The sequence below is a fragment of the Vidua chalybeata genome, chromosome 2, assembly GCF_026979565.1.
Source record: "Vidua chalybeata isolate OUT-0048 chromosome 2, bVidCha1 merged haplotype, whole genome shotgun sequence".
In the NCBI taxonomy this organism is placed as follows: domain Eukaryota; kingdom Metazoa; phylum Chordata; class Aves; order Passeriformes; family Viduidae; genus Vidua; species Vidua chalybeata.
Window position 1 is genome coordinate 24,006,913 of NC_071531.1, and position 490,252 is coordinate 24,497,164.

The 490,252-nt window shown below is 39.9% G+C and overlaps 4 protein-coding genes across 7 annotated transcripts; 1 reads left to right on the forward strand and 3 right to left on the reverse strand.

The window, feature by feature from the left end:
- Positions 1-16,946: 16,946 nt before the first annotated feature.
- IRS2 (insulin receptor substrate 2) lies at positions 16,947-45,803 on the reverse strand. 3 transcript variants are annotated; one of them, XM_053935127.1, is made up of 2 exons: positions 41,931-45,566; positions 16,947-19,362 (listed from the first exon to the last, which is right to left on the reverse strand). In XM_053935127.1, the coding sequence occupies exons 1-2, from the start codon at positions 45,433-45,435 to the stop codon at positions 19,358-19,360; spliced, it is 3,510 nt and encodes a 1,169-aa protein (XP_053791102.1). In that variant the 5' UTR covers positions 45,436-45,566; the 3' UTR covers positions 16,947-19,357. The 3 variants fall into 3 exon arrangements, with proteins under 3 accessions (XP_053791102.1, XP_053791103.1, XP_053791101.1); XM_053935128.1 differs by lacking the exon at positions 16,947-19,362 and adding an exon at positions 38,039-39,990 and having other exon boundaries at positions 41,931-45,803; XM_053935126.1 differs by lacking the exon at positions 16,947-19,362 and adding an exon at positions 40,016-40,718.
- Positions 45,804-184,028: 138,225 nt separating this feature from the next.
- On the reverse strand, positions 184,029-304,451 carry COL4A1 (collagen type IV alpha 1 chain). 2 transcript variants are annotated; one of them, XM_053968639.1, is made up of 52 exons: positions 304,070-304,451; positions 255,252-255,302; positions 237,654-237,743; positions 237,519-237,563; positions 236,000-236,044; positions 235,829-235,891; positions 235,674-235,727; positions 235,506-235,532; positions 234,095-234,178; positions 233,923-233,985; positions 233,284-233,319; positions 232,697-232,738; positions 231,033-231,122; positions 230,378-230,413; positions 230,173-230,232; positions 227,810-227,854; positions 227,536-227,589; positions 227,031-227,072; positions 225,763-225,856; positions 225,071-225,106; positions 223,387-223,551; positions 221,429-221,524; positions 220,230-220,313; positions 219,444-219,514; positions 216,228-216,419; positions 215,210-215,378; positions 214,781-214,873; positions 214,578-214,682; positions 213,065-213,162; positions 212,626-212,776; positions 212,176-212,289; positions 211,604-211,771; positions 210,977-211,066; positions 210,253-210,405; positions 207,420-207,518; positions 207,240-207,329; positions 206,263-206,402; positions 205,269-205,399; positions 205,089-205,165; positions 204,219-204,317; positions 203,658-203,708; positions 201,569-201,754; positions 200,800-200,933; positions 197,333-197,405; positions 196,558-196,629; positions 195,090-195,218; positions 193,608-193,706; positions 193,247-193,459; positions 192,322-192,499; positions 189,404-189,518; positions 188,593-188,765; positions 184,029-186,961 (listed from the first exon to the last, which is right to left on the reverse strand). In XM_053968639.1, the coding sequence occupies exons 1-52, from the start codon at positions 304,130-304,132 to the stop codon at positions 186,880-186,882; spliced, it is 5,010 nt and encodes a 1,669-aa protein (XP_053824614.1). In that variant the 5' UTR covers positions 304,133-304,451; the 3' UTR covers positions 184,029-186,879. The 2 variants fall into 2 exon arrangements, with proteins under 2 accessions (XP_053824614.1, XP_053824622.1); XM_053968647.1 differs by having other exon boundaries at positions 205,089-205,169; positions 205,273-205,399; positions 304,070-304,450.
- Positions 304,432-444,861, forward strand: COL4A2 (collagen type IV alpha 2 chain). Its single transcript, XM_053968627.1, has 48 exons — positions 304,432-304,502; positions 304,803-304,906; positions 305,044-305,104; positions 345,169-345,249; positions 393,602-393,736; positions 393,818-393,862; positions 395,975-396,091; positions 396,807-396,878; positions 398,423-398,458; positions 398,552-398,614; positions 400,913-400,948; positions 401,598-401,639; positions 402,162-402,236; positions 403,352-403,396; positions 404,583-404,645; positions 405,420-405,464; positions 407,484-407,537; positions 407,798-407,864; positions 409,188-409,289; positions 409,697-409,852; positions 410,418-410,510; positions 410,817-410,983; positions 413,998-414,070; positions 414,158-414,264; positions 415,364-415,565; positions 416,333-416,392; positions 417,158-417,220; positions 421,139-421,246; positions 422,412-422,633; positions 424,789-424,950; positions 425,422-425,592; positions 426,706-426,849; positions 428,120-428,245; positions 428,578-428,759; positions 429,959-430,022; positions 430,406-430,480; positions 431,090-431,197; positions 432,139-432,246; positions 433,507-433,578; positions 433,965-434,090; positions 435,427-435,543; positions 436,874-437,035; positions 437,171-437,269; positions 438,028-438,174; positions 438,783-438,899; positions 439,811-440,002; positions 440,285-440,571; positions 443,184-444,861. The coding sequence occupies exons 2-48, from the start codon at positions 304,863-304,865 to the stop codon at positions 443,436-443,438; spliced, it is 5,148 nt and encodes a 1,715-aa protein (XP_053824602.1). The 5' UTR covers positions 304,432-304,502; positions 304,803-304,862; the 3' UTR covers positions 443,439-444,861.
- Positions 444,862-450,087: 5,226 nt separating this feature from the next.
- Positions 450,088-478,569, reverse strand: RAB20 (RAB20, member RAS oncogene family). Its single transcript, XM_053968659.1, has 2 exons — positions 478,210-478,569; positions 450,088-451,193 (listed from the first exon to the last, which is right to left on the reverse strand). The coding sequence occupies exons 1-2, from the start codon at positions 478,379-478,381 to the stop codon at positions 450,673-450,675; spliced, it is 693 nt and encodes a 230-aa protein (XP_053824634.1). The 5' UTR covers positions 478,382-478,569; the 3' UTR covers positions 450,088-450,672.
- Between the last annotated feature and the right edge of the window lie 11,683 nt (positions 478,570-490,252).

Consider the following 490,252-nt stretch of genomic DNA (forward strand, 5'->3'; position numbering starts at 1 on the left):
TGTGGACAAGGGGCTGCACCCCAAGCTTGCCAAGCTGGACTTCGGAGCAGGAAGTGCAATGAAGGTGTAAACATGTCCATTGTCTGATATAATTTTTAAAACTGTCTGAGAGAGACTTTCAGGGATTCCTCTTCCTTCCAGAACCTCCAGCACATAATGTGTGCTTCCTTCAACTCCTCCTAAGAGTATTTAACCCAGCACTACTTGTTGCACATGGCTCGAAAGCAAGAAAAAATAGCAAGATATCATTGCCAAAAGTCACTGCAGTGTTGCTATTGAAGCAGGTTTTGTCTTCTTTGCAATACTTACACAAGTTAAAATAAGGATAGACCAGTTTCTTTTCAAGAGTTACAGACTCACAAAGGAACAAGTACTGAGAAGCCTGATATCAGTGACTCCAGTGACAAAATATTATCATTGATTAGTAACTGAAATCTCTGTCTGTTACATACTTGAAAATACAGTTGTTTCTGATTTTTTGGTTTTCTGAGACTTTGGTTTTCAATGGCATGCTCAGTTTTTGTACTCCATTGCATTGGAGTTAATGCTTGAGGGAGCAAAGAGTAATCAAGTACATAGTAATTTAGCCTGGCATTAGGAAATCCAAAATAGATGACAGAATCCAGGCAGCCTCAGAAAAAAAATCTGAGTTCTATTTTCATGAAGAAGTAAGGTAAACAGCAGCAGTGCCAGGAAATTGCTTTAACATGACTATGCAAAAAATATTTACCTGTTGGCAAAATTGTGCATGAGTCCAGAGTTCCTCACCTACAGCTTATTAATGATAAATCAGGGAGTCATTCCCCAAAGCAGTGTCTCATCGGGCCACTGGGCTGGATTCTGAGAACATTACCTGATTTTCTACTGACCTCTTTGAACTTAGAGTGATCAGTAGTTTTTCAAAAAGGGCCAAAAGCTGGAGAGCTTCAAGGGTTTTGCTGCAAACAAGTTTGCCTTCTGACTTATTATTATTAGTAGTAGTATCCTGTATCCTCTAAAAATGATCTTTTTCTCCCTGGAAAAAATAAATAAACCCCAATAATTTTCTCTGTTAGGAAAAATTTCTTCAATATCTTTTGTCAGCACACACCTGACTGCTGCTGTGTCTGACACTGATAGCCCTTGCTCTGTTTACTTTAAGGAATAAAATACTGCTGTTTGATTTAGTTTTTTATTCTTAATGTGTAAGCCCTCTCCTGATCCTGCATTCCAGACAAAAGGAACTAGAGTTGCTTTAAATATCATGCGAGGTGCCTCTGAAGCCAGAGTTGCAGATGTAAATCCTCCTAGCAAATTTATGTAACTGAGATTTATAGGGGATAAAGAAAAATAACAACAAAACATCATGTGAGCACCGAGTTGTCCTGGCAGCATTAACATGACCAGTGTACCTCAGCCCAGCCAGTCACTTTTTATTTAACTGTCAGGACACTTGTTTTAGTGCTTCTAGCTGCATTGCACCAGTATAGCTTTTGATTCTAAAGGTCAGCCACCCACAGCAAAGTTCAAATAGGCATTTAATGCAAACAAAAAATCAACTCAAAGGTGGCTTTCATCAGACCTGGTTTGAACCAGCTAGGCAAGAGAAAGTGCATTAACATGCAGGTTCCAAATTTTAAAGCAAAAAAATTCTTGTGAGTGCCATATGAATTTCAAAATGAGTAAGCTATAAAGAACTGTGTTCTTTCTTATGTTTGTATTTGTTTAAAGTACTAAAGCTTTTAGAGTTACCCAAGGAGGGATTTGTATAAGGAAGGAAAAAAACCACTGAAGAACAAAATGTAACATTTCATTCTTCAGGGAGAAATAAGGACCCTGATGTACTCTCAGGAAACTTGGTATCGTTGATTAGGGTCATCAGAAACTGGTTTGAAGTTACTGATCATGAGTCCCTAATCCCAGGTCCCTGATCTCAACGACACTCTCCAAGTCATCCCATTGGAGATGCCTAATGAAGCTGTGACAACCACTCAGCATTTAATATCAAAAGAGTGATTGTCAATCCTGAGCCCTGCTATTTGAGGCTGCCCCATATCACCCCTTCCCTTGTGTCACCAAAAGAGGCAGAAAATGAGTGGCAGTGGCTAAGTTGGATGTCAGTAGATGATGTCTCTGCACAGTTCACACATACAAAGACAGACGGAAAACAAATCACTTCCCCTTCTCTCTCCCTTTTTTCTCAACACTGGAAGGTGGCAGAGGAAGCACAACAGCACTTCCCAAAACCTGGGGTCCCACTAGGCAGAAGTATTCCTTCCCTGGCCAAATTGCCTGGGCCTTATGCTGACAGATCATCAATATGTCCAAGACTGGAAACACAGTAACAAATGTGAAATTAAAGAGAGTTTGGTTTGGGTTTGTACAGGACCAAACCACAGCAACAGCTGCTTAAGATGTAAACATAGTCCTCTTTAACACGGAAACCACTTATACAGGTTGTTTGAATTGGCTGATCCTCAGCAAGGGGAAGATGATGTTTATATAAATTCTACACTTCATCCCAGACAACAACATAGCGACATCTTAATCCAAATGACATGGGGCCTGATCTTTCAGACTCTTTGTGTGAAGACTTCCTGATTTTTTCCCTGCATCAGAAACAGATTATTCATCTATTTTCAAGTGCACTTGTCTGATTCAAGTAATTACAGATCTTTATTAGGCAGGTCCATTCCTTGGACATTTTATCGGATTTCAAGATACCCTAATCCACATGGTGATGTTGGAAGCATCTCTAGGGATGTACAGCAATCCCTGACACACACCTGACTGTGCCAAGTAAAAAGGAATAGATATTTCAGATGAGCTTTCCAGTACTTTACAGTTTACACAGTCATTTACAGCCCCAGAGAGCAGGGATTGCCAACTCCCCTTCCAAAGATGAGAACAGTCTGAACAAACCTGAATGTCAAATTCAATCATGCTGAACATGGGGAAGTGGACTCTGACTCAGGACCATATCTAATCTTCACAACTTTCAGGTTGGTTTATATACCACAAAGCAGGAGAAACAAACAGACAAAATTCCACTTTTTTTTTTTCCTCTTCATTTTCATGTCATCTTTTAAATTCAGACCTAGGGTCAATGGTCTTAGCTTTTTTTCCTTCCTGAGATTAAAAAAAAAAAAAAAAAAAAAGAGAGATCAGCTAAAATTTCTAAAATTTTTCATGTTTTGTGAGAATTTTAAAAAACAATAATTATTATTCCTGTTGAAGGCTTGGCCTTGAGGAGTTTGTTGTTTTTCTTTTTGTGAAAACTCAAATGATTTTGCTATCAATGGAAATGACATTTCAAGTGAAAAGCAACTTCTGGTGTAAAAATATCATCCTTCACTTTTGAATGCAAATCATCCAAATGTTTCTACAAGAACTCAGTGCATTTCAAGGTACATTCATACTTTTTCACCTCCTCCAAAGAGGCTATGAAGAGGCTTAACTTTAAGGGTTCATTCAAGTGTTTTGCTGCAGAGGAGCCTCTGAGACCTAGATGCATAAGGCATTGTTGTGGTGATTTCAGACCTCCAGGCAGGAAGGAAATTGCACATGTGGCATCTTGCAAAGGACAGAAAATAACACTGGCTTTTTTGGAAAATGTAAAAGTGTCTTTTTCCTTGGATTCTAAGTGGACAAATTAGTGGTCAATAGCAAAGGCAAGGAGACAAGAAAAATTATAGAGAAAATGAACAGCAGAAGAATAGATGTCTTTCTCCTTACAGACTTTACTGAAATGTTTTCAAACAAATGCCTTTGGATTAAGAATTCCTGAATTATTTTGCAAAACAAAGTAGAACTAGAAATGAAAGCAATACTGACAATAAAGGAAATGTTTCCCAACACAAATACAGTAAAACAAAAGGTTGGTGGAGCAGAGGTGAAGCAGAAGGAAGGAAGAAATGCATTACCCTATAAAAGAAAACAAATAGAAAGAGGTTTATAAAGGGGTGGGAAAGGCTGTAAAGATAGGAAAGCACTTTTATTTCCTGATGTTTCACTGGTACTTATATATTTTCAGCACTTCACAACCACAATATTGACCAGTGTGTTTGATAAAAGAACTTGTATTTTTATCCTGCTATGCCACTATTTTTGCATATCAATAGAATTGTTTACCTCCAACCTCCAATATCCATATGTTGGTCTTATTTAACAAGCATAGAGGACAAAAGCAGTCTCCCATTGCTATACAGTCCACCTAGAGCTGACTACAGAATCCCAAGATCATTAGCCTTCTAACATATCCCCTCCAAACACCTGAGATGCCTGTGCTTCAGCTGAGCTGCACCTTTTACCCATCACTCAGCCTGTTTTTGTTGGGAGCTGTCTGCCCTTGGCACTCTTGTGAATGGAGACCCCCTTTACTTCTTTCTGAAGCCCTTACACAGCCCATAAAATGCATAGTCCCTCCCTAAATCTAGGGTATATGGATTCATTTTCTTAAAATCGGGATTTCTGAGTGAGAGATTGTGCAATGTTTGGAAGACTTCAGTTTTTGTGCTGAACTGCACATATTTTCACTGAGGACTGCTGGTCGTGCTGGACCTTGCTTCATACGTGGTTACCTCACTCAGACTCATTGTGCAAACAGCTGTAGTCTAAGTGTGGGGCAAAAGCTGTGCTTGCACACATAAATGCCACTGGTAAAGGCAGTGAGTGCCTCAGACACCCCCACACAAGTACCTGAAAAAGTGTCTTTTATTGCAGACTGTTACATTAACCTTGTCTGCCTCTTGGATTGGAAGACTGCGGGAGGAAGCAGCAGCCAGATTGCCTTTCCGAAGGGCTTTCATTGTTGTCATTCCTACTGCTCTCTGGTTGTCTCCTGCTAACTACACACATGCAAGAACACCACAGTGTAGGCTTCATACCTGGAAGTACTCAAGACCGCATCAGTGACTGCTGAAGGGCACTGTTGTCATAGAGACAATGAAGGTCCCCCCAAAAGTGCAAAAATGTGTCAGTCCCTAATATCTGTTTGGAGAGCAAGCAAGGGGAGAACAACCTAACTCAGACTGGAAAAGACTTGCTGCAGTCAAGCATTAATATACAAAGTTACACAAAAAAAGACAGTAAAAAATAAATAGATTTATTGCCTGTATTCCAGGAGCCTGATGGAATGGATGCTGCTTACCATTGATCAGAGAAAATTCTCAGCAAGAATAAAATTTTATTCATGGTGTAACCGCTCAGACACTTTAATTTAACAAACACTTTGGTCGAACATTGAGGCCAAAAGAAGTAATCCCACGTTTTTTTCTGATTCAACATTGCTCTCTCCCTTATACTGGCATTCAAAAGGTGCATGTTGCTGCAGTGGACCAGAGTGGGGACCAGACCCACATTTGAGCTATCCAAGCCCCTTTTCCTGACACAGCTTTCTCCTGGGTGGGTTTCCCTGGCTGGCATGCTGTGCAGCTGCATGAAACCTCAGGTGGCACCAGGGATTGCATAACTTCAAGGGGGAAACCCATGGCAGGGTGTTGGAACAAGAGGATCTTTAATGTTCTTTCCAATCCAGACCATTCAGTGATTCTAAATATGCACAGGGGCAAAGAGAATGCAGGCCTGCCTATTCCAGTGGCAGTGCTGTCTGCTAGTTTAACTTGGCTGGGAATGACTGTGGCACCAGAGCCGTTCCTTCTTGCTGCAGCCTCCAAATTCACTGACCTGTTTTGGAAGTACATCCTCCACAGCAATGTGCTGTAAAAGTGTTAACAGGTTGTTACTTACACAGGATATTTATAAAAGTGACAGCATAAAGCTTACACAAAGAAAATATACAGAACATGCAGCATACATATATTACTCTGGTTTATAAATGGTTTTAACTATGTGAATGCTGAATATCTATTAGATATCCACTAGAACTTAAAAGGATGCATTTTACAAACACTGGATAACAGCACGTGATCCAAAATAGGAAATGGGCCTAGGTTAGGACACTCACAATCTCTGGCTGAAAAAGACCTAGGTAAAAATAAATGCCAAAAAAATTTATCTGATTTTAACAAACAGTGTAAATAAATAATATGTGTTTTTCTCAGCTGAGTTTTGAATAGTTTTTAATAAGGGGAAAAAAAAACCAATATTTTTCTGGGACCGAAAAGCAGCAGTCTGCTGGCAAGACTGCCTGTAGTGTACATGGAAGAGTGAGGAATTAGGCTGTGCTATTTTAAAAGGCTGCTTTCATTGACTAGAACTATTATTGGGCTGCAGCGCTTTAACACCAGAAGGATATTTTACTTTTTTTTCAATTCTTACAACTTTCATATTTCCTAGTACCAGTCAGACTGAATATTAAGTATTTCCTATGTGATGCTGATCGTTCTTCTGTGCTTCTTTCTTTCCCCAGGATTGATTGATCTATTTGACAAGCAACTACCTGGATTGGACTGCTTGGATTCACACATTGCCATTTGAATCACCTTCTCAACCCAATGGCCACGCTGCTTTGGGTGCATCCCAGGACGCAATTGGCTTTCTGGGCTCTGAGAGCACATTTTTGGTTTATTTCCAGCTTTTCACCTATGTGAACCCCCAAGTTATTTTTGCACAAGACTGTTTTCAATGACTTCTCCCAGTCTGTGCTCATGTCTGTGAGTGTCCAAACCCAGGTGCAGCACCATGCAATAAATATTTAACACCTCTGTTTTCCAGACAATGGGACATTCCCAGCAGACCTCTGGAGTAGACACAAGCAAAGCAGCACCATGAGACCTGCACCTCCAGTGCCTTCTCTTCTTCCTGTTTCCTCCTCTTTTATGCCTAGAATTCTCTTCTTTTCTCTCAACCCCTGGCTTACTGAACTCCTCCCTTCCAACCTGGCTTTCTGCTTTTCTCCTTTTTCTGGAAGCATGGCTTACCTTATCCCTACCACTCCCTATATCCCTAAAGCCCTGGTCCTTTTCCAGACTCATCCCCCCACAACAGTCTCCTGGAATATGGATCAGTGACATGGCTGGGGACAAGCAAGACCACTCATTTCCCCATCATGTATCTACACCCTGCATGCAGAGGACTCTGCAGGCTACATCTTACAGATCAAGAGTGTAAGATCAGAGGGGATAAGGGTGGGGAAAGAGGCATAGAAGGTGGGTCACATGGCTAGCACACCATAGAACAGCAGACTGGTGTTGCAAAAGCTACACATGCATCAGCACCTTATAATTTTGGTACTACTTGATACCATGTGTGTTTAGAATTGCAGCAAGCTGCCTAACAGTGGTGTAAATAGGGCATGGGGGGAGAATTGTTACTCTTGCTTGGAATCTTTCCTGTATTCTAACTGGTTGTTATCTTCCCTTGTAGTGAGCAAGTAGAGTCCTTACTGTACAACATAAGGCTATTAACTGACAACTAGGAACACTAAATCTGCTTCTTGTCCCCTCAGGCAGTGGTCCCTAATTCTTGGCTCAGAGACGACATGCTGAACATTAGATTCCTCAGAGTTACTTGCTAACATCAGGGAAAGTGGAGCACAGCATCAGACATCACTTTTGGTGTTCTACTTCTTCAGCACATTAGCTCAGGCTTGCAGAAATTGGGGTTCTCTGCTTGGGATTAGACATTGGCCAAAAGACATCAGGAAGAGAAAATAACAAAAGATGGCAAAGGAGTTGGATGATCACAAAAATATTCTTGTTTCGTGCCTGAAAGCTCCCTCAAATGAAAATGCAGGCCCTCAAATAGAAAAACTGGGCAATTCTTTGCTTTCAGTGCCTTCTACAAACTTCTTCCTCACATTCATGAGAAGACAGACACCATCTCTACACTAATTATGGGCTCCTTGTACCATACTGTAGGGAAAGCCACATCTTTGTTTGACACAAAAAGAAGCAAAAAACTCAAACAACAAACCGGAAAAAAAGTCTGGAAATATAATAAAATAACTGAAATCAAACAGAGCTGTTCACCTGGCTTGGGATGATTCTTTTCATCAATATGAAGAATTATCTAAAATAATCTGAAGTTCAGACTGGCCTCACACATCTATTTATGTTTCAAGCTTGATCAGAAAATAAAATTATCTATTAAATACTAGTTAGGTTGGAACGCACTGTTGAACCACAGCCACTGACAGACTGGAGATATTTCTCTGCTATATTCAAGTATAATAATGATGATGAAAAGAGGCTACCCGTGCTTCTGGTATAAATGGCAGCAGCATTAACAGCTATTCAGCAGGAATGAAGGGCTGTCCAGGCAAAGAAGACAGATAAACAAGTTAGTCTCAGAGATAAAGTAATTAGGGTGAGCCAATCTTTAAGTGAAACACTCATTTATGGATATGATTGCAAACATGTGTGTGTCTGACACTCCAGATCTGGATTATAAATTTTAGTCACAAATGAGTTAATTCACTACACAACCCAATTGTGGCTAAGAGAGAGATGACCTTAAGGCATGGTTGGATCTACTCCACATTCAGAAACACTCCCCAGGCAGGGCTAACACTCTCATATAGGTCTCCTACACAGAAGAGGAGAAGAAATACCTTTACTGGGTTCCTGCAGCTACCTCTGCTGGGTCATTGGCTCTCCCCTTAAGTGTAATGTGCTACCTCAGGTTCACCTTAGCACACTAACAATGCACTCTCCTTCCTACTGAGTAACTTTTTAATACCCTGTAATCGCCATGTGTCTCTTACTTGTGCTGTGAACTGAGTACCTGCAAGAGCACAGCTTGCCTTGCAAGTTGCCAAGGCTAACCTGGAAACTCTTCCCTCCTTATCTCTGCTTCGTGTATCCTTTTCTTGGTACGCAAATGTCAGCAGTTGTAACCCACTGTAGGGAGGCATCTGGCAGTGATGGCTGCCACAAAGGAGGAGGCTCTTACTGAAGATGCTCTGCCAGCAGCGTTATGCAGACTCCTCTTCTCAATTCACATTTCTTGGCACCTACACCCCTGTCTGACTGACTTTTAAATGGGCAAAGAGTCAATCCAACAGATGGGCTAAATGGCAGGCAACCAAGATGCTATGAATGTACATTGTCTGGGTGTGAGGAGTCAAATTGCCAGTCAGGGATATCCAAGTTAATGCCCATCACACAGCTATGTGACGACAGCACAGCGATATGCCCCAAATAGCCAACTTTAAAATGTCTTCTGTAACAGCAGCATTTATAGACAGAAAAAATACAATAAATGGGTGTCACAGCTGACCATGCCTGGGAGGAATCCAGGAAGGAATTGTGACGGAGAGGCGAGTCCAGAGGGGAACGGCTTTCACAAAGTCACTGTTGCCATCCTCCGTCATAATACCTTTTGGCATCATAGGAGAAGACTCTATACAGCACAAGGCAAGCAGCAAAGTTTTTCTTTTATCTCTCAGGAATTCTTTAAAATTAGTACAAAATTCTAATGCATTACATGTTTTTGCTAAATGGCTCAATAAGCTTTGTATGGTATGCGGTGGCCTCTGCATGCATGGTATGAGTAGACCAGCCTAACAAGTCTAGTTACCAAGGAAACAGGTTTTTAAACTTGAAACATAGGTATTCATGATGACAGAGATCTTACACTTTTTTGGAACATGTCTCTCTTTTGAGGAATGAATGTGGAAGCTGGCTTTCAAAATCCTCCTCACTGTGGTCATGAGGCCAGGGGAAAATGTTGCATTGCTGACCCTGACTCACTAGTCTAGCAGAATTGGAAACAGAATATGGAACAAAAGATCATTACACATCCTCACCTAATGCTTTACCTTAAAAGAAAGCAAATGGGGGTGTTAATTAGACAAGGACTTCCTTTCTTTGAGGGAGCCAATCAATCACATTTTTTCCATCCTGAAAGGAGAAGATTTATTTTTTTTTTAACATAAATCTTTTAAGCCCCAGTGCTATGGCTTTATAGGAAGAGGAAATTGATCTCAGCTATTCTCTGACAGAGTGGCACTGAACAGAAAGTGTCTTTCTTTCAGAATGTATTCATTAGTTCCTTCTCTCAATCTGACCTTGAATTCATTTGATTAAATGATTAAAATAATTTCATCCCAATATGACAGTTTGTAGGACAAACTTAATTTAGCTTCAGGACTGAGGAATGGAAAAGCTTGTGCTATGATTCTTGCTTTGTATGAAATCTTATGCTTAAATAATCACAGGAGGACATTGTAAACCCTTGCAATATGTTGGACTCCTGGCCTCCCTGATTCCCCTCTACCTGGGGGGCTCTCAGAGCTCCAGCAGCCACAGAATACTGCTCCCTACCTGTCTTACTGCCCCAGGCACCATTCCCTTCCCTAAAAGCAGAGTGAAGGGAGCAGAGCGCACTGTGAGCAGAGTCACTCTTTAGCATCTTCTCATTTCACAGCCCCAAAAATACACAAAATGACCACAGAAACCTTGAAAAAGTCATTTGGCACATATAACAAGAAGGGAAGGGACTCTGCTAACTTCAGTGTTGTCTCATAATTTAAAAATAATAATAAAAACAAAAAGCTGTGAAAGTTGTGAAATTACTACTTTCACAGCACTTTGTTTGATGCACTTGTCTACACCATCAAAAAACTTGAATCTGATTTCCCTGCTAAAATAGCACCACCACTTTTGGCAATAGTGTAATATTAATGCAGATCAATATCTTGAGCATTGCCTCTTTAAATTTGTCAGGTTATCTTATCCTGGCAGTTTAGAACCATGGGGCTTCATTTGCTAACATTCAGATTGCATCTAGTTCTTTTGCAGGGCCACTGGTGCTGGTAATCTTGGATATGTCATATAAATACATCCTTTATACAAGGCTTGAGAGAAAACTAGAGCAGGCTGAGTATGATATTCAGTTATAATGAAGGAATTGTACTGACTTCAGTGGGGATGCATAAAAGTAACTGATAGCCAAACTTGGTTCAGAAACTTAAAAAATTTAAAAAAAAATTAAAAAAAAACCTTTAACCACAAATGGTATGTGTTTCATGTTGCAAACAATTACTTAGCTCACCAATATATTAATGATAAAAACAAACCTCCCATATTCCCCAGCTAACAGAAAAAATAAGCAGTACTAGAAAAGAAAAATTGCCTATGCAGGGTAAACGACACACAAATAAATTTGAACAGGAAAAACACATTAATGAATCTTCTTTCAAGAGGTAAACAAAATGCTGGCTTCTCTCCAAGGAGGCACGCATGGAAATCAGGCAGGGGATCCCTGAAAGCGCAGCAAAGCAGCTGCCAAAGGCTCTGCAGCGCTGTCGGTGAGGCGGACACAAAATGAGAGATGGCCGTGCCACACGCACGGCGGAGGGGCGGCCGGGAGGCTGCCCAGGGCCACCCCCCTCTGAGGAAGGTGCTAAAATACCTGGACGGTCCCACTCCTGCCCTCTCACTGGGGACAGCAGGACATCGGCCGCGGCTGAGTTTGCTGTTTGGTGGCATTCCCAAGCGCGTGGCTGGCTGGACGGGAGCAGCCCGAGCGGAGCGGGCAGATGATGCATCCAGCCCGTTAGTTCAGCCGGGGACGTTGCATTCGGTGTTACACTGCTTCCATACCCACCACCGTAAAAGGTTTCCTGATTAATGATGCACACAGCTCTGTACTTAGCTGAAGGGGTTATTTCTTCTCTTGTAAGGTTCCTGAAAAACCTGAAATGCTAAAGGAGATACAAAAAGTCCCACTTTTCTTTTGCTCAAGTCAGACACCTTCCAAAGCCTCCTTGCAGATTAATGTAGTGAAACAGGGGTTCAAAACGACATTTGCCTTCACTACATCTCGGTCCCACAGATCAATGTGATGATTTACAGACACACTAAGAGAGGGGCACAGCCCATGTTTCAGGCTCTGAGGCAGGAAGATGAAGTCTGGTGGCTGACAAAAGTTGCAGGGTCATTTGAATTATCATTCAGGGAACATTCAGAGATACCACCTTGTAGATCTTCTGTGCTTGAGGATAAGTAAAACAGTTACCCACTCATTAGCAAAACAGGACAAACAACCAACCAACATCCTCCAAATACACTGACATCTGACAAACTATATTTGAACACACACAAAGCATGAGATTTCTTGAGTAGTAACAAGTATAATTAGGCCTTTGTCAAGGGTATCCATTGATATCCTTGTGCTGCTGCATAAGAGGAGAACCAGAGCATTTTTCTGAACAGTGTGGGAGAACTTAACACAGAGTGACGATGCACCTCAAACTGAGATAGTATATCACTGCTTTATATATCAAACCGAGGACAATCACAGTGTAGAACAACAGAATTTCTGGAATGTATAATTCATCACAGGACAGGGAGTTCAATGGCTGCCAAGCATAAAGGTAAGTCCAAGCATAAATGAGGGTCTTCTGTCCATGGCCCCTGGATGTTTCCCCTAATCTGCATGCCTGTAAATGAAGAGCAAGGATCATGGAAATAACCTGGCAGTGGTGTATTCCAAGGTACATCATTTAAGTGTGGTTGTCCAAAACAAAACAGCAAGTTTGCAAATTAAAAATTATGCCGCCTTGATTTTTTTTTGTGGTGCCTCTTCTCTGGTTTTGAAGGCAATGGACTACAGCTGCCAAATTAGAAACTTCCTTTGGTTTTTATTCCCTTAGAACAGAAAAATCCTGGGGTCTGTTACCATCTGAGAAATACAAGCATAGTCAGTAAAAAAATGAAATGTTTATACAGTGAAAGTCTTTTCTGTGAAATAGTAAAAGCATTATTTGATTAAAATAATATAGAATCCAGCACTGGGATATTAAACATGATGCATCACAGGTAAAGAAGGAAAACACTATTCCTCTTCTGTCAAGTCTGTTACTAAGAAAAGACTCTACTCAAAGTAGAAACACTTTAATATTTGTTCTTAGATAAATAAGATTAAAATTTAACCTTTACTCTTATGAAACCTTTAGAGAAACATTCATTTACCTGCACCTGAAATAAATACTGGATTGTTTTATTGATTCACTGGCTAAAGACATAGACTAGTTGTGAAAATTCCACTCTGCTTCCATTGACACATTGAACTAGAATTAAAAAAAAAAAAAAAGTCACTTAAAAGCAGTTTAGCCTTGAGAAAATGGGCAGTCATTGTGAGGTTTGGCCTTCTAGGAAAGAAAATATCTTTCATGTATCCCACTTAAGAACCAAGATATTTATATGGAACAGCCTGATAGACGTGATAAATAACTGACTATAATTACATTTCCTGAAGTACTGCTCAAAGGCAATCTTATACCACAATGCAGAACAGCCTTTAGAGGACATAAGGTTTAAAAAAAAAATGCATCAGAAATACATAAACAACCTCCCAAATGACTCTGAATCAGAGCTGCAGCTGCAGTAAATCACCATGAATGCACTGGTGGCATATTTCTAATCTGTGGCCACTGGGACCAGGGCTCCAGAGTTTATCTTTGTGCAACAGCTTGTGATATTTAAACTACAAATTGGCAGCAGTAAAAGGGCAACTGGTGGTCATGTTGTAGCTGACCAGTGTGAACTTATTCACCAATGTCTGTGTCATCACATTACCAAGTGTGAGATAATTTAAGGAAATCACTGCTCCATAGGGAAGGGGTAAATACTTCATAGTTACCTCTGGACTGGATTAAGTAAAATAATAGATATGGCAACATTGTTGCCTTGTATTCCTTATTTCTCCTTTATCTAGGTAGCTTGTTTAAGTGTATACTCATGTACAGGAACCACGGCACCTTCACCTATGTTTATCACACAGCTCAAGTAAAGGCACAATACACCCCCTGTCCCTGCGCTTTCTTGTCCTTTTGCAAGACGGTCCTCTCTCTTCAACATCTGAATCTAAATCAGCTAAATTGCCAGTAAAGGGCCAATGATACAGAAATTATTTTTTCCCCCAGGAATAACTGCTCTGTCAAATACAGTTGCAATATATTGTAGCATCAGATAATTAGACTATGCTTTGAAGACCTTATAGGGGGTACCAGAACACTTTTTCACAGTCATTTAGTGTGCTTGTTCAAAAAGCCATTATGCCTTGGTGAAAGGAATCTTTTTAAAAGTAATTAGGAGCATAAGAGCATGTATTAATTCTACAATTTTAAGGTCAGATTTTACACAATAATATTCTAGTGGAGATGTAGTTAATTCATCCCTTATAAGTTTCATCAACTGATCTCATATTTTGAATTACACACGCACTTCACTTTTTGTGGGGAGAAATCTAAGTCATATTACTAGGCCTGGACCCTTTTGCTTGAGCAAAATTTCCATGTTTACGTTTGTCTGAGGTAGAATGGTAGGCCTGGATGTTCAGCTCTGCAACATAGCTTATTCACACCAATGAATGAATTGTTCAGTACACCCATGTTTTCAGACAGGCTCCTTATTTAATGAGAAGGAAAACTACTTTAATGAGTAGTAGCAGAAGTTTTAAAGGATGAGGCAGAATAATATATTAATGCTTAACTGCTGTCAAATGTGGGAGTTAAATTGAACTGGTCCATCTGCAGAAAGCATGTTTCCAGCTAAGGGAATCCTGTTGCTTTATCTAGTCCCTCCTCGTATTCATATTAAGGGATGTTTCAAGGTGTGTCCAATTCCACCTTCTGCCTCCTCCATTTGAGACATGTAAACACAGCCTGATGTTTACATCCTCTTCTTATGTAAGAGCTCATATTTTAGCAGTAGTGCTCCTCACCTTCTAGATGCACCTTCTACATTCAGTTTAGCACTTACTGATGCATTTTTACATTTGTATTTATTACTCACTTTTAGCAAAGGGGAAAAGAGAACATGAAAAGAGAAATAACACAAGGAGGCCCTTGTGTAAAGAAATATTGAAGATCAAGTGCACTTTTCAAAAACCTTTGGCAGCCATGCATTCAACACATGACACTGTGTTGCCTAATAAAATGAAAAAAAAGAGGCCATAACTCATGTGAAGCAATGTTATATGCCATATCCATCCCACAGGCCATGGTTTCCCCATGCCTACACTAAACATTATAAAACATACATTTAGTCTGATATATAGATAGGACACAATCACAGTGATAAACTAAAAAAAAAAAAAAAAGTTGGAAAAAAAAAGCCCAAGTGGGATCTATCTTTTAAAAAATGAATGATAACATTTTCTATCCCTATTACTTTTTTGATCTCTGCAAGAGCTAGCTGAAGCAGAAGTTTCTCAAGGTGGAAAAGCCATCTGGAAAAGACTGAAGCTGTAGTAATATACTAAAAGATTTGGTCAGTGATTTGCCTCCCACAGAGCATTAAGGCTTGCACCTTCCAGCCAAATTTGTTCCCTTTATGCTATTCATCAATGGCTCCCCCAAAAGCAAACCCCAGAACAGTCACAGATTACTTTAGAATGAGCACAGCAAGGACCTAAATCCTATTGTATTCCCATGGTGTTTGAGAATGGAAAGCAAGCTGGGTTGAAACCTGGACATGTATCAACCTTTCTCTGAACCATGTACCTCGAAGAGTAAATGCAGGTTCTCAAGGAGGCTGAAGCCATGGACCCCTTATCCTTGAGAAGCACAGTCACTAGAAAATGACTGAAGAGCACCATTTCCAAGTCAGTGCAAATGTTGCTCTGTTTCAAAGCATCCTACATCACATTAAACAGCTGAGAGAAGCAAATGTCCAAAGGTTTCTTTTATTTTCTGCTTATCAGAAATTGTACCTTCCAGAGAATCTGATAGTGGATGTCCAGATATCTTATCAAAGACATTGTTCTTCTATAGTATTGCAAGGTACCACTCTCATGCCCTATTGACAGCAGAAAAATGAGGAAGTTATTTTGGATAGCTGTATTTCTCCAGAGGAATTTCTAAGACTGAAATAACTGCTTTTTCTTGCCAGGGATGTAGGCACTACAAAACTCAGTGTCCCATTTTCTCTCCCCTAGAAAAGCCTACAGACAAGAAGGTCAGGACACAGGAGAAAAGGAACTGAACATTCTCTCTTGGGGAGCATTTACATTTATTTCTGCACTTTGTGGCTTATATGGACACTCCAGCAGCCACAGGATGATCCTACTGCTGCAAGAAAGAGAACTGCTCTTTTCCATTCAAGCCATTTTCAGAGGAAGGAACTCACCACAGTGAGCCAGGTTTTGCCCTTTAAAGGCCAAGGTGTACAAGTATGGTCCTTGAACCATCAGGCAACCATGAAAGTACCAGCCACTTAGTGGTAGGTGTGGGCAGAAGAATATAACATACATACATAACATAATATAGGATACATATCCCAAGGCAGGCCTTCCCCTCAAATGAGTTTAAACACAAAAGACAGTGAGATCATGTCTCCTCCTTGCACCAGCAGGCCTTGTATCTGATTAAAGATATGTCACTCAGACACTCTTGAGCTTAAGCAAAGGAGTTCTCACCAAGACTGCTGCAAAACAGACATCAAGCTTTTTGTGAAGCTACTGTTGTTGTCCCCTGCCCCTCATGGCCACACTCCCTGTCAGGGGCCTGACCCACACCCATCACTTTCCTGGGTGCAAGGAATACTGAAAAAGGGTCTACTATCAGGTGTGAGAGACATCCCTACTGACCAAATCAGGCTACAGTGACCCCGTGATGTCTCAGACTGCAGCCCAGATTCCCGGCATACAAACCAGCAGCAGGAGATAACTACAAACAGCATTTGGTTCCCACTCTCCTTGAACCAGCATTAGTGACTACACAGCTTCTACAGGGCAAGCCTGTTCTCACTAAATAGGCTGCCAGAAGGACTCCCACAATCTTCCATTCACTTTTAAAAATGGAATTAAGATTATTTCTGCTCCTAGTTATTTCCTCAAATACACAAACTTCACTTTTATAAAACCAACTGTTAAACAAGATTTAAAATTATTTCATGATGTTTCAGGAATTAAAAGCAAAGCAAGTATGTGCAGTGCAGTAAGATTTATTCACAGAAAGCATGTTTCCATTCAAAAGAGGGAAAAAACTGATTTTATGTAAACAACCAGAAAAATCCACTTCACCTCTAGAGAAAATAGGCACACAAATAGTTTACTCCTTTCATAAATAATGTATTTTATTGCATATGGCTATTAAGGAGAGCATCCATGAACAATACAGACTAAATACAATACACTACTCTAGTTCCATTTATTCTGGTCTCCAGCAGCATCACATTTATCCCTATATACAGCGTGTACATTGGAAGACACAGCAAGATAAGTTAAGTCTCTTGTCATATCACAATAGCAAGAAATATATTTAACATCTTGATATCCAGAAACAATACGTACCCAAAAAGAAAACACTGCTTAATAACTGTTAAGGTTATATAGCAAAAAATATTTTAAATTTAAGGTAAGTCAGGCAAAATGTACAAAGACCCAATATACATTGTGAAGTTTTAGCAAACATAACATTTATACATTTTGGTTCCATTCTGTAAACTAAATTAAGAATGTAAGTATTGCATATGCCTTTGTGAAATATACAGGATAGAGAATATTTTATTATTTTGTCAAGTTGTTTTTTTTTTTAAAGTTTCTGTATGCAGTTTAGCCATTTGCTTTAGTGGCATGATTTCTTAATTGATACAGAGAGATATTTGAAAATAGAGGCGTTGAAAACACTGAATTCAGTAGGTACCACACTTAGTGCTGGTGGGGGCGGAGAGGGGTCAAACAGAAAATGTCAAAGGTATGCAGGATTTTTTAGTTCCAGACTTGAACAAGCAGCATTTTAGGATGTCTTAGAACCATTTATAGCATTACTATTAGAGAAAAATTCAATCAGATCAGATATTTAAATTGATTTTAGATCTAATATTGTATTAACCTATGTACTCCTGTGATTTAAGACCCCAAAAATTACACTGAAAAATAAAGTGTGACATGGAGTAGGGAAGGAATTAGTTTACATTCATCTTTGTCTTGTAATACAATCCTCAGTTCTAAAAATTCAGCATGTAAGCAGGAAGACTGCATTGCCATTCATTGTATTTGTAAGACACTGACTCTTGTCTTCCTCAGAAAAAAAAAAAATCCAAAAAAAGATAATGCATTGTCAATAGTGAAGTACAGGTTCCACCAAGCACAATGATTAAAGTTAAAAAAATGAAAGAGCCTCACATAACTCATAATTCATAACTTAGTAATACTTACATGTCTATCAGAGCAGGCACTGGTGGGGTACCCTTAAAATGTACACAAACACTTGAAGCAAAGGAGAAACAAGGTGGCATGACATTCTGCTAGTCTGGTGCAACAGTTGTATGCGACTTGTGTGACAGTTGCTGCCACACCACTCAGATTTTCAGGCCACTGGAAATGTGATGCACAGTTAGCCTTGAAAAGAACTCAGGATAAGTGACTGCAATGGTTCTTCTTCCCTGTAGTAGTGCCTGCAGCTACAATGGTGCTTTCTTGGTAAAAGGCAAATATCAGGACTCTATAGATGGCAAGATAATACTGTGTTAACATTAGCTCTTGAATCTGCCTGATACCCATTATCATCCCTGCATTCCTAGCATGCTTATGTGGATTTTTGGTTACAAGAAATGCAGCTAAGAACAGTTAGCTGACAAAAGTGAGCTTGTAGATAGAAGAAAAGGCTTTTGCAATCTGAAGTACCTACATAAACACCTATGTAGAGAGGATTAAACAAGTGTGTCAAAGGTACAGAGATACCCCTAATACAGGTTGATGTTTTTAACTTATGTTGTTTCAGTTACACATTTTATACTTTTTAACTACTCTGAATCCTCTGTCCCAGTCTGATTCACAGAGTTTCATCCAATTTTAGACTTCTCAGTGCTCTGGTTAGGCTTTGTCTGAGAAGTAAACCCTGCGGCTAGTGATTCAAAACCCAGCAGCAGCAGCAGCTGTACAAGTTGCAAGTTCAGTAAGGCTGGCGACCGTTCTTGAGAAATTCAGCACAGAGATAAAGGAGCTCCTGTCGTACACCAACACTGCAAATCCGGCTTTACTTTGAACTGAGGTAGTACTGTCGTAGGCTTGAAATTATGCCAATAAATACCAGATCTTGCTGCTTCAGCAGGTGTTACAGAATCCCCTAATATGCCAGAGAATAAATACAGGTTGTCTTTGATGAAAAAGAAAATGAAGGCAATGGCCATTAGTTAAAGAGGCCAGCAGAAAAGTCCCTATGATTTAAAGAGCATCTTCAACTTCTGTTGAAACAGCAGCAAAATGATAACATAGATGCCATGGACAGGTAATGAGTTAGGCAAGTTGCCTTCCCTTCCTCCGAGATTTGTTGTACGGTTTAGCCCACATCAGTTAAGCAACTGTTAGGACCAACACTAACAACAATAAAAAGTAAACATTAAGCAGCTTCAGTTCCCAAAAACAAAAACCAAAAAAGACCAAATAAACAAAAAGGTGTATGCTGAGCAGCTTCTTTGAATGTTGTACTCTGTTGTCTGAGGTCATGATGAGAAAACTAATTCCTTCACTCTGAAAAGAAAAATGAAAGAAAGTCAATCAAAGCTGCAAGAATGTCTTAATATAGATGATACAGACAACACAAAAAATACCATAGAGAGATGATTCAGAATGGGTTTTCATGCTGAAAAAAAAAGCAGCTGTTCAATAATTGCTTTCATATTTGTATACACCATAAGGTATTGCAAAGGCAATAAAGGGAGTATTCTCCAATCCAACACCACTCCCTTTTTTTCAGAACCTTTCAGCTAAGGCTCTTCAGATCAGCAAACAGCAGGACACAGAATGGGTTGGAAAACCTGACACAAAATCTCCCCACTGAAGTTGTGACCATCACAGTTTTTTTTATCACTGCAAAGGAAAAGGGGTCAGAGAAAATAGGTACAAGCTTATCTTTCTTTTTTGTCAGTTGGATATTACAAAAAGCTTTCCATTTCCAGACATTAAAAACAAGTTTGAGAAAAAACAAGTTACCTTGTCTTTAGGAAAGAAGTCCACTAGAAACAAAAGCAAAGTATAGGAAGAACCTTCTTTTAATTTAGTTATTTGAATTACTAAACAACTATTATTCCAAAAGTAAAAAAAATTAATTAAGTATGAAAAAAACAAGAGGCTTCTCCCAATTACTGACTACAAAGCTGCTTTAAATAGCCAAGGTGAATTATGCAGTAAAACAGAAACTGATTACAATGAGACCCATTCTATTTTAAAGAATGCAGTTGGCTCTTGTAGTGTTTCTTCACTGCAAAGAATTACTGGATAGCATGTGCCTACCCCACAAAGGAACATTATTATTTATTAACTCACAGCATTAAAATGATTTGATAACATGGTCATTAAAAATCAAAATTTAATAGTTATAGCAATTTTCTTTGTTGTATGTTGTCCCCAAGTTTACAAGTTAAATGAAAATTTTAGTTAGATGATGTATTACATGAGTTTTTCTAAAAACAAGTTATTTGGAACACTTTAGGAACAAACACTTTTACTTAGAAAAGTCTATAGTTTTGACTGTATTGATACAGGAAGTCAGTATTCCTATATATTTTAATTCCTCTGGGACCACAAAATTAAAATAAATTAAATACAAAACATGGATATCAAAGTAAGCCCAGCACTTATCAGTGCAAGTTTCAATCCATATAAGCATCTGATAAACCAATATAAAGCCTTTTCCCTCAAATTTACACAAAAACAAAGGCTGATGTATATTGGCATACATGTAAGACTTGCTAAATTGCTTTGAATCTCTGACAGCTAAGGTTTACCCAAGGCATTATTCCTGCTGGAGTCAACTGGAGCCACTATATGATCAAATACTTAGGATGTTACTTGGGATTTTATTTCCTGCCATATCTTAAGATGAATTAAGAGCTTGCCAAGACCCAAAGGAAAGTGCCTCATCACTCCCACCTACTGCCTTCTATTTGCTGCCACTTTTCTGATCAGAAACTAAGTCAAATCTATCCATTCAATCTTCAGTAAACGAGTTTTCATTGCTCTTGACAGGTGTTTTAAGAACTGGCTTATGAAGCATCTGAGGGGGAGCTCCAAAACTGCCAACACCATCTCGAAGGGCTGCGTGGGTGAACATGGGGCAAGGATGGACAGCTCTCAGATGGGAGCAGCAATTCCTCATTTGAGGAAGAAGCACTTAACAAACCACTTTGTTCCCATTTTTGTTCAGGGAAGTACCGTAGATGCATCATGTAGACAAACAAGTGAGTGTTCAAAGGTACCTGCTAACTCTGTGCTATTGCTTTCCTCCTTCAAACAGAAACCAACACAGCAACTAAATTTACATTCCCCACAGTGAGAATGAGAGTGAAAGCCAAATAAAGTATTTAAAAAAAAATTTAAATCCTCATCTTCAGATAGAGAAATTGCTGGGAAATACAAAGGACACAAAGAAGTATGGGTCAAGAAGTATGCCAGCCTAGGGCAGACATGAGGGAAGAGTATTAGTATATCTGATGTTGTTCTTACAGTATAGCAGGTACTGCCCAGTCAGAATTAAACTGGAGGAGGTGAAGTGGCTGATGCTTCAAAGCACTTCCATACTTAGTTGGCATGGTTTTGTAGGCGGATGATAGGACTGTGGGCACAAGTGTAAGACCTTATGATGCAGTAAGCACATCATCCAATGAGTCTATAATGATGAGCTATAACTCAAAAAACACCCCAAACATAGTCTTCAATAATAAAACTATTTCCTCTGACTTCAATAAGCTTTGAATCATGTTTTGAATAAGCTCTGAATCAATAAAGGAAAAATAACTACTGTTACCACTTGACCAATGTAATAACAATGTCAACTTCAAAGGAAGCCTACTTGGAAAAAAAATTGCAAGTTCCATGCCAAAGTAAAAAAAAACTAACCAAACAAAAAAAATCAATATCATGTTTATTTTTACCTCAGTGATTAGTATCTTTTATTTATTTCAAGCCTCAGGTCAACCTTCCACTCACACAGCAAGTCACAGCAGTACACACCATCTTTATACAGGAACTCAAAATTCCTACAGTAGAAGAACATATTCTTTGGTAGCTTCATTCCCCATGGGCATGCACTAATCAAAATACAAAGTCCAGCACTGTGTCAATACTGAGGTTTCCTCTTGGTTTTGAGCTTTATTAAGAAAAGCATCTATGATCACTGCCAGGTTTCCAAAATTACTTAAGCTATTTGATTCTACCAGTGTTTCTCAGAGAATAAATCAGAGAATAAACACACACACAAACTGCTATGAAACTACCAAATACTCATAGACTTGCTAAATACACTGTGAAGAAAATACAATGGTTAGTCAATTAAAGAAGATCTACTCTGCTTATTAATTTTCAAAGTCAGTAAGCAGCAAATGTATTTTTTTTTTATTTTCTAAAAATAATTCTCATCTGCTAACAAGCACACAGGCAGAAACAGTTATTCATGTGGCTTGTGGCAAAACACGTTGCTGGTTATTCATAATCAGTAAATTTATTCCACTGGCAGTGTGACTGCCAGAGCACATCAGGCATTGGACACAGAACCCCCAGCTCTGCTGTGGCTTCTGCCCTGACTCTGGGCAAATCACTCAGTGGCTTTATCCCTTTGTTTCTCCTCCCCATGTCGTCTGCCAAATCGATTAAGGCTGTGACTTTGCTAACTAACTTTTCCTGGAAGTGCAATCCTATTGATACAACCAAACTGGAGGTTAACAACACATACATCTCCAGGCATCAGGCCAGGCCATTAGACAGCACAACCCAAGGAACTGAATCCCACTCACAGAGAGGTCTCTTTGATACACCAGACACCCTAGAGGAGATGTACGGCCCTGGGCAAAGCTGCTGGCCACCCAGAAAGGGCCAGTGTAGCCTCCATCAGCGGGTTACACTGCCCTCCCAGCGCTCGAGCTTTCTCCAGCACCAGGCACTGTGTGGCTGGGCTCCCAAGAGATGGGTCAAAGTCACACACATAGGTTGGAGCCTCGAGCCTCGGCAGCACCGTCCCCACACCCACAGCAGCCGGTGTCTGCAGGCAAGTGGAGCAGAGAGGGGGGCTGAGGGTGGAAGGAGTAGCACAGGCCTGATGGTAACAAACCCCTTCTGACCAGGCACTGGCAGCAACCAGAGGTGGTCTGAACCACAGCCTCCAAGGGCTTCCTTACCGAGGCATCACAGGAGGCACGCACTTCATAAGGTCACAAACTTGGCCAAGCACCCAAATGCAGATGCAGCCTGACTGCTACTCAGGATATTACTGGGAAGTGCACAGTGGGAACAAAATCCTGATCTGGCTCCAACTCTCATTAAGCAATGCAACGAATACTGTACTTAACGTCATAGGTAACCCTGCTAAAGATAACAGTACAACTTGTGCTGAGCTATGGCTCTCCAGAAGTAATTCCAGAGATTCTATGCTCTACTTAGCATGACTACTCTTACCAAATAAACCTGAGCACTGACACTTTCAGAGGAACAGGCTTCAATCAGAGCTTAAACAGTCACTTTACCAACACTTTGCAGGAAAACATGAAGTAGTATGCTCTAAAAGTTTACAAAGCTCACAAATAATATCCATCCAAAATAAAATGTTTCCACATTTGATGAGAAAAACAATTTAAACCATGAAATGAAAAAGCCACGTTATTTTTGTTTTTTAAACAAGTCATGGTTGATTATAATTGGAAACATGCTGCACCAAGTACCCAGGCTCTTTTGATATGTTATTCCACTAAGAAACTGCACATTATGTTGTTCAAATATGTCTCTTGTTTTATGAATTTAAAAAAGCGAGCATCTGGTCAACATAGATTCTTCATGACCAAAAAAAAAAACAAAACATGAAGTTTCTTTAGAGTAGTTAAGTAGAGATTCTGCATCCACAGTAACCTATATTAAAAAGAGCTTGACAGTACTTTTAACTCTTGTGTCAAATGGTTAGAATAGTATCACTTTGAACTGCATTAATATAACCATGGGGAAAGATTAACTTTTAAAGTGGGAAACAAACTGCTAGATTATCTAGAAAAAGATGTTGCATGTCAGTACCTGCAAATACCTTTTGGGTTTGTATACCTGAGCATACTGTCTAGAGGTTAAAATGTTCATCTGCTGTCATGGACAAATCCCCCAGAATTTCTAATGAGCATCAACTTTTAATCAAAGGTACTAAAAACCAGAATTATTTGTATTTGATTCCATATATTTACATGATAAATACTTACTTTACCTATGATCTTGCATTGAACTTTAAGCAGTTGAGTCTACAATAGAAGTACAGATAAGAATGTGGGCTATGCTTAGTTGACTTCAGAATTTGATATAATTTCTGTTTCATATAATTTTGTCAAGTTTCTTATAGATTTTGTAGTACTAATAACTAAACATTAAAATGCAATAATGTGGAAAATAAAAGGATTAAACTTACAAATGTAATTATGATGAATTTCCAGTGCTGGTCCAGAAATACATTTTCCATAAAAATTATAACAAATATAGGCATTTCTAATTTAAAATTAAGAAAATCGACATGCTCATTTTTCCCAGGATTAACTTAATACAGCTGCAATTATCTCTTCATTTCAGAGCCACAGCCAATGTCTACTTTTAAACAAGTTTGTATAGATGGGATTTAATCCCATGCTTAGGGATAAAATAAATTAGACAGAAACCCCTCAACATAGTACTATCTGAAATATGTTCAATTATCCTCTTCCTTGCAAGCTGCATAGACAACCATTCAAAAGCATTACATGAAAAGAAACAAAATCAAGCCCCTTTCTCTGAGTAAACAAAATGCTAGAAAATAAAAATGTTTAGTCCTTCTGCCCTTCCACTGGGAGCTTGTAAATAGGACAGAAACACACGCAGCAGCAGCAGATGTGGAAGATACACAGAAAATTTGCCACTGGAGAGATTTGTCTGTGGCAGCCGGTCAAAGAGCACAGTACATACACAGCATTAACTATCGTGGAACAAGAAGTCATGCTCTTGGTTGACGACCATTATCATACATGTGAAATTGCCTCCCACCTTAAAACCATCACACTATTCTCATATCAGTGCAGATTTAACACCCAACACCACAAACATGACCTCAGTGGGGCTGTTGGCTTGAATTTACAGCTCCATTCACCACACCAAGAAGAAAGCACAGCTTTTCCCAGTTGCAGCCTGCCAGCAATGTGGGAACTCTGGAAACGCCACTTTGCACACAAAGTGAGTCTGGAAGTTTCTTAAGAGACAGAATTTTTGCAAAACAGCATGCCCACCTTCCAAGTGATGAAGAGAAAGGCTGGAAGGGATCAGTGACTGACACACTGAACTACCTACCAACCCCATCTCTGGAGACACAACAGCAACTGAATCAGCATGCCTGCCCCAAAAGCATATACTAGGCTATACTCAGCTAAATTCTACCAAACTCTGTGTGTACCTCTGACCTACTCACCCTATGAGGAGCCAGCCATTCCAACTCCTTAGAGTCAAGGGAAGCAACAATTTTTCTGCCCTATTTTATATTGGGCTCTGACGAATAAGAGTTCTGAAAGGTCTCAAACTCTGTGAGGTATACAACTTGGTATACCTTTTAGTAACAGAGATGATACCCTTTTACACACCTTTACAATTGCTGGGAAGTTTGCTCAGCTGGGATGTCAAAGGCATATTTGCGCCTCTTCTAATTTGTATCAGTAGTCATTAACAAGGTCGACAAGTTTTGACAAGGAAGAAGAGCTCTTGTGAAGCAGAGCTTGATATTCTCACACAACTGCCAACTGAAATGCCATCAAACTTAGCTGTCCTATTTCCAGCAGGTAACAGTGAGGTGGAAAAAAAAAAACAAAACAGTACAATCAGACTTCTGGTTCAGATCCACAATTGAGCTTGACTGCCATTCTAGGTAGCACTACACAAATACCAAAGTTCAAGAACTGCTCCTGAGCCACTAGGCTGAAAACACATGCCTGAAAACACAACATTAGAGTGTTCTCAAAGAGCTTAAAAGTATGCTTTTTCCCTCTCCCACTTGGGATGAAAAGTAATCTTTTCCACTGGTTAAATTGAAGAAATATTCACATTAAAAATTTAAATATTCATAGGAATTGGGATAAGGACTCATGTAAGTTGTGGGAAGTTGTGTTCAGTCTCCCTTTCCATTACAGTAGGCATCTAATTATTCCGTGAAAACAGCTGCAGTAAGAAAGAACAAGAGCACTCTACTGAACAATATATGGTTAAAACATGCTGTAAGGTGGTGAGGGGGGAAAGATAACTGAGATCTTTTTTCAGCCAGAAAGGTACTGGACACTGGTCAGTCCCAGGTATGTGCTCTTGCCTCATAAATATTGTGGAGAGTGGAACAGAAATACTACATCCAGGCACTCTTTCAAAGATTAATCCCTGCCTCTGTCACTGCCAAATGGGCTTAGGCACCTAGTATCAAAAGAAGCTTCAGATTTACAAGAGAATCCTAGAGGAAGACATTTATCTTCCAGAGAGCAGCATGTTTTAAAACACAGGGCTCTCTGACTTTCACAGTCAACCATCCTCCTGTTTTGTAAACTGGCTTACCAAGGAGACAAACACACCTGAAAAGGACATACAGTCACTTAGGCATCTCACCTGCCACCTAAACACACTGGATGGTCACACACTAAATGTTAGCTGGCTACTGCAGCTTTTGGACTTTCAGGTTAGGAGATGTCCAGAGAAATGCATCTTCTAGCAGAAGGGAGAGAAGTGAGAGAAAAAGAAAGCAGGGAAAGCATAAGAGGAACAACCTGGCATGCAAAGGAAGGCAACCATTTCCCTACAGCTTTCTCTTCTTGCCACATCCCCACTTAAAATTCTTGAGCAACCTGAAGTAGGATAAACATTTTAAAGGATTGTTTTCCAATTTTATCAATACTTTTCTAGAGATCTTTTATGGCCTCACCCTTGTCAACGTGAATCTGTCAGTAACAGAGAAGTGAGGAAAAGATGAAGCTAGGCAAGAAGTTTCATCATGTCCCATGATAAAAATACATCACCACTCCCTGAAACCATTTAGTGAAGTGAGCAATACAACACAAAAGTGCTGCACTGAAGCAGGCTATACTCTCCCCTGATCCAGTTTTCTCTCTATCTGACAGCGGGTCAAAAGCAGCTGCATACAAAATCCAAGATACGGATTTTGCAAATGGAGACACTACTCAAAATTCTCTTTACTTTCTAATGACTTGCCTATAACGACAAGCCAGCTTGTTAAAGACCATGAGCCAAGCTCTTCTTAACTTCCTTGGTACTGTAGACTAGCAGCCCTTGGCACAGGGCATACTTTCTGAAAGCCAGAATCACAAATTTAGCAGGGTGCTCCAACCCTATTGATTTCAACACCTTCCCATTTTCAGCCTTAATACTTATCACTACAGAAGCCCACTAAGTCTTCTTAAAAACAGCCACTCGAACACAACCCCCAGCAGACATTTCCCACTACTCCTTCAACAAACAGTCCAAGTAATCAAACCAAAATTATGTCTCAAAGAATGATACTTGGTTTGTTATTTACAAATTTTCTTCTATTCTCCTTTGCATTTAATACTTTGCTAAGAAATGCTAGAAAAAAATTTAAAATATTTTTATGTTGCATTTTTAAAAGAAACATGGGCATTTGTAACTGCTTACTCTGACTTTAATCTAGAGATTAATTAGTGTTTCTTTCTGCAGTTGATATGGACTTTCTTGCATAAATAAGTTGGTATTATATTAAGATATTAAATGAAAATATATATTTTTGTCACATGGACATGATAAATATCAACTACATATCACTCCCAGAGGCTAACTAATACTCTGTTGGAAAGCAGAGACAAAAAGCTTAGTGAGCTGTTTAGAAAAGTAATTTAGGTGGTTAAATCTTCTGAGAACACCAGTTTCCAAACTGGACGCTGGTCAGAAAATTTGTGAGAGCAGAAAGCATATAATTATGTCCTCTTTCTTACCCATATTTTACTTTCTTTCCTCAAGCAAGAAACACAGATTATACTGAATGAATGCAATTGTTGCCAGCTTCACTGGATGCACCTTGAATCCTTCCCATCTAATAGTTTACAGCAGAGAAAGTGAAACAAGCCCAGAATTATTTGCTCTGCCAGACCAAGCAGATACTAAAGCTCTGCATTTTTAAGAAAGGTAACGTGAATGCAAAGCACCAAGTTTACCCACCCTCAGGAGTAAGACTATGTGAGACATGCAATCATTCTCAGTTTAGAAAATAGCACTTATTTCATTGTTTTTTTCAGCCATAAGACTGCAGTAGAAAATATTACCTCCCTCAAAAAAAAAAACAAACAAACAAAAAAAAACCTCAAAAAACCCCCAACCTGTTAAAAGTACGAAAAATACAATGCTCTCAGAGCACAGTGTGCTTTCACAGCATTTTTCTCAATGCTTCAAAGGGATTTCTTTAAAAAAATCCAAAAAATTAGTGTAAATTAACTGCAACATTACTAGCTCTAGTGCACGATACACTTTCTTCTGTAATTATAAGAGCTCTCAGTATCTACAGAAACAGAGGTGTACTCTACTGTTTCACCAGTTTTTTCCTCCTCTCCCAAGTGCTCTTACACAGGTGTCTTTGTTTTGTTTTATGGCTCCCCATATTTGCTTATATTTATAAGCAACCAATTACAGTCAATTTTCTAAGAAGGCTCACCAGTACCATATTTTTTAAAAATACATTTTACTTACAGCAATATGTCTGACCACACAACTATACAACTGACACTCGCATCTTTCTGAAATTGGATTATGCTGCCAGGACTGTTTCTATAAAACAGATTAAAATCCATCTTTGTCACTTAAGATGGAATACTTTAGAGATTGGCTCTAGTCCCACGATGCTTAGCAGAGAATTCCCCTAAATTTCAGGGAGGCTTTCCAGCACATCAAGACCTGCATGCATTTTCTCCTACAGCCAACATCCCAGCTCTTTAAAGCCGCTTAGGACATCTCTAATAGGTGTGACGAATACCCCAGGATATCATAGTAAGGAACTATGACTTCCTGTAGGATACAATGCAGTAGCTGAGACTTTATAAAGCTGTGATGCTGTTCTAGAAGAACAGAAAGATTGCAGGCAGTGCCATGAAGAAATGCTTTGCAGAACACCCGTACTTCCCCCAAGGCATCTCCACCTTTAAAGCCCAAGTTTGTTGGCAAGTGCCAAGGCCCTGATACTGTTGCCTAAGTCACATATTGTGATTGACCAGGAAATATACTGAAAAGTGTTCCGTCAACAGTGCAGAAGCTGCACAGCTAGAGAGAACACAAATCCCTTTTAATTTCACATTTACAGAACAAGTACAATATATCCTCAACTAACTAAAGTACAGCCCAGGTCAAGCAAGAATACATAACTATGCCAGCTGATCCACATACAAATACCAGTCTTATTTCAAGTCCTTCTGCTTAAAATAAGACACTGCACAGCAAGGTTGATCTCACAAGCTGCAGATCTCTGGAAGTTAGATGTTCCATTTATGTCAAGCATATAGGTTCCTTCTGTGGTCAAGGGAGGTGGTTTTGTGCCCATCTCCAATCTTTGAGAGCCTTTGACCAGCCTCTTCAATACTGAAAAGGCACCTGTATCCTTTTAATGACTACTTACAGAAGACAGATCCTTCTCTGAAGAAGAGTAATTTGGTAGGCTCCTAAGGTACCATGTAGGCATTACACAGTTATTACTACAGTTCTGCATAAAGTACAACAGCTTAGGCTAGATGAAAAAGAACCACCATATACCTGGAAATATAAACCAGGAACATGGACCCTTAGGACATACTGGAGACATGTCAGTTGCAATCTGCAACACAGGAGACATTAAGCAGCTTCACTTATGACACATACATGATTCTCATGTCCTGTGGTTAACCTATAGCCTCTTCCTTTTAATTAGAGTCCTGTCCATCAGACCAAAACAGGATCCCAGCACAGCTGAATTTCACAAAACCTATTAAGAAAAACACAGATAAATTGCCTCCTCTGGAATATCCTCCCTCAGCTTGCAAATAATCCCATGCTGTCTGGGCTAAACAATCCTACCAAAACATTTCTACAACAAACATAAGCTGCTTGTTTACAATGGGGAAAAAAATCAAGCAACCAAGCAACCTAAGGCACTAATAAAATATACAGCAATTTTGAGTATCTTTCACTTTGATGTCTCAGCCTCCCCAACAATCATCATAAAAAAGAAAATTCAGATTCAATCTACATTTGAGACAAGAGACCAGAGATACACTTTTCTATAGAGCAGGAATAAGTCTTGGACAAAATCATATAACCATGTTGTCCCCAAACGATATATGAAATAAACCCAGCATGAACAGCCTGTAAATGACTGGTTTCTCTATATCAAAGCTTTTCAAATTACAGTACAAAATACTCTGTCGACTGTGTTAGAGGTCTTTATTTCCAGTAGCTATTTTTAACTAAAATACCTTGAAAAATTAATTGAAGCAATTAATTATTACTATTCCAGAAAGATATTATGTGGTTACAAATGGCCAAAAAATTACCTAAGACAAAGAGGAGAAATGGTTCTGAGCTTCCCTATTAATATCTCATCACTGCTACAAAAAATCTTGGAAATCTCTGTCAAATTAAAAGTTACCACATTCCAGAAACAGGAAAATTAAAGAATGTTGTCACCATATGTACCAAGAAAAACACACCTACTCGGAAAAAAACCTCCAGTAGCACATGATTCAATGAAGAAACAGAATTTCAAACTAAAAAGGCAGATGGTAAGGTTATTCATTTCAACCATTACAGTCATAGCCACTGTATCCTATATTCTGTAACACTTATTTTCACCATTTTTCCTAAACTAAATCACAGAATTTACACAAGTTCCTCTTGCTCCTGAATTAATTTGCAATTACCAAAAATGAGACAACAGGTTTTTACGTATCGAGCACAAACAAGGCTAATTCTTACCTGGAGTAAGAAAATAATGTCTATCTCATGCAAATAATGAGTTAATGTATTTTGAGACATACTAAAATGTTTGACTACAGAATCAAAACTAAGATCTTACTCAGGTACACACACACACATACAACACAGCTATACTAATGAATAAGGTAAAGCCACTTCACAGCCCAATAAAACAATGGGTTTACATGGTAAAAAAATTAAATTAAGATTACAAAAAGATTTAACACAGAGATTCAATAAAAGACTTTTTTGTCCATTGTTTTGACACCTTCAGCAGAGCTTAATAAAACACTGTATTCAGAGTAGAATGAAGTATCAGCTACTCAGGTAACCCATAGAAAACAAATTGGAAAATCTCTCAAGAAGACAGGCAAAAAATGAATGCCTGATAGAGGGGTTAAGACACCCAACTGAAGACAGGATGCACAAACTTCATCCCAGTAGGGGTAGGGAGTTTAAAGTTGTCTCCTATGCATCACTTCTCAATATAACTCACTATTTCCTATGAACATGTTCTAAAGTCCCAGCACCTTTTCTTTTTTTTATTGTTATAAACTCTTCATTCTGTTTCTCCTATACCTTATAAAGGATACAGCATAAACTGCACTAAATCAGTACGATTTTTCAGCAAAGTAGAGTAGAATACTTTAGCAAAGTAAGTGGAATACCAGCCCAAATCTACTTGACACAAAATATCATGGAAATAACTCCTAGTATGTGTTTTTAAAACAATAAGGCTAAAATGTTGTCACCCTGTAAAAGTGACAACAGCCAATCTCTGAGAACACAGAAAATTGAAAACATCTACTGAGGAGTGAGAGGAATAGAAAATATTGCAGCATTTTCTCTTAACATGACAACATAGCATCCACCTGGCTGTTATGGCAAGTTAAAGCTTGCCATGTTCATGACTGATGAAGCAGACTCAAGACTTAAGGAGTAATTTCAGACTCGGAAGACTCTCTAAATGACCCCTCACAATGACTCCATCAAATAGCAGCCTGGCATCCAAACATCCTACACAGCTCATTCACAGCACAGTCCTGCTCTCTCTGCATTCAGGCACACCAGCTCCACTGTGCTCACTCAAGCTGCAAGGTCTAAGCTGTTGTTTCGACTTCCTCACAGAGTCAAGTGTACATGTACTAAAATAAATGTCCATCAATTTACTTCCTGAGGGCTGAATCTGACTTCCACTAAAAATCAATAATATTTCACTACTATCAAGTTCTGATTTTTTTTTTTAATAACAGATACACTATCTCATGTTACCCCATCTTATAAACCTTTCCATTTACTGACCCTTGAATATGCACAGTAACGGTGGGGAAGGAGTAGTATGAGGGAAGAGAGGACCTAAACTAGAAATCACTTACAGTGCTGAAATACATCAGTGCATTTGTAGCTGGAAATCATCCTACTGGCTAACATTCAACATCCAATTATCATCAACTTATTTATTTATTTACAGCCCACACAATCTACCATTTATATGAAAATACATCATTCAAGGTTAAAGTTAAAAGCTCCTTCTTACTGAATTATCATTTGACAATTAAAACAGAACCGTATAATAAGTCACCTTTCTGTAGATATCTGTAAGAAAGCAATATTATCCTAGCACTCATTAGAGCACGTTAAGAGTCTCTCTGGTATTTGTGAAACAAACTGCTAGACTATTGGGATTGTAAAACAGTAAGTACTAACAGTTGTAAGTTTATGGTCAATTTTTGAAGTATTCTGTGCATCAGGGTCATATATACATATATATTTATTCCTAATGCTCGTCCACATAGTTAATTTTCTATTGTTAAAGTCATGAGCACTAATTCTGTAACTTCAGCATTCAGAAAATTATTTAACTTTGTATTGTTATACAAGACTGACTTTAAATCCAAACATAAATGTTTGAAGTTTTATGCTAGATTAAAACTAATTAGTTGTAAATAATTTAATACTAAGTGACTTTCCATAGTTCACAAACAACTTTCACAGCCATCACCAAGACAAATATTTATCATTTATGTACAGGATTGTTACACTGAAAGTGTAATTTTTCTTTTTGTTATGTTAAAAAGACATATAGGACATTATTATAGTTCTATTTCATTAATTTTGGCTGAACTAATTGCTCAGGAATGAAAGCTGTTGTAGAAGATGCAAGTCCAGCCTCCTATAAGCTTTACCAAATGTTTATGGTGTAAAAATGAATGATGTTACAACACAACGGAGTGCAACTGACTTTCAGGAGAACTCTACTTCCACCTTCCACTTCCAAACCTCATCATTCCATCACAAGAAGTCTTTTTTAGGTATAAGTGAAAATTTTGGTTAGACACATCACCTGACTTTGGTTTGCCTTTTCAAGTAAACTAAAAATAACTCACTGGAGTTTTTGAAAAAAATCACTGCCAGAGGAACTAGCAAAAACACTACATAAGAAATTCACTTCCTAACTTCTCAATAATTCAAGCTTGGGAGAGACCACAGTATTTGAAGCCATCAATTTGGTGATGTAAAAGTTTTGCATTAACTAGAAAACCGGTGAGGTTTGCATCCATTTGTCAATTCTACTCTTATTCTTTTAAATAATGCTAAAATGCAACATTACCGGTTATTGCTAGTAAGTTTCTATAGCCTAAATGATCTCTGTCAGTGAAGGCAGACTAAACAAAAAACATTGTTTTCATGTTCTTGAGCAACTATTCAACACCACTGACTTCTACATAAGAGTTAAGCCTAACCTGGCCCCAAAAGGCTATGTCTTGTTCAATCAATATCATGACTTCTGGTGAGAAAAAGTCTGGATTCAAAGCAAAACCAAACCAAACAAAGAAAAAAATCACAAAAAAGCAAACAAAAAAAAACCAAAAAAACCAAACTCCAACAAACTAAGCCAACATAGAAAAGTCTTCATAATTCCGATTCCCCACCTTAACTTGACAATGCCACTCAATTTAATGAGGTAGACATGACTGTCGCAAACACTTTTTAAAATAATATACTGCCTCAGTGGGCACTATGTAAGAGACTAATCAAAGCCAGCTTAGATCTTATTTCATTGACATGATTTTCCCAGTGTTACTGGAATGATTTATTGATTTGTTTTTGATTGAAAAGAATCAAAATCCTCTGCCTCAAGTTGCACTTACAATGGTGTTCTTAGTCTACTTTAAAGTACCTGTGAAACAGATTTGGAAACCGAAACTCAACAGAACAGTGAGTTTTATATCACAGTACATATCAAAGAAATTTTACTAAAGCATCACTTGGAGAAAGCTTGGAAAATTCTGCAAAGTGCTCTACAATTTCTAAGAAACTTCTGCTGTTTGTGATTATCAGCAAGTTTGCTATTTTGGCATCAGACTAGAGCCCCAGTGCCTCCATTTCTGACCCCTTCAAACAAAAACAAGCTGCTCAACAATGTCTAATCCGTGCGTCATGTAATCCTGCTTAATACCCTACAAACTCTGGGTAATATTTGGGTAGTTTTTAAATTTAGCAAAGAACATCCTGGCCTAGTTCAAAGATACCCTTGCCTTGGGTAGTGTCCCCTAGAAACATCGCCCACACTAGTTCCAAAGAAGAAAAGCAAATGCACACACAGACGTAAGAGAAATGAGCAAAAAATAAAAGAAGAGACTGTGGTCTAATGTCATAATGAAGACACATAAAATTACAAATTAAATTATTGAAACAGGAATGCATTATGCAAGCACCAAAGACACCACTCCAAGAGACATTCTGACTTTCTAAGAGCACTCATTGCCCCATGTACCAGCCAAGTGCATCCAGCTCCCTGCTCACAGCGAGGGCAGACAGCGCCGCCGAGCACAGCGCCCAGCCCGTGCAATCACGCCAGCCTTCCTCCCATCCACGGCCATTAACACATGTCACACTGCTCTGCCAGAGAAACAGAAAACCCCTTCCTTGGGACACCATTTGCTTTTTGAAGCATCATTATCTTACAAATGGCTCATGCGACAAACGCTACCAAAGATATCTAAACTAAGTCCCATTATAATTCTTCATCATACTGTCCTGACTGTCCTACCTAAGCTCTCTCAGACCCTCACTGAAGGACAAATATGTTCCTATTTTGTTTAGGCTGTCAGGCAGACGGTCTCCAACCATTAGCCTCTTGTCAACAGCGATGCCGGGGTAGATTACTACTGTGTAGTGCTTGTAATGGCAGGTGCATGGCCCTGGGGCTGCCATCTGCCAGGAAGGAAGTGTTCTCCTCTAGGATGCTGAAAAGATTGACAAATAATGTAAACAAAACACTGAATCATTCCTAATCTATGCAATAAAGCTATTACATTACTCTTCTGCAGTGTAGATGTCACCATTCAGAGGTGGGGGCTTAGGTTTGTGGCTTGCATGGGTTTTTCCTAATTATTTTTGGGATTGATTTACTGAGATAAAAAATACACTCTGAAATAAAAGTTATTTTAACTGAGATGGGCAATTCTGGATCTGAAAATAAAAAATAATAATAAAAAAAAACCCCTAGCATCAAATATGTTTATTTTGGAAATTATGTCTCCACTGTTCACTTTTAACAAGCCTCTTTCCAGACAATATTTGCCTGCAGTGTGAGCAACAACTTGATTTTTTTTTTTTTAATTACTGTTTTTGATGCAGCTATACACAATTTGGGGTGATCATCACTGATAAAAATAATTGAGAATGTTTTGGAGTATTTTTTTAAAGCAAAAATTGTAACAGAACTCCAAGTATTGTCCTTGGTCTTTTAAATTAATTTCTAAAGGGATTTCTCATAATCAGATTGAAAATCTTTCCTAAACAGTCACAGTTTAGTATCCCATTTTTCACCTGAGCTACCAAGCAATAGCGTAACTCCATGGAAATATGCAGGCACTCACCTATTCTTCAGAAATGTTACTCATTACTGCTTAACTGGCTACACAGAGATTACAACCTACTGCTGTCTTTGAGCCAGCCTCAAATGTTATTAGATGTGTTAGCACTTTAACACACCAAGAAATACTTTCAAGTGATGTTCTGTAAAGATGTAAGCAATCTTTGCATTGATTTTTCTGTGGTTTGCATCAGCCTTGTAATATCTAAGTTTTAAAAGCTCCTGTTAACTACAAACACAACCCTACAACTAAGGGATTCATTCTACATGTATTAGTGTGGAAACTGTAAATACAATCTAAACCAGTAATCCTGGCTTCCTCCAAAGCTGACAGAGATGAAGGGGAAAATGCATGCTACTTTTTAACTTGCATTTAAAAGACAATGGGAGTCACCTTTGCTGGTTCTGTTTACTGCTGCTGCCTCTCCAGAGCCCTGGCAGACTGACTAATCCAAGAAGCCAACTTGTTAGATAGCTAAAGGCAGCTGACACAAACACAAGTGTAAAAAAAAAAAAACTAAAACAACAACAAAACAAACAAACAAACAAGTTTTCCTTTGAAAACTCTGCTGCAGGAGAGACAGCGTTTTCAACAACCAGCTACAACGGAACTATTCAGCTGAACTTGGCTTTTCAAAGTTGCCTCTCCTGACCCCCTACATACATACACACAAAACTTTAAAAATAACTACATGCCAGACAACAGACACAAAGAAAACATATCTGAACTTTGGAGGTCACTACATCATCTTCTGAAAACTCCAGGGATAATACTGATTTCCATAAATAGACAGATCACTTCTAAGCAAACATTGTAAGAAACTACAAAAAAACACAGAGAGTTGTGAAACTTTCATAATTACACATCCTAATTTACCAAATCAGTCAACATATACACTTAAAATTGCTATTACACATTGTGTATCAACTTAATGTTAAAACTTCCACAAGATTTGCTGTATCATGACTAACACAATGAACACAGACACACAAAAAATATATGGACAACTAGTATAAAAAGTATAGCATATTTCAATAAATTCAGAAGAAAAAAGCCACATATATAACCACTTTTAGATGTTTATTACTTTAAAAAGAAACATATTAATGGTGCTTTTAGAGAAAAACTTGTAAATAGAAAATACCTAGATGTAATTATGCTGCCATTTAACTGCTGAAGAGGGAGGGAAATTAGATTACATACAGTAACTGGCTACATTTTTCAGTGGATGCTTGCTATGTTTCAGCTTATGAACCACTTCAGCATTCCAGTGTAATTAACACTATACAAAGCAAGAGTAAATCTAGTGTAAAGAAACCCATGTTAATCTTTCTTAAAAAAAAAAAAACAAAAACAACAACAAAAAAAAAAAAAAAACCAAAACAACAAAAACAAACCAACCCCACCATATAACACATGCCCTAATACTCTTTCTACTCAAACACTCCTTTATTCTTCTTACTTACAAATGAACGTTAGTCTCTGTAGCTATCTTGAAAGAAATCAAGTAATCAGAAGCAATCATCAACCTAAGCATTTCCTCTGCCTTGAGCAATGACTGTACTGGTTCACTTTAGAACAAACCCACCATTCAATTTGGTCTATAACAATTTATCTTAAATGACTGAAAGTAACCATGACATTCTTCCTCTGAGCAGTACAGCTAAACATAAATTAAAGTATAAAGCAAAAAAAAATTCTAATAGATGTCATGCTATTCTATCTGCTTGTAACAAGCTGACACCCATATAATCAACATAATTTAAAATATGAAAAGCTTCATTTAATACTAGATAATTTCAGTTTACATTTTATGTTTCATGAGTGGCACTGCTAGGTTCAGATCTAACCATTTTGATTTGGTCACCCGCAAAGGGTCATCTGAAAGACAGTAAATGAATTTCAAGATGTTTAAAAGAAAACCTCAAATTTTTAATTCTAAGTGTGAGTTAAAAACTCAAGCTATATAAGTTATTAAAAGTTGCTCAGTTTTTTAGTTAGTTAGTTTGATGTTCTTACAGAACTTAGCAGTAAGAGAAACTACTACAATGGATTTATTAAAAAAAGACTTTAAAAGACGTATAGATTTCTAAAACAGCACATAGTTCTTTTAATACTTTTAAGAAGTCATTTTAAAATGAGCATTGATTTTGTTAAAGAGACAAACATTCTCATGTTGCTCTGAGAACCAAAACTTTTTGGCAGTTGACATATGAAGAGGAGGTCAAAAAAAACAACTGAATAATACAATTAATTGTGTAAAGTAATCCCAAAGAAAAAGGAAACAAAGTTTATGTTTTCCACAATCTAAAACGCCATTAGAAAGACAGAGAGAGACATTTCTTAAGATAGGCTTTTTTATTGTTTAGGTGCAACCATAAAACCCTCACAAAACTAAAAGCTAATTGACAAGGCAAGGGGAGGATCATTATTATCAAAAATCACCTTATTACAATTTTAAGCAGATGCATTACAAATGATGATTTCTTCAAACAAATCAAGGCAAAAGAAACTGACAGAGGAGGGAAAGAACCCTCAAGGTTTTTTGTATTATTACATATAGTACCTGTTCAATTTTAGAAAACTAGGCCAACTACTAGAAACACCTACGAGTTGAAACTACAGAGCACTCTGTGTATGGAAAGAAAACAAAATTAAAGATAATCTAAATCACCAGAGTGGGTTAAGGAAAAATCCCTATTATACACCCACTAAATGTAATGGTAATCTTAATTAAGAATTCCAGTATTAACACAAAGAATAAAACCTTAACCCCACTGAGACAGAAACAAAACTCCTATCTGACTTCAACTTTGACTTCAGAACTAAGATCCACCGTAAAAAGTCACATCATTGTTGATTGTAATCTGTCATAAATATAGTGGAATAAATAATTCACACTTCATAAGAAAAATGAGTGTAAACATCTCCATAAATAATGAAATCCATACACAGTCCGTTTCTAAGCAAAAAACTAGTCATAGTTGAAGAACAAAGGCTAGTTATTAGCAAGTAACAAGTTTTAACCCACCAATAACAGTATTCTTTTATTTACATATCAGATGAAGGCAATTGTTTGTCCAACTCCTAAATATTTGCACATTTTTAGAACACAGTAGAACTAAATGAAGCGGTAATTTCAAGCAACATTTTAACTGTTCTGTTTTGACGGCAGCTGCGGATGCACTTCTTGCTCTTGCCATGACAGGATAATATGGACAAAGATTTCCAAAAGCAAAGCACTCCCTACAGCAGAGGCAAGTTACTGACAGACAGCAGAGAAACACACTACACATGGAAGCCAGCTACCTTGTAATTATACAAATAATTTTCCTTAAAGCATTTATCCACATAGAAATATAACTACTGCTACAGACCTTGAGGAAAAAGTCAAACTGATTTTTAACATGTATTTTGCACAAATCAAAAATACTAATTTTCGGAGAAGGTAATTGCAAGGAGCTTGTTTGTATACTCTGTATCTCAGAGGCTCCTGTTCTAAATATTAAACAGAAGTGGATTCTCCATAATTTCAAAACTACTGCAAACCACTCTTTAAAACTTCTCACTTTTTTAATGTAGTTGAAAGCAAAGTTTGAAAAAAAGTGCAAACTAAACAAACAATGCTGATTATATAAGCTCTCTTCTGCAAATCAGTAATGTTTACAGAATTATATTTTCTCAAATCTACTGTTGAATTACTACTGTTGAAATAATCTTTTGTATGCGCAAAATACAGTTTTCTTTAAACAGAATATATTTCTCAGTAAAACATAAGATTCTTAGTAGTCTCCCAAATCACAATGTTTGAAACTCAAATACATTAGCTAAATTCTGGGTAACCTTTTTAAGCACTGGCAGAAGACCTTCCATAAACAAACTTTAGTATGAAATCCCAATGAAAACCAAAAGGAAAAACTAGGAAATTTGCAAAAGTTTATTATTTGATTAAACTTATACCAATTAAGTCCTTTATGACGTACTTCTCCTTCCCCATGCTGTGACTTTCCCAGATTGGCTGCCACAAGTGCAATTAACCTGATGCCCCGTTTTTGGTACCCAACCCACTGCTGGCTGAGGATGCTGGTGGTCTGAGGTTCTTCCTTACTACCTTGGCCTGACTCTGGTTCCATCCATCCATCCCTGTATCCCGTACCTCTGAGTGCACCCTACAGGCTGGCACCCTTCTCAGGGAAGCGAGGTGCTGGAGAAGACAGCCCACCTCCTACAGATAGGGTCAATCCCAACGAGCCTCCCCGCACCACTCCTCCATGTGATCTGCGTTTAGAAGCTTACGGGAAAGAGGAAAAACAAACACACATGCAGATTAAATATTAAAATAAAGACAAGCCTATAACCGTCCTTGGACAAACACACGCAGCAGCAGCACTGAGCCCTCTCCGCTGTAAGCCGCGTACCACACTAACACGGTTGCGTTCTCTGCATTATCCTTTTGTTTACAGGATGGGAAGGACAGCGGTCGTTTCCCTCTCCTTATCTGACCGCCCGCCGCTCCCATTCCCGCGTGCCGCCTGCAGCGGCGCGCTCCCGCGCCGGGTTTTCCCGGTAGCCGGTGCCCGCCCCCCACCCCACTTAGGGTCAGCAGTTTGGGGAATGCTGTGGAAATAGCTCTTTCCCAACACCGGGCTTCATTTGCAATCGGGGCTGTATGTGGCTCAAGACAAGCTCCTCGTTTCTGCGAATAATCCGTTTGCAAAGCAAAGGGGCGTGATCGTCTGCTGGCGCCCGGGACCGCCATCCCAAGGCCGGGCAAGGAGGGCGGGGGCTGCAGCATCCGCACCGGCCTCGGGCAAGCCGCCAGGATCCTGAAAGCGACCCCAGCAAAACTAAACGCAAGAGATATATAAGGCTCGGCCCTCATCCCTTCCAGTCATTCAGAATAAGCCTTCATCTTTTCAAACTCTGACACTGCATTCAACAATCCTCTCGTCTTAATTAGGTTCAAAGCTTGCTCTGCAAACGGTGGGATCTCTCATCTTTTCCATCTTCCTGTACTTCCTATCAAAAGAGAAAATATTTTCTTCTTCAAAATCAACTAGCTACTAAGGAAACAGAAGGAAAAAACCCTGCAAGTGGCTCTTACAAGCTTTTGCAATACCTACTCTCCTCCAAGCAACTACTACATGGCTTGTCATTTCACTCAGCTATACCCATAAACACACATTACAGCTATCTATGCATAAGGGTTTGGCTACCATGTCTTGCATAAATCGAAGAGCCAAGAGAATCCTTAAAAGTGTCTCATTATTAACTTTTCCTTCTCAACAAACTGGCTGTTCTGTGCCATCCTCAACCAGCCCCCCAGTTCTGTACAAACCCTCACTCACTGAGAGAAGGTGGAGTACTATTTTGGGGGAAAAGGAAGGTATTTGTTTCTTTCCTTTTTTTCCTCAGTATAACCAGCACCTAATTAAAGAAATAGCTACATACTGAAAATCGAAATTCTCTTGCACCCTAAGTTTCATATTTCATCAGTTTTGACACTCAACATTTGCAATCCATGAGCCATCAACTGGAACACTGTTACACACCACCACAGGCTGGGCCCTTAAGTGAAATATGCAATACAGCATACAACAGCTCAAGTATATAGTGACTTCTGGAAAGAATTACCATTTTTAAAATTCACATTCCATGCTCACTATGATTTACTGTTAAACTTTTGCAAGAGATAAGGTATTTCAAAACCATGATATTAAATTTATCGTTCTGAATTTGCTATTCCAGACCTTCTCGGCTAGAGAGCCAAGGATTGTTTCTGTAATCTGATGTCCTCAGTCAAACAATGCTGGTTTTAACTCAATCATTTTACATTTTTAAATAGTATTTAGAAGTTGCATTAATATAAACTATTTAGGTCACATTTTCCAAACACTTTCCAAAAATCTTACTTAAGGAAACTCTGAATGCAGCCCGAACATAGAAACTGTAAACAGCAGCTTCTCATGGGGTACCCAGAAGTATAAACACATGATAGCTGCACAGTAGTATTGAAACATTAATAAATATTCCAAAATGAAATCTCTTTCTTCATACAAAGAGCCACCAAGTTCCTCCAAGACTGCTTATTTCAGGACATGTACAAAGGGATAAAAGTGATTTCTAAGGAAGCTAAGAGGGATAGTGCTTTACCCAATGACACACAACCTTGTGATGGTAAACACAAAGCACAAACATGCACAGCAGGCACTGTCAGATGTAGCTACTCACCTTTCACAGCACTGGCTTCTTTCAGGTTGTGAGACAGAAAGTCTATGCTGGCATAGGTGCTCATCTCTACTCCATTGATGCCCCCATTCAGGAGGTGCCTAGCTTTCAACCGGGATTTGTCACAGTTTGCCAAGGACCCATCCACCACATCAATGGCGATGTAGTTGAGGCCATTCTGGAAGCCAGCTGAGGTCTCCCGGCACATGGGACTGCTACCCTGCTCCTCCTCCAGGCCTTCGCTTTTCCTGAGGGACACGTTCTCCACCGAGGCTGAGTTGTGTCGTTTGGGGTTGTGTGCGAAGGAGGGGGACACTGGGGTCACAGTGGTGGTGGAGGAGAAAGTTTCTGAACTGTGCCTCCTCCGCCCCTGGGGATCTGCCCGGATTACTTTGGCCCCCCGATTTGGGTCTGGGGGAGGGCTGGAGAGAATGAAAGCCTCCACCCCAGAGAGGGTGAGCCTCTTCACACCAGAGGTGGGGCTGGTGACCCGGGCACTTTCTGGTTTCTGAACAATGGGTTGAGGTGGGGTAGTGGCCATTCCAAAGGTCATCTCTGTGTAATCACCACCATCCGATGGGCTGGACGAACAAGCCATCCCCACAGCCGCCTTCAGGTAGTGCCCATTGGGCTGGCTGGTGCTGGAGGAAGAACCTGGAGAGAGAGCTTCCAAGGAGCCCACTGAGACCGTGCCCGACTGGGAGGGTGACTGTGACCCGAAGTCAATGTTCATGTAGTCAGAGAGAGGGGAGCGCCTCTGCCCCGTGCCTGAGCCCAGGGAGGAGGCTGGGCTGTCAGCAGGCAGTGAGGGGGGAGAATAGACAGCAGCATCCCCAAAGTCAATGTTGATGTATTCACCAGGGCTCTTGGGCTCAGGCGGCAGAGGGTGTTCATTCATGCTGGGCAGCATCGTCCGCAAGGTCTCCAAAGAGAGGCGGCTGGGCCGGGCCACCCGCTGGCACCGCTGGCTAAGGAAGCTCTCGGTCCGGCTGTGCCGCAGGGGCGAAGGCACCGTGTGGCTGGAGGGGGAGAAGGTGCCTGCAGGCAACTGGCTCGCTCCACACACCGCCTCCTCCGGGATCATCCTTCCCGGGGAGTTCATGAAGACATACTGGTCGCTGTCCTTTGCCAAGCCCTGGCTCTTGTAGGAGCGGGGTAAGGAGCTGTATGAATAGCAGCTGGGCTTTGGGGGCTCACTGGACCCATGCCCTGAAGGGGCAAAAAAGAAGTCTGGGGGGGTGAGGGAGGGAGCTTGGGGCCCATTCTGGGGGTCCCGAGGGGACATATTGATATAGTCACCGTTACTCAGCCTTCCATCTGAGCTCTCCACGGACAACTTGGAGCCGCACCACATCCGCATGTACCCGCTATCGTCAGGGGAGCTCTCCCCAGGCGAGCTGGTCTTGTAGCTGCTCCCGTTCCCCGGGGACCCGCTACCAACCCCTGCCCGGGGCTGCAGGATCTGCTTGGGGGCAGACACGCTAGTGGGGCTCATGGGCATGTAATCATCGCTGCCCCGGCTTCCCTGCCCTAAGGCTGCGGCCACACCGGGGGTCATGGGCATGTAGCCGTCATCATCTCCCCCTCCTCCCCCCACTGCCGGCGGGCCCAGATTGGTGCTGCTGCTGCCGGAGCTGCGGTGAGAACCGATCTCGATGTCCCCGTAGTCCTCCGGATAGGGGGTGTAGGTCACTTTGGGGGAAGCCCCGGCTTGGCAGGAGGAGAAGAGGCGGCCGGCGCTGCCGGCGAAGGTGGCGCGCATCAGCGTGTACTCGTCGAGGGAGGCGGAGGAAACCTGCGGAGCGGCGGGTCGCTGCCGGCACGGCGTGGTCAGGGAGTAGGTCCGCTTCCGATGGCACCTGTCGCTGACAGCGTCGGGGCAGGGCCGGTAGCAGAAGCGGCCACTCGGGGGCCGCTCCATGGCCATGTAGCCGTAGAGATCGGTGCCGCCCCCCGGGTCCCGCACTGGAGGGGTCTCGGCCACCGACTCGGGGGTGTTGCTGCGGTTGCTGGCAGTAGAGGAGGAGGAGAAGGGCCGGAGGTCGCCCCCTGGGCTGGAGCCGTACTCGTCGAAGGACATAAAGCCGGCGTCGCTGGGGGAGCCGGACACGGAGGCGCTGCCGCTGGACGGGCGCTGCGGGTGATGCGGGTGGGCAGGCTCGGAGCCGAGGCCGCTACTGGAGGAGAGGCTGATGGGGCTGGTGGCGGAGGGGGGCGAGTGGGAGGCGGGCATGGACATGGAACGGCTGCTCTGCAGCCCGCCGCCGCCGGCCAGCACCGGGAGCAGCTTCCCTGCCTGCCGCCCTCCGCCGCCGCTGAGCGTGTGCGAGCGGCTCAGGGGCGTCCGCACAGGGCCCGGGCTCATAGGGCTGCCGGCCGCAGAGCCCACCCGGCAGCCGTCGCCCTCGCTGGCCGTTCTCACCCGGCACGGCGTGCACTTGGTGCTGGCGCCGGCGGCGAGGCTGTCGGTGCGGGAACGGCGGAGGAGGCCGGTCTGGCTGGGAGGCAGGTTGACCAGGTGGTGGTGCCGCCGACCGGGCACGGTGATGGGATGGGTGGCGGAGGCGCCGCTGCCGCCGGGCCCGCCGGCTCCCCCGGAGGAAGAGGAGGAGGAGGACTGGCTCTTGCTGCGGGGCCGGAACTCGGACAGCTCCTTCAGCGCCTTCATGGCCTCCAGGATGGTCTCGTGGATGTTCTGGGCCACCACCGAGTCGTCCGCTTGCATCCAGAGCTCGCCGGGGCCGGTGGCGGCCGAGCGCCCCACCTCGATGAAAAAGAAGCTGTCGGAGTGGCCGCAGCGGCGGATGTTCATCAGCTGCAGCGTGACCGAGGGCAGCTCGCAATTGAGGCGCACGAACCCAATGGTGCGGGCCGAGAGGCAGAGCCGGTGGACGCCGGTGAGGTTTTTACTCTGACCCAAACCCTTGGGCTTCAGCGTCACTTGCCAGACCTCTCGGTAGGCAGCGGTGGCCGGCGCGATCAGCCCGTAGTTAAGGTCTTCGCCGGCCGCGGCCAGAGAGGCGGCGGCCGCGCCGCAGGAGGCGGAGAAGGGGGAGGCGAGGTGGCGGTAGGGGGACCCCTGGCAGGCCGCCTTGCCCTCGTTGAGCAGGTCGGTGAGAGCCCTGTACCAGCCCTCTTGCTCCTGCTCGTTCTCGGCCGCGACAGCGAAGTACTCGTCCTTGGTGTAGAGGGCGATGAGGTACTTGTGCTTGGCGTCCGCCCGCTTGTTGATGTTGAGGCAGGAGTCCAGGGCGATCACCCGCTTGGGCGCCCCAGACTTGTTCCTCCATTTCTTTTCGCTTTCGTAGTACTCCAACCGGGCGCCCCCCGCCTCCTCCCCGCCGCCGCCCGGGCCGCGCAGCACGAAGAAGCGCTTGTGGCCGTGCTTCTGCTTGCGCAGGTACCCGCACTTCCTGACGCCCTGGTTGTTGTTGTTGTTGTTGTTCAGGTTGGGGCCGGGCGGGGAGCTCACGGGGGGCAGCAGCCCCAGCACAGCAGGGCTCGCCATCCCCAGCCCCGCGGCGGGAGCGCCGCCCGGCTCCTCTCGCTGCTGTCGCCGACGCGGAGCGGATCCGGAGCCCGAGCACCGCGGCGGAAAAAAAAAAAAAAAAAAAAAAAAAAAAAGTAAGAAAAAGGGAAAGACGGAGGGAAGCAGGTAAAATAAAGTTATTCCTTCGTAGAAGAGCGCAGTGCTCGGAGCAGCAGCGGGATCCTCCGCTGTCACTCTAGGCAGCGGGTGCTGCTGGCGGCCGCCCGGCGTCCTCCCCGGCTCGAGTACCGGCGACGCCGCTAAGGCTCCCCGACCGCTGCTGCTGCCGCTGGTGCTGCCGGCGGGAGTTTCGCCGTAAGTAACACATCGCGCACCGAGTGCCCCAACTAAAGAGCAAAACAACACGTGACCGCCGCCTCACCGAGGCGCTCACACACCGAGACGGGGCGGAGCGCCGCCGCCGCCGGCACCGCCCCGCATTGGCCGCCGGGCAGCGCGAAGGACGGCTGCGGCCCTCAATGGGGCGGCGGGGCGGGCTCTCGGCAGCGAGGCGGCGCGACGCCGTTGGACGGCGGGAACCTCGCCCCCCCGCCCCCTTCCCGCCCCTCCGCGTTCCCGCCCACCGCCTCCGGCCCCCCTCGGGCGCAGCGCAACCCGTCGCTGTCGCCGCTGCCCTCCCCGCACACAGCGCGGGACGTGTTGGGGGCGCGGGCACGGCGGGGAGATCCGGCACATCCGGCGAGCCCCGGTGCCGGCCCTCGCCATCTCTCGGGACGCGGCGGGGCGCCGGCGGAGCTCGCCGAGGCCATATCAGGTGCTGCGGACCCGCCGGGCGGAGTTTCCGGCCGTGCGTGAGCGCCGGGCGCCCCCCGCACGCCCCCGCACACACGCGCGTCTGCGTCAGCCCTGCCCGCACGCGCGCGGCGGCTCCGCGCGCTCCTCCGCCCGGTGTGTCACAGCGCCCACGCCGCGCGCGGCCGCCCCCGCGCCCCCGCCCGCTCCCCGCGGGGCCGCGCTGCTCCCGCCCCGCGCGGCGGGGAAACGCCACCCAGGCAGGGCCGGGGGGCAGGGGCAGCCGCTGTTAGTCCGCATTCATTAAACAGCACTCATTTATCCGAGCGCTTCGCTTTAGTGGAGAATAAGGGCAGCGTCCGCTTTTCCTCTGGAAACGATCCCGGCTCCGCTGGGGGATCGCGGCGCGGTGATTACGGACCAAGCGGCGGCGGGGGCAAAGCAGCCCCAGGACCCCCCGCCTCCCCAGGGCTCCCCGCCGCTCCCGTTCCCTCACGGGGGCTCCGCGGGGCGGGAAACGGCGGGGGCGGGGGGCGTGCCAGGTGTCGCGCTTGTTTACAGGGGATCCGCACGCTCGTCACCAGGCGGGCCGCGCCCGGGATCAATGAGCGCCTTTCTCTCCCCTCCACCGGAGGGAGGTGAACGGCGAGGGGGGGCGGAGGGGCCCCGGGCGGGGTGGGCGGCAGGAGGGGCGGGGGTCTGTCCGGCCCGCATTTTCCTGTGTGAGGCGGGAGCGGGGGAAAGGAAAGGGGAGTGCAGGGGCCCAGGCGGGGGCTGCGGGGCGGGGATGCCGGGCTCTCGCCCCGCGATGAGGGAGGTCGCGGCGCGTCACCAAGCGCGCAGTGGTGCGGGGAGGACAGCGATAGTAAAAGTCAAGGGATGAAGGGAAGAGGCTGTACTGACACCGTCCAGCCTGTTCCTAACCGCAGCCGCATCTCCGCCCGCCTCGGGAGCGGCTGGGGAAGCCTCCCTTTGCACATGCCCGGGAAGAAAAGTGAGGCTGGGGTCACGCAAACATCCATGCGTGTTTTCCCGTCTCTCCCTGGAGTGCCTTCGGACACGCTTTCATTTGTCGGCCTGCGCCGAAGCTGAAACGGTAAAGAATAGTAAAGACGAGGGTGAAAAAACCACAAAAACAACACCACAAACAAACAAGCAAGGAAAAAAAAAAAAAAAAACCACGAAAGTGATGCGGCGCTTCCAGCTGCCGCCGTGCGGGGCCGTGGCCGAGCTCTCCCCGTGTTCCCGACGGGGAAGGCGGCGGGCCGCCCGCAGCCCGCATATACTGCTCTTGCAGGTCAGCTCCCTCCTGGACGAAATTCTCCGCGGTTTGGGTCATAATAACTCATTTAGAAATTAACAGCTGTAACAGGGGGGAGAGGAGTGTGATTGGAAAAGACGATTTCACTGTAAATACCGGTATGCTGCAGTAAAGCATCTTATGAAAGAAGACCTCTCCCATCATGTTATGGGAAAAATAATAGCATTAACATTAGGGAGTACTTACGGGGGTTTATTAAATTTAAGGGGGGGTCAACGGAGTTAGAGAAGTAATTTGAGATCATAGGCACCAACCTCTCTGCAGAAGCAAGAAAAGAGTGTAACCTTAGGCAAGGTACCTGGGACTTCTCTGTACCCGTGTAATTCTTCACAGAAAATGATGCTGATAATCTCTACTGTCCTGGCAATGTGCTTTGATCTCTGTATCTGGAAAAATGCATAGAATTGGTAATTGTAAACTTAGATTATATGTAATGATTGCATAAGAAATCTCAGTGAGGACAGCTTCATATGAAAACTCAGGAGCAGTTGATTTTCTAGCTATGACTGTAGCGGGCCAAACTATCTCCTATATCCACACTACCAAAGACATAAGGGAGTTAGTTATCTAACTAAAAGTTTCTTGCCAATGGATGATTTGGGCCTATAAACACAAACTTTTTTCTGCAAACCCCTTAGGAATTTGAAAATATTTTCCTTAGATGAAATATATTGGTGACCTTGAGCAAGCATTCTTAAGTCTGAAATGTCAAAAAGGTAAATATTATTCCATCTACTCAACATTGTCATATATGTTATTTTTGACCATGTGGGTAATACAGATTCAATATACTGGCTATAGCAGCACAGCTTTGTTTGCAAGCAATTTCTGTGACAAAGATATTAGGATAGACTAGAATCCAAGTTTGCAGTTTAAAGTTTTTATTTCTATATTTGCATTGATACATATTTAGCAGCTCATTTTTAGCAGTGGTTGATTCATAACAAGCATTATTTTTCATAGTTATGTTTGGGGTTTTGTTTTTAATGCATAACTGGGGTACCGAACACAAGAAGTGGGACTCAGGCATGTGTAAAATTCAGGTTAAAAAGTAAATTATTTCATGACCGACACTCTGGAATGAATGATCCTAGTTTACATAGATGATCTGTCTTATTCAAAGTTTTCTCTAAACTCCTCTGAATTGTTGTTCAACACTGTGTCTCTTCTGAAAAATTTTCACAGCCATTTCCATGTAATTACGGGACATGTAGTTACAATAAATGCACTAATACCACTCGTTCACCCCGCCTTTCAGCTGAAATTCACTGTTCCTACAGGCTGACATGTCTTATGATTTAGCTATTCCTGTGCATTGTATAGCAATGTTTGAGCTAATTTCTGAAATAAGTGGGGTTTCAGAGATACAGAGGGCTGTGAATTGGGATGGTTAAGCACAACACATGCACCCTTTTTCCACCAAAGAATTTGAGGCACAACATAGTGGTGAAAGAATCTTTAGTAATGCAACAGATTTGTCAGAGGATGTTTGCTTAAGTCATCTCTATACAAGAAATTCATCATTCTGAAAGAAAAAAATTATCCTGTTTTACTCTCCCATTCCTTTTCTTCTATCATATTACCCTACCCCAACTCTATTTCGCCACATCACCTTCCAGTTTGAGATCTTGACTGGGAATGCTTTGCTAATATTTAAGTACACAGACCAAATAGTTCTAATATTAGCGTCTTTCCTGCCTGCTAAACTATGCTTCTGCCAGCATACCAGGCTTCAGCCATCTCCTTTTTCCTCCAAGAAAAATAAACTGTGTTGGGTAATGGTCAGATTTATCAAAATATACTATCTATGTGAGGGGCATTTGCCATCAGTTATGTCGGTCATAAAATGTTACCTCTGTCCATCCTAAAATGACAGAGGCATGCCTAGAAAATTATAGACCTTGCTTTTGGCAATGAAGTTTAGATATAGCAAATACAGTTTTGTCGGCACAGAGCCTTACTGATTGCACATTTCCATGCTTCAAGTAGTAGGGGTTCCTTAGCTGTATTAAAAAAAAAAAAAAGTTGTGATAATTTCATTTATGTATAAGTTTATTTAAACTTCATATTTTCATTACTGAGCTATATGGATGGATGCTAAACACAGCACTGTTTTGCAAGCAATGAACTTCTCAAGCCATCAATGCATTTTGCTTGGGAAGGCTGTTTGTATGAATAATAGTTAAGTGATTGAATTTATTACTTCTAGGGGCATGCAACTGGTTTTAGTTACATCTGGAAACTTGATTCTACAAGCCCAGCACATTCAGGATCCGGTTGGGGTTTTTTGTTTGTTCCTAGTCCCTCTGCCCTCCACCTCCATTAGAGGGATTGAAGCATGAGACCCTATGAATATATAGCTATATTTAAATACTGCCCAAAGTCACAGCCAGTTACTCAAAAGACACTTTCTGAAAGACTGGATGCATGAGTAGCTTGAATTTTAAAATTTGTGACATCCTTTAAAAATAAGTTTTTCCTTTGTTCCTATTCTAAACATAATTTTGAAATATCTTTCACTATCAGGATAAGGAGTAACAGTTGAAAAGGATGTGTCTGATGTTTGGTTTGGCTGTTGCCTCCTACCTGTTGCCAGGTTCACAGAGCTGATGGTAGTGAAGCCATGGGAAAAAGGTGCAGAGAAAGATTATGTGCGTCAGCAACATTTTCTTATACTATCAAGAGTACAGCTATCTGTTCCAACAAAACAGAGTGATTTATGTTTTGATGTCCTTGAACTTCTACATAAACAGGTGAAGTCAGTTTATTCCCTGGTACATTTATTTGCATATTCCTGATACAGTGTCATTCTGGTTATACATTTCATAACCTGAGTGTAAGAGGACATGAACTCCAATGAACTTGTTTCTCTCTAACCTTTCTCAACTCCTTTGAGCGCTAATGTACCATGACTGTGCTACTATCCAGTTGAGAAGCCTGTGTTATTTGGGAGGAAGGACAGGTCATCTTTCCAGATAGTTTTACAAAAGACTTTGTTGATACTACTCATTTAGTAACTGCTAACAGCAGGTTTTATTCCTTTATAGCAAGACTAATGCTAAATGATACAGTTGCCCTCACCCTTAAATAGGGTGAGGCTGTCAATTTCTTCCCTCCTGGTCCTGTGTAAACAGCTATGGGTGGCTTTGTACAAGAGGGAAAGATACTCAGAAATCACAGACTCTAAAAATACTTCTTTCTTAAGTAAAGGTTACTTGCTTCAGTGAATATTGCACCCAGTTTTCCAGAGAATTCCAGGTTAAATAAATGGGGATTACAGTTATGCAACTTTGTGCATAAAGTAATTCTTGAAGCAAATAATACTTTTATTAATTATTTGAAATATATACAGAAATAATGTTGATGTCACTACTTTGTACATTCCTTCATGGGAGGGGGGATTAAGCTGAGGAAAATCTGGAGCACACCTTATTTACTTTTTTTTACTAAGACTTGGATATTTTTCTGCATTTGGATCATTTCTTCCTCAAAATTTGTATCTCAAGCGGCAGATTCAGAACCGCGGAGTCCCCAGGCCAGCCGATATACGCTGGTGGTGTTTGGGGAAAGCCCTGCGCAAGTTCCTGGGGTCTGAACAGTTCATCTTCCTGTGACAGGTGAACCCCCAAAAGGCCGGTTCGGGACCAGTTCTTGCTGCAGCAGCATGTCCCCGGGCCGGGCGGTGCTCGAGCAGCCAGCCTGGGCCCGGCGGGGGCTCCTGGGGCCAGCCCCCGGCCCCTCCCGCCGCGGGGCTCCACCGGTACCGCCGCCCGCTGCGGGGCTGCGCGCGTCCGGCGCCTCCCGCGGAAATCGCCGCTTTTGGTAAATCTCCCGGGGCGAGCCTGGGGAAGGGCTGGGGGCGTGCGGGGGGTGTGGATCAGCTCCTGCCCCGCTCCCGCCCCTCCGCTGCCGGTGCGAAAATTACGCGCTGGGGGCTGATATGCGTCAGCGCTTCGCAATCACCAGGATTTTCTTCCTGGAACATCTATTTTTGTTGCTTGCGGATTTTATTTTGGTTCGGGTTTGGTTTGCGGTTTTTTTTTTTTTTTGTGTGTGTGTGTGTGTTTTTTTCTTTCTTTCTTTCTTTCTTTTTCTTTTTCTTTATGTACGTGCGTGGCGGGCGGCGATGGCGGAGCCGCAGGGCCGCGGAGCAGCCTCGGGACGCGCCCGCGCCGCCCCCGCCGCGCTGGGGCTGCCCCCCCTGGCGGCACCGCGGGGGCACCGCGGGCGCGTTTCTGCAGCAGCAGCGCACGGGCTCCCAAACGCGTTCTGTTGTTGTTGTTGGTTTGTTGGTTTCTGTTCGTTTGGATTATTTTTTTTTTTTCCCCCGGAGGAAAATGCTGTCTTTCATTCCTACTGTATTGATCACTGATTTAAAAAAATATTGTTATTTAAAGAAAAAAAAAAAAACAAACTGATAGAATATAAACAGTTCTGTCCTAGGGGAAAAAAACTAGTGTTTGTGAAGCAACAAAGACAAATATTTTCAAGCAATAATTTAAGTCAATACCCCTCTTGCCTTTGAGAACATGCAGCCCTTTTTGCTTTGTTTTTAAAGAGGTTTTGTAATGTACTTTTATGACCTGTATGGATAGCCAAGATCTATGGTCCTTTAGGCTATTTTTCTCTCCAAGAAGAGAATGGATGATAGAATTCAATATTTCTTTGATGCAATATTTACAGAAAATTTGCAAAGCCTCATTTGCCCAAACACCATAGGACTTGAACAGAAGAGGGCTTGTTTGTCTATTTTCTGCTTTTTCAATTCTGTTTCTTACTAGGTAGCATTCTGTTTGAAAATCTGTTTGTTTACATTTTTTTCCCTAGGCAGGTTACTCTAGCCACTTTTTCTCTTCTTTTCTGAATGCTTTTGAAGGCCTTTCCCCAGCAAAATCATTCCAGTCATTCAGCTTTCCTCTCTGCCTTACTATTCATTTGGCTATTTGCCTTTGTTTCATGTGGGCTTTGCGTCTGCTTTAGGTAGTGGCTTTTTTCCCCTCTAGCCTTAAAAAAAAAACAACCAAAGTTCAGAAGGTGGCCTAACTTCCTCCATCTTTTATCTTGACATCAGGATAATTTTGCTAACAACTGGGGTAATGCAATTCTGGAGTAAACTGTCAAGGGATTTTTGTAGAGTCCCTGTCACTAGAGCATTTTAAGCTGCGCAAGTATTGCTCAGGAATGACACAAGCATAGTTGTCCTGACTCAGGGCAGTGTGATAGTCTAGATGATCTCATGTTTACTTCCAGTCCTATTTTGTTGGATTTCTGTCATATATACATATATCTATAAATAGCTTCAGGATTATTGCTGTTGAAAGAGAAAAGAACAATCTTCACTTTCTCTATTATTTTTTTTTCTTTTCTTTTTCTGTCTGCTAATTTGACTGTGCAAAATAAAGAGTGTAAAACTATGATTATGAATCATTGCTTACTCTTAGTGTTTGGGATACACTTTTGGTGTAATTCTTACTCATGCAGGACATTTGCTGATTTCATTTGTGCATGCACAAGAGCACAGGGAATGTGGAGAGACATTTGGAGAAATAGACACACTGCAGAGGAAAATCTTGCCTGCTTTTCTCAGTGTACCCCTTCAGTGGAAGTTTTATGTGAATAAGGTGAGGAAGGCTTACCCTCAAAGTCGGCTGACTGCTTTCAAGGAAAATTAGCATCTATCTGCATTATTTAAGCAGTGTCTGGGAAACTCACTGGAGCCTCAGGCTTCCATTGTGTTAGACACTGTGTAGATGGGTAATTAATGGTGGGCCTCCTTCTGTTTTGTTTAATGTATATATTGTACATATGCAATGACTTGAGGAATATTGCCAATGTGGGGAGGCAAAAGCAACTCTGCAGCCCGTGAATGCTGTGGCTGACAAGCAGCAGCTTCAGCTCACCCATTTCCTAACTAATGGACACTGCAGACACGCTCAGCATGTAAAGAACTAAAAAGTGTCAGCCTTCCATATTTTGATGGGCTTATAAGCATGGGTGAAGCACAAAGGCAACACATGTCCTGAGGGAAGAGGTGGAGGATCTTTTTAAAATATATTTTTGGAAACATGTTTTTTCAGGTATGCAGATTACGTGCATCTGTTAATTTCAGGAACGTTAAGCATCACAGCAAGAAGAGTACAAAACTCTTGGCACCAGAAATGCATACAGTTTCATGTGCCTGTGAGTGAGGTTGAATAAAACCTCCTCCCAGTTCTTGGGCATAAGGGCTCAAACACCCCACGCATGCTGGGATTGTGGGGCATAAGAAGGAGGAGGCGGCATGTCCAAGATACTTGTTGTATCAAGTACTACCATGGTTGGAGGCAATCTGCATGTCTAATAAAAATAACTTGACTTAAAAGTTGCTGTCAAGTAAATTCCACAAAAAAGAAAAAGATTTTTGCCTGTTCTGCCAACTGCTCATGGACGCAAAATGAAATGGTCACTTAATGTTTTTTTAAATATTCATGTGAACGTGACATGTTCATTACTAAAGTGTGAGACCACAAAATGAAATACAAGTGAAGAGTGTGCTTTCAGTTAAACTGCTGATTAAGCAAAGGAACAGCATATGTAACAGAAGAGAATGAGGTAATCGTGGTACATGAACATGTTTTTAATTTCATCTGTTGCATTTAATCAAACAATAAGGGAATGCTTCTGGGTGCCTCGCTTCATTCCTACACACTTCTTTTTTGAGAGACTCTTTACTGACTTGTAAAAACTTCCAAGGTTACAGAAGTAGATTTTTTAAAGATGAATAACTCCAAATGCAGACATTGCAAGAGCTGCTGTCGCCTCTTGAATGCAGCTGGTAAGGAAGTGGATCAGTGAGCTGAGATTCAGTTCACTACCTTGCAGTGACCAAACCAAAGTAAACCCTTTCTTCAGCTTGTAGTAAAGTGTTGTGTAAGGACCTGAAAGATGTCTTAGAAATGAAGCCTCCTCGGGGTCTCTTTTTCTTATACCCTCCAGTGAGGTGAGAGGACCTTGCATTTCTGGTACAAGGTGTTCTGAGATTGTTTGCTAACAAAGACCTCTATCCCAACTAAACTGAATCTAGTGAGAGATCCCTGGGCTGTGCTGCACTTTGGCCTTTGGGTTACCCTTGCCAGCATTTATTTACAGAAGTCTCCTCTGCAACTATTTCCTGAGGTGTCCTTCTTTGTAATAAAATGGTGTTTTTTTGCTTTGTTTAGTAATGGATAAACACAACCAGCATTCTAAAAATGTAGTTATCACACTAAGTTAAACAGATGATACAATTTATAGATAGTGGAAAAATCAAATAGTCCTAAAGTCAGTAGTGGGCTGTAAAGTTGTTAATTGAACATTTGCTGAAAAATGTCTATGGGGAAGTGATCTTGTTTTTCTTGCAGGATAATCAGGTTTAAAAACAGCATTTGTTTTCTATATTTAAAGAAATACTTACAAGGTAAAAATCACAGTCACCAAAACATTCACACTTGGAGACATCCTTACATTACCAATCCTTTAGTCAGGTAATACTGAAATAATTTTACTACACCATTTAAAGACTTATGAATTTATTATTTGGTTGTTTTTGTGGGTTTTTTTTTACTTTCAGATTGAAAAAAATAGCAAGTTTTCATGTTTCTCACTTTTGAAGGCTCTCTGTAATTAATTAATTTTTATTTTCTTTTTCTAAGTGCAGGTTCAACTTTGTAACCACACTGCACACACAAATCAAATTGATACACTACTTTAAACATTTCCTCCACTTGGATTTTAATATTCAGAAAAACCCAAAAATCTTATAAACCAGTCACTGACTCACAGAATCACAATGTGAGTAAGGTTGGAAGGGATCACTTGAGGTTATCTAGACCAATCTCCCCATTCAAATAGGGTACCCTAGAGAATGCTGCTCAAGGTTGTGTCCAGATGTCTCAAGAATATCTGCTGGAAAGGAGACTCCACAATCTCTCTGGGCAGCCTGTTCCAGTACTTTGTCACCTGCACAGTAAAGAAGTTCTTGCCTGTCTTCATGTGGAACTTCCTACGCTTCAGGATAATTGTGTTTCAGTTCCCTCTGAATTGTTTCAGTGAAACTGAGGAGTGCACATCAGTTGACAAGGCTCCCTTCTATTTGAAAATGACCTCACAGAACTGACAATATTTTGTCTCAAGTTCATTAGTTTCAGTAAATTAATTCCTGTCCCTCATTGTAAACTTTAGCTGCTGAATAGACGTCCTAGTTTTTCTTGCATGTGCTGATAAAGGGGTGGAGCTAGGCTGCTATTCTATACCATGCACATCCTCTCTGAGGAGAGTGGTTTGAGGGGGAAGAAAAGAGGAACACACCTTGGAAGTGGGGCCATTTTGTTTGGTTTCTTCCTGGGGAAGTTGCCAGGCCAGGACCAACCCTGCAGACTTTGTCCCTCTCTCGTTGCTGCCCATCCCTTCCCATCCCTCGGGAAGAATGCAACTCCAGGTGGCAAACAGAGCTGAGCCCAGCAGAGCGCACAGGCTGCGGTGCTGCTGTGGGAATCAGCTGCAGGAACGGAGCAGCAGAGGTGAGCTGAGCCTGAGCTATGCCTGAGCTGAGCCTGAGCTATGCCTGAGCTGAGCCTGGGCTGGGCTTGAGCTCCCATCCGGTCCCAAGACAAGTGCAGAGCAGCTGAGCTGAAGACTGCTGACCGCAACCGGGCCAGCAGCCCGGGAAGTGGGTGGCACAGTGCAGACCGTCCAGCTCTTTGGGTGTTTGTCCATCACTGGTTTTCCTTGTCCTGGGCTCCAGGACAGGGAATGCCAACTGTGGAGAGTGCCTGTCTTTGTCTCGTCAGCCATGCAGAACTGAGTTGAGGTGGTGAACACCTCTGTGTGTAAAGCACCTTCTCCTTTGTACACTTTTGTTGCTAATGCCATTGTTATTATTGTGCATTTCTTATTCCATGGCTGTTTGTTTTTGATAAATTATTATCTCAACACATAGTCTCTTCCTTTGTTCGTCTCTCATTGGAGCAGAGGCAGGGGGAAGGGGAGCAGATTATTTGGGGTTTAAGTCCCACCTGGTTTTAAACCACCACAGTAGACCGGGGTATGTTACAGAAATGCAGCAGCTGCATTCTGCATTTCCAGAATAGATGTTATATCTGAAGAAAACCATCACAATCCACAAGATGTATTTTCTCTCAACAACCTCATTCTCCTTTATTGTTTTTCTTGGATAAATTTTATACTTTTTTGTGGGGTTTAACAAGTCACTTAAGAATACGTATTCACAATTTAAGTTGTATTTATTATAGCAGCATGAATTTTAAAGCCAGCTATGGAGGTTTCAGATCTCATGTCCTCTGCAACACAAACAACTTGTGATCACACTCGATTATGATATTTAAGTCTTCCTGTACAGGCCTTGAGGGGCCATTAGGTTATATCCATAAGTGATGGGGTAAGTGAAGACATGCTGTCAATTTGCCTGGATTGGCTGTCCCTGCATGTTTGGTGAGGTGGTTTCATCTCAGCTACCCACAGATATCTAAGAGTTCGATGACTAATGCATTTTAGCCTCTAGAGTTCCTTCAAAGTAATGAAGGGAGGGTTATTAATCCTTTCTTCTGAAAGGATTCTAGTTCTGAAGTTAAGCATTAAGCATAGTCAATCTGGTTAATGTGTATTTTAATAATGGAGGAGATAATGTGTAGCCACATTATGTAGATTCCTACAATCGCAACTACTAATTCAATTTTTTTACAAAGAATTAAGGCATTAACTTTGTACCAGGGAGTTTATGTGCAGACAGATATCATTCCCCTCTCACCATGCCACATTCATCTTCTTGCCAGTTTGGGCATTTTTAGAGCTTCTGTAGCATAAAACCCTGATGGACTCAACATTATGTGCTGTGCTCACTTAACAAAAGCATTCAGCTTAATTTGAAAGATTCGTATATTTGGTTGTATACAGTTTTGGTGTCAGCAGTCACAAAACAATGCATTAAAAAAGGTGTGACATTTCCTTTAGAGAATAACTTTCCTCCATTTGCTGCAAAGGGACTCTAGAGAACTAGCTAACACTTGCCCCCTCTCTTTTACAAGGCCAAGATGAATATATTTGATTGCTTGCCTGCCTAGATACAATGTGACCACTTTGGAAATTTATTGAAAATTTTCAGGAAACATTTTAGGCATTATGGAGCACAACACAGATGATTTTCCTGAAAACCAGGAAATGGGAAGACATTTGGACTTTAAGGTTACTCATTGCTCTCCAAGTGCTGTGTGGCAGCTGTGGGACAGATGCTTAGCCAGCAAGGAAAGCCGGTGAGAGCAAAATATAGACATTTCATTTTTTTCCCTCTCTCTTCTCACAGATGGTTTGTTGATGATGGTAGAGAAAGAAGGAAGACACCAGCTGTTGGGTCATTGTTTTAGAAAGGGTAGAATTACAGGCTATTTAGAAGAGGGATTAAAGACAGAAGCCCACAATAACATTGATGGTGAAGATGCTTAGGGGCAGGGGTGTTGTTCATCAGTGCTTTATTTATAACCTATCCATTTTATCCCTTTTCATCCTTATTGATCTTCACATTCCATATGAATATCAGCAATGATTAGATTAGGTTAGGTGATTTTTTTGAGTCCTGCACTCTCCCAGCACCAATATCCTGCCCCCTCATTTGCCTCTCAGTTACCAATCTGTTGAATCTCATGCATTAACAATGACATTTGTACACTTGCTTCTGCCTGACTTCTCTCCATTTGTCCCACTTTGTACTTATTTTTGCTGCAGGCTCTTCTATTCCATGAACTGATGTATTAGAGGGTTATGTGTCAGGTCAGAGAGAAAAGGCTGCAGGACTGTAAGGTAGTGAGTCACCAGAGGTACTTTGCACCCTGGGGCATGTGGGATATATGCCTGTGCTGCAGGGCAGCGTGAGGGCTGCTCCCTCACATGGCCTGATGCACCAGTCTGATTCCCCATCACATTATCAGCCATTATTTCTGTCTTATCCACAGACACTGACTAATACCAAGAGATATGCATCTCCCCAATTTTTTTTCTCCTCAGCTTCACCTCTCCCCACTTTTTTTCTCTGCAGCTTCACCTCTGCTTCCCTTCAGCAGCCTACTGAGCTCTACCAGGTTACCGAATCCCAAGCAGTTTCTTCAAACTTCAGGTTTGACTCCATACAGAAGTTGGAACATAAATATTGAATGTCCCCTTTTCCTGCTCCATGGTTTCCATCCAAAACCCTGGCCCTGGAGACTGGAGAGGACTAAGAGATCAGGGTCCCTCGGCTGGCTGCATGCAATCTCATATAGCTTCTCAAATCCCCATCAAACTTCTTTTATACATGCTCTCTCCTTTCCAAACTGCAAGAGTGAGGTGAGACCTGCAGAGTCTGTCTTTATCATCTTTCCCTTTAAAAACATGCCAGGAAGGAAAACAAAGAGTGGAAAATTAGTGTCTTTCTCTGGTGTTCCTGGAAGAGACTGGAGGAAGCAGGAGAGCTGTGGATGGTGTGTGTGTATGTGTGTGCCACAGACAGCTCTGTCCCTCCATGCCAGTGATGACTGCCCAGGGAGGAACCAGCAAAGAATTCCAACTCTTGCACAGCAAATCCCTGGGGAGCAGAATACAGGGAAATAAGCAGGACACAGTCAGGATAGGTTTCCCAGTAAAAATCTTGAAAATTTCATCAGAGCCTCAAGCTTCTTGATTCACTCTGAGACTTGTTTTGTACTCACTGAAACCAAAAAAACCCAAAACAAAAACACAAACACCACAAGGGCTAGCAAAGTTGTGCAACTTTATTTACAAATAATGTAGCCAAAGTCTAGTTTCCCCAAACACAACAAGGAAAAACTCCCTGCTGTTCTTCTTGTGCCTTATTTATGCAGATGTACATAACCCCTGCTAACTATTTCTTCATCTGCTGTGTTTGCAATATATCCCAGGGAAACTGCTTGGTTTGTATAGTCTAAAATAGAGTAATATGTCTCTGCAGGGTGGTAGCTTTCATTGCTTCTGTCTTTCTCTATGGAGAGCTTAATTTGGTCTGACTACAACAGCCATAAGACCATTTCTCACTCCTTCCAGTGTAAAACCATGGATCACATTAACCAACTCAGTGCTGTTTTGCATTAAAAAATTAATCATCAACCATCACCTACCAATTTTTTTAGACCCACTATACTCAGTCCTGCAAGTGCAATCTCTATGTTCTCCTCCCAAAGCAGCTTTTAATTGGTAATATTTATACCCATATAATTTCTACTTAGTTACAGTTGTCTAAATCACTTCCTGTTTGTAATCTGTCCTCATAATTTCTCTCCTCTTGCCATTTGCAGAATTTGGAGATATTATTACCATTTATGCCCTTTTTTTTTTGTCACCCCATAGGTAAATGGATTGGGTAGCTGTCTAAGGCATGGAAGAATCTTTGTAGCAGCACACTGGTGATACTTGGTAAATTTTAGTTAACAGTTCCACATTAAAATTCTGATTTCTATGGTTTAGTTTCATTTATTATATGTTGTCTTGGTTTTGTTCTGGTGTAACATTTAATCAGAGCGTCACGTGGTATCAATGCTTAACAGAAGTCTGAAAGGCATTGTTTTGTCAACATAGTTACCTTTCTTAAACAAATCAAATAATCAAAATTCTTATCTCATAAAAGTACTATGCAGTTTGTTTAACTTAACCTGTTTTGCATAAAGTCCTGTTGACTGGCAGTAATTATGTTACCATTTTCTATTTCCTTATGGACAGAGTCCCATATCAGCTGTTCCATTCTTTCACACGGAACCAAGGTCACGTTAACTCATCTAGAGTTACTGTGGTCATCCTGTTTACGCTGTTGAAATATCAACACAGCATTAGATTTTTCCAGGCCTCTTGGACTTCTCCAGTATGCCAAAGCTTTTTGCCAATGCAGAGCAGTACAAATTGTTTTTAAAATCTTTCAATCAAGTTATGTGGACCTGCCAATTTCAAAAAATTAATAGACGCTCTTTCCCATCTGCTTTGGAAAATGTCAGAAGAGATGATAGTTTGGCAATGCAGAAACTGCTTTTCTTTCTAAATGCAAAACAGAAATATTCAATGAATGCTTTTCTTTTCCCCAATTAGTGATGGAACTATGTCAGCACTAAGATTTCTATTGTGCTAAATAGTCTTTCAGAACTTCAGAATAAAATAAGGGCATATTCTTGTTGTCTTTATCCCTACATTTTCATAGATCTATTTAGTTTGCATACCAACATAGTGCATTTATTAATGTATGAAATTACAACCATTATCTATAATTGTCTATTAGCATGTATATTCACACATATGTGTGTATATACTCTAATATATTGATGTACTGCTGTATGCAGTAATTATAGTACACATAATAATCAGCTCTGAATTCTGTGTGCACATCTTTAATTAGATCATTTCTGTGTACTTCTTGCCATGTGTTTTAAGTTGAGTGAGAAATCACTTTCACAAGTCAGAATGAAGGATAATGCAGTATTATAGCGTGCTTTTCTCTGGGATGAGATTTCAGTCTTTAAGTTTTATAGGATCTAGGTCATTGTAGGGAATGTGGAACAAGAGCTTTAGCACATATCATTCTATTAGAAGCCCTTTTTTATAGAGGCAATGTTTCTTTCTTTATAGATATTTATTCTTGGTCACAAAAGTTAATATGGCGTAGAAATCATCTCACCTTACTTGATAACACAGATATCCACATCTAAGCTAGTGATTCCCCAGGGTGACCATGCCACTGTCCACAGAGAAAAACAGACATTTTAGAGCTCAATGAACCTGACCTATTTCAGATGCCTACACTAGGATGGTATGAATCATGCCTTAAAGTGTTTTTTCTTTCTCCATTTTTCCCCCCACAGACAATAAAAGGAGCCAGTGGTAGTTAGTCCTGATTCAGTTCTTTTTACAGAGCAGACTTCTACATCTGGACATCCACACAGCATTTTTTCTTTTCTCACTGAGATTAAAAAAAAAAATAAAAAAAAAAGTTTGTTATATAATCATGAGGAAAAGAAGCAACTGAGCCTCAGAATCTCCAAGATACAAAAATTATTTTAAACCATTAATTTTCTATACCAGCTTTGGAGTTGAACACTGAAGTGCCTCAGGGTACAAGACCTCAGTCCCACTTATGTAAAACAACTTTTAGATTAAGTCTGCTGAACAGCCTTTCATCCTGGTTACTCTTCTCTCCCATTCTACCATTTCCATCAGAGACATGCATATGTAACAGGGCAACATTGTGTGGCCTAACAAGTAGAAGGTATGTTAATTGTAAGAGCAGAAATAAAAGGATAACAACAGAAAAAACTGAAAAGGATAGAATAAATATTCTGACTTATTTTTATTATGCCTTCAGCTTCGGACTGAGTTGCTACAAATCACCCAACTCTGACTACAAAAATATTTTAATAACTACAGAGATTCTCAGTATTGTATATGTTTAGTGACAACAGAATCATAGTAATTTAACAGATTACTTTATACTGACCCACAGGTATTAAAAAAGAAATCTTTAGGCAAACATTGTTCCCTATGTTGGCAAGGATATTGTGCAATTAAGGAAAGAGCTATATTTTATTATTTTTGGCACAGAGGCCATTTCTTTGGTAATGACTACATGTTCCTTTTTATCTTTCTCATCCATGCTACATTGCAGCAACCACAACCACATGTGCCTACACTGAATGAACACCTGTCCAATCTACACAAAAAGGAAAGGAAATCAAGGTGTAGCATATTTACTGACTCTCTGTACACAACAAAATGATAAAATTATGGAGAAATGGAAAAAAGTTAAATTTAGCATGATTAAGAAGAGAGAGAGTAGAGAAGAATGGTTGTGATCCTTTAAAAACAGCTTTTGCAGAAGACAGACAGCAGATAAATCTAAATATGTTATTTTTTTCAGAGATAAAACTCGTTCACTAATAGTGTCTCTACTGAGGTAGCAGTTTGCAGGTACAGGTTTGTTCTTCCACATTCCACATTGCAAAGTAACAAATAAAATGTGATTGTGTGGGACCCCATAACTTATTCATCTGCCCAAAGGGGTAGTGCGTTTCTGAAGTTCCAAAGAATATTTTCTGCTGCTCTCTTGCCCTAACTAGCTTATACTTTCTGAAATTATTTTCCTAACCTTGCTTGATTATATTAAAAGATTTACAGAATTCAATAAAATCCCTGTTGTGTGATATATTAAAAAAACTTCATATATAAAAATTTCCCTACTTCTGTCCCAAGAGGGCAGGCATTTTGTTCACAAATGTGCACTCATTTCACAACTTTATTGTGGGGCATCACTGACTCTAGTCTTTTTGATCAGATGGAGGAGCTTACTATCAGTATTTTATTCTTAAATTTTCTGTGTGAAATTTTGCTGTGAAAGAATCTACAGCATTTTTTCTGCAGATAAAGTAATTTTCATGAGACAGATTTCTCCAATCAAGCATACAGTTTTTGAGTATTATTAATGCACAATCTAAAATCACCCCACTTGGTTGAGAATAAAGCATCCTTTGAAAGTTTCCAAAAACAGGGGAAGCATTGATATGTGGTTATGCTCAGTCTTTTGAACAGACAAAAACAATCATAGCATTATTGGTTTCTATATTTGCCCTTAATGAAAAAAATTAGCATTAAATAGTCTAGTATTTCTAAAAATGTAACTTTCTTGGACTTACTCATCATGTCATTCTAGTATTAGTAAGTTTCCCATACTGATCATCTGCTATATCATAGGAAAATGCCACCTTCTGTGAGATACAACCTGAAGTGAGAATAACCTTATCTGTCACATTAATGGTAGAATCATAGAAGTACCTAATGACCTAAACAAAATTAACTAATTTCAAATATTTAGTCTCATCAAGAAATTCTTGTGTGTTGCCAACTTGTATATGCCAACCAGGATTTTAGTTCTTGCATACAACCCATTCACAATAAACCTGACCATTTTTTCTGTGGATTTCTGTCTGCAGAAATGGTTACCAAATGAGAATGGTGACTCTACAGATGAAAATGGATGATAAGCCAAGATAAACCCTTATGAAATGTTCCTTTCTTACAGTTGTGGGGCAATTTCTCCATTTAAGTCTCTTGAAGGTTAATATTCCTAAACCTTTAGAAATGTCATCACTTCTGAGCCTCACCATTTCATGAATTATTTCTTAGTCAGTTCCCTTCTCAGCTTCAACTGTGCACCTGTCCCTAAAGGTATGCAAGTAGCCCCAGGAACCTCTCAATTGTCTTCAGTGCTTCTTGTCTGATGATCAATAGTCCTTTAAAAACAGAGCTTATTTCCAAAGTTGTGATGAAATGAGAAAAATTGTAGAAAATACTCCACTACTTTCTGTACTGGAGTATTCACAGTGAGCAAGCATGGAAAAAACCAGAAGGGTAAGGCAATAAACCATGGAATCTCCCAAGAATGCAAAGCAGCAATGTTGTAACAACTGTGTAGGCATAGCAATTCCATGTGTGTAGACATGATTATTCCAAAAACAAATTGCATCACCAAGGACAATGAAACACCCTGGACATACTGCTCCCTGTTTCAGAGACTTCTCATAGACACATAGATGTCTACAGCAACTTTCAGTTGCATATAGAATTTAGGTCTCTTTTATAAGCTTTGTGCTATGTGGAGAGAACTGCTAAAAGGCTTTTGAAGTAACATGATAACAGATTATAAAGAGTAGTTATTTGCTGCTAAAAAAAACCCCAATGTTTTTCCACTAAAATCACTTGGATATAAATGATATGCCAAACTGGAAACACAGCCGAGTGCTGGATACTTTACCATAAGGTTACTTTAGCAAGATCTGCCCTGTCTTCTTAGGCTGGGTCTGACCTTGGAAAATTCCCCTCAGTCCAAAATTAAAACACCTTATCTTGACTGTGTTCTTATGACAGGAGAGCTGACACATGTTGGTTTCTCTAAGGTTAAAAAAAAAAAATTAACAGCAGTAAAGTCCAAATCAATAGAGTCATCTTCAATGTGTGTCTCTGCAAAACCAATGTGTTACCTGGGTGTTATATGTTATCAGGTGTTAAACATGTTCTTCAATGTGCTCATTATTGCATTAGAACTTGATTAGCAACCATGGTAAGGATAGAACAATAGTCTGTCTGCTGGTGTCTTTATGCATCACCAGACTAGTCTTAAGAATGATATAAAATGTGGTATAAGATAAGATAGATGTGAGTTTAAACATACAAAGAGGTTGATATAACAAGTAACCTTGGTGGCCATACAAATATCCAGCGAGGTGCTTTGTCTTGCATCCTTTTTATACTGGTAACACCCCAAGGTGAAATCCACTTATTGTTGCACAGAAGTGGTACAGCTGATTTGGACCTTTTGCACCTGTTTTTGTGCATGTTACACAGGTAAAGCCTTTTGTTGCCCCTACAGGATGCCCCTGTCTTAAGAGAGCTTTCTGGGAAGGCTATTCTGACAAATCTTTCCTGACATAGATTTGTCTCTACTTTTTTTATCACAGCAAACTTCCATGTGTACATTCTTATGACAGAGTAAGCACGATTTTTCCTATTTACTTTGAATCCATTAATGACATTTTTCATTTGAAAATGAAAAATGCCCTCCTATACCAAGAAGTTGCATATCAGGGACAGGTACTGCAATAACTATGCTGGCTTCAAAGCTAATTAAATTTACCGTAGTGTATCTTTCCCCCATAGACAAACCCACAGGTGCCAATTCCATCAGTCATTGCCTCACTCACCTTCCTGACCTATCTTTAAAACTAGAAAAAAAGAGCTGATCAGCTCCTCTCCATTTCAATTTTGTGCTTCCCAGCCTGAAGATCTTTTTATGTCCTAGCTTCTGGCATGATGCCTTCCCGTCGCTGGTCAGATTCAGCAGTGGCAGCTGCTAGCAGAAAATCCTCCTATTCAAGAGATGACCTTATGTGCTCTAAACAGGGCTTTCTCATTCTGACTCAGTCACTTCTCCATGTTTAACATGCCTGCACTAACACCATGATGCAGATAGATAGGTTGCAAGTGTTGTGGAGCAAAAGGTATTATTTAAAAGGTAAGAAATTTTGCATTTTAAATTTGGAGTGATGGTGAGACAGTCTTTTTTACTAAAAGAAATCAACAGAATTTCACACAGAGCATCCAGATTTTATTTTTAAATCAATGCCACTGTATCATCCTGATTTCCTTCTTACAGATCCACTGTAAAATCCTATAATGCCTTGTGAATAATGTTAGTTATTCACTCCCATGCAAATCTCTTATTTTCCAATGCAAATATTGCATAAGGGTAGCACATACTCTTAAACACGAGCAATACATAAACCAATTTCATTCAGATTATGATTGTGTCATAAATAAGGCTCTGTATCCACTCAGTTCAAATCGGCCTCCTTAAGCAGGCTTGCACTTGTTAAATCCTGTCTGTGACCTCAGGCAGCCTGTTCTAAATGCAAGACTCTTGCATGTGTGAAGAGAGGAGCTTGGAAAATAACACTGAACTGAGTTAAGGGGAAAATCTATTTGGATTCTTTACATCTATGGCCAGAGTGCCTTTGTAAATAACACTTATTTACATATGTTTTAAGAACTGTTGGGTTTACATATGGAAAAGACAATCACAAGAATATGTAAAACTCAATCAGGTTTGGGTGACCCACAGCCACAAAAAAAAAAAAAAAAAAAACTTGGGTGTTTGTCCCTGATATTTTACAGAAAATACAGTCAGTGCATGCCTACTAAATTTTCTACAATTCTTCCATCCCTTTTTTTTTTCCCACCATTTTTTTGTTTTCTGCTCATCATATTAGTTTGAGTACTGAGTAGATTTGATGTATGCAATTCACTGTGTGCACTATGTATGTCTGAAATTAGTACTATTACTGAGGGACAAGCAGGAACTTTAGGAACTTTCCAGCAGCACAAAGTATGGGAAAGTGAAAAAAGGTTGCATACAGGAAACTGACTGGTTTTAAACAAATGCTTTGTGATACTTTTCCTCACTAAAGCATGGTGCCATAGCTAGAAATTTCTTGTGGTTGTGCTGATACAATTAAGGAACTTGACTCATGCTCACACCGGACTCTGACTCAGGAGCTAGAATGGCTTATGCTTGTGTGGCTGTAATATTTCCTGCTCATAGTAATCTATTTTGGTCTAGCTTTCTCCCCTCTTTTTGAGTTTACACGCTCTACTGAAAGATGGGCTAGGTTCTTTGGGAAGCAGCCATAACCCCAAAGATTTTAGGCTTGTCAAAATAAACTAGCACTGATATGTGCTTCTTTAATTCATTGCCATTAGCAGCTTCATTCATTACTTAGTCACCCTGCAGTAAAGGTGGGGATGGAGAACTGCACTTGGGAAATGCTCTCTCTTGCCCAATGCTGGTCACATTTAAGTGACCATTTTAAGACATTAGCTTGTGGACCTTCATCTTCTTCAAGGGTTGCCCATGGTATCCAAAATTACTACTATCAGTAGATGACTAACATGACCATCGTTGTTGTGTTATCGTAACTGAGCCAATTTTACCCAAGAAAGATTAAAAGAGGGGGAAAGAGGGAGCTATCTGTCCTGAGAGGATACGGAGAATGTAGGATATTAAAACATTATCAGAGTATGCTGCTGTTTCCAAATAGTCCCATATAAATAGTATCAGGACCTGTGTTCAGCCAGAAAATCACCTCCCAGCTAGGAGCCAGATGGATCAAATAGAAGTCCATGTGTTATCATGTTGGTCCAAAATCTGACAGTTTATTTTCACCTGTACAAAAGCTTATGCTGAGCTCCCTGACTGCTGTAAAGTGGCTGAGGATCACTCATTGTTGTGAATGGCTGTTTGCCTGAGGCAGTTGTAACCTTGGTCAGGGAGAAAAGTGGGGGGTAGAGAAGCAGATAGCTAGAGGTGACAATCCTTTTAGATGCTAGGATTCACTTGTCATCTTTATAAATTTTCAATAGCAAGAACAGGATCAAATTGATATCATGGGACTGTGTAGAGGTCCTAACTCACACTGCACAGTTATTGTGGAAGATCCACCCTCTGCTTTCAATGGAGAGTGGAACCTGTATGTAGGACATAGTTATACAGCTGAAAATAAACCAGTTTGAATTATCTTGGATGAGACCCACTGAAAAATAGAGATTTTTTTGTTCTGAATTAATAAGTATACCTTTTGGTTCTAAGTGTAACCTTAGACAAGTCAGAATAGATTTCTACATTCTAGAATGAAGAGTAAATTGACAACTCAGGTAATACTTCTTATTGAAAAAGGTAATATATGAACAGGATGAATTAAATTGACAGGGAAGATGAACTAGATGACAGCCTCTAGAAAATGTTAATGATAATTTTGTTCTGTGTCTTCTGTATTTTTCATCAATTTACTAAGAAATAGACTTTTTACAGGACTGTTTTTCTTATGAGAACATAGCAGCCTTCTCAGGAAGAGTCTGTAGAGCTACTAGCCCTGAAGAAGACAGTGGAGGCAAGAAAATAAATGTAATCACTGTCTGAAGGTGAGTCTTTTGTCCAGGTCACCACACACACCATTTGCCACATGAAACGCAGAAGACCAAGCCTCAGGCTCCATAATGCTAACTTAATCCTTAGAAAAGAGTTAAGAAAAAGGCTCTTTTCCTCATGAACAACAGCAATCCAACTGCATAAGGGTGCCTTAAAGTAGAGTGACACCAGTAAACCTGTGTTGATTCATGCTGGAACAATACAGCATGTAGAGCCCCCAGGATCTGCTGCACCTCTCTGTGGATGTCACCATGCCCAAAGCAAAACCAGTGTGCTTTCTTCCCAGCCACACCAGACCACAGACCAGCAGATTAGGTTTAACTGGGATTGATGGCCATTTAATCCAATCTGCCAAGCTTGAGGCAGTGGCAGCTGAAGAGCAGACCCATTGTCTGTTCTCTCAAGTTTGCAAAGGGGTAACAGTTTCTTCCAGAATAGAAGAGCAGCCAGCAGGAGTTATAAACTATTCTAGGTTATCCCAACTGCGCTCTTTTTAAAGTACAGATTTTTTTTTTGTTTGTTTGTTTGCTGTTATTCTGCATTTTCAGCTGTTACCCCTTTCCTTTCCCAAAGATCCTGTGTAAATACTGTTACTGCTATCACAGTTGGTGCAGCCATACCAAGCCAGAACTGGTGCTCTCCGGTAGGTCTGGTTCTCTGCTTCCAGTGTAACCATAGCAATGAGAAGCTGTGCATCTGAGACATGGCACAAGGTATCTTAATATCTTCTTTCCTAGGAGTCAGTTGGTTTAAGCTGAAGTACAAGCCTCATGTCCATTACACAGTATGTTTTGACTGAGAAGCACTAGGAAAACACTAGGTTTTGGTAGGCCATCTGTAATTACTGTGTTGCCTAGATAGTGGCCACCTTGAGCTGGTGTATTTAACATATTTCAGGAGTTTTGTCCTTTCCTCAAGCTGAAGACTGAGTGCTCTCACCCAGTTCCCTGGATAGGAACATCATATATTTTATTCTCTTCACATTTATGAAAGGGGGAAGTTTTTAGCCAGGTGCTACTCAACAGAAATCAGAAACCTTTTCTAAAACTATCATGTAGGTTTCAAATAATGAATTAATTTCAATTCAGTTCAATGGATTGGCAGCCTAGGAAGATGAACAAAAGACTCTTCTTGCAAACCTTCTATTACCTGCTGAAGAAAGGTTCACTGATGCATCAAAACTCAATTCCTCATATGATTACAGAAAGTCCTGTTACCACATCAAAGGCATAAGGTATCAGAAACAGTTTAATTCAGTTTGTAAAGTCTGGCCACTGGTGGAGCTAGTTCTTCCACCTTGTCCATGGCCACATGTGCTGCTGTCCCTGTCATGCTGGCACACAAGGTGACATGGTTCCGTTTTCTGATATCACTAAATGCTGATTTTACCAAACTTAAAGTTTCTGTTTCACAGAGATGTGAAAGCATTGTCAGGACAAAATCACCACTTAAGCAGTGCAGTCTTAGATCACCTCCCCTACACAATGACTGATTAGTGACTCCATGTTCAAAGAAATCTGATTTGCCTGTGGCTAAATGTTCTTTTCAACACTTTTTAAGAAAAGACTTGGTGTGGTCAGTTTGTTTTTTATAACTCCTATACTTTATAATATAACAGTTACAGAACTTACACAGTTTTCCAAAAGTTGCTAGAATTCTAAATATTCTAAGTTTTGGAATGTTTATTATATTTTTCCAACTATTTTTATGATAATTTTCCAAATACTATACCTTCTGTGAAGGAGGTGTGATTTAAGTCAGATGGGCCCATGATACTAATTTTTGGATTGCACAGCAAAAGCAAAATGGCATTCAGGCTGATTTTTATGCACATGTACTGGCTTTATGCTAATTGTCAGAAATTAGTTTATACAATTAACAATGAAACTGCACTCAGATCTGAGTGTTAAACTGTGCTCAAATCAATATTGAGCTCCTAATTATACTGGTAATTCCTCTGTCTAGCATATCTGTTGCCAGGAGAGTATTCTTTAGGATTGACAGATCAGAATTTCATGATAGAATTAGCCAAGTCAGGCTTATCATTTTGGCTCTAAATAATTGTAATACAGTTTAAAAACTTGTGAATTATTCAAAACAATGCTTTATCCATCTTGCACCAAGTTCTCTCCTGAAAACCAGTGTTCATGTGTTGTAGGAGCTATTGACATAGGTTTTCTCTTGCTTAATATGATGCTCAATTTTTCATTGGTAAATCACAGTGTGCCTGGATCACTGATGGTATAATGGGGAATTACATTTCAAAATTACTTTAAAATTAGTTATTTCCTTTACACTTTCAATCATTTAATAACTAAGCACTTAAGTCTTCAAATGATCATTTATATTTCATTGTCTTTCTTTTTCAGTCCTAAGTAAGAAAAAATTAGAAAGCTATCTTCTTTGTGTATCCTTTCATTTTAACATAATACCTATTATTATGTGTGTAATCAGAAGTAGAGTGGCATAATTTTAAATATCTAAAATTAAAATGAAATTACATCTCATAGCTAAGATAAATTAGTAAAAGGAAAATGATTACTTTTTTGGAAAAAAATTCCTTAAAATTACTCTAAAATAAAAAACCTATATTAATTTTGCCTTGTATTATATTCTGTATCTTGTATTAGAAATTTATCTTTATATTCTTAGGTTATTTTTGTCTGATTGACAGAAATGCTACAGTAAAATGTAGAAAACAAGTCATAACTTTGTTTGTGTGTCTCATAAATATATTCTAATATATAACGTGAATAAAATCTTTTTGACTGGCAAATCGAGGAGTAGTTATCATTTCACATTTATGAAATGGAAACATTTTCTTAAAAATATATTCTAGTTTCAAAATGAATGCAGAATGTTTTTTTTTGTATAATTAGTATACGTACTTGCAAAGATTCAGATAAAATTATAATTCAAATAAGATGAAAAACTACTTAAAATGCACAAAAAGGGACCCACAATTAGAGACTGGAAGGGAGTTATGCACAATAGTGGGAATACATAATTCAAAGTGTCACTCAGCACTCAACTTTGGAATAATATTAGTTGTACACTGATTCACCTGTTTGGCAACTCAGAACATACTTTGGCTCAAAACAGGAAAATAAAAGGTACTTCACATAGTTCACATGCTTCACATTCAATGATGGTGAAAAATGGAGTATTTTTCTGGCTGGTTTAGGAGACATCCTTACCAAATCAAATAAGGTTGCTGCCTTTCACCTGGTTATGACTCAAAAACATAATTAGCCCAGTCACTAAATTCAGTGCAGATCTCTTAAAGTCCTCAACATATCTGCCCTAACATTTTAGCTCATTAAGTAATGCAGCTTAACATGGGCTGCATGTTTGAAACACAGGAAAAAAAAAAAACTAAAAAGCAGGGGGATGGAAAAAAGCAGAGGAAGAAAGTTAATATATTGTAGACATTTTAAATCTTTTCAGGAGTCAAAAAAACTCATGCAGTTAAATTATTCTTACCTTGAAGTTTCATTCAGATATTTCCTTAAGGCTTTCAGAGAAGGTGTTGAAAAGGAGAAAATAGCACAGGGTAGAATAGCAGGAAAATATAGCAGAAAGGACAGTATAAGTGGTTCTAGAAAACTGGCAGATAGTGACAGATTAGTCAGTGGACAAGAGCAAATGTCAGCATAAAAGAAATCAGTATTAAGGCTATGAAGCATGGAGAAAACTGTCTGCACACTAAACAAAACTGTTTACTTAGTTTTGATTTATAGACATTGCATCATGAATTTCAGTTTGTGTATGAGATGTTTCTCTTCAATCCAGACCTTGCCTGTAAATGAAAATATCTGATTTTCAAGCAACCCTTCAGAGAGAGAGTATTAGGTAACATATGATTGATGAGTATCTATAGTGTTATTAAAATGAATCTAATCTAATATACTCCCTAATAGCCAATGAGTCCATTGTTTTACTTTCAAAAGTTGAAAAAACCCCAAACTGGATGGACCAAACCACATTTTTAAAGGCAAAATAGAACATGAAAAAAAACCTTAAAACATATAGCTCTCCATTTTGGCTCATATTTTCAAGTAGCAGCATGCTTGCTAATTTTTGGATGGTTGGTGAGGTGTCTGACCACGAGCCTTTCTGGATGCTATACAACATTGAAAATGCCTTGAATCCTAACTCATATCGTCATCCAGCACTCACATTTCAGAGCTCTTTAGCTTCTTGCAACCATTCCACATTAAATTGCACTGCAGCCACCCATAGTTGTTCAAGGAGCAGTTCTGGCCAGAGCTGGTGATTCCTCAGTTTGTTCTTGAACTATGCAGAGAAGTAGCTCTGGGATTTTGCTTTATCTAGACTGACTGCCCAGAAGAAGTTGTCTGTTTATAGACTGAAGTTGCATAGTGCATATGAGAACAAGGTAAAATTTAATAAATTAGCAAGGTAATGTAAACACATATAGTTAATGGCTGAGGGAGGGATTGTACAGAAGCCCCTGTCTTCATTCTTGCACACCTGTGAACAGATGAAAATACAGAGAGTGCCATTGCATGTTTTGGACATTTAACATGTAGGACATACCTCACAGACCTTCAGAAAAATATGAAACTAATTCCATCATATGAAAGTGCCTTTTCAGCAGACTGTCTGGTGTGTTTAGGTCCCCTGGGACATGAGGAGATGTTCACTGCAGAACACATGGACTTCAGTATGTTTTACTTTATAGCTGCTTAGCATCACCTCTCTCTGAGACACCATTTCTATGGCAGAACCAACCATGTGAGTATTCTTCATCCACTGCAGTGCAAAGCCACTTAAACTAATTTAAAGCAGCTTTTTACTGGAGCAAATGAAGTGTCTTTATGTAGTCCGTTCTAACACAGCTCTATACCAACCTCCAATAAAACTTTTAAACTACTGAAAGTTGCAACTTTTAAAATCAGTCCATTGAAATTCTGTTCTGGTTACCCAGCCTACAAATGATCACTTCCTGCAGGTCACTGCAGAAGTCTAAAACCAGCAATGTCTTAGCAATGGCTAAAAGTAGGAAATTAGCAATTCCACCTTTATTCTTAGTAATACCCGAGATAGTATTTGGAAGCAACCTTGACTTTTATTAGGTGGCTTCTAAAGCCATGTCTTGTTTGGTCAGCTCTTTGATTTATTGGTTTGTTTTCAATACTGATTATAGGATGCAGTAGGCCTTAGTGTAATCATGTGGCAAAGTAGTTGCCTGACTGGGGATACAAGAAATGGGAGTGTTTAGAACATAAAGAAAACAAATTAAAGGATCAGCATAAAACTGCTATTTTGAGTTGCTGTCAGAAAATAAAATGCAGAACTTCACCTACCATGAAAATTTTATAGAATGAATATTAATGTTATGAGGAGAAGTAGGGTGGATTTGCATTATGTATTTGACTCGTCCCTGGAGCGAAGAGGCTGACACAGGCTTGTAACTGCATTAGCTATAGCCACGTTTTAATTGAAGATGATTGATTGTCGAGCTTTCTGTTAACTAACCTCTTATTCTGCATTTTCCTACAGAATGCCCTTTCAAAATAAGTTTTTTAATGTAACTATCAAAAATATGGTCATGAATTTCACTTACAAAAGAAGCCTTGTAATTGCAATCCTGGAAAAAGAAAAGAATGCATAAGAAATAAAATACAGCTGGATTTAATCTCACAAAGGTTTTTATGAAAAGCAAAAATGATTTCAATCTAAGCAAGTTACTCACCATTTCAAGAAGCCCAGTCCTCACAAGCCCATAGGCACCTGGTCCTTGCAATACAGGGGTAAGCTCTCACAGATCCATTTTAATAGCAGAAAGATAATAAATTAATTTTTTAAAAATTATGCCTGAAAACCTCTCCATCTAATTACAATCAACTATATTTCATTTGAGCTTTTATTTCTCTCCTTTGTCTTGGATTTAAAATTAAATACATATTCAATCACAAAATAACATTTCATCATTGTTTCTGTATGGTTTCCTAACAGGGTTGTGCACTGTGTGTGATTCCTCATCCTGGCATAATACAAAGGTCAGATTGGCAATATGAATGATTAAAATGATTTGCCCAGGATAAGGAAGGATACTTGTTTCCTAATGCAAAATAGCTTCTTTCAAAATGACTCAATTTTTTTTCAGTTTTGTGTACTATGAAGGAACCTTCTATATACAGTGACATAAAGAAATGGAGGGATTCTTCTCTAATCAATACAATAAAAACAAAAACAGATGTTCTACATCTAATCAGGTGTCATGCCATCATTCTCCAGCTGCCCCACAAGCATCACCTTTGAAGCATCTTGTCAGTGACAATCTAATGCAAATTTCACCACCTTTACTTCACAGTGCAAAACAGATCATGATTCACAGAAAACCAGAAGGAAAACAAGGCTGTTAAAATGATTTACGTGTTTAGGGATGTCACACTGTTCTGTTCAGATTGAGATTTAGGGAGGGATTAATCTAAACACTGAAGTCATCCCAACTCTGGAGGACTAAGCCAAATTGTTTCTCTGCACTCCATCAGTGTGTGTCCAGGAAAAGAGATAGACACCCCAGACAGAGATCACCTCATTTTAACACAGGTGTCAGAGGTAGTGTGATGAATTGCTTCCTAAGGTACCTTTCTCTTTTCACTGACTACCGGGGAAGCACAGACTAGACATCTTATTTTATAAACTAAAATCAGATGAGATTAAACTCAACAAACTTCATGGGAGGTGCAGAGAGCAGGATCAGGAAAATATGAACAGAGCACAATGAATGGATAGTTGTTCAATATTTCTTTTTAGACTCACCTCTCAATGTGTGTTCTATCCATTATTTACTGCTCTCCATCCAAATGCAGCACTGAATAGAGAATCACTCATTTTCTCATAGGCTTTCCCATAGCACTGTCATTGTAGTGCCCTAGTTCTCCACAAATATTAATGAATTTATCTTCCTGACACTCTGGTGGGGTTGTTATTTTTCCTCTTGCATGTCGTGAGTGAAGACACTGAAAAAAAAAAAGAAAAAAGGTCCTCTTATGCTGTTTTGCCCATGTAACGTGCCTTTCAGCTGGATTTTTCAGAGAACTTGGTGGCTTCAGGGTTTCATAAAGTCAAAGTACAGTTCCTGTTTGCTTCTGCTGCAATTATTTGCCATTAGCAATCACCTGAGTACTCTCCAGGTGTTTTAACATGGATACCCAGAGAAAAATAAAAGGGAAGCAGGCACCCAAATTTTAAGTTCTCTGCCATATTCATGACACACTTTCCAAGATTTGCAACCAGACTTGGACATTTTTCACTGTTCAGCTGTTCACTGTTCAGCTTTGACTCATTCCCTGTCTGAATGTTCTTCCTGAATTTCCCCTCCTGGCTGGGAGATCTGTAGATTTTTTGGGCTGTGAACAGTTGCACTCAATGATCTTAGAGGCCTTTTCCAACCTTTATGATTCTATAATTCCATGCTTCATATATCCTCAGACATGAACAGTCACAATCCAAGCCACATCTCAGACCCCTTGCCGATGTGAGTAGGCCCTGTGCCTAGGCAGAGCAGAGGGGCTGTGCTGGGCTGGGACAGAAAGGACCATCAACAAGTTAAATAAAAATGCCCATAAATCAAATGTGGGCATTGGATCCCTGACCATTGACATTGCTGTCTCTTCTTTCTCTGAAAGAAATTCCCAGGTGAGCAGGGGTAATTATCTCTTGGATGTCCAGGCCATGGCAGAGGTCACAGGACAATGTGCACCGTGGCACAGACACCCATCAGGAGCTGTGCCTGGGCAGTGTGGGAATAAGCATCCCAGTGCCACTTGGTTTCAGCAGCAGAAGCTGATCCTTGATCCTCTTATTTAGCACAAACACTCCTCCAGGGCCGTGCAGTGAGGGCATCCTGGCCGCAAGACAGAGCGACCGGCAGAAGGGTGTGACTGTCCTCTTCCCACAGCCCTGCTCCATGGTGTCAGCCTTGGAATGCGTGCATTGAACAGTACAATAACATTTTATGAAAACACTGGTGGTAGTATTGTGGCTGAGATGGGCTAGAGGCACAAGAACATCAGAGTTTGCAGGAGGAAATTCAATTTTTTATTAATTGTGGAATAATGAAAGATACATTTTTTAATCACCTAAATCATGCTTATGTTTCAAAAGCAGGGTGGGGTTCTATTGGTGTTAAACAGCCCCAACCCCTGAAAAAATAACGAAAGAAAGCCTTTTTTGTTTATGAAAGGATTGCTGCCAGAAAAATGTTTTTGCCAGTGCTACGATCTGTCCAACTGTGTGGCAGGGGTACACCAACTGGATGTGGCAAAGAGTAAGCTTTATTATTTCAGTGAATTCCAATTACTCTATCAAAATAAAACAGACTGTTCCTCTTAGAAAAAAAATGTTACAGGAAGAACTGAGAATGAAAGTCATCAATACCATGGTCTGATTTTAATTTAATCGAAGTTAAACTATGATAGGCACAAATAGTAAATTAAGATAAGAACAAGCAATGTTTATAAAATCAGCATAAGTCTTGGCTTGTAACTTGCTATAAAAATAAGAAGTGAATAGGATATTTAGTATTGCCAAGCTACTAGATTTCCAAATTTGAATATGGGATAATCAGAGTCTTAATTTTCTGTCTGACCAAATATAAAGAAATTTTATTTTTTCATCCTCATTGATAACTTTTACAATTACCATTTCTTAGTTTGCAGAAAACACTCATGTATTGGTACATTCATGCTTTAACAGCAATAATTTCTGTAAGAAACTGTGCAAAATATAGATTTGACATTGCACTGCTTCTGTCTTCCTAAGTCCTTCTTTATCTTCGCATCCATTAGCTGACTGTTTGCAATATGGATTTATTTCAGTCTATTTCTTACACCATCAAGGTCTTTAAATGAAGTTCTGCCCCTGTACATGAAAAGACTTCTTAATTTGCAGTTTCATATTATACGAAGATTAACAGTGGAAGGTTATTAACAGTGCAAGGTTATTAAGAGCGTGTATAATATTATTTGAACGATAGCAGAATCCCGTGGAATCCCATTTCAGTGTAACTTTATTAGCAACAGAAGTATTCTGTGCTTTTTCCTAGAAGGACTGATAATAAATTACTGCAAATCAGTATGCATTTTAATCTCCTTTTCAGCTAGCAGTTGACAATTTTGTGGTCTATTAGAGACTGTGGTTGCTCAGAGCAAGTGTTGAGAAGTGAATGTACTAAATTCACTTGAGAAGTGAATTTGACTATTGGCAAAGCTAATAATAGTACCACTATTATTTTAAAGCATTTTCCTTCTGGTTTACTTAAAATCATTTCAGGTACATTTGGAAATTTTTGAGTTTAAGCCTAGCATTCAGTATGCTAATTTCCTAAACTCTGATGAGGTTCAGATCCTGTAAGGTCTCACTTGAGTGTAATCCAGAAGGGAGAACAGGGGAAGCACAGAAGTTATATCACTAATTTGGTTTGTAAGGTGGTAGAGGTGATCATTTCTGGCTCTAAATGGGGCTTACAATTAGGCACTCTGAGATTTGTTCCAAATCCTCAGCAGAATGCCTTTGCCCCTGAGCTCAGCTGATAGCAGGGATAGCTCAGGAGTGTTTTCCCCTGCCTCGCCACGGGCACCCACAGGGACAGCAATCTGAGCAGAGCTGTGCCTGGGAAACCCTTTCAAGATTGCTCACAACACCTGCACTGATGGTTCCACCTCCAAACCACATGGCAGGCATAGACATCTTAAACTGCCCTGACTGTTTATAAAGTAATTATAAAGGTCTAAGCTCTTAATCAGCACCTGAGCTGAAAACATTATAGACTTAGAAGAGTCTGCTAATGCATCAAGAGCATACACCTACACATGCCAAGCAAAACTCTTCTTGTCCAAGCCAAGGTAATACTTTCCCTGTAAAGTTTCAAAATCTCACAGTTGTTCTCAATTCTTATTCCTGTGAGACTTTCTCATAAATTTCTTGAAAAATCAACCGAGGTGGAAAAAGATGCACTTTATAAACACTTGTTCTAGTTTTCCACTAGAAAAATAAAAGAACGATTTGCAGTTGAAGGATAGACCTATCATAATTTTGTAACCAAAATATCCTCAACCCTAGGAGCCTTGTTTTACCAGCACTTTGTTTGTTTAAATTCTCTGTTGCAGCATATCCTGTGAGAGCTCATATAGATGAGCCTCTGTTTGCTATCAGTGCTTTTTAATCTTCATACTGTCCAGTCCTACTTAGACAAGGTAGCAGTGCAGTTCCAGACTTTATTTTCTCTGGTGACAAAACCAATGTAATAAATTTCAATCCTTTCTCACCCCAGTTATTTGTTCCTTCCTTGTACCACAATCTATCACCTCCTTAGCTGTGCCTGTGTTGCAGGACAATGTGTGTTCAGTGCCATGCTCTAAATTAGATTAGTTAAATAATCTGTGTTGAAAAGACCCCTTTTTTTTTCTTTCTGGAGCATTTTTCTTAGCTTAGAACATTTTGTTGATCCTGTTGAGTAAAATCTTATCAAGCACTCCACTGGAATAGCTGAGGAGATAAATATCAGTAAGGGAATAGAAGCAAGCAGCTTTAGAGGAAAATATTGTCAGAAGGAAAATTGTTCATGGACCTCCATCCTTAGAGACTGGAGAACCAGGAACACCTGTTTTCTATGATATGGAAACCCTGCAGTGCAAAAAAACCTTGAAAACAAATTTAGTCATGACTATGAAATCCACAAATATCAAGAGCTCTTAAAACCTAATAAGTACTTTGGAATTTTTATCCAGAACAAAAAGTTGTTATTCAAAAGTTGTTTCCTAATTTTATTGTCTATTCAGCTCTCTGCCTGGGTCCTGAATTCACAGATCTGTAAGAGCTGACTTCGCAGTTCCCATTTGAAAAACTAATTTTTATAATTCAGAAGAAGGTTCTGCACCCTCATCACTCACAATGTTTTTGTTGCATGGCTTCTTTTTAGCCAAGAGTGTGAGGTAAACTGACATGGAACAGACAAAGTCTTGAACACATAGCCTGTGACATTTGTGAAACACACAGAACTTCTGTGCACAGTGCAAAGTAGCAGCCAAAAAGTCCATGGCTGAGATCCCACCAAGTAATGAAAACCCTGGAGACATGTCTCTCACCTGTAGGCTTAAGTAATAGGTATGTGGGGCATCCCTACCCCAGCTCAGTGGGGCCAGCAGGGCAGGGCTGTAGGGAGATGTGCTCTGACAACACCAGAGCAGGAGATGACAGTCCTGGAGGACTGACATGGGGTCCTGGGCCCCGGGCAGGGCAGGGGGAGCCCTGGGTATGGGCAGGGAAGTGAGCTTCTCTATGCCCTTGGGTCAGGTCAAGAAGTGATGGGGTGAAGGAGGATAATGTCATTCAATAAATCTGCCAGAATGCATTTACCATGGGTTAGGTGAGAAATTTCAATGAAAAATCCTAGCAGATTTCACAGTTTGCTGAATGCAATTTGTTGTGATATTGATCTAGAAATAAAGCAGACTCTATGCCTCCAAGCCACTGAAAAGCAATCATAAAATTACTGCAACCAATAAACATACCGCAATGGAAACAGAAATGTAAAATAAATGTTTAAGGCCTTGTCTTGCCTCCTGAGAGGAGGGGTGTCTGCTCTATTGTTATAAAAATCACAGAAAACATTTTGGACAAAAGTTATTGCAAATATATTTTCATTCAAGCCTGACTGATCTTGCTTCCTTCCTCCTCCCACTGCATTCCTGATTTAAAAAAGCAGGATTTGATATGTGGATCTCTCATTCCTCACCTTTCCCTTTAATCTCATGGGTTCCTTTAGGATGTTAGCTCCCAAGGAGAAGATAAATATTTTGCCCCCTCCTGCCTTATTTTATGAATAGGTAAAGCACTTAAAAATAATGTAGGTAGAGAGCCAATCAGTTGTTTGGGGTTTTTTTCCCTACCTTGAATAGTAGTTTAGTGTTCTTACTGGCAGGTTTTCTGAAGGACAGCAAGTGGCTTTCATAGTGGGGGACGGGCAGTGTGTTTCAGAAGGGCAGCACCTGGGTGCTGGGGCAGGCGAGCCCACCCCGGTCCAGCGCCCCTTCCCCGCCCAGCCCACCTTCGGCTCAGCCACTGTGGGGCCAAGGAGGCTGAGAACCAGAGACATTTACTGGCCATGTTACATCAGCTTGTGCCTAACACACATGTCCACCTACAAACCTCTGAATGGGAGAACTGTGTCCAGAGAAGCGCTGGGATGTGGGAAGGACCTGTCCTACCAGTTACACAGCTGCTGGCTTTATTGTGTTTTCTTCTGAGATTCATTCATTTCAGTTCTTTCAGCAATGAAAACTTACTTTTCTCCATTGTAAACCCTACTGTACATTGTTTGGAAATGGTTATGAGAAGTAGCACTTGTTCTAAAATATAGGGTTTAACATTTTATTTTGAATTTGAGTGAGAATCCTTTGCAATTCTCTTACTGCTATTTTTGGACAGTTTATATTTTGTATGAGGCTGGATCGTATCAAATAGCTGCAGCATACTTTTTCCCCGGTGATAGTTTCTAATTACTGCTTAACAAAAAACTGAGTGAGGAATTGGATGAGCAGTAGAATGACTGCTCAGAGTTCAACAACAACATTCAAAATGAAAAATAAACTCGGGGTGGGGGAAGGGGGACAGGGAGGAAAACAGAAACATGTGCAACCCGTTTTATAATTCAGGACAGTCTTGAACATTTCAGCTATTTCTTCAGCTTGGCAGAACAAAAGGCAGAAAAAGGCAGATTACCAGAACCCCCCAGCTTTAGGGTTTGTATGAAGACAAGGTGATTTATTTTGTTGACTTTCTCTACTGAGATTTATGTCCTGCTTTGTTGATTTATAATTATGATAATGGTTCCATAGGTCTAATGCAAAAAGTCTTTCATTTCCAGGTATCACTTTCAAGCTATCATTTCACAATATGCAGTCCCTAACCACTCATCCCTGCCTCCCCATATTGTACCACCTCCACAGTTGTGTCAACACAACTGTTTGTGGAACTGCAATCTAAACTGGATCACTGAACTGATTTGGATTACAAATAACATTTGCTTTAGAGGGGACAGGGCGTGGGAATAAGCAACTGGGGGCAGAAAAGGGCCAGCTGAGATGGAGAGGAGGAAAAAGAATGGGAAACTATTCTTACCACTGAATTTGAACTATTGTGAAACAGAATTCATACTCACCCTTTAGCTAGCACAGCCACACTTTTCATCTAGTATTAATCAATTTAGACATATAGAATTCTTGTTCCCATTACATTTATTACAAACAAGAGGATAAATTTCATTAAGAGTTTATGAGCCATCAGTCAAGACTACTTTAATCCCATGTACCATTCCTGCTCTACCAAATAAGTCAATAGCAAGCATCACTACTGCAGATGTCTAACCCAAACCTCGGGGAGTTCAGTGAAGGTATTCCTGGCTAAATAAGCAAGACTCAGGGAGTGAGTTCTAGCCCTGATCTTAATCACTGCCACAGTGATTTGATAATTCACTCCCCAGCTCTGCACTGGCCTGTCACATCTTGCTTGTTAAGGCAAGTCTTGTATAAGAAGACTAAGCTGAAGCAATGTGGCTACAGGTCAGAGGGAGCACATGCACTTCAGGCCAGTTACTCATTCCTATCCCACTTTTGTTATGCAATATCAAGAGACCTGACTGCCCTTTTTATGTTTTCAGAAGGCTTCAGGTCAGAATCCAGAAACTGGATTGCCAAAACAAGTTATTAATATCTGAATGAATACTAAAAGGGACTTTTAAATACTAAAAGGGAATACTAAGAGGGACTTTTTACAAGGGCATGTAGAGATAAGACACCGTACAGTGGCTTTAACCTGAAGGAGAGTAGAATTAGATTAGATATTAAGAACAACTTCTTTACTCTGAGTGTGGTGAAGCACTGGAACAGGCTGCCCAGAGAAGCTGCAGACCCCCATCCCTGCAAATGTTCAAGGCCAGGCTGGACAGTGCTCTGAGTAACCTGGTCTAGTGGGAGACATCCCTGACCATGATAGGGTTGTTGGAACTAGATGATTTTTTAAGTCCCTATCAATGCAAACCATTCTATGATTTAATGAATTGCACACAGAGAAGTGCAAGCAACACAAACATACTTGCAGCCCTTTATATTTTGCTTAAAATAGATCTGGAAGTAAAGGAATTCATGGGCTGAATTAGAAGCTGATTCCATGAAAGGATGATTCCTTCTTTTAAAAATTACCCAGTGATCACCCAGTGTGATTAACCAGTGACCTGGAATAATAATTTAATGACATCAGTATGTTAAGTAAACTATTTTACAACCAAACAGTTGAGTGACCTACATGCAATTCCTTATTTATAGTACAAGTATCAACAGTACATAAAGTTGTAATTGAACATACTATATTATTTCTCATGGGTTGATCAAAGAACTTCTAAAATAATTGCTAATATGTCATCAGCATGAATAATGATTTTGTCAGATTTAAAATATTATTTCATTATTTCTCGTAAAGAACAATTTTATCCCAGTCACCCTATCAATCCACATAAATAAAAACCTAAGAAATTTTCTAACTTGTAGCAATGATACAGTGTAATAATTTGACTTTTGCTATCAAAACCTTCTTGGGACTATGGGTAGAATCAAAGTGTCTCTCTTTAATAGAAAAAGATAAGATCTTATGTTCTCTTGAGAAGAAAATAAGTGCCAGGAAATTAGCATTTCTCACTTTCCAAGTAATTATTATTTGACTAGCCATCGACCCACAAGTGGTTGTGGTTTACAGTCTAGCCTGATCTGTACTAGGATAGAACTAAGTACAATCTAAGTTAAAATATCAGTCATGTTAAATGGAGAAAAAGAAGTCAAGATTTATGAGTTCCCTGAATGTCTGTCTGTGAACACTGCTGGTAGTGGATAATGTTTATGGGCAGACACATTCATATGCTCTTAATCCTGCTTAAACAATGGTTATTTTTTAGCAAGGTTATGATTGTCACTGCCATAGACCAATTAGTGCCCCATGTGTTATTTTTTGACAAAAGTGACGTGTAATTCCTCATGTATTTGGGCTCCCAGTGGAAGCATCTGACAGCGAATGATTCTCCAGAAATATTTAATTAAGCTTGAATTTACCAGGAAAGCTACAGACATAACAGGTTTCCTTCTAGCACAGGATGCCACGGTATGCAGTTTTTCCTCCTGTACTGAGGTGCAGAAATGTGACTGTCCAACTCCTGCTTCTGATCATGAATGTCTTTACCCTGTTAATAAAAATTGTCACTTTTCTCATTCCAGTTTCACCCACAGCTAACAGATAGATAAATAACAAAACCAGAATTTACAACACAAAGATCACACTGTAATTTTTTTGCACAGAAGTAATTGCCAAATTCTGATCAGATACAGCCTGTATCCTTTTGGAGGACTGAATCTACACCCTCAGCCTCAAAGAACAGTTACAGAAGGGAATGACAGGATTTGCCTGCCTGCAATGCCTCCACATTTTTATTAGATCTGAACAATGCTGTCATAATGGAAAAGAAGATCCAGTGAACAACAGTCCTGTAAGGGTGCTCTATGAGGAGACATGTATGAGGAGTTCGAAGACTATTATTGAACTGACTCATAGAAGTGGAATAAACAGAGCAGGATGATTTTCCAAATTCCGGAACAGGAAGACCTGCCATGTCTAGAGTGACAAGTGATTTCTGGGCCATGGTTTCACACTATAAACAGTTTATCTGCAAGATTTTTAGTTCGTGTTCAACCTCACAGTGTGGTGCCACAAACAATTTTTCAGCAGTGCTGAGGGTGTGTTTTCAGCCTCATGCCACAGTACAGGGCAACAGGATAAAAAGAGGAAAAGAGTATCTGAAGACAGTTTTTTCTGAACACTTTATGCCATGAAAATACATCTTGGGTACCTTTTCACATATTCAAATTAGGCAAATCAAAATAATGGAAAACACAAGTTCTTTTTAAAAATTCAGACCTTTAAATAACAGCTCAGAATAAAGTGACAAAGACTAACACACCAAAATTCATTAGTAACAAAAAAAAAATTTCTAAAGAACATAAGTATGAAGATTATTCTTTATGGATTTTGGTCGGTTCTAAGCAAGAATTTGTGTTCTAATCACCTTTTCTGATGTACAGATATCAGTTTCTTCTTGTAGGCATTTAAAAACACTGTAGAAAAGTGATGGGTTCCATAAATAAAACAAAGAAATTAAAACCTACAATACATTACTGGCAAGTCTGATCAGAGAGTTTTTAAAGCTGTAACTGAAGTCATTGCAGACAACAGCTGAAGTTACTGCAAAATAAATTAATTGCTGAAACAGATGGCAGAAATTATATTCCCTTATACATGGAAAAACAAAGTGAGAATTATTTGTTACCTAGAAGCAAAGTGAGAGCTATTTGTTACCTAGAAGCTGTGGATTTAAGCCAGTTTTCCAGCAACTTCATAACTAATAAGATTTATACAAAGCATAGGATATCCTGTGTTTCTAAATTTATAACTAGAAAAAAATTGGCAGTACTGTCCAAATACATAAATTTTACATCAAAATTTAGCTGCAAGGTAATACTACTGGTTTAGATTCAGTTTAAAAGTTACTTTAGGAAGTCTAGCATACTGAATGGGGAGCACCATAAACCCCATTCCATTATCAGTGAAAAGCTCAACACAGTTTTATTAGTCATTAAGTGCTCTCAGTTTCCCTAGTGTGAGTCATGAAGCCAAGTAGGCAATTATGTAATACAGCTTTTTACAAAAAAAAAAAAAAAATATATAGAATAAAATAAAATGCATCATTTTGGTTACAAAGATCTCAGACCACTTTATGAAATGCCATATGGTTTGCTCCCATCATCTTCAGTAAGTATTAAGTGTTGTCTGTATCTCAAAAATTAGGGCCTGTTTTGCTAAAAGTTATGTTGACAATTTTTATAGTCAGATTACTGTGTATTGCTAAAATGTATTAAAATTGAATTGCAAGATACTAATAAGAATCCAGGAGAACAAAAGGAACAAGATGCTCAAGGACAAATTTCCTGTGTAGTGTAAATGAGAGGAGTTTCTAGATTTCAAAGACTTCATACTAATCCATATCTGCTAAGGACTTAATTCTTTAAGTACACAGATGCAGACAACACTTCAGTAAATTTATTTTTCTGGTGAGGGTCTACATACAGATTCCTGCTCATCTCACCCATTCCCACTTACAACAATCTGCACGTTCAGAACCTACCCCAAGTGACAAGATTAGAGAAAACAAAGTCATAAGTTGTCAAGGACCTGGAACTCTGGGAAAGGAATTTTTGTTTCCATGTTTTTGTGCACTTGAGGACTTACCTATTGAGAGTATTTTTCCAGGCTTCAAGTAGGAGCTTGTCAGTTTTCTTTCAGAAATCAGCAGTTTGGCCATGGTCCCCTGGCAGCAGGAACATGGTTACTGCAGAGCACAAAGAAGGCCTCAGAAGCCAAAACACTGTGCTCGCTTCCCCACACAATGAATTGTCACCTGAAAGGTGCCAGATCCACAAAACTAGAAATTCAGGTAGACAGAGGGCTAATAGAAAAGCACCTGGTTTTCAACTGCTTTTTCAAATACATCTAGAAGGAGATGGTGCCCATGTATATCACCAAAGGCTGGTTCCTCACCAGTAGCTCCTGTAGAAGTATGGCAACTGGCAGAAACAAGTTTCATGTCTGAGGAAGTGTGACACAGAGTAATGACAAGGATAGGCTGAACTGTTGAGAAATTAATGTATTTTAAAGTGTATATGTTTCAGACATGAGGTCACTTCAGGAGGGCCTCGGGAGTAGGTTAACCAAGTAACTTCAATGGAGAAGGAGGAGACAGAAAGCTAAAATGACCTGAAATATGTGGGTAAACACTTATATTTTGTCCCCTCAAACTAGCATCTGGAGAAATACAAAAGCTAGCAAGAGTCTAAGAGAAGTCACCCCAAACTTTTAGGATCAGATCTGTCTGTTTTAACCTTTTAATTTTATCTGCAGACTGCCCTGTGCCTTTTATGATAAAGGTTTGTGGCAAGCACTTTAAAAGTTTCCAAGGACCAGATGCAGACAACATCTCAGTCTTTCCTTTCACAATCTTTTACAGAGATTTCACAATTATTTTACAGAGAACTTTTTGGACTACTTTCAATGGTCCTGAAATAAAACTGCAGGGGTGGCTCAAGGTCCTAGTCTTGAATAATGGTTCATGTGATACAGTCTATCTCTACAAGGAAGTCTAGACATGTCTTCCCAAAACTCGTCCTCCAAACCACCTCCAAGTTTGTAGCTAACATACCAGGATTTTATTTGCTGTCTTTGGAGCTGAGCAGCAATTTAAACACCATTACTTAAATTCTTAACAATTTTAAATAGCACTTCATTAAATTATTCTTTAAAAAATGTCTCAGCTAACCACTAGATGAGACCATCAGAGAAAGCTTTATCTCTCTTCTCCCTTCTTTGCTGAAAACCGACAATAATTAAGAGACAAAGTGAATTGTCATAAGCATTTCCACTTTGTGATATCAAAATTTCTCTTCACATTTGGTAGAAAAACTAATTACTTAGTTTGGTCATTATGAGGTAGATTTTAGAAGGGAAAAATGCATACATTTGAGAAAATGCAAAACAAAATATATCACTGAAATTCTGTTAACGGGTACCAATGTCACATGAGGCAGAGGAGCTGGTAGGGGACACTTTATGTTCTGCATCTAGTCACCTGGCATGTGTCAGCATCTTCAAGATTACCCCATCACATGAGAGGCATCAGTTTCCACTGAGCATGGAAGCTACTATTACAGCAAGCTTAATAACTAGAATGGTTATGCTCCCCCATTCATAGCAGTAGTTAAAGTATTTGTGCCTATGTCACAAGCTTTTTCTGGCCTAAAGACTTTTGCTATTTTACAGTGCAGGGTACATTGTGTACTGTGCTCTGGAATATCTCCTATCTGTACTTCACACACAATTGAGACATGAATCATTCCACAGTAAGTCAATTACAACATTACAGATTTTCCCTTGTCTATAGATTTCTTTCCTTGTTAGAATAGCTAAATCTTTGTCTCTACTTTTATTATACCTAAACACTGCACATATTTTGTCTTAGTTGCTGTATGTATTTTGTAGTAAACCAAGGTATAACAACAACAACAACAACAACAAATAATAATAATAACAATCATAATTTTTTAAAAATTCTTTTAGCTTTTCTGAAAATTGATACCCCCTCTCCCCCTTGAAATATACAGCTATTTAAGAGACTTCTGAACACATGATCTTGAAAGACTTTTCGCATACAACAACAGCATTTGAACACTGAAACAAAATCACCTTACAATGTCATAAATTATTGAGTATTGATATTTGTTTCACACGGCCTTTTTCTGAAGCTCCAACAAACAGATCCATCTATCTTTTGAACTCACAGAGGTTTTTTTGCTATCTAGTTATCATAATAAATTATACACGGTTTTTGGGACAATTGCTGAAACACAATAAACTACACAATTTTCAAAAAACCCTTATTTTCATGTCATTAATTGAAAGAAGTCAGTGGGCTGCTTTCCAGTGGTACTTACTACCTAACAGTACCCAGTTCTACTGGACAGGGTGGAAAGACCTTGCATTGAAGAAAAAATATGACTTTAGAAGAAACACTTTCTCCATACTAATTTTAAAAGATCTGGAAAAGGCAAATATATTACTATGCACATACTTTGGTGTATATATGTTGCTTTTGTATTATGCCATTTATTTCTAAGTGGTATAATATTATATATTACAATATTATCATTGATATGACTTGGGGAATTTGTGGACTATATCACATATACGGACATCCTTGTAAGGCTGGTAACGGAATGAATGAGGAGCACAAAAATGCCGTGTGTGCTTGTGTGCTTGTGATTTACAACAAAGCACATCAGCCGTGTCCAGAGCAGTTTGCCTGCAGAGGTAATAAAGGTTGAAGAAACACAGAGGGCCACCACTCAGGGCACCTCACATGAAGTGTGAGCTCAAGGTCCTCCAGCGTCACCTGCCATGCATGCATTGTGTGTGCTACAGGCCACAAACCTCACTGTCCTTCTGGGCACTACTGGAAGGCATTTAAATAATAATATAATTAGCAGGCACAAACCAATGTGGATTCACAAAGGGAAAGTCCTGCTTAACTAATTTGATATCCATCTCTAATGGATAGTGGATGAATGGAAGGCAGTGAATGTGGCTTATGTTCATTTTTAAGGCCTTTGATACTGTCCTTCACATAGACAATGGATTTCTGACATACTTATTTGTGCATTCTCAAAAAATGCAGCCTCATGATCTGCAAATAGTGTGGTCACTCCATATTTATTCCCAGAAAACATTTATTTCACAACCTCATGTATATATGCATGCAGAAATGCCTATGTATATAGGCAGAGATTTAATGTCTTACTGAGAAAAATGTTGTAAATACCGAATCATTAAGTAAAGGTAGTTTCACAGTGATTTCAATGGAAAATAAATTCTATGTATGTAGCCCTTAAGCGGTCACTGACAAGCAACTAGTTACCCACCATCTAAAGAAATAATATGAATTTACACAGAATTTTTCACCAATATGGGATAAATTTTCTTATATTTCATGGTTTTATAATCAAGAATTTTATGTTTTAGTTAAAGGTCTATAGTTCACATTTAAATATTGAGGTGCTTTGACAACCAGCTGGTGAAAAAATAAATTGTTTATTTTATTTATTTATTTACTTTAGACAACAGAAGAGAATGCAAAGAATAGTTTCTGCAATTTATTTTGCACCAGGCTGTAAGATTTCTGCTGTGCATTGGCCCACAAATCCCCCTATTTACATTTTTGTTGGTAAACAAATGAAAGATCACTCAGCTGTGATAGTTTCCAGTTCAAACAAAGCAAAAGCAAATTTACGTATGAGATGTATGCGTGACTTTCACGCAGTGCTTTATCAGTAGGAGTTAACAAGGAGAGCCACGCTTTCCCATGCAGAACCAACATTCCACTCATACCAGCTGAGAGTAACGCTGCTGAGGTTACCGACATCTCCTCTGATGTTTCGAACTTCAATTAGAGATACAGTTGGCAGGCAGCAAAAGCCTAAGCAGTATAAAAGGCCCAGAAACTGATACAGAAGCTTAAATTAATAAAGGGTTTCGTTCCATCGTATTAACCCCTCCTTTTTGCAGTGAATTCTTGGAGCTCCCTGTTGCTGCAGTGACAGACTTCAGCAGCAAAACTGAGCAGACGCTTTTGGTGTAAAATGTGGACCTTCAAGTTTAATATGAATGACATCATAGCATGAAAATCAGGAATAGTCACAAGATACAGGCATGAATTTATGTGGGAGCGGTAGGAAGATTATTTTGGCAGCAAGTTTTATCTATAACCCAACCACAAGGTGATAAAAATTAAATACATTGGTCAATAGCCATTGATGCAAGCCAAATACGGTATTGCTTAGAGAAAATATACACTTGGAGCGCTGACAACTGAATCCATACTCAAGGCAGGCTGCATTTAGGGAGCACACCTGTACAGCATTATGCCACAAGAGTAACTTGGCAAATTTTAGTCCCTTTTCCTCTCCATGTCTGCACAGACTTGGAATCAAATATTCTCCCTGCAGTGAGCTCTGTGTACATGTTTCGTGTGTTGTTTTAATTTTAGTACTTGGCTGGTAGTAAGTTCACAGCAGTGGTATTATAAACGAAAAGGCCACCTTCCATCTCAGACAAAAACAAAACAAATATACCCCAAACAATGAATGAGTTGAAATAAATTCTGCAGACCATGAAGATACTATTTGTATGAAATTACAAGTGACTTGATGATTCAAAAACCTATTCCCCTTAACTTCAAAGAACAGGTGTATTTAATATGTCAAAATACTAAGTAGACCTTCTAAATCTGTTGTCCTTATTCCAGCATGTTGACAGCAAAATTAGGGAAGAAAGAGAACATTTAGACTTCTGTAATTATCATGATGTGAGAATGCCAGGAAGGACAGGAGCAACTTGAAGTCACTGGATTTCTGAAACAGACAGAAGCTCTGTCAAAACATCATAATTTAGATTTTAGAGAGAAAGGGAGAAGTATGCAACAAATGTCAGAACAAGAGGACACAGTCTCAAGCTGTGTCAGGGGAAATATAGGTTGGATATTAGGAAGAATTTTTTCACAGAAAGAGTGATAAAATATTGGAATATTGGAATATTGGAAATATTGGAATATTGGAAAATCTACCACCCTTGGGGGTGGTAGACTCACCATCCCTGGATGTGTTAAAAAAAAAAAAACTGGATGTGGCACTTGGCACCATGGTTTAGTTGAGGTGTTTAGGGCATGGGTTGGACTTGATGATCTTGAAGGTCTCTTCCAACCTTGTGATCCTGTGTGATTCTGTGTGTGAAGTATTTCTAGAACAGAGTGTAAGAGATTCTTTCAACCAGGAAAGGCAGTAGTAAGTGAGAAATGTTTTATTAAATTAAAGGTTTCTTCCCTGTTTCCTGTAGGAAGTGGAAACTAAGTGCCAGATTCCTGTCCCTGCTAATGTCCAATTGTACAAGCAGCAAAATATCAATCAGCACTTTGGATTTCATGTAGTGCTTAATGCCCTTAGGCCTCAAAAGAAATGCCAAAGGAGTGTATTTGTCTCTTCACTTTTTGGACAAACTTTGGCCTATTCCTGCAGTTCTTGTCTCAGGCAAGGCTCCTGGTAGCAGCAAAACGTCAGCCGTGCTCATCCTGAGGGCTGAGATAAGGTAGGTCAGAAGAGCTCCTGTCCCCTTTCGCTAACAGGACATGTGTGAGAAGTAGAACATTTGCCCGGGGAAACAAAACTTTTCTTCCTGTCACATAAACAAAGTACCAGCAGCCAGATATTACCTTAATAAATAATAAATGCTGAGAGACAAAACAAGACTGATAGCTTTTTTTTTTTTTAATGGGGGGATGGGGGGAGGAATAAAGCTAGAAAAGAACTGCAGAAAGCTTTTAAGCCTTAACTTCTAGCAAATAATTGGCAGCAAATGTCTAACAATTTATATGAGGGAGTAAAAATATTCATTGTGTGTGTATGTGTGTTGGCTTTGAGCACCATGGTCACCCTCCAGCTAGGAGCTGTTTACATCTGCCAGCCAGCAGCCAGCCAGCAGCGGGGAGCTGGCAGAGCCCTCCTGGGCTCATTGTGTGCGAGTCCAGCCAGGGAGCAGAGCCAAGGCTCCTGCTCCAGCTCTCCCCAGCAGCCAGGAGCTCCCTTGGAGAGCTTAAAATGACCTCCCTCCCTGCTGCCTGAGCGCAGAGAGGTGCTGAGCTCAGGTTCAGATGGATGCTGCTCCCCACCCTGCACAGCCTCCTACATGGCTCCTGTGGTAATGTCTGCTAGGGGCTCTTTGACAACGTCTGATAGATTTCACTCAAAGTTTTCAATGCCTCGAAGTTTCAGCCTGTGATTTACTTGCTTCTGGTATAATAACGCAGTCCTTATATGCGAAGCAAAATAAAATTATCAAGAGATTGTCTCTTACTTCCTTAAATCTCCAAGAAAATTTCTCTTGAACTCAAATATGCTGTCAAATTATATTTTTACTGACTTGTTTATTTTATTCAGGTAAGTCATCTGGAAGCAAGATATGAAAAATCATTTTTAAACTCACTAGGAAATGAGGTGAAGAAAGGTGAGTTACAACTGAGATTTTCACAGATTTGAAAGGGTTTATTGTACTTTGAACCAGAAAAAATAGATTTCAAGGTTGTTAGAAGAAAATGTAAAATTTTAGTGAGTTTTTTATATAGTATTTCCAAACACAGCAGTCAAGAATCAAGAAAAAATGATTGAGATTGGCTTAAACATCAAATTTTACTTGTGATAAATATGTGGTTCTTTGTATTTATGTCTATTTTAAAGCATTGGGCATTTTTAGTAATAATGATGTATAGGAAACTTCTAATAAAAACTGGAGAATCTTCTATATCTAAGGGAAATATATAATGTTAAAGAGAATCATAAATTTACAAAGCTCTGTAAACTGAAGTATTATCTAAAGTTTTGGAATTGTGGAGTAAGTAAAGTACTAGAAATTTCTTTATGATAAAAGATAATTTGGAAACCTCATTATCAAAAATGCTGATGTCAGATTTCAAAGTCTAAAATGTTTCATTTTGAAGGTTTGGGGGTTTGCTTATAAAATAATTTAGACCAGGGTACACTGCATAAAGTGTTTAAGCTCAAACATGATTAACAAAAAAGTGTTGTGATTTATTTTTGTGACTAGCCTTAGTGATAAATTAAGTCTGGTGCATTTCAGAGCTCAGCACATGCTTTGTAAATGTGGTGAGTGAGAAATTCTCAAGTGCTTCTCATAGAAGCAGAGAAGTTCATCCTGCTCCTATGGAGTTTCTTATGTCCTAATGGCAGCAGGGAGGAAAACAGAGAAGGTCAAAAGCTCTATGACCTGAGGCATTTCTGGGGAGTGAAAACTGTGCTAGGAGTGAGCTCCTTCTAAGTTCCCCAGGTTTCTGCACATTCCCTTCTGAGAGGAAGTCTTCCTGAGTGCAAGAAAAATAAGTTTAAAAGAGAAAATAAAACTCCTTGAGCTAACTGAATCCTTCATTCAGTAAGTGGATGAAAAGTAATTTTTAAGTAGGTAGTGAATGACATTGGCAAATGGATAGATGGGAGCAGATGAGTGATGAGACAATGAGTAAGTGAGGAAGGAATGACTGGTAGGTGTGATGTGAAAGGACATAGCCCAGAGCTATCTTACAGCCTTAACAGGACTCTCTAGGAAAAGAAAAAAGAAGCAGGAGAAGCACCTGAGTCACCTGCACCATCAGTTGTAGTCAAATATTTCACTGGGTTTTTTCTTACTTTTCTGCTTGTTTTTTGGGGGGCTTGTTTTATTTTGTTTTAATATCAGCATCTTTGATGCAATGATTGTACCAATTAGGCCTCTGAAATATACTGCCAACCCTAATTCCAGTCCAACTAGGACTTATCTACTTGCTTGTCTGGGAACTCATAATCTCTGAATGGAGCTTCTAGATACACTCATGGACACCTCCAGCTCCAATAAACTTACAACACTGTTGTAAGCACTGTCTTGGGCTCACTGGCCAGCGTAGCTGGGATAGCTGAGGCAGCACTCCCAACTATCCCATCCATCTCCCAGCAGTGGCTGAGCAGGACAGATATCTGAATTACCTCTGTTTACAATTTGTCCTACAGCCATAAACAGAAACTGGTAGGCATCAGTGGGGGCATGTGAATGCTAATCATACAGCTATGTATCATGCTGGAAATTACAGCACTAGAGGATTGGATGTCAATCCCATTTAAACTTCTTTGTTATTATGGTTGAACTTTAAGCAGTGTGCAGCTGGAACAATGACCACTCACTTCCCAGCTAAATCTATTTCTAAAAGCAAGTCAAAGCCAAGATTCAAACACTCTTCAGCTGAAGTCAATAACTGAACTCTTAATAAGTTTCAGGCTGTTTTGTGACTGAGAGACTCTTGCATATTACCACAGATGGTAACAACCACTTAAAAAATTATTTGAAGTCAGTTTCTAAAATATCCTCTGAAACATAATTCTGTGGGACTGGTAGTGCAAATAATCCATGTTTATCAAACATTCCCATAAGAAATCTGACTTTAATTTCTGGCATCATTTACCTGTAGTATTGCTTACTTGGGAGTGTAAAGCAGTGCATCAGAACAATATTCAAAAACACCGTGGCATGCTGAAAATGTCCAATTCTTTCAGTGTTTTCCAAAGTACTGAGAATTATGGTTTTTATCTTAGCCTTGTTTTTCTTCTATACTGTTGGCAACCTGAAGTAGAGTGTAACCTCTTTTGTAGCTGTAAAGCTTACACAAAAATATCTACAGTACCCAAATGATCCAGAAATTCCACTGTCAAAGGTAACACCTGTCCCTTTTGCATATAGGTCTGCTTTAAGGAGATTTAAGATTTCAGGCCTTCAGAGAATAATATTTCTGTATGAATGTGGGCAATGATGCATAATGAATTTAAAAACAGAAGGAGGCTAACATTTAGTTGAAAGCACTTTTGGATAAGACTACTCATTTCTTGATGCCCATGACAAGCTCTGTAGCTTGGCATGTCTCCTTCTGTTGCTGCTTGGAAGATTTCCCTAGGTGAAGTGGAACCTGGTGAATGATTACACAGGGTTACAGAAATCACTACCCACAGAATGTTCCTTCAAGTACTTAAGCAAGAGAGGTCATAAAGTTTTTCTTTCATTCCCATTTTTTTCATCCCATCTTCTTCTTCCCATCTAGTAGAGAAGGGAACTACATTGAAGAAAGAGAGAAAAAGAGCTTTGTCAGAACAAAGGGAGAAGACAGGAGGATGCCTACTCAGCTCCTCTTGAGGGGAAGAAAGGGTTAACTGTTTTCTGAACTGAACACCAAATTAAGCAGGGAGTTACGACATACATGAGTATTGTATGTCACAACATAAGAGAGGAAAAGAGATTTTAAAAATATGACAACACATGAATGAATAAAAAGCATTTGCTATTCAGGACAAGAGTTAACATGAGATGCTTGCTAATTCTGAAAATAAAGATTTAAATAGAATCTGACCAAAAAAAAAAAAACAACAAAAAAAAAAAAACAAACCCAAACACAACAGTGTAAACAAACCCAAACACAACAGTGTAAACTGCTTTTGTTACAAGTTTTGGACTACCACAAAGCTTTATAAATGACTGGGCAATAATACTTCACAGAGGTAAAATGAGGATGAAATCACAACTGCTTCAGTTCTATTGCTTCTTCAGTGGTCTTCACTAAGAGTGACTGCGGACCTCTCTGCAGAAAAGTAGAGAGAAAAATAGGGGGAGCTATTTTCTTCACAATGGTCAACAGCGAAATTTAAATCCTTAAATCTCTAACTTTTTTTGATTTCTATGACCTCATTTCCTCCCCAATGCTTACAGTAGAGAGTACTGGGTAAAGCATATTTCCTCTCTAGAAACAGCACTGTTACTCATGTAAGGAGATTTTGTAAGAAAGCCAGTCTGGCAGTCATCCTATTACAAAGCATCCCAGTGAAAGCAAATAGAATCCCACAATTCACCAGAAAAAAAAAAAAAAAAAAAAAAAATCTATTCTGCTGCTTGTGCTCTGCTACGTCCATAAGTGAGAGAACGGAGTACGAAATAATTCTCCTTGTGACGCACAGCTCCATAGGGCTGAAGTGTTACAATGTGCTGCTTGAGTCATGACTGACAGGGTGCCAGCCTTGCATTGGTTAGAGCAAACAGAGCTCAGCTTTAAATTTCCGTGCTGTTACACAACTGTGCTATTACTTAAAGGACTGCTTGTACTCAAACAATAAAGGCCATCTATTTTCCTGTTACTCTGCTGATATAATTGTCTCCACCACAGGCATATTTTCATACATACACATACATATTTAAATACACACATACATTGAAGCATTTTAACTGCTCACTACTTGGCCTTCAAGGATCTTCCCATGTTTTTACAGAAGTTTGAGACTTGTGGCTGCTGCAACTAGTGAAGGAAGAGGTGGACTTGTAGTCCAGCTAATGATGTGATTCAATTCCCTACCAATCTCAGTAGTTAGCAGGATCCACACACTGAAATGTCAGAAACCAACAGCCAAGTTTGCTGCTGCTGTTTTCTGAAAGGGTGGTGCCATTATAACTTGTCTCTCACTTCCATTGATCAGTCATTAGCAGAGTCGTTGCACTTACCAGGTCTCTATTGGCTTTGTGTCTCTATTGGCTTTGTGGGAGATGCCCACTGATAGCACAGTGTACTGTAAAAATACCTGCAGTAACACTGTTTGGAAAACTTGGCAAACACATTACTACTGAGAGTAAGTTTGGTTCCAGGTTTCATTGGACACTGGGTTACCTTACAGTCTAGAAATGACAGATCCTAGGGTCTGTCTCCAGGAAATCCCAGGAAATGGTGTGGCTAGGTGTCAGCAATGCAGTCCAAAGGCAGGACAAATGGACAGAGCCCCCTGAAACCCAGGGAGAGCTGGCCATGGGGCAGCTGCCAGCCTTTAGATGCTGCAGCAATCAGCTTACTTCCTTTCAGAGCCTGAATCAAGATAGCAGTGCTATTCTAGTTTAGTTAATCACAGCATATCATATGACTAATGATTAATCATTCAAGTATTTATCACTTCAGTATAATTTCTGCATACTATTATTGGGGTTGCACCTTTACTAGTGTGGCTCAGGCACGACTGGATCTGACACTTGGGGAGCATCTTTCAGCAAAGAGCTTAAAGAGCTTGAGAGCCTTAATACTGACAACAGGTGAGGCTGCTGTTGGCTTGGAAGCAAGCAGAGGAACAAGGCACAACAGCTGTGAGAGAAAGCAGAAGCAACACAATTTGATATCGTCTCCAGACTGCCCCTTGAGGTCATCTCTGCAGACCCAGGGCTCTTCATCCCCCATGAAGGGGAAGAGAAGAAGGCTGGTGGAAGGGACTGTGGGTAAAGGGCCTGAACTAGACTGCCCTGAGGCATGTGCTGCTCTGGCAGTGATGTGATACTGCTTGTACAGCACCTGCAAAAGCACTCCTCGGGTGGCTGTGCTCCAGCTTTCCACCTTACCATATGTTCCCCTATGTAAGCAGCACAAACATTTGTGACAACTTCTTTCCTCAAGGAATCCAAGGAAGTTTGTGCCTCACCTACTCCAACAGGATTGAAATGAAGGGATAAAGCAAATTCAAAGGTAGTCAAACGATGGTATGTCTTGAGCATCCCAAGCTCACATTTGTCCTTTTTCTTTTTAATGCAAATGCTGTTAGGCAGAATTTCTGAGATTATTGTGTCATAGAACTTTTCCCCAGCTTCAGCTTTTGATGGAGTTAAACTTTCACCTGATTTTTGTTATGACATACCTGCTTGGGGACAATTAATGCTGAGAAAATCCTGCTATCATACCAGTATTTCTGGATTTCTCTACAGCCTTTCCATCAGCACAGCTGACTCTCCCATTTCATTTTTATGTGTTTGTCTAGGCAAGTGAACTGGAATTATTTCTACAGTCCAACTCCTCCCCTAGCCTTTCCCCCTAGTTGCTTGGGGTTCAGACTAAGACTTTTGTCCTACCAAATATGTGTGAGGGTTGGGGGGAAGAAAGGTCTATCCTTTCTCAGCTCCCTAAGCCAAGTTGTGATTCTGTCAGATTACTTCAGGGGCTTTTTTTTCAGAAGTTGTTGCTACTGGTCTCCCCTAAAACCACAATCTACCTTTTCTTCAACCCACTGTGAAGGGGGAAAGCAGGGGCTACTGCAGAAGTGGAAGGACTAGAGACAAGTATGTAATACAGATAGAAGAATTACTCTTTGGACTATTGTTGAAGGCACAAGAGAGTATTTGTGGATTCCAGTCCTTTCCCAGCTTTAGTTTAATGTTTTAAATAAAATAGCCATGGGTTGACATATAGAAATTGTCCTGGAAACAGGAACAAAGCATTCCATGCTTTCAAGTCAAGGCAGTACCTACATGACAATCTAAAATTGCAGGCTTGGTTGTGTACACTTGAATTTTTAGGGGTTGTGATCCCTAAATCCTGTCTCACATCTTAGCCCAACTTGTAATAGTACCTCCTTGTGACTCCTATCATAGAGCAGGAAGTTTCTACAATGTTTACTGTTGACCAGTTTTGTGAAAGTGTAACAATGAATAGCACAGCAAATATGAGATAATAGTAAGACCCACTTATTGTAAGAAACAGGTTAGATGGCCACCAAATTAACAAGAGCAATTAACACCTCTGTCTTCCAGCCCCACCATCTGTCTGGGAAATCCTTGATTCCTAGGTACAATCTCAGTCTTTTTGTCTACTATTACTGATGTCTCATCCTCATAGGATGAATTTGACTTAGAATTCTACCTCATTATCTTCAGAACAGAGTCCTCTCTACTAGATAATCTAATGTCTCATCACTTTGGGTCACATTCAGACAGCTGTTAAAAAGTTCATGCTCTCAAAGTGCTATGTGGCCAAAGGGTTATATTTTTCCTTCAAGAACTCTCTACATAAAGACAAAGCAGGACCAATGTCTTCTGGTATGATTTAAAGGTCAGAAATTGTTGGCCCTGTGTTTGTACACAGATAATGTTTTGCCTGCACAAGCCAACATGATGCATGTAGAGGACAGTGCCATGGTTACTCTTCTACTTCAGGCTACAGCTGGCATTTGGCATTCATTAGTTGGAAAGGAGCCAATTATTTAGTTACTCAGTTGTCATTGTGTCTCCACAGGGGTTCTCCCAGAGCAGCAACACCTCCCAGCATGTGACATGCAGTGCCCTGGGATGCCCCCTTCACGGGGCCACATGCACGTGTCAGGTGTATGACCCTGCCCCCTGGACCACAGCCAACCATCACTGACCCAGTTCATGGTATCTCACAGTCATGGCAGTAACTGCACAGCCTGTAATCACATTCCTGGGCACTCTGCTTAAGCTTGTGGACAGCATACATTTCAGAAGATATGGCATGTACAGTTTCTGCTGTTCAGGGTATGTGTACATATTAAAATAAAGCCATCTGCAAGTGTTTGTGTGTGCTTGCCTAGGGATAACTCTGTGCAGAACCAGGATTCAGTCCTAGAGCAACAGTAATAGAAGCACTGTCCTATGGGCATTTTAAAAAATATTACTTAATAAAGTGATGATATTCCTATTTTTAATTTGGCTTCTGTGTCTTCTCACTAATGATTTTTCATAATGATTTATTGGCCTGTCTTTTTACTGTGGTCTTCCTGCTAACACTTTAGATAAAAAGCCTTGGTCCTAAAATATAGTGCTTTATAGATGTCTTCTGGAGAGAAATATCAAAAAGTGTCATGGGTTATCCAGATATTTTTGGTTGTCTCATTTCTGCTTGGCTCAAGGCTTACTTATTAGACATTTTCACGTTCATATCCCTGGCAATGGAAGAGCTATACATTCAAAAATTTGGCACATGCACAAAGACGTGCACCGACTTTCACAAAACACTTCCTAAGGTTGTAGCAGCTTGAATTTCAGCTCCTCAATTAGCCAGAAGCCTTTGAGAACACATTTTAAGGGTTCTTATCACAGCTGACTGTTCTGTCTTAAAGGCTTCTCTGAAGATTTGATTTACAGTGGGGCTGGACCTGATATATCCATGTATTTCTAGACTGGTTCTCAATTAAAATATTTGGCCTGGTTGAAGAAGACTGATTCGTAATCAACAGTCATTTTTGATGCAAAAATCAGGTATGAAGTAAAGCCGGCACAAGCCAGAACACGTTGGCCTTACATGTGAGTAGGCAGCCTGACACTATCAAAAAACAATGTTCTTAGTGCATGTGTGGGGATAATCATTAGGTCTGCCTTGTCTCAGAGGCATTGTCCTCAGGCTGCTTGTTCTCCATGGTAGGAGTGCAGAATTTCTTGGAGACAAATGCAGAAGCCTTCCCCCATCCTGACAACCTTAAAAGGTTTCGTCTAGACAAGAGAACATTTTTGGCATAATTATCCTCTTGCATTTTAATTTTGAATGCAAATAATTAGAACTGTAGTGTTATAATTTCAAGCCGGCCATGCTACTTGTAGAGACCTGAACCAAATTCTGAGAGGCCTTTGGGAAAATAAGTTAGAATATTGATGAAGTTAGCACAGGGTCTTATAAGGAAAAAAAAATAAATAAAAGCTAACATAGTTTTAAACACAACACTAATTAATATATATACTGAAAGGTGGTGAAGGAATATCACCCTGTTTCACAACTGTGCCTTTGGACTGATTGACAGCTGCTGGATATACACACACGCTCACTCATCTTTGATTTGGAAATTATTCATTACCACCTTTAACAGCGGAAAGTTTCCAACACTTACATAAAGCAGTGGAAACATCCAACAAAATAGAAGGAAGATGGGTTGTTATTGCCAGTCTGCCTTTCGTTTCCTGTTGTACACCATGTGTGAGGCAGCAAACAAGGCCCCCAAAGTGGAGTGAGGAATTAATACAGATTAAAAAGGTGTATTTTTTCTGAGTGTTTTTCTAGGTTACCAGTTTCTCATCCTGGTTCACTGTGCAGCTGTACAATGGGAGAGCATACGGATGGGGAGATATGACATGGGAACACACAAAAATAAACGTTCTACTAAATGGGGCCTTAGTCAATTTATCATTCAAGAAAGTAAACTAGTTCATTACATTGGATGTGCTGTACTCAAACTATTAAAAAAGCCTTATCTCCATAGTAAATATGGAAAACGGGGATTCAAACTCAATTTATTTTTTACTTGGTACAAATATATCTGACATAACCATCTAGCTTTGTAGATGTGCTTGTAGCAACCTCACACACTCTAAATGGCTTTACAAATGTAGAAATCTATTTTTTAGAGAAGTTACTGACAGCAGAATTATATGAGTAATCAAAATCTTCACACACTCTCCATACTTCCTTGCTATTCCAATATTACCAAATGACTCCTCTATAAAGAGAGCCTAATTTGGAACAGAAATTATTTCTTCTTGGGATATTTACCCTGCTTTGTGAGTAGAGTAATTATTCTGGAACATGCTCATTTACATTTTGGATGAGTGCCTGAAGAATGGCTCAGCAGAATAATTTGTTTGAAAGAGCTATTCTGATCAATTTCTGCATCTGAGGCCCTGCAGACCATATGTGTAACCAAAGACAGACCAGAACTCCACAAAGTGCTAATTGAGGCCTTTTACTTAAAGGACTTCAGTACCGTTTGATGTAATATTTAGAATTAACTATTAGTAATGAAAAAATACAGTTATCCCACGTTTAGGACACTGTTCATAAGCCCGTTAAGCACAGTACATCATCATTAAGCACCTAGTCAAGGAATTTCAGTGCAATACAGAGGAAATGTATCTGCCTACAATATGTCATTAGCACCTTTATGGTCCCCATGCTTTGTGCCATGGCACACTGCTATCTGCTGCTAAACTAAAACTCAGAAGAAAGATTAACCTGGGCCTTGGCTGTCAGCCCTTTTACTGCGTAAAAACTGTGGCCTGGGTGTGAGGGTTTTATTGAACTGGTCAACAAGCTAAGTGGTAAATCCAGACCAAGTTCTTTCCTTCATCACATCACCCACAGGAGGCCAGGCCAAAAGACCACAGTGGAGATATCCACCAGCACAGCACCAAGGGTGAGGGACTTTCTGGGATGAGTAATGCTCCCTGGTAGCCTGTCACTCAGTGTTATATCTATCAAGGAACAAGAACAGTAAAACAATTCCTAGTTTATTTGTGCTGTTGGAAAATGTTAAGACTTTGTATACAGTATATCTCTTTATTGCTAACATGGCTCACATAATTTATTCCCACAGGAAAAAGAAACAAAACCAACAAGATAACATATGCTAAGAGCAAAAATCTCCCAAGAGATGTTGTGAAGATCTTCTCTTTCCATTGGGATGAAAGAAATGCTAGTCCTACAGGAATAGTTGTGGGTTCTGCCCCAAAGAGTATGCTTACCAGAAGTTCAGGATTTATCCCAGTAGGAAGGAGAAATCAGAACCTATTCATTAGTTGCTCCATAATAGATTTAAAAATACAAACTTGCAAGGTCACTTACATAAAGCCTGCAATACCATATGCTCAACACATTCCAGAACACCAAACACATGAATCACTGCAGTTATATTCATAAAAATACTCTTCTACTCCCCCAGCACATCACACAACGATGTAGCTATAGGAACTTTTTTTTCAGGTGGCAGCTGATTTAAGAGGTTCCTGCATTTGCTGCTTATTCTTGCCCCACAGCTCTAACCAATCACTTCCTCAGCTGTGCTGGTTTAATTCTATGTAGGTGAGCCAGCCACCAAACTGGGTTTAAAAACCTAAAACAATAAAAAAAAAAAAAAAAACACTAATATATAAAGGTCTCTGAAAATAGATCTTAGGTTATTTCAGATGTAACTGTTGCTTCAGCACTGCTGAGGGGGCAGTGACCTGCTCTTCAGCAATAGTGGTGAGCAGCCAAGGATGGAGAAAGGAAGAACTCTTAAATCAGCTTTGCAACCTGAGCCAACAGATTGATCAAGATAGATTCTTAAAGAACAGTGAGAGAAGGGACATAACTGAGCATGCCACCAGAAAGTGTCCTACTTAGAAACATTTGCATGATTTTTAAACAGTAAAGGATATCAGTAGCTGTATGAAGATGTCTGCATAATAGTGACAAATCTGTGAATGCCCCAAGTCATACATGGGGGAGATGCATGAGTTGGTCTGGGGCCTGCATGCAGCGGCTCTGTAGTGTCTTTAATTATTAGACCTTCTGAAAATTCTTTTCAAAATATGTATAATAATGAAAATACTAAAGCTGAATATTATCAAAACAAGTTTTATTAAGTCAGGCATTTTTAACCTGGACTTTACTGAAATGCAATTTTACCCCAGCCCTTTTTAAAAGCTTGCTGTGCATATTTTTCTCTCTGTGTGTATACATTTATAGATGTATGGTTATAAATGGCATGAATCCTCATCTAGGGTTGCATTGTTTGCACAAGCCTTCAAACTCAGTAAGCCTGTGGGGTTTTTTCTCACTTTCACTAGAGTTAGACAAGAAAACCTCAGTGTAACTGACAGAATAAGCCATTCTTAAATAAACAGTGGTGAAAGATGAAACAAAACCTCTATACCTTGGATTTAAAATGAGGTCAGTTAGCAGAAGAATTTCCAATTTAACTGACTTACTAATCAATACAGAAGAACTTTCAGTTTTTCCATAAAAAGGATTCCATTTGTTTAAGGAAGTTAAGTGTTGTGAACACTGAATGCTAGAATAGATGAGAGGGTATGGAAGATGGAGTGCAACTGTGATCAGTGAGTTTGCTAGAAGCTTCTTGAAGAAGATAATACTGCTTCAAAGAGAAAAACAGGGAAAAAAATCAGTATTCTTTTGTATGTTTTAAGCCTCTTGGCTCATCAGTGCATTTTGTTTTACAAAAGCAGGAATGCAAAAAACCCTCTCCCCTGAGAGAGAGAGTGAGCTAAGACATTCACAAATCAAAATCTGCTGTAACTTACTTTTCACTGAAGAACAGTTTTTTTGGTACTATTGCTTTTAGAAATAAACAGCAGGAATTATGGGCATTAATTATTTTCTTTTTCTCCCATTTGATGGAAAGGCTAGGAGTTGGTATCTTGAGAACTGTTGTGTCTAGAATAAGAACTTGATCAACAGTACAAGGGCCTTCTTCTGTTATAAGAAGGTATTAATCCACAAAGTGAGCTCACAAGAAGTCGTGTTTCAGTAAAAAGAGTGGAAGCAAAAAGATGCTGTTTCCCCATAGGCAGCATTCTGGGCTCTGATTTACTGGTGGGGATGGCACAGCTGAGGATGGCTGGTGTGATTAGACTCAGCCCCCTGCCCTGCTGCTTCCAAGGACTGTGTTTGCTCATCCATATGAGAAGGCAAAGGGTATGTCTTATTGCTGTCTGCAGCTGCTCCATGGAAGAGAATAAGCCACCCTGGAAGCACTGCTCAGTTGGTACTAGGTAGCTATCATTAGCTTTGAATTGTCTGAGAAGTTTAGGCAGTACTCTGAGGGAGTTCAGCACCCAAGGTAGGCTCAAGCTGAAGGAGGTCACTGAGCATCAGAGTTGAAATGGCTTATTTAGATCTCCTCACTTATGCCTCTCTTTACTAGTTAGTTACAGCTCAGAAAGGTCCCACTCGTGTCATTATCCTCTTAACTGCTGAATTAATGAAGAACATAATTCATTAATGTGAACATAATGAGTTTTTTCAGTGATCTTACATGCAAGCTCACAATGTGAACACATACCATATAAGAGACAAGGAAAGAAAGCTCATTTATCTGTAGGCACTCTACCATCATCTCTCTCTTTGGCCTCAGAGATCATTCCCATTTAGTCTTGTGCCTTCCATTTTCCATTCTTACAGACAAAGCAGTACTCTGGGCTGTTATTACCCTGGCTGCCTCAAAGTCCTCTTCTCTGGCCTCTGCAAGAGGCACTAACATCTGTACACAGTGTTGCTGCAGACATGGCTTTGACTTATCACTATTGATGCCTTAAGTTTTTAGCTCTTATGTTTTTTCAGACCCTGTACTGCATTAGTGTATAACTATGAACTCCATATAGAGTGTTAGTAAGCTCTCTTCACATTTTGGTCAGACAAAACAATCATTCCAGGCCTGAGAACCAAGGACATCCTCTGACTCAGGCCCCAAAATTATAAACAAAAGTGAATTGGCGGGATGAAAGCAAACCAGGGAATACGACTTCAATACCTGATGTCATGGTGGGGGGTACGACTGACATCAGAGAAGGCTTCAAGCATCAGCCCTTTATTGTTCTTCAGTACATTTTACACCCCTCATGGTTCATGCATTGCACCTGTGTGCCCTCTGTTCCCTTTGGTGTTTGGTCAGTGCACCTGGGCACTCCATGGCTCATTGCTGTCAATGCTGCTCACCGGCTTTTCACTGCTGCACCCACTGGGGATGAGGCTCGGCCACAGCCCCACTGCCAATGACCACACACTGTGTGCCTACAACCTGAGGCTATAATTGGACAATTAACCTCTGATATGCAAATAGCCCAAACTTACATCTGTCTGAAAAACCCATGACCATTGTACATCTTGGGTGTAGCCTCTAGGAGGCTTTTGACTGCCCAGGGTGTATCAGTTGAAGGCCTTCAAGAAACACCCACTTTAGTCTCTTTACTCTGTCTAGCCTCTGTTCAGCCAGTCCAAAGCATCATTTTGATAACATCATCTTCAGTGTTACTTCCCAAGTCGATTTTTGCTTTGTCCATTGCATCAGTCACAAAGCCCTCATCTGTAAATCCTGTAACTTCTCCTCCAGGATGGAGCTCCAGCAATGCATAACACTGACCTTCACATTTAGGAGAGCAAATGAGAAGCTATAGTTAAACTAGGATGGATAAATGTTAAATTAGGATGGATATGCATAGGTGGAGTGTAATAACCAAACAGGAACTGAAAAGTTTCTGAGAAAGATTAATTGTACTATTACTTTCTAACATGTTAAATTTTCTCACTGGGTTTTGAGACTTATGCAGATTGGGTGTGGGAGGAGGGCAGGCAGAGATGAAGGCTTTTATAAAAATGTCTGTGCTACTTAAACTCATAAGCACTTTACTTGACTCTTAGAAAGCCACTGACTGTGCTGAGTGTGACCCCAGGAGGGATATAGCACTACATGGTGGCAGTAAGTCTTAGACATAACACTCTCCTTGAAATACTGTCCACTTACATCCTGTTCTGAATTTAAAAGCTAAATGTTACATTCCTTTTAGCAAAAAAGCTTATAACTGAGACAAAGAGCAAACTGCACCTTCCAATTTTTTCAAATGATATGTATGTATGTGCAAATTTCTGTGTTTATTATGCACCAATGCAGAAACCTGACAAAGCATTAATTTTGTATATAGCACTTCTGAGCTGTGCTTGATGTAGTGTTGCATTTGGCTATAATTCAAGATGTGGCTTGATATTTATATGCTATTTTACATTGAAATATGATTGCATGCTTTTAGATTTACAAAACTCTAGTCTTGCCAGGAAATTCTTGCCTGTAAAGCTATTTTAGGACTTTATCAGTTAAAAAGCTTATGAGCTAAATTTCGTCCTCACATTGACTTAAATGGATATTGCATATGCATATTCACCGGCAAACCTTGGCCTTAACTTTGATTTAATTGTTTCGCTTGGTTAGAAATACATACTTAAAAATCCATGGTGATTAATAAGACTGGTAACAGTTTGAGAACTCCTAACATTTCTCTGATGCTTGGAAAAAGCTCTAAATTTCTTTCGCTGACATATTACACAAACAATATCTTAAATCCCCATGTGTGTTCTATTTGTCACAAATACAGATGATTTAAAAGTTTTCATGAAAAACTGCCTTCGGAAAAAGAACTTTCACATAGTGTATTTCCTTCTTTCACTTTTTTTAGGGACCAGTTAAACAGCTGAAATGGAATACTTTGCTCAGAATCAAACACTTTTAGCATTGCACTGAAAATTTGAAATATACCTTATTTTATTTATTTTTCCCCTCAGAGAAATTGTTATAGCTGCTTAGTAAAATTCTGTGGAAAATATTTACTGTTTTCTAACTGACCTGGAGACCAGATGTGGAAGAGCGTAGACACTTGGTCAGTAGCAGCTCCTGGCAGCCATTACACGGTTAGCAGCCCACTGGAATCCCCCAAGGAATGCAAGTCTTAACATAGGAAAATAAATATGTTTTCAACCCTAACCACTCCAGAAGACACTGCATATATGAACTGGGAGTAAATCCATGCATTGTTCCTTTACTGACTGTGCAGACAGCGTGAAATAAAGCCTGGAGAGATGAGGGTGACTAGACCACAGTAGACTGCTAACTTTAAATCCTAATGTTATCATTCAAGTCTTAACAACAAATGAATCATAACTGTTTATCATTTTAGCAGCAGCATTCCACTAATGTGCACACATTTTGATCCTCAAATAAATGTCAGTCTTCTCTGTGTGAAGACTGACAGAACCTCCTCCAAACCTGAAAAACATAACACATTGATTTTTGTGTCACTTAGAAGTCAAGTCACAGAGGCCTTGTTGCATAAACTGCTAATTAACACCAAACAAAAGGCTAGTCTCTGCCCTAAGGAACTTGCAGTTTAATTATGACTGAAGTCAGCATGTAAAAACCAACAGAAAATAAATGAACATAAGGGTTCACTTAAGATTTCTCCAGGGAAGCTGGTTTAAGACAGTCCCATCTTCTTTCATCTCAGCTGCTCGTTTGCAGGATCGAAAAAGTGTTCCCATTTAAAAAAAACACCACCACTGCTGTTAGGGCAGGACTAGGGGGTCTATTAGCTTGGATCTTTTCACTTTTCAGGTCTGAAGTGTAACCCTGAAGAGAGTTGGATCAACAAACCTGATGGGATGGCAAATAGTGTCCCACAGGTGCTTCAGCCTGAGACTTGTTGGTGCAATGGAGTTGCTGCCTTTGGGAGTGCGACAGGGCACAGCTGCCAAAGGACACAGCAACACAGCAGGGTCACAAGAGGCAGCTCAATAAGCAGCAGTGTCAGTGTGCCAGCTCCAGGGAAGAGTTTCAGCACCATTATGGTGTCCTTGCGCAGTGAAATAGCAGCACTGAAAGCACTTAGTACCTGCTTGAAGCAAAACAGGTGAAGGTCAGAGTCTTTGACAAGGAGATGGAAGTCAACATTGCTTTACTACACAAGACCCAAGAGGAAGAAAATTGGACCAGTCTAGAAGCTAAACTCTGGTCAGTTATGGCTGCATATTAGCCACTGTCCATACAACATCTTGTGATGGTAGAGTGAAATGGGCAAGAGCTGAAATTCAGTGGTTTTTCATCTTAAAGCCATCAATGTGCATTTGTTTGAACACTTCAGAAGGAAGGAGCAAGTGAAGTCAAACAGAATTTCCCATTTTTGCAGCAGAACAGGACAAATGTCATCAATGTGATATGTGGCAAACTGCACCTGTATTAAAATGTCCAGGCTATGGGACAGGATATCTACTTTGCTCTTTTGTTGTCACATAGATAAAGGAGCAGCACTGTCTTCTCATTATAACATGCCTGACTTAAGGGATAGTTGTTATCACAGTGACATTTTCTTATAGACTTTATACATACATATATAAAAAGTAGAAAGAACTCCCCTCTAAATGTATTATCTATACACACCAACTGGGCTTTGCTGAATTCCCTATGTAATTGTTATGCTTTGTTCAGCTTATTAAAAAACCTCTACAGACCAGTACGAATTTATGGCACACGTCAGCTTTAAATTTGTTTGTAAATGTTTAAAGACAGGAGTTGAATTCCCTGGATTAAAATTAATTTTAAATGCTTTAATGGGGTGAACTCTCTTATTGAAGCCTGATATGCCTGCAGGCTTTATAAAACACCAGCATTCTAGGATGCAGAGATATTTTCTGAGCCAGGTTGCTAAAGGATATCACACACCAGTGGCAATTACCGTTCTCCTTTTTGCGGTCACATACAATGCCATAAAAAGGGCCCCAGACTTCCTTATTTAATTGCCTGGTTTCTTTTCATCTCAAGCACAGGGCAGAAGAAATGCATTTTGCTCACCCTTGTAAAATAGCACACATTTTCTTACTGTTATGCCTTTGAAATATCACACATGACAGCGAATATTTAGAGAACTTCACAAATGGGAGACTTGTAAGCAGCCTTATCCTGGGGATATTTATTGGCACAAAACGTCGGTGGCATCATGCTTCAGTGGTACTAAAGAGGTGAGACAGGTTTGTGCTGGTGGATGTGAGTGCATGAAGACTTTTTCCCTTTCAGAATGATGACTTTTCTCCTAATCTGATTACCTCAGGATCATGCAATTCATGTGAAAGTCAAACATTTGCACACTTTTCGTTGGACTATTTTGAAAGAGAGATGATAATGCCACTTTGTAGCACAATTATCTTATTGCAACTTAACAGGTGATACAGGTTCTGAAATCCAGTGTGATCTTGCACGAATTGCTTCATGGAATGAATACATTGCATGGTTTTGCCTCAATTCAGCTGTGTATTAGGAAGAGCAGAAATTATAGAAATCCTGCCATCCCCACAAACAGTCAGAAAGCATCTGATGAAGGTGCTAAGCTCAGGTGAAGTATTTAGTACTGTTATACAATTCAAAATTAATATAAGATGTTCAAAGAACATCTTTTCAAAGAACATGTTTTCACTAGAAAGGGAAAGATCTCAGGAGTAAAAGCAGCCTCAGCAATGAAGACACTGCCAAGATGTCTAAATGATGTCTAAATGTCTGTATGATGACACCTAGCCACTGATAACAGTCACTCAGCATAAGATGAAACAGGAATGATATAAGCAAGGTGTATAAAGGAGAAGATGAGGAAAGAAGAAATGGTCAGAGAAAGGAAATCAAATGGAGAACAAAGTGAAGAGAGTCTCTGTCCTGCTGCAGTCTCTTCCAGTAAGAGCTGCAGTGGAAGCTCAGGACAATGCAGCTCCAGCTCAAGCAGCTGGCATCAGATTGCTGCAAAGCATTGGGCATTGCACATCCCTTTTACCTGGCCAGGACCTCTGTTCAGAGACAATAAACCCGTGGGGAGAATTGCTCTGCATAAGCCGCCTTCCCTGCACCCCTGTGCTGACCCGCCAGTCGATCCCCAACGCAGGAGGCCAGTGGAACCATCATATCTACCCACTCACCACCTTCTCTCTACAGAATTATAGCAGGGCCTGGAAATGCTTCTCTGAGGAACCACTTATTTTTTCTGTTTTTTCCTCTTTTTTTTTTTGTGTCCCAGAGGTGGTAGGAGGCATTTTGACCTTCCCATTATGCCTAAGCTGTCACCTTCTTCCAAGAAGTGGCTCCTGGTCTGTATGTAGGCTAGTCAAGCAGGAATAAATGTGGGTTTCTCTGATCTCCAGGCAGCAGAATGTCAGTGACAGCACCTACAAGAAAAGAAGGAAAGACATTTTTTTAAGGCACACATTTTCACATCTCAGACAATAATGTTTTCTCTGTTAAAAGTTATAAAATAGTGTTTAATATTTGCCCATAATGACATCTGGACTGAAAGACAGATTAAAGATATCATTCTTTTTACCCATTTGGCTTATCCAAAAAAAAAACCAAACAAAAACAAACAAACAAACAAACAAACAAACTCCAAAAACAGGGAAAAAAAAAACCAAAATGAAAAGTAACTGGGAGAGTACACAAACAGCAATAAAGATACAGGCTTTTAAAATATGTAATCACTCTGTTTTGCACAGAATGAATGAGTCAGAAGCTCAATGAGCTGCATAAAATAATTTCAGGGGGAGCATGAAAACAGTCCTCCTCCATAGTTGGATAACTTCACTTATGCTTGGAAAAATAAAGCCTCCATATTCTAAGATTGAATATTTCCTTTTATATTTCTTCCTATACAAATTCATGTCAGTCCCCTAGCAAACATTGACACTAGACTACCAGTTGTTGTGCTAAAAAGGATTCAGAGGCAAAAGTATTAAAAGAAAGGAAAAGACAACCAAAACTTTCACTGATTAGGTCACCACTCCCTCTCTGTTAGCTGCAGGGGGAAGTGGTGAAGAGCCCATGTCCAGGGCTGTCACTGCCAGACTGCCAGAATTTACTGTCTTAGGGACCTGCTGGCTGAGCTACTTGGATAGTCAGTGCCTGACCCACATCCATCAAAATGAGCCAGGTTAAAGCTGCAACAGGGTAAAATGTGCTAGCACAAGCAAATCTTTGCAGTGGACAGTGGTGGGGATTGCCAAGCCCTTCCACTTGAGGCATTGCTGCTGTCAGGAGAAGATGGTCTCTTAGAGCTGAAATCTGTAGGGACCTAACAGTCTTTAAAAGGTTTCTATTACTGAACTTGTGCTGTGCTCAGCGTGGTGGTATCTAACAAGCTCTACCCCAAGGGTGTGAGAGAAGAACACATGCAATTAATTCCTCCTGGTGATATTTGCATAAGAGAGTCATTGCACGGAACATAAATGTATATTTTGGGCAAAGCTCAGCCATGAAAATATGACTGTAGTTAATCTAGTTGATGAAAACAGGAAGGATAATTCTTAGTCCAATTTTAGTGTGGTAAACTAGGGACACAGCTCTAGCTAAAATATAAATGCACTGAAATTTCTGTGTTTCACTGTACTTAATAAAAGAACTGATATTGACAACAATCTTTTGAGGAATTCATTTTTGCAGTTGAAACAGCTGAGAAGTGTCTCCAGGATTTTGTATTTGTTTATTTACATACCAGTTGCACTTAATATTGCACTCAGAGTCTAACTGTGCTTAGGGACATTCAGATGCTCAAGTCCAAGGGGAGGTTCTTAATCCTGAGATCCTGAGTTTTTATATGCCAAGCACAGCATTACTTATATTTCTGTAGAAGGAATGGCCGAAAGGTATGTTGGGCAAACCTTGTAAGAATATGTAATATCTTCACCCTAGTTGGGCAAACCTTGTAAGAATATGTAATATCGTCTATTAAACTAGCCAGCAAAAAACAACCAGCCTTTTGGATAAGGATGCCTTCTTCAGGCCTGAAACCAAAGTTTTTTTATTGTCTTCAGCAAATGTTACGTCAGGCTTGGATAGGTGTGGGATGTTTTTTCTGCTACAGGTAAGAATGAAAGACAACTGATTAAATACTCATCAGTTTACAGAATGAATCCCTATAGAGAAGGGTAGGAGGAGATGTGATGTGCTTTGGGGCGAGCCTCATCTCGTCTGTAGATGTTTCTCCCAAGAAAACAAGTATACACTTATGTGTACATATATACATTTGAACTTCATCATATACTTGGTACCCTTGAGGGTGATTTTCATTTGCAGTTCAGAGCAAAAGTGAAATCTTGCAAATCATATGGCACAAAGCAAGTGTTAACTTGTGAAATATGTCTGGTGACTTACTGACATGAAAAACAAGGATCTACAGAAGAGGCTCATGGAGTCTTACTGATTCCAGCATATGATTCCCACTTTCCCCACCACTAAGACCCTACACCATAGAATTATGCAAATTCACTCTTCTATCCATATTAACTGGTCAGCCTCTTCTGTAATCAACTGGACAGCTCTACTAGAAGCAGAAAAAAATTAAAATATACCCTGAAAAATTCAAATCCTCCCAGCCTCACATCAAAGACTCTCCCTTCCCAAAACATGTGAATATGAGGGATCTTCCAGTTCTCTAAGTCCAATATGCAGAGGAGCTCCTGTCATAGGGACTAACGTAAAACACCTTTTGTACTGGGATAAAACAGACTAAAATCCAGCTGAAAGACAGGAAGAGCTGATAGTGGAGGTGTGCTTAAAGGTAATGCATACACTAAACATCCTTCCTTCAGTGTATACTGAAGCAGCAATTAAATATTCCTTTGGTCTCTCGCAGCTGTAATACTGAGATAATGCCCAACAAAGCAAGAACTAAACCAAAGCTATGTGAACTGATATTTTTCCTAGGGGCTTGCTTGCAGAAACAGGATCTGGTAGCACTGATCTGTATTGCAGCTGGATGTGAGACAGTCAAAAAGTGAGTACCATGCCAGAAGGAAGAGAGAAATCCAAAAATTGTGTGTTTCCTTCAGCCAGTTTTTTTCTTTTTTAAATTTTTTGGTACATTATGTTTTTTGGGGTGAAGTAATAAAAAGGACATGTCTGAATTCTTGAAAATAGAAGGTGCCTCTTTCTTAATATTGCATGTTCAGAGAAGAGTATTTTGAGTCTGTTCCCTTTTTTTGTGTGTGTGTTAAATATTTAAAGACTGTACCAAAGAAATTCCCTCTCCACAGCTAGCTACTTCTAAGATAAAACTATTCTGGGAATTTCAAGTATCAGCATTGGTGCTTGAACCAAGAAGTGAAACTTAGTTTCCATGGCAAATAGAAACATCTCACAGGCAACTAGGATGCATTTGTTTAACCTGTTTTGCATTAGCAATTTTGCAGAGAATGTGTAACAGAGCCACCTTGGTTATTTAAGCCCTTTTAGGGCACAGAGCTGTCATGGTGGCTCTTCTTTCATCAGGTTAACTTGGATCCTGATGATCCAGGAGACAGGAACAGGGAGATGAAACTGTAAAGATTTTGCAATTTTTAATTAAGAAATTGTGCAAGTATATGAACAGCCACATGATGAACAAAGTAACCAGACATTAAAGAGTTTATGTTTACACAATATGTACAGCAATAAAAAGTCATATAAGGAGAGTGATACCTCACTTCAACCTACTAGAAAGCAGTGTATCCTGAATTGCCTCTCCCTGTGCTTTCATGAATACCCTCTTGTTTATCACCAGCATCTTGATCAGAATTACCAGCAGAGTTGAGCCATACAAAACTGTTGTTGAAAAAAAAAGGAGGACATTGTGAATTGCAAATGGTATGGCACCTTGAGAACAGCCATGTTTTCTGTCAAATTAGAAAAATGACATGGCCTATGCATGCTGAAGGAAATGTAGAAATGGCTGGAGGAATCTTTCTTGAATTATTTGAGGACTAACTCCAGAATAAGTCTGGTTTCATGCAGTGTAACTGAGATTAGAACAAGGTCAGAGGACTTCTTCACACTACCTCAGTTGAATAAGCATGAGCATATTCCCTTTTTCACTCACTGACAATATCATGGACCAATCTGGAATTATTAAAAGGTTTCTCCAGCATTAAATATAACCAGTGATATTCTTAGCATCTTTTCAAAAACCACCAAAAAAAAAAATCTCATAGGAAGTACCTTAGTTTGTAAGAAGCTATTTCTCAAATGATATTGTGGTTGTAGACATATATCTCTTAACAACTTCCTATACAGATGTATTCCAGAAGTTGTTTCATGAGAAAGCACCACCTCCAATGACAGGTATATCTTTAAATGTGCCTTTATTTCAGTTACTTCTAACTAAAAATGAGGGCATCTGACATTGCCCAGCCACATTCTGTTATCATTTGTAACAGAATCATAAAAGGATCTCTGTATCCTGTTGCACAGAGCTGGTACTGAGATCTCTGCCAGTTGTAAAACATGCTGTTTACTTGAAACATATAAATTGGACAAGCACAGAATGAAAATTGTTGAAAATATATAAGCAGGAATAATAAATCTCTGATACAATTTTTATAATATGGCATATTGGATTTCAGCTGGAAAAGTACAGATTCCGAAAAGTATCCATGAATCTTCATATGCACATTCTAAAATTTCATTTGTTCTTTAAGAAAGTAGCAAAAATACCCAATAAAGAAAAACTGAGTTTTAAAAATATTTTATGTTATTATGGAAATGTGCAGAGAAACATTAAAGTTACTTTTCAATAATTTAAAGATGCCATGGGGGTTTTTTGCAGATTTTAAGCCTTGATCTGTCTAGAAATATCTATGTTATGCTCTGTGTATGCTTGGTTTCATGGGCTATGCATGTATTTGTCAGATTTCACTTTGTGAAAAAAAACTTAAGTCATTTTATGTTGGTCTGATTAAACCACACATATCCTCTCTACGCATCAACATTTTAAATTTTAAAGTTATGTATAATATTTTGTCCAATTATTATGACAACTGGGAATTATATTACATTGACATTAGGGTGCAACATAATTTATTTGTTTGTTTTATATAAGCCATGTAAATACACTTCTGAAAGTTACTGTACGAATGTCTTTTTAAGGTCAATCATATGCTTTCAACATTACTTTTGCACTGTAATTTTTAAGATAAAAGATTTTATTTAAAATCTTAATTAACATAAGGATTTAGGAATAGAAAAAAAATCTTCTTCAGAGGATTGATCAAGACAGTGTATGCTGTTACTGCCTCTAGGCCTCACTAAAGAAGTATGAAACATGGAGTGAACAGAGAATACTACTGACTGGATTTTTCAAATCCTACATAATCTTTTAAGAACAATATTAAAATAATGGGAGGCCAGACTGCTGGTAAAACAGCCAGCAGAGGACTATACCCAACCTTATCTCATCCTTCAATTAGACCCATAGAATGACCCACAAAGGGGGTCATTCTTTTTATATATTTATTCTAATCTACTTCACAATGCTGGATGTAATTAGGCTTAGGAAGAATTGTAATCTTACTTTTTATTTTTATTTTCACTGGGCTTTTAAAAATAACTTTCCAGCCTTTGTAGAAAGAGTAAAATTCTTCTGTAACCCTCAACTGATCAGCATCCCACCATTATGGAGAGTTGGTCAGTTTGTCAATTCTGTGATCATAGCAAGAGTCTTTGAGTGGGAAAATCACTGTAAATACTGTACAACTATAGCAAATGAATAGAAAGACTTTTCTCTATGGGTATATTTCTCTGAAAAGGTAAGAGAAACTTGTGACACAGGAGTAGAGAAATTCATACCTCACTGGATTGTGCTGAGAGCTATCACTTTCTAATCCTTTTTAAATAGACCAGTTAAATTCTGAGACTGTCTGTTACCAGATCAGTGATTTTTTTCCCAACCCCCAGTCCCAGGTAAGTGCTTCATCCAGTCCTCAGCTCTGCTGTGAGATGAAAAAAAGAAAGCATTGTTCTTCATCTTCATTGCTTTCACAGAGAAGACACCAAGGGCTGGAAATGAACCCAGGGAGCCAAGACCCCAAGATGCCATGAGATGCTCAGAGAGCAGCAGGTGTTCACTGAGCCGTTTTTGCCTCTGCTGCCAGAGGGTACATCCATCAGTCTCCATTGGGATCTGTCCTAGAGCTCATCTGGTTCAGTCTCGGGTTGTTTCCTTTGAAAAACCCTGCTTGGATACATTAGCCCATGCAGGCCTTACCAGACTTTTTTGGGAAGGCATGAGCCCGTTTTGCCCAAGTCCAGTACAGAGCAAAGGCTTCCAAGATCATGAAGGTCTCAACAACTTGGTGCATTTTCTAAATGGTGGAGCAAAATACTGGTTTTGTGCTGGTTTCAGCCTCTCACAGACTCACAGATCTCACCTTGCTGCCTTTATGACATGGTAGTTGCCATTTGCAAACATAGCATTGATCCACAGATTGTTTTGTCATCCTGAGTCTGACAGAAAATGTTTCAGAAAAAGGTGTACAAAACCCCAGAATGAACAGGTGCAGAATAATCTCTCTGTGAGGGTAATATCAACCTAACTTCCACTAGTTAGTGGTAGTTCTCTTTCGCTCTTGCAAACCATAAGTATATCCTGTATATTACTTATCCTGTCTAATTAACTATGAATGTTCCCATTATCTGTATCTAATCATTTTTAAATCCTGCTAAGCCCTTTGCTTCAATTATCTTTTAGCAAGCAGTCCTAATGGATAATTACACAGTGCATAAAGAAAATTTCCTTTAAGTCGTGGTTAAACGTGTTGTTTCCCAATTTCACGTGCCATCCCTTTTCTCTTCTCTTCTGAGACCCATGAAAGGACTTTTCCAATTTACATTCCATTTAAGTGTCCAGTATTTTGTCTCTGTCAGTTAGTCTCTCTTACTTGTCTCATTCCTTGCATGAACTATCTCACTCTCTCATGATGCAGTGTCTACATAATCCTCATGATTTTAGCTCATCAGCACAAAACCTCCATTTAGGCTTTGTTTTGTTTTACTTTATTGTTCTTAGATGTGACTACCATGATTTGGCATACTGTCAGTTTGCATAACCATATTCTCCTCCATCTTCTTGTCTATTTTAGCATTGTTTGATTTTTACTACTGATGTTACATGCTGAGGAAAGATTTTCATTACAGTTCAGATGGTGAAAAAAAATTGTTTTTCCTGTATCTTGACAGAGACGTTTGTTTCCAGCAGTCCCTAGAAGCTCTGTTTAATCCAAAATAGATAACATTATTTGTCATACATAGCTACAATTATAAAAATACTGTGACAGGCTTTAACAAAAACACTTTGGGTCTCAGGATTGTGTGCTTATCTATTAAGGAGGGTTTGGAATTTTTCAACATTTTATATTGAAATGTAACTTCTATTTCCACCCTTCTAGAGAAACATTCAGTAGTAACCTAAAATTGTGGTTTTGTGTGTATTCATGTAAGAACAAGAGATGGAGGGAGGGAGGGGAGACAGAGGGGGAGAGAGGGAGGGAGAGAGTTTGCCAGTGCTATAGAGTTGGGTTTGTTCCCCAGGATGAAGAGTGCTGACACTCAAGACTGTTCTGAGTGCTGAAATCTATGGATGTATACTTGGATTTCCTGTCTACAAGGACCTCCTGGCATTTCTACAAAACAGTTAAAAGGATCCAAGCAGCTCACACATCAAATTTTCATACAAAGTGAAATTACCTTTTTTTTTTTTTTTCTGTCAGTCCCATCCCTTGGAATCTACTGTTATCCTGAGATTTTCAGAAATAGACATTTTCTTTTCAAAGGCAACAATTATTTTTCCCTATTACATTCATCACAGTATTTTACAGTTCTGACTACTGGTCCAATTAATTTACTGCTTAATGAAGAACTGGTTTCTCTAGTTTTGCTCTCATAAACATCACCTATGATATTTTTGAAAGAAAGATATAGCATGTAGTGCCATCATATTGGCAGGTGCAGAAACTGATTTTAGTACTCTGTATCATTTTTACCCATTTTTTCTCATATACCTCAGAACTTCTACCCCAAACCTAGTCACAGAGCAGTGTTAGATCTCATTTATGAATGTTAGATATTATTATGTAAGATTTTAGATATTAGAATGTTAGATATTATTATGTAAGAAGAACACAAAATTCTCCCAGAAACCGTATTGTTTTTCTATTAGATATACATTTCAATGGACATTTTAATTTTTACATGCTTCAGGGACCAGAGTGACAAATCTTTTTTTTTTTTTTTATTGCTTTTTTGCTTTTGCTTTGTGGCTAGCTGAATAAGAATTAAGAGAAAACTGGCAAGGTATGTGAATTCATGGCCATTTGGTTAGAGAGCTCTACACGGAGAAACAGTACAGCTGGCAGCAGAACTGACGTGATTCTCTGCTGCCAAGACAGAGCTCAGCACCAGAGATGGCAAAAGTCTGCCCCAGACATATGATACCTTTCAAATAGGAAGTACCCTGAGAGGAAAGGGTGGGAGGAGGGCAAGCAGCTGCTGAGAATCAAGAAATTATAGATCAACAAGCATATATAGCTCATGACACTAGTTGTCTGGAGGTGGTCAAATGTTGATGGAGGTGGGTCTATTACAACCTTAATTTGCTTTTGCTAACAGCCATGCCAAAGATATCTGCAACTGGAACACAAAGCAATTTGAAGGCGTAGTTGTACTGCTATGGAAACCTGAGGTGTCCTATGATTTTTCAGACACCTAAGTAGTACTTTACAAATACATTTACTGTGTAGGCTGTGTAGACTCTCTAATCCCCTGAACGCCCCCAATCTGCATACTTAGGAATACTGAAGGAGTTTCCACGGTGCTTTTTGAAGTTGTACTTGATAAAGAACAAGGACAAAAGCTGGTATTTATGACCCTACAGGATGTAAGGCACCTCCCTCTTTCCAAGGGCATTGTCACATGATGTGAGGCCTCTGTGAGCGTGGGCTCAGCAGGTTTCACCTGCTGCGTTCATGTAGCCCATGTTTGGTATTGCATTGTGCAGGTTTTTAACACCTGTGTAACAATACGGTGTTCAGCTCTGACCTGTCAGGACATTTCAGTGTGCAAAGATGAACGCCATGTTCCCTCTATATCATGCTATATCATGATTCTGTCCCTCAGCATTATTCTATAGTTCACAATAAACCTCTGCCCTCAATCACCCCAGATTTTGGCAAAGTGTGTCTTTATTGTCTCAATAGTGGTGACTGTTCTCTCATACCTACAAACACACAAATTCAAGCTTAAGTTGAAATTTGTCTTTCTAGAGAGGAGCTAATGAAGGAAGATTTCATCTTCACTGATGCTCTGCTTTCTGTTCTCACTCTTGAAAGTGAGGGTGCTAAAATGAAGACATGAGAAGATGAGCTTCTGGATGCTGCACATATTATAAGCAGCAGAAAACTTGGCTAACTGGACTTCAGAAGCCGAATCAGGCAAGTTTTGGAGCTCTATGCCCTCATGTAATTTGATAGGAACACATTGTCCTCTAACTTCAACCTTTTCAGGTTCAGTCATACCTAATCCCCGTGTGAATGGAAACCAGTATGTTACAAGTGGACACAAATTCTGGATATCAACAAACTCCACACCAGTTGGGTGCACTCAGTATCTGCACCTGCAGAGCTTGCAGGCCCTCTCAGATGCAGATCTTCTGTCTGTGCTTCCTTTGCTTTTCCAGGCTCAAAGGTACATGTGGCTGAGTTTGCCAGAGCACAATCTGCAGTTCTCCCAATTCCTTATGCATGAAACTTTCTTGCCAGGGGTGAGCAAGTCACAGCTTTAATCCCTCATTAAATCTGGCAAAGTGACAGAGAAGAAAGCAACCTAAACTTAACTGGAATTTGCTGGCTGCTGAAAATCATATACATATATTTATGCATATAATATAAAAAAAATCTAAAAATTCTTTTGATATAGAGCATTGAAGAATTACTGAAATTCTCCTAGTGTGACTTTTGCTCTTTCTTTAAGTCCAGACCTCAGAGCTTAGAGAGTCAATCCCTTCCTGCTCATGCTCTGCAGCCACATCTGGAAGGTGTAATATTTGCTCAAGTATTTTCTGTATGCAGTCAGGCTGCATGTTCTGGCTATCAATAAGCACTATTTTTCTATTGCTACAGTTTTAAAAAAGGAAAATAGAACAGGTGCAACCCAGATTTTGAGAGCAAAAGCTGGGGATTGCTGTGACATTAACACATAGAAGTATCCAATGTTCTTGCTGAAATGATCCATTGGGAAAAAAAAACTTAAAACAAATTAAACTATTTATTTCCAAGTAAGATATGAAAAAGAACAGTAAGATAATGGCAAAGAAAAGATAGATGTAGGCATTGAATGGAAAAATGACATGGAAAAAATCTACCTTTACTCTTTCAGACATCCAAGATGTGTAAATCTTGGATGTCTGAAAGGTTCAATTTCCTCCTTCGTCTGGAAATATTTGAACACTTTTCTCTCCACAGAGAAAAAATACTCATTCACTTATTCAGAGAGAATAAAATCCCAGATCTTTTAGAAGGAGTTTCTGCATGGCTTCAGATAATAGAGGTCAGTGAATGTTTCAGGATCCCATATAGACAGGAATGCCTTAACTCTGAGCTAGAGAGACACATGACTTATTTCAGAGCATTCACTGCTTGTGGAACTTGAGGTCTGAGTACAAATCCACTTAAACAGACAATAGAGCTAAAGGTCTTACTCCTGGATAAGGAGTGAAAATCAATAAAATGCCATTTCTTTTCCTAATTGTAAATATGTGAATCATTACAATTATCAGAACTCTCTTTTTGTGCTCAGATCCAGTTTCTTTATTTTTTAAAAATCTATTTTAGTTTTTAATTGTAGGTCTACTTGTGTGGGTAATGGAGGAATTTTTCCATATGAAATGTTTCTGTCAGTTATTCAGAAATGAAGACAGAATGAGCTCTTATACCAAAGTGGGTGTTGGCTAGTTGTTCAATCAAATACAAGTGACTTCTGGGAACACCAAACTTCTACCATTTCAAAGCAGCTACTAGGCTTCTCCTGGAATAAAACAAAGTCAGCTATCTTAAGTACTACTATTCACCTGTAAACATGCACTATACTTTTATTTACAAAAGAATAAGCAGTATGTCCTTTATAACATCATAAAGGACTCAATAAAGGGCAATGACGATAGCAGGGCTGCCAGAAAGTTCCAAGCAAGTGAAATGTCGCAGTTTATGGGTTCTGGGTGATTTTACTAGGCATGTGTGCTAGTTGATGCCTGCAGCCTGGGCTCTTTTACTCATTCATTTACTAAACCCAGTGTGAGTCATTGACCTTTATATTTACACACGCACATACGTACACACACATACACACATACATGTGCATATACCCACCCTGAACAGCCTGGCTTGTAAAAACTTTTAAGCTGTAAACATTAATAATGTATTTGTTCTGGCAGTTACAGGCATTATTTCCTTCTAAGTATTTCATAACATCTCCTAAAAACCTTCTCCTGGCCTTTCTCATCAATGGGAATTGTTCTGCAGGCACACCCACACACGCACATGCACACACTTATACGCAAACACATGCAGAGTAAACTGAAAATTGCAAATATGCCATTCAAGAAGGCTGTCATGGAAATAAAATTCCAGGGCACTGGGCAAGTATAACAAAACAACAAAAGGTTGTGCTTTTACATCAGCTACCTTGTCCTAGCTCTCTTTGCTTGATACAAAAACAAACTCACAGTAAAAGAATAAGCCAAAGAAGGTGAAACAGCTTGTGAAATATTTTTCAATGCAACTCTTTCATTAGAAAAAGATAGTTAAAGTAATTATTTTCAAATGTGGAAATACTTTTCTTGGGAAGAAAAAAGAAAAGAGTAGGCACCTCACCAGCTTTGATGTATTTCAACTGAGGACTTAGAACAAACATTAAAACTTCAAGTGTCTTGTTTCACCTAAGGTGGTAATGCATATTCAGCATGGATTAGGAACCACAGATTAAAAGGTATTTGTGTGCTTAACTCTTGTATAGTCAGGAGCTCATATACTTAAAAAAAATATGTAAAATCGAAATGAAAAGTCTAATAATAACTAAAACACCCCGACAGGCATCTCTCTGCCAATTTTAGCATAATTTCTGAAATCACTCCACGGTTGTCCTGTCAACAGGAACTGGATAGTGTATTTGAAGGAGCAAGAGTCATAAAGTAGCCACTGCATGCACAAGAGTTCCAAAGAGAAGAGGAGCATGAGGGCTACTCCTGTGAGGAAGGAGGGTATTTTGACCAAGGGTCTCATTGCTTCATCATGAGAAGAGAAAGAGACATGAAAGGCCAGAGTTGGGGTCTGCAGCCTCCTTGCCTAACACGTGGTTAGCATTGCCCTCTGGCCTCCATTTCTGCACAAACTCAAGCATTTAGTGTTGTTCTTACATAGGTGTCCTCTCAAAACTGCCTAAGAGCCGTGTGCTGTTGGCCAAGCTGGGAGAGAGAGAGGGACAGAAAAGAATGTTTCCTTCAGTAGGCGGCTCATCCTGTCTTCATTTAGTGTTCAGAGAGACTCCTGTCATCAGGCTGTGGATAGCCTACATGAAAAATTCCTGGTGTTTTATTAGCTTGAAATCCTCTTTCTTTTTTTAGCTGGTTAATGTATTAAAAAAAAAAAAAAAAAGACAGTTTTACAGAGGAAAGCTGCACTGTCTATTGGTCTTTGTTAATAATGTTGTAGGTTTATACTTGAGCATTAATAATTGCTGTTGTTTATTGTTTATTTGCAAAATAGAGAAGACAACCCCTTTGTGTCTCACGGGGGTGCAGTGGCACCTAATGAATTCTTGTGTTGCATTTTCAGCTACAGGTTAAATGCTGTGCATACTGAACCAGCATAGACGTTTCAAACACTTTTCTGGAATTCTGAAGGTTCTTATGGACCATTGTTCTAAGAGCACCCTAGGACGTTGACAGTGAATGAGCAGACACAGGAGGTATAGACGTAGATGGAAGAAAATTATCAGCTTTTTTCTTTTTGCCAAAAAGCAATGGTTCTTTTATTTTTCTCTTTCACAAATCCAGATGCTATTTCGTGTATCTTTCTTTAATGGGTCTCAAGAATATCACTGTTGTAGGTTCCAGCTTCTCCTACCAGTCTGTATTTTCTCTGGCTACCATTCTAACAGCTGATAGATGGATGGAAGGAAACCTAAATTCTTACCCTGTCTAACATCTAGTCTGTGCATCACCATGGTTTCACACCATACACCTACTCTCTTTTTCACTTTATTATGTTAGGTAACTAGTTGAGTCTACTCTAAGCATTAGCTCAAGGGACCAGAAAGAACAGTGATTATTTCTAAATAGGATTGAGGAATTTGGCAGACATTAAGAAGATCTGTAGTTATGCTTCTGTCCCCTGCTTGATGCTCAAATTTATGCTGCCTGAGATTGCTTGGAGGGACAGGAAAGCCTCCATGGCACACGCCCAGTTCATCTCTGGTCAGATAAGTTTCCGTGCTTTTATTATTTTGGCCATGGCAAGAAACATGAAGACTTATGGCAATTTCTGTAACCACATCTTTCCATGGAGCTATTAGCCAGCTAGTAGAATTCCTGCTGTTACAAATATATCAGGGGGAAGAAGTGTGCTGTCAAAACTAATTAAACACAGCTCTGGTTTAATTAGCAAAGTGGACTGCACTGCTGCTTCCAAGACTTTCAACTGAATATGCACTTTAAGTTGCACACTCTAAAATTGAAGGAGACCCTGTCACTTGAGCAAATGAATATGCAGCCCCCAGCCGGAAAGAGCAGAAGCACAGCATCCCTACCAGCCTGCTCAGAGAACCATATTTTACTCATCCTCATTTCCGGCTCACAAGAAGTACAACAAAGATGCCTTGAGGAGGGAGCTTGCTGCCAGTGGGCATGCTTAGTCCTAAAGCCTTCACTGCAGAGGCACAGAGGCTCTATCAGGAGTCTGTTTGGTAGGGAGGCTTTCAGAGGATGCATAGACATTAGTGGCACAGGGATTGGGGAAAACGTCTAGCCTTGGCATTGAAAAAAAATATTAAGGGTCATATAAGTACCTGTGCACCCCTACATTTGTCTACAGCATGCCACAGCTGTACCTTGGAAGCAAGACTTTGCCTACCACTCACTTCTGCCTTGTGCCCTACTGAAGCTTTTGATTTTATCCTTCATTAGGAATAAAATAGTGTCAGAGTCCAAGTTTCAAATTTTGGGTCTTTCATAAGACATGAATTGAGTGAAGGGAAGTTGTGGTTGAATATGTTCTCCTCTAATAATTCACTCTGATATGCTCTGATTTTACAGCATGGACAGTATTTTGTACTGCACTCTAGCAGGTAGTACATGATTCAAGGATTGTAAGCATGCTTTGCTTTCCTTTTGCATCCATGAACTTACATTGCTGTCATTCGAAAACCTGAATAGCAAAATGTATAAGATACATAAAAAACAGCAAAAAATCTACTATTCATTGATAGAATGATAGGGAGCTGAGACATACAATCAAAAGTGTCTGATGAAATGAAACTTTGGTCATGTGAGCAATTCAGATTAAAATAAAATCAGCTTTTCTTCCTTAGTTCACCACTTCATGGAGAGCAATTAATGAGGCACAGTGTGCAAACATTCCTGAGTATCATTCATCACCTGGCTAACCTGCCTGCCAACCTGCACAGCCGTACCTTTCCACTAGACATTTCCGCTCTCTTCCTACCTTCCCTCTCTACCCTGACTAGATCCCTTGTTTCAGGAAGTGGATATTATGGAAGGAAGAAAAGAAATTAATAAGATAAGGAAATGAAGGAATAGTTTCCTTAACACTGCAGATGTATTAATTTGCATAATGAATCAAGGTATGATCAATGACTTTTCACAGTTGACTTTTTTTGACACCAACACCACAAAGATTAATCCTAATATTTTCATGGAAAGAAATTACTCCCTGTCTTCTAGTTTAGAATTTCTTAATCCATCCTAGAACTCATTTTACAGATATACACAAGGACAGAAAACTTCTTATATTACTGCTGGATCAGGAAAGAATACCATCAACAGCATTAGAAACAATCTCTGTGGACATTGGACATGGCTTTTCCTGAAGTATAAGATATTGGCTGCTGCCTCTTAAAAGATGATTCATTTTAATCTGACAACTTTTTTAAAATCTCTCTGATTTCTCTGTGTTATAGTATCCTCACCATCTGTTTTCCTCACCTTATCCCCAACCAGATTTTCTGAGAGAATAAATGGGAAATGCTTAATATTCAGCTACAAATTCAGAAATACTCTCACACTTGAAGCACGTCGTGTATAATAAGGGGTCTGAAAGGAATCAGAGGAAGTTCAGCTGCACAAATGGTTATGTCAGTAAACTCCCACACCTCAGAGAAGCATCTGTTTATGTAGAATATCCCTTTATAGACATGCTTACTTCCCATTCCATAGACATCTGATAACATCCTACATTTCAGCATAGGAAATAAGTGACTGTTGCAAACAATAGGAGAGAGAGAGAAGGATAATGAGCAGATTATTTCTAAGCATATGACATAAAGCAGATAAACTCTTAATGCAGCTAAAATATAGGAATCCAGATCAACCAGAGCTCAATTTCTTATTCACTAATTAATAACAGGAATACCCACAGCCATTGGAAGCTAGTGGCTTCCCCCAGAGTTGTGGTACAACATGGTAGGATGGGTGCTCAGGGAAGAGCAGGTAGCAGGCAGCTTCCTGAGCTATGCTGGGAATGTGCTCCTTAACCTGTTCAAAATGGGAGAAATAAAAAACAAGGGCACCGAAGATGACTTACCAGCACAGCAGGGCACTGACAGCACGAGGAGTTTAAAACTGGATTTGCTTTGATTTATCTCTCCTATGGCTCTGCCAATCAACCAGCAGTGCCTGCATGCCAGAAATGGCTTCTTTGTGTCCTAGGTGGAGTAATTGAACCTCGTTTGTCTCAGTGCACATGTGGCTGGACTTTGCTAGCAGCTTCCTGCAAGGCCTGTGGCTATCAAGGGTCTCTTCACCCCAGGTACTACTGTTAACAGGGAAAAGAGAAAGCAGAATGCAATACTATTTATCATCTGCCCTGCTGAACTCTGAACTGGCATTTACTCTTTCTTGCTTTGCAGAATATCATTCAGGCCTGGATAATACCTCCTTACTTTATCCAAATATCTGACTATCTGGTTTCATGTCACCCTTTTGTTAGCCTGAAGATTTCTCTCACCTACATATAAATGGGACATGATGATCAATTAAGGATTAAACAAGTCTGATTGTAAATATATTTGTCAGGCAAGGCATTTCAGGAGATTTTGGTGCCTCATAGTCTGCAAAATCTCAACAATTATTAATTTTGAAATATTGGAGTACCTTGTTTCCAAAGTAATGTATCAAAAGAGCAAAATCAAACAAAAATCTCCTATTGATCATCACACAATAAGTGTAAAAAGATATATTATGCTTGAATATTTGTGCTTAATTGTTGAAGTAGATAAAACTCTTAACTCTGAGTTAATCCCTCAGGTGTGAAAAAATAAGTTGGATGTGATCATGCAGCTGAACCTCAGGCAAACATCTTGTGATGATTCTTTGATGCTAATCCAACTGGAAGATATGAAGTAGTAAAGAGGAAATGCCAGACGCCACATTGGAAAGATTTAATTTCATGTTATATTAATTATAATTCTAAGTCAAAAATTTGCTTTTAAAATGTGTCTCCTAAACAGTGGTAGCAGAGTTGATTTAAACTGGAGCCCTTTCTTATACTTTGGTGAAATAAAAAAACCTGGTTCATTCTTTTCTACTTTGTTCAGTTCCAAAAGCATCATTGAAAGTGGGAAATTTAAAAAAGCACATAGGTCCAATGGGTAAGTTTACTGTCTCCAATTACTTAGATTATTTCTGTTCAATCTTTTCCATACTACAGGACTTTTGGGAGACATCTTCTTGGATTGTTTACTGCCGAATAATAATAAAAAAGACCCTCTACATATAAATAAGAAGGAAGGTTTGCCATGAAACTTGGCCTTTTTGGACACAGTAGAATTCATCCAGCTTCAGTGCAGCATTGTCTATTCAGGGGAGGCAGCCTACCAGTCATGTCCTTATTACTGACCTGTGGATGCTTCCAAGTTCCCAGGTCCAGATACCAACTTTTATATTGGTGTGGGTCAGATGCTAAAAAGAATCCCTATACTCAAATTCCTCAGAAGAGAAAGTGAACATAGAAAATAGATCAGGGATCCTGTATGTATTGCATCAATCTAGTGTTACATCTCAGCTATAAAGGCAGAACACCAATGTAAAAATCTTAGCTTGTCTCCTCTTATCCTCCAAAGAGTGAGGAAAGTATTCTACATGGGCACTGGGGCTTGAAACTGTTGTGCAGTTTTGAAGAGACCTCCCAGTTTGCCTCAGTTCCAGCGTCTTGGTTCAGTGTGATTTTGGTGCACACAAGTTAAATTCCCCTCGGAGGAAACTAAAATGAAATTATCATTTCAAAAGTGTTCCAATGCTCCATGGAGACAGTGGGTTTTGAGCCAGGGTGTGGGCCATGTTGCCACTAGGTGTTATATAAAATATCTGTGCTGTGAGGAGGCTCTTGACTCTTCCACAGATCCCATAACGCATCTCTTCTGACATTCAAATGAACAAGTGTCATCTCTATCTTTCTATTTATCAACAACTGTTATGCCTCAGCTATTTTTGCAAAGACATTTCATCTTCTACAGAGGCATCCCTGGGTCTGCTACCTTTCCTTTTGGCTACCAGTCCAACTCTGCCACAGTTTCCTTTTCCATCTTGCAATCTTTGTGTGTCAAAGTATCGGACACCTGCCCATTCTCCTGGAAGATTTACAGACACTTGATGAAATGACATCTTTTGTCAAACTGTGAGATGAAGAGGGTGAAAATTTCTTGGACAGTTGAATAACACAGTGGCAGTATCAGCAGGTTGCTAGCAGTGTTGCTTGAAATTTGAGAAGAGAAAGACCGTTTTTCTGAAGAAAACAATCACACTGTCAGGACAGGGGAAGGTCTGTGTCCATCACAGACAGCTTTAAAAGTTCTGTGACTGGCAGTCCGCCACAAAGTTGGCTGCTTGTTTGAACCTCCAAAGCCCTGTGTCCCAGTGCCACCAGGCCAGTGGTGACCTCCAGAGCCCACACCTAAACCTTGCAGGAGCTTTGCGAGCATGTGAGGAGATTCAGAGGAGCTTCTGCTTTGGCCACTCCCACCATAAATTGCAATAGTCACCTTCTGTCCAGGTTAATTGGAGCATGGGTACAGTTTCATACTCACATCTCCATGCTGGGAAGAGAAGGGATGAATCTCTAGCAACTGTATTACGGGTGTGTATTTGTAGCTGTGGTTTACCGTATTGGTGATCTGACCACTTTGCAAAGTATTCTTCAAGGTCTGAAATCTGCCAGAGTATTTTTTCATGCAGCAACTGTCTCTACATCCAAAACTTTTCATCCAATGCCACTCAGCAGGAGCATCCAGCTCAGTCCAGACATCCAGGAAAGCTGTGAATAGAGAATTCTATGGTGATTCATCCTTCTTAGCTTACTGTAAAATGACACTCTTGCATGGTCCCTTCCTGCAGGCACTGGATTATCACCTGAAGATGTAGATATGGTACCATTCACAATAACACTACTGCTCCCACTTCTATCTTCAGTCATGAGACTGAAAAGCACATGCTGAAAGGCCTCCCTGTATTTACAACACAGAGATGTTAGTGGGGTAGCAGTTGGCTACCACTCCTCTCCATCTCTTCCCTCACATTCCCTTACAAGGGCCAGGATCTCAGGAGCAGGAGAAGTGACAACAACAGCATCTCCTTCACCTTTCTTCAGAGCCTTCAAGCTCAGGTTTCTGGGAAGAGAAGAAGGAGGAGAAAGGGACTCAGAGAGGAGCCTATACCCAGCAGTGTCAGGTAGACAGCCTGATGGAGAGAGAAAAAGCTCTGGACAGCACAGTGACCACTTGCCTCTTTCCAACAGACAGTTACAGGCACTGTGCTGCCATTTTTGTTTGGCCATGTTTACCAGCTTTAACCACTGAGCTGTGTTACAACTGACAAGTGGCGGGGATGGGGTTTTTTCCCACTCTCTGCATCTCTTCCTCATCTTTCTTTCTGTGTCCTTGCTCCTAAGTAGCTCTTTCTTGGCCATGTAGATTTTCCCACCAATTTCCCTACCACACTGATCTCCTTAGAAGGGATGAGGCCTGTCAGCTCAGAAGATGATCACCTATGCTAACCCATTTCTGCTTAGATACAGGTATTTCACCTTAAGCTAAAGCTCTGAATCATCCTAGCATGTGCCATCTTTTTTTTTTTTTTTTTTTTTTTTTTTTTTCCATAGGATAAGAGCAAGGTGCTTGAGAAGCGACTGTGGATTGTAGGTACTGATGGCCCTTCCTAGCATGGGAAGGGTACAGTGGTTCCTTGAATAACTGTATCATTGTGGAAAGCTTGGCCCCTGAGTGTTATTGAGTAAAAGGGCCAGCACACAAAGCTGGGGCTCCAACTTTAAGTCTGGGACAAGGAACTGGGGCAATTTGTGAGGTTGGAAGGGCTCAGTCTCTGTGAATCAAACATTTGAGGCAAAAGCCAAGGCACAGACAAGATGGGATATTTTTTCCCTCAAGTTTGAAAAGAATGAAGGAGAAGTAAGACAGAGTTTTGTTTGACATGGGAGGAGAATCTTCCTGCTGAGGGGTCATTTCCCACTACTCAGGACCAGCTAGATCTACTACTACAATATTTATTGATTGTCCCATCCCCAAGTAGTTCCAACTAATAGAACCTTCAACAAGCTTCTCTCCCACCACTGTGTTGCTGCCAGCTCCCTGCAGTGCCACATGCAAGCAAACCACGCTCAAGGCCCTCTTCTCCTGTCAGATCTTTGTTAAGCAGCAAAAAACACACCCACACACCATCCTTTTCAGCTGAATCCCATGTATATTCTGGCTGCTACATCCCCCAGAGCAGCTACTCCAGGAAAGACCTGTGAGGGCAGGAGACTCATCTCAGGAGAGTGAGGGTGGTTTCCTGAGACTTATTGAGGCAAAGCACATACTGATACACAGAAAAGTCATAGGAGGCAGAAAGCTAGAGAAGATTTAACTAGTGTAACCATCTTTGCTAAAAAGGAATAGTGTATTGAGGGGCACTGCTGAGAAATTTAAGTTCAACACTAGGGCTACAAAAATCCACTGTAGTGTCTTCCAGAGGAGGAGTGAGGACTAAGCAGACCTAAAAGACACTTCAAGATTTTTTTTTTTTTCTTTTTAAAACTTTATGATTTCCAGTATGAAGTTTAATTTCTGGAAAAGATGGAGATATATAAGCATCTGGTTCCAGATGTTCTCCATCCAGGAACAGATAACATCCTTTGCATGCATGTCACAATAGGTGCTTCATGTGCAGGGTGCAACAAATTGCACACAGTTTTTCTGAAGAAACCATTCCTCAGCATTTCAGTCCAAAATCTGTTCTCCCACAATCCTGCAGGACACAGCAGGCACCCATAATTTGGAGGGCACTGTCATCAAGGCTGCTTTGTGTGGCCCTCCACCTTGCAGAGTGCTGCTGAAACACACAACTTGCACATAGAGTAAAAAGTGTGCCATATTTGACAGTGTAGTCCTTAGCACAGACTCATAATCCAGTCATGCATGCATGAGCAGCATTGCCACCTGGCCTGAGTGTCCTGAATAATCCTTGTTCAGCTTGAAAAGATGGTGCCTGCACCCCACTGACTGCATGGACAGAGCTGCAGAAGGTGTGAGTATCCCCATTCCTGTTGGCAAACTCTGTCGAGGCATCTTGGCCTGCTTTTGGCCTGAACAAGTGGTGGCAGGCCTTGCAGTTTAGGGGATCACAGCTTCCATGCACTGGGAAGCAGGGGGAAGAAGAAGGGCCCTGTCCCTCTCTCCCACAACACAAAAATGCAGCCCCTGAATGAAAAGGTCTCAGTCATTTTGCTTATGTCAGTTATTTGCTCTGGATGTAAGAAGCAGCTGTGGGGAATGGTCTTGGAGAGCTTCACTGCACCCTGCCTGTGGTGGACTTGTCCATCCCATGCTGATTAGTCACAGACCAGGCTTTGAAGTCTGTAAAGTTCCATTGGGTTACGGTTGCTTTTCTGAATACAGATATCAGCTTGCAAAATTACATGTCAGGATGGCAAGACCCTGAAGCCAGTTCACAGGAAAAAATCTTGGTGGTGTCCTACTGGAGTGGAAAATATCATACCTGCATGTGATCCCAATGGTGATGCAGTCCCAGTGGTCTCAATTCAGCATCAATCAAGCCTGGGCAAAGTCATCAGACAGAAATCTGGGCATGCTAGTGTCAGTTTCTGGTTGCTGTCCTGCTGAGGCACCTGCTGAAGCCACAGGATTCACTCTGTGACTGCAGCACAGAGCAGAAAATGCTGTGAAGGCTATGAGGAAGGAAGTGAATGAAGATGCAGGTGGTGTCTTGCACAACATGAGCAGGAATAGAGGTGATATTCTCATGTGTTTGATGTTAGATAATACTAGGAGGAAAGTGCTGTGAGTAGTGGCATTTTTCTGCATGAGGCAGGCAGATAGAGTGGCACTTCCTGAAGGAACCCATGATCCAGGAAGAAAAGGTCTGGAGCACAGATTTCCTTTGGAAAACTTTGAATCACACATGCAGTGGAGGTATTCAGCTGAAAGAAATCATATCTCAAGTGATAGGACTCCAAAGTGCTGTGAAGGATATAACACAAGAGTGTCATCAATGACTGCTTTTGCCTACCAATCCACTTGTATTACCGCAATTAATTTGCTAATGTAGCCACAGCATGACTCTATTCCATTAGCATTAGGGAGGATCTAGTTAAGATTCCAGGTATACTTGTATGAGATAAAGTAGGCTAGCAGTAAGTTATATTGGGAGAATAGAAAGTTTCTAAGCTTGCAGAGAGATCCTGTAGCAGCCTTCCTGTGTGGCAGTGAAGCAGAAATTATTGCTGGCTGGAGCTGAACAGGCGAAGAGGAAAAGTTGTGACTGCTGTAATATCATGAGACTGGATTTATACAGCTCAGGCAGACTCCTTCAGGTCCACAGTGCCATGTACAGCTGAGAAAATCCCAAAGTCTGCTTTGGCATCTTCCATCCTGGGCCATGGCAATGGAGGTACTTAAGGGAAGCAAGTATTTCCAGCCTCCTTTGGCTGCCTAGGAAGACCAGCCCAGGTCATAGACAGCATAATGAGCAGGAGGTCAATGTAGCCTCTGGAAGATGCTTGTGTGCTCTGAAGTTGAGGTGATGCATGGGTGCCACAGTGTCACTGCAACTCTGTTCCCTCTGCTAGCTCATGATGCTGATAGACCAAGAAGGGAAGACCAAAGCAGAAGCAGACAGCTCTGTTGTGTGTCTGTAATAACCAGGATGCCTTAGTAGTTGGCAGAAGAACAGTTTCAGGAGTGGAGTTTGATTAGTGGTTTGTGAAAGCAATTATATGATATGGTTTATTTTTAGCTTCTCCTACCAATGGGAAAATCTTCCACCGATTCTAAGAGGTTTTAGCATAAAATCAGCATAACTGTGTGTATTGCAAAGCAAAACAAAGAATAAACATCCTCATACCTATGTTTATTAGTTACCTTTCTATTATCTATTAGTTACCTTTCTATTATCTATAAAGATAATTTATCTTTATTTCCTGAGGGTTGACAGAAGGAAAGATACCCATACTAGGGTAGATTTTCCTAACCTAGCAAGACCAGCTAGGTCTTGCTTTGCAGATTTTGAATACAATGTTTAGTTTTCTCTTAGCCATGGTATTTTAGATCATAGGACCTCTACCTGGCTTCTTTCAATACAATTTCTTACAAGCAGCACCTTAGCTATATTTACTAATGAATGCACTTGGCATCTGTCTGGGTTCATTGAGTCAGAGACAGAGAAAGATTGTTATATCATCTAATTCAATATTTGTATCTATATGTGTATATGACAGAGTTACTGCTTGACAAGAAACTGTCGAATTATATTTTATTCTGTTTCATTTATTTTTTATTTTTTGCCAGTCCATGCACTGCAGAACCAGCTCTGTTCACATGCTCATTATTAACATCTTTGCAGTTTAAGCCTTTGGGTCTAATCTTGCAAAACCTTCCTACATTGCTCTTACTCAGAGCTATCTTATTTTAAAAAATTACAATATTTTCACTGGCAGATTGGTCCAAAGATTTTAAATTAGTTCTTTAAGATAGTTTCCTGTTAATTAGAGAGCAAAGAGCTCCATCTAGCTGTTTTGGGATCAAAGATGGAGGCTGACATGAATTTATGCTGAAAGAACATAGAAATATTAACAGAAGGACAGAACATACCCAGTTCTGACATCTCATAACTCTATTTTTGAAAAAATTCACCTCTGTCCAGACACTTTATCAGCATTGTATTAATAGTAAAATAATACCAAGAGTAATAAACAAAGCTACTTTCAGAATATATTTGGAGGCAAGGGGAATCTTTCCAACCACAAATGCACACAATTTGCTTTCATTTTAAGACATAATTATCCCCAGAAGAAAATGTACAATAAATTGGAACAAAGCAGTCCACAGCTCATTTTGTTTGCTGTCTTTTGTTGCATCACCTACTCTGCACTAATAAACATCAACTGCATGGTGAATAGTTTTCATATGATTCAGCAGAAGTTATTAATTATTCATTATTATTTCTATTGCAGCAGTGCCTGAAGATCCCATTGGGGAATTGAAACAAACAAATAAGGGCAAAGCTGGGCTGTTTGTGCAGAGCCATGGCTGGAACTCATGCTCACAAGCCCAGTCTAACTTTAAACTCGCAGGAGTGATGTTACTGTGTAGCTATGGCAGCACAGCTCTCAGCCTGGGTTGTGCAAACTATGGGAGAAGCTGAATATATCCCTGGAAGTGCAGCCTGCACTGACCCCCGGGCTGCCTCAGCTTTTTGTCAGGCCATGTTCAAAGCATGCCCAGATACATCTCCACTGGCAGCTCTGACTACGGCTGCTCTGACAGATGATCATTCACTGATCAGCTGCTGAAGTGACTAAAGGTCTCATGGGTCTCCTCTACTCTGTACCTGCTTTTTTTTCTGCTGGTGGTCACCAACAGTGTCACAGAAAACCACAGGCTTTGCACTTTAGCATCTTACTGTCAATTCACTGCCATCAGCTGCTTAAGTGTAAACTGGAGCAGCCAGTCTGTGGGCCCATGCTCTGTTCCGCTCATCCTCTTTGGGGAAAGAACTTCATGCAGGCTGCTAGGGGTGAAAGCATTCAAAGCTAAACCTGTAGCCTACCCCTGAGCTCCTCTGACAGAGACTCTCAATAACAGGGGAATGAAGGAGTAAAAAAAGGAAAGAAGAATGGCCTTTACCAAAAAAGCCTTTATTGTAGTCAACACAGAATGTTATTCTCAGAACTTGTAAGAAAACATTCATGTAAATATTTTTAAAATATCATTGAATAAACTCTACTTTGAGCACCATCTGGGCTGACAGAAGCAATCCATCCCTACACCTTGCCAATAGCTGTTGATCAACCTCAAAGAAAATAAATATGCAGCTATCATTGTCAAAGTGTTCCAGAGCATTAAGCATGGCAGTCACTTTTTTCCCCCAGGTATTTACACACATACACACACACACACACACACAACCCACTGCCATCAATGCAGCTGTTGTAGATAGCGAAAAAACAGAATACTTATGAATGCAAATGTTGCAGAATTGAGGCATAAGACAATACAGGCAGTACCAGGGGAAGCAACGCCCAAAGGAGGTGATTCTGCCCCTCTACTCCACTCTCATGAGACACTTCCTGAAGTACTGCATGCAGCTCTGCAGTCAACAGCACAGGTGGGACATTGACCTGGGGGAATGAGTCCAGAGGAGGCCCATCAGGATGGTTAGATAGCTGGAGTGTTTCTCCTATAAACAAAGATTAACATAATTGGGCTTTTTCAGCCTGGAAAAGAGAAGACTCTGGGGAGACCTTATAGCAGCCTTCCAGTACCTAAAGAAGGTCCACAGGAAAGCTGAAGAGGGACTGTTTACAGACATGTAGTGACAGGACAAGAAGGAATGGCTTCAAACTGAAAGAGTGGAAGAAAATCTTTACTCTGAGGGTGAGACACAATAACAGGTTGCCCAGAGAAGTTGTGGGTGCCCCATGCGTAAAAGTGCTCAGGACCAGGTTGACTGGGTCTCTCAACAACCTGTCAGGGGGCTGGAACTAGATGATCTTAAAGGTTCCTTCCTACCCACATAATTGTACCATTTTATGATGTTCTCCATAGCAGGAAGGCAAAGATGGCAATGATTAGTCATTTGCTAATAAGAAACACTTTTGTAGAAGAGAGTTTTCTAAGCTTCAACACAGTAAGATTAATTATAGATTTGTGAAAAAGCTGAAGGACACAGCTGGAAAATGGTGAGTGATTGAGAGATAATGTCTGTCTTCTGCAACACAAAGCTAACCAACAGAACTCAGCCACACAAACTTCATGGGAGGACTGAGATTGTTCTACTGACTTAGTTAATTTGCCTCTGAAAAAAATACCAGAAAGCTGATCAAATCTCCAGCTGGTGTTCAATAAACTCTAAGTGTATTACAGAAAATTCAGTCTTCAATGCAGCCACTCTATTAAAAAAAAAAAAAAAGTAAATTAAACTTTGCTCCTCAAGTCGATTTCCAACAACACAAGCACCTTATACTCCCTTTAGTATATAAATTATCTACTTTTCCTTCTCACAAGTGGCAACCATTTTATTGAGAAGAATGATAAAAAAGAGATAATAAAAGGTTGTTTAAACCATTAAGGAAGACTTTAAGAAGTTTTAGAGCCTTCTAATTAGTCACTCTGTTGGGAAATATTATCTTCATTAAACCCTCTGCCTGGCCATTTCTCTATTCAGTGGAAGTACAATGCAATCTGGTTTTGTGTACAATGTCATAGACAAAGCTTTATATAAAATTTTGCATGAAATAGTTTTCTGTTTCTTCTTGAAGCATCTAAAGGATTGAAAATGTATACAGGGATCATATAAATATTACTGACACTTCAGAAAAGGTTTGAAATGGCTAAGAAGTGTTTGGTAGTTTATATGTGAATTCTCCCTTGGTGGTATTCATATGCTTCATGTGGGCCAGAAGAAACAGAATTTAAATCATAAAAGAAACATCCTGGCTTATATGAGATCAGTTTCCACAGCATCTGGATGCCATAGAAATAAATTATATCCACTTTGGTGCTTTCTAATATACATTCAGAACAGCACCAGTGTTATTCTTGTTCCCATATATGTCTCGTTTGAAGTGTGAATGGTGACACTACAAGGAATGTTGCAATTATTCCACCTCCCTGCCCTCAAAAACTGCAGCTGGAGAAGGCTGCTCATCATACAAAACATGCCTGTACGATACTTACAAGCCTCTTTCCATGTGCAAGTTTTAAGCAAGTGAAAGGTTATTAAATTCTTTCAAGTAAAAGAACTGGTTTTCCTGAGCAAAACCAGTTATTTCTTATTTTCTGAAGTCACTTACTCCTTGGCTGTGTTGCTGAAACATTTTAGTTGAAACTGTTTCTAGGTAGTGGGGTTTGCTCTGGTAGATGTTTCTGTTCTGACCAGTACACATGCAAAATAATTTCCTTCTGAATACTAGCTTTACTAATTTCCCCCGCCACACACGTTTTGCCATTGATTTCTAAGTTCTGTCTTGTCACACAGTGTTTCCAGAACTTTTTTACATATGGAAGGAACTATTTAAAAGAAACGGTGAATATAATTTTAAATATCTTGATAAATTGCCTTAGATTAATGTGAGTAAATCTATAAACTGTAGGTAAACCTGTGACCTGAGGATTTACAGACTGGAACTCTCTTCCATTTTTAGAGCTATTTCTGAACAAACTGTATTGACCTTCATTAGTGTTATGCAGTATCTGGCAGGCATTTCAACCTCTGGTCTGGATGAAATGCAACTTTGCATGCAGTTGCTGTTAAAAGCAGAGAGCCAGTACCTAAGTGTGGAACTTTGTACAATGTCTCTTGCAAAATTAGCAAAGTATCTTTTTAAAATATAGGATCAAAAATAACATGGAGAAAAATAGCAAATTTAAATATTTAGATCAAAATGATCAGGGTCATGCTATATTCCATGACAATTCTAAATCGTGAGGATCTCTCATAAAAAGTTTGGCGGTTTGGAACCCATTTTCATCTTTCATTACATTACTGGTTTTATATGAGGACACAAAGCTTAATACCCCTCTGCATCCAAACAGTTCTATGGAAACACAATAAAATCTTTAGATGGCAGTATCCTTTAAAGACGGCATTATGCCCATAAAAAAGCATGTTTGGTTTGAAGGGAGCCCCTTGGCTTCATGACAGTGATATAAGATGCTTATGCCCTACATGGATCACAGAGCAGATGGAGGTTGTGTGAGTCATGCTTATACACACCTGGGATTTTTAGAGGGTCCAAAAATGCAAGGTAGAACAAGATAAATGGCAGATGGATGCAAGGTCTAAAAAACTGGAAGAAAATTTGGGGTTTATTTTAACCTTTTAACATTACAAACTCAGATTTATCAATCTGCAATATATTACTGAACAATTGCTAAACCATACTCTCATGAGATCCTTAACAAAATAACTGTGCATTACAAAGATTATTCTTATTCTCTGGCCCACTCTCTTTTAGATAGTCTCTTAGAAGACACATCCATTAACTAAGATACAATCCCTTCAAAATCTTTCATCAGCATCTTACCTCCAGTCCTGCAAAATATTGCTTCCTCAAATGAAGCCAGAACAGGTGATGCTTTAAATGAGTACACCACAGTCTGGACACAGCTAAGACATCCAAGGGATTTTTGGTAAAGTTTTTTGTCTTGTATTCTGGGATGAATACAGCTTGTTCAGTTTTCTTCCTCAAAATTCACAGTCCCAAATATTTCCCTTACCTTTGTTTCAAAACTTCAAAAGAGGAGATGAGGACTCATACCTTGCCAGAAATAGCAAGAAGGGCAATGTCAGCAGTGTCCCCTCACAGCCAGCTGCTGTGGCTTTCTGCCTGGCTCATAGGCACTTGAACCCTCTCCATTCTGAGACTGCTGAAGAGAAGGGCCAGGTACCTGGCACGGTCTAATGGTCTGATCCAAAGATAGGCATCAAAAGATGAAGTACACAACCTCTAAGTCCTTTTGAGGTCTCAGAGTAAGACTCTGAGAAATACTGTTTGATCAGTGTCTTAATAATTTCTGTATTCTTCTGCAGAATCTAAACTTATATCCTGAGTTTCAAATAGCAAAGAACTGAGATGTCCAAATTAACCTCCAAACATTAAGAGGCTGTTGAGAACAGGCCATGTCAGTTGCCACTATAACTTCTTGGACTGATTTTGCAGTGAGTAATGTCTTATCAGCTTCATGCTGGCAGTTCCTGAAGGATGGACCCAGTTTGCCAGATAGGCAATATATCAAAACAGACATGATATTTGAAACACTGATTAAACATTATCTACTTTGCCCATTTTTTCTGAGACTCCAACTCCAATCTGTCTTGCACTGACTGTAACTTATCCTTACATATATTAACTTTACGTCTGGTAAAAGATCTCAGAGGTACAGCCCATGATGCATGAATGATAGAATGCAATGGTTTGGGTTGGAAGGGGTATAAAAAGATCGTTCAATTCCAACATCTGCTGACATAGGCAAGGACACCTTCCACTAGATGAGGTAGCTCAAAATCCTACCAAACCTGACCTTGAGCATTTCCAAGGATGGGAAAGATATTTGTTCCTTGAAGAAAGGATGGCAGGTGGGGAAGAACCAAGGTTAGTAGGGAAAGTTTTGACAAATGTCTGCAAAGTCTTAAGAGGGAAGAAGAAAATGTGCTTAGTCAAATAGCCCAGACTCATCTCCTTATCACTGATCTTGCTGGAGAACTACTGACAGCTGCTGCTGACTCAAATGAGATAGCATACACTCTTCAAAAAGATCTTTATTAATTTAGCTGTTTTTACTGAAATGGTTTTGGAGGGTCCACCTAAGCCACTCTGATAGCTGACTGGAATGACAGAAGAAATGGCATGCTCCCACTATGCGCAACAACATGGGAAGGTAACCTTTACCACTGGTGCATTTTGATCTGGAAAATGGTACCTGTCTCCAGGCTATCTCGAGTGACTGGAAAGGTTGCAAAGGTACTATAACAGTCCAGGATGTGAAGTAATGTAATCCAGAAACAAGGAATTTTCAAAATATTGTCAAAATATTGCCTAGTTCAACCCTTTCGTTCCTTCCGCTACCCCCCTTCCAAAGTTTCTTGGCTGACATTTTTCTAACCTGCTCTTTCAGATCTCCAGATGATCAAATTTCCAGCACTCTTCCAGGGCTTGTCTCGCCATACCATTACAGCGTATTTCCTAGCATCTCATCTCTCTCTCACTTAGCACAGTTTAAGGTCATTCCTTCTTGCTTTATCAGCCATCAGCTTGGAAATAGATAAGCAAGGCTGCTTATTAGATATATGAAAACTGTTAAAATTTTCACCCTCTATCTACTCCTGTCTAGACTAAACAACCTTGGTACCTTCAATCTTTTCACATGGCTTATGTTTTCTGGACCTATACTCATTTCTGTTACTTTCCTCCAGATTCTTTCCAACTGGTTCACATGTTTCCAGAATTGGAGTGCCAAAAAATGACTTTCCAATGTCTGATGCTCAGACTTGATTGTATGAGTAACATAAATTTGAATGACAAGCAGTGTCTGAACCTAATAAGTCAGTAAAATTTGCAGCATAACACAAAAGTGGTTCAACACTGGAAATGGAAACTATGAGCTTGATATTAGTTTTAGCAATACAGAAGTTTCTGTTGTATGTCTGAAATAGTGTTATGTGTGTTTGTGTATATATATACATGTATACTTTTCTAGTAATTAATGCAAACATTGAGACCATAGCTGCTGTTGTTCTTCCTGTAAGTGATCTGGATCAATAAATAAATATTTGAAAAGATGAAAGATTAACTTCCCAGCAGTGAAACCTTTGGCAGATCTCCCTGATTGTTCACATATGTAATTATATTCAAAAGGACAGTTTCCATTACTGATGTCTGAAAGAAATCGACTGTAAGCTGTCATGCAATCCGCCTCCCAATGAGCTTACTTTTTACTGCTAAAGGAAAAAAACACCTCAATAAAATAATTGTTCAGTATTTGTGAGTCTTTTTTAATTAAAGTGTCAGTTTTCTTCCAATTAGGAATCATATTAATTATCAAAATACAAAGTTTCTTTTTCCTAACTTTAGGAAGCAATGACTGTCTGTGAATGGCCAAGGAGTACCAGAAAGGACACAAAGCCATCATTCACCCGCTAATATGCTTGCCACTGTCGAAGAAGTAGAAACATAATGAGTGTGCAGGACTTTGTGTACTTTTTCTTTCACACACAGTGGGTGGAAAATCCCCACTACAAAATTACTGAAATTACATCGGACTGTAACAGTTTGTTCCTTTCATGGTTTGTTTTATAAAATTCTCATTCCTACATGTGTGCTGCTTATAAAATGTCAATCCTGTTTGTGGAAGAGTGCTGTTTATGTAATGAATACAGTTTCTGCTTGTGGAATAAATTGCTATGCAATAATGTTTTATAGATCAGCAATAGCCACTCAGCCTTTAAAGGCTCTTAATGCTATGGCTGCAATCCACAATGCAGTGTCAATTTCAGATATACGATCTATCATTAACTGATTCTCAAGAGCCAGTTTGCTAGCAAGCAAGAAAATTAGAAAGCAAGTTTACTTTCTGAACACTCAGCCACTGTGCAGCAGCGACATTGCAGGCCTACCCTGAAAACCAGTGCAGGTGGTCTACAGCAATCCCTTGAATCACAGAGCCATTAGGTTGGAAAAGACCTGTGAGATCAGTGATCCCAGCCATCGACCCAGCACTGCCAAGTCCACCACTAAACCATATCCTTAGAAACAGTACCTCTGAAATACTGTTAGGCACCTGATACCAACCTCTACATCCACAGTTTCATTGAAAATCCACACACATCCCAAGCTGAAACTATATAAAAAAGTCACTACAGTCAGGTTCTGGGTGGAACCCAGATGAATGAGATTTTGGAAGAAAGATGTATAAAGGGAAGTGTCTTCAATGCCAGATCTATCGCTCAGATTATTTTTCTTTGAAGAATGTCAATAATATTTGTAAAATCATTGTTCTTAAGAAAAAGTGCAGATCCTGAGTTTTTATTTACAGGAACATTTCCAATCTGCTCATGAAGTAATTCAAAAGTGGGCTGAAAACTTCAAGCAATTAAGATATTTAAGCAGAACTACAGCTTGTACTTACAGATAATTTAAAAATTTTGTTACTATTCCACAGATTATAAAATATAAAATGGTTATTAACAATGTAAATTGAAGGAATAAGTGTAGAAATTATAACATTATATTTCAGGTGAGATAAATTCTTTACATGTGTATAACCCACTAATAACTGATCTTCCCTAACGGAAGAACAAAAAAGCCTCATGCTTTATTTAAATTGCTTCAGACCTTATTTTAAGGATGCAATTAAAAAAAAAAAAAAAAAAAAAAACCTCTTCTGATTTTTTATGATTTTTTAATGTATCTCACTGCTTTTTTTTTTTTTTTCTTGAAGACTTCACCAAATTCATTATCAGAATTCTTCAGGGCAGAGTGAGGGAAACAGAAACATTTAAAGACAGAGGCAGATGAAGATTATATGGGGAAAAGACAATCATCCATTTCAATATATACTTGGACTGTGTTAATATCTTAATTTTCTGAGGTAAAAAATTGAAAAGGAAATCTAAGTTGCTGAAAGTCGTCCAGAAGAAAAAGAATCATTCTTTCCAGAAGAAAAGAGAAAACATTTATGAGTTAAAGTAAACTCCTGGTGTTATTGTCCTTGCAGTTGTCAGGTGTTGTAAAGGAACTCCAGTTCAGATGCCAACCTGAGAATAATGGTGCTCTAGCTGTCATAAATGAGGTCAATATTTTTATTTACTTGATTACATGCTTGAGCACTAAGATTTAGCTGAGATTTTCTTGTATTCACCACAGCTCCTATGTGGCTTCAGCTGTGGGAAGTGAACATGAGTGGAGGCTGAGGACTGACATATGTTAACTATTTGTTTAGATAGCTGTTTGCAAAATCTCATCTGCAACTCCATTGATATTGGACCTTTGTCCCTTATATGTGTAAACTACACTTTAGTAAGCACAAAACTCTTAGCAACAACAAAATCTAGAGCCATGAATGAAGCTGTTCTTTCCAAGTGGCAGTTTGGATATGCCAAGATAAACTTTGAAGTTCTGCTTCCAACAGACATTTCCTGAATAGATATATCTATTATGGAAAACCACTAGTCAGTTTCTCCTCCATTGCAAAAGAAATGTCAAGTACGGCTGTTTAGTCATTAATACTTTTTAAAAACATATGAAGTCTAGGGAAGTAATTGACTTAGACTTGAAAAATGAGTAGACCTTAATCAAATCTCAAGTTCCTGAGAAAATGCCAAGAATTAAGGGGGCAAATAGAAGCCATTGAGAAAATTCTGTGACTCACTGTTATCAATGGGACTTCAAAAACCTATTTGAAAGCTTTTGATGAAGGACTAGACCAGCAGAGGAGGAGCTGGTGATCAGGGATGTGGATTGTCATAGCTCTTTCCTGTCCCCACTTAGACTGGGATCATTACTGTTGCTTTCAGTCTTTAAATAATTATTCCAAAATAATTATTCCAAAATTCCAAACTTTTTAAATCTTTTATTGCCTCCATTAAGAATATATAAATTGTGAGGGATTATAACACAGCATTTACCCTCTAACAAAAAAACCCAAACAAACCAACCTAAACCCACACACATCACAGTTGTGCGGCCATTGCCTTCTAATCCAGTGTCTCCATGGCATGAGATATTTTCCACAGATGCTGACAACTGAACTGATTTCTGAACAGTACAGCTCCACCTGTGAGCAGGAGCTAGCAGCAGAGATGCCATCTGTGGCATACAGGTGAGCTGCCGAGTGGCTTGCAGGGACGGGGGTTTGTGGGCACAGCATTGTGAAAACATCACTGACACAGCAGCTCCCAGGTCCTGCGAGAGAGAAGCAGCAGTATCTCGCTTTCAGTGAGAACTCCAGGGAAAGCTCAAGGGGTTTACATGATATGTCCAAAGCGTGGCATGCTGTGGACCTCTGGTGTGAGAGAAATGTCTGACTTTTGATTTGCCGTCTCAGGGTTCCCAGGCAGGTACCTGAACATGGTGCCATTACCAGCCGCTTTACAAAGACAGGAACAGAATTTCTAAAAGCATCAGGACATTTCTGTGATCAGTACCATGGTGGATATCCACCCACACTGCACACAAGACAATTTCATTTTGGTGGTTTCATGTGCAGATGAGAAGACAAATGGCCACATGTATGTAGGTGAAAACTATACACAAAGCCTCATGACAGCAAATGCACCTTAGAAAATATGGGCCCAAGATTATGCAGAGTACTTCTAAATGAGTTCTTGCAATATAAACTGGAATAATTTAAGAGGTTATTACTCTCAGCTGCCTGCCCACATGGCCAGGAGTTACCTCCCAAAAGCCGTCTTATTGCAGTTTCAGTGAATACACCAGGCTATGACCTCTGTAGCTGAGAAAAGGTATATCACCTCTCTGCTGCCTCTGCTGCTGCGGTAATAATATCTGGCAGAAAAATGGAGCAGGTATTTTAAATCACTCCTACAGGAATAACCAAAAATCATCTTAAGGTACTTTCTGTAAGGCCAAACTAGAAGACCAGTGGACTTAGTTATTTGCTGCCTTATACCTCTGTTTGTGGAGCTTTTGCAAAACCCAGAGCATATAAATTCATCCAGTAAAGTCTTTAACACTAGATAGATAGTATTAACATGAGAGATAAAATTCATATTTTCTGTAATTATCCAGGAAAGGAAAAGCAGGTAACAATAGATGAATGGCATGAAAGGGAAATCTCATTTTCTAGAGTCTTCCAGCTTTCACATTCCTCCGGAACATTCAACACATCTCACTTTTCAACAGAGGGGTTTTTAATAAAGAAATGCTCTAAACTAGAGCCAAAACCTCAGGAGATCCAGCAGGCTTAGCATAGGTCCCATTTACATGCCCCTGATTGTATTGAGTTCTTTAGTTCAGGCTTCTTATCTCTGTTAGTATAACTGCAAATTAGCACAATGTGTTCTTTAACCAGCCATGTCAGCAGACCCCACATTGCTTGCCAAATAATTATCTTCAAACTTCAAAGTCTCCCTGGGATGCTTTTATGTATAGCAATGTGTCTTTTAAAAATAAAATTTTATATATTCTGAATCTAAGCAATGATTAAACACCAGCTGATAGAGTTAAAGAATGTCCTCATGTGAATGTATACCAAATAACTCGCTTTGCACAAGCAGGGTGATGCCTAGATGAAACTGAGATGTGAGAGCATTATTTTTCACTCAAGATGCTGTCAGAGAAAAGAAAGACCCTTTTTCTGAGTTAGACAGTTGACAGACAGAAACCACCCCTCAAAACACAAGCAACACACAAAACACAGGCAACACAAAGGCTGGTCAGAACTGAGGGAGAGATTATGTCTGATGTGACAAGAATGGAGGTAAAACCTAAAGAACAATTTAATTTAGCACAAACTGAGAATTATTTCTGATATTTCCCATTGAAACAAAGGGACACCTCGAAAAAATTAATCAGATGCTGCACTGCATATTTCAGTTGACTCATTTTCTCTTAGATGCTGTCAACAAATGCAAAGAAAATGATGAGTTGGAGTCACAACACTGACAGAAGTCTGCAGGGAAGGAGAATCCAACATTATTAGGACATGCAGCCGGACAGGTATCTAGACTCCAGCTATACTACTGCCCAAATGCACATCGCTACAAGGAGGTTACAGAGTCAAAACTGCATTTTATTCAGAGATCATCTTCAGCATGCCACATAGTGAAGTGTTCCTCTCTGGGTGATGTAGCTCGAGGTGACCTCAGTCTGAGAAGGGAAATCAATCCCACATTGCCCCCAGATTTTGACCTATCTTGAACAGCCACCCCAAGACAACAGAACCCACATGTCATAAATCGGGTGTCTTTTCAAGAAAATAAAATGACCCCCCACTTCTCCCTGGAGATTGGAGATAAGGATTGCAGGGATGGGGACAGGTAGGAGACAGGGAAGGTACCATGTGATGGAGGAACAAATATGTGATTTACTGCAGGAACCCCCACATGAGCAGGAGCACAAGGAATCTGATGGACTGCAGAAAAGAAGCTGTGAAGGTGACAATTTGTGCTGAGGATGTGCTCTTGACATGAAGCCCAGGGAACACTCTTTGCATGGGGTGTTGCTGGAATGTAGCCCCAACAGTAATTCCTCCGTCCAATCCCTTTCAAATTCATGGCAATAATGATCTTGTAGCAGTTTGTCCTGTTACCAGAAACATCCTGAATAATGACTAACCCTTGGTGACAAGCAGGACAACAGAACACAGTCTGCAGCATGAGTAAGATCTGTGCTCCCCAGGCCTGTTACACAGAACTGGCTCATCAGTTGCCTTTGCTTAGGTAAATGTCACATGTGCTAAATAAAGGCTGTGACTAACTGATTTCTACTGGGAAGGAATGAGGAAAAACAATTGTTTTGTTGTTGTTTTTATTTTTAATACATCCAATTACTGTGGACTAGCAACAGTTGCCAGGACAAGCTGTTCCAGTTTCATTCCCAGTGCCAGGGAAACAGACCATTTTAAGGAGTGGTTCATACGGGCAAAGAAACAGAAATGCACAAAAAGCTGAAGTGTCTATATACAGTAAAGCATGTTTAAGAAAGCTGGCAAGCTACTTGGGTTAAAATCTCCTGAGAGAGGCTGCTGAGGTGAATAATTACAGATTTATTGTAGTTCTAAAATTGCAAACAGCATTTTAAAGATGGCAGAACATCAGCAGGACTTATCTTGAGGGGGTGTCCACAGACATCTAACTTGTTCCATGCACAGTTCAATTGTTGAAGAGTTTGCAGATTCAGATACCCTGAATTTTCTCTGGCCATGGCCTAGTAATTACTTTCTAAACCATCAGAAATAGGAGATTATTTCATGTATAGGATTCGACTGGAAAGATACAGAGCTTGGCCAGACCAGCTTCTTAATTCTGTGAAGTGAATGAGAAAATTCCTGTAAAAGAAGGAGTCGTGATGCTACATCCTACTCTTCCACTGCCTTTAGGTCTTCTTTTGCAATTTTATTTTATATAGAACCTCTGTGGAGGAACCTGGAACCACACAATGCTGTCCTTTTACTCTAGATGAAAAGAGGTGGTTCCTATTCCAGAGTATTCTTGGCAGAAGCATTTTAACCATAGCTAGATACGTGTTTAGCATAAAAATCATGAATGTATATTAATTGTGAATAATATTAGATAATTCATCTAGGCAGGATTTCATTGTTTCTTGAGTTCATAGCAGTCTCAGGCCAAGTTTCTCCTTCTCTTAGGTTTGAAAAATTATTCAGGCAAACTTACACTGCTAAAGTAGGCAACTGTATATTTACCTCAGTAACCTTTTAGAGTCAGCAGAAGTTGAATGTGTTTGCCAGGTTATACTTCTTTGAAAAACATCCACAGATGATTAGCAGTATTGTCAGCTCCAAGTATTTCAGAAACCAGTCTCTCTTCATCCTTTCAGTTACAAATCCCCCACCCTTCTGGCTCCTTGCTGTCTGTTTGGCATGAAGACAAGTGCCCTCACACAAGAGAAAGTCAGACAAAACCAATGAAATTAAATTGCCTCATGAAAAGTTGTTGCAAATCTCTTTTTGGTGAAATATTTCTATTCCACTGGAAATTAAAGAGTATTTGCTGTACATTATTCTATGTAAATAAAATCTTCTGTGAGACACTACATGGTCCCCTATTCGCAAGAAACAAGATTGCATCAGTGGGACTGCAGTTCAGTTCACATAGAGTAATTACACACAAAGCAAGAAAACCCAGAACAGCCTAACTATAAATTTTACAGCAGAATATCTGAACTGAAACTTATGGTTAGTTCTTATCTAAAACCAAATCAGCTCAAACCAAGAATGTCTTGTGAAATTTTTATCTTGAAAACTCAGGTTTTCATCTGTAGCAGTTTTAAAAATGTACAACTAGTCATCCGTCTGACCCTGTAAGTCTTTGTTCTGAATTAGATAAATTCTTTGCAGTCAAGATTTATGTGTCTTATTTGTTCTGTGCAGTTCTCAGAACATTAACAGCTCCCATTAAACGTAAAAAACACTTTACCTTTTAGATGAACAGGTGTAAACATCTAGAATTCTGAACAGAAAAAGCCCTTCAAGAAGACAGAACAATTCCTTCTTTCACATGTTGACATATGCCAGCTAATCAGCCACATGGGACACGGAACACTGCAGGAGACACAGATGGCAATTTGGGGCTGATAGTCCTACAGCAATGGATCAGCGCATTGTTTGTTGGCAGAATATATCGCCATTTTTGTGCTGATGTCTGTGGAGTAATCATAGCAGTTCTTGGTCTTGGTAGTTACAGCTTCTCTCAGAACAGAGTCTTAGGAGCTAATTTATTTTTACCTTCTTTAAAGTTCAGCTTCGTGGTAACAAAAAATAAATATACTACAGCTGCGTAGGATGTGATGGCAAGATTTGAGTACTCTTCAATTTATGGATCTATGCAGGTACTTTGGCTACATCCAAACTATTTTGCAAAGTGTACAATTTACTTTCCCTACCCTTTATCTGAAGACCATGTAAAGGACAGGACATGTGAGGTAGATGTCCTATCATCCAAATATGACACCAGATTAGATCATCAGCACACCATGCTGCAGGTTAGTGTATGACACACACCAATGCACACTACCTATTAATTTTTTGATAGTATAGCAAAATAATCATGAGACCTTGTATTTGGATACAAATCTCTAATCTCTCTCCTTCATGAAAGAACTGATCTCCAAGTATTCAGGGTCTCCACAGAAGGGGACTATCCTACACTGAAAGTATCTCCCTACATCACCTTTTCAAAATGAATTTAAAACTTATTTTTAAAATTATAACAGTGCTGGCACCACCCCGAAGCTCTTTTGGTGACTTGGCACCCCTGCTAATTGGTCATCATCATTCTGATAGGGGAAATTGGGAGAAAACAGCTCTAAGTTCATTGTTGTGCAGGTTTCAGATGCTGATTTCATTCATGTCAGTGGAAAACAGGAAAACCTACACTGCCTGGAAACATCCCTTCTAGATTTCACATTCATTTTCAGAGCTAAAGAATGACTGAAAAAAATTCTCTTCAGCAAGACATCCTTCTCATGCTTGTTTTTGAACTTCAGCGCACTTTCACGGGTTATGACGTTCCTGGAAAACTAAGCTGCACCATGGACCAACCACACTGTTGGTAGGGCCCCACTCATGGTTTAGGTCCTCCCAGCCAATACTCAAGCATGATTCATGGGGGAATGCAGATGAAGGCCTGCTGCCTCAAATAAGAACAGCTTATTTGATTGGGAGGAGAAAGTGAAATGTTATCATTTCATTGACAGCTGCTCGGTGGGCCAGACAATACATGTTGCTCTTTTTTATTTCAGTGGGATACATGTGTCCTTCAATCTAGAACTGAAAAAAATTGAAGAGAAGTAATGTCCTTAGCATTTTGTTCTAAGCCTTTGCACCAACAAATGTCATGGTTGGACACTGGCGCAATGCCAGCGTCCCCATGAAAATGCACTTTCCTTAAATAAATGCTGTGAGATGCTATTAGGAACAGAGCAGAGCAGGCCCAAGCTTAATAGCAAAGGAAAAAAAAACTTTATTAAACTACTACTAATACAGAAAACACATAAACTAAATCTAGGATGAAGACCTTTTAGAGCACCCCTCCTCCTCCTAATTCTAAAGACACTCAGCCATGAAACATCACCCAGGATTCTTGATCAAATTACCACCCTTCAGGTAATCTATGCTTAAACTACCAAGGGAGAGAGAAGTCTCTCTTGCACTACAGGCCCCCCAGGAAACACAGCTGCCACCTCCTGTGTTTCCCTGTTACACATGGCCACCGCCCGGAAGAAAAAATCTGCCAGTGTGACACTCTCCATTCTATGTCACAGTGCTCTCACCACCATGCATGGACAGACTGCTCATAGGGCTCCTTTAAGGATGCTTTGCCACGGACCCAAAGATACAACAGTTTAGTTTCTTATCCTGGGACTACCGTCCCCCCCATTTTCCCCTGGGGCCAAGGGGTCTAAACAGGACTCATCTTCTTCCCGAAGACAGAGGGTATCACCATTCCCTCTTCAGCTCTCTTTGTTTCTTGCCACTCTTGTGCTGTTCGAAGCTGAAACAGGTCTCCCTGGGTCACCACTGCATCCCCCTAAAATGCAGTCTCCATTGCAAGAGATTTTGGTTCAGTCCATGGCTAACAAGAAAAGTCCAGCTAAAAGCTACTTCATCATCTCCTCCCACTTAAATATTTCTTCTTCTAACATCTCAGGTTCTAGACTATCTTTCTTCCACTACGAATCAAAGAGGAGTAATACTTTTAAAAAGCCCTCATTTCTTAGAAAGGGTTAAACGTTCAGACTCCCTGGACAGCTGATATCTCAGTCCGGTGTTCCACCGCCTCCCACGCTGGGCATTCCCTCCCCCTTCTCCTTCTCCTCTGCCGGCAGATTTCTAGGTGCCACCAGGCTCTCTGTCTCTTTCCCTCTTGGGGGAGAGCAAAGGCATCTCCACTTCTCTCCACCCTTCCGTCCGCAGGAGCTGGCTCGGTTCCAGACCCTCAGCCCCCTCGGCCTACCTGAACAAGGCCGCGTGGCTTCCCCTCCCCCTCCCAGCCTGTGGCTGGGCAGGGGGGGGAGTCTGCACTCTTTGACGACCGGAACTAAAAGAGAGAGTTCTCTTAGGAGTTCTTGCTTTTAACCCCCTGTGTTCTCAGAGGCGTGTCTATACTTTCAGTGGTCACTCTAAGTGCTAATATCTAAACCTGACCACTGATTAGTTTAACCCAACTTCCTAGAAAAAATTCACTTCCATGTCAAACCACGACAACAAGGCATTTCATAATACTTTTAGGAAGATGGACATAAAGGTTGCCTGTTAGCTTGCTCCCAAACATAACTATCCTTTTGTTTCCTGGTCCAGACTCCTAGAAAGAGAGTGCTCCCCTTGCAAGCCCCAAACTGCTCCTGTCCCCAGGCCAGAGCATGCATCACTCCCTTTAATACCACTTAATACTTCTCTGCCAGGCTTCTCCCTTCTGGAAACGCTTCTTCTCACAATCTCTTTCCATCACACCCCTGATATTCTTCCAGACCTTCTCTCATTTCCTGGCTAGTTTCCCCCAGCGTCCATTCCTCCTTACCTCGTCTCACATCCTTTCAATCCTTTTATCTGGCTTCTTTTTTATTATTCTGGTAGACAGATTATTCCAAAACCCCATAATGCCAACAATCTCCCTCTGAGATTGTGTTGACCAAAATTTCCTGTTATTAAATCCTCAATGAGAGGGCTCATAACATCAATTCTTAAGAGCTATCACTCTCAAGTTTGATCACAATCTTAGATTGCATTGTCACCGTAAGACTGGCAGATATATCCTAGAAAGGAAGAAACAGATCACTTTCTGCAGGACATTTTATGTTTAACAGCATATGACAGAGGAAACCAAGGCACCAAAGCCAGACCTAGCACAAATCTGTTGCAGTGCTCATAAAAAGAGGAAATGTTGTTAAAAGTGTTTCAACGAGGTGTTTCTATGGCATGTTTTCCTGCAGCATGGAAAACAAGCTAGTTTTCATGAATTTCTAAGCCATGAAAAGTTACCTGACTCCTCCCACTAGAACCCAAAGAGTCACATAAACAGGTTTTGAATAGTTATCCAAAGCCTTGGAAAATAGTGGAGTGAAATACAATGAATTTGATGAACAGAAACAATTTTAAATATGTGATAAACAGGTGCAAACACTGCAGAAGTTTTACCTGCTCACACAGGTTTTGAATTAAATACTCCTTAAGGGACACCTCATGGGACTGCAGATAAGTCACTCAAACAATAGATTAGATGGAAATCCATATTTGAAGACAGAAAGACAAGAAAGAAGGTATTTGCAAATTGTTGCTATTGGGAATTTGCAAAAGAGGACAATCCTGAAAATGTTATTAGTAGAGGTTGAAATATTGTGGACATAATTTTTAGGCTTCATAAGCATATACAGGGAAAAAAAAGTTACTTCTCAGGATCTGAAAAATCCTGTGTCTAGAGGAAAAACATCATTAATAATGAATTTTATATTCTTACTGGTGCAGAGAAAAGAGATAGAAAGATGTATTCCAGAGCTAACAGCCATTTAAAATTTCCGAGGGAAATGCAGGCACTCACGATAGTACATCACATGCCTGTTAAGCACGCAACTGCCTTTCAGATTCCAGAGGCCAAATATATTAGTGAAATGTCATATGCTTATGGATCCTGTTACTTTTATTCAGCACCTCACTCATCCCACCTCCCTTCCTCCGTCACTACTTAGTTTGTACAGTACATCCAGCACACAGACCTCATTTCCCACTGGTGCTGAAAACAACTTGGAACACAATTAGCCTTGTCAAGTCCTTCACTGGCATGCCATATAGGGCTGCCAGCTTTCCAAGCAATTCAATAATCCCTAGAGCACTGCCTCAGGGTCTGCAATTAATAGAGGTGTTTACATGTCTGAAATGTACCAGGCTAAAAATAGAAGCCATTTTCTAAGCATCCTGTGATGCTGGATTTGTTCTTTTCTCTTTCTTTTCATTTGTCAGATTGACAAATGAAGTGTGTTCACTTAATTCCTTTAACTGATATAGAAGATCAACAACAACAGAAGAGCGACTTCCCAGTTCTGTGGTGGTAGAGGAAAATAAATCCCAAATGAAATATTTTCTGTTGCAGGCCAAAAATGAAAAAATACCCAAGAGCGCTAGCAAACTGGTCTTCTCTGCAGCACCAAGCACAATTCCAGACTGGGATGTCTGAAGGAAAGGATCAGAGAGTGCTCAGCATCCTCCACAGATGTTTTCAGTTTGAAGGTAAGGGTCTACAGTTGCAAAGGGAGAGGTGAGAGGCATAAGCAAGTACCAGGAGTGTTTCTGAGCTCCTCGTGTAATAAGACAATTTCAGTGGATCATGTGTGATAATGATCTCTGGAATAAAGCAGTGTAAAGAAATATTACTCAGAGATCTCCTGGACGGCTGGCATCATAAAAACAGCACATTTTTTGTACTCTTTTCTGAAGGTTAGTTTGTAAAAGGCTAGGAACAGAGAGCTATTCTTCCTCATACCTCTTCTGAGGCAACACATCTCTTGGAAGTCACAAATATGGGCCCTGCTGTTCAGCAAGAGGAGAAGCAAATGAGTTCAGCTCCTGGAGACTTGATTATTTCCACTGCTTGGCTGCTGTTTCAAAAGGTTCTCATTTGCCCTTGCAATGGCAATAACATCTAGAAGTGCTAGCCCTGGATTGGGTGGACAAAATCCAGCCATGGCACTTGGCCTTGGGCTGAGTATTTGTTACAGAACCTCTTTTCCTTTGCAGCAGAGACTCAGCCAGACGCTCTTCCCTGTGGCTGCCTGTTTAACGGCTGAAAACAGCTCTTCTAAAGATAAGGTCAGCTTTTTTCCTTGAAGTCAGGGCTCTGAAACACCTAGAAAACTTGTGCCCACTTCATGTCATAGAATGGGGATGAAAAAATCCGTGCTCCTCATGAATTTAACATGAGCAAAATGAACAAATTTCTTTGAATTAAAGTGCATGCAGTCACGTCAGAACCAATGTGTGTACAAAAGCTACAGAGTCCCAAAATGAGCAAAAAGCCATGGGTAGTTCTAGCATGAGACAGTACCAGTCATATCAGGATAACAGAATTCTCCATTCAGCTCCATTCCAGAACAGGGTCTAGTATGATGCAGTTTGGGTCAGCTCTGAAGTAGGACTTGTTTAGAGCTTGCTGTTGGTAAGCCTGAGTTTATGTATTCTGGGTCACTATAGCCAACCCTGATTTGATCATAGGAACTGCTTTTCCCAGGATATGTGCCAAAATGGGCATTTTCAGGCTTGTCAACTTTGGGCTTATTTATACCAGGAAATTTAACTTCAAAGAGTATAAGTTCATGCTTATACTGGTGTGCTTGTGAAATTTGCAAAAGGCTACTAAAAGATTATGGACCCAGATCCTTCCAATAAATGTTGCAGACTCATCTAATGTATTTATATGCTGCATTTAGCATTTGACACTTATAGCTGACTGAGAAGTAAATACATTCACATGTCAGTAGGTTATTGAAGGTCATTTCACAGTTAGAGATATTGAAATTTACAGGTTGTTCCTGTCAGCACAAAAATAATATCTGTGTGTTTCAGTGGTAGGTGACCCCTACACACATTCCAAAAGACATATTCATCTTGGAAAACTGAAACTTTAAAGAGGGACAGAGGTAGCAGGTACTCCTTTAATCATAGAAATAAAATAAAATTCAAGAAAGCAAGGTGAACAACTGAATTTTCCCATATGAATTCATTCCAAACATCCAGGACTCAAGACTCAGAGTGTTCTAAGTGATGCTACATGGGACAAATTCCTAATGAAATCAGCATAAATTTTATCCCTGTAAATTATTAATGGAAAGAGGACTTATTTTACCTCCAAATCATAGTCCACTCTCTCTCTGTTAAAGTCTCTGAATCTCAACACAATTGCTCACAGCACAATGTGATGTAAAAGAAAGATTATCTGAAGGCTCTTTGAGTTATCATTAACAAAATGTCTGTCTGATATTTTGTTCCAGATTTCAGCATGGACAGTCATTCCCTTTGATTCCAGGTGTTAATCAAACTTAACACAAACAGCCTAGTAAAAGAAAGTTGTTCTGACTTCCAGGCTGAGGAAAACAAGCATGTGTAGTTTCTCTACATTTGACAGAATGGCCAAGTGGGAAGTAAAGGTACATTTAGATACTATATAAGCCTCCTGCATGGCAACAGTAAAGCAGCAATCCCCAATAGGTTTGTCCCTGCCTGAACTCCATCAAAGCACTTATTTTTCTAGCAGGTACCTGTGGACAGGAGACACGAACTTGACCAGCAAGACTGGAACATGTTAACACCATAAAGTCTTTTAAATATGCTACAGGGAGTGCTCACATTTTAACAGGCCAAGTTTGTAAAATGACCCCTTCACTCTGGCATCTTAACCTATGATTTCTGTCACTCAGCAGCTACTCCTTAATTGGGAGAATGCTTCAGCCAAAGGAGTGGCCTTTACATGAACACACAAGGTCTGATTTTTCACGACGATGTCTGATGTGACAAGTTTCCACCTCCAACATGAGCACAAATGCTCCGCTTCAACTGACAGTGTTATTTTTATTTTGTGCTTCTTCCCTTTCTACAAGAATACACATGGATCATACCTATTAACAGTCACTCTGCCACGATTAAAATGTAGTGCAGGAGTTACGTCCACACTGTTGGAGTGTATGATTAACACCTGGGCTTCATACTGTGTAAGAAAAGAGCTGGGGACATTTGCAAATGAATTGAAGACAGTCCCCTGAAGAATATAATTTTCTGTTCCTTTTCTTTCATTTCTGTAATTTCTTCTCCTTTCAGACAGCTTCATAGATCTTTCTCATGGCTGTAATATTGCTCTTATCTAAATATATTATCCACATTTTGGGTAGATTGTTAAGAAGATCACAAAGTCTTCTCACCTCTCTGTCTCCAAAATCTGAAACATATCTTCAATTTATTGAGTTCCAATCATAGGAATTATATCTTGCCACCAAAAATATTTGATCCCCAATTATAGTTGCTGTATAAAAAAAGTCACTAAAGGAGTCGCTTTAATGGGAGGCCTATAAATGCTAGGCAGACTGCTCTGGAACAAAAATGTGACTGTATAACCATTATGGCAAAGACCACTAGTTTAAAACTGTGGAAATACTGAGGTAACTCAGCTTTCCTAGATGGAAGCGTAGCATAAAGGAATGGGAACTTAATCCCATGTTTATAACCCTTGGCTGAAGCTGTAGACATATGTCCTCTTCCAAATCCATCCAGATCAGCTGAAGATAATATCAGCCCCCTTCCCTCCCAGCTCTCTTGGCACACCAGCACAGCCTGCATTAGGGGTGTCTTCTCACACCTCCCTATCCAAGGCTGCCTTAGGAATTTAAAGATTTGAATGCAATACTGGCTTTTGAATGTCTTTGCCCTGACTTTTACAGTTCTATGTAGAAAATCACCTGTGCACCTTGTGAGTCTATGTCGTATCAGATTCAGTGCATAGTTGATATAAAACCATAGAAAGCAGGTACAAAAGATCTGACACTTCCTGGAGTGCAGATGGAAGTTTCTATATAAAAGAATCTTTACAAATAAATATGAACAGTAAAAATCAGTACTGTGTTTATTTCAGTCTTGATTGATAGAATTGAGCTTAAATTATAAAATCTAGATTGTCTGTCTCAGTGCTGCCAGTTGGCAGGAGGGAATTGGACCCCAGAATTATACTTCTCAGGCTGCTTTGGAACTTACTTTGAAAAATATATGAACGGGATGTCCCAGTTTCTTTCTTCACTATTTCTTTTTCTCTAAAGTCACTCATATATTTAAGTATATTGAAGGCTGTGATAAATTAAGCTGAAAGTTTTGACCTATGAACCTATTGGCTAGAGAAGCTCCTAGAAGAATGTGCTTTAAACATGATATTGTGTGAGAAGTGGTATAACGACTCTGTGAGTTTCAATCCCCTTTAGATTTTACTTCTGGTAGGTCAGATTCCAATGTATGATGTGTACTTGTTCGAAGTTCAGTGACTTATAAATAGCGAATGCTTTCAAGGTTTATCGAACTGGTTTTGACCTTATTGAAATCATTGTTGCATGCACTGAACATAAAGAGCAAGCCACTTGACTCAAATCCATCTCAATGTTCAAAGAAGGCGTTTTACAAACAATTTGATATGAATGTAATTAATTCTTGTTTAGTTTTTAGTTTTTATCATTAAACAATAACCAAGATTATAATGATATAGATTTTAAAAGTATTTTGTGTTATGTATAGATCAAACAGTTGGTTCTCTGCTTACTTTGAAATTGAAGTTATCCATAATGAAGTGTATTACCTCTTCCTATTACTGTATGAACAGAAACTGGTGAATATTTACAATATCATGGCTCTTGGCAATATATGTGAAATTATTTATAGAAGATAGTATAATACATTTGGTCTTCTTTTTAGGAATATAAGTAGAGCTAATTCTATGTGAGAGCAGGTGCTGGAATACTTTTCTGGAGTGTTAACAGCATGGCACTCAAGATCATTCTGGTACAAAATTAGCACTCCAAGACTCTTGAAATCTGCTTGAAGGTAATAGATGAAGACTTCTTTTTTAGTTTAACCATTAAAAGCCATTACTACCTGAAAAGCCAGCTACTAATGATGCATTCAAAGGTAATCTGTGCTCACCTTGCCCTCCAAACTACGCATGCTGCCATTTTTTTTAAAAAACCACCAATTTTAAAAAGGGTGTGCAATTTATTTTGCAACCATTATCATATGATTATATCATGCAAATAATGGATTGCCTAAGTAGCAGATTTCTGGGTGTCACTAAGCCTCAGATGGCAGGGCATCCCATGTGTGCAGTTTTACTATAAATATCTTACTCATAAGGACCTCAGAACACAAGCCATATTTAAATGGTCCTTCTTCTATTTGTGGCCACTTTTCATAGAAAGTCCCTTGTCTCCTCAGAGGTTGCCTGTATTGCCTTATCTGCCCCATCAACACTTTCTGCTGACTTGATCCTTTCTTGTATCTACCTTGAATTCTCCCATCACTTCTGGTTAAGTTTTTCATCCTGTGCTCCTACTTAGCAGTAAACTTCTCCAAAGTTTAACTATAAACATACTGGGGAGACCTGAGATTTAATTTCCATCTGTTGAAAGACACCAAATAGTAACAGAAAAATACTGCATGACTTCATCCCTTGAAATATCTCTGATAAATCCTGTCTAACTGTGCAGGGCCTGGGGTTCCTGTAAGGGAATTTCCTAACTTTTCAATGCCTAGAGTATCGTATAAGCCTGAGGCTAAGAGTTCCTATGTGTTACAGAGCCTGTTTCTTTCTCTCCGCTGTCACCAGTTCAGCCTAATGTACATTCCTTTACTAACAAAAGCTGGCACCTAAAGCAGTGCACCTTCTCTCAGATACAAAGCTCTATGCAAACAAACTCAAAAGACATGCAGACAGCCATATAAAATATCCTTAGGAGTAAGCAATATTTAGGCTGAGTTCAGCTGTTGTCAGATTCTCCACCAGCAAGTGAGTGGCAGTAGTCCTGTATATGTGTGTTATCTTGCAAATATGAGGTAATTGGATTTAATTGAGCCTGCAGCAATAAAGAGTTAAGATAAGCTGAATTATCTTCCATTTACTGTGGACTAAGAGCATAGAAAGGCAGCCATCATGGCAGCTGATGAGTGGCAGCTTGTTAAGCTCTGGAAATGAACTTTATGTTATGTTCAAGTCTGCTGTGGTAGCTCTCAAAATCTCCAGATAGGATTACCTGATGTGGTATTAACTATACCAATGAACAATAAAGAAAAAAAAATTGAAAAACGGCATAAAAAATCAGCCTTGTAGCGGATCTGAGTGTGAGACTGGCTACACCATTGCACTGTCTTGTGCAGGCTGAGGAGCAAGAACTGAGGGCTGAGAGAAGGCCAAGGGGACAAGAAGGGGGTGAGGTCTGACTGAGCTGTCCAGTCAGCCAGGTGGGTCTGGACCAGTCAAGCAAGGCACAGATGCCCCAGCAGGCACCACAGGCCAGGACCTGAGCAGAACAGTGATCCCTAGGGCCCCCAAGGAGGCTCCTGCTTGGAGGACAGCCTTGTCACCAGTAACACGTAAAAATTTCTTCACAAACACTAGTTAAAGTAGCTGTGCTTTGGAAGGTGGCAAACTCTCATTGTACTCTGTCGATGTGACTTGAAAAGTAAATGGAAACTTTGAAAAAAAAACCTACATGGACAGCAGAGAAGCAGCATGGGATGGGAGGCATGCATTTTTCTCATTTTTCTCATTTTTCTCATTTTTCTCATTTTTCTCATTTTTCTCATTTTTCTCATTCATGCCTGGAGTTATCATACAATACAATCTGGAAGGGGCTGCTAGATGTCATGGGTTTGTTTGTCTCTCTCCCACACCAAAGTGGAGAAATTGGACCTGTAGTCAGAAAGAGATCATATGGTTCAACTCAGTGATCTTTAAGATCTTTTCCCAACCTAAGCAGTTTTATAATTCTAAGGAAGGCACATATACTTCCTTTCTCTGGCTATCTGCAGGCTCAGGGATTCAGTGAGAAAATTGTAAACAGGTATACAAACCACATAAGAACATACAAAGCACTGCAAACAATGAAGATAAAATGGAAAAAAGGTTTGAAAATTATTTGATCTCTCAAATATGTCAGAGGCAAAGAAATAGACTGTTTCTTCAAGGGTTACACAGCATCCACCACAAATTACTTTTTCTCCTTCTTAGCATCCTTTCTGGGAAAAACAAGCCTACAGATCTTTTGTTACACTTATTTTCTTAATATCTCCTACTCATCTTAATTGCTCTTTCCCCAGTGGTAAACATTTTGATCAGGAACATGTAAATAAACACTTAGGTCCACATTCCTGTCTATGTCTATTTCCTATGCAAAATAAGAAATAGAAGATGAAGTGTCAGCAAGATATGGTTTTAGTCTTTGTGATCTGATGCTTTTGGAAGACTGAACTTAGCTCCAGCCCAAACTAGGATGCTTGAACTTCAATGTAATCCAAATCCATCTCTGCAGAGCAGAGATGTATCCTAAACCCAGAATAAGGTGTATTAAACCATGCTGGACAAGATCAGTGCCTTTGTCAGGGACCCCTTAATACAAATTATTTCTAAGTTCCTGCGTGACTTTGCTTCTTTATTCCATTGGACCAGCATGTAATATGCAAAGCAACTGCAGCTGAGACCAGATTCCTCTGTCTCCCCATTCTTGTAAATACCTGCAATGCCCAGAGGTGCTGAAGGCTATTATTCTATCAGCTAAGCTTGGGTTTAGCCTTAACAAACAACACCTTCACAGGTGCATGTGGATAAGAAAGGAGAGGCAACTCTTCTGGGATGACATGAAGAGGAGCTCTCTCTGTGACACTCTGAGATTTCACCACAAACCAGCAGGTCTGACCTGATAGAAGGGCTCTGGATAGCTCTTCACTTCTCAAGCCAGTCCAGGATGGTAAAATGGTTCCTCATTTCCTCTTGAAAAACAGCCACACCTCTCCTGTCTGCCGAGCCGAGTTTGGGACTTATTTTGGCAGCTGGCACAGCCAGCGGCTGAGCGCACACACCCTGGCCCGCAGCTGCCAGAGGGCTCCCAGCCCAGCCACAGCCCGGCCAGGACAGCCCCGCGCTCCGTCTGGACCTCTGCACAGCAAAGGGCTCTCAGAGCAACACGGATTAACCACGTACAGGGGAGCAACTCAGACCGTGCTACACAGCTCTGCACTCTCTGCAGCCACCTGAGATACTGCAAGATAGCTGAAATCCCAAACAGCATCTGCTTTTAAACCTCTGCATTCTATTAGCAAATGGTCTATTAATTATACCCCAGTGACTAGTTGTAGAAGCAGTACCCAGTCTCTCTAGCTGAAGTAATAAAAATAACCTAATCACTTCACTGGTTTTCCCACTCAGAAAGCTGCTGTGCACTAACTCAATCTATCATACAAAAGATTTCATTTTGTTTCTGCATATCAGCCCTAAAAGGAGGCTGTCAAGCTTTTATGATAAAAAAATAATTGCCTCCTTCAGCAGTGGTCCCATTTAAATGGATCTTTTAAAGAAACATCTTGGGTGTATTTTTCCTTTCTTTTACCCTGACAAGAAGAAATAAAACATTCCTCAGCCCATTATTCTCTCTTTCTTCCAAATTCACATTTAAAAAACCCAAGCTAGTCGTGTTTATTATCTCTCATCTTTTATAAGCAGTTGTTTGTTCAGTCAGAACTTGATACAAAGCTAATGGAAGTCAATATGCTTTTTGAGCTGTCTTAATTAAGTCTTGGATGAGACAACATGAAAACACAGTGTCAGTGTGACATATTTTACTATAATGTTCACTAGTTGGTGTTCTAAATCAATAAATGATTGATTTTTTTTTTTTTCTCTACACTAGATGGGATTGGTTGCAACTCCTGTTAGGAATTTAGCCTGGCATGTTAATGGTAAGATAATGATATGATAAAAATCTTTACAAAACTGCCCATAATAGGAATTGTCAACTTCTAACTTACATGTATGAAAAGCTGCAGATTCAGTTGGATGATGAATAGTTGGGGAAAATTTGATGTGGCAAGATCTAACCACCCACAAGAGTGAGTGTGGGGAAAGAATAGTGTTTTGTACATTTTTCAGACTTCTAAAACCTGCTCTTAAATCTAGAGGTTCAGACAAGTCACTTGAAATCCAATGGGAGACAAGCGACTTACATGTGAAAAACCTCCTGCCTTTTTCCATCCAACATGATCCGGTTATAAGCTTTTCAGAAACAGTGATTTCACCTGTTCAGAAATCAATAACTGTCTAGAAACTGCACCCTTCCTGCACATGTTCCAGGCAGCTGCAGAGAAATTTCAATTTCATCTGGGCACAGCAGAAAAGGAAAATGGAACCGGAGCATCCAGGTCTGGGAAAGGATTCCAGGGTGAGGGTGGGAAGAGGCTCTGGGCAAGGGGCAGCAGAAGGAAAGATCTTGTGTGGTAGCACATAAGAACAAACCTGTGAAGGGAGATTTGGAACTGACCAAAGGCAGACACAAAGGGAAGGGAGGCAGAAAGGTGGAAATGAGCAGTTTGCAAAGTGGTTCCTGAGAAGTAATCGGGAACAAGAATGTTTAGGTAAAGAAACAAAAGATGGGCAGCCTGAGGCTAAAATGGTGAGATGGGTTATCTTTTCCCATCAGACAATCAGTGTATTTTCCAGCAGTCATAGAATCCTAGAATCATAGAATGCTTTGGGTTGCAAGGGACCTTAAATATCATCTAGTGCCAAACCCCTTGCCATGGGTAGGGACACTTTCCAATAGATCACGTTGCTCAGAGCACCATCCAACCTGGCCTTGACAACTTTCAGAGATGGGGCATCCACAACTTCTCTGGACAACCTGTTCCAGTGCCTCACCATCCTCTCAGGAAAGGGTTTTTTCCTAATATCTAATCTAAACCTACTGGTTTCAGCTTGAAGCCATGTCCCCTTTTTCTATCACTCTTGTAGTCTCTTTCCACCTTTCCTGTAGGCTCCCCCAGGTACTGGAAGGCTGCAATTAACTCATCCCACGTCCTGCTAAGAGACCTTGTCCAGGTCACCCTGGATAGCAAGTACCTAGTGACATCACTGAATTTAAGAGGAGTACCCCTGAGTAAGTAGGATAGAAAACTATGCTCCAATATGGGATTCAAACACAAGCTTCAAATCACTTGCAGGTTTCAGGTCTTATGTTTCTCTTCTCCTTGCCATCACTGGGAGAAAAGACGCATCACTGTGTTTCCTCCAAAGCAAGTGGCTCTGAGGTTCTTTTTTCCTTACCCTTACCTAGTGCTTTCTTTTCTAGCATTAGAAACACAGCAGAGGGGAGTGGTGAACACAGCTCATGGATAGGTCTGGGAAGGGTGCCCAGAGAACAGGAGCATGAAGAGAAAGAGTTGTTCTGGGCAAAAGTGGAGAGTATGAGAGAACAGAAGTTGAGTGAGGCTTGAAAAAGGGTGAGGAAGGTGTGACTTGAGCACTCAGAGTGCACATATGCACCCAATGGGTTGCATTTCTTCCTGGGATTTCCCAAACACGAAAGTATGTGCATATGTCACACAGTACAGTATTTCTGGGAAGTGACTGTCTGGTCAGAATTTGCATAGTAAATCTGATTCTTTCCAGAAACATGCACCTCTTTGGGTTTTTCATTTACAATGATTGATGTTTCTGTACTATAAAATAGATACAGTGACTATAAAATATATAATGACTATAAAATAGCAGACCAATGATCATTAAGGAAAAAGGGACAGAGTCTTCTTCAGCATTACTGAGAGGTAAGAGTTTATATGTCAACAGCAACCTAACACATGAAGTGTCTGATGTACTCAAAAGGGTTTTACTGTTGAAGACTAAATTTCTTTTTTTAATAAGATACATTTGTGTCACCAAACAGCACAAAATATTGTGCTTAAGAAAGCCTCATTCAAGTGCTGCAATTATTTATCTGGCATTCTCCTACAAATAACTAGATTTTTAAAATCCTTGTTTAAAGGCAAGGCGTTGTTACTTAGCAGACGGTTAATTACAGTGCATTGCCAGGCAGCCAAAGCAATGTTCATATCAGCAGCTACAGGAACAACACAACATGGTCATAAAAGGAAAATACTCTATAGAATTGACATAACATGTCACCCATGTGACAGAATTCCCAGCATAGCTACATACTAGGAAGACAAGCAGAAATCCTGTGTGATAGCTGTATTTCTCTCTGCTTTCAGTCTAGTCCTAGCCTGGCTTTTATAACCTGCTTCCAGAATTGGTAGTGGGGGCCATTTCAAGTAACTAACCAAATAGCTACAACGTTGTTTTATTGGCAAGTGCTATTTGCATTGTTGCAAAACTACCACAGGGAATCCAGGGAGTAGTCACAGAGAGGAAGACAATTCACCCTTTGCAGCTGAGGAAGCTCCTGTAGGTCTGCTGTAATTAGTAGTAGAAGCACTTTTGCATTAAATAACAGTTCTTATGTGCCACTACTCTGATAATGGACTCTTCCACAGACATACTTTTATATCTGATGAGCAAATGCAATTAAATACATCAACAACTCTACTGTGGAATATCACAGAATCAGAGAATGGTTCAGGTTGGAAGGCAACTCTTCAGTTCATCTAGTCCATTCCCACTTCTCAAGCAGCATAAGGCAGAGCTGGTTGCCCAGGACTCTAACCTGAATTTACATAATTCCACGGATGGAAAGTCTACCACCTCTCTGAGCAACCCATTCCAGTGTTAGACCACTCTTGCAGTTTTTGATGTTCAGATTGATTTTTTTATTATTTTTTTTAATTTATGCTCATTGTCTCTTGTTCTGTCCCTAAGCACTGCTGAAAAGATCTCATCTCCCTTTTGTTCATGGACATGTATACACACTGATAAAATCCCTCTCAGCCTTGTCTTCTCCAGTCTGAATTGTCTCAGCTCCCTCAGCCTTTCCTCGTAAGAGAGATGCTCCACTCTTTTCATCACCTTTGTGACTGTTTGCTGGAGACTTTCCAGTGTCTCTGTGTCTCCTGTACTGGAAAGCCCAGGACTGGACACAGTACTTTAAGTATTTCCCTATCAATGCTGAGAGGGAGGACCATTTCTATCAAACTGAGGACAATGCTAATGCTGTCCTATTGGCCTTCACCACAAAGGCACATTTTTGGATCATATTCAGCTTCCTGATCCTCACATACTTTTCTGCAGACCTGATTTCCAGCTTGGTGCCCCCAGCACATACTGATACTCAGTGTTATTTGCCTCCACATCTGGGACTTGACATTTCCTTCGTTGAAATATGCAACTCATCTTTGCCCAATTCTCCAGCCTATCTAAGTTTGTCTTAATGTGAGCACACCATCTGGCATGCCCACTACTCTTGCCAGTCTTCTGTTGTTTGCAATCTCACAGTCACTAGTGGGGGTCATTAGTTGAATATTATTGGTCTCAGTATTGACTCCTGGAATACATTTCAAGTGATTTACCTCAAACTGGGCTTTCTCACAATGACTGCAATCCTCTGGGTCTGACCATTCTGCCAGTTTTTGATGCGCCTCGCTGTGTACTATCTAATGTGCATCTTGTCAGTTTTTCTATGAGGATGTTGTGATGCACGGTATCAAAAGCCTTACTAAGGTCAAGTTAAGTAATATTCTCCATTTTACCCTCATGCACCAAGCTAATCCCCTCATGAAAGAAGACTGTCAGGCTGGTTAAACATGAGTCCTCATTTGTAAATTTCTGCTGGCCAATCCTGATCACCTTTTTTTCTTTCACATGTCTGGAAGAGGTTTCAGGATCAGTTGCTACATCATCTGCCCAGGGATCGAGCTAAGGTTGACCGAGCTACAGATCCATAGATCTTCCTTCTTTCCCTTCTTGAACATCCTTGCAAACATAATCAAGAGTGGCTTCATAGTGACATCAGCTAGCTCCTTCAGCATTTGTACAATCTCTCAGACCCTATGGACTTCAGGATGTCTGATTTGTTTAAATGTTCTCTAACATGATTCTAGTTAACCAAGAGTAAGTCTTTCCTGTTACATATTTTCCCACTGCTTTCAAGGGACTGAGATATTTTAATATTATTTATTATTCATTATGTAAACAAATACACACATACATGCATATATATAGCATTTATTTATAATGACTATTGGCTAGATATGTAAAGCTATAGAAGTGTTTATTTTTTATTTAAGTTATCTATTTTATCCAATATATCTACTTCATTCAATATCTATATCTTGGAAGGGGGATTGAGATGAGGTTTTCTGTTAAGTAAGGAATCACTAAGAGATGGGCTGACAAAAGCATCAGGGGAAAAGCCTGAGAAGATGAGTAGGCTGTAAAGGTAAGATCTGAGTTTCCCTGCACTGCCCATACGATGAGAACTTTTTCAACCACTTGACATGAAAAGGAAAAAAAATTATTTTGCTCTTGTTAAATCAGCTTTCCTTTCCTTCATTCATTTCCATGGTCTAGGTACAGAGTTCCTTATACACCCATTAGGCTCAATGCCTTGTGAGTTGGGGCAGTGCTGACCAGACAGCGCACAGTGATTCAACCCAGCCTTCTGGAAATTCACACTTTCATGTACCAGCAGGTGCATTTATGAAAATGAAAATTTTGAGCACATTAGCTTGGCATTTCAGAGTAGCAAATTCAAAAAGCAAATTTCAGTGTTATAAAATTGTCTTCCTATCCTGCAACCTGAGCTGCAGGGCATCACTATACACCCTTGTACAACACCACTGATTTCAACTCAGTTTTTCAAACTGAGATTTTCAGGGCTCTAGAGTCAGCACACATAAATCAAACAACAAGATCAAATCCAATGCTGGAAAGGCTCAGGCTATCAATTATGATGAAGTATAATAAATGGAGGACCCAGTGACATTTCATTTTAAGACACACATGTTATTGTCGGGGCTCAGTGACATAACACTATCGAAAAGTGATGTGACTTAAAAGCATAGCTGCTTGATTACTTTTCCCCCTTGTGAGTTGTTGCATCTTCAAAAGCCTTGAGCTTCTTTCTAAGATGTCATCTCTTCTCCCAGCATAGAAAGCAGTTTGTTTGTGGACTGCCCTTCTAATTAGAAAAACAAGCCACAGATGTTTTTGAAAGAGCATTAAATTCCGTAACTAAGCCTCTACTCACTGAAAAAATACTTCACTTGGAAAGGCATCAGGAGAACTGTGCCACAGCTCAGCTGTTTACAAGCAGCCCTCCATTCACTCCCATCTCTGGGACCAGATGTGACAACAATACCACAGGCTGCTTGCTGTTCGCTGTTTGCCTTTTGTGCTTATGCTCCCAGGGTCCTGCCTTGTCACTTCTGAAGCTCAAATTTGTGCATGACTGGCTCCATGCCAGGGCCACAGTAAGTACTCCTCACAGCAGTCAGAAGTGCCTTATCTCACAACTAATCAAACCCTTTTTTTTGTTGTTATTGTTAATTGCGGAGCAACTTGCTATTAATATACATCAAGATTTAACAAGACAGATGCCAATTAATCTTGGATTCTGAGATGCCCAGTCAGTTCAAAGTGCACTGAAGTAATCTCAAAGAAATAATGGCAGTGGCAAATTCAGGCCTTAAAAGAACATATGTTTAACACAGATGGTATGTATTCAAACATTTCATTTGTACAGTTGAATCCACTTTTAGAGTCTACAAATATAGCCACCATTTTCATACACTGTAAGAAAGTCAGAATTCCAGATTTCCATTTGCACATCAAAACAGTTATATTATAGCCAGGTGTCATGCATATGATGAAATTGTTTTGATTAGAAACAAAACCAGATTGTTATAATGGGATCCCATTGTATCTGTGAAATTAATCTGTCTTAATACTCAGGAAGAGCATCTGTTTTTAATGGAACAAAAATACCTCATCCAGTATAGCAAATAACACTCTAAAGTTTCCAGACTTTCCACAGAAGGGATTCCTTTGTAAAGGTGACTTAGGCTTCCCATGTTTCCACATTGAAGACTGTGATTCAGACATTTCCTATGAGAAAATAATTCTATTAGCTTTGTGTTGACAAATTGAAATGTTAAAAAGAAAGGAAACAATAAAAAGCCCTATACAAAGCAATTTTATTTTGAAGTTGCAAAGTTAAAGGGCCCATGAAACAAGGCACAGCAAACTAGAAATGGAAATATTGTGTTCTCTGCTTCCTTTATAATACCTTTCACAAAATCCTTTTACATAGTTGAGCATTAAGTCCTTGATAAACTATTCCCTGTTTGAGCATCATTCCAGACTTGAAGAATATTTGTAACCCTAGGGTAACATACATTTCTCATCTGACCACAATCCCTGCTGTCTTCAGAAGAAAGGCTACATCACTGTGGGCATAACTGGCTATAGAGTGTGACAGACATTTTAACAGGATGAAAATTTAAAAGTCTGTTCAGAACATTCACAGTAAGACCTGTTGCTAAGAGCTTTAGGCTTTCCTGTAAGAAACCTTCTAGTATGGTTGCTACATACCATGCAAACAAGTGAGGTTAGGTCCCTCAAGTGGGAAGTGGGAGTACTCTATCCAGACCCTGCTTCTGCAAAAACTAGCATGATTCTTGGGTGTTGTTCCACTGGAGTCAATTAGATAATGACAATTGTCCTATTGTGCACAAGTGATTGCAGGATTGAAGGCCGCTGATAGGGGCAGCAAAAAATAAGAAGTTTTGAGGATGAGAAAAATTTCAAGGGACATCTTAAATTAAAATTGCTTTAAGCCAACAAATCATTTTTACATAATTTCATTTTAAATGAAACATCCAACTGGTTTTCAAATAGACCGAAGATCTTTCAAACCAGCAGCATTTCCTACTCCAGGCACTTGCAAATATTTTAAAGTTTTATGAGTGTGGAGCTATTTCTAAACATTTTTAAGTGCTTGAGATATGTTATTCTTGAAAATGGAAGTGAATTAAGCTGTGTGTTCAAACAGGCAGTTCAAAGACATATTGAAGCAATTTGTAGCAAGCAAAAGGCAAACAGTGAAATAAAAAGCAAGTAAGTATAAAAACACAAACAATTTAAAAAGAAAATAAATGGAGCCAGTGTTTTATCATCACTATTAGACAATTGGAAGGAACTTAAATGAGTGCTTCCTTTTACTACAATTGTCCATGACTTGACTAATATCCCCTGACAATGGTTTTACCAGCTCTTCTCTCCTTTCTCTTTTTCTGTCCCCAGGCCTTTGTCTCTGGAGTGAAATGTTGTAAGTTATGCCACAAAGGCACACTTACCCTGGAACTGGTTTTCACCAGTCTCCTCACAAGCAAAATTGGAAAATGATCCTGGAATAAAAGTGTTCATACCAGTATGAAATCATTCAGATAAAGTTGCACCAAGAATTTCAGAGAAAATATGTTTTTTCTTCACTTGACCAGACCTAAATTTTGTCAGTTCTTCTGGAACCAGTACCCTACTCTGGGTTTTGCTTTACATGGTTTTAGATATTTAGAAGTCATATATTAAAGTGCAAGTTACTGAGGCTTACCTCCCTTTATAGCTAATTAAAAAAAAAAAAAAGTATGTCAGAGAGAACCAGCAGTTATCCCCTAGGACCAGCTCGAGTACCATTTTCAGATTACATGGCTCACCTTCACTGGGAGCCTGTTTAAAGGTACACCTGTGAGGGAAGCAATACTCTCTAACTTGGAACTAGCACCTATATGGGAAATATAAACTAACATCTATGTGGAAAATAAAACACCTAAATTTAGAAGACCCAAGAGAGCATCCTAGAGGCTCATTCTAAAACAGTGTCAAGACTCTTTTCAGCTAAAGACTCAAACTAAGACTCAATTCAACTACTTCATATGTACTTTTGGACAAAAGTGTCCAGCATCCTTTCGAGGTGCATGCACCTAAGACTGGCAGATATAATACGGACCTGCTTGTCCTGCCAGTGTCAGGAGAGGCAGCTGTAGGCCAGATGGCACAGCCTAGGACATCTCTATTGGCATTAGAGGTCTATATTTAGACTGCAGAATCATGCCCCAAGCAACGTGTCTGCTGTATTTCTCTTTGGATCCCATTGACTAAACATCTGTTGACAGCAGTGGCAGCTTAGACTAGTGCCCCATGGGTGACACCCACATAACATAACTGCAATTTGGGCACCTTAGACTCAAATTGACTCCCACCTACCACTTTTGTGTGAGATGCTCTCCATCCCTAAATTTGAACTCAAATGCTAAGGTCATCTTGACTATATGTCTGTGGATCTAATTGCTTTCCTTGTTGTCTCTGCATATTTCCTAGCTAGACCATGACATGCTGCTGCTTAAATGAGTTTTTCTTACCCTTCCTTTTTGTCATATCTCAGAAAACCTTAGTCCTCCCAGTTTCTGTATGTCCTTCAAGAATAGGTCCATCAAGAATAAACAAAGTCTGCACAGGTGTGCATGGTATCAGGGCATGGTCTCAGTCTCATTGACTAGGCTGGGGTCAAAGCCCACAGATGTAGAAATTGTGGTGAGGTCTGGCCTCTAGACAGATATTTTGCTGTCGATACAAAGATGTGGCTTTCACTACATAATAATGCCATCCCAAATCAGGGCAAATATTAATTTTTTCTGAACTATGCTCTCTGAAGTAAATCACAATGAGAGGAACTGGGAGATGAATATGTTGTTGACCACTGTCTTGCATGTGTCTTTGCTTAGGATTTTTCATGTAACAGCTGTTACATCTTAATTTCAAAACATGTCGCTTTACCTGCCCACCCTAAAATCAGCAGAGACAAAGTTTTGCTGTTGTCTTGCCTTCTGGCTTCTTCTCAGCACTAGACCACACTTCTCTCACTGTTCTATCTCACCTGATAAAAAAAAGTATTCTTTCTTATGTGGTTTTGCAACTCTGAGCTCCTTTCCACTATATATATATATATATACACTTTAAAAATTACTAACTCATATACATAGTTGAAATAGAAAGACACATGGTCAGTAAAGCCTAGAAAGGCATTACTTCCTCTGTTCTTTCACCAGAGTTTTTTCCCTTTTTCTTTTTTAAATCATGCAAAAAGCTCCATGCTTCAGACCTAACCTTGCACATGCATATGCACATGAAAAAAAATAATCACATCACAGCTCTCATTTGAAATCAAAAGATCATTGGTGTGTTTGCAAGATTACAGTTTTCAACTTCTTATAGAAGTACAGAATCATTTAGTTTGGAAAAGACCCATAAAATCATCCTTGAATAGGTTCCCCCTCTTACTAGTCTGCAGAGTTCTTATATGCATTTTGAAAGTAGCTCATCACCTGCAAGATTTATCTTACAAAACTGTCATCAGTGGAAAGGACCTTCAACTGAGCAATAGCAGGTTAAAACAAGCACAAATTGAGATGCAATAGTTATTATTTCTAATCAGCCCTGATGTGAAGGTATGAATTTTATTCCCTTTTCCTAGCATTTGGGACTTGCACCTTGTGACTTTGTGTCTTATGTAGTTAGCAGAACAGAATGGCAGCTTCACTTGTGAAGTTATTGCAAATGTTATTCATAACAAGCTAATTTGTTGTTGTTCTGCTAAATTGGAACTCTTGCTTCTCAAGGGTGTTTATTTATTGTGATTGTGATCTGTTGTATTCATGTTTTATGTTTGGTTAATCTAGTGAGCACTGCAACCTGACTTGTCCTCCTTGAGAGAGTGACGTGATCATAACTCAGTTCTGAAGGGTAGGGTTACAGTCTAAAGACTCTCAGAAGAGAAGAATAGAAGGCATTTACTGTAGGTAAAATCACTGATGTTATATTATTGAAGTTTACCTCACTACCAAACATGTCAGGAAGAAAAGAATTCTGGCAAAAAGATTAAGAACCATAACCAAACAACCTCTCAGCAATAATTCTGTGTGTGTGAATATACCAATGTAAACAGAAAGGCAAAGAGGGCTTCTTAAGATCTTACAACTATCTCAAGAGTTTTCCTGTTGTTTGAAACTGGCTGCAAAACACTTCTACTAAGCAAAGCTATTTCCTTAGCAAAGTCTCAAGACCCATGAGAAAAACTATAATCTCTATTCAAAAAAAGGCTGCTGCTTATTGATTTAATCAGTCATATAACTACATATAACTAATTTACAGTGGACCTGTGTGACATAATTGTGTATTGCAGAAGTGAGAAGTGAAGCAGAGGAGTGAAACCAGGACGAAGGATCGAGTGAGAAAGACAAGCATGTGGACCAGGGAGCTACACCCAAAGTCTAAGAATCAGCCAGATGATGGGAGCCTCATCCAGCTCTCCCTTATTCCAGTGGGGTTTTTTTTGTTGTTTTTTTTTTTTTTCTTTGTGAAGGGGTTTTTTGCTTCACTTCAACAGAAGTCACACAGTGGCACTTCTGAAAATGTGGGTGTCCCTGTGCACTCTTTCACACAGAAACTGAGACTGTCTGCACAGTGTTGTGAACCAGTAAGACAGGCATGACTGTCCTACACCCATTAAAAACATGAAGCAACAGACTACTGAATAGCTAAGCACACTGATTTTGGTTTAAGCTACAATAGCGAAGAATAGCAGGTATGCATTTAACCTTAACTGGTTCTGAGCCCAAGGACTTGGCATTAAAGAAGTCATAAATGTTTATGTCCTGTGACAGACATTTCAGGAGTGCCCAGGCTGCACATAGAAGGGATCTAACAAACTCAGGCTAGCTGCTCAAGTTCAGAAATAACCTGCTTGCTCCTCACTCCCCCATCAGAGCCAAGGGCTTGACAAAGGCTTTTTGACTTCATGTCCAGCCTGCCTGTAGCTGAACTGGCTTCAGCTGGCTCGAAGGAAAGTACCTGGAAAAAAATCACTCCCAATGCTTTCTTTTCCCAGCTAAGGGTAACAGAAGTGACAATGACTACATGATGTCAGAGAGATATTTATAACCAGCCTATTAACTAATCTAAAGAGCAGCCTTATTCATATGGTTCTTGCACACTTTCAGCCTGCTTCCTAAGGACTAAAGACTGCCATTCAAGTAGAATGGATTTGGCGTGAAGAGTAAACTCAGAGCTAATTTAAGCCTAAGCATCCCCCACTTCCCCATATTGCCTTCAACCCACACTGTGAATACGAAGCAATTTTGAGCTCACTACATGGTTATAGTCATGTTCAAACATCATATAGTCATGTTCAACTAATCTTTGGTTTTAAATAAGCTCTTTCTACACATAGCCGCAGTTTCACTGTGACATGGAGATCTGGTTTTCATGCTGCAACCATGCCAGTGTCTCTCAAAGAAGCCAGAGGGAACACTCCAGCATTTATCAGTATAATTTTAGTGCGGGTTTGTATTGGGTGTGACCATCCTGTCTCTTCTAATCAGCATTTTATTACCTAGGACCATTTTCTACCAAGCTGGATTTATTTCATTAAATACATAAATTTCATAAATAGCATTAAATACATGATTTTTTCATAAATTTAATTCATTATCCTTTCCAACTGGCTGGATTCACAAGTGCTCAAAGTAATTCAAGTCAGGTAGCTCTGCTTTGTAGGTTCTCTCTTTTTCAAGGTGAAGATGGACACTAGTAAAGACTTTTGATATTCCAGTGGGAAAGGGATGGCTCAAGTGTGTAGCAGAGACATCCTGGGCTATCAGAGCACAGCATGTCTCCATACAGGAAAAATGGCTACTGTCTCTCAATGTTTTTCATAGGAAGTTGGTGAGGGAAGAAGTCCTGGGTTTTGTAATCTGGACCCCAGTTCTGTAAGAAAAAGAAAATCAGGAAGGAACTACAAATTGTGCAACATCACTATTCAAACCAAGGGGATCCTAGAAGGGTGAGATGAACCTTGAAGATCTTCATGGAATATTTTTACTTTTCAGAGTAGGGTGTATTCTCCATTCCTGTGTGTGTTTGAATTACTCTTGCCATGGTCCTGCCCTATTAGAAACCAGAGCTTTGACAGCTAACAAGGAAGGTGTCTTGGTAATTACGGATCCAGAAGGCTGTGGCACCAGCATTGTGATCTAAAGCATTGTGATCTATGGATCCCACTGGCTAAGATATCAGATATTGCTTCTGAGCCTGAATCCCCTTTCTGTGATGCTGTCGAGATTCAAGAGTCCTTGAAGTATACAGGATTTTGTGTCCTATTCATAAAGTATTCAGTGAGAAGCATATAAAAATTATAGGGTAGATGTTAAAAAAATTGGAAGAAGTGAGCACAGAAGAACATACTGAAGGTACAGCAGGAGAAATCACATGTACTAATAGCATGCTGAGGTTGGAAGGGATCTCTGGAGTTCACCTTGCTTATGTTTTATCTATATTACAGGAAATAGATTTAGGAACTTTTACAGAAAGAGCCTGACTTTTTTAGGTGGTGGCAACAAATAAGTGACATTAGATACTTTTCATGGGAGTCTGAAAATGCGCTAGTGGCTACATTTGGGAGAAGAGCTAGCTAAGATAACTACAGAGACCCTAAAACATCCATAGAACATGACAATAAGAGAGTTGCCATGTTAGAGCTCGTTTTGCTGGACAAGCAAATATTTACTGCAGATTTAGAATATTTATGCTTGCCTGTCTATCAATGATCATGATCGGGTTAAATATATTTGACCGCAGTACTGCTACTAATCAGTGTTACATTTTATCAAGCTTCAAATAGCAATTTTTTTAATGTTTAAACTAATTGGCAATATTTTAGCCTGGAATGTATATATAGAGCAAGAAATGCTCTTAAAAAGCACATGAGGAAATGCTTAAGAACTAGTTCTTGGATGCTAAATAAAGCACTGTGATTGAGAAACCATAAGAAATGCAATGGATTTTAAAGAAAAAGATGTAGAGAAATAATTAATTCCTCAAAACAAAGATTTAGATCTGAGAAAAAAAAAATTAAAAGTCAGTTACCATAGGTTTTAACTTTACAAAGGAAGGAGAGAAACAAAAAATGAAAGGAATCAATGACCAGCCATCAGTGAATGACCAGGAAATGTCACCAGTCACAGTGAATGACCACTAGAATTCAAAACTATCACAGAGCTCTTAAAAAAAAGAACAAATTGGAAAAAAAAAAAAAAAACCTCTCCAAATCTCAGGTCCATCACAGGATATTGGTGATGAACTGTAAACAGTAACAGAAAAAAGGATAGAACTCTTAATCTATATTGGAGAAAAAGCAGTGAAATATACTGTTGACAAATCTGCTATTCTGAGTAAAAAATGAGCAAAAATGTCTGCTATATTTAAATACTTTTGAGTCAGTAAAGTGTAGGTTGATTTATGTCAGTGGTCAAGACACAGGGGATCTAGGTGACTGTCCCCAGCCAGGATTTACCACCAGTGCATGTTTAGATGGGAATAGCAATAGCATCACAACAGGAATAATACTCTTCATGGTCCTACATCTAATATTGTTGATTAGAATAATGGAATCATAAAGTAGTTTGTGTTGGAAGGGACCACAGGAGATGCCTCATGCACCACAGCAGGGCCAGCAGGGAGGTCAGACCAGGTTGCTCAGGGCTTTGCCCAGCCAGGTTTCATAATACCCCAAGGATGGAGCCTGCCCGGCTCCAGGCAGAAAAATGATCCCCTGACCCTGAGACTCTGAGCCTGACCATCCAACTGGTTCATTACTGTTCTGATTGTCCACCCATCCAGACTGCAACATTGCAGGAGTCAGTGTCAAATGTTTGTTCACATGGATATGTTTTTCATGCCATTTCAGAAATTCCCTCAGGTCATGGTGTCATGTCAGTTTTTAGTCACAACTGAGTTTAAGGTAATCCCAAGTACTTCCCCAGCTTCTGAAGAGAAGGCTTCTGGTTTACAGTTTTGGTCTTAAGATATTTAATCTGCACCAGAACTTCATACTTCCATAGGCCATGGCCTCAGGTGTCTGTGGGTCACAAAGAGCAATTTAGGACTGAGTTTTTAGAACTTCATGGTACACTGGTAGTGTTCCTATGACATACTCAGCAAAGGCATGCTGGGACCAGAGTAGTTTTTTTCCCATTTTGACAAGAAGGATGTGTCTCTCCTCACACATCTTTGTCTTTGTAGAGCATTACTGACTTGGAACCATTTTGTCCAGAATTACGTTACTTAAGCAGAAGTCCCAGTCTCTTCACCCAACACGCCTAGCAGTCATTCAAAGAACACTCATGATAAAACCAAGGCTCTACTAATGACGCAAAGACTTGGTATTATTAAGATGGAATGGAACAGAAAGTGATGTAAATGGAAAAGATGATGGGTGCTTACCTCCTTAAAGGTATTTTCCTTGTGGAGTATATGAGTATTAGTTAAGTGTTTTGTTATCTACTGATTGTTAATGCAGTACCTTCCAGGCAATGTTTTATTATTTTTACTTTTTCCATCACTGACCCTGGCTTCTGTTCTCTTCTGCACTCCATGAGCATTCCTCTGGGTAACAAACTTTATTAGACTAGATTTATAGTGACAGTGGCCTACAAGTCGTGCTGATGGAAAATTCATTATGGTTTGGGATTAGTTGCTAATCTTTGGGAATATTAAAACTATACCACTTGGACATTCTTTGTTTTGTTTTAATTGCCAGAGTTATGAACAAAGGGCACAGCCAGTCTAGCATCTGGTGTATGTGTATAATTTCTTATGAGCATTGACAGACAAATAAATATGAGCTATTTTCAAAGTGACCTTCTCCTTCCATCCATATTAGAATGTTCTGACAAAATTTATAATTGACTGAAGTCTTTTTATAGCAGCAATGAACATCAAGACTAAGGACAGAGTTTCCAGGCTGCCACATCTCTGCTCAGTGCCTGTCATAGCTGTGGCTCCAGCTGGGCTACACTCGATCAGGGTAGCGCCTGTGCTCTGGCAGAGTGCAAAGACTCAGCAGCTTCCCTCCACTGTGGGGATTTGACTTCACAGTGGATAGCATTTCTAGCCGGAATAACGATGCTTTGGAAGTATCTCATAAACCCCGGCTGGCCTCATATCCTAATGTTCACAGAATGAAGAGGAGATTAAGCCATCAGCAGTAGTTAATAGACAATCTATTTCTAAATTCTAGAAAAATCCTGCTTGTTCTCTCCATCATACATTACTAAATGATATTGATTTTTAATACAGTTTACCATTCTTGCATCAGCCTACAGTAAGAAGAAGCCAGATTCATTATAAAGATATATATTGTGGGCTTCCTGGCAACTGCACCAATTGGAATAACTTCTTGCTACTTCACTATAATACAAACCCCCTTGAGTTCGTGAGGGCAATGAAATACCTTCTTTCCAGTCCCTGGAAGACTGAACAGTGTAATAGGAACCTCAGCCATCTGCCACAAAGAAATAAAATATAGGACAGGGAGTAGATTGCAATTAAACCTCTTTTTTTGTTTCTTACTCAATGTGTCTTCACATTCCTCTGAAAGTATCTAAGGACTATAATACCATGTAAGAGGATACCAATGTGGAAAGAAAAGGGAATTTTTTTTTTTATTAAAAAAAAAAAAAAATCACTCTTTGGCAATATGCCAACCTGAGACATAACAGAGCGCAGTCAGTTGTAAAATCATTAACACTCACAGTGGCTTGGTCGATGTGATAGTTTGAATGACAAATGTCACTGCATTCCTAATGTACTCTTAGTGACCTACACATAGACACATATCTAATAACATGTCAGATTAGGCACTTCACTAGTATTCAATTACCTAGGCACAGAGAAAGAAAGTGGAGCAGAAAAGGTGAATTTAATATTAGGTATGATTGATTTGGGGTAAGTACTGCAGCACAAAATATTCTATAGATGTGGTATTATCTTATGGTCTCTTAAGATGCTTTAACAGGCTGCTCAGAGAGCTTGTGGATTCTTCTTCTCTGGAGATATTCAAAACCCACCTGGACGCAATCCTGGACAGCTTGCTCTCAGTGAGTCTGCTTTTGGACTGGGTGATCTCCAGAGGTCCCTTCCAACCCCAACCATTCGGTGATTCTGTGAAGAGTTCAGAAGTAATGGTTTTATACAGCTGTAAAGTACTGGCAGCAATTGGCAGGAACTGTGGACACAAAAACAGCAGTGCCTGCGGGCATGGCCTCAGAGTAGGCACTGTGTGAAGAATTTGGGCCCCAGCTCTACTCCCAGCCTATGGTTCCTGGGCATCTTTGCTTCAGCTCCCTCTGCCTGCAAGACACGGGGATGATCAATCAGATTGCAAAAGCCTGGAGCAAATGGCATTAGATAAAGTTGAAAGGCTGACATTTGATGACATTTTTCCATTTGTAGGACATTTTGATGTGGCCACTGGGAAAGAGCAGCAGGTAAGGAAACAAGCCAGGTGCTTTCTCAGAACACCCCAGATGGCAGTATGTGTCATGTCAATGATGTCAAGAGAACATATATTTCCTATTTCACTGGAAAATCATTCTTCCAGGCAACTTTTGCTTCATGATGTTTAATTGAAGTCCAGTTTGTTAACAGTGTAAGAAAATTACTTTTGTTACTAAGTAATTATTTAGAGAACATAACCCAAAAAGCTATCTTGAATGTATGCATTTGTTATACTTCAAAAGATTTCTTGCAATTCTTGACCATAAAGTAGTAAGTAACAAGCTAGAAGAAGATCTAAAAAACTGAAAGATTAAAAGTAGTTCTTAGAAAGCAAATCACTTCCCCACATATGGGGAAAAAAAAATTCAGTGAGAAGCTTTTTGCAGATAACCCCCTGGAGATAAAGTAAGAAGCTCTTCAATTGCACCAGGAAAGTTAATGTTAAAAGACATATTCCAAGCTAGGCCGTATTTTTTTAAGGTAAAGGCTTTTGTTGTTTGTTCTCACTATTTAAATCTTTTTTCAAGCAGACTAAAAGGACACAAAATGAATTCAACCAGAAGTTTATAGTTTGCCATTATAAAAGGGACAGACTTTGTCTATATATAGCAGAGAAAGATGAGAGTTGAGAGCCTTACTCAGCAGCACAATTCCTGCCTTTCCATAAAATAGTAAGATATTTTTGTGTCTTTGTTGTGAAGCATTTTACTTGCTCTTGTGCTTCCACCCAGCTGTACCTTTTACCTTGTCAAAAGAGAATTTCTTTTGTTGCAGAAAATTTTCTCAGACCTATTGTTCCCAGAATTTCTAAGCAGGACCAGATGAGTATGTGTCCCTAATACTGACACACAGAGGTTACACCACTCTGAAACAAAACAGAGTGGACACTACTTGTTGTGTTGGTGTTTGTCTCTGAATAGCCTGTAGAGGTAGAGGACAGGGAGAAACAGATGTTTGGGCTAACACGTGAAGAGAACTAGACTTTGCTGGGATTTTTAACTGTTATACTGATAACATACAGCAAACAAAGGTCGGAATAGATGGTGGCTGAAAATGACCAGGTCTCTTCAGTTTGCTTTCGTTTCATCAGGAAAACACACTGTTTGTACAATCAACCAGAGCTTTCAACAATGGACTGGCTAGGGATGAGTCACTAAAATGAATAATCCTTTTTAATCTCTATGAAAAACATCCTGTTAGCATTGCCATATTCTAGGAATTGTTATAACAGGAGCAGAAAAAGGATTAAGTGCTTAAACCTGTCCCATCAGTACAAGTTTATTGGAGTAGAATCTCTGTTGGTAATAAGCCTTTACTTCTTACAAAAACAAGAGACTATTTCTATTCTGTGTTTCTTTTCTTCTGTAACAAACCCTCTATGACCCACCAATAACATGGCTATTTAAAAAAAAAAATGAAATTTAGATCAAGTCACAGCACATGCTGAAGATGACATAAAAGTAAGGATAACAAGTTCACTAAGATCATACCAGAGCCTGATCTCAATGCCTTTCAGTGAAAGTATTGCACTTCTGCCCAAATTGTACAGAGATTATGAATCCTGTAGACTCGCTGCTGTTCTTTCTGTGCTTTGCAGCACAGTGCTGTGCCTCTTTCGAAAGGTGAGTGATTCTAGGAAGTTATTAAAATATGTAGCATGTTCTGGGTAGCATAAGGCCTGTCCTTTCAATACCAACTGCAAAAAGGCTGTGAGCTATGCTTAATGAAAAAGCTTTCCAGCTACCTGACAGGACCTATTAGTCTCATGAGCTATGAAAATTCCTAGACGAGGCAGATGACTACTTTGTTTTCCCCACAATAGTTGAAATGGCAAGTGCTTGCTAAAATATTTTGTGTCAATAGAAGCTGATGACAAGCCTTTACTGGTCTCCTTTCCAGAAGTGAGAGTTCAAGAAGATTGCTTCCTCTCACTGCCTCTGTCACATTAGGGTGTCTGAAAGATATTGAAGGTGATACAATACAGAACCCACAGAGACATTTTCAATTAATCTCAAATAAATTGACAAGGCTTTATCATCAACAGGTGGCCCAGCAGTGCTTGTTTTGATTGCCTCTTTTAAAATACATCACAACGTGTTTAAGACTCACCATCTTTTCCCCATGAACTAACACTGACTTGAGCAGAAACAGAGTAGGGTAACACCAGTATTTGCAGGGTAGTGCAGGTGTGGTGTTTTTAAGTCAAGGACCTTGGTCATATCCCAGCCACAGAGAAAATTTACCCCACAATGTATCATCAGTCTTAATGCACTGACTGCCCACATCATGAATAGGCCAGAGCTCATGACCAGATTGTCTGCCCCCTTTTTTTTTTGTGCAGGGCTTCTTCCCAAAAGCAAACAGGTTGGAGAGGGAGCGGCCTGCACCTGTACCTCCCTTCAAGGTGGAGCTGAGCCAGAGCTCCCATTTGCACCTAGAGCTCTCCAGCTCTTGGCACATCTTCCACCTTCAATAAATAATTAAAAACAACTGAGCAAGACTTCTTACTTATTACAGATTAGGTTCATCCTTGTGTGAGATGAATTTCAATAATGTTTGTGACAAGTAGTACAGATGATGGGTTGATAGGCCTTAGAGGTAAAATATATATAAAATAACTGTTGATTTAATGTGTTATGCATTATATTTATTATTTTAATATATATATTTAGAGATATAATCCATAATAAGAATCTTACCTGAACATAGAAGGGTAGTATCTGGTAAAAAGAAACTACAGATATGGAGAAGAGCTGTGCATTTCTTTGTGGTAAGTGATAGCACAGCTTGGGATGGTGTGCTGGTTTGGGCCCAGATGGAAATGAAGCACCATTAAGCTGCTCACTCCACACACCCCCCACCGTATTAGTACTTAGAACCATTTTAGTCTTCCAGTCCCGCCAGCCCAGTCAATCCCACCAACTAGCTATGCAAACTTGCCAGGCCTTAACACTTAACATTTTTTGTACCTACATTCTCTTTGAAAAAATAGCTCCAAATCTCCCTTTTTTGATGATTACAATAGACTCCCCTGGCTGATTTTTTAAGGTCAATTTGCATGCAGTTTACTACGTTCTTTCTCTATTAAATAGCAGGAGTTTCTAAGCCCCTCCTTGAAACTCGATGAAGCAGTTTTAGGCTTCTTGGAAAAAGGACAGCTAGGATGGATCAAAGAGGACACTTGTAAAAGTCCGCATGTCTGCTTGTGCAGAATAACATCTCCTAGTGATTGTTTCTCCTTTTATACTGACTCTTCCTGGAGCCCAAAGAAGAAGAAAGTGAGTGATAAGCTGTATTTCCTGAAAAAATACCTTGCCTCATTTCACTTACCATTAGTTTGCTTTGGAGGCACTTCTTTGCATACCATGTTACTGGTTTTTTCCTCCTTCAGGAAAGTGACTGAGAAGACAGAAAGTGACTCTCATCAGGCACCTTTCTTCAGGTTATTTGATATCTTATGTACAATACCCACGTATCTGATTCATCTGTCATTTTAAAACCACTGCAACACTTTAGAGTATATGTAAAGTTGTATACATTAAAAAGTCTAGCAAGTGCAGTGGAATAATCAAAAACTAAACAAGTTTTCATCACCATTCAGGAGTGTCAGACACTCAGGGAGACCGTGACCCAGCAGGGACAGACCTAGTCCAGGAGTTTAGAGCTGACTTCCTGTCTAACTAACTGCAAGATATCTCACTTTCACAGGACAAATGGTGTTTATTTGTAATTGTAAACAACTTAGAAATACATGAAACAAAAACCCTATATGTCAGTTTATTCTAGGTAAAGGTTGAAGACAGTAAGTACTAAGCTCCTGTGGGTTCATTGCATAACAATGTACATAAACATAACTTTTGTCTGAGTTTGTCACATTCATATGTTTGTATCTAACATATTTTTGTTCAGGAAAAATATCAGTTGTCACAAGTCAATGCAACTATATAAAATTAGATTCATAAGAACCCATAGGAATGATAAGAATGTCCTTTGCTGAACCTTGGTGCTGAACACTTGGCCACATGTGAAAGGAGGTAGATGATCTTCCACATTCCCTCTTCACTGCTGCCACATGATGAGTTAATATTTGATTAGACAGTGCTGTATCTATGACACCTGTTCACCAGGGAGACTAGGACAACAACTGATGTAATCTACCTTATTATATACTTAATGATAGAGGAGAAGCACTGCTTTTTCAGCTTCCCACGTCTGCTTTTCATTTCCTCTCCTACACATTCCTGAGAGGTCATGTTCAGTGCCTTGCAAGAGCAAACAAACAACTACATTTTTTTTTCCTCTCTCTCTTTCTGTGACTCTTTACAATTTGCTTGATAAAAAAACAAAAACTTAAAAATTTTCCTCTCTACTGTGTGTTTCTAAGAAAAAAACTACTTCTTCAAAATAGTTATTAATATACCTGTGTTGGCAAGATTTTTCTGATTACAATAGGAGAGAACAGAAACTACCCAAAAAATGCTTTGGTACCAAGGCTACATGGAAGAGCCATAATTTTCATAGTGGTGGTTCACACACTTGGCTATTGCTTTCAGATCCTCATCACAAATGTCCTCTCAAGACAACCTTTCCCTTTCACAAGTAGGACCTACTCAATTTTTTAGGTCAGTTCTCTTAAGTGCCACTTTGCAGGAGCTCCAAAGCATCTCACCTGAGCAGATTCCCAACTATTGTCCCAGTTGTTTGTACCTGTGATTCCCAGTTGCAATGAGTACCTCTAGGAAATGTGCCTCTGGTTTGCACCACAAGCAATCCCAGTAATCTTTGCAATCTGAATACAATCTTTTATTTCAAATTTATATAGTTGTATTCAGAAAACTTTTATTCAAGTCAGCCTTCACAACTTCAGTAGCTTTTCTGCTGAGAAATCCCGATCTCTACAGGGAATCCCTCAAATTCTCACATAACTATATGTGATTATAGTATTTCAGATATTGTCTTTCTTACTGTGAGTAGCTGTTTTTATAAAGTGAATATATAATACAGGGAATAATTTTTCAAATTTCCATTTCCATTTTTTTCCTTCCTATTTTAAAGAGGTCATCATCTTTTCCTGAAGTAAGATTTGCCTTTGAAGAGAGGGGAAGGAGAAATGCAGTGGGGGTTTCTTTGTGATTTCTTTTCTTTTCTACATGTTTTTTGTTTTTTGTTTTTTGTTTTTTTATTATTGGGAAAAGAAAGACTGAGAATTAGACAGGGTGTATCTTTCATTGCCCTGGGCTAGGTCCTTTCCTCAGTTCAGGAACAATGCCAAAAGGCCTGGATAGTATTAGCTTTGAACAGAGACAGTTGACAGTTCCAAACTGATCAAAGGTAGCAAAAAATAATCTGTGAAAAAGTTGTAATCCGTCAACATGGAAATGAGAGCAAATGGCAATTTTGTTTTCAGATGTTGAGAGCTACCAGCAGTCTCCATTCACTTCTGTCTGGTACTCACCTTCTTACTGGTCTGAGTTCCCAAAGACACTGCAACACATCCAGGCCAGGGAAGTAGGAGGTGGATCCCAATATAACCATAAAACAATATGTACTGAGACTGCCCTGGGAATCAGTGTTTCTGTGGGGAATCCCAGATACTTTATTGAAAGTGGTATACAGAAGCAATTCTTGACATAGGATTCATGTGACTGCATTTCAAGTCCCTATGATTTTGTTGTTTGATCACATCTCTCAAACAGGTTCATGTCCAAAATTAGGCTGGAAAAAATACCGCTATAATTATTTAGAGGAAATAGGAAGATGAGAACATCTTCCACTGCCAGCTACTATGCCCACAAAGATAACAAAAGCTTTGGCAGAAGGTAACACTGGGCATGTTCTCGCACTCTTCACTTTGAACCTCTTCCAGGAAACAATGGTGAGAAATGAGCGCTCTGGTGTAAGACTGAGAGGAACATTCTAGCAAAAACACACCATGGGTTACACTGGTCTAAAAGCTGTGCACTAAGCATAACAAAAAGGTTTGATCAATGCTCTTTAGACCAGGACTTTCTCCCCTACCCAAGCTATTTTACATGTTTATTTACTACAGGAAAAATCGTACTTTATGGGGTTGAGATGACAAATAAATCCTGCCACAATTCTGCATGAAATCTAACATGTTTTCTTAGGCAAGACAGGAGCTGACAGAGCATCAAATGATCATGTTCCATCTATAACTTTCACTCTGTCAAGTCTTCTGTCCTCTGCACACCAATTATAACAAACACAGCTGACTGGATACAGCCAGAGGGGGAAAAAAAAGGCAATTCTCTAACATATGTAAAAGATTTTAAAATCTTTTCAATGTTTATACTCTGTTCTCTAGTTTGAAGACAATGAAAAGCTGGAAAGGAATGTACCTTTAAAAATCAACACTGAAAAGTAAGTAAGAGTATTCAGCTCTGAGTATCATCCTCTTACAGTGGGAGCTGAAGAGAGAAGGTGGTGTCTGTAAGCCTGACTGGGTAAAATATCTTACAATAGAAGCATTCCTGTGTTTATTATGAGAAGTAGTAATGATTTATCCTCCCACAGGTATTAACACCTCAAGCAACACAAAAAGCTTATTGTTTGCCAGAGGGGAATAGCCAAAACCCATGTACTCCCCTCTGCATTTTTTTTAAGGACTTTCTTCTGACACTCTGAAGAAAGAGAATGGTTTAAAGATTATACTTCCAGGAAAATTTTTTGAGGTTGTTTTGTTAGTACATCTTTCACAAAGATCATGTGCTTCTTGTTTAGCTGTTAGTGCTAAAAGTAAGTTTGTGTATTATTTTTTGTTTATAATTATGCCATAGCAGCATAATCAATATTACAAATTCACAATTATTATCCATTTCATACTATACTTTTAGGAATGGATGGATGGAATTATTTCCCTCTCTCTACCATCTTACCTCTGAAACTGACAGGCTGAACACTTCCATGTAGCCACTTCTTTTCTTAATAATGATTATATCCAAGACCATCCATCATTGGTCTCAGCATTTGTCTGAGCTCAAAATACGCATTTAAAGATCCACCCTCGTCTTTCATGTTCTCACTGTAATGTAATTCAGAATGTGAAGATCATAAGAAAGATAATTTCTATATGAAGAGGTGGAAATGCAGTGGGCAGCATATCGCCACCACGATGTGAGCAGCAGAGAGATAAGCTCCACTGCAACCTCTGAAAAAAATGCTGTTGGTCTCCTCCCAGAAGTCCCAGTGTAGGCATGGCCAAGCACCTTTACAGAGTAAGGGATGGAGATACAAGCAGGTACTGAGGTAGCTGCCATTTCAACTAGTCAGTGGTCTTTCTTTGTGCCAGGTACTGTATTTTCTATTTAGTGCTCTGAGATCCACAAGCCTGGCTCTGTGTTTACATTTCACCGTATGCAGTTAGTGCAGATTATTACAGATTTATAAAACATGGAAAATAGGAAAGGAATTCTCAAAAAGTCATGCAGCTATACAATTTCAGTCTGAAAATACAGTCACTTTTCTGGGAGCCTAGTATGGGGATATTGTTCTCAGGAGTCCTGTTACATAGAAAAAAGAGTATTTCATCAAGGAAGTTACCACTATGAAATGGATAAGAGATATATTTATAAACTGAATGTACATTTATCAGAAAAGACACACAGGCTAAGACATCATTTGCTTCAAAATATATATCGGATCACTTAATTATATCATATTATATTATTATTTTGCAGTATATATAGAATTTTTTTTTAACTGAAAACTGATCCATTCCTATTTCAAAAGGAAAATTGCCAGTGACTAGAATGTGTCAAAGTAGAGATGCAGACATGGGAAAATAGTCATATATTCAATAGGGTCATGTTAGCAGATGAGAGACCAAGGTATTTGTTTGTGTGAAGCTGTCCGTCTCAGTGCTACCACAAAGAGAGCAAGGGCACCACCTGCTGTTTTAGAAATGTATTTATTTGGAACATGACAGCGACTCTTCAAGTACTGCACTCAAAAATTTTCTCCTGAAATTGAAGTTTCTGCAAGATGAATAACTGATGAGTTAGCAGTTTCCTTTTCACACGATGAACTTTATTGTAGCCACAACACTGGCCATAAATGCCTGAATATGGGGTACTTAAGAGGTTTTTAAAAGCATGGGCTCTTCCTCACCCAGGGCATCAAAATCTAGCATTCACACATTTTCAGGAGATCTGACTGATATTCAATAAGCACCAAAAAGTTTAGTGACTGATGTAAGAAGAAATAGCATCTTTAGCATGAGAATGGTTTAAGTCATTATATGAGCTGGAGCTTATAGAATAAATAATTACTATTAGATAAGGAAGACATCAAACTACAGTTCAAGCAGTTTTCAAAAATTTTCAAAGGACCTTGTTTCCAAATGCTCCCAATTGAGAAGACAAGGGTTCATACACACCAAGCTGATTTAAACATACATGACAACCTTTATAAACCAAACTGTCTGGCAGTTCTAAGATAATTTGACCATAGCAAATTAAATCCCTAGCTGACCAGGAGATAAAATGTAGAGTGTGAGCAGCAGTTTGGATGCTCTGAGTCAGTGAAGACTCAATTTTTGAATAATTTTTCCTAGATACCACAAGGTACCTTATAGTCTTATACCACCTTATAGTCTTCTCCTCTTCTGGATATCAAGTGTCCTTGAGAAAACCCTGCATGAGGCTGCTCCGGCATAATCAGACTGTTTTATTTTATAGAGTAGAAAAGAACTTTCATGAGGACTTATAAATAATCTTATAAATAAGATTATCAAGTGTCAGAACTTCCATGAGAGTTATGAATCATTGTTAACTGAAATGGCCAATTTCTATGCAGGAGCCTTCATCCATTTGGTCAGAGAATGTCCTGAAGGATTTTAAGTGAAAGCCAAGTTCAAAACAACAGCAGCAGCTGCAGTGTCTTCACAAATTTTGGAAAACAACATGAAACTTTAGCAAATTATGTGCTTTTGCCATGGAAAACGATAGCATGGCCCATTTCCTCTTCAACCAAAGCCAAGATTCACCTTGCCCACTTAAAAGCAAAGTTATATGACATAATTTAATTTTTATCCTGTATAATTCAGTTCTGTTTGTGCATGAAAAATTCAAAGGAAAAGTGAAAATTGTGCATCATTTGATTGATTCCCATGAGCTGAGATGAAGTTAGCAGATTTTTGTAATGTGTTCATATCAAATACATTTCAGTGATAAGTTTCTCATGTTTCATCTATCAGTTTCATTGCTTACAAGATAACAACAGAGGTGTCAGTACAGTGCCCTGTTTCCCCCTTTAGAAGATGCTTTGTACATCTGCAAGATGTGCAAAACAAAAATAATCTATGATTGCATAAAGCTTGTGCATTTATTGGTGGCTTATTAAAAATTAATTAATTGCTGTAAATGAATGCTAATAACAAATTAGTAGAAACTTCTTCCTTCTTCTGTTTTTTTTTTTTTTTTATACAAATAGTTTTATTACAAACTTGAATTTTTAAGAAATACACATGTAAGAAATTACACAAAGGCCTTGGCATTTGCAAAAATCTTTTGATATTTGCATGGTAATAGTCCATAAAACATTTTTGGACACAGATGTGCTCAAACAATGGTATAATTGCATAGAAATTCTTTAGAAATATTTCTGAGGCCACTTTGAAGAATTTTTTTGGCACAATATTAACAAAATTAAGGCCTTATACTTTTAAAAATCAAGTCATTCAGTGTGTGAGTAGTGTTTAAAACCCTGAAAAATATTAAATACAGAATAAAGACTATAAGCTCAAAGCAGGATTTACTATTATAAACACAAATAACTATTAACCTGGGTTCAGTCTCTGCAACTTCAGCATTGAAATGGCTATGTAAAATGAACATTTCACATCATATTTTGGCATTTAACACCTAATTCATGACACTGAAAAGAAGAAAAATTTTGTAAGCTTCTTTTTGAAATTATAAACTCAGAGCTTGATTTGCCTAATGGTTGATACCTATATAAATTACTAAAATATTTATATATATTTTTTTTCTTGACCATTGCTGGATCATTCTTTATTCCACAGGAAAGTTTGTTCTACTGGACAAAGAAGCTGCATAGTACCAACATAGCAGAAACACTTACATGCCTATTTGTGAAGCCAATTTGTCAATGTCTTCTAGATGTAGACCCATTAATACTGACAGCACTAAAGGCTACAAACAGAAGCAAAAGTTTGCAGGATGGCACTCTATGTTGTGAAAAGATGGTTACATGTTGCTTAACCACAGTCTGTAATCCCAAATCTCTTTTTTACATTAGTATTTTTTTGTACAAGAACAATAAGTACATACCCAAGAGTCTGGGATTTTAAGACACTTAGATAACAGTAACAAACTTATCTGGGGAAGAAAAATGAATCTAAATATATAATACAAGAATGAGAAAGGGGGGTCAAACAGTATAAGGCAGAACTGCATACCTCCTAGCACCTTTGCATTTTTTTCTGGATAAATGCTGACTTTTTATTCTATCAGTGCATTGCATTTATATAAAAAATACATATACTTTGATCAAAAGTGCCATTTGGCATGTCAACATTTGAAGCTTATCTTTGTTGTCTCTTTTCTTCTTTAGCAAGGACAGGGCCAGTAAAGCAGTGTGTGTTAGTTATGCAAGTTCCTAAAAGGCACTTTACTGTTTTCATACTGGACAACAATGAGGTACATATGATATATGTCTAGGCTTCATTGCTGTTAAACAAATAGCACCATATTGTGTGAAATTAGTTGAAATTCAAAAGTCATTATGTTCTTCTCATACAGACTTGACAACGGCTAACATTTGAGCGTAGATCCCCAGCTTTCAAGGTTGAGGGAGTCGGTTTCCTATGGAAAGGAAAAATATTAAAAGACCCATTAACAATTTTCAGGTTCACAACTGACAACACCAGCTTGGAATGCAAGTCTCCCTTCCAGTCTCTGCTGAATCAAGAAGGTGTTCCTAAGTTCTCCAGTATGTAATCACTTCCAAGTTTGGTCACAAACTATCATAAGATTAGTTTTAACATCACACACTTACTGAAGAATTCAGTTCTTTCACGAGACGTAACACTTCCTTAACCTAGAGCATCGTCTGTTAAAGCAGCAGTTTGAAAACAATCTAGAATTTAGGTAATAAAATAAAACTGGGCAAAGAAGCTGAAATTTGACTGTTTATGAGTTTCTGCTAACTCTTGTGACTTTAAAGACAAATGAAAAGCTGGCAAAGGAAATTACGTGATGTCATACAGAAACAAAAACCAAAGTCTTTAGTCTCTAACCTGTTATAAGGAATTACTCCTAGCAACTAGAAATAAATAATTTTCAGACAAAGGTGTGCTTGCATTTATAATGCTTTTCATTAAAAAAGATTATGAGTTTACAGGAAATTAAGGAGTATTTGTGATTTCTGATAGCAGGGCAGGTCCCCAGTCTGGGATTATTTTATTAATCTGAGGCATAGTTTGCAGCCAGAAAAGCGTGTGAAGTTGAGAAGTCTCTGGGTAGGACTCGAGGAATGGAAACAACTGTAGTGCTCACTCTAAATTTTCTTCTGACCAGCTTTCCTCTTTCCTAGGGATCCAGGGCTTACCCCAGCGGTGGGGTGGTTGTGGTAGTAGTTTTTCTGATTGATGAGATTATCACAGCCCCAGCGATACTCAGTCTCAGTGTTCAATTTTTCTACCTACTCCACTGACAGCTATCTGATAAACAAAGAGTGAAAACTGGCTAAACAACTTGTTTCGTTCTGAGACAGGCAAGGCAGCATTCACAGATCTAGAAGACATGAAAAGATGAAGGGTAAGAGGAGCAGCCATCAGGACTGTGGTGGAAGAGGGTGATTACCTGCACTCCAGAGGAATGTCTGCTGACCAGTTAAGCTATGCAGACATGGGAACTGACCTATATGCTAACATATTAGTAACATTCATATAGAGCAAATTAGCCTGTGTTGAAAAATACTCATGTGCAGGAGACCAGAAAAAAGCCTATTACCACCAGCTGCACTTTACTCAAACATACTTCCTCTAACATTAGGGAAAGGTAAATAATTCTTCAACTCATTTAGTTTAACACCTGTACAAATTGCAAGTAGTTCTATTATATGTTAACGTCCATTTACAGGAAATGTTATATTTTAATCTAATTTCTATCAGTGTGTCAGCCTATCTCAGTTACCACTTGGTGAATACAATCAGAAACACGGTGGAATTGTGAGCATTGTTAGATGATTCTGAAAAGCAAAATACATGGTACAAATGACACATTGCAAACACTAACTGATGACACATTCATTAATTTCCCAGGAAGCTGCTATTTTTCTTTTCTTTCTGTTACAAAAATAATTAATTACATAAATTAACTGTGCTGGTGGACAGCCAATACTAGAACCTGTATTACACTCAAAAAATACTTCTTTTATTCAGTGATAAGGCTCAACCGAGTCTCAAAGAGTGATAAATAAATCACAAACTTACCTGAACATCTCATTCCTTTCTATAGTGGCAAGCCAGAAGCTGTAAGCATTTGCATAGTAATTGCAGGTGCCCCGGCCATGGCATTCAATGAAGGGAGCGCTGCGGAACTCCTCTAGGCAGGAACCAGGGGATGCCAGGGCCTGGCCAGAGCCCTCCGCACCAGCACTGGTGTGCTAGCAAAAGGCAAAAGCATTGGTCAGAGAGGGACTCTTTACCTCTTCTGCTACAACTTCAATGAACTCTCTCACACAAATATTTCTTCACACTTCTCTCCCTCTGTCCTCTGTTCTGTCCATCTGCTGCTCGGTTTTGTTGCTCAGCTCAAGGAGGAACGAGAAGGCGGAGTTGAAGACTCCAGAGATGGCATTGGGTTCTCTCAGTCAACAGCAGCATGGCACATGAGCAATATCAGCTTCAGGGGCAGCTGTATGCCCAGAAGTCCTTCAGGAGAGGCAGCAGGACTCAAGCTATCTCTGTGTAAGCAACATGCCAGGGCTAGCTCTTGGCCCAGGAGGCATAAGGTCTGGTATGGCTTTTATCTGAATAGCTAACTCAATTCCCACTCCACATCACAGTGGCCTCTCTCCCACTGCCAAGTGCTAACAGCTCTGGATCCAGCTGTGTCTCAGACTATGCCCAATTCTTGCCTGGGAAAATGATCAGATTCTTTTTGAAGTCACTACAAAGGGTGGAGTCACTACAAAGGGTGCCCTCCTAAAACCTGAAGGGACAGTCAGATACTAAATTTCTATAGACCAAAACCCTGAAACAAATGCTTTCCTGAGCTCAGAGTATGTCTCAGTGCACTTACCATAACAAAGGAGTAACCAATCCAAAGTGAACTCCAGCCTTCAGGACAGGGTGGTATTTGAATTGTTTGACTGTGAACAGCTATTACCATAGCAGGAGCTTCACACACAGAGCATCTAGAAGGACCAAGACATGAATGACCTGTGTGCACTTAAGGATTAATAGTTCTTTATTCAGAAGCTACTTTCTTTATGAAATCTTGAAATACAAAATGTTGTCACATTCAAAACCAAAGGAAAATCACAATGTTTCATTTAAAAAAAACCAGCCAACTGGTTCATTTTTTCTTTTTTGTTAATTTCTAATTTGCTTTGTAAACTTCTAATTTCTTCCTTACTAAGAGAGAATTCAACTATTAAGTCTTATTCCTATTAGCTTTCCTATGAGAAAAGAACAAGAGACCTCTGTAAAATACATTTACATGTATTTTTCTTTTTCTAGTCCTGTTTGTACTGAAGTTTCTAAAAGTGCTCAATGTCATGAACATGGGGGCAAATAGCCAAACACTTAAAAGCGGTCTACTGTGATCAGAAACAAGTAACAGCAATTCATCATCCTAAACTTAGCCCTGACTTCCAGAGAAAAAGCCATCTCTCTGGAAAATGTCTTACAATGGGAATCACTGCTAATCTAATCTAATGCAGACTCTTTCCCATGCATTTTCCTTGAAAGTGTTTTTTATTTACATTTGTGGTCTGTTTCTCCAGTAAGAGATTTCCAGCAAAGTAACTTGCACAGTAAACTTCAAAGAAATTCTCCAGAAAGGCATGCAGCACCAGGTCTTTTATTTTAGATAAATTCCTCGTGTCTCTGAACTGCTAGGTTACTGAATAATCCAGTGACCAATCATGCCTTCATAGAATCATAAAAAACCCATGAGCTGGGCTGGAATTTTAATATGGGGGCTGGTAATAAGGAATTTCGTAGATATAATCAGTTTTTTCTTGTACAAATCTTCAACTGGCTGCTGCAGTTAGCAATTACGAAAATTATTCAAAACTAAACAGTCTGATTCCTGTTATCAGAGCAGGGAAAATAATGAAGTGCAAAATGGATTAAGTTGGATTCTGGAAAATGTAGAGAAGCAAAGGTATTCAGAATGAAAGCCTTCTATTTCTGCCTTGTGAAGACTGCTTTCCTACCTACTGCCTTCATCTTTAGTGCAGAGGCAAGAGAGTTATTTTAAGAAACACATCAATGAAAGAGTAAGTTAAAAGAAGGAATGTAAAGTTGCCTCTATTCTTGGAGGTCTGCTTTGCTTCAAGAGATTTCTGGTATTTCAGTAGAAGGCCTTACAGGAAAAGAAGTCCTATGATTCAAGGCATCAAGTGACACTTCTACACATTTTCTACATTTGGACAGGAAAAACTGTTGGTTAAAAAGCAGCAACTAATAAAATAAATTGAAAGAAGAGTCTTCCAAATTCTTTTCTAGTTTTCTAAAATGAATATTACAACTCTTTCACTTGTTGCTACGACTAAAAGGAGAAAAACACATAAGCATACATGCACACACACACATACGTACATACATGTACACACTTACGTGTTCTTATGGTGCAAAAGCTAATCCATAGGCATAAGATAAGGCAAAGGGTTGGTTAGTACCTCCTTCAACAAGAGTTTCAAACGTGACTGTTAAAGGCTATTTTGGGTGCATAATATGGGATGGCATAAAAGGAATATGAATTTCAGAGGTTGGCAATTTGAATTTTTTCTGAAAGTCAAGCCCATTCCATTCACATGCAACGAACAACCAAAAATTTAAGATCAACAAAAGCTATAGTCTTTGCTGAGAATCTTGTCCTCAATCTGCCCATTCATTTTCAAAATATACCAACTTCTTTGGTACTAAACCAAAAGTAAGAATACAGAGTACAACTGCAGATAGAAGTTGGATTCCACTATGCAAAATAAACATAAAATATTTTGCAGTAGAGCCATATAGCTTTTCGAACATCCAGGATATCCAGAATACAACCTACTGCTGATTTGGATTGTCCTTTCTCTTGGATGTACCTGAGAAATCATTACCAGCAATCCCCACTCCCATTCATTAAACATGGCTGGAAGAAGGATCAGTAAGAGCTGATACAGATTAGAAGCAATGACAGAAAGGACAGTAATGCCTATATCTAATGATTATCACTTAAGCTGTAAGTCAAAGATTCCCTTGTCAGATTCATATCTAATGGTGGGGCAGTTTGCCACACTTTCGCTCACAACTATGCCTTCAGCACTGGACATATTATGCCAGAAGAGGTTTTCTAGTGCTCTTAAAATTTCAAATGGACCAAAATTTCAACATGATGCATTAATGCAGAACAGTTATATCTCTGATAAAAGCACCATTCCTTATGCTAGCTGCGAATCTGGAATTATTAAAAAAAAAACTAGATGATTGATTTTGCAATTGTTTCCTTTAATTCAGACAATAATGGCTATATTCAAGCAGAATGTCTAAAACAATGGAAGAAGCCTGTCAGTCTACTGTATGATAAAAATGCTACCATTTTCAAACAAAAGGAAACTGAGCCCTAAAAGGCTTCTAGCTATGGCTAGTCAAAAAACAGAAGTGTTTCGGACAAGAATTGTGAAAAAATGCAAAACTTTTTCTCCTTCAAAGTACATCACAGCTTTTGCAAGACAGTATTTCAAAGTAAATCTTTTCATTTCAATTATACTCAAAATAGGCTATTCTATTTGTTTGGGTTTCCCCCAAAATTGATTTATTTTTGATCAAAGTCTAAACAGGAAACATGCACACTTTGAAACATTTCATCAAAAGAATTCAGACTTTAAATTGAAAGGCAGGAAATAAAAATATACAGATTAAAAACCTTGTCCAGAAAAATAAAGTACCCTGCACTTTTTCCACAGGCTTTTTCACTTTATAAATACAGCAGAACTGAAACCATACCTGCTGATGAATGGTCTGATATTGTCACCAGTGATAGGAGCCATATTCATTGGCATGGGCTCAGGAGTAGACAGCCAGTAGGAGTAGTCATTCCTTGATGCAAAATTACAGACGTTGTTGATATTGCAGAATAAGAAAGGCATGGTACTAAATTTACGAAGACAGCTTCCTGCTGTGCCTGAAATGTCAAGTGAAAGGTTATTTCTTAACAGTTTTGTTAAACCACTGCCAACTGCCTAACAATTATTTCCAGAAGCAGCTAAAAAAGGCAGAGAACACTTGCTGTGGACAGCCCAGTTTTCTCAAGAGGAAGTGAATTCTCTTAGCTTCATGAGGAATGAACAGGACAAGGAAAGGAGTAGTCTAGTCTTGCCTGTAGAGTTACGGAATACGTTAGGTTGGAACAGACCTCTAGAAATCATCTATTCTACTGCCCTGCCAGTTAGATCTGGTTTCTTGGGTCCAGATTTAGTTGAGTTTTGAGGATCTCTAAAGACAAGAAATTCAACCATCTCTCTGTTCCAATGGTTGACCATCAGCATGATAAAAGAGCTTTTATTTATGTTTCACTAAAATGTGTCTCATACTTGTGGTCCATTGCTGCTTCTGTCACTGAGACCCTCTGAGAAGGGACTCCATACTCTCTACCCTTCCTCTAGACAGCTGTAGACTGTAATAAAAGCCCCCCCATAAATATCTGTTAATGCTGAGCAAACCCAGTTCCATCTGACTGTCCAGACCCCATGAGCCATCTCAGTAACTAGGTGTTGTATTCACTGTGATATAGTGAATCATCTTCCTGTTCTGGGATGCCTAGGTCTGAGCCAGAGTAATAACACAGATTTGCTTAATGCAGTTCTACAAATGAGAGCAGCATTTGGTTTGTAATGATTTCTAACTGAATTCTAATTTGATCTCTACTTACCCAGATCTTGGCCATGTGCTCTTTCATTGCCTTGTACATAAAGCAAGGAGTAGCCGTGGTAAATCAGCCTTGTTCCAAACGGACACGATGGTTCTTCAATGGTTTGACTGTGTCTGGTAACAAGGAAGCCATGAGCAACAGATGGTGCCCCAGGTGGGCCCATAGCCCCGGGCAAGCCATCAGGGCCTGGTGGACCAGGAAATCCTCTGGGCCCTACAATACAGAGAGGCTCATTTTATTTCTGCAGACAGCAGTACTCTCCCTACATAACTAAAGAAGTGAAATTAGATACATTCACACCTAATACCATATGTTATTTTCCCATGAAGGAATCAAGTCTTTGAAGAATGCAGGGACTTACCTGGGGGACCAAAAGGACCAGCTTCTCCTTTCTGCCCAGGTTGACCATCAAACCCTGGACTACCAGGTGGTCCAGGTACACCTGAAGGTCCTGTCACCCCTGTGGAAAAACAAGCAATAATTATTTCTGGATATTATGTCATGTTCATTCCAACTTTTTGGTTTTAATACAGCACAGCATAGGTATGCCCCAGCATAAATTAAACTCATGCAGATTCAGTGCATACAGTCCCATACCTAGAGCACATATGAGGGATACTGCAGGCAAAGTGATTCTATAGTAGAGAAGAAAGGAGAAGTAAGGAGAGAGTGTGCTTTTAAAATAACTAGCATTTGCCTGGAATATGAAAATGAATCTCTTCTCTCTCTGCTTATCATATGCCTCAATCAAAAATAGACTGTAAAAAAGTAGGGTCATGAACAGTGGGAAAATGGGTATTCTCTCAGCTTCTTCCCAATTCAGACATATTTTATGTCTTCCCTTTATCAATTTTTATGGATGCTATAAATCCTACATAAACTCAGCAAATCTGACTTCAGGAAAAGGAAGTTAATACCATCAGCACTGTAGCAACATTTCTGTGATTCATCAGAAGCTTTAGACACTCACAGCTTTCCTTTTCCTCATCACCCAAAAAGAAATATTGTGTTGATGTACTGAATTGACTACTAGTGATAGAGCAATGGATTCTGCACAAGCAAACCCATGCTGTGTTCAATCACTGAGACTGTTTCACAGCTATTTCATAAAGGACAGCAGTTGCAGAGTTGCATCCCATCTTCAAGAGAAACCTTTCATATCTACTATATTTACTAGGAAGAAGATATTCATTATCCTCCACTGTAATTCCCTATCAACTCAACATAAGTCATTTAGCAAAAAAAGCTTTCCCTTAGAATCTTAAGCTCCCATTCTCCATGTCCCATCATTCTGAAGGATGTGTCCTTGTGCTAGCATTTCATTTTTCCTACACTTGCTCCATTCCCTTACTTGCTAGTGTGTTTCATTTTTGCAGTTCACCTACTCTTTATAAAAATTGCAATATCTGGACTAAAAGAAGAAACCCAGCACCATGGAACAAGCTTCCTCAGGAAGCATTTTTCATTCCAGGATCAAGTGTTTTTCCTCATGCTTTCTTCTCCCAGAGACACACAGTAATTAAGTTTGGATTCAAGACTAATGACAGAAGACACCCTAACAAATACATTTTGTGGAAAGGATAAGAAGAGTGTTGCAAGTCATTCTGACTACTGCTGATTTCAGATACTGATGTGATGCCTGCAGAGAGCCTATAAAAAAATCACCAGGAAGGAATCTGTTTTGGATGAGCTTCAAAAAGGAGCTTCTTCATCACTGACACAATTTAAGTGGCTTACAAAAATTGGATAATATTATACCAAAAATCTTGCAGTATCTAGCCTACCTTTGGAATATTTTACATTACAAAAAATGTGTTTCTACTGGAAAATTAGAAACTCTCACCTTGTTGTCCTTTGGGACCTGGAAGTCCTGGGAATCCCTTGAGACCAACTGGTCCTACAGGTCCAGGTAAGCCAGGATCCCCTTTAATAAGCTGAAAAGGACCTGGTGGACCTGGTGGGCCTTGTAAACCTGTGGAAATCAACCAAGAAAAACAGCACATATTTAGTATTGCACAATTAAAAAAAAAAAAAAGGCAAAAAAGTGTTACCTTGTATTGCCATTTAGGCACACAGAGACTGGAACCTCTCACAGACAGTCACAAGATATTAACACATCCTAGACTTTACATGTGAATAAAACTGCAAAGCTTCCCAAACAGAAGCCTATCTGTGCTGATATCTCCAGCCAAACAGACTTCTCATGGACTGAAATAGCTGTCTAGACCTTAGGCTGCATGGAGTTGTCTCAGCAAGTTTTCAAATAGCCCCAAGCTGAGTGGTGTAGTTAATATGCTGGATGGAAGGGATGCCATCCAGAGGCACCCTGTCATGCGTGACAGGTGGGCCAATGGGAACCTCATGAAGTTCAACAAGTGCAAGGCCAAGTGCAAGGTCTTACACATGGGCCAGAGCAATCCACAATATCAGTTCAGACTGGGGGATGAATGGATTGCAAGCAGCCCTGCAGAGAAGGACTTGGGAAACACAAGTAGATGAAAAACGGGATGAGTCGGCAATGTCTGCTTGCAGCCCAGAAAGCCAATACAGGGCTACATGAAAAGAAGTGTGGCCAGTAGCGCTCCTTCTCTGCTCTCCTCTCCTAAGAGCCCACCTGGAATATTATATGCAGCTCTGGGGACCCCTGTACAAGATGGGCATGTACCTGTTAGAGCAGGTCCAGAGCAGGGCCATGAAAATGACCAGAGGAGTGGAAGAGATCTTCTATGAAGACAGGTTGAGAGAGCTGGGCTTGTTCAGCCTGGAGAATAGAAGGTCCAGGGAAGACCTTACTGTGGCCTTCCAGTATGTAAAAGGGGCTTATAAGAAAGACTGAGAGAGATTTTTTACCAGGGTCTGGAGTGACAGGACAAGGGGCAGCAGTGTGAAAGAAAGAAGTGTTTACAGGAAGAGTGTAAATTTGGATTGGACTTAAGGAGGACAGTTTTTTACTGTGAGGGTGGCGAGGCACTGGAAAAGAGGTTTCCCAGAGAAGCTACAGAAGCTCTATCCCTGGGAGCATTCAAAGCCATGTTGGATGGGGCTCTGGGCAACCTGGTCTAGTGAAAGATGTGCCTGCCCATGGCAGGCAGGTTGAAACTAGATGATTTTTAAGATCCCTTCAAACCCAAACCATCCTATGATTCTAATCTTACCATTCAGATGCTGATACATGATACCTGGTTTCATATGATGAGTTTTTACACAGAACAAAAGAGTGACGGAGTTATAGCCACAAATAACAACAAATTAATCAAAAATAGCAATTTTACCAAAAAACTGGGGGGAAAAAGCACAAGTCTTCATTATACCTTTAGATCCAGGAAGACCTTGGTCACCTCGCTCACCCTTAAGGCCTGGGAAGCCAGGAGTTCCTTTTGGACCTGAAGTCAAAGGAAATATTTGCATGAAAATTCAGTAATTTCTTGATTTAGAAGGATATGTGTGGAATAATCATGTATGACCCCATAATCTTGAAAAGGATGTGACTTTATTTGCTCAAGTACTTTTTAATTATTTGCAGGAACACAATACAAACACCACCACTAAGTCACAAAAGAAATGATGACTGAAAAGAAATTCCTCTTATTTTTTTCTCTTACTTCTCCTCAAAGTTCTTTTACTTTAATAATATCATTCTCTAGTTTAAAAGCATTATGTTTTTTTCTATTAATAACTGTATTTTTTATACACCTGGTGTTTTCACGTACACGATGGTGACACTAGCAGGAACATGTTCAACAAGAGAAGACATACAGAGCTTACTTCCTCACATATAGATATAACATTTACCAATTCTCATGAAAATCTCAAAGATTCTTGACTGGTAGCATCTAACAATCGATTTTACATCCATCTTTTAAAGAAAGTGCACATTTAATATTTGCAATGAAGAATAGGCAAGAGACAAAAAATCTTAAGAAAAATCTCAATGCTTTTGTATGTTTTTTTACACAGCTTTCAGTGTCCTGTTCAGTAATTATTAACACAGAGTCAACATTCTTTGGGCATTTCTTTTGAGAGAGGAAGGATGTGAAAGAGATATTTTTGCATACTTTTCAGGAGTATGTTAAGTTTTCTCCTCACCTGGAGCACCTGGAACTCCTGGAGGTCCAAGATCACCCTTTGGACCAATATCTCCTGGCAAACCAGGACTACCCTGCATAAAAGAAAACGTGAAATATAGTCATCCTACACTATTACAATATGGCTCTCAAATAGGCTGTGTATTACTGGAAACCTATGAAAAAAAAATATAATATGAGAAATCCATTAATTTAAGAAATGGCCATTCTCTCCCTTGATTAGCTGAGAAGCTTCTCCTACAGGAACAGGAGTGACACTTTGCTCTTTCTAAACTATTTTTTGTCTCACAAAGATACCAGACCAGAATGAGGTCCTACTAGCACTGCAGCCAGTAAAAAAGTTGTCAACCATAGACCATATTATTATGAAAAACATCTGTAAGCACAAATCTCAGGAGATATTAATTTCAATGCAGTCCCAGCAGGCGGCTGCTAGTTAGATAATTAAATGGGGTAGTTCTAGCAGACTTGAAAACTTCTATATTCACACATGGGATGAAATTAAATATGCTCAAAAATTTATAATTCTCTGAAGATTTTTACTTTTCAACAGGGCTAAAACACTTAAGGACTTAAAACACTGAAAACACAATGGGGAACTCCTCCTTCTGCCTTCACCATTCTAAACGGTAGCCCTGAAATTAATGGTAACTGTAAGTTCACTGTAGCCTCACTTCAAGGAAAACCAAGACCCTTTTTCAAAAGACACTGTAAATAGTTAGATGTTTAAATGGCTGCCAATTTCCTTTTCTTCTTTTGTCTGTTGCAGATCATCTGCAAAAAGCTTGTAAGTATAGTTTAGAGTTTCTCCCTGGCCGATTTGGTATGACGGTTATAGTTCACTACATAATAAAACATGGAACACAGGTGGAGGAAAGAAATAAAATCCCTTTGCTAAGCAACCTACCAACCAGAAGCTGGAGATGTGAATTGAACACCCAGTGAAAAATAACACCAACAGTAGAAGTCACCTTATCATATTTACAGAGCAGTAGAATAGGCACACAGGAGTGATTTTTCATTAAGTGCAAGTTAGATGTTTATATTAAGGTGAGCAGAACAACAAATGTCTAATTCTTGTCACTGTTTATAAAAGGAGAAGAGATTACTAGTTCAAAAATGGATGCCAGTTAAACTTCCAAAGACTCCAAAGTTAAACAAAAGAAATGCTACTCTCAAGAGTGCTAAGGAAGGCATGAATGAAGTAAGATTTGCTGGTTTCCTCCAGTCACATAGTCACAGCATAGAGGATTGTTTAAAGAAATGGCTGTCTCTATGTATCATAATACATGAACTTCTGAAGCCCAAAACAGGAGGGCTAACTTTCATTCAGATGGCACTTATGAATTCATCACATTAAAAGAGAGGGGTTTTAAATATATATATATATATATATATATATATATATATATATATATATATTAGGTTATAATTATAAAAAATATTTATAAGAGGAGTTTATTGGAAGCTTTCCATCAAAATATGCTTCCCATAACAGTATGCGTTTCCTAAACTTTTCTTTCTCATCAGATACAGCTTGGTAAATAACTTTTTTGGATCTGTTCCAAACAGAACAAAACTATTTCAGGAAAATGTTTCTTCTCCCATTTCAACACTAAAATGAACAGGAAAAAACCCATGAGATTTGCATTTCACAGTCTGATCTCTGCATTTACTTTTTTTGGATACAATTTTTGGACAGATTGTGTCACTCATGTTGCAACAAAATCTCCAGTCTGATATAGGCAACCATGTACCTGGAGACCTGTATGAGCAATTGAACCATAATCAGAGCAGGAGCCTGCGGCACTGGGGACATTAGAAACTCATCTTAGTATGTATCACCAGAGGAAGCTTAATATTTAATATCACTCTCACTGCAGCAGTTCACACTGAGTTAACAACCCACTACTATGAATTATGGCTCAAGGATAGTGAAACATTTTTTCTGATTGAAGGCATGGAATCAAAACCCTTAGGCATTTCCCATTCTTTCTCAGCAAACAGTCTCAGAATAGTATATCAACCAGTGAAAAGCCTTACAATTTCCTGGGGTATAGAAATTTAGCTCTCTGCAAAAGTAGTGCAAATTGTTAAACTAGGGAAAATATACTGGAGTGTTATGCTGGAATTTACTATCTTCAGAGCTGGTATGGTATGGTACAGTATGGTGTCAAATTGAAAAAGGTCTGAACATGGAAGCAAATCCTTCATGTCTCTGTGAAGTGACTCCTGGATGCAGAAAAAGATGCACTAGATCTTTGCATTATCAAGAATAAAGTGGACCTTTAAAGTCCTGCATTTCCTATCAGGACTTTATTCCTGAGTCTTTCTTCCTTTTGTACACTAGGACTTTTCTCATCCTTTTTTCCATAAATATTATTTTATTGTTATTCTTGTCCTTTTTTTAATAGAATCATTAAGATTGGAAAGTACCTCTAAGATCATAAAATCCAGCCATTAACCCAGCACCACCATGTTCACCACTAAGCCAAACACTTCAAGTGTTATATCCACACATTTAACACTTCCAGGGATGGTGACTCCACCACTTCCCTGGGCAGCTCATTCTAATGTCTGACCACTCTTTCAGCAAAGAAATTTTTCCTAATATCCAATCTAAAGCTCCCCTGGCATAACCTGAGGCCATTTCTTCTTGTCCTGTCATTTGTTACTTGGGAGAAGAGACCGACCCCCATCTGGCTACAACTTCCTTTCAGGGACTTGTGGAGAGTGATAAGGTCCTCTCTGAGCCTCCTTCTACTCTGGGCTAAATGCTCTCCATTCCCAGCGTAGTAGGAAAGAAGGAATGAAAAGTTAAAAAATAGAGCATATTTTTCAGTGTGGAAAAAGGGACCATACACCCTGAGAGAAAGCATATAGAAGACAAACTATTCTGGGTGACTGTCCTATTCTACTTCATTCTCGCTAGTATACTGAAAAGTGACTATTTTAGGCCAGGGAAAGTGAATAATATATGACAAAAATGTATTAATAGTATTGCCTGTTTGTAGTTCTAAATCAGCAGCAATATTTCATCACTGACAGTACTGAAACTGCACTTTATTTGAGAGCCTTCATAACAAAAGCAAACAGTTCAGGTATTTTCAGAAGGCAATTTATCATGAAATATGCAACCTTTAAAATTAACTACTAATGCATTTACCAGATTTATAGATGTGCTTCAGCCATCCCATGCTGTTAAAACACTGTAAATTATATTTTGGGTGTTGTATGTTACCACTCACTATCTATAAATTTCTAATAAATTCATTAGCTCACTGGGGCAGCCTTTCCAAGGAGAGCACTGAAATGCTTTCAAACTGACTTTACATCATCAGCAGTGAGTGCAAAGGCACTTTGAACATAAAATATCATTGTTTTGAACAAGAAACTGTATGATTAATATATCCATGAATTACAAGAATAAGCTTTCAGCAAATCTGGAGTGTACTGAAAGTAACTTACTGGCATTCCTTGGAAACCCGGATCACCTTTCATTCCTGGACCCCCAGGAGTCCCTGGCCAGCCATTGCTCCCTTGCTCTCCTTTGGCCCCTTTCAGACCTGGAGGTCCTGGTGGCCCCATTGGACCCGGTACACCTAAAAACCAGAAGAAAAGAGTATTTAGTAGCAAAATTGGCTTACAGCAGTATCTGATGGAGGACAAACAGCGTCTACAGATGGACAGAACCAAAATAATTGTCGTAACATTTCAAGAAAAGAGGTGGGAGAATCTGTTGCAGGGAGACTCCTCATCCAATCATCTCTCAGCCTGTAGCTGATAGAGGCAGTTTTCCACATGTGCAGAACAAGCAGATAGTCCATCCTCAAGCATAAACATGCTAAAGATATTTTGTATCTCCTCCTTAGCCTCTAGCACAGTCCACTGCCATGGAAAGGCCAAGCTGGGTCATTTTTAAATACATAAATCTCCAGTACACAGGAACATACAGCTATGGATGCCTCAAAACAGTAAATAAAGCCCATAGGGAAACATGGAAATGGGAGGCAACCTTCTCAACACTAGAAAGATTTCTGGACGAAGCCAACTGCTTGAGGACATAAAAACAGCCTGTTCTAGGACATACTGCCAAAACTGCCTGTGAACAAAGGCTTTTCTCTGACCTGGAAGAAGAGGAGAAATGAAGATATGCAATATTGATTGTATTATTAATGAATTAATTAGGCGAGCCTCGATGAACAGCAATACTTTAATACTAAAGATAAAGAATTACCTGGAAGACCAGGTTGGCCTTGGGGTCCTCTGTCTCCTTTAGGGCCTTCAATTGCACTGCCTGGTAGCCCTGGAAGACCTTGGCTCCCTTTAGGGCCTGGTGGACCTGCATATCCTGGTTCCCCTTTCAGGCCTGGGATCCCTGGACTTCCTGGGGATCCTGGAAAACCCACTTCGCCTTTTGCACCTGAGATTTGAAACAAACACAGAACATGATTAGAGAGAAGATCACAATCACTGAAACCTTCTGCCATATTATCCACTCATAGTAAGCTTTATTCTTTCTGAAAACACTGACTTTAACTTTATACATTTCTATAAAAATGCGAAACTTCAGGGAAACGGTATGATTCTTCACATTATGATATAAAATATGAGGAAAGTAGTTTGACTGATACACCTTTTCTTATCTAAACTCATCACTGGGCTATTTTTAGTTACTCTTAAAATAGGTTAACATTCAGCATCCCTCTACCACTCCTTACACAAAGATTATAAAGCCCCCAAACCCTTACTCCACAGCAATTATTATTGTTGTAGTCAAGTAATGGATGCTGTGCTTGACTAAGCACAAAAGGTCTTGCTCCTGGAGAAAAATGGAATACTTTTTTACTAAGATCTAGATTTAGACCCGTTGTACTTACTTTCAGGATTGTACAAATAGTTAACAATTGCAATTCAATCTAGACTGAGCAAAAGAATATAGAGTAACTGGTATAAGTACAATAATAAAAAAAACCCAAAATGTATAAAGAACACTATCCCTGGCTCTCCGCTTGAGCAGAACAAGGTTTTTAAATCTTGGACTTGTTTCTTAGGAACTACCAAAGAAATACCTTTATAACACAACTTATTGAAGTGGAATATATATTTACCCTAAACTCAGATATTTTTAAATAAGCTGAGCTGACAAAATGAGAGATGGGGAAGGTGAGAGAAGTGTTCTCATAATCTAGTGCTCTACATGTCTACCGAGCTATGATTAGAAAATTTGCTAAATTTATTAAGTTCTCTAACATTAGGGCTTTCACAGTAGTTAATGACTGTTAATTAGTCTAAGATGGTAAATAAAAGATATTCTGAAATTCTGGTTTATCACTTTGGATTGTCCAGACAAGTTTCCTCTATTAGTAGAATGAATGAGTGAATTAGGGCATTGATATTTAAAGCTATGTAAGTTCTTCAAAATCTGCCATGTCATGTTAATTTCATGGATGGACTAGTTGAATTGTTTGTGTTTTCCACAATGGAAAATTGTGGATGGTTAAAATTGAAAATTCCCCCGTTATACACAATTTTCTTTATCAACAGCAGTTTGACATTTCTTCACTACTGTATCTGCTGCAGCCTAGTGTCTAGGTATACTTGTTTCATAAAATGGAGCATGGTGCATTACAAACACCTTGAACAAGCACTGACTCAATCCAATCAAACCATTCTCACGGCACAGTGTAGTGACACTCTTTTCAAAGAACATAAGGGGACTTGAATTCTCATAGTCATGCAGCTGTACCCAAGCTATAAAGTCCTGAGCCCCTGTAATAAAAATTTTCAGTGAGCTCTCAGCAGGACTCTGCTATCTTTTACATCTCTGCACCATGCTCCTGTGCATAGCTTAGACATGCTCTATTGAAATATAGTAAATAACTATTTTAGCAATTAATACATCTGGGCCGCAAAACAAATTCAGGCAAAAAAATTACTACAGTATCCTGGTCACAAAACCACTGCCTATAGCTGTCTGGTGCACAGAGCCTCACTAAATTTTGATTCTTGCAAAATTAGTAGGAAAACAGAAATACTTGGAGTCAAACGCACAGCACACAAATATGGGAGTTATTTATATTACCTCACCACACCACAGCTTGCAGTGAATTCCACACTATGAATAATTACCTATTTTAGGGTATATCTAACTCCAAGATGTTGCCACTGTAACAGAAATCAGTATTTGAACCTCTCAGTGCTTCTGCCTGCTCTGAGAAGGCATAGGATGCAAAAGAATGAAGTAGAAAGTATGTCTGCATTACAGAATTATGGTTATAGTATGTTGGGAAGGAGGTTTAGAATTGTTTAAGTAAGTGTTTTACCTTTATCTCCCTTTGCACCGGGAAATCCTGGAAGTCCCCTACCTGGAAGACCTGCAGTACAGAGACAGCAAAAAATGAGAAGGTGGGAAAGTACTTATGTTTAACCTGTAATGAATAAAACTCTATTATGCAAATACAAACTCCAAATGAATGGCTTATGCAAAAGTTCTTCAGGGCAGAGGCTGTTTTTGTTATGTACTGGTATTGTATTTAGCACAATGGGTCCTGTATGACTGAAAACCCTACCCAAAGAAAAGGCAAGGCTGCTCCACTATTTCACAGCTAAGTTTCAGGCTGAAATTAATGCCAAAACACAATTCTTTAAAGTATTACCAGCCTTTGTGAAATAAATTCTTTCAATATTACATTGATTAAACACAGTTGCTCATCTAAATGATCACACTGCAATGCTGGATGATCGCAAGACAGCAATACTGACTTTATTTTCTAAGGTTTCATCCAAAGGACTCAAAACCAGTACACACCTCTACCAGCTACTCTTGTGTAGCCTGTGTCTGTGCATTTTCATACCATGGGAACTGAAGATGACAGTCACAGTACCTTGTTCACCCTTTGCACCAGCTGCACCTGGAATCCCATCATAACCTGGTTCACCCTTCTGACCAATGGCACCAGCAGGACCCGGAACACCAGGTTCACCTGAAAAATCATTGACATTTTCATTTGAACTATGACGGTTTTTTTCCTCTCCTGAAAAACTTTACTTTTTCTTTCACTCCCACAAAGACCAAGCAGATATTGCATGACGCCTTCAGTGTGACTTTTCACTGAGTTTACTTCTGAATTAAATCAGTCTGAGACAGGGCTCAAGTACTAAAGATTTTGACACAGCTAATTATAATGAATCTCAGTGAGTTTAGAATGCAGGACCTCTACTATAGACTTGTGAACAGCACAGTCCATTGTCCTGTAGATGATGTGTCCTGCAGCCAAAAAACTGAGAACAGAAGACTCCAAGATCAAAAATGTTCGTAACAGCAATGGATTTACTCTCTTCCATTCTTATTTCCTTTCTAACAACAGTGAAATGCTGATAATGTGGTGATTCAGGTTTGGGCATAAAGATCAACTGAATTGTTTTTAAATTAACTCAGAAACAACAGAAGTAATGTCTGTAACAACAACTGATCTTGTGGAAGGTGGTAAAATCTATTCCTCTAACAGTGCAAAAGAAATATGAGCCCCCCACTAAACTGACACATATTTATCTAGGAAATATGTCAATATTGTCAAGCAATGTCTTTTTTGCTTATGAAATGAACAAATGCACTGAAATATCTGAGCAAAATTAATGTTGAATTGTTTTATCCACTGCCTGGAGACAAACAATATTTTAAGAGTCCTTTGGTGGTTTATATATATACATATATATATATATATATATATATTTTTTTTTTTTTTTTTTTTTACCTGGTTCTCCTTTTAAACCTGGAATCCCACTTAAGCCAGGAAGTCCTTTTTCACCCTTTTCTCCATGGCGGCCAGGGCTTCCTAAAGAAAAGAAGAAAAATGTGTTTCCATGTGGGATATTTGATATAATTTTTACTTTAATTTTTCACTGCAGTTTCTGTTTTGCAAAAGTATAAACACTTGCCTGGAAATCCTGCCATGCCAGGGGATCCTTTGGGACCTGGGGCACCCGGCATTCCAGGAATTCCTGCACTACCCTTTTCACCCTTATCTCCAGATACCCCTGGACTACCCGTTCTTCCTGGTTCTCCCTAGAAGAAGCAGCACACATAAAATCCATTAATTCAGAAACAGTTTTTCCTGTATGTAGTGGTAGATGTCACCCCTCTTATCCATCTGAATTTAAAGAATTCCGTTGTTTTTCCACTCCTGCACAATGTAATTTAGTATTAACTTTGGTGTTAAATTCCACTATCAGAGTTTTTTAACTAATCTAGCAATTGCTTAAGACCTACATATGAAAATGAGCAGTCTTCTATGCATTTTTAGGATGGTTGTACAAAGTCTTTTCAAAATTAGCATTTTAACTTATTACACTTCATCATCTTAAAAAAAGTCTTTTTTTGAATCCTCAGTAAGTTTGCTACCAGATTAGCACGTATTATTTTTACCATTTTTACTTATAAATTCATTATAACTCCCATTGTACTGCTAAGAAAAGGAATATGAAACAAATGAGAATCCTATTAGATACTACTAGAGATTAAATTAAACTTTACAGACAGGGTTAATACAGTTCACTTTTCAGTAGTATCTGAGTACTGTATAGCATCTTTGTAGAAGTACAGTAACATTATTTTAGTGTGATTATTTTTCCTGATTGTAAAATGCCCTTTTCACATTATTGACTTAGTATTTTTTAAAGCTCTTCCCCTTCCTTACATTTCTAGTACTGTGAATTAGATTATTTTGAGCAGAGATAATAAAATAGAACACTGGAGATATTGGTTCCATCAAACAGAATGCACCTAAACCTGTACATATGCACACCTTTCAAGTTCTTCATAAGGCAGTTAAATTACCATAATAGAAAATATAAGAAAACAGCTTAAAGGCCAACAGCATCTTTTCAAGTGCTTGGTAGAGATAATAAAATCTTTAGGGGTATAAATACCTTTTCACCAGGAGCCCCTGGAAAGCCAATTCCAGGAAAACCTGGTGCTCCTTTGTCTCCTTTTTCACCTTTTTGCCCAGGGAACCCTGGTGTGCCTGGTGAGCCTGGTACTCCAGGAAGACCCTTTTCTCCAGGTGTTCCTAGTAAAGGGGAGGGGAAAATGGGTGCATCAGAACCAATGGTACCCTAGTAGTGTTGACAGTGATGTTTCAGTGTTGCTTTAGCTATTCAGAACTATAAAAGTAAGTAAATTCTCTTTTGAGATTCACTCTCTAAATTATCAACTCTACTCATAGAAGACAGTTATAATCTTGGATTCAGAGTAAATAAAGATTTTGCTAAAAATATGAACTGAATAAAACTTTATTTTTATTTGAATAATTTCTAATAGTACTACAGAGACAAAGTGACTCTTCTACTGCATATGTTTTCTGTCTTCTTTTACCATTTCAGACTTTCATGTTTAATTTCCTAAATATGCTAGACACAAGGCTGTCCCAGTGGAGACAAAGTTTCCATGTAGAGTTATAGGTTCTTCTCCATTTTATTCTTTACCAATTCCTTCCACAACAACATTATTCCCAGACCCATACAGTCCATAATTGACACTCAGTGCACAGCAACTCACCAAACCTTTTAGAATGGGGAAAATACACAAGTAGCTTAATGCAGTTCACAGAATATCAGAGAAAGAGACAGACTAACAGGCACCACTCAAAAAACTGCCTGCCTGAAACAAATACAGAAAACCTAAAGATCCAGCTAAAGGATTGAACATAGAAACTTAGGAAATCATCCTATTATTTGTATATCACAATAGGATTGAAAATAAATGTTCCAAAAGCCTAACATTCAGTCACTGCAAACAGTGCAATTGTTTAGTAGATCTACACCAACAAATATTCCATAGAGTTGTCTCATAATGTTCTATATTAACTTGAGGAAAAAAATAAGAAGAAATTCCTAGCAATCAGTACCTGGCAGACCCATTTCACCAACCGATCCTTTTTGTCCTGGAACTCCTGGATCCCCTGGGTACCCTGGGGGGCCTTGATCACCTTTTGGTCCTATGGGCAAGAGAGAAATTAAAAATTCCATCATTAACAAGGTTTAAAATACCTGACAAACAGTCTGTCTGCTGTTAGCTTCAGACATACCTGGTTGTCCTGGAGTACCAGGTTCACCATCTCTCCCTGGAATTCCTGGTTCTCCATAATCCCCACGTAGCCCTTTTTCTCCTGCTGCTCCATGGTCCCCTGGACACCAAAAAGAAAAACACAGTGAGATCAGTTTTATTACAATTTACTATAATTACATATAGTAATCCTTCTAGTTAATTTTTGATCACTGCTGCTTCTCTCTGCTGAACAAGGAAATGGCTGAGTAAAACACAACTTTCCAATCATTAAACCAGTACTGAGAAAAGACTGAAAGCTATTGCAATTTTATGGGTATCTGTGCAAATTACAAAGCAAGTTATATCTATAAAAGAAATTGGAATGAATGTGGGTTTGAGTTAGATTAATGAGTTATTTGAAAAGTGGCTGACAGATGTTAACAGAAATTATTGATTTGACTGTTCAGCTCTCTAAAAAGGCACATGTGAACAACTACTAAACAGTCAGAAATTTGCTGTTTTCCCTGTTCCATTTAATGTTAAAGCACCTTCAGAAGGCTTGAACTCTTACTGACTAGTGTGCCTCTTCAACTTTATGTACATGCCTAGTGTTCATAAACAATTCTGTTAATGTTGCATAGAGCTGAAGGACAACAGTGACTGAAGATAAGTCACTGAATGTTTTTAAGTAAGCAGCTTTTATTAAAAACATTTCAAGATGTCCAAACCCAAATTTTTTCATTAAGCATCACTGATAAAATGCCATAAAAATTCTGTGTCTTCTCTGCGCAGTTTGTATTTCGGAAGCTTCTAAAAGCATTACCATGATATTCATGTCTAGAGGAATGAAGGCAGCCAAAAGATCAGTAAAGTTATGGAGTATAACTAAATTATTTTTCTCTGCTGATACTAAGTATCTTTTGGTTGGAGAGGATGAGATAAGAGCAGAAATTTGCAGGCTGGGATCTGTTTGGAACTGACTCTTCCAGGCTGCATGAGCCAGGCCAATCTGTAGAGCGCATGTGGTCAGGAAAAGGTAGAGCATAGAAGTTTGCAAGCACACATTGTTAGTGCTGGAGAGATTAGTAAATTAGAAACCAAAGAAATTAACCATTTGAATTTCTCAGCAAAGGTTTCTTTATTTGCATGTAACAAGTGTGCCTAATTTAGATTTCTAGAAACAAAATTAAATCAATCATCCTACATGCCAATAGTAGATAAGGAAATAGTAAAAACAACCTATGTGGTTTTAAGACTTTACATACCACTGTACATATCAAGATCAGAAACAAATGAGAAAAAATAATCTAGATGAGATCTTTATAAGCAGGGAGCTTCATTAAAAGTACTCTCAGAAGGGCAGTAATCTCAGCTGAAGGGCAGATGTACTCCTCACTTGCTGACGCCCTCCCCTGCAGTCCCTGGCTGCCCAAGCTGCAAGGCACTACTTACCCACATGCCCAGGTTTTTCTGAGACCCAACCAGAACACGTGAGCCCAGATCTCCTTCTGACAATTAGCCAGGACATGGAGATAAGAGGTAGCTAAGACTGGGATATTCTCCTGTTTCCACAGTTCAAATACAACATAGTATAGTTATTAGTGATTCACTGTCAAACTGGAAAGGAATCTGCCCTAGATGACACTCAAAAGGAAAGGCTCAAAAAGAGGACAGGATTAGACTACAGAAGGATTTTGAAGAGTTGGAGTGAAGCTTGAAAATCATCACAGTGAAAATCAAAAAGTGTAATGCACCTCATGTGTGATAGAAGTCAAAAACACACATACAAAATGAAAATTTATTACACAGGCAGTAGTCCAGAACTAAGGGACTAAGAATTATTGCTAATCACAAACTCAGTCAACTATTGTTTCAAGAAAGGGAAATTTCATTCTAGCCAGGTCTGAGTTGAAGTTCTTTGCTTATTTCAGCAATGTGCACTCTTACAAGGATGCAGCCAAACTGGGGAGAAATCAGAAAGTACAAAAAGAACAATAATTGTTTCAGGAAAATGATACACTATTAAAGTCTGAAGGACTTGGTTGAGGGAAATTAAACACCACAAGATCTCAGTAGCTCCCTTCTAAGCTCAACACTTCCATTTTAACAAAAACAAATTACCATTTATTCAAAACTCTTATGTTTTTTAATAAAAAGCAATTTATAGTAAGATGAACAAATATTAAAAATATGCAAAATATACACATTCTTTTCTTTGAAAAGAAATACCAGCGAGGAAATTATTTCAAACAACTAATTTACCAATTAGCAGTAAAACTAAAAATCCAAGAAGAATATTATCTAAAAAAGCTAACAAATCTATAACCACGAAGTTTCTGAACAGAAAACTGATTGCCTTTCTCCTGTGTACTTCCAGATATTTCTAAACTGACGTAAGTTGATCTGTTGATATCAGTGATATAAATGCATTTCTTTCCTGAGTTTTCTTCAGGTCACAAGAAACATGTGTCAAAAAAAGCTGTTCACTTTTTTTCTTACACTATCAGTTGATCATCATGGCCACAACTGCAAGTTTTACGTGAAAGACAGCTTTTCCCATCTGGAAAGCTCTAGTTTTACTTTTAAAATTTCTTTTATTTTCAGAGAATCTTGTAATTAAAGAGGTAAAATCAATTATAAAAGGACAAATTGAATCTCTTCTATTCAAACAAAACCCTTCTGCTCTGTGATTAATCTTTTTTTCTACAGAGTTGAAAAACACCAGAAAAATATCTATATTTGCTGTGTGAAACTCTTTAATTTTATTTTAAAAACTGTTCCCTAAAACTAACACAAAACTGAATTAAAAGTATTGCTGCTTGGTAGTATATGAGTGTTAATTCCACTTCTTCACAGTTAGCGAATAAAGTTACCTTTTTCTCCTTGATCTCCCTTCTGGCCTTTGAGGCTAACCATGTCCATGTTGTCTATTGTTCCAGGTTTTCCTGGGAGACCAGCTTCACCTTTATCTCCCTTAACACCAGGATCACCCTGTGGTCCAATTACACCTTTGAAACCTTGGCTACCTATAAAGAGACAGCACTGAATGTTGTAGGGGCATATAAAACTTTGCAAGAATATTTAGTAGACAACAACAAATTAAAATAGCTATTTATTCAGATTTTGAGCACCAAAAACCATGTTCTGGAACAGCTCCTATGAATTTTTTTTTATACTTCACAATAGCTCTGTCAGAAAGTTGACACATTTTTCCCACTTCACAGCCATTAATTTTAGACTCTTGAAACAATAAGGACAGGAGTTTGGCAGTAATACAGAGCATTATCTGAGGCTCTTAATTAAGACCTTCCTGCTGGCTTGTAATAATTTCAAATAGTGTGTTTTTCTTGGAGTAATACCTATAGCAACCCTATACCTAGCAAACCCTTACGTTCTTCAAGAATGGATCAAAAATCATGTTTTGGTGCCCAAACTCATAACTGTTCCTAGGATATGGCCTTTAATACTATTTCTAACTTAGAGGAAAGTCACTTGACATAAACGGTTCCTTAGGCCAAGTACACTCCTTATTTCCCAACTTCTGTTGGGGAAAAGGTGGGGTTTGCAATTTTTATTTTGAGAAAATCTCTCTCTTACCTTTTTCACCAGGAAACCCTCGATCTCCAACTGGTCCAGGAGTTCCTGGCAATCCAGGAGTTCCCATAACTCCCATTTCTCCTTTGGGTCCTGAAGCCAAAGGAGAAGAGTGAATAAAAAAAAATAAAGCAAGTAGTGTAAAGAAGTACAAGAAACAGATTTATTAACTGCCTATCATATTAGGAGTTGCACTACTTAAGGAAAAATGGGACAAAGAAGATGATTAAACTAAAACAGCCCAATAGAGAAAACAACAGTAAAAACAGTATTATGAAAACCAGAGGAAAACAGTTTGTAACGGGTTTTTGACAAATTCTTAAAACTTCCTATTACAGCAAACAATGCTGTCATTAACAAAGACATTATTAAAACCATATTCTGTCACTAAAACTTTCATTATTACAGGAGCAAGGCTAGTTCCTTCAACCTGCTGGATTTGACCCATGAAAGGACTTCTGCAGCAGCAGTTCAGCTACATGTGCACAGAGCTGCTTTACTGACATCAGTCCATGCATTTTCCCAAGCTTGGGCTCTTTGATCAATTCCTAACCAAGTGAAAGGGTGTGCTACCACAACTTAATAAAACAGCTGTCAAAGATGCTGATTTCTGAGGGACAAGGTGTTTACCTGTTGATCCTTTCAGTCCTACAGCCCCCTGTGGACCTGGCAGACCAGGTAACCCCACAGAGCCTGGGACTCCTGGCTGGCCCGGGCTACCTTTATCCCCTTTCGGTCCTGGCATATCTAGACCTGGGACACCAGGGAAGCCCCTTTCTCCTTTTACTCCAGGAAATCCTAGGAAAAACAGAAGATACAAATTTAGTCCTTAACAAAAAAACAAGGAAAACCATTAATAAGCATATCTGACCATGTCCACCTGTGATTCACAAATGACACAGCATAGAGGATGAAGACTCAAAGGCAGACAGCAGAACCAGTCCTCATTTCCTAAGAGAGGCTTTGAACCTGTATCTATTACCCATCAATGACCCAAGGAGACCAATCCAAATGCCAGCAATCCTCTCAGGAGGCCTCACCCTGCATTTTGGACCACATGGAAGCGGCCCACCGTCATGTCCCCCCATCTACTCCTATCAACTTCACACTGTAAAAATTTCTCAAGCAACACTTTTACTGGTGTTATCCACTTATGTCAAAATTCTGCTCTTAAGCAGCATCATGGAGTATTCTCTGCTCACCTGGTGGTCCCTGGGGTCCTGGCTGCCCAGCAGGTCCTGGCAATCCTGGAGGGCCCAGCCCTGGTGCACCTGGAGGGCCCTGTGAGCCTTGGAGACCGGGGAGACCAGGGTCACCTGCAGGGAGACAGGAGAAATATAGACCAAGCATTCTCTGATGTTGTTTGACATCTTGCTTGCTGAAGATGCCAGACAAGGTGCTTTGGAAGCACATGGCCAAGGAGACCTCTTTGAGCCACCAACACCTCCAAGCCTGGGTTTGGATGAAGGGCTGCTTTTTGCTGTTAGCATTTGCTACTGGTGGGTAGTAGGAAAAAATGAGACGGGAAAGGGGCAATTCCCCAAGATATCAGTAGGATATTTCAGTAATGAATAGACTTTTTGCTGCATATGCAGGAGAGTGACTTTGAAAATAAATACAAATACCGAGCTGTATTTTTCCAGTGATGTTACCTCTGAATCCCTGCTGTCCAGGTATGCCCGGAAATCCTTGCTCGCCACGTAAACCAGGCAGTCCTGGACTTCCCTTTTCTCCAGGAATGCCAGCTGGGCCAGGGGGGCCTGGCAATCCCTTAGGGCCAGGTAGACCTACACCAGGTTCACCCTAGCCAAAGAAACACAATAGATTAGGAATCAACACATCAAAACCAAGAAATCATTTATTAAATGTATTTAAATCATGCAGTATAGGGTTTATGTACAGACCGCTATACATGACTTCAGGGGAGAGCTGTAAGCCCTTTAAAAGTGTTAATGACAAGCATTTATCCATCTCTCTGTCCCCTTGTGTGTACAGTGGGAAACATAAAATGAAAGGCAGTTTGGCTGACTTTTAAAGTTTTTCCTTGCACATGAGGAGTCACAGATAACAGTATCAGCAGCTGACATCTACCTTTTGGCCTTGTAAACCTGGAACTCCTGGCAAACCATCCAGACCCGGGGTTCCTGGAGTTCCTGGCAGACCAGGTGAGCCAGGCTGACCTTGGAAACCTATAACACAAAGGAAAACAAACCAAGAGTCACATTATTACCCTCTCTGTCTGTAAGTGACCTCTGCTGCTTCTTTAAGCCTCTAAACTGAACTATTCACAGGGATGTGTTAACAAAGATCTGGGTAGTCAAACTTCCAGGCATGCCAGAATGCAAATGTCCCAACAAAGATTCAAACACTGACTTTTGTGCAACAGTTGCCTTCTGATGAGAAACAACCACCCAGAAGAAATAAATGCTGAGTGTCTCCTCTTAAATAAATACCCTTGTGTGTTCATCTCCCATCTCCCTTGTGAGAAACACCCTGCAAAACTGGGTTCCCAAAGTCTTCTTCACAAAAGGCAACTTAATGTGTGCAGCATCAGACTGAGGGATACACAACAAAGCCCGCCGGTGAATCAACACCTTTGTGCACTATACGTCTTGTGACACGTTCTAAGTGTCCTTCTGAGGGTTTCATACTGAAGGTTTCTATGTCAGAGCTAGCCCATGAATTGCACCTGGGTACGCAAGAAGGAATACTTACAACATTTTGCAAATCCCTTAAAGATAGCACTCACTTAACATCAGCACACACACAACAAATTTCAGACAAAGCAGGCAGAAATCCAGCTTTTAGGCTAAGACACCAGAATGTCATTGGGCAGAGCTGAGTTCATGGAAGGGTCCTTTAAAGAAATATATTTAATGTGTCATTTCTTTCATCTGGCATCAAAGTGCATACAGGAATTCTTTTCCAGATATAATGGGCCTTTTCTGTTCAGGTCCCAATGCATTCTCAGAGGAACCAGACATGGTTACAGAGAAAAATACACCCTTTCTCCTTATTAAATTTCTGACCCTCCCAGTTCATTCATGTGTGGAAACATAAGAAATAATAACAAAGACACAAAAGAATTGTGGTGATTCAGGTGGCTGCTGAAAGTTCAGTCATTTAGGTCTAAATGAGCAGCAGTACTGTGAAATACATCTTCAAAAAATCCAAAATATTTAGACTCCCTCTGAGCTACTTGCATAGGCTGACAATGGCCATGGAGGGAAGACTCTGGCCCACAGCTGTTACAGTTACATCAGCATATAATTTGGACCAACTACACACAGTGTTTTTCATCTCTCAGAAGGGTCATCTCAGCAACTTCAGTTGCTGCAATGTAAGATGCTGTACCATATCACTTTCCATTCTGGCAGTAGCTGTGACATTGTCTGTAGGTGCACCACTGCACTACACAAAGCAAGTGTGCAGCTGAACTCTAACGAAAGAATGCTCACTGTGCTGCTGGTTGACTTTTGCAAGGGAGCTTCTTCAGCTGCACTTCCCAAATCCCATGCAGCTATGGCTGGATGATAGTGCAGGCCTAGGCCTCCATCCACACTCCAGTTACACCAGCTTTGTTAGATGGATGGCTTTATCTTACCTTTGGGACCTGGAGGTCCAGGGAACCCTATACCTGGCTGCCCAACAGCACCTTTTTCTCCTGGTAGGCCAGGTCTACCTGGAAGCCCAGGATTTCCTTTGTCACCTTTGCAAATAAAAACAAGACAAATGTTAACACAAGGGTTAATTTCTGGGGAACAGAACCATCTTGATAATCAGAAAAAGATTAACAGACTGCTGTACCTTGGGGTCCAGGGAAACCAGGTGGCCCAGGAAGGCCATCTGCCCCAGGAGGTCCAGGGAGCGATATAGTTCGTCCTGCTTCACCCTTTGCTCCTGTAAATGTAAAGTTACATTAGAGTACAGAAACTGATGAAATAAAACAAGGGAGTTCTACCTTGACAGCATTATAAGCTCATCCATACCACTACAAGTGACTTGTTATGAAGTTTTTTGGTAGAAGCTTCATAAAAAACTAGGATGAACCTAAACCATTTCACCTAGCAAATCCTTCAAGAAAACTGCCCTCAAAAATTTGCAATTATACTGGTGAAAGAGAACATTGATTCAAATTAGGAAGTCTTTTTATTTCAGGCTTAAGTTCTGATGATCCTCTAGGCTGTACCATTTAAATTTTTTTTTTGTATTTTTTCAAACACATTATAGCATTACCTGGAAGTCCTGGTAAACCCGGGGTTCCAGCAAAGCCTCTGTCTCCTTTTTCACCAGGTAATCCTGCAGTACCTATCCCAGGAGGGCCAGGAAAACCTCTTTCACCACGCACTCCAGGGAATCCAGGTTGGCCAGGGGGACCACGTTCTCCTTTCAAGCCAGCTGTACCCTAATTTTTGGAAAGCATAAATGTACATTTTGCCTTTCCTGGCAAGGCAGAACACACCATCCTCTCTGAATATTTTGCAACTGGGATTTAGCACAGGTATCTGTAACGTTGAAGAAAGTAGATTTTTTCTACTGAGTTCAATGGAAACAGAACATGGTTCCATGTGGAATAGCACATGGAGATCACATCTAGCAATGCAACCATGTAACATGCAGGCCATGTTTCCAGTAGTGGATCTGGGAGCAGAGGTGAGCTCCACATTCAGCTCCACATCCACATCAGCTGAACTCTATCATTGCCAGATTTTGATGCATTCATTTCCACAAGAAGAGAAATATGCTAGAACAGACTTGAATCTTGTCTTCACAATTTCTACTTGGATAACTGCTTTTGATCAATCATCTCCAAATATCAACTAAATCATTCACACTAGCTATCACTATCAAGTTGTGAGAAAGGCAGAAAGGAATAAAACTACTGTCCATGTCTGAACCTTTTCTCTATAGTCCTGAAAGTAACAAACCATGTTGAATGCATTTGAGTCAGATTACTTATTTGCATGACATGTAAAAAGAAGTGGTCTGAAAAACCTAGCTCTGAAATTGTCTGTTGTTGAAGAACTGTCTTCCTCACTACTTCCAGTGAAAATGGAATCATCTTCTGAGGAAGAATCTACTACTCAAGGTAAAGAATAGATGTGGAAAAATAAACTAGGCCAATAAACATAAAGCATGTATAGGGCACAAAAGCATACGAATTCTGATCTGAAAGACAGAATGTATAGCACAGTAAATAAACATAACTAAACACACAACAGGACAATACGAAAACATAAAGAAACAAACATACCGCTGCTCCTTTTGGACCCTGGGGACCTGGAAATCCATCTTTTCCTGGTCTTCCTTCTCTTCCAGGAATGCCTGGTTGTCCTGGGAAACCAGGATCTCCCTTTTCACCTTTCAGGATAGAATCATAAGTAAAATCTCCAGGTTCTCCTTTTGGCCCAGGGCTGCCCATAAGTCCTGGAGTGCCGGGGGGACCCTGAAATTTCATAAATTCAGATGTCGTCAGTTGCCCTACAAACCTTCAACCCTTCAACTATAAAAGAAAGCAAACCTCCAGAAACTGAATTGCATATCCAAATTAAGGGAACCACCAAGTCATTGACTAAGGAGGTCAAATGAGAATATTTTCCAAGACACAGCAGTCTTGGAAGCAGAAAGCTTCTCCCTTGGGTAGTTTATTCATAACATTCAGCAGATGTGAATACATGTGTTTAATCATTATTAATATTCACCAACTTTGAACAGCTGACACAGTCAGTTGGTACTATCAGAATATAATTCACATGCTCAAAAAATAGTTTTGTAACCTCTTCTGGAAAGAAATTACCTATCTAATGGTATGCCTACAGGATTTCCACAATTTCAATTTTTGTCCTACATATTTTCTAGGACTTGAATGAACTTTTCTTACAGGAACGGTCTATAATTTCTAGTGACTCAGAGCTACTCATTAGGGTAATAAAACACAAACTTCATGGGCAATGTCCACTATGTACAGCTCATGTGTGCCCTCCACTTCAGCCTGAACCAGAACATGGTCAACGGTAATCTTTTCATTAGCATTGGAGTGTACTGAATCAGACTCTGATGTTTTGGCATGGCTGTAAGCAATGTCAGCTTGCAAGGCTGGCCTTTATGTAGTTTTTCCAAGTTTAATTATATGATGGATCACCACCTGGCTGAACTTTGCGGAGCAAAACAAGCTTAAAAGCATTCAGAACAGCAGCTGATCCTTGTCTGATTAAAGACATGAATAGCACTTATGAGGCAATAAAAGTAAAATATAAAGGTGTGGCAAAAAATGTGCCAAGAACAAATGACAGACAGCAAGCTTAAATACATTAGAATGTCTTTCACTTTTTTTCCCACTGTTTCTTCCATGGATCCATTGATATTACAGTACATTCAGTCACTCGGTAATGCAATTTATTGTGGTGGCAATAGATAAGGAATTCATCTCAGTCAACTTTCATTGGCTGAGTTCAGGCAACAAGGCTTTATTTATACATCAGGGAGAGAAATAGATTCCTTGAGTAATGAATTCATACAAGTGGTTTGGGTTTTTTTTTACTTCTGAAGGTACCTCTCTCTCACCACTGGTGATAGAGGGAGCTCGCATAACCCTAGTGTGTGATAAAGCCAGTGCACAGGAATGTCAGTGAAAAGTTATGTTGCCAGAAAGGATCAGCTGTAAGGAAACAGGCAGCTTTGGGGAGAAGATGTCTTGGAAGACTCAGTCTACTCACACTAGGAATGGTGTCAAAACCCACATTATGCTATAGGAACATGAATGCTGAGGTAGGTTTTCACAGCAAACCTCAGTGTCCATAGGGACACTTGAATAGACTCTGACAAGGTCAAATGCAGCTGTGGTAGTACACTGCTCATCTAGGAGTCATTTTTGTTACATTTTAGACAAGTGTTACACTTAGCTGTTCTGCTTCAGCACATGAGAGTCATGTGCTGCCTCAACATAATTAACAAGTAATCTTATTAGGATGCTACCCACTTTCACAGCTTTCCTTTATTTCTTCAAAAGTATTTAACTTCCCTGTTTACTAATTGTGTTTTACAGAACATACTGCAGACACTTCCCAAAATCTTCATTAACAACCTGGATGCAGGACTTGAAGGAATACTAAGTTTGCCAGTGACAATAAATTGGGAGGAGCTGTCAGCTCCCTTGGGGGGCAGAAAGGCCCTGCAGAGAGAAACAAATCAGAGAGATGGGCAATCACCAGCACAAGGGCAAGTGTCAGATTCTGCACCTGTGATGTAGCAATCCTGAGTGTGTGGATAGACCAAAGAATGAGAGGCTGCAGAACAGTGCCAGGAAAGGTCTCTGGGAGTCCTAGTCTACGGCAAGTTGAACTTGAGCCAGCAGAGCCCTGGCAGCCAGGGGGGCCAACCCTGTCCTGGGGAGCATCAGGGGCAGCATGGCCAGCTGGGCAAGGGAGGGGATTGTCCTGCTCTGCTCTGAGCTGGGGTGGCCTCACCTTGAATACTGTTTTTGGTGCCAAAATATAAAAAAGACATTAAACTACTGGGGAGCATCCAGAGGAAGGCCACAAGAATGGTGAAGAGTCTGCAGGGGAAGCCTTATGAGGAATGGCTGATGTCACTTGATTTGTTCAGCCTGGAGGAGACTGAGGGGAGACCTCATATCAGTCTACAACTTCCTCATGAGGGGACGAGGAGGGGCAGGCACTGATCTCTTCACTCTTGTGAACAGCAACAGGACTTGAGGAAACACTATGAAGCTGAGTCAGAGGAGGTTCAGGTTGGATATCAGGAAAAGGTTTTACATCCAGAGGGTGGCTAAGCATTGGAACAGGCTCCCTAGGGAAGTGGTGACAACAACAGCCTGATGGAGTTCAAGAAGCATTTGGACAACTCTCTCAGGCACATGGTGTGATGTTTTGGGATGTTCTTTGCAGGACCAGGAGTTGGACCCAATGATGCTGATGAGCCCCCTCCAACTCAGCATTTTCTCTTATTCTATGATTCAAAATTCAGCAAAACTGCCACAGTGTGCTGCATGCTAACATTAGATTGCTTACACTACACTAGATGGCACTGTCTCTCTCTCAATATATTTGTACTCACCAGCAAAACGTTATTGGAACAATTCAGAAGGCCAGGGAATACCTGTATCTGTTTCCTGAGAAATCCTACTCTTTACCCAGCTCCACTGCTTAGCTTGCTCAGGCAGAAGGTCATGTGTCCCACTGAGTTCTTATGAAGGAAAAACTCAGAAGTATAACCAATATCTGACAGCTCTCTCTTAGCTCTTACAGTTCAAACCCACTTCTTCCTCCGTTATTTTATTAGGCATAATTAACCCTAATTGTATCATATCAGTGCACTGTTCTGGGGGGGGGGGGTGGTTTTTGTTTGTTTTTAAACAGAACTGTTACACAACCACACTGATACACTGATCATCATGTTTTTTGATCACATGCCTAGCAGGACGTGTAGTATTTGGCAAGGCATTACTTACAGGCACTCCAGGAAGGCCATCAAGTCCAGGTGAGCCTCGGTCACCCTTGAAACCTGCTTGTCCTGGAAAACCTTTGCAGAGAGACAAAAATATGGCTTACTTTATTACATGCTTTTACAAATGGCTCATTGTATGTGAATTCTTTGTGATCCCTTGTGAAGTGTTTCATTCCATTCCCAGTAATACCAACATAATGCTGCTAAAGCCAGTGAAGCTGTCTTGATTCATGCACTTATGTTGCATGCCTGCATTCATAAACTTGGAAGTTGATGATTCATTTGACTTAGGAATGAATTTACCAATTCATGGAAATAATGCAGAACTGAAACTAACTAAACCACATTCATTTTTCTGAACAGCACTGGAACAAACATTAGGTATAATATAATTTTTGGCATGTGGCATTTCTCTCATATGATAGCAAAAAAAAAATTTCATTTTTGGGCCACAGAATTTAGTGGTGCAGTTGGAAACAAATGTATGGGTCACTGTCAAGCCTGGGCACATAGGCAAATGGTTCCCACATTATTTCTCACTGCGAAAATATTTGGGCCACAATTTGCAAAGACCCTTCATTGTGGCCAGTTTCTGCTTCCCTGGTAATTCTGGTTGATTGTATTAGATATTTGGAATCAGGCCAAAAATAGGAATATGCCACCCTCCTTTCATTAGTTTCACAAACAATTTGATTAGCGGGGCAAAATGTAATTAATTTTCTTATGTATGCTGCATTTTTTAAGAATTTAGCCTACGTAGCTCATTCTTGGGTAATTAAGGAGTTCTTACCTGCTGGACCTGGCGGCCCTTGTGGTCCTGGAAGTCCAGGAGGTCCAACTTTATCACACAAGGCACAGGCTTCACCTTTGTCACCTGGAAAAAGAAAAAAACAAAGGACATGAATAACAACAAAAAGATTCAAGACAACTACAAGCAGGTGGATTCAGGGCAAATGTCAATTTAATATTTAAATAAATTGCTACTTCTAATTCCATGCTTCAAGGAAAAAATATCAGCAAGTTGATGTTCAAAATTCTTTAAAATTTTTAAAGGAATGGCATGAAAATCAATGTAAGTCTTATTCTAAGTTTAATATTTTAAAAAATGGTTAAAAGAGGACCAGGTTGAAGAGCAACTAAAAGAAGAAAATTAATACTCAGTGAGTAAAGAGAAAATAAAATTATTAAATCAGAAAAAGGAAAACTTAGATGGTCACTGTAATTTTGAAAAAAAAAAAACCAGTGAAAAGAATGAGATTAGAAAGGAGCAATCACCATGTAAATTTTTGCAGCTATTTTTAAAAAATGTTCATTTAGTCAATGCTGCTAAAACATATGGTTTACAGTCCTATTCACAGAATCACACAGTTAGGTCAGAAAGGACCTTTGCCATCATTGAGTCCAACCTATGACCAAATACCACCATGTCAACAGACCATGGCACTCAGTGCCACATCCAGTCTTTTCTTAAACACCTCCAGGGATGGTGATTCCATCATCTCCCTGGGCAGCCCATTCCAATGGCCAATCACCCTTTCTGTGAAGTTCTTCCTAATGTCCAACCTATAGGTGTTAAAATTTTATCTTCAATTATACTTATGGCAATGATTCATAAACCATTTTCATTCTCAACTCATCTGGCCCTCTTTAAGTCTGCATCTCAGAATTCATACCCTGAATTGCCTTAAACAGCTCACTTTACATAGGGAACAGGCTATACTCAACCCTTTCTGCTCCTCTTGCAGCCCTGGGCCATCCTTTATCACTTCCCAGCAATGAGCAGGCCAAGAGAAGTTCATATCACACAATTCAAAACACAATACCTTTCTTTACTCACCAGAGAGTCAAGAAACATCTTCCACATCCATAAACTATTTAACTAACTTTAAGTACACTTTCTCTAAATCCAGCCTAATTTGCTCACCTCTTTACATACCCAAGCTCCAGGCTACTAAGCATTAGAATACAATCACTTTAAAATATTATTACCTTTCTCTCCCATCTCTCCTGGAAATCCATCTCTTCCTGGAAGTCCAGGACTACCTGGTGCACCAGGTTCTCCCTGCTGGCACTGATCAATTCCATCTGAAATGAAATTGCAATAAAGAATATTGTTTTGACAAGTGCAAGTTTCCATTATAGGGTTGCATTTATATCCTACCTGAAATGTTACCTACAAAAAGTGGTAACTAAGGATAGCATTTTACTCCTTTATTGGATTTACTTGGAAAAATTTAACTTGGATTCTGTATTCTCATTCCATATACACTGCTTAAGAAACCCTAGGAATTACACAGAAAAGACAGGCTCTGCCATAATAAGGTTACAAACAATTTCAACATAAGATCTATTTTCATTTTAAGTTTGGGCTTGGAAAACTATCACAGGTGTTTTGACCCTGAAGAGAATGGAGAGTATTGATGTTCAAAAGAAATTCATTAAGAAGTTTTTTTTGTACCCTGACTTCTCTTTTTCAACATTTCAGGAAACTTTCTAGGTAAGAGCAGCTTGTCAACATCTATTTAACTTCTTCACACTGATCAAGCTTCCTGAAAACAACAAACTTCATGTGTTAGGATCTGAAATAGGTAACAAATGAGAATATTTATCAGGCTTGATATAAAAATATAAACAGTGCTTGTGTTGTTTGATGATATGATGCAGGATCTGACCCAATATAACATGACATCGTTTTGGCCAAAGCCAATAGTCAAAATGCTAATGTGAAGTTTGGAAAACAAGTTAAACGAAAAAGAAGTGCTTCCCATTATGTACTTGAAGAAGGCCAAAGAAGTATCTGGGGAAGGAGCAGAATTAAGCAATGACAATAATTTGTAGGAAAAATAGAAATTTTTAGGAAAATGTAAGATTTAGCCATTTAATTCCATGTTCTACATGCTGGATTTTGCACTGCTTCACTGGCAAACACAGTAACAACCAGGCATCTTCCCCTGTTTTTGAACAAAGTATCTTTGGTTTATGAATTCCATAAAGAATAATGTTTCTTTCAATAGCTTTAAAGTATATTAACTATTGTAATAGGGATATCATTCCTGATGTTGAAGTGATAATTTAACTCACAATATCAGTATCACCTATAGTAAAAGTTTTCTGTGAGTTAAAACATTAGTTTTAAGGAACTATTTGGCATGGACCACTTCCACATGTACTTGGTTATTGCTTCATTGCAGAGCAAAAACATTTCTCTCTTTAAAATTCCTTTATCACAATCTAATAAAATATGTGTAATGTTGTTATCCTTACTACTGATGTTATTATTTATTTGTCATGTCATTACTGGCTTTTCATGTATTCTATAAAGCAGGTGTTTACCCTGATCTACTAGGTGGCATCCTTGCCTGCGCTGGGGGGTTGGAACCAGATGATCTTAAAGGTTTCTTCCAACCCAAGCCTTTCTATGACCCCATTCTCCTCTAAGATAATTTTATTTTAAAACAAAAACTCCTGGCAAACTAGTACCTCACACTGCAGTTCTCACACCTGTTCAATCTGTTACACAGCCTGGTACTGCAGACCTGTAAATCATAACACTGAACAGCTATCTTTTATGTCAAAAACAGTATCAGTATCTGCTATTTTTTTAATTGAAAATATACAAATATCACTACATTGGCACAACAGGACACAGAACAAATTGATGCGAATTAAGATCAATTGTTTGGTTATATTCTAACAATTAACAATGAATTTTGTAGAAATTTTTAAAGTATTTATTTATCAAAGAATCTTTATCCTTTCCCAGTAAGGAAACAAGGGGCTTCCTACACTGTGCAACAGCTTTTACTTGGTTCATCAACAACTCAGATATGTTTCTTCCATTCATAGATGCATCCTGATAATAGCTTTTATAATCTTGTCTCTTTTTTCTTTTTTTAAATGTGCATTATGAGCCTTCAATGTGAAAAGCATCCAAGGGCTTTACCTACCGGTTTTGCCTGGAGGTCCTGGTGGGCCAGGCAACCCAGGGGGACCTGGGAAACCATCTCTTCCAGGGATTCCAGGTGAAGGGAATCCAGGAGAACCCTTTTCACCTTTTTCACCTCTCTCTCCAGGGACACCAGGCGATCCTACCCTGTCTGGAAGTGGTCGACCTTTGGACAGAGTAAAACATGCATGTAAAAATGACAAGTGAAAAGACAGCAACATTATCAACACATTAACTTTCACAGGGTTCTAGAGAGAAATAGAAAAATGTTAATGTAAAAGAAAAAAGGGACTGTATTTTAATTATTGGTGATTTATACAAAATTGAGTTTGTACACTCACTACAGCAGAGAGAAACTGACTTCTGTTAGGCCAGTAGAGAAACACGCATACCTCATCTGTATCAAGTGCTTTTCTGAGATTTAGTTGGACACACTTTTGCTGAGTTGTAAATAGTGGCAACACTGGAGTTAACTTAGCTATTCCATCTAGAAACTATTGCACACTTCCTCACCTCATAACAAACCAAATCTAAAATACACCTGGAAATGCAGAAAGGGAGGGCATGTCTGATAAGTACTCACAATGCTAGCAGATTTAAGGAATGCTAAAACCAAAATGGTTTGTAAGAATAATAAGTGAAAAACAGCCAATAAAGAGAAGCAGTATAACAACTACCAAAACCCCTACTTAAGATCTCCTTCTAGCTATAAGTACAGTCACACAGGTCTTCATATTTTAATGACTTTCAGTTCCCAACTCATCACTACACTTGACCACTAAAATATTTTGAGTCATCTACAACACTGCAGGAAGATAGAGAAGTCACACAAAGCTCAATTTCTGTAGGGTAATTACAGACCAAGAGCTATCATTACAGCCTGTGGTATATAGCATCTTCTACCTAACCTGTTAAAAATTTCCTGGAAACTATCTGACCCTGGCTCACATTAATTTCATATTAGCTCACTGCCAAGAGAGAAAATGAAAGCAAGGAAGGCAATGGTAGTATCACTGCAGGATGTGTTGTGTCAGGTCTCCAGAGATGATTTGCTTAATTTTTAAAAAGCAAATATCCTGGTGTAGGTCAAACACATGTATATGTACTTATATATGTAAAAGCAGTGTTACCATGGATGGGAAGATGTTAAGGCTCTGAAAAAGGCAACATTTGTAGGCAAAAGAAATAACTTTTATTAGACCGAGTGACAGAGTCAAAAAAGCAGGAAGCCTTCAGGAATTATTTTGATCAAGTATTATTTCTGCCTACAAACCTTATTTTATCATGCTTACACAAACACAGAGCTGAAGTGAGAGCAAGTCAAAGATATGAGCGTACACACTCAGGTATACGTGCACACACTCACACATTCACATTTAACAACTCTCCTTGCCCGATGGGGTCACACTCTCTGGGCTGTCTTTGATGGACTCTGTACTACATTTTCAATTTCAGCAGAAAGTTATCTGAGCAGAACAGAAAGAACAAGGCTGAATTGCATCAGAGACATGAGAAAAGCAATCTAGAGGAAGGGTCTGCAAGGATGATTAGACCCTGGAGAGGTCAGTGCTTGGGTGTCCAGAAAGTCAGGCAGTAACTGAAAGCAGCTAAGGAGAATATCCCTCAGGACTGTTCACCCACGAACACATGCCAACATGAAAAAATCAGTAGTTACAATTTCATACCTGGAGGTCCCGGGATTCCTTGTGCACCAGGGAAGCCTTTAGAAAGAGAAGGTTTCGATTAGGCAATGAATTCTGCAATGCCAGTGAAAGTGAACTTTTAGGAGATATAATTGAAATTCATATTCATGCATAATCACATTCAGAATCAAATCTGAAGTGAAATAATCTATATATATCTTCAAGAAATACATTCAGAGAAAAGGTCCTGATGTATGCCAACTTCCCCAATGTTTTTTCTTGAATTGGCTAAGGTCTGTAACAGGGAAAATGGGAAGGGAAATGCTTGATTTTTTCTGTTTACTAAAGACTTTTAAAATATCCAAGCCAATCTTAGGATAAAAAATTAGCAACTGACTTTTACAAAGGAGTCTTAAGATTCTCTGCATTAATTACTCCCCTTATATTCAGTTTGATTTCCATACTTAGATACTCTTACTGAATTATTTAACTGCCATAAAAACTGATTCCAGTTTATCATTTTTTCATCTATAACTGAAAGGCAATCTTAATCATCTTGAGAACCAGAAGTGTCCTACAAGCTATTGCAAAATATAATAACCTGAAGACAATTAAATAACTGGAACATTACACTGTCATATAGAGCTCCTGAGCACAGATAGAACAATTTTAATTTCCTTTAACAAGAAAACTAAAAGTATAACTCAATTAAAAAGACAAGACAAAATACATACCTTTTTCACCTTTTTGACCTTTCAGTCCAGGCAAACCTGAAACTCCAGGGTCTCCTTTTTCACCGAAGGTATCTACTGGTCCAGCATCTATCATCTAAATCACAGGACAAAGACTAGAAACATACAACTGAGCCGTCATATCTCCCCCATCTTCATCTGATGGTACAGAGGGCATTTTAGTTTTATTGACAATTTTCAGCAGTTTTGATTATACTTGCAATTTCAGCAAGTAAGAGGATTGTAGCTGCTGAGGAATTACCAGAGAAAATAAATATTTCCTATTCTACTGAAATGCCTTCATATCAATTTAAGGATTAAGTGGAGAGCTTTTATAGCATCTTCCTCAAAAAGAATGGTGCCAGAAAACCTTAATATGGTCTAAGAACTGATCCATTAGGTTTGTATTACCTTTTATTTTAAAATATTATGTTCTGCCAATTTTTGCTAACATTGATCTGAGCTCAATATATAACATGCTAAAATTTACAATACGATATTCAGGAAGTACGTACAATTTTCCAAACCAAATTAGCAGATGTTGGGCATTTGTTCCCACAGTTGGGAAGCAGCTCCACAAATCATCTATTTGTTCCTGACTAACCCCATTTTTTTATTTGAAGCGTTAAAAAAATTATATATTGCTCCCCTGGTTTCTTCTTGTGTATAATGGCCAATCTCTGCTCAGGGACTCACTGGACATCAGTGAGCAAGTGGTGAGCAATTGCACTGTGCATCACTTGTCTTCCTCAGGTTTTATTCCCCTCTCTCTTCTTGTTATCTCCCATTTCTTCATGATTACTACTACTACTATTAGTAACTTTATTAAGAACTTGTTCTTATCTAATGAATTTTACCTATTTCCAATTGTCCTTCCAATCCCACGTTGAGGAGGGACAGTGAGTGTGTGAGCGGCTGTCTGGTGCTTAAGCTCCCAGCTGTGGTTAAACCACAACCCTGAAACTGGCAGATTTAGTCTTCTGAACTGTCTTTTGGGTACTGTGTACTGATTAGCAATGCTTATAATACTGACAGTCCAAAACACTTGAAATTCATATTATTTGAGGGTTCCTTTCCCAAATTTCAAACATACTTTAAAGAACTGCACCCAACTTTTGCTTCCATTAAGGAAAAATATGGACATGACTGAAGAGAACAAGATCGGATTATACATAGCATCTCTTTTTTTCTTCATTGTTTGAGCACTTTGATTTTCACAAAATTTTATTTTATTTTAAGTTTAAAATTAAATAAAAATTTATTTTACTTACTCTTCCTGGAGGTCCTGGATAACCTCGCTCCCCTTTGTCCCCCTAAATCAAAATAGAATTTATGTTTTAAATCCTGATCAGATTTTTTTTGCCAACAAAATCAGATTTCCTCAACAAATGAATACTTTGATACAGGTTCAAACAACATCCATTATTATAGCTGGAATGCTATAATAACCAGCAGTAATAATTAGTTTACAAGCCTGTACTGGTTTGCACTATTTGAAGATAACCTGGTGGTTTTAGGGAAGTACACTTATACCTATGCTGGCTGGACAAAGAGCTTGTGAAAATAAAGCCTGCATTAATCAACACAGATAAGAGATCTAAATTGGGGATACCTTCATTTTGACTTCTCACAGTCTCTGAATGATGACATACAGCTTAGGAACATTCAATTGATATTGATTTATGTGCATTCACTGCTTTAATGCAATCAATGAACACACCACAAAAGCTATTAACTCATTCTGTGTGAAGGGAAGCAAAAGCTGCTACTACTCACCTTTGTGCCAGGCTCCCCAGGTCGTCCTGGAATCCCAAACCCTCCAGGTAAACCCTGTGTGGAGAAGGCAGTGAAACCAGAAGAGACAAATATAGGTGGATCTTAGCTGTAGCAGCAGCAAAGTTTAAAAATTTTAAAAGTCACAAATTAACTGAAAGCAACTACTTCAAATAAACAATTCAGAAGGCTAGAAAATATCAACTATCTATAATACACAGACAGTTCTTTGTTTTGAATGTAAGAAACAGTACTGGAAAATGAGTAAAATACATACAGGTTCTCCTTTCAGTCCTGGTTCACCATCTTTTCCAGGCTTTCCCTGTAAAACACCAAGTTCCACTGTGCTTTAACAGACAACCACATACATGCAATTTCTAAATACAGTGGGTGGAATACTAGAACAAAATTATCACTATTGCAATGCATTAATCAAAGTGTGCTAATTCAGCTAACAGAGCAGAGGGTACAAATGGTGAATATGCCCAGTGCTTTTATTACCCAACAACCTCCAAGATGCCAAATTAAATAAAATCCTGCAAATCCATTCTGAGATTCAGAAATAACATAGATTTCCCTTTCACAGTGTCTTCAAGACAAAATATACCTACAGCACAAGAAACTGGAACCAGTTTCTTGTGTTTCTTTTTCCTTCACAACAATCCCCTTCTATATATAGGCTCTTCAACTTCACAAGAAATTTATCCATAGATATTCAGTGGTTCAGTTTCAGCAGAAGGCTTGGAGAGTGGCCCTGTATAAGACTGTGTGGTAATGTAGTGATAAATCCACTTCCCTCACACTGAAATTCAAATCATAAGGCAGATGGATACGCTAGAAGTCAACATTCCCTCATCCAGAGTAAAATTACAACAATTAGTCCACTGTGTTAATCTACAGAGGGGATAAGATTCCCTTGAAGTAGTCAACAGTTATGTGATAAATTATCTAGATGGGCAAACCTACTTTTCAGCATTTTCCCTTCCCTTCCCTTCCCTTCCCTTCCCTTCCCTTCCCTTCCCTTCCCTTCCCTTCCCTTCCCTTCCCTTCCCTTCCCTTCCCTTCCCTTCCCTTCCCTTCCCTTCCCTTCCCTTCCCTTCCCTTCCCTTCCCTTCCCTTCCCTTCCCTTCCCTTCCCTTCCCTTCCCTTCCCTTCCCTTCCCCATCATAAAAGGACTGGGACATCAGCCTGTAGCCTGATGCACTGGTGGCTGGCTTTCATTTGGTGTCCCAGTACTTAGATTGTATGTGTATCATAACCAGTATGAATTTGTCCCATAAACCCAAGGAAATGTAGATACTTGATACACAAAGTAATAATGCATGTAATTCAGTCTAAAAATAATCCCATCAGTTTAGGTCAAAAGATTTTGTCTTAATGCAATCGAAGGACAAAAATGATAGAACAAACATGAACAGGCCACCACCACTGAGGTGTGCAGCTATGGTCTCTTATAATGAAGGGTTACAAGTAATTTTTAATGATTAATTAAAACTTTGATCTACAAAGTCAAGAGAGTCATCAAATAGACACTGTGATCAGAATTAATCATATGATTTAGTTTCATTGAACTAGAATGTCAGATTGTAACATCTGTTCATCTTTCAAGGCTTATCTTAATTTCAGAAGTAGCTATGATTTCCTGAACAACCATATATAAAATATCTTAGCAACTTTGTTCAGGGAGCTCTTCAGAATCTCAAAATTGTACTTTTGATAAATTCAGATGCTCTGGTTTCCTCAAAAAACTCTAAGCCAACATGTCTCCATTCCTCCAGTTTCAAGCCTGCATTTACAATAAGAGTAAAAAAAGCATATATGATAGAAAAAATAATCCCATCACATAACTTTACTGAAAGTTAATAGAACATCTGACTTTGAAGCATAGTAGAAAGAGAGATTTTTTTCTTTTCAGACTGAAGAGCAATCAAATGCCTATATACACGTGCTGGGCCTAACAGTTCATCAAGACCCAGACCTCGAGAAACATAGAATTACTTAGAATACTTTAGATACATCTGAATGTAGAAAAAAGTACAATTTTGCTACCTGCTCAGCTATGAAAGATACAGTATGACTCATGGAGAAGTTCTATGGATGAGACTATGATATTGGTCAGATTAGAGAAATGTAACAGACCTTATGTCCTCAAGCATCTACAGCCAGGCTAAAAACCAGCAAGCAAAAGGATTTCAGTCACCTGAATTTTTTGCTCCATTCATTTTCTTTGTACAAATCTCTACCTTCAGGCTAAGCAGGCTTATTTTGTTGACTGCACATGAGAGAATTTGAAATAAATTCAACATGTTCCATTTAGCACTCCTACAGAGTGATTATTTTTCTTTGCATTTTCTTCCATTCTGGAATGACTTAATCTTTCTTCAGTTTGGATGAATAGGAGCTTTGCCTTCACCTTCAGCACTGCAAGCCACTGTTAAATGTCTTTAGTTAACTGAAATGTTACATACTAACATTTCTGTATGTTACTATTACCTTGACTGTACACCTGTCCTACAGCAAAACTTGCTTGTTTGAAATATAACAAATTTGCTGTTTAACTAATGGTTACTAAGTTTAGTTAGCTAATGGAAACAATACATTTACTGCAATTATGGTATTGATAAAATTGAGTATACTTACACGTGGACCAGGCTGCCCAGGTTCACCCTTGTCTCCTTTGAAACCTGAACCTGGCAATCCCTGGAAAATAAATACTCACGAGATTAAAAGTACTGCCAAATTCCAAAGGATATTTGCTTTTAACTAATCTGTTTAAAGATAGTCAGTGCTATTATCAGAGTCTTTACAATTTTTATTATAGTAAAAAAAAAAACTCAATACTCACAGGGGTTCCCCGTTCGCCCTTTTCACCTGGATCACCCTAATGAAATTATTAAAAAAAATAAATTAGTAAACAAAAACTTAAACATTATTCATTTAGATTGTAAATAATTCTTCATTTCAGCAAAAGCACATTTAATCCTGTTCTCCATTTCAAGAACTATGCCAAATGTGTGCATGTATGATGCACAGAGCTATGCCTAATGTATGATGTGCAAGAACTTAGACAAAGGTCAAATGTGAATCCATTAAGCTAGTTTAGTTTACTAGTATATATTGCTTAATTCAGTGATTGAAAAATTCATTAGCATTAAGATTTCACAAATGTGTGAATGAAAAGTTGAGTATATGCTACTTAATTCAAACCTTCCAAATATTTTTACAATATCCTATCCTTATCAATCCTCCTGCTGCAGAAAGTCATCTGCTGCTTACTTATTTATGCAATCATCGATGCATTTACCATCTATCATATATATATTTTAGAGAGACTTCTAGAATGAAAATTAAAACTCCTCCATGAAGTAAAATAGGTAGAAATTTTTGAAAAATTTGTTGTAGGTGACTTTGTCTTTCTTCCTGTTTCACTTCTATTTGCTAATTCTTATTGCTTATACTTTAATGAAAAGTAAAAGAAGTTTAATCATTTAACATCTCACCTTTTCTCCCTTTATGATTTCACTCCCTTTTTCTTTCATATGAGGTGCTGGTCCTGGGGGTCCTGGAGGGCCCCTTACCCCTTGTTCTCCCTGTCAATAGCAAATCCAGAATTGTCCATTGAAACAGAATGACACTGAGATCAAATATGGCTAAGACCAGTAACTTTAAAGAGAACTACCACTTGCTTTTAAAAATATAGCTAAATGGTTTCTTTAAAAATTCTTTTTTCAGCAAAATAAGCAAGACAAAGGGTTACAGAAGTCACTACTGTGTAACTGGTTACCAGCAGAGACTGCCCTGAAGAAAGACCTCTGAATCTATTCTTAAGGTCAAGACCGATTAACCAAATAACACCAACATATCCAAATAATTACAGCAGTGCTGCCAAAGTTTTATAGTGCCTTCTTCAGGTGGAAGGAGATTAGAAGGAAAGACGTCAGGTACAGAAGGTCAGAGGCTGAAGGAAAATGTTACCCAAAGTTTACAGTGCTCCAAAAGCTTTATGGAGGTCCATAAAGGCTAACTGCAAGACGATAACTGTGGATGACTTTTTAGTATGCATGTGTCCATTGCAGGGTCAGAGCCTCACCTCCTTCTATAGTGCGAAAGCTCTATCTTTAACAGTAAAACACCTCTGAAAAGACTCCATAAATTTCTGTCAAGCAGTAATGCACAGCAATACTATTTATCTTTTGCAAAAGACAAACCTGAGGAGTCCAGGAAATCTCCACACACTTTTATGTCATCTTCTCCAACATTTTTCAATAAACTTCATGATAACAAATTAATTTCAACAATGTGTCATGTCACAAAAAATTCTATCCATTAGGAGTATTGACTCAAAATCTATTAATAAGGTGGACAAAAACCTACCTAAGTAATATAATTTTCTTATACTGCAAAAGCCCTCTGTCAATGACACTCATGAAAAGCTTCTGGAGAAGTGCTCAGATACATGATGAATTTTCTGAATAGCCCTTGAATGCATGCAGCTCTTGGCTCCCAGAAACACAACATAAGGCACTTTAGCCTAGACCTCTCAGTGTGAGAGGTAACAGATTAAAGCTGACGTGTATTACCTCCCATTTGATGCTGATTAAGAGAATAAATGGGATCCTGGAGCACATCTCTTGGCTCAGATTCACTCAAAAGTAAACCACTCTGTGTGCACTGAAATCTTTTCGTGGTTGTGTCAAAACACAATAGAAGGGGACAACTGGAAGATCTGCTTCAAATGTGTGCATTACCAAACCAAAATAAGGCAGACATGTCTTAGAGTCCTACAACAATTAATTCTGATCATTCTGAACAGCACATTAAATCTCATCCCTTAGAACTAAATTAAATTTTCAAAAATCTCATGCTGAGCCCTAATATACAGAATACATGTTTCCAGATCTGCCTACTGCAAATTAAAGCAGCTTTCCAGGAACAGCTGGAAAACAGGATGGTGGCCTAAATGTCAGGTATAACATCACCATCAAAAAAGTCTGTAGCTGCTCATGACTTTTCATTTAGGTGTAAGTTACAGATTTACTCAAATCTTCCAAAAATCACAGCACTAATTTTCTTCATTGATTGATTTCAAGAGTTTTCTTTATTTAAAACTAAGTATCAAGAATATTTTTGACAGTTGTTCTCTAGAAGTTTACAAGAGACCTACCTTTTCACCTTTGGGACCCTGAAAGCCCAAGCCCATGTAGCCCTGAAAATGTAAATTACACACACTTAGTCAATTTTTTTCTGCAGTGCATACATACATAAACATATGAAGATATTATGTACTCGTCAAATGCTAAGGGAGAATATAAAAGACAGAATATGTCTTTTAAATGCATTTTGTGAAACAAATAAATAATCATGTCCTAACTTCCCTGCTGTTTTTAAGCCCTGTGTCACAGCAATTTGTGCAAAAACAGATTAAAATTCATCAGATTAATTTTATTGTCAATATGCTTTTTTAACCAACACTTAGTGAAAATGTTGACATTTTAAAATTAATTCAAATAATCAAAGAATGCTGTAATTACTACTGATTTGATTCAGTGAGATAACAGGGCTAGACAAATTAAAAAAAAAAAAAAAAGCTGTAAAAATCTCTCTTTTTGATGTTCATTAGGACACAGAAATCGATCCCAAAGTATTAAAAAACCCCCACACCTTTAGGACCATTAGTTTCAAGAGTTTTGAGGATCTGGTATGCAAAATACATAAACAAATGGACTTAATATTTGTATTAAAGAGTCTTACCTTCTCTCCTGGAAGTCCTGGTGGCCCTGGGGGACCCTACAAGACAATACATTTTAGCATCCACATGGATAGAGTACACTAAGTGGAATAATGCCTTATTCTATGAAAACAGCAAAAAGGCAGATCTTTTCATTAAACCCAGTAATTTCATTTTACTCTTACTGTGCATAATTCACAACTTAGAATAAGAAAATAGTAACAAAGAGAATCTGAGATATCTCATTAATTATTATAAAACAGATAGATGATAATGTGCTTCCACGGTAACATTCAGTGCTGCTACCCATGAGAATAAGCTTACCAAAAGTTTGGATTTTGATCTGGATGCTTGGTATGTAGTTTATTTTCTATAAAATAAATTGGAGAAGAGAGGGAGGACCGAGGAGAGTTACAGTCTCTCCCCCACAAAAATACACTCCAAGTGTGCAAGAAAAGAGGACTGTAGGAGCAGCTGCTACTAAAAAACCATGTTGCCTAATAATTTCTGCCATGGTAGGGTTCAGAAGGCTGAACATGAAGCCTGGAACCACATGTTATGTTTCCCAAATTCCAACCAAGACCTGCTACACACACCTTCCAGAACATTCCTGTAACAAAGATCTCTAAGTGAAGGGCAAATCACCATGAAAGGAAACTCACTGGCTCTCCTGGAGGGCCCATTGGTCCCATTGGTCCCTGAAACCCTGAAGCTCCAGGCGGACCCTATGAAAAATTCAAATGATATCATAAGAAAATACTTATCTGGTAATTTCATGATACTGATATAATTTTAGTTGAAACTTACTGCTATTCTAACATCATTTTTACTTACAGGCAGTCCAGGTTGGCCAGGAAACCCTTTTTCACCTTTTAGCACACCAGGAGCCAAAAGACCAACCACTTCACCTGGATCTCCCTATAGTGAGAATGGAAAAAGAGTAAGTCTTGAGCATGAATTCAAATACATTCAAACCCACCAGGAGAGGAAAGTTGTAGCTATGCATACTTAGGAATCATTTGGAAAGCTGACTTTAAAAAAAATCACCTTATTTCTTTTAATTCAGCTGAAACATAGAGATATTAAAAGTTAAGACCTTAATTGCCAAATGTACTCTAAAGCAGCCTGAAGAGATTCCAGTACCAAAACTATCTTCATACCTCATTTCCTGTATTGTAATGGGTAGTCAGAATGACTTTTCCATGAAATCTGTCACTACTACAGTGTTACCACACAACTGGAGCATCTGACCTGACTGCTGAGAGAACTGGTAACCTCACAATCTCTTTCCCTCGCTGAGATCTTCATGCTTACACCCAATTTTGACATAAAGGCCATTTATGGTGTTCTTTTTCTTCAGGAAAGGAACACAGTCTTTCTTTAGAAAACTATTCTGATCGTCACCCATTTCTTTATGTCCCTTCTTTTGGGAGTAAAAATCCCATTTTTCCTATGTTTTTGTACATAGTTACAATATTGTGATTTTATTTTAGTTCTGTACCTATGCATACATGCCTAGGCAAGAAGCATCTGAGTACTTCAGTGTTTCTAGAATGAATCAGTTCTTTCCATGTGAGTGTAAGAGAAATGGACATTTTAATAACTTGGGTTGTCATGTCATTACAAATTTGAGATTACTTTTAGACTTATATTTAGCTTACAGTTCCAGATAATATCTATTCATTTTACAGACAAAAGGCTCTTGGATGTCATTCAATGCTTCATTCTCCAGTTCACAAAAGGCACTCAGAAACCTAGTTAGTTAGTCTGATTTTTTGTCTTTATGAAAAATGACTGTCATGTGTTGGATGATTCTCATGTTGTGGGGTATAGGACCTTCTTCCACAAACATTATCCATGTGAAAATGTTTAGATAAATCAAATGCTAATATAAAACCAAATGTTAATCATGAAACCTATCTAAATCTTTTTATACAACTGGATGGCCACAATAGTGTCTCTACATTATTAATGATATTTACTATTTCTTTTCTGTTGTAATCCATATAATACTTACCCTTTTAAGACCTGCATGGAACAACATATATGTTCAATTGTTATGAAGTGGGGAGGTCACCCCACTGTCTTTATTTAGTGGGGTTGCAAAACAGAATACAAAGTGAAACAAGACAACACAACTTTCCAGTCCTTAAGTAAAGACTGCTGCTAGTCTTAAAGGGTATAGAGATCACACAAATTCTTATTGTTAGAAGCAGGATATAAATACACTAAGAGTAAAATGTACCTTCATTCCAGGAGGTCCTGGAGGTCCCTGTGAAAAAAACAGACATATTTGTTGTTATTGCTCCTCAATGTTGTATATATTACATCTTAATATCATTTTCTATAGTTATATTTACATTTCAAGAGTCAGCCTTAAAAAAGTGAATGAAGCAGGAAAGAATATACTTACTATACTTCCAGTCAGTCCTGGTAAACCTGGGGGACCTACTGGACCTCTTTCACCCTAAGGGGAACAGACAAATTGATTTTGTTTAGGGAATATATGCTTGAGGGGTGTTTTTATTTCAACACAAAGATGCTGTTCAAAAAATATGTAAATATCACCTTTGTGCCATTACATCCTGGAATGCCAGGTGGACCAGGAGGGCCATCTTGTCCAGGAATGCCCTACATGAAAAGAAAGTAAAGAAATTAGCAATATTAGGAATAATCCAGATCAGATGTCACAACTAAAAGTTTGATGTTCCTTTTAAAAAACATATACTTCATACGTACAGGAAGGCCTGGGTTTCCTGGAAAGCCTGATACTCCTGGGGGGCCCTGCAATTGAGAAAAACACAACTTGAAATGACAAATCCACAAAACAGCAAGGACAAGATGCAGCCCAATTTGCATCTCCAATGCTGACAGCAAAAATTGGTAGCATTTAAACTTCCTTGACAAAATAGCTCTAATCTTCAGAACCTCTTAAATATGTCACCTTAACTGAAAGCAACCTTTTATATTTCTTTAACTTTTTAAGCAGTAGGAACTAGATCAGAGCCTCATGTAGAGGTAAAAGGGAATTCACAGGTGCTCCCTTCTCAGAAACATTGTTCCCCAAATGAAATTTACTGTAGGCATCTCTTCATAGCAGAAGGTAATGTTAACACACCATAAAGATGCTTCTCTGTCTTTAATACTCATCAATTCATTCTTATTATCAAAAATCCTAGCAGGCTGAGATAATTCTTTCTCCTTGAACAGCTTTTTAGTGTAATGAATCAGGCGTTTAAGTTGGCCTTACTTTCATCTATCATCTTACCCATGCAGCATTTCCTAAAATGCATATTATGAAGCAGAAAGGATGTATGGGAATCCTGAGCTCAGACAGTGTATTTGCTTTTTCAAAACTTTACAATTGCTAAAATACTTTTTACTTACTCTGCAGCAAACAAATACATTTGCCATGAGGTGCCAATTTACATTAACACTCAGGACACCCCAGGTCATGGATTGAAATACAAATTTCTTGATCTAGCAGAATACCCTCTCTGTAACACCTCATAAACTGCAGTTAATTCAGTAAATTCTATTTGCTGCAGCAACTGCAGGCAAATGGAGAACAAAACTGAGATGGTACTTTGAGAATCTGTGAGCAAGAGGGTATAACTGAAAATGTATGCATCATTACTGGCCAAGTCATTTGAATCCTCTTTCATCATGACATTAGGAAACAGGAAAATTCTCAGAAAGAGCTTGGCACCTCAAAAAAAACCCAACAGGTATGGCCCTGGCTAATATAATATACTAAAAGAAGTGCCCCATTTAACAGAAATGACAACAGGAAGATCACAGATATTCAGAGTCTCTTCTAGCAAAGTTAAGAAATCTTTGTCCCTGGCTTTAATTTGCTCTGTATCTTTTCACCACATATGTGCTCATGACTGTGTCAGCTTCTCTGCTGGAGTGCTTCAAGGGTAGATGGCAAATATAAAGGAGAATTTTGCAAGAGGAAATAAGGTTGGTTCATTCTGGAGCTGGAAAAAAAAGAGCCTTTTGGTATGTCAGGAAGATATCAGAGGCATAGTAAAACCAGTGCTGTTGACACAGTGATAAGTATCAGGTAACAATGCAAATTAATAAAGGTACTGACTGTCCAATGCAGCAAGAACTTCAAAAGTAAAAGTGAGAATTTTGAAATTATTGTGCAGCTCAAGAGGATGTCATTCACTAAGTCAGAGACTTCAACTTGTACTTGAAGGCAGCCAAACCCAAAGACATCAGAATCGCAAAAAAGTAAGACAGAACTCACTCTTGTTCCCTTTGTTCCTGGCAGTCCTGGTTCTCCAGTATCACCCTGAAAAGTAAAAGAGAAAGCTTTATCTTTTCTTGGGACAACCATTTAGGGAAATATGATTGTTTTGATTACTAAAGCTGAAGTTTTTACCTTAAGCCCTGGTGGCCCAGGGGGACCTTCAGGTCCCTGCATTCCAGGAAACCCAATCACACCCTGTAGTCCCGGCAAGCCTCTTTCTCCCTGTGGAAGGAAAAAAAAACTAATTAGCAACTATACAACTGAAGCTCCTTCTTCAAGTAACTCACATATCCCGTTTCTGCGCTTGAGGAATCTGTTAAGTGGTAAGAAGCTACATGTGACAGTAAAGGGTTCATGGTGGTACTTCAAAGAAGGATTGTTATAAATAAAGAAATATTTATGGTTCAAAAATAGATTGTCAGGGGCTGAGCGTGGCATAACACAAAAGCACTCTTTAAATATTGGTTAAACCTTTTTTTCTGGATAGCACTTTTCATAGCAGATTTATTCTCCTGGTAACAGGAAAGTCACTTTCCCTTTAATAAAACCTACCTGCATTCCTCCAGAAGTGCTGCCAAGTCCCAGTAGAAAATTTAACAGCCCAAATCAGCAACTCAATTTCTGAAAACCACAATTATCACTGTTTGGTCAACTAGTGTATGAACGGTAAATACCACTCTTCTTATACACCACTCACAACAGCAGGTTTTGGAGACCAGGTTTGTCACTTATGCTTGAATTTCGGGGTGGTTCAGAGACAGGGTGCTTCGAAATACAGGATCTTCCTAAGAAGCTGAACACAAAATTGTATTTGTGTATGTGTCATCCTTTTGATCCTATTTTAATGCTGTATGGGACACCTGTGCTGTCCCTCTCCCTACAACTCCAAATTTATTTAAATCAGATAAATCTAGAGATAGAAAACCTATCCACACTCTAGATCAATATTGCAGCTTTTATACATTCAACTATATTTGGACTCCCAGTGAAACCAAGAGGAACACTTTCTGAATAAAGGATGCAAAATCTACACATAGGGAGAGGGGGAAAAACTTATGCATGTCAGTTCCTGGAAATAGCAAATCAAAAGCCACTGGTTCCATGCAGGAAGTAACAGAGTTGTCCTTTCAAGGTCTGCTGTGAAACAAGCAGAAACACTTCATACTGTCAAAAACTTTGGGAATACTGGATGAATAAAAGATTAGTGTGAAACTGTGAAAAGAAGTTTTACACTTTGGAAAACAGCTAAAAACATAGCACTTGCTTAAGAAACTCAAAGCACAGCAATTTTCAAAGGATTGCAAAAAGAAAATAAAATTAACCATGTTCAAAACACATAAAAGGACAATACAGAGACTTAAGGATTTTCAGCAAAACAGTGAGAGATGAAATGGCAACTTGTAATTAAAAACCAACTTAGTACTGGATTTCAGGATGGCAATTAAGAATAAACTTTTCTCCTGTTTGCTGAGGACAAAGATTCCCAGAAATATGCTGGCTACTTAGAGGTCAGCTGAGGACTCAGCACACATGAGAACATCTGAGTCTTGGAGAGCTCATTTGTCCAGGAAGTATAACAGGCATCTTGCAAAGAAAAAGTTATGACATGCAGACAGAGGAAACTGAGTGATAACCAAGAGACATGGTGCTATAGTGTCAGAAGATGAGAGGAATTGGAAGATTTGTGGAGTTACTGGGTTGATGTTGTTTTTTAGTTCCTTGTCCAGGATTTTGTTAAAATGAAGAGACAAGAGGAAAGGGACATTATTGATGGGTATGAAGAGCAGGGCCAAGGAGGGAGAGAGAAAACTGTAACTGAAATTATAAGAGCACAAGAAAGTAAAATCAAAATAACATGCATTTATTTAAAATTCTTGACAGAAAAAAATTATCCTGCTGCTTCTCCTGTCCGTCTTCTCACAAAAATAAATTTTTTCAGTAAAAGAGTACTTTCTGAGGCAAACACCCATTTTTTCCTTGAAGTGCTGAAATGGCATGACCTCTTCTATTTAATTCCCAATATTTTTTATCATGGTTTGAGAAGTCTTTATTTAGTTTGAGCCAAATCTGAAGCAGTGTGCTAGACCAGAAAACAAAGCAAAACAAAGCAAACATCAGAACAGCTGGAGAAATATGTTTCTAGGTCAGCTGTAGAGGTACAAAGTCCAAGTTCTAAAGTAACTAAAATTGTTTTGAAAAATATTTGAAGGAAGAATGCATCATGATGGAGGTCTCTGAATGAATGTTGAAATAATTAACAATCTGAAATACATCTGTAAAGTTAAAGAATTTAACATAAACCCATACTTTGTCTGCTAATTTGCACTACTGTCACAAGCGTACTTCTACAAAATCAGTTGTTACGTCATTCAGACCAGAATTCCACACTGAACCTCCTCTCGTGACCTGCTGCGAGATGGGGTAAGAAAGGAGAAGACACTCAAGTGACATGCAAGAGGGTCTTCCACTGCTGAAGGAATGTACAGCATGTGCAAATGAGAAGAAAACAAGATCATTTTGACAGCCACAGAGAACTATGCCTCATGTGTAACATAGGTGACTCACGTCGGTAATGTGTAACAGGGCTGATACCTTCTGCACTCAGAAGTTCTGCCCCTCAGGATTTCACTACACTTTGAGCCACTGCACCCTGCAACACAGAAAAATAGCCTTGCCTCCATTCTTAAGGAAAGTTAAAACTGAGGTCTACAGATCAGATTTTCACTTGGTCTAAGGCTCCCTTAAACCATTCTGGAACTATGAAAGTGCCTTAACTTGCCTGTAAAGTCCCTTACTAAGGGAATGACTGCCTCAGGTGGCCAAGGGGGTTACCTAAAGTCTTAAAATACATAAAAACTTGCAACTTCTAAGGCAACTATAGTCAATTCTCTTAAGGCTATCTTTAACCTTCCAGGCTGCCCTGCCTGAGGGGTAAAACAGCTGGAGGAGCATAACAAATCACTTTGAGCTAAGATACATTCAGGTTTCCCTGGAAACATTTTTATTTTCCCGACTTAAACTGTTAGGCCAAGAAGAAAAACAACTGGCTATTTGTCCAGAACTTCTGGACACCCAGTCAAGGTACTGGATGTTCCAAGGCCTGGAAAATATAACTCCTGAGCACGTGGAGGTCTGTACCACCCCAAAGCCCGCAGACTCATGATTTCTCTTACTGGAACTGAGCTCATCTTTTTGCAACAGGGAAGTGAGGAAACATAAAAGAGACTGCACATGTTAGAGCTACCAGATCCCTCTCTGCATGCAACCTGCCACCTTGGCTGCTTATTCTAACAGGGAATCATGGACTTACACACTGCAAACACGTCTCCCTGTACTCTGCCTTCCCATTTGATTTTACTGCAAAGTAAGCTCAGGTTAAATAGTCCAAACTAAGGATTGTGTAAGAAGTCCAAATTTCTGTACTTTTAGGCTACACAATTAATGAGATTTAACTCCTCCATGCCACCCATGAGCACTCAGAGAAATTAAGGCAACCAAGACCCAGTAAGAGACCTAGGAATGTCTCCTGAGTTCCAGTCCTTTTCTTCGGTTCAGGTATCAGTCTTCCTCTTTGTTTAACAGCCTTAGAAAACTAATGGTGCCAGCATTTGTAAGGACTAACGAATAAAGCTTTTATTTCAATACTCTTGTTCAAGTTAGTAGAAACTTCCATCATATTTTTTTTTGCATCAGTGATACTACACTAAATTACAGTAAAATTCTATCAGAGTATCTACACTGAAAAGAGAGTACAGAGAGTACAGAGTACACTGTACAAGAGAGTAAATTCCTTAAACTGTAGAGTCATATGACTGAAGGGTATCCTAATGTCACTGAGTAGATCAGACCCCACAGGTCACTGAGGTAACAATAGTTACACTGCTGCTTTCCTACCTGAAGTGGCTTACTTGGAGTTTCAAGATCAGATGAATATATCACTTATTATGCTATACAGAATAGACATAAGCATGTCCTGAAGATGCCTTGACCTTGCAAGGAAACACTTGATTTGCTGCATCCTTCCCCTGCTTGCCTGCCTGTTCCTTTCTTCATTTAATATTCCAGCCAAACAGCCCAAGAGTAAGTGCTTGTGCTACATTTATGCTGCAACTCATTAAGCACATACACTGCATAAATTGGCAAGCACCAGGTTATCACTGCTACCCCACTTATTTTTTTACTCAGCACTGAGATTTCTAGCTGTGATGCATGAAGAGCATGAGACTCCGACTGCAAGGGTTATGTATTGTTCAAGTTCCAATATTCACAGCTGCAAAATCTTGGCAAGTAATATTGAAAGAGCTTCTGCTTCTTACAAATCAATTCATGAGACTCAAAAATTAAAACAGATGTAACCATGTCATCTGTACCTCTGCTGATTCAATGCAAGCTGTCAGAAAGCACAAAGGAGAACACATTACTCAGCTCACAAAAATGAATATTCTGCCACTCAACTGCTGAAATGTGGAGGTGCTACGTAAAAAGACAGCAAGTCCTCAGTCGCCACTGCTCTCATTTAATAAGCAAAATGTCTGTGTTAGCTCAGCTTGTGTGAAATGCCTTTGCATTAGGTAGTTCAAATTAAAATTGAGTGGACTTCTAAACAGCCATGAACTTGTTAAGAGCTTAACTGCATGAGCTGATGTTTTTGTTCTGACACCTACCCTTCCAAATTAGCCATGAAATGCTGTTTGACACATGGAACAACTGCAGATTGCTAAGCAAGGAAGTCCCACAAAGTAAGTCATTTCAGAAGATTCAGCTGTAATATATCAAGGGTTGAGGGGGAGGAAATAATCACCACCCCATTATAAATTATTTCCCTTATTACTTTGCCTAGGGACTGCTGGACTGAGAGGTTTTAGGCTTGAGAGACTGGTAAAATTGATATAAATCAACTGCTTCCCAAAGTGTGGGTTCACAGGGTGTCTGTGTCTGTACAAATATGACGTTCTCAGGCTCTCCAGAGACTCAGGCACATGGTGAATAACAATGTGTAGCCATTTGAAAGATGCTTCATTTCTTAATATCTGCCTCTGCCAGAGATCACCCAGCAGCTGAAACAGCAGGACAGACACGTGTCTGTTCCTCAGCTGAAAAGGCATAAAACTCAGTCTAAGGGAAAGATGTCACAAGGCAACTAAACTGATCTACCCAGCAAAGGTGGCTCTTCTCCTTTTAAAGGGATGGTGCCACCTTAAAGGGATCACACCACATGGTATGATTCCCTCAGCTAGTTCAGCTCACTAAATTTACTCCCTTTTCTTTACTGAGTGAGCTTGGTCTGGCCTCTGTGAGCTGAGGAGCTCACCAGGTGGCCAGGCAGCTGCCAAAGCCCATGTGAGGAGGACACAGCAGGACACAAGGACACAAGGTGGAACGGCAGCAAGAGCAGTTTCTCACACCAGCAAGAGCAGTGGGGTTTGCTGGAGCTCCTCCACCACAGCTCCTCAGCTGTGCCTTTGCTGCAAGGGACACTGAGCTGGGAGCCAACAAATCCTTGGCCTTGCCAGAGGGCTGTCTTCAGACCACTGTCACTGCTGATTCCAACGTGTTATAAACTCAGAACTCTTCCCATAAACACACGTGCTGTCCTGTTCCCAAAAGTTAACATTCATTGAACTGAAATTCTATCAAGGGCATCTCTGGCAAAGAAATGCAACTGTTTCAAGATGAAAACTGACAATGCAGTTCCCAAACAGAGTAAAAAATAGAGCCTGACTGTTAACAGGAAAACCTGTCATTCAAAACAGTCATCACACCTTGATGCTCCAATATGACCTCATAAAATCCACAGCAATGGACAACAGCCTTGCAACATACTACATGGTTTCTACCCAGACTATCCCCAGCCACGTGAGAGGTGAATGCAGGCTCTGTATTTGTTCCTTCAGCTGATAGAACTGGGAGCACTTGGTGAATTGGCTCCAAGGTGTTAGCCCAGTAATTACATCCCACAGCGGGAAAGGCACTGTGGGACCCGAGTAGCACTCTCAAGTCACAGTGTTTCTCTCCACACTCTTCTAAGCATGTGTTAGAGAATTGTAATTGGCTCAGTGTTACTCAGTGTAACATTAGAGAAGACACAGAGAATAGCCAATTCTTTATTAAAAGGGTAATTTTAACCACCAGAGGGAGCACTGGCCCTGAATATATTTCAGGGATAAAATAAACATGCACAATAAATGTCATCTGTTTGTCCTCAGCTGCACTTAGCATTTTCAGTATTTTATTGAAAGTGTGAAGTGGATATCAGTCAAGCAGAATTACTGCTATATGCTTACAGGACATGTGTCCTCAAATGCACTGAGAATGTTTAACATTACAAAATTCCCACTGCACGTTCTTCAGCAGAGTCTATCTGCACCATAGCTATACAATTCTGGAGCCACACAAGTAACAAGTAATTAATTACACAAACATAACTCTGCAGACATGCAAAGAATCTGTGTAGGAGCTCTGTAAAGATCTTGGCTCACCCAGAAGTTTTGGGGCTGGGTTCCTGACAGTATGTGGGATTGAAGAGGGGGTAAGGCAGAGAGAGGGGGGAGAGTCAGCAAAATCTGGATTCCTGTATTGCCAGGAAGCATCTGAAAGAACTCAGTCCCATGAAAACATGAGTGCAGCATTTTTGGCATGACTAGCAGAAGGAGCAGCCATGACAGTTTCACATCACCTGCACAGCTCCACAGTCAGGCTGGCTGAGGCCCTGAACAACTTCAAGCACACCAGGGCTGTTCTATCTTTGCCATGGTGTTCATTCTGCATCTCCTTCTCCCTTTGCTCCCTCCCCAGTGACTTTCACCTGTGGGACTCCTTCAGTGCCATAGCCAAATGAGCTCTCAGCTGCATTTTGAGGGGAGGACACTGGGAAGCACCTATTTATGGTACAAAAGCCAGTGCTGTATCCTTAATTTACAGGAACCTATACAGGTTCATATACCATGGGGCAGGCACCCTGATCACCAAATCTCACTCTGTTTTTTCAATCCCTGAGAGGATTACTTTTCCTACTATGTCCTTTCTAAAGGATCTTGAATTTACAACACTGAGGAATCTCTGCAGCTTGATACAAGATGAGCCCAAACCCCCAGTAGTGTCTCCATTGATGTAAATATTTAATTACAGAGCTTTTCAGGTTTAAGGTTCAGGGATTGAGCCCGGGCCTCTGCCTTCTAAATACTAAAGAATGCTTAGAGCAAAAGCATATTTCTGTGACACCTCATGGCTGCACAGAACATTCCTCAGGAAGCTGCTAAGTGTTTCCCAGGAGTATAAAAATAGAAATAAAAATCTTTGATTATCCTTTCCCCTACATATCAGTATCTATGTGCTTAGCTGGTGCTCAAGTACATGGATATACAGTGTGTGTCAAAGAAATTCAGAAGCTGAATAAGAAGTAAAATGAATGAAGTAAAATTAATATTCAAAAGCCAATCATGGATATAATTTAATTGGTGCCAAGCAATTGGTTCCAACATCATTGGTTCTATCAACATCATACAATTTCAGCTAAACCAACTATAAGTAAGCCTCTCCCTACATAATTTAGAAGTCTTCTTCATGCAACTCCTCTCCTTCCTTGACCCATAGTTATTCCTAATTTTCCAAATGTAGTAGTCAGATTTTTCCAATGCAGCTGCCCAAAGTTCACATTTTAGGACTTCTTGAGCCATGTACACTCTTACCTTAAGCTCTCAATAGTCCTTATATTTGCATGTCTTTGGTTCATGTATGCTTTGTGTGATATTGCATTCCAGCATAAATAAATGTTACAGATCCAGAAGTAGCTGGGATGCTGAGGAGATACATATTTATTCATAGCATGATTGAGGGTATGGTACACAAAGTACAGAAATAGAAAATGAGAGAGAAGAAGACAACTGACAGCAACAAAACTTTATCTTCAGCTGTGGAAGTCTGCCTGCACAGAGTTTGACAGTTCAACACCAAAGTATGTGATTCATTGTCTTTATGTTTAAAATTTTCTTGATTTAAAAAAAAAAAAAAAAAAAAAAAAAAAAAAAAAAAAAAAAAAAAGCCCAACACAATAACACAGCTTATGATGTTTCAGAAGGAAGTCACACAAACCTTTTCACAAAGGTACACATGAGGTTCTCCAATTTTATTTTATTTTTTAAAATCTTTTATTGCACATCGGTCAAGGAGCCTCTTCTCATCAGCTAGAGTCACTCAGGGGAAGACAAGAACCTCAAAGAACCATAAGCGAAGAGGATGTTTGAAGGACAAATGTGTTTGCACTGTAAAAAGAAAAAGGAAGTTCTATCACCTGCATACAGGTTGAATCAAAAGGGTGCTACATTTCCCACCCCTTTTAATCATCTGTTGAACACATTAGGTCTGAGTAACTCTTCCTTTGTTTTATTACACATTGTATTAAATCACTTCCAGTGTTGAAGGTCCAAGAATATAAGGGGTAAAAATGCTCCACACCCTTCCTACTTCATTAATGAAAATTATTTAGCATTTGTTTGCATTTGGCATTGTTTAATGTCTCACATTTAAAGATAAAACAGTGGGGGGGGGGGGGGGGAAGGGTCTTAAACTTCTCTGGGTTTTTAATTTATTTTTGTTCAGATCCTAGACCGGGAATGAAATGTGACGTTACATGCAAGTTTTATTCTCTTGCCAAAGGTTTGTCATGGACATATTTACAGAAAATAATCTCTTCCATAAATAGTAAAAACATGGGCAGCTGGTCCTAGACAGTACGGACTGCAATAAAGTTCTCATAATGAGGTACTCATATCTTGAGGGCATGCGACAGTACTATTTGAGACAGTGCTAGTCTAGCTGCTTTTTCGGGTCAGTTTGGAAATGGCATTTCTAAAGCTTTAAACATTTTGAAAGTTCCACAGGAGTAAAATACCCTTCCACAAAATAGAGGAAATATTCTGGCTTCTGACTTTTAATCATGTAAATATCAGAAGGCAGACATCATTGTGTCAATCAGTGCTTCTTCACTTTATTGTCTCTTAACCAGATCCACTGTAAAACAGACACGACAATATATATTTTTGTAATACCTCCAGGGTGGTTCAGCCTAAGTCAATAAAGTTAACAAAGACGCAATAATTATTAACAATAATGAAAACAAGTATCTTTCTTATAGTGACATTATAGTGGATGTCAGTATCTTTGTCAGTAACTGTCAACCTGAAGTTGGTGTATTGCTCAGCAGGTGGCCTTAAGGTTTTCCTGACCAAAAAAAAAAAAAAAAAAAAAAAGACAAGGACACGTAAAGAGGCGGGTCAGAATAAAGGACACCCGTAATGTCTGACTGCCACCCAGAGGACCCCGCGGGGAAGTGACACAGCCGGGCTCCTGGGACACTGCCAGCCCCAGGGCACAGCCCTGCCCTCGCGCCCCTCTCCTGCGCTTCCTGAATGGAGCCCAGTGACAGCCAGCGGGCAAAGGCAGTTTTGCAATCTAAAGCTTATACTCTGGAGAGTTTCACAAACACTATCTTCCCTCTTTTTTGATGAGGGAAACGGTGTCATTCAGTTCTCCTTCCCCGACACTGACTTCACTGCATTTAATACTAGAACTTCCTACAGAGATCCTTTTACAGGAATTTCATGGGGCTGAATGTGTCCTTGCTGGATTCCCGGCCTCTATTTCCACACTTTCAGACAGAAACGAAGTTTGCGTTGAGGTGTTGCAATCTCATCCTTAACTCACTGTCCCATTAAAGGTGCTGCAATACAGATGGAGGCAGCACTGGCTTCTCCGTTCACTGCTCGCTATACAAGCCTTTGGTATTCCTCCCTTTATTTCACCTAACTACTGACACTGGAGCCAGAGGGCATTTTAGACTGCTTCTCTGTACCAGAGTCCCTCCCCTCCATCACCACCACGTAAAACCATTTCCTTTGCAGTTCTGCATCGTCTTTCAGTCTTTGCTTCGCATTCGAGCAAACCTAACAAAATTAAGGGTTAGCCCCCTCACGGCTTTAAGTATTCTGCTAAATAGCCATGAAATGCTTTCGTTGCATGTGTTTACAGTCAGTGAGAAAAGAGTGAGAGAACACCCCCTTTGATGCTGGTGACTGTGCTCACTCACTCAGCTCAGTACACTGTGCACACTGAACTTTGACACAAGCCTTGGTGAGAATTATTTTTGTTGGCATATCAATACATTTAAAAATGTTCCAGATGAACTTCGGTGGAAGCTGTCACATGCTTTCTTTAAGAGCTACAAAATTTATGAGTACGTTTTGCCATTCTAATCACTCTTAAATATTCTAAGAGATATTGACATGATTTTCCAGGCAGGACTCAAAGTTTCTTTTCCCTTGGCTTTACCTTGATTTTGTGTTTCTTTTGCTGTTAAAGATTATATAAGAGAACACTTTATCTATTACTGAAAGCTAGTCATTATTCTCATCATTTAATTGAACTCTCTTTGCTGCGTTATCTATAGTTCAATTAACTGTTCTGTAGCCCTTTCTCAGGTGTTGCAGTTACTTGAAAAGAAATGTAAATCCTCTTCAACATCTCTTAAATAGGGTTTCCCAACTGTTTTTTGCTCCTACTGTGATATTAATCTTCTTTTGTGGCTAAACTAAATATGTTCTCCAGCAGGTTAGAAACTTCCCTGTGTGATAAAGTACTCCACTATCACTCCTTTAGCAGCTACTTCAGGTTTCCTCATTGAAAATCCCACTTTCATGCTGCTTCTTAGTGTTCTGTCTCCTTCCAGGCATATACTGTTACAAGCTTTGCTATTGCTTCTGCTGAAAGTGGTTTTGAGAACTTTGTATAAAATTTGGCTTTTTACCCTTCCTTAATGAAATCCAAACTTTGAGAAAATCCAGATCTGCTTTCTGAAAGCAAACATCATATGGCCAGATGTTTTCAGTAACTAATCTTAGTTATGACCTTTCTCTGAAAGCATAAGTCTAAAATCTGAAATAAGAAGTAGCCGAGAGAAAGGAAGCAAACAACTAACTACCACGAGGTATGAGATTAAAAAAAAAAAAGAAAAAAAAAAAAAAATTCCCAAACTACTTTTTGCTCTTGGATAAAAAGACCTGAAAGTGATTTAAGAAGACTACCACAAACTCTGGTTCCCTAGTGATAATTATATACACTCAGGTCACTTCTTGTCGCTATTGCTATAGAGAAAATGTACATAGAAATTGATTATTGAGTGCGTCAAGGATTAAATTCTTGTATGGGAACTGACATATCACAGAACTGTCTATTTTAATGTCTGTCTTGGTCTGAGATCTGAACAAATACAGTATAAATTGAAGAGCAGAATGATTTTAAAAACTTGAAGGATTAATTACCAAATGCAGCTACTGCTGTAGCCCAGGGTTTGCTGTCCCAGACTCCTAAGTTACACCAACAAACCCCTGCAGCATCACAGAGTTTTAGTGGGCAGTTAGACCAGATACTGAAAAACTGCACAGGACAAAAGTTTTGTAATCAGTATCTAATCAGTAGGTACATATATACCCTGTAAGGATATAATTTTATATTTGGGAAGATTTCAAGCTATGTACAGGTATTGCAGAGGCACTGGGCAGCTCCACTTCCTGAGCATGAAGATTTCAGAGAAGCAGAGATCTTACACATCTTTTCATATCTTATTCTGATCTCACACTGGGGAAACTTGAGTAATTCATTGGAGGCTCACATACTTCAGATCAAGCTAAGGCCCTGCAATCCTTCAAGAAACCATAATGAAGGCATACACTAACAGTTGTGCAAATTTAAAACTAAGCCCTGTGAGCTTGTTTTATTCCATGAAGAATAGAGCCTGAGCTCATTGTGCCAACACCCTTAAAATCAAAGGTAGTGCATCTAGCAACAGCTGCTTAAAAGGTCATATTGTGCCAAATGAAATATTACTTAGTGAATACTTTCAGAAGACAGCTCTGAAAACTAAATATGAGCATGTCTCAGCACATAATACTACTGCTTTTATAGCTCTCTTTCCATAGAGATAAATTGTTCAGTGTAATCCACTGGTTTGTATTAATCAAAGATACCCACTGTACTGAGTGTAAAAATATATCTTAACATAGAAAATGTTGCCAGAGACAATTGGGACAAATGGTTCCTGTAACTATTTAAAACTAAGAAAAGCTGATGGTTTCAGGTGCCACTTAGCAGTTTGGTCTGACAGCTGGGAAAGAGTAGAAAACTTCAACATTTAGCATATTGCAGTCAATATTATTCAAAGCTGTTTTATATTTTGTTCTTTTCAAGAATAGCAGCTCTCTTCATGAAAAATGATGTTCTTTTTCCCTGATTTGAATTTAAAATATTATTTCTCTCGGAGTAAGGGATAAATCAATAAAAATATACTACTGTCAAAGCAGAATTGACAAAAAGCATTGTGACGATATCCTGACTTTCAAAAATATTTATGAATCACAAGTTTCCCTCTACAACATCAGATCTACAGCTGATCAGTATTTCTGCTTATTTTATTACTGTCTTCTGAGTCTGCCCTTTCAGGCATAATTAGATGATTTCATGTTATCTATTAGCCCTTTCCAGACTGCAGACACATTTTGCCTCCCACATTGCCTGTCATCCCTCTTTCCAACTTTATGGCCATCTCCAGAGTACATTATTTGCTTGCAGTTTCCTTAATGTCCCCCATTCAAGGTCTTTCCAACTCAGGCATAAACTGGTGCTGGACTCAAAGTTCCTACAGCAGCCACTTCACAGAATCACAGGTTTGGAAGAGACCTTCAAGATCATCAAGTCCAACATATGCCCTAACACCTCATCTAAACCATGGCACTGAGTGCTATATCCAGTCTTTTTTTAAAACACATCCAGGGATGGTGACTCCACCACCTTCCGGGGCAGACCATTCCAGTGTTTTATCACTCTTTCCATAAAAAAACTTTCTCCTAATATCCAACCTATATTTCCCTTGGTGCAGGGAAAGAAGAGAAAGAAGAGAAGACTGTGTCTTCTCGTTCTTGGGGGACTTAAATAGGAACATTGAGCAGTGCTTACTAAAACCAAGCAGTGTCAATGAAAAGTGATTTTAAAAATTAACACTCTTGATTCTAAAAAGTCTAATAAAGGTTGACTATGAAAAGACAGGTCTAATGATTACTGATTTGCTCCACTAAAGGAACTGACTTGTTGCCTCTGATATATTTTCAAGGAAACTCAAAGTATTTAATAGTGATCTTCCCACAGACTGCTAGGACTTCTCTCCAACAAGGGGGGTTTATATTGTGTTAAATCATCAATATTAGAAATATTTTTGTTCTTTCTTTGGATATGTAAAATTATAGAAAACCCTCAAAGGTCCTCCCAGTCTGGTAAACCTTAAAAAAAAAATGCAGGGACACAGTCAACTCTTCATTACACAGAGCAAAGGCAGAAACACAGTCCCCTGCAGACACCAAAACCATCTGTGATTTTTAAGGCTGTAGAAGTGTGCAGGAGAGAAAACACTGGTCTCTGCTACTCTTGATGGGAAACTCCAGAGATGTCCCACTGGCTCTCAGTCTAAGTTGGAGCTATCTGGCTTCCAGATCCAAAATACCTTAAGCAAAGCCAGTCTGTGTACTTCTGCAGCATGGTCAATCCACACAGGGGTGATGCATCCATCAAGGCAAACAGATAATTCAAATTTATGCAGGTATAATAATACAGATACAGTCTCAGAATAAGGGAAAAAATATATACCAAAATAAAATTATTTGCTCAAGTTTTCCTGCTTTCCAACAATAAAAATGTCAAAACCAGCAGTTACATAAAGAGTTAATTCTATTCTTATCTTCTACTTAGCAAAGATTTTCTTTTTAAATTGCAATACTTCATGCTCAATGACAAAAGCATGTTTGATATTCTTGTTGACTTCAGCTTTCAGTGGGTAATGCTGAGACAGTGAAATCATCATTAAATACTTACACTAAAGAATGAGGATTTATACTTCAGTGCATTCTAACTTGATAAGTCTAAGAAGATTAATCATTCTGTATTACTTACAGCAAGGTTCCAGTGTTGCCTCCATTTACACGTGTTTCTGATACAGAGTAAAAGTAGTGCAAATGGTCATGAATGAGAGAAGGAAGATTTTTAGAAAAAGTCAATGCATGGAGAATTTCACTCATCTCTGTGCAGTCTTTGTTCTGAATGGTAATTAAATGTTTAACATGTTTTTTTCTGCATGCACTAACGGCTAGCACTTCTTATCTTGACAGCTGCTTGAAATTGTTCTCAAGATCTAGGTAGGCATAAAAGAGAAAACATAACTTCAGTCTTCTTCTGAGTAGCTCAATAAAATGTAGGCAAGCATTCAAAACTCTAATCAGTTTAAACAGATCTCGCACTTCAGTGAGGTTTCAGAGAACAGTCAAGTTATTATGCAGAAAACCAAATAAAAAGTATGAGGTAATAAATGAAGATGTTTTAGGCTCATCTCTCTAATGGAAAACAGTAAGGTATTTTTTATTATTTTAGCAATATTATGTTTTTCTAAAATTTCTGTACCTTTTGTTTGGCAAACATGTGATATTTGACATTATATAGCTTAAAAAAACAGCTTGATGTTCAGCGTAATAATAAAGGCCTTAAAGGATAAGGGCCATCTGTTGCAATTACACTCACTTTCTGAATTTTCTGAAAGGGATAAAAGCCCTTAGAGTTTGTCAATTATATGCCCTTGATAACATATGAGTCACGTTAAAGGAGTTTGGCATAGAAATGCAATTTTCATGGAAACAGTCTGATGAGAGAATATTTTAAATGTACTCTAAATAGGGCCATCATATTGATGAAATTATTGTCAAAGGAGAGAGAAAAATATGGCAATGTGATTTACTCTTCCATGTCTGAAATGCTCTTGGGTACTATTTCCTGGGCATTTCACAGCTTTTAAGTCAAATACCATTTTCAGCACTTTTTCTGATGAGATCATGAATATTTGGCCAAATGAATTTTAATTGAACCCCAGTCTGCAACTTCTGGGTCTGGAACTTCTTCCCACACTACGGTAGGAAATATCTCTCCAGATGTTAATAATTAAGGCATTAAAGAGTAAACCCAGCACCCACTTCCGCAGCTCCCGGGGCTCCCATGGCAATGAAGTGGTGTGGGTGGATTGCTGAAGAGTGTGGGAGGATTGGAAAAGGCCCTTCAGCATTTATGCACTTCTGCATGACATGGAAGCCAGATCAAAAGGGTTTCCAGTGTAGGCAGAATGTTGGTTGTGGATGATGGAGGGTAGAGTGGATATGTCCTCCCACATGAGAAGTGGAGAGCAGATGTTTTTGGTGTGGTCTCCTGGGGTACCACAGGAGCTGGGCATGGCAGCCTTCTCCTAGCCCGGATCTTGGCTAAAATCAGTCTTTCGAATCTGTCCTCTGATTAAGAAATATTCACACAGATTTTTGAAGTAACAGGTACCATTACTGATGGGTGTGTTAATGGGAACCACGTTTAGCAGGGACATGTTTCAAATCCAAATGCATTCGTTGGAAACGCCATTTACAGCAATATTACAGAGGCAAGCAGGAAGGATGCTCCCCTTACTTTCCCTCACCAGGTTCTGTCCCCAGGCCTGGGACCAAGTGGCAGGCTATCCTTATTCTAGACAGACATCAAACATAATGAATCAGGCTGAAAAACTACACAGGGCTGAAGGGCAGGGAGCAGATTTTTTTAAAATAAAACTCAGTTTTCTGTTCAAAATCTTAAGTATGTTTGAAACAGAGTTAACATAATGAGTAAGCATTGATCTGAACCAGATTCATGCATGTTAAATGCATTCCAAAATACCTTCAAATGCCTTTCCTGAGTATCATTTTCTAGGTATAACTAGATATTCACCTGTCCAGATGTCTCTAATGTCAATAACTGCGTTTCCTACAAAGTCTAAAATTATGTGAATACTTCATTATACACCTGCTTAAAGTCAGAGAAATTTGTGATGGAACCCATTAGGAAGAGTGGAGAGTACACTAACACACTGGTACTTAATATGTCTTCTGTTACTATGGACTGATTTTTCTCTCATCAACATTTTTAAACAGCCTACATCAATGTGAGGTAGTTTTGGATTCTAGCATATCAGATAAGCATCTATCTCTAGCATCTATCATCATATCTATTTCTTTTAAAAAGAACATTTTGAGACTCTGGACTACAAAAATGAAAATTCCAGCAAGACCTCTAGCAAACAGACAGGAACACAGCTGGAAATAAATTACGCATAAGGCTTTATACTATTTATTTCCCCAAGCTATCATTTTTTTAAATTATCTTGTTACAAGATGCTGGCATACTCTATGAACTGAAAACTGATGTCTTTCAATGAAAGGGTTATAACATGTCTCCTTCATTCTGCCGTGATTCATTTGTGTTTGTTACTGAACAATAAGATCAAGCTATCAAGGAATAAATGCAGAGTTTTGAACCTTTCCCAAATCTTTGCTGTATTTGTTTTAAATATATAGTTGACTTTTATTAAACAGACATAATTGGGTCATTAAAAAAAGGAGACTCCATCTGAATGATGTTGCGGACCTTGACATTTTTTATCTGTATCACAAATTCATCTATCCTCTGTTGCAAAGAAAGTTATCTTGCTTGGGCCTCCAATTAAGTAATTTACATTCCTAGTTCTGGAAAACAGCAAAGAAAAGCCACCAACAGACATTCTTAAATCTATCATCCGTAAATATGCAGCTATTGCCTTTCAGACAACACAGAACACCAGCTGTCTATTTATTTCAAAGAACAAAACAATCCCCAAAACAAAAAAGCAAACAACCCCCCCATCTCTTCTAAGTATTCCTTTGGGTGACCTAAACAACTTACCTTGAAACACATTCCCAAAGCAACCACATAATGATAAAACTGGTTTATGTTCGCTTAGAATGGTAGATGCACAGCACATTTGCATGCACAAGAGAACACATCATAGATTAAAATCTCTACAAGCAAAATCAGAAGAGATAAGGAGAGGGGTTGAATGTCTATAATATTTACAAAAGCAGGTAATTAACAGGGGGAATTAATGGAATGCTTAAGTGCACTGTAATTTTTCTTCACTGTTACTGCTTTAAGAGAATACTTTAAAGTGCCTTTTTTTTGTTTCATATAGAAGTTTAGATAACTGAATGGGAACTCTAAAACTAATTTGCAAGGTTCTGTCAAAATTTTAATTTTTTTTTTTCTTGACCTGCAACACTTTTCTGTATCTAAGCTGATCATTAACCTCCCTCTTCCTACTGTAAGTCTTTGCCTCCCAGGGCTAACCCTGGTCAGGGTACATTGATTATGACGTATCACAGATATCCTGGAGAGCAATCTGCATGGCATGCTGAGAGGAGCATTTCTGAACTGAACTGCTTGCCTCTCTTCCAGAGATAGTCAGGATGTCAAGCCTGCTACCCACTGAAAAGGCTGGAGATGAGGTGAGGGAAAGGTGAGAGCGATGGCTTAGCATCCCACTTGATGGGAAAGGAGAGAGGGCACGGCCACATCGGGCTGGGGGCTTCACTCCACAATGAGGACATTCACCTGCCCCCCAGCCCTGGCCCTCCTGCCCTCTGCAGAGAGGGCTGCTGCTCAGAAACCCTGCTGATGGCACTGGTCTGGCCCTGGCAGTGCTCCCTGGCAGTGCAAGCCTTTGCTGAACCCAACGGCTCACCTGACTCCCAGTACATTTTATACCCTGTGGTTGAAATAGGCAAGAAAATGAAATGGACAGAGCTGACTTACCTTTTGCCCTTTTACTCCACTGCAATCACATTTTCCACAACCGGAACATCCCTGAAAATAGAAGAAATTGCAAATTAAATGTCTGAAGTGGGTGACAGGCAAAACATACTGAAATGAGCCAGGGATGTCAGCAGCACCCCACTGACTGCAAGGCTGGTCAGCGCAGGGAAAGTTTGCTTAAGCCCATACAGTAACATAAGACAAGTCAGATTAACTGGTGCACAGGTAAAATCTTACAGTCACTTTGTGTTACCAAAGATGCTCTTAAGTGCATCAGGGCTACTCCCTACTTTTCTTCTTCATAGTCATGAAGCAACTGGTAAGCAACGCAGCAGTCAATGCTTTTACTGTTGTCATGCCCCTCAGAAACAAACTATGAGGAAAAGAAGCAAAACATCTGTATCAGTTAATATTCCACCAATGCACAGAAGATCCTTCAGCAGCCCCTTCAGGCCATTATTCAGAAGCAGCCAGGGACAGCACCTCCCCTGAGACAGCTTTCAGCACAGATGCTGGGCACCTGTCCCTCTACACCTGCAGCCTCCACAGTCTACTGGGATCTCAGTACTGCTGGGAAATGAAAAGAAAATGCACCTAATCTGGTTTGAATTTGGAAAACCCCCAATGAGGCCAATAAATATTACCCCAGAAAGTTAAATAATACAGTAACATTTTTACTTGGCAAATAAAATTTATTTTAAAGTAAAGCATCAAACAGAAATGGGGTTTTAATACTAAAAAAAAAGGCTGTCCAATAAAACTACAGTACTATCTCCTGAAAAATTTATTGCTTTTGTTGACACCATTTTTTTGTATATGTACATCCACTGAATTTATTTCTTGAAGTAGAATCTTCTCCATACTGACATAAAGCAAAAATAGTTACAATTTTTTATCTTACATTATTATACCATGTTATATTATAAATTCACACAAAGGTGAGAATTAACATGATTAGAAGGAGTTTTTATCATATAATGCAGAAAGTGAACTGGATCTGAAGACAACACCAAAAAATGCTGCAGTGCAACCCCAGCAAGGATCAGAAGGGAAATGTGCCACCCACTTTACTCCTTGCAGGACATGGTTATGCCTGGAAAAACATTGGGTCTCCCATTACAAGAAGTGACCTGGTGTGACCTCTCTTAGTTTTTCAGACCTGATGAGATCTCAGCTGGAGGACGCCTGCTTGCAGCTCATACTTCCTCCTCCAGGATCATGTAGAATGTTATCAGTTTTATCAACACATCCCCAAGATTCAGAAGAAGCCTGTTTTAATTGCGTCTGGGAATGTACTTAAAATAAGTCACTGAATCATTATAAACATCTGTTTTCAAGTTAATCCCTGCATATTTCCTTCAGCTATTATTTAACATGCACTGTTTTAGAAAAAAACTATGTTGTTATTTAAGTATGGTTTTGTTCTCAAATTTAGCATAGCCAAAAGAATGGGCATGTGCTTTCGAGCCTCTTTTTGTCCCCACAAAAATAAGTCCATTATATTCAATTTTTCCTGTTTTTTTAATGCCTCAGATTAGAATAGCCAAAGGCAAGGAAGGTAAGAAGGTACTGAGCACCAGGGAGCACAACTGTAGAAGGTCCTGTTCAGGGCAAGGGCTGCAGCCTGCCATGCCAGAGCAGGCACATGCTCTACAAAACACTGCCTTTATTTTACAGTAACATCATCTCCTGCTATCACTGACTGCAACCTCTGTGGGTGGGTGGGATGCTGGCCAGTGATGACAGTCACTGCTGAATAGCATTATCTCAACTACTAAAATGCATTTAGAATCTGAGCAACGTGATAACACTCTGCCTATACTAGGAAGAAGTATGAAGTATTTCCTTCTGTTTCTCTGGAAAGATGGGAGGGCCAGACTGGAAGAAGCTTGTGGACCAAAGGTCACTTTAAGGAGGTCAAAGGGGCACTTAAGCAATGAGATGCTGGAAGAGGGAAGGATGATTATAGCAAGTACAGGAATCATCACACGGCAAATTGAAACTATTCAAATTCCTATTCAAGTTCCTTTCTAAACTTTGGTTTTAAATCAGTCTCATGACATGAATAATCCACTTAATGATTTCCCACTATATACGACTAGAGATATTGAGACAAATAGAGAGAAATAACTTTGTCATATCTCCCAGACATCCTCATAGAGACAATGCCTTTCCCAGAAACTGCATGGACCTTGGAACAATCACTGCTGTCCTCCAAGTGTCAAAACAGAGAAGGAGCAGTGCTGGGCAGGAAGCATAATCTGTGGGGGGAGTGGTAGATGAAAAGGCAGTCTCTTTATCCCTTGTCTAGGAGCCAGTTACAGGCTAATCCAAAGACTTTGGCCAGGTGCACTGCACCAGGTACCTCCCCTATTTTGCATGGTACACTCACAATTTTCAAGCTTCCTTGCACCACAGGCCAGCCTCTCATGTAACATTAGAGGACATTAATTTTGTCTTACTCCGCCCACAAAATATAAATCTGCCCACAAGCAGAAGCTTATTTTAGTGAAGCAAATTGTTTCATTTCTTGACAAGCATTTCCATTCCATTTCATTCTCCCAGACTGTCTGCAACTGATAAGCTTAGTGAATCATCCTAGCAAATCAGTATTAAACTATAAAAAGATTACATCCCTTTGACACGACACACACAGAGGTGCTACATTGCAGCCTGACTGTTTGCCTAAAGGACACCTATTTATTTTCCATCACATTAATATATAGTTCAAAAAAAGTCCTGCTAATGAATGGGCATCCCAATCTGGACCTCCAGCTTCCATGACCCACATACTGAGCCTTACAAGCCTTAAGCCCTATCAGTGACAGAGCTGAGAAAGCTGCTAAAATTCCCTGCAGCAGACGGAACAAACTGCTCTGCAACACAGCCTGTAAGACATCTGTCAGATTGCAGCTACAGACTTGTTGTGTTTTGCCCAGTTTTTCCACGTCCAGCTACTTTCCTGGCATTGGAGGACTACTGCTTGGAACTTGCACAGGAACGATGCAAACAGCCAGATGAGCAGCCTAGGAGGGAGATGACTGCCATATTTGGAAATGCACCATTTCTGGAGGCTACAGACATCTCCAAAAAAATACAAAGGCAGAGTCAGTTCTTGGAAGCTACACTCTCTTACAGAAGTGCATTTCTCAAGACAAAATGTAGTTCTCTTTCCCACAATATCACCTCAGGCTCTGCTTACTGAGTTTCAGTTGTTGAGCAGCCACCAGCTTAGGCTAATTGCTTAGGTATGAATCGAGTTCACATTGTAGCCTGTAAAGCACAACTGTAAGGTAAAATTTTAATTAAACTCTCCCTGGTTACTTAATTCTGTTCATGTTAAAAATCTCATTCCAGGGAACATAGTCATTTCTCCTACACAAAATATAATGTCTTTCAAATCACAGAAAATCCTGTGAATTGGTGAGGCTACAACAGATATCAAAATTCTCTGACTATTCACAAATTACCTAATTCATAGCCGGAGTGCTTCAAAAAGGTAAAAAATAATCATAATTACTTCATCTTGTGATTAATTCATTATAAAATGACAATTTCTGTTTAGATGGGATGCTTGAACTGATGATGTGTTCTGATTAAACAGTGTAGATTTCCCACTCTATATTGCTTTAGTTTAAACCCCAATTTGAGCTGAATTCCAATAGCAGTTTCAAGCTGACACACAAGAAAGACTAAGCCAAGAGAATGGCTGTTTGTCAGTGACAACTTTAAGTCTGAATCTCTTCTCTCCATAAAATCAACCCCTTTCCACCTCTGGGTAAACCCAGTCTCCTGGAAGCCCAAGGGAGATTTATCCCTATGCAGCAGACACTGCAGTTCTTCCTAAGTGCACATGCATACAACTCATGTAGCTGTCATGAGAGCTGGATCAATAATATCTTCACATTTCACATCCCACCAAATACAGAAATAGGGAGTTGATACCAACTGCAGGACACTTATCTTGCATTCCTCTCATATTTTCTTCTCTTTCCAGAATGTCAAAATAGCTCCCTGGCTGTATTACTATTCTTGTCTTCAACCTTTAGATATAACTACTGCTCTTTTGTGTGCAAAGTACCACTAGAGGAAACCACTGCTGTATTTCAGTTAAAATCAGTATTTTGTTAACTGATTTTACAGTCCGTTAACAACTTTGAAAAAAATAATGTAGCTAAAACTCCTGATTTACACTTAGCTAGAACAGATAGAAGATAACAAAAAAAAAATCTGCACTGTCTTAACAATTAGCAAAATTTAGTTATACACCCTTAAAGGTGTGTATAAAGGGGTGTAGCCTCCAGAAATACACCCTTAAAGGGGTGTATAACTCTGTAAAGGAGTTGATACAAAGCCAGTTTTTCTGGACTGATTATTTGAACTTCAGCTCTTAAAATGGTTCAGGAAAAGGAACATCTGCTATTCCTTCATTTTGATGACTTAAAGCAAAGACCAGAAGTTGAGCACAGCTCTCATGTCTTTTGTAAACCCATCAATTTCAGATGTCTGCAGACAGAAAAATAGCGGACAAAAGGACAAATTTTATGAATTTTTTTTTAATGTCAGCAAACTCCAGTCTTTCCTCCTCTCCAGAGTTATTTTTCTCATTATTAAAAAACAAAACAAACAAACAAAAAACCCTTCACAAACCACAGCTGGCAATTTATCTTCATGTCCTTTTTAATTTCTTTTTCCTGGCAAATCATGGGTAGACTCCAGTTATGACTGTTCAGGGAATTCCTGAAACCAAGGGAAGACTTATTGGTTTTGAAGCTTTAACCCTCTAGGTCACCAAATTCAGTTCAGCTCTCGTCAGCAGTGACGGGAAGCTCCTGTCATGCAGTAGCTATTTGAAGTTCTTGGTTGTGTCATTTCAATTTTCTGCAGATCCAGTCTTCACAGAGGACAGCAGAACAGTGCCATTCACGATGTCCTGTGGGATATCACCGGGAGCAGCTCTCCCCTATGTTCCTGGTCATACCTGCTTGGTCTATGTAAATATTTCAGAAGGCACCAGATGCCTGTGTTTAAGAAAGGGAAATACATGCAACCCAATAACCTCCAAATGCTCATTAAACTGCAGGAGTACAATACTCATTCTCCTGAAGACCTTCTTTGCTTGTAGGCTGATGTACATGAGTGTAACAGGAGGAAGCAGAAGTGGTCCCCACTCATTTCTCTCTGTAAATGCAGAGCCATTCTTTTAATGTATCTTCTGGGGATTGCTTTGGACCAGATGAAACAAACCTACACAGTGGAAAACTGTGGCACTTCATGATCACTTGCATGTCAGTGCATGATTTAAGTAGTTCTGTTAGTCTGAGGGGAACTTTAAGTTTAGAGTCCCAAATTCCAAATTAACATATTCATAATATCTGAAAAGAACGGCAAGTCACTTTCTGAAGTATTGCTGTGCATGATGAAATTTGAACTAATTACAACAATTCAGCTCTGGTTTTATTTTAAAGTTTAGCTCAGTTGATTGGAGCATGGTGCTAGTAACATCAAGATTGTGGGTCCAATCCCTGTATGAGGCCATTTATTGATTATTGAAGAGCTGGACTCAATAATCCTTGTGGATGCCTTCCAACTCAGAATATTCTGTGAGTCTGAGAAAAGCCTTGTACACTTTTCAGATAATAATTCATTTTAATAAAAACTCTATAAAATACAAATGGAAAAAAATCATTATGGCTATTGGGAGAGGAGGAGGTTGTTCATATATTTTTGGCACAGTTTTCTGTTTGGCTGGTGGGAGGGCTGTTTTGTTGTTGTTTTTAGTAGTACCATTATCATGCAGGATGTTCATAAAAAAACTGCAGACAGACCACAGATTCTTATCTATCTCCAGTGTACTTTAGTCACTCAAAGGAATATTAGCAAATTTTCAGAATTTAGTAGCTTTTAAATTAACTATTCATGAAAATATTTATTTTGTAAATTAGCATCAGTTGGAAGTACTTCACTTAAAATATGTTGAAAAAAGAGTCTTCTTAATCAAAAGAATATCAGGTTGCTGGCGCTGAAATGTTTTGTTGCTGGGACCTCATTTTTTACATTCTTTTCCAAATTCCCCAGGGGTCTATCCTGGAGGTAGGGTCATGGGACTACCCTAAAGGCTGCTTTGTGAATATGACCTTCCTGTTGGTGATGTGAACATCGTTTTCACAAAGTGATGCAAATCCAGGGGGCTTCCCGTTAGTTCACAGGAAATATAGTTATTCCTGTTGTTCCATATTTGGACAGAAACGACATTTAAAACAACTGTTTCCTCTAGCTACATTCTTTTACAGGAAGCTCTGGAAACAATCAAGGTATCTGCTTACTTAGGGAAATTTCAGAACATCACATTATAGAACTCCATACTGCACAGCTCAAAGCAAATAAGTGGTTTGTGAATACAAACTAAAAAAGCCTCCCATGAGCATTATCTACTAACAAGTCTATTTCCATGGACTGTCAGATACTGCTCAGCCTCCAACAGAGAAGGCTGTATTTACCAATCCATCCAGTAGGTTTTGCACCCTTTTACTATACAAGAACTCCACTTTTAGTTTTATTTGTAAAAAAGTGAAAAAAAATTCCAGGTGCCAGTAAGATCTTCTGCTGTTGCAGTCACCGGTGTTACTTCACTGACAGCTGAGGATTAGAGCATGTTCCAGAGCTTCCTAACACCCAGTGACAAGTGCTTTCAGGAATACATTTCAAAGGGCATGACCCTTCCTAAATTCGATTATGGTAATCACTGCTAACAATTGTCACTCAGCTCTTCTACTTTGTGAACAGGCAAACTGAAGCCATTTGATACAGGTAAGAAACTCCCATTCCTCATCTTGCTAACTTGGAAAAACCTGCAGAGAGGACAGGAAATCCTGTTGCAGACCCCCCCCCCCCCCCCACCATGGCTGTTGCAGAGTTCACCACTCCTCATATACAACTACCCTGGAGCTCACAAAGCAAACTGCTAAATAACTCCTGCATGGAACAGATCCAAAACCCCTGTCTTGTAACTCATATGGTTGGTGAAATTGGCAATGGCAATCCCCATGTATACAAGTGGAGGGCTAACAAAACATCAAACTTCATTCTTGTTCATGAGGCAGAGAGGTTGTGGGCTCCAAAACAAATCACACAAGTTTGTTTTTCTTGCTGCTTTCTGGGATGGATCCACACAACCACTTACAGCACCTGCCAGAGGTACAAGGCTGGATCTACCCATAACCTGGCACAATGGAAACAGTGTCATTACAGTGGTGTGGTGGCTGGTGGTGCAGTCTTCTTGCTGTCTTCTCAATAAATCCACACCTGCAGGACTTCACTGCTTTCTAGAAATGTCTCAGTTTCTCTGGCCCCTGTGCCTTTGCTCTTCAGTGCACGACCCCATTTTCATAAGCACAGGGGGTACCCATAATAAGTCTGAGTATGGGCACTCAGTGTGGTTGAAAGCCTGCTCCAAAACAGTTCCAGCAGGGAGGCAAAACACAATGCCACCGCCACCAAAACTAGGTAGAGACTGAAGGAAAGGCGGTGGTGGCCACCAGCTCAGCAGGCAATGCACCCCTCCCAGGCACCTTCCACCTCCCAGTGCTTTCCTGATCCAGGCTGGAGGCTGAACCAGGATGAGAGGGAAATGCCAAGGTGGATCCCCTCCCTCTCTCCTCTCACAGGGAGCAACCCTCTCTAAGCAGAATTGGGAATGAGGTAAGAGATGGATGCCATGGTGGCAACCACCCCCAGAGCTGTGTCACCATGGGCCATGAAGGGCACAGGACCATCCCTGTGGCTGCAGTCGGTTTGATCCTGATGGAGAGGCCACCTCTGCCACACTGTCCACCCAATCACTGAGTCTTCTCTTTAAACTCGTCTGGCCCCAGCAAGCCCCCATTACACTGGGGAGTGCTCTGAAAGAGCAAGTCTGCAGGGGAGGTGCAGCCCTCTTGCACTGCAGTCCCTGTCAAGCAAGGCATTTTCATAAACCCAAAAGCAAAGGAGATGCCTCAGGAGCAACATGCAGGAAGCCGGTGAAGCCATTTTGCAAATGTGTACAGCACAACCATGAGCAGTGCTTTCTCTTCTGTTAGCTGATACACATGAACATCAACATAAGCAAATACATTTAGAAGTAACAGCTTTTTAAAAACACAGTGCTGGGAAACAGAGGTCTTCAGCCCCCACCATTCTCGCCTAGACTAAATAAACAGAGAAGCAACATCTTCTTAGTTGGGATGCACACCAAAGAATGTGAGAAAAGCGCAGAAGATAAACTGGACTTCTATGTTTGAGCACAGAGGAGAAACCCAAGTGACACATAGTCCAGCACAGGCACAGACTGCTGTGTCCTGAACTCACACCACCTGAGCAGAGCTTTCCCCTGAGCACTATTTGTGCAGCTCCTAATGTCCTTTTACCACCCTCCTGCGGTGTGATCCATCACCAGCGGAGGAGGCTGTGTGCACTTCCAGGTAACACCAGCACCACTGGCAAGGTCTTGCCCAGGAAGTCTCCTGGCTTCATGCCACATACACTGCATGACCAGGGTCCCCTTGCTCCTTCTTAGTCCTTTGCTCCCCATCAGCAGCTCCTTACCCTTCAGTTCTCCCAAGCCTGAACTTGCATTACTCAGGAAACAAAGCGGCTTTATGTGGGTATGGCTGACCTGCAGCCAGGCTCTGCACAGGCACAGGCAGCAGTTCCTCAGCACAGACAGAGCAGTGCTGCAATCACTCCCTGAAGCTGTGGCTGTACCAGCACAGCAAGAACATCCACAACACACAGCCCCGTCTGACCTTACCAGGAAGATTTGCCCATACCTGTCAAATGTTGCAGCTTCTGCAAGGAAAACCTTAAAGAAAGACTCCGCTGATCTCCATGGCATATTGCTGGTATATACAACTTGCCACTAAAACCTTTCCAGGAGGTCTCTGTCAGGGCATTTAAAGATTAGCAAATTTTACTAGAACATATGCAAATTCTATTGCAAAAATGTAGCAGAACTCTCCAAGTGATTTCTTGGGTAAAACATGTGAAGTCATCTTTTCTTCTGAAAGGAGCCTCAACTTTTTCAAAACTTCTGATAATGAAATAGTAACAATTAATATAAACAATTTTAAATACATTCTTTGCACCTCACAACACCAGCTTGCTCATCTCCTCAGTAATACTGGGAAGAGGAGACAGGTAGGGTAACAAAGGCCTCACTCTGCCAACAGACTCAACAACGAATTATAAGATTGTTAACGAGCAACTAATTTGTACATTTTAAGAGCCTTATGGTATTCTGGAAACAGCAGTAGTAACCACAGCAGTTCAACATCCTTGTCAAACACAGGATTTAAAAAGCATGTAGCATGTTTAGTCTACTTAGCAGCCAGCCAAAATACACAAAAATTCATTTGATAAACCTACTTAACCCACTTTTCTTCCCCACAGATCTCAAAGTTCTTCCAAACAGGTTCATTCTATGGCAATATCACTGTTACAGGGAAAAAAAAAGGAAAAAAAAAAAGCTGAATTTAATTGCCCTAGTGAAAGATTTCAGCCACTTCTTACAGACAGTCAGCTCTAGAAACTGCAGCACCACACAGAAGGTCTAAAATTGGAAGAGTATTTCCTAAAATTAAAGACATTTTTGGACTACTTGCATTATAATACTACCATGATTTTTGGACTGGAAGCAGTACCAGAAGTCTACCCCATGCATTTTCTCTCAAATATTTTAACAAATTGCCAGTCATCAATCTATCTGGGCACCTTCTCTTAAGCTACACCTTACTACTTTAGTTCAGTTACACTGATCATTTTAGCAACAAATCACTAGTCATTTATCTGTTTGGACTCCTAAAAAGCCATAAGGGGAAGTATTGCTTTCTCTGCTCCTTAACAGGTCACTGAATTTTGTCTTTTGCTCCAGTCAAGGATGCCATTGATTACGAGCTGCTTTCTCTTCAGGACACACCACATCTTTTCTCCTAAAGACTGTGCACGCCCCAGAAATAATCCACTCAGCTCAAGCTACATTTCAAAGGACATTACTGCATATCTAAAGACTCCAGATGCATATGGGTCCGTCTGACTGTTGAAGAGTCCCAACTTCAAGAGATATTCCTCTTAAATGCAAAGCTCACGGTTTAACAAAAGCCCTTGCTCAATAGATAAGTGAGGACTCAGCTCCTGTTAAGAAGCAGAAAGATGACTGAGCAGAAGTCAAAAATGTACTTTTTTCTTTCCTTTGCTGTAGAAAGAAATGATCCCAAAGGACCCTTTATTCCTCTCTAAGAAGCACCAGCTAAGTGGAAAGACTTGGGCTTTTCCAAGTGGTCGTGTCTTTTAAGAAAGAGTTTAGAGAGAAGAAAACAGGAGGAAAAAAAGATCCCAAAACAAACCTCAACCCTCAAAACACATGTGACATTCAGCAGTTAGACAGATAATTGAGAAGTAACCCCCAAATCACTATTTCAGTTCACAGGTCTGCTGTGCAAGACCCTACAATGCCCCTGAGGCATCTCACATCTGGAGCAAGGTGCGGGCTCTAGATCCTCCACAGACAATGCCAGCAGCAGGAAAATACTTCCCTCAGTGAACAACAGTCCCTGTCTTGAACAAACACACTTGGACACCCATAGCTTATGGCAGTTTGACTCCCTTCTACCTGATTTCAACAAAAACGATGATGAGCTTTGCCACAGCCTCCCCCTATGGACAGCAAAGCTTCTCTGAGAATTAGGAGGTATGGAGAGGAGCCCACATCTTTTGCTACCTGATGAGCAGCAGTATCACAACATTGGAATAAAAGCTAACAACGACTTGAATGACTTGCAAGAGCTCACAGCATTTGTGTCCATTGGGCTTACAGGGAGTGGATGGACTGGATTTCTTTCAGGACGTTGCTGTCTTCCTTTTCCATCCAATGAACATCAAAATTACATGGAAAGGGGGATTTAGGTGCAAATTAGATAGTTTAAACTCACACTTTGTCTCATTAAACACACATTTGCAATAGTTACACCTCGTGTTGTATTCATTTCTTAGTTAAGAGCTTTATGGCATAAAGGAGTTCAGAGAAAGGCAGTGCAAATCATCAGTATTGCCCTGAAGTCCTGTAGCCTGAACCTGTAACTTGCTCTCAATTCCACTCTTACATAAACATAGCAGACTATTTATCCTGGTAGAAACTATAGTGCTATGTCTTTTTATGCAAATTAGCTCCTTAATCCAAAAACCATTTTCACTTACAACTGGATTGTGACAGTCTAAATGCACATTGCACAGCAAATAAATATATCAATTAAAGAGCAATTAGTATTAAAAAAAGTAACTGAATAATAACGTAGATTGATTGTCAAACAACTTTTTTGTTTCTTTTTAATTTATTTTTCAGCCATGAAACTCACTTCTACTTATGTGGCAGGTCAACTGGATGCTTTTGCCATTTTTAAAGCATAGTTGCAAGTTAAAACCAGTGCTATCGACATGTTCTCTAATTTATTTGTCTGGCCCAAATGAAAGACAGACAAAATTTTCTCCAACCTGCATTTTTCCAAATTGACATTTGAAAATCCAGTTTTAATAAAAATTGAAATGTTGGAGCATGAGAGCAAAATAGCAACAGGAAATATTTTAGTGTGCAACATTTGCCAGACGCAAAAGGAAACAAACTTGTCAGTCCTCTCTTTCTTTTATGTTTCTTTGTTGACTAGACAGGAAGCTGACAAAAATTGATTTTTTTCCTCTTGTAAAGCATACAGCATAATTTTTATTGTACCACTTCAGTTGCTGACTGCATTTTGTAAATAAAAGCATACTTCATGAGCATCCAGAGAAGTGCTTGATATCTGACAGTTTACAAAAATGCAGTACTAATTAGGTACAAAAAGAAAAGTAAATAGCACTCATTGCAGAAACGGAAATAACATGGTTTAGAAGAGAGGCTGAAAATCCATTCTTTTCTATGGCAACTTCCTGAGTGATGGAAAACTTATAGCTGAGTAAAACTAAACATTTGCCTAACCTGTATTCCTGTAATTCCTGCATGTAGAGGTCAGCAGAAATGCAAACATTGATGAGCATTGAGATTCAGCTGTAAATATTTTGTGAGAGGCTTATTTTAAAACTGTAAGAAGCCGACAGATAATGTTTCAGCAATAAGATATCTTCCACTGATTAGGCAGACACAAATAGGCTTCAAAATCCATGCTTGTTATTTAGAATTAGAAACAATAAGCTTAAGGTCATTCATCCAGTAAAAGGTCAATACTAAAGATCTCATACTTCATCAAAAAAATTAATCAAAATTTTCTGAAGTTAATAAACACAGGCTATTATAGAAGCAGGCTGAGTATCCATTTCAGAGTTCTTCCAAAATAGATCCTGCCAATAAGAGGTATAAGGCACCCAAAGGGGAAGACAAAGGACACAACAAGGCCTTTCCTCCTGAGACCTGATGAAGGGTTGGGTCACAACAGGTAAAGCCACAGAGACCTTTCTTTCTGGAACCTGCCACATGCCTGTTCTCCCTTCTGCAGTTCCAGCCCTATGCTTATCCTGCCACTTCAACTCATCAAACACAGCCTGGAATTAAACTATGTGAGGACTAAATACAGTGACCTTTTTACTCACATTGTTTTTAATGGTACAGTTTAGTTTATTGAATTATCTTCACAATGAGGTCAATCAAATAAATGCTGCCATGCTGGAGGGGCAAGACAATGCAAACAGGACCACAGGCAAAACAGTCTAGGAACACTCTCATGCAGGGAGCTTAAGATAGACACAGGTGTCACAAGTACTTTAATGATCAAAGGTATGTGTCATTTTATGAGATAAATTGGTAAATTGATAAATTTAAGAGCTACTGCATACTATTGTGACAGAAAAAGATGGAGGTCCCCAGAGTTTACCTTTAAACTAAAATACTATTGATCATACTCCCTTCTCCAATAGTGTAACCAACAAAGGTACTTTCATTTTTATTGATATTTGTGAAAGAAGGTTGCAAGTATCTCTAAAGTTAGGCTTATGTGAATTGTTCTTGAAAAAAATGCAATCATTACTTTCCATTTTCTATACCTGAATGACCTGTATGTTTAATAACCCCATTTCACCTGTGTTTTGCAAGATATTTTTTGAAAATAGGTTGACCAGCTTCATATCATTATGGATGCTGGCTGAATTCACTGTAGCAGTTACTTGTAATGTGACTACAAGCTTAGCCAGACTTCCTAATTACAAAGATGATCAAAGATGATGCAAAGATGATTGTGGCCCTAACAACATGGCTTAATACCATAATTAGCAAATGTCAGGGGACTCAGAGAGATGTTGAAAATGAGCTTTCCAAAAACCTTCCCAGCCTGTGAACACCTCTAGAAGAGGTGTCATCCAGAGTACATCTAGAAAGAAATTTAAAATTTATAATTATCCTTTATCCTTAAGCATACATCCTCGTGATCTGCAGTATGTTCTCAGCACTAACATACCAGCATAATCTCAAGAAAATTATCCTCAGATAAAGTCCTCAAGTCATGTACAAAAGAAATGTGAAATCTCACAGTCCTAACAGATCAGCATTTTGCTAGAATTAATGCCAGATAAGTGTCTAGCTGTTTCAGAACATTCCACATAGATTCATGAATGAAAAAATGTTCAGCTTAATAATTTCACTATAAAATATGCAAATATTGAAAATTCTGAATAACAAATGCCCTCAAAAAACCAGGAATAAAAGTGATAAATGTAAGCAAAACCACCCAAATTCACATCACGAGACTGCCTTTCAATGCCAGCACATCTGCAAAAGTCATAGTAAAACTCAAAGTTCAGAACATGTCATTCTTATGGCAACATCCTTAACGTGCCAGATGTATTCCCAAATCGCTCCCTAGAACAGACCACACTTTAAACCACACATCTAAATAACACTTTTTAAAAAAATCTCATATTTGCACTGTGTGAAAAGTTAAAAACTCGAGTCATTAAAATCACTACCTCTACTTAATAAAAGTGTGTCGTTAACCAAAAGGCTATTAATCCTGCCTGTACACAACCTTAAACTTGTGACTGCTGCCTTACAGACACATAGCAAGTGTTCATGACTGTCAAGGGGCCTTTCACTTTTGGCATTATTCTTTAGACGAGTTAAGTGACTTTATTGTTATCTTCTAGCTTTTTTTTATTTATTTAAAAAGTATCATCTGTTTTACTATCTTATAGAACAGAAATCTGCACAGTAAAGATCAAAAAGAGTGTATAAATTTCAACAGAGTAATTATTGAAAGATATTCTTTTTAAACTAAAATCACATTTCCTTTGGGCTCAGCTCATGTTTCTTGCACAAGGAAAAGGGTTACTCCATTTGAATTGGCTTATGTATCTTTCTACTTGATGTAATTCAGAAGTTGGAAGAGGGGAAAAAAGTCAATTATTAAATAATTCAAGTTTTTAGGGTAGATTCAGTCTGCTTGATATAGTAACCATTAGCATATTTTAACCAGATGTAATGTAAGCAAAAGTTTTACAAGGGAATTATTTCCTTAATTTCACTGCTGCTTGCTTTAAAGGGGATATTTATTTATATTAGGTTTTTATAATATTTATTATTCTCTGTCTCTAACAGTTTATTTGATCATCAAGTAAAATAATTTGGGTTTGAAAAGTACCTCATTAAGATAAAACATTTAATTGAAGTAATATACAATGCTAGAAAGAAACAGTAGTCACTTTATTTAAAAAAAAATAAATTTTAATAATTACACTGTGCAAATTCCATTAGTTCCCAGAGTCATCAGAAATTGAAGGGTTCACACCCCTATCATCACCTGACATGACCTCAGTGAGCATCACTCTAGACTGGCACTACTTGGAGGACTTACAGTGCAGAAAGGAAAGTAGGAAAACAGCATTGCTGTGCAGGATAGGGCAACCCTGGATGTATGGACAGACTGGGGAACAAGAAGCTGCAAAGCAGTGCCACAGAAAGGGACCTGGGGGTCGATGGCAAGTTGAACTTGAGCCAGCAGAGCCCTGGCAGCCAGAGGGGCCAACTCTGTCCTGGAGGGTATCAGGGGCAGCATGGCCAGCGGGGCAAGGGAGGGGATTGTCCTGCTCTGCTCTGAGCTGGGGTGGCCTCACCTCAAGTTTTGGGTGTCACAATATAAAAAAGACATTGGACTATTAGAGAGCATTCAGAGGAGGGCAACAAAGATGGTGAGAGGCCTTGAGGGGAAGCCATATGGGCTGAAGTCACTTGGTCTGTTCAGCCTGGAGGAGACTGAGAGGAGACCTCCCTGCAACTTCCTCATAAGGGGAAGAGGAGGGGCAGGCACTGATCTCTTATCTCTGGTGACCAGTGACAGGACCCAAGGGAATGGCCTGAATTTGTATAAGGGGAGGTTTAGGTTGGATATCAGGAAAAGGTTCTTCACCCAGAGGGGTGATTGGGCACTGGAACAAGCTCCTCAGGGAGGTGGTCACAGCACCAAGCCTGACAGAGCTCAAGAAGCATTTGGACAATGGTCTCAGGCATATGGTGTGATTCTTTGGGTAACCATCTAGGGCCAGGAGTTGGACCTCAATGATCCTTCTAGGTCCATTCCAATTCAGGAGGTTCTACGATCTATGATTTGTAGTGCTAGTTGACAAATAAAAGCAGCACAAAGAACAGAGGCAGGTTGTGCCAAGTTGGAGAAGGAGGAGAAGGACATTCAGATTGTAGAACCTGTAGGACTCTCCACAGGGGCAGATCTAAGACCATGAATTACAATTTTATTCTGTCTGGCATTCCTTTCAACTCCAACTAAAATTAGAGGGAAAATAAAAAAAAAAAAGCATACTCCTGCCACAGCGTCTCACAGAAGGAACGTATTCTACAGTGATTTACAAACTGTACACACCAGCAGAATGGCTGGGAGGACAGATACTGTTTGCCAAAACAAAAACTGGACCCAGACAGAAAAAAGAAAAATATACCTTTGGTTTTTTATTTTGATATGCACCTATATGTGACTGCTTGCCACAATTTCTTCAAAAAGGAGAGAAAAGTGCTGTTAAATAGGCCATGTGAATCAAAACACCTTCAAGAGTTTCTGAATATCCAGTAAGTTTTGAGGAACTAAATTTTGCTGGATAGGGACAACACTTAAAGCATCCAATTTTAAAAATATAAATAATGAGAAACCACTGGACAAAACACATATAAAGTTTAGTTTAGCAACAGCATTAACATTAATATCTCCTCTATACAAACCAAAATAAACTTCACAATTTTCAAATTTACAGGTCACTAAGCAGAATTAAACCACTGCAGTAGTGCAGTAGTTTCTTTCAACAGTGTTGCACCTATCACATCACCTAAAATTATGATCAGAAACTTCAGAGTATTCAACAGCTTCGAAAAATCTTGTTAGATTTGTTAGAAAAATCCTTTAGATTTGGCTATATGAGCACAACTTTTGTTGAATAAATATGACTATATTCAGTCTAATTTTCTGAGTCAAAGAGCTGTATGAATTTAAGACAGACTCCAACTGGCCTAAGTAAAAGATCAGCACGAACGCTTTTACCTTCAGTATAGGATCCTGACTTTATCACTATTTATTAGTAATGCATAAATATTCAACATAGCTGTTTTATTTCTCACATGAGAAGAATTTTACATCCTCTCTTAAGAACAACATATTATAAAGTCATCTCATGTCTCCACACTTGGCAGATTTTCTGAAATAATCCAAAGTACCAAAACCAAAGTTAGGAGCTGCTTAGGTAAACAGTTAGTTTAACTGCACAAGCAAAAGAACCCTGTTTTTATCTCAGAAGCATGTCACCATCCCAGGATGTATTGAATAGATGTCTTGAAATGTACACATCAAAAACACGGATGCTCAAATCAAGGCCTCCTGTAGCAGTACCTTGTATCACTTTTTAGATCATGGAATCACCATTTCATCCCTTGGAAAAACTCTAAACAAAAATAGCATCTGTCGGAAGATGGAAACATCAAGCAACTAGTACCACAAAGATCCTGCTATACTCATTAAGACAGCATCCTTCTTCCTTTGGTCTTATTTTTCACATCCTTCCTTCCTTTTAGGTGGCTTTGTGTCACCATTTTGTAAAGAAGAAAGCATCTGAATTTTATCATTGTAAAACCTCAAATGTATTACTTCTAGAATTTTTAAATAATTGTGGAGAAGTAATGGAACATTTTAAAAAATGTGCCTTTTACTAAAACAAAAGACAACAAACAAAAAGTACATTAAAATGCTTTGTTTTCTCTTAATCATGATTAATTTCAAATACCTAATTAAAAAGTTCATTCTAAAGTAAAAGGCAGAAGGACAATTGACTTCCATAACTTTTCTCTTACTTACAAACTCTCTTCGTCTTTTCTGTTTCGAGGGATACTAGTAATATGTGCACCACCTCTTAAATATTTGAATCACAAGCAAACTTCCATTAGGCTCTAAGAAACACATGTAAAAGTACAGAAAGCTTTTGATTATTTCTGACCAGAAGACGCCACTGGCAATTAAATGTTGTCTTAAGGGTACTTTGGCAGTGAAAAGCTCAAGGACAAACTAAACAATGCTCAAGTTGTTCTATGCTGAAGAATCCTTAGGTTGGCTTCTTTTATATGCACAGTGCTGGACAAGCACACACCTGGGACAGACACATTTCCAGCTCACATCCTAATCCTACTCTTGGCAATTTGTGGAGCGCCTCAGCCATGTCCTGTGTGGAAATTTCCACACCAGTGACAGGTCCCTGAAGACTTTATTTTACAGCTTACTTGTATGGTAATGTGACAGATTTGTTCCACCTTGTAAAGGCATGCAGCAGCATTAATATTTAGTTGTTGGTTTGCTCTACCAATTCACATTCTTTAACTGTGTAGCACAACCAGATTTGGACTTGGATGCCCATGAAGTGGCAAGAGCTGTTCTAGCAATGCAAATGCAGTGCCTGTATAATGCACATAATAATAAATCTGCTATAAAAAGAAATTTTTTTACAGGCACTAGCTTAAGAATTCTTGAAAGGTACTTTCAGGATTTAGCAAAGTGATACTTAAAGTATTATAGAAGTGGATTATAAAAATGCATTATTACAGAAATAAATTTTTTACAGTCTTAGCCTTTACCCAGAAAAAAAAAACATTAGAGAGGTGTATGTAGACAACTGCTTTTCAGTGACTACTGTAATATTTGTCCTCCTATTTTCACTTCAACATAGAAACTTACTCCACTTTATATTTTCACTTTCAAACAAAACCAGCTGACTTTTCATACACTTTCAGTTTTTGAAAATTAGTCCCTGGCAATGATTTAATCTCTCCTCCAAACCAAAAGAGATTAGATTACAGTTACAAAGCACCAAAAACAGGAAATGTTGTAAACTCTGACACAGTTTGAACTATACTGGTTCAAATGACACTGTAAAATTTTCTTAAACGTCACCATTTGTCTACATAGCTTTTAAACCTTTGACTTCTAGAAGAGTTGCATGAGAAACAGCTTCTCCTAGGAGTGAAGTCACTGCCAGGCAATAAGAATTAAGTTGGGATATTTAAGATACTTCCAAATCATGGTAAACTTGTATTTCAATACTGAAGGAACTACAATAACATGTCTGGAAATAAAAAAATATAAAAACAATCCTTCACTATATTTCCTTTGTTGACAGAGCTGGAAGTTCAGTTGGTCAGTGGGATATTAATGTCAGTGGAGGCAAAAATTACACTTACTGTGTGGATCTTCACAATACATTTCATTTCAATTAATTCCCCCAAAGACACACATCAGTTAAGTTTCCACCACCAGCATTCACTAGACAAATGGACTAGCTCTTTATATTGTCACCAATTTGCTGAAATAGTAGTCAGACCACACCTGTTTCCATCGTTCCTTTTACATAGTTAACTAAGAGAAGAGAGAAAATATTCCTAAAGAAACCCCCAACATTCTTTAAAACAGTCAGTTTGAGATGAGCTACATCCCCAACTGGGATGAGCTCTACTCTGAGCCTAGCATCATGTATCCTGGCTTTAACCAGACAATTAATTTAAAAACAAAACCAAAAAGCTATTTAAATATTCATTTATTTAAAGTATCAACATAATTAAATGACATGCAAATCAGCAAGTGTTAAAAAAAATTAAAATATAGATTTTGAACTATGATTAACAGGATCCCAGAGGAAATGAAGCAACGTCCCAGAAGCAGCATACATTGGGCAGCATGGCAAAGGAACCTCGGGATGAGCAGGACAGGGGATGCACTCACACACAGCTTCAGAACCATGCAGGACTGATGGAAAAGTGCACAAGCATCCAAAACCCTGGGGAGGCTTCCTTTACTAGGAGGCTGGGAGTATGGAAATGGCAAAAAGTCAAAAGGAAACAGGTTTTTTTCTGTGACAAAAAGGACCAGATAAGAGGATGGACTGAAGAGGCTGCTGGGATGAGTGCACTAGACCATGGAACCTAGAGAAAGAAGAAGATGTAATTAGCTGTAACCCACGGCAGATAAAGCAAGGGTTGCCCCAGAAAGGGAACTGTGAGAGTCTCCTGCTGATGAGGCTGCAGAGGTACGGGAATCAGATATGGAGAAATGGAGAATATGAAGGAGTTTGATTCACAGAAGACTAGTGAGTAGGAGATGACCAGAGAAAAGGTGAGCTGTGAAAAAAGAGGACTCCCCCAGATAGGCCATAGATGAGCAGTAAACAGAGACTGGGTCAGGACTGTGACTAAAGGAAGAGAGGGTACCATAGGGAGAGCTCTGTCCATCCCTGGCTCTTCCAGTCTGGGTGTGTTGACGCTTATATAGGGCTGCCACCCAATCCTAATAGGCAGTAAATTTTTTTGTTTGCTATCAAGAATCCTTCTCATCCTGGCTAACTTTTATGAAAGCCACAGCATGTCATATTTTTGTAGATCTTAAGCACAGAGGGAACACACCTCTTTCTTTTTAGCTTCTAAGTAATGATAAAAACGGCTTAAAAAAAAATTGTTTGCATCTCTCTATTGAACTGTGTTCACCTGCAGTTTGAAATACCCAAGATCTGGGGTTCTATTAGAATTATACACACAAAGTCTAAGCTCTGAAAAGAAATGTCATCTCAAATTATAAAGATGTGTCACTGTAACAATACAGTCTTCCTTTTCCCACTAGGGGAAGCATTATCTTCATAACAAATACAATGCTTTAGAAACTCACCCTGAAATACTAAATCCATGGTTCATGTAATTTAATGTAAGCTACACATACGTCCAAGGCCATATGCAAACCAAATTAAGAGAATAATATATTGGCTCTGTCTTTTTGCTAAACTGTCCCAATACATGTTTTGCACAAAATGTATGAAGTGATGAAAAGCTGTGCTGCGTGGGAGGGCAAGCAAGTGGGGTGAGGAAAGAGCCTTTCAGGAGGCACTGGAGTTTTCTTCAACATTGACTGGCATGTTTGGCAGCACACATCTCTCACCCCTGTCATTAGAAACATTAAAACTGCTCTCTGCTCCCAAACAGGTCCCCACTCAGTTCAACCACACTCACTGAAGTTTTTCAATACTGCTTCATAACTCCTATGAGCATTCAGTCCCAAAGATGATTAAAAATTCATGGTTATAGGCAATATGAAGAATCTTGGAGAATGATAAATTTGGCTACCAAGAAAGAACAGCATTGGACAGAGACAAAGACTTATTTTGTGAAGCATGTTTTTACATTTCCAATTTCTCTGATAAAATAAAAGCTTCACTAATGTTTCTTCCTTAATTGATTTTTTTGCACTTTTCTTCCCCAATATTTGAAAAAAATGTAAACAAAGGGTCAGGGGGAACAGGCAGTTAGGCTCTCCATCTGCTGCACAACCCCAGAAAAAGACCTAAAGATCCTCTAAACGTTTTGCACATTTATTTTTCAGACAGTTTGAGGTGCTTTCAAGGAAAGCATTTTGCCTATAGCAATCACCCATAGCCTCCTTCTTGAAACAAACAAACAAAAAATTTAAAAGCACTTCCCTTATGCATCCCACAAAGGGGAAGATGAGGAATGAAGAAACATAAGAATATAGCATGGGAATGGTTTGATTAGATTTCCAAGTGTTTATTGATGCCAACATTTGAGAGAACTACAGGACATCATGTAATCATGTAATGCCTAACAGACCTTCTGCTCCTCTGAAGCAAAATGAATTTCATTGAAGGTATCTTGTAGCTCATTGTCTATACATTGAATTTTTCTGCTGGTGTATACTAGCAGTTAAGAGTCATGTTTCCTCTTCAAGTTGAAATACTAGAAAATAGTATCTGAAAAACAGACCTCAAGAAGCTACTAAGCCTACTATCTCAAGAGAGGATCAACTATACTTCCCCTGCCTAGTGCTCCTCTGGTCTTTCCTAACACTTAGTACTTCAGTGACCAATCTGAATCCTTCTCCTGGAAATTTAATGATTCTTGTCCTGCCTGGAGAACAGAAAGAATTTATTCTTACCCATTTACAAACAACTTTCAGTTAGCTGAAGTTTTTGGTTCTTTTTCTTTTCTTGCATTTCAGAGAAGTGATGTCCCTCCTTTTTTTTCCAGACAGCATACACAAGTCTCCCATGGAGGATGGTATGGTACTGTCTCCCTCTGCCATTTGACCCAACACATGACATTTGTATCACAAAGTACATGAGACTTGTTAAAATCATTACAGAAATCACTGTTATCTGCTCCTTCCCCACTCTCCACTTGCTACTGTGTTACAGAGCCACTGAGCTGATTTAATACAGCTGGTGCCAGCATGAGCCGCGTGGGTGTTTATTTACATGGGTGCTTCCACTCTGTTTAGTCGGCCAGGGATCTTTCTGGGGAATTTGAGAAAAACTGAGTAGTCTGAGTGAGTTCACAGGTATTCCTTTTCCAGCATTTAAAGGGGCTTATTAGAGCTTCTCTGTCCTCACATAACTTCTCAAAGATAGCTGCTGACAGCTATAAGACTGCTACAGCCCACTCACCGAAGGTGAAGCTGAGTATCTCAGTCAACTCACTCAGCCACTGCCACCATAAAGGAATCACCCCATTCTCCCCCCTAAAAAGTAGACTATTGTTTTTAAAAGAATAATTCTGCTTTTCACAGGCCAGTGAACTTGAACTGGCTCAGAATAGGGCAATTACACCAGACGTAACAAGAGTTCAGTGCTAAGCATAAGAAGATACAGCCAATCACATCAGGCATAACATACAACTTACACCCTCATAGTTCTTATATGCTGGAACTTCAGGCTTACATTCATGAGGCAGTGCTGTAGGTGCACCAACAGTTGATGTAAGCACAGCCACCAAAAGTAGACCTCTCCCTTACGCCCTTCTACCAGCAACATGAGTGTGCAGTGAATTGGGTAGGTGAAAGCAGTTTTCCAAAAATTAACATAACAAAACGTTCTTAAAACATCAAAACTTTTAAGCCAAATCAACTCCCTGCCCTGTTTTGCCACATAATTGGATGAATTCCTGTGGCAACACAAGAAGGGGCAGAGTTCAGGAGTGGGAGTAAGCTCCTGGGACTGGGCAGGGGCAGGAGAGAGACACTGCTTCGTGTAATGGCTCTGCAGCTTAAAAAAGCTAGACAGCGAGTGCTGCCTTGAGTCTGAGTCACAGGGGTCAAATGACTTTAAAATAACCATCTAATTTTAAGTAGGTTCTAGCTTGCTCTCTCCCCAAGATAGCTCAGACTCCTTATGATGCATGCATTAACCACCTGAACACATAAGCCTCAGTCATGAGGTTTTCATCTCCAGTTACTAAGGTGCAGCTTCTTGCCTTTTGGTTTTCTCTTACCATCTGCAAATGCAAGGAGTCTCTATTATGCCCCCAGAGCCTTTTGTTTCATTCATCCCTTTCCAAGTTTGTCCCTGTATGCCCATGGTACTTATAAAGGTTTCTAGTAATTTGGCCTCACTGCCATTTTCTGTGGAATGCGCCCCAACTCCCTCAATCTCTTCAGTGCATCTCTCAATTAGTTTCTGATTACACTTTCTGATTTTCCCATTGCCGTTGTATAGTTTATGCTGCTTGAAAGTACAACACTAACTGTTTAGTCTTGCTTCCAGCAAGATCCTACCAAAGCATCCCAGAGCCTGTTGAAGACTGTCTGCTTCGACTTTATTCTTCCAACTACTTTCTACTTCTTCCCCTTTTCAGAAATTATTAAACCAACCACAACTCACAATTCCACACCATTTTCATAATCTCTAAAAGTTCATCTGGACAGGTGAAAATGAAATCTAAAAGGCCCATATCCCTAAAATTTGGTCTTTTTTTTTTTTTTGGTCTTAATAGATCAATACTCCTATAATGTCCCTTTTCAGCCTAAGAAGTTACTTTCAATTTCCCATTTTCCTATGAAAAATGCAAGTGCTATATCCTTATGTTAGAGCTCGTTTTAGGATATATGTCAATAAACAGGATACTGAATAACAAAAACTGTCAGACAAGAACACATACTGGGAAAATATGCACTCACAGAAAATAGCATTATGAAACATCACGAAAATTTTGACATGAATGAAAGAGCATTTTATTATCTGTACATTCCAATTTCTCTGCCACCCCCACAAATATCCCTGGACAGCAGACACATTATCCCTCCTATTCAAAGGACACGTATCTAATCCATTACAGGGCATGCTTGGGTCCACAGAGCAAGCTGTAGTAAGCTGTTAGATTAGTTCCAAGCCAAACATTAACTCTCAATGAAAAAAATCCCAAATGCCTGGGGAGAAAGGGGGTGGATAAGGAATGTTTGCTGTATTACAGTGCACTGGGTAATAACACTACTTGAAGCACATGAGGGAATGAACCCAGAAGATGTACCTTGTCTTAGGTGTTCTAGCTTTATTTCAGGTCTAGGTGAAAATTTGTTTTTTTCCTCTACTATCTTTCATACATTTCAGTACTGCACCAAATGAACAGGGCATGGATACAGACACACTTGCAATAACTGCATTATCCAAATCACACGCTAATTAATAAAATAAACAACTCTTTTAATTCAAAACACAGAAACAGATGGGTTTGCTCCAGACTCAGTTTGCCCACCAAAAAAGCCCCATTCCTTTGATGTAAGATCAGATAATGATGGTTAGTCTAACAGGCTGTATGATCTCAAAGCTTATTTAGCTTGTAAATTCTCAGGCAGTCATCATCATTTGTTCCACAGTAAAGACCCATTTAGTGAAGAACAAAAAAAAAAAAAAAACCCAAAAAAAAAAAAACAACCCAATGGGAACTTACTTGCCTGTTTTTGGTTATTGGGAAGACTTTCATTGATATTCCTGGCTTGGCATATTTTTTCCACTGTACACAAAGATGACAAAGGTCATGCAATAGCATTTAAAATTTCTCATAGAACATAAATGAATCATGACTCATCCATGGGTACAGCACGTCCTTTATTTTTTCTCTCAAGTAAAGAGATAATACCAAGTTTTTGTTTGCAGCTGCACAAATGGAATATGGAAGATATATATCCCTGAACATGTGTTTCTAAAATTGACAGTGGAACAATTGTACTCAAGTTTTCAAAACTGAGCATACACAAGATAGTCTGGAAGAACATCAGTAATCTCCAACAGTAAACATCTAGTGACGCATATGTCCAACATGTTGCAATACAGGAGATTAAGACAAAAGCCATCTTCAATTAACAGATCAGTGGTGGCATCTGACCATCAGTCTTCCAAGCATTAGTCATATTTGGTCAGCATAACAAGGTTGCAAATATTAGGGCTCCCATATGTTGTGTCTTCACTTGACCCCCATCATCTCAGTCACCTTTCCCGCCCTCCCTTGTGTCCGTCACCCTCATCCCCAAAGCAGCTCCAGGGTCCTCTCTCAGGGAACAAAGGGACAAAAAAAGAGGCTTACTTCAGTCCCTACTTTCTTTGAGATCAGAAACATGGCAGCCACTCCAAACAAAAATGGGTTTATCCTGAGCAGCCAGGAGGTCCCTGTCTCCCACCTGCCTATAGCTAAAGCAATGGAGGGGAGGAAAGCACAGCACCCAGCACCAAGGGCATCCGGACTTCCAAAAGAGCTCCATTGCCATGGTCATCAGCCTGCTGGGCACAGCTGCTTTCTCTCTAATCTTCATTTCCAGTGATTTAAGGTAAAATTTTTCTCACATTCAGTTCCCTGCTGTAAAATCCATTTGCCTTAAACTTTAGGAGCAATCATCATCAGCCTCACCTGACGTTGATGCTCCTGGCTCATCAAACACACTGGGATGCACAGAATTTCATTTATTGCATGAGTTCAGTTGCTACTGTACTAACTGAAGAAAAAAAAAAACTATCCTACATCTACAGGGTTAGGTAGCTTTCATTTGCTGAAGCAATTTTGTGCTTCATAAATCAAGTTGTATATTTAACCACTTTAGGTTAATCTGTATCAGGGATCACAGCAGAGGCAGGGTGGACGTTTTGGCCAACCTTTTAGCTTCAAGTATTCAATCTCCTGCCTTTCAGCCCACACTGAGGTTCACCCTGCTGTCTTGAGGCAAGCAGAAGGTTACAGTATTATGAAAGAGCCGAGGCAACAAGGCAGAAACACAAGCTAATTTCTATTATGTCATGTAAAGTTTCATTTAGTACAGACATGAATTAAATTGGCAGATTAATTTAATAGAGCAGAACACAAGAGTGAAAGGCATGACAGCTTGTGTTCCATTTCTGTGTGACACAGAGCTGCCCCTATTAACTTCAAATTATCTCCTTTTATGGAGTCCAATCTTTTTGTATTTTTCACAACTGTAACTGGATGACGGGTTAAATACTTGGAAGAACGCAAGAATGTTTTTTTTCTGCAGCCAGCACAGAGAGGGGAATAGCTGAACTCACTGCTTCTGTGAAACAGGAAACTGTGCTTTGGGTGCATCTGATTCACACTGCTTCCCACCACCACCCTTACACAGAGATGGTTTGGTTCCCCCAGCCCCTGTGCCATGGAGGGAACTGGAAGCTCTACCAATGCTTTTGTTCCAATCTTCCACCTGTTTATTCTAACACACTCATACTTTTTTAAGGTAAAAAACCTTCCCCAAATTCATATGCCTATAGCTCAAAACAGGTTACTGAGAATTTTTATTGTACAGTTATACACACCCTTCTGCTCTCCTATAAACAAAACCAGAATGAAAAGCCGCACAGCTATGGAAGCATTTCCACAGCTTTTCAAAATCAAAATATCCCTGACTATCAGACAGGTGTGTTAGCTCAAGCCCACAGCACAAATCAAATCAACTGAACAACAAAACACTCCTCTTTCTGTGTTCTTACCAGCACAAAGTTGTATAAGTGCCCAGTCCCATGTGCTTGGCATAAGCAGTGGCCAGGCTGGATGTTCTCTCCATCTATCACTTTAATTGCTGAGAAGGATACTGGGAAGTGAAATGTCTTTCCCTCCCTTGTTTCCACCTTTGATACAATCAAAGGCAGGCAGACAGCTGAGAATCCAGTCTCTTCTCAACACCAGAGCCTAGCAGTGGGAGCAGTGGGAGCAGCTCATTAAAGCTCAAGAATGTATCCACAAAACAAATAGTCAGAGGAAAGCAGCAAAGCAAGAGCCCACACAAAGGCATCCTTTCTCTCCTCATCTGCAGGAGCCATCTCTCACCTACAAAAGCAACTCTGCAGGCACTACTATTGCGCCTTGAAGTTTTAACTTTCTCTGCAATTCTTTCATCTAAATACAAAATAGGGCTCAAACTACAGAGTTGAGGAGGTTCATTGAAACAAAGAAATCATCTGCACTTAACTGGGGTTATTCAAAGCTCAGGCCTCTCAAAACAGTTTTAGAAGCACCTGCTCTTCAAAAGTCCTTGTTTCTGTGAAATGCCTTTCAGGCCCAAATGTCCTGCATCTCAGTAAAATGGGGTCTGTGCAAGATTCAGATTTTGATCTAAATATGTAGAAAAAATTTACCTGAACAATAATCCATTTAATACTGAAATTCATTTATAACTTTCCTGAAAAAGCAAATGCATGGCACAGTAGTACTGAGGTGCCACACTATTCCCTTGGGATATACTTTACCCCATGCAATACCACTTGGGATTCAAGGGATTCAAAATAACAGTTTATGGGTGAGTGATTAATAATTTATCTGGACAATATTTTTGCTTGATTTTTTCCCTCAAGTATGCAGGTACAGCAGAAGTGAGGTGAGAGAGAGGAAGGGTGTTGACAAGTTTTGTTATCCTTGTCGGTACATCTAAACCAGGTGCCTGAAAATGGAAGTAGAAATTTCAATGCCACTTTGACCTACTTTGTATGTACAGTAAATAGCTGGAAACAACATTCATGCTTCCTCCTTATGGCATTGTTCAACCAAAACTGAGCAGGCCTGGCCACATCCCCAGCCAGGACAAGTGATCACCAGCACTGCTCATCTGTGTACAGTTCTTCTGGGGTGGACAGGACTGATGACAGAAACCATGGTCATCCCTCAAGGCCATATCCCACTGCTGGAAAGCTGAACAAACCGCTTGGCAAGTCCACAGCCTGCTCCTTCTAATCGGTTCTGTACGTCAAAAAAGATGGTTCACAGCTATGAATGGATTTTTACAGATTTCTGAGCATCACAACAAATCTCTTCTGCTTCCAATGTATGGTATTTTTTTAATGCTTCTTTCTGTAACATATAAAATCCATTTATAGCACACAGATTTTATTTTAACAATTGATGCCATACAAAACAATTGTACATACAGGGCCCTGAAGAACAGCTGAAAGAATGACCATGTTAGAAACACCATAATAAAATGAAGACAAAGTTTAAGATTTATGTACTGCAGAAGTCTTAATCTAGGTATCTACCTATTTCTCACTACCTACAATCAAAACTGTTCTATGCTGAAAATTAGACATATCTGCTAACAAATATATGTACTACCTCAGATACCCCAGACTTTGGTGGAAATAAAACCTGACCATTAGCACATACATACATACATGCACAGTCATCTCTTACTATGAAACTGTGAATGGAAAATCAGAAGCAAAGAAGCTAAAGGCAGAGCTAATAACACAGATGTACATTAGCAGTCTGATTCTAAGAATGCAAACTTACTTAGGGTGAAAACAAGATTGGCATTATATTGGCATTACTTCATTTTAGTTCTGTTACTTAATCTGTATATCTAATTCCTCACATAAAGCTTGACTTTGTGCTAAATAAGAAATGCCTTTGCACTCCACCAGCAGGCTCTGTCTATTTCACAAAGAGGGAACATCCATTTATTTCATCTAAAGGTCAAAAGTGAAATGCCTTTGGGAGATCCCATGCAACCTTAAAATAAAAGTCGCATTCCTAAACTCCGAACTATCTAGAATGCAACACAATGTCATTATTATTCCTTTGAAAATGTAAAACAATTGATCATTTATATTAAAAGCAAAACTCTTTAAAAAGAACTGGTCCTAAAAACCAATGAAATACCAACAGTAAGAATTTCAAATCTTGCTGTTCAAGAAGTACAATTTATTTTCCTTGCAGTTTTATGCATTATGGAAGTCATAACACCTATAAATGTTTAAAAGACGTGATGTAATCCTAGTATTTGTTCAGTTTGAATAAAAGGAAAACAATTCTTATTCAAACACCAACAGTAGCCAAAACAGCCAGTCCCATAATTCCTCAAACTTTCTAGTGATTCTTAGTGGATTATGTTTATGCCATTATACCTACCTGCAACTATTAATCAATATTTACTGACCCCATTTAGCAAAATCAGAACACAGAACTCCAGCGGAGCAGGAACTTGTGGCTGTCAGGTTTCTTATAGCTTCCTTCTTCATTTCTAAGTCTTACTACAGCTCTAAGCCCAGTGTTCAAGGTCTAAACTAAAGCTCGCTGAAACAACAGGTAACTTTTTAGTTCTTCTAGGCTTCAAAATTATTGAACGTGCAAGCTACAAAACACCTGCTGCAATATTACACTTTACCTTCTAATTTTTCCCTTCTACTGTACTTCTGCTCAGCTTATTAGCAGATTGAAAACTGCACATTTCTTTTTGTCCTAAAGGCTATATAAAATTACATCACACTGCTTATCCAGCTTCACAGTGTCAAATCACTTTATTCAGAGGAGGCATATCGTGATCTTCTTGGACAACTTAAGACTGTTTTTTATAATTGATTACCACTTTAAGCAGATAACTAGAACAATCTCCCAATACACTGTGTGGTTAGTACATGTATAATGCACACCAGGTTGATGATTACTTTCAAGGTGCTCACTGCCATCAGTAGATGCCTGGAGATACCAGGCAGTGCACAGAAGGCATCATGTGTAGGAGGACGTGTCTTGTCACAGTGCCAACGCTGATCTTCTGAAAGATACTCTCTAAGGAGAAACATGCTTGGGAGAACCTCAAGTTTTACACAGTTAACAGTAATTTACAATTTTCTACTACCAAAGATAATTCAAAACAGGTTTCAAAAACCTGCATCTGTCTACATGAGGCCTAAAAACAACCATATTGCTGTTTTACCATTGCTTCATCTGAATTCATAGATTTTATCATTCTCCAATTGTTTCAACACAGCTTTTAGCTAGTTTTAAAAGCTCCATATTTGTGACATAGAAAGCAGGTTTGCAAGGAAGCCCTGCAGCATCTGACCTTTTTATTTTCTCACGGCAATTTTAAGCTTAGAAGGAGACAGAGATAAACACAACACAGAAGCCCGCCACAGCAAAGGCCCACTGAACTATTTCCAAGGAAAAGACAGTTGTTCCATGAACTCTTCCATGTTTTCAGGCATATTAATTATATCTGGCAATAGTTCAACAGAAAGGAAGGAACACCAAAGGAGAAGCACAGACTAAGCATTTGTAATCAAACAGATTAAGCAGCTGTAAACTGGGAACTCCTGCTCATCAGCAGTTGAAAGGGCAAAACACTCAAATATACACAATGCTAACATCAAAACCTGTAGTTTGCTGCCTACTCTTTTCCTTCTTAATACTGACAAAGCTTGTAGGCCTGCCAATGTATGTAAGGGCAAATGGTTTCATGTGAAGAAAGATGGGTAAGACTGAAATAGGCAAATACATGGGGGCTAGACTATTAAAGCACAAGAACAAGGAGAAATAGATCACAGGTTAGATAAAACAGATAACGTAAATGAAAAGTAACCAATACAGTCAGGTGAAAGACACTGGGCTGAGAAAATGAGAAGGAAGAAGCAAAAGTGCAGTCTCTTTGGTGGACCAAACTGTAGTTTGGATGAGACATAGAAAAATGAATTTCCATTTCACCACTGCTTTCAGTAAGTAACTGTGAAGCCCTTCATAAAGAATTTCAAACACCACACCTTCCTCCTGCCCTGAGAAAGTGACAGGATAACTAAAAGCAGCAGGGAAATGGTACATCTCATCACAATCTCTGTGACATACCTACACTTCATAACCTTAGGACTGGGGGAAAAATTTCTTTCTTGAATGAGTCAAAATGGAAAAATAATTACATTTTTTAAAACCAACTTACTTTGTTCTTTGAACTATTTTTTGAGGTTTTAAATCTACAACCTTCTCCTTCCAAGCTAAAGCAAGTTAGGAAATGCAAATTAAGGGTATTCCGTGAAAACTCCATACAAGCCTGTGCTGAGCAGAAGGTTCCTTTCTTCTCAAAAGCAGCTCTTTTGCTCTCCTAACAGGCTGCAGTCATTAAACTACTAGTGCTGTGAGGCAACCCAAGCCCTCCACACCAGCCTGGCCTGGCCAAGGTTCCATCACCCCACCTGCCTTGCATTTCTCCTGCCTGGCAAGCCACAGCAAGGAACTCTAGTAGAAAACATCTATCCTTTCTAAAAATGGGTATGAACTATGAGAGAGCATGGCTATCCCTGGCCAGCACCAGCTCTACTCAGACCCATTTAATATGGAGAAGGTGAAATCTCAGCACTAGGCTCTGCAATCCTAAAGCAGACTGCCTGCATGTCTGCTGCTTGATTGCTGCTGTAGTGGAAGATGTACAGAGAGCTGAGACAGACAACTGGAAAGACATTTCCTGGTTAAGGCAGTTGACTGGTGCCCTGGAGAATGAGATCCAGTCTGTGCCTCTCCCATGAAATCAACTGAAGATGCTGCACAAATCATTTCCACACTTTTCACAGGCAGTCACTAATTATACATTCCCCATTTTTTCTACATGTTTAGTGTTGGATCTTTTCTCAAACCAAATCTCAAAGTCCTGGCTTCAGCTGAAGTTACTGTGTTAAAAGCAGACTGTGAAATGGTACTGAATGCTAATTAGGAGGTACTTTTGACATTACCTTTTCCAGGCTTCCTCTCACAAAGAGTCAGCAAATAGCTATGAAATCTTTAGGAAAGATTAGGAAAGTGGTGCCTGTGCACCACTCTGGCTTGCACAGGCAGAATGGGATGAAAAAACTGAGTGCACCAATACACTGCCTCCTTCCTTCTGGGGAGTATGCATATAAAAATCAGCACATGCTTTCTCAAAGCAGTCAGGTATTACTGTGATAAATGCCATAGGGAAGCTCCTAAGAAGCTGAATGCATTTATTCTGCCTTCAAAGCACAACTTGCTTATCAGACCATAAGTAAGAAACAAGTCTAGAAAGTTAAGAGTAAGGCAAAAATTCCTGCATCTTCCCTTGCTCAGCGAGCACATTCTGTTCCATGTATTGAATAAGATGTGATCCTGTGAAACCCATCAAGCAATTAGAGGCTAGAATGATGCAAAAGGGGCCCATGTTTAGGTTGCACAGAGCTTGACTATGAAAACAGAATATTCCTTAAGCATTTTCTCAGTAGGAAGACATATTAATATGTCAGCACATGGCCAGTGGTGAGAAGGAAGTGCATTTGACTATACATCATGCGTTGAATGGCCACTGCCCCTCCACATGCAAATAGGCTAGAGAGAAGCAAGACTGCAGCTTGCAGAAACCAGTTAATAGCCGGCTGTGAGGAGGTCAGCCCCACTCATCCTCCACCCCTGCTCTAGGTCAGTGCAGCTCTGAGGTGAAACCACACCTTGAAGCTGTGGTTAGCCCAGTTTCTGCGGCACAGCCCCAGCCCCGCTGCCGCTAACAGCTGCGGTCTGGCCCCGCTCCCGCTGCCGCTGCAGTGCCAGCAGCGGCCGTCAGGGAGCCAGCCCTTCCAGGAGCCAGCTGCGGGAACCAGCCGGGCTGAAATGGGCTACAGCTCACAGCAAAACCATCAGTGACGCTCACACACATGAGAAAAAGGAATGGAAACGTCTCTTTTGGCAGCCCTGTGGGACGCAGCCACTTTAGCATCAGCCAGCAAGTCAGTCCAACCTGCCTCCCTATCCTGTCCAACCCTGTTAAATTAATCACAAAACATTTACAACAGAGACCAAAAACCTTCACTGCCAATACCTTGCTGGTGTGGTTAACTAGTCTCCTAATCCTTCTACAATGGCAGCACAAAAGCTTGCTCAGAGGGATGCTTGTTCTTATTACTCTCTAGGGAAAGGCAGCAGATCTTTTTCCCCACCAATGGGTCCTGCAATGCTTACTTCACTGCTACCTGACATTGCTAGGGCAAGGAGGTGACAGTGGCTGGGAGCTCTCCTATTCAACTCCACATGGAAAACTGTCTACAGGCAAAAAAGAGTGCTTACAAAAGTCAAGTCATATCCCTCCCTCACTTTATAATCATTTATCATTTTTCTGGGTATTTCAAAAACATTGCATTTTCAACACAAAATGAGAGCAAAGTCAACTGATTGGATGCTTGGTTTGCATTTCCATCTCAATTTCAGTATTTCAGCACATGAATACAGAAAAAAATATTTCCAGAATGATGCAATAGAGTGATTTAATATTTGTACATGTATTTAAGATAGGTACAGGATTTAAGTGCTCACCAAAAACTAAAAGTAGTGAGGAGAATGAAGAACAGAAGCTGTGTGCTGTACTTCCTAAAATAGATTGACACAAACTTTTCTAAATAAAAAACACCCAGGGATGCCTGGAATTTTTGGGATTAGGTGTAGTTTCATGTCTTTTATTCTGGAACTCTACATTTACCTCACCCATGCTTCAACTGGTGGAGCACACATCAAGTATCCCTGAGAGACAAAGTACTGCAGTATACAGATGTGCCTATTTTGGAAGCAGTTGGATCACTTTTCCCTACGAGGTCAGGGTTTTGAGACCAAAAGAATAGCTGTACTGTTTGTTATCCAGCTGAGAACAGCCTGGATTCCCTGTCTTGTTCAATGCTGAAAATTTAACTGTAAAGAATAAAATCAGTCCCCCCTAATTTTGATTAGCAGTGAAGGAAGAGGAGAACAGGTAACATACTCTCCTATAATGACACTAAACTTTTTACAGTTATTTGCAACAATTCAAAGCTTATCATTGTTTGGCAAGCCTTTCCTTTATTCATTTACTTCATTTCCCCTTCTTTCACTGGACAGGAATTTCATGTTAAACTGGAAAAACAAATTAAAAGTTAAAATTTCCATTTCCAAAAGACTATTTTTAATCATTACAATAAATTTATATGGAGATCTTGGCTGGTTTTACCTCATAAAAACTGGTGGGCATCATAAGGTATGCAGGTTTAAAGCTATTCTGTCTTACTACTTTTATTTTCTCCCTCTGCCTTTACTCATCTAAATAATTCTGTGAATACTTGTTTTTTCTACCAAAATAGGCAAGATTTTTCTATTTTGTGGTCCTAGGCAGAAACAATTTAGAAAATATGCTTTTAAATATAATGTAATTATATTGTGCTCCAAGAGAATCAGAGAGGCATAGCCAAAATCACTGGATGGAAATCCCAAGTTAATCTGGTGCATCATCCTGAACCCATCACAAAATTCCCCTCGATTATTTGTCTTTTTTCCCTATTCTGATATTTAGCCTCTGCATTTAAAGTTTTTGTCTCTGTGGTTACTGCAGAAACTGCTCTAAAATGAGAGCAGCAAGGGCCAATACAGGAAAAAGCTTGGCAACCCAGAGTTACATGTTAGGTCATGAGGGGCCAGTGTGCTGCCAACTTTTGAGTGTGTGAACTCCTTTTATTCCTGAAGCTGACGATACTGAGAAATTATCTTCCATCTCCATCAAATTCATTTTTATTACACACTTTCAAGCTTTGTATTATCCCTATCACAGAATATCACACAACTTACTTATATCTTACTTTGAATCTCAGGAGTTTTTGTTATCCTTATTTCACTTTTAGGAAAGGGAGACACAGGGAAGCTAAAAATACTGCCTTAGGGCTGCCAAAGCAGCCTGTGGCAAAATAGAGACTGGATTTCTGCTCCCACACGTGAGCCCAGCCATGCTCATCGGCAGCTGCACTGGATACTGCCTGCAACAAGCCCACCAGATCAGCTCCAAGCTCACCTCACCCTTGGACAGGAATGAGATCAGCAGCTGAACAGCGTTCTGGAGCTGGAGATCCATGCTCAAACAGGGTATGCAGGCAGCCAGCTGGAGCTGCTCAGGGAGGAGAGTTCCTTCCATGCACCAAAGGGAAAGGGGGAAAGGGAAAGGATGGTACCAAGTTGGTACGAGGCCAAGCTCCTTACAAATATGCCAGATACATCCCTTCAGGCTGCAGGACCTGAACCTGTTTGCAATTCTGCCTGTAGCTGAGAGAGCAGGTGGATGTGCAGCAGGGGGGGTACCACTGGAGACACAACAATTGCACTGCAACCTTCAGATAAAAAATGACAGCCCTCGAGCAGTTTGTGGCACATGGTACATATCCAGAGGCAACATTGGAGACATACTTCTGAAACACATTCCACCTTTGGATGGGATGCAACGTCCATATCTTCATATCTAAAAAGGTCTGAAGAACGTATCAGTGAACAAAGTGAAATGGAAAATAGAACCTTAGACTGCACAGTGAGAAAGTTCATAATTTAACCTGAAAGAACAGAAAAAAACCCCACCATTTTATTTTTACCACTGAATCAGAATACATGCTATGACAATTTTATTGGCAAGTGAAAAGACATTCGTTGGAACTCTTATTCTTTGATCTATCAAGATCCATGCTCCTCATGGATGAGGATGTGAGAGCTCTCCACAGGTTTTAAAGGTGTTGGGAGAGTGGGCAGGAGGGTATCACACTTTTCCTGAAGAAAAATAAAATGGAATGAGGGGAAAATAAAAAATAGTATCTGCAACAGATAACTGCTTCTCAAAATGAGGTTTTATCACCATTATGCATAATGTACCTCTTAGTCCTAAAATGAGTGATAAGATATGTTTGTGCTTGATATGTTTGCATGAAATGAATGATAAAATACTTTTGAGTATCACATGTAATACTGAGGGGGTTCTACTAGCAAATATTTCCATGAGTCGGCACCAATGGCATATGTCTAGAACAGAGAAAAAGAAAATGCTGAAAAAGATAAATTGTCAGTATTAGCACCAGGAACTTCTAAACAGAAATGAAGATTTCAGAAACAAGTATGTGCATAGGTTTTTCACTCTGTAATAAAAATAAAGGAGATGCTTCTGGTAAAAAAATCTTAGTCAAGAAACAAATATGCCAACACACAACAGCATACTTTGCACAGGACTGAGCATAGTACAGATTGCAGTGCACAGGAATTGTGTTTGGCTGATACTGCAGGTTCCAAACTGAAGTTGTTTATTCAAACTATTTATAATTTCAGAAAAAATTTTGATAAATGTAAGTGCAGTGGTAATACATTTTCATTACCCTAGCAATTACTTTACTGCCTATTCTAAGACAAAAATACATAATATGCATTTCTTTTGCATTTTTCTACAAATTTTTTCTTTCCAGTGTTTTGTGATAAGGCCTAAAAAAAAAACCCAAAACCAAAACACACAAAAAAACAAAAGCCACATTTTACTCCTTTTGGATTGCTTTTTTTTTTTTTTTTTTCCAAAAAGACCATATCTATTCCTCCATTTCACATGGATTCTAAACACTGTGATCCTTACCAACTGCCAGTTGTCCTTAAAAAATAGCAATAATAAACCTGCTGGGCACAGCTACAAAACTTTTGGGTTTCAGTCAACCTTACATTCTTTGTTTCTCTTTCCTGCAATCACCTCTGGACTTAAGGACCACTAAGTAATCCATCTCCTTGGCAATGTTAAGAGTTACCACAAGGAGGAAAACTTAGGGTACCAAGAAATGCATCCACAGGCTATGACAATTTTATTGGCAAGGTAAAAGACAATTTTAAGGTAGCTTGATGTGTTCACTTAACAGTGGGAAAAATTAAGCCTAAGAAAAGGTTGTCTTGTACTCTCCTGATAACATTCTAGAGGATGTCTCTTTGTTAATGTCTTTATTATTAAAAAAAAAATCTCTTTGATGACTCATCCGAGAGCCTGAGGAGACACCTTTCCCTTGGTAATTTACCGTGATCAAAACATCTAAGTAGTTTCTCACCTGTCAACACATCCAGAAGCTTTTAATGTCTTCCCAACGTTAGACAATAGCATATATTTTCACAGCTATATTTTAATTGACTGAGTTTTTCGGAAGTGATGATAGGCTCATCATCACAAAGCCCCAACAGTGAAACAAGCATGAAAAAGTGAAGTGATTACAGACATGACATTTTGGACTTTCAGTCTGGGAACAGAGCAAGGCTGGTTGTAAGGGAGGAAAAGAGGCACAGAATATCTGACCAGCCTCTATTTTCCATTTGTAGACCTGTCAAGATAAAATTATCCTCAGACAGCCAAACTGATGAAACTTATTTTTACTCTGCTGATCAAGATCCCTAACCTACTTCTCTGCATGTCATAATTCTTCAGTGACAAAAATAATTTCTCATGTGATAAATAAATTGTTGAAAAACCTTAAGAGTAAGAAGACACATAGTTCTTACAGACATTTTCTGGCATTTTTACAGCTTGGTCCAACCCTTTTCTCATGGCTTGCAGGTTTTGAAGGGAATACAACTGGCATTACTCTGGCTCTCTACTGCAGTCAGCTGGAGAGTTCAGCTTCAAAGGCAACTGCAGGAAGGGATGGAGCAGTGGTAGCACATCAGGCTCTACTGGAGAGCAAACCCCTCCTGTCCCTCCAGGACAGGCAATGATGGACTCTCGCCAGACATCCTCGAGCTCACAGGAAGAGATGAAGGGTCTGACTTAGGATGGACAGCCCTCCAGCGGATATGCCCCTCCCCCTGGGATGATGGGCAGTGGGTTCTGTTGCTCCTCCTGCAGGAGCACATCCTTGCTGCTGGCCAGTCCGAGCCTCAGCAGCTTCAAATGCTGGTGCTGATAGCGGGTAAAGGGCAAATCGTGTTGGTTCACCTGCAAGGCTTCATGTGTAGGAGGCACCAGCCAGGAAAGAAAAGCTGGCATATCTTTTCCATACACCACAGTAAAGCAGGTATAAGGAGCAGGATGAAACACTGATCTGTCCCCCAGGGAGTACAGCACACACAGGAAGGCACAGGGGAATGGCAAAGTGTGGCTGTTGGCCTTATCCAGACAATACGTTTAGAAATTGTTTCTTCACCCAGCTGCTACCTCAGTACTTCATCATAACATGCAAAGTGCCTTGACTCTTTTACAGTCCCCCCCCACACTTCTTCACTCCCAAACAAAGGCAGGTAAATAACCAGTCTAAAGAACCTAATTTTGGCTTCTCCAAAAACAGACACAGTTTTACACTTAATGGTTAACTAAATAATTCCTGCAGCCAGTCAGATATTAAAGCATCAGCACCAAAATTTAGTCAAATGACAAATTCCTATCAATTTTATCACTTGATATTGGCCTATCAGGATAACAACTGGTACTTAGGGAAACACACAAATCACTATCCATCATCAGTGACAACTATGAGATAGGTTAATTATGAATGTACATCATAACTTTGCCTTTAGCATGGTGTGACTCAGAGTTTAAAAATGTAGCTTCCATCTAATACTATAAATCTAAGCACAGGAATTCTGCACTTTATACTTTCAAACACAGCAAACAATAGTCACAAGAAACAGATTACTTTACACACAAACTTACAAATTCTGTTTTAAGGAATGGTCTTGGGTAAAAGCTTTACATTTTACCTAACATAATAGAAATTCATCAGTTCACTTAGGTACAAAAAACACATATAAGAGGCTCATGTTTTAAGCACATCACAACATTCAATTATTTTCAGCAGAACCTCATACAATAATATGTGCATCTTTGCAAAAGATCTCGTTCTGTTCTCAAGACTGATTTGATATGATTTATAGATCTCTGGATTCAGAACTATGAAATATTTTTCTAGACAGCTGAACCACATTTATCAGAAAAGTAAGGGTGTTAACCAAAACAATACCCAACATGACATAATCACATGTGCAGCCTCCCGTATCAATCAATTTCACAATTTCCCTTGGACAGTACAGACACACACTGTGCCATGTGCAAACCCGTCCCATGTAATTGCCAATTACCCTTCCAATCATGGCACACATCTGAGAGGACCCAGGGAGGGAAACACAGAACTTTTCACATTTTGGCCATGAAATGTTCATACTTTAATCTATGATGTTGAATGGGGATTTACAAAAAACAAAGAATTGCTTGTGAACCATGTGGTACAGGACAACAGTCAGTCCAGCTAAAATAAACCTGAGCTCAACAGAAGACACTCACCATACAGACTGCTTTGGCATTGCATTAAATTCTGTATGCTGTTCTATTTTGCAAATTAAATTGGTTCTACTTAATTATAAGCAACAGGACACTGTTAAAATAAAGGATATTGTTGTACTGACATTGAACAAATATAAAAAGTATTCTGCTGAAATAGAGCCCAGATGTGCATGTCTGTCAATGCACAGATGTGTCATATATTGTGTGAGTAACTAAAGTTGTGCACAGAATTGTTAATTTGCAAACTCTGAACCAAAACCATAATGTGCCCACTACACAGGGACCAATGTAAATGCCATCTCAGCCTTAACACAGGGTCAATTAATCTTGATAATATCCTACTTGTGTTTTGCGCAGTTGCATTTTCTGCAGGTCTGGCAGCATCCGAAGTAGTGTATCCAGAGGACCAAACAGACCTTTTCCTCTGGCTTTCACATTGCCAAATCAATTCTAGCACCAGCAGCTCCTGTGGTATCAATGAGAAAGTTGTTTTGGAATGCAAGGAAGGCATTTAGAACAAGCACTTTTCAGTAGGTATATATTTTAGTGTGTATATTACCTTTGCAAAGGCTGTGGGAACACAAACAGGTGTAAGGCAGTCACTTGCTAGGCTTGCTCCTTTAAAGATTTTATTTGAAGGTACTAAAAGGAAAATGTGATTTTTATAGTGACAGCACACAGAAGCATTCTCACAAAACAATCTTTCTAATTTTTGACCTATGCATTTTTTTGGCTTTGTCCTGTCACAATCATCTTCTTTGGTCTCCTTGATACTGCAGGAAAAAAACCTTTCTACATTCATAGCCTCTTTGACTACTCTAAAATCAATTAAATGGAAGCTGAAATTATTAGCAGCTTTGAGGAAATGAGTCTGGCAGGACAGAGGGCACTGAGCTACAATCACTACAAGGTTAGCAGCTGTGTGCCTGCACATCTCAGGGGCTACCATTCAAAACTTTTCTATGCTTATGACACATCAAGTCCATTTAAAATCACAAGCTCTGTCCCAATCAAGCACATAATTCCTGGAAAATGCATCAGAAATCAGCATCCACTGTTTGTCTGACCAGTGTGAATCAGAGCACATTTTCAAAGGCATGTTCCCAAAAAGATGGATCTACTTTTCTGCATGATTTGAACTATTATTTTGGCATTCTCAAGGGCGTGAGCCGAGACATTATTTAACCCAATGACTTTAGGCACTGGTACAACATTTGCTGGATCACCAAGGTCCATACTGGGAAGTAAGGTTTAAAATAGCAATAGAAAGTCGCAGACAGTAGGATTACATTGCATAAGAATTAACAGCACCAGAATCCATGTCTAAGTCTTGTCCCGGCTGCTATTTCCCAGTAACAATCACGAAACAGCCCCTTCCAGGCTAGGACTGCCAGCTGGAGGGTCCCCACAATTGGTGGCAGCGGCCAGGACCAAGAGCCAGCTCCCACAGCTGTTGTCCAGCTAAGCAAAACTTAAGTGCAGGGCTCTAGCACTTAGTTCTTTCCCTTTTTCCTGACCTTTCTTGATGCCCTGATTCTTCATGCCCTGATTTCTACTCTGGCCCCTGGAGATGCATCATTCAGCCCTGACTCCTCAAAATCACTTTGCCATTAAAAAAAAAAAAAAAAAAAAAAGAAACACGATGAAAACACAGACTTCCTAGGATAATGTTAAGCTTTTCACTTTATTCTCACTTTCATTTATGCCTCTTGCTATTCCCTGCTTTTCTCTAAAAGTGTCCATGTTGATTCCAAAAAATGCAGCTGTTCTTAAAAAAGATACAGCCCCAGTCAATACACTTCAGTGAAAAAAAAAAAAAAAAAGTTTCAATAAAAAGTTACTCATAATTTTCTCAAGTAAAGCTGTTACATTACAAGCATCTACATGACTTTAGTATTCCTTGCCTATTCTAACAAACTGCTAAAAGCACATGTGCATTTTCAGCTAAAAAAGTCATATGAGTTTTGGCCACAATTAGTGCTTGCACATGTATCTTGCCTTTATGGCAGCCAGAACTCATCCTTTTTCATTCTGCTAGTAGATAACTGACTTACCATTGCCATAAAAGGGACAAGCTTCAAGTACAATATGAAAATTCCTGGAATGCTTGAATCTACCCTCATGTAGCTGAGTTTTCCCTTAATATGTGCACTATGAATACAAACTATTAGTGCACTAATTTCTCTTTAAACTTTTGGTCTAATTCTTGACAGCTCCATCAGTCCATACCAGTGTAATTTTTCAGCCTTATTTGGGTTTCATTACAATCTTAGAATTTGTTTCAATGGTTTTAGATTAACAAATATTTCAACAGAAATTTTCAGTAGACTAGAAAACAAGTTTTCTTCCACTAGATAAACAAATGGACTAATAAGACCAAAAGACTTACAATATCTAGTCAGCACATAGCTATCCAGTGAAAATGGGCTAATTTGTTCTATCCCTTAGCTACAACTGAAATGTTTGCCATGACAAAGAGAAAAAATAAAAGAACTTTTCTCATTCTTATTTCTCTATTCTAAACTAAGAACACCATAAATCATCTACTAAAAGAGAACCAGCTAATAAAAAGATTTATTTTCTAAGTTAGTGATTATTTGCATGAAAGATTACATACTTCATTATGAATTTCCAATGTGAATTATCTATAGGAAGAATCCTCATGTAAAAATGGCATTGATCACTGACTATGATGAATTAGAACTCTTTCTCCCACTAAACCATTTAGAAATGCTCTACCACGTTCATTTCCCAGTGTTAAGACAACATCCATATGTACAGAAGACATATTGAGAGGGCATCTTGACTAGAAGAAAGGTCGAAACCTCAGACCTCCCATGTAGCCAGAGGGATCATAAATCCCACAGCAGCTGAGACACACATGGGCAGAGAGAAGGCTGGACATTGGTGCTTAAAGGTAGTAGAAGAGATGAATGTTACTTGCCTCAAATAATTTTTTTCTAGCAATGCTAGGGAACACCACCAGACTTCTGGCACCTTTCAAGAAAGTTTAACATCTAAGCCTGATTTGTGGCTTTCATCTTATCTCAATGCAGAGATGAAGAACAGAGTTTGCAAACTGGAGCTACTCAGCACATCTCTTCCACTCCCACTTTTACAGTTCAGCAGGGATCTCCACAGGGGTGGCAGACTTTACCTAAAAACTTTCTGTTTCCCAGTTGTAGCATTTGAAATGTTCTTTAATAAGGTATACATTATCTACAGACAAGGTAATGGATAGTTTGTACCATGCTTCAGTCTTCTATAAAAATCTACATCTCTTCTGAATGCAAATGACCAAATTCACTTGATTTTTAATTAAAATATTCTAGTTTTTCCTACCAATCTCAGTGTATCAAACTAACTATTGGATTTATTTCATAACTCTGATAATTTCTTCTACTGGCTCCCTCTCAGCCACCTTAAAAATCTGCATGTCAAAATGTGGTCTCTCTGTCACTGCTACAAGCAGATGAAAGCCACAAAAAGATGAAAGAAACTTAATTATTACTTTGCAATTTGTTTAGTCCACACACTTGACAGCACTTTGTATTTTGTCGTCACATTGTTCTGTTGAAGAAGCACACCCTTCCTCAGACCCTGCGAGAAAGAGGCTGTCTGCCAGCAGCAGTAAAGGTGAAGGCAGTGGATGCATACAGAGAGGAAAAAAAACATAGGAAAGGAGGGGAACAGAGTATGATTACTGATTCTCTTGAATCCACACAAAGAAACCTTTTAGCTTACAAGAAATTCCATAAAAGTAGCTGAATAACTTCGCTAAAAACACAATTGCATATTTTATAAATTAAGTTGGCTCACTCATGGCTAATCTTGTGCCATTTATTTCAGAACAGCATTCTTTAGATATGAAGGTAACATTAAAAAAAATCAAGAAAAAGAAAACCTATCCTTTTCCAGCTCTTCTTTGGCTTCCCTCATTTAATTTTCTGACATGTCCTTTTAATCATGGGGCTGTAAGGCAAGCCAAGCCAAAAAAAGGGAACTTTTTTGCTGGCTGTGAGGCTGACTCATCTCCACCCAAGCAGATTCCCAAGCTGCTCGGTCCTGTGGCACCTGCTGTCTGCACCCAGGTCTCAGCACCTTGCACAGAACTGCACTGGATCCCCCCAGCACAGGTATAAAAGCAGGTATACAATTCTCATTGGAACCCATAAGTACAGGCTTTCAGATGCTTGATAAGTTGGCAGATCAGAGGTGAAAAGGGGTAGCTCCTACCAGCACCACACTTAAGTAAAGCTAACATAATATTAAGGCTTACAATGGTTTTGCCATGTTGGAAATATAATGAAAGCACACCATGTTAAGAGGTTTCCTAAAAAATACATATTTGAGATATTTTGAGATACCAAAGCGGTAAAAAGTGAGCTGAACAGAGCATAGTAGAAGTACAAGGGACTGGAAGCTGAAGTGCTTTTGAACATCTACGCTGTACTTTTCAATTTAGAAAGTTTATTCAAGCTCCTCCTTCTGTAAGAGGATATGTCCGAGATAAAGGAAGATTAAACAGTCAGTTTTTTCATCCTATAACTGTTTGTACATGCCAGAGGGTAAAAAAGGACTAGTTTTTGCACTAGTTATACTCTTTATGAAGAATACATTTGCCTATTTCTTTACTGTAACTCACCTCAGATTACAACAGCATAATGGTATAATTACATATTGATAATGTTTTCACTTGTCCTATATTTTACTGACACATTGTCCAAGACACTGCTATATAAAGACTCTTGAAGGGTTAATGCCACATATTTTTCTGATTTGTTAAATCACGAAGAATAATTCCAGCCAGTCACAACCCAGAGAAATCAAAAATTTATCTTCCCACACACATCATTACATTGCAGCAGTACTTTACACCTTCAACTACTCACTAAAGCCACAGGTTGCTCTTCCATTCAGGTCACAGCCCATGCCCAAATTCTTCTCTTTGATCAAATCTTGCAAGGTGTTAAGGTGTTAAGTGTTTATGATGGGAAAGTCACCGGAAATTCTGGGAAGGGTGTACTATGTAACTTTCAAACACTGACGAAGTAAGTCAATTTATTCTTGTGTAGAGGTTGTTGAATCTTCCTTTGTTTAGTCTAGTTCTATAAAAAGAACAATATTCCTAAACCTATCCCTAAAGAAGGTTTCTGACATTTTAGAACAATAGTCTAAGCTGCCTGCAGCAGCTGTGCTACATTGCTCTACATAATCAGGGCAACTGACAGAATATATATATCCAGCATGCATAACCTCAGGCATTATACAAGCTAGTGGCATCCAGGATTATAAACACCAAGCAGACAAGTTGCAATTAAACACTGCAGTAGTCCTGCAGGCGTTTGATACAAACACTCAGAAGCAAAACTTGTGCAGCTTGGGATGACAGTCCATGAATGCACTTGCATATGCTGACGCTCAACAGGTTCAGAGACTGCTCTCACCAACATGGCTGGCAGCAGGCAGGCGCATGTTTCCAAAATATCCTGCCCTTCTCTCCCTCCACCAGCACCCCATGCCATGATGCTGTAGAAGAAGTGGCCAAGAGGCCACTTATTTTGGCAGAGAGGACAACAGGTATAAAGCCATTCCCTTGGGAGCAAGGAGTCACCAGGCCTGTCCCCTTGTCCCCAGAAGTGCCCATGCATTTTTCTGTGTATACATATTGAGTACTAACCCCCCACTGCTGGGACAGGTGAACCCATGCCCACCACTCTTCCACTTTCCTGGGAAGAAGTGCAGGTCACAAGCTGGAAAGCCACCCTCCTGCCCACGCTCTCATGACCCTCTCTGGTGCACCCTCAGCCACCCCAGATCTTATACCTCTTCCTGACAAGACATCTTGCACCAACAGGAGGAAAAGGGAGCACTGCACTTGTCTTCTTCATACTCCCACACCCCACCATAGCCTGGCAGGGGCAACTAAACCCATTTCCTGTTCTTCTCTGAAGCCTTCCAGCCTGAGAGGAGCTTCACTCATTAGAAATCATTTGGGTCTCCCTTCTGGCCATATTTTTGGAACCAGAATGACCATGTGTCCCTCCTGAATTAACACTTGCTAGGGTTTATTAAATGTGCTCTTGGTATTGTTAAGTCCTTGAGGGCATTCAGGGATGAGGGTGTCAGATGGCCTCAGGGTGTCTCAGCATCAAAGACATGGCAGTCCTAGACAGGAACTGCTGCAGAAGGCAGCTGCCCAACCCTGCCTTACTTCATTAGCAAAAGCACACCCAAGTGAAGTGCTACCAGTGATTCAGACTCAGTCATACAACTTCTCTTCAACCACATGCCAAAAGCCCAGGTCATTCTTTTTATCTGCTCTAGGTTTATGTGTCCTCTACGTCTCCATCTCAAGTAAATCACATTTTTAAAGAAAAGAGAATAGAAAAATTGGTCAGATTAGTTGGAAGCAATTATATTCCTTTTGCTTTTGGCTTCTAACTGCATGTGTCAGAATGCACTCCCAAATATCATGTAAAAACAGGAGAGGTGATGCAAGGAAGGCATGAGGACAATACAGCAGACCTGTCTCCACCTGGCCACATACAGGACCACTCTTTATATAGGGTTTACCCAGGGATAGGAACCTCCTGGTCTCCCACCAGTGCATCCCCAGTTGCCACCTGCAAATAGCACTACTGGAATCAGCACTGCCCTTATGGAAAAATTTATGCATGCTGTTTTGGCATGCCACTGTTTTGGCATGCATTTCCCTATTAGCTCCATAGAGCTTCCTCTCACTCTGTCCCAGCACTCATTCCACCAAGACTAAAAGCAGAAAAGGGAGATTGGTTGGGAACTTGGAGAGAATGCTAAACCCACTGCTGAGCAGTGGTGGCCAGGAGTGCTCACATGGCAGCCAGTCTGCTTGTGTGGAAGGTGACTCAACCCAGGGCTCAAGTGCAGCTGAAGATCTCGCTCTGCTGCATGCAGCACAAGGACCAGCACTGCAGCAGCATGGACAAGGTACAGAAACATGAAACAGGCATTTCCATGGCACTCTCCACTCTCAACTAAGCAGTACTAACGTTAGGAAACAGACTTTCTCCAAAGGAAATGGCAGCCTGCTGAAGAGTGTCAGAAAAGAGAGCCCCTGCAGAGATCCATCAAAACAAGCTTCTCTTGTGACCATCTCACGGGAGCAGTCTTTTATCCTGACCTGGAAACATCTTAACGTACTGCCCTGTCTTCCACTCTGCTCTCATTGTAACCTGAAAACTAATATCCTGAGAAGAACACAGGACGGCTCAAAAGCCCAGATTAGCTATAATTATTATTTTCATTATACTTGATCAAAATAAAGAACACTAATCTTCCAGTGTCATATCTGGAAGCACCTCATTGTACCACATGAAAATCAGAGGGAGCTGCACTGGAGCAGCTCCCTCTTTCTGTACTGAGGCACGTGATTATGACAGTAGCTGGCTCAGGGCTAGCTTTGCTACGTCAAATGCCTCTGTCAGAGCAGTCATTCCAAATCTCCTTGTATGTATTTAATCACAGATATGTCAGAGATAAAAACAATTTTTCACTCTGTCAGCCCTGACAGACTGCAGAATCACCACCACCAACACAGCATGAACTGCTTCTGTCACACTTGCTTGTGCTAACAGGCATGGATGGTCTCAAGCCTAGAACAACCACGATGCACATATGAAGAAACATTTACTGTGAGGGTGACTAAACGCTGACACAGGTTGCCTAGAGGGGTTGAGCAGTCTCCATCCTCGGACATATTCAAAACTCAGTGGGACACAGCATTAAGCAGCCTGTTGTAGCAGTCCCTGCTTTGAGCAGGAGGTTGGACTAGATGATCTCCAAGGTGCCCATCAGTCTCACCAATTCTGATGAAGGCCATGGTACAATTAATAAGACTGTGGCTGCACAACTGCCATAAAAAAAAAAAAGAAAAAAAAAAAAAAAAAAAAGGAAAAAAAAAACCACACCAACACTAGCCTAGCCAATAAAAGCTACTTTGGGGAAGGAAGGAACCAGCATATTTTTTTTTCCTGCAGAAAAGTGGTTGCTCCATTCAGCCTATTGCAAAGAGTATTGCTACAGCCTTCCTTACCACACAATCTTCTGCTAATACAGCTACTCTTTAAATGTAAACAGTGGGAACACGTTCATCTGAGGACAATGTGAGCACTGGGTCAGCTCTGCCAGCTCTCCAAAAGCAGAAGAGGTGCTGCCAAGGTGTAGAGTGCTTCCCACCACCCTGCCACAATCATGCACAGGCATCAGCCCAGCTCAAGAATCTCCAAAGAGCAGCCTCTCGATCACCACTCACACGTGGTATGGTGCAGGCTAACAGCCATCTCCATCACCTTTTGTGTGGTTGCTAGTGACAGGGAACAGTGTGGAGTTGGGGACAATGCCAGCAGAACTGAATTGATTGAAAGGCCACCCATGTGCTGCTGAAGGTTTATCTAAGGCAACAAAACTGCAAGGAGCTCAACTTCCACTGCATACTTGTGTTTGTGGTGGCACTGACAAGGAACTGTAAATCTGCAGTCAGCTTAACACACAAAGAACGATTAATTATGGGAATAGCTTTGTAACATAATTAACAGCTTCAGGTTACATTTTAAGAAATCTTGATTTTAACGGAATAATTTATCCAGCACATGTTAGATATTTCTGGAACAGAGCCTCTTCACAGTTGCTACAGAAGACCTCAAATTGTACAACTGATACTAAAGTTTGTATCTTCTTTCAATAAGTACCTCATCCCTACATAGTTTTGTGTCTTTGATTGACAGTCATGGTTCACCCAATTACTTCACTTTACAGCACAAGATGGGAATGTATCTCACATACAGGTATTTTTATCTCTGGATATACGAAATTTAGAACTCAAATGTAAATAATTTACTTCAAAATATTCTAATTAATTAAAATTAATTATAACCTTAAGGGAATACAGCTTTATCAGCTTAATGGCAAGTGATGGGTGAATTGCCTAAAAAGATTCACCACTGTGATTTATTGCAATCACAGTAAGCCTGTTATTATGAACCTAGGAGCAACAGACAAGACATCAGAAGTTCAGTGCATTGCTTACTTCAGTTGATTCAATACATACACACCATCCCATGGGTCACACGGAGGTATCAAAAGTCATTACAGGACTTAATTTCATCTGAAATTGCAGAAAAGCTTAAAATAACCCTTTCCCATACCTCCATTGTTGACTGAAATATTAATACAAGATCTTACATTTATAGCAGGAAGCACGACAAAAAGCCATGTGTCTACAGCTACTGAAAAGTTTTCTGCACTCCTGAATTTCACTAATACAGTATCAATCTAACTAAATTCAAGGAAACAAGGAGACACAAAAAGATAACCTATTTCAAGTTATTGTGTCAACTGCCCATTACTTAGACGTACAGAAGGAACAGCCCAAATACTTCAGGAGCGCCAGGAAAGAGAGTCCTTTAGACTTAAGGACAGCTAATAGCTATTATCACAGTGATAAAATTAGCTCCCTTAGCAAAACTTTCAGACTACTTGCATGCTTTCGATTTTACAAGTCTATGCCACAATCTAGTTCCACCCGGAAAGATGCCAAAATTCAGCTTTAACCATTAACGTTAGGATCTTTCCCTGTCCCCAGCCTACTGCCCATCGCGGGGGTCAAAGGCAGCGTGCACAGCACTTTGAATCCAAGCAGCTAACTCGAAACTATTATTAATATAAACACTGTTTCTTTTTTACTTTTTAATTTATTTTTATTTTTCACCGTGGAAACACAGCTCGGTACTTTTCAGTCCCGGGTGGGTGCGCGCTTTCTATTCCCTCCCCAGTCAGCGGCGCTCCGTGCCGGGCCGTGGGAGAGCGCTGCGGGGCCCGTCCCCGCCGGACCCCCGCTGCCATCCCCGCGCGGTGCCGGCCGCCCCGCTCCGCTCCGCGCCCGCGGAGGGCCGGCGAGCAGGCGCAGCCCCGCGCAGCGGCGGGGCAGATGGGCATCCGCGCGAAGCCCACCTGGCTGCCCCAGCGCCCCGAGAGCGGAGGCCCCGCGCCGACCCACGCCAGCTCCCGTCCCGTCCCGTCCCGTCCCGTCCCGTCCCGTCCCGTCCCGTCCCGCGTCACCCCGTGAGAGGGTCCCGCGTGTGCACCCGATCGCGCAGCCCGAAGGAGCCGCCTCCGCGTACTCACCGCGGCGGACACGGCGCTGAGCTCGGCGCTCAGCAGCAGCCCGAAGCCCAGCCAGAGCCGCATGCTGCCGCGCACCGCACCGCGCCGTCGGTCCCTGGGCGGCGGGGCGCCTGCGACTCAGAGTGGGACTCCGCGGGGCCGGCCCCACATGCGCGTCTCTTGCCTCCGTCGCGGCCGCGGCGCCTGCAATGCCTCGGGGGCGAAGGACTCGACTCGTCGTACACGATGGGCGGTGGCAGCCCCCCCTCTCCTCCCCTCCGGGCGGGGACCCTGGGAGGGCGCAACCTCGCCCGCTCCCGTTCCCCGCTGGCCGCAGTTCTTCCGCCTCCTCGTCCCCGCCGCGGGTGTGTGGTGGGCCGCGGGGGGCGCGGGCGGAGGTGGGAGGCGCGCTGCTTCCTCGCCGCACACCGCCGCGGCCGCCCGGGAGGGCACGGTACGGCAGCGCAGCGGTGCGGAGCGGGCGCGGGGCGGGCGGCGGAAGGGGCCGCGGGGCCGGGGGCGCTGGCTCTGCACGGCCCGTCGGGGTCCGCGCCCCGCGGCTGGCTGCGCGCCGGGAGGACGCCGCTCTGTGCGCGGCGCGGGGAGCGGTGCGACAGCGCTCTCTCCCCCCGGATCGCGGCCCGGCCCGGCCCGGCCGGTGGGGCCGCTCCCTGCTCCGGCAGCGGCGTCGCCGAGCCCGGAGACCTCCGGCGGGGGGAGCGGCGTTACAAGCGGGCTCTTCTCTGCCTTGCAGGGGTGGCCGTCCGGCGGGAGGGAGCCCTGAGCCGAGCCCCCGGCCAGGGAAGGAGCGAAAATGGACATCTCGCAGCTTCCCAGTGCACGTATTTTCCTTTGTCAGTAAGTAATTCCGCTCGATAGGCTTTTGGAAATAACTTTTTTAAAGTCGTATTGTCACCTTTAACTGCAGGGCGTTATCACGTGCTTGTTTTGCACTAGCTTGAAACAATATCGTCCTTATTCACCTTTCCCTGCAGGGATACGGGGCTTTTGCTGATCCTGATGGAAGTTGTGCTGTCAGCCGTCAAAGTGGACGCTGTAAGTAAAACATCTTCTGATTTTTACTGAGGAGAGAAGAGGAGAAAAAAGCAGTTTCCTTGGTACCAATAAGCGTGGAACTGCGTTTTCCTTGCCAGATGGCTTATCTATCTTTCTATTAAAAGAAACTAACAAATAATTTTAGCAAGCCTTACAGATTGTTGCCTTCAAGAAAATAATGTTCAGCAGAGAAGCATAATGCTTCAAGTGTCAGGTTGTTTGAAGTATTCCACTGTTAATTTTGCTCTAATTGGGTAATTCTTTAAAACAATAGTGAAGCAAACCCAATGATTTCTTTATTTTTGTGAGAAACACACCAAAAATGCAGTGCTGTAGATACCAACAAGTATTTTGGTAAAGTTAACCTGCAGGTGAAATGTCTTCATTTACATACAAACCTCAACTGAGGACTGTGAAGCTTATTTCCACAAGTCAGAGTTTATAAACAAATTGTTGTTTAAATTAAATTGTTAAATCCAAAAATAGGTGGTTTGTGCCATATAGGTGTGCAGCTATCTACCTGAGTTGTTGATGTAAGCAGAAGTTATTAAACTCTTGCATCATTGTCACAAGGATGTGAAAGCTGTGAGAGGTAATGCATAGGAGAGTGCAACATTTGCCTGTTACAAAGCTTGGTGAGTTTAATGGAAAGATTGTCATTAATGGGAATAGATTTTGGATCAGGCCTGAATATAGGAGACTGAGGTTGGTAGGCTTCACTTATGGCTGCATTTATTGGTCAGCCACAAGTGTGGGTAAGGCTCTGTGGTCATGTGCTAGTGGGACCTTGATTACATTTTTTCAAAAGCTATCCTACTTATATTTTAATCCTACTGTCTACAGCTTTATGACTTTCCACTCCATATAGATGTGTGATGATAGGCCACATCTTTGGTGAGATAGCATACTGTGTTATGGAATGGGAGATACTGTGTTAAGGAATGGGAAATGCTGGGGCTTTTGCAGCAGGTGTTGTGACACACGATAATCCTGCACTCCAGCTGCAGTTGGCATGTAGCGCTTGCCCGTCAGCTTGTGTGGATGGTTGATCTCTCCACGTCATGCCTGAGCAAGAGCTGTCTGGCTGGGGACCCACAGCCCTGTGGGAAGGGACAGGAGCAAGAGCCTTAAGTGTCATGTGCTGCTTGTCTTTGCCTCATTTAGATACATTGTTCTGCTGCATAGTGCTGAATGGATGATAAAATTACCATGTGCTACTGAAACCAGAGCAGGCTGGTGATAACTGCAAATGTTTTATGCCTAGTAGTGATATCACTGGGATCATAAACCAGTGGCATTATGACTCTTCTTTTATGAAGTTGTGTTGTAGTGTGCATAGCATGATACCTGAGTTTTAGCTACAGCATGGACTAATTCATTCTTCTTCGTGTTCTTACAGTAGACTGCAGGCTGTGGTGTTAAAACAGAGGCATACTGAAAGGTGGTCAAGATATCTCGGTTAATGCATGCAGTCTGATCATGGCTGCTTGAATCTCCACATGCTGGTTTTCCCAGAGAATCTTGAAAAAGTAAATTGGCTTGCTTGAAGGTTTAATTCCTTAGGTTTAGTAGTTCCTAAGGTGGAGGCTATATAGGAGATGAAGCACTCCAGTGAATGTGAATGGGGAAGTCTGGTCATGTTTCCATGAAAAATTGAGCTGCACTGCCACCACAATATTTATTCCATTTTCCACTCATGTGCTGCTTCCTTCCCTTGGTCAGCCCAGGTCTTTCTGTAGTTGTGTGGTAAGCTGAATTGGAAAATTCCTTGATTGTACTAATCACTACCCCAAAAAAGAAGAGGGGTGAGAGATAACTTTATCCTGGGTCAGATCATCACTTGTATTCATAGAAACCTGGGCTGGCATGGGGTTGGCAGCAGGCAGCTGGGGGTGGGAGGAGGGTTGTGCTTGCTCCTTGCAGTGACTGCTCTGGTCAAATATGTTTGCAAAGTGACAAAGTGGGTGTCAGTGAGAACCAGTAGCACCTGAACAATTACCAGAGTTGTTGGCAGTCATATTCTTTATATTGTAAACCTGTTTGTCACACTGAATCTCCTCCTATTTGTTACATAGATCAATGTACTAATGTTATGAAGTGTTTTATTAGCTTGAATTAAAAAAAAAAACTGCTATGAATTATTACAGTCTGTAGGACCAGGTCTTAAAAATCATGGTTCTACCTGTAATGAGACAGGCAGAGCTGCTGACTTTGACAGCCATATGTATGTGAATGAGTTACAGCTGCTGGACATAGGTGGTGTTGAATGAGAAAAATTGCACATAGAAAGAAATTGGAGGAAGATTAAGGGAAGGCTGGGAAAGGGAGAAAGGAAGAGCAGAACTCAGAGAGTTTGACTGAATGTGTTGCCTGGCAGGCTGCTGCTGGCTGTTGGGGAGACGGATGTTTCTCAGCAGAAAAAGAAATGAGAGGAGGAAAAAGAAGGAGGATGTTTAGGATATCAGAGAACTGGGAGAGAAAAAAATGGTGTCTCTGGCAAGAGAAGAGGATGCTGCATGCAGGCTTGAAGAACTAAGGAAGAGAAGTCCCTGAATGGAAGTGCCAGGACAGACAGCCAAATGGAGTGGATCAGGCACAGTTATCTTTAGCGCTCTTTGGCGTACATTGGATAGTGATGTTAGAGGCCTCAAATAACTTTGGAACTACTCTGAATTGTAGATTTAATAATTCACATGGCTTAAATAAAATTAAGTAGTATTAACTACCTGAAGTTCAACTAAGTTTACAGATTTCTTCTCCCTTTCTGTTCCTGTTAATGCCTTACATCAAAAATATAGTTCTTGGATATTTTTTTCTCTTCAGAGACAATGTATCTTCTGCTAATGCTGTTATTTTTTTTCTTTTGTCTTCCAAAAAGAACACTTTTCCCTAAGTAGTTTTGTAACATTTGATTACTTTATTGGTGTTCTCTTAGTATATTTTTTAACTGCCTCTAACAAAAGTTGCCTTTTTTCCAAGTTATATTCAGGTGAGAGCAATAGAATCCCAGCAAAGAAGGAAATAACTGTCAGATCAAAGAAAGAAAATTGAGAGAGAATAAGTTTGAATACCATCTGCAAAAGTAACAGCAAGTAACAGATCACAACTGTCATTAGAACAGGAGATCATATATAGATATATAGAAAGAAAACAGTTGAAGTCGTGCATGAGGTATAATTCTCTTCACTTCTGTGAGATTTTAAGGGGCTATATCACGGAGGATGTCAACAAGTGGGAGAAGCAATAAATCTTTAAAAGAGAAAATAAAAGCAACGGTACTATGTACTAATTCTATTGAGTTTTTCGTGAAATTAGATTGCTGGCATGGGTGCCTAAGTTATTGCTCTAAGTTAAAATGTGTCAATGCTCTGGGCTATCTCACATCCAGGTTTTCCCAGATGTGTCCTGTTTTATGCCATCTGGAAAGTTTTGTCTGGTTGAAACAGGAGGATTTTTTACATTAACACAGGATTTCCAGGCTAAAGAAGCCAGGGTGGAGTAATCACTTGGCCCATCCTGCTTAATGTGTCTACTGTAAGTGTAGGCACTGGGTGAAAAATGTGATAAGGCAGGCATACTGCCCAGGTGATCTAGGAAGGAGGCATCGATCTGATGTATTGATTTCATCTGCCATATTACTTACTTATTTCATGCAAAGTGAATCTACCTCTTCCTGGAAATACCAGGCTCCCTACCTGTGGGCTGCTTCAGAAATAGCCTAGGAGATTCCCCAGAAAGATACATTGCAATCCTCATTTAGAACAGCTTCATTTGAGGTATAGCCACACTGACAGACATGATTTATTTATATCTGATTAAATAAGTGTATAGTTGGGCTCATCTTTGAGTAAGAGTGGTCGTCCATAAGAAAATCAGACAGAATAATGATACCTTGAAAAAATTGCTAGCATTTTGGGGACCATCCTAGCACATCTCATTGCTTTATTCAAAATTCCTTTGAACCCTGGAAGAATTATTGGGTAGTTTAGAGAGGACGCTTTCCATGTTCAGTCATGGAACTGACAGGAAGGGGCAGCTCTTTTAAAGAACTATGAGAAATCCTGAATGAAGGAGGTGGCAGCTGCCTAAGGCAAAGTCCCTCATTTTCACTGCCATCAACAGCCATGTTTTGGTCTGGCAGTGCTGTTTCGATGCTGAGGGTCACAGAGTTTGTATCACATTGTGGACAGGCTGGCTGCCCAAGTGGGAATTTATTTATGGTTTTTTTAAGAGCCATGATTTCTCCCATCAGCATTATATGATGCCAGACAGACAAACACTTTCACAGCCAGTATTGCACACCTGGAAATATAGTCATGGTTGATAGCTTTGAATTCCTTATTTTTGGTCCCTCCTTTCTTGTATGCTGTCTGCTCCACTCATCAGTAAGAGAGTTCCTTAGGTGTGTCTTTTCCTTGTTACTATTGAAATTCTTCCTTGAAATGATTTTTTTTTACTGCCATGCCTATGATACTCATTCTAATTTGCTAATTAATCATTCTTTCTTGAAATATTTCTTTAAGAGTCAATTGTTCTATATCTGTATGGAAAAAATTGGAGTCTATTATTTGTATACAGTCATATCCTGTATATCATCATGTAAGTGATTCAAGTTATTCATGCAAGGACAAGACAGGTTACACCAAAAGCAAAATATTGTATCTACCTGAAGTTAGTGATGATGATGAGGAGTTTCTTGCATGTGTCCGTGTTTTTTAAGCTCTCTGTGCGAAGTCACATATAAGTTCTTTACTCACTTTTTCTTTTTTCTAGATCAGGATTATGTTCAAAGAATATTTACTATAATATATTCAAGTTAATTCTATTTTGTTGAGCTATTAACTGGCATATCATATGGTCATGCTGCATTTGGTAGCAGAATAGACAGAGTTTTGTCAACTTCCCTGAATTCTCTGAGTTAAAATGTTGATAATGAACCCTGACAAGGTAAACTGATAACTAATAACAAGAACCCTGACAAGGTAAACTGTCATGTAATAAAAAGATCTTATTGTTTTTTCACCTTACTCTGAAAGTAGCTGAAGCAGTTTCAGAAATTCAACATTGCTTTTCATTGAGCTTTTAAGGTAGGACATCTGGGTTTTATTGTGTAGTGATTTTACCACAGGAAGCCTTTCTGCATTATGATACTAAACTTATCATGTATTTTTTAAATTTTGCACAAAAAATTATTTGTAGGTCCAATTATATTTGCCTTACCCAAAATGTAAAGCTGTATTGTGGCTTATTGAGTTATACTATAAGCAGACACATTTGTTATAAATATTTTAATTCAGTAGTTCAGAGCATATTTTGTATTAGTGTTGGGTCTGGGGTTTTTTTGCAGCAATGCATTTCTTGTTTGAGACCAGATTATTCTTAATTACTTCATTGCTTTTGTTTTGACAAGCCAAAAGCTGGCCAAGGAGTGGAACATTCTTCTTATCATATTGTACTGATCCAAGATCTTCTGAGAGTTCAATGTTAATTTAGTAGTTTACATAGTTTTGCCTAAGAAGGTAGCTTATCTTCTCATGCCTTGCTTTATTCCCAGTGCCCTGTTTTTGCTCCTCAGGAGTAAAAAGCACAGTAAAATTTGCAGTGTTTCCTGATGTTTATCAAGAGTTATTTTGTTATTTTCTTTAAAATGGCAGCACCTAGTTGATTGCAGCAGTTGACTCAGCTTACAGTGAAAGTATGTGATCTTTATCATGCAAACATTTCTGAGTGACCAAGGACCAACATTGTTGATTTCCATGTGCCCTTTTTTGTCCATTTGGAAGCTGAAGGTGATGGTTTGATGCAAAGAAGGCTCCTTGTTTTCACACCCTAGAAACAATGTATAGCAAGGAAAAATGCTCTCACAGTTCATGAGCAAACTTGCATTTGTGTGATTAATTCTCCCTACTTCAGCAGAATCATGTTTTTGTTGCAGTTTCTCCTCCTTGACAGTCACAGTGTTTGACTAGGCTGCTGCATCTTCTGAACACACCTGGTTTTGTGCTGTCTTTCAGTTTCTGCCTTTACTTTTGTGCTTCCCAGGAATGAGGGGTGATGTCGTGGTGGATTGGGCAGCAGCAGAGTGGGCTGCTGCTCCATGTGGGCAGGGGAGCCAGGAGGCAGGAGACCACGGAAAGGGTGGGCAAGTGGGCAGGACCTGTACCCTCCAGCGGGTCCAAGGTGGTCACCAAGGACAGACACAGCCCTGGAGGGCAGGGCAGGGCATGGATGGAGACAGGCAGAGGCCAGGCTGGGGTATTTGCCCACAGGTGGAGGAGGTCGAGGTAGCCTGGCACAAGCATGGCTGACCACAGCTCAGGTCAGCACCGAGGCTCAGCATTCAGCCTGAGCTCCCAGGCTGCTGGCAGGCCAAGGGGGAAGCCCCACTTCTCACAGCCCTTTTCCCACACAGCTCATTTCACACTGCTCTGGGAGCACAGCTGCACCCAGAGCTGGCTCTGTGCCCGGGGAGCAGAGCTGGGGCTCCCCTGGGGTGGGATGGGGGAGCCAGCCTGAGGCAGAGGCAGCCAGCAGGTCCTGGTGCAGCCCAGCTGGCTGCAGGGAGACTGGGAAGCTAGAAAAACAGATGTGCGAGTTTCAAATTTGTGGCAATTTTACAGAAATCAACATGTTTTAGGAAGGCCAGAACAGAATTTAAAAATTGACCAGAGCTTTCTGTATTAATTTAAAGGGCAGCATCATTTGGTATATCTCTCCAGGAATAGTTCCTCAACAGGGGACTTTTTGTTAAGAAACCCCCCCGATTTCCAATGTAAATTTACTAACAAGTTCTATTTTTATTTTAGAAACACGAGATCAGAAGAACATTTAGATCGTATCAGTTACCAAGGATGCACGCTTACTGGGATATTTCAGGAGTCCTACTTATTTGTAAATGATCCCGACCTTTATTTTGAAGTAGCTTTCTGAAGTTAGCAAGTAAAGATCATTCAGATAAATAGGGCTTGGCTTATTTTTGGCAGGTCCTAGCTGCAGAGCCTACCCACACCTCTTCTCACTATTGGATGATGCAGCCAAATAATAAATCCTTTATTCCAAATATACTTTTCCTTTTTAGCCCATCAGACCTTTAAAGGTCTGACCAAAATTACTTGAATCAGGCTGTATACAGAAAAGCAATGCTGGACAAAGTGAAATATTTTGGCTACAACACATTTGTTTTGTTCTGCATTTGGGGTTTTTTGGGGTTTTAGTGGTTTTTTTGTTATATTCTAGTTTGTGTCATTACAAAACAACTAACTGCCTCAGGTTTAAGCCTTGTCACAAAGCACAGCTCTGAGCTCATGAGTTTTTACATCCAATGGAACTACAGGACCTTGCATACCTGCCATTGGTGCCTGGGCAGTGTGGCTGCCCTTCTGTCCATGCTTTGGAGACTGCCGCTCCTGGCTCAACACAGAGCTGACCCCCTTGGTGCACACCCCAGCCTTCTGTGGAAACACAGGCTTGGAAATAAACCTGTTAATCCGAGATAAAAAGAAGGAAAAAAGCCATCTGTACAAATTGTCAATTCTCTGCCTGTACCACATGTGTTTCCGTTGTCAGGTCCTGCCCATGCTTGTAGGGCACAGAATCGTTTTCCAAGGTAGGGACGGGAAAATGGGAAAGCTTCACAGGCTTTCCCTGTCGCACTGGTGTGTGTCTTGCTCTCAGCAAATGTTGGCTCCTGCTGCTCCATCTGTGCAGTCCCCAGGCATGCTGCATATGGATGAGGAAAGGCATTCCCACATTCAAGCTGCAGCCTCACTGACCCCGTGTAATTGATGTTCAGACACCTGGTCTGAGTCTCATGGCATCCTGAACACGTGTACTGAGACCCCAGGGTGCAGTTCCGGCAGGAGAGTGGAGCTGCTTACGAGGGCTGCCGGGGTGTCCTGGGCTGAGCCTCGGCAAAGGGAGTGGGCAGAAAGGAATGCCGCTCCCGCGCAGGGCTGGGAATAGCCGCTGGGGCCACGGAGCATGGGAAGCCTGCATATCTCCCCAAGCCAGCAGCCAGAGAAACAGTCTGCTGGAAACAGCCCAAACGTCTCTGCATGAAACTTAGGAAATCTTAAGTGACACTGGCTGGAAGAAGGATGTGAATGGGGAAATGTAAGCATTTTTCTTGCAGTGTGGGCTGAGGCTAATCTCCACCAGGTGCTTTGCAGGTTTGTGGTAAGAATAGATGTGGAGAAGTCAGTGTGAAGTTGTCCAAATCTTCTGTCCTCAGTAGGTGCCCACGAGGTAGCCAGCACATCTGTTATCTCTTAACTCACTTAGGCATAGGGGCTGCTTCCTCTCTGGCTGTGTCCCTTACAATAAACCGCAGAGTCCCAGGTGTATTCTCTGCCTTGTGGTCAGTTGGCACAGTCTGTCCATGTCCATAACAGTAACAGCCTCCTTAGTTTCCAAAACAGGATGGCCCCTTAGAGACTGCCTCTGTTCCTTACATTATGCTGACTCCTTCACCACAGCCAAAACTGTCTTCACAAGCAAGGCAAGTGAAAGCTTCCTAGCCCAACTGCAGGCATTCATGAGGCCATTCTGACAGCTAAATGGTACAGATGGTCAAGCTGTGGGGCACAGGGCTCCTTAATACATTATGATAAACATGGAGCATGTGTGCCTCAGACTGACATCGACTGACTGGAAATCAGGGCCCACTCTCATTTCTCACATGCATCATTGTATTGGGGAGTTTTACCAGAGTAAGGATGGAATAAAAGAACTGAGCAGCACTGTCGTCTATTTGAATAGGAAATTTGTGCCAAGGAAGACCCAAATCCTTTCTGATAGTTTTGTTTTAAGCTTTATCTGATAATTCATGGCATTTTCATGCCCTATCTGTTGATATTTTGCTTCATATAAGCAAAATAAAGGACAAAAATAAGCTTATAAGAAGGTGTGACTGGCAACAGGTCACAAGTCAAATTGCAAAAGTAGAGGTATCAAAAAAGTATTTACTCATCCTCTGTGTCATGCCTAAGTGTTAGGAAAAGTAACAACAAAAGGAAAGTGACTAGAATATTTAGCAATTGGCTACATACATGTTTTCTGGTGGCTTATGTTGAACATCCCAGCTGCACCTTAAATCTGTGCTGGAGTCAACACTGCAGCGCATCTTCTTCATCTCCCCCCCTCTCCAGAGAGCTTTTCCAGGGAATAAGTGAGGGGCATGGCAAAAATGTGCTGTTTTACCTTGTGGTTTTAGAATGCAGTCAAGAACAGGCGAGTAGTAGAAGGAAAGGGTTTTAATTGTCCTCATTTGATGTGAACTGGGGTTTACCAGTTGTCAGTCATACAATGCCAGCTTCCAGTCTACTTTTCTATTCCACTTCTTTCCTACGGCAAGAGGTTTTTATTTCTTTGTGAATCACAGCCTTGCTGCCTTAGCTATTAGGCTATTAATACTGACTTAAAAAAAAAAAAAAAAAAAAAAAAAAAAAAAAGTCTACTATAAGATCACCTGTTTAGCTTTTACCTTGGTCTTAGAGAATAAGGAGAGAACTTTGTGAGACTCCATCCCTTCAGTGATCTAAGGACTAAAAGGATCAGTACCCCTTTCTTTTGAGTAAACAGATTTAATTAGACTCAAAAAGAGTGAAATATGGTACTGTTTTTACACATCAAACCATCTATACCTGAATCCCTTTTAAGAAATTATTATTTAAATAAACTTATATGGTTGAGGGACTGGGAAAAATCCAGGGAAAACGTATTTTTTCTCATTAACATTTATTTTCTTTTATGAATTTATGCCATCAAATTGAGAGCCAAACATCTTATACCATCCATCCAATGCATGTTCTGCCCAACACTATTCTCATGTTTCTGTGTAAGAGGGGAAACTTTAAACTCTCCTTGTTGTTACTTGCTCATAATAATTGTTTTTGTGTCTTCAAGGGGATAATATAGTAGCCATTCTTCAAGAAAATGTTGCCTCTGCTTTTGCAACTCTAATCTCTTTCTTGAGGTTCATATTGTCCCTTAGGGACACAGTATCACATAGTCACAAGTGGGTAGATGGGTGATTAGTAAGATAGCTTGAGGCTGTGTCATAAATCACTTTGAAGACTGGGACTGTATTCTTGAATTTGTCTGAGTAAGGAATCCTGTGAGCCCTACAGCAACATGCTTGCATGATCCTGTGCTGCTTCATGCTTTGAAGCAACTGGTCTGTTCTTTTTCCAAGGAAAGACATACAGCAGTTACTATGAGCAAATCACAGGCAACAGAAACATCATACTGGTATGTTGGGAGCTCTTTGTGTATAGAATCCAGTTTCCATGAGCTAGATCCAGTGAGGCTTGTCAGCTGCAGTAGAACTATATCATCAGAAATTAGGGATGATGTAATTTTTACTACTTCTTCAAGGTATTTAATTTTCATTCAACATGATTTCCATGTTAGTCATGTATCATTCACTGTCTTCAATAAAGTCAGTAACAAGTGTAAACAAGGAGAGAGGAACTGAAGTACAGTCATCATGTGTTATAAATGAGGGGAGACTGAGATCTGCCCTGGACACATGTTCTTAGACTTGAGGCTACTGATCTTTCATTAGGCTCTAAAAAGAATGTTCCATTAAGACAAGGACACATAACTTCATAGAGTAGCATAATTTATTTGGGGAGATTAAAGCTCATCCTCCTCAGAAAAAAAAGGGATATAAAAATGCACTTGCCAAGTAGTTTCACTATTTACTCTGCAGACACAGTCCGTGGAGAGATTACAGTGCTGCATGCAGGTAGTGGGCAACCCCATCCGACTGTGCAGAAGCTCTACAAACCCATTTATGTACATAAAGAAAAAACAGGACTTTTTTTATTTAACAGAGGGACCATCCTAAAATTATTTGACTGTCCTCCAAAGATCCTCCAATGTTTGCAGCATTTCTGTAAATATAAATTTAGTCTTTCCTTTGAGGAAAGTCCTATTCCTCAGTAGCTAAGAAGTCAGGCCTTGGACCATTCTTGTCTTTTTGTGGTCAGATTGATCTGAAGTTGTTTCAGCTGCAGAAATCTTGCTGTTTAATCTCAGAAATCCTACGGTATCTTCTTACATCTATGTTTGTCTACTGTCAAAAGTGGATAGTTTTCCTAAGAAAGGACATGGGAAAATCGTGAATTAAAATAAAAGTGCAAGGTTATTGCTTGCCTTTTTTTTCCCTCTTGAGTAAAAGACTAAATCAGTTTTGCCATAACTTCAAGAAATTTCCTTCTTTTCTGGCACTTCACAACCAAATTTTAGGTAATTTTAGATAGTCTGGGTAGCCTTTGCAGAGAGTCCTGTTAGTAGTGTCAGCTGTCCCAGCATCTTTCAAATGAGCAATGAACACAAAAACTGTGCTCCAGAGCACAAGCAGGAAAGACTTCTGACCTTTTGATCTGATGATCTGTTCCCAAAATCTCCTCATGTCCAAAAGCAGCAAGACAAATACCAGAAGACTTGGAGAGCAGGGGCAAGGGGAAGCTCCAGCATTTCACAAACAGAAGAAGGGAGCAGCTCTCTGAGGAGCCCAGCTGCAGCACAGAGCTTGTGACCAAGGCTGTGAGAGACCTGGAAATGGGGTTTGCTGTGAACTCCTGTAGCTTTCCTTCAAGCATGAGTGTCAGACTGTCCATAAGCCTGCACAACAGCAGAGCTGCACAGACTCTCTTAAAAACTGTCAGCCTTCCAGTACCTCAAGGAGGCCTAAAAGATGAAGACAGACTTTACTAGGATGTGTAGTGATAGGACAAAGGAGAATGGCTTTAAACTGAAAAAGGTTAGGTATAGATTAGATATTAGGAAGAAATCCTTTACTGTGATGGTGATGAGGCACTTGAATTAGGTTGACCAGAACAGTTTTTGAAGTTCTATTCCTAGAAGTCAGCTCTTGTTGAGGGGGCTGGTTGAATTCAACCAGGTTGAATGGGGCTTTGAGAAACTTGGTCCAGTGGAAGGTGTCTCTGCTCATGGCAGGGATGTTGGAACTAGATGATCTTTAAGGTCCCTTACAACCCAAGCCATTCTATGAAAACATAACCCCAAGGTGAGATCCATGGCTGACTAATTAGGGAGCATGAGCAAGCCAGGAATTGCCATCTGTCCCTTCCTGTGGTGTTGGTCTTACTGCAGTCATGGTGTAGGTTAATTACAGATTCAGTGAGGTTGGAAAAGACCTCTGAGATCATCGAGTCCAACCTATGACCAAGCACCACCTTGTCAACCAGACCATGGCACTCAGTGCCACGCCAGTCTTTTCTTAAACACCTCCAGGGACAGTGACTCCACCACCTCCCTAGGCAGCCCATTCCAATGTATCAGCAACCTTTCTGTGAAGTTTCTTTCTAATGTCCAACCTAATCCTCCCCTGGCCTAGTGTAAGACTGTGTCCTCTTGTCCTGTCACTGGTTGCCTAGGAGAAAAGGTCAACCCCCGCCTGGCTACAGCCTCCTTTCAGGTGGTTGTAGAGAATGGTAAGATCCTTGCTGAGTCTTCTCCAGGCTAAACAACCCCAGCTCCCTCAGCTGCTCCTTATAGGACTTGTGCTCCAGCACATTCACCAGCCTTGTTGCCCTTCTCTGGACACACTCCACCACCTCAAAGTTCTTCCTGAATTGAGGAGCCCAGAACTGGGCACAAGACTCAAGGTGTGGCCTCACCAGTGCTGAGTACAGGGGTACAATCACTGTCCTGGTCCTGCTGGCCACACTATTGCTGGGACAGGCCAGGCTGCCACTGGCCTTCTTGGCCATGTGGGGACACAGCAGGTTGTGTTCATCGGGCTGTTGACCATCACCCCCAGGTCCTTTTCCACTGGGCTGCTTTCCACTCTGCCCCCCGTCTGTAGCTCTGTCTGGGGTTGTTGTGACCAAAGTGCAGGACCCAGCCCTTGTTGGGCTCAGCCCATTGATCCAGCATGTCCAGGTCCCTCTGCAGGACTTTCCTACCCTCCAGCAGATCAACACTCCCACCCAACTTGGTGTTATCCTCAAATCTGCTAATTTGTGAGTCATGCCCCAGTCTGCATCATGCAGAAGGTGTGTGTTGCCTGGCCCAGCCCAGGGGAGAGGGAACTCATTCTCCCTGTTGGTGTATAAGCAGGTTAACCATTTTCTCCTCCTTAGCATTCAGTACACACATTTCTGCCACTGTTGCATTATATTAACTGCAGCATCTCTAGCTTGGAAAATAACAGGGCAAGAAATGTATCAGAGTGGCATTCCCACCACTACAAGTTACTGAGCTAGCCACGTTGCTAATATGAGTTACTTTCAGCAAGCTGTGTGTTTCTGCAGCAAGAACTTTCTCAGTGAAGTCCTCTAGGAGATTTTACAAATGCACTGCGACTTTTGCTATTCAGGCCATACACAGAACCCAAGGCAGCTCACTTGAAACTGATTTTTTAAATCTCTGTGGTGTATTACTGTGCTGCATTAAACACGCCCCAAGAGGTCACATTTCCAAACAGTATATTGAGCATGATTTTAAAGAATTAGTGGTGTGGGATCTCAGTATATTGTTGCATGGATTCTGTCTAGTTATTAAGGACATGTGACCAGTTGCTTTAAGTCTAAATAATTAAAGCTGAAAAACACAATACTTCCCTGGCTCCACTGTTTTTTAATAATTAACTACAATGTTATGAGAGCCATTTTGTGCCACCAGCTTTTAAGCAGAACAGCATGATGTCTTCAACAGAAAATTCCAATTTTAGTGTGTGCCATCAAATGGTCTAAAGTTTTCAATCAGGTTTTAAAGCGCAACATGTTTGTAGAAACCCCTTTTAAATCAGTGGATTTTAGCACACTTTGGGTCAGGCTCTAAGCATTTGACCTTTTCTGTTAGTTGCTGCGGGATGCAACAGAATACAATAGGATTGATTGGATTTAGTTTTCAGGGTAACAATTAATAGAAATTCTTCCAGTGTGTGCTGACAGTGAGATTTCATGTTAATCGTTACTGAAGTTCTGCTTTTCAAGCCTCCCTCAGGTAATAATGAGTGACTTAACATCATGTTTTGGTTTTTTGGTTTTCCTGGTTTTGTAGCTGTATGTCCTATGTATGTCCTATCTCTCTGTCTGTGCTGATAAACGTATTCCCTCCTTTAAGGAGGTTCAAGCTTTAATTTCTAAGAACCAGAAGTTGAAAATAGGGTCTTGGAAAAGTGAATCAGAATATGTCATCAGACTGGTCACCTACATTTGTTATCAACCAATGAAGTTATGTATGAAGTGAAGTTATGCCAGCAGAGAGTGTCCTATGACACCACGCCCCCACATTACACTTGTGTGAGACCTACAGCACTAACTGTAAGTCTTTCATCTCTCATCTGTAGTCCTTGCCTATCATCAGCTAAAAGTACAGGCTCAGTTTGATAGAGAAAACTTGATTCATGTGGCATATTGGTGTAAAAAAAAATACATGGAATATATAAAGCAAGACTGATATTTACAATGTAGGCTGTGACAATTTCCTGAGTTTAATTCATGTTTGAATTACAGTGCCAGTTTTGGAGAAACATCCAGTCTGTAATTTCTGTGATTTTAAGTGCCAAAGAGCGGACCACATCCCCTATTAGATTTTTCCAGTAGTTGATTACTGTTAAAATAAATACAGATTGATTTAACCACATTGATCTACCTTTAAAATCAGTCTCTGAGCTTTTGTTTTACCTTTGTAAGGTAGATGAAAGAGCTTAATGTTACAAGTTTACTAGTTTCATTATGTTATTATATAGGTACTATATATATATAAATTAATATCATTTTTAAATCTTAGCCAATTAAGGAAAAATAATATTTCCTTTCTCATTTCTTGCATACCTTCCATAAAACACACAGACTAGGTTATCCTGTCACTGATGTTGTCAATTCCCCTAGGGATGGTTTTTGGATTTTGCAGATATAGCTGAAAGGAAAGTGTGGCCCTTTATGTATTTTGGCAGGCAAAGAGCATCAGAAGCATTTTTGCCTTCGGGATAATTGCAAAATTGTTTCCTTTTTTTTTTGTCATCCACCCATGATGCCATCTAATTTGATGTTCCTTGGCTGCTAGCTGTTAGCCTCATTAACCTTACTTGATAGAGTGTTCCAACATTTATGATTCTCATGTGAAAAAATGCTTCCTGATGGCTGGAATTTGTTTTTCTTTAATTTCTACCTTTGCCCTCTTGTCCTATTATGCATACTAGGCTGAAAATAGTAACTTGAGATTGGTGTGTCTACTTCTTACAGTTTAATGAATTCCAGTTAATGGTCTTGCTTTTTCCTTCTCTTAAGATAATCGTGGTGATTTAAAATTATTTAACCAGCAATCCTCCTTATTTTCACTTAGGTCTCTTATGTTTTTACATTTAGTAATAATTCTTCTGTGAAAGGAAAGGAGGAAATTCAAATGTGTATCGTAAGTCACTTGGCCTATTTCCACAAGTATGATATTACTGTGATGTTATCTTTATTGTCTTACTTGGCATGTGGAGTAGGGCCAATGCAATATTCCTGTGGGCAGCAAGACTTGACATTTCTAAGGTTAAAATTTCATCAGTCAATGCAATTTCACTCTACAGAGTGGCAAAATCCCAGTTCTTAAATCTAAGTGCATTTCAGCTAGCTGTGATGATCATTGTCAAATTTGCAGAGGTGGACAGTGGGAATTTAATCCCTGTTCACAAACAAAAGGGGTTTTTCCCCTTATTGGGGTCATACAGAGACTCTTGTATACTTGCATTCTGCAGTGGTAGCAACAGATCTCCCCATCCAGCGCAGGTTATCATTAAAAGTACCATCACAAAGGCAGTTTATTTTTATTGCATTTTCTTCAAAATTCTGACTTTATTAAAAGGTTGAATGTAGGTCTGTTAAGGGCTACTAATACAAATTAGGATTGGTCCATAATGCAGCATCTTTTCTTTATATGGATGTGGATTAATTTGAAATTCTGGGCAATTTTGGGACAGAGTGCATTGTATTCCAAGAAGCCTGTAATATTATACAAGACTTATCAGAAAGGCTACCACACTGTTTCAATTAGCTTAGAGATTATGTTAAGTCCTTTAAGTTCAGCTGGTCTGGAGCTTGGTGGCTTTTTTCTTTTCTTTCTATTGTTTATTTTGTTGTTTCCTAATACAGGCTTCACAGGGTGAAGAGAGAAACAAACTGTGACACTTGATACCTAGAAAAAAAAAGGTCATTCCACTGACAAGAGAATTGTTTACAATTGTTTACAAACAATTCTCCCCAGTCAGACTTTTTAATTAAGTTTATGAAGGATGAATAGAAAGAGGAGATTGTATGTTACCTAACTGGGGTGTTAGGGATGAAATAATGCAAAGAAACACTCACAAGTGTACTTAGAAAGTGCAGCTGTTCTTGGCCTGAAAGGATAAAATTGTGGTTACCATTCACTTGCAAGTATTATATTGTAAAGTTCATCCCTGGATACAATTGCTTTTAGGGCTGTTTCTTCTTTTGAGTTTAAAATCTTCCAAATCAAGAGTTTGTTTGATGATCTCTTTCTGATAAGACTATCAGGCAACTTAGTATTCTCATCTTTGAAAGTGGTTATTTCAGCATATATTGAAACATACACACCATTGTCTGAACTCATGAAGAAGCACACAGTAAATCAGTTTTGGCTTTACTGGCTATTAAAAACCTATTCAGAAGTGTCCACCTTTTGGCTCAGGTCCTATTTTTTGTATAGAGAAGGTATTTTCTGAAAGGTTATCTTGCCTTGGACAAAGTTGGTGGATTAATTAAACTGGAAGTTTGGCCTATCTGTATTATCTTGTATGACGCATGTCATTCAACCTACATGGAAAAATAATCCCTTCTGTGAATTTCTTTAGTTATGTTCTAAAGACTCACAAAATTTACTTTCAAAGTCTTCTTTTAGGGAAAGAAATTGGGGTTCTTTCAGCTAATTAAAAAATACTGTGCAGATAAATAACTCCAAATTATGTCTTCTTTTGCAAAAATAACCAGAGGTCACAGTTTTGCTGGAAAGAAGGTTATACTACCAAAGTTAAACATTTACTGAGTCAAGCATTCCAATGCCAGGTTCTTCTGGGAGGTATCCTAAGAAACAGAAGCCTTCCCTGAAGTACTATAAATTCAGTGATGATGAAATAATAGTAGGATTTTCTGGAAACTCAATTTTAGAAAGTTATTTCACACTTAAGACAGTAAAATGCATCTTCTCAAGTAAATTGACACTTTATCAGGCATGCATTTCTACCTCCTTGCATTTCTTGTCATGCTTCTGAATGCATGGTACATATCCATCACTCCTTTTGCTAGCTGCTAATCCAAGAATTTCTCTACATTGTCAGGAAAAGATAAACTCTATCTGTAAATCTTCTTGCCTACTTGTTGATGTAAATTGTTGATTTGATCAACTCATTAATGCAAGCTTTTCTCCTTCATAATGGTCCATGTATTGAGGAGAGTAAATGTGCAATGTGAGATGCTTCAGAGCAGTCAGGGTTCGGAAGGGCTTGGCTTCCCTTCACCCTGCATTAGCTGGACAGGCTCCGCAGTAGGTCTCGGCTGGCTGTGGGGGAGGAGGTGCCTGCCAGGCACAGCTGAGCCTGTGGCATGGTGGATGGGTATCTAGACAGGCACAGCAGGACCTGGCTCTCCTCTGGAGATGTCTCTGTCTCTTCCCTGGTTGCACAGTCAGCAATGAGTGTCAAACAGACCCTTCTGAGATGTTTCAGCAGCACACCTGGTCTTCCAGGTGTCCATAGCCTTTTGTCATTTAGAAAGCACTGCTGGCTTGTGCATGGTGACGTGGGCTCAAGGCTTTGCCTCTGAGCATGTTAAACCCCCAGGCACTTATCTATGGCTCTGAGGCTTTTGTTTATCATGACCCTGCAGGGCACAGCTTAGCTGTGTTTCATTGCAACCACATGCCCATGACAGAGGAATCTTCTGCCTTCTCAAATCCATCCTTGGGGCGAGCCCACGGGGGAAGGCTGCTGCTAGCAGCGATCAGCATCTGCCACTTCCTCTGCTGAGGATGCTTTGCCTGGTGCCAGGGCACAGGGACATAGGGGTTCCCTAAGAGATGTGACACCCCTGCTCTGCACTTCACACGGATCCAGGTTCAAGTGTAGGAGGGAGCATGCTTGCTGAAGTGAAGTGCACTGTGTGCTTGCTACCTGGCTCAGCACCTCAGTCAGCAGGGAAGCAGGGAAGTGCCTCTGCACAAAGGAACACTTGGGAGGATAAATACAGTGTGGTCCTTTTAATAATTTTTAAGCCTGAGTGCATCTCAACGTGGTGGGTTTTTGGTAAAGAAAGATCAGGAGACAGGAAGATGAAAGAAATCTAGTAAAAAAAAAAAAACAGTGAGAAAATGAATTATAAAAAAGCAGCAACAGAAGGAATAATAGTGCTTTGTTTATTCTTTCCCTTTTAGCTTTGTGGGCATATAATAGATTTCCACTTCTTGCTCCTACTTTCTATTTTCTCTACCACCCACAGTGTCCTTTCATTGCCTTTCCAAAGAGGCCCAAAAGTGCAGCCACCCTGCACAGACTAACCTGGACTCAAAGGGCAGCGTGATGTTGTAGTCTGAAGCCAGTCGCTATTTGTATAGCAACATGACATTGCAGGTAAATAGTTCAGTCATGCTCAATTTTGCTTCTGGTATTGCAAAAGCAGTACATTGGTGATGGACTTGTGCAGATTGGATGGAACTAATTATATTAAGTTGTTCCATTGGAACGTATAAGAGTGTTGCATGCAGAAGAGCAGGCTTTTTATGACAAGTTGATTTGTATGAGGCTTCACAGAGAATTTATTTTTTATCCTTACAAGTTCAGGTCACTTTCTTCCATGAGAAAAACAAGAAAAGGAAATCTTTACCAAATATCCTGTAGAATTTCCTCCCCCTTTCTTCAGGCATTTTCCTTTCTCAGCCTGGAAGAAACCAGCTGCACGGGTAGCATGAAATGTGCAGAGAACCCAATTTCATCTTTCTCCCTGGCTAACTGTGTTCTCTCTGACTACCTTTAGTAGTTTAAGTAAGAAAAAACTTCGAACTGTTAAGGTTGAAAAAAAACCTTTTAAGATCATCAAGTCCTACTGCCAACCTAGCACTATCACTATGTCACCATGTTCACCATTAAACCATGTCCTCCTCTGTATAGAATGAAAGCTTTTCATCTTAAAGGTCTAAGGACTCCAGCCTTTCACTCTTAGTTTCCAGCTGGATGAGAGGCAATTCCTTTTCCCAGATATTGTATTTTCTAGATACACAGCAAGTGCTTCTAAAATCGGATACTGTAGACAGCTGAATAACTTATCAAGGCTTTTTGTAATTTGAAGGAATATGACAGAGTACTCATGTTCACAGAATTTGGTCCAACTTATTATCCTCAATCTTAGATTTTACTGAGACCACCAAAACACTACTGGCCAGGGCAGACAGTTATCTTTTTTTTCATCACTAATGATGACAACTGGGTTTCTAGTGTCACAGCACTGTTATTTATTTTCCCTGATGGGGCTTCATCATGCTTTTAATGAACATTAGTTAAAAACAACTGCTAGACAAATTCCTCTGGAAAATTCCAATTGCAACAAGTATAGAGATAAGAGATAAGTTTAAAGCTAGTTTGCATACTTCTGCTCAAGAAAAAGCAGCAGCACAGAAGTTACTTTATGTAACTATTTTTAGTGCAGTCAGAAGATTCAGAGTAGCTGTCTTTTTTTTTTTTTAATGTGCTCCTTGAGATTTTAGGTTTATTAATTCTGTTTCCTGCAAGTCAAACATTTTTTTTCTCCAATTTAGTCCTGCTGTTATAACTGCCTCATCTTTATGTTGCTAATAGCAATTGAATACTCTAAATTATCTGCTTTGTTGTTATAGTCTTTCCGCACACAGGTGATAGGATTAACACCAATGAATCTTTTCCCTTCATGGGCTGACACAAGTGACAGAACTCCAGATGTGTAATACCAAAGCTCAGTCTATGGACAAGCTACTCTGGCCTCTTCTTCCTGATTTGGGCTGATTAAGGAGCCAAATGTTTGTAACTGTCATTTTTCAGTCCCCTTTCTTTTTTACCACAGTTTCATGTGTGAGTCTCAGACCATATTTTATAAAAAAGCCCTATGGGCACACCGCTTGAAAGTAGTACATGGGCACCAGCCAGAGACGGCGGCTTCCAGCTCAGCTCACTCGAATCTCCCTCTGCACACAGGAAAATCAGAAGCACTAGTTTCTACTGCTGCCTGCTAGCATGGGTGCACCTGCAGAGAAGCCTGTAGGACACCTGCAGCTCTAACTAAGGAGGCTAGAGCTAGGGAATTAGGGGAGTGAGTGTGTATAACAGGAAGATGAAAGAAGTGATTCCACAGCTTTGAATTCATCAATTCAAGCTCATCTGTAAATTCAAGGAATAGATACACCCATCTGTAAAGGCAAGAGCTGTTGCCATCATCAAGTAAGTCAGGTAATATTAATTCATCACTGAAGTTCAGTTTCTTTCAGTTCAATAGCTTCTTTTTTTGTTTTTTTTTTTTTACTTGGATGTAACTCAACTCCCTGTTTCTTAAATTGCTTTCTATCTACCCGCCAAGTTAGAGACGCAAAAAAACAGGAAGAATGGAAGGAACCATTCTTCCCATTATTAAATTAGAAAACCAAGTCCCAGAAACCTTTCTCCAGTTTGTTTTTGTTTGTTTGGTTTTTTTTTATTTTTTTATTTTTGAAAGCACGGCACTTACAGAGACAGCTTTTAGCTTTGCTATTTTTGAGAAATGGAAGAAAATGATGTTATGTCCCTACATACCCCTAGTGTTTACATCTATCAAGTAAAGAATGACAAATATGCTAAGTCATTTTTTCATAACAAGATAAGTGGTAATGATGCTGTTCTCTAGTCCAGGCAACCCACAATTATTTGATATCCAGCCACTCTGGAAAGTTCATTTTGCTGCCGGCTGTTCACCAAGGATCAGTCACAAAGATAACAGAGGTTTGGGAGTTCTCAGGAATAGTCTGTCTTTTGCAAATGAGTGAGTAAGTGAAGAATGTTTTTCTTTTCTGCGTTGCTAGCCAAGAACTTTCTCCACATGCTTGTGGGACCTTTTGTTTTCCTCATGCAGTAGGTATTGCCATGTCCCAAAGAAAGAGAGACATTTAATGCCAGGAGAAAAAATTTCAGTGCAGAAAAGCATTTTAATGAAACAAGGCACAAGTCCTCCACAGAAACCTCGATGAGATCAGATAGCAAAGTTATACTAAAGCTGCTTTTGATATTCCACCAATGCTTCTCCCCTTTTGACCATCGATCTGATGCACAAGGCTGTGTTACAGCAGTAACATTTGCAGGCTCCAGCCATGCTTGGGAGACAGCTGGAATGTTCTTGCTGGTCTTCATTGCCTGCAGCCTTGTCAGTCCAACCTTTAGCCTTATCAGATCTTCCCAGCAAAGCAGAGCTGGGCAAACTCCCTGAAGCAGAGAAGTCTCAGCACAGGCACCTTGAGTCTGTATGGAGGCATGGATAAGAAAGTTGCTTGACCTTTCTACCACTACTATTTTCCTGAAGGTGTGGGCAACTTCCAATCTAAAAGAAAGGAAGCCACATTTCAAAGGTATTTAATAAATTTAATGGAAAAGTATCTGAAAAGCAAATTCTTCCTACTCAGAAACAAGAGATTAATAACTCAAGTGATCTATCATTTTGATATTGAAGATTTCTATCATTTTGATATTGAAGATTTCTACACTGTATATTTACATAGAAAGTATGTTGCATTCATATAAATTTTTCTGACTGTACAGATCTAAAACATAGTCAAAGCTGGGAAAAACCCAAGTTTACATTTTTGTTTGTATACAAAAAAAAAAAAAACACCCCAGAAATTAACATCAGGTTAAGTAAACTTTCCTAGCTTTGCTTATAGATGTTTTGATATTGTTGTTGCTGTCTCCTACCACGAACAATTACTTTTTGCTATTTTTGAGTCCAAGGATTAGAAAAATATGAAAGCAGAAAGCATATAAATGCACTTATAGGCACTATATTGAACCTTCAGCCTACAAATTACTAGAAGAATTGTAATGAGCTATTAAAAACCAGCAAAAGTGTTTGGTAGTACTGATCATGATCAGTTCCTCAGTTTGCAGCAAGGGATATTTAGATGGGATGGACATGTGCCCTGCAGCAGGTAGATACAAAGGATATTTGTATTTGTCCTGAGCATTGGGACTGAATCATGCCACAGAACACATGCTACAGGTGCTGTGCTATGGAAACAGAGCTTCTTTAGAGTGAAACAAAGTGACTGACATACTAACACAGTTTCAACACTGCAAATTAGTCCTAGTTAATGCTTTGGGCGTGGCTGTAGAAACATGGGCAAGGAGGATGCTTTTATGAAGGCTGGGTCCAGCTTCCAGACATGGGGTGAGGTGCATTGGGTTGGTGGGGGTCAGTAACAGTTTGGTTCATGGTCTCTTCAACTCCTGTGACAAGTAAAGCAGTCTTTGCCCAGTTTTTTGAAAACTGCCCAAGCAGCATCCTTACTTTAGCCAGATCTGCAGTCCATCCATCAGTGGATCACATATACACATTTTGCTGACAAAAGCCTCTATTATACATAAAGCTGGAAAGGTAAAGCTTGTGCTGTTCTTGATTTGTATTTCTTGTATAGAGGCACTCCACTGGCAGCAGTGTGATTTGACAGGGTGATTGCAGTAGCACCCTTTCCTGGCTGAGCTGTCCAGGTGATAAATGACACTTCAACACAACCACTATGTACAAGATAGCAGTGCTTCTAGATTTGATACCTATTTGTATGCATTGACTCTTTGGAGGTCTGTATTATCTTTGAGCTGAGATCATTCAGGAAGACAGATGTCTAACCCAACAGGGAATTCAGTGTGAGGGAAACCTCTCTGGCAAAAAGCAGTATAGGTCAGAATCAATTTTAGCTTTGCTTACGAAAGAAAAACAACCCATCCTGCAGAACCAAACAAAGTGCACCAGTTTGAGCCTCCACCCAGAAATCTGGCAATCTAAATTACGCTCTCTTATTGAGCAGTACTTCCCTCCGCAGGAACAATGAATCAAACAAAATAAATAAATCTTTACACTTCCCTGTTCTTTCCACCTCCCAATTAATCATACGTCATATTTGAAAACCTAAGCAATCCACAGCAGGAGGCAAAACTGCCATCACAGAGCGTGTTCGCAGCTCTGTCATATCGACCTCCATGAGCAGGGGATGAGGGCCCCATTCCCAGCCAGAGGAGCGGGGAGCCCAAGCCTCGCAGGGCGAGCGGCCGGAGCTGCTCCGCCGCAGCTCCCCGCGCGTATCCGGCCATGCCGGGCTGCACCGCGCCCTTTGCCACCCTCGCTGCTGCTCCTGCTGCTGTGGGAGCGGTGCCTGCTGCGGGAATAGTGCCTGCTGCGGGATTAGTGCCTGCTGCAGGAGCGGTGCCTGCTGCAGAATTAGTGCCTGCTGCGGGATTAGTGCCTGCTGCGGGAGCGGTGCCTGCTGCGGGATTAGTGCCTGCTGCGGGAATAGTGCCTGCTGCGGGATTAGTGCCTGCTGCAGGAGCGGTGCCTGCTGCGGGATTAGTGCCTGCTGCGGGAGCGGTGCCTGCTGCGGGAGCGGTGCCTGCTGCGGGAGTGGTGCCTGCTGCGGGATTAGTGCCTGCTGCGGGAATAGTGCCTGCTGCGGGATTAGTGCCTGCTGCAGGAGCGGTGCCTGCTGCGGGATTAGTGCCTGCTGCGGGATTAGTGCCTGCTGCGGGAGCAGTGCCTGCTGCGGGAGCGGTGCCTGCTGCGGGATTAGTGCCTGCTGCGGGAATAGTGCCTGCTGCGGGATTAGTGCCTGCTGCAGGAGCGGTGCCTGCTGCGGGATTAGTGCCTGCTGCGGGAGCGGTGCCTGCTGCGGGATTAGTGCCTGCTGCGGGATTAGTGCCTGCTGCGCCTTCCTGCCCACTCCCTTCCCCGGCTCGCAGCTCCGCCGTGCTCCTGGTGCTTTACAGAAAGTGCACCGGTGCGGGGATCCACTCAGAGCCCCTGCCACGCAGAACGGACTTATCAAATTAAGTGTTTTTTTCTTTCCTAGGGGAAAAAAATAAAAGAAGAAATAATCTCCTAGGAATCTTTTTCCCCACATAGACATTCTTCTACTTCTTGGGACAAGAGCAATTTATCGGGACCATTATTTACCCCAGAATAGGTACCCAATTATTTGTAAATATGTTTGGGCATACCATATTCTACACTCTTTAACTTAATGGATTTTAACACAAAGGTCCGAAATGCTAGAAAATAAGTGTTCAATTAAACCTGATAAAGCCTGCTCCATTATTCCCTTCCCTCACTAGCAGATGTCAAGAGATGATGTCTCTTTTCTAGGCTGTGGCTAAGACTTGTTGTCCATAGAAGTCCTTGAGAAAGAGCTGCTTTTCAGATCTCTGCTTTCTTTGGAGAAAGTGACTGACTTTGTCCAAGCTCCTGTTGTTGCATGAGCAGTTTTGAGTTCTGACATGTCTGGTTAGCATTTCCATGATAGGAGATTCTAAAGTTACTGGGTTTGAGTTCTTACGCTATGCTCTCAGCTTTACACAAGATCCAGAGGTGAGGAATTACCACCAAACAGATCCAAGTTTCTAGCCTGAAAGCAAGTTGTGAAATTACTGCAAATGGCCTGCCAGTACAGGATTTCTGGTACCGTTTCACAGAGCATCAAATAGTCCCAAGAAGTTTCAGATAAGTTCTCTGCAGTTTGGATGCTTATCTTTAACTCCTGATCTTTTGAAATTTGCCCCGATGCATTTCAAGTCTGTGTCCTTTAAACAGATCTTCTTCTAAATGAGATGATTACAATTTCTTTGTATCTTTTCAGTGAATCCATGTGTTCATTTATAGTCCCGAGGGAAGACTAAATTAACCCTGCTGCCATTTCTTGAAATATTACCAAATGACATTATTTATACTAGATTTGGCTGTAAATCCCTACTTTCAGGGGCAGTGTGTCCCAGAATAGTGCAAAAAGGATGTTTTTCTGTCTATCTTTGAGGCATGAATAACATCAGAGAGAGACAGCTTTCCTTTAGAATCTCAGAGGATAAGAAGTTTGCAGACTGAAATAATGAAATAATGTAAAGGTATTTCTTTAAATGTCTTTTGAAAAAGGGTAAAGGATAGCAGATCAAAAATATTTTCTTTTAAAAGTTTTTTATCATTGGAGGTTCTGTACGTTTTCATTACCTACAGCATTCTCATCCCCACCACCAACCATCCCACCCCTTTGGTGGTAGTTCCCTCCAGTGCTCTGAAACCTAGAGGTCTCTCTTTTCTATGATTTCCTTCCTTCAAATTCTCCCTTCACATTTCAGCGATGTAAAACAGCCAAGATAAGAAATAGCTGTCTCTTCCCAGGAGGAGGCTGACGGATGTGCAATTCAGAAGAACAATTCCGTTTTTCCTACTGTGTTCCTAGGATGGGGGGTGGTGGGGAGTGGGGGAAGTGGGAAGTTAACCTCACTTTTGCCAGCTATGCCAGCTGTTGCCATCAAAATAGACACAGCAAAGTACATCAGCATTGTACTGCTCTCTTCCTGAAAGAATAGAATAGTTAAAATAAGACGACATATAGAACAGGGATGGCTAGTAACTTATACGTTTGGTCAAAATACAAAACCAAATAATTGTTTGCATAATGTATCCTATTACTCTTTCAGCATCTGGCATAAGCTGTTGTCTTCAGTCATGTTTCACCTAGGTCCTTTGGTGCTAGAAAGAGATGACTGGAGAGTTAGACTGTTACCACCGAGGGATAATAGTTACATTTGTTGTGGTTTTTTACAAAGAAAAGCATACTGGGCTTTGGGACTGTAAGAGTTAAAGAAGGATATTTGTGTGGAGGATGAGTGATTTGTTATTGTGAGATTTTAAGAGTAGCTTTTTACGTGATTTTTATATTGTTGATGTGGCTTAATGAGGAAAACACAAGAAATAATGTTTTCTTACTTATCTAATTATAATAAAAACAGCAGAAGCAGAGAAAAACTTACTTGCCTTGGGATCCTAATTCACATTGTTGCAGGAATTCACAGGCAAGAACATCATATTTTATGATGGTAAGGAAGTTCTCCAGTAAGCAAGAAGAGGCTGGGTTTCCATTATTAAGGGATACAGTTGGATTTAGTGGGACAACAGAGTTCAGGCCAACTGGCTACTTGCAGTGGGAGATTTTTTGGGGATGAATAAGAAAAAATAAGGCATTGAAATGTCACAAGAATTTCTGAGAAATACGTTGCTACAGCTACCCTTTATCTTTCTCAGTAAATAGGAGAAGTCCATAAAGGGTCTTAATTGTTACCATATTAAGATCTTCAAAGATTCTTTTTGTCATGCCCATATTATTAGTATCTTTCTTTGCTGCATCAGTGGTGATCAGAGTCTGGTTTGTATGTAATAAAGAAGTACAGGAGCACCAATAGGAACAAGATACTAAAGGCAATGTTCTCTGTAGCAGTGGGCAGCAGGAATCACTAATGCCACAAAATAAGGCTTAATGTTAGTGTGACTGTAACCTACTTCAGGGAGTTAATCAAATGATCTGACCTAAGTGTTGTACAGAGAGAAGGAAAGAACATGTGAATGACTAAGGAAGGTAATGGGCAACAGTCACAAAACTCCAGGGAAATTGAAATATTATGCTTGAATTATCAGAACAGCAGAATAAATGTCTGTTAGTGGACACTGTGTGAACGGTGTAGCACTCTGAGAACTGTAGAGAAATGGTCCAACTGTGCAAAAAGATTGTACTTGAGCAGCATCACAACAATTGAAACCAAGTTAGCAGCTTATCTGGAATCTCCAGCTACTGAGAAGCCTTTGCCTGAGTGGAACACAATTCATCAGGAAAAACAGACAAGTAAAGAGAAGAAACCAGGCTTTATAGCCTGGCTATTATATTTCACAGCTGAAAAATTGATAACACTTGCTTGTGTGTAAGTACACACTTAGGAAATAAAGTGGATAAGGTTTGGAGGGTTGAGAGTAAATGCCCCCAAGACTTATTTTACCAGCTTTCCAATTCAGTAAAACAGATCCCAGGATCTGGTGACTAGAGAAACCGTCTTCTTACCTTTCAAGATACAAAAGAGAAGAGACTACAAATTAAGTAGTATAAACAGAGAATGGGAATTTTCTGTGGACTATTGCTCAGCTTGTTAGATGGAGAAATGAAGTTCTAGTTATGCAGCTTGCAGGCACCAAACAGAACTTAGCCCCTCAAATGCATGCTTGGTGAGATTCATCTCTGTGAACAGCAGATGTTGCTGACAAAGTGTGACCAGACTCAAAACCTCATTACTGATCCAGCATATGTCACTACTGTTGCCATTTCATGAAAAAGACTTGCCTTTCAAAAATCAACTGGAATAATTTCTTAGACATTGGAAAAATAGAACACAGAAGGAAGGATCTAGTGAAGAGGTAGCAATGAAACTGTTCTACCTAGCTTTCAGCAGATAAAGCATTGAGTTTATAAAAGTAAATGGTGAGAGACTGATTCTTCCAGGAGGGGATATATAGGAGAGTCCTCCTAGAAGCTTAATGAGTTTGAGATCTATTCTGTTCACAAAATATAGTGTAGATATTGACTTCTCCATGATCACAGAAAAGAAAGACAAGACAAATATGTGATTTTTCTTTACCTTCTGGTGCATGAAAATGAAGCTGTGTTTTTTGTGGTTGAGCAAAGGGTCACTGGAGAACAGTCTTTATGGTTGAGCCATACATATAGTAATGATTCACTAGAGGCTTGATTCCTCAATCTACATGGGGAGAACTGTTTTCCTCTACTTGCTTTGCAGTTTAGCAGAGTCTTGCATTTTATGTCAGAGAAAAGCCACTGGGTTTTTGTGTTTTAGATCTTAGAGAGGCCAGACCAGTGCCATAATTAGATGGTACCTAGAAGAGACCAACAGTCTTATTACTGGTCTTTAATCTGAAGATCTGTTCTGAACAGAGGCATGAGATACAATCTGTGAGGTTTCAAGAAGGCAAACAAGGAGATTGAGCTTGGATTCATTGTTGTTGTTGTTGTTGTTTTGTTCCTTTGTTGAACATGAACATTGAAGTCCCAGGTTATTTCCACACCATTGCTGCTAAAGTATTTCTAAGATCCATTTTTGGTCTTTGGGCATTCTTTCTCAATATCATTATGTTGAGCTGGCATCACCTATGAGGCGTTTCATAGAAAGCTGCTTATAGCAAGCTGTATGCATATATCCAGTCTTCTGGTTGCCTCTGATGGATTTCAAATTCAGGGCTGTTCTTCCTGGGTTAGGTGGGGTGTACAGGCCATACAGAAACATGATCTGAATAAAGCATCAGTTACCACTTTCTAAGACCTTTGAGCTTGATGAGCACTCTGTGATATGTTCCACCTCTTCTAAGAGTCAAGCTTGTATCATGAGTCAAGATCATATCACTGCATTCAGTGAGCTATAAACGTGTTACTTACTATTTTCTTGTCTATTTTCTACTCCTTACTGCCAAGACATGAGCATTTCTGAATTTGGTAGATCTGTTCGAAAAATAATAAGTATGTCATGAAAAAGGATGTGAAAGAGAAGCCAAATGACATCCTTAAGTCAGTTTAAAGCTTGATATTTGGTTGTTTATAATCTCAGTATGTTAGTTGTTTGTTCTATGATAAGAGCATTTTGGTGTGGAGACTGAGCTACAAGACTTATTGCAGCAATGCAGACAGTGTTTGTCTGTTGGTTAGGGAAGTGGACCAGAAAGCAGGAAGATCTGGGTCCTAGACCAAGCTGAACCAGTGACTCATCAAACTCTGGGAAAGTGCATTTAACCCAGTTCTGCAGCATTGCAGAAAACAGCTCAGCTGTCGAACTGAACCAGAGCATGCTTTAAGTCACAAGTCAGTGGTAATAAGGGAAAGATGAACCCTTTTTTTCATTGAGTAAATAAATGTCATTTCCATATTACCATATCCTGAGCCAATGTTTCCCAGTATTGCTGTGGTAATGTTCTTGGGATATCAAGGGGATATTATGAAGGAAGTGAATTCCCTGTTCCCCCCTTCCAAAAAAAAACCAAACAAAAACCAATAAAACAAACAACCCTTCCCACTCTTCTCATTAAAATGATGTGGAAACAGACATGCAGGATGAAGAAATATCCAAAGAATAAGCTGTCATTTATTTTTTAGGATGCAGGGTAAGAGTTCAGCCATTCCAGGTTTCTGATTTGGTGATCTACAGATACAAATACAGATACAGATACAGATACAGATACAGATACAGATACAGATACAGATACAAATCTGTATTGAGATACAGATTTTGACCCCTAACAAGGAACGCAACTAAAAGAGCTCTTTGGCAGAAGAAAGGAAGGTATCATGTGAGTTTTATGAGTAATTGTTTTAAGACATTTTGCTAGTCAAAAGTAAATAGATGAGAAAAGAGATTATCAGTGATAGCTGACTACCAGTTTTTATATCCACAAGAGGCACATTGGTCTTTTCTTTCTGAATACATTTTTCTGCTAGATTACCTTATTTAACCTCATTGCAAATAGAAAAGCTTTCACAGGTGTCTGCATACAGTCCTGATGTCAGATCCTCTACTTTATTTGTTAAACTTGTACCCAAGGCTTTTACCAGTAGCAGCACTGATCACCTTGGAGCAGAGGCAATAAGGCTCAGGGAGGAGGTTAAGTTTTGCAATCAAAAGTGGAAAGTAAAATGGGTCAGTAAGAAAGCTAGCTCTCATGGGCTTTTTCTTGATTGAAATAGAAAGGAAATGGTGGGTGAAGCATCTGACCAAGCAGTTAGCAGTAAACACTTCCATCATCAAATGCAGTTCTTTTTCCAGTTTGCAAATCTCTTACCCATTCTTCTTACTTTTAAGGGAATACCAGTCCTGTCCCAAGAAGCAGTTCTGAAAAACTGCATAGCAAATTTCCACATTTAATATTTCCACTACAGTCATTTGTCTAACAGCCAGCTCTGAAAATTGAGCCAGGGCTGTAAACTTTATACTGGACTGGACTTACCCATCAGCATGTATGATAAATGCAGTGTCAGCCAATCTGATAAACCTGTGAAAATCCATTCCTTCCAAATCATGCTGAAGAATTTAAATTCAGCTTTCTTGCTTTCTTTATTATATCTGATTCTGCAGGCACAACAAGATTTTAAAAGGCCATTGAAAACCATTGCCAACTTCATCCCTCCCAAGGGAAAAAAGAACTCCCAGGATCTCTTTAGCATTCACTTCAGAACCAGATCAGCATGTCTGAACCATGTCTGAACCATGACTGTAAACAGAACGATGTCTGTAAACAGTTATCAGAGGAAAACAAAGTTAACAAATTCAATTGATAAAAGCACAATCAAATGTTTTTAAGTAATTACAGATGGGAATAAAACAGCAATAAAATCTCAGTGGTTGTTCTCACATTTTGGGAAACCCTGGCACCATTGCACTGCACAGAAGAAAGTAGAGATGCTGCAGCCATGTGAACAGCTGTACAGCTGGTTTCTGTCAGTCGCCTCCCCACGAGCAGAGCTAATGCATTGCACTGCTGCTGGTTCAAAAGTAAAAAAAATCTTTCCTACATTGGCTGATTGGTTTGTTCTTAGTGTAATAGGCACAGATGAGTTCTCAAAAATACTGGTTGCCTATCTGAAGTATGATTAGGAACCTTTAAGGCTTACCAGTCACAAAGAATAATATGTTCTTGAGTTTCCTGAGTCTGCCAATTTACGTAGGTGAGTAAACTAGACAGGTCAAATAACTGGCGTGGTTTATAAATAGACTAAAAAAAAAATCTCCATATATAGACTAGTATCCAGACTTTCTATTGTTTCAAGCAAATGATATCATTATTTGGATGTCTTTCCAAAACTGAAAATGACTAGACTTCGGAAACCAGAAGTAGTTAAATATAGAAATTGCTACTTTAATGAATGCTGTGTTTCATTATTATGCTACTAGTATGCGAACAAATGTCTTTCTGTTCTTAGGGATGGGAAAGGAGGTTTTATTCTACTAATATAAGATATTGCACAAAAGCCAAATTCAGATTAAGGGTTGATAGTGTCTTTGACTTCATTCCTTTATGGAAAATATTCCAGTATAACTGCACATATCAAGAAAACACTGTCCACTAACTTGCACCTTGCATAAGCCTTGGGCAGATCAAATACAAAATGCACTGTGGTTTGCATTAATAAAATATTAGAATAAAAATTAAAAGAGAAACAATCTGTGCTTTTCAGTGTCCCTAACAAGTGATTATGTCTATTTTGGCAAGTCACAATAAAATCACAGAATTAAGTCAAAGTACTTTTTTCATTGCTGATAACTAGAAAACACTTCTGACTTCTGTAATACTGTTTTTAGAACCACCTAAGTAGCTTCTATGGAGATGCATTTAATTTCTAGGGGTGGGGTGTTGAGAACAAGTTAAGATGTCCGAGCACTCTTAGCCTAAGACCACCATCTTTTAGATGAGGAATATCATGTTGAATGTTAGATGAGAGTCTGTTGTCTCATAAGAAAAGATAATAGTGAAATAATACACATCTCTAAAAGCATGGCTTTACAAAGATGGGATCAAGTTTAACAGGATATCAAATTTTAACTTGCCAATACAGATTTTACTCTAGCTACTGCTGCATCCTTTACCTTTCTCTCAGATTTAGCTTAAAAATCCTGTTTGAACAAAGAACTGGGTGACGTGAAGTCACCTAAATTTAGGCATCTACATATTCAGGAGGTGTCTGAGTTCTCATTAAAATCAAGGAAGTCAATGGGCTTGCCTTAACTAATAGTAATAAATTATGTAGGTATCTTTGCTTACCTTTATTAATACATTTCTAGCTTCAAAGTCTTACTAGGCTTATACCTGTGGGGTGTTTTTTCTGCAGGTAAACCCAATTCTGGCCTTGGTAAAACAGAGCAACACTTTTATTCCCGTTTTTTTAATCATTGTGGGCTGTATATATCACTTCATGGCTGTGCAACATTTGCCCCTTTGTAAGATTAAGAGACATTTTAACCATAGTTGCACACTCTTCAAAGAGCTTAGTTTTCCTGCAGTATCACCTGTCTCCTGCTACCATATATTCAAGCCTTAGCTGATGACTAAGACAAAATTTGTTGTTTCTTTAGGCAGGCTCAAATAGACAAGTGTCAGATGATGTTTTTCTTCCTTTTCTGGATGCAATTTTGTCCCAGAAAAAGCCTTTTGCATCTTAACCCTTCTTGATTAGCTCCTGAAAGCTGGAGCATTTTCGTGCAGACACATGAGGCAGCCTTTTAGGAATCCCTTTCCCATGGCATTACAGATTCTTCAAAAATAAGCAGGAGCACTATATTTTTCTATAGAGGTCACTTTTTTTTTTCTTATTTTTTTACATTTTTAAGTGTTTTAACTGGGTTTTCCTATCTTTTATTCCTCTTTTGTAGCATGACATATAATCACCTTGTGATGGAAAAAAAAAAAGGAAAAATATGCCTGAATTCAGCTCCATTACCTGTAAAATATTAGACTTCCATTCTCAGACTTCTTGACAGAAAACTGTGTCACAACATATGCTGCTTGCTTCAAAACGTGCTGTTTGCAAACAAACTCATGTTGGACAACTAGGCAAGACCCCTGGAGAGTTATTAAAATATCTATGCTTTATATGTAGGCAGCTCTTTGCCTACCCTCTTAAAGAGTTTTGTTGTTTTTTTTTTTTAAATGTCTACTATATCACAGAAGCTCTTTCTGGATTTCATCTGGTTTTCTGGGTAACTGTGTTTGGATGAAAGCCACAAAATTAGAAATGGATTTATGAAAATGTGATGGATAAGTTCACACTGTATCATACCTAGCTTCTGTCCTTGTTCCAAGGCAGTGTCTCCAAACGCCGACAAGAGAACTTTATAATCTGAAGGGGGACAGTAAATAGTACCTCAAATAAAGTGAACATGTGGAGCTGTGAAGTTTCACTTTGAAATGAAACTATGCAGCTTTCAAATCAAGGCTGCATGCCAGAAGGTTCATATAATCAAGAGTCACAAGCAAGTCCATAAGAGGAAAGTATTTTATAGCTTCATTTCTGAGAGATAGAGAATTCATATTTCCCATCTCTGGTTCCAACATACTTGCTCAGACACCCTTGAGAAGACCAGTTTCTGTCTGTTGGGCTCTTCTCAGCATTGGAGACTTACAATTCTTGCCCTTCCTTTCCTCACCCCAGACATCCAACGAAGGCATCCCAGTCCCTGGGAGGAGTAGTGCTTTTGGGTACTTCTCCTTTGTTGACATTCCCATGCCCCTCAGGACTCAGAGCTGAAGCAAGCCGCTTGCTTTCTTGGAATCCTGCTTCCCAGTTTTCTTGATACACTGCATGAGAGGGAGAGGCCATGTGAAACTTCTCACCAGTTTATAATACATATTTGATTGCCACAAGTACAGATCTTCTCATTGCATTGGGAAGACTCCATTAGGCAGAGTTTAGGAGACCAGCTCTCTTCAGCTGGTGGGAAGTATCTTTGTGTTCTTCCTGGGACCAGTTTCCTCCTCCAGAGTTTTTTCATTGAAGGATATGTAAATACATGGCTCCCCCTACTTTTGGTGGGAAGTGTAAACATTCATAAGATTTTGAGGTCACGCACTAAATTATTCTAGTTGCCATGCATCCAGTCTGGAAAAGGTTCTGGCTCTCATTCAAATATGAAAGAAAGAATTAGTTCTTAGCGAAATAATTCTCAGAACAGTTGGAGAGAGGATCCACACCCACATCTTTTCCTTCCTCTCTGACCATGCCAATTATCTCTTCCTTTCCCTGGACAATTAAGATCTTCACAGTGGTCTTACTGCCCCATGCACTAGAGGGACTGTTGGCAGGTGGTTTCAGATGGCTGATTGCATCTTTGACATTGTAGCTCTGGGGAGAAACCAAGCCTGTTCCTGGGCAATCCAGGCCTTCTCCACTGACAGCATTCTCAATACTTGTTTTGAGTGGTTATTTACACATATTTCTAGAGAAATAAGTTTGTTAACAGGCAACAAATGTTTTCAGCTCTTAAAGGAGTAAAATGTTGGGTTTGAGCAAAGACAACTGTGCTGTCACATTTGAATCTGATGAAGTTCTTCTCTGTCTGGTGATGATCAGCAGCAGGAGTACTCTGTCATACTCCTGCTTTATTTTTTCTTCTGTCTTTTGAAGGAAGCAAAAAATAATGTTTCTAAGTCAGGGCTGTATAAACCGAATTTGAAATTAATGTCTGTATCAACAGCTGAAGGTCAAATGTGAAAGCAGAGGTTGATACTGGAGGTGGAGCCTCTGGTCGCCCTGGCACTGACACAGAGGCTGACTCTCAGGCATGCCAGGAATTCCCTCGGGACTTCCAGCCTGAAGCCTCACTTGAAGCATCTGAATGTGCTGCTCCAGTGTGCTGTTCATTGCCCCACTGCAGAGGCATGCAGTATGTCAGCACCTCCTGTCCTAGTTCAGTGTTTCAGCAAGCTCCTAAAACTTCTAAAACACGCCTTGGTGAAACTTGGGTGAGCAGAATGGGCTTGTCAGCACAGAGGTTAATGCACAACTACGATGCACAAAATGTTATCAAAGAAGATGTCGGTGTATGGAGTCTTTGATTCCAAGTTGCAATATTTTCATTATAATTTCCGTAATTATTTTTTGAGCTGTATGTAAGGAAATGGCTTATATTTCCTGCTCTTTCTGTACTCATAGAACTGTACTTTGAGGTCTGTCTCTGGTTGCTTTTGTTCTTTGTTAGAATACCAGCCCTTGAAGTGGAGGTACTTGAATGGGCACGCAGAAATGACAGCTACCCAAATGTGGCCAAGACTAGCAACAAATAAATAATTAATGTGTGGAAAAGTTTAAATAAAAGTGCATATATATTTCTGTGTTTTTTAAGAGCTTGGCTGAAAGAAACTGCATTGAAATTGTCTATTTTTGGCTGAAGATGTGTAAATACAGAAATAATTGTTTGGAGACAAAAAAAATTATGAGAAAGCAAGAGGGCAGAAAAATTTTTGTGTTGGGACACCCACATTGTATGCTTGCTATACATAAAAATGAGAAGTATTTACACTAGGCAAATATGCAAGCTTTACAAACATAGGTGGCACTTACTTACATGTTTTCTCTTGCTTTTGTTTGAGCAGTGTTCATGTTCCTTGAACATGATGAATATATTTATCCCAGCACAGTGGCTGGGAAAGCCAGCTCTGGAGATGCTTAGTTTTGGACAGTGTGAATCTGAGCAGTGTTAGATGTAACTTAAGATTTGCTGTTTAAAGAAAACACCTCTAAGAAGCAGTATTTCTGTATTTGGCAAAGTAACATATCACTGTTGTTCTTAGCAATAATTCACGACTATATCACTGCAAGAAACAGTGAATTACAATTCTATATCTTCTTGTTATTATCATTTGTACAAATTCACTGTAAAAAATCTGATAAATTACACAAAAGGGCTATTAAGTTGTAATTCTACTGCCTTTGCTCCTGCAGTCGGTATTTAGGAGTAAGCCTATCCTTCCTTACCCCACCTTCCCCCAGGGACATGCCTGGTCAAGAGACCTGTGGTCTCTCCCCATGGGGGCTCCCAGTGGGCTTGTGCTCACAAGTCAGCATCACTGCTGCCTACAGATGTCCCTGCCCTTGCTCTTAGTAAATCCTCACTATTTTAATTCTTCACCTAATTTGATGCCCTCTTCATCTTTTTTTTTTTTATTTTCCAAGTTTTTACCATCCTTGCCTTACCATTACCCTGCCTATACTCCCAAATAACCTTAATTTCTTTTCTCTCATTGGTCTCATTCTTTTTACAAACAAAAATTAATTTTTCTGACACTATTACCTAGGAAATATTTTCTCTAATATGGTATTACCATTACAGTTGGCTGAATGAGACAGCCTTGCCTCCAAGGGCTGCCTTTTGACCCTGTGGGTCTCATTTGGAACATTAATGTTACACATTTCTGGATGGAATTACCATACTTTACTCTTGATTCTCCAGCCTCACCTTATGCACAGAAGGCTTGCACACCAGTGCAATGGTATAGCTCATTTTGTGTTTGCAGACATATGTCTGCTCTTAAATAACGTTGTTCACACTCAGTGTTCCCATCAAAGGGTGTAGCTTCTTGTGAGGGTGAGACTTGGACACTCAGCAGAGGATTCATCTCATCTGCTCTGTAGACACATCTCAGCCAGTTACCCTATGCTACATCCCTTAGCCTCCTATGATGAGATTTAGCTCTGGTATCTGAAATAGATCTGAGGAGAGTCTCTGGGTGATCTAAAACAGCAGCCAGATGTTGTGCTTATATTGCATAAAACTTAAATTAGATCCTATAAACCCCATTTCTAGACTCTGCCTAAACTCTGGACTTTTTGGATGTTAGTAGGGTTATGCAGCATCCAAAACATGAGAAAGACTTGGAACTGAAAGGCTTCTCAGTAGACACCTTCATGTATGAGGGCCAGTTCTTCCAGCTTGATTACACAAATCCTAGAATATCATTCTGGTGCAGGCACACTTGTCTTCATTTAACTGCATACTGAGTTAGTCAGGAGATTCATCTCCCCATCCGTACACTTTCTCCAGGGGCTGGATCTCTCTATAGAAGCTAGTCACCTCCACCCACTTTTGTGGTTGAGAGAAAGCAGTAGGAACTTTCTGGGAGAGATGCAGTCGGTCAGTTTAAATGCCAGCATAAGGATGGGATGAAACATGTCCTAGATCTGACTGTTCTCACTGCTGACCAAAAAGGCTCCTGCTCAGATCAAAACAACCACATTGGGTTGTCACCATTAGTGTTATGTTCCCAGAAGTCTGTTTTCCTCAGGACATAAATAGTTGAGGACTTCAAAGTACATTGTCCATTGCTAAATTTGAAACTTTCAGGCTTTTTGCATTCTAATTATTGACTGATATATGTGCATTTGGTTTCCCTTCATCTCAGTTGTGGGCCCATGGGTATAACTGCTTTTAGCAAAGTTCTACGAGAATCCCTAACAGACTTATTTTTGAACATTAACAAGCTTGTAAAACTTGTTTTTGACTGTAACCCCCAGTAATGTAAGATCAATCAACAGTGCAGTGATCTTCAAAAAATCATAAATATTCTAGATATTTATAATAGTGGAAGGTAGTGGAAAATGCTGCATGTGACTAAAAGTTCCCAGAGTCGTTCCACTAGCAGTTGAAAAGTGAAGAGATGGAAATTAGATAATAAAGAAAGCCCAAGTATAATCAAGAAGAAGTATATTACTGCTGTTCTCGAATGCTTTCCCATTATGTATCCTACCTTTGGAGAATCTTCCAGATTTTTCTTTTCATTATCTGCAGAATCTGCAGATTATCCTGCATAAAAGGATACAAAATGAGAAAATAATGAAAAAAAAAAAAAGCTTCCTAAAATTGTGGAAGAAAACAATTGTGTCCCCATATTAGCTGCTGGTATTGTTACAGCATGCAAATTAAAATATTAGATGGTGGATAGTACACAAACAATAGACCTGGGACTTCCATTTGAAATAAGCATTAGCAGCCTCCTCCATTTTTTTCTTACAAGTGCACAAATGTTTTAACATAGTTCTGATTCATTTTCTATTTTCTCCTTGACAACAGTTTACCAAATTTAGAGTCTGCTAATTAAAGAAATAAACTTATTGTTCTCATCATTTTTTTCTCAGTAGGCAAAACTGAAAATCCACATGATCAAATTACTGTATCTGTCTGTTAGTCTTAGGCTGGGATATGCTGTTGTTTACAGCACCAACAAAAACAGATCCTGAAAATTCAAAATTGATTGTTACTGATGGCAGCACTACATAGCACTGTTCTCCTTAAAGTACACCCACCTCCTCCAGAGGAATATGATCACAGAGGCCATACATCTGCATGGCATCCAGAAAAATTAATAGAACTATACTCAATTTCAGAAAAGGAACTGTGGGGAAAACTCCATTAAATTAAGGATGCTGAGAAAAATATGTACATTTCATCTGCATATAGTTTAATAAGAAATGAACTCAATGGAAATAGTGAATTTGTAATCATCCAGATATTTGACTAAAAAATGGACCAACCTGAGCAAACTGCTGAAGTTTATAAAATTGTCTTGATTTAATATTTCCTCTAAACAATAGCTTAAACATAAAGCAGAATTCATAACATGACACAGAACTCTGCTACATCCATGAAATACTTTCCTGAATAAAATACCTAACCTAGGTCAGGGGATGGTTTCAGTTTGGTGGACTGCTTTGATCAGTATGAAAACCCTACCCCTTCAATTAAACATGAGAATTAAATATAAAGCTGAAACAAAAGTGTTTTAGTATACAAAAGTACTTAAGATACAGACATGAACCTTCTCATGACAAGCAGAAGAACTTGTTTTGGGAACTTTGTATCACTGTATGTTGTAATATTAAGAGTCTGCTGTACAAATATGATCAAAGCAGGACTTGGGTAATGCTTGATGCCTGCTCCATGCCTTTTATTCATTTGGCTGCCAGGGAGGTATCCAAATCTCAGAGCTGTGTTTTCAGGTAATGTGAAGGCGGAAATGGATACCTGAGAAATATGACTGGAAAACCTCAGGTATTGAGTAGAGGATTGCTTAGAGCCACATGCAGCTTTGGTCCCCTCTCTGTTTTAGCTCCTTAAGTCAGCCCTAGAGGCAGGAATAGCAGCATCACTGTCTATTTATGAAACAGTATAGCAGTTCAGAGCACCCATCCTGTTTTGGAGCCTTGTTTATATCCCTTTCACCTCCCTTTCAAGAGATGATGGGCTCAAGCTCTGAAGGAGGTGGAAAAGCTCAAACTCTGAAGGAGGTGGAAAAGTAAAGGCACCATTTGCTTTGGCCAAGAGGAGAGCAGGTGACGTGGAGCCTGACTCTGTACCCTACAGCTGGCTTGCCTTGAGGTTTCATCGGAGGAGCAGTACATGTGAAATGCCCTGAATGAGGGATTTGGGTTTCCTGTAGCCACTAGACTTAATCCTTCTCTCTTTTTCTTCTGACTGTATTAATTATTCACTGTGGGCCAAGTCAGGTTCAGAAATAGTGATGAGAAATCCCTTCCTCCTTTCCCAGATTACTTACTAGGCTGCTTGGTCATTTTCAGGGGTTCAAAACGCTGAGCTCCAGTGGCCTGCAGGCTGGTCTTCACAACATTCCTAATCATTAAGTTACATTTATAAAAGTCACACCACAGCATGCACAGGATCTCTGCTGTTCAGGTTTCTGAACAAGACTGACTGTGGCTGCTGCATTCTGTGCAGGCACTTGCATGGAATATAATCTGAGTTTGCCTGCCTGTTGAAGTCCATCCAAGGATTTCTGTGGAGCGGAAATATTTGGTGGTCCATATTTTGTGATCCATATATTTGTGGTCCAGGCCAACGTGGTTGTGGTCAGGCAGGAGAGATGTAAATGAAGACAATTACCTAAGCTGGGAGTGACTTCTAAATCACAGTGGTTGACTGCTAGCAAATTTTTGTTCCTCCAGAATAGGTAGCCATAGAAGAGGAGAAAGCAGGAGCTCATGATTTTGAACATGATACCTACATCTTCCTCTATGTCCACCAATAAATATTTCAAAATACAGCAACAATTTGGAGCATGCATAGAAGGATGTGCTGCTTTGTGACCTAGGACTTAGTCCATGTCACTAAAGAATCCAAGCAGCTGCACTTCTGTGATATGATATCTATTGCATGTGTCGAAAAGATATGTGACATATTGCTCAGTATGGAGCTGCAGTGTTTTGAAAATGTGGAGGGAAATAAATGAAATAACATTATATTTCTTGATGCTGATCTCCAAGAACTGGACAGCCACTCATGGCTGCTTCTAAGCATATATTAAAGAGGCTTCAGCTGTAAATCCTAGATCTGATCCTGGTCTTTGCTTTAGCGCTTCCCAGCAAGTCTGCTAATCAAAGCTGATTGTGCTGTTTAAGATATTACAGCTGATACCTTTTAACTTTTGTATTGTGTGTGTTCTGGTTTGCAGGGTGGAAAGAAATACACAGGACCATGTGGAGGCAGAGACTGCAGTGGAGGATGTCAGTGTTTCCCTGAAAAAGGAAGCCGTGTAAGTAATATTTTTCTCCTGTAGATTGTTCTTGATGGTACAAGTTCAATGCTATATCATTTGCTATAGGTGGACTTGCACTAGACTGCTAAGAGTGCTGAAACCATTATTCTTTTTCAGGAAAAAGTTGTTGTTGTTTCATCTTGCTTTCTCACAGGCTTGTAGATTTGAAGAAATGCTTTGTTGTTAATACCTTGTTATGATATGTAGCAGGCCCTTATCTCAAAGATGAAGGCCGAGGGACCTCGTGGCCATGACAAGCTGATCAGATCTGAATTATGAAAAGATACCACATACATGTATGGGATACAGACATTTAATGATTTTAGAGATCTGTTCCTACCTAAATGATTCAATAATTCTGTGATTCTGTGAGATTTCCACTAAAGCAAGAGGGAACCATGCCTGCAAAACCTGAAATCCCTGCTGAAAGGGAACTGTTTAGAATTTCTGGCATTATGTTGAGACTGATAGTTTGATCTTCGTTTTGGGGACTAGTGAGGAATGAGGCAGAGGAAAAGAGATGGGGTGGAGGGGATTAACCACCTGCCACAAAGAGCACTGAGAAATAAGGCAGGGCTCCTATCCTGTATGGCTTGGAGCCCTGGCTGGCAGGCTCCTTCTGTACAGCTCGGTCTTCTGCAGCTGAGACAGTGACTCAGCCTTTTCCATCCACCCATCTCTAAGAATAGGTCAGGCAAGAGATGTGGTGGCAGGTCATGTGCTTGTTCTGCTATCACAAACTTCCTAAGATTTTTCAGTTCTCTGCCTTCCCTCCACAGAGCCAGCCACCAGTTCCCATTCCCATTGCATTCCTCAAGCTTGACTCCACGTCTGAGTGGAGGGAGAGGTAGTAGGAAAGTCACAGTGTAGGTGGGAGGCAAGGAACATTGCTGTTTACCCAGAAGTCCTGATGTCTTCATGGAAGTCAGATGATCCTGGGGTCACCATGCCATGGGGACTGTAATGGTTATACTCCCATGGCCTACTCATGATCTACTTTCCATTACAATAACCCAACAGCAACCTGATGAAGCTGAGGACAAACAACCTATCCCCTGAGACACAGCTTCTCATGGGGCTCCCTCCAACTGTTACTGCCTTACCCTCATCATCCAGCACATGAATTTTGGCAAGTGCCTTCTGCCACTTCCCACTTTTGACTGAAAATCAAAAACTGATGCTGTAATATGTTCACTAGAGTTCATGAAAATATCTGTTGCAAAGCTACCAACTTTCTGGCTGAAATGTTTTTCATGCTCTTTATTGACTGAATGACCTTGAATTTCAAGTTGCCAAATGTGAAAGAAAAAAGAGGTAGTTAAACAAAACTAACTGCATAGGTTAGAAAAGCTGAAAATGTGAAAATACCATCATAGAGAAGCAGTCAGGTGCCACTGACAAGAAGCTCCCTGTGAGTTGCTTCCTATCTAGTTTGGGAAAGTGAGAGCAGATTTTATGTACATGCTTACCACTCTCCATTTTACCTCAGGGAAGTAAGTAAACTCACTTACTAATGAGGTTGGCCTCCCTTTAAACTGATACTCAAAAGAGAAAAAGGATATGCTACAAAACATAAATTATATTTTATTGCTTGTGGTTAATTGTGCAAGATGTGAAAAAGTATTGGAAAAAGGGATTTACAGAATTTTACACTTCAAAAATCATATTTTATCTGTCTGTATTTTACCTCTCTAAAACAATATACCTCATTCTGATTTAGCATATATTGCCTGTATTTTGTGTCTGCTGATCTCTTCAGATGTCACAACCCCCGTTAAACATCTGGTTTAAGGAACAAGATTGGCCTTTAGAGTCTAGTCAAGTTTGGCATAGCATCTGGTCTCATGCTAATCCTCAATGGGAATATTTATTTTCACAAAACCTCTGTATAATCTGGCACGGGGCACGTTCTCTGTTTGAGGTGACTCACTGCATGCACAATAGAAGTCCTGCGTGTTTGCACTTGTAAGAGTGCCTGAAGCAGTCTGTCAGAGCCTGCTTCTGCAGTGACTCTCCAGCCCAGGAACCACAGAGCTGTCACTTGCCTGGAACTCAGGTAGGAGCAGCGCTGCAAGGGTCTGCAGCCAGCTGTCAGCCCTGCCATGCTCTGGAAATTCACCCTCTGTTTGTGACAGGTCTAAAACCAGGCAAATTAAAAGCATTTTCTTTGGATTGCCACTACTGAATGCACATCAGCATCTGTTGAATGAAGTGAATTCATTGAAGTGGTAAACACAATTGCAAACTATGAAAGGAATAAAGGTCTGAAGAAATGCCTGCTCTGTATTTATATGTGCTTCTACTTCATTTGTTGTCATTGTAGTCTTAAGATACAGCATTTAAGGAAATAGGCTTGGCTTTATCTGTTGTCATAATCCAATAACTTTTGTTTATAAAAAAGGGGTTTTTGCAAAATATGCCCACTGGTATCTCCTGGGACTCTGCTAGAGGCAGAGAGGCACTCTCAAGATGTGTGGAGAACCATCCAGGCTTTGGTGGTCTGGGCCAGGTCTCCAGGTGCAGGACATAAGGAAGCTTTGTGCTACTTTCTACACTGCTTTTGGTTCAGGACTGGTAAGCATAGGCACAAAGGCACAGGAAAGTTGAATGCTGCTTCACAGGGGCATTTTCTAGGGGCAAAAGGCAACCTAGGACAAATCAACGCACTCACCTAGCAGGCCTACTGGAAAGAGGTACTCTACTCTGTTTTGTCTGGGCTTGACCCTGCAGCTTTCACTGGCCTCAGACTCAGCTAAAATCCAGTGGGAACAGAAAAATAAAGCAGCAGAAGCATCATCTGCCCACTGTATTGGTGGAGGAGCTGCTGCAGCTAAGAAAAAGCAGCATCTAGCCTGCAACCTTCTGCCTCTCATCTGAGCTGCTCCCAGGGCTATGAGAACACCTGCAAATGGCACTTTCTTCTTCATTCCCAAAAGGAAAGCTGGTCAAATCCAAATGTGCAGAGAATCAGGACATTGCTGATAACTGTGTTTGCAACTCACAGCAAATGCTGAGTTGTTTCTTGGAGAAGTTTCTCTAAAGAAATGTCTCTTGGGCCATACATGGTCCCCTTGAAGTTCCCACCTCCTCCTGCTTTGTGTTCACATCTTCATAGTAGAAAGAGTAAAGTTCCTTCTGTAAGGTGGTTTTATTTTTCCCAGTTTTTAATGACACTCTAGTCTTTGTTCTTTTTCACTGCAGCCTACTTATGTTCCAGTTGTATTTACTGTTAGCTGGTTACAAATATCCAGTCTATCTAACCATACCTTGGCTGGAGCTGGGGCTGCAGGAGCCAGGCTTAGAGACAAGCCTCAGCCTCATCTCTCCTTCTCACAGCAGGCAAAAACTCAGTAGAGTTGCAGTGCAAATTGCAGTGCTCCTGACGGAGCTTCAAAGAAAGGAGAGTTCAAATCCACATGTCAAGAAACCATAATATAAGCCTCAGTGGAGGACACAGAGTGAGAAGGCAGAGGAAAGACAGCAGACTTTTCTCCCTGAGACAGATTCATCTTCTCATTTTCTTCTATGGCAACTTCTCCTAAATTGTTCTCCTACAACAAGAGACTCACCCCTTCCCTAAGGTACATTTGGAGAACATAAAATAAGGAGTACACAGATGCCTGGGTATGAGGGAAAAGAGTAAAGGGAAACACTGATATGGTATTGAAATTCTGTTTTGGATGAAATGGAAAGCCTGGATTAAATGAACTTTTAAAAATCTGGTTTTCTTTCTTTTTTCCTCAAGATTTTTATTGCAGTCCCTAAAGTCTCGAGATTTATAGTTCTTTGCAAACCATGCATTGCTTAGAGGACAATATATGTGCCTTAAAATTTGTTAAACAATCATGCACTCATGTAGGAAACGATAACTCCATTCAGTACAATGGCCAACTGTTTGACCCATTGAAGTTCACAATCAGCCTCACTTCATATCCAGCCTAGAAGGCTTTATAGAAAGTGGAAGTGAGTAGAAAGCTTTTTGATCTTTCTACAGAGTGAGAAATTGCACTCTTTTGTACTTCCCAAGTCAAGCCTCTAACAGTGCTCAAGCCATTTAGCCATTGTTTTTGCAAGGGGCTGGAATGATAGAAAGTGAAATCAAAAGACAGCTTTGTGTCCCCCCATAAAGGCCACTTCTTGGGAAAGCCCAAACATTTATTTTTAACCTAGACTGACATGACTGTTCCCTAGCAGTCCTTTACAGATAGCTGTTATGTTGCTTTCACTAATGCAGTGGCCAAGGGTAAGCTATTACCAGTACACCCATAATTACTTCTGCCTGCTTTTGGATGCTACACAGTTGGGAAATCTAGTGTGTGATATTTGCTTGCAAGCATTTTCCATACAAGTTTAACACGTGGGTTAAATTTAAATGTGTTTCTTTGTAATTAAAAACAAACAAGAACAAAATAAAACATACAAATATTCTAAAGTCAACTCCATTATTATATTATAGGGAAATGTTTAAATCCAATAAAATAATTTTATCAACTGTTAGTGTAATTCTTGTATATCATAATTAACTGGCATCCAAGCTGGTATAATGGGAGTAGCTCCTTGTAAGTCTGTTGGTGTTAACTGATATATCTGATGAAATCTGATATTTACTTTTTTTTTCCTCCACAAAATAATAACATTAGAAGCATCTTCTTAGTTATTCATCTAGCTCACTATTCTGCTCCCAAAAATGAACTACCATAAGAGATGCTACTTACAGGGAGCACAGAGTTCTAGCAATTTTCTGCAGTCCATTCACTTGTACCCAAGATAACCCAATTTAAATGTTCCTTCAGTATCTGTGTTTTGTCCTGAATTTGTCTAATCCTTTTTTGAAGCTACTGTAACTGTGTGTCTTTGCAAGCTCCAGTGGCACTACTCACATGATATAAATTATATAAATCACTGTCTGATCTGTTCTAAGCAAAGCTCCCTCTGATTTCATCAAACACACCCTATTTCCAGTACTGAGAGATTTCAAGTAGGTCTGTGTTTAGGTTACTCACTTTTTCCCTAATTTTGTAAATCTCAGTTATATTTCCTCTCAGCTTTCCCTTCTCCAAAAGGGTGAGTCACAGCCATTTTAGGTTCTCTTTTGAAGGTGAGACTCTAGCCCTTAGTTCTTTTACTCTCTCTTCTGTGACAGACCAGAATTGTACCCATCCAGTTTGCTGGGGTCCTTCTGGATCTCCCAGCCTGAGAAATCACCAGATCTCCTCATTTCTCAGCACCAGCATCATATTTAACAACCTAAGAGAGATTAGTATCATCATTAGACTGGGATGTTTCACAGTTCATCCTTTCTGTAGATCACCATTGGAATCTTTGCAAAAACCAGTTACAGCATGTGTCTGAGAGAACCCACTGGTGTTATGTCTTCATTTTGAAATGTGACCATCAGGTACTATCTTTTCTTCCTATTCTTTAACAGCCTTCAGTCCATAAGACCACCTCTCCTACAACCCCAAGATAATTTATTTTAAAAGCTTCAGTGAAGCATTTTATAAAAACAGTTTTGAAAATCCAAATACATTGTAGTCACTAAGGCTTGCTTTACCATGCTTATCCTTGAGCTCACTTATTGTGTTCCTTAAGGTGGACTACTGCATTGCCAAGCAGGAAAGTCAAATAAACTGGCCCACAGTTCTCAAAGTCTCCTCTTGAGCCCCTTTTCCACATGGAAGCTTGGTTGGCACCAGCCCACTGGTGCAGTGGCAGTTTGTAATGTTGGGCTACACACTTTGGCCAGCAGTTCTGCAGTTTCACACTTGAGTTCCTTCAGAAGTCATGGGTGAATGTCCCCACTCGTGTTCACTTAGTAACGCCTGCCTTACCTGTTTTAGGTACTACTTCCTTCATACTTATCTGAAATTATTCTGTCTCAAGGAATAGCTTGGATTTGAGACCTTCTCAAGTACCTTCAGCAGTAAAAACCTCTTCAGAGAAGTCACTACGTTTCTCTGCTATGGCCTTATTATCCCCGAGTGCCCCTTATGAGCCCTTGGCATGATGTGGTATTAGTATTTCCCTTGACAGCTTTTTGTTTTCCTTCAAAAAACTTTTTACTATCAGCTTGGTTATCTTCTGCAAAATTTTCTCATTCACTTTTAGCCATCCTAGTTGACATTTATTCTTGATCTGATTGTTATGGGCTTTCCTGTTCATTTCAGCAATTTTTTAAATGCCAGCCCTTTTGCCTACAATAGCCTCCTTAGTTTTTTGGGCTTGGTTTGGTTTGGTTTGGTTTTGGTTTTTTTTTTTTTTTTTTTTTATGAGCTGTGCAGGGTTTTTATTGAACCATTTTACTTTCTTTTTGATATGTGACACATAGTTTACTGGGATTTTTAATGCAGTGTTTTTGAAAAGCCTCCAGGTTGCTTTAGGCTTCTTGCCTTTTTGATTGCTTTTCAGGCTTTTACTATTTTCATGATTTTTATGTATTTCCCCTTCTTGAAATTGGATATCTGTGTGAGGTATTTGTTTGGCTTACTTCATCCCAGTACACTACAACATTAAATTCAGTTATATTTTGAAGCACTTGCAGAGCAATTCTCCCTTAAATCTCTTGAAGCAGGTCCTGTGCAGCACTTGAGACTAAACTTGAGACTAAACCCAGAGCAGCATTCTTTCTTATGGGTCTCAGTGTTTATAGTGCTAAGAAAAAGTCAGTTGGTGGGTCCAAAATTTTTATTTCCTTATCATATCTGGATGAGGCATTGTGCCTGACAGTATGTGGGCAGTTGGAATTGGCCAGTATTGCTATCTGACCTAGTTATTCAGCTTCTCTAATTTCACTGAGTATTTAATTATTGGTGTCTTTAACAGAGGAATCCTAAATACAAATGAAGTCCTACCTTTCTGTTATTTCCACCCACAAGGACTCCTAATGTTCCCCTCCTCCCTGAGTATTTTTTTCTGTAACACTTTATTGTAGCCTTCACATATTGTGCCATTGCCCTATCTGTATCTTATTTTCTATCATTCCTGTAAAGCAGATGAACTAGTCTATGTATTCCACTGATTATCCTCCTTTCACCAGCATGAGATGCTTTTTATACCAGGGTTGTCATTTATTGCCAGGTAGCATAATTCCATAATCTTATTCTTTAGATTTCACAGAATTGTGACCACTGATCACCAGTCCTTTCTACCAGAACAAATTCCTACCTGGCCATCTCATGAGCTCTTCTCCCTTTGCACTTAGAAGGAGTTTCAGTCCTCTCACCTGTTCCAAATCCAGCTCTCTGTGTCAACTCATCAAACCTCCCGCTGCCCTCACCTGCTTTGTCCTCTCCTGGAAGACTGACTCTGTCCCAGGAGCATCCTCACAGCAAGCAGACATTATAATCAGCTCGAGCTTAGAGTTTATCAGAGGTTTGATCCCTTGTTCCAGGTTGATCATCCACCCTCCTTCTGACTGACAACCCCTAAACACTTGTTAGATCAGCATCAAGGTTTTGTGGGGTTTTTTTTGATAGTCAGCAAGACAGAAATGGTTTGGGAAATGTCCTATTTGCTCTCCAGTGTTTGCCATATACAAAGCTTAGGGAGTGAACTTGATCCCATATCTACTGAAGTATTGTCAGATTCTGCAGCAGAATGAATGTAAGTACCAAAAATTGGTTCTTCAAAATCTCACAGTGCTTCATAAACCAAGGTTAAGTCTCTGGAAAATTCCCAGAGGAAAAGCTGCCCCCTGAGGGAAGGTATTTGGAGGAGGTGTTTGTAATGGTAATAGATTTAAAAGTAAAGTAATCTGTAGGATTTGATATTAATAAGCACTACACATGGGATGAGATGACACTCTTCATTATGTCAGTGCTGTAATCAAGCCCGGTGTGGTACTTCAAGATTTAATTTTCTTTTTTTCTCTAGTCGAGGTACTAGAGGAGAACAGCTCCATTGGAAAAGACAGGAAAAGTGTTACTGTAAAATCTGTTTAACAGTGTAAAGCTAAAATCTGCTTTCAGATACATGCATATAGTTTTCTTTTGCACATGTGTGTGAGGGTGGTTTCAAATGAATGCTTTTTTTAAGTTTATACTTTTAAAACTCAGCCTTACAAGGTCTTGCCAGCATACACAAATGCCTGAAGTCTTGATATTGTTCCATAGGCACCTACATCTTGGGTATAAGGCTTAATTGCATGAACTGTTAGCAGCAAATAGGCCCAAAATCTTTAGAGTTCACTAGCAAATGCAGGCAGTGTACAGGTTTGCTTGACAAAACCTGAACTTACGTCAGTCCGAAACTTGATATCTTTATGACCTAATATTTTATTTAATGAACATTGCTCTACCTGGGCTACACTGAAAATTAATCAACCATGTAGTGGGATAGTTATGTTGTTTGCTAATTGCTGTCCTTCAGTACATTTGTCTTGACATTTTTTTGAGTGAAATATGTGTGTTTCCTTTTTTTTTTTTTTTCCTAAGCTCTGTTTATACATGTTTAATCAACATCAGAGATCTATTTGAACTGGTGGATGGAGATTAGATAACTTTCCCATGAGCAAGAAGCTCCACTTCCCATATATGCATTCTGTACAAAATGTGAGATTTGGGAAGTAGTGAAAGGTTTTTCTCAGAATCTGTTTCAAATTTAAAAATGCAAGATATATTAAAAAAGCAAAGCAGGATGTTTTGTTTCAGTACATGCAGGAGTTCAATTAAACGTTCACACAGAAATCACATTTTCATTTGTAAATGTTCAGAACATTGTAAAGAATATTTAAAAGATAAAACTCAAATGGAGACATTCTTTCGAATCAAACAAAATATGCATATTGACCAAAAATTATCTTTTCACTCCTCATTACCCTTTTGCTCTTTTGCAGAACATGACTATTTCAACCAGATATGAAACATTGTTTGATTACATAAGTAACATATAGAAATTGAATTTATTTGTAATCCAAATGAATAGAAGATATTTTTTTTAGGCCCATTCCATGGTAACAATTTGTACTCCCTGCCTTTTGCTCCAGCCCTGAAAGCAAAATTCCTTCAAAGCCTTTTCAAATCAACTGTACAGAAGAAAAGAAGAATGATACTTTAATTGAAAGTAGTCAAAATGACACATTCACCTTTTTATTTGCATTTTCAGTTTAATAATTTTAAATTTCCCTGGATTGACATACATTATCTCTGTCAAAATAAGTGCAAGGTATGTAGCATTCATGCAGATACTGCACCTTCCTCCTAAAGCCCAAGGTTAGACCTGTGCAGATCCTTCTACAACCTTGTGTCAGAAGCGTTTGCAATCTCAGCTGGTATGATGAGAAAACAATTCAACAGCGTCGGACAAAGCCCAAGAATTCATGTCATCAGAATGAAAAGCAAAGTTGCGGTTTAAACAAACTTATGACCAAAGTCAATATGCTGGATTAACTATTTGCACTGTAGATTCAGCTCTTCCGTTTGAAATGACACCATCATTTTGCACTACCTTTGTGATCTGTTGATTTATGGGATTGCTACACTCTTTGAAAAAACAACTCTTATAGCAGTTTGCTAATAAATTGAGACGGTATTGCACTGATATTTCAGGAATTTATTTTGAGGGCAGCATTTTTAAGAGTGTATTTGAACATCTGCATTTCACAAATTTGAATGAGAGATGGAGAGAAAATGCAAGAAAAATCACAGTAAGGAATCAAGAACCATTTTATTTCAGAAAATAAAACAAGACTTAAAATTCAATTCTAGAAAATTTAACTGTAGCGAAGAACTAATAGAAAAGAAATTTGCTGGAGATTAATAGTGCAAAGTTAACTTTGATAATAATAGCCAATGCTGAGATAAGAATCATTTGGATGCAATTCACAACCATTTAAAAATATTGCCATAACTTTTTTCTTGAATGGCTTTTTTTTTATCCTTCCTGTCTTTCTATGAAATCTTGCAAGTATATTTTACCTTATTTAGAAAATAAGTACCTGAAGTTAGAGAATGCCATGAGTGTCTACTCATCTGTCACCTTTCCTCTCATTCGGATGAATAGTGTCTGCATAGCACAGCACATTCTCCTGTATGTATGTGTGTGTGTATGTATTTATGTATGTGTGTATGTATGTATGTATGTCAGCTCTGTTGGGTAGAAGTTTCCCACCATGGGGTGCTCATAGTGCCAAGGGTTTGATCCCTGGATGGGCCATTCACTCAAGAGTTGGACTGGATGATCCTTATGCGTCCCTTCCAGCTCAGAATATTCTGTGATTCTGTATCATTGATCTTTTTGTTTGGTTTTCACAGATGAATTTCACTTCATTAAGGAAGTGAAATGCACTGTCAGGATTGGTTTCAGAAAAATGTGGTGTCCATTTGGTTAGACCGTCAGGCTTTGACTTCTAGCAGTCAGACAGTTCAACGACTGCACGAAAGTATTATTTGTGCTTTCAGCCAAGTTTTGCAATTTCTGCTTACTGTGAGAAGAAGTTTAAAGATAGAGCAGTGGGTGGATGATGGTTTTACTCTGTGACTGGGTAGCTCACACAGGCATCCAAGAGGGATAATCCAGGTCATCCTTTAGCACTTAAATTATACTCCAGAGATGGTAAATGTTTCTCATGACATATGTCTGAGGCTTTACAAATTTCTCAAATGGTGCTTGTTTCTATTTTCTGTATTTTTGTCACATGGGAGCAAGTGACATTGACCCATTTTCCTTTTGTCTGCTTTGCTAAGTACCAAACTATTAGTGGAATCCTTTGAGTCTGACCTGGAGAGACCAGGAATGTGGGAATGGGAAGGCTGTCATCTCAAACAGTATCTGCTGAGGCAGACTGAGTCTGTTCTCAGCATTTTCTTACTGACACCTAAGAAAATAAATGTTCTTTATTAACCTCAGTTAATACAAAAGGTTTCCAAATCATCTTCAGTGTCTTTGCATAATGAACCAGACTGTTGAAGTATACCTGAGTGTTTCCATTACATGTATCTGGAAAAGGATGACAAATGTTAAAATATATTATATTCACCATTAGATATTAACTTTAGGAGCATGCAGAAAGAAGATCTTGAAGGATAGAAGTCTGTGTTTTAGCCACAGAGAACAGCTCTAGACAAAGAATAAAGCTGTAAGCCCGAACAAATAAAGCATCCATGCAGCATTTTTTTTCCCAGAGGCTAAAACTATTTTTCTATGAAAAGACTGTATTAGTCTGAAAAATTCCTTTCTGTCTACTGCTATCATAGATGCCCAGCAAAGAAAAGCACTTTGGGGCTTTTTGTGGCTTTGGCTTGGTTTTTTTTCAGTATGGGTCATGGTTGTTCAATTAAATTCTGTGTCTACCTATTGCTTATCTTATTACTTAGCAAAACTAATTTTTGTAAATACAGTATCACTGGTTAAAGATACTTTATTAGCCCTTACAAACTTGTTTAAAGCAGGCTTATTTGTCCACAAGATTGTTGGCAAAGTCTAACATAGGTGTTAGAGCAAAAAAGAAAGCTGTACTTGCTATCCTCCTCAGTACAAATTGTTTCACTCCATTCAGAGTATGGCAACTTGTATAGACTTTCTGTCCAGTCAAATAAAGCCTTGGATATGTCTGTATCATTTAATCTGATCCAAATACCACTTTTTCTCTGTAAATCACATTTTGGCTGTTTTTCAGTTTCTAGACTCCCTACTTTTCTCTTTCTGTGATGAACTATCTGTTATCTACTCTCAAGCATGCAACATCTTTTCCTTTTCCATTTCACCACTGTTTATCTGTTAAAGGCTTCCTACAAGGGACTTCCTGTCTTGATAGCCTGGAAGAGGAATGAGGGAAGCTGGTTCTGAGATGAGGTCTCCCTCCTGTAATGCAGGATGTCATGGACTTTGCAGTTGTCTGGGCTTGTCTGTGTTAGGATACGGCAGGAGCTGTTTGCATGTGGCTCTTTGTACGGTGCCAAAAGCATTGCTAACCCTTCCAGGTTTGTGGCAGAGGTAGCATCATGCAGAGGGGCACAGTGACAGCTTCTTGCCAGTGGACAGGGACTCCAGCAGCAAAGGGCTCAAAGGCACCACACGATGCTGTGGGTGTTGGACCCATATATATTCCTTATTCCAGTATTTAATGAGGGTGTGCACTGGCATGCAGATTTATGGATAAAATGTTTTTTCCACAGGAAACTCTTCAGTTCAAATATGACTGTGCTTCTACTGCAGAGTATCCCTTACCTCTGTGAGACTCACCCCCTTTCCATTACAGTCTTGTAGACAGGACAAGCTAGATTGCATGAGCCCAATCTTGTCCTTCAACCCCTCTTCAGAGAGTGAGGCTGCAGGACAGAGGAGGGGTGGGCTCCCTATGTGAGAAGGATGTTGTTGCTGTCCCCTGCAGCTCCTCATCCTTAGCCCCTGCCACTGGAGCAGAGGCAAAGGTGGATGTGCAGGCTGAGGCCAGATCCATTTGTTTTTCTTGTTGTTACAAGACCTCACAAACCAAACTGCAGAGTCTGTGCTCCGCTGCCTCATACCTGGTGCTGCCAGCAAGGTCTCGACTGCCCTGCACAACTGCAGGCATGTAAAACTGCTCAGGATTGCCTGAGCCACAGCTCCCCATACAGCTCCTCCCGCTCCTCAGCTGGCTTCGCTCCTTCAGACGGTTGCGGAGTTGGTTTTGCTAAATGACATAAGGTTATAATAAGTCAAGTGAGAAGATTTGTGTTGTGCTTCCTACTGTATAGGAGAGGTCCATATGGTTTAATTACTTCCTCTGTACGTCAGATCTATGTGTATAAAGTCTCTGAAGTAATGTGTAACTGCCAAGATCCTATGGTGTGGTTTGAAACATCCATGCAGTGAACTCTCAAATCCTGCAGATTATGCTATGAAATATAAATGTAAAACGGAAGAAGTCAGAGTATCCAGTTAAACAACAGCATTAAATTAGAGGAGTTGATAAGAGATCTAGAATTCAGCACAATGGAGGAGGGGGAGAAAGACAAAAAAACTCTTTTGAGGCAGAATAGAGTTTTATCATCAAAGGAGACGTGAGAAAAATATTATTCACACCCCAACACCCCCGCCCCCCTGAAAACAGCAGAGCAGCCTGAGGAGAGAAACCATGTCAAAGACAGCTGCTTAGTGAACTGTAAAGCCATCTGAAAAGTGTCATCACAAAATGTATCTGCTGATACATCTTTGGCCACCACAGAAAATTCTGCTAGGCCATGTAGACCTGTAGACCCAAGATCATGGATGGGTCTATGCACAGAGCCACAGTCAGTGTCTCAGCAGGGAGCTGCTCACCCCTGCATCTTTCTAGCTATTTTCTCAGGGTCTGTCAGGCATGTAGAGGCATATTTTCAATCTGGCACAATGGCTCAAGCATCTCTGGAGTAGGGAATGGTATGTGCTGGAATGATGTTAAAGGTGCAGGGCAGCTCCATGGGATCAAGCATGTCTGGGGCCTGATCTGCAGTGGTAACCTTGGTCAAGTGAACTAGGGAACAGGCTTGCTTCTCCTGCCAACATCCTTCTGTGTCATACCTCTAAAGATGCCTCAGCTATTCCAGATACATGGGAAGTGGAGAACAAGTCTGTTGGGGCTAGTCTGGATCCGTGACTACCACCAAGACCAAGGAAGATCAGGTTGCTTCATGGGAAGCATCCATGGGAAGAAACAGAGTGTCCTTGGGCTACCCCTGCAAGTGACCCTGGTGACATTCAGCAGGATACTTCAGCCCATGCCCCACTGTGGTACAGAACGAGAAACATGCAGAGGGGTGGGGGTGCTCCCCCTCAGGGGATGGAGACCCTCCTGCCCCCTGCATGTCCCTCCTCAGCGTGTCCAGTCCCTGCTGGAGGGACACATGACTCTGTTACCACAGGAGTGCTACCCTCTCTGGTAAGGTACATTTATAGCTGTCAAAGATGGCTATACATTAGTGCCACAGTAATAGTTTTATCAATTAATAGTTTCTGCTATACAATGCTAATTGTATCAGTCATGTGTACATCTAATCAGCAAAAATGTTCTGTATAATTTCAGCATCTCCTGCCTGAGCATGGTAGTTTGGCCCCTCATGTTTGCCAAAACTAAATACACACCAAATACCAGTCTCAGTAAGCATACTTTTTTATAAAAGCCCAAACACTCTGATATAAATAAATATACACATCATATTGTCAGCCAAGGTTGTGGCTTGGTGCATTTACACAGCTGCAGTTTGGGCTGTTGTTTACTCTTTCCCTCACAGACATTGTGTTCTGCTTTTTCCTTGTAAGGATTTTCCTCCTCTACCTATTCTTAGTCCTAGACAGAGAACTGTCCTAACTTATGTATGTTGTATAACTTTAGTGACTTCAAAGATGTTTTGTATGGTGTAAATCAGACCACCAACTGGCTAAATAAAGCCTCCTTACAATAAGGCATAATTGTAAAGTTAAATTGTTCCTGCCTCTGTGTACTAAATCAACAGGAGTCCTTTGTATTTTTGTGGGATAAACATACTTCTCTGTCATGTATTTACAGTCACTGGAACACTCATGCAGCCAGTTGTGAATCCTTTGCTTCAAGAAGATTTCTTTTATACTGTATTTTTTTTTTTACGTTCCCAATACTCCAAACCAAATTCTGTTGAAGATCTCAGGAAGTGTCTGCAGTTAGAGGCTGTAGAGCTGTTACCCATACCCAGTGGAAAACTATTTCATTTTCAGTTCAGTTCAGAGCATTCCCATAATGAAATGCAGTGCCTAGTATCAGTTTATAATTGTTCATCTATTTCTGCCATTTGTTTATTCAAATATATATCACAGTTTTGAGAAAAAAAGATTGTTCAGCTCATGTTGTCTCAAGTATTATAATCTATCCTTGTCATGAAGTGAAATTCAGGTCAAACTTTAATTTATCCCTTAACTAGCTATTTAGTTCAAGGAAAAACTTCCTCAAAATTCCCTCTTTACAAAATCTAGTAACTCCTAGGGTCTTATAACCTCTGTCAGTTAACCTGTGTCTTTAAGCAAGTACATGATCCCTTTTATGCACATGTTACAAATTAATCCCTTTCACTGCAGGTCTCTGTAAATTGTGAGGTGTATCCCACCCCAGCCTTATGCTTGCCAAATAGAGCAGCTATTGCCACCAGATACAATTTGGTTGAAGTCCTGCAAAAAGGACTATTCTAGTTTGATCACATATTCTAGCTGCTGGTCTGATTAGCTTTCAGAAGTGAAATTTGTCAAGAAGAAAGCTTTGGCTTTTTAAGACCTAACTAAGCATTTAAGAATTCATGAGAGGCTCAAGTGTGTTTTGTAAGAAAGCAGAAGCATCACAGGCAAATTACATTGTGTTTGACTGGGGAAGACCCAGGTGTTTTAAATCAAAACTGCAGCAGTAACGAAGACATTCCAGAGGGTCCAGGAGGGAAATGCTTAAGCATCCAGCTTAGTCTTCTGTGAGAACCTTTCAGTTTCTTGTAATGGAAATAGGAAATAGTCATCTTTGCTTAAATTTGACTGTCAGGGGAAAATTGAGATAAAAATGTCTGGAGATACTAATCTACTACTCTCCAAAGCAAAATATTATTGAGATTTCCTTCCTAGAAGTGCCTCCTTCCCTGGGCACAAAGCTTTTGGTGTAATCACAGAACAAGCAGAAGTTTCCTTGACTTGGTTAGGGTGAGCTGGAAGGAGGAGAGGATAGTAGTAAAAAAGAAAAATTGTAGGAATGTACATAGTGATATGTAAACTGAACAAAAGGCAAGTCTTTCAAACAAAACACTAATTTTTAGATACAAAAGTGTCATGAGTTAAACAGAAACAAAGCAGAGAACACTTCAGCAAGAAATTGCTGTTAAGAACTAGTGACTGAAGAAAAAGCATTTCATGCTTGAAACAAGTATTTCTTTTCCTGGGAGAGGAAATATTGCACAACCCGTAAACATTCCAGGATGCAGGAGCATCAGCCAGCTGATGACTGATGAATTTCATTTACTTCCTATCTGACTTCTGAATATTCAGGCAGTTGAAATTGCTAAGAATAAATTCTAGTGGAGGCTGTGAAACAATCCTCTGCTTTGTTTATCACCCTGAAACTGGGCCAGTTTAGTCTATGTCCAGAACATGTGCCTTTGTGTGATGCCATGGTGCTTGTAATGCTCTGTTGGCTCTTACCAGCTTTTAGCCTGACTCTTGTACTCCTCCAGATTCTCTTACAGCCAGAGTCAGATGTGTCCCTGAAGTGATGTAATCTCCTCTGTTACTGTCAGTGTGAGATATATTTTTACTGCTTTGTGGCTGGTGGATATGGAGCTCGAGTAATATGAACTGCACATTTGCTTTCTGTTATGTGCAACTGAGTGTGTTCCTGTAACCACTTCAGAATGCTGTTACTTTTATCCCTATATTATAAGACTGTTTTCTGTGTTCTGCCCCTCTTCCTTTGGTAGGGGTATTACATGTGTCAATGTCTCAGCTAGGTGAGATACTAGGGATAGCCCCCTTGCAGTTTTTCTTCCAAGGTTCTAACTCAAATCTTTAGGATGTGAAAGTAGTTTCTCTTGATATTCAAAGTGGTTGAGCTATGGGTTACCTGAGTTTTTGATAAGGCTCCTTTAATGGAGAACTCTAAACAAAACTCCTTCCTTTTGAAGGATGAAAGGGTGAAAGCTGAACAAATATAGAAATCAGAAATTTGAACAGATTTGTGAAAGCATCTCAAAGGGACTCATCTTTCTCCTATGATTTATTATCTTTCAACTAAAGTTGCAGCCACCACCTATTCTTCACCTACTCTCTGCATTTTCCTCAGAAGAGGCAGCAGTCAGCAGCACCCTGGTACTGCTGACTTGCTCATGGCTAGAAGCAGAAATTCACTTAGAAAATCCTGACCTGCTTGTCCAGTTATTAATCCCGTGTAATTCATCTCTTGTGTAATCCACAATCAGGTATAAAAAGATGTTTGAAATTACAACTATTTGAACTGTTTTTCCCTTTATGCATTATTCTGTACTGAAACTATACCTATCTACATCCATCTGACCCTAAAGTCCCTCTTCTACCCATTGAACTTCTTTGTTCATTTATTGTCAAAAACACAGCCCCTTCCTGTGCTGGTACATCATCCTGGGCCACCAGGGCCCATCTTCCCTCTCTTGACTCTCATTCCCAATACTTTTTTAGTAATGGAAAGAAACCTTGCTTCTGGTTTCTTAGACACCTCCAGCTGGCAGCCTCTTCATCCAGCCTGGTGTGTCCCTGTGTATGCTCCATACTGCCTGAATGCTTGTTGAGGAGGGACAGGGAACCAGCTCTCAGTTTCCATATCTGTCCCAGGCTGGTTTGGAAGGAGAGCTGCAGAAATGATTCCCCAGAAGCTCCTCAGCTTTGGGGAGTGGGCTCCCACCCAGGTGTCTGTGAGGCTGATGCTGCTCCATGCAAATGGTTGTCAAAGGTACACCACAGACAGACACACACACACACGCACAGGGGATGCTCTCTATTCCCAGAGCCTGGTCCTGAAAAGGAGCTGGGAGGGTTTGGGCACGCTCCAAAGGAAATGTGGGACCTTCCCACATTTTGGCTGCTGGGAATGAAAAGCTACGCTCAGTGTATGAAACTTTACAAAATTTTGTGTCTTGCTCAAGTGTCAGGCAAAGGTCAAAAGTTGCTTCTCTGACACAAAATCCTTTTCCTTAGTGGAGTAGGGGAGGAAACAGAATCCTTCAAAGAAGGAGGTCCCCAGGAGATGCACCCAGAGATCAAGGCAGACCTGTACCCTGACCCAGCACTGACAGAGTGTGGGCAGTGCAGGAGGCTGACAGAGTGCCTCAGCTCTTCAGGTTTCCATGTGTGCCCTCATGTCAGAAAACTCAACAGGAGCATTTCTTATCTAAAACTGGTAACTGATAGCACGCACCCTCGATGATTGCCCTGGGAAGCCATGGTATAGGGAACACATCAAGTAGGTTAACAGATAATAACAATTTATGTGTTTCCGAGTTCAGGATTATCATATATTTAATTCCATGCACTGCACCTTTTTATTCAGATAGCACCATTCCAATACATTCTTTCTACTTTAGATTTGAAGTTCAAAAAGAAAGAGTGGGATCCATCTTCTGGAGTGTACATTGCAGTTTTGTGCATTTGTTTCTGTGGAAAGAAGGGATGTGAATCATATGCATTGGGAAGAAATGAGCAATCCAAACAGGTGCTGCAGTTAGATACTATATATGAAGGAAAAAAACCCAAACAAACAAAACTCACATCTCTTCAGTGGCTTTTTTTCCTTTTACATTTTAGCCAGTGTTTTTTAGTTCCTTTTACATTTTAGCCAGATGTCACGCAAGTATTTTGGTACTGCTTATGTGAACACTCGAAGTTTTACAGAAAGCTGACAAATGGAAAGACTATAAACGTATGAGCATTTCCCAGATGAACTGTGTTTGCCAACCAGTGCATAGGAACAAAGAGAGTTAAGTCAAAGCAGAGAAGTTCCTCTGAGCATTTTGATTATGAGAAGATTTGTGGAGCTTTGCTTTAATAACTATAAAATACTTCAAACTGGTTTCTTAATGTCAGCATTATTTATTTTCAGAGCAAAGTTCAGAAAATCTTGAATGATTGTATATGATTTTTTTTACATGTCTTGGCTCCTTCAAATACACATATGTATACTTTCTTTTTCAGAAGTGATAGATTGCCAAGTTATCTGACCTCTCAAGAGAGGAAGTTGGGAGGACAGTTTAGTAACGTTTTCTTTCATTCCCGATGTGGAATAAGATCAAAAAAAATGTATTTTAAATTCTGTTAATAGCCTTATCTTTTCTAAACCATAAGGTACTGGCAAAATAACAGCGCAAGTAAACATGGCTCTTGATGCACCACATTAAAAACTGGCTTTTGTTTATGAAAAGGTTTTTTGTTGTAGAAACTTGTGGGAATAATGTTGTATTAATGGTAGGATGTTGACCTTTTCCAGCTATGGAAGATAGTCTCAGAACAGGATCCAGGAAAAACAAACATGGAAACTACTTAACTCCTTAGTTGTGTGCCTGAGACTTTGTGAGGAAGCATTATTTAACTTAGACTATTGTACTTACAGATTGTGTCATTACATTAAAGTGCCACACACACAACCATTTTCAGTAAGTACAAAGGTCTCGAAGAGCTTAAGGGAAAAAGTCGCTTCAGCAACGAAGAATATTGCTATAATTTCATGTAATATATGTAAAAATATGCAGTTGTCTGCTATTATCTACATTTATTTATAGTCTCCCAGGTCAGAAATAGGGCAGATTTTCTCCAGATTTTAGGGTACGCAGTGCAGTGCGACTGAACAAGAACTTAAACTGAGAAAAAGTGTGAAAAGAAAGATGTTCCATGTTACTGTGGACTTAATCTCATGCTCCTCCTATAGGCTAAAAGTGACTGCTCTGATTTCTTAGGTGAAAAAACCCCAAAATTCAGGTGCATTCAGTATAACTTTTGCATGTGAGCTTTCTTGTACAGTCCACCTCTGCTGAATTCACTCCTGAACTGAGAAGTAGCCACAAAACTTAAGACTGCTGACATCCACTCAGGAGCTTGAAATGAGACCTGGGAGGTGTACATGTGGCTGTTGGTAGTTTCCCTGTGGTCTGGAAAAAAAAAAAAAACTGATGAAGGCCTGGTGGGGAAAGAAGTGAAATACTCTCTGATCTGTCATTGCACTGTGTCCTCCTCCTTTTTGAACCAGTGATAGTCAGAAGTCCTGTAGGTAGTTTCTCTGCCATTCCCATTCCTTTGCCTCCACATGTTTCTTCTGAAGCCTCTCTGAAGACAGTAGTCAGATGTCCTTACAAGAAAATTGCTGGCTTCAAGAAGAAAATGGAACTACCCCAGTTAGTGTCAGCTGGACATCTCACCCATGGTTTCCACTAGATTTCATTTGCCATTCCCGTCAATTAGATTGTATTTGTCATAATGAAGAACAAACAAAACAAAATAACAACAACAAAAAATGAACAAACAAAAAAATCCCAACAACAAAAGTTTATTAGCATCAAGCAATTTTAACATTTTCAATAAACTGTGTAAATTAAGAATACACAGGGTGAAAAGTAGTCATCAGTGCAGTGTACCGGTTTACCTTCAGAGTGCTCTATGCCCAACAAACAAAATCATAAATGTTGATTTCAAAACAGGTTTGAGTATTTTTCCCCAAAGAGATTAGATTTCTGTATCTTCTTTAAACAACATACCTTTTATTACTAGAAGTGCACTTTTTACATTCTGAAGCTCTCAGGCCTGTTCAGACATGAGGTACTTCAATACATACATTGTTTGTCAGGAGAAAACCTCAGCTTTGCAAAATATAGGAGCTTCATCTCCTATCAGCTTTGCAAAATATAGGAGCCTGTGAGGAACTATTACCAGAAAAAAAGCAAAAGCAAGAAGTGCTTCCCCCTCTTATGTACAGTATGTCAGCCTGTTGCTGCTCCTGGGTGAATTGGCTGCCAGCTCAGGAGGGAGCAGCTGATCCCACAGCTCACAGTTCACCCAGCTGCAGTAAAGCAGCACTGAGCTCAGCCAGCCCAGCTGTATGTACTTCTGATATTCAGTCACTACTGCATGGGTGTCCCACCTGTGCCCACAGCCAGTAGAAATGAGGTGCAGGAGGTGCTGCAGCCTCTAGGCAAGCTCTCCTGCTTGTAGACTTAGGCTCTCAGGAGACATTGCTTCCTCTCTTGACTTATTCACAGGCTCATGATATGTTGGAAGGGAAGTCATGTAAGGTAAATCTCCCAAGAGCTCAGTTCTCCTTAGTAAAACAGATTTTTGAAGTGTTTGACAAGGAGTTACACCCATTGTATGCTGATTTTTGGTCATCGTACTTATTTACTAAATAACTACGTGGGAGTTGAAGACACCTAAGGGAGCTTGGAGCCAGGGTTTGGTACTGACTATTATTGCAAACTAGGTTCTTGTCTTTTGGATAATTCTGCTGTGGTTGAGGTTCTCAACCCTAGTTAAGAAAATATCACCTATTCCCTCCTTCTGCCCTCTTGTTTCTTTGCAGTGCATGCTCAGTGTAAAGTGTAAGCTGTTACTCAGGGTGCATAGAAGTGTCTCTGACACAGAGGCCTTCTTCTCTTGGAGACTCTGTACATAGTACAACTCATAAGCACTCACTAGATTTGACAGGGCTTTTTTTCCTTGTTTATGTCCCAGTAAGATATGCCATTTCTGCTACTGTTGCCAACACAGATATATCTAACTTTCCCCTAAAGAGCTCCAATGATGGAGATGCCACAGCCCACCAACAATCTTGTCAGCATATCTGAAGTTCCTGTGCTGGTATCTGTGCTATTATACCCCACTTGGTCTTTGCTGCTGCAGTGTAGGGAGGGCTGACTCATTAATTTATTACTTGTAGGTAAAGTTTCTTGTATTGCTGACCATTCTTTATTGTTTTCCTCTTGACTGTTGAGATGCAGTATCCAGAAGTGAACTTAGTCCATCTGACCACAATGCTGAGAAGACAACAGGGGTTATTTCATGTATCTTATGCTTGTCTACAGTGTTCAAAATCTCAGAGGCAAGAAAGGCTACTGGGGGTTGGACTAGATGACCTTTAGAAGGTTCCTTCCAACTCAAACTTTTCTACCATTCTTTGAGACAATTGTCATTTTCTTCTAAAATTATGTTGTTGCTGTGGCATCTCTTCACATTTGAATCTGGTGTTGGATGGATGTATATATAGCTGAATATTGCAGTTCAATATTTAATGCAAAATTTACTGCCAAGTAATTCTTATTGGTGGAAGCTACACCTACAGGATGTAAGTCTGAGGAGGTGCAGAATTATTCCACGGACTATGTCTGCAAAAAATACTGAAGGGATTGTCAGTCTGCATGACAATTCTTTTCTCCCATCACCTGAAGTTTTCATCTGTTTCCAGTCAGAAACTCACTATCTAGGAGGCTCTGAATATTTCTAGAAAAGTGATGGGAACTTCAGTCTCTAGTTGGCAAAAGGTGGGGAGCATGAGAGCAATGTGGCATTAACCTGGAGTTGTGGAAATCTGTGTATGCCCCTTTGGGTTTTAATATCATTTTCCTTATCAAAGTTTGGAAGGAATGCTTGCACAACAGTACATTTTTTTTTTCATATCTGGGTGGTAAATCAGAGTGAAGAGGCACAACTGGCAGCCTGTAATGGCACAGCACTGTGTGGACACACAATAGCTTCTACATGTACAGTACAATACCTCCTTGGCTCCCTAAGTCTCCAGAAAGTGAGAAAAGCCTGTTTAGGACTGCCTTTTCAAAGCCAGTCAAAACAAAGTAAAAATAACAGCAATCTTAATCAACCCTTGCCAATTTGGCCAAAATAACTGGGTATGCTTTGCTTAGGTCAAATTTTGCTGGAACATACCAGTGAGTGAGAAGTTCATTTGCAATATAACTGTGCCAATAAATAGCCAAAACATAACACTTGGAAAACTCAGTAGACGGACAGCACTCTCATTTGTCAGCAGCTACTTTTCCAATGCACTGAGAACTGTGGGTGGCATTGGGGGTGTTGTGGGAAGGTTTTGGGAGGAGGGGTTGATTGGAATAGTTTTAGTATGAGGACTGTCTTACAGCTAATCAGTTGTATGAGTGGAATTTTATCTCTACTGGGAGGTGAGCTCATTCGCCTTTATCAACCTCAGATCCATGTTTAGAAAAAAGTCAAAAGTAGGATGCATTCCTCTTCTTGATGTCTTATTCTTACAAAACACAACTGCTTGTTACCACCCTGTGTCTTCTGAAAATGAGCTGTGTTTGATTTTGGTCCAGTTCATGCTTTCCTCTCCTGAAACAAAAATGCAAGCCCTCAGATTAGCTCTTTGTGTTTCTGGATCCTTTTAATGAAGAATTTTAGAGCATCTCGCAGCCCATAAAAATTTTATCAAAGTACTTCAGCCACTTTCTTCTTGGTTTCTTTTGTACTCTTGTTGAAGACCAAGTTATAGAGTAGAAGCAAGGCAGGATTTTTTATTCACTCTAAGGTTCGCTGAAACCCTGCTGGCCATCCATACTACCAGGCATGGAATTTCCCAAGTCTGTACATTGCTTTCCTACCCTATTTTCACTGCATGTTTGTTTTTCTTTTTCTCCCTGGCTATTCCATGCCAACCCCACCCTTCTTTTTTAACTGGTGCTTTTCTATCCAGGAATGTTCACCTAATGAACTTGAAGATGCTCTTCTTGCCAGGTGGCTAATTGGTGAAGATACTTCAGGCGAGTGTGGGAGTGGACAGTGGGAAGGAGACAGAAGGAGGAAGTTTGTGGATGTGATTTGACTAGGAGCTGGCAGCAGATGGCTGGGACTAAGGCCAGAAGAGGAGTTCTCTGTTCTCTGTCAGTGTTAATGTGGTGGACATGATCCTCAATAAGCTGTCATGGAGCAACAGGTTGTCATGCTGGTGTTCCTCTCCCACTTTGAAAAAAGTTGCTGGAAATAGAGGGAATTGGAGTATTACCAGTGTAATGTTTTGTTTGTCTGAGGGCCAGGTTAGCCTGTGAGGTATAACAATGCCCAGCTCACTCACTGTGTGCAGCCAAAGTGCTGTTTTAATAGGTGGCTCAGTGCCAGCTCAGCTGCTCTTGCTGTGGGCACTGAGCATCCATCCCTCTCCCAGTGGTGTCAGTAGAGGAAAGAAGGGGCCTTTCCTGCCTCGTTACTTCTGGGGAGGAGGTGGAGGAGTTGGGGCAAAGGAGCATGAGGATTATTTAATCACATCTTGAGTCTGGCCAGTTAGCAGCAAATGGCCTTTGTTTCTTATGTACTTGGTTAAAAGCAGGTTTCCACTAAGTTAAAATTAATTTGGTTCCCGAGTCAACCTTTGGAAGATTTTCAACAAAACACTTAAAAATGCAGGGAGGACTTAGCGAAATAAATCTTATTTTAGTAAATAAACTGAATCACAATTTTCCAAAGCCCCTCTACAAATGGATTTTGTAAGACTTCCTGAGTGACAGAAACAGTGGTGTGCACCAGGATCCAGTGCTTGCTCTCTTCCTTGGTTTTCCCAGGCTGCAGAAAGGCTGCTGACACTGGATGGGCTGAGGATGGAAGTGCATGCTTTTGTGAGATGGAAAAAGTGATTCATCCATCCTCCTCCTTAAGCACTGCCTAGGAAGGACAGCACAGGCAGGGTTTCTGTGCCTGTCCTTTTCTGTAAAGACCTTTCTGTAAGAGAAGTGTGGCTGCAGGAAAAGGGAAGATGGTAGAAAAGATGAGTCCTGGTCTGTGCTGCTTAGGTAGCATCCATACAGCCAGTGCTGAGCCCTACCATTTGCCTTATGGGAAGGCTGCTTATCCTACCAACTCCTTGGAAGGGAAATTCGTTGCAGAGGTACTCAGAAACTTCTGCCTTCTGAGTTGGTCACATATAGCTGTCTCAGCTGTCACACTGATGGTGCTCCAGGTTGGTCCCGTACTTCGAGGTCAGCCATAAAAGTGATGCAGAGAAGGATTTTTCAGGTAACTGAATAGGAGATGTTATATTTTGTTGGTGTTTCAGGTAGAACTAATACATACTGGAAGCACCAATAAAATGAGAAAATTAAAAAGTAATGCCAGAGTCACTTTGTAGGATAGACTTTAGATTTTATTCCGCTGGTTTGAATTTAATATTATTTTTTCAGGTAGGCAATTGTCATTATGAGGCTCAAAGTTGCAATTAAGTTGTAGCAGGTAGAAAAATGTTAAACCTCCTGAACTTGCACACATTAAGATAATGACCCAGTTTGTTCTAAAATAACATAATGAAGGAATTCAGTGAATGGGAATTACATAAACTCTACCATTGGTGTTGAAGGACATGATCTATAAATTAGGAGATTGAGAGTAAACAGGAAATTCCACAGAACAATTTCAGGATAAAGAAACTATAGCAGCAGATGGAAAGATGTTTCTGTTGGGAGATTTTAGAGGTTGATTTTGATACCATCTACCTCTTTTTAAAAGAAACAACAACTCCATCTCCATGCTTTGGTTGTGAATTCCAGCTGTGCATTAGCAGAGCAATGCTAGTGCCAGCTATAGCACAATGTTGCACAGTTCTTGTCAATCTTGTTCCCATATACAGGTCACACCTCTTTTTCTTTCCACTTATATCCACATTAGCAACTTTGTGGGCGTGATATATCTGAAAAGCACCCTAAATGTGTTAACATGTAACAAGCATATTTGAATATGTTTGGATTTTCCTTAAGGCTAGAGCCAAACAAGAGATAAAGGGGAACTAGATCTTGCAATGAAAAATAGTTGAAACCTTTATGCTTATATATAATGTACCTTATATAATGTAAAGTAGATGGGGATCTATTTTCTACTTTTTTAATGGTTATTGATCAGGCTGCAATATTACTCCTGGTTGCAATTAGTCACAAGAACTTACTCAGTCTTTTTATTTCACCAGCGTTTCAATCTCACAGCAAAATTCAACCTGCTTTCTACCAGAATATCCCCAGAGAAATGCTAACATTCCTACAAAATACAGGGCCTTTCAGTATTAAAAATATGGACAGAAATGTTCTTGTCCACAAGTTGTTATTATTTTCATAGCAACTACTTTGTAAAACAACAAAAAGTCCCCTCCCACAAAAGAAAAAAAAAAAAAAAGCTACAAAAAAATTCCATAACAGAAAAGAGAGCAATTAGCAAATAGTTTGAATGCCTGAGATAAGAAACCATAATGGCTCGTAGGAAAGAAGAAACCTCACATTTAAGATAGCTTCTCAGCAAGCTGCATACTAGTGTCCAAACATGCTTCCTTTTGGCACATGTTGGTATACACAGACAAAGAAACAGGAAAGAGTTTGGTTTTTTTTTTAGTTAGTTCCCTGTGTCAGAAACAGACACCGATGGAGAACTCAGCCGTAAACATACATTATTCTTACTACAGAAAAAAAGCATAGCCTTGGTTTTGTGTGAAGTGCTGTATTACAGTTGGAGTAATGTAGCTCTGGAAAGGATGCTTTGGAGGATCAGGTTCTGGCTTTCATCTGTACTCTGCCTTGTCACAGCATTACTGATGTGCTCTGCAAATGCCAGTGGTGAATAAACGGACCCAGATGATAAAGAAACATATCCCTTTGCTATGCAGAGCGTGAATTCTCAAGGCTGCTATAGACTTGGCAGTAGAGAGAAAAGCTGCTCAGTCCAGCCAGCCCTGGGTTTCTCAGTTGTTCTCAGGTCTAAATACAGAAAACTGCCCATATCACATTTCTCTCCCTGGAGGTGGACCTCCAGACAGTGAAGCTTAGCAGGCACACAGTAAGGATGATGACGATGAGCAAATGTGGAAGAACTGTGGAAGATATCCATTTCCTCTACAGAAATGGATATCTATATGCTAGGCCTGAAGAGCTTTCCATGTATGTGTGTGCCTGTTCATGTGTGTGTATGTGCAAGACCCAAGCTTTTACTGAACAAATCCCTCTCACAATTAGTTATTGTGGAGAAATTTCGTGCAAGTAGTCCTAGTGAAGTTTTCTAATTTGGAATAATCAAAAAGATAAACATGGGATTCTTTAACGAACAGTTACAAATTACTACAATGGACTGAATTGCAGCTTTTCTACTGTCATCATTATTCACACAGAAATGTGGTTCTAATCTGAAAAGAGGACTTCACTCACTGAAGTGATGCAAATAATGAGAAAAGATAGCTTTGCCTCTGCAGAACATGAAGAAACATGATACTTGAAGAAAGGAGGTGTTACCCACTGATGCAGCTCTAAGACCTTTGCAAGTGTTAAACAAAAGACATGGCAGAGCTGAGAATTAAATTGCTTATGTCTGAAGAGTACTAATCCAGTATTTTAGCTATGAAATAATGGTAGTGTTCTGAATTTCAGCTTTTGGTCTCCGTGTACTTGTTGAGTTCCAGCTGTTTCATTAGAATGATGTCTAATTTGAAGTATACTCTAGGTGTTCCTGCAGCCAACCCTGCAGTGCCAGTGCCCTTACAATCTGTATTCCTGCATTCTCAAGAGCTTTGTGCTCTTCCACAAGAGTATGGGGCAGAGGAAAGAGAAAAAGGAGACAAAAAGGACCTGTGTCTCATCCTGATACACAGCAAGGAAATGGTTGGGTAAGCATCTAGATCCAGGAGCTAGACATTGTGTTGGGTCTTTCTCTCTAAATGTAGCCCAGACTGAAAAGGAGGAGCTAAATTTCATCCTATATGTATAAGGACTTCTTTCAAAGACCAACAGCAGATCTCCCCAGTCCTCTGTGGAAATTCCACTGCATTCAATATAAAAAAAATCTGATTTCTTTCCCTGGTGAGATGTGTTTCAAATAGGCCGCTTGGCTGGCTCTGGAGGGATGCTGACGCCGCTCTAAACAAAACTACGCAAGCAGTCCGGCTGTGATGCCACATTAATCTCAACAAGTGCAGCTGGGGATTAAACCTATCCCAAGAGCTGATGTAGGAGGAGGTGATTATGCAGTAGCAACTTTGTTTAGCATTTCTTCACGTTTGTGGCTAACAGCGAGGTCTCGAGTGCGCTAGACACTACTAGAAAAGGGAAGGATTTTGCAGCTCCTGGCACTGCATATTATATACCAACAGAAGAAGCAAAGATTTATTTTTGCTCGCTGAATGAGAGAGAGAATGAAGTGCTGAGAGCTCTGTAACGTTTCATACTCTCTTAGACGCAAAGAGCCAGATGAATATTGTTGGAAAGAATGTGTTTATACAAGATTCATATTTATCGCAGAAGCTGTGGTCTTAACATTAGACAAGGCATGGGATGAAAAAGCTGAGCGTGTAGTAACTCAGCAAAATTCCTACTTCTGCCATGTATTAGCGTAAGCTTCAATTGCTTATTTTTAGGGGGTTATTTTAAAACAGCTTGCAAGCAATTTGTTTGTAATAAACACTTGCATATAGATTGAGAGAAAGTAAAATATATTGATTAAGAAAGCATTGTTTTCCAACTTTACTTAACTTTCCCAAGGCAAACAGCCACAAATAGTACTCTGAAAATGCCTGCACTTGTAGCCTTTAAAAAAAATAATCGCTGGACTTTGGACAATGTACCAGGCTTGGTCTCAACCTTGCACTGCATTGCAGGTTGTTGATAGCACAATCTGGATGGATTCTTCTGGGATCTCAGACTACATTCCCATGCTCTTTGACTTCATTGATTTAGCAGTAAATGGCACATTCTTGGAATGCTTGCAGCAGAAAGATTCTATATAATATGGATAGGAATAAGCATGTGAAATAGTTTGTATTTTAAGCAGAGCAGTTATTCCCTCTTGTTATATTACTGTGCTTTCTCTCATTCCCATGTTATTCCTAAAGCTTGTTATTGTGAGACATTCTGAGTCTTGAGAAACTGGAGTTAAACTAGTTTTTTCTTTAAACTGCTTTCTAAGAAAAAAAGGAGAGATGTTGGAAATTTTCCCATCAAACATCTGTTAGACCCTAATAGTTCCCAGTTCAGCTGTTCTGGTCTAGTACTGGGGTGGTGTAACTGAACTCAGTGGAGTTAATCAGAGGTGACAAGGCAATAGCATTTATTGCAACACACCTACAGTTTAAATAGCAGTGATGGCAGTATACTGAAAGCTAAATTAATCGCAAGTTAGGAAAATTGTGTAGTGAGAGGCAGAGGACTCTATGAATTATAGCTTTTAACATAAAGAAGCTGTAAATGGCCAGAAATTGACCAGAGGGAACCTTATTCTAGGAGACTTTCAGCATCAATCTCCCTTTGCAGTGGGAACCTTTTCTGAGTCCACTGCTGAAAGCCAGTGAATGTCTTATTCCAGCACTATATTCAGGCTGTTCTATCATTTAAATGTCCTTTCCATTTTCACTAAATCTTTCAGAAAGAGCTATATCTAGATCTGAGTTTTGATGTGCAGTGTATACAGTTACATTTCCGTTCACATGAAGATTAGGGGAAATAAATTACTATAAAGGCCTGGTTTAAGATGAGTACACAACCTATTCCCTCCTTTACTTTGGGTATCAAAGCCATATTAATAAGAATTTACACTGTTGGGAAGAAGATGAAAAAAAAGCAAGATTAAATTTCTGCACAATGCCCTTTTGGTAAACTGTAGCAGAGGAAAGGGGAATTAAAGTTGGTCTGTAAAAGCAGCTGAAGCAATTCCCTCCAGCATGAGGAAATCTTAGGCTGGAATAAGGCCAGCAGAGCCAGCATGGTGACATTGACTCCATTCACAGCATAGCAGATGTAAAATCAGGAGACAGCAAGATCCAAACATGCTGTCCTCCAGCATCAAAGCAAGGAGACTGCTCTTGGGTAGTGTATGGCAGAACAAATGTTAACAGAGCCAGTTTTGCTGACCTGAAATATTTTCAAGACTTGTGATATTTTATTCCTAAATAAGGCAAAACAAAACTATTTTTTTGAGACTATGATGAAAAAACAGTTTTAGAAAGGAAATATGCAGCTGTGCTCTAGGCTCGAACCTGAGCTTGCCATCTCCTCTGTAAGGGCTGTGTTTACTCACTAGCTCAAGAGTTGGCACCTTATCTCATTTTGACTAAAACCCTTGTTTTGTAATTAGGAATTCTGTCCCATTTTTCCTCCCCACTATCTTTTAAATCAATCCATACAAAGAACCTTTTCTGACATATTTCTGTTTTCATTCAGCAAAATAATTCTACACAGCTCTGGTTTTGAAGCTGTTTTAAGTCCAGTGCTGAACTCTCTTCAGACTGCCCTTAGGATGGGTGGCTTCTGTGGCTTCATGTTCCCAGCTTTGTTTAGCCCTTAAGAGCTAGAAAAACTGCAAGTATGCAATGGTCAAGCTTATGTTTCACTTTGATTTTCCACAGCAAGCAGAGTGATAAGCTTTTAAATGGCCTACTTGGGATCTGTAGGACTAGTAGCACTTAATTGTACAGATTTTTTGGCATTCGTGTTCAGCCTTCAAACACTGCTTCATGACCAGGACTTATTCATTGCAGCTTATTCATTGCTTTACCATCCATGGGCATAACATTTCGTTCCAAGCAGTGCTGTGGAAAGCACACTGTATTCCTGTTAATATTACATGAAGCTTAAGATTTTTTTTTTTGAAACCTCCTCTCCCAAGACTATTTATCTGTCTACATTGATATTTGTCTAAAGATATGTTTTACAGTCCATTTACTTACTGATGTGTCAGAAATTTGTTTACCAATAAAATGTAGATAAAAATATCAAGTATGTGTATATTGGTTTCCAGTATGTTTTTTCTATCCACAGTTTTTTAAAATTATAAAGATATATAATAATGCAAAAGTGAATACATTTCAGTGATAAAAGATTTGTCATTTATTGGGCTCATATATTCAATTTATTCTGGGATGCCTCAATCAAAGTAAACTGACCCAAAATAGTTTATTTTCTTCATTCAGACCATTTGGACCTCATTTCCAGAATCTTTTCTCACGGGAATTTCTCACTCATGTTGTGGATAGTCTGTGTGAGCAACAACTGAACGAGCAGGCAAAACCACAAGGATTGTTACAGGCATCTGATTATAATTACTAGCAAAGCTTCTAATCCTTGTTTCTCCAGCTATAGCTTCAAAAATCAGCTAATAGCACCACATGCAAACATTGTCACAATGACTTTGATGGGTTTAGGCATTGGGCAACAGAGACAAATTTTGGAACAAGATCCTGAGAAGGCCTTAAGTCTTTGCCGTGACTGCAGCTTGCATGGAACAGGAATGGAAAATTATCTGAACTCATCAAACTAGCTTATCATGAATGAATAGTCTTTCTGTGGATATAATGAGGAGGGAATAGACTGGAATGGTGTAGGAGAACTTCAATAAGAAGCTCTGTATTTCATGTTTGTGATAGCAAGTATCCTTGGGACATTCATTTTTCATAGTATTTGTGCTCATTTTTAGTTTTGTAGTCTTCATGCAGAGGATTAAAATTAATCTCTCCAATTGTTGTGGGAATTTTACATAACTTTGTAAAAAAACCACAAGTGCTGTGCATGAGCTGTTCAATTTTTTTACATTTGTAGAGCAAATTGGAGATAATAACATGGAGATAGAAAGTGTCCTTTACTTGGGGAAGATGGACTATGCAGAATTGAAGGGGTATGAGTACTGGGTGCTGCCCCATTCCTCTCAGTCCATCTGATGATCAATGGAAGGAAGAGCTGATAGTCCACAGTGTCACCTAAGACTCCCTAAGGCAATGCAGATCAGCAGCACTCCCAGCAAGGAGGATCTCCTATGTTCACCCCTTGCCTCCACCCTGCAAAAGGAAATCCACTCAGAAGAAGGTGGTACAGAGATGGCTGTGCAGTATGCCTTGTTTCTGCTTCCCAAAGAAAGCTGAAAAAACTTGTCTGGAAGATGCTGTGAGAAGCAGCTGACAGTTTGGGACAAGTTCATTTGAACAGACCCATAAAATAGGCACCCCAAAAATCACCAATTTCATTTTTACAGCTCAACTGTCCCATTGGATTCCTATGGTCCTTAGGAAGGACAGTGAGGAGAGCAGCCACTCTGCATAACACCCATCTCTCCGGAAAAGGAACTGATGAGCTTCAGCCAAGAAATTAGCATGGGCTTAGTTTTACCAGAAGTAACTCATACTTTGAATTTTTTAGGCTGAAGCTGCAGGGCAGTGGAATGCAACGAGTGCTTCCTGACTTCTAGGGCAGCAGCCCCACCAGGAATGCCTGTTGGTGGCTACTCCATGTGCGGATGTGTATCAGGAGTAGCTGTGCAAGGGTCTCTGCAAGACAAAATTTAAGCTTTGGAGAAAAGAATATCTAAGGACAATTTTTGAAAGTGCTTATTGCCCAACCTTATTACAAATAATTATTCAGTGTTATACCATTTAAGTCTCCTGAAGGATATATAGGAGCATTTAAAAAGAGGTACTTGAAATTGCTTTACAGATTTTCCCATGCCCCTCTCACACCACTCAACCACTGCATGCAAAAACATAAGTAGGTGTGGTTGCAGGCAGCTGATCTTGAGTGAGGCTTTGACAATCATATTATGTAATCTCATTTAATGCAGTATCAAATTTTTCTGAAAAGACAAGCATGTTTTGGGCCATATCTTGAAGGTCATGAAATGCCCATTTATCAAGTCTCACTTACTTCAGTCAGTAGCTTCTTGTGTACTCACAAGCTGTCAGCTGCTTATAGTCAGCTTTGTTGTGAGGACTTGCTGGAGTAATTCTCAGATTTCTTTTTCTTGTGCTCATTCAAAATGGCCTGCAAGGTGCCCTCTGATAGTTGTTTTTGCCTAGAGCATTGTGCTTCAATCTGTGCCATTTTACATGCCTGATATGCAACAAGGCACATTGATTACACCTAGAATGTAGGTTTTTTCAACAGTGTTTTTAATTCATTTCCCAAAATTTAAGATCATTTGTGTCATCAGCTTTTTTTAATCTGGAATGAATACTGGTGCATTTTTACTAAAATATATGTGCTCCATTAGGTTTAGGAAAAGAAGTGATTAATAAGGTAAAAGCATTTTAAATGGATTCTTGGATACTTTCTATTTAATCTCAGACATTTAACTGTTTGGTTGTTTTTTTTCTTTTTCACTACTATCTTTGGAACAGTGCAAGAAATCCCGCTGTTGTGTGGTTTCAGTTGTTTTATTTCAGGATGTTTTTTTAATTATGAGCGTGAAAGCATGCTTTAGCTAGCCTGTGACTGAACAAGGCTTAAATTAGGTCACAGCCTGACTTTTTGTGTTTACATTTTTGTCACTGCGTGTTTTATCCCAACACATATCTTCTGCGCTTCTTCTCTGAACTTGTTAACAGCTGCACAAAAACTGTCTTCTGCAATGTTTTTCCAAGTCTCTGTTTATCTCTGTGATGAAGGATTGCTGCTGCTGAAGCAGTCTAATAGTTAGCAAATCTTAAACTGACTGAAATTCACTTCAATTTAGAAGGGCTTGTCTGACACCTGTGGCACCCTTGGGGCGTGATAGGGATTGTGATACTCACGTGTTTCTGCAAAAAGGTGGAAGGGAATTCACTGTGGGCTTCAGAGAGGTGGATGTGGGGAGGTGCTGGGCATTGACTGGAGAGTAGTGCTGTCATCCAGGGGTGCTTCTCATCTTCAGTTTGGCGCACAGGAATGACGCCACTTTAGGTCAGTACAGACCCATCTCAAGCCCTCATCAGTATCTGCACACATTTACTGAGGAATGAGAAGGCTGTAGTTTTACATGCTTATCCTACAACCACTCCTTGTTATCAGGCAAACATGAAGGTAAAAGTAAACCTCTTGCCCCCATTTGTTGGGTTTTTCCTAAAACTTCTGGTTTCTTAATACTACTGATTTGTTCATCTATTGTGAAGAAAGTGAACCCCGCATATTGTCTGGGTAGTGTCATTAATCTTTCTAAGTTGAAAGCTGTATTCCTTAAAAACACACCAATTAATAGCTGTATCTTATATCTGAAGGAAAGTTTAGGGCATCAGTGTTCTCAGTGTGATGGAGAATGTCAGGCCCTGTTGTTTAGCTGTTTTCTCAAGTCATTTCTGATTCCTGCTGACAAGGATTAAACATTCAATTTGGTAACAAGGTCATCAGTTCTCTAAGATACTAATTGAATGAAGTAGCATGTTGCTTAGTGAAACAGCTGAAAAGCAATCTAAGCCTATACTTTGCTATGCCTAGAAATACATGTCCAGATATTTTCATTAATGTTTCTGCTGTACAGTCAAAGTACATTAATTTCACTTTTTTGTCAAATAATTTAATTTGGTCAAATAATTGAATGTACTGGGAGAAGTTCAGTCAAGGAGGAACTTCTGCAGAAATCTCATAACTAATTTGCATAAAATAAATTATTTAAATTTCTGTGGTAACTTGACATTTAAGACATTCATAGCTCAGTGTCTAGTCAGGCCTTTATAAATAATCAGAATTAACTGGAAAATCATATTAAACCATATTTCTCTTCAGAATAAAACAGTTTTATTGAATGCTGAGAGGAAATAGATCTGATTTTCTTTTTTGTCCACAATCTATCATGGTTAATAATTCAAATTCTTTCTCTATGATGCTTCATTAAAATTCTTCCTGAATTGCATCATCTCCATGGGGTTACTAAACCATATTCTCTTAGAAATGTTTCATCTTCCAAAGGTATCTGACATGTATAGGAATTAGATTGATAAAATCATCACGACCAAAAAGAATATGCAAATAGGAAAATTGCTGATTTTCTTCATTGCAGTTGGGTTAATATTTATTGAGGTCATGTTGTGTTACCCCAGCCAGCATACTTAAAAATGAATTTTCATTGATTCTTGTTTCGGTCCTTGTTAATGGAAACTTACCATATGAAAATTCTGTTAGCCTTATTAAGACAAATTTAATTTTTGATTTTTTTTTTTTCCTGTATCTGTTGAAAATCTATTTTCGGTTTCTTATTTGTTTGGAGGCGGCAGGGGAAGTAGGAAGAGAAATATGGCTGTAAATCAAAAATATTCAGAGGAAGCTGAATAGCTCTGTCATCTTTCTTTACTCTGAATCTTTCTTCAAATCTCTCCTTTTAGGCACACCTTCTTTTTTGTGTCAAAATGTAATGGAAATATCAGGCTGTGTTCATAAAAAAGTAATTTGGTGTTTATCCTTAGGAGTGCTTATTGGTGTCTGCCTGTGGTGGAAACAAATAACAGCAGAAACTTCTTCAGTCTAGTTCATAACTGTATAAATCAGTACAGTTGGTTGAGGGATAGTCCGGCAGGATTTTAGCAAGGTTATTAAAGCATTGCAGGACCAGAAGGCTGTTTTTTCTTGTAAACACCCATGTAAACTGTAAAGATATGTGAGACCTCACATATACATAAGTATGTCTGCAACAAACACACAGCTAGAGTTATCCACAGGCAGATAGCTATAAACCTGAATCTTGGCTTTTGTCAATAATGCTAACTTTACCAAACACTTCATAGTAATTATCAGTGTTTTTAACAGTAAGAAAGTATTCCACCTCATGTCAGTGACTCCCACCCCTTATCTGTTCTAAGGAGACTAGAGTGCTTTATGGCTTGTGTTAGATACACAGAGATCTGAAGACAGCAAACAAAAGAGAGAATAAATATGTACACAGACAGAAAAAAAATCTACAGACATCACAGACAGGAAAAAATCTAAGCAATAGAATAGGCAAACAGCTAAATTCCAGGGTCTTAAAGAGGATTCTGAATATCAGTATCGCCATATTTCACTGAATCACAGAATGACTGAGGTTGGAAAGGGGCTCTAAGATCATCTAGTCCAGCCACCCATGCTCAAGCAGGGTCAGCTAGAGCAGGTAATATTTGGATAGTCTTTTTTATTTCCTGGGTAATTTGTGGATTACCAATATCCAGGCCATCATGCCTCATTCAGCCATCCACATCATCAGTCTGTACCGAGCACTGTAGCGTCCATAACACTATTGCTCAGAGTTTGTTTCCTCTCATGTAGCAAATGTACTTTATCTCTTGACAAAAAAAAAAAAAAAAAAAAAAAAAAAAAAAAAAAAAAAAAAAAAAAAAAAAAAGAAAGTTATAGGCATTAACTTGGATAGGAGAGCTAGCATTGGCTCTTTTCAGTAGCTGGATAAAAGCCTTAGGTTCTTCCAGACACAGAAACAGTCAGAAAAGATGAAAATATTTTTTCACAAAAAAAAGGAGGAGCGAGACCCAAAAATTCAAAGGAACCACATAAATAAAGGTGCATTTGTTACTCTCTCTGTCAAAAATACAGAAGGCTGACACTCCATGTGGTAGTTGATATCTTCTCAGGGACCTGGAGAATCCAGGACCTATAAATCTCAGGTACAGATGTTCCAGCATTAACTAGTGCTTTGGAAAGGAGGAGAAGCTTCACATTTATCTCTTGCTTCCTTTCATCCTTGCCTGTAACAGATACGGTAAGGCCAGAGCGGCATCTTAGCAGAAGTTTGGGGTCATGGTTGACCTGTGAACTGTGCCATTCTGACCATTTCACCACCAGCAATTCAATTTCCCCTGTCAATAAATGCAGCCTCTCCCATGAGACTGATGGAAGCATCTCTGCAAGTACATTAAAAGTTCACAAAGACAGCGCATCACTACACATCACTAATTCCTTTGACACAGCTAATCCTGTAAGCAGACTGTGTTTTAGCCAAGAAGACACTAATTTAACAAAGCTTAGAGACACTCTAGGATCACTCTGAAATACTGAGGATATTTTCCTCAGGCTGAAGCCTGAAACCAGTCCCCAGTGATGGGACCCAGATGAGTAGTTATGACAAATTGTTTAGCAGTCTCTCTGGTGTTCTGATAGAACAGATAAGCTCCCTCTATTGTTTCTCCTTGTCTGGAAGGCTTCTCTTTTCCTCCACATTACCTGCATTTGCTACCAGTTAGAGAGCAACCTAAATTTTCTCCAAGACCTCTCAAACTAAAGGCATGTCCTTCAATTAAAAGCAACTTGCCAGTACAATTTAGCAGTGCCTTGACTCCCTCAGTATCTGCAGAATGAAAAGGAGTAAAGGATCCTTGTCTCTAAACTGGAGAATCAGGGATTTGACAGGTGGACCACTTGGTGCACAAGGAATTGGCTGGATGGACACACACACACAGAGTTATAGTCAATAGCTCAATGTCCGAGTGGAAAGTAGTGCCGAGTGATGTTCCTCAGGGATTGGTCTTGGGATCAGCACTGTTCAACATCTTTGTCAGCTGCCTGGACAATGGGACTAAGTGCACCCTCATCAAGTTTCCTGATGACACCAAGCTGTGTGGTGTGGTCAACATGCTGGAGGGGAAGGATGCCATCCAGTGTGAAAAGCTCAAGTTCAACAAAGCCAAGTACAAGTGGTTTGGGTTGGAGTAGCCCAATCAATACAGGCTGGGGGATGACCAGATTGAGAACAGCCCTGAGAATGACTTGGAGGTGTTGGTGGGCAAGAAGCTCAACATGACTCAACTCAATTGCAGCCCAGAAAGCCAACACATGCTGTGCTGGATCAAAACCAGATGATGTGACCAGCAGGTTGAGGAAGGTAATTCCCCCTGCATTCTGCTCTGGTGAGATCCAGACTGTAGTGCTGTGTCCAGCTCTGGAGCCCCCAACATGGACCTGCTGGAGCAAGTCCAGAGAAGGGCTGCAATGATGATCAGAGGGCCAGAACACCTCTCCTATGAGAACAAGCTGAGACCTGGAGCTGTTAAGACTGGAGAAGAGGCTCCAGGGAGACCTTTTAGCAGCCTTCCAGTATCTAAAGGATGCCTACAAAAATGCTGGAGAGGGACTTTTCACAAGGGCATGTGGTATTGGCTTTAAGCTGAAAGAGGACAAGTGTAAATTAGATTTTAGGAGGAAATTCTTTACTGTGAGGGTGGTGAGGCAATGGAACAGCTTACCCAGAGAGATGGTAGATGTTCAACTCCTGGAATTGTTCAAGGTTAGATTGGATGGGACTTTGTTCAGTCTGGTGTAGTAGAAGGTATTCCTGCCCTTGGTAACAGGGTTGGAATGAGATTATTTTTAATGCCTCTTCCAGTCCAAACCATTCTATGATTTTATGATCAAACAAAATGGTTTGCTCTGATTATTATCCCAATCCTTTGCTGAAGAAGCTCCATAGCCCGTACTGCCTACAATAAATGGTTAAAAAATTCCCAGTAGCTTTTGAAATCAATATTTGAAATTATAAATAGGCTTTCTCCTTGAACAGCTGTGGAACTGTCTGCTGCTGATGTTCTCCAGAACATCCTTTCCCATGAGTGATGAGATTTTGGAATCTGCAGAAGATGTGTGGGCACTCTTGGCCCCCCTTAGTGCTACCTCAAACTGAGTCTACCAGAAAAACTAGATATTTTGTAATGAATCTGCAGAATCTTCCTGTTCAAGTTCATATTCCACCCCTGACCCTCTCCAAGACTATTATCACAAGTTACATTCATTTTTTTTCCAGGTAGATGATACAGAACTATTTTCTTCATAATTCAAAGGAAAATGTTTTTACTCTCCTGCCTGATTTGAAAGAAAAAAAAAAAAAAGAAGACTTCACAGAATCACAGAGAGTTCTCCAAGTAATTGGTTGCCATAATACTTTCTCCAAATGATTTAGCTTCCCTAGATTATGATTCAGCTTGATCTAGTACTGCCAACTTGTAAAAACTCACTGTGAATTTGTGCAGGGAACATAATTGTATGATATAAAAGACAACTGCTGATAATTTTCAGTATTTCTATTTACTAACTGAAGATTTCTCATAGATTGTCAAATTGTCAAATTAGACAATTTGTTGATTCTGGAGACAAACCCAACATGAAGGCAGGCCCAGCTTAACAACCATCAAAGTGATTGCGTTAGAATATTTGTGAGGTTAACAACCGACGTACACTGGAAAGCATAAGGGTTGATTTAGCTTCAGTGTAAGCTGACTCAACAGGAGGTTTCAGCAGAGTCCCAGTTACTGATATTTCTAGACCATTTGCATTGATACATCAAGGTTGGGAAATCATGTAGAGGAAACAACTGTACAAACTGTTCAGATGATATCATAGCACCCTACTGCTCTTGAGGCTCATCTGTCTAGAAGGGCTAGGAGAAAAAAAGTGTCTCTGATTCTGTATCGACAATGACTCTACATATGGCTGCACACATCTGCCTTAAAGCCCACCATCCTTCCTGGTGGTTCAGAGCCAATCATCTGGCCTTGTCAGGAACTCAGAGACTGTCCCAAACTGTAAATTCCCATGACCGGAGCGTGATGGTCTGTGCCGAGTCTCTTCTGCATGCTGCTAGAACATGTGTTCTGGGCTCCCATGTGAGAGGGTATCCCAGTACACAAATTACTAAAATGTCACAGCCTCTGTAAAAGAATTAAATTCTTTCTGTAGTTAAAGCAGCCAATAGTAACTTTTATTTGCATGATCAAGTCAGTTTTGATAGCTGTTCCCACCACAAAAATAGTTACACTTTTGTTTAAACAGAAGAACACAGAATGGAAAAATTGGCATACGATAGGCTGAACTCCTGCAGGGGTTTTAATTTTCACATACTCTTAAACTCATGGAGCCTAATGAGCTTAACATTTTGGCCAGTTGCACAATTTGGAAATTTCAACAGTGAATGGTTTTTGGACCAAAAAAAAAAAAAAATGTTCTCACAAATATGAAAAGTGAACAGATGTTACTATTGGTGTTTCCAACGCCTACTGACAGAAAACATCTGTGTTGAACTTCCTGAATTTTAGGATCTTGAGAACACTCCCACACACCACTGAAAGCCATTTGAAAGCAATTGGGCTGGCAGATTGGCTCTTGTGTCTATGACTGAATGTTCTAACTCAAGCAGGTGCTGGTTGTTGTCTTGCCTTGAGAAAGCCCAGTTAGCCAAGCAGCAATCTTACAGCTGTCCAACCAACTGCGTTATCCAAGTTGTTGGCAATATGTGCGAGGTATGCTTTTAAAAAGTTCCAGAAAGCAGCTGATCTTAATATGATGATGGTAATAAAATGAATAGAAAGAATGAAAAGAACTTTAAAAAAATGATTTTGATGCAGATACTAGCAGAGTAGGAAGATTACACTGCATTCTATGATGCCCTGGAAATTTTTTGCTTTTTTGATCCTGTAAAAGTCCATGTTGAATGAACAGAATTTTGTTCTATAAATATACTCATGGTACTAAAAACTAAAAAGTCTGCTCCTTTACATGAGCATGATACAGCAGATGTCACAGAGTAACTGGGAGTTCCCTGCTTCCTCCTGCTCCTTGTCCACACCCATCAGTGTGATAATTGTCTGGTTGTAAGAGCATATTTGGCAAAGTGATTTTCCTCTCTGGTGAATTTTTGGTTGGCTGTCAAGCTAACCTTCTCCAATTAATTACATAGTAATGAACATTTGACAAGTCATTTATTCGACAATGTCATTTTAGTGTTCTGCAAAACATCATTAGCTCATTCAAGTTTATTCAAGTTCATTCAAAGTTGACATCTCCGAATTTAACTTTAGTTACCTCTTTCTCAAAAACAGAATTTAGCTGGTAGTCAAAGGGACAGTCACTAAAGTAGGGTTTTTTTTCTGATTTTATAGTTGTCTTAGCTTGGTAGTCTCAGTTTCACCAACATAAAGTGAGAAGCTCTGTTAACTGCACTTCCACTCTCAGGCTAACATTGAATAAATGCATATGCTTTTGAACACACACCATTATCATCTGATTACTCTTTAATGCTGCAATATTTCTAACTTCCAAGAAAATCCTACTGTTTTGTACTAGCAGTAGCAGCATTTCTGCCATGTATTATCTGCCAGGTTAAGTAAATGCATTGCATTTATATCAGCTTCCTTTTCATGCAGCATGATTTTTCAGTCTTAATTCTAATTGCTAAATCCACCATTTCAGGACTTGATCTTTGGGGTGGTGCCTTCTTGCACAGTTTAGAAAGCAATGATGTGAGGTCAGCTTTTGAGCTAGAAACCTTTTATAGACACTTAAGAAAAATGGGCACATTCAGGTGCATTTGCTTGACTTAGTTTGAGTATCTGCATACCATGAGATATCACCTGCACCTGATGTGATCTTTTGATGACTACACTGCAGATAAACTGCATTATGTTATCTACAGATAACTATAGATAAATGTCTACATCTCTTCTATAAATACAATACTTAAAAAATTCAGTGCCTTTCAAGTCATTCCAAGTCTTCTCACATAATTCAGTACAGCATGCTTACTAGAGAGATACATTTGCTATTATATGTCTTAATTCTGAAGCTAAATTTCCTAGTTTGTCTGTTTAGCCGTACTTCAGCAGAGATTCTGCTTTGTACTTTCAGAGATATCCCTTTACTGAGTCTGCAAACAAAAGCATTCTTTGCCTTTGCCCAACGCTTCTTTCCCACATCTTGTCCACCATCCTCTTCTACTTTCCTCTATGCAATGACCTTTTGAAGGTTTAGTATGGAAATCCTCGTGTGGTTTTGTCTAGACTTGCCCTTTCTTATGCTTTTCTTTGAGAGATCATTGCTGTGGTCCCAGTATTGTTCTTACTACAGAAGCACTGCACAGCACAGAAAGCATTTCTGACATTTACTCCTGTGTATTTTGTGACATGAAGAAACTATTAACTGGCTCTTTTGAGTTCTTGACCTACATTCCAGCATATATTTACTTTTGCACATGTTTTATCTTCTTGGGTGACATAGCAGCTTTCTGGAAGATCACAAATTAGATCAAACCGTGGGAACAGAAAACAGTACAAAATTATTTCATTACTGAGTACAGAAAAGGGATGTGGCTTCTGCTAAAGTGAATGCTTTCATAGTTCTTTTTTAAATGAAGATTTAACATGTATTCCTTCCTTAATGAAAAAAAGAAAAAAAAAATAAAATAAATCCACCCTTCTGCAAGCTGAATCACTGCTCTGGAATTAATGGTAATGTCATTTGGTCACCACTGTCCTGGGAGAAAATGTTGTATATCCAGACAATGAAGTTAAAAGAACAGCAGATTGTTACCATGCCACTAGGCTGAACTAGTCTCATTTTTTAGTTATTTTTAACGAATTTTATAATTTCTTGTTTACTTTTGTTATAAATAAAAAAAGCTTGTTAACAAATGAGAAGGAAAGTCTTTTCTGAGAATAAGAGCTGGAATGTGAAACTCAGCTAAATAACCTCCTCTAAAGTAGCAAAACAGAAAAAAAAAAGGTAGAAATAACCATTAGTTATGTACTTTTTTGTTAAAGCCTGCCAACTCTTTCAGTGCTCTTTTTGTGTTTAAGAATTTAATATCACGCAGCTTAAGGCACAAGAGAAAAGTTTGATTTGCTTATCAATATTCTAGTTAGACAACAGAGGCTCCATCTCCTCCTGGTGCCATGGTACACTGGTAACCATGTTCTTACTAAATGTCCAAAATATCAGAATAAGACTCCCCTTTTGGTATCAGTGTGGTGGCAGAGGTTAATGCCAGCCCTACACTAAAAATACAGATTCAGAAGATAAATTTGAGAATTTTCAAGCCTGTGACAGTAAATGTAAATTTAGCAATACAATGAAGAAGTAAGGTAATAAGTTTTTCTCATTTCTCTTAGAAGACCAAGTGTGCCTACTACACAAAATATATGTTGAATGACAGAACACCTTCTCTTTGGGCAGCCATGCTGCTCAGTTGCATGATGCATTTAATCCCATTTTATTTGCACTTCCCCAGCTATCTCACTTACAGACATTTTGGCAGAAACCTTCTGCTTTTGTTGCCTCAGACCTCACTCAAGGACAGTTTGACCCTATCTGAACTCCTTATCAGATTTCCTGAAGGCTGTACCATGGCTGGAATCCTGCACCTGCAGTGGTGGGGGCTGCGTGCAGCAGCAATGGCTGGTGCCATCTAGTGAGGAGCTTCTGAATGCTCACTGCAAACTATTGCAAGGCTTTTAGGGAGTCCCGAAGACACAGGAATAAAGTAACATGCTAATATGATTAACAACCAAGCCTGCAAAATTCCAGGATTTTTTTCTCTCAGATGATCTTTTTGTCCAGGTGCTGGCATTGGTTGTGTTTTGCCCTGTGTATTTGTATTTCCTACCCTTCCATGGATCGTTTTGATCTGTTCTTCCTGGGTGGAATTAAAAAAGCATTTAAGTCTTGCTTAAACAAAACTCTTGAGTTGCTGAGGTGGATGGAACCATTCAAACTACATCATCAATGCATGATATAATGATGGAAGGTACATAAATGTTCCATTTTCTTTTGTGTCATGGTAGGTGTTGGACCCATTAGTGTCTGAAGGTCTCTGGAGGTCTGTCTGTACTGGGCAGCCCAGTGCCACCAGAAGCAGCTGCTGAGTCAAACCATGCCATGGTAGCAGGTGTTCCATGTGGTCTGCTTTTCTCTGTCTCTCAGCCCAAAGTGGTGCAATTCCATGGGTGAAGTATTTCTGACAAAGTGTGCACTTCATGGAGCTGAACCCCAAACCCTTCCCCTACATATTCCCCTCTAATACATTTAATCCATAAACTCCTAGATAACCTCCTGGATTTATGCTCCAGCAGAAATGCCAGGTGATATGCCCATCCTTGTCTGACTCTGTGTGCCACAGCAGGTTCTTGAGGTTCTTCCTTGTAGTTTACATTTTTGGGGGTAGTGGGAGCTCTAAGGTCATACTTTTTTTATTTGGGGTCAGTGATTGCTTTAGTGCAGTACATCCATTGAAACCAACTGAAAGAATCACAAATATCCACATTTGCACCCAGTTTTCCACATTTTGCCAGCATTACATTTAAAAACTTTTCTGTTTCTTTCTTGTGTGCCTGGAGGGATGTCTTTTCCTGGGTTAACACTTTTAATCAGCTCAAAAGTTGCTCATTTTCCTTATAAATTGTTTTATTCCCTGTTGAGTTGCTGTCTGTTCTGCTTGCTGGTCTCACTGAGTAGGAGTGCACTGAGGTCCTTGCTGTCACGTCCTTTCCCCATCTGTTCTTACAGAGACCGTTCCAGACTAAGAGCTTTTACAAAGAAATCCCAGCTCCAGCTTGTCTGTCATGGTCAGATCACCCTTCCTGCAGGAAATGAACTTGTCCTTTCACCAGTGACCTTTTTAAAATGTCAGGGAATTAACCTCCTTTCTTTTTGTCCTCTGTTAAAATGATGGTCTACAAGGCTCGTTTCCATGTGGGGAATACTGAATCATCACATTCCATGTACCAGAAGCAATTGCAAAATGGTTATCTGTAATGAAACATGGAGAAATGGGCTCAGTGGCTGTGAAGCTCTGTAGAAACTCTGATTCTGCCTCCTCTTTATTGCAAATCAACAGTTTTCTCCTATCTTTGTATCTCCACCCTGGTAGGTGGATTTCTCAGCAATTCATGATTCATGTGTTTTAAAACCTTTGGAGCAGGTACTGTCATTTATTGCATCTCTCTTTGTATAGCACATCAAACATTTGGTTGCTCTCAAAATTAGCACACCCTCCTCTGTCAATTTTGTTTCCACACTGTAAATTTAACACTAAATTAGAAGGAAGAAAGTATTGCAACATGATATCTCTTTCATCTGACTGATGGTAAAAGAACTGGAAATTAAAGTTCAAGCTGCAGAACATGAACATTGAGTACAAATTTAAAAGTCTGATCAGGATCTTCTTACGTCCACTGGTACTTAATTGCAAAATGTAGTTATTTAATTCAGTCACAACCTTGGCAGCATTTTCTTTCATGCATGTTACTGGACAAGTGACAATGTATATGCAACATGGCAAATATTTTCTGGGGAGATTTCCTTCAGGCTTTCTAATTTCCAACCTTTGCTCCTCTCTGTAAATAGTTTTTGCACAATATCTGGGCTGGCCACAAGAATTTTGTGAGACCTCTTCCAGTCAGCTGAAGTTGCAGGAATAGCAAAGCAGGGACTGACTATTTAGGTGTATATCTTGACACTGGGAGCGTTGTAATTCAACTAAAGGGTTGTGGAATTATAAAAACAATGAAAGAACTTCTTGTTAATATTCAAGATAGTCCATCAGCCTACTTTTTCCTTTTCTTTTTATGCACTCTCTCAGAGGTACTGGCCATGGCATTCCACACACACTTCAGTGAGCCTCTTAGCCCATAAGTCCTGTGGTGAGTGACATGGGTAATGTTGCCATGATCTGGACTAGGGAAGAGGTCCAGTTCACCCTAGTAAAATGGGAAGGGCACTGCATGTACAAGAGAAAGAACTTAATGAGTTTTCTGAAATATGACACGGATGATATGTTCCCCTAGGCTTGCTTTTTTTTTTTTTTTTTTTTTTTAAAGACCTGGGAATTTTAAGTCAAGCACAATTTTACAGCTTTGGCAAATTCTCTAGAATTTCTGACCCTCCAGGAGCACAGACAGAGTAGTACCATGCATGGCATGTGTCACACAGGGGTATTTGGGGTAAGAATTGAGTCATGTTTTGTTTGACTGAACCTTTCAAACTGACTGTCTTTGCTTAAATCTCCTCAGTGACCTTTGACAAAGAGAGAATGTTCTTAGGTCACTTGCTAATGAAGAGGGGACATACTTGTCCAACAAAAGATCTAAGATAAAGAAAGCAGAGTTAAAGCTGACATGTCTGAGTTAACAGAGGTTAACAAAGTTAATTCAGTTAACAAGCCAAGGTACTAATTGGCTGAAGAATTACACAAACATTGTCATGATATTAAGTATTTCCCCAGCACTGCCTCTCGCCTTGTGTTAAACTAGTCCCATGAGGATCTCTTCTTTTCTCCTCACATTAAATAACCCATATTCCTCAACAAACAAATGACCAGATAACTACCAGGGAAAGCATGGGGAAGGGGTGCTGATGCCCAGTCCTCTTCCTTGTTTTTCCATTCCTTGTTTATTTCTTCTTCCACACCAGACAGGAAAATGGGACTGGAAGTGGGAGAGTGAACTCCTACATCTGATGTAGGAGTTAGAAAGGTAACCATGTTCCATGGGATACCACCTTTGAACTCTACAGTTCCGCATGGTCCCTATAGAAAGCCAGGCACAGATCTGAAATTCCTGAACATAACCAGCCTTTTATCAGAAACTGCAGTGAAAAGTTTTGCATGTGTTCTACCTCCAGACAGCTGCCCCCTAAAGGAGGGTAGATTGGCAATAAAGAGATAGTTTTCTTATCTCAGGAGGATGAGTGGTTTTTGGAATTTAGATTATTTATTCTGGCTTTCAGGTACTCCAAACATGAAGTGGCATTTTCAGTGCTCAAAACCCATGTATACCTTTCTTTGCAGAAGCAACTGAAACATTTATTTTCAGAAATTAAATGCAATTGGAGCCAACTCAGATTTCTACAAATGAATCTTAATTATTTGTCAGTGTTCTTTGCAGATGTAATAGATATGTTTCCATCATTTTTCAACCTTTTTAAAGGTTCCTTTCTAGATTTGAGTGCATGAGGAAGAATAAGCTACCTTAAACGTTGAATAATATTTTAAGGCTTTAAAGTAAAATTGAAATATTTTTGATTGATATTTGCATGAGAATTTATACTTCTCTACCAAAACAACCCAAACAAACAAAAAAAAAAAAAAAAAAAAAAAAATCACTGATTCTATTTTTTAATGAATGAAATGTCTATTTCCCTAAAAAGGCAGTTTTGTGGGACATGCTCATATGTATTTTGTCAATTCCTATATACATAAATTTTGAGTCATAGTAGGTAAGAAAAGTAGAGAAAATGAGGTGTAAGAAAAATTTTCTTTTTCCTGATCTTGGAACTCACACTGAAAAATTCTGGTTCAGATTTAAGTCATTATTCCACTGCTTTTAATCAGCATCTTTTCCTTTGAGTCAGGCAACTCAGAAAATATGTCTACTGGAATCCGCACCTCCACAGAACAAATTTTAGAGATTCACTGCATTTTGAAAACAACTAAGAACTACTACTGGTGGAGGTAGATGCATTTGTAGTAGCCAGCAGTGCCTGGCATAAGGAAATGAGCAGCTGCTTGTTCAGATGCATATGCCTCCTGCCAACACAAGTTCTTTTATATTTTAGATGTATTCATGTAATCTTTGTTTCTTCTCAGTTAATCTGAAAAGACATTGGCCTCTTAGCACCTAATAGTCCACATAAGCAGAGCTGGTTTAAAAGTAAGGATTCTGTATAAAGTCAGGTTTGGTGGTAAGCAGAGGGAATTCTCTTTCACACTGACAGCTCAAACATTTAAATTCATGTTGTCCTTTGGCACTGCTCCTAAAGCATCAGTCTTGTCAAATCAGTCATAACAGTAGAGCAAAAGATCCATACTGTACAAGTATGGATCATACTGTACATACTGTACCTATTGGCTCATTCCTAGTCTTCTTCCAAAATTAAAGACTTGCACTTAGTTCTGTACTCTGTTTGGCTGTGTCAACTTCTCAATATGGACTCATATGATGTGATACAATAAGATTTAAAATACAAAAACAACCCCAAGTGTTGTGACAACCATTTTGTATGGAAGCAGTGTGGAAAATTGATTTGTTTCTGAAGATAGAAGTAACCTATGTTTCAGTCATGGGGGGGTATGTGGTATGAAAACAACTATAGCACAAATAAATGTTTATTTTAGATAGTTGTTGACTATTAAGTTTTTAAATCATATGACAAATAGGCCTATGAGACTAAAATAAATTTTGCCTAATATCAGTAAGGCTTTGTTCAGTGTAATTCATACAACTTCCTGATCCAAAGAAATTAGGCTATCTTCAGGTTTCTTTTTTTCAAGTCCCCACACTGCCCTCTTTCCACCTCAATGGCATTAAATGAAGTTGAACTCTTGAATAGGAATTGCATTCACCTTCTAGTTCTTTCTTTGAAGGCATGGGCAAGACTGTAAGTATTTTATACTAAAAGAAAATAGTATTTTTAATCAGCTTTCTGGAATGAATATATATGTGCTGGTTCATGGTTTGCTGTAGTTCTTCTCCTTTGTAAGATACTAGTGCTGTTCCAGCCTGGTATGTGAAAAAAATCTAATTGCATTTTAAAAACAACTTTCATTAGATTTGACTTAATTTGAATGTCTTGGTAAATGATGCTTTGCCCCATTTAAAACATATTTCTCCAGAAAAGATTGCAGCAATGTACTATTAATGTTATTAGTGCAGTGAGTACATGCAAAACATGTGTGCCTTCGGTGATGCTACGTCTGGAACAATATTCAAATACTTCAGTTCACAGATCTTAGACATACTGTCACAATCCATTACTTAAACCACCACTGTGTCATTCCAAAATTGTTTTTTCCTCTTTTGAGCCTTGTGATGTTGGCAGCCAACAGGAATTATTTTTAAACAATGGTTGAAGTGGCGTGAAGAGCCGAACCAGCACTGGAAGGGAGGATGACCAGAGAGCCCTGTGTGCAACTCTTCAACCTGTGTGGATCCATGCATGTCCCATCATTTTCAGGCTCCACTGCTGAATAGAAATATTGTCACTAAAGGGGCAGAAATTCCTGCCATTAAATATCAGGTGCCACTTGTAATAAATATGGCCAATAAGCAAATTTCACGGTTAATGTATTTTACTTGTTTGGAGTGTCATACATTATATTGTAGGAGAATCGCTCTTGAGAAAACTCATTCCAAACAGTTTTTTCGTAGAGTGGCCATGAATACTGAAGTAGTGAATATTGATTTGAATGCTAATATCCATGTGTTAATTTTGTGACCACATGTGCAATATACTCACTGCTGCTGGAATTTCTCTGTGTGATGTTTCAGATGACTTTTATCAAAGAGCCTGGCCTACTGGGATGGAAAGAAATTCTGTGTTTATTTTTTCTTTGAGAGATTGACTTCATTGCAGGAGTGATAACCTATCCAGCTTCATGCATCTCAACTGTTCCTATGTAAATGCTGTTTTATTGTTTTTATCAGGGCCAGCCAGGACTCCTTGGATCACAGGGATTCACTGGACCACCAGGATTGATGGGGATCCCAGGAGTGCAAGGTCCCAAAGGTCACAAAGGTGAAAGAGGATACCCAGGAATAACTGGACCCAAAGGAGAAGTGGTAACTTTTGAATATCAAATGTTTTAGCTAATAAGCAAAATGCTAGCAGAACATCATTTTAATTGTACTGTTTCACTCTAGGGACAAAGAGGAGTCACTGGATTCCCCGGGGCTGATGGCATTCCTGTAAGTAGCGGGTTACTTCATCTTTAAGAAATCACCAAATGCAAATATTGCAGGCTAGCTTAAAGCCTTTGTACTTTAATTAAAATGTCTGGGTTAAATTCTGCATCAGCCACGTACACAATTTGCAGCTAAGGACATTTGCTGAAGTGAGTGGAATTGCAGATACTCAACAAAAGAGCAGAATCTGTGCTCCCTCTCATTCCATCAGATAATTAAGGTCCATTTGCTTTGCCCTGTGGAGAAATTCCCATATAGAAGGGGCAGAAAAGGGTAGAAATTTCCTGTGTCTCTGGAGGTTACCCAGCTAAGTATGTTATTTTGTAGGAAAGACCTGTGACATAAGTGCTTCACCACTCTTAAGCTTGTGAACAAAGGACATGAGTTGGTCATTCCTAATTATTTCTGATTTGCAAAGCTCATATAATGACCAGTGATTTTAAGAATACTAACTATGGTTAATTTGCTTTGTAGCTCATATGGCATGCTTGAGATTGTCTTAAAAATCTTACTGAGCACTAAACAGTGTAAAACTTTGAACAAATGGACCAGTTCTATGAAACTGAAACACTCAAAGAGGAAAACTGGGTAAAGTTCACAGCACAGTATTTTCCCAGCCTACACTTCTTTACATCTTGTGTCATAAAATAACAAAGAAATCTGAGTCACTGGAATCCCTGGACAGAGTTCCCAGGCTTGGGTTTCCTTTGTAGTGCTCCCTGACACCGGGGCCCCGCTTTGCAGCCCACGCATCCACATCCACTCTACTTTCACCCTCTTTTGTTTCCAGAAGAGCTTCCTATCAAGTTTCAGGGATTTCTCTCTCACAATCTTCCTTGTCTCCCTCTTTCTCACTCTTTAAGGAAAAAAAGAAGACCATATTTGCCATTTCTATTAACACTCCTGAGCCTAGGATCTTGTTCAACTCACTGCATCATGCTGAATTTTTTTTCTAAGCACTGACACATCCTGAGAAGCAGAGTAAATTGCTCCCCTCTGAAGCCCAGTGTTGCTATAGCTGGACTGCTTCTCTTACCTGGGCATGTTTTCTTTTTCAGCCCTGCCTCCCTGACCTCTGCACGTTGCATTGTGAGGGATAAATACCTTCAGACAGAACTTGAACCTGCATTTTTGTTGTGTACTCTCTTTGAGCTGCCCTGCCCTTCAGGCATCCTTACATTTTCCAACAAGTTTTTTCACTGACCATGGGAAGGCAGGTAGATAGACACCTGCACAAACCACAATGGCACAGTGCTAAGATGTGGGGCTGGGAGCCAAGAGAGAATGGTGGCAAGACTGAGTCTCTTCTGGGATGAGGAGTGCAGTATTTGGTGGAGCTGAATAAGGACATGGATATTCTTCTATTTTTTTCTAAGCAATGGAGCAAAAGCTAAGAGAAAATTCTTGCTATAGATAAAGGAGAGGAGAGAAATGTTTTATGTTAGTTTCTGTTTTTTTGTGACTGAGCCTGCTGAAACAAAGAGCTGCTCAAGGGAAGATTTGCTTCTCATCAGCCTTAGTGCAAACCAGAAGCAACAGCAGTTAAGGTGAATGTAGGAACAGCAATGAAAATACAGTTTGAGACCACAGTAACTTTTCAGAGGTGCTGTGTCAAGGTCTTGGAGTGCCCCCAGCCCTTTGAGCCCTGCTGTTTTCTTCTATATTCACAGCCCCATCATGACACTCAATCTAGCTCCAACAGCATCTTTGACTTTTTTCCTGGCTTGGAAGCTGTTCAAACTCAGTGAGGAACATTTCATCCCACTCTTCCAGTGTGAAGCACTGAAATGCTTAACAATCCCAGTTCTTGGTGGATCCCTGCACAGCAGCCTCATCTGGCTTAGTTCTCTTCCTAACAGAGCCTGCATTGAACATAGCTTTCTTACCCTTTCTGAGAGGTCCTTCACCACTCATTTTTTCATGCTGTCTGGGGCATCTGGTTCAAGCTGCAGCTATATTAAAAAAAGGCACTGTCTGTTTCTGTCTTTGAAAATCCTAGTTTCCCATGGATCCAAGCCTTGGGCTTAATGTGAGAATGTCTAAATACTTTGTGACTACAGGAAAAGGAAAACTAGAAACAGATGGATAGATAAACACTTTTTTTTTCCTCAACAGGGTCATCCAGGCCAGCCAGGACCAAGGGGGAAACCAGGTCACGATGGCTGTAATGGGACAGCAGGTGACCCTGGTGACTCAGGAACTCCTGGACTCTCTGGTTTCCCTGGTAGCATTGTAAGTAGCTGGCAGTAAATGAGTATCTGAAGCTAAGAACATTGCTGGAGTGAGTTTCATTCACACGTGGGTTGGGTTAATGGGACATCTCTTAACGAAGGGAATGTGGGGCAGAGCAGAGCATTGGTGCAGACTCAGCATGGACACACTGCACTGTGTTCAGTCATTCCACTGCAGCCAGGGCCAGAAGGTCTGCTCAGAACTATACCTGTCACACAGGTCTTGCAGAGAGATTGCTGTAGGAAAACCTGTACAGCTTTAATCAACAGCAGTAAAATAATATTAAACTCAAAATTGCTGATGAAACTATCCTTTTTCTACCTGCCCCATGGCTAAAGTATTGGCTTTTCATGGTGAGATACACAGGATCATGCTGATGTGAGCAGTGGAGCTCCTGGATTTACATGGGCACATGTCAGCTCTGGGAAGTGCAGCATCAATTCTAGTGCTATGGAGTGCTACCCCATAATACCACTCCTTGGCAATGGGAGGTTTCTCCCCAAAATTTAGAAATTCATTATTTTACATACTATGGGGGTTTACACTTTTCTAAACCATAAATTTGCAAAGCTAAGCATAGCCTCTACCTCTAACTGCAGTATATTTATGTACACTTACGAAAACACCAACAAAAAATTCACTCTTAGCTGTTTACATGTTAACATAGATGGTCTGAGAGCTTACATTGTGTTTTGGGTTTTTTGGTCACCTCCAGGGAGTCCAAGGGCCCAAGGGCCAGAAGGGGGAACCGTACATAGTAGCGCCGGAGATCATCAGCCGACACAGGGTACGTCTGGAACTCCCAGCAGTTATTCTTGCCCACTACAGTTTTTCAGACACAGGATGGAGAGTAAATTTTTCTTATACTCTGATAAGCACAACCCAAGAGGCCCACTTTGATTTTGTGTAGGCTTTTAAAGGCATCTTCTGCTTTATCTGGTGCAGAGAAGTTTATATGATGTCCAAGGGAAAAAATCTGAACTCTGTTATTTCCAAGGAGTGTCAGCCTATAGGTAGATTGCAAAGGCACTGTAGATGATGTAGGTCAAGTATTTCCCTCTTTATTCAATGACTACCTTTGTATCATGCATAGCAAAATCCTTTCTTTGCCATTGGTTTGTCCATTGAATGATTCTGGTTACTGTTAGCACCTTTCCTGTAAAATTTTCATGCAAGTGTTTGATTAATTAGGGTAAAATATCCTTCAATATTTAATTTAGTTATTTAGTAAACCCCAAGTATTCCAGTGGCTGCTTTTACTGTCTAATCCTTAAAGCTTCTTTTGTAATCACTTGCAGCTTTTTCTCATATATATATATGAGAAAATAATAAATATCAATTTGCATAATTTGAAGGTATAAGGAGACAAGGGATTATGTATGTAGAGTATAAATCGTGGCTGATTGAAAAGCTGCAACTGAGCTATACTCAGCACAGAAGGAATCTGCTGACATTGTTGGTGTGTATTTTGTGCCAGCAGTAAGTGCTAAAATAGGTGTTTCTCTTGACATATTTTTAAGTTGCCTGTATTTTTAATGGAAACTTCTTTTCCTTTTAGAAAATCTTCAGATCTGCACTGTTAGTAACCAGGAGTGATTAAGTAATGTTTAAGAAATGCTCAACTATATTGCAGCCAAGGATGGATACTGACACCTGTATTCATTTCAGAAAGTACTTGGTTCCACAAATTATTCTGTTAACTAAACCCAAATTAACTAGGTAGTTAACATGCTACTCAAAATGATTGAAGGTGTTTGGACTGAGTAACACATTATTTATGTGTGTTGAAAGGTCTTTGGGCTAGAACATTTTTGGATCTAATTTCCAAAAACATTTCAGCATGTACTGAAGTTAAAATATGTGGTCACTGAAAACAGTATGTTCCAAATGCTTTTGGTGACTCAGAAGAGAATCAAAATGATTCAGTAATTCCCATGCAACTCACAAAAATGAGCTTGAACATTTCAGCTAAGGTTATAGCCCTAATTAAGCCACTGGTTAGATAGGATTTTTCAACAAAAAAATTCAGTGTGGTCTGTTGCATAGTTCAGTCTTGTAGTTTGGATCCCTAATTTCATTAGTCAACTTCGTACCGTGCTACTCTATTGCATGCAATTATCTATAGAGTATGAAATCTGTGTGGCCCACATTCAGTTATCTCAACATCTCTATGGAATGCATCTGTATGGAAGGGGTTGAGTAGCATTACATGCTATAATTAGTTGTTTGAATGAGAAAAAAATTAATAAGCAATAAAAATATTTTATTCAATTTTGTATATAGAATTTATTGTATTTTTTACTTCTTTGTTTTTGTTTTGGTTTTTTTTAGGGAGATCCTGGGGATTCAGGAATCATTGGTTTTCCAGTAAGTAGTATTACAGTGGATGTGATAAAGTGTCAACAGTAACTAATATCAGAACAACATTTATTGATAGTTGGTGGATTTTTTTATTTAAAGGGACCTCCAGGTACGCTGGGTATTCAAGGACCTATTGGTCCAAGAGGACAGCGAGGAAGACCAGTAAGTATATTAAAATTAAATTCTCTAAAAATTAACCAAACAGAAGAATTATCTCAGCAAGTTCTATTATGTTGGATTGTAACCTAGGTTAGAAATAGCAAGAAAGTGTCAATGGACATTAGACCTTTTAAAAAGCACTGTGAGATGCTGAGGGATGAATATTGCAGGAAGAGGTATAGAGATTTTTGCCCTGTGCTGCCAGAAGTTTTTGATTCATATAGTATTTTTTTAACCTCCTTAGAACATCTCCCTACACTGAGTTATCATAATGTCTTGAATAGTTTACCTTTTCTGCTCATTAGCATTATTCTGTATATTAGCTGTCTATACTTCTCACAGGAGATTGAATGGTATTTAGAATGCAATTTTAAACTATTTTCCATTATTTTTTTTCCAAAATCATCATTTACAGCACTGATGTTGACAACTGTTGCAGTATAGTTCTTTGGAAAGACTGTGTTCTCTCCAGATACAATTTATACATTTCTTGTTTCCATGGTTAATAGTTTTATGGGTGAGAAGCAGGTATTCAAATTCAATAGATTTTGATTTCTTTAAGCATCTTTGATTTTCCTGTAACACAACTTTATAGAATTTGCTTTTTTCATTGTTTTGTGAAAACTTACTTTGGACCTGCTTTACATCCCTGATCTGAGGAGAAAAAAATTAGTTCGGAGCTTCTCACTCACAGTCTCCATAGCTGTTTTCAGGAACATCCCCCTCCCCAGCAGCCCCAAAAAACCCAAACTAAACCAAACAAACAAACAAACAAACAAACAAACAAAAGACCAGAAAAAAACACACACACAAAAAAAAAAAAAAAAAAAAAAAAAAAAAAAACAAAACACAAAAAAAATAAAACCCCTAGATCCACGATATGCTAAGCCTTTCAAAGTTAATTTTCTGCACTGGCCTGTTTTATCACCTGGAGTAAACTGCACCTTTTCTTTCTCACTGGTCCTCCTGAAGGAAAATCAGTCCTTTACTTTTTATTTAGAGCAAACCCACAGAAGTTCATGAGCTTCACACAGGAGCCCAGCCTGCAGAGACTCATATTCCCAGTGCTCCTTCTGGGATGTTAGGAGTGCTATGAACCATACATTTTCAGAGCCCCTGTCTTGGGGAGGCCCCACAGCTACATCCCTCTGGTTACCATATTGGCAACATCTCTTTTGAGCAAACTACATCCAATTTTATTTACTGCCTCTAAAGCTATGACTCACCTGTGAGAGAGACCCAGGAGCACTTCACAGGTCAGGTCTGCGTCATTGCTCTTCTCTGAGAGCTGGGTAGTGCAGGAAGGCAGGCATGGCTCCCCCAGGTCCTGCAGGCTCTCCAGGCTAGGGGATACCCTGTGCAGTGCATCTGCCCACCAGGTTAGGCAGTAGTTCACAAATTACTTGAGTCACCAAAAGTGATTCAAAAGCATGTTTGTTTCAGAACAAATCTAGTGTTTGTCCACGCAAAGGTACATAGCAAGGCGGAAATGCCTAAAAAGTTCAGGTCTCACCTGAATGTTACTATCTTTTCCTTGCAGGTTAGACTTGTTCTTGCATTATGCAGCTAACATCCCCTTTCAGGGCTCAGTAGGTGGACAGTTCCATCTGCAACCTTCTCTCCTTTCTGTGTCTCTCATTCACCATGAGCTGAGCAGCTCATGCTTCTTATTCACCCCAGCTTTCCCTCCTTTGACAGAGTTTTTAGTGTGTAAAGCCCTTTGGAGCCTGTTAACTACCTTAGCTGACTGAGGCAAGGGAGGTTGTCTCTTCAGTTAATGGCTTTCCTACCTCGTGTAAGCCTCTGTCAGATATATTTCCTGTTTGAGTTTCATTTTCCACCGTCTTCCTTTGATTTCATTCTGTACAATCCCAAATAGGTAACCTGAGATGCTTATGGTAGTTCAATCTCTTACAGACCAATACAGTACCAAAACTGCAGCCCAGTGAAGGACTTAAAGATGTGCTTAACTTTAGGTATGAGCTTAAAATGTTGCTTAGTCAGGATCCAAAAGCACAAGTTCTTATTACTTGAAAAATGGGTTTTCATTAGATCTAGGCTAGGTAACTGTCAGTCTGCTCAGAAAGATTACAATGTGACTTAGGAAGGTATTTTCAGAACAGTAAATACAGCTAACATACAATAAATAAATATAGCTAAAATACAATGGCACATGGGATGCTGAGGAATACACTCCCTACTAAATATATACTTACATTTCAGACAGAGGGTAACTAACCTCCTGCACGCATTGATTAGAAAGCAACAAGTAACTTGCTCTCCCCTATTGTGCTTCCCCAGGGACCACCAGGACCCCCAGGGCCCCCAGGACCACAAGTAAGTCTTTGTGGCAGAGTTGTTGATGTTGATTTTGTGTTGCTGAGGTTTATCCAAGACCTACTTGAAGGCATTAAAAGAAAGCACCATGAGCTGCATGAAAGACTGTGTAGCACAAGACCTTCTGTGTTGGCTGCATACCATGGGAAGTTAATCTTACACTGGGATCACCTACCCTAAAAAGATTAGAGCCAGATTTAATTGGCTACTGTAGTCACAGTAGCTTCCCATGAACAGAGAATGAACAGAGAATCCTTGCAGTCTTCACAATGTTCAATTTTATCTCCATGGAAAAAAATATATGACTTCATTGTTCCAGCCTTTTTAGGTTTTTTTATTTAGCATTCAAGGCTATTAAAAATCTTGCAGAAGAAATGCTTGATCTTTTCATTACATTACTCAGTGGATGACTCAAAGAAGAACTGGTAGCATGATATTTTAAACAGTTGTCTTTCTAAAAGTTTAGATCTGTAAAATTATTTCTAAATCTATACAAATACTTCAAGGTAAACCTAGGCTATTGTTTGATTGCAGTTCTTCAATGGTGTTGTACAGTAAGCCTGAAAAGGCCTTTAAGCACGTTTAAATTTGAATTTTATATTAGATTAGAGTTATACATTTGGTAAACATTGACCTATTGTTTTTGCAGGGCAACAGGGGCCTTGGCTTCTATGGAGAAAAAGGTGAACAGGTAAAGGAAAACTAATATATTAATATCACCACTAAAGGGCAGCTGGATGTTTTCTGTTATTTATAAATTAACATATTTTAAATACTCTCTTCATTTGCAATTGCATTGTATAATTATAAGAGAAAAATGAAGTATAGGTCTGAGAGTAATTATTACCCCTATAAGGGACATTATAGCTGAACTAACTCCTATATGTGTAGGTCTCTCTGTGCTCTCATTTACACTGACACAGAGGTAACACTTCTGAAATTTATAAAGCCAGGCCACTTTATGTAATGCAATAATCTTTGCTGTTGTTCTGAAAACACACAGGGCAAGAGCAAGTATTGTGATATGTTAACCCAGCACAAAATTAATTTATCTTAACACAAATTTATTTGGTATGGTTGTATATGGTTTACAACCATACTCCCATCAGGGGCAAATCTGTGCAGCTCCTTTGCAGTGCCCTAGAGCCTCTGCTGATCAACTTGACCAGGTATTAGAGCTGTTATTAAATGTTCCTTTGTGTTTTCCCTGCAGGGCCCCCCAGGTCCTCCAGGTCCACCTGGGCTTCCTACAAGAGAACTGACGGGTGTCTCCCCTGACAAGCACAAGGTAACTAAGAGGGTATTTTTCTGAAAAAAAAAAAAAAAAGGAATTAAGAGCTCTGTGCTACCAAAGTTAAAATATTGTACAAACGTGCTTTAACATATAGAACTTAAAAGACTTTAATATATCAAAAGAGAAATCTGCTACTTTCACAAACTTGGATCATAATGTATTTATTGAAACTGTGGTGGCTAAAGTAATTCAGAAAGTATTTCTCAAGTTTAGAGGCGCCTTTGGCAAACTTGTTCTTTTTGTTCAAGCATGCAGCTACTGGCCATCACTCACATCTCATTTTACAAGCAGAAATGCCTGCTGAGAAACCATTACTGTGTTTGTTTTGATAACTTATCTATGTGATGCAGATATTTATATACTTAGAGTTAAGGCTTATTCTTACATATTGGAGAAATCCCCACATGCAAGATGCAGTTTATTCTCATCTGCTGCTTCTTGCTGGGAGCAGAGGCAGTCAAACCCTGTATGTGCATATTCTGTGTCAGACACCAAGCTCCAGACCAGTTATTTTATGTCCCATATTTGAAGTTGGAAAGTTTATGTGGCTCATATGATTTCTGCAGTAAGATGAGTAAATTGCTATGATACTGGAAGATCTAAAAACACCTTTAATACTCTGCAGTCTGCCCTAAATAACAAACATGCTGAGATTTTAATGACTAAGCAGACACCCATATTGAGCTACTTACCTGGAGAGCTGTTATATTCAATGAAGGTGTCATCAATATAGAGAGTGGAATTTAGGCTATGATTTGTCTTAACCTAACTGGAGCTCTTGATCAAATAATTCTTAGCTAACCAGTAGGTAAAAATAGGAGAGTGAGCATTTATTCATAGGCATTCCTTTGGCACTCACCACAAGCCTGGAAAGAGCTGGGCATTCACATTCCTAAAGACCTTTTCAGAAAAATTATCAACTATTTCTTTAAAAAGCAACTTCAAAAACTTATCATGAAAGCATTCATTTCATACAAGAAGCGTATGAATAAAGAATAGCACAAGAATAGTGTTTTTTCTCTTAATCAGTCATTTTGTGTTGTATAAAAGTTACTGAAATGTAAGTGGGAATGCCAAAACATATCTGAATACTTTTTCCTTTTTGTTAGGGTGAAAGAGGAGACCCTGGGCCAAGAGGGGAAGCTGGAATTCCAGTAAGTCACGTGGAGAAGAACAAAGTCAAATAATAATATTGGAGTTAATACTTGTGAGCTCTTCACTGATGTGATGCGATGTAGATGTGTTATAAGCAGAGACACCAGTTCTAATGCTTCAGAAAAACTGAACAACTTGATGTGTAATAACTCCATAGCACAATCATTTGTTCTCTTACTGGTTTACTGAAATAAGACTTTCCCCCACATATTTTTAATTTTAGTTCTAATTATTAATAAATCTCTTTACTTATTCTTCTGATCTGTGTTTTAAAATTTCACTGTATTTCATTCCATAAGAACATATGGAGTATTTTTAATCATTTTTAGCCTACTGTCCAACAAATACAAACTTTTTGTCTCATGGTTTTTTAGATCTGTTGAGTAAGTGGGCAGTAATCCCATATGTTGCTGTATTGTGCAAAGCTGTCAACCCAGCTTGACTGAACATGGTTTAGTTATAACTCCCAGACAACCTCTAGACTGACTAAATAGCTTTGCCATTGAGTGGTTCCTTTTGACTTCCCAGAGGGGTTTAAAACAGAGTCTTTACTAAGCAGGGATGCCTCACTGAGCATTTTGCAGAGCTTTATTTTCTCAGATGGTCTGGTCAGCAGCTCCACAAGGTTGTGGGAGAAGGTCACATTGTGAGCTCTGATGCCCTCCATGTGTGGTTGCTAGCCAGTTCCTCAGCTGCTGATCATTTTCTACATATGTAGGATTTTTTTTTACTCATTAGGAAAACTGTAATTATATGCTGATGTAGCAAAAGGGGATATGTGGTTTTCCCCTTCTTTTGTTTTGTATAGTAGGATGGATAGCAGCATGCCTGTGTTTGCCAAATAGCTCTCTGAAGCTGCAGTTTGGGCATAAGCTGAGTTGCTTAATTGGTTGTATAGCTGAATAATTATTTTGGCTCTTCTTCAGAGCTGCAGACACAGAAGAAATAAAGGAGATGATAGGAGTGAGACACTGTCCTCTCTCTAATGCCCTGCTCCTGCTATTGTAATGAAGCAAGCATGTTACACTTAATTATAAGGACAACAGTTCTTTCACATGCAGCTATTATTAGATTATCCTTGTGTTACAATGATGCTTTCTTCCTGTTTAGCTTCCATAAAAGACTGTTGCAATTTTTTTGCACATAATGAAGAAATACGTTGAATTGACATGCAATCTTTCCTAGGGTGTTCTCCTCTTTCCTCCTGAAAAAGGTGAAGAAGGGGTAATGGGCTACGCAGGAGAGAGGGTGAGTCACTCATTAGAAGTAGAATTCACTCAGCTGAGTGGGTGGATCTGAGCTGAGAATTTGCCTTCTGGAACAAAACACAGATGAAAAAATCATGGAAGTTATAGTTCTTTAGATCAATAGGTTTGGCCAGCCCAGAACTGCCTGAAGCAGGAAAGTGAAAAGGCCATTTTGAAATGGTGGTGGGAGGAGGCCCCACAGGACTCACAGGTGTGCCAAAGAATGGCAAGGTACCTGTGCCATCACTGGGAAGCCTTGTGCATCTCTCACCTGAAGCTGTGCTCACTTACCACAGCTGCTTTCCTGGTCCTCAGCACAAGCTGTACTTCACTGTTCCCATCCAATCTGCAGACCATGGTTCACAAACATGAGTCTGACTCCACTTACTTGTGGACTCAAACAAAAGTCAATCTAAATGCTTTCTTGTAGCATCTATGACTGCTTGTTTTGGAGCAGTGTTTCTGAAGTGCTTAAATGGAGTGAGAACAATACTGAGAATACAATTAAAAAAAAAAAAAAAACCTCATTCATCTTTATAATCTTTATGGTCAATTTACAATGTATTGATTAAGAGAGAAAAAAATAAAATACCAGATTGGAGTTCAGACTTGCACTGTTTGCACCATACAAAAATCTAATTGAAAACATATCTGAAGTGTGACTGTTAGAGTTTCAAGCTCTTAGATTTATTTTATCTAAGAAATAATAATGGTTCTTTGCCATGAGGGCGTTAGAATGTAATTTTATTTTGTTAATTTTATTGTACCTTCATAGGGACTGCCTGGCATCACTGGTTTTCCAGGACTCAGTGGAGAAAGAGTGAGTATTTCGTACAAGACTGTTGTTTCTAGCACATATGTAGACAATCTGTCTGAAAAGTAAACTGTAGAGGACAAATTCTGCCTGCAATTACACTAGCTGTAGTCTAACAGATATCATCTGGGTTCATCCATCATGCTCATTTTGGGTCAGTTATTTTTCTCATCAGTGAGAAAAAGAAATTACCCTATGATTAAAGTCCAGTTTTGCTTCCATGAGCATCTTTTGTGACCATTACAGGGAAGTATCACTTTCATTGTTATAATTACTGTGATTATGATTTCTGTGATTTTCTTGCTACAAGCAGAAGCTTTTATGAATAGCTTTCTGCAGATGTGGTTGAAATGTACAGTTATCTTGGATATCACAAAGGGAGAAGAGATGGAAACTGATAAATATACCAGTTAGATCTCTGTCCCCATGGAAACACACCCAAATATTTAAAATAGCATTCTGTCAGACAGAGACTTTCTGTTTGGTCTCAGAAAAAGCCTTCTTCAGTCAGCATTAGAAATCACTTCCATGAGGTAAATAGCTGTGGGATGCACGATTTTTCCATGCTTTGCCATCTTTAGTTGTTTAAAGATTTGTCCTGCCACCAAGGCATAACAATAATAACATGAAACACATGGGACATGAAAGTACACGAAATCTGAAAAATAACACTTGCACAACTACTCAGTCCTGGTGGTGTGGAAGGGAATTGCTATTAGTAATACATACATGGAGAGGCTGATGCAAAACCCATTAAAGCCCACTGTTTGACCTTAACATGGGTTCATGCTCCAGTCAGAAGTGAGCAGTGGCTGCTCCTTTTTGAGGATGAATTTTGACAATAATTTTAGCAGAAGGTACATTGGTTTGGATGATGTGTGTGTGAGAGGGGACACTCTACTCTGTGTGCTATTCACAACGTCCTTTTTGTTGATTTTTGAGTGATTTTATTCTTAAGAAGGAAAGAAGGATGATTAAGTCCTGTTAGCATACAGATGAAATTGCAGTTAAGTAGGAAACTGCTGGCTTTGCTTTTAGACCACCAGCTCCACCTAGTGTAAAGAGACTTTACACCTGATAATCAAAAGGCTCTTTTCCAATGGTGTGATGTACACTTGCCATTATGGAAGAGTTTCTGAAACATGTGATCAGGTTTGCAGCATCTGGAGAGCTGTGGTACTTTTAGTGCTTCAAAACTTCTTCAAGAGTGACTTAGAGAGCTGGTTATTAACATTCAAGTTCTGGGTAAGAGTTGTACCCACTATGAAACTTGAGAGATGCCGGGATTTTAAAAAGCTGACTAATAATCTAATTATAAGTGTGAATAAATCCAAAGCTACTGGTTTCAACAAAACTGTGTTAATTGACATCAGCTGTTGATCTGGCCACTGTTTTCTACTAAGAGCACACTCTTTTAACACCAGTCTCTTTCCAGAGTACATAGAAACATTTTCTGTAAAGAGCAAAAGTTGTAGAAGAGATGAGTAAAGCACACAGAAGAGATGATCTCATCTGGGTCAACATCTCTGAAATCTGTCTGCTTCTGGGTTCTTCTCATTCAGCCCTTCTTCAGCCAAACAGTCTCCAGCCACCTGGAAAAGAGCAAAAAGGACCTGTGTACTTCAGTGCTATTTCACTGCTCACTGCTTCCATTCCAGTGAAAATATGTCTACTTGTAATGATTCTGACTTGTTTCGTTTTCTTGCAGCAGGCTGCTGTGGTCTGGCTGCCTAGCCCATGTGTCTCAGGGTCAACTGGCATGGAGGGGATCCCCTTTTCTGCTCCTGCACCCATGAAATGGTGTGAGTGTGTGTAGGTGCTCCTTCCATCTGCACGCCTGCCAGGGGTGACAGAGCCTGCATCACAGCAGGTCCCTCTGGCCTTTGGCAAGAGTTAGGCTTGGTCCAAGAGGTGGGACAGCAAACTACAAGGAACCTTACTGGTGTTACAGGAATTGCTACAGACCAAGTAATTTTAGTCTCTCTCTGATAAAGGAAGAGTCAATTGTTTTTATGTGTATTACAGGGTATTCCAGGATTTGATGGTCCACCCGGTGGCCATGGTCCCAGAGGAAGCAAGGTACTGCTTTACTTTCATTTGCTAGAAGCAAGAAGCCAGATTGTCATTTTGCCTTCTTTCCTTTTCTGTCATCATGTAGTAGCAATTGTGTTGTCATTGTAGAACCAGTTATGTGGTTTGTTAATTTGATATCTTTGAGGTTTCTTAAATGTTGTCTTTGGGAGTTTGGGGGTTTGTGTTTCATGGGGATACCTTTTCATTTTAAAAGAAATTCTCTATAACAATGTGCTTGGGTGTGATACTTCAACTTCTGTTGACAGGGGGAGCCTGGCGAGATGGGTCCTCCAGGGCCAGATTCCTATTTTCCTTCCCGCATCCCAAGGAAAGGTACATCTTTGCTCAGATTGTTTATCTTAGCTGTTTTACTACCTTCTGCATAGATCAAAAGCATGACATTCTAAGAATTCAACTCCTCAAAAAAAAATGTGTTTGCTAAAGTGTTCCAGAAGCTGTAACTGCCTTCCAAGAGAGTGCCCTAATCAGCTTTTTTCAGGCAGGTGGTTTCTTTGTCTCTCCTGCTGAGCTGGATTGCTATACAAAAGGCTTCCATGCATGCCTGTATCCACAGAGAAGAAGCAAGCAAAAAAGCGTGTGACTTTGTTGTCCAGCAAAAGGAAGAATGGGAGTCTGTCTTCTGTGTCCTGTTTCAGACTTTGGATAAAGGGCAGTAGTGGCAGCACAGCAGAGAGCATTCTTATCATCTAACAGACAGACAGACAGACAGACAGACAGAAAGAAAGAAAGAAAGAAAGAAAGAAAGAAGAAAGAAAGAAAGAAAGAAAGAAAGAAATGCACACAGTAAAAAAACCTTGAGGAATATAAGAGTATTTTTTTCCTTTTTAAAATTGACAGTTTTCTGTTGTGATCTTCTCACTAAGCTTGTAGCTTCCAGTGTCAGCTGTTCTACAGAGCTGTGGTGGCTCTGCATGGCTAGACTAGAAACACATAAAAGGTGATAGCAGTTTGCCAAGGCCAAAACTATTCAAGGGAAGGTGCCAGCAAACAGCAAGAGTGATCACATGCCATTGCCTTGGCCCTTGTCCTCATACCACAGATTTTACTAGTCTTGTTGAAAGCCAGAGACACTAGCAATGAATGGTTCCCTTCCTCCCAGAGAAAGGGGGCAAGAGGCCCAAAACATTGGTCAAATCAACCCAAATACCCTGCCAACCTTTTAGAAGCAGGAGGGACTGTGTAGAGAGAGAAAGAAGCAGGCAGAGGGCTGAAGACACCACATGTCCTCTGCTATCACTGATCTTTAACAAGAGCACGATACTTTCTGCAGGCAGTAGCTGGGCTGGGCACAGATGCTTTTGGTAGTGGGAAGTAAAGGAAAGCTCACATATCACACATCTGTTACAGTAGAAACTTCCTGTAGGGAAAAGAGGGGTTCTCCTCAGAAAGCTGCTATTCTGTGCTTCCCAGGAGCAATGTAGCTCTAGCTGCATATTAGTAAAAGGTGAAAGATACTATCCTGCTTCCTGGGCTTGGTGGCTCCACACCATTCCTGTCAGTCCATTTCTAAAGCTACATTTTAGAAACTGTTGTAAATTCTATTACTCCAAAGCACTTGAAGATTCTAATACTTGGTTTTTTTACAAAGAGCAGCATCACACTAACATGTTTTGTGGAATCGGGGATGTCTTTCAGGTGCAAGAGGTGATCCAGGCTTCCCAGGTGTTTCTGGACTCCCAGGAGACCGAGGAGAGGAGGGAGATCGTGGATTGCCTGGTCTTCCTGGATTTTCTGATGGTAACACCCCAGCATTACATGTTCTAACAGCTTAACTTTATAGGGAGTTTTGACTAATACAGGGTCACAGTGGGGAAAATCTTTTTTGGTGATCATGTGATACACAGTGCAGAGTAGTAGATAATAACTGGGGGGAGGTTAGAGAATGAGAGGAGCATTTTCCTTTGGGCCAGTGGGACTCTTGCAAAACTATTGAAATAGAGATGATGACAGAGCCTTGTTTCTGTAACTGCTATTGATTTGCTCAAGTGATAAGTGCAGTTACCATTTTTGCTCCATGCTAAGTATGTCCATTTTTCCTTGCATATTAGATGCAATTGTAAGAACTTTCTCTTCTGTTACATCACAGCTCTTTGGGCAGCACCGTTAAGAAATTGCTTTGAACTTCTTCCCTGGTTCTGTTTCAGCGGATGGGGATAAGCCAGGCTTACCTGGAGAAATGGGACCAAAAGGTGAAAAGGGTGAAATAGGATCTCCTGCTTATTATGCGGGACCGCCTGGGCTTCCGGGTAAGGATGGTTCACCTGGAATTCGTGGTCCACCTGGTCCCATTGGAGCTCCTGGTAAGTGCAAAAACAGAGATGATGAGAACTCTCAGGAACATCTTTGATTAAAGACAGCTGTTGGCAGTGAGACGTTGACAGAATGAAATGAAATGAAATGAAATGAAATGAAATGAAATGAAACGAAATGAAAATTAAATGAGAGGTGGGGAGGACACACAGAGAAGTCGTGTACACTCATCAGTGAAGAAAAGGTTTGTGTGATTTTTAGACAGTCCTGGCAACATTTGAAAGAATGGAGAAAAGGATCTGCAGAAGGTGATCCAGAGCAGGCTATTTGTGCTAATGCAGAGTAGGTTGGGCTGAGAGGAGGAATTCAGTGTTAGAGAGAGCAAAGAATGGTAAGGATTGTCTGCCACAACAGATTGAAGTCACTGAGAATGAGTGTGAGAAGCTGTCAAAAGATGGAGAGAGGAGGAGAGGAGGGAGTAGATCACAGCAGGCTGGGTTAGTGACATTAGGGGAAATGAGAAAATGTGTTGCAGCCCAAAGAAATAGGAATGAAAGAGAAAAAGAGTAAATATACAGTAGATGAATTTATATTTTTATTAAATTAAACTTCTAGGTCCTCTCTTTGGATTAAAAGGACGAGAGGGAACACCAGGTAGATTTGGTATACAAGGTTTCCCTGGGCCAAGAGGACAAAAAGGACCTAAAGGTAGGTTATAACAGATAACTCAATAGATGATCTGCTGTTATGCATTATGTAAAGCCCCAGTGTGTTCCTGGGTTTATTAAACTATGACATGCATGAGGACTGATGAATTTAATCTGGGGCTAACATGACAAAAAAACGTTGTGTTGGATTCTTGTCAGAAAAAAAAAAAAAAGCCAAGGAGACATTTTCTCAAGTATTTGAGAAACTACTCAAATATTCTCAAGTCTATATATAAGATAGATACAGCTCCACATCTATTTGTTGTTGATAGAGCTTTTTTTCTTCTCATTCCAATTTTTTCCTTAGGTGAAGAAGGGGATTGCACTAGATGCCTTTTGGGTGAGGAACTCAGAAGGGGCTCTACTGGCCCCCGTGGCCCTCCTGGCTTTCCAGGAACCCCTGGCCAGCCTGGAAGGAAAGGAGAACCTGGTGATCAAGGACCACATGGTCTTCCTGGCTACCCTGGAGCAAAAGTGAGATCACTGGTTTTTTATTGTTTAGTGTTATATGCCTTAGTTTTATATGCCTTAGTTTTATATGCCAGTTTTAGATGAAAAAAAAATCCAAATCCTCAAAGCTATTCTCCATGGAAAAATGGTTAAAAGTATGATTTTCTCTTTCTTTCCTTTCTTTCCTTTCTTTCCTTTCTTTCCTTCCTTCCGCAACTTCCTTCCTTCCGCAACTTCCTTCCTTCCGCAACTTCCTTCCTTCCCACAAAATATGGAAGGCCAAAAATTTCTAGGATGGAAGTGCAAATAAAAAATTTTGGGGAGAGTGAAAGATTTCCCCATAAACCAAAGTCCACCTGCAATCTGAAGAAAGCAGAACCTTTTCAAGCTGCTGTATTGAGTGTGATCTGACCATCTAGAAGGGAAACAACTCCAGTAGTAACCTAAGGTTGTTGCTTATAAGATGCACATGTTAAACTCATAAAATGTAAGGTTCTTGTTTCCAATATAGTCTTTCTAAAAAACACTGTTCAATAACACTGAGGAAAGGGCTCATAACAGCTTGTTTGTTGATGATACATAGAGGTGCTGCACCATGTGGTGTGCTAACTGCATCATGGCTCCTCACAGGCAGAACTGGCTTTAGTCAGTCACATCTCTCAAAATTTTAGAATAAGTCCTTTGTAATGCTGACCCAGAAGCTGATTTTGTGAATCAAAGAATTGTAGAATGCTTTTGTTTGGAAGGGACCTTAAAGATCACCCAGTGCCAAACCCCTGCCATGGGATGGAACACCCTCCACTAGACCAGGTTGCTCAGGACCGCATCCAAGTGTTCTTGGCCTTGAACATTTCCAGGGGTGGGGTATCCACAACTCTTCTGAGTCTATTGACATGCTTCAAGGCCTCACCACCCTTACAGTAAAGAATTTCTTCCTAATATCTAATCTAAACCTACTGTCTTTCAGTTTAGAACTATTCCTCTTTTCCTATCACTACATACCATTGTAAAGTCCAAAGATATCAGAGCAAATATCTTTTCAGTTAGTACTTTAGGCTCTTCTGAACATCAAAAAAACCAAGTTCACTCACAATTATCTAAAGTTTGGGATTTGTTAGAATTAAATATAATACATTAAGCTTTGACTTTATTTTGGTTGTATAAAAAAAAAGCAGGAAAAGTAGATTTTTTTTGCAAAAATTCAAAATACTTTTATGAAAAGCTATACTTTCTAGAAGTAATGAAAAAAATGACAGAAATATTTCCAAAAATATAATATTGATATTTTGGTTAAAACTTTGTAATTTCTACAAGACTTTTTTGCTTTCGAGAGTCTTCATCTCAGAATTTAAGTTACTGTAGAACAGAGAGAAGTATAAACATGTACAGACATAGCACAGCAAATTCAAAAAGTAAAACAATATAGCTTACATATTCTTGGTCCATATTCTAGGGAAAAAAAATCACTCCTTAATTCTTTAAGCATGTTCAACAAGCTACATATGTAGATGATAAATACAATTAATCTTGATAAGATCTATGTCAGTTTAATGACAATGAAGTTTTATCCCAAGCAAAGGGAATTTTTTTCTGTGGAGAAAGAGAAATTAGAAGCAGCTGTAAAATATTTTGAAAATACTTCTGTGCTAAATTGAATTATACATAATAACTAAATCTTGAGAACAAAAAATAGTAATGTGAAGATCATGCTATTAGTGCAGTGTTAATGCAGTAATTCAGCATTATTTTAAGTTCTTGAGATTTCTTTTGGCCTGAAGAAAATCAATGTCCAATGCAGTACAGATTGGCTTCACTCACCATTAAATGCAGTTTTCAAATATGTCCCAGGTAAAGCAGAATGCTTATAATCAAAACTAATCTCACTGTTTTGACTAACAGAAGTGCAAACCTGTATTGTTGTGGTGACCTGCAGCTGAGATCCACTTTTTACACATGCTTTTCACACAGAATGTCAATAAAATACAGTGGTGTCAAAGACACACTTTTAAATATTGTTTGGCACAGGAGTATTTAAAAAAAAAATTTATCAACCCTGGAATTCAGTAAGAGATGGCTGAGGAAAACCTAACATGCACAGCTTATATTTCAGTGAGCATGAGTGTAATTATTCAGAACTAAAGCTAAGTGGCATAAAACAATCACTAGTAAATTACTCTGTAACCTCTGGGCCTTGGCACCTACCATGGATATGGATTTGGTTGCGTGATTGCAAGGCTCTTGGCCAGCAGCTAGAAATTCCACTTTCAGAAGGGCTGTTCAGGAGGAGGTTCCAGCATTGTGCCAAGGAATCAAGAATGCCAGAGACTGGTCTTGAGCATCACCACAGCTTGTCTTTGCAAGACAGAAGGTTTCCCTCCTTGGAGATTTTCAAGGCCCTGAGCAACCTGCTCTATCTCCAAGTGCTGGGCTGGGCCAGAGACCCCCAGACCTCCCTTCTAACCAAAATCTTCCCATAGATCTGTGATTTGATTAAGTGATTTGATCACTTAATCCCTCTGTGCCCAAGTTCTTGTCTGGTAAATGAAGGTGGTGCTGCTTTTCAGTCCCAGAACAGCCCCAATCTCAATCCACTGCCAGCTGTGAGGTTGTTCTCCTTGGGAGTGGTGCGCGGGAGGAGCTGCACATCAGTAGAACCCTAAGGTTTTTTCCAAGGTGGCAAAGAGTTGCTTAGGGCATTTCCTTTTGTGGCTAACACTGAGAAATTCACCATGTTTTCTCCAGTGCACTTCTGCAGCAGCAGTCACCTGCAGGACTCTAGCTCACGGAAAGCCACTGCAGAATCTCCTCTACCATGCCATAGAGGCCTTGGTTCTAGTTAGAATATATTAATAAATGTTCTGCACAAGAATGGGATTACTGAAGAGGAAATCGTTCATGGAAAGTAACAGGAAAGCAGTAAAATTTAAGGAGGCTTTTTTTTTTTTAAGCAGGACAGTAGAAATGCAAATCTTGATACTTATTTCTTAAGCAGTTCTGGTTTGTTTTGGCTTTTTTTTTTTTAATGTGTGTGACACCAGGGATTTTCGGGTCCAGCTGGATTTCCTGGACAGAAAGGAGAAAAGGGAGACTCTTTACACGTAACTACAAAAGGTAGAGTGAAAATTCTGATCGCCTGTATTTTCCTATTATTTATAATATTAATGAAAGATTGGTCTCACAATGGAAGGTCTTCTTTAGGCACCAAAGGGATCCGAGGAGATCCTGGCCTGCCTGGAATCAGAGGTGAAGATGGTTTCCCAGGCAGAGATGGATTAGATGGTTTACCAGGACAGCCTGGCCTTCCGGTAAGCAACAAACACAGCAAATACACCAGACCCAGTTACTAATGCACTTAATTCTGAGGAGTTATGATCACCAGCCTGTCCTTCTTTCACAGATAATGGTGCAAAACTAGACTGGGTTTGCTGGTTATTGATAAATTTAGCATCAGGTTTATTTTCAGGGTTTTTACAAAAATCTTTCACTTTTATTTCCACTTTACTTAAACAACAAGTGCTAGTGTATGGTTTATTAGTGACTCCTTCTAGTATAGTCTGAGATTCTTTGTGACTGAACTTCAATAGCTTTGGTACCACTGTGTTGAAGGAAAGCAAAATTTACTGCAATTATATGTCCTTAAAATGTACATTGTGTCATCATATTGCTTCATAGCAGCTCACCTAACTGCAGCTATCTAGAAATTAGACAGGTAGTCTTTGTTCATTTTCAAACTTCCTTCTATAGGCAAAATTAAATACCTTGCAAGAAGAATTCCTGTGGCCCATCATAAATGATGTTTTGAACCACTGGGACGCTTATATATCATATTTGAAGATGGGCAAGAGCTATACTAGGCACTCTAGACCACAGTACTTTTCCTTCCAGTCAAGATGGTACTTTATATTGCTTCTGAAAATAGAAAAGCATTCTCTGATAATGTTTGTAAAGTAGAAAGTTTGTAGTGTAGAAATACCACTGGGAGTGCAGACAGAGAAAAAATCTTTTGGGTGCATTTTTATGTCAGCTTTTCTCAGAAGTAAATGCCACAATGCATTTTTAACAATTCATTTGGTCTCCCCAAATCCACTTACAGTTTTTCAGAAAGGACCAGGAGCCCCTCCACAACATTTATTCATATTGCCCAAGTGCTTTTCATGGGCCAACATTTTTAGGGGAATGTTCCCTCAAGGAGCACTTCTCTCACGCCCTTACTGCCATGTGGTCTACATTAAAGTCAGGTTATTTCAAAAATACTTTATTTTCAATGTTGATTGAAAGAGCTGGGATGCAACACTTGAGAAATTACTGCCCATAAGATGTTATTCATGAGAGCAGTTCAACTGTTTGAGTTGCATTTGTTTCTCAGCAAAATCAGGAGTGACCACCTCCATTCACTTCCCGCAGGGTGATACTATCAGAGGTTTCCCCGGTGATCCTGGTTATCCAGGTGAATTAGGCCCAAAGGGCTTTCCAGGAGAAGCAGGCCTGCCAGGTGAAGGATTTCCTGGTCCAAAAGGCTTCCGGGGTCCTCCAGGTGACCAAGGACAAGCTGGAAACCCAGGATCTCCAGGTCTGCCTGGTCTGCCAGGAGATCCTGGCCAACTAGGTAAGAGACACCACTGTGTCTTACATCAGAGCCATGGGAGATCAGCACTGAGTTGTGTGCAGCATTTATCCAGCACACTGTTGAAAAGGGACAACTTGGTGGGGGTTATGTGGGGTAAAAGGAAATGCTGGTATTGTCCAGAAATCTTAAAAAAAGGAGGTAATTCAGAAGTCACAGTAGTTTCATGTCAGGTATTGAAATGACATGAATTAATGTGCTAGTGCCAGCAAGTAACATTTTTCATGTTTCAAGCAGTTGGAGGCAATGGAGCAATGTCCTGCCATTGGAAATCCCACAGGTGGTTTTCTCTGATTTTTCCCATCCAACATAATCTTTTAATTGACCAGAGAAAATCATGTTTCCACCCTTCAGAGCTCCTCATAGTATTTCTGCAGCTTTTCAAGTCCCTTCCATGCACAGCAATGCCAGGCTACATTCAGAAGAGCTCAAGCTCAGAGTTTTAGTCCTCCACTTCACAAAGCCTGGCAGAATATTCAAGCTAAAGCAAGCACGTCAACCTTACACAGTGCATGGGACAGCCTCCTAACATGGACAGGATAGGTTTTAGGCCTGGATCTAACCAATGTGTGGATAGAGTGTTCAGTATGTTACAGCAAATCATTTGTGTGGTATGTGTGCATAATACATAAGAGAATACATTATCTGCTGGTTTTATAGGCATTTTAGTTAGAATTGAGGACATTTTTGTCTTTTTGCAATTTTTCTCTTTTAGATAATAACTGTGTTTTCTAATTCTTTGCTCATAGACTGTGGGCAGGTTGTTGAAGACTTTCCTAGAGGAGATGCAACCGAACCAATATGGTCAGGTACTGTACATACACATGGCTTGAATTTCTTTTCAGTATTATGCTGCTTTTTTGGGTCGATACTTTCTTCTGATGGCTGCTTTGGATGCTCTTGGTTGTAAACTGCTTGAACTTTAGGTCACAAATAGCTATGCATATACTCTATGTAGCTCTAAACTAAATTAATCAAATTGAACATTTTCTAAAATTATTGCACTTTTGGCTCTACAATTCAGAGATTCTTTATTTCATCACTCCTGAGTGTTTGTTGTATGATTACTGTGCAATCTATAAAAAATAGTACCAGAAATTATATGCCCAAGAAAATTTTAGCAACTTTTTTTAAAGAAGAGCTTTGAGTGAAGATTTTCAGTGCAATGTGACATATAAGAAAAAACTCTTAGATTTTTACAAAAATTAACTCAATTGCTTCATGGGTATAAACCACCCATAGGGAAACAAAGCATTTCTCCTCCTATTCTGAAAAATGCAGTAGGCTGGACTACACTTCCCATGCTGGTCCAACTGGACCTGCCACCATAACCTCTGTAAAATAGGCAGAAGAGCAGCTCTTGGGGTGGAGATTAGCTTGAGTGCTCCCCTGAAAATGCCACATGTAGCCTTTTTTTTTTTTTAATGAAGAATCACATTTCTTTTCAAATTAGGAGTTTGCTTGTTAATTTTCTTCACCTGTTTTAATGAAATTGTCTCAACTGGAGGCCCAGAGACATGGAGAGACAGTATAGGAGCATGTATAATGTGACTAACTTGGTTTTTTGTTTGCAGGTGCAGGCTGTGTAAGGCCACCAAAGGGATCCCAAGGAAAGCCAGGAGTGCCAGGAGCCACAGGTAATGTTTTGCCTTTACCCATGTTGTGTTTCCCACATTTGAAGGGTATCAATTATAACTGAGCCTTAGCAGACAGCAAGTTTTAGAAATTGCTTTGGAACACAGCATTAACCTGACCCTGGCAGAGAGATCTAAGCAGCGTGCAGCCCAGGTAACTTCACCATTCCTGAACTAAGCCTACCTTTGCTAATGAGTGTCAGCCACAAAGCAGAGGGCAGAAAGGACAGCCTGTTTGCTATTCTCCACATGCAAGTAAGAGTATACAGAGTCTACAGATTTAGTGCTAGAGAGTGTACTGAAATCTCTCAGAGGTGACTGCACACCTCATGAAGCAAATCCTGTCCTCTGAGAGCAGGGTGATAAAAGGATTTGATGGAGGACTGTGACAGATCCTTCTCACTGTTCCTCTTCAAGTTATGTACAGAGTGCCTTCAGCAAGTGTGAGCCCAAAGTCTCAGTGCAGATGCAGCACTGTGTCTGGGCCAGGCTGCCTGACCCAACACAGCCATTGTGTTTGTAGCCACGCACACCTTCCTGGCAGAGCCGGTCCCTCCCAGCCTAGAGGGGCCATCTGATCATCCTGGGCCTCCCCATCACTGAGGGTTCCCCACCTCTGAGCTGTGTTTGTTCTCCTTTCTGCAAAGGGCCCTACAGGGGATTATAAATGCTGCCTCCTCCTCTATACAAAAAGGGAGACCTGTGGATGTGACAGTTTAGTCAGAGAGAGAGAAGCCAGATAAACTTTCCCAGGAATTGTTCTGGGGAGTTTTGAGAAGGCTGAGAGAAAGAATTAAAACTATCTTGCAGCTGGTGTTTTGAACAGTTGTTTCTCATAAGATGTTTACCAAAGGGTGTCTTCTTAATTAGCCAATTGTGTGAGGGGGTGTTGATTAAATGACCAATCAGGTCCAGCTGTATCAGAATGGTGTATAAAAGAATGGGTTTCTAATAAACTCAGATTAGCCTTCTGAAGGGACCTAGAGTCTATATGTCACCTCGTCCCCGTTCCTGACTCAGCAGTGACACACCTCCTTCCAAGAGGAAGAGGAGGTGAGGACAAAGCCTGAGGGACTGTGTGAGATGGAATTGAGACACATGGGCAAGGTGTGCTGGCTGGTCATAATGACTGACCTTGAAGAGGGAATGTCTCACCAGCACTGATAGTTCCTATAAACTTATGTACTCCCAGCCTAAGCAATAAAACTGTTTTTCAATAAATCCTTCTCATCACCAGCTGTAAAGCCACTGACAAAAAACATAGCTGAGTCCTTCAGATTTTGGTAAATGTAAAATTCTTGATGCATCTGTTTCTGTGCTTTAGCCAAGTTTAGAGATTTGGAGTATAAGTTTTAAGGTCAAGCTCTTTTTTTTTTTTTTCAGCACAGGGATTATTATGACATACATGGATTGATTAATTGATTTATTGCAGATTAATGCATCTTAAAAGGAAAAATTTTTGTCTCTGATGAAATATTATCAGTGTTTCCTTAGTCCTAGTGCCAAAATTTGTTGCTAGGATCACGGCTTCTTGTTTTCTTTGCAATATTTTGTAGCTTTTTCGGAATATGATTTGTTTATTCTTTCATTCATATGACCTTGAAGGTTTTTCATTTAGTGAGTACAATCAGATTTAATTCCCAGCTGTAAGGCTGCTGTAACATAAGTGATGCTATTTCGTGTGTTTTACATTTTATATTCTTGGTTAGCTCTTTTTCTAATAGATCTTTCTCTGCCTTTGTTAGCTTACATGCTTTAATAATTTTAAGACTTGGGGTGTTTTTAAGACTTGTTTTTCATCCTCTCTCTGCAAAACCTGGGAAGGGTCCCTTGCAGAGCCCAGTGCAGAACTCTGTGCCTTTCAATCAGTTCCAGAGGCACTTCTGGAACCAGAAGCCTGGGAGGAAAAGGACACATTTTAAATTGAGTTGTGTCAATTGATTTGTCTGGAGCATCATTCCTACCCACATTTGCCAGACAAACACAAAAGCACCAGCACCTCCTTTACACCATTTTCATTGTCTGCTTGGAGTAATGTGGTTTGTCCACAAGATTTCCCACCTTCTGTTCAGCCAGCATGGAGCTCCTCTGTAGACAATCAAGTCTCTTGGTGTCCTAGGTGCTAATGGCACACAGTGTATCAAGCAAGGAGTTTTCTTTAAAGCCTGCCACCCTCGTGTCCTTGTGTTCCTTTGAAATTCCAGGCAGCACACGCAGACCACCCTGAGTTACATCTTGGTTATTCGGGAGTCTCAAGATCTAGACGATTGCTGTTGAATAAAATTTTTAAGCTGTTTTCTGTCTCAAACAACTAAAATATTTGCAAACCAAACATTACATTGGCCAAAATAGAAACTATTTTTGCGCTGCTGTTTGGCACAGCATGTTATCACCAGCTAACATCACATATTGACTTACTGAAATATGTGGTAAGCAGTGGATGTAGTTTCCTTCTGCATCTTCTTTCTCTCACATGGCTTTTTAATTAGTGCAATTATGAACAGAATTAATGAAAGCCAGTTATTGCAGATGGGAAACAAGACCAAGATGCCATTTGAATAAGAGGCACATTGGAGTTTTTCATTGAGACCTGAAAGCCTATTTTCCTTTTGATTTCTTTCTAAGAAGTTACTTTTCATATAAGGGAGAGAAAAAAATAGTCCTGTACAGCACAGTGAAATATTATGCACACTACATTGGCTGGTTATGTGCAACTTATTTCTCATTTTTTAAAATGTTTCCTGTTCCTTTTCACGAATGATAGCTAAAACTACAAATAATCATGGTTAAATAATATAAATTTCAGAAAACTAAAGTGGAAAAAAGTATCAAAATCCAAATGATATTTCCCTTGGTTTGTCATAGTTAGGGTTGGAGAGAAACTTGCTTTCAGTAATGAATAAATGAGTTGTAATTCATGGTGATGCTAAGCACCAACATTTTAAAGCATGTTGTTGACCTTCAAGCCTGAGCTGGAAACTTATAAAGTTCCAAGTGCTGGGGAGTGTAGTGGAACAAAGCATTCGCCAGAAATTATTTTCAAAGAACTTTACCAAAAGTCTTGATCTTGTAATACAGTGGATTAACGAGACTCATGTAATAAAACTGTTGCGTGGAAAAAAAAAATATAATTTTTGAAACATAACAAAGGAATCCTACAAAATGCTTGCAGGTTTTGAGATGTTAAAAAACAGTAATATTTGCCCTTACTGAAATGTCAAATACTGTATCACAAGGAAAGGAGGTATCATTTTAGCTGTCAGGAGAAAAATCAGTATGAACAAGAGGTCAGTGCCTAAAGAACTGGCACATCCTTTTTTTTTTTTTTTAAGGGCACATCCTTTCTTTAACTAGGGAATCTCTAGACCTGTAATATTACAAATATAGTAAGTAGGCTAGTTAATTTGTATTCATTTTGAGGGACTATTAGATCTAACCTTTAGCCTTACATTTCTGCTTCTTGGTTATCTAAACCAGTCTGCTCTTGTTCTGTGATCAGTTTAGCAGGGAAAGGAAATTTTTTTCGTCCTACAGCATCTCATCTGTGCCCATTTCTGTGAACATTCTCTTTTGACATTGCTTTTTGACCTTAATCTAAAAGCCTTAATTTTCAAAATACTGAAAAGCTCCAAAAATCTGTGAAACTAATTATCTGAACCCTAGTAGTCTTCATATCATTAATCTTTAAGTCACGTTAATCCATGTTTGTAAAAGCATTTAACCTAGATTTTTGGTCCATGTTTTGGGATCTTGAATACTTCTAAAGAGTTACTGTATAGCCCCATTAATTATTTTTAAAGGTTTCATCTTTGCATCCAGAAACACATTATGATGATACTACTACCTTTTTTTTACATTATATGCACATTTCTGTTTTGTTTGTTCAGATCACACTTTCGTACTTTCTTTTATATAATTTAGGTGCAAAAGGTGCAAGAGGATTCCCAGGTGATCCAGGTCCAATGGGTTACCCAGGGCTAAATGGTACACGAGGTGATCCAGGTCGGGAAGGATTCCCAGGTCCTCCAGGTATCTTGAAATAATTAGTCATTCTTTATATACTTTTGATCTTTTTACTGAAGTCACTTAAACACAAATACTTGATTCTAGGTACATTTTCACTTATCTTCCCTTCTACATTGATTCAATAAGCCATTATACAAAAATACTGCGTTTCAAATCCAGAAATATTTCTTGCAACTTCCATAATGATGAAAAATTTCATAGATTCCAGCCTTTTAAAATCTGCTTTATTGTTCAAAATTATAAATGTGGTAAAAATTCATTAGAGTCTCATAAAGAAATTAAATAGCAAGAAATTTTAGATTCCAAGTGCATTATACTCATAATGATGATGCAGAAAGGAAGAAAATAATAGTATTAGTACTTCCATTTAATTCTTTTCAACATTAGTATAAATGAGCCTGTGTGTGTACCACTGCACTGCACTGCACTGTGTGATTCATTTAGTGCATTCACATATAAACTGCAGTGGGTGTGTTCACAAATCTTCATTCAGTCCAGCAAGAATTACAGGAATTACCTCCAGAAACTACCATTTCCCTGTGGTTGACCAAGTTTATTTGGTCAGAGAAATGGGTAATGAGTTGTTTGGGGTTTTTTCTGTACCCCTTTACAGAAGCCATCGATGCAATTTAATTTATGAGCTCTCTGGAAAGTTTTTTGAGATATCTGATTTCAAAGTCCTAAATCCTCACAGATTCTGAAGTGCTGCAAACTTTCCCAAATCCAGTGCCAGGTGGTGCTTTGCCCCCAGGCAGCACATGGCCTGACAGTGCTCTCTGGACTCGTCTACAGCATCTGTAGTAGCAACAGAGAAAGCAAAAGAGCTGGTGCATGTCCTGGTGCATCCTGATGCATCAAGGGATGCATCATACAACATGGCTCTGTGCAGCATAGGGCAGGACCAGCTCCCCTGGTAAGCTCCACAGAGTGCTCTGATTGCTAAATTAGGGCTCCCATATGGCTCCCAGGCCACAAGGAGCAATCCCCTGCAGTTTTCTGTGCTGTCTTTCTCCAGTGCTTGGGCTTAATTTTCAGTCCAGCTCCAGTTTTCCAGTCCACCTTTACCTTGTCATTTGTGGTAATGGGGACATCATGTTGGTATATCTAGGATTTGAACTCCAACATTTGTAGTGAATTCTGTGATGCCTAGTCCCCGTTTTATTTATAGGTTTTACTGGACCCAGGGGAGACAGAGGCCCAAATGGGCTACCTGGACTTCAGGGACACCCAGGCCTTACAGGAAAATCCGGAGCTCCAGGAGCACCAGGACCAAAGGGCCTTCCTGGTGACGTTTTTGGAGCAGCAGCAGGTTCCCGAGGGGATGTCGGCCTCCCCGGCTTCCCAGGGTTGAAAGGTGCACCAGGAGATCAAGGAGTACCAGGAACTAGAGGTAACAGCTTCTTCTAATAAAGAAAGGTCTGCCTAAGAGTGGGATACAATTGCAGCCAGATTGTAGGGATGTGAGAGTAGGAAGAGATCATGTTAGGATGGGTCAGAGGTACTGATGACCTCACTGTCAATTCCCAGTTCCTGATGATCTCCCATTCTTTCCACTTCTGTGTCAGCTGTTCCCAACATGCCTGGCTCCTCTGAACACTTTCTGGAGATCCATTACTTATGTTCAGCTGTCCTTCACACTGCTCTACATGAAATCAACTACAGGAGCATAGCAGAAAACCAGACTTTGCTCATCTTTGCCCCTTTCAGATGTACTGCTAATTTTTTTTTCATTGCAGTTAAGGGAATGGTGGTGTCACTATTATCCTGAATTTTCACTTACACACAGCAATAATACTGAGATTTTTTTTTTTTCCCACACCAAAAAATGTCTGGGTACTGCATGGCTTTGCTGATCAACACATTGCAGTAGTGCTGAATTTGTAAATTTTAGCTAAGAGGACATAGAGTTAGGGAACTGCTAATAAGCTATTTTACCTTGTCAGTCTTTGGGCACTCACAAATAAGAAAAAAAAAAATATTATATACTTATTCATAACTTCAGAGTGTTCATTTTAGTTTGTTATTTCAGACCATAAAAAACACCCTAAAATCCCTGCAGAAAACAGAGTTTCTCAACAAAATCTGATTTTTTTCACTCTCTGAACTCTGTGAAGGACTTTCAAAAGCACATGTGGGAATTTATCATACCCTGCTACACAGTTTCAATTGCATTTGGACCTACAATTAAATTTGGGACTGTGGATTACCTCCTTCCCCTGTGTGGAACTGAGAAAGGAGTAGTAATTGTATGACTAGCTTGAAGCAAGGTTTATCACAGGAACTAGTTTTAGATATTCTTCTCATGATTTTTGATGAAATTAAATAAAGAAGAGTATCATCTTCTTAGAGTTATTTGAAGTGAGGAGAGCTGGTTTCACTTGAGGTAGAGCCCCAGAGTGAAGGAAAGGGATGAAAGCAGCTCTGTGGCCCTTAACAAGTTTGAGAAAAGGCAGAAAACATTACCAACACCTCTGAAAAGGGGACAAAATCCAATTTTGTTTGAAAACAAAAAATATGGTGTGACTTTGCACCTTCTTTGTAAACATTTTTGTAGAACTAAGTTTTCAGTAGTTAAAAATACAGTGAAAATAAAAAGCATTACTAGTTTGTCTGTTCTTGATTTATTTTACAGTTCTGGCAGAATGGCTCCAGATAGCATGTGAATTTTTCTACAAGTATGATTTTTTTTTAAATTTTACATCAAATGACTAGGGATTCCTTTATACCACCTTTGCCACTTAGTTCAGAACAGCAAACTAAAGCCTGTATGCTGTTGTTGAGAAAACCCACTTTAAATGACTGCAGTTATAAAGCTCATTTAACTATAGTCAAGCCAATGGACCTACACTGGTGTAAAACCTGAAGAAAGAGAAAGAGATCTACTTGACCTGGATTTTAAGTGCCATATACTATTTGTATGCTGCTGCTTCTCCAAGCTGAATGAAAAGCAAGCATTACTTTTAAAACTTAAAAACGTGTGGTAGAGATATAATTCTTCACCCAGTGCATTCAGTCATGTTAGGGCCTTTTTGTTTAGGAATTTGTATCTGTCTTACAGAAATGTCTTGTAACAACCATGTGTGGAAATTTCTATACCATAACACAGATCCCACCATCTGTCCTAAATGGTAGTTTTCCTGCCTATAAAATTTTAGAAAAGATACGTTGCATTATTTCAGTGGTTCAGTCAGCTGCTTGATTCAGTCCTTACTAAGATATATGTGACAGAGAGATCAGGACTAACTGAATTATTTGGATTAAAATAGAAAGATGGAGATTAAAACTGAAAGAGGCCTGCATGTATATTCACATGGTGCCAAATCATTACTATTCATTTGAAAGAGTCAATCAGCCTATCTGATGCAAATATTGAGATTATTGCTGGTAACATCAATTATTTCCAGTCCTTTAATTTGCTTTTCCTTTTCTCACTGAATTTTCAAAGGAAAAACACACCCTGGAAGCCTAGGGTGTACACAGAAGAAATATATAAAAACATGTTCTCTACATATGATGCTCTCTAATGCATAATTTTGGTCTTTCAGGAGCGGATGGTAGCCCAGGTTTGCCAGGACCCAAAGGAGATCCAGGGCCACAAGGTCTCCCTGGTTTGACAGGATTGCCAGGAACACCAGGAACACATGGATTCCCAGGTCCACCAGGAAACCGTGGGCCAGATGGTGGCCCTGGCTCTCAAGGACCTCTCGGTGAGGAAGCAACGCAGTCCTGTGTCATTCCTCTTGCTAGTCCTCTGTGGCAAGGCAACTGTAAGGTTTCCACAGCAGACAGTTAAGTTTGGGAATGATCTTCACAGGCAGAGCTGCTACTTTTCTTTCAGTAGCCACCTACCAAGTCAGATCAGAGCTGGCTGCTGGCAGACTGGAAAAAGGAAGCCACTAAATGAGGGTGGGCTTATGTAAAAGGGGCTTAATTCTTAAATTAAAGAGGTCCTGTTGCAAGTGGGTGTGGAACCAAACTGATAGCAAGGCTGGTTCATGTCGATGAGCTACTTTATCTTTACAATAATTTCTGCAATTGTTTGATGAAAAAATCCTAATTTCCCCCCTTCGATATGAAGTTTGTAGGACAGCAGTTTCTCCCTCTTGAGCTACCTTGTATGAAATCATCATCTATGTCCAAACCTTTTTTACTCTCCCTTTCTCACTTTTACACAACAGGTCCACCTGGTGCTAGGGGAGAAGATGGTGAGCAAGGTTTTCCTGGCCCCGTGGGCCTGAAGGGTCTGTCTGGTGACAAAGGTGACATGGGTCACACGGGACTGCCGGGTATACGTGGTGTGACTGGTCCCCCTGGCATAAGTGGAATGGATGGCTTTCCAGGAGATAAAGGTGAGCTCTGGACTGCTGCTTTGAAAACAGTAGTTGATTAAAGCTCTTCTGTGCAGACATGAACCAGGCTCTGCTGGTCTCCCTCTATTTAAAACAGCAGAATTAGGATCATGTGCCTAATACATTCCAAAATCACCGCCCATTTTCCCCTGTGTTGGGCTTGGCACAGTGCTAGCCTGTGATATGCAGCCCTATTTAGAAGAGCAATGGCTGTTTTATTTCTCATTTTTAAAAATACACAATATTTACTGTTTTCTCTCTAAAACTCTTACCCTTGTCCTAGTCTCATTGGTCCTTAGTGAAACTGAGATGTTTCCCCAGACATTGGCTTTAAAGTTTTTTAAAGCTGGGAGCTGTGAACTGAGCAATGCCAGACACAAGACCTCAATGGTGACTTTAGGATACTAATGTTATGTTGAGAAGGTGAGATTCTCACCTACCAGCCACAGGAAAACACGTAGGTGTAATGCACATTGCCTACACCACACAGGGAGGTTCAACTCCATGTGAAGCCAAGCTGAGCACAAAGCATGCTTAAAAATGCATGTTGCAATTTCATCAGTTGGAAAGACAGGACAAGACTAGCTCTGGAGTACTAATCAGCTCTCATTTGAGAGAAATTAAGATCTATTTGTTAGCATTACACATGTAAAACAGCATTCTCTTGTTTAGAAAAGAGGAGTAGGGGAATTTTTGTTGAGAAAGGACCAGCCAGTCCTAGACCCATGATTTGTATCTCCACATGTAGACCAGGCTGACTACAAACCTTATGTGGAACTAGGTACATATGTCAAGCTCACCTCTAGGAGAGGGGTTGTACTGATGTCTCAGAAGAATGCAGCAAGTTCTGGTCATCTCCACAACACCTCTTCTTGGCCAGTTGAGGCAGGTTCATGTACTCCTGAGAGCACACTACCTCAGGAGCTCTGCTACCTCTTAGAGAGCTTGGGTGCCTGCTCCAGACCCACAGATTGCTGTAGGTATCAAGGCACCCAAAAAATAGGTACTGCTGCACTGAAGTTTTCATACCATTTTAGTCATGTGTTGCTGGTTCATATTTACGTAGTTTGCAGAAATCTGAGTGAACTGTTTTCTTCTCCTTCTTTCTTAAAGGCTCAAGAGGTTCACCTGGCATTGATGGTTTCAAAGGCATGACAGGCCTAAAAGGAAGACCAGGCATCAAGGGAATCAAAGGAGAATTTGGCCCACTTGGGGCTCAGGGAGATAAAGGCTCACAGGGTGCACGTGGCTTCAAAGGTATTTGCTTATGGGTGGTACTAGTGTGTTTGCTCTTCACATCTGCAGAACTATTTTACAAGAACACAGAGACAAAGAAGACACATTTTTCACATGGTAAATTTAGCTCAGACATTCCTCCACCTATTTCACACATGGGCCTCTGGCCAAGAGGCCTGAAGTTTAGACTCAGGGAAAGGTTACTTCTTTGCACACTTAAGGCTGGAGACAAACATCTTGCTACTCATCTCAACTCAGATAGTGGCACCTCTGGACATGTGCAGAAGTCAAGAGAACATTTTCCCAGGAAGCATAAGGTGTTTGGGGAGAATATTTGGATTTTTCTCCAGTTGCACTGTAAAGACAAGTAAATAAAAACAGGTAATTAAGTAGTTAAAATTAAGTCGTTAAAAGTCACAAACATTATTAAAAACTTAAAAGTCACAAACATTCAGCTGGTATTATTGTTGATGAAATGAAAACTGCAACTCAGCCCTCTTTTGATTGTACACAATTACCTTTAAATAAATGTTTTGCCACAAGACCAAAATGTTCTTTCTAGGGACCCTGAGACTGGTATTTTTAAAGAAAGTGTCTGCAATTCAGAGGTTGCAGAACAGTGATCCCAGCAACAGTCTCCGCAAAAGACAAGTGTGAAAGCAGCCCCTGTGAAGAGAAGTGTAAATACACTTGGTGAAGAAATATGAGACAGTGCATAGGAGACAAGTCTGGGTTACTGGCCTGTCTCTGCACCCCACAAAGAACTAAAGACACTCAGAGAGTCTATATGGGTCCCTTCTTCTGGACATTATTTACTGATATCACCAGTAACCATAAAGTCAAGAAAATGAGCACTATAACTGGTAACAAATCCAAAGACTTTCTTTTGCCCAAAGCTTTTTGACTGAGAATTTCCTTTGCTCTAAAACTAAATTACTTTTCTGTGCTTTGTCCAATGTGCTTTTGGGGTTTTTTTATAAACCATGATTTTGGGGCTTTTTTTATAAACACATGATTCCTAACTGATCTGCTGAGACATAAATTATCTATCACAGAGGAGTCTGGGTCCAACTCCCAGGATTGTATGTACAAAAGTTTAACTCAGTTTTCATGTTTTCTCAAGCATGACTCTTCCACTGCCATGTTGTATTGACAGAGGTTACTTTTCATGCAAGTGGATTTTCTGTAGCTTGTGTAAGGTCATTCCTTTTTCCTAATTCACTCTTCTTTCACTTTCTGACCGTGCTGCTGACTAGCATTTTGTGACATGGTTGGGTTTTTTACCCTTTAGGTGACCGTGGGGATCAAGGCCCCCCAGGAGAACCTCCAAAGCTCATGCCCAGCATGATGATGGAAGTTAAAGGTGAAAAAGGAGATGTTGGAGAAAGGGGCACAAAGGGATCCTTTGGCTTAAAAGGTCAGTGGTCATAATAAAACAAGGCAAGCACACTCAAAACTATAATTTAGTGCTTTTTCTGAGCTACCATAATAAATATTCCCTGCTCATTGTACCACTTGGCTGCAGCCTCCCCAACAAGGTCTCTGGCAGCAGAAACTGAGCTCCTGGATGAATTTCACAGTCACCCCCAAGGAAAGCTTTGAGGGATGATGTGTGTGTGTGTATGTGTGTTGCCTTGTACAGCACATTGTGGTGCCATGTTTCGAGAAGGCCAGTAGCAGGAAAACTTCTTACACACAAGCCCACATGTCAGTCTTCCCTTATTTGTTTTTCTTCTTCCCTGTCTGCAGGAAGCAAGGGAATGCCAGGCCTTCCTGGAAAGACAGGAACCCCAGGGTCCCCTGGGCATCCCAGCTACGTGGCTGGTGTGAAAGGAGACATCGGTGCAAAAGGGCTGACAGGTGTGAAAGGTTATCCTGGTCCTGCTGGTTCTCCTGGCATCAGAGGCTTCCCTGGCACCACAGGAGTCAGAGTGAGTTTTTGCACATGAGGGAATAAGGGTGTCCTTGTGCTGGCATTCAGCTTCTCAGGAAGTGGCATTCACCCCTTGAAATTATTCTCAGTGTTGGGCTTACTTTTCTCTTTGTCCCAGGACTTTATGATATCACTGCCAAAAGTTACTCACTGTCACTTACCTAACAGTAAAAGAGCCTAAAAATCTTAGCTTCCAGTGGGTAATTCATTGTAATTCACTCTGGCAGCAAAATAAATTACACTGGAAGAAATAAATGCTTAAAAAAGGCCTGAGAGTAGACTCATAGACATCATTTATTTAAGAGAGATAAAACTATGTTCCTTTCTCAGGTTCTCTTTGCCTTTAGGTTTCAATAAGATTTGTTTTTTAACCAAGGGACTGTTATGGTTTAACCTCAGCCAGAATCTAAGCACCACCTGGTTGCTTGTTCTCCCACACATCCCCAGCAGGATGGGGAGAAGAGAATTGGAAGGGTAGAAATGAGATTTGTAATTTAAATAAACTACAATAACAATAAATAATAATAATAGTTATTATTATTTTTATACTACAATGATAAATAAAACCCAAGAAAGAGAAGTGACACAAATGAAAACTGTTGCCCATCACCAACTAGCTGATGCCCAATCCCCAAGCATTGTTACCCCCCAGTCCATTATCCCCTCTGCCTTATATGCTGAGCTTGAGGCCATAAAGTGTGGGATATCCATTGGGTCAGTTGGGATCAGCTGTGTCCCCTCCCAAACCCTTGCTCACCCCCAGCCTCCTCACTGGCAGGGTGGGGTGACAAGCAAAAAATGTCCTGACACAATGTAAGCGCAGTTCAGTAGGGATGAAAACATCCCTGTGTTATCAACAGTGTTTCCAGCGTAAATCCAAACCACAATCCTGTGCTGGCTACTATGAAAAAAAAAAAGAACTCTACCCCAGCCAAAACCAGCACAAGAATTCACTGCTATATATGTATAATGGGATGTCCTCAATTTTAAACTTAAGCCTTTGCAAACATAACTTGTCCCTTGGTTGGTACTGATTTAGATTAACTGACTGCTGCCAAGTTACTCTATAAAGTACTACAGAAACTCAAAAGTGGTACTTTTAATAGCCTTTTTTTATTATTTCCAAAGTCAGCTGCTTGGAAGGTTGAATAAATCCTCATCTTCACTAACTGATGCCTGCTTTCAATCATATGATAGGGAGAAAAAGGCATTCCGGGAATTTCAGGCCATTTTGGTACTCCTGGCTCACATGGAGAAATAGGTGAGTTTGTTCTCTTATCTGAGCACTCTCTGTATTCATCACCCATCAAATACCTGGCATTAAGTTCTGAGGGGTCTCAGTGTGTCTTCAATCTCAGAGTCTTTCTACATTCACACAGAATGATATTGTAGGGGTGGAAGACTCTAAAAAGGTTAATACTGTTAATTTCATGCAAAATGTGCTGTCCATAGATAATTCCATCTGTGGCAAGGAGGGAGGCTGTTCCAGACACTTTTTTGCTGTCTTTAATTTACTTCTCTTTTATTCTACAAAGATAATAGTTGCAGAATTTTGCCTCTGAAGCTGCAATTCCTTTGAAACAACAGGAAGTACTGTTTAAATTAAAGACTTACCACTCATGTGTTCATTTTTGTTTGAAATAGGTGATCGGGGAGATACTGTAAACTTACCAGGAATGCCAGGCCTTAAAGGCGAAGTTGGTGTGCCAGGCTTAACAGGTATTCATTTCACAGTTGCTCTCTGAATATATTTCTTTTCATATACAAAAGTTCCCAGAGGAAGGGAGGGGGAGCTTTCTGTGGGCTTTTCATGGCTCTTGAACCTGTGCTCTCATGACAGCTCCTGGAGAGGTTCATCTTTTCTTTATTGAAATTAATATGTGCTATATTTGCCTCTTCACCTGAAAGTACCATTATAGCAGTAAGCATCATGACTGGCAACTCCAGTAAACATTTCTATATAATTTGTTTTGCTGTTGATGACAAAAGGAGCATTATCAGGTCGTGATTATAGAAGGTGGGATAGCAAAGTCTTGTAGATTTTGGATTGAGTTGTTAGGTAGTATATTGAATTTCCCTGTACATGTAGTGCACTTGAACATCAGTGTCATATTCCACATAATTCGGGGAGCACTTTTAAAAGCAAGTTTAATGATCATTTGGCCGGAGGATTGTTCATGCTCCCAGATTATGTAAGCACCCTGACTAGAAGAATGTCTTTATGTGGCAAGACCAGGACCCATTCAGTAGCCAAGTTCATGTTATGCTTGTTTGCTTAAAAGAATATTAAAAGAATTAAAAGAATACACTGGTTGTGTGGTTTTCCAGGCATAAGAGGAGGTGTGGGACCAAAAGGAGAAGGTGGTGATCCTGGTTTCCCTGGCATTGAAGGCCTCAAGGGCACACAGGGTGTCCCTGGCTCTGTGGGACAGGAAGGTAAAATATTCTTTTTAACACTCCAAAGAATAGCATTGTTTAAGAGGAAAAAGAAAAATACTCTTTCCTTTAAAAGAAAGAAATTAAGTTTTTAATGTGTTCATCATTCTGTAAATTGGTAAGGAGCAGTGACAAGGATGTGGAACTCACAGCAGAAGTTAAGAGGAAATGGCAAAAACCTAACTCTACTTTATACCAGTTTTTCCTTTTCTATAACAACTCTGTGTCCAGTCAAAGTGTTGTATTGCTGGCACACTCATGTATTCTAATGTCTCAATACTACAAGGAGTAGGCTTTTCAATGACTTTTGCTGCCATAAATGAAGTCAGTATCCCCCAGGACACAGTTACAGAGCCTTTGAGCAAGGCTCGTGGGCCAACTGTACAAGAGAAGCCAAGTCAGGTTCAGCTGTGGCTGGATCACACACTCAGGGCTTAAGAACATGTCCTTTTGCAGGAGGATCGTGGAAATGCTCTTTCAGAACAGTTGCTCCACACCTTTTCTCATTAGAGGGCTTAGAAACTCCAGCCAAGACTGGAAGAGCTTCAACAGGTGCCTCACTGAGAAACATTTCTCATCTGATCAGCTTCTCAGTGGGGAAGGCAAAACAAGTGCAGCAGAAGGGGAAAGTGACATGTACAGAAATGGTATCACTTGTTGTAGCTGGCAATAGAAGTCAAGTTACCATTTTAATAGAAGGAGCCCACTGTCTTTCTGAGGCTGTCAGAAGCCTGACAAGTGTAATGAGTTGTTCTTTTATACTTTGTCTCTCCTACCTCTCTTTTTCTTCCACTTGGATGAGCAGTGCAGTGTCATACAATGACATCAGGAAGGGAACATCTTTGTGTTGCTTGCCTGGGAGAATGAAAGTCGTGCAAGTCTGTGTTTTGGCTGTTGGTTTTAAGGATGCTCATGAGCAATGATTCATTGTTGTCACGCAGGTTTGCCAGGACTGGTTGGCCCCCCAGGGCAGCAAGGAAACCCTGGGACTCCTGGACTTAGAGGTCAAAAGGGAGCTCCCGGCTGGCCTGGCTTACCAGGACAAGCAGGTATTCATACAGCTTCAGCTATTCAATCATTCCTTTTTGAGCACTTGCAAATGTTCTTTTGGGGTGAAGAAGAAGAAACGGGGCTTTTGCAGTTCTGAGTGGCAGAGTTACCTGTCCTAAAATATTTGTTCCTCACAAAGTCCAGCAATGAGATATGGTTGCTGATTTATGGCTTCTGGTATCTTTTCAGCTCATTTTAACTGTTGATGACTTCTTCAACTAGGAAAGCAGTTTTCAAGGAACATTTTTGTTTTTCATGACAGCTAGGAAGGAAAAAAGCAATAAAAATTATTAAAGATGCAGCAAGGGTAGTAATATACAATATGAGAGTATTATAATGTGGCATTAGATAGCAAGCAACATATTTGTCATGCATCATCACCAAAAACTGTTAACTGATTTAATATCTGGTTTCAAGAATAAATTACTTATGGTTTAGACAGAATTGTGCTCTGAAAATGCAGGCGATTGTTTAAAATGAAGCTGTTTCTATCACAGGATACAGAATCTCAATGGTTGCTACTTAATTCCTTAATATATTAAGGTAGCAGATATTTTTCTACCTTTCAGCCAGAAATCTTTTAGTAAGATTCTTCTATCAGAATCTGCCTCAAAGCTAAGCTAATACAATTATGAAGACTGCCTTTTTAGACAGTGAAGAGAGACAGACAGACACTTATTTTTCTGCAACTGAATAGTCCTCCAGAGCTCTGGCCATTGTCTAGCTTTAACATCATACTTACCACTTTGATAGGTACAAAGAGATGGAATAAAGTTTACCTGTATCAACAGTAACGGTAGCTATCAAACATTTTTTTAGAGTTTTTTTGGGGTTTTTTAAATGACACAGAGTGAATTGCTCCTGAAGACAGCTTTATTATAACCACATGTAAAGTCTACAATTATGTCATAATTGCTTTGGCTTGAGGATTTTGAAAAATTAAATGGGTATTAAAAAAACTATGACAGCTAGACTGAAACTAATGACATGCTACCAGATGGATCAGAGATATTAAAAAAAAAAATCTCTGGAGTAATGAGTTTATTGGATAATAACAAAATTTGCCAATCACAAAACCATAGTGTGGTGTATTTCATAATAAACTTATGGTAATTCATTCATTTGCATATAATAGACCATATTTTAACATAGAATAGCATTTATTCAAGCATTTGATGATTTTTTTTTTTTTTTGGCCCAGGAATCTATATAGACTAATAGAAAGTATTATGATAATCATGAATGCAATTTTAAAACAGGCCAGCCTGGCTTCAGAGGAATCAGTGGACTGCATGGTCTACCAGGCACTAAGGGCTTACCAGGATCACCAGGTATGTGAGGCTGTTACTCTGCATCTTCACAGGCACAACATTGTGTCGGCTTCAGATTTGGTCAGTGAGATCTTTGTAATGCAACTTTTTTAACTTTGTCCTCCAAAGCTTTGGAATGTGCTTCATTATTGTGGGCTCTGGCAATCAACTCATACACTATGTGCTACCCCACAGGTGGATTAGAACACAACTTCAAATCATGATTTCTTTCCTCTGATAAAGTTAAAACTTCATGGTGTTTTTTTCTCATTATGAGCCTTTTTTTCAATGAGCCATTACAGACTCATGTGTTTTGTAAATCTATATGCTCTATACATGTACTTCAGCATGCACTGTTATATGCAGAAATGTTTCAGCTTTCCTCTTTATTCTCAACTACTCAACAGGTCCGGATGGATACGGCTCTGCAGGTTTCCCAGGTGCAGTGGGTGACAAAGGAGAAGCAGGAGAGCCAAGCAGAGTAGAAGGCAGCCGAGGACCTCCAGGCCAGAAGGGAGAGAGAGGTGTTCCAGGTCTGTATTCCAGAGAATGGGATCCACCTACTTGTTTCATCTGTGGGTGTTAGAGATGTCATAAAATACACCATGGGGTGGAGAGTTGAATAGGTGAACTCCCAAAGCTGGGAAGGTCACTGTTTGGAGTTTGTGCTGCAGCTCAGTCAGAAACAGCAGTGTGTATTCCCCAGTGCTGCACAGCCTGGGTGCTTCCCAGTCCTGTAGCACCCACTGGGCTCAGCAAGCTGCAAATGCCAGAGGCTACTCTCAGCCATCAGCTCCCCAGATATTTTTAATGAAGGTCCAGTTACACAAAGGCATGACCCCTCTCTCTTTTCATTGCAAACCTGTCCATATTCACCTTTCTCCTGAAAGCCTCACTGTCTCTCAATGTGTGATGGTCCTGCTGGCACCTCGGGGGCTCTGTTCCTATACACAGTGCTTTGCTGGTGCCATCTATCCCTTGTGCAGAGTAAGCTCCAGCCCTCTGTGCTGTAACAGATTGTGCTCACCTCAGAATGGGTCACCACCTGGTTTTCATCCATCAAGAAGCCCCCAGACTGATGTTATGAACAAATAAACAAATTACATATGGTTTTTGTGGTTTTTTTTGTTTTTTTTTTTTTAACTTTTCCAACAATTTGGCTCTGAAAGGATTAAGGACTGACAGAGATATAAAAGCTTACTGCCTTTGCCTTCTTGGTTCAATGGCTTATTCATAATCTTTTGTGTTGCACTTTATTGTTACTAACATGCTATGCCATCTCAAACACCATTCAGAGATTTATTATCAGGCATTCAAAAAAACAGCTTACCTCATTCATGTTTATTTGTCACAATTATATACAGAAGGTCAACTTCCTAACAACTTTAATATACTTAAAAGAATAATCTGTTACTGGTAGGGCAGATTTTCGACCACTTAACAATTTTTCATCTCTAGAGAACTTCTTGGACTTGAACTTTTGATTTTAACTCACACCAAATAATGCTAATTGTCAGCCCTGACCCTACAGGCACAGAAGAACAAAGCTGCTTTCCTGCCTGCTTCAGTATACCTAGGATATTTTGAGTACTTCCTATCTTGAAATAATATTTTACCTGGCAGACACAAGAGTATTAGTATTCAACACAGTGAAATGTAATTAGCTACCCAGAGAGCTTTGGCAGAGGACTAGTATTTGGTTCTTTAAAAAAAAAAACTTCCACAGTATCAATCTGAAAAAATAAAACAAAAATCAGGGGGAACTGCAGGTGTTTTCTGTTTTGAAAATCTCACTCCTTAATCTGAATCCTTTTAATTGCAATTGTGCATTTTCTTTGCAGTATTAATTATTTCTTCTCTTCCCTTCAGGTGTCCCAGGAACCTTTGGTATTCCTGGGCAGGAAGGATTTCCAGGACCTCCTGGGATTTCAAATATATCAGGATATCCTGGTGATAAAGGCTCCCCAGGTCTAGATGGAGTGCCAGGTAATTCATGCAACAGCAGTCATTGTTATTTCTGTCTTGATTCAGTAAAGAAGCCCTATTAAATACAACACTAAAACTGTTGGACAGAACTCATGGTAGATCAGAAAATAGAGACAGAGCTCTTGAAAGCAAAAGGCAGTTCCTCCAAGTTGTCCTGATGAAAGGGTTTGATCTTCACGCAAACAACAGATTAAATAATGCAGAATTCTCTTGACAACTTTCAGAAGCATTATGCTAATCTACTACTCTAAAATCTGAGGTCTGTGGCAGACTTGCAAGTCTATTAAATACTGTCGTAACCATTTACAAAATTCTCCTATGTGAAATGACCAGGCAAGCTAAATTACACTGGAAAGTATTAGCTCTTCCTTCTTAAAAATTCCTGTTACTTATTGGACTGCACAATCATTTCAAACTGTGGTGCCACTATGAAGAGCTTCTAGCAGAAGTTGTTCCACTAACATCTTTATATGATGGATGGAAATTTTTATGTAAACTCAGCAAAAACTTAGAACAGACAAACCAGCTGAAAACCAGCAAAATGCCTAGGCTTCCAAGCTGAAAGAGGATGTTAGTTGGCCTGACTCTGCATACTGATTCCAACTCTCCAAGCAGTCAGGATAGTGGAAACAGGAACACCATATCCCAGCCAAAATGGTGAGACAAGTTTCTTTGCCACACACATCTTGCAATCGTATCCTTGTGATCCAGCTTCAAAAGGCAGCACAAGAGATGCCCCACTCAAAACCCTACATAATAAGGGTTACTTTCTCCTCAGAAAAAAAGGTCCAACTGTCTTGTAAGCAGTAGAGGTAACTGAAGAGAAACCTGTCAGGTTTAGCTTTAGGCAATATGAAATTCTAGAAAAAGAAGCTGTTCCCATAATTCCCAAGACAGCATGAAGTACTTACTTGGTTCCAGATGTTCAACTGAAGCACTAAAGTACACAGAACAGTAAGTCCTTGGCTCTGAGTCAGATACTTGCTGCTCTCTGATTTCCCTCTAGCTACTTGGATAATTTAGGATGAAGCAAGGAGACACCTAGGAAAGTAGGGCATTTGCTGGTGAAGGAATAGTTTGTGGAAGGCTGTATCTCAGCAGGCACCCTATTTCTGCTGAAATCCTGCTTGAGATAACACTGTTTTGTGGGAGCTTCATACTCTAATTCCTCTACCATTCCTGCCAGCCTGAGAGCAGGAGCAGGAGTGCTGAGTAAGTCTGTCCCCTGCTTAAATTAAGGAAATAGAACCTGATGGGATACAGTTAGTTCTGTTACTTTCCTCTGTGCCCAGGTGTTAAGTATAAACAGATTACAATCCCCTCTAAACAGGCTATCCAGGACCACGGGGCCAGCCTGGAATACCTGCTCCACCAGGAAGCAAAGGAGAAAGTGGAGAAACAGGTAGGACTGGAGAAATTGGCCCAAAAGGAAGTAGAGGTGATCCTGGATTATCAGGAAGACCTGGCCTGCCTGGATTCCCTGGACCAAAAGGTAAGGATGGGAAATGCTGATTGTGGCAGGAAGCAGGAGAGCCTTCTATGCTACAGCAGCTTTAACACCATGACTTTTGCACTCACTTGATTTGTACTGAAATGCAATAATGCCACTTGTCATTTTGCATTAAAGGTCCTAGGGGTGAACAAGGTGTCATTGGCTTTATGGGCACAGTAGGATTTCCAGGTGATCTGGGACCCATCGGACCCAAGGGAGATAGAGGAGTAACTGGTAAGTGCATGCAGTCAGATGTGTGACTCCTTTTGAAACCACTCATTCTGCAGCTCCACAGAGCTGATCTAACTGGCCCTGCTTTGAGCAGGAGGTTGGGCTTGGTGTCCTCCACAGTCCTCCATCCTGCATGACTCTGTGAATCCTGGGAAATTTCAGAGGGCAGATGCCTGAATTTAACATGAATAGTCAATTTTTTGGCTTTATGAATTTGACTTGTATGAGGTACCAACTCCAAAATCAGAGCCACTTTTGCGGTTAATAAAAAGAAGGATTTATTGTCTAAATTAATCCTCCAGAGTAGACATACTGAATATTTAAAGAGAGCTTTAAAATCCACCACTCCATCTATACTATCATGTATTTGTGTCTCTTGAAGCCCACAAAAGATGGTGCTGCACCTCAGAGAGCTGCAGCTGTTTGGCAGGAACTTCCCAGCTTCCTGTGTCATAAAAGAGAGAGCAGTAGCATCATTAACTTCCTTCTGCTTATTTATGCGCACTCCAAGTGAAGACAGTCTCTTGGAGATGATCCCATACTTGGAGATTGTCTCATCTTGGGCATCCCATACCCACACATATTTCCCCAATATAATACAGCTGTTTTACCCAAGCTGGTGAGTTGCAGACCATAGACCTCTTGTGCATATGCAGCCAAGTAAGAGCAACATGTCTCTGGATGAAAGTACATTAAGGAAAAATATAGGGTGGTTGGGATTTTTTTATAATCAAACTATCTCATCTTGCTTCTAACGATAGGCTTCCAGGGACCTCCAGGCTCTCCTGGGCTGCCCCCTCTTCCTCCAAGGCTGGTTGCTGAGCAAGGTTCACCAGGTCCCCGTGGAAATATAGGACCTCAAGGAAGCCCAGGAGATATGGGACCTCAGGGCCCACCAGGAGATCCAGGTAGGAATCACACATTCAGACTGAAAGCTGTTCCCCTTAGCAGACTGAGGCCACCAGAGTGCTGATTTGATGCTCTTCTACTTTAAAGTCTGTCATCCAGAAAGGAGAGTCAATTTTTAGTCTTCCAAAGCTGAGGCTTTCAGCTTTCTTCCTCATCCTAGCATTCAGAGCATAAGCAAAACACTAAATAACTTCGGCAACATTCACAAAGCCAAAGCAACATCAGATATGGATCTCATGCACATCAAGACTGAACATCTTTGGTGGAAAAGTGTACATCCTTGTGGGAACGCTGTCAGCTCGGGGAATAATGTAGCATCAGTGACGTGTAGAGCTGACGCACTGCACCTTTTGCCATGAGCCTCATCAAAGATAAGTGGTGCCAAGAGTGAAGGATTAAGGTTGTGGGAACTCATGTAGTCTTGATCCCAGCAAGCTTTTCCAATGAACTTGGTGCTTTTTGCCTGAGCAAGTACCATAGGATCTTACCTTCAGTGCAAACCCAGCAGTCAGGACCAAACGTACACAAGTAGAGCACATGTTAACAAAGTGGAAAGGGCATGTTGATATGTCAGCAGTCACTGTGCTTACAACCATTGTTGTATAAGGTTTCAGAGGCTCACCTGGAGAGCCAGGACTCCAGGGCAGGGATGGCATTCCAGCTCCTCCTGGCTCCAGAGGGGAACAAGGAGGAATGGGATTTCAGGGTCCGGTGGGATTTGAAGGTAAGAGATATCACACAGCACTTTTTTTCCTCTTTCCCATTGCTCTGCATTTAATCGCTCTGCAGTTACTACTTCACTGGAAGGAAATGAGAGGAGAGGAGGGGGTGAGAGGAGGGGACAAGGAGCAAAAGGAAGGTGGAGAAGGGGAGTGAAAGAGAAGGGAGGAAAGTTTCTGCCTTCATAGATACTTCACAAGGGACAACTAATTAAATGTTAACAGTTACCTTAGAGCAGTATTTTCAGAATTAATTTTGATAGCTGTAGGTATCAGTCCACTCATGAGTTTGTTTCATTCTGAGTGTATTAATTCTCTTTAAGTATTTTCAGCCTAGTGTTTGACTAACAGTTACATTCATGGAGATGAATGGCTGGGTAGGTGAAACTTGGATAGATGAAGTTTAAGGGAATGTATCTGTAAGGGAAATACCTGCGTCCTTATCAAATAAAGAGCAGAAGTATTACTATCTTACTGTCTATGTGTGCTTAGTTAGCTAAGCACACAAAGAAAAAGGTATTTGCAGAGCATAGTTTCAAGTGTATGAGTCAAACACAAGAAATCCAACAACTACTGGTTAATCTTGGACTAAGAAAATATTTTAAAGGAAAAATCTGCTCATCTCTGTTGTACCAAGTATGGTCAAATTCATCAGAACTCTGTTTGTGACTTTCCCTAGTTCCTGTGTGAAATACATTATCTTAGAAACCAGAGAGCCTGATCCAGCACCAATCTACTTCAAAAGCAACTGTTATAATCCTAGAACTGCAGCTCTTCTAACAACAACTTACCATAAAGAAAAGGCATCATGCCATTAAGCTGTTCATCAGCAGCTTAGCTGGAATATCAGCTAGCACCAGATTGTTTGTGGGAGCACAAATTCAGTTGGATTCTTTCTTTTCTGCTCTCCTCCAAGGTCAGCCAGGCCGCCCTGGTAGCCCTGGGCCACCAGGCATGCCGGGTCGCAGTGTCAGCATGGGCTACCTGCTGGTGAAGCACAGCCAGTCTGACCAAGAGCCAATGTGCCCAGTTGGCATGAACAAACTCTGGAGTGGATACAGCCTCCTGTATTTTGAAGGACAAGAGAAAGCACACAACCAGGATCTAGGTATGTACAAATACTGCTGGCAGCAGCCTAGATTCCAAAAGCTGGGACTACAACAAACAGGCCTAGGAAGCACCAAAAGGAAAATGTAAAAACTACGTGTCTTCATGGAGCGCCCCTGAGAGAGCTCCTGCAAGTCATTAGTGTTTGTGGGAACCTGTAAAGCCAGCAAAACATTCTGGACCACAGGGCTTTCCTGACAGGTACTTGGGAAAGAGCAGGAAACTGGAAGTGTGCATTGTCTTCTGTGGGAATGATTGCCTTTTGCATCTTCTTTTTTAACAGGTCTGGCTGGCTCATGTTTGTCTCGTTTTAGCACCATGCCATTCCTCTACTGTAACCCTGGGGATATTTGTTACTATGCAAGTCGAAATGATAAATCCTACTGGCTCTCAACTACAGCACCTCTTCCAATGATGCCCGTGGCAGAAGAAGACATTAAGCCATATATCAGTCGCTGCTCAGTCTGCGAGGCCCCAGCTGTGGCAATTGCTGTCCACAGCCAAGAAGCTTCTATTCCTCACTGCCCTGAAGGCTGGCGCAGCTTGTGGATTGGATATTCCTTCCTTATGGTATTGGGTCTCCAGTGTCACACCTTGTGCAGCAATGGGTTTTAAATTTGAGTGTTTGGTACTAGTAAGGCTGCTCCGCTTCAGAGCCAGCAAGACCGAAACCATGGGGGGTTCCCCATGCTGGGGAACCAGGGAACTACAGAAGTAATTTCTAGGAAGCAGAAGAGGAAGATGAAAATTTCTGTGAATTTCAGAGAAAATTGTCTCTTGTCAGAGTAGCATCTGGAGAGCTAACTTTATGAACAAAATAGCACTTCAGAACAGAATAAAAGGACAGCTGTGACTTAACAAATAAAATTACACCGAGGTGCAACAGGAGCATACAGAGCATTTTCACAGCTAAAGATTTGGAGTTATTTACATACATCACTACTAAGAAGCTGATCTAGGGGGGAAAAAAAGGAAAAGCAACAACATGCTTTTTCCCTTCTTTTCAAAATTTAAAAATCATTGGTGTTTTGGTTGAAGACTTTGAAGCCAAAGTCTTTCACTTATTCTGGAAAGAGAGAGAGCCTGTGGTTGTTTTAAGAATTAAGTTTCAGTGTTGTATCTCTGATGGCAATAAGAGCTGAGCTGTACATCCCATGGTTTACATGAGCTCTTCAATCTTGTGATCTTATAATTAGGAAATGGGATGTTACAGAAAAACCTTCGTGCTGGGTGGGCAGCAGAAGACGTACTGAAGGGCCTGACCTTTCTTTGCAAGACTGTACAGAGGGATCATATGAGCCCCAGAGGGTTTAGCATGGTAAAGAGTACCTAAAATGTCAGTGAATGGTCTGAGACATGCTCATTTTTCTGACTTGCTTGATGAACACAAGAGTCAAAATCTGCAGCAGCACGCCCATGTTGTTAACTTATTGAACACTGGCTGAATCCTGAAGTAAACAGTGTTGGAAAAGAAACAAGATTTCTGTGGCAGAAGACATCATAAAAGAACAATAGTCAACCTTACCCACAAACCATTTGTATGTCAAAAGCCAAAAACTTAATTTTTTCAGAAAATAAGATACAGGCAAATCTGAAAATAGGTACAGAAAAAAAATCCCCACATTTTGAGAGAGTAGGTCAAATTTTTTACCATCCCTGTGTTTGACCTTTCTTTTGCTTCTATAAAAAGCCCTGATACCAATCTCATAGTTACTTCACAAGAATGCCAAGAATTAATTAAATATTTGCAAAGCCCCATGTAAACACTGAGCACTGTTAACAGCAAAGTTGCCACCTTAGCAAGAACTTCTTGCCAGAACAAAGTCTGTCAGCACTGTGGTACACACTGTGAGAAAAATTCCCATTTTCGCAGCTAGCTTGTGGAGCAAATGAAATGTTTAGTGTATGCATTTTTGCTTCTCAGGCAACTGTGGAAGACGTAGAGAACACTTGTGGTTTTCTCAGAGTACATGCTGTTTTAATTCCTTGGCTTAAATTTGTCACCTCCTTCCCCTGAGTAAGGGACAATCCTCAGTCAGTGCAGACTCTGCCCAAACAGCCAGAGGAGTCAGTAAGATTTCATGTAGCAAGGGCACTCCACTATCACACATCCTATATGAGTAAGCATTGCAGGAGGATAAAAAGCTACAGAGAATATGAGAAGAGATGTTATAGGCATAGAGTTGGAGCTTACACACCAAGCATGGAATACCAGAGGTTGCCAAGCAGGGCTGCTCCCATGCCAGGGCTCAAATAGCATCAGCAGGTTTTACTATCTGCTTTCCAGCTCCAACTGCAGAGGTCTCAAAGTTGAAATAATTTATGCTGCCTCTTACATTCCCTACACTTACAAAACTGTTTAAGAACTTTGTTTTCCAGATGCTTTCTTTTATATTACAGATTCTTTCAGTTCCTAACAAAAATTCTACAGTATAACTTAAAAATACAGCTGTATATTTATTAAAGGGACAGAGAAAATGCCCATTTTGTTAGTAATGTCTTTGACAGAAGAAGAGTAACATTCAGTTCATTACCACAGAACCTGTCAAAGGCAACAGTTGAGTGGTGTAAAGATGCATGATTCTGGTGTAATTCACTGTCAAAAAAACATGTCATACAAGGAACTAGTTATTGTATAGAAGCTAATTCTGTTTCTGCAGTGCTCCTCACATGGAATGCAGAGTAAGACTTTATAATTTGGGAAATTCAAATTAAATATATGGCAAAAAATTGTTCTTAGTGAGGGTAATTAAACAGAGGAGTAAGATGCCCAGACAAGTTGTGGGTGGTCCATCCTTGGAGGTATTAACAACTCCACAGTACCTTGGAGCAACTGAGGGCAATTTTGGTGTCAGCCCTGCTTTGAGCAGGGAACTGGGGGAAGTGACCTCCAGTGGGCCCTTTCCACCTAAATGATTCTCCAATTCTAAGACTTCCAACAGTGAAAATTTTAGCTACAGAAAAGATGTTTGTTAGAAGATTTGAAAGAGGCATCAGCATATGGACTAGCTGCTTTATATAGTTATAGCATAGCCAAACCCTTACACAGCTGCAGGACTGGCCAACTTTCTGCTCTGGAGATAAGAATTAGGAGCAATTCTAGTGGTTTTTCTCTTTTCACACATGTAAGTTTATGACAGCATTGCCTGCACTCTGAACACTGCCTTCCTTGTCTCCCTTAGCACACTGCTGCTGGTGATGAAGGTGGAGGACAGTCGCTGGTTTCTCCTGGGAGCTGCCTGGAAGATTTCAGGGCGACTCCTTTCATCGAATGCAACGGCGCACGCGGAACCTGTCACTACTTTGCAAACAAATACAGCTTCTGGCTCACCACGATCGACCAACCCTTCCAAAGCAAGCCCTCGGGAGACACGCTCAAGGCGGGACTCATCCGAAGCCATATCAGCAGATGTCAAGTCTGTATGAAAAACTTATAGAAGTCTCTCACAGTATAAGGAACCTCCTTTTCATGTAGTTCTTATACTGAGGAGCCTTCTGAGGTGGTTAGACAATTGAATAAATCATGTTGGTGCTTTTTTTAACTTATTACCTCAAAAGCTGAATGGAAATTAATTTTTTAAATGTCTGTAAAAGCAAGTTAACACAAATTAAGTCAAACAGATCTAGGGTGTGTTCTCCTACTATGCAGTATATATACACATTTTTTGCTAGTCCAATATTACATTGTTTGCCAAATGATAGAAATACTCACAGCTTTGAAACACCAAAAAAACTTCAGTAATAAAAGGTTTCCTTGGTCAGATACCCACCACATTTACCTGAAGAGAATATATATATCTTTCTATTTACTGTATTTGTCACAACAGTAAACACTAACAGCTGCAGTTCCATAAATTAACAGAGGATCATCTAAGTCATAAATTGTTGCAAAATACTGAAAACATACTGTGGTCCAAAATGTTCATGTCCAGCACTGAAATGTAATTTACATTTTAGTATTTTGTGCTTGGGCATTTCAAACACAGCCAACACCATCTTTTTTTTTTTTCTTTTTTTTTTTTTTTTTCTTTTTTCTTTTTTTTTTTTTTTCCCAAGTCTCACAGTGCTTTAGCACTTAACCACTGCCAATAACAAAGCCCACAGGCTCCCAAAAACAGTAACCACAAAATGCAACTCTTTCAATTTGGTTAGAAGTCTATATGAAGAAGATCAGCATTTTATTTTATAAGCTTGATGGTGTTTTTCTGAGACATACCCCAAGCCAAACAATCCCTTGCTCCACTGTGCTGTGGACATTTCATCTGTGTCACACCACCCACACAGCAGCAGCAATTGGTTTTTGCATTGCACCTTTTCCCCTCCAAAATTATGCCACTCATCACAAACAGGCTTTAGCCACATCATGTTGGAGCAGCACACAGGGTAGGGTTTGCAGGACTGCTCGATGCCACATGACCCTCAAACACAGAACTTGCAGCCCTGCCAGCTGGCTCTCTGAATGCATCCTGTCCTGGCAGCTGGGGACGAGTGGCAATGGGATGGCCACCATCCCAACCTGCACAGAGTCATCCTTGCAAAAGCAAAGGGGAGGGAAGCAAGGCATTTATTTGGCATCATCTTTTCCTGTAGAAAGGGGTTGATAATTGCCAGAATGGCTAGTTCTGTACTTCTGTAGAAAGAAACAATTTAGCCAAAGTTGTCTGTCAGTGCTGCAAGAGAGGAGGGAAGAAAGGATCAGCTACAAATGTCATGTTCACATAATCTGATTAATATTTATAGCAGTGACAGTTGATTTTTCAGTAACTTACCTCACTCCTGCTTCAGGTGCTTCTTGGCTTTTATTATTACATTCCAACCTCACTGTATTATAAATAAAACCTTTTTTTTTCTACATCTCTATTTGTTTGTGATTTCTGTTTTGTAAATGGTGTTTTCCCATACAATGCATATGGACTTCTCTGTCGAAATACTTTGTTTGCACTAAGGAATTAGAAAAGCACTCCCAGCAAACTCCTCCCACTGAAACTCAAACTCTTCAATCAGAGAACACTTGTTTGTTTCATGGCATTTAAAAAGATCTAAGAGGGGAGCTGTCTCTAAAATCACTTATTTAAGATGAACAAGTAAAATAGTATTTAATCTGTTGTTAGAATGATTAAAGCAAATAAGCTGTGGCATTGGAGATTAAAACAACCATTATTCATGATTTACAACATTCAGGAAACCAACATTTACCAGACTTAAGTGTTATCTCCACAAAAACATATATAAATTAAGTTAAAGGTCTAGAATCATAGCATGGGTTGAATTGGAAGGGACCATAAAAATAATTTAGTTCCAAGCCCCCTGCCATGGACGGGGGACCTTTCAGTAGACCAGGTTGTTCAGAGTGGCATCCAACCTGGCCTTAAACACTTCCAGGGATGGGGCACCCACAACTTCTCTTGTCAACACATTCCAGTGCATCATCACAGTAAAGAATTTTTTTCTTAGTATCTAATCTAAACCTACTCTCAATTGGAAACCATTCCCTCTTGTCCTGGCACTATATGCCCTTGTAAAAAGTCCCCTGCCATCTTTCTAGTAGGCTGCCTTCAGGTGCACACTGTCTGACCTAGATTAGTTGCTCATACAATTAGATATAGCCATAACCAGAGAAATTATCTGAGTTTTTAATGAGCTCTCTGACCCTGCATTAGCTCTGAAAGGCAGCCCCTGAACAAACTTATAACATTATTATTTATTCCAGCTAAATAAACCTCTTAGTACTGAAAGCATTGCAGTCAACGTAAGCTAAATCTAGTCCGTATTTGCCAATTCTCTTAAATGTGGCAGTAACAAATACCCAAGAATAGACTTGGAACTTGCCTCTTCCACATATTGCTAAACAGCAATGCTTGTGGGATGATCATACAACTATCACTTGTGGGTTGCACAGCATGCAACTCTGGTGATGCAGCATATTCGGTGTTTTAAGAGAACTCAAGTGAAGATTAAACAAATCTGTAAAAACTGATGTCAAGTACAGCAGCAAACTATTTGGATTTTCATGGCTAATACATTGCCTCATCTTCCTACAAAGCTCATTGCTCTTGCACATAAAACTTCAGCACATGGTTCTTCCACCAACAGTTGCTTTGCCTCTTCAGTTTCTCTGATTCAATAAGCTGATCTTAACAAGTTTGTTCAGAGTGGTTCCAGCACAGCATTAAGTGGAGCACATCAGCATAGTGCAGGGAAAAGACAAACCAACCATAAAACCCACAGGGTGCTAAGCAGGCTTCAGCTTCTGTACTCTGTGTATGTCATGTGCTTCAGGTCTGCGTACCCACAGCTGTGTTTCTCCAAAGCCTGCGCAACCGCAGCTCAGGGAAGTGCAGGGAGCTCGTGCACACAAACACGTGGAACACTCACAGCAGACAGAGGATTTCACCTGGTGAGCTCATCCAGAGCACTGCGTGGAAAGACTCTGACTTGTCAAACTGCCTCTTAGCTGCAAGTTTACCTCCTCTCCTAGAAAGACATGCTGACAGTTGGAGTTGTTCAGCTGAAAAAGACTCTGGGGAGATCTTATAGCACTTCAAAGTACCTAAAGGAGACCAAACAAGACCTGTAGTGTACAGGGCAAGGGGTAGCAGTTTTAAACTGAAAGAGGGTTGGTTTCGATTGGACAGAAGGAGGACAATTTTTTACTGTGAGGGTGGTGAGACACTGGAGTAGGTTGCACAGAAAAGCTGTGGTTGTCCCATCCCCAAGAGTGTTCAAGGCCAGGCTGGATGGGGCTTTGAGCAACCTGGTCGAGTGACTAGCAGATGTCCCTGCCCATGGCCAGAGGGATGAAACTAGATGATTCTTGAAGATCCCTTCCAACCCAAACCATTCCACAGTTATGGTTGTAGAACCCACTTTCAGGAAGCTAAAATATCTTTATACAGGAAAAGCTCAGCTACAGCAAAACAAAACAATCCTTTAGTGAACTGGAGTGCTCCAGCCTAGGATGTAAAAAAAAAATCACAGATGTTTTGCCTTGGTTTGACCACATCTTCTACTTCAAAGCATGGTGTATGCTTCCTACACTTTCCTGCTTGAAAACATGCTGAAGTATAACATGCTGCTGAGCCTGGAGAAGATAAATAGATTATATTCCCCTTCTATAGGTAATAGTGCATCAGTGTATTAACACTGATATAAGTGAAGATATAAGTGAAGTCAACATAGTGATGTGAGGTGACCCCAATTATTCCCTCAGATAATATTGACCAAATGAGCAGAGTCTGTCCAAACCCTCTATGACTGTGCTTGTCCATGGCTGTCAGAAACAGAAAATTAGCAAACAGCAAGCAGTAAACATGGCCTTGGCACAGGAGGTGTGAGATGGCTGCCAGAAGAGAGGCTGAGGGGTCACTGCCAATATGCCAAGAGCACCCAAGTGCAGGCAGCAGCTGCCCCTGTAACCACATGGGGACCAGTGGCACCCCCAGACACAGCCACCTGCTGAGGGGGGAGTGGGGACATGGCCCTGCAGTTGTTCTGCACACAGCAGTTACACCCCACTGGAAAAGGGAAAGAAGCAGCATCACAGCACCCCATGACTCACAAACAGAGTCGCAGAAATAGGCAGGAGTGCTCCCCACCAGGATGTGGGCAAGGATATAGCTAAGAGGCTCAGAAGCTTTGCCAGCCCTACAGGCACTGGCAAAGGAGGTTCTTTTGTGGCCCCCACAAGACTTGAAGCCTTGTTGGGGTTGTCAAGGGCCCATGGCAGCCTCCATCTTGCACCATGAGTGCCTGTGAGGGGCAGATAGCAGGATGGATCCTCCCCCATGGTCAGCCTGGCTCAGCCATCACCTCAGGCGCTGGCTGGCCTGTAGCTCACATTCATCCAGCATGGCCAAAAATAGCACCTCTTTTATTTCACTATACGATCACTTCGCATAATCCAGACTTAACAGGAACAGGGGCAATAAATGCTTGTTAAATGAATTTCCCCTCCCTGGCAGGGCAGGCAGAGTCCTTCATCCATGCCTTCATCCACCTTCACTAGTCCTGGCAGGAAGGATTTCCCTTGGCTTCAGCAGCATCACCACAACAGACACAGCTCCAGACAACTGACCTCTCATCAATAGCTCCCATGTATTACACAAATACTTCCCAGGTTTTGTCATGTAATCCCATGATCTCAGAAAGGCTGGTACAGTGTCAACCCATCATAACCCAGAAATTTCTCAAGGAACAATAGCCAGCAACACTAAAAAAACAAGAACATCATACCAGACAAGTACAGCCTTAAGGGCAAAAGTGCAGCACACAAGACTGGTTCCTGTGTCATCTCATTTGGTGAAAACACTCAAGCTGGAGCTTTTAGAAAGACTGTAAGAATTACTTAACATCTCATATTAATCAAATGCTGGTGCACCTGAATTGCAGATATTTATACCTTAAGAAGTACTGGATGTTAAATTTACAAATATTTTTTCCTATTTGTAGCTCCTAGATGTACATCTCCCAAAATGCCTGACCTTGCAATCAGCGCGTGCTGCGGGTTCAGATGTCAACAGACGCAGGAAGGCCAGTGCTGGACTTCTCACAGATGTGTCAGCAGAACCCTTTGGTCACAAACAAAACAGAGTGTAGCCTGTGTGCCTCTTCCCAGTCCTGAGGGAAGACTACATACTGACCCTGGAATTTTGTTAATAGCTAGAAGGTTTCTAATTATATACATTTTAAAATAGAATAGCTCAGGTGCTGTTTAGTCTCTGACAGATTGGTAGGTGTCTGCAAGCCACTGGCAACCCAAAAGATTACAACCCTTAGTAGGGCCTGTAGCAATAGGAAAAGGGGTAATGATTTTAAACCACGAAAGGGCAGGTGCAGACTAGATATAAGGAAGACATTTTGACAATGAGGTTGGTAAAACACTGCAACAGGTGTTGCACCACCCAGAGATGTGGTAGATGCCCCAGCTGTGGAAATATTCAAGTTTCTATTGGACAGAGTTTTGCCCTGATCAAACTGAAGACCTACCTGCTCAGTGCAAGGGGAAGTGGACTAGATGACATTTAAAGGTCCCTTCCAACCCAAACCCATGATTATATTATTTAATGCTGAGTGGTTTCTCTCTCAAGCCATTCTTCCCCACTACATGTGTACTATGAATTAACTTGAAAGCAGAAAATAAAGCTACTGCCCTGTAGCAATTAGTTCAATAGGATGTACTTCCAAAAAAAAAGTGCTTTAAATATATTTAGTAAAATTTAATTTATTATTTATTTAGGAATTTTCTCCCTATGTATGGAACAACTGTGATTTGGGTGGGACAGAGAGAGGCAATGACAAAGTGTAAGAACCACCAATCCTTAGTTTTAGAAAATTGTACCAGAGGCATCCAAAGGGAGATGGAGTCCCCACACAGGAGCTCACAAAATTGAAAATATGTAAGCTGCATCCTTGGGGTTGACTGGTTGGCTGGTTTTGGGAGTAATGGGCAAGTCTCAGGTTGTGTTTAAAAACTAGAAGTTCTTCACTCTGCCTCAGTTCAGTGCGAGCTCCTGGGTCACTACATACATTCTTTGTAGCTGAGAGGGTTGGGAAACTCTAGGAGCTGTATTAAGTGTTAGCCACGCCTTTTTACTGCAGTCAGGAGAGAAACCTGTACCTCATTATTGCTCCTTCATGGGCCTTTAACTCCACAAAAGGCAGTTTCTTCCCTTCCTCCCGCATTAGCTCGTTTCACATCAGAAAACACCAGTCTTCACTTCCCTCCAGGTAGAGGTAATTACTGCTCCAGGTAGTAATGTCATGCATAGCTGATAAAAATCAAAGCTGTAGCTCTGCCTGAGAACAACTAAGAAGTGGGAAAGCAGACAGAGCACAGATACTGAATGCAATGATACCCATAAAGGCACCAAAAAGAGGTCTTTACAAAAATACAGAAAAAATAAGATTGATTTCTTTGCCCAAACCCACTTATATTAAAACTAATTACAAAGGAAAAATGGAAGGAAAGAAAAAAACTTCCTCCTGCAACTTGCAATTAGAACAGCAAGAGCTGGGATACTGCTTGTTAACACATGAAAGCCCACTATGGAAGAAGAATTCTCATTAATAAAGTCTCCAAATGAACAGTACATATCCACAGTGATTTTAATAGTTCAGCTTCTGAATCGTATGCTGTCATGTCTGACATAAAAAGACTGCAATTGATTTATTAACTACAAATATAAATATACCTGGATTTTCTTTTTTTTACTTAAGAATAAAAAAGTACTGTGTTCAGTCTTCCAAAGTTAGAATCGTAAGGGAAAAGAAGATCATCATATGAAAGTTTTCAAGACTACACAAATAGATCAATTACATGCAACACAAAATGGCAAGTCACTAAAAATCAGAATCTTTTAAATCTGTCCAAATGATTGTCGCTACCCATTCTAATAACACACCACTTGTCTTCAGAGCCCATGGAAACTGGCAAGTCTTACTCCATAATTTCACTTGCATTCCCATTTTTTTATATACAGAGCTTCCCAGAAGCCTTTAATGGTCAGAAAATTTATTTGATTCTCTCTTTTTTTTTTTTTTTTTTTTTTTTGCATACACCATTTTAATCTATTTATTAATTGACTTTTCCTTTCTGGTCAACTGAAAGCAGTTCTTATTCCTCATTTTGCTGGAGTGAAAAATCCCTCCCCTTTTCTATGTCACATAGATGGTTCAGGCACAACAACTCGATTTTGTCCTTTTGGCTGGCTTGTAGTCTGTGATGTCCACAGTTTGCGGTGGCCCCTCAGCTTTCTGCCGTACGATTATTGGGACTACCATGTCAAACACAGTTTCAAACAGGTAGTCCACCTTGTATCCTGTCTTTGCACTGGTCTCAAAACACATTTTCTCAGCTGCTGGAACATCCTTCTCATCTAGCATTTTGTATTTCAGTATCTTTTTATAGAGTGCAATTGCATCCTCTGCACGGACTTGTTTTCGCACCTTTGAGCCACAGCTGGCACCAGACTTCTCAGGTCTATTTTCATCCGATGGTAAAGTACAGTCATCGCTGAGGTCAACTTTATTTCCAACAATAGCAAAAATGCAGTCAGCACTTGCACTGTCCGTCAGTGCCAAGAATCTTTCTTCCAGCTCTGTCAGGCTTTGGAGGCTGTTCACGTCGTACGTGAGGATCACAGCAGCCGCTCCTCTGCAGTACATAGACCCAAGGCCATGGAACTGCTCCCGTCCTGGCAAAGGTTTAAACACAGCAAACGTTAGTGTGCTGGAAAACACATTATTAACCAAGGAAGAGAGTTTAAGGTATTTTAAACCAATTTCACAAGTCTGGATGAAGCAGTGAAGGTAAAAATGTCTTATTTGTAGCACTTTCAGGTTTTTCCTTCTGTTTTTCCATAAGAGAGCAACAGTGCCATAGAACAGCTCTGCTCACTGTTTGCTCAGTCTCAGAGAAAGGAATCTGTAGAGACAAGTGAACAAGGAAGCTCATGCAGCATTCATACTTGCAGACAGCAAAAAAAACCCTGGCTTCTTTTTATTAAATTGAATGCTAGTTGATTTATGTCATATTAACTACTACCCTGCTTGCACCCACAAATGGCCCATCCACCTACCTCACTATTTACAAACAAAAAAGTTCTACTGCTTCAAGTTCTGCTAGAATTTATTACTCCTATGAATTCAGCATGCATTTTGAAGTACATCTAGTTCAGAAATCTGTATAAAAAAATCAGTAATCCACTTGTTCCTAAGTTTTGAAGGATTTTGTAAGCTGTACAGTCTGATGCTACATGCCCACAGTTCTCAGGTACCTTGGCTTTACAGGAAAAGTTTCTTGTAGTATCCAGTCTGTAATGATATCCAGCTGTCCCACCACCAGTTTTCACACATTTTTTTAAAGTATTAAACACACAATATACAGAAAATCCTAATACATTCAAAGAGAAAATCATCTTTTAAGTTGCCCCAGCCACTGCTCAATAACCAACAGTTAAAACATTTCTTTCTCCTTGCTCATGGACTGTCTTGCAGCACCTCCAAGTAAGCCTTGATGGTGTCCTTCAACTTCATTACTTAGAAGACAAAATTTACTCTTCTTTAAATCCTGGGAAGCAAATAATATTCTTCAGTAGTTGCAACAGGACTAAGGAAAATTAGGCAGAAGACAAACTGCTTTCCTTCCTATTAAGAACTGCTACCTTCCCCAAATACTTGCTACCTGTAGAATATGCTGTATGTTTACTATCCAAAACTGTATCAAGAAAAAGATAAAACACACAAGATTTCAACCAGCCATCAGAGTCAGCCTTAGGTCACTACACAAGTGTGAGTGAACAAAGAAAAAAAAGAGAAAAAAAGAGTCAACTACATGCTTATGAACATTTAAAAATCAATATGATTTTCCAACTTTTTTCATACAATCCCTTTGCACAGAGCCTTCATTTATAGAAAATCTGGAAGAGATCTGGTTACATTCATCTTCTGCACTAAGCTACTGACCACCATGAGCTATTTCATCATCATCAATGATTCATCATGAAATCCTTGTAAATGACTGTGGAATATGAAAGGCAGAAGAAATTAATGCTGAAAAATGCAGGTCAGTACACACTGGGAAAACACATCTGCACGTGAACATGCACACTGTGAAAGGAACTCAGAATCTACCTCCAGCTGGGAACAGAACAGTGACTGCAGTAAGTCCTTCAACAAACATCAGAACTGTACTCCACGGCTGCCAGAAGAGAGACAGTGCTCACCATTATCAGTAAAACAGATCTGGGAAACCTCAAGCTAGAACATGGAATCCAAATCTCACTGCACTTTTAACACTGAGTGAAACTCTGGCAACTGCCAGAGAGAGAGGTTTGGAAAGGTGCAGAGTTCCCTATAAAGAGGGGTAAAAGGAAGCTGGTGAGAATGCTCAGAAGTATGTGAAACATTTGCATAAGGAAAATTTGTGTGATATCTCAGGCTGGAAGAAAGGGGAGAAACAGATGTCTATAAATTCAGGCGGAATGCTGAGAAAAAAATAAATAGTTGTTCCACGGTTATTCTCTCGTCACACAGAAAATGAGGATTTCACGTCAAAAACACGCGTGTAATTTAAGTACTTTCCTGAAAAGTGAAAAATAATAGCAGTTATATAACATTGCAGAGGTCAAAAGTTCGGTAAGCAGCATTCAGAAAATCATTAGGCAAAGTTTATGGAAAATTGCTTAGGAGCAATTTTGTATAACCTCTGATTTGTTTTCTCTCAGCAAAAGAAATTCTTTAACTCATGATCTGGGAGGTAGGAAAAAAGGAGGTTTTTAAAAAAATAGCTATACCCTTTTTTTAAAAAAATAAAATAGTTTTGTTGAGTAAGGGTAAGGGAGATTGGGATGCAGGGGACAGTCCTTTTACGCTTTTTTTCTCCAATCTCATGTTAAAGTTGTACTTCCAGTTGCACTGCAACTGAGTCTTTAAATGTCCCCAAGTTTTCAATAAAAGTTTGTACTATGGCTGATTTTGTTCTCACCCAAACCCTGATTATACTGTGGTCTGGAAACCACAATGGAACATCTATCTCCCCCTTTTCTCCCACTTCAGATGCCTAAGCCATAAAATGCAGCCCCCAGATTCACTGGCTACAGCAACCAAGCAGTAGAACAATACTATTACTTGTTTTATGGCATTTATATGCTAATCTAATCTTGCACAGCATAATATAAACCATGACACTTTTACATGGCAACTACAAACTACTTCTATAACTAATACATTGTTGAAAGGGGGAAAGGAACAGTAAGAATTTACCTTGCATAAGGGACTAATTATGTCAAAGGAATTATGGATAGTCTCCTCTGCTCACCCTCACAGCACAATCAACATGTAGAAAAAACTGCACAATGTATTTTTGCAGCAATTTCCTTGTACAGACCACTTCTGACACAACCTGGAACAATTCTAAATATGGGGAAAAACCCCAAAACTACACAAAGTAATTAAACTAATACCTGTCCTCAAGGTGTCAGGAAAAAGAGTATCAGACATGGGGATGAAAAACTTACTGCATGAGAACAGCCATTCCCATCTTATAGCCAGTTATTTTTTCCTGCAGACACATCTGGTCCCACTCCAACCACATATTTTTTTATACAATTAGTTACATTAAATGGTAAGCCCTGAATCCAATAATTAAACAATTTTGCCTTTCCAAAAACATAAAGGTAACAGAGAAGTGTGGAAGAACTATCAAATAATTTACAATCAAAGGAATTGCAAGAACCACCAAATCAACCACAAAGGCACAACATCAAGGAAAATTCTGAAAACCAAGCAACCAAAAACTGATTTTCATTTCCTTTTCATCTTTATATTTCATTGTGTTTAGAGCAGTTCAACAACCCTACAGCTGTATCCCTATTTGTAGCACCATTAGCTTTCCAGAAGGTCTTCCACCAAGTATACTAAGTCCTGTTGGAGACTTCAGACACTCAGAGGCAGCACAACCAACAAGCATTTTTGAATTTCTACAATGGTTGTCATAAACAAATCAAAGAGTTTTGAGCCAAATCGACCTCAGTACCATAAAGTTTGTAATGAACCTAACAAAGAAAGAAGGGAAAAGCAGGCCTTGCAAGAAGCTGGCTTGACAAATAACCAAGGCTAGATTTAAAGCGTACTAAGACTTGAACTTAAGGCCTCCTACAGCACTTTGACCTCTCAGCTGGAAGGCAACAGCCCCTGTGGATGCTTTCTCCCATCCAAGCATCCCAATCCCTTTCAGCTGTGGGATTCACTGACAACAGCAGCACCTCAGTGCTGCTCTTGGAGCTCTCTGCCTGCCCATGGCTCAGAGTGTGGTATCCAAAGTAGCCCATGAAGTTGCTGTGGATGTTTATGAGAGCAGAAGCCAGATTTGAATGCTCCTTACCTACCACCTCTTCAAAGGCTTTCACCACAACTTCTGAAGTGGCACAACTTCACACAGACATATTCTTTCAAGAAAACTTCTATTGGAAGAAGTTTTAAATCTCTCAGTGTTGAGCATGTACAAGAATGCAAAACAGGCTATTACTTTCAGTCTGGAGGGAATAAAACACAAAGATTATTACAGAGCTAAAAAGGTCTTCAATAAGGTACTGAAAAAAAGTAGTGTTTCTACTCTGATATCATAGTCCAAGTGGCAGCATAACTCAGTTCCTAAGGCAAATATGCAGTGGGGGAAAGTACACAAAGGTGGGCTACAGAGGCATGCCACCATTGCATTAAAATTGCACAAGATTGCAGAATTGTCCAGGAAGTGCTCGGTCTATGAACCAGGTACTTTCCAAGGATTTTCACTGTGATTTGCGCAGTACTGTAATCTGAACAGTAGAGAGAAATTAACAGAAGCACAAGGTATGAGCTAGCTTTTGTCTTTCAGATTCTCTTTCTGCTTTATAGGAGTCTGAACTTGAGTGTACATGGAGAGAGATAGGAACTGTACCCTAGGGAGATAGCTAGAAGAGGAAAGAAAAGAGAAAGTATGACTCCCATGACACAGCACAGAAATCAGTATTAGAAGGAAATGAGCTTTGAGGATTCAGCTGCAGTAGATGAAGGTTCAAAGGGTGCCCCTTATGTTCTTGAGTTACCTCAGCAGGAACAGCCTCGCAATCACAAGAGTAGACAAAGATCCCTTTTGAAAAGGGAAAAACATTTCTTTCTGCTCGCAGACAAGGCAGTAAAGTTGTGACCCTTTAAAGGACATCAGGGGAAACAATTTTGCTAGGAACTGAGATTTCTATTTGTGCACATAAACCAAGCTAGGTAATGACTACCAGAGAACAAACAGTAAAGGTCCCTAAAGGTTTCAGGAAAATTCTCCTGCCCACATATGAGTCAGGCTGTCAAGTTTTGAGAGTGATGAAGTCAGGGTTCTTCATTACCTTGTTCAAGGTTGGTATTTATTTCTTGTAGGTGGCTTTATCATATTTCCCTTGAAGTCAGGAGCTTTGTTAAGAACTGGACTACATCTGTGGTTACTTCAGGATAAAAATAAAGCTCTCCATCCCAAAGGATTAACAAGGATTACATAAATAGAAATTTGTGGAAACATGAGTCACAAAGGACTGAAGAGTCCAATTTCTACACATCCAGGAGCTGTCAGAATATATAATTTCCTGATCTGCCAGAAAAATGCCAACACTTGGTTTTTCTTCAAGACAAAATTCCCCATGGAACGATAGTCTCTGAGACTGAGAAAAACTAAATAGTTAAAACAACAAATCCAAATAAACAAAAAACTCCAACACAACACGCCCTACATCTCCCCAGAAAAACACAACCACCAACCACAAAAGCAATTACAGTTGAGTAACGATAAAATTCATTTCAGCTGCATTACAGAAGACACTTGCATATGTTGAAGCTTCAGTATGCAACAGATGTCTAGCTCTGCTAAAAACCAAGATGACGTTTATTTTGTTTATACTCATTACTTAGATATGAATCAACATTCACTGCATGAACTGTGCCCTATTTTAGCAGATTCTATTTAAGTTATTAAAATTAGATGTGTATGTCTTGGCCAAAGCAGAGTATAACATAAACATAGGAGAGTAGTGATCTTAATACCCAAAGGGCTTTACTTGCATGTTTTAAAGTAGAAAGAGCTACACATGGAAGAAGAAAATATCTACCACATGGGTTAAGTGAACAATGAACAAAGGAAAATTCTTTCATAAAGCTCTCCAAGAAGAAAACATCAAGAACAGTCAAGAAAGTGGGCTCAAAGTAATACATGATTGAGACACGCTTACTCCAACTCTAAACACAATTTATTCTGATTTGTTAACTCAAGAATCTTTATCTCATAATAGAAGAAGACTTAAATTTGTGAAAGAAATCATCTCTTCTCTTAAATCTATGCAGTTTTTACTTAATGAGCGAATACTTTGGGTTCTAAAGAAGTCTGAAATTGCCAAGACCCTGCAAACATCTCCACTCTACAAACATGAATTATTTTAGTCTTCTAAATCTCCTTCTGCAAAACAGCAGCTCAGTGTGAGAAAACAACCCACACCAACCAGAAGCAGTCATTCACTTCTCACTTAAGCAAGACAAGAAATCATGACCAAACTGAGCCCTGTCCTCCAGTCAGCTTTAATTATCATACTAGAAATACCACACTTCCACTAACAAATGTGCTCCCTTGGACACAAAATCAATTACTAGAAAGACTAGAACCTGCACACTGCACAATCATTTTCTATTAATTACTTAAACACCCTTAGATCTGGTCTTAAAAAATTGAGGTTATTTTAAAACACTTTTAAAATAAATAGAAACAGTTAACATCTTCAGTCATTATAACATTTTTATTTTCGCTCTGAATTAATACACAAACACATGTAAAAGAATCATGTTGCACATGATTCCTTCTTCCTACCAATATATACACACACTGAGTCCTTATCACAGAGGTTATTCACAAGCTTAGATCCAAAGCTAAGAGCCAAGCCTGACAGCATTTAGGTATTTATACTGCTGCTTTTAGATAGATAAAGGAAATGTACTGCATGAGCTGCTTCTCCTCCCCTGGAGGCTGGTGGTCAGGAAGGCAAACATACTCTGGACATTAGTTCCAAGTGCTACAAATCTCTTCCCATAAAAAGATCATAATATCCCAATGGAGGCAAGTCCCAGATTCAGAGGAGCCAACGATGTATTTGAGCTGACTGCCACAGATGAGAAAGCCTCATGAACTGTAAGCAGTGAAGCAGAAGATGCTTTCTAATACATTTAACTCCATGACATTTGAATAAAAGTCAGATCTCGAGACTGCAGTGTGCTGCCATAGAGGAGGAATGTAACATTTTCCTGATCTGGAAGTGGCATTACATTATGTCACTATAACCTAGTCCCCACTGAATGTACATTCAGAAATTTTATACAATCTACTGGCAGGCTATGGACTAGAATTCTATCCAGTATTAAAAATTCAGTTTAATAGATCTGATTTTGGCCTGGACAACTGGATAAAGTTACTCAAGAAAATCCAACTCGTCATCTAACTGGAAGCAGAGAAAGTTTTAATAAAACAGGAAACACCTTGGCACTATAATCCTATATTTATGAGCTATGGTTCCTCAGCATGACTTTTATCCTGAGAGATTAAGTTGTACCCTTCTACATAAATAAAATATTAAAGAGATTTTTTTTAGAAGACTATTAAACTACCATCAGTGATCCAACAATGTCTGGGATAAAACACATCCAAAAATATATGTAAACTCTAGTTACTAGTGAATCTAAATTATGATAGAAATAAAAATCTAGGAAAAATACATAGAAATAAGTAAGCGAAGGGCTGTGAGAAAGGGCTAATTCTTAAACACATTTTTTTTAAAGAGCATAACACTTTTCTTTGGAAACAAACTTACGCAGGAATACTTAACAGATATTACAATATATATTCTCCATGGAATAAGAGGAAAATCTACAACAGGTTTCAGGAAAAGCTGGATGAAATTAATAGCATTATTAAGCATCAAGGCCTTTCACTAGGGATTCTGTCCATAATACAACATGCAAGGGGAAAAAAAATAAAACACATCCTTTATTTCCATTCCTTTACATAACAAAGCCAACATCCTTATGGGCATCTAAATTAGCTATTAAGATTCTGCCAAGAGAAGACAAACTACCCCCTAGGAGGTTAGTCTATACCAGCACTTATATGTGCATTAAGAAATGCAGCTCATTCTTCCTCCGCTTTATCTAGGAGTACCAAAAGCACAAACTGTGTTGCTAAACAAATTAAAAAAAAAAACACCACCACAATCAGTGTTTCTGGGAAAGGAATTAATGCAGAATAATTATAAACAAAAAGAATCATTAGAAGGCATCTGAAATAAAGAAAAATGGAATGGGGTGATTACTTACTGGAAGTGGAAATTCCTCTATTCTTTATACATAAGAATAGTAATACCTTTAATGAAAAAAGCTTTATGCGGATTTCTTTTAGCCTACTTCTTTCCTCTCCCCTAAAGTGTAACAACTAAACTAAAGCTAACTAACATGCCATAAATAAGATTTGAAGGACACGTTTCAGCAAGGACCAACAAATACCAAATATGTGGAAGATTTTGCACTAAAATTGTACCCACTTCACCTACTTTCTTGGAAGACAAGTCTTCCCTTAAAAAGGATTCATAACTTTGCTAAAATTAATGCTGCCTATATTTCTTTACAGATTCAAGCTTATTGCTTGTTTAGAGCATTTACAAAAGGAAAGTTACACAAATCCCAGGATGGTTGGGGTTGGAAGGGACCTCTGAAAATCATCAAGTCCAACCTCCCTGCTGAAGCAGGCTTGCCTAGAGCAGGTTGCACAAGATAATTCCAGGCAGGTTGTGAACATTTCCAGATAAGAAGGATTCAAAACCTACCTGGACAGCCTGTTCCAGTGCTCTATCACACTCAAAGTACAGAAGATTTTCCTAATACTTAGATTACACTTCCTGTGTTTTGATTTGTACCTTCTGCCCTTGTCCCTTCACTGGGCACTACTGAAAAGTCTGGCCCCACCATCTTGACACCTGCCCTTAAGATTTTTATGCAGTGGCAAGATCCCATCTCAACTGGCTGAAATAAACAGCAGCACAAACTACCATTAATGTGCTCCTCTTTATGGTTCTCACCAGTAAAAAGTGCTCATAATTCTATTTTGGCTGTGCTTCCTGTATTTATAGGCCAATCCACTCAAGAAAGCCCTGATTTGTTGGGAGAAAAATCCCCTTTATGCCCTTGACCTTTCTAAGACCATCTTTCCCTTGTTAAAGTTAAAGTATACCAATAGGTCAAGCAGTTTTAACTGAGTCTTATTTTTTATTAAAACATCAATTCAATTAACATTCCAAAAGTGATACTTTGGCACAATTCACATAAAACAATTCTTCCAAAGAAGTTCACTTAAATGGGCCTTTTATTGTTAGGACAAATAACACACTGAGAAGTTATGCAAGAATGCCAGCGTGGTGTGCTGCACATCACATGTCAAACTCTGCAAGATGTGGTTAATGATCTACAGGATCATCTGAGCGTTATCTGAAGAATATGTGTTGTTGCAATATGCTTTTCTTCACAAAAAGGCACACACAAACCCCTGTTTAATAAGAATCGCAAAACAGAAAATAATGGGAATTTTTTTCTGCACATTAGTTTTATTTCATATTCTCCAAGAAGATTATCAATCTAGGCATGTTCTGGTAGAAGCTGCAAAATAAAAGGCTAGTCACCACCTTTTTCTGATGTGTGGAAGAAATACCTCAAAAGCCATGCAGCCTTAATTCACAGCACACTTCCAAAGAACCAACACCTGAAACATGGTGGTCTTTTTGACAGTTAACAGTGTGATAGTTTATGAAGAAATCTGCTTTTAAGTAAAAGCTTAATTTTCTAAAGGCAGTTAAACTAAAAGCAGATGCCTAGCAGCTTGCACAGGTGCCAATCAGTTACATCCTGCAGAGCATTCTGAGTCCCAGAGGTATCCAAAAAAACCGATTACCACAGATGAAGCCTTCCCACCCACAGCTCAAATATAATAAACATCCCTCAGTCATCTTGTCAAATTCTGCATTATTTGATCATTAATTAGTTTAAATATTCCCAGAAACTTTTTTAATCCAGCCCTGAAGAGCAGTTTGTCCATTTTCATTCCATAACTGGTAGTGAAGGCTTGCATTTCTGGTTACCAATGACAGACTTGTCAGACACACTCAATGAAAGGAGGAGATCAAGTTTACATGGGAGAGAATAAAAGAGAAAATTTAAAAAAAATCATAAAGGAAAAAAACATTTACAGAGCATGATCAGAGACCAAGTGTAATCCTCATTCAAATTTTACCTCCTGCATAATAGAGATGATAGAATTTCACTCAGTCCTTGTCTTGTGACTTAGGAGGAATTTGTATTCTATAAAATATCTAAAGAAAGGAAAGTTAGTATCCCACCAATTAGCTTGTTGGAGTTCAGCTTTCAGATTCTGAGTTTTGATAGACTTTCAGCTTTACAAAGTAATCTGTTCAAAAAACAAACACCCCTCCCTCAAACACCACACTAAAAAACACCACATTCCCCAAACCCCAGAAAAACTCCACACGCCTCTTAAAAGGTATTCCCCTATGACTTAACCTCTTTCTTATTAGGCCAGAGAATTGAGTATTTTTTCACTCACACTCTTTGCCTCTGGCATATTTCTCTGAACTAAAAACCCTGCCCATAGCTCCTTTTTCCCATCTTTCCATATTATTTTATTACCGAGAATGTAAAAAGAATCTCACTGAAGTCACAATGTTACCTAAATTCTTGATGACTTTTATCTCTTCCTACACTTGTACTTTCCAGAACAGCTCATAGGTTCTGGGACAGCACAAGGTACCAAGAGCTTGGTTTGCCATCTACTACCAACTCAATGGACCTTGCAAAACACACTGTTGCCCAATGACTCTAGCTTAGCCTGTTGCCAGCACCCCATAACATTAGTCTCTCTTCATTGGCAGCTTTATACATTTGTTTAGTCTGTACATTTCTAGCTGCAATTGTCTTTTTATAAAGAGACTTATAAACTCAGTGCCTTTGGACTAAAGGCATATTTAGGGTTTCTATAATCAGCAATGCCTTCAGCTGCACAATACCTATATAAAGGAGAAGTAGTATCAGAGAAAAAATCCTATTATCTACAAGGTTTAGACCACTAGTTTCAGCTTTTCTAGAACAAAAGAATACCTGGAATCTATTCTGCTACATAAATGCAAAATTATTTTTCTTGCTGCCAAGAATAAATCAGAACTTACCATTCTAATAATGAAATTAAGACTGAGCTTCTGAACTCACAAGAATTTTAATTTCAAAATAGATGTTCCCATAGAAACAGTATGCTTTCCATCCAGAGCTATCACATTTCATAAAAACACGAATATGCTTTCTATCCAAAGTTTTAAACTGCACCATATTATGTCTAGCAATACAAAGCATTACACAGAGACATAGAGAAAAGCTCCTAACCACACTACATAGCATGTTTTTGCCAACAAAAACTTCGGCTAGACCCACATAAAAAAAATACTCCTATTTGTAGCTAAAGATTCCACTGATTCAATCCTGAATAACTTACATGTAGCTAGTTGGATTTACTTTTTTCAAACTATTCATTTTATTTAGCTCTCTTGATATACTGTGTTCATTTCTTCAAAAAGGAGACAACCCCAGAAGATTCAAGCATTTAATGTATTTTCAGGTGCCTGGAATGGTAGGGCCTTGTAAAAGATGAACAGAACGAATCTTAGGCCTGCCAGGCAAGCAAGCATGCCACAAGGTGCACCTTCAACACAAATTGAAAAAATGACACAAAGAATGTTTCTCTCTGAAATCTCACAGCTGTGAAGGGAAATGTTTTATCTAAACACTGATATCTGGCAAAAGAAATAAGGGCCAAACAGATTGATGGGACATTACCACCGTATCTACAAGCAAATGCTCCACCAGAACTCCAGCAGAAATCTAGTATCGACACCATGTCTACTGAAAATGTAGCAGGGTGCTAAATTAAGCCAATTAAGGTAAATTCATGAAGTTCCTATATGCCTTTACTGAAATGAGAGCAAGAATGCAAAAATTAAACTAGAAATTTAAGTCCAAGTAAATAAAAAACAGTGATGTAAAATTCTTCTGAAACTAGGTGTCTAAAAGAAAAGTTGAAACTGCTGCTTAGAAAGAAGTGGCCATTTGGCAGCTTTCCTTAAAGAAAACACGATTGGAAGGAAAAAAGGGGAAAAAAAGAAACCTTGGATTTACTTGGGAAGAGTTCTGCAGGAAGCAGTGTCACTGAACACTTAACTGCAGCAGCAAAGCTTGACAGTCAACTCCTGCTCAGCAGTGAGTAACAGAAGCCAGTTACAGGACAGGGCTGTACAACAACCTGACCTAGGCAAGACACTCGTTTCTAGCCTGTGGGAGAAGCTTTTCAGCTTTAACACCGGCTGAAACATCAATTCATTTCCTCAAAGAAAAGTACCTTCTACAGAAAACAATCCATTTTCCACAGGGTAAGTTCTAAAAGCAGCTGGTCTTTCTTTGTAGTACCTGAAAACTGCTAATTTTTCCCTTTATTTACAATTCCTTCCCACAGGGGTGAAGGCACTGCAGATGAGCCCACTGCCCTACACAATTTCCAAGCAGAGGGTGTTGCCAGGTCCTTAACTTCAGAGTCACTCAAAGGAGACCAGCAAAGCCCACACTCCTTGCTATTCAAACTGAGAAGCAGGTCTTAAGCTCAGGCAGGAATGCATGGCCAGGTGTACTTTAGCCCAGTCTGACTGGCACTGCAGGGCCAGGAGGTCACTCCACTCTTCCTGGAGGTTTTATATTGCTCAATAAGGAACTGGCATATTAGCTTGGAGTGCTAGAGTTTGGCTGGGGCAGAGTCAATTTTCTTCACAGTACCCAGTATGGGGTTGTGTTTTGGGATTTGTGCTGCTGATTTGGGAAACTGCATAGATAACACAGGGATATTTTAGGTATTACTGAGCAGCACAGCGTTAGAAAATTTCCTGTTTCTCATATACTTCAATACAAATTTTAACTTTAACTAATAGATAATACATACTTTAACCACTAAGTACCTTCAAAAAGAAATCTTGCACAAGCAGGCCATCCCTGTATGCTGAAAGATGATGTAGCCTACCTGGACTTCAACAAAGCCTTTGACACTGCCTCCCATGGCACACTCCAAAAGCTGGCAGCCCATGTCTTGGAAAGGAGCACTCTGTGCTGGGTTAAGAACCAGCTGGATGGCTGGGCCCAGGACATGGTGCTGCATCCACCTGGCCACCCAATGGTATGCCCCAGGGATCGGCGTCAGGCCCAGTCCTGTTTAATATCTTTTTGGATTATCTGGACGAGGAGATTGAATCTCCCTCCAGCAAGTCCACAGACAACAGCATGTTGGGTCAATCTGCTGGAGGGTGGGAAGGTTTGGCAGAGGGACCTGGACATGCTGGATCAATGGGGCGAGACCAGTGGCATGAAGTTCAACAAGACCAAGGGCTGGGTCCTGCACTTGGCAGCAACAACGCCAGGGAGCAGTACAGGCTGGGGGCAGAGTGGCTGGAAAGTGGCCCAGCAGAAAAGGACCTGGGAATGCTGGTCAACAGTGCATGTCCCATGAGGAGAGGCTGAGGGAGTTGGGGTTGTTTAGCCTGGAGAACAGAAGGCTCGGCAGGGACCTTATTTACCCTCTAAAATCAGCTGAAAGGAGGGTGTAGTCGGGTGGGGGTCAGCCTCTTCTCCTGGGTAACCAGCAACAGGACAAGAGGACAGACTTAGGCTGCACCAGGGGAGATTTAGGTTGGACATTAAGGTATAATCTCTTCACAGAAAGGGTGATCAGACATTGGAATGGGCTGTCCCTGGAGGTGTTTTAGGAAAAATTGGACATGGCACTGAGTGCTGTGGTCTAATTAACATGGTGATGTTCAAAGGCTGGACTTGATCTCAGTGATCTTGTCCAACCTATTTACTTCTGTAACATCACCCAAACACTGAGGGGGGTGGGGGTGCACAAGAGATTGGGATGCAGCCAGGACAGCTGGGCCCAACTAACTAGAAGGATATCCCACACCATATGGTGTCAAGCTTAGCAGATAAAGCTGGGGGAAAGGAGTAGGAAGTGGGGGACATTCAGAGTGATGGTGCTTGTATTCCCAAGTCAACATGATGGGGCCCAGCTTCCCTGGAGATGGCTGAACAACTGCCTACCAATGAGAAGTGAGGAATGGATTCCTTCTTTTGCTCTGCTGGCACATGCAACTTTTGCTTTACCCGCTAAACTGTCCTCTACTGTCCACAACTTTTCTCACTTTTACTCCTCCAGTTCTCTCCCCCATCCCCATTGGGCAGAGTAAGCAAGAGGGTGCTTGGAGCTTAGTTAAGATTGCCCTCCTAAATGGATCTCAATGAGCACTCTGAAATTCTACCACTCATCAGCATTCCTGCCAGCTCTCAGCCTGCCCACTACCTTGCAGACAAGAAATTCTTCCTGTTTTTCTTCATTCTTTATTCCTGTTTTAACCTGAGTTAGGTTTTTTAACTTCCTCATTAGATACTTTGCTATACCCTTAGCTCATTATCTCTTTTTTTAAAATCAAAATTCCCCACAGGATTTATTGCAGAAGGGTTAACTATATACATACCAAGACAATCAGTACAAGGCAGCATTTTTGGAGTGAGGAAACACCATAAACTTAATAAATATCTTAATTAGGGAATTTACATTTTAGAGATGACAAAAAAGTTTATTATTACCCATTGCAGACTCTCTTTGGATTAAATTTTGCATCCAACCATACATAAAATTAAATGGTCTACTCTTTCAGAAACATTCTTCTTTTTCTATATTATCACTTTAATGCCAAACACGTTATATGTGTTTCTGCCTCCTGGCTGACAGTTATGTCCCTTCTTCCCATGAATAGGAAGCCAAACCACCCAGAAGCAGCTGTAAACTCTTTTGTGCACATCCACCCAATGGGAGTCACACATGGTAACACAGTAAGTTAGCTTTCTTCCACAGACCCACAGGAGAGCTTCAGAGCTTGTTACCCACAGAGGCTGTAGGTGCTCCATCCCTGGAAGTGTTCAAGAACAGGTTGGATGGGGCCCTGAGTAAGCTGATCAAGTGGGTGGTAACCCTGCCCATGACAGGGGGGTTGGAACTAGATGATTTTTAAGATCTTTTCCTACCCAAACCATTCTAGATTCATTTACAAGAGCACTAGCTATGGCAGTGCCTATTTTCCATCAGCCCCACTTTCATGCTAATTCCTTCCATTAATATTTCAAAAGCACTAGCAGCAAAGACAGGCCAGCCCTACCCCTCAGTGTTCTACTTCAGGGCCATCCCAGGACATCAGCCAGAGGCTTTAAGAAACCTGCAAGAAGTTCCATATTTAGACAGTTTCAGGGATCTACAGGCTGCTCCTACCACAGCATCAGGCCACCAGAAGCAAGAGGTTTTTAGCCTTTAGTAATCAGTCTGGAAGGTCACATATCCATGGGAATGCACCTTCCAACCCTACCACACAGCCAGGGACCATTTTCTTCTTCCACAGCTGCAGCACAGCTTTGTTCAGTACATGCATGGGACACTGTAGTATAGAGAGGGACTCAAGTATATTGGCCACACTTCTTTTTGAAGATAAAGTTAATTACTAGGCTCATATGTAGGCAGCACTACTCATAAAGCACTACTTCCATAAATCTTTTACCCTACTAGTATGTTTCCAGGTTGATTAGGAGTAGAGGACAAAGAAGAGAACTGGAAGCTCTTCTAGAGGCCTAGCTTTTACAAAACTGAAGTTAGTGCAAGACAGCAGATAAATGCTGGTATTCATCACTGATGATTACTAGGTGAGGAGGGGGAAGGAAAGGCATCTACAAATCACAACATTCACATTCCAAAAAACAGAGTCCAGGTTACACAAAAACACATTTGAGAGCCGGCAGGCTGTTTTGTAACAAGTGACCTTCTGTGTCACATGTTTCCAAAGTGAGGGATGATTCTTGCACATATAACAAAAAACACAGTTATCCAAAATGCTTCAGGAAGCTCTGGTTGTCAGATCAATAGCAGATACCCACAGCTGGTCTGCCCCTGCAGTTACCTGGCAAGTGCCTCTTATTTAAGGTTAAATCATCTTTTGGTGAAATGGAACTGAGGCACAGTAGATAACTACATGTTAGCTCCTGATTTGTAACACTGAGTTTAACCTCAAACCACCCTTCACCAGCAATTTTCAAAATATTTAAACTTTGCTAAATGTGTAGAAATAAAGCCCATGGATCTCAGAAACTGAATTCAAAAGTCTACTGTTTTATTTTAAGAGAAACTCATAGTAATAACATGGGACATAGAATTAGGCTCGCTCATTATTATTTGTTTCAACATTTTCAATGATTTATAGGCAGGTTCTCAACTAAGAACACAAGCAATGAATTCGTGCATAATTAACCTTGAAGAAAATTATAACTGCTTCTATTACTTACCAGCTACCATCAGTTTCTATTCAGTTGAAATCTTTTTCACTGGGTGCTTCTAAATAGTTGCTATTTGTCAAAAGCAGGAGGTAGTTCTGGTTATCCAGTGGGCTGCCTTCAGCAAGTATCAGAAGTGGGAAACTGTGCCAGAGAGTGCTGCTGGGTTTTGCAGGAATATATTTATTGTTCGAAACATTAAGATAATTTTATCACAGCATGCGTGACTTGTGTTTTCAGAGCTTATACTAAGATAAACAAATGGCCTTTACATTTCTGGCACTACTTCTCCCTTCTAATTCTCCTTCCAGTTTCTCTGCCTACACACTTAAGAGAGCATACATAATATCCACAGTTTAGGAGCATTAATCTGAGAATTAAAGAAACCGTAATCAGACAAGAGGCATGGTACATAAACTCATCTCATTATTGTTCTCTAACCTGGAGTAGTGCTAAATATCTTAAAAAACTCAGTTCTGAACTTTCTAAACAAAATAAGCTACAAAGAGCAATGCTACCACTGTCCAGTGTCTGCCCATTCAACCCTCCTGCCAAGAGGGGAAGCTACTTATAGAAAGGGAACTGCTCACTGATTTGCTTGCACTGCATCCTTTTCTTCCATAATTAGGGCAGTATCTCTGAGTCACAAAGTGCTCTGCCACTCAAAGAGAAGATAACTATTCCACTTCCACTGTGGTTCCAAGACTTGAAGTGAAAAAAGAAGTCAAACAGGACAACATGGAAAGGGCACAAAACACTAGAACAGGAAGGGAGATAAGGGAAACAATACAAATGTCATACATACAGCTATCTACTGCAGGAGGGAAAGCTCATGTCCTAAAAGGCAGTCTTACAGTCTCATGAAAATAAGAAGGTATCATACTGGTAGGGGTTGGAGGAGCTGAGCAGTTTGAGATATTTTTAGTTTCACAAAATTGGAGATTTAGCTTTTTAAAAAGCAACAGCCTGTATCAGGAAGGGAAAAAAATTTAAATAAATTCACTCATTATACCAGTGGGAATTTTTTTTTTTATTTAAAACACCCAAGTCTCACTTGCAGCAAACCACAAGATTTGATGATCCCTTTTATGAGGTTTGGAAGATGCTGACTCAACTACACAAATCTTTTTCTTTCATTAATTTTTGTACCTGTAAGCCACTACAGATTCTGGTAATTTCTCCCTTTTTTGAATGCACAAAAATTTTGAGAGCAAATGATAGGTGGAATATAAACAAAAAAAACCTTTAGAATATTAACAAGATCCTTATTTCTACCTTCAACAATTAAGAAAAGAACAACAGATTTATATGCCCAGATCACAGATCCAACTATGAAGAAGAGAAACTGAATTTTTGAGGCCTTTCATAACAAAATCTCACAAATTTAAATCTACATGGTTGAATATTGTATATGACTAAAAACGCATAAGTAGTCATCAGTTGCAGAATGTAAATCAAAAATTTTCCTTTTATTTCAACTGTACTGAAGACCATTATTTTTAAACTAAGTATGTAGAAGTGGTTGCATGGTTGGACAACACCTTTTCTCTGTATTTTGCAAGAATCTCCTAAAGTACAAAAGCAGTAGTTAGGAATATTAAATTTTGTAACAGAGTATAGAAAATATGGAATTGTATCAAAAAGAAAGGCTGAGGGAACAGGGAGAAGTAGCTATGTCAAATGCTCAAACAGGTCTTTAGGCTCTCAGCAGGGATCCTCCGTGAATGACTTCTTGATGGCCCATGCAAAGCCAACTTCCATTCTCATCTGCTTCCTAAGAGATGGAAAGATATACTAGAAAATTCACAAACACAGCTGATATCTCCCTTTGAAAACCATGTTAATAAGCACTCTTCTAGATTTGTTTCTTTCCACACCCAGGTAGGTGTGGAAATCTTGTAGGTTTATTGAGTTGGCTGCCCTAAAGGAAGCTATCCTGACACTTCTGTGATGTAGGATAGCAAATTACTTATGTAAAGAATTCAAATTAAGAGCAAAAACTCATTCACTTCCTTTGACCACCTCTGCTCTCTGCAAAACACTTGCATTAGTTAAGTTTAATCACCAACCTGAAATCTCATTTCCTAGGCATATCTTCAGGTACTGAATATGAAATTATTGTTAATCAAGCAGAGGAAAATGAATTTATCACAGCTTTGATGCCTTTTGATCAACCCCCTGGATGTTGTACCCAGTGCTTCCCTGAAAGACAGAAAATCATTCAGACTTGGTGAAGAAAATTATTCTTTCTATTCCACAATTTTTAATGGCTCCAAATGTATCCACCACAGACTCAGCAACTTTCTAGATGGAGACCCAAACAAAGGCTATTTGTTTGGATATTTTGCAATAGCAAAATGTGACTCAGATGAGGGATTACTAAGTGTACCTTCAGTTCAGGCAGTAAAACACTGCCACTTGGAAGCTCACATGGCCAGTGGCTTCAACACGAGACAGCAATTGCAGTGAAGCAAACAATTCATGTAGATGTAAGACATGATTGCAGTGTGAAGTAAAGAGACTTAAAAGTAGCCCACAGAATATCAGGAGAAGCTCAGCCAAGGCACTGTGAGGCTGCTTATGAGTTCCCTGGTTTTGATATTTCTGTCCCCATAAGTGCATGTACTGAGGTGAAACTAGAAATGTACTCACCATACATGATCATTTGAAGTAGTAATTGTGAAACAACTAGCAGCCAGTTACCTGCCCCACACTTGTATTTTAAGTATCTACTGTCCCCTTAATTGCATAGTCAACAGAAAAACACCATAACCCTGACTGCCTAAGTTCAGGCACCTGGACATACAATAATAATTTTAATACCTATTTGTAATTGAGTCAACATGTGTTTCTTTGTATACATTCACCTCTACATTACAGCTTATGAAGATTCTGCTATTTTGTGTCACACTATTTACTCAGCTAGACAGAGAACTACTGGGAAAAACATTTCCTGTCACATCCCTGGGTTTTTCCCCTCACACTCAAACTGAAAGAGCTTCTTAGACAGCTCAGGTATTTCACAAAGTCAAACTGAAGAATGCAACAGGGCATTAGTAACTTGTTTTCAGGCCCAGAACACCTATGCCTTTGCATATACCCTCTAGGACACCAGTTTAACTGAAGCCAATAATCAAGTTCTTGGACACCCTTATTTTCTACAGTCTCTCCTACCAGCTCCCTATCTACCCGGAAGATGAATTTCCATGTGTCAGCAATTTTTGTCAGCAGTTTTGCCACTGCATTTACGTTGTTTTACTAACCATTTCCCTTGTTCATGACTCTCTCCCTCATACATTTTCAGTATTGGCATAAAGCAGACGGTATTTAAACTAATCTTTCAGCTGTTGAGTCAATTTTGACAGACATCTGCAAAATATAACTCTTCCTTCAGTAACCACAGAAGAAGAATGCAATGCCAGAGGCACAAACTCTTCATTAGAAAGATTCTCCATATTGCTCCAGCCTAGAATCTGTGACTTTTAAAAAAGGCATATTTAGTCAATTCAAGAACTTGAACAAACTCAAGTCCTTTTGAAAGTTGCTCATATTTGTCGAGCCACGACAAACATGCTTTGGCACGATCCTGGACAGCTTTAGCCAAGCACACATCTCAGGTCACTGAGACTGTTCAGGGAGAGTCCTACTCAAATTGTTGAGTACTTTCCCACTTAGGCTAGAATAGCTCAGTCACTTTGCACACTATTATTAAATACCACATGCAAAGTGGGGATTTAATGTGGGAGCTGGAACACAGAAGGTAGCACAGAGGTTCACACAGATTTACCTTAGCCTGCATCAAGTACTCACGAGGTGCCATAACCTCCCCATTAACTTACCTCTGCAAGTCAGTACTAAAATTACACATTAGAAATAAAATTCTGCTTTCAATAAAATAAGTTAGCTAAAGCTGAATAAATTGTGTTACTTTTGTCTTCTGTTTCTTTTTGATATGTATTTTTCACTATTCCCTCTGACAAGGTATTTCCATATTTTTACTTAATTTGCATACGAAAGCACTTTCAGCTGCAATGAATTTGTTACCTTTGACTTTACTTGTGCATCATTGTATTTTAAATTGCTGGACACAGAAAATAGAGCTTCCTCCAGGACATTCCCCAGGCAGTTCATTATTTCTTCATATTTTTAATCATCTCCCAAGATATTCTGTTCTTTTCAGGAAACAAAAAAAAAAAAAAAAAAAGGCAATCCAGTGCACTGTTTCACAATAACAAAACCATGTTTCCAGGGATAGTCTAGAGCTTAAACTTTTATTCCTTCCTCTGTATCTGATTCAGAGGCTTTAGATACAGAGCTCACTGACAGTGAACTCTCTTCAGGAATTTCTGTTCCTTCGAGCTTCAGCTCCTATGGTTTCCTTTCCAAGATATGAAAACATATAGCTTATACCCATACACAGTAATCTCAAAGAAGCCACACTATGTGTGTATGAGGCACTGGTCCTCAGCCATCATTGTTTTTCATACAACAATCATGAACAACTAATTGAGGCCAACATAATACTCTGCAAAATAATTTTCTCAAGGGCAGAAAGGAAATTAAAATGTTTTTAAAAATTATTAAAAAAATCTAAAAATCAAAGACTCTTGCCAGTAACTGGCCCCCAAGCCATTACTCACCAGCAACAAACTTAAAGGATTTTATTCTCCATAATTTCCAATCTCCATGTTTAGTTCTCACCTGTTGAGCGCAGATACACGCTCAGCAGCCTTCCTCACTGATGGTCCCTGATACCCAAGACACTTTTTGAGGTGATAGCCCCTATGTCCTTCCAACAAGAAACCTCCTGAACTAAAGATACCTCACTACACATTCAGCAACACCCAACCCCAACTGCTGCCAGAATTCCATCAGGTGCAGAAAGACACATGCATCAGAGCCCCCTTTGGTTTCAACTAACCCACCCAACCATCTCATCTGCAGCTTCTTTTTCCCTGCTGTCATCCTCTACTTTCGAAAGTCAAAACCAGAATAATATCAGAGTGGCTTCAATCAGTGTTCACTTGTGAGGAAATGTGTCACCTAAATCCTCCTCTTTCTTTGTTCTGTTGCTATATGATGGAGGACCATGTTTCTGCCCTACCTACCAACAGTTTGCATATCGTTCACCACACAAGGCAATGTTTGGTTCCAGCTTCCTGGGCTGACATCACACTCTGAGGACCAAGTCACATCCCATTGCCCTGATTTTTAAAAGTGTTAAGTTTTCTTTTATAGTTCTTTTGAAAGTTTTAAAGTTCTCATAAAACTTCTTTAGCCTTCTGATAATGTTTACATATTTCTACTGGAGTTCTCCCGCACTGTTCATGTAAATAATGATTGTTTTGCATTTTTCTGTGTGGGAGGAGAGAATTGATAGACTGTTGGTTTGACCAGTGTGGTTGGAGAGGTGGTAATTCCATCTTCCAATCCATGGTCACCTTTGGAATTCTATAAATACCAGATGTTCGACTAAAACTTTCTCTTTTTTCTCTTTTGAAAGTACCAAGCTTTCATTTTGTGTCCAATAGCGACAACACCCCATATCAGGTTTGCCTTGAGAACTAAGCTGGGTCACTGCCTTTACCAAGAAATGGAGTGTAGGATCAGGGGAAGCTCAGATTGGACATTAGGAGAAGATTCTTCACTAAGAGGGTGATGAACAGGCTCCCCACAAAAAAGCACCAAGCCTTTCAGAGTTCAAGGAGGCCCCTCTTGGTCATAGGGTTTAACGGTTTAGTTTTAAGTAAACCTGCAAGGAGCAGGGAATTGTACTTGGTCTTTATGGGTCCCTTTCAGCTCAAGATATTCTTTGACTCAGCGTGAACAAGGAAATGTTCATCAACACAGATAAACTGTGGAAAAAAAAAAAAAAAAGAAAGAACAAAACCAAACCCACAAAACTGTCAAAGCCTAACTAAGCAAGGGGGGAACCTAATCCTTTTTACCGGGGGAATCTAACACATCTTACCAGCCAAACATTGACACCTTGCCCGAGAAAGCTCAGCACAGGCAGCTGCCTGCACTGCAGCCTACGAAACCCCAGCAGAGATCAGAAGCTGTGAGCAATTCACACGTGTTCACTAGTACTGATTAACATCAGACATCAGCAAACCAGTCACAGATGTAAGCACTCATTAGGCAGATACACTACAGCTGACCCAAGGCACAGAAAAGCCTTTTCTAGGCTATGTTTATGTCCTTTCTCCCTAACTATACTAGCTCTGACAAGTTAAAAAAAAAATATATATATACATATGCAGGTAAAAATAAATAGCTGGAAGATGTAAAAATATGAACCTATAGCTGAGTATTCACAGAATAAAAAAATCAAGTCAGTCCTTGTTGACAGATAGCTCAAGACGAGAAGAAGGAAAAGTAGGAAAGTTTCCTTTCCATAAAGTTAACCCTTACGTTTCCCCATTATAATGCTTCATGAATATCTGCTAGCAAGTTCAAAATCCAGCCTTTTAAAATAGAATTAGAGGATCCTGATGTGAACTTTCTAAAATACTGGTCATTCATTTACCAGTTGACTGCTCTAATACTACGCCAGCAACACAGGGGACATGGCCACTAATAATTAAGAAATCTTGCTGCTGGGGTTAAGAAACCACTTATCTGTCAGATGAACAAATGTCAACTAAAAGAGACTGAAAAATCTGACATATAGAAAAGTTTTACCTTTTGAAATACCAAGGCATCAGAAAACATGCCTGAGCACTCCCACAATATCATTAGCTGTAGTCATCACACGTTATTATTCCAGTTTTAATGGTGGAATAGGACCAAGACCCTCAAAACTTCAGGAGGTTTTGTGCTGCCAGACATAAAAGATTACATGCTAGCTCTGAGCTACATATCATCAGCACCCAGCAGGAAGCTTTAGTGTACTCCACAGCTGCTGTCAGCACTGCGTAGGAAATATATTTATATATACACATATGTATATACACACACAGAAATACATACATATATATATATAGCTTTGACATCCTGAGTGTCCAACCCTCAATCCTTTTGTGTGATGAGGAAGGTCTTCTCACTGATGTTGTTGCTTACTTTCCTTGTTGCAGAAAAATACTACTTCAAAAAACTAGTACAAAGGTCTCAAAGCATGTACTCAAATTTTTTAAAGACTAGACTCTATCCAGCAAACCAGCTCTTCAAAATATGCTAAAAGTGTACAGTTACTTCTTTTTGTACAGTTTATGTTTGTTTTTTTTAGTACCTTTGAATTAACTGATCCAAAGAGAAAACAACAAATGTAATTTGTTGCATCAGAATATAAGAAGTAAATAATTCTATGCACCAACCACAAATACAACAGCAGCCATGCTGGGTCAGACACAAGACTGTCTATCCAAGCCTCTAACAATGGAGAAACAGCCAAAAGCAGATGGCTAGGAAAAGGAGAGCTTTGGAACACCTCAAACATATGATTCTTCTCCCAACTATTGATCCATCTGTGGCTTGTTTCCTTGACTTGAATGCAACTTCCAAATAACTTCTCTCATCGTCATCAAATTGGAAAACAGGAGATGTTGAACTATTTGTCATGAGCATTTACATAAAAAAACAATCAAGTCTGACAACTTCTGCACACCCATTTTACAGGGCTTGAGGATAAGAACATGAAAGATTTAGACTAGACTAAGCAGCTGATTTTTCCAAGATAAGGAGGGGTGTGAACGTACAGCTAAGACTCCTCCCTAAAATAACTGATTTACACTTCAAATGTGAGTTGGTAGAACAGGTCAGGTGTGCACACTGATTTCATTAACGATAACACAGAAATGCACATTTTAAGCACTGTGGTAAGCAAATTTAGTTCTTCCAAGGAAAATGAGATTTTTCTAAATTCAGAGCAGGAAGTAATGCAAAATCAACAGAGTGATTAGTGAAAATGACACACATTTTAAATACCTCAGAAAATCAGCAATTACACATGTATCCATGCATACTTAACTTTTGATCCATCACCACTACTGCAGATATTCTCATCAATCACTAAAGTCTAAGTGTGCACAAGCATCACTTTGTATTACAAGAATGAAGATTCATTGTATTGAAGCTTGCATTGTTACAGCGAAATGCCTACCCCATACCAGAAAAACAACCAACCATACAATCTGAACTGCAAGTAAAACATAGGGGACTTCTATGGAGATCAGTCCTAAAAATAATGCTCATAAGCGACAACAAAAATAAACATATATTCACATACTAAATATAATATGAATGGAGAAAATTTAAAAAGAAGATGTATTCCGATTTACCTTGTTTAATTATGTATTGAACTAGTACAGTAGCTACTACCATGCATACTCTAATTTTTCTAGGCCAAATCTTCCCTATTTCTACATCATATATTGTATAAAGTGCTATTAAGGTATTAAGACAGACATCCTGAGCTGGCACTCAGTATTTAGGTAGGTGGGACGGGTACAAACTTTGATCCATGTTCTTGTCATTGCTGTGCTAAAAAATTTCAGATCTCCTGGATGATTGTTTGTTGCTGGATTTCTCTATATATCTACACATACATAATTAAAGAAAACAATTTATCAGTATTTGATAACCCTATAACTACTTCACAGGAATTCAGTAGTTAGCAACATCAGGTTAATAAACAGACAAAAAAGCTACATTTTAAACTCCTCCTTACTACACAATCCAAGCTTACTTGGTACCCACCTGGTAGAGATAAGACAGTGAGACTGCAGAGAAATAAGAGGCATAGACCAAGGTCTCCAGACACATTGAGGCCAGCAAAAGCATAAGGTCCACACAAAATAAAAATAATAAACAAATAAATAACACTGGCTTTTGAACCCCCTAGTGACTTAACAGCAGAGTTACAGTGTCAACAAGGTCCCTTACTTCTTCACCAGGACAGCAGAAAGTGCATATGTGCCCTGGGAGCTTCTATTAATTCCAAGATTAATGAGAGCAGTTAATAAATGAAAACCCACAGGCCCCAACAGTGTAGCCCAGTTTTGGCAACTTCCATCATCCTGCAGGAGCACAAGTCAACAGGGAGATGGTGCAAGAGCCCTTGTGTGCCCCTGAAACACAAGAGAGGGGACAGCCAGGCTCAGTGCTAACTCCAGCAAAGGAGAAGAATGAGGAAGATGTGTTATGCCACCCTGGCACAATACAGCAACACTTTTCAACTGTTGCTCTGCAAATAGAGCTTCAGCAATTCTGCTCCAGAAGTGCTGCTGAGCAGCAGGAACTTCTACTGCAGAGCTGTGCATTGGCAGTGGCCCTGCAGAGGGAATCGTGGCCACTGGGGAAGTTATTGCTGAGCTCTGAACACTTGCACTGTCCTGACACAGATATCAGCTGGGTGCTTCACCTGGCACATGGAGATTCCACCCTGGAGCTTTCCAGATTCCACATACAACTGGAACCTGATTCCTCAGTTAACACTGAATAAAACACTGCAATAAGAATAAATGACAGACAAAAAGGGCTCTAAAACCAGCAGACAAGCCTTGGAGGGACTTATTTTATTATGTATGATAAAAAAAAATAGAAGATGTTAATGAAAATTACCAAGGAACAATCTCACCAAGACAGATGGTTTTTCTGCTGAAATAAAGCCCACTGCTAATCACCCACGGGGGTCTGGCTTACTAGAAGCAAGCAGCAACTGGCCACAAGAGACTCTCCATAGTAAAACAAATAAATTTCAAAACTGAAGTAGATTTTTAAAAAAAGTACTGCAAATGCTATAGAAAGTATATTTAAAACAGAGCTACTGGTAGAGAGCTTTCATGATAGTAACAGATTACTAAATGCAAGAAAAAGCTCTTAAACACCTCCTCCCCACACTTCCCAAAAGTGTTTCTGTATAACTTTTCTGCAGTTTCATTTCTCCCTTTCCTCCTTCTCAATTCCTGACACAGGAAAAGCCATTTTGGACTAGACTGTGACATGAAGTGACACAGCAAATGAACTTCCCTCCCAAATTTCATCAAGAGGAAACTGGAATATTGCACGATGCTGCAGCTCCACAAGTTTCACAAGGACATATAAACTGCATTCTTCATGTTGCCACTAAACAGTTTTAAAAAAATCCAACTAAACATGAAAACAAAAACCCAAAAACAAACAAAAACAACAACAAAAACCCAAAAAATAAATATTATCTTTGCAAAGAACAACTTAAAGGCAAGAGCATCCATTGACTTAATTTTGCAGGACAGACACTCTGGTCCTTTACATGACAAAGGACAGCTTCCTGACTTAATAATCAAGAGCATGACGTTCATATGACAAAGATCACAAACCACTTCTCCAGTCCGTGCTCTCCCACCTCCTCCACCCAGGCCTCCAAACCACAACCCACTCTCGGTCCTGCATGCCAGAGATGCTGCCTGCCACAACAGTGGGACAGACAGCCCCTTGCTGCTATCCCAGACAGAAACTGCCGGCAGCCCATGCTCTTTGTGCACCAATTTCTTACAGCTGCGGTGGAGGGGAACGCCACGTCTGAAGGGCTGGCAGGCAGCACGCGTTTGGAAGTCCGCGTCTGACACCAGCTGATATCAAACTCAACAGTGCACGACGAGAAGGGATGAACAGAAGCTGTAACCTCTCTAATTCCTGACTAAACTTGTAGCCATCTACTCGGGTAAAAGTACGAAACCAGGCACTGCAATCTCCCCTATACATCCGCGTTTCGCAAAGCAATTCTAAAAATACCAGAGATGAGCAGTTGTAAGACCCCTTATGGTCCGTCAAAATCGTGTCTCTTTTCAGACTCTGTCCTGCCGCCAAACCCCATTATTCAGACGACTGACTTCACCGTAGAGCCGAAACAAGGCGATAAGCAGCGGGGCAGGGTTCCCGGCGCCGGCCGCCGCCCCCGGGGCACGGCGGGGATCACGTCTCTATCTCCCGCCCGCCGCTTCTCGGAAAGCGAAGCTGTCCCGAGCGAGGTCACCCACCCCGCAGCTCGTACACTAGGGCCGAGGCAAAACTAGGGAAAAGAAAGCTCTACGCATCCCAAGGCACGGAGGGTGCCGCGGGCAGCGCCGCTCTCACCGGAGCCGGAGGAGAGCGGCAGCCCGCCAGCAAACACCCCGCGAGTGTCGGGCAGCCCCGTTCCGCCGGGAGCCCGGCGCCGGATCCACATCCCCTCCCTGCTGCCCCCCGTGCCGGGGGTCCCCTCACCTGCGGTGTCCCAGATGGAGATGTTGTACGGCCCCCACTGCTTCAGGTAGAAGGCGCCGCCGACGGTGCTGACCGTCTCCTGGAAGCGCCGCTCCATGTAGCGGTGCAGCAGGGAGGTCTTGCCCACGTTCATGTCCCCCAGCAGCACCACCTTCCCGTCCGGCTTCTTCATCGCGGCTCGGCTCGGTTCCCTGCCGGCGGCCGCTCCTGCCCTCTTTCCCGGCCCGGCCCGGCCCGCTCCGCCCGGCGGGGCCCCGGAAGCGGCGGGACGAGGGCCGAGAGCCGCCTCCGCCGGCAGCGCAAACTTCGGGGGCTCCGCTGGAGCCGCCGCGATCCGGCCCCGGCCCCGGCCCCGGCTGCTCCTCCTCCTCCCCCGGCCCGGCCCGGCCCCGCTCCCGCCCCGCCAGGGGGAGGGGACGCGGGCGGGGAAGCGGCCGGAGCTCGGCGGCCCCTCCGCCCCTGCCCCGCCCCGCCCCGGAGGAGCCGGGTGCGGTGTCCCGGCCGCCCCGGGGCGGGCTGGCCGCTGAGCGGTGGGAAGCCGGTTCTCGCGGGGGTGTCGGGGCCGAGCTCGGCCTTGCTGAGCCTTCGGGGGATGCAGCTGCGTCCCGGGACGCTCGCGTCCTTACAGCTGGAGATGGCACAGACATCATCTCCGCAGCCCTCCTGGAGCCCAAGGCAAAGCCCGCTCATCCCGCTCCCCTCCTGCGGTGTACATGGAGGGGCAGAAAGTTGCTCCGAAATTAAGGTCTCTCACAGGGCAAACACCTCTGCCCTGGTGAAAGGGAGGTATCGGGGATTATTTTCCGAGGGCAGGTCTACCCAGTTTCACAGTCAGTTGCCTAGCTGCTGTAATTCAGATTAATTCCATTACAGGTGACAAAATTGCAATCATCTAAATTACCCAGAGATCAAGCCTATCCTTTTTGCATCAGTCCTCTTTATGTCAAACAAATCTGGGAAAAATATTAATAAAATATAAACATTCTACAAATTTGGGGCAAATTAAGGGATAATTTGCAGATGAGCTGAGGGGGAGGAAACAACTGTTGCAGTATTCTTAAGAGAACCTACCATTTACTAATTTTCTCTCCCTCCCCACAGAAAAGTGGTCAGATAGAAGCACTTTTCTTAATAAGTAAACACGTATCCTCATTCTTGCATGTCTCTTGTTGAAACTGCTAGGATTTATTTAGCCAGTCTAGGCTTCATATTTATGAGATGCTTTGATTTTCACCAACCTGCTAAAAAGGATTAGCTGTGTGACAGTTTGGGTTTTTTAAGCCATGCCTACTTACTTTTGCTTATTCTGCTTTTGCTGACCAGATTTGTAATCTTGCAGCTGTACCCAGTGATATCAGAATAAAATATGCTTCAGATATTAAAGTACTGGATATACCCAAAGAGAGGGGATATTAAATGGTTAGGTAAAAAAAGTCTTACAAGTCACTTCAAGGTATTAATATGGGATGTGTTTCAGGGCTGTGTGCAATACTAATTAAGGGGGGGGAATTGTTTCACTTGTATAATTGTGTTGCTCTATTTTTATGTGGCATGTGCAGCCTTTGCATTTTCTGACTGGATTCCCATCTCACTCCTAAAGTTGGGGAAAATATACTCATTGGATCAAAGTGTTTCTCTGACATACCACAAAGCAAGTAGGTTTCTTTTGGGTGCTTGGTATGAAAGTGTAAAAATAACAAAAATTCTTTTTATATGGAGACTGCTTGCAAATTCACATGTGCAATATGTTTCACCCTTTTGAAGTGGCAGGTACCATTTCAGAAAGAGAAAAGAAGAATCTTGTATCAAAGAGTTTAGACCATAAGGATCTGCACCTGTAAAAAAATTCCTGAGTTTATATACTCTTACCTTATGAACTATTTTACTGTCCAGTCCATAACAAAACACCTAAGTTTAAACACAGTTATTGATTTACTTCAGGTACCAAATCCTAGCAGTTAAAGCACTTACTATTTCTGAATTTATACACACAATTTAAGCACAATTATTTCCGAATTTTACCAAAATTCTGCTGTATTCAAATTGTTTTCAAGTACTAGTGACATGTAGGTCTTTCTGCTATTCAAAACAAGTACCAATAGTTTCTAAAAGTAAGCAGAGATGTTAGGACAGAAAACAGTCTGAAAAACAGGGTGAAAATGCAACTGGGATTTTAGGCTCTGCTAATAACACGCTCTATATAAAGAGAAGCCTACTCCCTTCACAGATGTTTTCTGCAGTTTCTTGAAACACATACCTACATCCCCACATATTTGAGTGGGTGTATTTCCAGCTAGCAACAATCAGAAAGACAGGGGACTCTCCTGAAAGTGTCACCAGCCAAATGTCACTGATGGCAATGTATCACTTTTGTATGTTAAACATAGGCTAGCTCAACGAGGCACCATATTCATCTGGTCCAATACTGGTTTGGACCTGGTGTAACAACTAACAGCTATCACTCAGCAAGGGATGTGCACTATCCCACAAGTATTCATCTCCCATTCACTGCTTACTTAAAGGGTTGTCTCTGTTTCACAGCAATCTGTCCCTAATAATCAGGTGCAACAGGAGGGTGCTGTGTGGTGTTTCAGATCCTCGGGAGAATTTAGGACAGTGGTGATCTGAATAGGGTCAAGGTATGTCAAAGGGCCCCTGAGGTGAGCCCTTAAAGAGACAAGTTTCTGAAGTCCTCAGCAGCCTGAGCTCCCACTGACCTCAGGAAAACACGCTCACTAGGCAGAGCACAGTGTGTTTTGTTATTACTGCCGACATCGCCTTGGATGAATGCACTTCGAACTACAGCATGCAATTTAAGTCACCTCTGGTTAAAGTCAAATGGCTCACGATAGTCTGTAATGCAATATAAATAATAACAGAGCATATGTGAAAATATTTGGGAAAACATTAAGGGCCTGTAATTTGCTCTCTAACACTCAGATGTATTGGCCTCTTGCAAGGTAATTTCCCCAAATCACTGAGTTGCCTGTAGCAAGATGTCTCCACAGCTGTCAGTATGGGCATGAAGAATGACAATAGTCACTATGGGCATGAAGAATGTCAAATTACTTGATAGGAAGGCATATGGAATACTTTACTCTGTATGTGAACTACATACATTGTCTGGTGTTTGTTTTTCATTTTAGAGCACCTGAGGACACCTTTAATTACAATGAGGTTGTTCATTAGCCTTCCTGACAGCGTGACAATGTGCTCACCATGGTTGGTCTCCAGATGTTCTGAAATTCAGACTCTTGGATTAGGATACAAAGAGTATCCTAATGTCCCTAAAGAGGGACAGCACATTAAAGTCTCTTACCCACTTCTGCGCTAGAATAAGACCTTCCCAAGAGTAAGAATGTTAGCCTTGTACACAAGCCAAGAACCTGAGCCAATAATGACTGTACTGACGTCAGGGTAACTCAACCTTTCTAGTCTCCCGCAGTATGAAAGCTGCTTAGTATTGCAGGAGAAAATTAGAGCCTGTTTATGTTTTTCCTTGCCAGACTTCCCTATATATATGTATTGTCCTGCCTATGGTCCTCATTTGGTCTTCAGGCTAACAATATTTTGTAAGTTCACATGAGGTGAAATGTTTGTCGCAGAACAGGGTTGTTTTTTGCTGAGCTGATCTTATTTTGGAGACAAATTGGGCAAGTGTTTGAAAGGATATGTCACATCAGCTACTAACTGCTGCCCCCAACGTGTCACAGGTGTGCTGTGGACTTGGTGTTCAGCACCTCAGCCTGCCTCCTTTTTGTCCTCTGTCAGTGTGTTTGTGTTTTGGCATGTTGAATCTCCATGACCTGATGTGTGCTTTCTGGAGGTACCGCAGGTGACCTCAATGGGACTGTTTGTAATGATAAAGGTGGTACAAACTTATCCTACTTTTAAAACATGGAAGAATCCATAACTTAGAGCCACCTCTATCTCAGTTACCTACTGAATCCTAGACAAGGCTTTACAAACCAAAGAGAAGGACAATAAGGGAGGCTTCTTCCTTGTCCTTAATACGTGCTGGCACACCAGTGCTTTGTTGCACCTCTTCATAAAGCATGAGGTCACTGCAGAAGCTACAAACAGGTACCATTTAGTGAACCACAGCAATTTCTGGTTTTGTTTCTGCTTATTGCCTTCCTTTATGACTTATTTCTTCTAATAAGCAGTGAGTTTACTCTGTTTAATGAGTATGCATGCTCATGAAACAGAAATATTTGTCCTCATCATCTTTCAGACAGCTGTAACTAGAACTCACTCTCAAGGTGCTTTCTTTCAGGCTACAAAGCCTGAAATATGTAGACAGAGGAGTGGCAATGTGATGAGTAGCTGTGTAGCCTGAAAAAGCTATTCTTCATGTTGCCACTGCTTTGCCTACATATTTATTCTAACATATACTAGGTTCTTCCTCTCCACCCCACAGGTTAGTCCACAACCTAGATGCCCTAATCCACGGAAATTGCCTGTACTGCTTATCAAAAGCTAATCTGCCCTTCTCTAGGGTCGCAGTTCCACACCTTTCTCCCTCTCCTTTTCCTGGCATTTTTCTTAGGCTGGCACTGGCTTTGGTTTGACTATTCCCTATGACAACTGAGCTTGATAAGCTGATGAAAAACCAGCTCGGCCATGACTGTGAGTAATTTTTTGCTGGTTTTGTGATCAGCACAGAGGAGGCTGATGAGGCAGCCCATGGTTGGAGGCAGTGAGCTTCAGTCCCCTGGGTCTTCAGCTAAGCAGTGCTGGCTGCTCACATTCCCTTGGCAAGTGTCCCTGCTCTACCTCATCTTCAAACATTGCAGGTTGTGGAGCACCTCAGTTGTAGGACTGTTTTCTTTCACCAGGATTGGAAATGTATTTCAGTGTATAATTTCTGCCTGGTCTGTGTCTGAATCACATCACACTGACAGTGAGATGATAAACCAACCAGCTCAAGACATCCTTATCATAGAAAAGCCTGACCTGGATGATTAGAATTTCCCTGTGTTACAGGCAGTTGAACATCAGGTCTTAGATGGAAACCATGAAGCAACCTGAGCTGTAGATATACTCAACCTTTGAGTGAGCAAAAATAAACTCTTCCCTGATGCACAGGTGCTAGAGATGCAGATGAAAATAGGAGCTCAGGAGGAACTTCCCACCCAGGTCTTTCTTAGGAAGTTAGTTTAGTCTTTGTTGCCAGCACTGTGTGGAGGGAGCAGTCCTGCTGTGCCTACTGCACCAGACAGCTCGATTCTCTCCTTGCTAGTTCTTCCTGCTCACCAAAATCATCTGAGCCCTCCAGTACCTTGTACTGTGACTGGTGTGTTTCCCTGTATGAAGGAATCAGTTGCTCTAATTCTTCTAGACTTCCCAATATATAAAGGAAAACTTTTTTTACCTGAGCTTTAGGGGACTTAGTGTGGATATACTCAATAAATGACACAAAATATAGGACTGGAAATTCAATCAAAAAGTAAGCATTGTGATTCAAAGTTATCACAATGCAAGAATTTCTGGTAAATGCACTAAATAAGAGTTTTGCATAGATTGATTTTTTTAACCACAGTATTTTAAGGTCTAGTCTGACTTCACCAGCGCATGAGAATTCAAGGCTGTCCTACTATCATGTTCCTGAAATTTAATAGGGCACTGTGTGTATGTGTACAAAGGTACACATAAGCCTACAAGAAGTTACAGAATTATGGCCTATTAAAAAATGCATTATATTTTCACTCTTCATGGCATCATGAAGGAGATGGAATAAGTTAGCCAGTAGTAAGACAGAATTTACTTCAGTTTTTATAAACTCATTAAGATTCTTGTCCATAATAAGCAGACCCATGTATCTAGGAGACATCCTATGGACTGCAGCAGCCCACAATGGGAATATGAGTGCAGATTTGGCAGAATCAGAAAGCATGATCCCATTGACTAATATATGGGAGTCAAAAAAAATTGCAACTCCTGACCTTTAAATGTGAAGTTATTTCCACAACACATTTGTGACAGTTGACAGAATTTAATTTTTATTTGCAAGTTCAATACTGTCATCATATGAATTGTTAAAAAAATTACATATACAGAAGAACAGACGTGTTTTTAGTTGAACCACCTTGTTCCTAATGACATGCATGCATATCAAGTATCTTTTTCATATTAAACCTTAAGTCATTTCTCTAGGCTGTAGCCACAGTTATTCTCTATGAAGAAATTCACATGGTACCCAGCATGCCATCATTGTTTCTGGTCATGAAGAAAAGGCCATTGAAGAGCATCACAGACAAATTTGCCTCAGGGCAAAATCCCATTGCCCTGGTTCCAGACAGGACAGAGTTAATTTTCGCAGTAGCCAGAAGGGATCATGGCTAGGGCCTGGAGGTAACTCTGTACCACCTCACATCATTTTCTGGGGTCAGGGGAAGGGGTCCCTTCCTGCTGTCAAAGCATGGCCACGTAGTGGGGTGCTGTCAGGGGTTTCTGTGTGGTGAGCACTCACATGTGAATTGTTCACCTCTTAAACATGTTGTTATTAATATTGTTGCTGTTACTCTTCAGTTTTTTATTGCATTGCTGTTTCCAGTAATTGTTCTTGTCTGAACCCATGATCTTCACCTTTTGAGCCTCCAATTCTCCTCCCCATCTCCCTGTGGGGAAAGGGAGGGGATAGAGAGGAGTGAGCATGGGGCATGTGGTTTGGAATGTTTCATTGGGAACACTAAATTGGGGAACCATTTCTAAATCATGACACACATCCAGTCAGGAGTTACACTTTGTCCAGCCTCTAGCCCTGTTACTACACTTTCGTTTCATCTCTTGGCTGGACAAGCCATCGCAATCTTCTTTTTTCCTTCCTCTTTGAACTCCTCCCCACTCATACTGGTAGTTGTAGAGAGAAGTGGGATTTCTCCTCCTGGTGCATGTTAAAGTTCAAAAAAATTGATTGAAGTTGGCAGGAAAAAATCAGCTACCCTCTTTTTATCCCCTTACAGAAAGACAACACTGTGACCTTCAAAGTGTAAATTGATGACTATGAAATGAAATTCATCACAATGGTTTCTCCTAAAAGTATCGCACCCCTTCATGGGCTCTTGTTTCATCCAGCCACGTGTGGCCCTTGGATGAGAGATGCCCCAGTTATTCATGGATAAGAGAACCTATTTAGAATGGAAATATTAATGCAATTAGAAGGATAAAGATAGTAACGATTTACTTACATATATGAAGATGTGACTTCCAGATTAGAAGAAAAAAGGATGATCAAAGTGGAATTTAGAATAGACAAATATAATTTATACTAGCATGTTTTTGGGGAGCAATACTGGAAATTCTTGTCAAGTTTGTAGCCTTCAAATTAGAAACTTACCGCATAAGATGTTCCAGTCCTCTGCTAGTCCTAGTTTAGAACTAGGAAAAAAAGGAAGCTGTGATGATTTTCTTAGTTGCTTCTGTAACAGAAAATCTTTTCTTCCTAGAATATGAAAAAGGACTTCCTGGCTGCTTTCTAAATTATATAGAGAGATAAAACCCTCCAGAATATTTCAAATTTTAGTTGCTAGCTAGTTAGTTGGACTTTCACTGTTTCAGTTATTATATCTAGGCATTAAAGCCTACTAAAATAGTTTCAAACATAGCATGATGGCAACCTCATTACATTTGAAACATTGCCATACCATAATGTCCTGTTTACATAAAGAGAGTTTACATAAAGATGGTGCAGTCAAAATTTTCTGGTTTTTCTGTGTCTTTAACCACATATTTATGATTAAAATGAGGTGCACCAGTCCCCAGCACATCACTTTACATCACAGTGTTTCTGAGAATTAAGTTCTGTGTTATTCTTTTGAGTGCATTTCCAATTTCACCATTCAAAAAATTGCTGTTGGTTGGTCCTAGGAAACTGTTCTGGTTTGCTTCTACCCTTTCTTTTTTAATAACCAAGGTTTTAATCATTACTCACCTTGGGTACTCCTCCAGAAATCTTACTGAGATCAGTGGAGCTATTCATAGCCAAGGTATAAATAAGTACGATGCAATTTGACCTTCAGTCATCTCAAAAAAAAATATTCTCCAATCTAATTATGTAGAGAAAATTCTACTGTAAATTCTACAGCAAAAATACTTTAAAATTGCCTCTGACAAACAGTGTCTAGTGCTTGCAGCTGAAACTTAAGGTTTTTTTCCTGCTATAATAGTTATTCTCTATGTAGCTCTGTTATGTGAAAATTTGAGATGTTTGCTGAAGCAGTATATTTTTTGGCACTTATGAGTTGCTAGGAATTGCATGCTGCTGTTTCAACGTCTTTCCAGATTGTAGATGCTGCTGTCTTTCTTGGGGCCTGGCAAGTCACCTAGAAATGATATCTTTTGCTGAGGATTCCCTTTACAAAAGCAAGTTGCTGAAATAATTGATTTAGTACTTCCCGAAATTGCTTCAGCTCCGAAAATATTTAAAATTCTGCTTGCTTGCTTTTTTCCACTTGAAATGCCAAGGGGGAGGTAAATACAATTGTGGATTGGCTTTCTTTGGCATTAAGTTATCAGTATTAATTACTATTGTTATGATGTTTCCATCTTCAGAGCATTGCAGAAATGCAGCACCACAATCTGCTCTCATTTTCACTTAAGCCAACCTCCCTAAAACATTGCTTGAATTGCTTATGGGAGCAAATCAGTTCTGTATTTGGCCTCACACGTCACTGGCTGGTTCCAGAGCTTTGATTGTAAGGTATCCTAACCCTCCTTCACACCCAGGGCAAGAAACTCTTAATCACAAGGGAAAACTTGGAACCCTAAAGGATGAAAGAAGAAGGAAAATACTCAGGGAAAAAGTTTCTATTATGAGATTTTTCTTCAGTGAATTTGGATAATATGTATCCTTTTAAGACACTGAGAAAACAGCTTCTGTGACATAGAGGACATTGGAGAAATTATTAATGTTAGCTGATATTTAAGGTAAATCTCTAATTTAAACAGAAGTGCTGGGTAAAATTCATTCCAGATATAATGCTATATAATTTAATTTACTTTGAACACCTGCTTCTGTCAAAGCTAGTCTATATAAGGAGTAAAAATACAAAATAAAGAAAACTTTTAGAACATATTGGAGATGTTAACATAAGATTAACATAAGATTATTATTGGAGTAAACTTGTCCCCATTTAAGTCGAATAAGGAAGCTTGTAATTCTCTAAAGCTCAGATAAGATTACTATAAAATAACGTGGCTAACACTGCTATTGAGAAACCAGAAAAAAAAAAAGAAAGGTGATAATTAATTTAATATAGACAAATGACATTGAATGGAAAAAGTGCCTGAAATTAAAATGTGAAACAGAAGGGGATATATCCAAAGGAGAAAAGAAAGACTACAAAATATTGATTCAAACCTTTATTATAGAATATATGCATGGAAAACAAGAATGGAAGAGGGTAAAATAAAAAGAAATAGAAATACCCAGTCTGATTATAGACATCAATGAGTCTAAAAAAAAAAATCCATTCTCAGTGAAATTGCAAGTATGGACTTAATCCCATGGCATATTCAGCTGAGTGCTTAAGTATTTTCTTGGCTCTTAGGAATACCATTAACAGTTAAAAGCACACCTAAATGAAACTTATGCTAAAATTCTTCAGTGAAGAAGGATGGACTTGAATTTAAATTCTGTTATGAGTTTTTGATTAGGGTTATAAATTACCTAACTTGTGGACACACTGATAATGGATACTAACAAAAAGAAAAAATTGAGCACAGATGGAGAAATTGCAATGAACACTTTAGCTGTGTTCTTCAGAGCAAGTAGCAAAAAATCCATCCACCTCAGTGAGCTTCAAAACAGAGCCTGTGTTTTGATGCAAAAGGCACACAAGTTCACAATGTGCTTATACTTATTGCACATACATTTTGTGATCATAAAGGAGAAAAGATCTGTAACAAACCTTTGCATGAAGGCACAAGAGCTGCAAGAACTTGAAACTGAAGGACTTTTTAAAATTGAAGAATTTAGGCAATTCAGAAAGTGAAAGCGGAGTTTGTTTTTCAGATAAAACCTTTTCCTCGTTGTCTCTGTCCTCAAATTGCCACTACAAAGGAAGAAAAACTATCAGGAAATTACCAACAGTGAGAGAAGTCATTCCAGTCTTGTGGTGGGAGGTTTAAAATGGAAAGAAGTAATAGTTTCTTCTCACTGCATGATTTGAGTGCATTGCATGTTTAGTAAATTGCAGAAGTTCTTGCCTTGTGGAGGTCAAAAGTTAAAAAAAAGGAGATTAGACTAATGAAAATCAGAAAGTCTCAAAGCTGCTAATTCTGAGCAGCATTTACCTGGAAAGAGCTCCTGTACACTTGCTCTGTTTCCCACTTGAACCCTGCTCACCTCTATGAATTGAATGGTTTTATGGAGCAGCCCCCAAACTGCTGAAGGTACATATAATCATAAACTGAAACTTGGGCCAGCTTGTCTTAAAGCATAAATTTAACAGGTGTGGCATTTTGGGAGATAAAAATGACAGCTCCTTTGTCCCTTCTGTGGGACACTGAGAGTTCAAGGCACTCAGGAGGTGACTGTAGAAAGGGGCTGCAAAGGTCTCCCAGATTCTGGCCTTCCACATCCTCTAGTATGAAGCTACTAGACCCACATGACCCACATGGAGTCTAACCAAGGTTTTATTTTTCAAGCTGTAGGTGCTCTCTTGCTTCCCAGCTGGAAGGATCATAAAATTTCTATTGTCATGATCCAGGTGGTTGAAAGGAAAAAAAAATAAGTAATGTGGATTTCAGAAGTATAATCTATACTTGATTTGAGCAAAGAAATATAGAGATAGTAGTTAGAGATTTTTGACTGGAAAAGTTTTTGCAAAATCTGCATAACTTGATCAAAACTTAGGTGAGGGTCAATATTCAGTCTTAAACTACCTGATTAGTGCTGGTAAATTATGATTCTGATTCTTGTAGCTTCCTTCTGTCTGGTCTTCTGTTTCTGAGAGACTTTTCTGATCAGCTCTTTTATTGTGTCCCTGGCAAGACAGGTGGCTGCTTGTGCCCCATTTGTTTCATACAGAAAATGAAAACAAATTGCAAGAGGCTGCTGAAATAAGTAGTTTATATTTTCACCCTGCTAAGATAAATATTTACTTTGGGCCCTCACATGTTTTCAGATCTGGCCCAGAATTTGTCAGACACTTGAAATTGTTAACTATTAACCAGTATATGGAGGCTGGTTTGGTCACATTCTGAAATCAGTCATTGCTGAAGAATGAGATGATTCATGATCCTGATAAATTCAGTTGCTGATAGCAGAAAAAAAAATAGCCTTTTCTGAGAGCAGTTGATCAGAATCTACTCTTTGTGCATATTAATTGCATTAACATAACATGATAACAAATGAAGAAAAGTAACTGTTCACCAGGATCACTCAGGGACTAACAACCCAGCCTCTAGTTTTGACATTGCTTATCTGTATTAACAGAATTGCATTCTAGCCTTCTTTACAGTTCTCTTTTTGCAGAAAACATTGAGGCATTGAGGTGCTGGAGTGTGTCCAGAGAAGGGCAATAGAACCTTAAAGGGTCTACAGAGCAAGTCATGTGAGGAACGGCTGAGGGAGCTGGGGTTGTTCAGCCTGCAGAAAAGGAGGCTCAGGGGAGATAGTATCACTCTACAACTACCTGAAAGGAGGTCTCCCAAATAAATGATAGGATGAGGGAAAATTATCTCAAGTTGTGCCAGGGAGGTTTAGACTGGATACTAAGAAAAATTTCTTCACCTCGAGTGTTAGGCAGTGGAATAGGCTGCCTAGGGAAGTGGTTGAGTCACCATCTCTGGAGGTATTTAAAAGACAAGGCTTAGTGATGGACTTGGCAGTGCTGGGTTTACAGGTGAACTCAAAGGTCTTAGAGATCTTTTCCAATCTAAATAATTCTATGATCTGAACTGAGCTATGGATACATGGTGTACCTTGTCCTAAAGGCAGTCTGTTGATTTCAGCCTGTGAGACACACTTCTTCCTCAGTTCCCAGACTGAATGGTTTGGGCATATTCTATACAGTCAATGAAAAGAGGTGTTTTTGAA

What these genes read in the sequence shown, in the direction of transcription:
- IRS2 (XM_053935128.1), bottom strand. Translation starts at nt 45,435, where the DNA reads ATGGCGAGCCCTGCTGTGCTGGGGCTGCTGCCCCCCGTGAGCTCCCCG. An exon ending in AGAAGCCAGTGCTGTGAAAG is followed by an intron (nt 39,991 to 41,930) that starts GTGAGTAGCTAC and finishes CTTTCCCGTAAG; the next exon opens with CTTCTAAACGCAGATCACAT.
- COL4A1 (XM_053968639.1), bottom strand. Translation starts at nt 304,132, where the DNA reads ATGCGGCTCTGGCTGGGCTTCGGGCTGCTGCTGAGCGCCGAGCTCAGC. An exon ending in AGGGCCGCCAGGTCCAGCAG is followed by an intron (nt 219,515 to 220,229) that starts GTAAGAACTCCT and finishes CTCTCTGCAAAG; the next exon opens with GTTTTCCAGGACAAGCAGGT. An exon ending in AGGTCCCAAAGGACAACAAG is followed by an intron (nt 193,707 to 195,089) that starts GTGAGAGTTTCT and finishes GTTTTTCCACAG; the next exon opens with GGGTGACAGGACCTTCAGGT.
- COL4A2 (XM_053968627.1), top strand. Translation starts at nt 304,863, where the DNA reads ATGGACATCTCGCAGCTTCCCAGTGCACGTATTTTCCTTTGTCA. An exon ending in CTGGTTTCCCTGGTAGCATT is followed by an intron (nt 396,092 to 396,806) that starts GTAAGTAGCTGG and finishes GGTCACCTCCAG; the next exon opens with GGAGTCCAAGGGCCCAAGGG. An exon ending in CAGGACTCAGTGGAGAAAGA is followed by an intron (nt 405,465 to 407,483) that starts GTGAGTATTTCG and finishes TGTGTATTACAG; the next exon opens with GGTATTCCAGGATTTGATGG.
- RAB20 (XM_053968659.1), bottom strand. Translation starts at nt 478,381, where the DNA reads ATGAAGAAGCCGGACGGGAAGGTGGTGCTGCTGGGGGACATGAACGTG. An exon ending in CTCCATCTGGGACACCGCAG is followed by an intron (nt 451,194 to 478,209) that starts GTGAGGGGACCC and finishes AACCTTTGCCAG; the next exon opens with GACGGGAGCAGTTCCATGGC.